General features: G+C 34.9%; 1 protein-coding gene, 1 non-coding gene and 1 pseudogene across 2 annotated transcripts; 1 reads left to right on the top strand and 2 right to left on the bottom strand.

Annotated features, from left to right (window-relative positions):
- Positions 1–4,570: 4,570 nt before the first annotated feature.
- On the bottom strand, positions 4,571–445,515 carry PCLO (piccolo presynaptic cytomatrix protein). Its single transcript, XM_077151839.1, has 25 exons — positions 445,153–445,515; positions 437,774–439,244; positions 418,735–420,105; positions 225,590–226,327; positions 209,151–214,233; positions 206,772–208,786; positions 157,231–159,415; positions 151,333–151,469; positions 145,167–145,257; positions 119,786–119,911; positions 101,284–101,392; positions 100,675–100,742; positions 99,406–99,617; positions 91,657–91,707; positions 87,197–87,321; positions 77,342–77,435; positions 76,058–76,129; positions 74,331–74,511; positions 72,533–72,727; positions 71,153–71,335; positions 55,627–55,768; positions 50,938–51,011; positions 6,925–7,059; positions 6,341–6,486; positions 4,571–5,017 (listed from the first exon to the last, which is right to left on the bottom strand). Exons 1-25 carry the CDS (start codon positions 445,407–445,409, stop codon positions 4,877–4,879), a joined length of 15,402 nt encoding a protein of 5,133 aa, XP_077007954.1. The 5' UTR covers positions 445,410–445,515; the 3' UTR covers positions 4,571–4,876.
- Positions 21,757–21,863, bottom strand: LOC143652566 (U6 spliceosomal RNA). Its single transcript, XR_013160760.1, has one exon. It is a non-coding gene; the product is annotated as a U6 spliceosomal RNA (small nuclear RNA).
- On the top strand, positions 271,470–272,758 carry LOC143679174 (serine/threonine-protein kinase MARK2 pseudogene; annotated as a pseudogene).
- Positions 445,516–487,587: the final 42,072 nt, after the last annotated feature.

Below are 487,587 nucleotides of genomic sequence, written 5' to 3'. Positions count from 1 at the left end.
AGTGGGCGGATGTGGGTGATAAAAGAGGAAATAGTTATACATACCAGATAGTCTATATTTAGGGCGGAGAGAGGGAGTTGTAATAGTGATCCGTTACTAAAGGGATTGTGGGATGGCTCACAAAACTCAATTACTTGACCTATTTAGTGGTAACAAGAATAACACTTGTTTGATTCTGAGCTATAGATTTGTTTAACTGTTTTCTCTAACCGTGCCATATTTTATAATATATTTTTTAAACTGGGTGAACAAACATTTTTCAGAGAAAATGTTCTGAAAATTTCCATCTTCTGTCTTTATATTGTGTCAGTTTATCATATTTATCACAAGAAATCAAAGTTGACATTTTCAGTATTTATTAGTAAGGCTGAGACAACAGCCTTTATACAGCACAATTTGCATAAGTTATCAGATACATCCTGAATACTATCACAAAACCAAGACAATATTTTCACGAAGAGTAAAACTCAAAACAGATTTACAGGCATTTTTTTTAAATACAATTCTCACGTATTTTCAGCTCAGTATACACAAACTTTAGCCCAAGAATTTGTATTTGTTCATTAGGTTTTCCAGAGAGAGTTGGGTAAAACAGAAAAAGGAACACATTAGCAAATCACCAACATGGCATGCAACATATAGTTTAAACAAGACATCTCTTCAAATACTTTACTGTTTATTTTGAAATCAGTTTTATTAGGCTTTTATTTTCTCAGACAAGAAATTTTTTTCTTTAACATCAGATGTGTTTTTATTAGGATATCAGCACACATACTCATCAGTGGCAGGAGCACCTGAGCACATCACGAACAAATATACAGGTACAATCAAACAATAATCACATTCACATGCTGAATGCCAAATAAAATTAATATCTGAATTTTGTCTATTTTACGAAATGTATAGTTAAGTACAGAGTAACAAATTAAGAAAATGCTCTCAAATCTATCTATGAGATAAGGAATTTGATTAATAATTTTCGTTTAGTGGGTATCTTTAATAATAACATGGAACATACAGAAGACATCAGGTATGTCATATTCAATGAGAATATCTGTTTCACTCATTCATTCTTGTGTTACATCAAAGGCAAGTAGTTATTAAAGAAACAGTTCGTAATTACTAATTGAGCTTTCTTTCACTTTCATTTTAAGCTCGAAAAAAAGGGAAAATCACTTCCGTCACACCTATAGTTATAAACATATATATATATATGTAGTTGGCTGATTTTAGAATATCAGGTATTGTAGCAATGAAAATAAGTTTTTAAAAATATTGTTAGTTATGATTTAAATTATAAAGTAAAAAAATACTATAAACATCTTTATGATATCTTAATGAAATGAAACATTGATCAAATAATTTCTAATAAATTGGGCGCAATATAGTATATACTTTTATTTTACTTCACATCACCACCACTGCTAGTGTCACTACTGCTATCACCACTGTCATCACAACCGCTCCCACATAAGAATCATATCAGCTGGTTACCAGCTATAATATCCCCACAATATGACAATTTCAATGTGTGTGATCCACAAAGTTAATTACACTTATATGCTGAAAATACACATTCAATTAGTGTGATTAATTAAAGTATGGGCACTATTAAGGAGCAAAGACAATCTCTGGTCCTTGTCTTGGATTCTGGTATTTTAAATTAAAATGAGAAATAATGAGTTTAGAGTCACCAAAAATCTCCTTAATCTTTAAGTATAACCAGGGAAAACATGAATTTCTTGCTTCTGGTAGTATTTATTTAGTTAATGATTATCTTATGAATCCCTGTCTTTTGTAAAAATTCACATTGTGCTTTTGCTTCTACAGCTGGAAAGTTCCCTAGGACCAAATCTTAAACCAAGAAGCAACCTCAGTCTCTGACGACTCAGTGAAACTGTGAGAAAAATTAAAATGGTTTTCAAGGTATAAGTCTGTAACTGGACTTATCGTATGTTATTTAGAGTTTACAAACTTTGTCGTTAATAGGATTAAAAAAAGCTAATGCCATTAAATAAAGTAAAATAAAGTGGAAAATCACATGCTGTGATATATACAAAAAAAGTAAAAAAATACCAAGAGCCCTATTTATAATTAAAAAAAGAAATAATTTCATAGTAAGAAGGGTAATTAACATCATTCAGAAGAAATGCATTCATATTAGGATCAGTGTTGCATAGAATAATTCCAGTACAACAAAGGAGTTTGGTCAGCTGCAAACTTGGCACACTTTGGCAGGATCTTACACTCTCAGAGGGGGTTGCTGGTGCACAAAAAGAAACCCTGTTGTTAACTCTTGTGATTGACCTGGCCTCTTCACTAATACCTTGTAACCAAGGGGCCCAATAATGGAAAGACTCTTACGCTTTTCCATCAAATCACTACCAAGGGATGTTCTTTGTTTTGGTGGCCGCTCCATTTGTATTATTGCAAAAGAAATTGCAACTGTAGTGAAGTAAGCTAAGTGGGCCTATAACCTCTCATGCACATCTCTGGATGTAAGTGGCTACAGAAGAGGAACCAAGGTGAACCAGGGATTTATTTTAAGGGCAAAGAGCAGAGAATTTTTATGTCAGAAGGAGATCTTCCTGGACCCTTTCCTCCCCATTTATGAGTGAAGATTAAAGGCTTCCTCAATTGCTAGCTTCTGCTGGAAATATCCATGACAACCATTCCCAGATCTAGTTGTCTCTAAAAACAATATCTTTGCAACAGCAAATTTTAGTGATCCCTCCCCTCATGGTCATTCTAGAGAAATATGAAGGGTAAATGACATTGCAATATCAGGGAACAGGGAAAAAGTGGCAGCCTAAGAAAGGCTGGGGGAAAAGTAAATTTGTGTTTTTAAAATGAATATGATAAACCAGTACGGCCTGAGATTTGTTACAAATTCGTTACTTTTGGTGTTTTACATTTAGTTAATTCCTTTAAAATTAAAAAAAAAAATTCCTTAAGAGATGAGAAAATTCAATATTCAACCAAAATATCGGGAGATGATTTCCCCTCATTCCACTAACCCCTTGCCCTTGAATAAAGCAGCAACTTTTAAGCTCAGAATACTCTGAGAAGCACTTTAATTAATTTTTGGATGTAATATGGGAATGGGATAAGAAAATCAGTATAACTCTTTTAATTTAGGCTAACAAAAAATTGGAAATAATTTTTCATTTAATTTTTCACATATTTTCAGATGAAAGTTTACATTTTAAAGAAAATTAGAAAAATGAATTTTTGACTGAATGTTCTACTTTTACCTGTGCCACTGCTTGCTATTGGTTTGGAGGATGCTTTTTCACATATAAAATTTGAGAATCAAAAAGCTGCATAATAGTTTTTCCTACGTCTGTATATAAAACTATATCTGGAAATGTGCTTTCATCTTCTTTCATAGACCCCTTGGTTTGATCAGCCCAACGTCCCGCTAGGAAGGCTGGGTCTATATAATTCTTTGTTTCCTACAAACAAGAAAACTGGGGAAAAGTAAGATGTGTCATGTGCAAGGTAATACAGTGAGTCAGTGGCAGAGTCAAGCCCAGATGTAGTCTTCTCACCCCAGTTGAGTATGTTTTCTACAACTCCATGCTGCATCCTTTATTATCACTGGCTGATGGAGAAGACGGCAGCTTCACTTTAATGAGCTTGACATTAACCATTTTATTCTATATTATTAACATAGCTCAGAGTATATTTTTAACCTCAATATAAAGTTTAATTTTCACATATTTTCCCAACACTGAACAACTTGATCATTAAAGGTGGAAAAAAGAGCACTAGAGAATGTGAGTTTGGTGTTGGGGTTTTCGTTATACAATGAGTTCATCTGTTAGGAGAAAACATTACAGAAGAGCAGGAAATGACACTAATTTAATTAATCAATGTCATGAAATTAATGTGATGTGTTAGCCAGAGGAAGGAATTTTCTCTCTCTGCCAAGACCTCACTCAAAAGGAATGAAATATGCAGGGTAGTATATTTATTTGCAATTCCACAAAGAACAAGTTATCATGCTTGTTAGATTGTATCTTTTTAATCTAGATCTTCCGGTACATAGATTGAAAATTCCTTGGGTTTAAGGGTAAATTACAGAGATTTTGATGTTTTCAACCAAGCTTCCAATATTTTGTGGGCAGCATTCTTCTCTGTTAACCATTTTTCAAAGTCTAGAAAAATGATGGCCTTATTTCTAGAATAAATGTAACTTCATTTCTACCTAGTATTTTCTTCACTCTACATTATTTCAAAGTATATTGAAACAAATGTGCTTCTTTACCATATGGATTCCAAAGTTGGTGTTTTATACCTTGTAACATTTAGACATAAGAGAAAATCTGTGCAACATGGTCTTAACAGTCATAATTTTCTTTCTTCTCTTCCCATTTTCCTATGAACACAGCCACCTCATTACCAATCCTGGACATAGTGTGAGTGTATTTATGTCAGAATCTCAAAACAATACATTATCTGAGAGTATAAATTGAAGAAAGATATTCCAGACTTTTGAAAACTGAGATTTGTTACATCAGTTCTTTCCTTTCAACTAGTGTTTTTTTTTTTTTGTATAAAAGCCCTATTGATCTTTAATTCTCTACGTTTAGCTACAGCCTAACTCTGACCAACGATTTTTGCCTTAAGAACATTGCTCTCACATTTTCACTTGACAGCCACAAGAAATACAAGATCTCAGAATTCCACTTTTTTTGTTATCATCACATGAACTTTTCCATCTGATTCTTTTTCTTCATTCCATCACAATAAATTTACATTGCTTTAAGTATGCTTTTGCCTATCATACCCCCTCTCCTGATTGTTTCTGAAAACACATCTTTGAGTTGAAGCTATTTAGAGCAGTTTCTATGCTCTGGACAGCCATATTTCTTCAATGGGTTTGAGTAGGACTGACCAAAAGTTTGTGCCAGTTGACTATTCTTTTCCTTAGATCCACTTTGTCAAGCCAGATACAGGCTTCACCTATTAAGGTCTTTTTCATAAACTTCCCTCCATTGGAGAAAAGTAAAATCTAGAAGAAATAGACAAAATTATATATATAAATTTCAATCTCTTTTAAGGACATTTGATTACCAAAGAAATAGCCGAGGTAAGAGAGGGTGGAAGTGAGAGGAAGTAACAGGCATACTTGTTAGACAGCTAGTAACCAAGACGTCTTCAAAAGATTTGCATAACAAATTAATTGAGATCAACATTTTTTTCTGTTCTCTAAAATAAAAGCTAAATCCTGAAGGATATGAGAATTCTAAATAAGAAATGTAATGTAAAACAAACTAATCCTGACAAAGTTTATGCTTAAACAGATGTAAAGTTCTACAAAAATACCTTTTCTAGGTACACCTTTTCCTAGTTTATGAAATATTAACTTATTTGAGTACTTCTGTAATTTTGAAATACAAAATTATTTGAGTATTGAGTAAATAAATTGGATTCCACTAGGCAAACTGAACATAACACTAGTTTTACTTAATTTACTGGTGGTTTTACTATAGTATCCATTTCCAAAGTGGTTTTCTTATGTCACATGTAGAATCTGTGTTACTTAAAATCCCATGGGATCTCAGAACCAAGAGATTTTAAGAGATGAGTTAAAAGAAAGGTAGAGGCCATTTGGTGGAGTGAGCCATTATATTAATGGCAGAATGTGGTTGAAGATTATGATAAAATCAAAACGTTATGTGATAAGGTATGATAAATTTCACAAGCAGTCATCAGTAAAGGTATTGAGTTTATATTGAAAGATACAGAGTATTCTAATAGATGGAGAGAGATGGAGAAGGAAGCTTTGAATAAGAGGGAAAATATGAGCAAAGGTTTGGAAACTTAACCTGATTTGAAAATATTCTGGTGTGACTGGGGCATAGAGTGAATGGAAAAGCATAGAAGGAGATGAGATTAAATGGATAAAATTTGAACTCACTTTGAAAGACTCTTTATGAGACAAGATAATGGTGAGTCATTTGAGGGGTTTTAAAGAGACCTAACCAGTGTTTTTAAAAGATAATTTTGGCAACAGTGTGATGAATGAATTATAGTGACACGACATTGGTGACAAGTAGTCCACGTGCACTGATGAAATTTGAGTAACAAAGTTGGGGATTTATAGAGGAGTTGTGGTAGTGAGCAAGGAAGAAAGAAAAATACATAAAATAAATCGAATAGACAGAATAGTGAAGACTTAACTAACTGGATGGGGAAGGTGGGATGTGGCATTCTCAGTCAAATTTCACATAGTACATGATCAGAATATAAATACTGAATAATTGAATGGAAAATAAATAAATACAATATGAATGAAAAGTTTTAAAATAGTAATTGTATAATGCAAAGTTACCTGAAGGGAATGTCCGGCAGGACTTACACTAAATCTAAAAGTTTCATTGAATGAAGGCTCTCGATCATGTCTACATACTCTTGTTTTTTTCTTGATCACTTTTTTTTGAGTGGAGATGTTCATCACATATATTTTCACATACAAATCTGAAAATAAGATTTTGGTCTATTAAGTGTCCACCAAACATCAATTTTCTACTGAAAGTATTATAATTGTGTACTGAGAGTGTTCTGTACATTTTAAACAAGCCAACAGATTATGTATAATTTGTTTTAGACAACTTAAAATTATAAATATGTACCAGTTTTCTTAGCAATTTAAATTTGCTTTCTTGTTGTTTAATAAGTGCATCATTCTAGGTATGTATGTTAAAAAATAACCGGCTAAAAACTAAGGAAAAATAAAAGATTTTTTCCACTTGTTGCAATGCAAAATATTACTAAAATATTACTAAAATCACACTTGGCATTTTTTCTATTTATAATAGACCTCTATGGACCTCTAAAATAGAGGCCTTTATTCTAAACAGACCTCTAATGAATTCCTAAATATATTATGTTGTTCATTATTATAAATTCAGATACCTGGTAAGTGATCAGGAGATTTAAATTTGTAGGTGATATTTCTGCATTGGAGAATTTCAACTATAAGCTGTTCACCATCTGTCTTCATTTCCTTCTTCAATGCAATTTTTATTTCACCCATTACTTGCGTTTTAACTGAAATAATTAAATGAAGACGTTAAAGGATATATAAAACCATTTATTAAATTTTTAGTTCTGTCAGTTATATATATATTAATTTATGGGTGTTTATCAAATATGAAACATTTTATTATATCTGTAGGTACACAGATGAATGAAAACATAGTCCAAGACTTTAAGAAGTACATAATCTCATGGAGAGACTGATAAATATACAGTTATTTGTAATATGTTAAATATAATGATAGACCAGTAACAAGGGAGTTGTAGAGGAACTAGAAGTAGGTAAGTGTTACTCAGCTGTAGATTTATAGGCCAAAGGAGGGGATAGATGAGACTATACTGGAAGGAAGAGAAACATACATAAAACTAATTGAATTCTAACATAAATTGTAGGAAATAGTAAGTAGCAAGTCCTGTAAAATGCAACAAGTTATTTGCCTACAATTGCCAATTACCAGTCTCATAAACGAACACTTGCTAGAACAACTAAAGTCACTATTAATTATTTTACTCTGTTTTGCCATCTTTTATATAAGAAATAGCCAAGAATATGTAAAGGAAAAATGTGATGGAATAGGCAAAATATGATAAGTGAGTTAAACTGAACTCAAAGTATTTGTTCCAGTGTTTATGTTGGCTTTTTTTTTTAACATTACTAAAGATTCTATTCTTGTTAGGTCAAATCATTCATTTATTCATCCATTTATCCTTCAGTTCACCACATTCAACTACTTATTCATTCAGTGACAAATATCTTATTTCCCACCCTACTCTGTGCTGAACACTCTGCTAGGAAGAATGGTGAGCCAAAACAGACATAGTTACTGGTTTCATGGTTTTTCCATCTATTTGGGAAGGAATATACTAGTTAAATCTTTCCAGCAGTAACTGCGTAATGAGAAAGAGAGAAAAGGTCCTAAAATACTACAGCATGGTTCTCAGAGAGAATATAACAAAGAAGCACTTCCTCCAGCAAGCATTGCTGGAGCTATGATCAGAAAAATGAAAGGACATTATCTGGAAGGGGAAGAAAATCTTAGAGAGAAGAAATAGCACATTTAGAAAAGGGAACATTATGTGATTGAAGAACTAAATAAATGACCATGTGATCAAAACACATTGTTAATTGGGGCCATGTTAATAATTTAGTTTTTACTGTTAGAACAACAGCAGTTCCTTGTAGGTTTTTTTTTTTTTACATGGGCAGGCACTGGGAATCAAACCCGGGTCCTCTGGCATGGCAAGCAAGCATTCTTGCCTGTTGAGCCACTGTGGCCTGCCCCTTTGTAGGTTTTTAAAATGGCTACAGATCATCTGTTCTCAAATATGTTGCTCTCAGAACCTCTTTACACCCTTTAAAAAAGAAGAAGACCTTAAAAACCTTGGCTTATGTGGGTTACATCTTTTTTTCTTGTATTAGAAGTTAAAACTTAGAAATTAAAAAATATTTACTTTAAGTTCAGATAAAATGACAATGATAAATCTATAAATAAGTAAAATTTTAACAAAAAATTTTTTAGCAAATTTGTTTGTTTTGCAAACAAAAAATAATAATGAGAAAAGTACTGCTGTTTCACATTTTTTTCAAATCTCTTTAACATTCGGCTTAATAGAAGAGACCTGGATTCTCATACCTATTTCAATGTTAAATTCATTACAGTATGTTAGTTTAGTTAAAGTATATGAAGAAAATTCAGTTCTTAATTGGAAGATGTAGGAATATTTAATAACCATTTCAAATAATTGTGGAAAATCTTTGATACTATACCAAAATTTAAGTGGGAGGGGGTTTAAGGTTAGTGGACTGAAACCATACCAATGAACATTTTTTACTGTTACTTTAAAATCCAACAGCCTAACTTGCACTTTGAATGAATATTTTAACCACGCCTGAATTTGTAGCATCATATATTGGTCATTTGAAAAAAATGGTTCACTGAGTTATATTGATTTTCCAAAGGTCATAGAATATTAAAAGATCAGATTAGCTAGTATCACCACAAATCTCATAAAAAAATCCTTGACTATTTGGAAGCTATCAAGCCAAAGAAAGATAGAAGATAGAAGCAATCCAAAATTCAAATTTTTAACTTAAAATCTGCATTTTATTTTTGGCCAACAGTCACTTGTTTCCTTAATGTGATAAGCACACGTCATTAATGTTTGAGAAAATATCAGGTAAATACCCAAGTCTGAATAACCATAGCTTTTCTATCAGTTGTTCTTTAAAGTAAAAACAGTTATTTCGTGAAAAGAAAGGCAGTTCAGCATGCAATTAAAAAATATTCACAGATGTGTTTCTTCCTTTAAATCTGTGTGTTCTGCCATGCGGTAAGAAGTTATGTGTATTTCCCTTTTCATCACAGAGCATATTAAAAGCTTAAGGGACGGGACTAGATTGAATGACAATTTTAAATGCATCAGTAAATATATTCTTAAATGAAACAGGCATTATTTTCTGCAGGTGCATTGTAGTGAAGAGTACAATTGTTTCCCAGTACAGTTTGATGCCAGTGTCTTAATTTATGCAAGTTACCATCAGTTTTATGCACCATTGCATTTGTACTCAGTGTAATTGTCAACACAGTGAAAAAGGTGAACGATGTCTTGTTCTGAAAATAATTTTGACCTCATGGATTCCCAGAGCAGTCATGGGGACTCCCAGGAGTCTGTGAACTGCACTTTGAGAATCACTACTATGGATTATAGTAGTCGAGAAATCTTTGAGAGGAAACTAATGGAATAAAAGCATATTGTAAAAATATTACATTATTGTTATTTAAACATTTTCATTTCATATGGTCACATTGTTGGGATATGGTAATTCTGATGCATTTCTTTCCTTAGATCAATCAACAGTTTGATTAAATTAATTTGAATTTGCATGTCTAGGTGTACCCTGACATGTGGAAAACTTTCAACTTTCTACCTGTAACATATTTATACCTTAGTCTGTTCCAACATAAACGAATGTTAAGGCCCCAACATAGGAAAAAAGGTCATATATGTTATAAGATAAAATACAAATTTTCTAGATATATTTAATTCATATATCAGCCAATTATTAGATACTACACAGTAGGTAGATACCAGATTTACTAAATTCTCTGTGTTCAAACATTAAAATATATTATTTTAAACTTTTAGAATCATATGTAAACCAAAACCACATAATCTTAGAGTGGAAATTAACATCCATTCTGATATTTGAAAGTGACTTGAAACAAAGCAATGAAGAATGAAAACCTTTGCTGTAACCTATGAGTGTATGTAAATCACAGGAACTCTAGGAAAGAAATTTTGTGAATGAGCTATGGCAAAGAATTGCTGCAATGTTAATGGATCTTTTTGGCTCATATTTATTTCTCATTGTTATTTTGGTTATCTTGGCTGATCAGATCAATAAGAAGAAAAATTATCTTGACAATACCTTATCAAAATAAAACGTTTTCAAGATTTCCAGACTTATAATTAATATTAAGTTAATATTCTCCAAGGAATTATAGAATTTTTTTAGTTTCTGAGTCACCAAGCCACATATGAAAACTAATCCTAGATTATAATTACGCCTCATTATTTAATTTTATTTTTAGAATTATTTCTATTGCTCTTGCACATATCTACTTTATTTTGGGCTTAACATTCAGTCAAAGAAAAATTAATATGAAATAAACATATAAAACAAATTTGAGTGCTAGCAACCATATATGTGGTATGAGAAAAGTACCATAAGAAACCATTAAAAGATAAAATAAACAAGCAGAGGTTTGTTGAGAAACTTCAGTCAACTAAAGAAGTCTTGGGCTAAATGGGTTTACCAACATTATCTCATTATTTCCACAATCCTATGAGATATTATTGCTATATCTACCACCACCTCTTTTTAAATTTGAGAAGATAAGCCCATATAGAATTGAAAGATTTTGCCCTTTCACCCAAAAGGCCATATTGCTAATAAATGAAACAATGTGCACACTTAATTTGTAATAATATCTTCTAAGAATTGTTTCCAGAAATAAGGGATTCAATGCAGATTGAAATGGCCTATGGTATGTATATGGGAAATGTGATGAAGATGTTTATCTTTGAGACATAACCTAGTAATATTACAGGATTTTATATGCAAATGATAAAAACAAAAAACAAAAAACAAAAAAACCTTTGGGTGTCCAGACAAAAAAAGTTAAAAATCCTTGTAGTCTGGTTATCAGGCTTACAGCAAAGCAGCAATAGAATAGCCTTTTAAGAAACTCAAGAAAATGAAATGCAAGTCACTGTATATGTATCCAGCTAAGCTGTCTTTCAAGTATTAAGACTAAAGTTTCATACATGAAAGAACTCAAGGAATACTACACAAAGGTTCATTTCCTGAGAAATATATGAGATGGTGCATTTCATCGAACCAAAGAGATAACTAAAGAAACTTCAGCAAAAGGACAAATGTTGAGAAGTAAATACACTTAATTGTCTGGAACTAAGACAAAATAAGAGTGGGTACATGGGGAGTTAGAAGAACAGTATGTAAATATTTATGTTCTGACAAATAAAGAACGCAGCTAAAAAATGAATGGAGAAGCGAGGGAGAAAGTAGAAAGGAGAATTAGATTATTGATTTTTGTATAGGTAACAAATAAGCAACAAAGGATACCATTCAAAACTGACAGACCAGGTAAAAGATTAAGTAAAGAACGCAGGGATTTAGGACATTTTAAAAGGTATAAATTCAAAGGCAGTCAGAAGAAATACACAAAGCTTTCATAATTTTAAGAAGAAATTAAAAAAAAAACAAAACTGCAAGTGAAAAAATACAATACAATAAAACATAATGTACACAATAATTATAATAAATAAAAAATTATTGAAAACTATGTTGAAAATTAGCAATAAAACAGAAAAACCGATAGTAAATGTAATCAAACAAAACATGGGGAAAGCAAAAGTATACAAAATAAAAAATGACAAGAGGGGAATTACTACTGATATAGAGAGTTTTTTTTGAAAAGTCCTAGAAGATTCCTTTGCACATCTTCATGTAAATAAATTTAAGTAAACACAGTTTACCATAATTTGCCTTATTAGAAATAGAAAGCTAAAACAGAATACTATAGTAAGAGTTTTCAAGATACTGCTTCAAAATGGCACTAAGTCCAGCTTATTTCATAAGGTAATTATTAATCCTACAAAATCTTTAAATGCCACATTACTCTAATGCTACATAGTTTCAGAGCACAGAAAATGAGACAAAGTTCTAAATTCTTTTTTTTAATGAACAATCTAAATGTTACCTAAAGTCAATAAAGGTAACATGAAAACTGAAAATTAGAGATCAACTTCAGTTACACTGATGTGAAAATTTTAAGTAAAGCATTAATGAACAGACTCCAACATGACATTTAAAAGAATATAGGCTTTGACTACAGGATAGAAGGCCGGTAAGATATTTATACTTATGCTGATGACCAGAGTAAAATAATAGTACAGGCTCTAATAATTCCCACACTCTATAATGGGGCATATGCATATGAACGGAAAGAGAGTTTCCCTGACTTTCTTCTCTTATCACTGTGGGGAGCCACTTTAAAATTGGGGAAGAAGGAAAGGTGTCTAGGGGCATAGATTTGTCTTTTGACTTCTATCTGAGGGATGCAGTAAGCAGTGAAGTGTGTCTAGGCCAATCAACTGGGTCATTAGAAGGATAAAACTGAACAATTGGAAAGGCACCTGGCTGCTCCAAGCTTTTGGTGTTATGAAGATAATGGAAGTGAGGGGAACCAACTATTTCTGCTTTCCTAAATTCATTCTAACCTTGTTTTACTACTCAGTTAATGAAATATCATTATTATATTTCATCACTCTTTGACCATATAAGATCTATCTTCTCAAGTCTCTATTCTCCATTAAATCCACAACTGAGAATTTCAACTCACAGTGTCCTTCTCTTTCTCTAATTTTGAGAATGAGTTGAAAGAATACTTAGGGATCAGCTCATCCAACTTTTAAGCAGAAAAATGTAATCTATATATTTGCTTTTACCTGTTCTTTTTTGTTACTCCTAACTAGACTGAAATTCCTTTATGGTCAAGCTTTCTATCTTCCTTATATGTCTTCCATGTCATCTTAAAATCATTCTGTCTACATAGGAGAGACTCAATAGGGTACTAGTTTATTGGTTGACAATGAGAATTCATAAATCATCTTAGTTCTTAACTGGCTTATGATACATTTATGTTTATATATGAATGTGACTGTTGAGAGAACACAACATTCACAATAAAATGAAGCTTATACAAATGACAATAAAATTAGAGGATTAAAATGTAAGGGACTAATATGCATATGCATAACTGGGCTGGGACTCTAACTGAATCCCTACCTGACTTTTGTTTTAGAATATTAAATTATTCAAACTTAATGCCATAATTACACCATTGCACCATAAAACTTCTATTAAAACACATTCCAATGCAAGTTTTTTTGTCCACTCACTTGAGAGTATATAGTTGAAGTACTATGCTTACAAATTAAACTGAAGTTGTCTAAATGGTTAATAAGAGAATTCTGGGGGGACAGGGGTACAAATTTACTTTTTCACTTGTATCTAATTTTGCTTAATTTTTCAGTTTATCCCAGTTGTTTCATCTACCTTTTGTGATATGAAACAGACATCTGTGCTTGCTGTTGCATAATATCAGTTGGAAATATGAAAGTCCGTTCCATTCCAGGTACCATCTTTATGTGAATTCACAGGTCACCTCAAACAGCTCCTAATCTATGAATGGCTCTTCACAAGTGACTCGTTGGTGACACTGTCAACCAATGAATTGATCCTTCTCACTACCATCCCTAGCTGATCTCTGAAGCTTTTAGACTAGTTCTCAGGATTGCCATGCTCATGCATGGAGAAGTAGGGAAAGGAAATTTGAGATGCTATGGTACGAAAGGTTCAGAGTTCAGTTTTACATGACTTGCCAATAAACACCGAGGAACAAGTAGAAATTTGTTAGTAGAAAAACATTTGTCCTCCTATAAGGAGACTCTCTGCTACTAATAAGGAAGAATGGGAAATACGATTGGGAAGTAAGGGGACCTATTTTACTTAGGATGTTAAATTCTAGATGGAAAAGTTTGGAGCATTTAAAAATGGATTATTTTTAAATACAGGAATACAATATTGAAAATGTTATATTCTAGGAAGGATAAATTGTTGGTAGTAACAAATAATCTGTTAGCAGAAGTAAATTAGTTTGGAAAGCAGTACAACTTGAATGCAAATAGATCATAATAACAGCAATAATAAGTATAATAATAACAAAAGCACTACAACAGTGGCTGTTCTTATACTTCCTATATGCTCCTATATGCCAGGCACTATACTAAGTGCTAGACATGAAACTGACCCCTCTATTCTTCTCGCTAAACAACCATAAGGATGAGGAAACTGAGGCACAGATAAACCAAGAACTTGTCCAAGCTAAATAGCTAGTGCACATATGACAAGTCTAGAATTTGAAGGTAGTCTGTCAATACTGACCTTAGATCTGGGCATGTGGGATCCTTCCCCAGGTCATGAGATTTGGAGGCCCCACCATGCAACTCCTCTGGCACCGTCCCTCCCCACTCCGTGAGGAGTCGTGGTTCCTCTGGGACATTCCACCCAAAGTCACCACCCTTCCTTTCTAGACTGGGGGCCCAGGTCCTGGCACCACCCTGTGTCTGCTTCCAGGCCCCATGAAGACCTATTTCCTAGGTCTGCCCACTGCTATTGAAGAGGGGTGTGGACAGAGTTGAGACCTGACTGGGGTGAGGCCTCTCAGGGACTGGGTGAAGACAAGGGTCGGAACTGGAAAAAGGCAGGGCGCAGTCTGGGCCCAGTTTTCCTAGTGCTGTCACACTCTGGTGTGAAAATCTGAAAAGTTAAAACATTTCACATTTAAACCTTGTCTTCCAGGATATTATGAATGCATATTTAGCAAAGTAGGAGGATAGGATACATTTTATTTAATGATTTGTTAGCTCAGGTAAAAACTCTTGCTAACTGAGATGTTTGGTATGTGGTCTGTATTTCTACTTTTCCACAAGGCCCCGTACAGGTTAGAGTTGCGGCGGCAGACAGCGTGGTCCCAGACCCACTTCCTGTACAAGAGTTAGATGAAGTAATGAGGACCTGCATACGGTGGAGGTCATTTCAAGATTGTGGACTTATTTTTCATGTCTCTACTGAGAGCTTTTCCTTTATAATACATCATATAATCTTTTGAGGCTTTAGTGGATTAAAAGTAAAGAGTATAATATACTTAATATTTATTGATTGCTACCTTTATGTCAGTCACTATTCTAAGAACTTTATATGTAATTCGTTCCTTTAATCCCCACAATAATCCTAAGAGCTAGATGTTATTATCAATACTCTCTTGTTACAAAGGGACAATAATGAAGCACAGAAAGTAATCTGCTGAAGTAACTTACTGAATGTCCTAAAGCTAATGCCAAGGCCAGATTGCAAAAGTGGGAAACCAGCCTCTTTACTAGGACACCCTTCATCTCAACAATTTAGTATAGAAATTTTAGTGTCATAAATGTATACTAACACTAATTGGCTCATAACCTGTTTACATGTTCCTGGCAGATAGGAAACTGTAAATATTATCTAATGTATTTCCTTAAACTTGGGAGTGGATAGCCAGTTCTGGTTCCTCAACCATTTTAAATAAGTGTAAACAAGCCCATTCAAATAAACCCACCTTATATTAAAGATCTTCACAGAAAAACAAGGGTTCTCCAAAGTAAAAATGATAACACAAAGATCTTAGAATTTCCCTTTTTCAATATCTAGAGAAAGTAGTTTTTAAAAGGGGAAAATCTAGGAAAGAGGTAGCCAGCAACAATCAAACAAGGATGGGCTACACCTTCATGGCAAAAGGTGTGTCTAGGAATAAAAACCAGATTTTGGTAAGACACAGCTCAGCAGCATTCTTGACCTCAATATAGATCATAGAATCTTGGTGGAGAAAGAGGGGTGAGTTGACAAAACTTGAAAATTCTCACTGAATTCTCATTTACGGAGAAGGAGATGGAAAATGAGAGCCAGCCCCAGGAAAAAATCAAACTAATCGCTTGAGAGTGATGGCCTTGGCTCACCACTCTGAAGATTTAAAGTTCTCAGAGAGAGTTAAGAGAAACAGCCAGGGCTTATCATTTCCCAGAACTCCAAAATAAAGCAGGGGAAATATCCACAGCTGAGAGTGTCTTTTCATAGGAGTACGACTTACCTCGGCTTGATGGAGACAATGTTGACACATAACATTTGAGTAAATCTCAAAAAAAGGAAACAGAGACTAGCGGATTATGGCCATAGCCATAGAAAAGTGGATGGAACTGCTGGTCCACCTCTCAAACAGTCCCTGGGATGAGGGAAAAAAAAAGATTCCAACTTGGCAGGGAGGGAGTTATGGAAAATTCACTTTCATTCTTAGTCAATAGAAGTTGTCAAATAGAATTGATCTCAATGATGAATACAATGAGAAGGAAAGGATTGACAATTACTTTTGGGAGAAATTCCATTTTATGGATCAGATTCCTATTTTATAGGCTCGGAAGCCCACCCAACGCTCCATACATTTGAAATTTGCTGTTATTTTTTCCCACCTTTTCACTTGGGAAGAAAGGTGGAATTTAAGACTTGCTAATTAAAGTTCTCAAGTCATCACATTGCTTCTTTCTTGGAAGATTAAATTCACATTTTTGATAATGTGATATTTGTGAAGTTCTTGAGACGTTTTTCTCCGTTCAAAGATTGCCCCGGCTTGCCCTTTAATATTTCTACTAAATGAACAAAGGGACATATCCATTGTAGTGGTCTCAAATGAGAAGGCTGAGTTAATTATGGTCATCACTATTAATTATTATTGTTCTTTAATAAATTCAGGATACCTGTCGTTTGGAGCAGATAAATGGATGCAGACAGAAACCTCCATGCCTACTGTTTCCAAATGGGATACAGCAGCTCCAAATCTGCTCAAACCTTTGAACTTTAAAAAAAAAATCATACACACAGAAGATGTGTGAATATATTTTGTTATTTGGTTTGGGTAGAGAGTAAATGGTCAAATAACCAAATGTTATTTGGTTGTATTAAAAGAACAAAATTGGGTGCACAGGTGGGTCAGTGGTAGAATGCCTGCCTGCCTTCCATGTGGGAGACCTGGATTTGACGCCTGGACTATGCATGTTGCATGCAATAATGGAGCATTTTATGATACACCATATATTATATTTGATAAAATATAATATATGCTAACAGTTTGTAAATTTGGTCTTGAGCCCAGAATTAAAAAAAAACAGAAAAGAATAAAAATGGATTCTGCTTAGAGAGGCATTTTTCTCGATTGTGGCATGCACATACAACTCAGGAAGAGAAAGGAAAAGATGAGGAAGGAGAGAGGGACAAAGGGAATGAGGGGACATGGTTCAAAAATGAGATGACAAAATAACAGAAGAGATATCAGCATACAGGGCTAAAGAAACATGTAATCCCACTTCAAAACTCTTAATGAATTAGAAATATCATGGAACAGAATGAGATATAAGATAGAAATGAATATTATTGACAGTGGAACGGAGAGCTTAAAATAGAGAGGAAAAAGACATAAAAGAAGTTAGAAAATGCAATAGACACATAAGACAGAAAGAAATAATCCAATGTAACTGGCAGTTCTAAAAAAATAAGTGCAAGAGAACAGAAAATCACATCTATTCAAAAATATTAAAAAATCCTGTATTCCCAGAAATATTAATAGATTTAGATGGTGGTGTCTCCTATTTAAGGATAGAGAAAACAAGCTGTAAGGCTCCAGGAGAAAAACAAACAATTCCTTTGGAAAAGTACAAGAATCAGTCTGATACCAGAGTTCTTAAAAGCAACACTCAATGCCAGAAATCAAAGGAATAATGTCTGAAAATACCTGAGGGGAAAAAAGTACGCTCCCATTTAAGTTGTCACTATTGTATAAAAGAACACATAGCCAATCTCAAATACTTAAGAGACTTTGGCAGATTATATAATGGGGAGGGAGGAAACAATAAAACAGTGGAGGAAGGAAGGGTGAAGAAAATGAAGGAACAATGGTTTCTGACAATTTTTTTTGCTTGGGCAGGCTCTGGAAATCCAACCCGGGTCTGGGGAATGGCAGGTGAGAACTCTGCCACTAAGCCATGGTTGCCTGCCCGATTCTTTACATTTTAAAGCAGACAGGCATTCAGTAAAGTTTAAAATTGAAATGCAATAATAAAAAGTCATAGTGACTTAGTCACTTAATATTTTAAATTTTGTTTAATCAATTTAGTGAGATCTTTTACAGACTACTATGGCTGAAATATTTACCTGAAGCGAAGTTATTCCTCTGTTTTCACTTTGATATAATGTCTTCATTAAATTCAATATAATACTTTTTTTTAACAAATAACAAGAATAACGTAATTCCATTTCAACAAAATTGTCTCTGTACATCTAATCACTTTAGCTAGCTAACACGTTTGGAGTAAGAATCATTGTAAAATTGGTTTATTTTTGTCTTTCACAGTTTCACCTTTTCATACTCTGGTGTTTTCTTCTCCTTTAAGATATACAATTCTCCCTGCTTTTTCATTTTTTTCAGAAAAATGTTTACATATATTTACAGAAATTTTACCTTTGAAAAACATGTGTATATCATATTTATATGCACACATTTATACGTAAACCTATAACTTGCTATACAATTTATAATTTTAGAGAAGTATATTTTAGGAAAACATAAGTAGTAGAACACTGATACTCAGTGTTAGGCTAACACCCCCCCCCCCATAACTTCCAGGGGCCCCTCGCAAAACCAAACCTTCTCCCCAATCTCCTTCCCCCACCCGCTCGGCAGCATTCCCGTGATTGTCCTTGCACCCGCCCTCCGGCAGCTGCAGTTCTGCAACACTCCCCGTACCCAACCCCCCGCCCCCCGGTAGTTGCAGTACAGGCGGTTACAAGCTAGCTCCCCGCTTAGCGTGCCAATTTCTCACTTCCAAACTTGACAGTGAAAATCCACCTCCCTTCCCCGGCAACAACCTTATATAAGCGGTGCCCCTTCTCTTGCTCACAGTTGTCGCCATATTAGGCGTCAGCCCACTTGCACATGGCTTTGCAATAAAACTCCTTTGATTGAGATTTGGCCTTTTCTCCTCGCTTCCGGTCGAGAAACGTGACACGCGTTGTCTAACAACAAGAATTAGGGTAGGTATAATCTGCATTTTACAAATGAGAAAACTTTGGCTCAGGAGTTTTAAGCGTCTTGCCAATATGTTATATGGCTGGTGAATACTGAATTATGTATTCCCATTTAGACATGTTCTTAATCTTAATCCACATCCTTGTGTGTGCGAATTTATTGTAAATCGCATCTTCAAGAGATGCTCATTCTTTGTGGCCAACTGAATGAGAGTGGCTCTTAATCCAGATTACTGGAGGCTTTATAAAGAGACGGCCGCAGGGAAGAACCAGAAACTGGCAATCTGGGAACCCGGGAGAGAAAGAAGACATTGCCATGTGACAGGAGAGCAGAGGCACCCCAAGGAGTATCTGCAGCCAGCACCAGAGTGCAGCCATCTTAGGGGAGAAATCAAGCCTTGCTTATGTCTTGAGCTTGGACTTCTTCTAGCCCCAAACTATGAGCCAATTAACTACTTTTTTAAAGACAAAGCCAGTTTGTGGTTTTGTGACAGCAGTCTGGCAAACTAAGAGAATGATCTTGAATGCAGATCTTCTGATTCTAAGTCTACGGCTCTATTGTCCCGTGAACACTTCATATTTTCTTATGAATAAGATTGCAAAAACTTTGTCATTCATGGGAATGTTAATTTTAAAGCAGTTTTTATAACACAGCATCATAATGAAAGGGTTTTAGGGCCAGATTTTACTATTTCATTTTAGCCACATAAAATAGTACTTTAGAAAGCAGATTGTTGTTTGAGCAATGGAAGATCTCTCCTAGAAGTTATTGTCTGTACATTTACATCAGGTCATTTATGCAGGTTATATAGATTAAATGACAAAACAGCAACACAATTTTCTGAATTAATCAGTTAAGATCCCATATGTAATTGACTTCAACATGCAAAGTAATTTAAAAGAAGTGGTTAGTGATCTGAATTATTCAGTTAAGAGTCCATATATAATTTACTTAAATGTGCAAAGTAATTTAAAAGAAGTGGTTATTGATTGAAAAAAATATTTATATTTTGTTGCCTTACTGGTGTCTAATATTTAACTGACAGTGCAAATTGAGGTTTAATTTCTTATAATCCAAAGAATTCTATTGCAACAGGGCAACTTTTTTCAAGTGTAAGGTTGTTTTAGGCTAAAGCTCTTTGGAAGGAACATATAATTCACAGAATGTGAATAAAATGTGCAAATTAATAAAAGAACAAAGAAATGGTAGTTTGTAAAAGCAAAGTCTGTGTAAGGAAAAATATCGTTCAGCGAAAAAAATTCTCTGCAACACTTAGATTTCTCTGTATTCACAAATTTCCATTTATATACTACCTACCAATGCCTCAGGTCACTGGTATTACCTAATGAAGTTTGACTGGTGTTATATAAGATGTGTATTTAGCCCTGATAGTCTATCATCACCTAATTTGTTACTTAGCACCCATCGTTCCAAATCTAAGAAAAGTCTAATGTGATATTAAGCTGGATTTTTAAGAACCCAGGAAATTATCTTCTAGTCCTGTGAGATGACAGGCCAGTCATTAAATCTCTCATATTTGTCTTTCCCATATGTAAAATGAAAATATTTAAGATCATGCATTATATCTCTTTTAGTATTATAGGGTTTTAAAATTTTTGGACATTTTCTGGCATTACCTGAACGTTGTTTAGCCCTCACTCTCCATTCGTTAAATGTATTTTGCTCAAAATAATTTTGTCAGTCTAGTCTGTTGGTATTTCCCAAAGCAGTCATTATGGAAAGTCTTCCGCCTTCACACCTGTCAACAGCCTAAGTATTCATATGCATTCTTAATGTACAAGTTAAAATTGTGATTCTTTTGTAAAGTCAGGATAACAAAGGTAAACAGTCTAATACCATGTCTGAAATGGTAATTATTTAATAAGCATAATTCCTTTTTATTTCTCAACATTCTTATACAATGAAAGGTCAGTTCTTGAACTAATTGACAGTAAATATGTCTATACCCATTAGGTCAATTGCTGAATTTATTCAAATTAAGTAAGCAAAACAAGAAAAACATATCTTGAAATATTCATATGTCAACATTTTTAACTTGCAATCTCACCCCAAAACCCCCAAAATAAAGGTCATTTTTCACTTTGCTGTGCAAACAAAACCTTAGAAAGAGGATGTAAACTCACTATAATTCGTTCTTTTCCCCAATCTTTCTCTATAATTTCCAACCAGGTGTAATCTCCTCTTCGGTCTATAACAATTTTACCTTCCACGCTGATGTTGTAAACTTAAAGGTCTTCTGACTGTGGTACTCAATAACTACCGACAATTAACTCTTCCTTTTCTCTGCACCATATCCTTGAATGGAAAGGAAAGCTACTAGATTTTTAAACAAGTCCGGTATCTTACTTGCATTGATTTTAATTTCCTGGTTTATTGCTGCTTTCCAGAGTATATATTAAAGTCACTGATTTTTTTTTTTGGTCTTTTTTTAATTAAAAATATGGAACGCTGCACGAATTTGCGTGCCATCCTTGAGCAGGGGCCATGCTAATCTTCTCTGTAATGTTCCAATTTTAGTATATGTGCTGCCGAAGTGAGCACCCTCACTGATATATTTTAAAGTAAATACTCAGAAACTTGTTTTCTGGGCAAAGATTCTTACTTTTATGGAACAGTTTTGGAGTAGGACTAAATAGAAGGAATTTGAAACCACACATTTTTGAAGGTTTACCCTACGTGTTAGATGTTTGTAAAGGGAAAGCACAGTGACACTATTTTATTTCATTCTATAGTGTATTAGATTCCATTCCAGACATCCTTATTTTGAGATCTTGTGGAGTTGGCTCTCTATAAATCTTGTGTTTATATAATGTTAGTGACTATGCCACTTGCTCCATTATCTGGCTTCCCTTCTAATGCTGTATCAGATGATTGCAAATGCTTGGTACCAGTATTTTTTACTGACACGTACCATGAATAAAGGGTTAGAGAAAGAATTACTAAGGCAGGATTAGGAAAATGCTTCAATACCAGCTATGATTTTTTTACAGTGCAATTCACTGGAATTAATTTTAAAGAAAAAAAAAAGAATTTTCTTCTCATTGCACTCCCAAATGATTAGTGATGAATACTAGTTAAATAATTTAAAAATAAAATCTGTAAATGGTCATATCTCATTTTTTTCCTTAAAATCATGTAAAATAGAGCAGGTGTTAATACTATCATTTAACATGAAGAATACTGCAAATTTTAAACTGACTAAATTGCCAATTTAGTCACAATAAGATCTGTGTGATCTAATAGTCACACAGATTAGATCAGTTTCCAGGAAGGCAGCCCAAGGTTATTGCCAAAATTGTGGTAATCTATCTATCACATGATAGTGATCATGTGCCCAATTCACGTGCATGCTCTTGCATCATCTGTGTTGGAGGGAGGTGGCCTGGAATTTGGGGAAATGGCGAATAGCACACAGATGTGTATGGGGGGGCGGGGAGAGGCTTGGGATTTTCAGGGAGGTTATCCTGAGAAGACCAGGTGGGTACAGTCAAGTCAGGGAGTAAATGCTTATCCACTTCTTTTTCAAAGCCATAATGTAAAGTGTATTTTATTTATAACATGCAGGAAGTTACAATGGACATGAAGGTAAAGACCAGCTATTCGATTTATTGAACAACTATTGTATTCCATGCATTTTATAAAATTCTATATGTAATTGACCTAAACATGCATAGTAACTTAAAGTGCAAGGCCTGTGCTGTATTTATTCATGTCTTTTTAGCCCACAGCAAAAGCACCTACTATGTATTAGACATTTAATGAATGAATTCGTATATTTTCCCTAATCTTTACCACAAACATATAGGGTAACTCTTTCCACCTAGACCCAAAGATAGTGACTGATTGAGTCTGACTTAAATGGCCATGCTCGTACGACTAAAATAAGTTGAAACCATGGATGACAGATATTTTGGAATGTTTTCCAACTCTATGGCACCACCCAAAAATAAGTGATTTTTTTGTGAGTCTATTTCTTTTATTCTGTTTTCATTTATAAATACCAAAGTCTCTATACTCAAAGCTATTGAGTGATATACTAGCACATTTTCATGTCCTTGGACTGAGTAGGGCTGAGGAAGCAGCATTTTGTCATGTTTTCATTAAAAAAAAAGTATTTCCAAGGAAGGAGATTTTTTTTAAGCTTTCATTAAAACTTTTATTTGAAATAACCCAGATTCAAGGTGATATTTTATACAATAAGGCAGGCATTCTGGTGTAGCACGATTTAAGAGTTCTGTGAAAGTAGGACAAGCCTGCACATTTTCTCTGTATTCTGTTACATAAAGAAATCCTTTCTTTCTGAGATAAAGCCAGAGAGAACATGATTTTAGGAAGAAAAAATAGATTTTTACGATTGGTCTCCTTCAACGTTTTTGGCATTTTCTGTCTTTTGGTACGTGTCTAGCACTTATTTTACCATGACTGAAAAATACTAGACCTCTTTACAAATTTATTTGCAATCGAAAGCCTCTTATTATCTTGTATACAACAGAAAAAAAAAGAAAGCTTTTCCTATTAGGAAAGAAAAACTTAACAACTTAATAAATAGATTTTCCACTGAAAAAGTTTGCAGTTTTGAAATAACTCCCAAAACCTTAGGAAAACAAACTTCAAGACTAGTGAAGTAGAACAGCTGATGTGATAGACCAATAAGTTAGTGAAATCATTTTTAGAAGAATCAAGCTTAAGAAGACAAGGCCAGTTTCCTGAATTCACATCAGAAGTTATATTGGTATAAAAGCAGGCTGATTACCTACCCAAGAAGAGAGAATATTAGCATCATCATTTAACTAATTTAGAAAATAAAACCAGGTCATAGTTTAACATTAGGAAATCTAGGAGCCCCTATGAGAAAATAAAGTCAGTCTTTGAAAAAGTGAAACTACTGTGGTGGGATGAATTATGTACTCTAATTTAGACAAATTCTTAATCTTAATCTGATTCCTGTGTGTCTTAACCCATTGGAAATAGGATCTCTTGAAGATGTTGGTTTAAGTTAAGGTGTGACCCAACTGAATGAGGGTAGGTCTTTTTCGGATTGCTGGAATCCTTCATAAGCAGAAGAAACTCCAATATAATCAGAGGAAGCCATGGGGAGGAACCAAAAACTGGAAGTCAGTGCCCCAGGAAGAGAAAGGAGAAGACATAGCATGTGATAGGAAAGTGAAGTGTTGGGGATTGAATCATGACTCTCACAAAAGGCATGCTCAATTCCCACCCCTAGAGCTATGGATGTGAACCCATTCGTAAATAGAAACTTTGAAGATGTTATTAGTTTCAGTGTGAGGGCAGGCCTTAAACCAATATGGCTGAAGTCCTTATTAGCAAAGGAGATTGGACCTGGACAGAAGCCATAGGGTGCAGCCAGAAACTGGAAGTCAACAGAATCTGGAAGAGAAGAAGAACAGGAGGCCATGCCCCTTGTCTTGGGACAGAAACGCCAAGGATAAGGATTGTGCAACCAACCCCAGAATGCCACAGTCTTCAGGGAGAGAGCATTACCTTCCAGACTCCTCAATTTTGGACTTCTTCTAGCTTCAAAACAATGAGCCAATAAACTCTCATTCTTTATGCCAACCCACTATATGGCATTTATTTTAGTAGTCAGGGAACTAAAACAGTTTTTGTATTTGAAAGTGGAGTGCTGCAATGACACATACCCAAATGGTGGAAATGGCTTTGGAATTGGGTAATAGGTAGTGGCTGAAGGATTGTGGTGTGCTTGATAGAAAAGGCCTAGCTTGCTTTGAAGAGGTTGTTGGTAGACATGGGGACATTAAAGGTACCTCTGATAAGACTTTAGAAGAAAATGTGATGAATGTATTACTCGAAATTGGAGGAAAGGCGATCCTTCTGAGAAAATGATGGAGAACTTGGCAAGACTGTGTTCTGACACAGGATTGAAAGTGGAATTTGTAAGAGTTGAACATGGATATTTAGCTGAGGAGATTTGTAGGCTAAGTCTGGAAGGTGCACACTGGTTTCTCCTTGCAGTTTATAGTAAAATGTGAGAGGGAAGAGATAAACTAGAGAGCTGAACTCTTAAGCACATGAAACCAGAACTTGATGTCTTAGAAAATTCTGAGCCTATCCAGATAAGGTGCTCTGAGACTAGGGCCAGAAGTGGCTCTATTAGGACCTGCTTGAGCATGAGGGAAGTGGGTCCCCAGAGAACAGAGCTAAGGAGGGCGTGACTGAACATCGTTCCAGTTAGCCATTTCAACAGAAGTCCAAGATTGAAAATTCAGTTATCCAGGGAAGATTTACAGAAAGTTCTATTGTCTGATGGTTTGGATCCCCTAGAATTGTAATCAAAGACAAAAAGCTTTTGCAAAATTTGTATGAATAAGAGCAATGGCTGAAAGGGACAGAGAAGGACAACTGGGAGGAAGAATGACTTTCAGGACAGAACCACACAAGCTGAGTCTGGACTGAAGAGATCTCTGGCCAAGAGAGTAGGCCTACCTACATGGATGGAAACGGCAGGTGTATCCCTGTGCTCGGAGGGGGCAAGTCACCTGCCCACATACTTGTTTTCTAGGTTTTACAGGTCCACAGATGGAAAGGAATTTTGCTCCAGGATGGACCACATAACTGATTTTAATGAGACTTTGTACTTAGCATTGTTCTAAAATGTTTTAAGGCTTCTGGGATGTTGTGATGGAAGGAATGCATTTTGCATGTAGGAAAAAATGTCTTTTGAGGGTAAATAGGGCGAATGCTGGGGATTGAGTCATGTTCCCCACAAATGGCATGTTCAGGTCCCAATCTCTGGTTCTGTGGGTGTGACTCCCTTTGTAAACAGGATCTTTGAAGATATTATTAGTTATGGTGTGCCCCAGCTGAATGAGAGCAAACTTTAATCTAATACGGCTTTAAGTCCTTAACAAAGGAAATAAGACATGGATAGAAACCATGGGGGGCAGCCAGAAGCCACAAGTCAATGCAACCCGAATATTAGGGAGAAGATGCGGCCATGTGCGTTGCCATGTGACAGGAAAACCAAGGTCACCTTGATTTTGGATTTCTCCTAGCCTCAAAACTGTGATCCAATGAATTCCCATTGTTCAAACCAACCTATTGTATGCTATTTGTTTTAGCAGCCAGGAAACAAAAACACCAAGGGATCCAAGGATTGCCAGTCAGAACACTATAGGCCACAGGAGGGTGACAGCTTTCCAGCCTCTGAAACCAGGAACCAATGAATTTCTGTTGTTTAATCCAACCTACTGTGCGGTATTTGTTATAGCAGCCAGGACAATGAAGCTACCAATAACTGTAGAACAGTCTCCAACTTCTCACAAGAGTAGAAGGGCACAGGCAGTCTGATAAACTAAAAAAGAATTGGCAAACAGTGGGTAAACAGTTTTGGGAGCCAAATGCTTAAACTGGTTCACTAGGTTTCTTACATTGATATCAATTCTCTCTCTTTGTTCTTATATTAATTTACATGCATTAATTTTGCTACTCTTAGTTTTAACTGATTTTCTAGTTTTTGATTCTCTACTAGATGCACTATATAGTACTATTTTAGTGTGCCATTTTATAAAACTCTTCCTTAATCTTATTTTTCACAATTATCTTTTCCTTAACTGTCATGCTAGATAAAAGAGCAAACTATAATTCCATCCCAACTGTGATGGTTAGGTTCTGGTGTCAACTTGGCCAGGTGATGGTGCCCAGTTGTCTGATCAGGCAAGCACTGGCCTAACCATTTCTGCAAGAATATTTGTGGCTGGTTGATAAACCAGAAGGCTGATATATTAAATCATCAGTCAGTTGATTGCATTTGTGGCTGATTACATCTACAATCAACTAAGGATGTGTCTTCTGCAATGAAAGAATCCAATCAGTAGGATTTAATCCAATCAGCTGAAAACTTAAGACAGAGTAAGGAATTTTCACTTCTTTAGCCAGCCAGCAACCCTGCAGAGTTCGTCAAGGACCTTCATCAGATGTGCCAACCTCACAGCCTGCCCTACAAATTTTGGACTCTTTTTTTATCCCCACGGTTGCAAGAGATGCTTTGATAATTGTCCTATTTACAGATATCTCCAGTTGGTTTTGTTTCTCTCGAGAACCCTGACTGATACTCAAACTAGTTTTGCTCAACCCACTTGTGCTGAATATTCTTTGTTTGCCTCTTCAGGTCTCCCCGACATCAATCAGTCAGATTGCTTTGCCTCCTAATGTGAATATGAACACTATGGACTTCCTCACCTGGCTTCCTTACCTCCTCACTTTCAGTGAGATTTGACAGTAAAGAGCCAGCAGGAGATCTGAGGGTAAGAGGAAGAGGTTGACATGTTTATTTCCTCATTCCATCCCACTATCTACACTGGGGTATTTATTTATTATTTTAGCAATGTCTGTGCCTTGCTAAAAAGGCTACAGTTCCTGTCTAGGGTCCTCTCTACCACAGCTATAGCTCTTTCTGGATTTTTGGTAACAGCCTCCCACTTCAGGATCCATCAGGCCTGGGGGATGTTGTGGACAGTCCTTGGGTGCATCACCACTGCATGCAGATTCCCTTAGCCTCTCTCACTTTGTAAGTGGTCCTTTCATTAAATTCTTTTTTTTTTTGTATGCTGTATGGTAGGGTAACATTTCATTCTTTTTCCATGTGAGTATCCCATTATCACAGCACCTTTTGCTGAATTTTTGTTGTTGTTTGTTTGTTTTTAGTAGTTTCTTTTGTTTTAGGAAGTGCATGGGCCAGGAATCGAACCCAGGTCTCCTGCATGGCAGGTGAGAATTCTACCACTGAACTACCCTCACCCCCCCCCCCCATTAAATTCTTTTTAACTATTCCTTTCATTGTGTCAACTACTTTCTGCTAGGACCTTGTGACATCAACTTTTGCATATGAAATTAGATAAAAATCCAGGGTTCTCGTGTTTGGTTTTTTTTTCCATATAGGGAATGATTCTCCCAAGTCCATTTATGAAGCAGTCCATTTTGATTTGACGTGCTACTTTTAGTTTCCATATATTCCTGGGTGTATCTTTGTATTCTGCTATTTTCCTTTCATCTTGCACAAGTACCATACTCTTTTTTTTTTTTAATCATTTGTCTTGATATCTTGCAGGGCAATTTCACTCATTTATGAGTCAAGGTAATGTAGGTTTTGCTTGCAGCCACCATCTCCCCCTTTGTTGTTTGCTGGACCTCAAGGAAGAGAGAGCTCTGCTATTCTTGTACAGCAATTAAATGCTCAGCCCAGAAATGACACCTATGACTTATTGGCTAGAACCAGGCAAATGGCCCACTTTCCCACAAAGGAGTCAAGTAGTTTGGGAGACAGAGCAATAGAAATAGCCAGTGAGACATAACTGATGAACACCAAAACTTTCTTTGTTCTTTTTCAAAGTTGACTTGGTGAATGGAGGCTCTCAACTATTTCATTTGTATGTTAGAATAAGTATGCTGGGTTCTTTGAAAAAAAATTCCACTGTGAATTTAGCTGAAATTTCATTAGGTTTATATTTTGTTGTTCCCACTAAGGAGCATGGAATGTTTCTCCACGTATTCAGATCCTCTTTTACGTTCTTTAATCGGGTCTCAAGGTTGCTCTTATTTTCCTGTAGATATCTTGAGTATTTCATATGTTACCCTCAAGTTGAGTATTTCATATGTTACTCTTTCATTTTGTTGTTGTGAATGGTATGGTTATCATGGCCACTGTGGTTGTTGAGGTTGTGTAATTATGGTTAGTCATTGCTGGTGTGGGAAGTTTTATTTAATCCAAACATTTATCTGTCAATTTTTTTACATGGGTTGGTTTTCCCTTTCCAATCTTTGTACCCCTTTTGTCATTTTCTTTCATTATGCATTAACCAAGACTAGTGCAATGTTACATATTAGTACTGGTAATGGACATCTTGTTGTGTCTGTTATTAATAGAAATGAGCCTAGATCTCTCCAATAGGTAAAATCACTGCTGTTTTTCTTTAAAAAAATATTATGATAATTACAAAATCTAGAAAAGGCCATAACTTTCTTAATTTTCTAAGAGTTATTTACACATAAGTATAAAACAATGATTTTCTTCATCTCTATATTATTTCATGTAACATTAATGAACATATAAAAGTTCCTTATCAATTTGTTATTCAGTGTAGTTTTCAAATTCTTCATTATTACAAAGTCAAAATGAAAATTTTATTAATAACTCTTCATGTACGGATATTAGAGTTTGCTATATTCCTATATATTGACAATTCTTATATATATTGACAATTCCTATTGTGTCAAATTGGTCTCCAAAATGGTTATACAAATATTCTCATGTACTGCTGTGCTATCAGTAGGATACAATTTCATTTGTTACCTTTTTGTAAATTTTGGTGTTCTTACTGATTTTTAGAAAAACATATTCACGTACAAACATATTGGATAATAATCCATTTCATTTAAATGCATAGCAAATATCTCCTCTCAATCTTCATATTGCCTTTTTATTTTATTTATGCTGTCTTCTGTGCAACTAAATCAAAAAAAATTTAATGTAGTCAAATTTAATACTTTTCCATTATTTTGTTTGTTGTTTTGTTTGTTTTAAAAGTCCTTCCTTATTTTGAAATTGGAAAGATATTTTCCTTTTTGGTTTTAAAATTTTTAAAGTGTTATTCCTCAAATTAAATGCTCGAAACACCTGCATTGATTGATTGATTGATGACTGTTTTGCAGCATAAGGCAATAACTTTTTATTCTATGTAGGCAATCAATTTTTCCTGAATATTTTATTTATCTACAATCTAAAATGAGATTTCTGTTGTAAATAAAATTCCCATATACACAAGGATATAACTGGTCTATTAAGCTATACATGTTCTAATACTATATTATTTTTATATACTATGAATTTATAACTAATTTTGATAATTAAGAGCTAATTTTGATAATTATAACTAATTTGATAATAAAAGCACACCTGACTTTACAATTCTTCTTTAAAATTTTCTTGGTCCTTTTGGGATTAGCATTCAAAATCTCATAACAAACCATTCTGTGACTTAATTGAACTTTCATGATATTCATTTATTAATTTTGGAACTGTAATCTTTATGATATTAATCTTTATTTCATGCTAAATATATGTCCATTCATTCATGTCTCCCTTTTGAATTTCAATGATATTCCTCAATTTTCTCATAAAGTTCTTGTATTTTGTTAGGCTTATTTCCTGGGATCTTAGACTTTCTGCTGAATTGTGAAATGATTCCTTTTATCCTATAATGATTCTGAAGTGGTCATTAGAGGTGATATGTGAAGCCTATTGTTTCTTTCTTTCTTTTTTTTGCATGGACAGGCACCGGGAATTGAACCCGGGTCTCTGGCATGGCAGGCGAGAACTCTGCCTGCTGAGCCGCCGTGGCCCGCTGAACAGCCTGCTGTTTCTTGCCTTGATTTTCCCGTCTTTGTCTGACTTTGGTATCAGTTCACCAGCTTTATTTTGCTTAGTATTGGCGTGATGTGTATCTTTCCATCCCTTAACTTTCAACCTTTCTGCAAAATTTAACTTTAAGTATACCTTTTGTCAGCTGCATGCAGTTAGATATGTTTAATCTACTTTGGTTAAATTTGTCTTTTATTATGTCATTTAAATATATCAATATGAATTAGTAATGATTAAGATTTGATTCTATTTTCTGTTTAATTTTTCTTTATTGCACTATTTTTCTTCTGCATCTTATGGATGGTTTCTACTATAAGTACCAGAAAATATGATTTAGGATGGGTTGAGCAAATAGGGAGCTAGTTTTCTAATGGAACAAAAAATCCAGAGTTAGGCAGGTTGGTGGTTTGAAGCTGTATGTATCCCAGAAATACATGTTTTTAAACTTAATCCATCCTTGTGGGTGTGAACCCATTGTAAGTAGGAACATTTGATGAGGCTACTTCAGTTAAGGTGTGGCCACCTCAATCAGGATGGGTCTTATTCCTACTACTGGAGTCCTTTATAAGGGGATTGAAATTCAGACATAGAGAGCAAAAGTCAAAGAGAGCAGCCAGAAGCTGAAAATCAGCTGAACCCAGAAGAGAACAGAGAGGCCAGGAGAGGATGCCATGTGCATTGCCATGTAACAAAGGAGTTAAGGACCAAGGATCTCCAATAGCCAGTCCCAGAATACTCCAGGCTTCAGAAGAAAACATTGCCTTGATGATGCTTTGATTTGGTTGTTCTCTTAATCTCAAAACCATGAGCAAATAAATTCCCATTGTTTAAGCCAAACTATTGCATGGTATTTCCTTGAGTGGCTTAGGAAACGAAAATAGGCAGGCACTGGCATGTGTTCACAAGTTCAGCAATGAATTTAGGAGCCAGATGCTTTCTTTCTTCATTACTCTATCATGTTTAGCATTTGTTTTCCTCCTTTTTAGCTTCACGCCTCTGCATATCTAGGCATCGATTATGTCTTCCAGATACAGTACCATGAGTCAGAAACAAAGGCTTTTCCCAGGTTTCTTGTAAAGATTTAATGAGCTAATACAATTCCAGGATATCTAATCTCTCAAAAAGTTTGGTCATTAACATTTCCTGCTCTCTATAATGGAAATTATTCCTTCACTGTCTAGTCCTGGTAGACCCAAGTCTTTCTAACACAAAATCCGGGTAACGTACTGTACTTCATCTCTCCAGCAGGGATGCCTTACTGACAATCCAGAGGGCCCATCACCAACCAGACTATGCGAGCACTGTCCTGTGGGGTTGTGCTCATCCCACTTGTCCACATCCAGCAGCTACTGCCCTCAGGCTTCCGAGCAAGTAAAGACTCTCAGGCATATCACTGATCGTGATAAATACAGACCAAGATGGCTGGTAAAGCTGAAATTATGAAGTGGAGAATTTAGAAACCTGTCTGAAAAGAACCAAAAATAGACTGTGTTCTGTGGCCTAATTGTTACTGCTCTCCACCTCCTTTAAAATCCTGCTGCCACATTCTAGATTCTTCACAACTGACTGAAGTTAAACACCACCCTCTCCCAATGCCCCTTTCTGATAAAAAATAGCTATCATCCCCCAAGTGCTGAGCAACAAATAAAATTGTCCTTTATATTCTCTCTGTGCTCACTTTATGTGGCGATACTGTGAATAAGAAATTACAAATGGTATTCTCACTCTTTTTATCTCACATATGCCAGGCATTTTTTTTCAAATGTTAAAGGCAAGTGATGGGAGTAATAAAATAAGTAATTTAGAAATTCCTGACTTCAATGATACAAAAATTCTTAGAATTACTATCCTTTAAATCATTATTAGATTTTCTTTAGCTTCATTGTTAGTGAAGTTTAAAATTATAGGAAATGTACGAATCATAATATTCAGAAGGCTATAATATCTTAAGTGTATAAAATCTGATATTGTAAAAATTTGAATATAACTTGGGCTCATAATGAACTAGTGGCTTGAGAGGACTATATTTTCTGAGAAAAAAAGAACAAAGAGTAAATTATTTTTAAATTATCAAAATGCTAGCAAGTTTTTAAAAAAATTAAATAAAAATAAGCAACAGTTTTGAAAAGTTATGAAGGCTGTGGCTTGAGAGATTTTTAAAATAGAAATCTATCCAAATTACTTTATGAAAAATTTCTTTTTTCAGGTAAGAAGAAGTTCATATCTCTGAACATTTTAAAAGAAAATCTAATCAAGCATCTTTGTTACATTATGATCTACAAACTTATTTTAATAAAAAGGACTAGCCATTTCAATAACTATATAATTTCTGGAAATAGATCTTATGCTACATTGGGAAATGATACATTAAACGAATTATTCATCAATTCTTGATGAACATTGAAACTTTCACATAATAAAATATAAAAACTCATTACAGAAATTTATTATAGGCCCTGCTTTTTTTTGTCATTTCAAGTAGAGTTCTTCTAAAATTTCCATATTCTATGAGTCTAACCTTCTTCTTCTTATTATTTTTATTATTATTTGCATTAATTATATATTTTTTAAAATGCTACTGTTCACATTTCCCCTTTCCTTTCATATTTAGTGTGGAATTTTCCAGGTCTGTGCAAAGATTTTGTTTTGTTTTATTTTTGTTTTTCGCAACAGTCCTGACTGCTCTATTTAGATCACAGATTTCAACGCATGTTTGAGAGTGATTTATGTGTTAGTATACAAAAGATATTCTAACAAAAATCTCTTATTTTATTTGCATAGTATAACTTTTTCTCTTCTACCATTTTTTTTGGGAATGCCTGCCCATAATCCATGTACTTCTGTCAGGGTTGAAATCTTCTTACTCACTTTTCTTTATCAGTGATTTTTCCAAAGATGGGTATTTAAACCCATAAGAAAAATCAGAGTGCTTCATTGAGGGCGCTATGAGAGAGATTTTCTCTTGCCTGTGGATCAAGAGATTAAAACTATGTCCCTGAGCAGCCTGCATCTCTGTCTACAGTCTCATAGAGCAAACTGAGACCAGGCTAATATGCAAAGTATTGGGAACTGAAAATTGTCCTCCCCAAAACGCATGTTTAGGTCCCAAATTCCAGTCCTGGGGGGTGTAAAACTCTTTGTAAATAAGACCTTGGACGATGGTATAGGTTGAGGTGGGTCTGCATAGACTGAGGAGGGCCCTAAATCCAATATGGCTGAAGTCCTTAAAAACAAATGCAATTGTCTCAGCAGGAGAAGCCATGGAGAGTAGCCAGAAAGTGGAAGTCAGTGGAACCCCGAAGAGAAAGAAGATGCCGCCCTTGCATCATCATGTGACAGATAAGTCAAGGAACCCAAGATTGCAGGCGAGTCAGAAAATACAACCCTAGGAGGGAACAAGCCTTCTAGCTTCTGAAACCAAGAGCCAATAAATTCCTATAGTTAAGTTAACCCATTGGGGAGTATTTATTTTAGCACCAGGTAAACTAAGACACAGAGAAAACCCCAGCAAATAGTGGAGAAATTAAAGCAGACCATTTTCTACCTATGAACTTCTCAATCATGGTAACCAACAAACATTCTTTTTAAAAGTTATTTTGTGTTATGTTTCAGTTACTTACCAATGAAAGATACTGCATTATATGCATTACAGTTAAAGAAATATCATGAAAAAATTATAGGCTGGATGCAATGGAGAAAAACAAGCCAATGTTAAAATCACTCAATATTGTTTTAAAATTTATTAAAATATAGTTTAGAAATAAGGGAGCAAAAAGGATATATAACAAACCTTCATATAATGACTGGCCAGCTTAAGAAGTAAAACACTTTATGCAGATGAAGCCATCTGTGTTACCTTTCCCCAATTACCTCTTTTTCTCTCAACCACAAAGTAATCATTACTAATTTGGTGATTATAGCCCTTTCCATTTTAACACCATTACTACAAATATGTGACTCCTCAAGCAATATTCAGAGTGAGCACTTCTCACTACATTAGACCACACACCCAGTCCAAAGCTTCATCTCTTTCCCTGGTAATTGTGACAAATACCTATCACCTCTCTCTCCTTCCATCCTTAGTTTCCCTTCAGAATATTTTCAAAAGAGCAGCCTGAGCAATTCTTTTAAAATACAAAGTACTTCTGCTAAAAACCCTTCCATAGTGTCCCATGCCACTTTCGGGCAGCAGGCAGAGTCCTCACCGTGGTTTGCAAGGTCTCTGTGGCCTTCTGACCTCACTGACCTGCATCCTCAACCTGGCCCACTCTACTCCAGCCACACGGGCCGCCCCTTGGAAGTGCCAGGCATGTTTCATGTTTCTCCTTTTGTTCTGCCAGGAACACTCTTGCCCCAGATATTCACACAGTTCTCTCCTTCATCTCCTTCTGTGTTGACTCAAATATTACCTTCTCAGCAGAGTCTTTCCAGGTCACAGTAATTTCTATTTCTGCCTATTCTTTTTAAACTTCAGGTACTTGGAATTGTGTTGCTCACATTCCTTGACTCAGTGTAGAAGCCTCCAAATAGCTCCCATCCCTGCAAGGACTCTGACTTGTTTGGTATTTGATTTTGTTTATATTTTTCCTTTAATTCCCATTTACTTTATCTCATCATCCTCCCAACCATAGCCACTCAATCCTGAATACTGTATATTCTTTCAATCCAACTTCCATATGTCTATTTACATTAATTTTTTTTTTCTTTTGCATGTGCAGGCACCAGGAATTGAACCTGGGTCTCCAGCATGGCAGGTGAGAACTCTGCCTGCCCAGCCACTGTGGTCCACCCTACATTAATTTTTAAATAAAGGTGTAGCCATGAAAATATCTGGTATAACTTTCTATTTATTTTTAATGGACATAAATAAATCTGTGTTATAGATTTCATTCTGCTTATTACTTTCTTTTCCATTCAAAGTTATGTTTTTGAACTCTGTTGATTGTATTATATATAGATGTATATGTATATGTTCTCTGAGAGCTGCATAGTATTACTTTGCTTGCATAAAATTCACTTTACTTATTCATTCCTCTAGTGATGGGCACACATATTCCCTTTAGATCTTCATAAACACAGACACACATACACACACACACACAAACATACACACACACACAAGTTGCAAAGCCTCTCTTCACTAATGGCTTTGTAAATCTTTACTTATAAAATAATTTAAGTTCCTTTGAGACAGTTTTATGTATTATTTTTGCTTTTAGCTTAAAAAATATTTTTTATTGTCCTAGAAGAAATAAAGTCTTCAATGATGTAAGTTCAGAAATCCTTCCTTATCACTCTCTAACCCTCTCTCAGAATCATTTCTGCCACAGTTTGCTGGAGCAGATACAACTTAAACACATACTTTTAGTAAAACGTGATTGGTGCAGTGATAGAGGCACTGAGAATAAAGGAAAAAAATTCCTTACACAGCCAGGTGGGGTGGGCTCCATGAGTAGCTCTTTGGAAGAAGTAAGCTGAGAAATGGGCTTCAAGGGATGAATGGGTGCTTTCCAGGAAAAAAATTTGGGAAGTAGGGATCGCTTTAAGCAAAGGGAACCAACAGCATGAGCAATTATTAAGAGAGGTGAAACTACAGGCTCTGTAAGGAAAATTACAAGCAAATTGGATATAATCAGAATGTGAAGTGAGAGAAAGGACAAGTCAGGAGACAAACCGAAGAAGTAGGAAGAGGGACCTGCTGTATTAAAACGCAGCTGTAGGAGTGTAGCTGGTGAAGGCCCACTGACATGTCTTATGTTAGAGACTCACATGGAGGGTGACTGTGTAGAAGCTGGATTTGAAGGCGATAACACCATAGGTTAAGAGAACAATTAGGAAGCTAGGTGGTTCTCTGGGGAAGAGAAGACGAAAACTTAAACTTGGGCAGTGGTATTTAGGATGGAGAAAAGGGAAGAGATTTACAGACTATTTAGGAGACAAAAATCTGCAAGGGTTTAGCCATTTCCCACCTGTGAAAATGAGAGAGTGATTAGAATGATGCAACCAGATCTGAGATATAAAATATAGGATGAGGAGGGAAAAAACAAAACAAAATTAAAATGTGATATATTTTCTCCCACAGGCAGATTCACATAAAGCTTTAAATTTTCTTGTATGTTTTACCTTCAAATCAGCAAATAACTATTCTTAATAATAATTTAATTAATTTTATTTCTTTAGCTAACCTAAATTATGCATTTCCATGATAACATGTCTACCTTGAAAGATTGAATTTTAAGTATTGTTTTGATGAGAAGAACAATTAGTCACTCATTAAATAACACAGATATGATTTTTAAAAGCAGGTTTTAAAATATTAAAATCGTTCCATTTGTTTTCACTCCATTTAAAATTTTTGTAACAGTTTTCAGGAAGATGCTAGTGGAATATTTTATGTAAAATATGACTAAACATTTTATTAAGGAAAAGATTTATGCACAAGAAAACATACATGTAAAATATTTATAGCAAAGACTTTATAATATTAGCTATGGGGAACCAGTAGCATTTTGTGCTTCTTATACAAGTAATATTAAATTTATACCAATGAAGGAGAGACCATTTTTGAAAGAAGTTTGGCAAAATGCACTTTAATTGAATGCTGCTAACTTTGTTCTCTCTTTTTTAGACTTATTTGCTGGAATTTAAGATGTGCTTGACATAGTGAGTTTTCTCTCTGATTATTTAAGGTGATATCTTTGCCTGAATTACTCCTGTATCATTGCTGATAATACTACAAACTGAAATAAAACACAGTTGGAAACCCTTACAAAGAAGAGTAAAATTAAATCAAATGCCAGGAAAACCACAGAGACTGCCAATACATGTTCCCAAAGTAATAAGAAAAGCACATTCTAAAAATAGTTCTTTTTGAGAGCTCTAAAACAACCATAAACAAATGAGCAACAGCTCATTATTAACTTCACTCAGACCACCTCACTGTGAAATGTGAAAAAATAAACTGTAAATTGGCTGAGAAATATCACAGCAATCTCAAAATCAAACTGAATTGTACAGCTTGTCCTAAATTTTGACCCAGCTGATTCATCATTAACTAAAAGGAAATAAACTCAAACTATTAAAGATAAACAGATTTTTAAAAAAAGCTATCCGTCTTGAAAAAAATTGCTGAGAAATAGTTCCTGTTCTTTTAGACTTTTGCGGAAACGGAAATCATCTCAAACTACTCTATCTATTGAAATAGAAAGCCGACAGGGCATGTCCCTTGTCTGACTCAGAACTACCGAATGTGAAATGGACTCAGACATTTTGGTACTAATTCCATTCCTTCTGTCTGTTTCAGTAAAGAATTATCTTAATGTTCCCAGAAAATGTTTTTAAATACATTTATCAACATTACAACCTTTCCAAGCAAGGAATTTTAACTTCTTTGATTAAACCAGGTATCAATACCTTATGGTAGAATTCTGAATTCCTGATCTCATTTTATAATACCAAAGATGTGTAAAATAGAAATTATTGAATTAATACCTCCAATGCCTTCCAGATACATCCTGAATGTTTTTATTTAAAAACTATGAAAAATTTTTTGAACTTGTTTGCTAGTGATTTTTCCTCCAATACTCACAGTGCTCTGTGCACAGACGCACAGACAATTCAGTATATGGAAAGATCTGATTCACCAAGGTTTCTGTATTTAGCACTACAGATCAATGTCACCATATATAGACTAAGGTAATGCAGCAAAATTTAGGTACTCTCGCTAATTCAAACTTCATTTAACTCTTAATTAATCTTTAAAATGTGTTCCGAAATGCAGATGGCCTTTTAAAGCACAGCCAATTTCTTTCTTTAGAATTCTGTGGAAGCACAGGCTCGCATTTCGTGATTTCCCCACAATTCCCCTTAATTTATTACTTTTTACTCGTCCCTCTATTGTTAGCACATTTTCTGAGTTTCTTCTTTTCTAATCATACTTGTGTTTCCTGATTATTTACATGATCAACACAATTACATCATAATTACATAATTACATACAATTTCATCTCTATGATGCTTGTGCTCAAAGGTGTTATAATTGAATTTTGATTCTGAATCTTTTTTCATGACAAAGACATCTCTGTGTCCCTAGGTACCTCAGAGCTGTGCCCCCTTTTCTCTTTCTGTTGGCTCTGCCTTCTGCCTTATGGTTTTTTTTTTTTTTTTTTTTTTTTAAAGATAGAGGAAGGAAAGGAAGGAAAGAAAGACAGAGAAGGAAGGAAGGATGGAAGGAAGGAAGGGAGGAAGAAAGGGAAACATCTTTATTTTTATTATATTTTGTTTGTTTGTTTGTTTTTTACATGGGCTGGGGCCGGGAATCGAACCGGGGTCCTCCGGCATGGCAGGCAAGCACTCTTGCCCGCTGAGCCACCGCGGCCCGCCCAGCCTTATGGTTTTTTATCAGGCATAATTGAATTGTATTCTAACTCATCTTCCTGACTGCAGATGCGACCCCCTATTATCTATCTTTCACAGAAGCAAATATGATCATGTAATTTTCCTGCTTACAACTCATCTATAGCTATAGCTTCCAACTGTCTATCTTACAATGTAGACTCCAAATTCCTTATGAAAATATCTGATATTTCATAAGTTATCTAAGTCACAAATAACTTTCAACCCACTACTCCTGCTAACACAGAACTATGCCACAGACACAAGGGTTGTCTGTAGGTTTACCAGTATGCCGTGCCCTCTTATGTTCCTAGGGTTTTGGCTGTGCTCCCTTTCCTGGAACACTCAGTAGCCCTTTTCTGGATGGACTACGTAGTGCTCATATTCCAAGAACTGTATAAAATAGTGTTCCTTGCCATAAAGTCTTCCTTAATCCAACCTAAAGCAGAGTGCCTCAATAGCCAATGTGCATTCGCCTCTGCCAGAACTCTTATCCCAGTGTTTGGCAATTCTTCAGTAATGTGTCTGTCTGCCCCATTGGACTCTGGTTCTTTCTAGAGGAGGCTCAGCTTTAATCATCTTCTGCAGATCAGCTGTGCTTTGTGAAAAATTAAGTACAGAAAATAAAATGCACTGTCACTATACTTTTATGTGAATGTTGCATGCAGTTTTTAATAGAAGAAATATCTTCCTGTTTTCAGTTTTTGGGTGGTAGATTTCTTATAAAGTTGCCCATCAACATATGGAATTAACATAATTTTCCAAAGTGCTTTGGGGTAGTAGCATTTTAAAAGAATCTATCATAATATTTTTTGTGTGAATATCTACTTCAATGTCATAACTATATTGCTAGGCTTGGTTTAGCCTTTAGCCACTTTGAGTCTTGATTCTTTTATTCAATATTGATTAAAAAATGTTTATCAAGTATTTTTTGCTAAACACTGGGAACATCCTGACATATAAAACCTATATAGACATTATATTATTATGTTACTATGTAGGATTGATGTGACAATTGGGCTCAACAATTTTAAAGTTCTTAGCAGAGTGGTGAATAAATGGCAGTTATTATTGTTAAGGGTCTAGATTGATTTTTTAATTAGAATTTTTTTAGAGAATTTGTGGGTTTGCAGAAGAATCATGTGGAAAATACAGAATTCCCCCAAACTGTTATTATTGCCTTGCATTAAAATGGTGCTTTTGCTATAATTCATGAAATATCATTTTAATAGTTGTACTCCTAACTATATTTTAGTCTACAGTTTACGTTAGGATTGGATGTTAGTGTTGTACAGTTCCATGGAATGCCAAATTTACTCTACTAGCATATACAATTCAATTTCCTCCATTTAATTCCATTAAAATATAGAATCTGTGCTGTTAATTACATTCACATTGTTGTGCTACCATGACCACTATCCATTGCCATTACAAAAATTTCCATCATCCTTAATAGAAATTCTGTATCAATTAAGCATTAACTCCTCATTTCCTACTCTTACGCAGCTGTAGTCTAGTTTCTCACTCTATGAATTTGCTTATTCTAATTATCTCCTATCAAGGTCTTTGTGGTGGCTTATTTCATTGAGCATAATGTTTTCAAGGCACATCAAAACACATAATGTCTTCCAGGGCACATGCTGTAGAATGTATCAAACTTCATTCTTTTTCATGGCTGAAAAACTATTCCATTGCATGCATATAATACCTTTACTTTATCCATTCATTGGTTGATAGATATTTGGGTTGCTTCCATCTTTTGGTAATTGTGAATGATGCTGCTATGAACAGTAGGGTACAAATATCTGAGTTTCTGCTTTTGATTCTTTAGGGTATATATCTAGCAGAGGAATTACCAGGTCATATGGTATATCACTACTTAGATTCCTGAGGAATTGTCAAACTGTCTTCCACAGTAGCTACACCATTTTATATTCCTACCAGCAACACATAAGTATTCCTATTTCTCCACATCCTCTCCAACACTTGTGATTTTCTGCTTTCTTTTTTTTTTTTTAATAGGAGCCATTGTAGTGTGTGTAAAATGCTCTCATTGTGGTTTTGATTTACATGGCCTGATGGCTAATGATGTTGATCTTCTCTTCATGGGCTTAGTGGAGTTATCTACCAAAAATATCATACAATAGTACTGGCTATTATAATTACCCATATGGCTATGTTTACTGGAAATCTTTATTTCTTTATGCTGCATTGATCCTCTGTCTAGTATCCTTTTCCTTCAGTCTGATGAAATCCCTTCAGCATTGCTTGTGGGTCAGTTCTAGTGATATGGTTTTGTTTATTTGGGAATGTCTTAATCTCTCTCTCATTTTTGAAAGAAAGTCTTGTTGGATATAAAATCTTGGTTGGTAAATGTTTCTTTCAGCACTTTAAATATTCCATACCTGCCTTCTTGCCTCCATGGTTTCTGATGAGAAATCAGCACCTAATCTTATAGGGATACCCTTATACATAACTTATTGCCTTTCTCTTGCAGTGTTCAGAACTCTTTCCTTGTTCTTGTGGTTGGAAAGTTTGCTTACCACGTGTTTGGGTGTGGTTCTCTTTGAGGTAGTCCTGTTTGGGGTTCGTTGGGCTACTTGAATGTGCATTTTCATGTCTTTTGTTAAATTTGGGAAGCTTTCTGCCATTATTTCTTTGATTATTCTTTCTGCCCCTTTTTCTCTTTCTTTTCCTTTTGGAGATTCCACAATGTGTATATTGGTATACTTGATGGTGTCTCACAAGGCTCTTAGGCTCTTCATTCTTTTTTAATTCTCTTTTGTTTTTCTCCTCAGCCTGAATAACTTTGGTTAATTTGCCTCTGAAATCACTGACTCTTTCTTCTGCTAGCTCAAATTTGCTATTGAAATCCCCTAGGGAATTTTGCATTTTAGTTATCATGTTCTTCAGTTCCATTGTTTCCATTTGGTTTCTATGAGAATTTGAAGTATATTCCCATATTGTTCATTCATTTTTTTTTTAAGTCTCAATCTTATCTATCCAAATTCTTGATGGTTTATGGATTATTATCTTTTGTTTCTTTGTATGGGCCATTATTTCTGTTTCTTTGTTTGTCTTGTAATCATTTGATGAACACTGTACATTTTGATGATTTTAAATATTTAAAATATTTAAAATATTTAAATACTAAGTATTTCTAATTTGGCATTTGGTCCCTGAGCTGCTTGCTCCTTAAGTTTGTATCCAGTTAGTGGTATAACAGAGATTTTCCTGCCAAGAGCTTATCAAAACAAACAAACCAAAGCAAAAATCACCTTTCAGTGATTTTGCAAATTGACTCTGCTTTGGCTGGTGGTCTCCTTCAGAGCTTCGCCCTCTTATTGAGAAGACCAGCCTGAGGCAAATGTGAAGTGCATGGTCCTCTATTTCATCTGAGTCTGTGTGGATTCCCCATGTTTGTGTTCCCTTGAGGCTTTAGGAATTCTCTTGTTTACAATTTACAGGAGTTCAAGTGTATGCCCCCTTCACACCTTTTCATCCCCTTATGGGTACTATCAGATAGTCCTTTGCACCAGGCTTCTGCAAGTTATTTTTTGCTCATACTGTTCCAGCTATCTTAAAGTTGCTTCTCTGTCCTCAGGGCAGACTTCAGGGTGGTAAGCCCCAGACAAGTTTCCAGGCTCAGTTCTCAGACTTCCAGTCCATAGATTGGTGTTGACATCCATGTACCCAAGTATGTGCACAGGGGACACTCTATTCCCTCTGGAACAGGACCAGGAACTCACAATGGGAGTGCAAATTGGCTTCATTCTGCATGGTGGAAGGAGTGGGAAAGTGAAGCAAGGGTGCTAGGAACTTCTCCTTTGGCTTACGAAGTGCCATAATCTTGATTCAATACTTGCTCAGTTAATTCAGCTCTTTAATTGTTTTTGGTAGTTTTGAGGAAGGTTACTATCTCTATATGTTTCTTCTGACACCTCTGCCTGAGGGGGACTGGAACAAGGGCCACTGTCAGAGCTGGCCACCAGTAATCTGAAGTAACTGATCAAAAGATATGATCAGCAATTAGAAAATATGCCCCTGGAATTTGTAAGATTAGGTCTTTGTGTACCAGAAAGCTGCGCCAGGAGCCTGAGTGGTAGTTCTCATTGATGCCTGCCATGAAGCTGGGAGATCGAGGATGGTAGTCACTATATGGAGGGCGAAAGAGTTTTGGAAGCGTTTGAGCAGGACCAATGTAAATTCTTGGACTCCTGGGTAAAATTCACTAGTGTATTTACCAGCCTCTTCCTCCAGCTCCTCCCAGGATGCTACACAGTGTTCCACTAGATACCCAATTTCAAATTAGTCAGTCTAAAAAGTTCCTGCCAGCTCAATATTCTGGAGCTTCCTACTCTGCCATCTGCTCACAATCATCTTCTTCTTCCCAGTACCATGTTTGGAAGAAATTATTCGTATTAAAAGCTGTAGCTTTTCAGTAAGTGTGAGTCCTCCAATTTCATTCTTTTTCATGACAGTTTCTGCTGTTAGGACTCTTGACCTTCCCATATAAATTTGATGATTCATTTTTTCCATTTCTGCAAAGAAGGCTGTTAAGTTTTTTTATTAGGATTGTGTTAAATTTGTAAATCACTTTAGGTAGAATTGACATCTTAGCAATATTTAGGCTCCCAATCAATGAATATGGAATGTCATTCCATTTATTTTAGTCTTTGATTTCTTTTAGCAATGTTTGTTTTCTTTTCCATGTCAAAATCCTTTACATCTTTGTTAAATTATATATATTACTATATATAATATTATTATATTATTATTATTATAATATATATTATATATAATATTATATATATATATATCTTGGTTGCTATTGTAAATGCAATTTTTTTCTTGATTTCCTCTTTGGATTGTTCATTACTAGTGTATAGACACACCACTGATTTTTGCATGTTGATCTTGTACCCTGCCCCTTTGCTGAAGTTGTTTACTAGCTCTAGTAGCTTTATTGTGGATTTTTCAGGATTTCCTATATATAGGATCATGTCATCCACAAACAAGGTGGTTTTCCTCTCCAATTTAGTTGGCTTTTATTTCTTTTTCTTGCTTAATTACTCTGGCTAGGACTTCCAGTACGATGTTGAATAACAGTGGTGATAGAGGGCATCCTTGATGCCCTCTTATTCTTGATCTTAGGGAAAAAACTTTCAGCCTTTTACTATTTTTTTCATTAATATTTCATTGAATATTATATTAGCTGTGGGTTTTTCATAATTTCCTTTTATCATGTTGAGGAAATTTACTTCCATTCCTAGTTTTCTAAGTTTTTTTATTAAGAAGGGGTGCTGAGTTTTGTCAACTGCTATTTCTTTATCAATTGAGATGAACATGTGATTTTTCTTCCTTCATTCAATTAATCTGATATATTGAATTAATAATATCCTACATTGAATCATTCTTGCATTTCTTGGATAAAACTCACTTGATCATGGTGCATATTTCTTTTAATGTGCTGTTGGATTTGGTTTGCTAGTATTTTGTTAAGGATTTTTGTCTGTATATTCATAAGGGATATTGGCTTGTAATTTTCTCTTTTTATATATCTTAATCTGGCTTTGATATGAAGATGATGTTGGCCTCATAGAATGACTTAGGGAGTGGCCCCGCTTCTTCAAATTTTTGGAAGAGTTTGAGCAGGACTGATGTAAATTTTTGGACTGTTCAGTAAAATTCACTAGTGAAGCCATCTGGTCCTGGGTTTTTCTTTGTTGGGAAGTTTTTGATTACTGATTCAATATCTCCACTTGTTATTTGTTTAGATCTTCTATTTCTTCTCATGTTAGTGTAGGTAGTTTATATGCTTCTAGCAATTTATCCATTTCATCTAGGTTATCTAATTTTTTGGCATACAATTGTTTATAGTATTCTCTTATGATCCTTTTAATTTCTGTGGTGTTGGATCTAATGCCTGCCCTTCAATTCTGATTTTAATATTTGTGCCCCCTCTCTCTTTCTCTCTTTTTTTCTTTATCAATTTAGTTTAAAGTTGATTGACTTTATTGAAATTTTTCAAAGAACCAACTTTTGGTTTCATTGATTCCTTCTCTTATTTTTCTATTCTCTCTTTCATTTAACTCTATTCTAGGCTTTGTTATTCCCTTCTTTCTGCTCAGTTTGAGTTTAATTTGTTCTTTTTTTCCTTGTTCCTCTAGTTTGGTGGTTAGGTCTCTGATTTTGTGGTCTCTCTTCTTTTTAATGTTAAGCATTTAGAGCTATGAATTTACCTCTTAGTACTGCCATTGCTGAATCTCAGATGCTTTAGTATTTCACCCTCCTCAAGATATTTCCGAATTTCCCTTGCGATTTATACTTTGAACTGTTGGTTTTTTATTTGAATGCATATTGTGATTTTTCCAGTTTTCCCTTTGCTATATTTATTTCTAGCTTCATTCCACTTTGGTCAAAGAAGATACATGGCATATTTTCAGTATTTTTATACTTATTGAAACATTTTTTTGACCTAGTATAGGATCTATGCTAGAGAATGATCTTGTGCACTAGAGAAGAATGTGCATTCTGTTTGCTGTTGTGTGAATTGTTCTATATATGTCTGTTAGGCTAGTTTGTTTAGAATGTCATTCAAGTCTTCCATTTCCTTACTGATCTGTCTAGATGTACTATTCATTATCGAAAGTGGAATATTGGAGTTTCCTACTATTAATGTAGAATTGTCTATTTCTGTGTTTTTACTTCATATATTTTGGATCTCTGCTTTTAGGTGCATACATATTTATAATTATTACATCTTGTTGTTGAGTTGACCCTTTACTGTATAGTGCCTTCTTTTCTCCTTGTAACAGCTGTTGACTTAAATTATTAAATTATTAATAATAATTAATATTAACCTGATATTAATATAGTTAGTCCACTCTATTTTGAGTCCATTTTGCATTGAATATTTTTTTTCCATCCTTTTATCCTTTTACTTTCAATGAACTTGAGTAACACTGAATTTTAAATTTCAGGCTATTTAGGGAAGCACGGTAAGGTCTAAAAACAATTTTTCAGAGAGCAGAGACATTTTTATAAAAGGGATCAAATCAGAATCATTTTGGAGAGAAGTGTTGATTGAAATAGTAAATACATGTCATTTTTACAAAACAAATTGGAAAATGTGGCACTCTAAAAACATTTTGTCTTGGAGGCATGCCAAAATGCAGAAAAAGAAAGCATTTTAGAGAATATGGATTTAAAGGACTTGCAAAAACTTAGGCTAGGAGAAATCACTTACATGATGTGGGGGTTATTGGAACAATGATACTTTTAGCTAACATTATTGACTATGTGTCAGCCACTGTGATGAGCACTTTACAGTCATTATTTTTTTTAATCCTTGAAACACTGATGAGGTACTAGAGTTCTTCTTGCTGTTGTGCATTAAGAACCTGAGACTTGAATGACTTGATGAGTTTTAAGCTTATAAAAAGTGGCCTCTAAAAGTGATGTTAAAATAATCATAATTTTCTCCCGTAGAATCCAGTGGAAATTACTAATCACTATGAGCAGTGGAAATTAATAGTCATTGCTCCTTTCCATTTGACCTTGTCCTTTTTCAAAGATAACAGTATTAAAAACTTCTAACCAATAAAATCAATTGTAGAAAAGAGCCAGGTAGCCTATCTTGAGGGTATCATTAGAGATTGTAATGTAAATTGGTAAAGCAGTTGTTTGCAAAATAAGAAAGTCTAATTGTTTCTACCTGAATCTTTAAGAAATGAGGTCCTTTATTGCTCTCCCATCAAGTGCATGATATTTTAGCAATTCTCTTTTGGAAAGGATTCCACTCTTTTAGAGGAATCCAAAGTGGATATCCATTTATAATTTAAAAATAGTTACAATTTAAAAATGTTAAGCATGTGACAAACATTGCTTATTGGCATTTTGTATTGTGCACTTATTTAAATTGAGGAAGGTCAGCTGTTCATTATTAGGGGTAGTTTAAAATCATATTACTATATTTTACTACAACTTAGGTCAGAACCCTAGAACCTTTGATCTCAGATTCTGATCCTCTCAATTAATCTCCTACTGGGGATTAAAATTTATAAGTCACTTCTATAAAGAAGACAAAATATTATTGGAGAAAATTCATAAGTGGAAAATAGTCTTCTATTCTTATTTTTTCAAATCAGAAGTCAGAATAAATAGACTTCCTCAATATGTAGAACAAGAAAATTATAATTTAGTATTAAACATTCTCATAACATGCTCAACACAAAATTTCATTGCCATAAAAATTACTTTTTTTATTCTGCATACTACAATGCCAAAACAAGCTTATGGGAGAAAACTTTCTAAAGGACATTACTTAAAATCTATGATTTACTTCTGGTTTATAATACATTGTCTTAGAACATAGCTTTGTAGGTCAGTTTCTCTTAGAGGGGACCAATGAATTCATTAAATAAAATGCTTAAATGAATATATTGAAAAACTCAAGATGAATTTGGACATTGCAAGGACCTACAATTTCAAGAAAACTATGCTTAACTACATAGAAACACTGTTTTCATGGTGCCCTAGAGAATAAATGAAAAGAGGAAATATTCCAGCAGGAAACTATAGTTTGTCTCAAACAAATTGAACTGACAATTTTATTTGTATGTTTGTTTTTTGCTTTACCATTGTAATGGCTGTTCTTGCTGACTGATAACAATAGGAAGTCAAGATACTTGTCTGGATTACTCAAATTAAAACAGACAAAATATGATCCATACATATATCTGAAGTAAAACACAAAGTTGATTCCATGCTTCCATGTTGACAAACAAAATTTGGTACTTTGTCTTCTTCTGATGTGCTTAGAAGAAATAAATTCTTGTATAATTTAATAATCTATCTCCTTATTTTCTGTCTATAGAGCCTTCTTAATTCAAATTTATCTCTCAAAGTTTGATATTTATTATGATTTTCTTCCCGTATTATTAGCTGTTCTGTATATATCTTTTTAAATACTATTTATGTCCAAATTCTTATTGGCATAGAAATAAATTTGTTCATTTTCAAAATGTCAGCAACATCTCAGCAAAAAAAAATGTCCAAAATTTTGCTCCCTAAAGGGCACACAACTATAAATTACTCACACTACATCACAGATCCCATCTTATTCCCATCTTCAATCCCTGAGCCTCTGCTCAATATCTAATTTGAGATAACTGTTGATCAGGGTCAATTCACTAAAGAATAAACATACTGACTTTTGCATTTAAATGAAATATAAAGTGACTTATGATTGGCTCCTTCTTGGAAAACAAACATGTTCTGTGTGGGACTCATATGAAAGAAGAAAGCAGAATTAGGATGAACAATTTTTATTCATTAACAGCTTTAACATTTATGCTAAAATAATCTTATATATAAACTTTAAAAGTAAAAGAAAGGTGAAATTAGGTGGCTAAATTTTAAAAAACTGCACATGTATTACTCTTCTGTATACCTGGAAAATAGTTATTAATTTAATATATAATCATATTAATTATTCATCCCCTCAACAAACATTCTTTAACCAATCATATCAGCAAGGCCTTTTGCTAAGGGCTGGGGTTCCATGATGAATAAAACATAATTCTCTCCTGAGTATTGCTTATTGCTTAACCTTATGGAGGAGACAGGCATAGAACTTGACAAATTCAATTTGACGAACATTAGGAACAATATATGTAGATTATGGTATAAATAGACAGTAGAAGAGCATAGGAAGTGGAGACAAAATGGGGAAGAGGTTGAGTTAAATTCAGGGCATGTATAGTTCAATGCATTTATGGGATCTCCAAGTAAAATATGGTGCTGGTCCTAGGTTTTTTGCTCTCGATCCATTCTTTGCCCTTTCCCCTGTTCTCTTATAATATGAGGTGTTTCTTGAACTATGTTTCCCAGGCTTCTAGATGTGTTTTGTCAAGCACTGGCAGGAGACTGAAAAATATGGGGAAGAGAGAAACAGGATATTTCTCCCCATTGCTGTACATCTCAGGAAATATTTCCGACATTTGTTGTATCTCTGTCTTGTCTTCTACTCCAAGCAAGACAGGCTTGCCCTGGTTTCAGTTCTCATTGGCTTCCAGCCCCCAGGACCAGTAGCTTTCTTCTGCTGCCTCTCTATTTCCTGCTCTGTTTCTTGGCCTCTTCCATGAGTACACAAAAAATTGTCAGCCTTACATTTCTCCTATTTTAAGTATTCAGAATAATTTCTATTTTTTTGGTTGACCATGGATGCCTGGTAAGCAATAACTGAGTCTGAATTCTAGGGAATTTGGGTGGTAGATTTGGAACTCCTCAATAAAATTGATGAGATTCTAGAGATACTAGAATTGATGAGATTATTCAGGGAGAAGGTGGGTAAAAGGATTGGTGGTTTGTGGATGGGACCCAGATGAACATGGCAAGAGGCAAAGAAGTACAGCTTTTGAATGAGTACAAAGAAAAATAGAGAATTTTGATCGTAGTCAGAAAAAATGTGGTAACCATTTAAGTTCATGAGAATTGGAATCTTAGGGATCTCTTAGGCCCAGCACTTGTCAGATGAGGTTACTGAACGTAAAGGGATCAGGTCACATAACTGGGACCAGCTTTGAAACCACAGTCTCTGTTTCCTCTTGTAGTGTCCTTGTGATACTATTATGGATTGGAGAATGTCTCCCACAAGGACATGTTCAGTCCTAACCCCAGGTCTCATGGGGTGAACTTATTTATAAATAGGATCTTTGAAGATCCTATCAGGATAAGGCCAAATTGAATCAGGGTGGGCCTTTCCAATGTGCCCGGAGCCCTCTTCAGTAGAGGAACATGTTGCAGGCTTTGGAAAAAGCATGTTCCATTGATACATTGACTTTTCATTTGTAGTCTCCCACACTGTGAGACAATAAATTCTTGTTGTTTAAACCAAATAGTCTATGGGATTTCAGGCAGCAACCCTGGAAAACTAAGACAGATGCCGTGCCCATAATCATTCTTTTTAACAGAATGAGAATTGGCACCATTTTCCTGGGTTGAATCACGTGTTCTGACCTCATGTGATGTATGTGCTTCAGTTTTTCATTACGTAAAAACTAGTAAAATAGTATTATTCACGTCATGGGTAATTGCAAAAAATTAAAGGCATTATACATGAAAAGTACTTAGAATATGTAATATGCTTAGAATAGCTGAAATTAGTGAGATGTTAGTGCAACTCATTAAGGATAACAGTGCTACTAGACTTTATCATGACATTATAAAAGAAATGTTAGTGATTGTACAGTTTATAGATTCTCTCATTACGTATTTGCTGGAAGTGGACAATTTTTTTTTGTATTTTGTAATACATTTATCATTTATTTAATCCAACCAAGTTTAATTTTAAATTTGGTTTTCATGTTAGATGCCAGTTCAGAAATTAATTTCTCCAAAATGTTTTTTACACAGTTAGTTTCTTCTCAGCTTCATATATTTAAGAAATTCCGTCAACTCACATGAGGGTCCATGACAGGTTTTCTATTTGCAGGGTATTTCAAACAGACTAGCAAGCAAACATACATTTTCCCGAGGAAAGTCTTCAGAATCTTTTTCCTGTCATCTTTCTCATTCTTTCTTTCTCTTTTAAAATTTTCGCTACCCCAAGTACATGAATATTAAATATGAATGAAGAAATAGGGAAATTGTTAAATGAAGTTACAAAGCAATTTTCAGTTAATAAATAACAATTACTGTCTGATGATTTTGCCATTAATACTCGGAATTTGACATTTATACTAAAAGATAAACATATCAAACACTTAGAGTGTAACATGTAGATGCAAACAGAATCTGGCATTGTAGATTTTAACTTACCATCAGGGTCTGCTAGTCCTACTCCCACTCCTGGCTGTTTCACAGGTTCCTGTACATTCTGACCCATCTTCCCTCTATTTAAAATGAAAATCAAAGATTAAAAATTAAATCATGATCTCCTGAATACAAATGAGGATGTCACATTCACAAAAAGTAAACTAATTTTTTATATTCCAACCTGCAAAGAATTATTTCAATGACAAATATACACTCAGGAAATTGCTCTACATCCTGCTAATTTTAAAAGAGGGAAATTGCTTATTATTCCTATTGAGTCCAAACATAATATCTCAAAACCCAATGTCTCATTTGTTGATTCATTTATCAAATTTCAGAACATTATGCAAGTTTAATATTAGCTTTGGAATTGGAACATCGTGTTTTCCATTTTTACCTGGAAAAGTGAGAAGAAATGATGAATTGTTATAGATTCTTTGGTGAGAAGAGGAATCTTGAATTAAATAGCTTATAAAATAACTTATAAAAATAATATTGCGATAATACAGATTCTTGATTTTACTTAGTAATTTTCTTCCAAATCCTCTCCATGTTTTCACTTGTGTTTAGAGAATTTGGTTTTTGCAGTTAGACCATTTGGACTTTGGCTTTCCTATTTCTTGTTATGTGTAATCTAAGGCACCTAAGGCAGAATTACTCAATCTTGTCAAGTCTGTCTCTTCCTTCATAATATAAGGGAAGTAATATTAGCCACCTTTTGGTTATTGAGAAAATCAAATAAAAAATGTGTATAAAGTGCTTACTGCAATGCCTGAAACATAATAAACACTCAAAAATATCCATTACTACTGGTGGGTGTTCATGTGATATGCATTTAGAATTCAGCCAAAATCTGCTGCTTGTTTTTAGTTTCAGCCTCAGACTTTTTCAGTCTAATGACTTAGGAACAAGAGTAAATATATTCCCATTCGAAGACATATTTTTAAATATAGGTAGATGTTTTAGATCTAATTTGAAGTTAAAAATCTTTAACGCATGTTCTATATTGGAATTTACTATCAGTTGAAATTATACACACCAACCCACAAGAGTGTGTGTTTATATAACTATCTCTCTATATAATATATAATAGTAGAGGAAAATGTTTTAAGAATCCATGAAACTTTGAACATTGAGAGTTCAGAAGGTTGATAATGTAACAGCCAAAAGACTGCAGATCACTTCTTACTTCTTCATGCAGAGAAAAAGCTACATAGCATATAAAAGATTTTTGGAATTGTCATTTTATGTGCTTTTATAAGATATTCTAAAAAGATGGAATAGAAGCTCTTAAATGTTGGAAAGGATGCTTGATCAAAGGAATCTTTTTATACTCAACTTTCTATACAGTAATTTTGATCTAGCAAGATTTACTAACACCTAATTCTTACTTTCACAAAAAGTAGTTGGTTTGCTGGAGCTGCTGAACATGTAACCATACTTACTTCAGAATCCAATTATATCTTACTTGAAAATTGCTCTAATGATCTTAGTCTATTACACAAAAGATCTGAAATAGGTTGGCACATAATGAAAGAGGACCAGATGTAAATTCAGAAATAATTTTGTCTTTAAAGCCATTACATTGTTGCATTATAACAATTCTAGATTTAAGCAAAAATTTTTTAAGTAAATTATATGACAGTTCAAATGCATGAAAAGTGTTAGAAATTGCGCACACATGAACACACACAGTGTCTCAAGATATACAAAGTCTTGTTTAAACAAAATTTCAATTTGTGTATTTGCTTCAATAAGATTACATCATCAATACTGACTAAATCTTCAAGACAAGTAGTTGATAAGATTAAAAAAAGTAACTCCACACTGTTTATTACTCAGGAAGAAAAGTTCAACAACTTAGCAGCACTCTTTCTTTTAGAAGTACATTGTATTAGTAGAGTTAGCCAAAAAATATCTTATTCCTGTGCTACATTCAATTGAAATTGAGGATCTATTTAGAACTGTACATGTGTCACATAGTGATGTTGGGAATAATCTATGAGTTGAGAATATTGAAAAAATACTGTTATTATGTTATATCAAACTTTAAAAAATGGCTATTATAATATTTAGTTACAGTAATAAAATTCAGTTTTTTATAATTTTAATATTTGCTCTTGAATCCTAGATTTTGTATTTCAGTAGTGATATTCAACTGCAGGTATTGCTTCTAATGAAAATTGATTTTAACATAGGTACGTAGCAGAATGTATTCAGTGCATTTCTGAGATTATACAGGAAGCTTTTGCAGAATTGTGAAGCTAAGTATAGGTACAAAGGAAATGTAACTGTGGGTGGTGAGAAAGAGTACCAATTTTTCTGAATTTTCAATGAATAAAGCATTCTGACTCCACATTTCATCATTTATGTTTGTAAATTAATCAACAAATATTTGTTGAACATTTATACTTGTCCAAACACTAATTGTGCTAGACATGATGGGGCATGGAAAAGATATGCCAAACAATATTTCTTACATATATATATTCTGGAATCCTTTTAGAAAAGTGAATTTTCTTTCTGCTCATATGCAAAACAATAGTCTCCTTGACAGTGTTGAGAGGCTTTCTTTACAAAAGAAATAGGAAAAACTGGGAAAAAACAAAATTGGAATGTGGTCTGTATGTAAAAAAAAAAACAAACACATATGGTCTACGCCCACCTCTGACATTCAGATATTGAGGAAATGACATAGCTTATTGTCTGAAAGTTATAACTTTGTCATCATTGTAAAATTGTATATCTTGAAAGGTATAGATAAGATGAAAGGGTATCAGGTACACGTGGGACAAAACCTTTATTAATTCATACGATTATAAATAAGAATCCAATGAATTTGCTGAAATTCTTTTCAGTCGAACTGGAATCATCAGGAGCCCAGGACTAACGAGATCAACTCCTTGTGTAAATCATTTCTGACAAAATATGACTGATTAAATACCAATAATCCCTTTAAATCATGAAAATATAAAAAAGGAAGGACAGGTGATTCAATAATTATACACATAATTTAGGTAAAAAAATACAACTAGAAAATTGCAAAATAACCATTTTTTTTCACTGCAAAAAACTACCTATCCAATGTTTAGGCTTCTTGAACTAAGCCATTTTCTAAATATTAGAACCATTCTGGGAATCAAAAGGAAAGAATTATAAAATTCTTGACATTTAAACAAGGAGAAATGGAAATTCCATTCTCTGAGAAGGCTTCACTCAGCACTGGAAAAAAAAATCAGAAAGACCTTTAACGAAGACCCAGATCAGGGCTCAGCAAACGTTTTCTGTGATGGGCCAGACAGTAAATATTTTTGACACACTGTCACAACCAATCCACTCTGCCCTTTTAGCTCAAAATCTGCATTAGGTAACGTGTAAACAAATTGACATGACTGTGTTCGAATAAAATTTTATTTATGGATACTGACATTTTGATTTCATAGAATTTTTATGTCATGAAATACTACTTTTCTTTTGATTTTTTCGGATGGTTAAAAATGTAAAAACCTCTTTTAGCTCACAGGTCTTACCAAAACAGATTTTGTAGGCTAGATTAGTCATCTTGGTCTAGATCCTGGTTGTCCAATGGCCTGGGGTGGTTTTGAAAACCCAGGAGACTAGTTAGTAGGGAGGAGAAGGTAGAGTAGGTTGTTTAGATTTGGGCATTGGAACAGATGTCACCTTCATATTTATCTTGGATACCACTACATGATTCCGTCAACATGGCTAAAACTATCTAACATATTCTAAGCACAATCTGTTTCAGTTTTACATTTGAGTTGAAATATGATTTTCTTGAGGGTTAACATACTATGAATGAGATTTATTTTTTATTTGGAGAGTTTTTACTAAGGGACTTATATACGTGTGTGTGTGTGTGTGTGTGTATGCTGTACGGCGGGGTCACATTTCATTCTTTTCCCATGTGAGTACCCCTTTATTGAAGTACCATTTGTTGAATTTTTGTTTTTTGTTTTTTTTTCTTTGCTTGTTTGTTTATTTTGGGGGGAGTGCATGGGCCGGAAATTGAATCTGGGTTTCCCGCATGGCAGGCGAGAATTCTACCACTGAAACACCCTCGCAGCCCCGTATATACTTCTTCATGTTAGTTTTAGAAAAAACTGAATCACTTCAAAATTTTCAATGATAATTGAAGATAAAATTACAGTTAAAAGTATATATGATTAGCCCAATGTGTTATCTATATCTAATAGTATGTATAGGTTATGTACATGCATATGTTTACATCTCTCCTGATTCAATGAACTCTGTCTTCATCTCAAATACTAATAATTTTTGTGCCTGGTCATTATTGATTAAAACATCAATGTACTGCTGCTAAACTTGCTTCAGGGGTGGATAAACTATTATTTTAGTGGTTTGATGTTAAATACAGAATTAAATAGCCTTGGTAGTGACCAGCTTTCCTCAATTAACTGAAATAATTTTTTCCTGAAGTCTATGTTTTTTTTTTCCGCATGGGCAGGCACCCAGAATCGAACCGGGTGTCTAGCACTGCGTCACCATTGCCCACCCCTGAACAGTCTATTTTTTATGCAGGCATAAACAGTTAAGTATTTCAGGTACAATGACTCAGAATTGGCTAATTATCCAGTTACTCCCTGTTAAATGTTAAGAAAATCTGACTCATGAGGTTGTTAACTTTGTAGGAGGAAAAAAAGAACAACTTACATCCTTGGAATAGGAAATAGATTAGTCTCCCCTGCGGTGCTGCTGCTTCCTTCGCTGTCCACGCTATACCCACTGCCAAAGCTGCTGCCCGACGAGCCGGTGGACACGGAGCTTTCTGCGGGTCGCTGATTGGTAGGCTTGGCTGCATGGTGTGGGAAGAGTCGACACCACGGTCAATAAATGATGCTCACGCCGATCTCCAAATGCATAATTATATGGTTTCTTCATTTACACGTACAAAGAAACATTGCGAGCGCAAGAACTCGACATTTCGTAACCTGTTTCGTTTTTATTTTCCTAACCAGTAACGCGCAGTAATAACACTAAATTATTGTTTTTATTAGACATAAAGGAAAACAAATCACTTCTATAGAAACACTATTAGATTTTGATTAAGTAGAGTTTAGCTTTCTTTTATTATTGTTGTTGTGGCTATTATTTGTATAGTATTGCAAAAATGAGATGGCAAAAAAACGTGTTTTTTGGCCATTTCATGGAGAAAAATGTTTACAAAGATTTGGGCACATGCAAACAGTATGACCAAGAAAATTTGCCTGTTTTTCCATATTAATAAAAAACTCATTTTTCTCCTGAGAACCGAAGATGCAGAGTTGAAGAATTAGTTTCCACAAGTGTTTGAAAATTCTGTGCTTATTTGTATGTAGTTCTGCCTACCTCTAGTAGGTTTTATTTATTTATTTATTTTAATTTTGGAGATACTTATTTCCCTTTTAGATATGTCCAAGTTTATGACTGGAGCTTCTTTCAAAAGTTTCATAAATTTGATTTTTTGATGTAAGAACACCTATTCCCATAGATACATTATATATTTGTACTATAAATTAGGCAATAGAATAGAACTGATATGACTAGCAAAGTTCTAGATGAGAAGATTGTGTTTTGGCTTAAATAATAGGGATTTATTTATTTTTTCTTTATTAGAGAAGTTGTGGATACATTACAGCATGCATAAAATACAGGATTCCCACCCCCACCCCACCAGCAACACTGGAAGTACTTGTGATGCAAAAAAGGAAGAGAAGACAAAAGTGAGTGCCCTCATTTTGTCAAGAGAAACCATCCTTGGGCAAAATTTTGAAACTGTTGCTGTATTTCTTCAGGCAGGTAGTTAGAATTTAAGAGCATGAACTTTGGTCATTTTGCTCTGGTTTGGAAGCCCATCGCACTCTGTAGTAACTCTAAGTCTCAGTTTTCTCATTTGAAAAAAAAAAAAGGGGTCAATTATGCCTACGTCATAGAGTTTTGATTATGAAGAGGAAGTGAGGTTATTCGCTCTTCTTCCTCTTGTGATTTTATTGCCAAACTCCCACCTCTTCTTCTTCAGGCCTTTCCCTAATGTCAGTGGCCTTTCCTTAAGTGCTTTTGTGCTGACTTAGGCCCTGACCTCAAATTCTCCTGGATTCCATTCTGCTTAGAAGCTATGTGCTCTAAGCTGTAAAACTACTGCGAGTCTCTTTCCTCTCTCTGTACAGGGGTGGATTGTCCCTGTGCCTTCCAACAGTTTCTTAATCACTGGGACAAATTCACACTCCTAGGTAAATAGTTGATAATCCTCTAATGATTCTAAAATTGTACATCTTCTTGTTAAGAAACTGTATAATATACTATGACTCTCAAAATCTGGTGGAATTTCAACCACTGTAAACAAAATGAAATGAGGATGGGTTTAGGACAACATGAAGGAAACAGTTTGTGGACACTGAAGCCACCATCAGGGCACCAGGCCTGACTTTTGGGGATCAAGTCCTACGAAGGATTTTACTCTCCCCAATGTCTTCCCTTCCTCCATTTCAGTACTAGCAGATTCTCTTAAAGCCACCAGAATTGTCAGTGACAGTAGGACCCTCTTCACAGAATAGGGAAATAAGGAAGAAAATTTTAATAGTAAATCAATTAGATATCAGATGTCTGTAAGTTGGGAACAGCTATATAGAAAAAAGGCCCAAATCCTGATAAATAGCCAGTTAACTAGATTTGTGGAAACAGAATGATAGTTTCATGTTTGTTTAATAGTCTCTTCAATTTATGTAGAACAAACCCAGATAAATATAATGCATTTAATGTTAAAGAAAAAGCTTTTTAAAATGGTAATTTAAAATAAAATTTAAAGACAACTGGTATATAAAACTATGTACATGAATAAAGTAGATTAAACTATATAATCAATCACACAATGAGTCAGATTAGTCAATTGACTGTAAATAATGAAAACCTGTCATACTTTCTGATTGACATGCACATAACCCAATCAAGTAGATTGTTAATATTTTTTAGAATGGCATTGAACAACTTTCATTTCATCAACTGGAAAATCTCAACAAACTATTTTCAAAGGCAAACCTCAATTAATCAACATTAATTTTTAAATCAATTTCTTCTTACTAAATTGAAAGTTTCATCCCAAAACAAGCTCACAGTGTATCAGAATAGCTGCATTAAAGAAATGGTATCTTACTATTTACAATTTTAAATGTTCAATCTTTTCTTCTGTCAACTTTGATTTTACCTGATGTAGTCTCTGGTTTATTCCTCTCTGAGCAATCTGAGAACCGTGTACAGAATGTAACAAAGCATAAGAAAAAAGAACAAAGCTAGAAATAAATATAGGGAAAGGCAGTTTTTCATCTTGCCTGTCTCCCTGGCCGAAGTGTTATCCCTCATTTAAACGCAAACAAATGATATTTTATAAGAATGTAAAAGGAAAGAAAATCAAATCAAGAAAACATATATACCATCACAAATCTACTAATATCTTTGCAAAATAAAATTACACCTAATGTTGAAGCTACAGAAATTTCTTGCATTTTGAAGTTAGGTAAATAATTCAAATGATTCTTAGACTTTTAGTTTTATCTTAACAAAACATCTGAATGCCTAAATTTGATTCTTTACTCTTAACCTGGTATATTAGTGTGGTGTAGAGATAAAGTATGATATTTGGTTAGCTTCTGCAATTAAACTTAATTAAAATGTGGAATGGGCATTACCTTTTTTCTAGGCTATATTTGTATAGCATAAAATGACATAAAACATGAGGAAATGCAGACATTGTAATAAGCTCATGCTTAGAATCCAGGTATTTTGATAGTCATTTTCCAGATATTTGAAACCATACATATTTTCTAATTTCTTAGTATTGAAAAGTCGTCAGATAAGTAAACATCAATTCTGTTATATTGAGCTAAATCTGCTTTAATGCAAACTTTTGGACAAACAAAACACTTTTAGTACTTTAGTCAATATCTTGAGACTTTATGCAAAATCTTATATGGTTTCAAGATAGTTAATGATCCTAGTAAAACTCCTTAGACTGTTTTGCAAAGTCATTTATCGTCTATTCCCTCCCAAATTCTCTCATAATTCTCCTTCATATACTTTACACTGAAGCCTATTCAGACCATCAACTCTGGCTCTTTTTGGTTCCCTGATGCTTTTCCTCTTCTGTGCCTTAGCTGAAGCTGTTCATTCCCACTTTGTTACGCCTTCCTCAACCCATCGCTTTCTCACATCTCAATTACGCTGATCCATAAAGGTCTAGTTTGAGTATCATCTGTGCAGACATGCATGGAAACAGGTTCAAACAATCTTTAATGAATAAATTATTATTATTAATAATGAGTATTTTCCTCTTAACTAAATAACTAAAAAATCTGAATGATTTTTGTAGATACTTCATTTCTTATCTAGCTGTACACAAATCATAAATCAACATGAAGTCCCCATGGTATGTGATACTTTCTATGTTCTTTGTCAAAAAACTTTGGGGACTCCACTTTTTTTGTAGCTTCTAAAATCAGAGATAACAATCTTAATCTGTCATACTATGTAGAAGAATGTAATCATTCAAGTAGATGTTCCGTTATCCCAATCCCTAAAAAAGCTATTTGATTGAAGGAAATATTTTTAAATAATGCATTGAACACTGAAAAGTAAAGATTTATGAATTAAAAATTCATAACAGACAATGAATATTATAAATTTTTAAAAATTGGAGTGACAATAGGAAGTAAATCTTACTCTTGGAACCAGAGACAATGTATAGAAACATTCTGTGGGAGCCACCAGAGGGTGCTGTTACAGACACTGGTATTTGAGCTGATTTCACCTCTTGGTGTTTAGATAGCAGATAAGCTCTCATTTGTACTTCAGTGTAATTTTTCTGTCTTTCTATGTTCCTGATGGCGGGAACATTTGAAAACATTAAAATTAAATAATTTTAAAATTAAATACTTTTTCACAAGTTTATTATTTAAAAATTAACAATCTAAGAATAATGTACCTCTGCTTTATTCTTTCAACTTTTTAGAGCTTCAGAAATCACAAGCCTATTATATGCATGCGTTAGACACCCATATATTATGTATGCAAATGTTTATTTTGCACATATAGTATTTTGCTGAAGAATTGATTTTTCTTTTTTTACTGTAACACTTTGTGGAAGAATTGTTTTATGAGTTACATCTTTTATGGTGTACTTTCTTTTGGAATACTTAACTTTACTGCCACATATCACTCCTATAGAGAGGGTCCCTGCATCTTACAGAAATAAATCCCAGGGTACCAGTTCATTTTTGTGATTCGTTATTGAGAGGTCATTCCAGATAAATAAATTTTATCTACTATAAAGCAATTCCATCTATATTAATTGTTCTTTGACCTCTTCATTTTCTTCAAGTGCTACATGGGTAGCCATCACATTGTTTTATTATTCCACTGTGGCTAATCTTTATTAAATTTGGTGATATCTATTTGATGGCACATCTGTGTTAAATTAGTTTGCTCTGTTGGTTTTTCCCACTACTATACTTAATGTGCAGAACTATAGTTGCATGTACCACCAGGTGGCAGCTCTGTGCTCAGAATCCACCGACCTGAATTGCAGGCTCAATTTTGTACTTGTGGAATCATGGAGATTAAAAAAATAAATCGGAAGGATTCTAGAGATAACCTGTTTCAGAACCATCATCTCACCTACTGAGAAACCAAAATTCTGGAAAGTTTGTGACCTTTGTTCAAAGTCACTCACTGATTAATGAGAGGAATTAGAACTAAAAAGTGCTAATTCACTTTTCTATCACATCTAGTTGTTTCAAATGTAAGAGGTGCGATCCCGGTCTAACCTAGAATTTGGTGTTTGAATTGTAAATAAACTTGCTGCCTGTGATGTTACATCATTGGTTTTATATCATTGGTCCAGCTCAGATCCATTTCCAAATATTTCAGGAAAAATAAATCATGTAGATAGCCTGCAATTTCATAGATTACATGGTTGATACAGTATTGAATATTATCTTCAATAGGCACACTCTTTAGGGTTTAAAGATTAACTTTGAAATTAAGATAAATCAATCAACAATTAGTTTATTTAAATAATTTAATGATGGAACTGAAATAACTACCTGACTATTTTAGAAATCATGAATATAATTTATTCTCTAGCTAGCTTTAACTTTAATTTAGCTGGTATTTATTTTGGTGACCTTGTCTACTTTCTCTCCTGTGCCTTGTCATTTATCTATTCTCCCTCTGTCTCTCTCATATATCATTTATCTATCTATCTATATTACTGTTTTTTTTTTTTTTTTACTAAAGTGAGCATGAAGTGTTGTCTCATTTATTGTTTTGATGTGAACCTGGACCTGAAAATGACAGGTTTTAAAATTCCATTGTGGTTAGCATTATTCAGTATGTTTTTCATTGAGTTATGTTCAATCACATATTTGTGTGTTTCCTGTTACAGCTCAAGGATAATAATTTTAGAAGACATATTGCATCTTATAAGTAGCTCAGAAGTTTGATATTTTTATTTTCTCTAAGTCTACTTTAGTATATTCATTATCCAATTTAGAAAAAAATGCTAAAGAAACCAGACACTAGATAAATGACATAGTTAGCGTCAATTCAGCTATTTGCAGAAGTGCTCACGTACCCTCAAATTACAAGTATTTAACCAATAAAAGTATTGAAAATAGACAAATCTCACTTTTGTGTCAGTCAATCATAAGCCCTTGGGTGGGGAAGTTGAAGGAAGAATGTCACTGAAAATTTTTTCAATGACAAATTATTGATGCGACTTATGTATATATTAACCTATAGCAAAATAATAACAAACCATGAGAAATGGAATGTGTGGTATCTTTTTTCCTCATGAAAATAAAAATGTTTCTCTGAAGATATTCCATATTCACATAGTAGCTTCTGTCAGAGAGAAAGATGGAGATGTGATGCTTCCATTTCTTATATCCCAGGAAAGGTGGTGAATGAAGCTCTTAATCCTACTCGCTCCTCCCTCTCTCCTTACACATTGGTCTTATGACAAAAGTTTTTAAGGCATTTAAGTAAATAATTCAATCTGCTTTAATCTAATACTACCAGTAATTTGCAGGGTTTCCCATACTTATAATCATTCACTCTCTAGCTTTAGAGATACTGGGATCAACTTTCCCTTCAGAAAACAGAAGTTACAGTATGTATGTTCAATATAACAGACTTTTAAAAATGAAAGTAAAATTAGCTTAAACTAATAACATGGTAGAGAGGATTTTTTCTTATATAAATAAAATATACGATGGCTTACAATGCTAGAGTCCTTGCGTTTATGCTATAATGTTGCGTTTTATGTATGTCTTCCATTTTTCAGGTGTTTTTGCTCAGATTATCCAAGGGCAGCTGGTACTGGAAAAAGCTATTCGAAATAAATACAGTTAAGGTATGGCCCCAATTTCATAAATAATGAAAAATAATGGGAAAAATTTTCATGAGAAAAAATGATTTTATTTTAACACTAGGTTATAATTCCAGCTATGCTGGAATTCATAGAACGAAGAAAAAAATGTATCACATACCAAGTTTTAATATTGTCCTAAAAAATTGCTAGCACAATTGTGCTAACATGTTAAGGATCTTTATCTTTAAGAGATGAGTAAAAACATTCAAGATCTACATCATTTTTCAAGGGCAACTTTTAACTTTCCAATATTCATTTCATTCTCTTTTGAAGCAGAAGCATTTTCTCTCTTGCAGTTTGTTTGCATTACACATGCATTTAGATATTCAGATGGATATTTCCAAGAGCTGACAATCAGGAAAGAAAAAAAGACAGGAATAAAGATTCCTTTACAGCATGCAGGATGTTTGAGTGGAAAGTAATTTTTAAATATTCAGTTTTGAAAAATTTTGCCTTCTTTTATAATCTTGAACTGTGATAACCTTGACTATGAATACCTAGTTAATCATGATGTAGTTCTTAAATGGAGTCCAAATAACCTGATTTATAGAAAAATTCTGCCTAAAGGAAATACTCAAGCAAATTTTGAATATAAGTTATTAAATCATTTATAAGAGCATACTAATTTACATGGCAAATTCTAAAGCAAACGCTAAGTATTAATTTTTCATTTCATTTAAGTGAAGTAAGTGCCCACAAAGTAATGAGGAAGTTTGGACAATTATTTGATAAATGCATGCCCAGTCCTATAGGATTGTCTTTTCTAGGTAATTTCATTAATCTTTTTCAAATACTTTCTCTTTATCTGTAGTTGGTTATCTCCCAGCAGACTGTAAAGATTATGAGGGAGGAACTAGAGCTAGAACAAATAAAGATGAAATTAATTCTATTATGTAGATTTTTCTAAAGAGGATGATGCTTGTTTGCATATAAACCTAAATAATGACTAATTACATTTTTCTTTTTCCATCTCAGTTGAAGGTGAGCAAAATTCACTTTCTTCATTCTTTAAAATTCTTCCCAGACACTTTAAAATTGGTTACCCAATAAATATTTCTTGGTTGGAAGATTTACAAGATTAATGATTTTTTTGATTATTTTGTTTGTTGCAATATCACCAAGACTTCAAGGAAGTGTTGGTACAGAATATAAATACCAAAACCAAAAATAAAACAGCAAACAAATGTATGAATGAATGTGTGAATGAATGATGAACACCAAAAATAGGTAAATCAGGGAATACTTTTTATAAATGATATAAATTTTGCAGTCTCACTTTTGCTTTACTTATTTAAAAACATACTAAGTTAAATATTTAAAAACTAAGTAAGAAGTAAAAATCTTTTTTTCCTAAAATTTGAATTAAAATGATCTTCAGTTTTCTATCGTCATTATGCCAACTTAATTAATTTGCAATATAGTACCAGTAATGTAGATAATACAATAGAAGATAAAAAGAATAAATAATTTATAAACAAGTTTTTTTCCCATAAATGTTATCTTCAACATAACAACACAAACAAAGTTTTTTCTATCTTTATGATACTCCATGTCACTCTACCTTAGACTGGGAGCAGCTTGATTAGAGCTGGTAGGCAGCTTACCAGTCAAACTTCAAAAGGAAGAAATTGTGAATATATACATATCATCCTAGCTTAATCTAAATCACTCCCAATAAAATATTTTGTTAGCTCTTTAAAATGAAAAATTGCTGTTTGTAAATTCTTGTTATAAACTTACACTAAAAGAGAAAGGAGTGGTTCTGAAATGCAATATGGAAGATCAAAAGTTTAGCAAATTTAGATAAAATAGTAAAATTATATCTTGGAATACCTCTAATTTTCCAATGTCTTTGACTTTGGAAAGCAATGACTGGATATAAGTCTAGATGAGTGACTATTTTGGTCTCAGGATGCTGTTTACACTCTAAAAATTTATTGGATAATCCAAGCAGCCTGGGTTTATGTGGGTCAAGTGTACTGATGTTCATTGTGTCCAAAATTAAGATGGAGAAAAAATTTAAGCCCGAGAACTCACAAGCATATATTCCATTAGCCATCAAAGAACTGATATTGTGGCATGTCACATAGCTGCTGGAAAAGTCCACTGTACACTTGAGAAAGGATAGGAGTGAGAAAGCAATTAACAGTATTCTGAAGTCCTTTTTTGACCTTGAGGATTCCTGACGGTGTCTTTGGGACACACAGGGGTCAGTGGACACTCTTTGAGAACTATTGCTCTGGACCTACAGTGATGGAAAGAAATACCATCTGTGGGAATTAGAAGAAACCAATCAGCACGAGTTTCTTTGAGAGTCATTTTAAATCATAACATAAATCAAGATCATTTTATGGCCCCTCTCATTTTTCACTTTATCTTTTGTTCTAAAAGATGATCTCAAGTCATTTGCCTTTCTTGAAAAGGCTTATTATCATTGTTTTTATCTTATCCTCTTTAAATCTTTTCATATGTTAAAAAGTTCGTTCAGAGCATCACGACTCTATAAGCTTAGGGTCTGATTTGAGAATTATAAATGCCATAAAAGTATTTGTCTATTTTACATTTACTTAAAAAAACCCAAAGCCAAAAACTACTTTATTGGACAATGAAACCCAGAGTAAATACTTGGGATTCATAATTTAATACAAATTTCTGCAAAAAGATTTTTTTCTCTACATAAAATCCTTTTTTATTTTTTTATACATTAGTGGTTGGAGGAAACCAAAATAATGATTCAATAGTTATTTACTTTAAGCAATGTCATTACCAATGAGACTGAGTTATGACAGACTAAAACTAAAAATATATAATGTATCCATATGGAAAGAATATTGAGTTAAATAGCAAAAACCTCCATTTTCTTTTATCTTTTTTCTTTTTTTTATATACAGTCAGATAAAAATATGTATATATATTCCATGGAACTTGAAATAATGTGGCTGTGAATTGTCTTAATGAGGAAAAGCAAATTTGCCTCTGCATTCTTTTAAGAACAAATATAGCAAAATAGGAAATGGATGTTTTTATCCCACTATCTTATGTTTCAAAATAGAGAACCATCCTCTTGACTATTTCCAAGACTTTTGTTCTTAAAAATTTATCTATCTCATTTGATTTTGAATATAAGTTTGATTAGTTTCTGTTCTATCAGAATTTATCAGTTGATTGATTGTGTCTTTCAGTATCTTAAAACACATTGAGATATAAAGCTATGATTAAGCCTACATTATTCTTATTCACACATTTAACTCAAGAGACCAATCAAAATTCTGTTTTCTGATGTATATATATATCAGAATATATACATATAGTAAATAATAGTAAAAGCGACTTTTACAGTCCATAAGTGTTTTTGGCTCTTCAATGATTAATTATCTATGTATACATATAGTACAGTAATAATACAAAGAGAATAAAAGAATATTTTCACAGCCTGGCTCTTTACACAGATTCCTTTCATCCTATCCTACATGTCATTTTTTCCAAAATTATCTTTCCCAACAAAGAATGGGTGAGGTATCATGGTTTTACATAAAGTAACACATATGGATGAAAAGTAGGGGAAAAAACCAAGTAATTTGTTTATAGTTGGCTATCTGGATTTAGGCAATTTTGTTACGTAGACTGAGTCTCGGTCATTCCTCCATGTCTCCTTAGGTAGCATTTTCCCTGGTTCCATGATCCCTCTTTCCCAGATGTTAACTTTCCCAGCTCCATGCTCATCTTGTACCCTGACTGTCCCAGATCCCCCACTCTGTCCCCCTCAGCCTTCCCATGCTCCATGCTTCCCATTTCTTTCCCCCATCAACGTTTTACTTGCCTGTCCCATTTCCTCAGGGTCCTAGTCCCTGGTAATAGAATAAGCTAAGGTTTTGAAAGTAATTTGCTCAAACCCAAAGTGAAATAAGTTGCATTGTGAAAGCTAAGTTTTGTGGTAAAGTAGACGTGTCATAAATAGTATTTAATGGACTTTGACATGCTAATATTAGGCCTTTTTCATCTTCTTATCATGTATTAATATTTTCATCCACATCATAGAAGTACATAGCTGGAATACTTGATTAAGATATAGCAATTTTGAAGACAAGTTTGATATGTAGATGGGCTAGTTGTCAAATGAAATGAACATATAAATCTCCAGTGTGGACCAGATCAAAATATAAGGATGTCACAGTGCAGATCATAGCTATTACTGGAAAAAAAATTGAAGTACCTGTTGATGGTAGATCAGTGGTTTCACCTTCATAAATGAAGGTCAATAAACAAGAGACCGTGTCATCTGGTCAGAGCTATATATTTTCTGGCTGTGACTATGTAGGTGTAGAAGAGATATTTCTGGAAATGAAGTTAAATGCCTATATAAATGTTTGAAAATGAATAAGTAATAATTTTGAGAAAATATATAAACTCTCAGAAAAACAAAACTTAGAAGAGCATTTTGGTTTTCATAGACAACAAAGAAAACCACACCTCAGAAAAATAGGCACAGAACTTTTGAAAGTTGAAATTATCCCATTTGATTCTCTCGTATTTAGCTGGAGGTTTGTTGTTTCTGCATCACTGCAGTTTTAATTTTCTTTTTATTTTAAGCTACCCAAGGTTTTATTTAAGTTTTTCTTTTTTTCCTCCAAATATAATGAAATGAGAAATATAAAGTCTGTTTTTATTAAACTCACGTATAACCTCACAGAAGACTTCATCTCCAAATGAACTCATTCTGATTCCTTTTTATTTCCCTAATGGACCCTCTCCTTTCCAGAAATAGAGAATGCTAAAATTTCTTCTGACTGGAACTGACCATAAACTTCTGCTGAGAAGTGAATGGAACATAAATTAGTCACTGCCTTTTGTAACCAGCTCCCTCCACTCCCAGCGCCCACCCAGCCCCCCAACCCTGCCACCCACTGTGAATTGCCCAAGACAGCAGCTCCCACGAAATGGGGGCTGAGTAAGAGTTCGCCAGGGCAGCCAATGGGTATGAAACTCTTCTGACAGGTGCTGCAAATGAGCCTGAAATGGAGTGTCCAGCAACAGTCTGTGGAAGAAAGTTCGGCCTTCTCTCCTACAATCCAGGCATACCAAGAGGTTCTTGATCATAATTCCCTCACACGAGTGTTTCATTGATTCATGTTCTCACTTAACCTATCCAACTTGTCCAAACTGCTCTTATTTTATTGTCCAGGGTAGATGGATATTTCTATCCATTCTGTATTACCTGTTTATAAATTTAAAAACTAACATATAAAATCTTAATGTCTAACAAAAATAGCTTGGACATTGTCAAAATGCACTTAAAATTTAGCTTAGTAGATGTTAACGTTTTTGTTTTTGTTTTTTTTTATAATTACAGCTCTCTTGAAAGACTTTAAGCAGAATGGCTATATTGATTCTTTAGTGATTATGGATCCCAAATGGTTTTTTATTCTACCTGCTGATGTAGTTATCTGTCTATCTAGTGTTTTGAGGAAAACTGAAAGGTCTGGAATTAAATAAATCTAACCAAAACCTAGCTATTAACTAACAATCTCCTAGGTGTTAAGAATGCTTCCATGGGCAGGCCACGGTGGCTCAGCAGGTAAGAATGCTTGCCTCCTAAGCCCAAGGACCTGGGTTCGATTCCCAGTGCCTGCCCATGTAAAAATAAATAAAAAGTATCAATAATTATAAAAAAAAAAAAAAAAAGAATGCTTCCATTTGTTTTAGTTTTGGTATGATATTCCCAAAACAGCTACTTTCTAAAAGCTCTTTCTTCCCTCATTGTTGCCACCTTCTAGAAAGGTGTGGTCTGTGTTCAATCAAACCAGCTGCTTGGAAAAGAAATTTCCAGCGAATTCTAAATATAAAGAGTTGTTTAGGTGTCAAGGTGATTTGGCACAATTTGTATAATCTTTCCCTTCAGGGTCTCTAGCATGCGACTAAACCCTGGTGGGAGAGGAAAAGTTCCTTTTGGCTCATTCCATAATTCTTGCTTGACCCATATTTTATGCTAGTTCAAGCAGAAATCTGCTGAGAAGCTTAAAAAATCTTTAGAGACAATTTTGTCACCGTTGATAGAAATGCCTACAAATGTACACGCAGCCCTCTCTACGGACTCTGGTTACTGCCACACCAGATTTGTGCAGTGGGAAGGTTTTCTTTTATTGGCTTGTGACAGTTTAATTACTACTTTTTTCAGAAAGGAGCATCTTGTAGGTAGAACATTGTATTCTGCCATCATTTCTGGCCACTTTTAATAATTTGTGTAGGTACATGAGTGATAAGTAACACATTAAGTGTCCACTGCTTTTATTTAAATTAGGAAGAATTTGATTTCAAAGGAGTCAATGTATTAAAAAGCACAAGCTTTGGTAGTACAAGAACAGTTATATTCAAGACTCTGAAAAGTTCTAGCTATGTTATCTGATATCAGTCTCTGATTCTCAGATTGCAAACCAATAAAACAGGGATAAGAAACATCTACAATGAATACCTCATTAACTTGGTATGATAAATGAGAAAATGGTGTCAAAACAGTTTGTATAATGTGAAGAACTTTTCAAATGCCGGTTATCTCATAATGCAGATGGGATTACATGAACTCTATTCTGAGGTTGAAATGGGAGACTTGCATCCAAACCCTGAAAATTATGAAGTACATTTCTGCAGTTAGTGAACAGGCATTTGCTGAGCCATATCTCTTACCAGTTTTTCTCTCTAAACAACTTTAAGTTGCATTTCATACAAAATTTAATCCTACATAATGTTTGCTCTTAGGTTTTGGACAAAATCTACAGCTGAATTACGATATCGGTAGATGTGTGGTAGCAGGGAAATAATATATTTATATTACAGAAAAAAGTTGTTTTTATTTCTCATCAAACCAAAATTGAATAAGAAATCATGCTGCGTCATCTATTTTCCTTTTGATTATGAATTTAATAAAGAATGATTTTAAGACTCAATCATCATAGAGTTTTAAATGTATGAGAATATCTATTAGAGGATGATTCAAAGAAAGGCATTTAAAAATAGTTTGATATGAATCTTAAGAAAGAACCATATTTAGAATAAAATCATATAGAAGATCCTGTAAGGTAATACATCATAAATAAAAATAGGGTGTGAATTAAGTGAAGCATTTGACTACTATGATATTTATAATCATGGAATGTTTCAAGTAGAAGAAATGAATAACATTAGGAAATCAACTGAGCTTATCTGATGGGAGAAAAGATGAGAGGCAGAATTTTAAGTACTTCTGGAAAGCATTATTAGTAAGGCTAACTAGAAAAGGCAAAAGTGTGCTTTAGTAATAATCCGTAAACTGGGCTACTTTTTAAGCTAATTGCTTCTTGAATTATCTGTATAATTCAAGAAACATCACAGTAGTATAACCTCCCTACTGCCACATATATCTTCCACTGTCCCAAAATTTCTGATAAGCTGGGGGAAGTGTATATTAACTTTTTACATTTTCTCGGAATGAGAAGAAAAGCAATAGGAAAGAACAGGGCTTGATTTAAATTTTATGCTAAATAAGAACATAAACTCAAGCATTTTAGAGCTGAAAGTGTCTTAAGTGGGCAAATACTGCCATCTTATTTATATTGGTGTTTCTTTTTACACATGTTTTTAAACTAAATTTGAAGATAATTTTATAATCACCACGATTTGATTCCTCTTGTCAGTAGCACTCTTTCTTGGGGAAAACTCCTACTGTATACAAATGCTCAGTTCAGGTTAAAGACAGATATATGCCTGCTTTCCCTCCTGAACAGAACTCTGGAATCAAGTTTAGCTGCATCTCCAAAACAAGGGTTCATGGGATTTAAGTTCCGGTATCATAGGAACCAAGAGGAGATTGTGAAATAGATCAGATGTGGGAGAATGAAAGAGTGGAAATGTTGCCCAAATCAGCCCAGCACCACTATTTATTTCCATTTGTATGTAAGCTCTGAAGCTTTTATTCGATAATAGTTTTCCATCTATTTTATAATGTTATAATGGAACTTTGTTCTGCTCCCAAATGTTCTATCATTATAGCTCTCACTAGCAATGAAGAAGTAACTATAAATACTCTGTCGCAAGGAATCAAATAAGAAAACAAAAACTGACACACTCATTTTAAACTGCATCACATAACAATGGCTCGGAACCCAGTGGTTTATGAATGAAATAAAGATACTTTATTTATTACACAGGCACTTGGATATTCACATGCCCAACATATCTGATACACTTAACAACTATGGAAACACCAGTTGAAAATGTCTGCTTGTAGGATCAGGAAAGAACTTTCACCACGTAAAGGTGAGTGAGTGCATTAACAATTTTTCCTTTACTTTCCTCCAAGAATGTCCAAAATTCACTGAATTAAAAAAAAGTTACACTTGAAATAATATGTAACACAAATGATCTACATTCCAACTGGTATGCTAACTTGAATTGTGAGCAATTTAAATTTTATCACAATGTGACATATTTATAGTCATGCTTGAACAGATCAGGTTAGTAGCATGCATTCCATTCTGCAATGTGCATACTGTTAATCTATTTCCCAACAAAAGTCAAAAGATGCCCAGTGCATAGAAAAATACAAATCACTGTAGTCAATATATTACGGGACTGATTTTGGGACTTACACCATGATGATGAAATCCGGAAATGCCATGCCCACAAAAGCACATTAAAAAGTGGATAAACATGTTTTATCAGAAAATCTCTAGAAATTAAAAGATGAAGGCTTTAAATTAGGGGGATGTTCTCGCTGTGTGCTTTGAACAGTGCCTTTCTGCTCACCTCCTTCTGGCTTGACTGGTCCATCAGACATCACCTTCCTGAGGGCTAGCTGGCTGTGGTCTTGGCTGCCATTGGCTGGTGGAGGCAGATTATCAGACTGAGTTCTTTGAATGGGCAGGACTCCTGCTATGCTGTGTCTGTGCTGCTTCCTGGCATGATTAGACTGACCGCTTTTATGTGCTGCTGAGGCAGTGTGGGTGAGATGGAAACCCAGAGTATGTATCCTCAGATGGAACCAGCTTCAATGTTAGTCATGCAAACAGAAGTGTTCTTTTGATCTATTCAAATAAGTTGTGTTTTCAAATGCCAAAACGACACCACATGCACAGCACTAAAGGGAGTTAAAACTGGCTGTTTCTTTGGAAATGATAACTAGGGAGATGGGAGAACAAAAATCTATCTCTATTGTCTGGCTAATGCCTTCGAAAAAGTAACAGTGCACCTACGTTTATGAGATCTCTGTGTTCATTAAGTTTTTATATGATTATATCAATTGGCCAAATTTTCACAAATCAAAAACACGGCACTTAGGGGTAAGTGATGATCACACTTTATAACTGATTTATAGTTATAAGACATAGCATATCTTGACTTTCAAAGGTTCTTCACTGGTTAAAAAACAATAACAACCTATAAATCTCTGTTATATACAAAGGGTGACCCACCAGCGTGGACCCAATTGTGCTCCTTAATAGGGTCACATTGCTTCATCAAATATGCTTATACATATATTAATATTGTATATATTTTTAGAATATAACAACAATTCTCTTTACTAGATATTTTTAAAAGACTAGAAAGTTTTGCACGTGGAAAGCTACAACATATTACATGCATAATTTGCTAGTGTTTTTAAGCAAGCCTAGAAATGGCTTTTCCCTCGTGGTTCTAGAACGTGATTGTTGGTTGCATAACTCTTCTGCTTACATTTTTGTGTGTTTTCAGATGTGAGAAATCTCACTGATAATCTGTTCTAAATGCTGTGTGTGCTTTTTTTTTTGGTGCAATGCCTGGAAAACTGTCAGCCATTTGTGCTTCTAATTCCTATTGTCTAAAGGATATTTAAGCACACACGAGGAGGACACACAACATTGCTTTGCCTGCAAACATCACAGACACTATGAGCCAAGTTGGATGGATGGTGGAAACAAAGGAGAAACAGCCAGTTTTATTGCGTTCTATGTAAATCAAAGAGAGAGAGAGATCTAAATAGGAAGGAGTATGTTTATGTATTGATACGGTTTTTACACAGACAGAGGGACAGAACAGAGTGAGCAGGGGATGCCGAAAACAGAAAGCAAAAAGGGAAGGACAGCAGGAAAGAAAGGCAACAGATGAACATTAAGCTGCCATGCTGAGGAATTTATTTGCGTCTTTTACTTGGTTGAAGGCGAAGTTGTTGCACGGCAGCTTCGGCAGCGGCTATGGCGGCTCCTGCATCTTCCAGGTGGGTCTGAGTGACGCTGGTTTTGCTTTGACTGCGAGATGGTCCGTGAGAGCGGAGATGGCCTTCAGATGATGATTTCGAGCTACCAGGACTACTATGGGATTTCTCAATGGTGGGAACCTGCATGTCTGGTTACAAAAGGGTAAAGCATGAGTTCAAGTACCCCTCCTGCCAAATTGGATGGAAAATAATTTGTCTTTGCTTTTCAATGGCACCTTTATGGAACTGCTCACCATAGAGTAATACCATTAAGCATTTAGGAGACAATTTTGAGCAGGAAAGGCAAAAGGACTCTAGTCTTAAAAAAAGGTAAGTTTGAAAAGAGAAACACATTCTAATAAGCCTCAAGTAAATGAATATATTATCTTCTAGTTTTACCAAGCAACTCTGCTAATTCTCCTAGGGACCAGGTAAGAGACAATAGCCATATACTACTATAGGAGGAGTTTAAATTAAATATGTAGTGAATTCCTAGACGAAGGAATGTGAATCACTTGGACATATTAAATGAGATTATAGAATCATCCTCTCAGGCTATTTTAGGGCATGTATAGATTACATATCCTGAGGTAGTTTGAACATGGTAGAGAGAGAGAGAGGTGAAATTCAGATCATGTATTTAAATAATCATCATCCAGAATGTTAATCAGGGTAGGGCTGATATTGCTGAGTGGAATCCATATACGATCTATAAAATCATTCATAAATAATCTACAGCACTCATTGTAGTGAACAGTTTACATATCAACTCAGTGGCCTGCTGGACATGGCCTCAGTTTCCCATCTCCTAGACCACTTGTACTTATGATCCATTCCTTTCTAATGCACAATGAACTACTTTTCATTTGATGTATATCTGAAAAGAGGAGACAAGGAAGCAATCATCGGGTCCAACATAAAAATGTATATTTAATATTTATGTATAGCCGATTACATCTAGGTAAGTTGCTACATAGTTATTTCATGCAGGCAGTAACTTTTTTTATGATGAGGATTCATGTTTGTTGCACTGTAGGGTAGTTGGCAGCAAATCGCTCAAAGGAAAAGCTCATTTGAATGGGGATTCTGTGCATAGTCAAACTAAATATATGACACTGCTATTTTAAAATAAGTAAACAGTAACTAAAACAATCAGAATTCGCTGTAGTCCAACTATTTGAAAAAGCTTAAGTAAATTTCAGCATATTTATCATTTTAATGACATGGGGAAAATCTTATTGATATGATAAGTAATTAAATGTAGGATGCAAAATTATATATATGGAATAATACTATAGCGATGACAAAGCATGAATTTAAACAATTAGAAGGTATATACCTAAATGGTAATGGTGATTTAATCTAACAAAGGACCTGGTAGAAATTTGTTATATTTTCTTTATCAAATACCACAATCAATATTATGAAACAATATTACCAAGGAGTTTGAGAGCTGGAAAAGGTCCAATAGTTCATAGAGCCCAATTTTCTCCATTTTATGGGTTGGAAAACAGAGGAAAAGAGAGGCGAAGATCACAGAGTCATATACCTAAAACGGGTAGATCCTAAAACTAAAGCCCGTTTCTCCTAATTCCATATTCATCGCTCTTTTTATGGCACTATGTCAAATATTTTCCAGTAGAACATGAATCGAGCATTTCAAAATATGGTAAATACATAAGCATTTATATTCAAGAAGATACTGAGGGAACAAGTAGACCCAAACTTTTTTTTACTGGAAATATCTCCTACCCTTGGATGGGTCAGGGAAGATACCATGGCTTCTGCTTTTGATGACAGATGGCTTTGGGGACTGCTGGCTGCTCTGACTGGAATGAGACTTGCCATGATCAATGCTTTCAGTCTGTTCTTTGAGAGGATACCACCTGGGAGTGTTGTCGAGGTGAGAGGTGCTAGATAAATCAATCAATACCTGAAAAACAGTATAATAAACCAATGAAATTTATGGATTAAGCCTTATTTATGCAATACTCATGTATGTGATCTAAGATGCACTTAAGGAATAACTCTGAGAATGTTGAAGCTGTCTTCATTTATTCATCATCTATGATATTGACAAAATCTTGTACACAGCAGATGCTCAATAAATACTTGGTTAATTAGAACTGCCTAAATTATTTTTATTTGCAACTTAATTTGTTGTTAAATGATATAAAAAGGCAGGGTCACAAGTCATTCTCTCTCTGAAACAGCAAAACTTACTTTTGCTACATGGACACAGTCTAGTCCTAAACTTGGCCAGCAACTTTGAATAATGTTTGGCATTAGTTACAAGAGGGACAAAATGAAAAAGAATGGATAATTTGCAGTTACCAGCTTATTTTTCTATTTTAAAACATACGTTAGTTTACATTTGAAATAGGGACATGATTAACAATTGATGATAAAAGGCACTGTGTCGTGGTTTAATTGGCAGCATTCTGTTTTAGAGGTTTGTAAATAGAGGTTTGGCATATTAGATTTGAAGAGATGTAAAGTAAATGAAAGTCAGCACAATTGATATATATGCTAAGTTCATATAAACAATAGACAGTAAATTAGAAGGACTTTGATAATTCAAATTTGAATTGAGTCATGAAATAAGATATATCTTAAAGTAGTCTGTATCTGGACCAGGATGAAGCCTGCAGATGAAAGTCAGATAGTCTAGTATTTTGGGGGGTGGAGCATGTGGGAGACTGGGGAATGGGAACAGGGTACAGGAACAAAATAAGGCTTCATGTCACCTCAGACTGCACAACTGCTTTGTATAGTCTCTTTCGAGAGTCTATCATGTTTTCTAGATTTTCAATATTTTGGAAAAAAGTATTCATTTCTTTATCTTTCATTCATAATTTCTGCTGTAACCAAAGAAAAGTAAACTAAACTTACATAATAAATAGATGAAAAAAAAAAATCACAAAATCAGACCACTCTACCAGATCTCAGGATTAGATTATTTTGATTCCTTGTGAATTTATATAAAAATTGTTTTTATTGTTTTCTCCTACTTTTAGTTTTGCTTCTTAAAATATTTTGAGAGATTTTTCTCTGAATACTTAATCATAAATAACAATGTAAAATGACACATCCAGTTATTCAGACATGCATTGAAGAATAGCAGTTAACCTGAAAAGTGCATTTAAAATAATTCATTTAATTTTATAACATGATAAATTTGTTATGTGAAATCTTCAACATAATTATTTGGACTCACGGCATCATTATACATCTTCTTACCAAATCAATTATTATTTTATCTTGCAAATTCATTATAAAATACATCAAGGAGTAGAGTGAAAACCATTTCTCGAGTTGCTGTACATCTATTTAGAGTAAATCAGGCTATAAATTCTATCTGTCAAAGAATTTTATCCAGAAATGGCTATCTTATAAGTTTAAGAAACATAGTTTGCAGCAAGCTTTAATTGGTGTTTTACAATGGCAGCAGTTAAGAAAAAAGAAAATCAAAGGCTCACCTCACCAAGAAAGTCATTGGAAGAAAATCTATCATAATCCCAGACTGTCACCTCCAGTGTTTTCTTCTTGAGCTATAGTTCAAATCAAAATGTCATTTACCACATTTTTCCATCATGGACTTTTCATTACATTCATACAATAAACCCACTTATTTTCACTTCCTTGAATCCCTTCTTTTTATGTAAAAATATCTGACATTTTTTCTAAAGCTACTTGAGCTTGTATTAAATTATATGTAAAAGCTTAATGGTTTTGCAATCCATCCCGGTGTTTGGTCATAAAGGACCTCTTTATTATGTGAACCAAATGGTAACTTTTACTTATTTCCCATTGATTCTCCCACTCCACCTTTAAAAATGGAAAGTAGACTTTATAATATACTTTTTAAATACATGGGATTCATAAATTTCAAAAATGTCTAGGATTATATAGATAATAAACTATGTGGATTACAGTTCGTTGTTTCAGTCAAATGCTGAAAAACCTAGTTTGCATTGCCTCACTTCTGTGGGTAAATTTAACTCGTTTAAATTCAAAAGCCCAGATTTTAATTTATATCTAGCTTCAACTCCATCATCAAATTACAAAGGACAAAATGCAACCCCCATTTTGAAAGACAACTTGTCTAAATTGTTTCACGTGGATATCTTCTTTCCTTTCTATTTCTACTCTTCTCACTGTGTATTCAACCTTAAAAAGTATCAGTTATTTTCCATTACTTATGAGAAGTTAGGAATGTGCAGATTTTCAGAAGCACATTGGTGCAACTTTGTCTGGCGTCGCTCATTTGTGGTAATACCTCTTTTTACTAGTCATCCTTATGCCCATTTTCTTCTGTACAATTATCTCCACATTGCCAGAATCTTGAGTTCTCAAGTTAGAGAAGACTTTTTAAAAACGTCACTTGGTAGAGGAATAAATTTCTATGCATTGAATCTTATTTTTTCTTTGAATTCTTTATGAAAGTTTATAATATAACCAGTTGGAGAATGTTTCCCACCAAAATATGACAAATATGGCCTAGTCTGTTGGAGTCTATTTGAAATTTAAAAATAATCAGTGGAATATTTACCATTGGCTCTCTTATCAAAATGGTCACATTTACTTTCACTCTCAATATCTTTGAAATTCACCTATCTCCTTTCAGTGGCTAAATTTCTTTCATGTATTATACTTAATCATTTTCTTTATTTGGCAAAAGATATGGATCCCAATCTTTCAATATTTTGTTCATCACTATTCTTCAATTACCCTAAATCACATAGAAAATAATCATTACATACCTGTTCCAAGGAGATACTTTTATAAATCACTGTTTGATTCCACTCAGGATTAAGGCTTTTCTGAACGTATTTAGTTCTTCTCTTGTACTCAGCACTGAATTGGAAGAAAATAAGTAAATATCTTGATTATTCACTTTAACTGATGACTTCAGAGTCACCCTGAAAGACATGCAGACTTTTCAAGATGAAATTTTGTTTTGAATCACTGTAAATTCATCTCCTCATCCTCACGCTTCAAATTTTATTTTAAATTAAATGCATAATAACAATTTAAAAATATGTTGGATGACTTTAGTTTTATTTCCTGTAAAGTATTTTTTTAAGGAATGCTTATAGGTGTTCCACTAACTATACTATACTATAATTTCAGAAATGTTATTCTTTCCTGAATGCAGGAGATAATAACATGAACCATATTGTAATATCAAAGTCTTTCTCACCCATAAATAACAATTTGATATTTATCTTTCCAACAGCTATGCATCTAATCTTGTCAACAAGAGTAAAGGCTCTTTTGATTCATTTTCTTTATTAAGCATTATAATGGTATTGACTGAGAAAAGGATGAAGAATGGCTGTTACTGTAGCTGAGACTTCATGAAGACTTGTTACCTTATATTTAAAGTATAACCTAACATATTCTTGGTAAAATATAATATTGGATCTACTTATAAAACAATTTTAATTAAATATAATTTATTGATTCAGACCAACAGCTATGATGCAAATGATGAATCAAATCTAATCTTTCCTCATTTGAGTTTATCCCTGACTTCTCCATTTATTCTGAGTAAGAAAATCTTTTATTCTACAGGTTTAAAAATAAACTTATTTCTAAAGCCTATACTAATCAAGTCTGGCAGACTATCTGTGGTTGACAATCACCACCTAATGAGGTTGAAAATAAGTACTGCTATCGGCTATTAGCCAACAGTATCCAGACAAACAAGACCTTTCTCTAACCTTCACTACCTTTTTCTGAATTTTCTGAATAAGTTTATGTCTCTGCTTCTAAATAACATTCCAGCTCTGGTGGGTACTAGAGTCCTAAACACAAGCCTACTTGTCTGGGGTCATGACACATGCATGGACCTCACAAGTTGCTTTTCCCTAAAGGACTTGGATCCTCACCATTTAAATCTGTAATTCTATTCCAAACTAGAGGCAGAACTAATTGCTGCATTCCTGGTCTCAAATGTTGCCACATTTTAGACTGTGCAGTATTTTTGTTCCTAGACACTGTCGCCCTTCTACCTAGAGCTGTTGTGCATGAACTGCAGTTCACCTCCCACTTCCTGTAAAGTATCTTTCTTCCCCTTCTGACTTTATTCTCTCTCCTACCAGTCAGGTGCAAGAGCAGCTCTTCTCAGCATTGACTGAAAGGATTACCTGTTCATGTGAGACTCCCTCATCTCTGTACCTCTGGGTCTGATTTAACTGTTTCGGCATGAAGCTTTAGCATTAGTATTTGAAAGCTCCTGAATATATCTAATGTGTAGCTGAGATGGAGAACCATTGAGCTTGAGCTTCAGAATACTTAACCTGTGAGCTGCTATGAACTAAATCCAATTTAAGAAGTAAATTAGCACTCTTTTCACTTCTAACCAACTCATTTGAATGTACAACAATAAGAGCAGGTTTTGACAGTTTTGCCACACATGGTAAATCAGACATTTTGGAGAGATGATGTAAGGAAATAGAGAATTTCATAGACTGTTGATGGGGAGTTAAAATTTGCACACATTCTTTTCAGACAAATTTGTCAATATTTAGTGACGTTCAAGTTCATAAGAACAACCACTTAGAAAATTCCACTTTCGCTTATTCCATTTCTGCCTTAGAGAAATTATCCCACATGTGCACAAGGAATTTGTTCAAGAACATTCATTGCAACATTGCATATAATATTATAGTCAAACAGGAAATGAATAAATACAGTATTATATATTCATTCAATGAAATAGTAAACAGCAGTTAAAATGAATGAAAGACATATATCCAGATAGATAGATCTTGAAAACAAAGTCTTGAGTAAAAATTTTGCAAAAAGATAAATATAGTAAGGTATATATAGAGTTAAATCATGTGAAATACTGCCATAAATTATGTGTGGCATAAATTATACACACACACACATAAATGTATACATATACATATATAGATATCTTAATATAAAACAGCTTGGGAATTATAAATATTAAATTCCATTTAGTGGTTATCTAAGGGTGAAGAAGGGAATAAGCCTTAGGGTCTGCAAGAGTACCTGTAAAATACTTTTCTTTAATTAAAAATGGAGTCTTAAGCTAAATAGCCAAACATTAAGATTTGATAAAACTGAATAGCAAACTTGCATGTATTTGTGAGAGCATTTCCTGTAATTTTTAATCAGCTTGAAATTTTATAATAAAAAATTCAAAATTTTGTAAACCATGCCCATTTATATTTAATGCTTTTCTTTACTTTTTAAATGACATAGGAAGAATGAATGTGATGCCTTTTAAGTTACTAGCAAACCCTTGAATTGTTTCTTTAGAATCATGACTATATATCTCTAGAGAGATATTCTTTGAAGAAAAATAAGTGATAGTATGAGTTTAAAGTTTTCCATTTGTTTTGGACTGAGTTATCACTGTGATGAGGCTGGGAAAATTCACAATAAGCACAAGATGCAGAGGAGACTGAACAGTAACAACATTATTTTTTTCAAATACTGAAACATTGAATGTGTACATTGTTTTTACAAGATGAGGATTAAAGTCAAATGCAATTACATGTGGTTTTGCAAAACTTTGAATATACTAATATATAATAAAATGGTCTGCAGTATTGAAATGGTTTTACAAGGATCCACTGATCATCATCTTTTCTTCCATAAATATGGATAATTGCTATTATAATTTTCATATACATATTTAGTCATTTTTAGCTACATAATCTACTAAAAATTGAGTATCTAGTCTGTACCAGGAACTGTGCATCCCTATCTAGATGTACAACTTCAAAACTTTAATTGTATTGACTTCCATTATATATTTGATTCATGCACAAAGAACACGATATAATGTAAGCTCATTAGAATAAAAACATTTATTAAATGCTTAATTTTTCATGGTACAGATTTAAGTGTTTTATATGTGTTAATTCATTCAATCCTCAAACGAATGAAACAGGTATTAATTATTATTCTACTTGATAAGTGAGAAAACTGAAGCACCGACAGATTAATCTGTTGGCAAGGCTGCATTGTAATTAACAAGTGGGATCGGGAGTCAAATTTAGGGAATCTGATTCCTTGCTTTTAAATATACACTATGTGAACTGATATAACGATACACTATATGGATTGATAAGGCCATCAAAAAATGTGGCATCCATCAATTTTCTTAATTGCCAGCTTCATTAGCAGAAATAGCCAGCTTGTTTATTCTATAATGTAATTTTCCTTACCTCAATTTAAATATAATTTGATATACATATGAAATGTATATCACACACATGCACGCATACATACACACCATAAAAAATTGGTCAGTTTTACAGTGGCCTAGGAAAACTGAATTGTATATGTTAAGAGTGTTTGGGAAAAAATGAAGGGGTAGTAATTTATTGTAAATAATTATTTTTGCACAGTTATACTGGGAAATAACAAGTTGATTGAATGAAAATTTAGATGTTCATTTTAATAGAGTATCTGAATCCTATTAGTGACTTTGATTCTCAAATTCTGTCCAGCTCTGATGCATCCATTGTCTTTAGGATTAATGGAAGTAAACACTCCTGGCTCCTGAGTCCTCCTCTATCACAACGAAGTAATGGAATTGTGTGCAATCCTTCAGCACTTGCATTTCTTCACGTGCAGAGGTAGCCAGGCAAAGCTATTCCTAAAATAGCACTTGCTTTATAATGACCACATTTTAATGATCTTTGGCATGGTGTCAGTGGCGTTTGTTGGCCCTTTACACAACTGAAAACTCTCCGCTCTTCTTTAGCCATGGCAAAATCTGTGGATTTATAAGTTGAAGGTGGCCAGGTGAGGCTAAAGTCAGGTTGAGGAAAAAAGTAGAGATAATTCTCCTTTTCCTTCCATGCCTATTAAACATATTGCTTTCCCTTGTGGGAAAATGACATTAATAATTTATTAGCACCATTAGGCCTTTTCTAATAATCAACTAAGTTTGTAAAAATGAGGAAATAAAGTGTCAATCCAGCAAGATGGGACACGCTGCTTATTAAAAAAAGAGTCTTAACCTTCACCCTTCAAAGTTTTGACTTATTTATTTTTTATTTAATTTGCTATTTATTAGCCAGGCAATTTGTCAAAGATAGATTCCCTTTTAAGCAGGCAGAAAAATATATTTGGAATTCAAATTATTCTACCCCGAACCAGCAGAAAAACCAACTCTTCATAGTTCTCCTTTTAATCCCCAAAGAAAAATTAAGAAACAAGAATGGAACACCTTAGCTTCTTTGCATTGAACTTTCATAGACGTATCATTTAAGGTCTTGATTTATTTCACTTGTTTTTTTCCAAGTGAATGCTATATTATTGAATGCTATATAGCCCGCAAAAATGTGTATTTATACAATTGCAAAAAACGTTTGATAATATGTATATATGTTTATATATAATTATATATATTTTAAATATATATTTTATATATACACATATATATTTCTCAAAATTACTGCTCTAAAGATGTTTTCTTTAATTTAGAGAGAAGTCTAGATTGCATCTAATTTTATAAGCTGTTTGTGCCAAGGTGAGTTTGCTGTCTGTCCCTGTATTGTCTTCAGTGCTCCCCAAGGCCACAGGCTGAGGCCCTGTAGTCAAAGCTTACCCAGCACCTCGCACGGTTTCTGGCACATAGCCTGTGCTAAATAAATGCTGAACATATCCTTAAAACATGTTTGTACTTCTTTGTTTTCCTTTAAAATCTGTTGAAATAAAGTAGGCTTTGGCCTTTTGATTTGAAATGCATACAGACCTGAATCTACCTCATATAGGACCAGGAATAAAAAGTTTGATATGCTAAAGAGCATGTTTAGAGACAATCCAATAGCTAATTGGCCTTCTAGGTCTGTTGAGAGCTAAAACAAGTTTCAGTGAAAGCAAGAACTTACACATATTAACAGGAACCTATTTGCAATTTGTCAAATAGGGTGGTGAGAGAAAACCAGAATGAGATCCCTCAGATATGTTTATTCTCATCCCTGTTACCCAGAGGCCAAGTACTGAGTTTAAGGACTGTTCAGGCTCTTTCCCTGCTTTTCTACACCTCATCTTGCCTGGCATTTGTATATTGATCAAAGGGTGGGAAGACAAAATAAAAGGAGAAAAGAAAACTGGACTGAAGAAAGTATGATTTTTTAAAATTAGTTGACAGGACATTTAAAAAACTTTTAAAAATGAAGGCTGTATTACATTTTATTATTAAAAAGTGGTGTTTAGTTTTCTCTATAGTATTGTTAAATAATTTGATATAATTCTCTAGCCCAAGCATTCTGTCTTCTTTTTTGCAGAGATAACTGATCATTGGCTATATGAAATTTAATAATAATAGTAGCTGCCATTTATTGAAAGTTTATGTGCCAGACACTATGCTTATCACTTGTCATGCTTTGCACAATTTATTTAACAAAAACTGCATGCAAATACCAGAAGAAGAAGAAGTTTTAGAGAATTCTCACAGGTTCTAAGTTGCTGAAATTCAAGCCCAAGTTCTCAAAGATTTCATTCTATGGCCTCCATAGCCTAATTTACAATGTTTTGATATTATCAGTTCCTTGCCATTAAATTTCCTCTCAGCTTGGCAATTCTTAGATACAATAAAGGAAAGTGACTTCTAAATATTCTAAATTATCATCCTCTACATTCAGCTGTTATTTACATTTACATGTTCTTTTTCTTCATGTTTTATGCTCTCTTTTAGGCAATCACTGTCATTCTGACAATCTCCTCTCAATTTTTCTGGATTAAAAATAGGAAGGTTCTGAATAATGAGATTGATAATGTTTGTTCTAAAATGACACTATCTCTTTGAAATAGAAGTAATTTCACCTATCAGTCAGAAGCCCGGATGGCGTCCTGTGGTGAGCGAACCAGCCATAACAAGGAACCCATCAAAGTATCAAATTTCACTGGTTTCCATAATTATGTAGTTGCAAGAAAATGTAAAGTTTCTGGGAACTAGAAAGGCTGCAGTGACTCATCTAATTCATTGACATATTTAAGCATTTATGCCTTTAAAATCAGAGACAGACTTTTTGAGCAACAGCTTGTCAGGATTGGTAAAGCTGTCAAATTTTCATATACAAAAACAAATGCTGCACCATTGATATTTTGGGTAGAATTAAGATTCTCATTATCTTATTGCTACAGATGGTACACGATTCACCTCCTCAACTAAATAACACATTTAATTTGTAATGCAAATAAGAGATGCACAAAAGAATACTTTTGGCTATGTCTTAAGAGAGAGCCTTAGTTGACAATATAATGATGCAACATGTTATGAGCTATATCAGAAAACATTTTTCTACTATTGCCAAACAACAGAGAGTGCTCGTATGGGGTTGCCAAAGCACTAGAGCAAGCAAAGAACAGTATTCTATATTTCATAGCAATAGTTTTATGGCACATAAGGTCTAAAGGCATGGAAATGCTTCAAAACAGGTCCAAGTAAGGGAAAAAGACCAGTCAGTTAATGTCTCTGGAATAAAATATATCTCTAGTACCAGATATCCAGAAAATCATTTAATTCTTTTTGAAAATTGATTATAGATGTTTATTTGTAATAGCAGATCCAGGAGGACTTAATCCAAGATTATCACATGAGAGGATAAATGAGTTTCAGGGGACAATTGTAAGTGAAAATTTTAGTCATATCTAATTTCAGGGTGGTATTATTTCCTTATTCATACTTTTAATGTGTTCTATTGCACATGTCTGTAAAACTTACTTAATAACATTATGATCAGAAAAAATTGTCCCAAGTCTAACTCAATAGATGCAAATATATAGAAAAATAAAATTTACAACCCAAGTTGAAGCACAGTTAAATGTACATTAAAATGCAAAAAGTACAACTCTAGACATAACAGCATAGCTTGATGCTGAAAGATAAGCAACTCTACCTTGCATTCTGGACAACCATGACTTGACTGCATTGATTCCAAGAGTGTGAAGGATAAAAACAGGAAAGTAGGAAAGACAGGAAAAAAAAGTTAGAAATAAGGAAGAAAATATGAGAATATTAATTAGAAGAGCTATCCCATAACTTGTAAATGACATGAGGCAGAATACAATCCTAGAACTAAAGTGAAAGTAATACTTTCCAAGTGTAATAAATCCCAAGGCTTTGGCCACTAAAATAATTAGAACTATTCAATAAAAGAGCTAGGACTTGAAAAGGCATGTTGGCTGTCTTTGGGCCAAATCCCAACCAGCAGGCATGTTTTGTTTGGCAGACTGCATGAGAGAAGGTGGCTTTAGGTGGGGCACTTCACCGTAATCCCCACCAGTCCCTGTTACTCACCCCAGAAAGAATTGACCTATTAATGTTATCTGTCCTTTCTGCTTATTCAAGTTTGCAACATTCTAACTGAAAGCTATCCTGCAGAACATGAAGACTAGGCAAGCCACAGAGTATAAAAGATGATACTCCAGGATATTGTTAGAGAAAATAGAAATAAGCGACAGTGCTGTATTTTCATTCATTCATTAACAAATACCAATTAGAGACAAAACCCTTGGCAGATACGTCCTCTTGTCTCATTATATTGCTATTAGATAACACGGACAGTGTAATGCCCAAATCAAAGAGTGAAATTATCTTGTTGCTCTTATAAGCACTTTAAAAAATGTAGGCATATTATAGCTATAAATGCTACATTAAGTTATAAATTAATTAACATAAAAGAAAAACTCCTCTTCCTTGGGCAATATGGCTAACTGGTAAACTCTCAAAACATTTAATTGATTAAAACTAGAGCAACAACATCATCAATGCAGAGTTTCTAAATAAAATTATTGGGGAAGATGAAATTAAAGGTTGCATGCTGAATTTGATACAGCACCTTACCATCTTCAAATTGTTTCCTAAATATTATCTAATTTGATTTCCCTGACAAACTAAAAATTATAGCTCTGCCTAACTTGGCTTCCCTCCATAGCGACAATGAAATAGAAATTCAAAGAAGTTGGTGATCTGCTCATGGTTGGATAATCAGTTAAGAGCCCACTCACATGCAACTTATTAATCTTATGTGGATCATATTCAAATACCAACTACAGTTAGAGAGCATACTTTGGACTATTTCAATGTTTTAAAATTCGTTGCTTATTTTCATGGCCCAGAACATAGTCTATCTTAGTGAATGTTCATGTACGCTTGAAAAGAATATGTATTCTGCTATTATTGGGTAGTAAGGTCTACAAATGTCTTTTAGGTCATCAAACCAATTTTAAAAAATTATGAGGCAATTGATGAAATTATCAAGCAATTATTTAAAAATTAAAAAAATATTATGGATGATGTGAGTCCTTATATTTTAGAAATGTGTACTAAAATTGTTGTGAAAAAATGTAACAATAGCTCAGATTTACTTCAAAAAATTTGAAGGCATTTAGTTGATGAGGGCAAAAATGAAGCATGGTTGACTAGGTAGTGATAATTGTTGAAGCAGAGTGATAGGCACATGGTGGGTCCTTATACTATTCTCTCTACTTCTGTACCATGTTTGAAAATCTCCAAATAAAAAGTAATATTCAAATGTCATTTTCCAAGTTAAATGAAAAACAAATAAAAAGTAAAACCAGCTTTTGCAATTTATCAGGAGAGTATTATTATTATTATTATTTTTGTCTGCTGTGTGGTGGGGTCACATTTCATGATTTTTTACATGTGAGTATCCCATTATTGCAGCACCATTTGTTAAATTTTTGTTAGCTTGTTTTGCTTATTTGTTTGTTTGGGAAGTGCACTGACCTGGAATCAAACTCAGGTCCCCTGCGTGGCAGGAAAGTGTTCTACCACTGAACTACCCTTGCATCCCCCAGATTATTAGTTTTTACTATGCTTCCATTAATTGATAACCTATGGTTCCATCTTGCTAATTCGGCTAACATAAAGTGTTCAGATAAGTGTAATTATCTATAGGGCCTCAAATCACTGTATTATAATGGCCCCAAAAGTATTGATTTATATACCAGAACTCAGTGATTTTCATTCATTATGTGAAAATTAAAAATCTTGCTTTATAGAGCTATTTATATATCACAAAAGAATTTAATATTTTTCATTTATTTACAAAAGTCAACATTTCAAATATTATACTTATTTTAACTTTATTTTTTAAATATTAATTGGAAAAATGCTTATAGATAAGGATGTATTAAGAAATCTTTCTATGAACATTAACATATTGGATAATGTACATATCTTATTAAAGTAAACTGTAACTTTTAAGTTTGTGAATAAAATAAATTTTGGAATGTAGGCTAATTCTTTAAATCTGCCACAAATAAGTCCTTTAACAAATTTATGTTCAGTGTAATCGGTCATCACATAGGAATGGTTTCCAGTTTTGAAACCTTAATTTGATCTCCTTGTGACAGGCAGACTCTTCTAGAACCCTTTAAGACATAATTAAATATATTTTATTCCACCTTAATCTTCTAGTAATTGGAAATAATTATGGCATATAGAGAAAACTAAGGAAAGATAATAAACTCAATTACATTAAACATAAGGAGAGTTTTTGAAATTAGAGACTGGAAAATACTATGAATATTTTTTAAACATGAGAAAAGCCTTTTTTCCTAAAATACTTAGAAATTATAGCTTCTATTCTTACCCTCGCCCTGGAAGAAGGTACACTTTAACAAAAGGGTCAGAATAACCATTGTTGTCTCGAGGGATAAGGTTTCTTGCTTGGAGAATATGTATTATGAGATTTCCAAGATCATAATTAATTTGAAGCTAAAAGGAACAAAAAAATATCCCATTAACTTTTTTTTTAACATATCATACATTTATCATTCAATATTTTACCAGTATCTGAAAAAAAAATGTCTCACAAGCAGCATCAAATGTCAAGTCCATTGTGTTTGAAACTGAACAGAACAATTATAGTCTAATTTAATTGGAGGCTCCCAGAACATTTTAATTCCCAGTAAACGTGCTGTTCACTCATTCCAGGGTGCACATCGGCCTCTCTGAAACGCATTCAGAAGGAAAAATCATACAGTGAATGGTAGTTACATTTTAAACTAAATTTCTTCTCTTAGGAAAATAGTAAAGGCTGTCAATGCTCATGAATACAACCAATGGGATTTTGAAACTAAATTAACTAATTGATAACATTTGTCAGAAAATGTCATTTGCATTTCTCCAAACTTTTAGCAGTGGGATGGATGTCCCTCACTGCTGAAATGTAAAATTATTAAAAAAGAATATGCAGATTGTACTCTTCCTACATTACACTATCTCATGTTAAACCTGTAGCTACTTCTGCTTTGCCTGCTTTTCTAACAGAGTCAGAGATTAGGATAGTAAAATCTTGTCTACTAATTTTAGAAAGGTGAAGAAGAAAGAAAAGGCTTTGTCTCATAGATGCTCATTGGCTATTGCACAATTGTCACTGAATAGTAAAACATTTACAACTCAAATAAATATTTGGAGAAGCCAGTGTAATTCAAAATAACTGAATTAACATTTTTTTCTCCTTTAGGGTGAAAGGTTCTTTTGGTTTAAATTAGAAGAAGCTTCAATTTTGTTTGATGATCTTTTTGTTTATCAAATGACAGAAAGGAAGGGATCTGTATTTCAATGGGATCTATATTTCAAAGGGAAAAATCCATAAATACAAATGGTAACATATGTTTGAAATCCACACAAAATGGGCCTGCTGTGTTTATGTTGAATGTGGGATAGTCATTTAGATGAGTCAAATTTTCAGTTAAAATTTCATAATTAAAATAACTCTTTTGTATTTGATGATACAAAATAAATTAAATTAAAAGCAACAACAACAAAAAAACCCAGTCTCAACCATCTATTGACCTTCCAGCCAGTTCAGGTTATAAACTTCCACATGAAAGTATAAAGTATTTTCTAATTAAATAACCAGGGAATACCTGTGAACTCATAGCACCTCTAAGTAGAAGATTTGATTGTCATTTTAATATTAATATTTTAAAGACACAGAGGATAGAATACCAAGCAGCTAAACTTCACAGTACTGATTTTGATGTCCTGTTTACTACGGGATCATTTTTGTGTTAAAAGATTAACATTTATCTATCTCTACTGATGAAGCATCTGCTAATTCCCTGAAAGATGAATTCACATATGCAAAAGGGGACCACATGGTCTTAGTCCTAGAAGTTAGTCAACCTCTGGGATACTATCCAACTCCCATCTTTATAGTGGGAATCTGTCTCATCTTGATAGTCATCATCGTGATCTCAGAATTTGCCTGGGGCAGCTAACTAGAAGACAATGACTCAGAAAAGATGAATTTAAGAAATGAGATGAGTATGGTTAATGTGCTCAGAAAATTTTCCTGTCCCTATGCTTACCACTGCAAATATATACATCCTAGGCTAACCAAGAAGATCTGTTGCATCTCTAAAACAAATGTGGTTCCTTCTCATCAGACTCTGACATAAATAGTAGATAAGAGGAGAGTGAAGTTCAGAACATACCGTCTTATCTATAACTTAAACTTGTATCAGTGCCCGGTCATTTAGGGACTTCTCAAAATCTCACTTGTATCAGAGTATGACAGAATCCTTGAACTTAAATGAGATGGGAGGATTAAATGGGATAGCCAATGTGGACAGCGCACCTTGCTTTTGGTAAGCTTGTGAAGTCCTTACTGTCCTTCTGGCCCTTTCATCCACTCCCTTCCTACCTGCTTTGATCCATCTGCTACTGTTCAAACAATGCTGAAAATATGTATACCACAAGCTTGCTAAAACTATGCTATTACCTTCATTTAAATAGCTTCTAAAATTATTTTCATGAACTTTGCATAGCTTGAAGTTATCACTAAAGAAAAGGTTTTTCAAGATGAGTCAAATAAATTTAAGAACATGGGAAAATCACTATGCACAATTTATTTAGAGTATTAAACATTTTTGACAATTTCACACTAAAGCCGTCAAATACAGTTATGATGGAAACTGAAAGAATGTTTTGTGACAAAAAAATAAGAAGAGTTTGAAGGCCCTTTTTGTATTGAACAGATGATGTGAAAGGGAATTAAAGCCTCAGTAATTGGATTACCTATATATATATATATAAATTACTCAAGTTAGTATATGTTCAACCTGTTTATGTTTTCTGGTAGAAAATGAATCCTGATTTGCTTTTCCTGAACCACAAAAGCCCAGAGTCCCTCTGATCATCAAAAAAGTAATATGAAACATTAAGAAAAGTGCTACAAAGGAAGAGGGGAAAGTTTAGAAGTGCAGTCACTATGTGCTATAGTAGGGTATGAAAATATATAATATGGAACAATCTAATTTCACTAGAATAGCTCCCAAATCTTTAATTAAGCTGACATCTACATTCTCTCCTTTCCCTGCTAGACTTGGAATCAATTTTTAATCGATGAGGCACTGAAACCAATGTTTTTATTGAAACCAAAAGCTTGCAGGTTACTCTAAGAGACTGCCTCTCAACATTGCTAGATAGGGCCTTCAAGAACTCCCGCAGTTTGGAGAGAGAAGGGGGCATCTTCAGCAGTTCCCAGCCAGAGCAGATCCAGAGCAGGTAGCTGAATCTGTCAGGTGTTTACATAAGATTTCATTTAGAATAAGGTTTTTGCTTAAGGAAAAGAAATACAAAATCACTGTTACAAGAAAATAATCTAGGAGATCAGAAGAAATGTTGCTAGGATTATATGCAACTATAGAATTAAACCCTACTGCTAAAGTGAGACGAAAAACAATGGTAAACAATAAAATAAAAACAAGCCAAAAGAAACACAGCACATATTAGTCCACTTGCAGGAAGTTAAAAAAAGCGCAGATATTAGGATTTAGAAATTCTAACATTTTCTTTGCTATTGAAGAAAGTTCAGATCTGGTGAAAATAGGCTTTCTGGAAGTGAGAAATACCAGTGAGAGAGCAAAATCTAGACTACACAGGCAAACAGGCTCAGTCCTGCTGACTTCCAGGTGGCTGTTATTTTGTACTTGTTCTCTATTTCCACTTTCCCGTGCCACTTTTTCCTTCACCTATCTGTGTGTAGTCTCTTGGTTGATTTACGTCCTCCTATAACATTAGTTGCAGGCTAAATGCATTTTTATTACATATTCTTTTCAATTATGTAATGTCAGTGATCACTTTATTGTGTAGTGGCTAGCATCCCTACACTTACCTTCAAGCTTCTTTTTGATTTAGTCTCAACCATTATCTACAGGAACATTTCACTGCAGCAAAACTGATCTCATTGCATTACTCTCTGGCAGCAGTATCTTTCCTTCTACCATTTTTATTCCGGGCGCACTCTCCTGCTTTCTGTATGCTTATTCTCAAATTAATTCCAATATCTGTTATATTTTAAGAAGTCTTCCATGAAAATTTCCCATAGAATGGGTTGGAGACCCAGCTAGGACTGGGTCTGTTTCCCTAAACTAGAACTTACTACTTCAAAGAGTTATTATTTTATGTTGTTAATGTTTTCTTCTTATGTGACACTTTTAACCTACCCTAAATTACTTTTTCATATCATCTAAAGCACAGTTTTTCTAATTTTTTAAATTATATCCCCATAGTAAGAAATACATTTTGTGTTACAGCAGTGCAGAAACACAGAGAAGTAAAGCAATCGTGCTCTAGCCTATATTTTTCTGGTTACAATCCCCTAAAATGATTTTTTTTAATTACACATCGGTTATGACCTACCATTTGAAAAACATTTTTCTACAGGAATTGCTCAGCAATTATTTAGTGATGGTTGCTCAGAGGAAGAAAAGAAAACATTAGCTCATGAAATTCTTCAAATTTTTAGGAGATCTTTCATGTTAGAAGACTTTTCAATACATTTAATGTAAATAAGATACAAACACATTGGCACGGTTAAAGTGAAAAACAGACTTTAAAGTATATAATTTCATAAGCATAATTCATAAAACATTATTTTGAGTTAAAATACTATTCTATAAAATGGGATTTTTACTTTACAGTTTTGTGGGTGTTAGAGAATAAGAAAGCTGCTAAAAGTGTGTTTACAATTTTAATAGGCCAGTGGAAAAACTAGTCTCAAAAAAGGCATAATGATGATTTTTCTAAAAACTTTCATACCTGAATTTCCCCCGTAATTGGATGAGAGACAACCTTTGTTGCATCAGTAGGCTGCAATATTAAAAAATATATATTACATTAAAGGATCAATCATTCATGAAATTTACTATTTCAACTTCCTTCTGAAATTAATTTATTTTTGGTCAGAGCACACTAGCTGGAAATATATTTTATCCATTTGGCTGCTTCAGAATATGATATCTATGCATATTCTCAAGACATGTTTACATTTCATAGATACATAAATCTATTTTTCATTTTGCTAAGCTTGCTTTAAAGCTATAATTTCATACTAGAAGTTATATATTTTCATTACTTAAGACACTGCATACTTTTGCTTTAAAATACTTAAGTCTTTACAGGTTTAAAGATTTATATTTGAGAGAGAAACGAAAAACATTGTTTTATATGAGGAATGCCTGCAAGGACAGATGATATAATTTCTTTCCTTGTACTCTGTTGGGTGCTCAGTATCTCCTTGCTCCCCTTCAGACTGCAGCACTCAGGCAACATAAAATTTGCATTTTAACAATTTTTAAGTGATAATTCAAAGTTATTAATTACATTTACAACATTGTGCTACCATCACTATCATGTTACCAAAACTTCTTCATTAACCCAAATGGAAACACTTTGCTCTAGAAATGAGAGCAGTAAAGAGTCAAAAGAAGACAACTATATTCATAGTTTGGTCAATGAAATAACTAAAGACAATTAATATAGTCACTGGCAAAATTATAGGTGTGAGTGTTAAATTTTCTAAGACAACTTTTTTTTTATTAGCTTAGCTCATTTTGCCCCTTATTACTAACCAAAAATCTGCTTCTGACTACAAAGGATAAAATGCTTGCAAGTTATTGAACAGTTATGTTTATTTGATAATTACATTTTAAGTTTCAAGAAAAGCAAACTGAATTTAGAAGAAGGACCATATAAACTGTTGGGACTATTTGTATTACACTTCAAGACCAGGAATTTTTCTAAAACCAGATATTCTTGAATCTCAGTCCAGAAGAGTTGGAAAATAATGAAGTAAAGAAGTAAAAAATAAGAAAAGAAACAAGAAGAAGCAAAGAGTAGTTATTCATAAGTTATTTCCTTTTCCCACTATAACACGGTCAGGAATCTGGATGCTGCTGGAGTTACTCACCTGACAAGGAAGCATTTGTTAGCGAAGCAGCTGATAATTTTAAAGCTGAATGTTAACGATAGGACCAGGAGAAAATTGAGCCAAATAACTTGTTTAATTTTGTTTTTTTCTCCACCAGATAACAACCTCAGTTTATAATTTGTAAAGCTTTTTCATAAACATTATTGGCTATGTGTATATTACTATTTATTCCAAGTAGAAGTATAGACAGAAAATATAAATTTCAATTATGGTTATAAATTCAAAATGATTCTTGGCATAGGCCACACAAAGCTTTGTTTCTAGACGGCAAGCTATCCATGTATATTGAAAATACATTTGAATACGTTTAATTATTTCATATCTAAATACTCAGTGTAAATATCTGACAACTTTGAACAACATAATTAGCTCTAGGATGGGATTTATAATAAATTCAATTATTAAGGAAGTTCAGTCACTGAAATAACAAGAGGTTTATTACCACGTTTCATCTTTAAGCTACTGAGGGTGTAACCCAGTCATTACAAACAGCATTTCAGAAAGGTCCCAGCATACCTTAAACTTTGAATGGTTTGAGATAACACTCAGATCATATTGACGGCCTCAATGACCACATGACAGAATCTTGCATTGCAGTTTAGTAAAGCTAGGAATTAAAGTAGCAATAACCAGAAAAAAAAAAAACTTTCCTTGTAAGCTTTAAGAAGGAAATATGATTCTTATATTTGCAAGATTAGAAAAGTAGAGTTATTTTCTCCTTCTCATCTCCTTCTCCATCCTGGCACTGTATATTACAAGAATTGTATTCCATTATATCGCATTGCAATTGTTATTCTGTTTTACTGTTTGCCACACTCAGTGGACTCTAAGCCTCTCTGTGATACCTTTTTTTCTGGGCAGCAAATAACAATGCTTGGAATTTAATTTCCCAAATATCCTGTACCTTTTCCACAATGCCATATATTAAAACCTTTCAGGTTTAGTCTCAATGGCATTACTGCCTCCTGCAGCTTTCCTTCAGTCTCATGACCATGTTAGAACTCATCTCTTTCACATCTATGCTTTTGCTGAGTTTTGTTTGATCTCTCTTGCAGTAATGGCCATTTTCTCCCTTATGATTTGAATGCATCTTATATCCTTTTAGAGAGCCAATTATTATGGAAAAAGGTCTGTACATTGATTCATTCTGTATGCCCCAGATATTTAGCAGAGAACTTTTCATATGTTAAATATTCAATACATGTATGTTATACTTGAATATATGTTCATGAATTGATACGATGATCAGAATTGTTTTAAGCTCAAATATGAAATTTACTGCATTGAATATAGTCTGTGGAAAGTACTATGAGTCATATCCCCTTATTTGTCTTGACTACCAATGTGCAAATTGATGAAAAAGACAGATTTAAAAAAGAAACTCAAGGAATTTCTTTCTTTCTTTCTTTTTTGGAATCAGATATATGTATATTTAACCACTTTGTATGTTTTTATGTGATGTATATTTTTACATTCAATAAGTAAAAATCTATTCTCAAAATTTCGATGATAGCTTGTCTCCCTGTATGATATTTTCTTATTTTCACTTCATTATACATTTATTTTGGGCTTACATGCATTTTTTCTTCTGCTGATTCTTTTTATAATAATAAATAGTAATATAACAATAGAAATATTTATTTAAGCTCTGGAATTATGATCTTATTTTAAAATGTTTAGATTGGTTTTTAACATAATTTCTATTTTTTTCTGAACAGCACCATATATTTAAAGATTAATTCTTTATGAATTTTAATTGACTTGAGGATAAGGGAGTAATTAAAACAATTATAGTAGCCACATTAAAAATGTAAATACAAACAAGTAAAATTAATTTTAATATTATGTTTTATTTTGTTCGTCATTCCAAATATTATCCTTTCAACATATAATTAATGAATAAAATTATTAATGAGATATTGTACATTATCTTTTCATACTAAATCTTTAAAATTTGACATGTAATTCACATATAGCACATCTCAATTAGGACTAGCCACATTTCAATTTGCTCAATTGTTACATTTAGCTAGCAGCTATCATATTAGACAGCACAGCTCTATACTTTTATATTTCAGGAAGGGAACTGCAACTACATGGGCCTACATTCTTGGTATAGACAAGAAGTACTTCATACCATAAAACTTGTCAATATCATTTCTGCAATGTTTGTCTCACTGTACTTCTTTTTGTCTTCTCATCATTGCCCAAAATGTTACCACACTACAATAAATCAAAATTTATATTCCTATAATATTACAGAGACTCACAGGTGACTGTTTATGGTTTAATTCACAAATATTAATTCATTTTGTTACTGTTCTGTGCAACTAAGAAATGGTTCTTGGCTCTTAAGGTGTTTGCAGCCCAGTAGGGAGTATAAAATGAGTAAACAAATAACTGTACTTAAGATATAAAGTGTCTTAAGAGATGTCATAAGGCATCTGGCACTTTCAAAGAAGGAAGATTAATTCTGACTCTGACTTTAGGGAAGGATTGGAATGTGGAAAAGACTTCATGTAGGCAGGCTTCCTGTTATTTCATTTTTGCATAAAGCAAAAATCGCTGGCTTTATTACCCGCAGATTGGATAGTGTGCTGGCTTGAAGCTGTTATGGACCCCATAAAAGGTCATGTTCTCTTAATCCATCCCTGTGCGGGCAGACCTATTGTTATGTGGGACCTTTCGGTTAGGTTGTTTCCATGGAGATGTGACCCAGCCCATTCAAGGTGGGTCTTAATCCTTTACTGGAGTCCTTTAGGAAAGATAACGGAGAGAGAAAGCTCAGAGAGAAATGCCCTGGGGGAAGCTGAAAGAGAAAGAAGCACCCAGACACATTTTGTAGTCAGCCATTGAAACCTGAACCAGGAGAGAAGGGCCAGCAGATGTCACCATGTGCCTTCCCATGTGACAGAGGAAGCTTAGATGCCAGCAGCCTTTCCTGAGAGAAGGTATCTTCCTCTTAATGCCTTAATTTGAATATTATCATGGCCTTAGAGCTGTAAATTTGTAATCTAATAAATCCCCTTTATATAGGCCAACCTATTTATAGCATATTGCATTCCAGCAGCTTTAGCAAACCAAAACAGAGGTAAATGCTATGGCATGATGTCCTCCATCTTACAACCTCAAGGCTTTTCCTTTATTTTTTACTACTATGACATATGTACACCTATGTTCTAGGCATGCAGTTTCCTGTTTCTGAGATTTGTCTTCATGCTACACATGCTGCTTGGAACGTATGTCCCCTTCCCCCCATACCAAAACCAGATCATTCGCTTACCATCTTCAACTTTGTTAACCTTACTCCCCAGGTGCCCTAACTCTACTTATTCCAACATTATACCTTCATCAAATTTGCTTTTCACATATCATTATTGATCTATAATTAGATTGGTGCTTCTGAAATTTCAAGGTTTGACAGTGGGATTGAGAATTTGCATTTCTAACAAATTTCCAGATGATGCTAATGCTGTAACCACTGAGCTGCAAGGTTGGGGAGGGATGTTATCCATCTCTGTATTTTAGCTACCAAGTTTGACCACTGGAACTGAAGGGGCATCCAAAAGTATTTGTTCAAAGCTGGTAGGGGTGGAAAGTAGATATCTCAGGAAGCAGGGAAGTCTTTTAAACATGGGAGTGACTCAATCAGATATTCATGTCACAGATCAGTTAGTTGAAGAGCAGATTAAGGTGAAGGAAGAGAGACTAATGAACCTAAATGCAAGAGTGCAGACAAGAAATAATACTTTGCTAAAGGAAAATGGTAATTTAAGAGAAGAAAGAAAATTACTAAAGATGTATGAGAAAATTATATTTTGCAGGATTAGGGTTTGGTGATTGATCACATAGTGTGAATAAGTAGAAAAGAAGAGGCAACGGTCCTCTTAAATTTATGCTTAATTTTCTGGGAGGATGAAGATGTCATTTGCTGAAAACAAGAGGATCAGGGTGGCAGATTTATGGGAGAATCATAATATGTTTGGTTTGGAAACTTTGCTATGCTGGTTTTGTCATGTATTTAGGTCTTCTCGATTGAGATATTCAGAAAGCAATTAGGACTATCAATCTGCAGCTCAGGAGACAGATCTCAGCTAAAAATTAGAATCAGACATAGTAAGCATAGAAATGATGCTTGAAGCAAGTGGTTCAAGATTGATTAAAAATGTTTTGGAATAAAATAAAAGGAAACCCAGAACCTGTTTTAAATCTAGATGACAAAAGTCTCTAGAATCCAGAATTTTTTAGTTTTGTATTTTGGGTTAAGGGCTTTGTTGGATTTATTTTGTGCCCTGCCCCTTATCATAGTACCCAGCACAGTAATTATTAAATAATTGAATATATGAAAAATCTAAGAGGATGAAAAATACAAGCAATATTCCATAAGATAATAAGAACTAAATTTAGCAAGACTTTCAAATTACGTTACATAGAAACACCGAAAAAAACAGAAACTAGTATTATGATGCTGATATTTAAATGGGATCATCTACAAGATTTTTAAAAACATTTTATTAAAATAGAAGCTCCAAAAGATAATTCTTCAGCATTAACACATATTTGCATGTGGTAAAATACTGTTGCTTAACATCTATTCTGAAATTTAACCTGTCTTTGAATTTACCATGCTAGTTAGGTTTTCCTATATTTGGTGGGAAGTAAGTTGTTTTATGATGTGTCCTTTTTAAGATCAATATACCTTTGTTGTTTGCTTCAGAATAACAGGGATTTATGGTGCTATCTATTATGTTTTTATACTTACTGAAACCAACTTTGTTTTCTACTGCCCTGACACTCTACTCTAGAATAACTGGTTCCTCATATGTATCCCACCATATCGATGCAAACATTGTGTGCATGGTTGAACAAATACAAATTTTTTTCCAATGTATTTATTAATCATGAGGTTAATTTCTCTACTAAGAATTACACCTATATGTGAAGGAAAAACCACAAATTGGCTACAATTTCATTTCCTCTTATAAGGTTGGAAATTGAGTTCTCTTTTCCTTCCCTAGCAACTTTGAATTAATGTTGGAAGTATTTGTTTCAAATAAAGAATTGCATCAACAGAACTTTACTAGTATGGAAACTGGGGATAAAATTCAAATGGTGATCTTATGTTACTGTTTTTCTTGGTTCCCTACTGTCCTAAATTCTTGTTATCTCTAGCCCTGTTTATCTTTTATTAAGTTATAAAGTGTAATGTAACAAAATCACTATGTATACAGAACTGATCTATACACCTTTTTAAGAAAAGTAAGTTCACAACTAAAGAAGATGGGAGTCATATATCAGTAATCCTAATAGATAAAAATTAAAAACAAAAAAAGCATTTTAAACAACTCTCTAGCTAGGCTATTAATGAAGATATGACAATATATATGCTTACTATGATAATCTCCCATGGAAATAAAAGAGAGATAGAGAAAGTAAGGATGGGAAGAATCTTAAGTAAAGGTTCCTTCAAGAAGTTCAGTTGGTACGTGGGAAACTTCTCTGGCATGTCTTCAGATCTGCAGCCTGTCTCCACATCAGCCTTTTCTCCCTCCTGAATTAAGGAAAGGGTAGAGGCAACCAAACGCTACTCTAATGCTTATCTCTGCCTGGGCTTGGGATGAATCCTCCCTGCTACCTCAGCCATCTTGATTCATTGGTGACACTTCCCTCTTCCATCTCTGCCTCAGGTGGTGTAGAATTCAAACCTTGGCTCCAGTCCCTGCCATGTGTGTGACCCTAAAATGGGAGTAATAGGAATATTTTTATCATGGGATTATTGTGAAGGTTAATCAAGTTGATACAAAAGCTCTCTGAATGGTTTCGGGCCTCTGGTAAACTACCATAAGTATGAGAAACTACCACACCCATAACTGTTTTTTTTTTCAACATATATAAATCTGCTCTTGAACTTAAAAATAATAAACAACAAAATATTGCCTCTACTCCATTACACTTTAACCACTACTCTCTCTACTCTAAAGAGTGGTAGGCATTTGCTTGGCTCCCCTTTTGAGCCACCATTTATTCCTTGATCTACTGCCCTCAGGCTTTCAGCCCATCAGCAGCTCTGTAAAAGTCATCTGTGATTGGCAGGCTGTCAACGTCAAAAGACACTTTCCTATCCTCATCTTATTATTATTACTTTTCAACATCTTTATTGAGGGATAGTTCTTCATTGTATTTTAACTTTTTGCAGCCTTTCAAAGTCCATCATCTTCTCATTTGTTCAGAAAATGGGATTTTATATTTTTTGTTTCCAGAAAGATGCGAGTTGAAGATTCCCAGTTGCATGCAACCACAGCAAAGAAAACAGAAGGAAATACCAAGCATCAGACAAAAATTTTCAAGTTCCTTACAATAACTGCTAAAATATTTTAAGGGTGTAGAAATACATCATACTGATACATCTGGATCAGTTTTATCCTTGGTAGGGGAAATTTTTGCTTGTTTTAATAGATGATTAGGAAATGAAAAATCACAAGGAAAACACCTCAGAGAATCAGATCTTGTTTTGTCTCCTGATCTGAATAAATAGCAAGAACAGGAGTAAGTCCGAGGTCACACTGAGCGCCTCTCACCTTGCTGCTGTGTTTCTTTTTGCTCACCGAAGGCGACCCTGGTTGTCCGGGGCTGGGCACAGAACTGGACCCTGCTGATGTAGGACCCGAGTGAACGTGAGAGCCTTTCTCCGTGACCGACGACAGAACCAGCGGTGACTGCTGCAGGGAAACCTTCTGGAGCTCTGCCGCCAGCTGCTTAGGGTCGACCCCTGGGGATTTTGCTTTGTCCACTAAAACAACATGAAATATCTTTACATATTTCTCAATTTCATAGATACTTACTATCATAGAACTGATTTGAGTTTTAGGTGACAAAGTCAAAATACTACTTATAAGATAAAGTAAACTTTAAGAACCAAATAAAAATTGCACCTTTATGTATCAGTTTTTAAGGATGTCTAATAGACTCAGAGAAGAGTGAAAATAATGCTGAATTATAGAGGGAAGTTGAATTTCCTATTATGTCTTCAGGAGACTATTTTTAATTGTTTATATTAAGCAGAAGGTTGTATGAATGATGAAATATTCTGTTTTATCCACTGGGACATAATTCATATGATTTGTTATTTTCCTTCTCCAAATCTCACATATTTCACTCTCTGAGAGGGAAATGTCAGAGTATATCAACCTTTACAAGATGTATTAAAATTCCTGTAATATTTGATCTGTTATGTTTAGTGCAGTATCTTACCAATAACAGTGGCTGTAGCATAGTAAATGCTCAATAAAAATTTGTTAAATGAAGAAATTAATGGTATTTTTAGTTTTACATTTGACTAGATTTATAGAGTATATAGGTTATAGAAGAAAGAATTAAGCTTATTTCATCATGTACTTATGAAATCACCTATTGATTTCTAAATATTAAAAAAAAGGCAATCAAAAGGCTCAGTGATAAGGATTCCAGAATCCATTTATGCTAAAAAAAATCAATGAAGTAAATGATCTAAAAATTATGTAAGACAAAAAAATGGCATCCTGGACTACTTTCACAGGATGAATTACTTTTAAATGAACTCACATAGCAATAATTTCATTTGGATTTTTTTAATGGGTCTAACCTGCAAATCTGCATTTCCTTAGAATGCCAAAATATACAGTCACAATGCTTTTGATAGTGTTTATAATTGTATATATATAACATATCCACATAACTTTACCTTTGCCTATGTCTTTCTTTTTGTCTGTATCTTTACCCACAGCTACATTTACTTCTGCAGTGACCTCTACATCTATAGCTACATCTCCATCTTTACCCACAGTTGAAAGCAGATTGCTTTCACCTACCAGCTTTTGGTGGTTCATGAAGTTCTAGGTGCTGGGGATTTTCTGAGTCTGACAGCATATTGAGGTCCCTAAAAATTAAAACAAAAAATTAAGAAAGAAATTTAGGAAGGCTAAACACAAAGCACTTTTTCCCCCCAACTACCTTGAATATTTTATTTCAGTAGGTAAATGAGAAGTGGTTAATGATATAAAGCAACTCCAAAGCATGCTCACCCTTCTAGCCCAATATATATCTGCAATGCTGTTAAAAGTCAGAGCTGATAAAAATGATTATTTAAGGTGAAATCTTTATGGATTAATGTTAAGTTCATTTTGAGATTCTAAACACACCAATGAACTCTAAATGGGTTTAGGCTTTCATTTAAATGAAGCATGTTTCAATACAAGCATGAAAGGAGAGAGCTATAGACATAATCCGAAAAATTAGCTGAATTCTTTCTATGCTTTAGACTTTGATTCTGAACACAAGAAATCTATAAACTTGTATTCATTTTATTTTCTAATTACAGAAAATCTTGCTGACTGGCAAAGGTTCCACCTTAACAATTTTAAATTAAAAGAGACATGAATAGCCAAAAAATGGAAACAGAAAGATGGGGAAAAACTCACAGTCTTACACATATTTCTGCTTCCCCATTTTGCTGACTAATGATACTCTGCACTTCTTCATATGTTTTAGAAGTTAAGGAAATTCCATTCCACTCCAGTACTTGCATTCCTAAAATGACAAATTTGAGTATACAATCAAGTATGATAATTCTAATCTGGGTCCATAAGGCAAAGAAGACATTACTCTTTATTAAAACAAAACAAAACAGAAAACCCAGCACACCATGTCAGAGACCACCAGGTCAAAGTTCTAGGGGACATTAATACTGAAACCATTAAGTGGTTTGATTTCTGTACTTACCTGAATGCATGAAACATATCGAATACAGCATGCAAAATTTTGCTTTTGAAAATCTATTAAACATTATCAAACACATGCATTCTGTTCACACTATTAAAAGGAAACCATTTTTGAATACATACTACTTAGATCAATATTGTGGAGGAAAAAACAATCATAACCACCAATACACCTTTTCTCTGGGGAACAAGTTACTGAGGAATGTAAATTTCGGTATTCTATTGTGGAATGGAAGAGGTAGAGAAAAATCAAGAAGCTGTTATAACTTCAACTTTACTCAGATATAACAGATCGCCACTTTGGGTCTTTCTCTTCATTGCCTGCAAGACCTTATCGAGTAGGATAGCAGGAATGTTAGAGTCAGGACCAGCTTCAGGTCTGCAAGACCCGAGCAATTGTATATGGCTGAGAAAGGCCCACACTTGGTTTAATGCTTGCTGCCACCATCCTGAAATGCTTAATAGTACTTGAACAAAACACTCCACATTTCCACCTTGCACTGGTCCATGAATTATGAGGCTGGTCTTTTTTGGTTACAGGACTTTTCATTTCCCTCTCTCTCTAGAAGGATAATTTCGTGCAAGAAAAAAAATAGTAATATTATTAGTATTTTGATATTTTAAATTTAGTTTCTTTGGTCCCTTTTATATGAACTACCATAATACTTTAGGGGTGTATATTTAGCAAAACTCACATGGTCCCAATATGTGGCTATGTGAGCTGGATATAAATTACATGAAACATCAAAAAAAGTGGTGCCTTAATACACACGAATGCTGCTAGCTTTACCTGAGAAAATTGTCTGTATGCCATAAACTGAACTATGATTTAAGTCAAAAGAGAGAATTGTTGAACAATTTTATTTTTAATGAGCTTCACAGATGTCTGTGTGAAGTTCCTGATGTACACCATTGGCTCCAAAAGGAAATTCCAAACATGAGTTTAAGTGACTATGCTGTGCACTAGAAAGCATACAACCAGTTGCAATCAAAGTAAGGGAAATGTTTTTACACTATCATGAAATGGGAAATGAAGCCTATAAAAACTCTCACAATAACACAAACAAGAATTACTTTTCTATAACTTACTCCAAGAAAACTTTATCTTCAGATGGGCCTTAGGTTTATTTCAACAATCCCAGGCTGTTGTACACATAAAATGAGAAAATTATGTAAAAGACAGTGACCACTTCACTAAAAATATATAGCACACTAAATGAGGCAAAAAACACCCTTGGTTTTTTTTCAGTCAGGAGAAAGAGTACATTACGAACAGACTTAGAGTTGAAACAAATTAGCAGTCTTACAATTCACAAATTGCATTGTCACATTTTTGCAGGAGTATATGCTATGAAAAGAAATGTACACCATTGGCTCCTAAAGGAAATTCCAAACATGAGTTTAAGTGATTATGCTGTGCACTAGAAAGCATACAACCAGTTGCAATCAAAGTAAGGGAAATGTTTTTATACTATCATAAAAATACCTCATATTTTCATGCTTTTTCTATTCGGTATACATGCTCATTTTCAAAATATCAAAATAAAGGGGCAAATTTATAAAATATAATTACGCATGAAATGAAACATGTTTCTAGTTATGAGAAAGGAAAGCTATTGAGTGTCTTCAATACAATTGCTGAAAAATTGTATGGATGAATAGATACTTGCTTAGGTATACCTGAGACCACGAACTTCTATCCCATGACAGGCCAGCTGAACTATCGTTCCCTCCCCCAGTTTCCCACCAGAGCTTGCTGCAATGCTGTAGTTCAAAAGATTTTGCCAGTTCTTTTATCCTGGATTGATGTTCATGCTATCAACCAAAATAGGGAATATGAATACTTGAACACAATCACCTTATAGTATCTCCTTTTCCCATTACACCCTGACTTCCTGCAAATTCTACAAGAAGCATATTAAATATCCAATAGAATACACAAATCACTCCATATTTGTTTCATAAGATGATCTGAATAAAATATGGAGTGATTTCAAATATGATATATTCACAAAATATGTATAAACTGTAAAATCTTTTGAACATTAAAAAATGTACACAAAAACTAGCTGAAAATTATTATACCCATGGATGTTAAATAAAGTGGCGTTTTACCATTTAATAGGTTTGAATGTAAGCTTTACACATTAAGACAGTTTTTTATTCTGTTTTAGAAAGCATTCCTGGAAGATAGCGTTTCACCTTAGTGATTATATTTATTATTTCATATTATGGGAACAATTTATATTTTCTATTTATTGAAATTATATTAACATACATGGAAAATAATTATTCAAGTTTGAGAATAAATAGATGACACTTGAATCGCATCCCTAGAAACCTCCTATCCTAAGAGCTTCTAATAACAGAAATAAGATACCTGAATATTTGCTGAATGTGCAACAGTGATGATAGGACTGTTCAAAATCTCATACTTAATAGTTATGGCAGACCAAAAAGGACAATAAAAGGTAATTTTACAACTTTGCAAGATAAAAATCAACATGAAACATTCTCAAATATGCATTTATATAACTTCTAAGATTACTCTGTATGCTCCTCAACCTAGCAAAAGTTAATTTTAACTTTAAAATACATAATTTCATGTTACTTTATGAAATTCAATGAAGTAGATGAAATTAACTGAATTTCAGAATTCTATTTTTTGGTCTTTTATTTCTTGGTCTATGTTTAATATTTATCATTATATCAAAATTATTCTATTGATTAAAATTATTCAATTAACAGTCAAAATCTTATAGGGTACAGTATGTCCAAACATACATCACCGAAAACCTCTTGAACACTATTTATTTTAAAAATATTTTTCTTAGTACTTATTATGTGACAGGCACTGCACAGTTCATCCTTTTTTTTTATGCCTAATATTTTATGCTGTTATAAAAATTAATATAAATGATACTCTGCTGGAGAAAAATTAGAAATCTCTTAGCAATTAGTAAAACAAAGGCAAAACACAAAGAAGGAAATCCAAAAAGTGTTACAAGAGTATGGAGAAGAGCACAGATTCTTTACTGATTAGGATGTGAAAATTAAAGCAATAGTGACATACCATTTAATTATCATCAGATTGGAAAACGTTTGAAAGCCAGGAACTGCAGTGTTAATAGGATATGGGATCAGGGAAATCTGCCTTTGTCAAGGGATATTATCCTTGCTAGATTATTGCTCTGGTTTATTCTCATTCTGTGATGAGAAAATATAACTACAACATGAAAAATAAAACCGCTTCCTGGTTAAATTTATAAATATAGTTATTTTAATTGGGATGCAAATGACTGTAACGATTTGGAAGCAGTCTGGAAGAACATAATTAAATTAAGTATATATGTGACCCTGGACCCAGCAATTCTCTTCTGGGGTATGAATTAGTGGGGAAGAGGCATCAGGAGAAATGGGCAATTAGAGTGTGGTTCATGCTTTGCTATGGCAACATTTGGCAGAGGTTGGAAGAAACAGATCATACGAGGTGTAACAACTGAAAGATGGATCCATTTCACAATTGTTTGCCAAGTAAAAACAAAGAGAAACAAGGTCTGAATTTAGGGCAATGCCATTTATGTAAATTAGACTGATACGCACACAAAATGACATTATATATTTTACAACTAATGACAGACATCACATGAATTAGAATAGGTGCCCAGAGATAGGATAGGGGAATGCTAAAGGAAAATGAGACACAAGGAAATGAATTAATAAATGAATGAATAAATGGACACACATACACAGGAGGGGAACTTGCATGAATTTATGAGATTAGTATGTTATGAACTGAGAACCTGATGTTTCTGAGGTTGAAAAATCTACTTAAAATATCTCAGAGGCTATTGTAATTTATAATTTTACATCTTTCCTTCACTAATATCATTATGAACATAGATTAGTTTTCTAATTCTGGATACCCACTTTCAGAAATCCTCTATAAACTAGCAGTAGCAATTAAAACATCAGCCGAATTTGACATCACCCCCTGGTTGACTAACAAGTAATCAACCCTGCAAATGGGCTTCAGGGGTCTAATGCATAGTCCACACCAGTTTTACTAATTATACATTCATTTTTAAGGCAGTGTTAATATACAAGAAATACTAGTAGATGGTACTTTTTAAATAATTGCATGTCTTTTGTATTTTACAATTTTGACCTATTTACACAGCTTGGAAGGAAGGGAGGAAGGAAGGAAGGAAGAAGGAAGGAAGGAAGAGGAGAAAAAGAAAGGTGGGAGGATTTTTGGTAAAGGGAAAAAAAAATTAGAATGCCACAGTAATGTCTGGCTAATTTACAGAATAAGTGATACCTCCTCACTGATGATAAGACATTCAAAACCCTGATATATTTTTCTGACAAAATTGACCTGCAGTTTTAAGACCTTTAGATTGGAAAATACCTGGTTGAAAAGTTAATCTCAATAGTATTGCTATTGTTGTCATTTTAATCATTTTGCCATTGTTTTGAGTAGTGGAACCCATAGTTCAAACAAACCTTGAAATAGAGACTTAATATACAAAACGTATAAAAATAAATAACGTTTTACAGTTCGGACATATTTTTTAATTAGCTCAGAATTGGCAAAGTTAAATTCTACTTTCGTTGAAGCTGGTTCTGTCTACTCCCCCCCCTCCCTTCATTCTCCGTTTCCCACTTTACATGTATCCTTAGGCACCTGTGGGGAACTGTAAACGATCCTTAATCTATCCAAATAGAATGTCCTTGTAACCTGAATAAGGGTGTAAGAAAAATTTCCATTAACTTGGACACTGCCTCTAGAGACATACTGTAAGGATGGTAATTTGAATTTAATTTTTTGAAAATGGAGTACGAATTGGTAAAAGGATTACAATAAGGCATTACAGTTTGTCTTCCCCCCCCCCATAATTAACAGCACTGTCAAATACAATAGTCTGTATGTGTGAGTGTGTGTGTGTCTGGTTATGTATATAATATTTAGGATTGAAGAAAAAAACTCTTCCCCATTTATCAATAAAGAACATATGTACTATTTTCAGAAAGAAGTAATTTATCCATGGGAAACATGTTTTATGAATCGCCATGTGGCTGGTAGCCAACTGTTGATATCTTCTCCTCACCATAATCAAATTATGTTCACATTTGGCTTGGTTATTTAATAGCTGTCAGGACCTTGAGCAAATTTGTTAATCCGCCACCTTTGGTTTCCTTAAGGGAGATCATACTCGCAAGATGATTGCTCTGGTTTGTGTTTATCTACGATGTGGAGAATACTTTACCAGAATGAAAAACAAAACAACCGCTTGTTCACAACTTACAAAAATGCCATTTTTTTTGAGCAGCAGATTTATATGAGGAAATAAAGTAATATTTTAGAATCCTGAAATTGCCACATTCTTCTTAATTTTCCTCATATACAGCTTTTCTTCTCATATATACTAAAATTTCTCCAAGCATAGCTATCATATCATTTAAGTTTTCTTTTTTTTTGTATCTCTCAGGTTTCTTGGAACAGTGTATAATAAGTGTTTCTCGACTTAAAACTCATTTTTGGGGGTGGGGGGCTCAAAATAAGCAACATGGTGCTAAGGTTTGAAATAAAAGGGATCCATAGATGCATCTAAAACATCTTTATCTAGTTTACTAGTTTTCAATGAATGAAGCACAAAGTTGTGTTTGTTGACTTGCTTTTATGCTTGATTCTAAGAAATTTCATTCATCTCAAATTGTGTCATTGTAGTCACTTATTCAAAGGTAAAGTGATTTTCTGAAATGGTTATAGAAAAACAAACATGGCTTAGGGCCTGACTGACTTAAGAAGTAGTCTTTTTGCTCCTGATTTACTACTGTCTTTCACCATCCTCTCGCTCACTGTCCTTTTAATGTTCAGGTACTTCTGGCTAGTTTTAACTTTCCTGGCATTACTACATAGGTCCCTGTATTGGTTAACTTGGGGGCTGGAACATCTGATATGCAGCATTATCTAAATTTGGTTTAAATTGTAAAGTAGACCAATTACATTGTACTAGAGCCATTTAAGTCTAAAATGCTAAAATGATACTCTGCTAAAGCATACATTTTTAAAGTATGCAATATGTTACAATTTCTTCTTGGCTCAGTATAAATATTACAGAATTTTTAACTCACTAGAATATTTAATGTAAATTTTATAAATGCAAGGTCTTCCAAGTTTAGAAATATTTATATTATTATTTTGTTGCTTTATACCATTGCATGTTTGACATTGGCAAACAAAAGTAAAATCCAAATGAAAAACAGATTATTAAGCAAGCACATGTGCTATAAAAATTCTCTACTTATTGAATTGGATAGGCAGACCTATTGATAAAAATTCTTTAGAGATGCGTTTTACAGTTTGGACATATTTTTTAATTAGCTCAGAATTGGCAAAGTTAAATTCTGTATTTGAAACTGCACTGAGTTGAGATGTGATCTTGAGCAATTCACTTCACCACATCTCTTCTTTCACTCATACTTTTTGGTGAAGAATGAGCAATTAAAACCAGCAAAACACAGCTTGCTTATGTAAATTCCTGAACAAAATTAGGTAGTAAGTATCAGAGCTGGATATAAGCCCTTACCTGCCTGACTTAAGCATGTTCTCTCGGGATCACTGGAGATACTAAAGGAAGACTGTCTGAAGACTTGGTATGGCTATTAAAGAGAGAATTCAGAAGACTTGCCTTTTGAATATCTATTTCAAATTTACAAAAAGATGCAGTTTGTTCTGTGGCATATTGATTAGATAGATTCAGAAATTTAAGTATAGAAACAAATCACATACATCAAGAAGCATCTATCACTTGTACACACACACACATATATATTTAGAAGAATGTCACCCTTGTTGATAAAAGCAATTGGATTAGGGTTTGGGATACTGTACAGGGCAATAATTTAATAGTTTTCTTGATGTTCCATTAGAATGATTAGGACATAAATAAACACTTCCTCTTATGAACATCAAAAGAAATGGATAAAGAAGAGAGATGCCATTCTTTGTCCTGGATTCCTGATAAGGTAAATATAACACTATACCCTAGTAGTAATATATTATAACCTATCAGTCCAAGTACTAACAACTTGTATTTTTCTTACTAGAAGCCAGCTTCCTAACTACTTATCAGAGAACCTTTGCATTAACTAGAAAGACCATCTTGGGTCATGTGTACCTAATGCACCAGCTTTTGGGAATTTTGAGAAATCTCATGCTAGTGACCAATCCGTACCTGGTAATCCCCCTGGAACAAGAACAAGGAAGCTCACTCATCTGTGTGGTGTGTTTCTTGATCTCCAACCTTGATCACTGCCATGCCATCTGTAACATAGTCAAAAAAGCATAAGCAGAAATAGAGACTTGCTTGCCTAGGAACATTCTCCCTTATGTTACACAGGAGTGTGTCTCCTACAGTACTGGCTCTCCTGCCATAGACTTCTTAATGACAGGGAATGCCAGAGGTTCACTTCTAGACTCAAAACCAACATTCCAAAAACAGCTAACTTCACCTTCATTCCAATCACTAATTTTCTGCAATAAATCCAAATGCATTTTCTTGCCAGAAACCTGTCAGTTCATCTTTGAGAATAAAAGCTAGCTAGCCAGACCAATATCACTTAACCTGAAAAAACAGGAAACTAAGGATTTATAAATATCCTTGAATTAGAATTCATCCCATAGGACATTTCCTCATTGAATAACCTAAAATATATTGAGGAAAAATGATCTTCCTGTCATATCGTTACAGGTCTAATGGTCTGAGAGATGCTAATATTCCATGCAACATTCCGCACACAAACATTGGATATGCCTGCTTTTAACTTTTTACTCTGCTGTCAGTTTCCACTGAGTCATTTAAAAGTTTCTTGAGTATCGGCGGGCCGTGGTGGCTCAGCGGGCAGGAGTGCTTGCCTGCCTTGCCGGAGGACCCCGGTTCGATTCCCGGCCCCAGCCCATGTAAAAAACAAACAAACAAACAAAATATAATAAAAACAAGAAAATGTTTAAAAATGTTTCCCTTTCTTCCTCACTTCCTTCCTTCCATCCTTCCTTCTTAAAAAAAAAAAAAAAAAAAAAAAAAAAAAAAAAAAAAAGTTTCTTGAAACCATGTTTAGATCTTAACAACGTATTCTTATCTGAGTTCCAAATATTCTTATTTAAACATTTTATTCATTATAATAATGTAAACACAAGTTATTTTCAAAGTATTTTATTAAATAAACTGCCAGTTGGGCAATCTAATCATTTAAATAGCAATTTTAATAAATGACTGTTTTTGATTCATCAAATTAAAGATGTTTAGTTCTTATGGAGTCATTGTTTTTTTTATCAGAACTATCAAAAAATTTAAAATACATTGCCAGGAATGCATTTCACATTTATCATGTGATGTACAATAACAGGGAAAAAATTTAATTGGAGAACAAGTTCAAGAAATCTAGTATGAAGTAAAGCTTAAAGCTAATGAAATGCACATAAAGAGTTAGACTTGGCCTATCATGTTTCCCAAATCAATATTTTGTTTTAAAAAATTTTCTGCTCTTCCTTTCCTGGCAATATGCTATTGTTAATATATTTAACAATTGTTATGCATTAGTTTTTTTTAAATGTCCTGACTTACTTTATTATATTGATTCATGTCATGGCTAGGGACAGGTGTCAACTTGGCCAAGTTGTGGTACCTGTTTATCTGATTGGGCAAGCGCTGGCCTGTCTGTTGCAATGAGGACATTTCATAGGATTAGGTCATGATCACGTCAGCTACATCCACAGCTGATTCCATTTGTAATCAGCCAAAGGGAGTGTCTTCTGCAATTAGTGATGCTAAATCCAATCATGGGAAGCCTTTTAAGGAGGACTCAGAGGAGACAGGTTGCATTCCTGCTTTGGCTGGTGAGCCTCTCCTGTGGAGTTCATCCAGGCCATCCATTGGAGTCATCGGTTTCGCAGCCTGTCCTGTGGATTTTGGACTCTGCGTTCCTACAGTCACGTGAGACACTTTCATAAATTTTATATTTGCAAGTGTTCCCTGTTGGTTCTGTTTCTCTAGAGAACCCTAACTAATACAATTCAGAATAATACAACTCAATGTCTAGTTAAGAGCAAATGTCCCTGCAATGTAAATCCATTGAAGACTCAAATAGACATGAGTCAGTATAAAAATATGTAATTTCTTCTCAAATTAAATAACTATGAAATCTCAAGAGAATTTTTTTTGTGTGAAAATTAGCAAACAGATTCTAGAAGTTTATGTAGAATCAAAGGGTCAAGACTAGTACCAAGAGGCTTTTGAAGAGCAGCAATATGGGTGGATTCCCATAAGTCAAGGCCTATATTAAGATATCATAATTAAAGCAGTGCATTATTGGTGTAAAAACAGACAGATCAGTAATATAGAAAACAGAGCTCTCTAATAGTGGACACATGTCTGAAAAAATCAGCATATGACAGATGGTATATTACAGGCCAGTCAGAATAATGATATGCTATTCAGTACATGCAAATGAGTAAAATATCGAGAATAAAAACTAGCAAGATTTCTACTTTAGATCACAGATACATTTAAAAATAAAATAACTTAATTCTATGGGCATAATTACTTGTATGAAAAGTATGAACCACTTTTAAGAAGAAAATATAGAATTGCATCTTTAAGACTTCAGATCAAGGGGGATTTCTAAAACAATATGCAACATTTACTAAACATAACAAACAAAATGGTACATTTGACTTTATTAAAATTTCAACTATTGTAAAAAAATAGTAAAATGAAAATACAACTATAATGGCATAAAAGAAACTACATCACTCTGCCTGGCTTAGTCATAAATTTCCCTTTTGATCACCCCAGTGAGCCCTTCCTTGGTTGTATCCACAATGAGCAAGGCCTGTATGTTTATATGGTTTGAGATGATAAGAGCTGTCTCTAGCTTTTCCAAAGGGACCCTACTGTTTCTCCAAATGGCCCCTTGAGGCTTCTGCCCTTTCACTCAGCATCATTTACTAGCAGGGCAGGTAGATCCATAAGGCTTGGATGATAAGAAGCTGTTCTCAGCTTCCCCAAATGGCCCTTGCAGCTCTCCTTTCTTAGTCAATAATTTGAAACTAGCAATACCTGTTATCCATGGAAAAATCTACTTCTCTGCTCCAGGTCACAGTAAAGGCAAGAGCCCGGGACCCACATGTCCTCCTCTTCTTCTCCCCTTCTCTGCCTAGGTTATGTAAGCCCAGGGCCCCCTGCAGCCCTCATTCTCCCTTCTCCCTCTCCATCACCTTTGATTTAATACAGCTGTCTTTTCATGCATTCTAGGCTGGCTCCTTATCTCTGTTAGTGCCTCATCACCCAAAGAACTTCCACTCAACATCCAAACAAGCCAATACTGAAAAAAAGAGGTATTTGAAGTAAATATACCTAGTAAAGAATTATATACAGAGTATATAAAGATTCCCTACAAATCAGTAAAGAGTACCTAAACAACCCAATTAAAGAATAGGCAAAAGCAGCAGACTAGTCATAGATTAAAAAAAAACCCACAAGTACTAAAAAGAATAAAATATGGTCATTTTTAACACAATTCAGAGAAAGAAAAATGAAATTCTATATAAGATCTAAAAAAGGATGTGGAGAAATAAGAACACTCACATACCACTGATAAATGTAGAATAGTATAATACTTTAGAGAGCAATTTGGGAAAATCTATTGTAGCTGAAGAATCCATGGATTTTATGACCTAGAAATTAAATTCCCATTGTAGAAGAAATTCTGGACATGTGCAGAAGGAGACTACTTAACAAATTAATTATAGCATTGCTTGAAGTTGTAAATCATTGTAAATAACCTTGTGGTAGTTTGGTCCAGGTATCAACTTGGCCAAGTGATGGAGCACAGTTCTGTACCTGTGGACTTAAATCATCAGCATGTGAAAGTCATCTATCGCTGATTATATTTGCATTTGGTGAAGGGGAGTGCCCTCTGCAATGAGGTTTAATTTAATTAGCCGGAGGCTTAAAAGAAAGAGGTCAGAAGAGCGCTCAGCAGCTTAGCATAACTCATTTTAGCACTTGGAACTCAGACCCAGACATTTGGAGATGCAGAAAGGAATCACCCCTGGGAAAGTTGTTTGAACTCAGAAGTTGGGAGGGAAGCCCAGCAGAAATTCACAGAGTGCCTTTCCATGTGACAGAGAAAGACAGAGGAAAGCCAGCTGTTTTCCTCTGAAAAACTGTAAGTTTATAACTAAATAAATCCCCTTATTAACTAAATAAATCCCCTTATTAAAAGCCAATCTCTGGTGTGTTGCATTCTGGCAGCTTTAGTAAACTCAAACAACCTAAATACACATTAACAGGAGTGTGTGTAAATTAAACTATAATAGACATATACAATCATAAAATTCTGCCCAACAGTTAAAATAAATGAACTAGAGCTACATTTACCACCTTTGATAAATCTCAGAAACTTCATGTGACTGAAAAACAGAGCAGCAAAAGGACATGTACAGTAAATTATTATTTATATAATATTTCAAAACAAGCAAAATGAAACATTCTGTGGTTTGGGGAAAAATATGCAGAACAATGAAAGAAAGAAAGGGAAAGTGTAATCTGAAATTAAGTCTAGATATGTTTTCTGGAGCAATAAGGAGCAAATTGGGAAAAGAGAGAAGATAAGAGGAGGCCGTTTCAACCCAGCTCTTGAAGGCTGTTCCAACCGAGCCCCAAGACCAAATAACACGCTAGGCATAGAATCAGATCTAAGTTCTATTAGGACTTATAAACAGGAGAGAGTTTCCAGTGGCGATTGTCTGGAAAATGGAGGTAGTACTGCACAAAGGCAGGGGTACAGGGGGAAGCTTATGAGGGTTTCAGACAAGGACATACCATGGGGTTTGAGGACAAAATTTCAGCAGGGTCTCACGACATGGGGATCTGGAGATTTTTATCAACAATGATCAGGGGAGAGGAGTTATAAGGCTTTATAAAATAAAGCGTAAAGTATGGTTTACGATACCATCTTCCCTCCCTGAGTAGGTCTGTGGACCTTTAACTTCTGTCCCAGCCACATAGGCAGCTACGTGCAGCAACTTACACTCAATATGGAAGGGAGGTCAGGCCCGGGAGATCAGGCCCTGGGTCTCCACAGAAGCCTTAACTGATTTATAGTTACTCATTTGTTTTGAAATTATGAAATAAATATGGCAAAAAAAAGTTAAGACAACAGAACAGTATGGTGGATATATGGCTTTCCACCATATTATTCTCTAAATTTTTTCATTTTGCACACTTGAACATTTGTAATGAAAATTGCAGGCAGTACCTAAGTGCTAAATTGCATAAATCAAAATACAGCTGCTATGAAGCTCAGCATCCCCAGAGACCCTCAGGAAGACATCACGGAAAAAATGAAATGTTGCGCTAACATCTAAAGTGGCTAGGGTATAACTAGGAGAGACAGAAAAAATAAGAATAAGCTGTGTAAATCTTGTTAGGTACTTTTCTTGATCAGGGAGCAACGGTCAGACTAAGGGAATTATGCCCCTTTCTAAATGAATTAATAAACATCAAACCCTTACTTGTATAGTTACTTGGATTGGAGAAATTAAACCACTGAGTTGTTCAATACAAATGTGAAGATTGAAGACAAAACACATTCATCATTTAAATGCAAATGATTCAGAAACAAAAGTGTCAGACAGAGAACACCTTCACATCACACTTGCTATTTTAAGTTGAGATCTGATTTCTAATTTAAAACTCCTCACTCTAGTGTCCTTCACGCTCTCTCAACTACAGAGCAAAGACATTATGGAGATTCTGGGGGAGAGTCCAACTGACAGAGAAAAAAATCCCATATTCAGCTTCTGCACAGGAAGTCTTGCTGCATTTTCCATATTTAAGAAGGGTTTATATGTCAGTAACAATCACCCCCATAGAGATCCAATTTTACATACAAACACTAACAAAACAAAACAAAGAAAAAGCCAAAAACTACTGTAATTTCATTAGCACTTCAACTCAAATTTGTGAGACTGTATGCCTAGAGGAAACTGTTTCCATTTTAAACATCTTTTCAGAAAAAATAAAAGTTATATTACCAAATATTTTTGTTATTTTATATGTTTATAGTTCTTTATAAATAATAGAGTATGACTACATGTATCCTTTTATTTGCTTCAAAAACCCTGTGAGAAGTGACATCTTAAGTACCCAAGTTTGGTAACTGAAATGAATAAGCACTCATTTCTTAAGTCCTTAAATAATTGCTTCAGTCCTTGTTTTAGAGATTAGGATCATTTATAAACATTCTCAACCATGCATGAAAGTTTCTCCGAATTGCAGAACATGGGGTTCTTCTTATCTTAAGATTACATTTTCTTTAAAATATCCACTTCGATGGTAGCCAGTTTTCAGAGAAAAAGAAACGATTACGCAGAGCTCTAATCATGAGGTAAAAATCAAGGTAATCCTAGATAAATAATGGGAAGGGTTCACCATGCCAGTTGTCAAAGGTATTCCATTCAGACAGACAAGCTCTGATTCTTGAATTAGATATTAACCTAGGGGAAACATGGGCACAGTAATGTTTTGAACAAAATGAAAAAAAAATTGCCATATTGCATTTTTGTATTCAACCAGACCATTCATAAAGTATTTTTACATATGCTGTCTCATTTTGTGTTCTCATGAATGCTGCAAGGCAGCCTGCAATAAAAGGGTGACTAGCACCCAAACACTAAAGTCAGAGCCTCAACAGATACCTGCTTTGCTGTGGTCAAGTCCAGTATCTTTCCATCATACATAAAGGGATTAACACAGAATTTGTGCCTCTCAGTATGCCTCATCTTGATGGCATTTACTAACTTTAAGGGAGGGGCATGATGGTTTGAAGACACTAATAGTGAAGCCTGACCACATCAACTCACTCACCAAACATATTGATCAATCATTCAGATGTTCTGATAATCATAAGCTAAGTGCTATTCTAAAAGTACTTGCCTGTGCAGCTCACATTAAATACAAAAAATCCCAGTATATTTGCTGGGTGACTGTTCAGTTTGTTTGAAAATAAATTTTTTTTAAACTTCTTTTTGAAATGCTTTTCTGTACGAGGTTGTCTATCTTGTTAAATAACACAGAATGATTCTTTGTTTCAGAACTCAGATTAGCAAAATTATTATTGCATAATCACTAGGCCATACTGAAGAAACTGGTAAAACACTCCTTGAATCAACTTGTGTGTCATCTCCTAAAATAAAAGTGCAATTAGAAAGGGCTGCACTAGTCAAAATTTCCTGAACCAAACTTTCAGTTTTATAACAATCTACAATGATTATCTGAAAGACCTCAGGCAATCATGTATTTACGAGACCCCAATCCTCAAAAACCTTAAATATTATTCCCCAGTAACATTTATAAATATTCTTGGACAAATACTGGACATAGAATGATCATTTGCTACCTATTATTCTTCATTTTAATTGCACAAGATTTATCTTTGTTCTACTGAAAAATGAAGACAAAAGATCTTGGGGATTTAAATACAAATCCAATTATGTGTCTGAAGTATAATTAGCTTTAAGATTAAAATGTGACAGTTTTTAGATCATCAGTGTCAAGGCTGTGAAATTTGCACCAATGTTGTGGCTTCTAATGGTATATAACATTTTCTTCCATTTTGGTCTTTGGCATGGGTATTTCTCTTGGAATTAATTTGAGCATCTAAAGGTATCCTAGAATATGATATGGACTTTGAACATGTTTATAATTCTTCATTTTAATTTTAAATATTTATTTTTAGATAAATGATCATTACATTAAAATATCAATACCAAATACGGCATAAACAACAACTTAACTAATAGTCTTAAAAATGAGATGTTTCCTCCATAATAAATTTTCAAGACTATTTTACCTGGTGAAATCTATTCAATATCATCATAATTTAAGGACATTTTGAATTTATGACATGCTTATTTTTTAAAAACAACACTCTTTATATATTCTTCTCAAATCAAAATCCCACCCATCTCCAAATTTGAAAAGTCTGTTATACAATTGCCAACACCTCATGACAGATGCAGTTTTTACATTTTTTGTCTGATAAAGAGCAACACAAGAGATCATTGTTTTCAAATAATAACTTTCTGTAGAGCACTTAAAAGGTGGAACTCTAGAAATAAATCTGGTAAGATAGACAATTCTATGTTACACTTAAAAAAATCTTTCTTCAATAGTAATCCTTATCTTTAATTTTTAAAATAAAAAAATCTTTTAAAACAATTTTATCATTCCACATGGGTTTTCTTCATGACACAAAAAAAGAAAAATCAAACTTGAGATACTGCTATAAAATTATACCAACTCCACTCCATTACGAAATATTTCACCTTAACTGTTGTATTGGTCTTTGCAAAGATGAAACATAAGCCACATAAAAATAAATAGCAAATATAAAATATAGCTGTACTTAAACTGTTCATGCATTTTAAATTTTCATAGTGTAAATTTTTAAATACATGCAAAAAAATGGCACAAAGACCTTTCCTACTATGTACCTTCACCATTACCAATATTCTAACATGAATGTTCCTAACTAAAAATTTAAAATCATATAAAATTAAGTTACAAGGCATGAGGAGTGCTAATTGAAATTTTTAATTAATTATGGTAGATGTAGGTCTGAAAATAATCTCCAGGGACAGAGGAAATAAGTCAGAAGAGTTAAAAATAGTGACCCAATTTTAAATGGATAAATCCAGAGATTAAAAAGCTAGAGGAAGTTTTAAAATACTCCTGCTCTCCCCAAAGTCAATACAATCAGAGTCTATTACCTTGAGTGCTGCAAAGGTGTTTAAATGTCATACTCTGGTAAGTCTGATAAGCCTTTTATAGGAGAATTGAACATACTAGGAAAAGACATGTACTAAACCCAGTTACACTGTTTCTGAGGAACAGCTTGTAGCTTGTAGTGAAAAAGTACATTCAAGAATTCTATAACCAACCAAATTATCATTCATGTTTTAAATCAACTAAAGATACATGTGAATCTATAAGGAAATATACTTATGTATACACTTATATACTCAGTCTATATACTTATGTATTCAGAAATGCAAGAAGGAAAGACATGCCTTGATGAGAGCAAATTAAGTCCTAAGACTACTCAGGAATTCATCATAAAGATGAAGAAATTCAATTACATAAGAAAAAATATATAATTTTCCCTAGGAAGGTATTAACTTCAAACTATGGGAAATAAATCAGCTTTATTACCTTCAACAAATAGATTTTTAAAATAATTAACGGTTCTAAAATAAAATACAAGAAAAATAAAAGAAAACAACAAGCCCACCAGTGGTAAACAATCGGAAACCTTGTGGTGTTATTGTAAGGAAGACTCATCTCAGACATAAAAATCAAGGTAATAACTAGACCAAACTATTCTTTTGGAATTTGATAACCTCTTAGGTTTGAGGCTGAGGGCCCTAAGGACACCATGTATAAATTATACTGCTCTAAACTAGGTGAAAGCTTGTGGATGCTTATTTGGACCAATGACCTTCTAATCAGTTCAACTTCGGACAGAAAATGGTGAACCTTTTTCATCTAATCTGGTGGCACAAAACATAGGTACTGCGATTACAGGTGGGGGAAAACGCATGGTTTACAATATATCAGAATGTATTCCCACAAATATTTAAGGTTTCAAACAATATTTAAATATGGGCAGTCAAGACAGGATCTTGAAATAATAGAAATAATACAGGCATTTTGGTAAAAGACCTATGTTGTAAATGAAAATAAAGCAAATGTGAAAATCACCAATAAAAAGGTACGGGTGTAAATGTACTTTCAGTTAGATTTTAGTGGACTACTGGCATTCTAAAAACAAGGAAGCAAACAAAAAAATGCATTGAGTATATTGTAGTGTTTGCCTGTTTCCATGGTGTATATACTCCCACCACGGCTGATTCAAGCCATTAATGGATGTGCACTTGGGAAGGTGTGCACAGTACACCATAGTGAGTTAGTGTGAGCTGGTTCCAGAATGCTGATGTGGTGAATAGATGTTGGTTTAAGTTCACATGATTTTTTTTTTTTTTGCATGGGCAGGCACCGGGTTTCTGGCATGGCTGGTGAGAACCCTGCCTGCTGAGCCACCGTGGTGTGCAGTAAATTTATATGTATTTTAGTAGTCTATCAAAATATCCAGGGACTTTTTGGTAGGTTCTAATATATTTGGGGAAATGATAGCAAATCATTTGAGCATAAATAAAATTTTAAGCAACAACAGGCAAACTTTATTAAAATATGAAATGACAGAAAAACACTTTTTCCAAATAAACATTTCACTTAAAACTGAAAAGAAAGACTGCAGCTACTTTATTATAGACATTGCTCATTATAAACAATATCACTGAAATCTTGTGAGAGAGTTTGGAAAATGCCAATGATCATATTATCTGATTTGCAATTGAAAATTGATATTATGCATTTTGAGAATATAGCTGGAATGCTTTACTGAAAGAAAATGATGAAATACATTTTTATGACCCATTAGCTACATCTGTGAAGTTCATTGTTACTTAAAAATTCTAACGCTATAATGAGGTAGGTAGTAACTTTTTTAGGCTTTGCAGACTGTGCTTTCTTTCATGAACACATTTCTGCTACTGTGGTGGGAATGCAGCCTTGCTCAATATGTAAATTAATGTGCATGGCTGTGTTCCCATAAAACATCATTTATAAAAATAGGTGATGGCTGGCTTTGGCCTGCAGATCATTCATAGGTTACTGACCCCCTGATCTTAGCATGTACTGATCAACTTTCGATGTTTTCGTGGTACTGATTTCACTAAGCTTTCTCTTAGGCTTTGGGAAGCATTAATGACCAGATACGGAAGTGATTTTTATAAAATTGCCCCATTGGTTAAAAAAAACAAACAAACTTGTATAAGTGTTCCTTAAACAATGTATTCTCATAGCTAACAACTGCTAAAAAGGACAATGCAATTGAAAGTAAAATGAATATAGTTATGGGCGTATTTTTTAATATTACAATTCCAAAATTTCACAATCCTAAGGAGAAAGGTTTACCCTAGTCAGTAAAGAAAGAGAAAAGTTGCATACCAATTCAAATATATTTAACATGAACACATTCTTGATTTGACTTTGAAATCCCTTATTCTTACCTTCCATGAGTTTCCCTGTTTGTTCTGCACTTCCTCCAGGAAGGATCTTGGCAATATACGCTCCAATCTCTCCACTATGTCCAGGAATTTCTTTACCACCCACAATTTTAATTCCTAATCCATTACCTGTATTAAAAATTAGCAAACTATTAGTAATAATTTAAAAATCGACACCAATTATTGCAAGTTATAAGGTGCACCACAGGAAGTTTCAGGTTGGACTCTGGTATTCAAAAGTTAATTACACATGGACATTGGAACTGGACACCAATAACAAAAGTAAATTATTTTAATTTCAAAAATAATTGATGTGAGATAGGAATTTCTGAGATCTTGATAGGAGCTACAACGAGTAATCTGATATTAACAAACACATTGAACAAACAGACTGAAACATATCCTAAAGCTTTGTCTACTTTTGTACCAATAATTGTGAAAAGTTGTCTGAGGATGCACTTTGTAAAATAAATTCCACAGTATACAACTCACTTATGAAATTGTGGAGCAGTTTTGGTAATGATTATCATAAATTGAGAAGACACAATCCCAATATACAAGGGACTGTAATCAATAAAGTAGGAACATGATCATATCTTATTATTATTCATTTTTTGTCTAACTCATTAACTAGTAATGACGACACATGTGCATGGCACACACTACAAAGCACAATAAAATTATTCTTCACTGATGAATAACTTTTTAAACTGTTCCTTATGTCAAGGAGCAGATTTTTCTGAACTTGGCTACATGGAATAAAAATGAGAAATGGGCGGGCCGCGGTGGCTCAGCGGGCAAGAGTGCTTGCCTGCTATGCCGGAGGACCCCGGTTCGATTCCCGGCCCCAGCCCATGTAAGAAACAAACAAACAAACAAAATATAATAAAACAAGAAAATGTTTAAAGATGTTTCCCTTCCTTCCATCCTTCCTTCCTTCTCTCTGTCTTTCCTTCCCTTCCTCCCTCTCTCTTTAAAAAAAAAAAAAAAAAAAAAAAAAAAATGAGAAATGATTATGGGAAACTAATTGAGAAAGATACAAGGTGTTGATATTTTAAGTTTGTATTTTTTTTAAATCAGCTAATAAACAGCGAATATCTAAAGCATTAGGTACATTTTTGCTGTGAATTTCAATGGTATTTTAAAATAAGAGCACTAAAAGAAAGAATTCTTCACCTTTAATGAAAATATAATTATTTTTAAATTAGAATTCATCCCATTCTAAGTGTAAAATTTCCAACTCTTTAAAATGTCCACATTTTAAAGACCAGCTCTCTTTCTAATCCTGCGCCTTTCTCATTTCACTTCTACCTAAATAGTCCCTGTAGCCAGCATGTACAATGTCCAAACATAAAACAACGCTAACAGATTATGCAACTCTTCTGCCGTTGGTAGCATGTTCCTTCTTCCCATTTGATGTAATACTTCCAGAGAAAGGTGTTCCTTCCTTTCCGTTTATTTCTTTCCCTTCTTCTCTTTCTTCCTACCTTTCCTTGTTTTTTCCACTCTTCCCTCCCTCCTTCTCTCTGACTGGTCACACCCTCTACCTTTTTTTTTTTTAGGTACATGGTCCAAAATCAACCCAGGTCTCCCGCATGGAAGGTGAGCATTCTACCACTGAACCACCCGTGCGCCCTCCCTCTGCTTTTTGTCCAGAATAAGTCTTCTTAAGACTTAGATCCCAAACAATTTTTTATATTGTTCTAATGCCATGCTGTTGTCAATAGTTCATACTTAACCAAAATATTAGTACATTTTAGCCCATCTTTTTAGATTTTCCTGGTCCAGTGTTTCTGTTCGTAGACGAGATTAATTTATGACACAAAATGACTATAACTGGATAAATGCAGAACATTATCTAAGGATATGACTTTGTAAGTCCTTGAATAAGACAGAGTAGAGGGCGGGCCGTGGTGGCTCAGCGGGCAAAGTGCTTGCCTGCTATGCCGGAGGACCTCGGTTCGATTCCCGGCCCCAGCCCATGTAACAAAAACAAAATACAATAAAACAAGAAAATGTTTAAAGATGTTTCCCTTTCTTCCTTCCTTCCTTCCTTCCTTCTCTCTGTCTTTCCTTTAAAAAAAAAAAAAAAAAAAAAAAAAAAAGACGGAGTGGAGATAGTTCATTTCTTAGGCATGATCCATAAAGGAATTTACAGGATCAAGTCTACACAAAGAAAATGGAAAGATGTGCATGAAGGGCAGTAGAGGAAGGCATTTTATTAGAGCTTTTTCAACCAGTTGTCCAGGTCTATCTAACGGTTGAGCCAGATTGTTTTGAGTGTACTAAGGACATGTTGGGATTTACAAAATGGTGATTTAAAAAGACTGCCATAATTAAGGGGTTATTCCTTGGAATTCTCCTGTAAAAAAAAAAATTGTGTTCTTAAAGATTTGCTTTCATTTACTTGACTTAATTATTTGCGAGCTGCAATTCCTCATATGTTAAAGATTTCTGGTAAACTCATACAGATATTGAATTTCTTAGATCATTTCTAATGTATTAGGTATATTTATATCAATTTAAATTCATTTCAATTTAAATCTGGACATTTTGATTTCACATTCCTACAGAAGTACTTTGATGTTTAGTATTAAATACAGAAAAATGAATAACACCATTTCTAAGAAAATATAACACCCCACCTTAAATTTAGAAAGCTGGATGCTGATAAAATTTTGGGAAAATCAAGATGCAATGTTAATTTTGAATTAAAATGCTGACATTTGACTGGCCCTTGATAAGTCTTCATAGCATCATTATCAACTTTATCACCAACAGCTTTTTGCAAACTTTTATCAATATTTTCACCTTTTGCCTCTCTGCTTTTATTCCTTTTAGAAACATTGATAAAATGCTTCCTCAGTTGGTTCCATGAAAATGAATTGACCTTGTTCTTGTGCTCACAATATACTACAGTGGAGTGACAGATAAACAAATAGTACAGAAAATATAAATGCTTTATTAAAAAACAAAATAAAAAAGTTATAGCAATTTTACAATATATAAATAGAGCTGTTAGGGAAGTCTTACAGGGAAAGGTAAATTTTAGAAAATCTTTAAAGTAAGTTGGAATATTTATAAGTAAGAGGTCAATGCTAAAAGTTAAGAAACTATTAAGAAAAAAGTATTACCTCTACTAACCTCAAATTCTAAGTTAAATGCATTGGTCTTTCTGAGTCTCAATTGTAACTTAGAAATTAGGATTTAAGGGATAATTTTAGTTACTGAATCATTATATAGCTATTCCTTTCTGCTTTCTGGTATATTGGAGTAGACAGAGGGAAATACCTGAACTGCCTTGATCTCTGATAATGACTTATAGCCTTTATTTTCTGCCCCTGTGATTGTAAAAAACCTGCTATTAACCTTCATTTGTATCCCTTTATCTAGTTTTTCAACTTTAGAGTCTGTAATCACTAAAAACAGCCCCTAATGTTTATTAATGAAGGGTCTTAGGTCAGCCTAGAACTAACCCACCACAAGTCCAAAGTTATCTAGATAACCAAAACTGAATCTAACCAAAATGGGCCTGTCTGACATGCAAGTAGCTTAGACTTTAACTTAGAAACAAGTCACCTATACCTCATTATAATACTAAAATCACACCCATCATCATATTAAGGCTGCTATTTTCTTTATACATTCGTGACTATGCACATAATCAATCTGCGCATGCTCAATAATTAAATCACCTCCAATTACATCATCTGGGGCCGCTGTGCTCATTATCCTAGAATATGCCCATCTTTTAATTCTATAAAACTATCAGAATTACTACGTTTCAGAGACAGATTTTGGGCCAATAGTCTATCTGATCTCCTGCTCTGTACCTACTAATAAACTTTTTCTCTCTTTGAAACCCTGGTGTCTCAGGAATTGGTCATTTGAATGCATCAGGTAAAAGAGTCCACCACATTTGTTTAGTAATACTACGATATTACAAGTACTTGATAAATATACTCTTATGTAACCACTTTAAAAATATACTGTGCATAAAATAAACACATGCATATGAAAGAAAATCTCTACATTTGAATTTAAATATGCAATTAAATCTACTTTAGCTAAGAAGAGAAAACATCCCAGCCAGTGCCTAGAATGCAGCCTTGTGAGACACTGACTAAAGGATCTAGTTAACTTGTGTCTGGCTTCTTAATCCAAAGAAATGATAAGATAATCAAAGCATGCTGTTTTAAGCCATGGGATTTGTGATAATTTGTTATTCAAGAAGAGAAAACTAACCTAAGAATGAAAGTTGTGTGCTTAGCTTTCTGTCCACACAATACATACGGACATTATTTGGTAGCAAAACTTGTGGAACATTCGTATTTATATTAGTTACAATGGGGAATGAGAGTGATAAAGGGTAGAAATGAAAGGAAAAGTTGGGCCTGAAAAAAATAAACATTTGCATTCATAAACAGAGAAGAGCTCTGTTGTATCAGTTCTGCAATGTTGAGGTTCTAGTATAAGGTGCATAGCAAGTATATGGCATCTAGGTGACATAAAATAATATATGATTGAATGAATAATGAATGAGTGAATATTGAAATGTCTGTTTTTCTCCAAGTGGGGCTAATGCACCAATGATGTTATTAAAAATTATGTATTGTAGTGATGTCATCATATGGTGATTCAAGATATCTCCTGGGAATATCTTCCCTCAGAATCAACTAATAAAAGGATAAATCCCACTTGCTTAGAACTCTGTAAGATAGATACTGGAGAAGGACTCCACAAATTCTAAATTGAAGAAAAAGAAAAATAAACAGGTAGGAGAATTTCTTCCTAGTCTAACTCTCCCTCTCACTTGGTCCCATGCAGCTTGGGAGTTTTGCAGAGGCAGACTGTAGAGCCACTCGCTGCAGTGAGTTATAAACCCATGCATATCCAGGCACAAGGACCCAAGTCCACAGAGACCAGGGTGGAACACAAGCGCTGAGGAATGCTACATACAAAAGAGCCCTCATGGGATTAGAAAAAACAGAGAAACCAGAGTAGAACTGTTGGCGAGAGGTGAACTCAATCCGGTCTGTTTGCTGGACCACCTAAATGCAAAATGGACCTCCTGGATTGACCCACCTTGTCAGATAGACCCCATATGGGGCCAGAGTGGGATACCCTAATGAGGAAGAAGCCAGAGGCAGAAAAACCTCATAGAGTAAAAACAAAATGTGGAGGAGTGGGGAGTGGACTGAGCTGCTATAAAATAGGATGACTTGCAAAACTAAAAAGTGTAAGGAAAAGGGGGTACTAAGTGAGGGAGGGAATTTAAACAAATTATAGGAGCTGGGGAGAAAATTTTGCACAGAAATAAGCAGAATAGATCACGACTTCAGGAGAAGGAACAAAGAAAAGGAACCTTTCTCCTAGAGGTGAAACAATTACATAAGAAGTACAATAAAAAAAATTGTAACACATATTTAGGGCAAGAAACAGATGAAGAAGAGCTGAGAGAATGTAAACAGGTTAAACATGGACTACTCTAAAGGTTCAGCATCAGTTGGACCAAGCATGAAAGAGCTTTAAGATGAAGCCAATTAACAATAAACCCTACACGAGAAAGAAATGGACTTATAGAGTTAAAACACCAAAATAATCAGATGCCCAGATTAACGGCAAGAATTAGAAGGCATACTAAGAAACAGAAATATATGGCTAATTCAAGGGAGCAAATTAAAACTTCAGAGGAGACACAAAACTTGGAACAATGAATCAAACAAGTTCAAACAAATTTCTTAAATCAATTCAAGATGAAGGAGAATATTGATATAGAGTTAAAGTATACTAAGAAGACATTGTGTAAGCATAAAGAATTTCAAAATTAAAAAGTTTATAACAGAAATTATGAGAGGAAAGGTACAATAATGGAAATTAAAAACATACTGGGGACATACATCAGCAGATTTGGAAAGGCAAAGGAAAGGACCAGTGAACTAAAAGACAGGACAATAAAAATTATATAGTCAAAAGGACAAACAGAGAAAAGAATAGAAAAAATTAAGCAGCGTCTCAAAGACTTGAATGACAGCATGAAGCATACAAACATTCACATAATGGGTGTATGAAAAGGAGAAGAGAAGGGAAAAGAGGCAGAAAGAATATCTGATGTAATAATTTGATGAAAACTTTTTATGATAGACATAAATATACATGTCCATGAAGTGCAATGTACTTCAAACAGAATAAATCCTAATAGACCCCCTCCAAGCCACATACTAATCAGAATGTCAAATGCCAAAGATAAAGAAAGAATTCTGAATGCAGCAAGAAAAAGGTGATATATTACATACAAAAGATTCTCATAAGACTGAGTACCAGTTTCTCATCAGAATCCATTTAGGCAAGAAGGCAGTGGTATATTTAAAAACACAAATATATTTAAGATACTGAAAGAAAAAAATCTATGAGCCAAAAATTCTTTATTCGGCAAAACTGTCCTGCAAAAATGAAGAATAGTTTAAAATATTCACTGGTAAACAGAAACAGAGACAGTTCATTAACAAAAAATAGGTCCTACAAAAATTACTAGGGAGGATTCTGCAGGTTGAAAGGAAAAGACAGGAGAAAGAATGGCTTGTAGTAGTGTGAACAAATGAACATCTTCAATAACAGTAACTAAAAAGGTAAATGCAAACCCCAACAGTACAGTATCCTTAATGCACAGCACTACTGTTTAATATCTGTAAGAGTCAGAATACAATTGAAGAAGAAAAAGGCATATTTCTTGACAATAAACATGCAAAATATAAAAAGGAAATGTGGGTCAAAGTACATTTTAAAAATGTTTTTTGGGATACAGGAGCAGAAAAAACATACTATTGAAGCTAAGTTAGCATCTGTTCAAATTAGTAGCTTATACATGTAGGTTGTGTATACAAACCCCAGAGTAACACAAAGAAAGTATTTTAAAAATATATAGGAACAGAAATGATAAAGAGATGAATCAAATACATCACACAAGATCAACTATACAACACAGGAAAAACTAAGAGAAAAAAAGATATAATGTACACAAATCAAATAACAAAATGGCTGATGTAAATATTGCCTTTACAGTAAAAACACTGAATGTTAATAGATTAAAGTCCCCAATCAAAAGTTACAAGTTAGCAGAACGGATAAAAAAGCATGATCCAACTATGTTTTATGCACAAGAGACTCCCTTAGACATATAGACGCAAAGACACAAATAGGTTGAAAGTGAAAGGACAGAAGAAGATATTCCATGTAAATAGTAACCAAAAAAGAGCTGAGGTAACTACACTAATATTGGACAAAACAGACTTATTTTATTTTCAAGTTAAAAGCTGCCACAAGAGACAAAAATAACACTATATATTAATAAAAAGGTTAATCCACTAGTAAAAAGTAACAATCATAAATGTTTATGCATCTAACCACGGTGCCCCAAAATACATGAGGCAAATACTGGCAAAACTGAAGGGAGAAATAGACACCTCTACAATGATGGTTGGAGACTTCAATACACCACTCTCATCAATAGATAGAACATCTAGACAGAAGATCAATAAGAAAACAGAACTTAAATAATATGATAAATGAACTATAATTTAACAGACATATACAGACCGCTGCACCTCGGCAGAGTAGGATGTACATTCTTCTCAAGTGCATACGGATCATTCTCCAGGACAGACCACATACTGGGTCACAACACAAGTCTCAATAAATTTAGAAAGACTGAAATCATGTAAAGCATCTTCTCTGACTCTGATGGAATGAAGCTGGCTATGAATAACAGGCAGAGAATTGGGAAATCCACAAATATATGGAAGTTAAATACTATTCTCTTAAACAATCTGTGGGTCAAAGAAGAAATTGCAAGAGAAACCAGTAAATATCTTGAGATTAACAAAAATGAGCAAACATGTCAAAACTTACGGTATGCAGTGAGGGCAGTGCTGAGAGGGAAATTAACAGTCCTAAATGCTCACATTAAAAAAAAAAGAAAGAGCTAAAATCAAAGATTTCACTGCAAACCTGGAGGAACTAGAAACACAACAGCAAACTAATTCCAAAGCAAGCAGAAGGAAAGAAATAATGAAGATTAGAGCAGACATAAATGAAACAAACAGAACAAACAATACAAAAGCAAAAAAAAAAAAAATTGAGCCCTCATAAATGAAGTTTTTAAACTGATGTACCCTTTTATTATGGTTAAGCTTCCTTCAGTATTAAACTTTGGAGCAAACAAGACAAAGTAAAAAAAAAATTTGAAGCCTTCATAAATGAAACATATTTTCAATGGTTTTAATTATGACTATTTGCCTATCAAGTTGAATTAAATTTCTTTCTTTGTCTACCTGACCCACCATGATCTGGCCATAACCTACTTATGATCCCTGTTATATATTTTATTTCGTAACAAATTAAACCAAAGCAGCAATAACTTTCCTTCATATCATCTTTACAGATATGTAAGTCATTGAAAAGGAAATATATAGATATGTCATTACAAAAGGAATAACTATAGGACAAAATATCAATATGACAGTTACTAAAAATATTAATTCTTACTGTAATAGAAAATTTGAATTCTGAACTAAGTTAGAGATTTATTTTCTTCCTAAAAAGTATATCATTTTACAATCCTATTGTGAACAACAGAGGTAAAAAACTATTTTCTTGGTTTGGGAGTGCAAATTGGTAGGGTTTTTCTGGTAAGAGGTGTAACAAGATGTCTAAAGAACATCCAAAATATCCTTTCCTTTTTACCTAGAAATTTTACCTCTGGAAATTATTCTAAGGAAATAATAGACACTGTGACAGCAATTTTTTCACTGGTATTTATAATAGTGAAAAGAGATAATGTAAATGTCAACAATTGAGGGATGCTAAACTGAATGATTAAATACCTATACAATCTAATAAAAAACAATCATTAGAATTGTGTTTGAGAAGAATTTTTGGTGTAACAGGAAAATGCCTTTATCAGGTAATTTATACTAAATTAAAAATGTGTATATAAACTACATTGCAATATACTGTCAACCTTTAGTGTGTGTACATAAAAAGGTTAGAAGAAAATATAAATTGTGAAATTATGATGGCATTTATTTACAAATGTATGTAAGTGGTTTTACATTTAAACTTTGTATATATAAAGAAGAATGGAAATTATATACACATTTAGCTACTTGCAGCAGAGAGCTAGAGGGCAGCTTTGCCTTTGAGATCTTTTAATAAGGATGCACAGTAACAAAAGCCCTCCTGAGAAAAGAGGAAAGAGGAATGTGTTCTTTACACATTACTGCTAAAATTCTACGAGCAAATGGAGAGCTGCTGCATATAAATTTTACATGAACATATATGTATTCATAGTTTGTGGCACCTAATTTAATATTATATATACAGTTTCATGTATTCATTTTTTCATTTATTTATTCATGTTAGTTTACTTCAAGTATGTTGCAAATTCTTGGAAGCAAGATTGATTTTTATTTACCACATATCTAGTATAAGATTGAAACCATATTCAATATTAGATCTCTACCTGTTCATAGTGGGAAAAAGTCCTTTACTTATTGTAACTCTCTGTAATCTCATATTACTTAAATAATTTTAAAGTAGATTTAAAAGTTCCAGAAGGTACTAAATTATGTCTTTAATATTACTTATTGAGGTAGAACCTGAAAGTATTTTTTATTAATCTTCTGATAATGTCATCGTATCTTTGAGAAATACTGGATATAATATATAGAATTATTCATTACCACATTCCATCTAGACTTTGAGTTCAGTTTTCTGACTAAATCATTTATATTTGACCATTCTTGTTTTTCATGTCAAACATTCATAAGCAAGAAAAATATATTCATATTCGGTAAAAATGGTTTTTCTTTCAAATTATTTCAGAAAAATAGAAAATTTGCAAGTTCAAGGCAAACAATATAGTGATTGTTTTTCTACTTCAGGTCCCTAAAATATTTAGGATTTTTCACTTATTTGCTTTTGATTTTTGCATATATAATTTTGATTGCACATTGGTACAATATAGCTATGGATCAGCTCATATAAATAAGATCACTATCACCAATGTAATAGTTAAAAAAAATGCAACCATTGATATGTCAGAGTGAGTGGAGAACTCATTTGCTGAACTGTGTATATATGCAGTGTGTACATGTAAGTAAATTTCCCCTCCCCTCAATAAAATGAAAACAGTCCTTTTAGGGCAGATGTTTGCCATCCCTGACATTTTAAGCTGTTCTTTAAGACTTCTGCTTAGATTTTTATATATTTCAGGTAAAAAACCATGAAAAACAACAATAATAAAATTTAAAAATCTTCCATTGAGTATGAAGAGAGGGGAGGAGAGGAAGGAATTTTATGGAAGGATTAGGGTAGAGTGCCAGAACTGAGGTCACCAATTCTCTTTAGAATCCTGCGGTTGTCATGATCTTTCTCAGAAACTTAAAGGACTCATTTATGAAATGTTAATAAAATATCTGGGCTTTATTCTTCGTAGGATTTTACTTTCTTATCAGTCTATTTCATCCAATTACTTAGATTAGTTATTATGTTGTTTAATTAGTAATTCAGTATAGTAGAGGGAGAGTGTGTTAGGCCTGCAGCTTTCTTTTTTCAAGCATATGAAATCAAGATTATAATGTAATATTTAAACAGCATCACTTGTATCTTAGGTTAAAACGATTTTTAATAATCTATATTTTGTTTTATTTCTTATGTATTGATTTAAGTATTTAAAAAATAAAACATTGTACTATCAAAACAATTTTGCAGATGACCTAAGAATCCTAGAGAGTATTTTTTCCTCAAGAAACACTTGTAAAAAATTGTCAAAAGTAAAATTAAATATAAAGAGTGTAAAATAAACTAAATAATTCTCCCTCAAAATGAACAGCATAGCTGAACAAAACAATAGAAAACAACCATTTCAGTGCTCTATCAATCAATGGCTAGAGCATACAAGAAACCTGGAAGCATTTGTTCATGAGAAGCTACTGAACTTTGAGTCAGAATGGTGGCATTCTCGGTTGCGCTTGTCCTCTAGCATCCCAGTTCAGTCACCATGGCAGTTTACTATGAAAGGGCAGACCATGAAGAATAGAAGCCTTGTTGCTAAAGGGGGCTGAGTTGATTTAGTGGATAAGGTAGATAACCCCCGCACACAGCACCAGCAGGAAAAGCCTACAGCTCTTTTAGCCTAAGAATGTGGTCCTGGATGGAACAAGTGGCAGGCCAGCAAATAAGCCTAGGATTTACCTGGAGCTCAGGAAGAGAGGCAAGCATAAATGGGTTTGATAAACACTCTACAAGTCCCTGGCTGAATGGAGGCTGAACACATAATCAGCTGAGGTTAGTGAGAACCCAAGCTATCCACACTTACTTAACCAACAGAAGTCTACAAAAATCTACATAGATTCACAGAGGAGAGAAGAGAAGTGGTAGCAGAAAGCAAAATCAAGGGCACATTAAAAAACTGGCAGTCTTGAAAACTGCCTGAACTTTGAATATTCTCCCCAATCTATATAATGATCCGTCAACGGAGGGTAGACGCTTTATAGGTTCAAGCTGTTTGAACAGAACTTCTGACCAATCATTGTTTGACCAGTGAGCTAAGAAGAAATAACTCATAGGAAGCCAGCCTTAAATATAAAACAAGACTGATGATAGAAAAGGAAATTGATCAGAAACATCAATTTCCATATAACACATCATATATTTTATAAATAACTTGCATCCACAATGTATATAAATTTTTAGAAATTCATAAGAAGTTAAAGAACCCAAATGAAAATGGACAAAAATTTCTGAAGAGACGTTGCACAAAAGAAGACATATGGATTCCTTTTTTAAAAAAGCATATGAAAAGATGCTCAAAGCTCTTTGTGATAAGGGAAAACAAATTTAAACAATGAGATATCCACCCAAAAAAGACAGAAATTGCTAAATGTTGGCACGGATGTGTAAAAATTGAAACCCTCATGCATTGCTGTTGGAAATGTAAAATGGCATAGCCATTTTGAAAATTGTTTCTTAAAAAGTAAAACAGAAACTTACCACAAGACCCAGCAATTCCACACCAAGGAACTTACCCAACATAAATAACTTATGTCCACATAAAAACTTGTATAAAAATGTTTCAAAAAATGGGGGAAAATCCAATGGATAAATGAAATGCAGAATATCTAATCAAAGGAATACTATTCAATAATAAAAAAGGAACAAAATACTGATAAATGTTGCAACACAGCTGAACCTCAAAAGTCTTTGCTAAGTGAAACTAGAGCTCAAGACTACATATTGTATAATTGCATTTATATCAAATGTTCAGAAAAGGCTATCATACATACAAAAAAAAAATTGGTAGTTGCCTGCAGCAAGGGCAGAGCAGATGGATGGGGATATTAGCTGCTAGTAAGCTCAAGGGAACTTTTTGGGATGATAGTAATATTCTAAAACAAGATTGTGCTGATGGATGAACAACCATTATATAATTTACTAAAGGTTATTGATTTGTACACTTATAATGGGCTAATTTTATGATATGTAAAATGTGCCACAATAAAGTTCTTAATATAATAATAAAAACTAGTTACTATCATTTGATATTGCTGCCAATTGAGATCTGGTGAGATTTGTTATAATTTGTATCCTGTTTCTAAAAGCCTGTACAGATGGTGGACTAATGAGGATAGAAAATGAGACATTAATTCTATTGAAGATACTGCTATCCTATGAACCAAAAGGAAAACTTTAATGTTCTTCACTGTTAAACTTGCTAAGCAGTCTTTCTAGCCTTGCAGATGTCCTTTATTGTACTGTACATAAGGAAATGCCTCTTTTAAAATCAGGAGAATTTCTTTGGCTTGTTTCAAACAGCTGTGTTTCTGGAGCCATATTAGATGGAGTCCTAAATAAAAGATGAATGAGCTTCATTTCTGGAACATTATATATTTTTTATCACTTCACCCCAAGAGAAGGTGAAATAACGTGAATTGAAAGCATCGCATTTCTTGCCAAGTTCACATGCAATTATATAAGGTACATAGTGATGGTCTTATTTTATAGATAAACAACTTAATCTTAAAATTTAAACAAGTAATTGAATTAAATTCCAATCCAGGCCTTTCTGATCCAAAACTCATTGCCTGTCTTCTGCACTTCGCTGCTTTTGCTAGGTTGAAATAAGACTTTCAAAACCATTGCATGATTTTGTGGAAAACACCTATATCTGTGAAGTTTAAAAGTTAAAAATCAAAAGGTCTGAGATTTCTGGAAAGATGGCAGAATAGTATGGATTGAATTCATCGTTGTTTTGTGGCCAAGATAGGGGATGGGGAGAAAATGACAGGGACTGTGGTCCCAGGGGATGAGTGATAGAATAGGTTCTCTATGGTTTCTTGGGGAGGACAGAGGCAGGGGGATAGGGACAGGGAGAGCAGATCAGCTGTGATCCCTATCAGGGATGGGTGGCAGCACACCAGGAAGTGTGGTTGTGAGGGAACTGACTGTCCTTTCACTCCAGCCTGCCCCAGCTGCTGGCTGGGGAGGCCCATCTGAGCAGCTCTGGAGCAAGCAGCACTTGTGAGGAATATGGAGGTGGGCCTAGTCATTCACCATGAAAAGCCACAGCCTGAGGCACTGGGAGCAGTCACACAGCCAGGTGCTGCACATAGCCAGCAGTGAGTGTTGGATCTGCAAGGTGCTAGGCACTGCAAATCAGCTGTTTCCCCAGGTGCTGCTAGTAGCAGGACTAGCTGTCCTACTGCCATGCATGTGCACTGCTACCTATCTTCAGAGTGACCCTCAAGTAGAGTTGTACCCCCTACATGAGTTCTAGGCCTAGGTTTGGCAGAGAATTACTGACAGACCAAGCACAAAAGAGAACCTTCAATGTAAAAACAAGTAAATGTAACCTTTAAATGAGTAAAGGGAAACAGCTTGCAAAATAACCATATTAAGGTAATCAAATGCCCCAAACACAATAGAAAATCACAAACCACACGAAGACCTCAGCAGAAATGGCCTAGTCAAATGACCAAATCAAAACACTGGAGGGGACAGAGAAAATGGAACAACTACTCAAGGATGTTTATAAAGAAATAAAGGTCAGCAGAAAGACATTAGACGAGCATAAAAAAGAATTTGAAAGGTTATATAGAAAAATGGTAGCTCTCACAGAAATGAAAGATACAGTAGACAAACTTAGAAATATACTAGAGACACACAATAGCAGATTTGAAGAAGCAGAAGGATGGATAAATGAGGTAGAAAAAAGAATAATTGAACTACAGTGCACAAAAGAACAAATGGAAAGAAAGATGGAAAAAGAGGAAGTAGATCTTAGGGAAATGATGGACAATAAAAGGCATGCAAATATAAGAATCATTGATGTCCCAGAAGGGCTGGGAAGGTTAGTTGAAGATATAATCAGGAAAAACTTCCTAACCTTTATAAAAGACATAAATATGCAAATCAAAGAGGCTTAATGAACCCCAAATAGAATAAATCCAGATAGGCCTACTCCAAGAGACATACTAATCAAACTGCCAAATGTTGAAAATAGCAGAAAGTTCTGGAAGCAACATGAGAAAAACAATCTACTACATAAAAGGGAAAACATATAAGACTGACTTTGACTACTCAACAAGCTCCACGGATACAAGAAAGCAGTGGAATGATATATTTAAGATCCTGAACAAGAAAGCTTCCAGCCAATAATTCTTTTTTGAAGAATTGTCCTTCAAAATTGAGGGAGTGATTAAATCTTCAAATACAAACACAGACAGAGAGAACTAGTCAACAAGAGACCCGCCATACAAGAAATACTAAAGAGAGTCCTGTAAACTGAAAAAAAAACAAAAAAACAAAAAACACAGGAAAGGGAGATCTGGAGGAGGGCACAGAATTGAAGAGTACCAATAAGGATAATTTAAGGGTTAAAAAGAGAGAGAGGGAAAAGAAAATATAGATCTGACAAATAAAAGTTAAAGGTAAAATGGTAGATTCAAGAACTGCTTTTATAGTAATAACTTTAAATGTTAGTGGACTAAATTCACCAATTAAAAGATACAGATGGCAGAATGGATTAAAAATGTAATCCATCTACATGTTCTTTACAAAAGACATATTTTAAACCTAAAGACACAAATAGTTTGAAAGTGAAAGAATGGAAAAATATGTGCTATGCAAGCTGTAACCAAAAGAAAGCAGGAGTAGTTACACTAATATCAGATAAAATAGACTTTAAATGTAAAGATGTCATAAGAGACAAAGAAACACATTGCATGTTAATAAAAGGGATAATTCACCACGAGGAAATAACCATCATAATGTTTATGCTCTCAAAGAGCTCCAAAGTACATGATGCAAACACTGGCAAAACTGAAGGGAGCTACAGACATTTCAACAATAATAGTGGTAGACTTTAATACACCACTCTCCACTACAGATAAACAATCTGATAAACAAATCAGACCTAATAGACATAACTCTCCACTACAGATAAACAATCTGATAAACATATATATATATATATATGTCTATTAGGTCTAATAGATATATATATATGGAATATATATCATTACATCCCAAAATACCAGGATATGCATTCTTTTCAAGGGCACATTTATCCAGGATAAATCATATGCTGGGACACAAAATGAATTTATAAATTTAATGAAACTGAAGTGATCCAAAGCACTTTCTCTGACCTCAACACAATGAAGCTGGAAATTAATAATCACCAAAGAACCAAAGCTTTCACAAATATATGTAGATTAAACAACACACCCTTAAATAATCAGTGGGTCAAATAAGAAATTGTCAGAGAAATCAATAAATATCTGGAGATAAATGATAATGAGAATACAACATGTCAGAATTTCTGGGATGTGGCAAAGGCAGTGCTATGAGGGAAATTTATTTGCCTAAATCCCTATATTAAAAAACTAGAACAAACAGAAATCGAAGACTTAATTACTCACTGTGAGAAATTAGAAAAAGAACAGCAAATTAACCCCAAAAGCAAATAAAAGAAATTTGAATGTCATTAAAATGTCAATTCTACCCAACTTGATGAACAAAATAGTGTAAAATCAAGTAAAATTCCAAAAATCTATGCTGAAGACTTGGAAAAGCCAGTTATATTCATTTGGAAGGGAAAGAGACCCCATATAACTAAAGAGATCCTAAAAAAAGAGTGCAGTGGGAGCACGAACCCTTCCTGACTTTAAAGCTTTTAGAGCACATTGGCCAAAACAGCATGGTTCTTGTACAAAGACAGAAGTATCAACCAATAGAATGAAGTAGAGAGTGTGGAGATAGACCATCAAATTTATGGACAATTGATCTTTTATAATGCCCCCAAATCCACTGAACAGGGACAGAATAGTCTTTTCAATAAATAGGCATAAGAGAATAGGATATCAATAGATACTGTATGATTTCACTATTATGATTCTGGTAAAAGTAATCACAGAGGTTACACTGGAGAATATAGCTGATCAAGAGCTACACAAAAGCTAGAGACAGGGTAAAGGTTACCCAATTAGGTTGAACTTAAATTCAAAGGACCAGATTGAAGTGATAGCAGCTAATTAGTGGAGTTATAAGTAACATTGCCATATTGAAGGTGAATGTGATTGAAAGGGATGTATAATGCCATGTATCCCACTGATTAAATTTATAATTAAAAATAAGTTCTTACATGAACTATTTCAAAAGTTTGATATAAGACAAAGAGTTCATAGTAGAGGATATGGGAGTATAATTAAAAATGCATACCTGGCCTATAGTTAACAGAAAGACATCAGTAGTACTACCACACGATGAGGGGCAAATAATTGAAGGAGGGGGACAAGTGATAAGGCATACTTTTGATTTGACATGTGGTGATGCTGTGTTTGTCGGTTCTTTGTCATTATGGGCCAATGAAAATTTTCTAAAATTAAGAGTGCTGCTGGTTGTATAATCAAGTGACGATACTGTAAAACATGGTTCGTTTACTTTGGACATTATTCATGTTGCCCAATAGATGGAGAAGGCTGAAGGGTACAACAACTGAGAAGCAGAATGGCAAACTGTGAAACATTTCTATGCTGGATCATGGTGTGGCTACAAAAAGGAAGGATGTTGAGAGGCATGCAGTGAACTGAATAAATCTAGGGGATAACGTGCTATGCAAAATAAGCCAGAAACATAAGAACAAATACTAAGGATTCTCCCAGAAAATACTTAAAAGAAAATTGGAGCCTAGATTGTATGCCCTATAGCAGCCACACTTAGTCTGAAGTTGTAAGTGTATTTCTAGATTCTGAGACACCGAGCTGCATGTGTATCAGCTGGTATTTCCCTGGAACTTTGAATAACTCTGACACCTATGACTCAAAAATGGAGTTCTGGAGACCTGAAAGATAGCATTGCTATATACAATAACAGTTAAAATAACCTAAAAAGAGATCGAGCCTCAATTAGAGATAAATATAAAGCCAATTTGGCTGGGACTAAGTAAATCAGAATACAGGGTGAAAGCTGATAGTGCATGTCCTCTAGAGTGTCACTTAATGTATAAGATCAAAGGCAGATCTATTATGTCTAGAACATCAATTTTCTGTAACACACAATCTAAATCAACCTGTCTGGATAGCTCATTTGAACAACTCAAACTCCTGGTGTCCAGAATGGGAAAAGGCTTTGTAAGTCTGTGTAGCTTAATGTAGTACCAGGATACATCTCAGACTAAGGTGGGCTGACAATTTAATGATTGGTAGAGTCTCTTGAGGGTCCAAAGGAAAAAAAAATGGAACTATTAAACTTTCCCAATTGGGAACCCCCAGTACACTTTCAACCACTGGGGACTCCCAAGATAATAGATCAGGTTCTGGATTTTGAGGCTTGTCCTTATAAAATTTATTTCTGTAGTAGAGAAGCTAAGACTGCCTATAATGAGGCCTTAGAGTTGCTTCCAGGAAACATCTTTTGTTGCTCAGTTGTGGCCTCAGTCTCTCCAAGCTCTACTCTGCAAGGGCAAAATCATTACCCTCCCTACTACATGGGCTATGACATTCAGGGGTGAAGGTCTCCCTGACAATGTAGGTCATGATTCCTAGGGATGCATCTGGCCCTGGCACTGTAGGCTCGACAGCCTTCCTGACAAAAAGGGGAAGTGTAATAAAATAAGGTATTAGTGGCTCAGAGAGATAAAATAAAGTCAAGAGGCTATTCTGGAGGCTACTCTTGTGCAAGCTTCATTCAAAAAGTGCTAATTGCCATGATTTGTTAAATCCCAACCAACATCGTCCTGCTAACTCTTAAGAACAGCTAAGGTTCAAACTGAAATTCTATAAAAGTTTCATGCACTAATTTTGCTTTCCTAGAGACTATCATTTCCAAAGGGTTCCTAGGCCAGGTAAATCCTGAAACCCAGAGGGATCAGCCTCTCCAAGATTATCAACTAATTAAATCCCCCTACCCTTTACTGTTGACACTCCTTTCTCAATATGAAAAATTCAGAATGGGCATGGCCATAAGACCCCTGTAGAATGGAAAAAGGAACAAAGGATAGGGAAGAGTTATAATAAAAAAAAAAAGGGAATTAACAAATGAGTATGATTGCTTAATCAGTATATTGATATTTCTTTAGCCTCCAGTGTTTTGGAGGAGCTAGAAGGAAAAATCTGAATGGTAACCCCTAACAAACTCTGAAATCTTTTCTGTAGCTACTTGTTGAAGTGTACTTTGAAAATCATTGCTTTTTCTTCCTTTTTCCTTGTATATATTTTATATTTTTCAATAAAAAACTTTAAAAAAATCAGAGGATCCATTGTCTAAAATTTAAGGACTATCTTATAGAATTTTATGCATGTTTTTCTCTGCATATATTAGAAAGTTATAAGTAATGCTGCATATACATATGTGTGTATAGTTATATATATGCCTATCAACATAAAATGTTATAAGTTTCTCGGCTTTTCCTCAGTTGTTGCAAACACTATTATAGTAATAATTATTTACATATTTGTTCTTCTTACTAGGTTATTACTAAGTTAAAGATCAGGGTCTTGGTTGTGTTTATTATGTTAACCTGGTATTCACCACAATGTAAGTGATGTTGTGGGTGCCAGTGAATGACTATTAGTGAATAAATAATTTAAAAATATACCCAATGTGAATTACATAAATATTTTCAAAGTATTTTCTTTGTATGCTGCGTGGTGGGGGTCACATTTCTTTTTTTTTTTTTTTTTCCATGTGAGAATTGGTTATTGCAGCACCATTTGTTGAATTTTTCTTTGTTTGGTTTTGGGAAGTGAAAGGGCTGGGGATCTAACCCATGTCTTCCAAAAGGCAGGTGAGAATTCTACTGCTGAACTACCCTTGCAGCCCCCAAAATATATTTTTAATTGTATAAACTTCTTTTATAGAAAGGCAAAAAGCATGTACTTTTATTTTGGTTTCCAGAGCCATTTAAATACTTTAGTATTATCTAAGACTCTAAAGAGCTTTTATGTTAGTTATAATATCTCTGTTTTTCTCTAAGTTAAAACTGAGAATTAAAACTATTTATTAATGAATTTTAAAGATAGCAACATTAAACCCATTTCAGGTGTCTTTTATTTATCAGACTACTATGATGAATATCTCCAATGGGATTGGAGGAACCCAACAGGAATTTATTGGCTTATGGTTTGGAGATCTAAAGAAGTCCAAAATTGAGGTGTTAGCAAGGTGATACTTTCTCTCCAAAGTCTATTACTTTCTGGTGCTGGCTGCCAGTGATCCCTGGGGTTTGTTGGCTTGTATTCCTGCTTTGTATCACATGGAGATGTTTTTACTTTCTCTTCCAGGTTCTGTTAACTTCTGGCTTCTGAATTCTCCCTACAGCTTTTTCTGACTCTGGCTTCCAGTTTCTTTCTCTTTATACTGTCTAACTCAGTTGGATCAGTTCTTAATTTAAAAATAACGTCTTCAAAAGATCTTATTTACAATACATTCACCCCCACAGGAATGTGGATTGATATTAAGAACAATTCTAAATTGGAGCATAACATTCAATCTACCACAGTCCAACCTCAGGACCTCCAGAAGACATATTCTTCCCATTTTCAAAATGCATTCATTAAGTTTCCAAATCCTAAAAGCCTTAAGTTATTTCCTTAACAACTCTAAGTCAAAAGTCTCATCAGTTATAGATGTGGTCAATCCTAGGGAAAAATTCTCCATCTGATGGATCTGTGAAACCTAGAGAAAAGTTATCTGTTTCCACAGTACAATGGTGGGACTGGCATAGGATAGAATTCCCTTTCCAGAAGGGAGAAATTGGAAGTGAAACAGGGGTAACAAATACCAAATAAGTCTAAAACCCAAGATAGTAAACTTCATTAGATTTCAATGTCTTAGAGTAATCTGTAGACCAGTGCTTTAACTTCTGGGCCTGTTGGAGTGGTAGCCCCTCTTTGTCCTAGTTCTTGCATAGTGGTCAGGATCTCCCATAACTCTGGGTTCCAGGCCCCAAACTCTATTATCACTGCCCTGCCAGTGCCTGAAAACTGGACTCTAAGCCTTACTCTACAAGCATTGGGGTGGTGGTCAAACTCTCCCTGAAGCCCTGGGAGTAGACTTCATTCTCTCTATGCTTTGGGATGGTGGCCAAATTCTCCCAATGGGCAGAAGTACTGTTCACTCAATTGCAGGAACAGTCATGTCCTTTCCACACATGTGGGTGGAAACTTTTTTAGCCAGAGGAGATCTTTTCAGTCAAGATCTCATTTTTTAGGGTTCTGCCCTTAAAGCCATTCTTCCTTCAATTTATCCCTTCTCTGTCTCCTTCAGTCCAAGTTGGTGGTGATTTTACTTATGAAAATTTTGCAAAAATCTTGTTGGCTTTGCATGCATTTCAAGGAAGTCCATCAGAAAAAAAAGGACTTTCCAAGGGTCCTTTCTGGATAACTGCATTTTTAATCCTGACTTCTCTGAAATGGCTGACTCTATCCATTTTCTGTGATACCCTCTTTAGCATAGCGTTGTACAGTTAAACCCTCAGCTGGAGTCCTGTGGGGACTCACTTTCCAGGCACTCAGGAACGGTCCAGATAGAGCTGCTTCTGGGCCTATGGATAGGTTGAGAATTTTTCAAATCATCAGTTGCTAGTTTCTTTGTCTTTAGCAGCTCAATCCTCAGTTTAATTATTTCCTCTCTCCTTTCACTATAAGCAGGAGGAGAAACAAGTCTACAACTTCCACACTTAATTTGGAAAGCTTCTTAGCCAAATATGCAAGTTCATTGCTTACAAGTTCTGACTTCCATCGGACACCAGAACACAATTTTGTCAAGTTCTCTGCTACTTAATAACAAGGATTACCTTTCCTCCAGTTTCCAACAACATGTTCATCATTTCTTTATAAGACTTCACCAGAAGTATCTTTAATGTCCATATATCAACCAACAGTTTATTTGAAGTAATCCAGGCTTTTTCTATTAGGTACCTCAACATTCTTCCAGCCCTATCCACCACACAATTCCAAACCCACTTCCACATTTTTAGCTACTTATAATAGCAGAACCAACTTGCTGGTACCAGACACTATTCTAATTTGGCAGGCCAGTGTGTTAAGTACCAGACAACATCCTGGCTTAAAAAATGGAAATTTATTGGCTCACTGTTTTGAAACTAGGAGAAGTCTAATATCAAGAAAAGTATGCTGTCTCCAAAGTCTGTGGTATTCTCGTGCTGACTGCCAATGATCCTTGGGGCTTCTTGTCTTGTAACTCTGCCTTCCATAACAAGACAGTGTTCTCTCCTTTCTCTTCTGGTTCTATTATCTTCCAGCTTCAAGACCTATCCTGTGGCCTCTTCTGACCTGGCTTCCAGTTTCTTTATCTTTATTAGGCCTCTAATAACCCAGGTTGAGGCCCAGTCTCTCAGTTGGGCCACACTTTAATTTAAAAGAACATCTTCAAGAGATTCTATTTACAGTGGGTTCACAACCACAAGAATGTGATCAAAATTAAGAACGTACTTAAATTGGGGTATATAATTCAATCTATCACAAAATGTTTACATAAATCACCTATTTTACAAATGACTGTACTTTATTAAAAAAAGGAACAAGGATTATGGCATTGTTTTACATTTTTGCAAATCTGTTTGACATTGGGCTTAACAGAAGACAACTGAATTCTCATATTTGTTTTTTAATGTCATCTGTTGTGATGTCACACATCACGTCATCTCAGCAAAGCTCTACTATATATTCACAAAAGAATGGGAGTGAAAAAGGCAAATGCTCTCTTCACATTATTGTGAGAATAGATTTTACCTTGTTGGTTCTCTGAAAGAGTCTTAGGCACCATGAGGGTTTTCCTGGTCATACTATGAGAATCACATAGGGGAAAAAGATAAAATCATCACTTTCTATTCCTACCTCCTATATTGAAATAATTTTTGTTTCCAAAAAGTAAAAATAAATTTTCTTCTTTTGTTTTGTGAAGTGTGCTTGTTTTATATAATTTTTATAGAATCACTTTTAATGCTGTACCCAGAGAGCAGCGCCATGAATGTTTTATAAAAGATACACAGTATTTTTACTTTCAGTGAGTTCATATAAGCAAGATAAAAATTGTTTGATGTACATTTTCCACTCTATTTGAGAGAGAAGTTACACTATTTTATTCCTAACATTTTCCTTTCTTGCATCTCTATTTAGTTTCGCAAAAGCAGCAAAATTATTACTTAGATAACTTTTCCATTATTGATGAAGTTATGGAATGCTTCTTTTTTCTCTAAACACATGAAACATAGGAAATAAAAAGCAATATGGAAAAAATCATAAATATAAAAAAGTAATGACAAAATTATTATAAAACCCAATGTAGTTAGTCACCCAGCTACAACATTTATCAAACCATGGTACATTTTGTTTCATTTATACCTCTCCCATTGTAACTGCTTAGATAATTTTGAAGCAAATTCCAGATAAGATACTTCACCTATAAATATATCAGGATATATCTCTAACATTCTTAAACATGAAATCCTTAAAAAAAAACTTAATCATAGCTAAAAATAACAGTAAATCCTTAATATTACCAAATATTTATAAAGTCAACTAAACTAGGCTTTTGGTTGGTCAGTAAATGATACAGGGATTACTGTTTCCCAGAGATAGTCACTGCTGTCTTTAGAGTTGGATATATCTATATCTATCTATATCTATATCTATATCTATATCTATATCTATATCTATATCTATCTATCTATATCTATCTATCTATCTATCTATCTATCTATAAAACAATATGAAGTTATAAAGTTTGTTTCAAGAAGAAATTTAGTATGGGAATGTCTTTCTTAAGAAGAATGTTATTCAGTAGTAATCAATGCAGGGTAAATATTTTTCATTATTATTTTGTTTAGTTATCAAAAGAAAAATGAGCATATAGAGATTAATGCACTCTATTGCTACCAAATTTATTTTGTCCAAAACAGTAATTTTATTTTCTCATTTTTGCAAAATGTATGTTTAGAGAATGTTGAATCATTTTGAGACAAGAATATTTGGAAAAAGAAGTCATACATACTATTTCTGTTATGCTTACACCTTAAAATATTTTCTGATTGATCATATTTATTTGAAAGGACAAGGAGCTTCAAACACATCTGAAAAAGCAGAATGAAGTGGGAAAATTCATACTTCCTGACTTTAAATCTTATTATAAAGCCATAATGGTCAAAAGAACATGTTGCTGGCATAAAGATATACATATTGATCAATGGAATCAAACTGAGAGTTCAGAAATAGACTTTCAGATGTATGGTCAATTTATTTTTGAAAAGACTTACAAATCTACTGAATTGGGGCAGAATATTCTCTTAATAAATGGTGCTGGGAGAACTGGATATCCATATTCAAAGGAATGAAAGAGGACCCCTACCTCATACCCTAATCAAAAATTAACTCTGACATATTTAAAGTATGTAAAGAAAAAAAAATGCCAACCCAGAATTCTATGCCCATAAAAGCTGTCTTTCAAAAATGAAACTCCCAGAGGGAGTTTGTCACCTCTCAACCCAACCAGCCCTACAAAAGATGCTAATGAGAATTCTGCATGTTGAAAGGAAACAACAATAGACAATAGATACAAGTTCTATGAAGAAATAAAGAAATAAAGAGGGTAATGACATGGGTAAATATAAATGCTTTGGAGTGATTAAGATGAGAAAGTTTAGGTTGCATATTTATATTCCCTCAATAAAATAATAAAAGAAAGAGCAACTAAAGAGACAATAATAGTTAAATGCTATGTGATCCTGGATAGGATCTAACCAGGGAGGAGAAAAGGCTCGAAAGGACATTATTGGGACATATGAAAAAATTGGAATGTAGACTGCAAGCTTTGTATCAATCTTAAATTTCTTGATTTTAATAACCGCACTTAAAGTGGTTATATAAGTAAATATCCTTGATCTTAGGAAATTTACATGCAAGTATCAAGGGTTCAAAGGACATCATGTATATAACCTATTCTCATATGTTCAGATAATGTATAAAATGATCGATAAGAAGATTGATGAAAGAAAGAAAGAGAAGGAAGGAAGGAAGGAAAGAGGACAGAAGAAAGAAAGGGAGAAAGAACAAATTAATTTAAGGCAAATGTGGCAAAATATTAAAATTGGTAGACCTGGGTATCTGGGGTGGGGTATAGCAGTATGTTGGAGTTCTCTGTATGGGGTTTGTTTTATTTTTGCAACTGTTCTGTAAGTTTGAAATCATTTCAAAATATAAAGTTCAAATAAAAAATTACATTACCTCTCAAAACTATCAGTTTATTGCTTTTACATGTTTTCTGGGGGCCTAACATTATTTAAAAATAAAAAATGAAAAAATTCCATCATCAGGTTTGGTTTACAAAAGACACAAACAAGCAAGCAAACAAACATACACAGAAAAACTCAGCAAAATTGACAGTGATCAAATTGAGTAGGTACAGAGATATTTGTTGCTTCAAAGAATACAGGAGATAAGAACATTATGTATAGTACTAAAATCAGTGGCTATAAATCTTTCATACAGGAATGATTATGGAACAATGCATCGCATGCAATATTGCCTCTAATAAAATTTAACAAAGAATTTAATTAAAATTAAAATTAAACAAAAATCATCTAAATAAACATCGTTTACTAAATTTTCATAGTAATGATCACATCGTTAATGTCATTTATGTTCATTCTAATGTATAGCCTTCTTATTTTTGACATCTTCTAAAACACAACTTTTGGTATTAAAAATAATGTTCACTATAATTCCAAGAGTCTCCTAAACTGAAGTCCAAATATATACTTCACTTGACATTAAAAAAAAAGACTGGGTTTTAAAATTTGCTTTACCTGAAACTGTGTGATCCTTAGAGTCCCGTGTTATTTTTATCCTTGCATGAGGAAAGATGTAGTGCATAGTCTTCCCGTTCATCTGCAGAATCTAAGACATACATACGAGAAGATGAACACTCAATGTCAAAGTCTTACAAGGCAATAAATATAATTGACCAGCTTATTTAACTGCATTTTGAAAATCAACGAAAATATATTAGAGATTCTCAAATGATCACAATTTGAGCATCCTATACCATATAGAGATATTATTGGTTTCTGAGTTCATTATGGTCTTTGTACTTATAACGAATTGCTAGTGCAAACCAGTTTGTTATGTTTGGAAAGATAATGTAATAGTATGTAATAGATTCTGAACGATGTCTATTACTCCATTAGTTTGTAGACAGTACTGATAACGGTGGATAATGATTGTGGATGGAAAATTGTCAACTGCTGATTTTGCTCTGCTACAAGTGAAAAGCCATTTAAAATTTTTCAGCAATAGGTGATGCTATGGGAGGTAATCTAGCAAAGATCCTCATGCCCTGAATCTCTGTCAGTCATTGGATTGCTCTGTGGTTATATTGCTTTGATTTTATTTTGGAATTGTACTTTTGCTGAGTACTTTCAATAGGAGTTTCAATGTACACTGGATGCTGGGACTACATCTGAGTAAATAAAGTCTTTGTGGATTCTATTATTTTCCAAAGCCTTCTCTGTACTCAAATGTTGTGTTAGTGATAGGATTTTTTTCTCATTTGTTGTAGTAGACATTCCTTAGGGTAGAAGAAATGACCCTTGAAGCTATTGTTGCAACTCTGGTTTCAGTTCTCATCGAGACTGAATATAAGAATATTATAGACTGCATTATCTCTACTTTCACCTGGTAAAATGAGTTTTCTGAAACAAAAGCAAAAACAAAAGCTTGTGATTTATATTTAATGGAGTTTTGCTTTCAAAAGGGAGCTGTGAAATAATGAAAGTTAGAAACAGTACAATATTTTTCAGATTTATATTAGTAGGATTTTATTAATATGGTATCATGAATCTATTTACCTAAAGAGATTTTTTCCCACATAAATTACAAATTAAATAAAGTTTAGTAAAGACAGGTATTTCATACTATCTATTTTAGAATATGTTCAAGAAGTGTTTTAAGTAAAATATTAAACAGAATTTAGAATTAAAGAGATGCATATCTAAAAAAAGATGAAAGATATTTTCTAGGAAAACTGGTGTGGTCCTAAATGCCTTAGTAAATCCTGCTATAAAACTGTAGAACTTGGAATATTAAAAGCCAAATAGATTAAAAAAAAAAAGCTAAAATCATAGCCTTTTTTTTCTTTAGGAAAGAATAAATATAAGTGAGATTCTGATCAACATAAAACACTCTCCAAACAACCGCAGATACCTACTAGTGTCATGAATCCTTCATAGTAAAACAAAAATATTTTTTTCAGTATTATAATAACATTAAGGGCAGTATAATCAATGAATCTAGACAGTTCTTACTGATGTTAACTGCGTAATTCACTGAAAACGTTTATATTTATACCAAGAAGAGCTTATATTTTCATTTTCTCCTAATGTCTCTTGTCTGTGTTCTCTGTCTCTCTCCTCTCCTGCCTCTCTCCTTCTGCCCTCTTTCTTTCCCTCCCTCTATCTTTTCTCCTTCTACTTTCCTTTATTTTAGCTTCTTTTCCTCCTTCCCTCCCCTAATTTGCAATTAGAGATCTTTATGTAGGTTAAAAATCAGTCTGGATACATTGAGATCCAATAACTCTAGATAACTAAATTTTGCTTTGGCACTGTTTATAATTTATTACAATTGGTGAAAATTCTTTCATTTCATTTCAAATATCTTCTAATTTCATGTATTATTGAATAATGAGTTTAAAAGCAATTGTTCCATTTGATCAAAAATAAATTAATAAAACACAGTTTTGCCTTTTGGCCTTATTTCTTCCCATTCTCCCAAATGAGAAGTTGATTTAGTCTTATAGTTAATCTATAGCACAGTCTAGAAGAGTAGTCAGGTTTCCTAAATTTTTCATCAAAATTTTATCAGCTAGCCAGTATAGCATTTTAATTTATATTGCAGTGATGTCAGTGGGAGGGATGTTAAATTTCTTCATTTTCATGAATCCAGCTTGCAGAGGATCTAATAAAAATCTCCTATAGTTTCAGATACTGTGTACAACCAGCTTTGTGTGTCCATTTAAAAAAGTTTAAAGCATTAAAGTGCTAAATTTATGACTGATATGATCAAAAGTCTATAGAAAGCAGATGTATGTGTCTCCCATGTATGAACAAGATGGATCGTGACTTTTTTCTAACTTTGCAGGTTAAAGTTGTGAGTCCTCCATCTGATGGAGGTAGGTATAGGGTAGATGTTGCTTCTGCCGTATATGAATAGGGTAAGGCCAGAGGGCAAAGCTGATATCAAGCAGGGCCTCATATCTCTCACAGGGGGACTAGTCTCTGATATCATTGTCTTTTGGTGATTCTGCATCAACAGAAATATCATCTGTATGCCTTCCAAGAAGGATTGTTCTTTGCTGCCTATAAATTTCAATAAGGGATTAATATCACAAATTATGAAGTAATAACTCTTATGTTGACATACTGTTTATTTATACAGACATTTATCTATTCCCTCACTTAAATATCATGGGCCAGCTACCATGCTAGATGCAGGAGACAAAGAGCCCTACTGGGTTCTAAGCACTGTAGTAGACATATATATATATATATCCATGGTGAATGGAATAGAGACCCCGTGCTCTCTAAGAGCTCACAGCTCAAGACATCATTCAAGGGGTTCTATTAGAGCATAGAACACTTAACCTGGATGGGGGGAAGTGGTGAGTTGGTGTCAGGGAAGGCCGTTGTAGGATCGTACATGTATATGGAGACCTGTGTGATTAGTAGGGTTAGTTAAAAAAAAAGGAGGACAGTGTCCAAGGAGAGAAAATAGAGCATTCAAAATCCCAGAATAAACAGAGACATGGGTCTTTCATAGGAGCTAAATGTACCTCAATACAGCAGTTGCATGAAATTGCAGAGAGTGTGGGCTTTAGTATAGAGAGTGAAGACATGTTGTACTTGTCAAGTGTCAACCTTTACAATCACCTGTGGTCGTAATCTGTTTATAGATGAAGTGACTGAGAAAAAATAAAAACAAAGCTTATGTGATCTCAATTTACAAAGCGGACTGGAATTTTCAATGAATAGTGCAGTGGTTAAGCAAAATGTGTGCATTTGAAAAGAAACAAATATAAATTTGGAGATTGGTATATTTTTATAGTTAATATGATTTACAATCTAATAAAAATTTCAGAATATTCTTTTTTTCTCTTTTATGTGCTGTGTTTTTACATAAAATATTTTTGAAAGTAGGTAAATTAAGGTTTGCATTAATCAATTTGCATTTATTACTTTTGCCTCGAGAGCTTTTTATGAGCATAAATTCTGGTTATGCATAAGTGTTCAGATAAAGGCATCAGAGTTTATTTGCACCAAGAGCTCAATACTACTTTTTTTTATCATTAAAGATGCAAAGAAGTGAGAAAAAAACAAAGATGTTATTTTGCTATTTTTTCTAGACTAAGATCAGTTATGATGAGTTAACAAAGAAGAAAACATTTGAGGATAAATAATGCAAAAGGTATGAGTTTTGAACTTTATGTGAATGTAATCAAAGCATATACTATCTTTCATGTAGCATCTATGTAGAAAACTATAAGAAAACAAAGAAAATTAAGGTCAGCATACTTGTTACCTGTATGGTCTGGGAGGTGCTTGTTAGGGTTCCTGGTTGCAGGTATGGTCCCTTCTCAGGGCCTGTGTAGTGGCTATATGGCTGTTCACTCTAAAACTAATTGACAACTCTATGTATTTGCAGTTTTGATAACTATTTATGTGCAGTTTTTTGTTCATATGCTAATGCAAAAATGTATAAAAATGTAAATGTTATGTACGATTGTTCTGTTAGCCCACTTCTCTAATAAAATATTAAACTAAAATGTAAAAAACATTTCTAGCAAGAAACTACCTATTACTCTATGATGTTTACCTATGTATAATTTTAATAAGGTTTCTTACACTTTTTACTTTACCCCAAACAAGAAGGGGCTCATTAAATTATTATCAAGTATATCCTCTGCTTAGTTTTGCACAACATTGATCCGTAATTACATATTGTTTAAAACATGATGTACTACAGTCTCAATGGGCCAAAACAATAGCTCTGTAGATGTTAATAACAGAAAATTAGGAACAAAAAATGTAATTATAGACATCTATGTTTCATCTGCATATAACAGAACTTTAGACAATGTGTTTGGAGTTGAATACAGATTACTTTAAAATTTATCCTCAAAGAAAAGTTGGATAAATTTGTTGTAGAAGACTATTCTGAATATCTTTAGAAATAGTAGTGCTGGAAAAAAACTCTTTAGAAATTATTTTTAGCTTTTTATTTTATATATTTCATCTTATGATTTCCTTAAAGTATTTGCATTTTATTGACTAGATCCAGGTATGTGTGTAATAATAAAGTTCTGAGAAATAAATGAGAGAGGTAAGGTATAACAAGTCATTACAATAAAATAAAATTTTTATTTTTATTAATAAAATACATTCAAAATTGCTTTCAACTTATAAATTTATTGTTTTAGTAATTACAGAAAAAAGGAGGTAAATTTAAATTTTCTTTAACATGCTCAGAAGGATTTTAGTAATTACCTTATTTTCCAAATAGATCTACTAAATTAGATAGAAACATAATCATAAATACAATAGTAAGAATAGCAAGATATGCTAAAGAAAGTATAATTTCATAATCTGATACACTAAAATGAAGTACTAAGAGATGGAAGTGCTTTGACATTTTTATAGAGGTAAACACAATCATCAATCAAAAACTTATTAAAGATACCAAGAACTAGTAAAACAATATTTGCAATATATACAGAAGAATCCCAAGATTCTGAGAAAATAAGATAGCATAGTGAAAAATGAAGCAGAAAACAATTCTGAGAAAAGGAGATTTTATTTAACAGTGGGAAATTTGTCCATGAATACTGAAATTGCATAGGGAGAAATCAAATCTATCTGTATGGATTGTTTGTCTTTTAGACAGTATTTTTACATGCAATGGTTTGTTTTCTTTCTTTTATACCTCAATTTCACAAACACTTAATTAAACTATATGCTACAATGGCTCTAGTTAATTGTTCAAAATATAGTTGTTTTCCATATCAATAAATCACTATACAGACAGTTTGATGGAGGAGCTAATATAAGTGAAACAAGTCAACTATCACTTTTCTGAGTATTTTAATGGCCAAAGTGAGTACACTGTCTGTAAATATCTGATCTTCTAAGGCAATTGATTTAGTGCCATTTGACTTATCAGAGGCATCTCTCCCTCAATTTATTTAACTGTTAATTTCCTAGGTATTTTTCAAAACTTAGCTCTAACATCACCACATTTACTCTAAAGTGAATAAAATCATGAATTTTTCTATCATATATTGATTATGAAATTTATTTCTAGAGGTTTCAGTTCCTTCATTTATAAAATGATATTAATAACACATACTTTATGAATTGTCCTGAAGATAAAATCCAACAACGAATGTAAAACAATTAATATTTCCACATCATAGACTGTATAAAATATCAGTTCCCTTCTAATCCCCAAGTAATTTAGTCTTCCATTTCCCAGATGACTTGATTTGGTCATGTCCTGCTTTGTTATTCCTTAGTACCTGAAGATGCTATTTTTGGAAAACATTATAACCTTCCCAAAATACATCTTGCTTAATAGTCTGTAAGCTGTTTGGGAACACCATGCATTCTCCCTGCATAGCAGTGCTTGCTATGTTATATGAACTTAATTATCTTTTGGAGGAATGAATCACTTAAAATTGTCTGGTTCTTAAAAGCATTTCAGCTATACTTCAAAGTCTACCATTCATAGCTGATTTAATTATAGCAGAAGGAGGGTACTTAGCACTTCAAATTACTGTGAAAAAATAATAATTTGTCAACTTGATTGGCAAAAGTCCCTGCATTTTAGAATAATTGAGACCATTCTATGGAAAATTGAGTCCCCTCCCACCCATCCCTGTCCCTGCTTTTAGAAATCTAAGAGATTACCAAATATAGCACTTACTTGTTCTTGATGTTGACTAAGTGGTCTAGAATGGACCAATCTTTCCGGCAGTTTTCGGTCCAGACCATGTCCATTTTCCAGACGAGACTCCCGGGGTTTGTCAAACCAATCTGTCTCTTCACGGCGCAGGTGATAGGCTTTGGAGACCAATGAAACATCAGACATTGCAACCTCAACTAATACACGTGAGAGAGGGCAGCAGATGGTCTGCAGCACCAGCATGCACCAAGTTTGTTAACCACGCATCCATTTCAATCACAATTCTCACTGGGACCAGAAATTTGTGATATTACGTTGAAATACAATTATGTTAAAACGTTTACTATGGAATAACCTAGAGAAAATGATGCGCACACCTGTTCAACCATTATAGCAACACAAAACATAATTGAAGTTTTAAAAGGAGATAAAATAAATCCAGTCGGTCTTAAATATAGTAACGTTAATATATTATTAATAATAGACATTAATGTTCACTATGAAATACATTTAAATATTGCCCTTTTGATGAGAAATTCATGTTATGCTGATTTATTTCAAGTTTCTATTCAAAGCAAATTGTAAAGGTGTATAGAAAATGAAACAGTAGAAAGATTGGCTAATACAGCAAGAAATATAAGTAGTTGTGGAAAAATGAAATCAGTTTCTCTACTTTTAGAGCCTCTATTAGTTAATGATCACTTGATTAGACTTTTTTGAAAATTTTTATTGTTTAAAGAATTTTACATAATTAGGGGCTAAAATATTTAATTTTTTCAAAGCATAACATTTACCAAAATGAAATTTGCATATATGCTAATAATATTCTATTACAGCAAAAATAAAAGCCATTTTCAGAACAATTCATTTTTGTTACATTGTTTTGACTTGAATTGCTTACACAATCCATTAGAACCAGCTCAGAATTTTATTTGTATTCAGTACACATTTTTTCCTCAAGATATTCAGAGAGAAAGTATTTCCATTTAAAAGATGCAACATTTTCTTTTGAAGATGAAAAATGGATATTGCCATTATATTAAAATGTTGTTCCATCTTAAAGTTTAACTTTATTTAGCTCTATATTTCTCTAAATTTGTGTATGAAGAAGTCTTTTAGCCAATATTTTAAATTTTCTTGTTCAACGTTCTTTGGGACACATTTATCTGAAATAATTGCTGGTTAAACACTTTCACATCAAGTCTCATCTAAAATCTGATGAGTTGTTGAAAATTAATTTCAAGTTAGAAAAGAAATACTATTCTGACTTAGTCACCTACTCTCACATTTTAGTTTTGTTTCATTACCTGACCAATAATGACTCAAGATGCAAAATAAATTTGGTTGCTTTTACTATTAATTTTATGTATTATGGACATTATATTATAAATTTCTATGCTCCCAACCTAATCTAACTATTACATATTATCCCCTGGGAAGTATGTGCCAAACTGCACTAACACCAGAATTCTAAAAGAAATCTAAGACCAGCATTTCTATAAACCCTTCCAATTAGAACAATTTTCTGGAAAATTAATATGTTTTTCTAGTTTGCCAATAATCTTTCAACGTTTTAAAATTTATGCAAATAACTGTGCTAGGCCCAATTTTTCTCCCCCCTACTATTGACTGTCAGATTTTCATTCCTGGTTAGTGTAAACTTCTTGTTTTCCAAGGTCATTCTTTGTCGACTTTTCTCTGGATGTTCCCTGGAAGCCTTTTAGAATAGCTACTCTTCTATTCCTCTCCATCCTACCGCCATGTAAGCAGCTACTGATGCGTTCTTTACCTATGTATCATACTCTAGCTATGCCTTTCCTAGTTTATCCCAACGACATCTTAAAAGTTTCTTTTGGACAAAGCATACATTTAATACTTCTTTCATAGATGATTTATCTCCTGTTTAATACTTGAGAATATATCTCAATTCATTAGGCTCCTCTTACCTTTTCCAGGGTCTCTAAAAGTTCCTCTAGAACACAGTAGTTTAAGTTACTTAATTTGACAAATGTATAAGAAAAGAAAGTGCTTTGGTCAGTTACAAAACTTTTCTGATTTTTTCATATTTTGAAGTGCTTCACACCTTCAGGATTTAGTATGTTCTTTAGCACATAGGAGGTGCTCAGAAGTGTCTGACAAACGAAGATATCTCTTTATGATTGAATAAATAATTGAACAACTCATATTCCTCCTAAGAGTCATTCTATTCAATCTCAGCCTGTAAATTCCCACCCCACATACCTCTGAAACCCCACTACATGAAATCAAAGAAAAATATACTCCTAGATTATAGAAGCTTCTGTCCCTTTCCCACTAGCATATCAACCCAGTGCCAATATATAGCTGCTGGCTTTGAGCACTGAATTTTATTTTTTTAACATGAAGAAAAAGCATTTACTTCTAAGAGGCTCCCAGGTAATATCGTTAGGTACAAGCGTGCCATAAACACCTGTAGCCTAATATTTAAAAATGTATCTATTAGAATTTTTACATCAAAATAGAAAAACAAATTTCTGAAGAGCTCATTGAGTTAGGTATTAGCTTGAAGCATTGATTGTACTTATTTTTAAAATTATATGTCACAGGCAATTTGAACTTAAATTTTTTTTTTGAAAATGCAACCATATTTAAAGTAGAGAATTACTGTTTGAAATTATTCTTTCTATTGAGTTCCTAATTTCCTCCAAGGTCTTTTAATGCTATTAGTGATTAAAATTTTATTTGATCTAATGCATAGAATTTGGTATATCTTAAACTGTTTTATTCTTTATAAAAGGTCCCCTAATTAATTGTTGTTGGAAATACACTTTTGACCCAGGTCCACCGTCGTGCTGTCCTTAAAACATGCCATTTGTCTTTTTTTTTTTTGCATGGGCAGCACCAGGAATTGAACCCTGAGCCCATAGCCCCTGTCCCCCACCCCCTCCACCTCTGCCAGCAACGTGGAAGAGATTGCTGCACTTTCATTATATATTTATGATTGCAGTATTTTGATATGCCATGGCTGAATCTGAACATTAAAAATTAAATGAATAATATTTTCCAAATTAGTTTAAATAATTTGCCAGAAATTAACACTTCCTCCTTTTTTTAAGCTGATAATATTTTTTGAATTCTTAAATGCAAAATACAACTAAGCTGTTTTTGAGTCTATTACTCTTCACTGTCAACAGTGATATGAATAGTTTAATTCCCCTAATAGTTTTATTTAAGTAACAAATATTGGTCAAAATATTTTTTTAAAATTTTGTAGGTATTATGCTGCTTTTTTTGTCTGGCATACATTTTGAAAGAATGTTTGCAATGAAAGACTTGTGATTGTAGAAATAGTTTAAATATAACTTGACTGCTTCAGGCTTAACTTTTTCCAGTCTGCCCAGAAAAAAGGCCTGTTGCTCTACTTACCTCAAACAACCGTGTATGGATATCAAGTTGTGGAATTCAATCTGATGGCCATAACCATCAAGCAATGTAAACTGTTTACCTAGATTTATTTCAAGTGGATTTCAAATTTTACTTGAATCACTCATATAGAACATGTGAAAAACAATTTATAGTCTATAACTTTAGAGTTTAATTGAATTCAGAGAAAACACACAATTTGAAATCAGTAAAAATTGTTTGTCTACAGGATACTAAATAACCTGCTGAAATGCTATACTTTTTCTTTAATTACCTGAGGAATATAAGATTTCCAAAGAAAAGTAAGCCATTGCTGATGTTTATGTGATATAAAAGCAAAAAAATATATATAACATTTTGTGACAAACACCTTTTAAAGATAATCACTACAGTTTGCATACATAATGCATATATAATTCAATCTGTTATAGTTGTTCTTTGTTTTGTTCTCTATTAACATTATCTTTATGAACATTTTGTATGTGCTTAATATTAAATACATTTTATTTTTAAATTTCATTTTAGTTGTTTAGTTTTTCACCATCTTTATGTGATCATAATTTGTGCGCATGATATCTCATCTTCTTTATCAAAGCATTTTTTATTCTTAGTCTTTAATGACCATGAGTACATAACATCCAAACTTGTAAGTATTTTTTGGTGGTATAAAAATGCCACCTATTGGAATATCTAGAAACATCTGCATGTCTGCACCATGCTGATAAAAAATCTTTTATGAAAAACTGTGTTTGTCAAATTCCCTCCAAACATATACTTACCAAGCACACACAGCCTTTAGGTATTTGGTTTTACCATTTACCCTGTAGAGTTTTATTTTCTTATTTTACAGATATAACTATTGAAATAACTTTTTATTCTTCTGCAACTGTTATTTTATATGTATAAAATGTGTGTAAAATGTGTATTGCCAAAAAATAAATTAAAAAGTAAAGTTGTTTACACATAATATGAATCTTGTTTAACTATGTAGATTCATTAAAACAATTGGTTAAGTAAAAAAATAGACAACTTAGCTCTTTCATTTAATTGAGCTATTGTCAATAAAAATGGTCAGTCCAATACCCTGTTGAGAAAAGAAATCAGAAAGTAACTAGAATTTGGAATTTCAAAAGAAAAAGCAGTTAGTCCTTCTTCAAATCCAGTGATCACTTAAGTTCTGTTTAACTGTAGATTTGAATTTAAAATCATATCTGTGTCTAAATACAAATTAGAATGTCTAGATACAAATTAGAAAGAAAATCCTTTCATTAAAATGTATATTTTCCTGTGTGTCCTTAGGAGAGATGCCCGGTTTGAAAGGAGAGATGTTCGTGTTCTCTTAGTGCTTTGACGCCTCCTAAGGTATGAAGTAATTATGCTTTTATTTGATTGGAAATGTTTTATTTCTAGAACTCCAACTACACCTAAATTCAAAAGTAAACCACAGGTGGAAAAGATAAATACCAAGAACCAAGAGTTTAAATCCTCATGTGAACAAAGCTCTCACACTTCTCTACCCTCTTTCTCACCTTCAAAATTAGACTTGAACTAGATAATTTCCTAAAATCCTGTGGTTCTATAGGATAAAACTACTTGAAATCAGTTTTCAGTTAAGTCTGTACTTGCCTTAAAATATCTCTTCAATATGAAAAACTAGCAAAATATTTTAGGTAAAAAAATATGGGATGATGAAAAAATAAATAAAAACAAGAGAAAAGGTAAAACAGACATATCAGGAAAGTTGCAGCTCCACATAGCTAAACTCATGAAATTAACAAATTTTTAGTTTTAAAAGATAAAGAATGTTACATACATAATAATAAGATTATGTATTTCCAAATGATATTTAGTGTTAAGATTTTTAGCATGTAATGCACAATATGCAACCTTGTCAATTACAGTATTCATAATGAGAGGGAGATAAGCTAGAAATCATTTATTTAAGGAGAATTATAAAATTCTACATATACTAAAATCAAGGATTATCCAACAGTTCTCAAAAAGAGAACAATTTTTTGAATTGATGAACAATGATATCATAAAAATGATATAAAAAAAGAAATAACTTCCTAATAGAAAATCTAACAGAAAATACATAATGGCTCTAAACATTAATAATTTTACAAACTGAAAAAGCCAAACAATAGCTATTAAAATGCATTTAAAAATTAAAGAAACATACAATGAAAAATTTTCCAACTGAGGATTTAAAAGATGACCATATTTTATTGGCAGAATTATCTGGCAATGGTTTTAGAGAAGTGAACATCAAATAAACTAAGCAAACAATCAAGAAACAGAACAATAAAATAATAAACTTAAAAGGGAGAAAGAAAAGCATGCCACAACATCTATACACGAGATAAAATTTCCATTTACAAGAAATCAAATTGAAGTAAACATGCAAAAGACGCACCAAGAAAAGTAGAATACATCCTTGGAGAAGGAAAATCAAACATGCAGTAAAATAAGAGTTTGAGTTTTGAGAGTAACAAGGTAGTTTGAGGCCTGAATTACCTTCACTATCTGACATGGCATGCTGGAAGTCATCCATGATGAATGCTATGTCACGATCATAGCCTCGAGTCCGTGATTCTTCTCTCATGTGTTGCTGAACTTCAGGTAATGAGTGACTTGATCCAAACTGATCCCTGGTGTCTGCAGATATTGGTGGCAGGGGTCCAGCTGCAGCCCTGGCCATTCCCATTGGCTGACCAACAGGACTCAGTGGACTTTCTTCTTCAGAGTTCTGGGCCACAATTGGGATTCTTCCTCTACTCTGGCTAATTGGCAAACTGGTAGGCTTAGTTCTGCCAGATGATGAAGCATGACTAAAGGAAACGTCTAGAGCTTCAGCCTCTTGAGCCTTTAGTCTCAGAGAAGAGCTGGAAGAATCTCTTTTAATTGACAGATCAAGACCATAGACAGAGGAAGGTCTGGAGGAAGGTCTTGACCTGCTGCCACTACTGTATGGTTTATCTGCTTCATCCTGCAGAGCTGACCGTATGGTGTTTCCTAATGTGCCCAGTCCTGAGCCAAGGGATGAACCCATAAATTTTTGTTGGTCTGTAATATTTTTCCTAAGGCCAAAAGTGATGTCATCTTGAAGAAGCCTTGCTCTGGAAGAAATGCCACTGATAGATGAAGTACTAGAAGTCAAGTAACCTGAATAATCAGGTTCAAGATCTCTACTTTCTTGAATAGGTGAAAATTTTGACATTTTAGGGTCAATTAGTGATTTCTTATGCTTTGACTGCTTTTGATAAAGTATGGATGCTGGTAGCTGTTTTGCTGCTTGTTTTTCAAGTGTGAGTCTACTGATGCTATACTTTTCAGATTTTGGAAAATGTCTATAGCTGGTATCAGCATGGTAATAATGGGAAAGTCCAGCAAGGTGATCTAAACTCTCTGCTCCTCTACGGAATTCTTGTTTAATCTGATGTTTCAGAAGCTTTAACTCATAAGGATCTTCCATTGGGTCTTCCTCTGCTTTTACATAACTATGCAATCTGGAGGAAGTCTGTAAAGGGGCTAGGAAGTCTGTTACTTCTTGAGATCTACGAGTCTCAGTTGTTCTAAGAAGCCGGTCTGTTTTTGACAGATCCTTTTCATGAAGGCTAAATGCAGTGCTTAATGCTGCTGTCCCTTTGGTAATCTCTCCAATGTCATCAATTAGGACATAATTTCGTGGAGTGTGATGGTCAATATCTGCATAGAAAGAATCTGCAGATATGCTTGATATTGGACTACTTGCCATGCTGCTTCTTTCCTCCAGACCTATTCTTAAGTCCAGGCTATTGTACTTACTACCAAGGTGGGAAACAGCATATGTATTCTCAGTAGAAACAGGTGCTATCATCAGGGGTTGGTTACGAATCACCTCATAGTTTGAAGTTACCTTGGGCTCCAAATATACCGTGGTTTGTCGTGGCTTTTGTTGTATCACCATCATCTGTGATGGTAACTGATAAGACGGTTGTGGGGTTGGTGTAGGTTGAGCTTGAGGCGTGAAGGACATAGTTGCCACAGCTTGGAAGGTAGGCTGAGTTTGATAAGGTGAAACTGGATGGTACAAAGTTTGTTGCTGAAAATGGGACTGTTGTGTGTACGGGGTTGGCGCCTGGGTGGGAAGAGCAGGGGAAGAATACTGGTATTGGGTATAAGGACTCGTAGGAGGAACCAGCTGAGATTCTGGTTGGGTTTGTGGTGGGATAAATGGACTGAATTCAGTTTGGGGAGCAGTTCTTGGTCGCTCAATGCCATGCTGACTTTCTATTCGGCTTGGTCTGGTGCTGCTCACTTCACTGTCTGACATGTAATCACGATCCTCAGCAACTCCTTGGAGGTAGGCTCGCTCTCTCTTTTCTCTCTCCTTTAATAATGCCTCTTTCCTCCGGTTAATACCCATTTCCAGGTACCGTAGCTTGGCATCAATTTCCTTTTCTTCCTCATCGAGTTCTGCTTGTTTTTTCCTAAGCTTTGCTGATTCCCTCTCCACAAGATCAAGCTCTCTGTCAATGTCTTGGAGAATCTTGGCTCGTGCCATTGTGTTGGTTCTGCAAATTCTTCTTCTGGAAACTGTGCCCATCGTGCTATACGTCGACTGAGTTCCTGTGGAAGTCTCCTCGGGAGGCGGATTTGGCAGAGTTCTCTTAACTTTTTTCTGGGTGCCTGAAGATGTCATGGTTTGAGACCCTTTAGTCTATAATTAAGAAAACAAAACAGTACTTTATTATCAAGGAAAAAAAATAAAAGGCTCAACAAAACTTCATAATTTATATTTAAATAAAAATGCTGTTACATTTTATAGTTGTCACAACATCCTAAAAATTAAAGTATTGGCCACAAATGCAATTAATTAAAAATACTCTTTCTTTCCTTGGAAAATTGTTTATTCTTGTAACTCGTGGAACATTAGAAGTGAGAGTTTTGAAATCAAGCACATAACTCATTGCTCATGCAGGCTTATAGTTTAGTTTGATTCATAGGAGAACTCTAAAATATCAATTTCCATATAAATTAATATAGTTATGATTTTAAAACCAAATCTATTTCTTGACTATTTGTGTTATCCATTTGTAAACTTAAGGTACATTTGTTGGCGAGGCCCATTTACCATTGGTAAGTTTGAAACAGTTTGCACATATCTTTCCATTTCTATCTTTACTCATTAGAGTAGCTGTCATTTTTATTCCAATCATGAAATGTTCTGAAATGAAATCCTTAATCTCTCTAATGTTCCCTCCCTCCATAAAAAATAATATGGACTTATTTCCTATTTAAATTTTCAATATATTCATGACTATTCAGATTTTATTTCTTCCTTCAACTTTATTGGTCTTGAATAACTTCAGCTTCTCTTTCAATGCTTTAGCAACTTCTACACGAAACAAAAGGAGCTGATTGCATAAAAATTATTGAATTTTATTTAAAAATCAGATAAAGCGCAGAGCTTGTGAGCTGTCAGATATTTTCAATTTCATGTGTTTATTCTGTCATAAACATTTTTTTCTAAGAATCACTGGTTTTAGAGAATTATGCTAATTTAGAATACCAAAAGACACAGGTATAAAACAGCTAAAATAAATTAAGCGTATGTACTCAAAGTTAACCAAGAGTTAATTAGTATATTCAAACTAGGTTCCAAGTCTTCTACCTAGCACTTTTATGTTCTTTCCAAAATGTTTATTTTTTTCTACTTTTGCTCTTTTACGCATAATCTAAAAAGCTTAATCACCCCCTTTACCAATTACCAAATACAGAGGAGAGAAAGACAATAGAACATGAGTCCATGAATACAGTACCTGAGAATTGTCTAATTCTAATTACAGCATATTTCCCTAAGACTGTTTTCACTGACTTTATATTATTCCAAATTCATCTCTTGGATGAATTTATCTGCTATTTATCTGCTTTCTGTCTTCATTTTTTCTGCTCCCTGTATCTACCTCAATTGTTATTTTCTTAATGAAAATCATAAACTGCAAAAATATCCTAAGGGTTTATTGAAATTTATGTGTGCTTTGAAAATTTCAAATATTTAGACGGAAATTCACAAGTGTTGTGAGTCTGTGAGATATGGTATAGGGATTATCAAACTGTAGTTTATTTCTTCTTGCAGAGATATATCAAGCAGCTTTGGAGACAGTTTAGCATATTACTCATTTATACTCTCTCACTCTCAAGTCTTTCATTTTATTTAATACTCACAATTAAATCATTGGGCTGTTATGAAGATTAAACGAGACAGCTATAAATTACTTGGTACATGTTGTAGGCACCCATTCAATATTTGTTCCATCCCAAATCTTCTTTTTCTTTACAGAAAACTAAGGATTTTTGACAAAAACATATTTTATATCTTTGAAAAGATGTTTGTAAATGAATATATCATCCTATACTTTTGAATGTCAACTGCAAATAATGAAGTAGTAAAATTAAAAACAAGATCTCATAATGATTTTTTTAATTAATACTTTTCCAAAATATTAACATTGCAATATGTCTTCTATATTAAAAAAAATTCCACAATAGCCTTTTCATTTCTCTGAATATTGTTGTGTTCAGTCAGAGGCTGAGAATAACTTAACACTTCCTTTTTCCTTATCATATATTTAGTAGATTAGGTAAATGCATAGGAATTTTTATTAAGATTTATGTACATAAAAATTTAAGATATTCACCTATAGTTCATAATTATGATTATAAAATGATTTCATAAAAGAGTGTTTAAATATAATACCCTGGAAATATAATTGCATTGCATAATGCAGAAACACTTCAGAGTAAGAACACTTCAGAGTAAGAAGGCTTAAAAACATCCTTCAAATAATGAAAAACAAAATGCTGATCCTGGCAGAGAGAAAGCACACAAAACAGAAAATGTAAATATCCAATTAAGCAAGTAGAGAGAAAGGAAAGAAATTTCCAGGTGGGCAAGAACATTTAAAAATGAAATTTCTTTTTAACGATATTGTACTTCAACTAAGCAGTACAAGGATTTGTTGATAAAAAGAATGAAGAAATGAAAGTGTAAAATAAAAAATGCTGTGACTATTTTTAAAGTTTTGGAATAAAACAGTGAATTTCCCAGAATTTACTGATTGGATTGAGAGTATATCCTAATCGTAGAAGAAAAACAACAGAGAATCTTAACCAAGACTATTTATTGCATTAAGAACAATTTTTAATGAAGACAACTAGTGGTGGGTATCTGATCTTATTATTTTTCATACCTATATGCAATTTTTGCCTAGTTTATCTTTAACTGTTTATAGTTCTTATTTGAGAGTGTAGGCTTAGATAATCTCAACAGTTATTCATAAATTCCTAATTTAAAGCAGTTTTCTGGGTCTTAGAGATTTTTTGAACTGTCCTCCACAGTTGCAAATATTTAGTGACCCATGACTTGTGTTAATTATTTGGGAATCATAAATATGGGTAATAGAAGCAAGAGACAAAGGTGGTTGGTAGAAGCAACGTATTACTGAGGTAGCCCAGATGATCACTTAGTCTCCACAAATTGAAACAGCTTTACTGTTCTCTGTTTCTGCTTGCATACTTGGTAACACAATAGCTTTAACCATGATTATAGAGGCAGCCACAAAGTCAAAGATTTTTCAAGGTCTTACCCATGTTTCAAACAAATGAGAAGTAGCATAACACATGATTAAAAGTTCAGTTTCTTTGGGCAGACTTTCTGGAGTCTGACCATATCTTTTATAAGCTATGAGACTTTCAGCAAGTTGCTTATATTCCCTGAGCCTCAGTTTTCTTACTGAGGAGTAAGAAAAGGAGTTAATATTCATTCTTATATTATTGGTTTGTTTAAGGAGTAAATAAGGTAATACAAATAAAGAATTTAGATTAGATCTAAACAATTTCCCCCCAGGTTTACTGAACAGATGCCCAATTGGGATGCACCATAATTTGGCTACGGGTGTGTGTGGGTGCATGGTATGGGAAGCGAACCTGGGTCTCCCTCATGGAAGGCGAGTATTCTACCACTGAACCACCTATGCATCTAATTTGGCTATTTTAAAGTCCTTGTGGCCAAGGTAATCAAGGCACAGAGTTTTTGCTTCCAATAAATTTACCTGGTAGGAAGTTTCATATAACAACAAAGTTGATTTACTTCTCAAAAATCTAACTTCTAACTTTTGCTCAAAAACAAAATTTCAAGAGAGAAAATAGCACTGTTTTCTAATGTATAGTTTCTAATGAGGATGGTCCCTTGATACAAGGTTTCGAAACTTAATGAAGCAGAGTATATCTTACACTACCAGGAAGTGATCTAAAAACGTGCTGTTGTCTGATGAAAAGATATCTAATCTCTCCTAAGTGACAATAGGAGCTTTCCTATAGAGGGAACCTTTATAACACAGCATCCTATGAGGAGGCTCTAAGCACGTGTACAGGTACTGTTGTTAGGAATGCCTTCTTGTCAACTGTTCAAAACAAATTATATTTTCAAATGTCCTTTGGTTATGCGTAGTAGGGGAAAAATTGACAAAAAAAGGCAAAAACAATGAAACTTATTTTATTTCCAGGCAGTAAAACTCCATAGAAGCAAATGTTACAAATCAACTTTATCCACTTAGTAAATCAAGACACTCTTCAGTCAAGAACATTCATTCATTCATTCATCCCTTCAACAAATAAATTGAGATATACCATGTGCTGGGCACTGGCATAAATGGTGACAATAAACATCAACTGTAATATTACTAGGCAGGTATCTATTGACATCTTGAAATTCAAAAGGCATCTTAAAAATTGCATAAATATTTCCAGATGTATAAAAGTACAGTCTGCTTTCATATAGATAACAATTACTTCTCAAAGTATTGTTATTGGAAGATGGGAGATTTTCATAGTTGCTCAAGTATCCAGAGCTTTGATTTAGTGGAAGAGATTAGACCACATTCTGAACATATTAGATTAGTAAGGGTAAGCACCAAGGGCTTGATGACATGGAACAAATAGAGGAGGATATTTAATAGAAATTTTGATTGAATAATGTTTTTTCCTGTGATTGGCTTTGCTTCATGGTGCAGGATTTAGACAGGTAGGTTGTATGTGATACACAAAAATACATAATACAAGAATATTGTTTAATCAGTATTTGTTCATTTGTTGCTTTTATCTCATAAACACAAGGGGAGAGGACTGGCCTTACATGTGGTATAATATATAACTATGTTTAGTGTGCAATTTAAGAAGAACTGAATTCTAAGACCATAAATAACCTCTAAACTGGGCTTCTTCAGGACTTGAATTTCCCACTATTAATAAGTTCTTCGGACTATGGCAATATTGTCAGTAGTTATACTTATATTGTGGATAGTGATAAGGCATTAGATTAAAACTTAGACTTTATCAGGTAAATTCTAGTGTGGATTAAAATTGTGGATTATCTAGATTATAGCAGAGGCCATACAATCAATTGCCAATGCAGGCAAAACAAGTGAGGCAGTTTAATGTTAGATTAGAGAAGATGGAAGTGGTGGGTTTATCTGAGTTTAATCTCATCTGAAATGCTGGCTCCTGAAGATGACTGCCATGAGAATGTCAAACACAGTTACCATCTGGTTAAGAAGAAGCTATAAACATTAAACAATGACAGAGCATATAGGAAGAAGAATGCAAGAGCCCTAAAGATGTCACTAATTCCTTGAGACTTCATTAGGTTTTATAGTTATCCTTCATCATACATGGTTACATTTTAAATATGACCATTCATGCATTTTCATTCACAGCACACTATTTTCTTTTACACTGTCCCTAAAATACATCTAACTATTCAAATCCCTTAAACAGATATCTATTAAGGGCTTACTCTGTTCAAAGCACTCTGCTAGGTACTTTCACACTTAGAGACCTAAACTGTAGAATGATTAACAATCTGTAGATTTAAAATTTAAGTGGCATGTGTGTGTGTTTTTGTGTATGTTGTTTTAGGACTTATTGGAATCATCTAAGAGGATATACAAATATAATAGAGAATTTGAAGTGGGGCTGCACAAATGTATAATAATGAATTTAATTCTGCTATAATCAATATAATGTAAAGTAATAAAGTTCAGAACTCCCGAACAGAGAATCAAAAACAAAACAATAGTTGGAGACATCCTGGTCAAGATGGTAGAGTGAGAAGTTTCCGGGATGCATCCTCCACAGAAGCTTTGAACAACCAGTAAGTCCCAGTGGAAACATTTTCCTCAAAGACCCAGAAACAGTTAAAGGCTTGCAGACACAGAGTGCCAAACTGAGAAAGAGGCTATTTAAAAGGGGTAGGAACTTTCGGAGCCCTGGCTGCCCCTTACCTCACTCTCTCACTGGTTCAGCACAGACCTGGCCCTGGCTACCAGTGCAGATCCCTGGTCCTAGATCTGGAGGGAGCAGAGCAGCCTTCATGTAAACACTAGGAGTGTGTATATCTGGTACAATCTTATTGGTGGTAGCCTGAGGGACTAAACCAGAAAACCCATTGCAGGCTTTCCATCCCAGGACTTGCCCTGTGTATAAAAGACAGCTCCAGAGCTCTCCTACAGAACTGTAGGAAGGCAGTCAAGTCATAGCTGCCTTGGGCAAAGGATTACTAACAGTACACCATACAGTGCACTGCCTGGTACCATGAGGAAATGGTGTCCTAAGGAAGAGAGACATTTGTATCCCAAAGGGGAATTTCTAGGATTGTACACTCATGACAAGAGGCATATACAGAAAGAATCAGGAAGGTTCCTATGCTTTGGCCTGGAGATGTTCTCTAAATTCATTGTATGAATAAGCTCTGAGGGTGAGCATCGACACAGTAAATCTGAAATACTGAGAAATGTGTTTTCTTTTTTTTCCTTCTCCCTTTCTCTCTTTTTGTTAGATTGTGGCATACAAGGAAAGCTTCATCATAACATTAGCTGGATACAAGCTTAAGAAACAGATGCCTCAGATTCTAAATTCTAATGATAACATAATAAGATATTAAAATGTCCAGGTTTCAACAAAATATTAAGAATATTATTAATATTAAATTATTAAGAAAAACATACAAGAAACAGGAAGTGATGGCCCAGGCAAAGGAGGAGATTAAAGCATTAGAAGCCATCAGTGAAGAAGACCAGACCTGGGACATACCAGGCATAGATGTTTTTTTTAAAAAAAGTCCTAAATATACTCGGATAGCTAAAGAAAAAATCTGGACAAAGAACTTAAGGACATTAAGAAAATGATAGATGAACACAAAAAGAAAACAAATATAGAGATGGAAATTATGAAAGAGCACCAAACAGAGAGGAAGAACCCAGTAAGGTAGGCTAAAAATTTCCTGGAGGGTTTCAAAAGCACATTGTAACTGGCAGAAGAATCAGTGAGCTTGGAGATGAGATCAATGAAATCATCTATTCTGGTGATCAGAAAGAAGAAAGAAGAAAAATGAACAGAGTCTGAGGAAATTCTGGGACACTATTAAGCATATTAATATATATACTATGGAAGTCCTAGAGGGGAAAGAGAGAAAGGACCAAAAAGAAGATTCAAAGAAATAATGGCTGAAAACTTCCCAAACTTAACAAAGATGCAAGTATAAAGATCCAAGATGTTCAATGAATTCCACACAGGACAAAAATAAATGGACACACACCACAGCATATTTTAATCAAATTGTTGAATGCCAATGACAAAGAGAGAATTCTGAAAGTCACAAGGATTGAAGCAACCTGTCATATATAAAGGAGCTTCAATATGATTGAATGCTGATTTCTTACTGGAAACCATGGAGACAAGAAGGCCATGACATGATATATTTAAAGTGCTGAAAGGAAAAAAATGCTAACCAGGAATTTATATCCAGCAGAACTATCTTTCAAAACTGAGGGAGAAATTAAGACATTACCAGATATACAAAAGCTGAGGGAAATTTTCACCATTAGATCAGTCCTACAAGCAATGCTAAAGAGAGTTCTTCAAGATGAAAGGAAAGAATAATAGACAATAATTCAAAGTCACTTGAAGAAATAAAGATTTCCAATAAAGGTAATAAGATCAGTAAATATGCCAGTACTATTGCACTTTTGATTTTCATCTCTATTTTTTACTTCCTACAGGATCTAAAAGGTAAATTAGATCATTATAAACTTTTTTATGAAAATCTAATGACAAATCTATGGTTTACACTTATAATGTATAAATATGTAATTATGACAATTACTTAAAGGTGAGGAAACAGAGGCTATTAGCATATAGTTTGAGGATGTTATTTCAGTTAAGTTGGTATCAAACCAAATGATATTGTTATGGATTTAGGATGTCATATTAAAGCCCCAAGATACCCAAAATGAAAATACTGGAGACTATGCAAGCTTACAGTGACAGAAATTAGAATTCAGTTTACAGTGGTAGGGGTTGGGGAGATAGGAAAATTTTAGCAGTGGAAGGTGGTAAGGGTACTGCAACCTTGTGAATGTGATTAATCCCACTGAATGGTATACTTGTGAGTGGTTAAGACAGATGAGTTTATGTTGTATGTATATATTCCCACACCAAAAAAAAGGAAGAGCAACTAAAGAGACAATGACAATTAAATACAATATTTGATCCTGGATAGGATCTAGCAAGGAAAGAGAAAAGGCTCAAAGAGACATCATTAGGACATCTGAACAAATGGAATGTAGATATAAAGATATAAGCTTTATATCTATGTTAAAATATCTGGAACTGGATAACTGCACTTAAGTAAATATCCTTGTTCTTAGGAAATGTATATCACACAGTATTAAGTAATTCAAAGAGCATGATATATTCATCACTCTCAAGTTCTCCAAAAATGGACAGAGAGATTGATGGACAGATATAATAATACAGAAAATGTGGCAAAAAATTTCCTGGATCTGGCATCTCAGGGGTCAGGGTAATGTTGGAGTTCTCAGGATAGGGTTTGTATTATTTTTGCAAATTCCCTGTCAGTTTGTAAGTGTTTCAAAATAGAAAGTTAAAAGCAACAATGATATGATCACTTTGAAAACACCAAAAGATAAATAAATGTCAGCTGATCTTGATTAAAGGTAACATTGTTGGAAGCCATGAGTACAGGTGACCAGACAAGAGTCTAACAAAAACTTAATACTTAATAAGATTTCCCTTGACAACAAATTTTATACAAGTGGCTTTTAGATAGATCTGATGCCCTTAATCTAAGAAAATTATTGTACTATATATAAAAACTTAAAATATTTAAAAATAGTGGTGCAAATAGCAGAGAAGGGGGAAAAGAATAGAAAGTCCTAACAACAGAATGGAGGTTTAAGTGGTATTGGAGGCATAGCCATTTACAGATTGCAACACTAAGGATGCATAAAGGTAACAGGTAATCTCAAAATAAATTTTGTTGTCTAAAGTTACTTTCAACAACATTGTTCTCAGAGGAGTTCAGTTTTATCATGTGACTTATATGGCAAAAGAAAGGAATTCTTCCTTGTCTGAGGTACCAAGGTTATTAATAAAAATAACAATAGTTAAGGTATAGGACACGCTATCCTAAGGACTTATATGTATATCTCATTGTGAAAACACTCTAATCTCAATCTAAGGACAAGATAAGAAGGATACCTATTTTTTCAAAAAGTTGAAGAAGATAAAATATAGCGAGGCTGTTGTTTAAAGCTTATAGACGCTAGGCCAAGATTATTCATCTATCATTATGTATAACAAGTATGTCAAAATTCACTTTACCAATTTATTCAACTACATGCAAAGTATAAATCTAAAAATGAATTGTTATAGATACCAAAGACTCTCAGCTAAAAGGCATTAAGTAAAAAGAATATAGACTTTGTCCTCAAAGAACTAAAAAATCAGGAATATATTTAGGATGCTGTTATAAGAAAAAAAATACTTCAGTCTTTTGATAACTAGCTCCCAGTTTCAAATCAGAGATATACTTCTAAAGTGCTGTGCTACTGGAGAGACAAGGGATGTATTTTTCATTATAAATAGAGAAAGCCATATCTGTGGTTGAAAATAAGTGTTCAACAAGATAATATTTTGGATTCTTAAGATTTTTCTTCTTTCCATTAAGCAGAAAATATTTTTAAGAAGGACCTTTACTTTTAAATGATGGAGATATAGATTCACTTTCAAACTGTATAATTCCACAAATATGTATTGATAAAAGATACTGTGGTACATACAAAGATTGTATAATCTTCTAGAGAAAACTTAGCCTTTTAAAAGATCATCTATAAAACAGTATAAGTGTTAGAGTAATAAAAACAGTGTACTGGGACTCAGAAGAAGTATTTACTTTCAATTTGGGCAAGATAGTAAGGATGGATTAGCATACCATAGAAGGCCTGGCTCTTGAAGAAATGGATGAGATTTCAACAGGACAATGTTCTCCAGGTAGAGAGAACATTCTGAGGTATACATTTTCAAAGAAATTCCAGGGGCAATCTGGTTTCATTTGAGGCTAGTGATGTATTAGTATATGCAAGATACAAATAACCAGAGAGTGTTCTGTGCAAAAGAGTAGACAGATAAGAGAGAATAGGAAGCAAAAAAGAGGAGGATGCGGAGGAGGGGGAGGGGAAGGAGGAAGAGGAGGGGGGAGGAGGAGGAAGCAACAGAAGCAGAAGCAGCAGAAGCAAAAAATAAAACCTTGAAAGCTGTATCTATATTAAAATCTCAATCCATCCATTTTCTTCTCTTATAGATGGAAAAGGCAACTCTGGTTATTAAATAATGGCTAAATTAACTCTAATACCATGTGAGATAGCAGGTAAAAACCATTAAACTGTAAATGTGCAATCATAGGCAATGACTTGCAATGTAGAGTACAGGGTGGCAATCAGTGTAGCTTTGTGAAAGAGAAAATCATGACAGTTCAATTTAATTTTGTCCAGTGATAACATGACAGTCCACAAAGAATACGTGGAAGCAATACATATAATCTGGCTAGGCTTCAACACAGCATTTTATTCTGTCCCATGGCATAGTCATCAAGACAGTTTTGGTCCTAAGAATTCTAAGTGGTCATATAAATTTTCAGAGATCTACATTTAGACCATTGATTATGGTTCCACATCAGCGCAGGACAGTGTTTCTCAATTTCTGTACTGTTGACATTTGGACCAAATTTTGTCATGTGAGGGGAGCTGTTTTGCATATTGAAAGATATTTAATGGCACCTCTGACCTCTATTTACACATGCCAGTGCTGGTTTAGAGATGTTATGTGCTCTACAAAAGGCCATATTCTTTTGACTCCATCTTGTGGGTGCAGAACTATTGTGAGTGGGACTTTTGGTTCAATTGAGATGTGACTTAGCCCATTCAAGGTGAGTCTTAATCCCTTTACTTGGGTCCTATATGAGGATAAGAGAGAGAAAATGCCCAGAGACATTTTGGAGACAGCCACTGAAACCAGAACTCAAGAGAGAAGGACCAGCAGACATGGCCATGTGCCTTTCCATGTGACAGAGGAACCCCAGATACCAGCAGCCTTTCCTCAGAGAAGGTATCTTCCTCTTGATGCCTTAATTTAGACATTTTCATGGCCTTAGAACTGTAAATTTGCAAACTAATAAATCCTTATAGAAAAAGCCAAACTGTTTCTTGTATATTGCATTCTGGCAGCTTTAGTAAACTGAAACAACATTTTCTTTCCCAGTCAGGGCAATAAAAAAATATCTGTACATATTGACAAACATCCCCTTGAGGCCAAAATAGCTCCTAGTTGAGAACCCTGTATTGACATAGGGGGAAATATGGGATAATAACCTTGGGAAGAGATAGAGAATGTTAGTGTTGTGATAGCATAGTGCCTTAGTTTGAATGGGCAAAGACAAACTTCTTAGAGGAAGTTTAGGTGGCATACAGGGTGACAGAAAAAGTGACAGTCTAGGCTGTGGTAACAATTTGAGCAAATTAACAAGGTTAGGAATATACAAGATTATTTTGCCTTCGCTCTAAATTTGTTTTATAGTCATAAAATTGATCCCTTTATAATATAGAATAACTCTTACCTATTAGGTTAATGAAACCTACTAGTCAAAGATATTAAGCCACTTTTAAAAAATACATAGTTTTAATAAAGAGAATGAGTTTATTCATTGCAGAAAATTAATCATTGCAGGTTAGCCTTATAACAATCTTGGAAAATGTTCCCTAGCTATAATATTTATGGAGAAGTAGAGGGTAAGGAATTACCAGTTTTATTGGAAAATTATGTAAATGTTAGCCCTTCATAAAAAGGAGCCTGTCACTCTATATTCAAAAGAAGGCTCAATGGTGTAATTAAATGATAATTGAATTAATGGTAATGTAATTAATGGTAATTTATTAAAGAAGAGGGGGCAATTATTAAGTTTGAAAAATTACATGCCAGAGTCACTAAGGGAAATCAGTGGGATAGTTATGTTCAATTTTTAAACGAAGAAACTCCTGAATATAATTTAAGAAATAGAGCCAAATAACAATAACAACAGGAACAACAGAATCATCTGATAACTCAGTGGAAAAAAAATAATTGGGAACATTTTTAACCAACAGAAGACACTTACTTGTTGCTCAATGTACTAAATACTGAGACTATGATAGAGTAAGACATTGTCCTTGATGTTTAATTGTGCGATAGAATATACAGAATTGGAGAATAGAATTTGCTCTCAGAGTCACTTATACTGCCCTGTTTGAACTCTCCTCTTCCAGGATTTGCATTTATTTTGATCACAGGAGTGTTTTAGTTTGCTAAAATTGCCGAAGTGCTATATACCAGAAATAAATTGGGTTTTACAATGGAGATTTCACAATTTACAACTGTAAAGTTGTGGAAATGCACAAATCAAGGCATCTACAGGCAATTCTTTCTCCCCAAAGACTGGCTCCTGGTGATCTGGGATCCTCTGACACATGGTAAGACACATGGTGACATCTGCCAGTCTTTCCCTTCTCTCTGGAGTTACTTTGCTTCCTGATTCTGGTTTCAGTGGCCTCCTCTCTGTTTCTTGGCTTCTCTCTGTTTTGTTGTATCCTTCTCTCTCAGCTTCTCTGGCTATTCTCTCTCAGCTTCTCTCTGTGCTTCTCTGAATTTCATCTCTTATATAGTACTCCAGTAAGAGGATTAAGACCTCCCTGGGGTACACGTCACCTGAAATAACGTAACCAAAAGGTCCTACCCACAATAAATCTACACCCAAAGGAATGAGTTAGCATTAAGAACATGATCTTTTCTGGGGTACATATAGCTTCAAACCATCACAGAAAGTAAGTCTTTCCTTTTGTGTGGTAAAAAGATAATACACATATATACTATACTGCCCTCTGACTTTATTTGCCTCTGTTATGTTCCTGGCCATCCATTCTTTCTAGGGTGTAAATCTAATCTGTATAGGGTTATAGATTAATCATTAGGAAAGTAGGTGAAATCTGTAGGTGTTTTTTCCTTCCTCCAAACAAGATAGCTCTTTAAAACACGTAAGCATAAGTCAACATTCTTTAACTTTGGTAAGTTAGGGTGGGGAAATGATGAAGTTGTAAGGTGTGCAAAGGCTGCAGGTTGTAAAACATGCACTTATACATATTTCCTTGTAAATTGATTGGAGACAGTTCTGCCCTCTGAAATTTCCATGAAAACATTGTTATGCCTTCAGAGGTCATTTTTTCCTCAACCACCACAGTTTACAGCTTTTATACAAAATGGCAGTTGAATAAAGAAATTTTCAGGGATCTGTCCTATGCATGATAAGATCCAAAATGTCTTCCTGAAATAGACCTATTATTTGTCACCATCCCTCCATCCCTTCATGTAGCTAAAACATTTAAAATGATTAGCTCAAGAACCTGAGAATTTCTATTGTACCGAACAAACAAATAAATAAAAATAAATAACTGACACCAGAGCAGTGACCTGTGAAACAGGAAATTCTAAATGATACCATTACAGAAAGAATTTTTTTTTTTCCACATGGGCAGGCACCAAGAATCGAACCCGGGTCTCCATCATGGAGGTGAGAACTCTGCCTGCTGAGCCACCATGGCCCACCATAAAGAAAGAATATTTTACTGATAAAACATCTAAACTCCAGCAGACATTGTAATAGGGCACACTGCCTTACACATACAAAATAGGGCCATCTAATTTTTTCAACTGAAGTTCTTTGGAATAGTTTAATAACTATTTCCAGGAATAAAAATAAAAATACTAGATAAGCAGTATGCTTATTGCTATGAGAAAGCCTTCAAATTTTTGAAAAATATTAGACACCTTTATCAGTTAACAGTTTTGAATTTCTTATCATAAGAGATAATTTACCATTTGTGAATATAATTGAAATTAAAAATGAAGCTTTTCTCTCAATGTCCTAAGAATCTAGTAGCTAGAAATAGAAATGAGAAATTGAACTACAGGGCTCTATTAATAAAAGAATAAAAACAAAATAATAGAACATATTTAAAAGTCACATATTTATTAAGTTCTTTCTGAAAGTCTAGAAGTGTAGCTAGAAATATTCTCTGATTAATATTGTGAAAATGGCGCACAATATTTCATCAGATATCTTTAAGCTTTTCCTTAAATGTATCTCTTGTCCCAGTTTTTGTTTGTTTATTTGTTTGTTTTTTCACTGAAAGTCATTGCTCTTGGGCTGAGCAGTCAGGCAGAAAATAGTTTCTACCTCACTGGACAGAAGCATTAGAGGTATTAGTCTGTGTGAAATTTATTGCCTTAGATTCCATGGAAAGCCCCAAAGAGATTACTTTCTTTTCTTCCCTAAATCTGTATAAAGCATTTTAGAAAACCCTCCTAGATGTTTTTTTAGGTGAATATTTCATGCATGCATGTATGTATGTATGTATGTATGTAACCATCTATCTATCTATCTATATCTACCTATTATCATCCTTTTAAACAACATTAAGTCAGATGGCTATCCTCCAATAATGGAACATAATACATCTTATTCATATGCTCCATTGATACAGTTTAGTAAAGTGTTCACAATATGTAGATTCCTTGTTTTTTTTTCTAGTTGGCAACTGCTTTATTCAAATATTACAAACACGTGTAGAATTCAAGAGGAATATTCATATTTTATAACAAATGTCAAAGTAATGTTTTACTTAGAGGGCATCAGTAAAAGATGAATTCTTAAAACTCCTATAGTGATATGGCAGATTGAGAACCCTAAGAAAGTAAGGACTGTTTGTATACTGTCTTTGAGGTTTTTACCAATCCTTGGCTAATTTTTTTTCTTTTCCATAATATAACCATGATTCTTTTTATCAATCTGCTTATTAATATTTTTATCAGTCACTGTGAGGTAATCACTCTTTTCTAAAGTAATCATAAGATCCATGTACGCTTTTTTATTTTCAGAGTCATTATCTGCCTAGAATCTTATTACATAATTGGACAGTGAAATAAAACAGCTTTCTAGAGAGTCTTCTTACTCTAAGACATCTCTTAAAGACCACACTTAGCAGATCAGTCCTTACCTTTTCCAAATTAATCAATATACTGATAATTATATCATCCAAATTGTTTTGCCTGGATTTTAAGGATCTGGCAAAAACATGCCTGCCCATCTCATTTATTCTTTATTTTCATCATCTCTCAGCTTTCACTTTAGCAAAAGTGTTTGCATCTCTACACTTGTTCTTTCCTCCATCATATCTTTATACATGTGTTGTGAGTTAAATTGTGCCCTACAAAAAGATATGTTAAAGTCCTAACTCAAAGTACTTATGAATGTGACATTATTTGGAAATACAGTCTTTGCAGATATAATTAAGAACTGGTGTCTTTATAAGTCTATAAGAAGATACAGAGACATACAGGGAGAATGCCATGTGATGATGGGAACAGAGATGGGATTAATGTCTGCAAGCCAAGGAACACCCAGGATTGCTGACAAAAACCAGATGCTAGGGGAGAGGCATGGAACAGGCACTTCCCTAGAAGCTCAAAGGGAGCACGGCTGCCAACACCTTACTTTTAGACTTCCAGGCTCCCAAACTGTGAGAGAATAAATTTCTGTTGTTTTAACCTACCCAGTTTGGTAGTTTGTTACAGCAGCACTAGGAAGCTAATACCACATGCCAATTAATATTTTTTCAACATGTATTTATAGTGTATTAACATAAAATATATTTTTCCATATACTCAAAGTGAACATCTTAAGTCTTTCTTCAAGTGCATACTATATTTTTAACTAGGATATACAGAAAAAGGCACAAAAAATGAAGGTTAGGTTTATGGCTAAACACAATTCCATAAATTTTTGTGCTTTTAATATGAAAAAGCAGGAGGGAGTGATCTAACCCCTAAAAAATTCCTAATTTAACTCAGAGTCTCAATCAATTGCAATTTATGTATTTATATATTTATGTATGCACTAAATTATTAATTAATTAATTTGCTCATTCATTCTTGAGTGTGGAAATCTATCTTACATGAATGGTAAACTTACTTCATTAGCACTATATTATTTCTTTGTGGGTAGGTAGAGGAGATCCATGCAAATCTATTTTGAAAAAAAATCTACAATTTCAAATAGCATTAATTAAAAATATATATAGATTTTCAATTTCTCTTTTAATCTACAGTTATATCACATAGTATGATTACCACAGAATAGACACAATAAATGTTTGCTATATTTACTTTATATAAATAAACAAAAGAATACTATCTTTGTTAACTAAATTCACAGTTAAATGGATACATACTTCTGAAAAGGTTAAGGCAACAAATAAAATGTATTATATTTTTATCAATTTATTTATAGATCAGTGTTTATTCATTCAAAATTATGAAGCAATAGAGAAAAGGATATAAGTCCTAACTGCTTAGTGAAAGAAAAAAGACAATGTAAATAAATGAAAATAGATAGTTAAAAGTGATATGATAAAATTAATTGGAATGTGAAATAAGAATATTTTAGACAAGGATATAGGAACAAAATCCAGATAATTTTGAAATGGAGCAATAAGACGATATAAGAAGCACAAAAGATGGTAGAATTCAGAAGTGATTGGTTGTCCAAGCCTATACCCTACAGGTGTCATAAAAATGCAGACTGAGGAATATCCTTTGGACTTTTCCATTAGATAGTCATCGGTGACCCTGGGAAAAGCACAGTGCTTATACTAGGTTAAGAGAGAAAGTAAAAACAGTGATATTGGACACTTCACGGCTTGATGACAAAAGAGATAGGAGGTAAGGATTTCAGGGTGGATGTTTTGAGGAAGAGTATTTTTAGGATTGAAAAAGCATAAGTAAGATATTGTCTGACAAAACCTTCATATGCTATCCTTTAAAAAGGATAATATAATTTTCAGCAATAATATTTAAAATATCAGGATTTAAAGCTACAAAAAATTACTATGTATTTAAGCATTATTAAGAACTTCATATATAATATCTTTTTAAATTTCCAACACAACTTGATTAGACTGTAACTATTATTACTTTCTGATTTCAGATATTTATAACTTTAGAGACATATAACTTGGCCAAACTTGCATCACTAATAAGTGGCAGAACTGGGATTTTAATTCATGTTTGCCTAACACAAATGCTCAAGTTTAAGTACAATATGACTTATTTAAACTTCAAAATAATCTACAATGCAAATGCCTACATTAGCATACATGATAAATAATGAGCATGTTTTAAGACAATATGTTCATCCATTAATATCTGATACATAAAACCTACATTTAAAGGTTCCAAGGAAGCAAGTCATTATAACTAAGAGAAGTAAACAGAATAAATAATATGAAATTTACATTCAATTGTCTTAATACCTAATCCACCCATTTGTTATTTTTTCAAACTATCATTCTTTGTTTTTTAAGCATAACATGTATTTCCTACATTCCTAGGAGATATGTTCAAATAAGTTATTATTATTTATAGAATTTTCAAGAAGTCTAACATTAAATGTATACCTTAAATATTTGGGATTGGTTACCTCTATTTGTTGGTCTCCTTCTGTCCATTCATCTTGCAAATATTTACTAAACCTGTATTAGTTATGGTTCTGTGCCATGGTGATAAAAGGATGAATGACCCTGGTATCATCTCTGTCTTCACACAACTTTCAGAACTTAGAAAAAAAATGTATAGAAAAATTTCACCAAAAACTTATGGAACATTTAGAATTATGAGGTGGAAGAAAAAGAGAAGGCATTGTAAAACAAAAAGTAATGATGTGGAAAAATTCAGTGTCTGAAAGGGAAGCAAGAAGTATGGTTTTGGATGTTGATCAGTTACTGAAAATAAGGACCAAGACCACAGCTATATATACAGAAATTGTAAGATTAATTTTTTCCCCTGAAATACTAGTTGTATTTTTAGAAATATTCTAATTTCTTTTCATTTTATATTTGTTACATTTGGGATAACACACATATTTGCATATATTTATATGTGAAAAAGTAATTAGCCACATTTTTGCTATGCAAAACATGTCTGTTATTGATAAATAGCTTCTATTTTATGTTTTAAAGTTTGTATTATAATGGATTATACATATTAAAATTATACCTATGTATTACTGTATGATGGAATTTGAAGGCATGTAAAGATCTTACCTATCTCAAATTATTTCTAGCATTCACCTACATTCTTTTTCTGTTTGTTTTTGGCTTACAAACAGAAATTTATTGGCTCATGGATTCAGAGGTTAGAAGTCTTGCTTCCTCCTGGGGTTGGTACCTTCTGGCTATCTGGCAATCTTTGGTGTTCCTTGCTTTACATTCTTTCTTAAATACCTGCTTCTTAAGACAAGATTTTCATTAGTTTTGGACATCATTCATTCTAATATTTATTGAGCACCTGCTATTCTATGAATTAAGCATTGTTTATTACCACAGGGAATCAGTAGGGATTAAGAGCCCCTTTTCTCATTGGAGGGAAATAAAGACTTTAATGATAAAGTATTAATTATAAATGTGCTAAATGTTATTGAATGGGAACTAACAAAGGCATTTAAACTAGCTAAGAAGTCAGGGAAAATTTCCCCAAGGAAGAGCATTTTGGCTGAGCTTAAAAATAATTAAGGATTTGCTAGGGTACAAGAAGAATTAATGAGAACTTCCCAGTCAGAGGCGACATTATACACACAAAGGTCCAAGGTCAAATGAACATATGCAGTATTCAATAAATTAAACCTGGTTGAAACATAGGGAACAAGGGGGAGGATGACATGCAATGGGCTGTAAAGGTGATCATAGCCTTATAAGCCATATTAATAACTTGCAATTTCAACATAACGTCAATGGCAGGCAACAGAAGGAGGATGACAGGACCAGTAAGATTTACATATTAAACATTATCTCTGACCTCAGGGTGCACTGGGGCCTTGCTCCAAGTAGGACCAACACAGGCAATGGACACAGGGACTGCATCATCTTCTAAAGGGAGTGTGTGGGACAGTCCCTTCAGCCCTGTTCGTGGCAAGTAAAGAGGATGAGAATACCCAAGACTGTTTATAGCTCCATTGACTTCACATCTGACCATCAGCCTAGAGGAGCCTCAGGTGACACTGGATGTGGCAGGTAAGATTATTGATTTCTTTACTGACATTGGAGCCACTTGTTCTTCCTTAACTGCCACTCTGGACACTTGGTTAAAATTGTCAGTAAAATTGACCCAGTTATGGGAATTGATGGTATAGCCAGAATTAGGACCTTCACTACCTCTCTCCTTTGTAGGCTTGAGGACATTTTTGTGTTCCATCAATTTCTCTTTGCCCCTGAATGCCCCAGCCCCCTTCTAGGGAGACCTTAACTCCCTGGGGGCCACTTTAAGACTAGTAAACCTAAGTAGTATTTACCTCCTTTCCACTCCCGCCCACCCCCCCAAGCCTCAACTACATTGAGGCCTCTTATGATCCTCGAGGAGATCCCTAAGCAAATAAACCAGACTGTATGGGATGAAGGCATCCCAGCGAGTCTACTGAATAGCTCCTATCTGCATTCAGGTTGTCAGTCTTAAATCTTAAAAATAATTTTTTTAACTTTTTTTATTAATTAAAAAAATTAACAAACAAAACATTAAGATATCATTCTACATATATAATCAGTAATTCTTAATATCATCACATAGTTGCATATTCATCATTTCTTAGAACATTTGCATCGATTTAGAAAAAGAAATAAAAAGACAACAGAAAAAGAAATAAAACGATAATAGAGAGAAAAAAAAAAAACTATACGTACCATACCCCTTACCCCTCGCTTTCATTTACCACTAGCATTTCAAACTAAATTTATTTTAACATTTGTTCCCCCCTATTATTTATTTTTATTCCATATGTTCTACTCTTCTGTTGATATAGTAGCTAAAAGGAGCATCAGACACAAGGTTTTCACATTCACAGAGTCTCATTGTGAAAGCTATATCATTGTTCAGTCATCATCAAGAAACATGGCTACTGGAACACAGCTCTACATTTTCAGGCAGTTCCCTCCAGCCTCTCCACTACATCTTGAACAACAAGGTGATATCTACTTGATGCATAAGAATAACCTCCAGGATAACCTCTCGACTCTGTTTGGATTCTCTCAGCCATTGACACTTAGTCTCATTTCACTCTTCCCCCTTTGGTCGAGAAGGTTCTCTCAATCCCTTGCTGTTAATTCTCAGCTCATTCTAGGGTTTTTCTCAGTCCCTTGATGCTGAGTCACGGCTCATTCCAGGATCTCTGTCCCACATTGCCAGGAAGGTCCACACCCCTGGGAGTCATGTCCCATGCAGAGAGGCGGAGGGTGGTGAGACTGCTCGTCATGTTGGCTGGAGAGAGAGGCCACTACTGAGCAACAAAGGAGGCTCTCTTGGGGGTGACTTTTAGGCCTAAATTTTAAGTAGACTTGACCTATCCTTTGTGGGGTTAAGTTTCATATGAACAACCCCCAAGACTGGGGGCTCAACCTATAGCTTTGGTTGTCCACACTGCTTGTGAGAATATCAAGAATTCAACTTGGGGAAGTTGAATTTCTCCCCACTCTCACCATTCCCCGAAGGGGGCTTGCAAATACTTTTCCAGTCACTGATCAAATCACTCCGGGATTCATTGGGGCATCACTCTGGACAAACCAACAAAATCTCATGTCCTACCTGGAATTCCAAGTACTTATGACATTCAATCAAACTATCTACATGAGTTATATTATGAAATGCTCTAGTCAAAATATAAATTTTGTAACAAATAAACATTTTTTGCTTTAGTCTCACACTTCAGGTGACACTTTAAAGTATTAATTATCATCTATTTTCAGCACCCTGCAATAATGACATTCCTTTGTTCTTCCTCATGCAAAAAACATTTTTAAAATTTGTACATTGTACATTTCACTATTATTATACACTCTAGGCATTCTTAGATTATACCATCTCGATCTTTACCATCTATCTTTCTTTCTGATTTCATTTATGTCCCCAGCCCTCCTCCCTCTATCATTCTCACATGCAGCTTCATTCAGTGTTTTAACATAATTGTATTACAGTTAGGTAATATTGTGTTGTCCATTTCTGAGTTTTTATATTCAGTCCTATTGCACAATCTGTATCCCTTCAGCTCCAGTTACCCAATATCTTATCCTATTTCTATCTCCTGATGGTCTCTGTTACCAAGGAAATATTCCAAGTTTATTCACTAATGTCAGTTCATATCAGTGAGACCATACAGTATTTGTCCTTTTGTTTCTGGCTAATCACACTCAGCATAATGTCCTTAAGGTCCATTCATGTTGTTACATACTTCATAACTTTATTCTGTCTTACAGCTGCATAATATTCCATCTTATGTAAATGTCACAGTTTGTTTAGTCAACTGTCTGTTGATGGACATTTTGGCTGTTTCCATCTCTTGGTAATTGTTAATAATGCTGCTATAAACATTGGTGTGTAAATATCCATTTGTGTCCTTGGCCACGTGTCCTTTGAGTAGAGACAGCATATAGATGGGTCCTGTTTTTTAATCCATTCTGCCAGACTATGTCTTTTGATTGGAGAGTTTAATCCATTAACATTCAGTGTTATTACTACATGGGTAGTACTTTCTTCTACTATTTTGCCTTCTGGATTTTATATGTCATATCTAATTTTCCTTCTTTTTACCTTTACTCATAGTCTTCCTTTCTACACTCTTCTCCACACCTCTCTCTTCTGTCTTCATATCTGTCTCTAGTGTTCCCTTTAGCATTTCTTGCAGAGCTGGTCTCTTGGTCACAAATTCTCTCAGTGATTTTTTGTCTTAAAATGTTTTAATTTCTCCCTCATTTTTGAAGGACAGTTTTTCTGGATATAGAATTCTTGGTTGGCAGTTTTTCTCTTTTAATAATTTAAATATATTATCCCACTGTCTTCTTGCCTCCATGGTTTCTGCTGAGAGATCTGCGCATAGTCTTATTGGGCTTCCCTTGTATGTGATGGATTGCTTTTCTCTTGCTGCTTTCAAGATCCTCTCTTTCTCTTTGATCTCTGAAATTCTGATTATTAAATGTCTTGGAGTATGTCTATTTGGATCTATTCTCTTAGGGGTATGCTGCACTTCTTGGATCTGTAATTTTAAGTCTTTCATAAGAGTTGGGAAATTTTCAGTGATAATTTCCTCCATTAGTTTTTCTCCTCCTTTTCCCTTCTCTTCTCCTTCTGGGACACCCACAACACATATATTCATGCACTTCATATTGTCTTTCAATTCCCTGAGTCCCTGCTCATATTTTTCCATTTTTTTCCCTATAGTTTCTGTTTCTTGTCAGATTTAAGTTGTTCCATCCTCCAGTTTTGAAATCCTATGTTCTGTCTCTCGAAATCTACCATGGTAGGTTTCCATTGTTTTTTTTTTTTTTTTAATCTCTTCTACTGTGTCTTTAATTCCCATAAGTTCTGTGATTTGTTTTTTCAGACTTTCAGTTTCTTCCTTTTGTTCTTTCCTTGCCTTCTTTATATCCTCCCTCAATTCATTGATTTGGTTTTTGATGAGGTTTTCCATGTCTGTTCATACATTCTGAATTAATTGTTTCAGCTCCTGTATGTCATTTGAATTGTTGGTTTGTTCCTTTGACTGGGCTATATCTTCAATTTTCCTAGTGTGAGTTGTTATTTTTTGCTGGTGTCTAGGCATTTAATTACCTTAATTAGTTTATTCTGGAGATTGCTTTCATTTCTTTTATCTAGGGTTGTCTTGCTGGATGAATTTGTTTTCTATCTGTTCTTTGACATTCCGTTCAGCTTTATCTGGACCTCTAGCTTAGGTTTTGTTTAACAGAGGAGAATTTTTCAGTTCTTGTTTTCTTGTTTCTTGCCCTGCTTGTGTGGTGCCTTCCCCCCACCCCCCATACTTAGGAGGGTCTACTTAGATATTATATACCCCAGCCAGATTTTACCAGACCAAACTGGCCTCCTATCCAGAGGAAAGAGTCACCTGCGTCAGTTTTCCCTGAGGGCGAGACCCAGCAGGTTGAAAGACTTTCCTGTGAAGTCACTGGACTCTATTTTTCTTATCCTACCCTGTATGTGGTGCTTGTCTGACTGCAGGTCCCACCAGCATAAGATGATGTGGTACCTTTAACTTTGGCAGACTCTCCCTGCTGGGGGCGTGGTGGAGACAGAGGAGAGGTTGTAGGCTGGTTTTAATGGCTTCAAATTACAAAACCCTGGTGTCTGAATTCCTTGATGGAGGGATTCCACCAGAGTGGGCTTCCTCCCTCCCCTGGGGAAGGCACAGGCTCCAGACAACCCCCAAAAAGCTCACTTCTGCCTATGCCGGGGGCAGTTGCAGCCTGAAAAGTCCTGCCGCTGTATCCAGAGGCAGTCAAGGCTTTGTAGATACACAGCCACAAAAACCTCTGTTTCCTTCTTTTTTTTTTTCCCCCTTTTTCTGTCAGTCCTACCCCCTTGGCACTGGGGCAAAAATGAGCAACCTCGACTTTGATCAGGTTCACCTAAGCTGGGGCCTATTTTTAGTAGTCAGAATTTGTTAATTAGTTTACAATTGGCATTTGATTGTGCCCAGTCCCTGGTGCTGGTAAAGTCCTTTCCTTTCCCCTCTGGGAAGTGGCCTGTGGGGGAGGGGCACTGGCTGCCACAGTCTTGGGAACTCATGGTTCGGGGGGGTGCTTGCAGCTGGTCCAGCTGGTCCAGACTGGGGTACGCTGTGTGTCTGGTCACTGACATGGCCTCAGGAGCTGTTCTGTACTGTTTCTGGTTATTTAGTAGTTGTTCTGGAGGACGAACTAAAACGCGCACATTTTAAGCCTCCATCTTGACCCGGTTAAAAGTAATTTTTTTTTTTTTTATCTCCCTCTTCACTTGATTCTCAATACCTATCTGCTTTTGAATAGCAAGGACTTAAGGATAGGATTCCTACCCAGCTCACAAAGGCAATGCTGCCCTAAGGGTTTCAAAATAATCCCGATATCCTTAAGAATGCCTTAGAGGTAAACCTCACTGACTTCCAGCTGCCTCAGAGCAGTTGTACAAGGTGTTAACTTTTGTGAACTAACATTTTCCTAGTATGTTAGTAAATTTTGTTTGTTGTAGTCACTACTCACTGAGTGGTATGGAAAGTTATAGAAAGTTTGTGAAAATGAATTGTTTGTAGTCATTACTAACTACAAGCCCTGAATGGATATGGAAAGTTGCAGAAAGTTTGAGAAAGTGAATTATTTCATCATTACTGACTATAAACCCTGGATGGAGGTGGAAAGTTATGGAGAATTTGAAAAAGTAAGTTTTGTTTGTAGTCACTGCTGACTACAAGAAGTTATATAGAGTTTATAAAAATGAATTCTGTCTGTCAAAGTCAGTGCTGCTCTCTGTTAATCTGCTTTTAATGAAAAGTTATATAAAAGTTTTTCTAAACCATCTGAGTATTCTGTCTAGAAGACAAAGATTTTATTTCATGTCAGATTAATATCTTAATTGATGTTTATGTTAACCTTATCATCCTTTATTTCAAAAAACAATTCTTCTCACAAAGGAAAACTGATACAAAGGATTTGTTCTTTCACCTTGTAAAAGTGAAGTGCTACAATAGTTTAACGTATTACATAAAAAAGTATATAAGAAGTATTACAAAAATTAAAGGAGATTTTTATCCTTTGGTTAACTTAATTCATATAAATAGAATGTTATTCATACATTTAAAAAGTATATAAAATTCTTGCAAACTGCCACAGTATGCCAAGCCCCAACTATGTTCCTAATAATTCTAGAGAATACCCTGTGCTCTATCTTGCTCCTGCTTCTGTTCAGATCTTATATATAATTCCTTATTCGGTTTTTCTTACAGATTAGAAGCCTTTCACTACAAATTTCTCCTTGAGATTGAGTTCCTTTTCCCCATACTCAAACCAGCCACCCTCAATAGCATAGCCAGAGATGTCTATGTTCCCAGAAGTAGGGTCTGTGAACTAACTGACAGCTTAAACAATTACAGAAGATGGACTATTGGCCTAAATCCACTTAAGACTAAGGGGAATTAAGAATCTCTGAGGGGGATATGAAGTAGTGAGGTGGGATTACAATTTGGGCAGTGGCTGAATAAGCAAAGCGAAAATTTCCAGAAGCAGCCAGGCCTTAAGAAGAAAGATATTTCTGAGAAGAATAGCAATAAAGAGCACCTGAGGGCCAAAGGATGTCCATATAAATGAGTCTTCTATGAAAAAGGTGGAACCAAATGACCCCTACCTGAGTGGGCCATCTACAGAGAAGGGTAGAGCCAACTAGCCCACCCAAATGCACTCTTTACCACTGGGCACTGCCCTGCTGAGAAGGAAGGGTAGAAGAAAGAGCCCCAAACAAGAACGTGGGAGAGGGAATAAGTAAAGCTAGTCTAGAAAAGCCAATGGCCCCACATTGTTGGGGCCTCTTGCCTTTCTCACCACTATCTTTGTGGGAGTGCCTTCATGCTCTCTCACATGAGTACCTAATAAATTTTCTGCCTACTTTACTCATAAAAAAGTTATATTTGGCTTTAGTGCAGAAAGAATAGGATGGAAATACAGATAAAAGTAGGGAAATGAATTAAAATCTGTTGTAAAGGTCTGGGGTAGAGGGTGGGGGTAATTGAAGAGCCTTCAAAAAGAGAGTATTGGCAGTTTTGTTTTTTTTAAGTTTTGTAGAATACTATAGAATACTTATAGAATGCTAAGGTTGTGCCAGGCTTTGTTCTTACTACTGTATGTATATTAACTCACTTCATCTTACAGTCACACAAAGGCTAAATACAAATAGGTGTTTATGGGAATCATTGGGAGCCATTTTAGAAGCTGTCTGCTACATAAAATAATTAGGGTTTTAGTCCAATTGCACAAGAAGACTAGGGAGAGGTCTGAGTCAAGGAAGACCCCTTGAGTGCACAGAAGAGGATTATATATCTGGTAGGAAGTATATTTATCTACTGTGAAAAACTCAGGTCTTACCAAAGATTTGAGCATTGTGGCAAATGAGAAATGAAGCTGAGCAATAAAACCTCGTAGTGGGGAGGTATGATAGAGGTGATACCTATAACTTTAAGTTGTACCAATATTCCTGTGTAAGTATTTTCCTCTGGTAATGCTCAGTAGGCCAAATGCAGGCTAGGAAGAAGCAGCTATATGTGGTCATCTAGGTGAACACATTGCCAGAGTTATGAGATAGCTAATCAAAGTAATGGTAAAAGGGTGGTTGAGGAGGTGAACCCGGGATTAAGAGCAGCAGAGCTAGGAGGGTTGATGAACAGGGACAAAGGAGAAGCTCCAGAAAGCTGAAATAGGAGTAAATTTGAAGAACTTATGGTGGTGGTACTTGAAAGAGAAAGTATTGGCATTGAAGGCTGACATGAGAGCAGGACCAAGGATTTCTGGGTTAGATAATTTTTGGACAATCTCAAGTCAAAGAGCAATGGTGAGAAAGGATAGGAGATGTGGAGGAGAGGTACAATCACTGCAGATCAAATCATTTTAGGAAGTTGAAGAAGTGGAGAAACAAGGTGTTAGAGCATCATCTCCATATATGTTGAAGTCACTTAGGACCCAGTAGAACTTTTGGTGAGCTATCAGACTTTTACACAAAGGAAGTCATGACAAACATGCTTGTAGGTGAATCATGCTGGATCACACTATCCAATGGAAATGTATTCTTGGAGGTAAAAAAAAAAAAAAAAAAAAAAAAAGAAAAGCAAACTCAGGTTCCTTTTTGTTTTTCTTTAGTTTGTAACTCAGATATTTGATTACTGTGGAAATCAGAAAAGTACATGATAAGGGGTAGATTAGGCAGGAAAACCCTTGGGGATTAGTCGAGACAAGTTACCTTAGTGTGGAGAGCTGGCCTTGACCAGTAGGGAGATGGTTTTAAGGAAATATTTTAAAAGACAAACCACAACATAAAGCTATTGGGTGAGGCATCTAAAGCAGATTATAACAACGGCAGGGAAACCCCAGAAAACCTACTTCTTAATGTTTATTAATAATGACTTATTTTCCACTCTATAATTTAAAGTTGCTCCTTTCTTTGCAGCTTTCTCTGCATACTATGATGTCCTATATGTCTGACATTGATGAATCTTTAACACGTACCACTGTCTGTAGCAGATATTCATGTACATGATATAATTTGCCTACTCTTTAAAGATAGAGGCTCTTTCTTTTCTGTCTTTGAATCCCTGCAGTGGCTTGAACAATGTTTGGCATTAAATAGAAATCTGTAGACTAAATAAGTCAAGAGAGACTAAGGAATGCATTTCTAAGCGCTTTTCATGTGATGGCTTGAATCCTGAACTAATTTTAATGAAACTATGGGAATTGATGTTACGGCAATTTATTTTGATGTAATTAACATTATGTAGATGATATTTAATTGCCCTGGAAAGGGACTGAAGAGAAAAACATAAACTTTATATGTTAGTTTTCCTCCTGCTGTGTATCTGTCTATTTTAAAGGATGACCTTAATGATTTGAATTTATTAGTTTTCATATTTTCGTATTCAGTTTGCAAATAGCTAATCCACGAGGTCTGCAAAAATAAACCAGATATTATCTATACTTCTCATAAACTATGTATAATATACTTAAAATAAGAAAAACCACTATCTATATGATGAACTTGAGGATGAAATGACATAATAGGTATAAATGCTTAATCTAGCACATAGCAAGCACTCAGTACTGTTTACCCATTATTTTTACGAGCATATCAGACAACCATTGGACCCACATTTTAGATGACAGCCTTTAAGTTGGCCCAGTGATCTGTGCCTCTTAGTATTCACAAACTTATTTAATCACTCTCTCCCACCCCTCCTTGAGTGTGAGAGGGATATAGTGAGTTGCTTCTAGCAACTAAATATGGCAGAAATGAAGGAATGTTACTTCTGACAGTCTACAAAAAGACTGAGGCTTCTATCTTAGGCTCTCTGTGTCTCTTTCATACTCTCTTTCTCTTTCATCATTTTTTCTTGAATTACATGCCATGTCCTGGGACAATCCTGTAGAGAGGCCCAGATGGGAGAAGGACCAATGCCTGCCAAAAATCATGTGAGTGAGCTTGGAACAACCTTTGCCCACAACCCTCCCTGCTGGTTGAGTCTTCAGAGACTGTAGCCCCAGTAAACAGCTAAATGGAAACCTCATGAGATTACTTGAGCTCCTAACCCAAAAAACTGTGTGGTAATAAATGTTTGTTATTTTTTGCTACTAAATTTTAGGGTAATCTGTTACAACAATAGATCTGTTACAGCAATAAATGACTACTGACATTTCCACATTATAGAGCTTCTGCATACTTGCCTATTTATCTTGCTGTTTTTTCAGTCTCACTTTCTTTTGCAGGCGAACCATCCATTCTGACATTTTCTCCCTGGGGAGGCTGTTTGACATGTGTAACCCTTCACTGTTTTGTTTCACCTTGCCATTTAGCATTATTTTTCTGTTGTAAAGCCCTGATTAAAGACTCAGGAATGACTCACTGTGGAGTCAGCAGGCCCCCCATTGGATTACTGCCTCAGCCTACTTTCCTGACTGACAGGTCCTACCAGGTAAGCTTATCCCAGCCCTTGAGCTGTTTCCAAGAAATGAAGGTCATATATTTGGTTGTTAATTAAATACCAAGGGAACCCTTACTCAACTTCATAGTATTTTAAGCTTTTAATAGAAACCCTGGCACTTCTGGTGTTTGAAACTTATCCTGAGGTTTTCAATTTTCTAGGAAGGTTGGATTTTTCAGTGAAGATTATGTTAAGTGTTCCTTGTACTGGCTACTTTCAGAAAAAACAGACATTTGAGCAAATAGTTTGTTGTGGGCAAAAATGTGTTATATTGGCTTTACCTTCTCCTGAATACCCTCCAGCTTTCACAGCCTCTCCTTACATGCATGGCTAAATCTACAAATTCAGGGCTTCCTGGCTAAAAGAAGCTCAGACTATTTCATTTTTTGAGATATTCTTGATATGTAAGAAATGAAGAAATGCTATCAGTGAGATGACAATTGTGACATATTTAAAATACTGACATTTAACAAATTAAATACAAAAACATGCATTCACAGAAGATGACTTGTATTTGAAAATGACATCAGAAGTCTATATTTTGAGGCCCTTTGTCAATATAAGGCCAAGGGCAAGTTATCTCCCTGTGTCCTTTCTTTCTGTAAAAGTACATTGTTTTCCTCATAATGATTGAACATTAGATCCCTTTCAGGAATATGTAATAATAGGTTGTGTGGGGTGGGGATGTTTGTTACTCAGAGAAACAATCTCTAATGATTGATGGCTAAGTGATAGGATTAATATTTGGGGTGTGTTCACCAGTACCTCTTTGAAATCTTTCCATGTGTTTACCTCATTTGCCTATTCAAGAGAATGGCTTCTTTGAAGTTAGCTATTAATTCAGGTTGTCTTTGCAGAAAAAATAATATAAAAAAGATATTTTTTTAAACCACTCACAATATTTTAGTGAAAAAAAGTATTCAGCATGTTCATAGGGTCAACCAAAATACCCAAAGCCACCACAGAGAAATCCTCTGACCCTAACAGCAGCTTAAGTTATGTTCATGAAGTTATCTAATGGATGGGATTTCTATATTTGGGGCTATATATCTCAAAAGCCCAGAAAAAGGACTAAGGCAAATAATGCACATCAAGTATGATAATTACTCTAAACAAAGCTAAATATAGTATATTAATTAAATTAAGCTATGCATGGATCCATCTACACAATTATTCATTTGTAACTCAAAGAATATAATTATTTATCTATATAAATTAGCAACAAGTTGTTATTATGACAATTGTAACATGGATATGATTTAGTGATATTATATACTTTTACTCTGAAAATGTTTATTTTCACTTATAAGGACTTATAGTATTGATTTCCTTAAACTTATGAACTTGACAAGCATGTGTTCTAATCTGAAATGCAGTCTTTTACAATTTCAGTTAGTTTCTCTATTCTACAATAAGACAGCTTCAAACAATTCCAAAATAGCACTGTAAAAAATTATGTATGCAATCCCCAAGCTCAGGATCTCTAGATTTCTATCTACCTCTACCTGTTCTTCTTCAGGGAAAATATTTCCAAATACATATAAATATATATTTCTAAATGTAGACAACAATTATTTTCAATGCGTAAAATATTTTTCTATATAATAGTATTCACATAGTGTACTAGTCCATGACAAGCACACAATAAATGGTAGATATAATTATAAATGGTTAACTATTATTATAATATGCATTCCTTGAAAACAACAGCAATAATTCTTTAATAGCAACACTTAAAATCCCTTTTGGTTCAAAAGTCTGCAAACATTTTGGAATGCATATAATTTTGCCAACTATGCATTTACAAACTCAGTGGAAATTGTATCGGGAATTCTGAAATTCAAAACTTAAAAGTGTCTTAAAAAAAGGTAACATCATCTTTGGGTACCATCTTCTGATAATTAATAATGATTCATTGTACAATGTAGGTAAGACCGTATGTAGAATGACGAACAAGCAGCCTAACATACTAAAATTCATTTAGGATTTGGATTTAGAAACACAATTTTATTCATGACTCTGCCCTTGTTCAGAGTGACCATAAACAATGTACCCTCATTTACACTTAGATTTGACTCTGTGAATTGAAGATCAAAAATCTCTACCTTGGGCAGGCCATGGTGGCTCAGCAGGCAGAGTTGTCGTCTGCCATGCTGGAGACCAATGCTCGATTCCCGGAGCTTGTCTGTGCAAAAAAAAAAAAAAAACCCCAAAAAACTATACCTCATTGGTTTGCAGTAAAGATAAAATGAGTTTAGTTATTTCAAGTACCTAGGATCTGCTTGGTAGTGCTCAATAAATAATAGGTACTAATATCACTAATATCATAATTCCTGTTATTTTAAGAATCAAATCAGGTTTTGTATACACACACATATATATATATATTTGTGGCCTTTCACAAAGCCGAAAACAGACTAGTACACTAGTACATCATTAATATGCATTGAAAGTATTAAGAAGTATTGAAAGATAGATCATGGTGTGGCCAGGTAATATACTGAAAAATTCTATTGTGTTTTGTTCTTCTTGCTGTAAGAGATTAGAAGAATCGAAGGCTGTTCTCCCTCTTAATCTCATGAAGGTAGCTCTATTTTAGATTACAAATATGAGAGCTTTGCTCAGGGGGCTTTTGATTCAGAAACAGCATGGGAAGTTAACCCCTACAATATGTTTATGCATATCAAAAGTGAGGAAGGAGACGGGGGGTCGGTGTTGGAGGGTTTTCCCAGGAGGCTCCAGTGTGCATGCCCTCACCTAAAGCCATACAAGATTACATAAAGTCTAGTTGGTCTGCAATGGCAGGAAACAGAACTTTAAGAGCCATGGGCTTAAATTGTAAAGTACAATTGACCAAGTTTGGCTTATAAACGGAAGAGCTGCTCTCTTCAAAGGACTATGAAGGGACCACAACTAACAGAGTGCATGATAGAGATGATTGATTTGCTTTAAAGAATTAAAGATAAATGCATTTTGTAAACTTCACTGTTGTAAACTGTGAGGGCATAAAATTTAAATCAAGGATAATGTTAATGGTCTTAGAAATATGATATATTTCTAAATTTTACACTTTCATTAGAAAGACACGTTTCTATATTAGAATATAGATATATTTTTAAATTAGTTTGTTGCTACATCCAACATTACATTTTTCTTGATTCCTTTTTCCTAGGAAAAAATAAAATGCTTAAATGTATTAGGGAATTGATGATTTCCAATTCTTTTCTTTCTTTTAATCTTCTACTGTCTAATTATTACTAAGTTTAAAATATTCTCTTTGAAGTCACTACTTCCAAATATGTGGGGGCAGCTTTTGCCAATATGCCTTCAGCTAGGCTGAAAGAACCAACAAGCATAAAGATAAACAAATAAGAAATTTAAAATCGTCACCATATCTTCAAGGCTACAAAATCACGATAACACAAGGATTGAAATAACATGATATCACTGGAAAATGACCACAGATACTTCTTATTTTCTCATTTTATACCATTTAATATTTACATGGTATGCAGCTAGGACACCAATTGTATGCGCAACTATCTTATACTGGTTTATTCTGTAAGGACAAAATGATTTACATTTTTGATATGCTATAATGAGATAATGGCTGTATTCCTTTATCAGAGCATGTGTTAAATGGCTTATATGGGCAATCTCAAGCAGAATAATAAAGTTAATCAAAATTTCCTGGAATTAACATTAAATATTCTATAACTTCAATGTGAATCAAAAAAGTTTATGCATCTTCCTCTTTCTCTTTGGCCAGGCCTTCCTGCTGGATGTTATGATGCTGCCTGCCTGCCTTGCCTGCCTTACCTGCCTGTGTATTATTCCATTCTGAGAACAAGTCATTGATCCAAAAAGACAGCACATAGTAATACAAATCCTTTTTAAAATTATTGGCAATCTCTCATCAGAACAAAATTACCTTTATTTCAAATGCCATAATATGTGAATCTATAATTATGCTACATTTCTGGGCATGGGGTATTAGAATTACGACTGTTATGTGGTACGTGGTCTAGAACATAAGATCATTGGCAATTTAAAGACTGATTGCACAACTACCCATCAAAAGCCATGGCAAATATGATGCTCACTAACAGTGACACAAAACCATCTAGTGGCATTAATTATCTTGAGATGACAAAGGTCTTCTATATCCAGATCCTTGAAATGCCAAACCACAATCATACAAATAGAGCTATTGCTTTTTATTTCTCTCTCATTGATTCCTTAACCTAGAGCACTACCCTGGAACATGATATTAAGATAATTTAGTGATGCTTTTATCTACAGGATATGAAATATTTTTTTCTCCATAAACCTATAATGGGAAATAGATCCTTAAATTAAATAAAATAACAAAACTTTATTTGGAAAGTACTTGACCATGACCCATAATCCATATAAACTGCAGAACCACTTAGTTCCTTAGAAGACAATACTGTTAAAAATTGGTTAAGGGATGGTAAATTAAATTAACTAAACGGCAAGAAATATTTACTTAGTCCTCTAGAAGATAAAACTCATGGGCTTATATAAACATGAAAAAATGTTTGCTAAATGCCATTTTAAAAGCCTAACTTTTCCTTTCAATACTCAGTTCTATACATTCAATACCATGAGAATAGAGGTATAATTGGGTAGGTAATTACATGAGTTTGCAAACAGAAAATTAATGAAACCTGAATTTATTGGTTATTGTGCATCTGAGCAAGTATTTATGGGCATCAGCCCCTGCCATAATAGAACTTGTTGGAACCACCAGAAAAGGAAAGAGCTTTTAAAGACAGTAACATTGTTGTTAGAAATTGTCTATCATTTTAATACTGTACATCACACTGGAGAAATTCATGTACATTTATTCATGATGAAAGGGAAATTAATGTTGTGCTGTGGATTGTTTTGTGAAGTGCTATAAAGCTCTCTAGAATTAGCATTCATTAGTACTTTCAGCAGTGATTTCAGCTCGAGATACAAAGAAGTGAATGACTAAGCCATACGAGTATCCTCTGTGTCAGGAGACAAAGTTCTGTGTTTAGGGCTGAGTTTTGTTAGGATAAATATGGGGGCCTGCCTTGTCCCTGTCATGCTATAATACACTACCTTAACGAATCAGAAGTTAAAACTTGTTCCAACTTACTTACAGTGATTTATTCATGTGGTTAAAATAGTTTATCAGAGAGCCCCAGTAATCTTTGTACGTTTGTTTTTATATTTAATTTCATTTTTCTCTATTCAATAAATAATACTTATACATATTATACATAAAATAGTAAATATTATAAAAATATTTATCTTATATATATTAAATATAAGTTTATTCTTTAATATTTAATTATTCACTTGGATGGTGAGGAAAAGAAAAGAGAAGTGACAAGGAAAATTGCCTTTAGCTTCAAACCTTCTATTCTTATTCAACTTTTATATTATGAACAGGGTAACTGGTTTTACATAAGGCTAGACTTTTATTTGCTATTTTTCTGTAAACAAAAACAATACTAAGATAATAGTTCTGGAATCCAGCTTAATGTCTTCTTATATTGTTCTCAACATCTAAGGTTAATTTTTTTGACTGTTTCAATCTGAATCCCTCCTAACTTGTTCTTAAGTGAAATTAGAACAGGTAATAATTCCCTTTCTTACGTATAGCTTCAGGCTAAACCTCCTCAGTTTATTGATCCAGTTCATTTAATAGTCACTTTGCCTTACCACAGTTGCTCTAATGCTCCCTTAACTCAAACTTTCCACATAATTCAAAATATAGAAGAGTATAAAAAGTAAAATCCTGCCAAAGAGGTCTGATTTGATGCCAATGAAATTCACATTTGGATGGGGAAGGTCTATAAAGAACACTGGCCTAGGCTTCAGTTCCCTCATCCTTAAAATATGGAATAAATTAAATTTAAGGCATACAGAAAATAAGTGACCTGGATTCCAACCAAGAAAACATGTGAAAGTATTTCATTAGTTTTATAAGCCTATAGAAGTATCAATCATTTTATGTATATATGTATATTATATGCAGCTGTATGCACAGATGTATATTATTAATATATATTATTGAACATGATAAAAAAATGTCAAGCAACCATTGGAATATATTGTGATGCCAACAATGTCATATATCTCAAATTATACCCCAAACTTTTCTAATTTTTTAATATTATAATCATGTTAGTTATTTGTTCCATTTAGATTTTGAAATGCAGGATATTAGAGCAAACTAAATAATTAGTAATTTTCCAAAATATAAACAGATATACAAAAGCACATGTGCATGTATGTTGGGAGGGGATGTATTTGGGAGACTATGAAGTTGGCTTTCTTAAGACAGTTACAAGCTGCACAACCATTTAAAACAGGAAGAGTATTGAATTGTTAAGAAACTAAGACCATGACAAAATACCAGTAAAGCTAATTAATGTCAACTAATGCTCTATAAAACTGTGTCAGTAATAATCAATGCTCTATTAATTCAGAGCTCCCTTGTGTTGTTAACATACTATGTCAGAATATTTAGTGTTAAGTTTTCAGCAGAGGAGTTTTCATTAAACATTTGGAATAAAAATAAATCTGTTTCTTATAAGCATGTTAATTTGCATATTTTGAAAGACCGATGTTTGAAAAGGCTAACAAAAAATTACCTAATTTTTTTCCCTCAATAAGGAAGATTTATTTTGAAAATCTTTCAATTTGATCATAATGAAATGACAGCATAAAATACTGGACAGTACATTCATGAAATCAACTTAAAAATTTTCTGGTTTCAAAACATGGGAATGTATAACAAGTGAATCTTGTGGTGGAAAGTGTCCATGAATAACTGCAAATATTTAAAAGTTCCTTCATTACTAAACAAATGTATGACAGTATTATAAGGAGTTAATAACAGAGGGGTATATGGGAAAAAATGTGCCTATTGCAAACTATAGACTATTAGTATATTTTAATACTCTTTCACCAACAGTAACAAATATTACTACACCAGTACCATGGGTCAATAACAGGAGGGAAAGGGGTATGGGAGGATTTGGGTTTCCTTTTTATTTTTGTTTATTTTCTGGAATAGTGAAAATATTCTATAATTGATCATGAGGTTGTATGCATAACTACGCTATAACACTGAGAGTCACTGATTGTACACTTTGGATAGTTTGTATGGTGTGGGAACATATCTCAATTAAACTGCTTTAAAAATTAAAAAAAAAATTCTGGTTTCCACTTGGTGACATTTATCTACAGGAATACACCTGTCTTAGATTTTCAACATATCCTCCTAATTGTTAATTATAATGAATTACTTTTTACTGCCATTTATTTTGAAAAAATGTTAAAATTGTATTTCTTTTTTAATTTAAAAACTTGAATTTTAAGATGCAGGATTTTAATAATGAAGAGATATGAAAATAAAAGCAGCAACAAAGAAGGTAAGAGCTACATTAAGAATGAAGCTTCTGTTATTTAGAAATCTTTAATATGTGAATAACTTTTCTGACATATGTAAATACCTCCATTATAAAACAACTTATTTCATCAAACTGACTTTAAAATATTGATTTCTTACAGTTTTTCAAAGAGAATAATGAAAACAACACCTATCAAACTCTATCTTTCAAATTGCACTTGGCCGACATAATCATTACTTCTTAAATTTTTATTTTCTGGTATAATTGACAAAAACAATTTTTTAATGTGTATTGTGGAAATTATTCTCAGAAATAGATATTAAATACTTCCAAAAATATTAAAAATAGTTATTAAAATAGCAAGCAGTGAAGCAAAACATCTTGTAAAAATTAGCACATGAATACCATCTGCTTTGTAAAAGATTCTGGCTCAAACTCTAGGACAAAAAAATTTTAATAAACAGCTTCTCTATTACTAAAAAAGCATTTAAATTGTTAAACAAGTCTAAGGATAAAACAAAACAACTACAATACCTAACTACCTATGCATTTTTATGACCACTTACAGGCTATACATTTTTTAATGCAATATGAGATACATTCAATGCCATATAATCATTCAAAGTGTACAATCAGTGGTTCACAGTATCATCATATATGTGTACATTTATCATCACAATCGATTTTTGAACATTTTCATCATCCAAATACAATAAAAACAAGAATAAAAATAAAAGTGAAAAGTAACAACCAAAACTTTCCATATCCCCTGTCCCTTCCCAAATATTATTTTTTGACTGAGATGTTGATACACTGGATAAAGAAAGTGTCAGTCACATGTTTTTCACAACCACATGGTCACTCCATAAAAGCTATATAGTTATACAATCATCTTTAAGAATCAAGGCTAATGCATTATAGTTCAATGATTTCAGCCATTTCTTACTAGCTACTCCAATACACCAAAAACTGAAAAAGTATATCTATATAAAGCATAAAAATAACCTCCAGAATGACCTCTTGAATCTGCTTGAAATCTCTCAGCCACTGAACCTTTATTTTGTTTCATTTATTTCCCCCTTTTGGTCAAGAAGCCTTTCTCATTCTCACAATGCCAAAGCCAAGTCCATACCCAGAAGTCATTTCCTACATTGTCAGGGAGATTTACACCCCTGGGAGTCATGTCCCATATAGTGGGGAGGGTAGTGAGTTTACCTGCAGAGTTGGCTTATATAGAGAGGCCAAATCTGAGCAACAAAAGAGGTTCTCTGGGGGTCACTCTTAGGCATAATTACAAGTGGTCTTAGCTTCTTCTTTGCAGGTTTAAGTTCTATAAAGGCAAGACCCAAGATAGAGGGCTTGGCCTATTGAATTGGCAGTCTCCAGTGCTTGCAGGAATATCAGGTCTTACCCAGGTGGGGAATATTCATATCCACATTTTTCCCAAGTCTCTCAAATCCCAAGAGAACTTCGCAAATGCTACTTTATCTTCTGGCCAGATTATACTGAGATGTATCAGGGCGACACACTATCCTGTACAAGCCAACAAGATCTCACTCCTATTCAAATTTCCATGTAATTATGGTGTTTGAATAAATTGACCATACAAGTTAAATTAGATAGTGTGCTACAGAAAATATAAATTTGTACCAAGTAAACATCCTTTCCTTTCTCCTGACACAAAAGTCGAAGTTTTAAAATACAGTCAATATCATCCTTTGCCCTGTATTCTGATTTACCTTAGTCCTAATCAGATATGATTCATTCATATTTCTAAATGAAGTATGGTCTCTTTTTCAGCTTTTCTAATAATTACCGTATGGAGTAATGCTGACTTTCATAGCTGCAGAACTCTAACTCTGAGTCTCAGATATTCCAGGGAATGAACAGGTTATACACAAAGAACTCAGTATTTCAGAATAGAAATAACAGTTATAACCCAGGAATAATTGTGGCTGCTGTAAGAGCTTACAGTCTAGGAACATTTACAGAAAGCCTTGCCTGATAATCTATTGTGCTGGCTTGAAACTGTTGTGTATCCCAGAAGAGCCATGTTTTTTAATTCTCATTTAGCATTGTTGGGTGGGATTTTTTTTTTTTTTTTTTGCATGGGCAGGCACTGGGAATCCAACCTGGGTCTCTGGCATGACAGGCGAGAATTCTGCCACTGGGCCTCCATAACACTGGGTGGGATCTTTTTGATTCAGTTTTTTTCCCTGGAGATGTGACCCACTCAACTGTAGGTGGGGCCTTTTGATTAGGTGCTTTCTACGGAGATGTGTCTTCACCCATTCTAGGTGGGTCACTTACTGGAGTCCTTTAAGAGGGAATCATTTTTGGAAAAAAGGTTTAGAGCCCACAAAGCCAGAGACCTTTGAAGATGCAAAAGGATATGCCCTTGGGGAAGCCTTATGAAATGAGAAGCTGGGAGAGAAAGGTAGCAGACGTCACCAGAAAAGTAGATGTCTTCCCAGCTGATAGAGGTGTCCAGAAGCCAAAGACCCTAGCAGACGCCAGTCACATTCCTTACAAGCTAACAGAGGTGTTTCAGGTGGAATCAGCCTTTCTTGAGCAAAGGTAACCTCTTGTTGGTGCCGTAATAAGGACATTTTTATGGCCTTAGAACTGCAAACTTGTAATGCAATAAATTCCCTTTTTTAAAACGATTTAGTTTCTGATACATTGCATTCTGGCAGCCTTGGCAAACCAATATACCCATGCTCTTAAATTCAATTCTCAGAGTTTGTGCATTATAATTAGTCATATTAGTGAGGTATTATAATATCTATCTTTTTGTTTCTGGCTTATTTCATGCACAATACTGTCCTCAAGTTTCATTCACTTAGTTGCATGCCTTACAACTTAATTCTTTCTTGCAGTTGCTCAATATTCCATCATTTGTATACACTACAGTTCACTCTTCCATTAGTCACTTGACGTACCCTTAGGCCACCTCCATCCATTGCAGATCGTGAATACTGCCACCAAACACCAGTGTGCAAATGTCCATTTGTGTCCCTGCTTTCAGTTCTTCCAAGAATATACCTTAAGATGGGGTTGCAGGATCATATGGCAACACTATTCTTAGCCTCCTGTGAAACCACCACACAGACCTCCTGAGGGGTTGCTCCATTCTACTTCCCTACAATAGTGAATAGTGACATCTCTCTTTCCACATTTTCTCCAGCACTTGTGTCCTTCTGTTAATCTTTAAAACAGTTTATTCACATAACATACAATTCATTCTAAGTAAACAATCAATGATTCCTGATATAGTTACATAGTTATGCATTCACCATCACAATCTGTATGAAGACATTTCCATTTCTTCCACAAAGAAAGAAGAGGAAATAAATGAAAAATAAAATACAAAATAAACTAAAATAAAGAGTAGAAACAGCAAAAACACCAAGAATCTCATACTCCTCCCATATATCTCCCCTTACTGACATTTAGCTTTGGCATATTGCCTTTGTTACATTTAATAGAAGCATATTACAATGTTACTCTTATCAATATACCCCAGTTGCACTGATTGTATTTTTTAAACATACATCCCATTTTCAACACCTTGGACAGTTAACATTAATTTTTTCTCCCTCATGTAAAAACATTCTTCTATTTGTACATTTAATCATATCATTGTCCACCCTAGGCTTTGTTAAGTTTATACAGTCCCAGTTTTTGTCCTCTATCCTTCCTTCTGGTATCATACATGCCCCTATCCTTACACTTTCTACCATGCTCACACTCAGCTTTGTTTATTATACTTACAATTTGTACTACTATCACATAGTATTGTGCTATCCATTTCTGAATCTTTATACTCAATCCTGTTGAACATTCTGTACTCCTTCATCATCTAATGTGCACTCTCTATCACCTTTCTATTTCCTGATAACCTGTGTTCCCAACTCTCAAAGTTCACTCATTAATTGTAGTTCATATTAGTGAGATATACAATATTTGTCTTTTTGTTTCTGGCTAATTTCCCCCCACTTACTATCCTCAAGGTTCATCCACATTGTTGCATGCCTCACGGCTTTATTCTAATATAGCATGTCTTATTTTTTTCTCTCTTTTTTAAGCAGTAATTGTTTTGTTTTGGTTTTGGTTTTTTTTGGCATGGGAGACACTGGGAATTGAACCCAGGTCTCCGGAATGGCAGGTGAGAATTGTGTAACTGAGCCACTGTCCCACCACCCTCTCTCTTCTTATATAGGCTATAATATTTTAAATGTTATAGATATTTATAACATTTAAATGTAGCTTCTTTTAGTACAAACTGATATGTATCATCATTTATAAAAACGTTATTTCTGAAATATATAAATCTTTTTTAAAAAAGAAAACATTTGACATAATGTTATAGTTTTTAAAAGATGATTTTGGAATGAATTAGGTCCCTTATAGCTCCAAAGAAATTCTCTGACTATACAATACTTTGCTTATAGATAATGTCACTTTCTCCCTTGACTATGAAGAGAACACACTACATTTACCTTCCTTCCTGAAATCATTGGTCATCTAAGGTAATGAACTAAATCATTCTCACTGTGTAGTGGAAAGAGAAACAGCATCAGGAACACATTAGGTGCTCTAGCTTATGTAATGTTCATAGATATGATGCTAGAGATAACACAGAGACACAATCACACATACCCATATACATACACATAAACTGGATTGAAATATATTCTTAGAAAGTAGTGTCATCTATTCAGGAAAGGAAGATAAGCACAGGCAAAAGTAGAAGGAAACTTTTGTAGAAGGATAACACAGCAACTACACAAAAAGTGTAGTGGGAAGATGAATATGCTTTGTTTTTTGCTTAGTATGTCTTTTGTTTTAAGTGGGAGTGAGGAATCTCTGAATACCCCAAAACTGAAAACAGTTTGATGGTTAAAGAGGTCCAGCCATTCACTAATTCATCACATTAATTTGTTATTATCAGGCATCCACTATGGGTCAGCCATCTTTTTGGTCTTTGGGGCTACAGCAGTGAACATAATAAACAAAACTCCTGACCCATACATTGTGGTTGGAGAAGAAAGACTATAGATAAAAATCACAGAAGAACAGATATTGTGTGTTAGATAATGATAAGTGTTAAGGAGAAAAATAAAGGCATCAGGATAGGGAGGATTAGACGGGTAGATGGTTTTCAATATAAAATATGTCAGAAGGTCTTGTGACCTGAAAGAGTGAATTTGAGAACAATTATAGAGAGCAGGAATCTGAAATTTCTAGAGCAGCAACATTACATAGTCCACAGAATGGGGAAGGTGCACTGTTACTAGGAGATTGAGCATTCTACCAACCTATAAAGGAAAGCTCTTTAATGACAGCTGGCAATTTTCTGCTGAGGAAATGCAAATATTGTCAAATAGCCTGACAAGGAAAGGAAATCAACATTACTAGATATTTAAAATTGCCAGACATGATGATGAGAAGGTTATAAATGTTACCTCATTTCATAATTACAAATAATCCCATGGTGCATGTAGATAAATGATTATACAACCCTAGCCTTCACCTGTGTTTTTAAACTATTTGGCTTCCATAAAGTATTTTAACTGAGAATGAGTTATAATGAAAAAGTTATAGAAATAATTAACTCCATACTATCTTTCATACTACATTTTATTATAAAGGATTTTCCTCCAGGGATATTTCTTAACCATGATGAAAATACAGTATTACCTAGTCATATCCAGGCAGCAATCTTAACCACAGGGAGGGAATAAATTCCAACTTTGTTTTGGTTGCATTTTTTGGAATTAGAAGTCCTGGATAGCAAACTGAACATCTCAAAGAAGGTGGTGATTTTTTCCCATCTTTATGCAAAGTGGAAATTTTATAATTTTATAAGATTAAGAAATATGATTACATAAATGTTTTCAAAACTAGAATTAGGTTTTGCGACTGTGGTTTGATACTGAGATAAGGGGTCTAGAAAAGGGATGGAGCCCCTCTCTTAAAGACAGGAGAATATTAAAAAATTAGATAAAATTATCTTAGGTACCCCCCACCCCCGCTCCAGTTATGCCCTTCAGTATGTATTATTGTCTGACTGGTGCTACTTTTAATCACTTGAATATATAAGACATCTTAGAGGTAAGCATGAACTCAGTGTGCTGGTGAGACAGTAACTAGACAAGATACACTCTTGTCTTGGAATATTTAGTTTCAAAGACATGTGGCCAAAGTTTCAGGATGGAAAAAACCAATAGAGAGTTAAAGGGTTTTATGCTACACAATTGCACCTGTGTAGAAAATAAATAAAATGAGATCATTCCTGTCCCAAATTACTGTATTAAGACAAAGATGCTGAAATTCAGAAAGGTAGATTTTACTTATTAAGGAAGAATTTTTAAGTCTTTAATAAGTTGCAGTTTTTCAAAAAGCTCGTGAGATAGTTATGAAGGAAAAAAGAATTATATTTGGACAGAGGACAAAACAAAACAAAACAAAAAACAGTCTACCTTTCCCTGTGAGCAAGCTTAAAGTACAGCGTAGTGCTTTGATAGATAAGCAAGAACAAAATGGACCTAGCAGTGGGTGTCAAACATGGGATCTGCTTTACTTGTTTACCCTGTACCTTTGGAGTTTTATCAGTGTCTAGAGCAAAGCAACGAATGAATGACATAATGAAAGATGCATGCAAAAATGAAAAAAAAAAAAAAAAAGAAAAGAGAGAATAAACCTAATAGAAAGGGATTTAAATTGGAATGTGAAGGACAACAGAGGAAATGACAAGCTATAAACACTAAGTGTGGCATTGAATTGGCAAGGAATAATCAGGAATATACAATAAATCTCAGAAGAAACCAATAAAAAGATAAGAATAACAAATTGAGGAGCTCAGCATTTAAATTCTGACTAGGTTATTCATTTATTAAGGACTATGATAGTTACTAGCCTATTTCAGGCTTGATTTTTCCATCTGTAAGATGGCTGGACTTGCTAATACCTAAATTTCTTTCAAATTGTGTTCAGTGTCTCAAATGTCTATATTAAAAGCAACAAGAAAACAAAGTAGACAACACTTTAAGCAAAAGAGATGTCAACTTAGCGTTATCAACGGAAATTATCAGGATGGACCTATAATGCCAATGAAAAGGTAAGCAGCCAGCGTCTTTTAGTACATGCCTTATAACATTACATCTATGTTTATAACCCTCCCTTCAATAAATTCATTCAACAAACATTAAGGGCCTCCTTTGTACCAGACACTGCTCTAGGTCTTTTGGAATATAGCAGCAAACAAAGAAAAATCCCTGCTATTTAGAGTTTACATTCTACTGGAGAAGAAAGACGATATAAATAATATATACAAACTTAGAGCATTATAGGATGGGGATTCATGGTGGTAGACTTGCTTAGAGAATGAGGTAAGGAGAGTCATTCTACAGAAGTGAAATTTGATTAGAAACCTGTACGCAAGAGATTCAGACATAGGTCCTGGGTGGGCCCAGGTGGCATGTCCAAGGAACAGCAAGGCCAGTGCTTGGAGCAGAGTGAGATGGGAACAGGTGTGGGAGTAAATAAGGAGGAGATGAGACAGAAGAGACTAGATTGCATAGATCCTTGGAAAGAAATTTCTAATATATGCTGAGCATGATGAGAATCTGCAGGAGAGTTTGATCTGTGGAGCAAGTAGTATAATCTGATTTACATTAAAAAAAAACAAAACAAAACCCTGTGGGTGCAGTTTGTAGCATTGAATGTAGAGAAGAGAAAGGTGGAGAGGGTCCAGAGACTAGGACACAGCATTAGAAGATGATGAGCTTGGACTAGGCTCTTACATAGTAAAGAGAAGGCCTCATGACCCTCTGTAATCTAGCCCCTGATACTATTCCAATTTCATTTATGGTAAACTTCCACTTCCTCTTCTTTGCTTCATTTCTGCTCATCAGTTTGCAACTTTGCAGACTTTATTATTTCCATTTCTCTCTTCATGGTCCAACAGGAATCTCAGTCTCCATGGCTCAAACTCTCCTCTTTGAAGTCCATCCTGATATTCCAGTAAGAGGGGATGCTACCACAGAATCTCATATAATAGAAAACTTATTTCTCACAGTATAGTATATACACTAGTGCATTGTCTCAATGCCTACCGAATGATGTGACTTTTTTTTCAAATTTTATTGATCTGTGAAAATTAAGAATCTAAACTACTGAGCCAGACAGACTTCTTGACTTGAACTCACTTCACTATGAATATTCCTTAGAAGAACACAATTTCTTCAGTATAGCAAACACTTAATAAACTATGCTTATAATTAAGAAATTAATTTAATTTAGTTTACAACAGATTCAAAGGATGTCTATACATTTGCATAGAAACAAATTATACAACCCACATCTTAGACTCCAAGTATCTAAATAAAGTGTTAAAACAAAGAAACACGTCCATGGTTTGTGTCCAACAAAACAATACCTTTGACTTTGTATGCAATTATTCCATATTGAGCTTGACCAATTGGAAGAAAAGACTACTGAATTGTGCCCCAAGTCTCAATACTCCTAGGATTGTTCAGGGTCAGCATATTATTTAGTAATTCTATTCAACTTCTTTTGTGATTGGATAGTCAACCAATATTGTTTACACAGTTAATTATACAATCCTCACAACCCATTGTATCTTTCATTGCACTTTTCTAAATTCAACCTCAATATTGGGAGGAAAATTACAACTTGCATCTTTTCTTTAACTGAGAAAAAGTGATTAGACTGTAATTAGAGATATGAATGAAGCTGATCTGGGTAGGACTAAGGTAAGTCAGACTAAAGAGTAAAGGATGGTATTAACTGTATTTTAAAGCTTTAACTTCTGTGTGAGACCAAAGGACCCTTGATCTCAGGTCTGGCCATTATGAAACTTATTCCTGCAAGGACAAGCTAAGACTACTTATAATTATGCGAAAGAATCACCCCCAGAGAACCTCTTTTGTTGCTCAAATGCGTCCTCTCTGTAAGCCAACTCCACAAGTGAACTCACTGCCCTCTCCTCTGCAGTGGGCATGACTCCTAGGGGTGTAAATCTCCATGGCAATGTGGGACATGACTCCCTGGGATGAATTTGGCCCTGGCATTGTGGGAATGAGAAAGCCTTCTTGACCAAAAGGGGGAAGATAAATGAAACAAAATAAAATTTTAGTGGCTGAGAGATTTCAAGTAGAGTTGAGAGGTCATTATGGAGGTTTTTCTTATGTAGTATATAGGTATTTCTTTTCAGTTTTTGGTGTGTTGGAGTAGCTAGAGGGAAATACCTGAAATCCTTGAATTGCAATCCAGTAGCATTGATCAATAAAGATGACTGAATAATTATAGTGCTTTTAAGATGTGAATGTGTGAGTGTGAAAATCTTGTGACTAACACTTCCTTTACTCAATGTATGGATAGATGAATAAGACAAAAAAAAAAATAAACAATGGGGGCATGGGGATAATGGGATGTTTTGGGTGTTCTTTTCTACATTTATTTTCATACTTCTTTTTATAGTTGTTTGAATAATGAAAATATCCTAAATTGATTGTAATGATGAATGCACAGCTTTGTGATAATATGTGAACCACTGATTGTACACTTCAGATGATTAAATCTCAATAAAAATCATTGAAAAAAGAAAGAAAAAGAATGCAGTGTCATATATTAAGTAAAGGATCAATACACTAACTGGAAGAGCCTATTCTTTCTAATGACAGAATCATTAAATATTACTTTAGAAATACTATTAAAAACCTTTAAAGTTATCCAAGTAAACCTTTAAGTTAATCTATAATCCAAAGCCTTAAAAATAAATACTTACATATTAACTAGCTTTAACAATTTTCACAATAGATTAATTCTAGAAACAAATCTCTACTTAAAATAACACTCTATAAACTGGATGGAATCTCAGTATACCACAGCAGTGATTCACGGAATGCTCAACTATCAGAGCTCACTTTTTTGGGGGGGTGCAGAGGCACCACAGAACTCTTCTTTTTTTTTTTTTTTTAAAGTGCCGGTTGAAAATTGAGCCCAGGTCTCCCACATGGTAGATGAGAATCCTACACTGAACTACCCTTGCAACCCCTTCCTTTTTAATATTAAAAATGAGTATGATCTCTGTCACCCACATGAAGACAGTTTTACTTTTCAGATCAACTTTTTGAGAAAGGACAAAACAAAACACTATGAAATCAGAAAATTTAGCAATGAGTTATTTACTTATTAATATGACTATTAATAGATACCGCTCAGTGGCTATTGATATGCCTGAATGTCTATAAACATAAGCGCAGCCATATATAATGTCTATTATTTCTGTGAATATAATTCATATTCATATTCAAGGAAGATGGGATGAACATTGAAGACAAACAAATACGATAAAGGATACCCATAATTTTAGGTCCAGGGATCCTAGAAAGCTAGAGGGATAGAGTCCTTTTTTTTTCAGTTCACAGATAATGCTTCACATATATGGGTCAGTGGAAATGTAGCAATATCTCAGCAAATTCTACTTAAAACTTTCAGCTTTCTAAGACCTAGAGTTCAGAAACTAGTATATTAGGAGAGCTTACAATTTGAATATATATCTTGTTTTAAAATGAGCCACGACATTTATCAATCACTTTTTAAAAATACACTATATTTTCTTAAATAGGATACACCTGCTTTTTTTGATACACCTGCTTTTGAAGCTGACCGTTTACATTTTTTGTTCCCAGTTACAGAGATCTTCATGAATGCCTTTAGCATATCTGTACATGTTGTTTTCTTTTTAAAGCCTATCTATACATTTTTAAGCAATCTTACTCAAGGAAATTAATTAATTCTTTTAGTTTATGAAATTCTAACTCCATTTAGACTTCCAGAAATGGCAGATTAATTACAACCATTGTTCAGCATTGATAAAAATCATGGCATCTTATAGTATTTCTATTTTCCCTTTCTTCAGTACTACATTTTCCTCATTCAGGCAATGCCTACTTGAAAAATTATAAAAAGAAAAAGAGGACTAAGGTTTACCAGAGGATAGATTAAAAATTTACCATAAACAAAATATGCATGGATGAACTATGATAATAGTTTTATAATTTTATCTGTTTGTCCTGGAAATGTTCCCTATTTATCAGGAAATGTCCTAAGGTTTTAATGAACATATTCTGGCTGGAGGAAAATGAGAATGACAACATGATCTCAAAGGACACTATCCCTATAGCTTTCTAGGATTCCTGGATCTAAAGTTATGTATCCTTTGCTTATTTGTTTTTGTTCAATGCTCATCCCATCATACTTGAATATGAAATTGAATTATATTCACTGAAATAATAGTTTTTAATTGATACTAGGAAGATTTTAATATTGAAACAAACCTTTCAATCTCAGAATTGATAAAATAATAAACGTCTTTCTTATTTTGCCTCACATAATGTTTTTTACCTTGGGTATTTTTAAGTGAAAAATGAAAGTATAATTTTCCATTTCCCCCCAATTTTAAATGCGACAGCTCCCATCGAAATTCAATACTAGTTTTCTAAGGAACTATCGATCTCTCAAGTCTACAGACACATGATTAACATCAATGTATCATTATCTTTAACTGAAAAGATAATCACACTTACTGTGTAGTCCTCGGAATACTGAAAAGCAGCCCTGGAGCTCTCGTCTGCTGTCGGACTCAGAGGTTTAGGGTCAGACATGGAACGCTGCATCGTCTTGGCTGTCTTAGGACTTGCTGGGGGAACTTTAGCCATATCTGGATGCAGTACTTTCTGTGGACTTATATCATCAGGGAGGGGCTTTTCATAAGGTACAAAGGCAGATTCTAAGACTTTTCCTGGTGAAAGTGGTGAAATGGGTGAATAAAGGACTTTTGGAGATTTGGGTGGGGAAGGAGCCAGCTGTAGAGTGGAATCTGCCCGAAGGTGAGACGAATAACCAATCTCCAAAGGTGTGGGGCGTTTCTTGTCTTTGGGTGGAGAGGTGGCATTCAGATATTGGGGACTTGGTGAGTCTGAATCTGCTTCTGTTTGACATCCTAAACTATTTCCTTTATAAGTCTTCTCAGGTGCTGAAATGTGTTTAATTATTTCGACCTTGGCATCTACTCGCGCTCGTATTGAAGGGGTTCTTATGGTTCCGACGGGTTCAGTTTGTACAGATATCTCTGCTACTGTCTGAACTGCGATGCTGGAGACTTTGGAAGGGGGTTTTGTCTTGTCAGCCTCCGTAGTGCTGTCACTGTATTTTCCTACCCGAGCTTTTCTTCTTGATCTACTAGGCATATCCCAGTCATCCTGATCTTCATCATCCGTTTGGACACTTGTATCAACACTTTTTTTAGTTCTCCTTCTCCTATTTGCATAACTCCGATCTGCGGCATCTTCATCGTCCGTTTGTACTCCACTATCCACTATCTTTTTAAAACATCGGGGATCATCTCCCATATTTTCCCCCATCTCATCATACTGTCCACATACTTTGGCTCCAGAGCTTCTCTTTTTAGGTGGTTTTTCATCCTTTACAACAACATCCGTTAGAGGTATTTCTGAAACAGTACTCAGAATGCCAGGTGGGGCAATGTACTGAGTAACACCGTCAGACTGAACTGTGTACCATCCTTGACTTTGTGGTATTTCGATTGCTACAACAGCTGAAGCTGTTGTAGTTGCATCTTCAGTCGTCCAAAACTGACCTCCTTCTGGGGCAGCGTACTGACCTTCCAAAATTGCCTGCTCTGTAGTGGTTTGTGGAGAGACAGTTCCAGAAGGGTCATAGTTATACTGATAGATCTGGCGAATCTTTTGTTCCTCCAGCTGCTGGTGAAGCTGCTGCTGCAGTTGTTGGATTTGCTCAAGCTGTAACTGTTGTTGAGCTAATGTCTCCTGCCTCATCATGAACTGGGCTTGCCGCTCTTCTTCCTGTTGATAGAGAAGGTGCTGCTTCATAGACTGCAGCTCCTCCAGCTTTTTTTGAACCATGATCTTTTCTTGCTCTCGGAACCTTTGAATTTCTTGGCGTTCCCACTCCAATTCCTCAGCAAAGCGCTGTTGCTTAATTTTCTCTAGTTCCAAGAGCTCACGCTCCAAGTCCAGCTGTTGCTGTTGTTTGTCTTCTTCAGGGACAATTAACACAGCACTTTCATCTTCCACCACTTCAGCAAATACTTCTGATGCTGTGGTTAAAGAGGGAGCAGACGCTATTGTTTCAGCGGTAAGAGTTTCCATAGTAATAGTTTGCAAACTGGCATTGATATCAATACCAGTTACAGTAATGTCTGTTTCAGAGGTACCTGTTGTTAAGAAATATGATCTAGGCACTGGCTGACTCTGGTGCAGGGAAGATAACGAAGTCGCAGCATCCGTTGTGTGCCTACCAGACAAATTCCTCACAGTGGTACTGAAAATGGAGCCAGGTTGTGTGGTAATGGCAAATGTAGAGGGTATCGGTGTTGCAACTGAAGAATAGACAACACCATTAGATGACCTCATAACACTCCCCACACCATACTGGGGTCCAGGAGGTGGAGTCATTCTCACTGTGGAATACTGTGGGGGGCTAATCCCAACACCTGAAATCATCTGTCGTGTTTCTGGATATGGACCTGCAGTCTTGCTTGAATAATCCATTACCTCACCTGAAATACAGGGCAGAGTTATAGTCCAGCTCCCAGAATGAATGATGCCTTTTGGGTTTGAAAGCCCTCTCATCTTGATGAACACAATGAATCGGACTGCATGCAAATCCACAGATTAACCTAATTAAAATGCAGAACAGAAGCAATGTTGAACATGCAGGCACATGCAGGCGACTTGGGGCAGACAAAAAAAAATGAAGAAACAAAAGCGCACATGTACTCCAAAATATGTTGCCAAAGCATCCAGAGAAATACCAAAAAAAAAAAAAAATTTGGAAAAGGGAGGCACATTTTCATCCTGAAATGAGATGAGGCACACCATAATGATATTTCAAGGAAAGGTCTGCTGCCACATCATACTGACCTGTAGTAATTCTTCCTGAAGTTAGATCTACTGCTGCATCAGTTCCTCCAGAATAATCAAATGCATTCTTACTTTTATAGAAAAAATGTCCAGCTTCTGCTAAATTAGTATCAGACATAGAGGATTTCATTCCCCCAATCCCTCTATAACCATATGGCCCTGATCGATCATATTGGTAGTGGTCATCTCTATAACCAAAACGATCCTCTGGAAGAGTAGTTGCAGGCTGCTGGGCTGTGCAGCTCCTTCCAAAAGGTAACTTATAAACCACATCACAGCACACAGCTCTTCTTCCTGCAGTCAGGTCAACAGGTTTTTCATCGTCTTCTATTATTTTGGTTACCACACTTGATGAAGGCTCATCCACTGTTACAACAGTTCTGTGAGACTTTGTGGTACTGAGATCCACTACTTCTCCATCACTGATCCCCTGCAATGTGGCACTATCAGTCCATCCATTTGTGACACCAACAGGAGGTACGGTGACAGGCTTTGTAATAGCCGAGGTCACTGCATGTGCTGAAGTACCTACAGATAAATTTATTGGTGCTTCCTCTTTAAGTGTAGGAACGGCCTGGCTACTTGGTATCCTGTATGGGGGCTCAGCATACTTTGATGTAGTAAGTTGGAGTGGTGTTGTCATTGCATGTTCTATACCCACTAAGCTTTCTGTCCCTGTGGTGTAACTTGCACTAGCTGTGCATGTGACAACAGTCACTGTTTCACTAACCAGAGATATTGGGGTTGCTACTGATGAGGTTGCACTGAGATTTATAATAGAGGGTTGGATAGTACTAATTTGTCTACCACCAATTTCGCTTGTTGTGGTCTGCTTTTTCATATCCATTGTAGAAACAGAAAGGTCCATACATTTTTCAGTTACTTTAACTTCTACTTTTGGTACTGTACGCAGATCAATGACATCACCGACAAGTTGCAACTTTCCATTTTCCTTATACTGATACTTCTCTATGTGTAGGGTATCCAGAGCAAGAGGCTCTGAAGGAATTGATATAGAGATACTACTGGGACCAACACCAGGTAATGTACTTTTGGTTGCTGAAACTTCAGTCTTGGGAACTTCAGTTGTGAGGAACTGTGGAACTGAAGTTGGGGCTGCTTGGAATGAAGACAATGTTGTGGCAGGGGCAGAAGAAAATCTCTCCAAAGCTCCTGCGAAGTACAGGCTCTGCTCTAAAGAACTTGGAATTTCTGTAGCTGTCATAGGAGAAATCATAGAAAATACTGATTCAATGGAAATCAGATCTTTGGGAGGTGATCCTAGGGGCCAACTGGTAATTGCTTGACTTACTGAAGAATCTGTTGGGGTCCCAGGTTCAGATGGCAAGGTGATAACCACATAAGTTTCCATGAGAGATTTGGAATACCTTGGTGAGGACTTATTAGAGTGTGGGGAAAGGGGGGAAGTAGGAGAAGGCAATTTATAATCTGCTGATGTCACTAAATTCAATGTCATACTTGAACTTAATGATAAACCTGTTGGTTTGGGATGCGTGTCTGTTGGTTTTTGTGTAGTTACTGGAAGCTGAGGAACTGCTGGTTTAGGGGCAATTGGAGGTTTGCTTGGCTCAGGCCTATGTGTAAATACAAGTCCAGAAGGAATTGAAGATGGCTTAGGAGGAACAGGAGGAGGTGCAGGGGTACATATTTTTGTTCCAGGTAATCCATTAATCCTTGGACCATCTGTGGTCTCTACAGCTGTAACAGTATCAACAAGAGGGGTAGATGCAGTAGCTAGAGTCACTGGAGCTGTAACTGCAAGCTTTTTAGGATAAATAGTTGGTTTGGGTGAAGTTGGTGGAGGAAGTGGTGGGGGAGGAGGTGGAGGTGGAAGTGGTGGTGGTGGTGGAGGAGGAGGAGGAGGGGGAGGAGGTTGGATTGATGTGTCCAAAGAAGAACTTTGCAAGAATGGACGAGTTTTAGTAGGAAGAAAGGAAACAGGAGGACTGCCGGATGGTAACTGGGATGAAGGTTTTGCTTGACCAAAGACCCCTTCAGAAATAAAGCCTGTGGTCAAAACCTGCTCCTTCATTGGAAGCGCTGTAACAGAAGAAGGTGGTTGATCAAACACAGTGTCAGATATACTAGTTTTTGTTAGTTCAACCTCACACTCCTTTCTTTTATCTCTGTAAGCTTCCAAAACTTCCAGAATAATTCCATTCCCTGTTTCCTTCTTGACTTTCTTCGTTGGTTCTTTTTCAGATAAAAATAAGTCAATGACAATAGTGTCAGCAATAGGCACCTCAGGTTTAGTTTCTACAGATTCTATGACAGGTTCCATATTAGATAAGGAAATCACAATATGATCAGCACTAGCTCTGCTATCTGGTGGGGTAACCCTATCTAAAGATGCACATATTTCATCTGGATAGTCTATCATTGTGCCTGGAAAATAAGTTGATGATGCTTCCTCAGAATCTTCAAATTTAGTTTTGTCGACTGGCTCTGTATAAAGTGTGGATATGCTATCTAGGGTAGTAATAGGTGAGGAGCTATCTGTAGTACAAACTGAAGAAACAGATGATGTGAGAGAAGGTGTGTCAGATGGTAGAACAGATGTAGCATTTTCTGAAGGCTCAGAGTAGGTCAAAATCAGTGATTCATGGGCAATTATCTCTTGAATTTCTCTTGTATAATCAGTTACATATTCATCCTCAATTTCTTCTGTTGAAAAATGTTGGGTTATTTTAACATCTGGGATAGAGAGTGTGGCACTACTGGTAGAATCTGTAAGAGATGCTCCTGAGAGAACACTTGATGTCAAAGATGCATCAGCCACCCTGTCAAAGTCCACTGTGGACTCTGGCACATCATCCCCAATAGGGGGCTGGGCCGGAGTGGCTCCAGGTGTTAATTGCATGTGTTGCCTCTTCATGAGTTCTTCATAGGCAGCATCAGCATCTAATAACTTTTTTTCTTCACTGCTAGAAGTTACCATACTACCAAGGTCCACTATCTCATGGCTCTCTGGGATGATGTAAGAGCTTGAAACAATGTCTTCTTGAGGCACAACAGAATGTAAGCTCTCTAACTGATAAAACTCTTTCTGGAGGTCTGTAATTTTCTGCATAGGATCTTCATAAATCTGTTCTGGGAGTCTTATTTTTTGCTCTCTCCCTCTCTGCTGCATAAATCCATTTTCTTCATCTTGTCTTGTTAGCAGACTGCCATCTACTGATCCATTGTATGTGTCCTCTACTAAAGATTCATAAATATAATCCTCTATTAACATCCCACCATACAAAGGCTCTTTTTCAAACACTTCATCTCGTTCATTTGTAGCCGAAAAGGCTTTATATTTGTGGGATTTATGCATCATTTCTTCATATATCTCCTCAGCACTTTTTAATGCCTTTTGACCACCTTCTTTCTGCATAATAGACTGCTCGTCTGTTGGTGAGTATAAAGACACAGCTGTGGGCAATTTATAAACTTTCTGCACTTCTATTATTTTTTCTGGACTTATTTCAAAACCTTCTGGATCCGATTCTATGCTAGGTGAATATTCCGAACAAGAAGACCGGTGGAGCTCCTCCATTTCTGCAGCCTGGCGTAATTCCTCTGTTGGAGACGCATCTTCAATGGGAGAGAGATTACTGGGTGGAGTCTTTGGTCTTTCCCTTCTTCTCTGAGCTCGAAGTTCATCTTTGTCTTTCTTTGATTTTTTACTAGAACTCTTTCTCTGTTGCTGTTCTAACTCCCGTTGCTTCTCTTGTTCCTTTAATAGTTCTTCCTCCTCTCTCATTTCTTCTTCCTCTGAAGAATCTTCGATAGTAGGTAAAAGAGGGCCATGTGATCGGTGCCGAGCTTTGCGTTGCTGTTTGCTCTCTCCTTTTTTGTGACTTGGGCTGCTGTCACTATCCTCATCAAGTGATGATACTGATGTAGGGGATGTACCAGGAGTGAAGCTGGAGGCATGAAGACTAGAAGAACCTTCCCCCCTTGACCTATCTTCTGGTGAGTCAGTCAGGCTTTCCATTTCTAATTCTGGCTCTTCATCAAAATACAAAGCTGTTTTCTTCTGTGATGACTCTGTAGAATACTTATCTGCTATTGTGCTGTTGAGTTCTATTGTTTTAAATCGACGTAGCCCTCCTCCTCCAGCAATTGAAAGTTCTTCACTCTCCTGACTTTTGGTTTCTCTGTATTTAAGTTCAGGACTTTCATCAAATGCCTCATCATCTTCATCATGCCATGAATGGCGCCTCCCTGCATCATCATCAAAGATTGTACTACTTTTTCGAGTCAGTCGCTTGTGCTTCCCTGCTGCTACTTTCCCTTTCCCTTTTGTTTCTTCCTTCTTCTGGCTTTCCATACTACTACTAATCTCTTTGAGCTGCTTCCTAATAAACTCATCGTCTTCAGAGCCTGAAGCATCTTCATCAGCACTCATTTCTATGATTTGTTTCCGAATGAAATCCTCCTCTTCACCTGATCCTTGACTATCTTCCTGTTTATACTCATCACTGCTTGATGAACCAACACTAGTTCTCCGCTTTCTTTGTGGAACAGGTGAGTTTTCACTTTCACTACTGTCTTCAACTGAGTCATAAGACTGTCGTCTGGTAGCTATGTCATCGACAAACTCAGACTTTTCTTTCTGGTCTTTTCTGGAAGGAATGCCTTGTTGGCCATCTTTTTTTAAAGTGTCTTTCTTTTCTTCTTGACTGTCTTTGTGTTCCTCTTCTGAGATAATAGTTTCCATCGTTTCAGAAAAAGTCTGAGCTTTCTGTTGGTCCTTAGGCTGCTCAAGAGTAACGTCATAGGGTTCTGCTTTCTTTTCTGGCTTTTCATCAACACATGTACTTGTCTGAGCTTCCAAAATGGATAAGACAGTACTTTCCAACTTAGCTAAGTCTGAGGGACTGGAAGGGCTGCTTTCTTGTGAAAAAGAGTCCTTTTTGAGTCCCTTAAGCAAATCTTTTTCATCACCTGGAATAAGAGTTGGAATTTCACCAAGTGAACTTGATATTCCATCAGAAGAATAACCTGTGTCACTCAGACCTTGTGGACTTTTCGGCTGCTGAGAACTTGAGATGTCTGATTTGTCATCTTCCTTTTCCTAGCAGAGGAAAAGATACAGGAAAACTTAACATGGTTAAACTAATAACTTGGCCTCTTCATTTAACTTCCAAATACTAGTAAGAACTAAGGAATAAGTATGGAATTTTTTGTCTATACACCATTACTTAAAAAAACCTTGAATGTGCACAAGAATTGAAAATAGTTGTTATATATTGATTAAAGCTGGTTTTGTTTACCTACATTTAGTTTAAATGTCAATTTCAACAACATCTGATTTTATTCCAGTCCTCAATCCCTTTTCACTTCAATATCATTTTCCTTCAAAAACATGACTATCTTTCCAGTACATTTACTTTGGGAAAGCTAGAGTTCAAATTGTGAAGTAAAGTTAAGTTATAAGTTTGTCATTACTATAATTAATACTTCTGGATTAAGAGGTTAGACAAAGCCCATGAAAATGGGTTTTGTATTTGGTTACAGTTGGTATGGGATTTTGGAAATTTTGTTTAACAAAAATGAATTAAGGTAACAAGGTCATAATGATATTTGCCCCATCTGCCTCAATAAATTTCTGAGAAATTCAAGCAATGTGCTGCTTTTTAAAGCTTTGAAAACTCTAAAACACTGTATATATATATATATATATATATATATATATATATATATAGCTATTGTTGATATTATTACCCTCTATCAATGGGAATGAATTTTTAGAAATTGAAACTTCAAAAAAGTTATGCAATAACTGGTCTAATTCATCACTTCAGCTAAAGAGAAAATTCCAATTATTTTTATAGAAGTGTTAATCAAATTTACCTGAAACATCCTACCTCAAAGGTATTCACAAATATCATTAATAAATATCTTCTGATATTCAATATATTTAGAGAATCACTTATTTTCACATTATTTTTGAAAACAGCTCCCTTCAAGGGGTACCATAACTAACTTTTCATGAGTGGAAGCACGAGTGTCCAGGCTGTGGGGAGGAGGCAGCAGAGGTACTGGGTAGATACACCACAGCCTTGACCTTCTTGTTTTCCTTGGGCTGCAAAGAGGCCATGATAACAATTGCGGTTCAAGAATCAGGGAGGCTTTAACTGAAATTGTTAATCACAGTACTTGTTTGCATGAGTCAATATTTAAAATGCCTGTGATGCAGAGAAAAATGAATTCCAACTGATCCAGATAGATTCCATGCTAAGAGGAGAGGATACAGTAGCCCCACAGTCCTATGGGATGGAGGAGCCTGAGGAAGAGTTGAACCAGAACGTGCTACATCTGACTCTGGCCTAAGAAGCCACCTTGATTCCCTAAGTGTGTATCTTGAACTCTCTCATTATTTTTAGTGGGTACAGGATCTGGAACCCTCTAATCTGTCAATTGCCAACTGAACTGATGCCAGGTTGCACAATAAACTGGCAAAAAATATACTTCCTTCCTTTCTTTTCTTCTTCTATCTTTTTTTTTTTTTAGCTACAGAACATTCTAACATAAAAGTTATTGATTTGATATTCATTATAACATAAATTATTCTTATGTATAGTTAAAGATATTCCTTGAGCACACAATAGGGTAATATGCTTTTGCTGAATTCACAACACAAATCAGTTAAAAAAGACAGTTCTGGCATACTCTTACTAACTTTAATGAACAACCCACTGCCTTCTTTTTTGTTTACCGAGAATCAGTTGTCCTGGGTCTCATGGATGGCTTTTAGGTTGGGATTACTTATCTATAGCTGTGAGACTATGGCAGCATTACTGATGGGACTCAACTCACTTTGGCTCCTTTCCATTAAGAGCAACACATTAAAGAGACAAGCACAGATGAAACAGCTTTCCAATAAAACCTTTCTGGATTGTAGCAGTGGAGGGACATTTCCATCTGCTCTTAAGCTAATGACAGAGCACATTTATTGACTCCTGAATGCTTTGTTTGTCCTTTCCTGTTTGCTTTCCTTTACCGTAGCCTCACCCACCCTTCACTAAACATAGTAAACACCATCATCACAGAGGGGGGGGATACCTAGCTCCTTGTGAAAAGAAGTCACAAAAATAATCTTTCATAATAAAATTCTGGTACTCATTTGTATTCTTTATTTTGTGTTTACATATAAAACATAACAATGTACTAAAACTTTACACAGAGGGAGGAAATGTAACTCTTGCTATATATTAACAATTCATTGACAATAATAAAAGAGAAATTGTTTTAAACAATGGAAACTGACAGTTCACAAAAGCAATACTAGGACCAGACAGACACAATGAAACAAAGGAAATAAAGGGACATTAGACAGCAGGTTAATACATATAAATATCAAAATTTGCCTACTCTACAACTCTTTTATGTCTTCTTTATCCATGTGTTTATGCTTTTGTTCTCCTCTCAGTGCTACGTTCTACCCACTTCTCCCTCCTGCCACTCAATCCTCCTCTCTTCTCCAGACTCCTCACAGGATTAAACTATTATTTACAGCAAGTGACGTGGTGATGGCTTCTTTCCTTAAATGGCTTCTCCTCTTCCACATTTTGAGTAGCAAAAGTCTGCAGAGATTTTGCTCTACAGGCTGGTGTGTCTTAGACAACATGCTTGCATTGCTAATAAGGAAATCAAGTGAGCTGACCAAAGGATATTTGACTGAAATATTCAGAAGGAATAGTGGCCATGTACTTATCTTGCCATGATGTCCTTTTTTTCCTCACACTAAATGGCTTAGTTATAAAATCCACAGCCAGAAGTAAGTGCCCTGTTGAGTCTTCATTTTACTGTTAACTTGTTAACCATCAGATGACATACCAACATCTCCCTTTGACTCTTAGATTTGAGTCACCTACGAATCATTTCTTTATTACTTTTTGTTGCTAAAGTTAAAAAAATAAATAATATTATTCATGTATAAAGATTGCTGTACAGAGGCACTGATTGGAGGACTTCCTTCTTTCTTTCCTTCCTTCCTTCCTTCCCTTTCCTTTTTTTCTTCCTTCTTTCCTTACTCTCTTTCTCTCTCTCTTACTTCCTTTCTTTCCTTTCTCTTTCTTTCTCCCTCCTCTTCTCTCCTTTCCTTTTCTTTCCTTCTCTCTTTTTTGCTCACTCCTTCCCTTCCTTTCCCTTTCTTTGCCTTTCTTGCTCTTGCTCTCTCTTTATGCCTTCCTGCCTCCCTCTAACTAGGAAGTATCTGGGTACTAGTTTGTGAGATATCTGGGTACTAGTGCACAAATGCAGTTTATGTCCATGCAAGTTAACTTATGTATACAAATTAAACACCCCAAACCATTGCATCATTAATGTTTCCTAACAAGTGAATAACTGGACAGAATGAGAGAGAGAGGATGGAACAGAGAAGAATGTAACAGAGAAGAATGTAAAACATTGTCTAACATGGGTTTTGTCCTTATTAAATTTTCAAATGGATGTTTGAAGTGTATGAATCTAGAGGAATATAATCAGTATATTCATGTGAGGGTGGCATAATGGGGCTCCCTTTTCTAAATTTCTAAAAATATCTAAAATACTATTCTTAGAGTAGTTTCAAAAGATGTGTAGCTTTGTACTTATTTAAAAGAAGAGTATTAAGTTTCTTAGTAACATATTAAGATATAATGAAATGAAATGAATAGATTCAAATGATTCTTTCTAAGTTAAATACTGAGCTATAGATATTTTATATAAACATATATATATTACATGAGAGTATAAATATCATTGATTTCAAAAAATCATAAACCATTCTCAGTGGAATAGATAATAGGAGCTGGTGATATCTATCCCTTCACTTTTACATATAATACAATTTAGAATGACCTCTGGAATTCTTGCATAGGAATGAAGTTCTAAGTGTCTACCCTTTGCATGAAAATTTTGTTCGTCACAGTTGATAGAGGCAGTGAGTGCAAACAATCATAATTTAAGCACAATTAAAAAAATAGCAATGTTATTTTTTCACTGCCCTTGAGAAGCACATTTTCTCTGTATTTTCCAAGTACATTTGCCATTAGACTCTATGACACTGACTTTTATTTTAATTATGTATTGTACTTTTCCTAGGTAGAGAATTATGGCTAAGTGAGCCTTTCTGGTCTAAGTAGAGGAAATGATTACTCAAAATTTTCAGAGGCTCAAGATCATTCTTTGCTTATTAACAGAGGGTAGAGAATTCCACTAACTTTTCCTCCTAATATCCCACTGCTCTTTATTGAACTGTAAACTGATCAGAGTTGGAAGCTCTTCCCTTGGTGATGAAAATTGACACCCTCCTACCAGTGGTCTGCACCAGCAAGTTTTGTTCTCTTTTTTCAAAGGTCGAAACGTTTAGCTTTCCTCATTAAAGGTACTTGGGTTAAGAACTGAACTCTAGGTTAAAATAAGTTATGCAAAGAAAGCATACAATACTCTTTAATTTTCCAAGTGATTTATAAAACAACAAATGAACAAGGTTTGGATCAATATGGATTGCTAGCCTCAGTATTCCAAAACTGGATACAACTAAAAGAATAAGTCAGTAAAATTAATTAGGTCTCGAGAAAATGATCAGGTGCTCTCATCTAACCACCTAATAGAGGAATTCTTTTCAACACAGAAAACCTAATTCTTTTTCATTCCATATGATTATGCAGATGTCATTTAAAAATAGCTCCATATAACCTAAATAATAACTCCTGGGTTTCTTTAACCAGCAATAAAAATACGTGCTAAAGAATGCTAAAAGGAGTACTGCAATGTTTCAGTTCAGTGTATCAGACGAAGACAATTAGATGGATAGCAATATATGAGAGGCAGACTTAATATTCTATTTAAGTATGTAAGTAAAAAATAATTAATTTTCAGCATTAATGTTAAAATATTAAACTAAAAAAGGGTTTATTTTTCAAATTGTTAATTATATTTCAGGACACATTTTTAATTCCATTCAACAAATGCACTTTGAAAGATAAGAATGAATGAACAACCAAAATGATGTGGCAACAAAGAAATGTACACAACAAACTATAATAAAATGACTGGCACAGGTGACAAATAAGTAAATATAAAAATAATATAGCATACATAAATAAAGTAAAAATTACATGAAATGTTTGGGACTGTAGTGGGAATGTCTAAGAGAAAACTAATTATAATATTGAAAAGGCAATGGCCTACAGTAGCATAGGGAAGGAGTCCCATGACCAGTGGCTAAGAGCACCTATTTAGAGTCAGAACTGGGCTATAACCATAGTTCTGCTGCTTCTAAGCTGTGTGACCTTGGCAATAAAATTCAGTTTCCACATCTGTAAAAGAAATGTTGGGGCTAAGCTGAGCAAGATAATCTAGTGGAATGTGAAGAAAACATCAGGATTTTAATTTATGTATTTTTAAATCCAAAAGAGAATATACATTAAATTTACTAAGATTTAATAAATAAATTGATATCAGTATTCTCTTTCACTTCTTATGTCACTTGATCACATGATCTTTTCATAATTCTGGGAGAAAACCAGGATTTATACTACAAGAAATTACAGTGAGGTCATGACTTCATTTGCTCACTTTTAGTGACTTGCTGCTTATTGTTCAGTTAAGCAGATTTATGGCTTATATCATTACTTTCAACTAAACCAATTTTTGAATAATGGCTAAGTACCATAAAAAATATTGCTGCAAATAAATCATGTCTTCAAGATAATCATAATAACATAAGAAACACATGTACATATTAATAAAAAAGCTGACACTCCTCACGTTATTGAAATCTTTTCATTAGCAACATTACAAGGTAAAATCAATGGTGACCAAACAAAAACAGAACTGTCAAGAAATTCTCAAAAATGTTTTGCTTTATCAAGAAAAGTATTTATCATCTATATTTATGTGTGCCCTAAACACATAACATGGAGATATAGCCAGTGATAACATGACACCACCACAAAGCTCTATTATTTTCAGCAAATGAGTATTCCAGTACTTCTTAAAATTTCACTAAATTGGGTAATAAACACTAAGAGTCTTCTTCTGCCATTTTCTTTTTTAATATTAAAAGAAAAAAGTCACAGATCATTTGGGAAAACACTTGCTCTTTCTGCCATGTTAACATAGCTAAAAGTAGTATGAGGAAAACAATATGGTGACAAACCAAACCACATTCCTTCATTAGCAAATCAGTGGACTGCTGGAAGGGAAAAATATAACAGTGGGACATGTGAGGAAAAGAAGATTAGAACAAATTAAGTACTGGAAGGTTTGGTAGTAGTAGAATCAAAGTGCAGACATTTCTAAAATGCTGAATGTATAGTAGTCACTATTTCTGCTTCAAGAATAAACAATTTAAGGAGTTATTATTTTGGAATCCCTAAAGGAAGTATGTACCAATGAAGAAAGAGCCTCACTAGAGAGTGACTTATTTAATTAAGATAATACATGCTTTAGTGAAAAAACCTGCATATTAAATACTGAACAGTGGCTTCTTTGATTGAAATTACTTTCAAAAAAGATTCTTGGGTAAGATTACAGAAATAGCAGTCCATGTGAAATGTATTTATTGCATTTCTTAAAGGCAAGCAATAATAGGAAAGAGTGCCTCCAGACATTAGTAATGTGGGACAATGTGTACCAATGAGGTCTTTACATGTTAAAGAATATTTTTAATATTTTATATTGATTTGGAGAGTAATTAAAATTATTTTAGTCATGGAGTTTGCTATCTCATTAAAAATAAGACAAAAGATAAAGAATGTGCAGATTTAATCATTTTTAAACAAAACCTGAAGCATCTCAAGTGGTTTAACTTTTTTTTTTGATGATATTGATGGGTAGCAATAATTCACTACCTATTAAGTATTAGGTAGAAAATAAAACTATCTGTCTTTTCAAGAAAATCATTATGTGGAAACAGCTCCTTAAAGATAGATATTCGCATGGCTTTGATAGTTAAAATGACATATGTCACTTTTAAAAGCTGTTATATCTACCCAGTTAAGAAACTTTGAAACAGAATATTCTAATACGTTAAATAACTTCCAGATAAAGAACTTCAGTAGTTTTTTAGACCATTTGTTAAATTTTTTTAAAAAAATTTTTCTGATGATTTAGCAAGAACAAATGATTGGTATCTGGGAAGATCAACATTTATTTACAGAATTTTCACCTTTTCCCCATAATTGGTTTTTAACTCCACAATTGTAAAAACAAATATCAAGATTTGGCAAGTACAATCTTTGATTCACCTCTTTGATTTCTGGTATATCTTTGGGAATTATGTTTTTCTGCTAAGAAAGTCATTAACACTAAATGTCAAAATATCAAATCAGTTAACTCAGAAACAGGATTTCAAATAGCTCCATCAAAAAATTTTATACAAAGATTTAAAAAAAAGAGGCATAATCTCATAACATCTTTCTAAAATACTATTATTTACCATGTTGCAATGTGATCAAAGTATCTATATTTAAATAAGTATAATACAATTTTAATTTTTTGCTTATTTAACCAATTTTCTCTTCTTTGTGAATGTTTTATAACGCAAATGAAATATTTGTTAAATATTAAACACATTTTATTTATAAATAAATAAATAAGTAAACAAACACATTGAGACTTAATAGTGATGGCATGCATGACCAAAATATTTGGAGACTTCTTGTTTAGATTATGTTTATCAAGGAATAGTACAACATTATAAATAGTACAACATATAAATACTTGAATCCTAGAAAATAATTATCTGACAACTATATACTGGAGAGGGAGGAATGAGAAGGCACAGTGACTAGCAATTAGATTACTCAAATCCTTGGTGAAAGGTCATGAAGAATAATGTTCTTAGAAGTAGAAGTTAACGGACAGGAGTGTAATAAATTAGATGTGGAAAGCAAAGGGCAGGTATGAAGAAACCACAGATTACTTAGATAATTAGGGATCAGGAGACTAGAAACTGGATGAATGGTGGTGCCATTATTAGAAATTCAAAGTGAGAGGCAGAAACTGTTTCTATAGAGTAGTGGGTAAGACTCTGGCATACTGAATGTGCTGGTTTGAAAATGTTATGTACCCCAGAAAAGCCACCTTCTCTTCATCCTCATTCAACATTGTTTAGGGTGGAATCATTTGATTAGATTGTTTCCATGGAGATATAATCCACTCAATTGTGGGTGTGAACTTTGATTAGATGGAGCTGTGACTCCACCCATTTAAGGTGTGTCTTGATTAATTTAATGGTGTTCTTTAAGAGGGGAAATAGGGGAAATATTTTGGAGAGAGTGCATAGCCGACAGAGCCAACACAAGACCCCGACATTTGAAAATGCGGGCCCAGTGAATGTCACCATGTGCCTTCCCATGAGATCCTAAGCAAGCCAGAACCTAGAGAGAGCTAAGGGAAGCCAAGAGATGAAAACCAGCCCTGGGGAAGCCAAGTAAGGAACCCCCATAGGAAATAGAGGCTGAAAGCAGTGGAGCATATGAGCAAGGAACCAGCAGATTCCCACCAGGTGACTCCCCAGTTGACAGGGTTGTTCTGGACAGCATCATCCTTTCTTGAGCAAAAGTTACCTCTTGTTGGTGCCTTAATTTGGACATTTTCATGGCCTTAGAACCGTAAACTTGCAACTTAATAAACTCCCCTTTAAAACTTACTCCATTTCTGGTATATTGCATTCTGGCAACTTTAGCAAACCTATACATTGAATCTGTGTTTACAGTGAGACCCTGAAGTGGGTACCCTATAAGGTTCTTGAAATAGCAGGTCTGGCACTCATAAAAAAGGCTGAAGTTGTACCAGTGGGCTCAGGAGTCATTCATGGAGACTGTGCCAAGTGTGAAGAAGACAACTCAAAGAAAAACAAGATAAACAGGTAGATTGAGAAAAGAGAAATCATGGAGATAAAGCAGGCATCAGAAAGAGTGATCAGAAAGACAAGAGAACCAGGAGAGACAGGGTCATGGAAGCCAAAGACAGGTTTATAAAGGGGGAACATGGCAAAAAGAATCAGACTCTGTAGAATGATTAACTAAGAAAAGCAATGGGTGTGGGATGTGTGATAGAGGTGGTGGCTAGATCTGCCCATTAGAAGTGGACAATAGACAGGCATCTGCCTATTTTTTCAAGAATAAAATTCATATAACAAAGGAGATAAGCATTTATTCAGAAAATGGGTGGTGCATCATATACCATGTGTTAAAATTGTAAACAAAAACAACTGAACTTTATGTAGGTGGTGGAGAAGCTTAGTCTATCTATAGGTATGCCTAAAAGTACTTAGGCATTTTGTGCAACAACCTCTTTTGTTGCTCAGATGTGGACTCTTTCTTTCTCTCTCTAAGCCCAATTCTGCAAGTGAATCTATTGCCCTCCCCCTATGTGGGACATGACATCCAGGGTTGAAAGTCTCCCTGGCAGTGTGGCAGATGACTCCCAGAGATGAGCCTAGTCCTGGCACTGTGGTATCAACAATGCCATTCTGACCAAAATGGGGAAAGGAGTGTAACAAATAAATTATCAGTGGCTGAGATTTCAAATGGAGTCGAGAGGCTACTCTGGAGGTCACTTTACACACACTTCATTTAGACATTGCTACCTATCATAATTTGCCAAACTCCAACCAAAACCCATCCTGCCTATTCTAGAAACACCTAGGGCATTATATAAGGTTCTACAAAGATTTCATGCACTAGGGTAACATTCCAGAAACCTACAATCTCCAGATGGGTCCCCAGACCAGATAAATCTTGAAACCCAGGGGGCAGCCTCTCCAGAACATCAACTATCCCATCCCCCTATCCCGTATAACTGACACCCCCTTCCAACGTGAAGAAGGTAGAATGGCCATAGCCCAAATACCCCTAAAGAGTGAGCGAAAGATCAAAGGTGATGGTGGAGTTATACAGAGAAGATAGGGTCTAAAAAAATGAGTATAATTGCTGAATCACTATATCAATATTTCTTTTAGTCTCCACTATCTTAGATCAGTTAGAAGTAAAAAACTAAAATGGGGGCATTGTAACTAAGACCAAACTTTGTTCTACAACTAATTGTTGCAATGTGCTTTGAAATTTATTGCTTTTTTGTATACATGTTATCTTTCACAAAAAAGAAAAAAAAATTGATTGTGACAATAAATGCATAGATATATGATGATATTGTGAACCATGGATGATTATATGGTATATGAATATATAATTTATATCAATAAAAAACAATTTTTAAAAAAAGATCGAAGGAGAGGGTGAATTATAAAAGAGAAGATTGGATTTAATGAAAACAAACAAACAGCTGAACTTGCGACAGAAGATTATAGGTTATCTACAAACTCTATAAATAGGGGGTGCAAAGATAAAATTCTCGCCTGCCATGTGGGAGACCCAGGTTTGATTTCTGGCCACTTCCCAAACAAACGAAAAAGAAACCAACAAAAACAAACAAACAAAAAATTCAACAAATGGTGCTGCAATAACGGGATACTCACATGGAAAAAGAACGAAATGTGGCCCTGCAATACAGCACACACACACACACACACACACAAAGAAAAAAACTCTATAAATAAAAAGTATAGGTTTATACTCTTAATACTAATAATTCATTTAACTACCCTGCATGTCACTGCTGTCATCTGTGAATTATAATAAGATATAAAATCCTTCCAGTTCTAAAAATTTAGTTACTCTAAAATTGAAACAATTGCCTACATAAGTATTGGTTAAGATGGAATACTTTTAAAGTGTCTATTAAAGAAAAGACAATTTTATATATTTTATTATATATGTTATATTTTATAATCAGGGTACTGATTATGGGTGTATTTTAACTAACCCTTCAATAGTAAACTCCTTACGGAACCCACTGTGTTACTATAAGGATGCATACGAAATAAATTACTTTGTAAATTTTTAAAATGATTTCTGGTCTGAATTTAAGCCAAACTTGTTTTCAGTTAAGATTACTTAATCCTTCTATGGTTGACCACACTTTAAAACACTTTCAAGTAGAAAGAAACTTAATGACTCTTGCATAGCTGAGTTGCTAAGTGAATAGAAGCTTATATAAACAGACAGATTAATTAATGTTAAAAGAGGATACTCATTTTATGTCCATAGTGGCAGTAAAGAAATACCTTAAAACTAGAAAACACTGTTTTATCACTCTATATGATTTAGATAAATTATTTGATAAGAATAACAGATGGAAAAATCTATTTTATGTCTATAATTTATATATATTTTATTAATTAAGCTGTCAAAAGACCAAAATTCTTCATTTCAGCAATTATCGTACCTTTCTGAGAATGCCATTAATTGATTGAAGGTCTTCACTTACATAATACTATTAAGTAACCTGTGTACTTGGATGAAACTCTTTATTGATTTACATATGTAAGACGATGCAAAATTAGGATGCAACGTTAGGATACCGTAACTTACCATTTTTTCTTTTCCAGTTTCCATCTGATCAGATTTTGCTATGTGGGATGCCTGTGGTTGTTCTTTTATTTGGGGGGTCATTTCATCATCTTCCTTATGCAAGCTCTTTGTCTTGTCAGATGGTAAAGCATCCATCTTGGTCTGTGGTGGTTTTTCTTCCTGCACCACCTTTGGAGTCACTCCGCCTTCTGGCTTTTCTTTAGGAATTTGTACTTGAGTTTTAAGCGAGTCACGTTTCTGTTCCTCCTCTACGGTTGATGGTACTGCTTCTGGAAGCAGCTTTTTTTCTTCAGGGGCTGGCTTTTTATCTTTAGGAGTTAGTTTATGTTCTTCCAGGGGTGGTTTTTTAAATTCAGGGGCTGCCTTTTTTCCTTCAAAGGGTGGCTTCTTTTCATCTGAGGGTGGCTTTTTTTCTTTGGGGGCTGAGGGTTTGTCTTTCTCTACTACACTCTCTTTCTCTTTGTGATCTGTGGTTACCTTTGCGGGGACTTTTTCAGTTGAAGGTGCTTCTTTCACTTTTTCCAGTATGACTTTATCAGCTTCTGGTTTTACTTCTTGCTCCTTCTTTTTCTCTTTTGTTTGGACTGGCATGGCTGTTTTCTGAGATAGTTGCTCAGTAGGGACAGACACAGGAGATGTTTTTGGTCCTGACTGTGAAAGTGGCGTTTTGCCCACATCTCCAAGCTGTCCCGATATTGCTCTCTGGGTTTGGCAATTTAAACAAAGCCATTCTTGAATCTGTAAATAAAATCAAATAAACAAATTAGATACATCATAATGTATTTGTCTGGTATCTTCACTGAGGTTAAACTTTAGCAATTCCTACTTATTTTTTGTATATGGAAAAGGTGGGCGACTGCTTTCAAAATCAAGGAAACTGGCTTTTAAAAAGCTTGCAAAAAAGACTTGAAATCTAAAAAAATGTGCAGAATGTCTAGAGTTGCAACTCACTTTCTTCACCACTAAAAAAGCAGAGCTGTAGTAATGATGATCCTAGAATAATGTATTAAAGATGAATTCAGTGGAACATCCATTTTTTAGAGGAAAAATCCACATTTGTTCCAAATAAAATTAATTTTAAGCCTGGTACCTTCAAAATTAGTATTTCCATTATAAATTTATACTAACACTAATATATTTCTTAATATTTTTCTTTTTAATAACCAAGTAATCAAAAATTTTTTTAAGATTTAGCCTATATTTTCCTACCTCTTTACTTGGGTCAAATGTAGCTCTATCTACCAGAGTAGAGCTTTTCCAAGTATAAGTAGAATTTTCAAGAATCACTTGTATATAATTCTGTATCAGCTTTAAGATTAAGAAAATAATTTTATTCTTAATAATAAATCACATTTCGACAAGAAATTGAGCAGGATGCACTCACAGGATCAAGTTGTTGTTTTCTAGCTTTTCTCACAGTTTTCTGACTTGATGACTAAAATGTTTCCTTATATTTATATCTGCTCCTCAACTTGTGAGTTGAGAGCCACCTGCATCAACTGAGGTGCTCCTTAAAAATGCAAATTCTCACCAAAACTATTTTAGGACAATTCCAGGGATGGGTAAAGGGGGATCTCCTTTTTTGATAAACTGTCATAAAAAAAGCAAACTGAAGATTGAAAATTATTCTTTCATAAGGACATATGACAAATGATCACATGGAAGACAGGTTATGTTTAGTGATATTGCCGAATTTCCCCCTTTTTGAGGTATGTTGAGTTTTTTCCTTACTTTAACACCTATAATAATGTAAGAAATAAATGTTGTACATGAAACTTTTAATTATTACCATTTAATGACTACCCATTCTTTCAGGTTCAGGGTTGGACGGTCATACAAATAATATTTGCATTCATATGTTGCATTATCTTCTGAAAAGTTCAATTTCAAATTGCTTCTCATACTAGCTACTCTTTCCAGATGCTTAGCTTAAACTATGTAAAGGCAAACTTTACTTATTGTTCTAGAATACTACCAGAAACCTAAGTTTCATTTCTTATTTTAGCTTCCAATTTCTTCAGAGATATTGAAAATGATGCTTAATATCTATGACAGTTTTGCAATCTGTAAGCCATTAGAATTCCTATTTGCCAATTTAAAAAAGTAAATATAAAAGCCAATTAGTTAACTGCTGTGAAATGCTGTAAAAAATTAGTGTGTATTTTATGTTCATTTCCTTTTGGCATATATCCACTGCCAATTCCCTTAATTTCATGTCTAAGCTACTCTGAAACCACAGTTTCATTACACATAAAGGTCATGGGAAAGAAACTAATCTAATTCCTTACATCAAATACTAAAAGCTCCAGTCCTTGCATTGAACAGTCCCTGGAGGAGACACTTCCAAAAACAATGCCTATAAAAAAATCAATCATAATCTGTGCTGTGTTTTTAAAAACCATTACTTGGCTGAACCACATCTTAGGATATTTTAATTCCCTACCTGACTTCTTTTAAAAACAAAAACATATACAAATAGCTTCATCACTGTGCTGTTTTGTCACATGGATTCTAAAAACCAAATGCAGGTGTGCATTAAGCATTAGGCATTCCTGCAAGGCCATGTCCTAATATAAATAAACTAGAGAACTTTTTAATATATCAGAAATACAAGTTTCAGTCCACTGGAAATTCTTCTCAAATAGAAAAGTGTGATTATTTTAACTGGGTGCTTGGGATAAATTATTCTTTCAAAATTATTATGTCTTGCTTATGCCTCAGTCATACAAAGCCTTTGTTAAAAAGATTGTGTTGAGAAAATAAAACATAGTACTTATTTTGAGGTAGTATATTCCTTATTTTTATACCATTCAAAATTTAGGGAAAAGGAAAAGCTATAACCAATTTAATCTACGCTGTCACATAAAATGATATATTTTCCCAATTTGGTATAATGTTTGGTAAGCATTGATGACCTAACACACTACTAAAGTCAGCAATGCAAGAAAAGGCAATAGTGTAAACATAAGAGACAAGGAAACGTATCTTGAGATCCTCATTATGTAGTTCAAATTGCTGTTTTCCTTAAATTCCTATCCATATTCAGTTAAACATAACATTTTAAAATCGTTGCTATTTAATAATTTTTAAAAGTGATTTTGCCATGTTCAGCCCCTTGTTACATGACTGATTTTCAGTGTGGTAAAAGTAAAAAGGCCAAGCCTAATCCTTTCAGCTTTACACTGTGACTAACAGTCCCCAAAATTAATTTCTTTTTTTTTTAGTTTTTCCCAAAATTAATTTTGAAAATGATATTTCTATTATGTCAATTAAAGACAATGACACATATATATCTATGTATCTATTCCATATATATCTATTGAGTACATATACCATTTGGAAAGCATATATGCTTATTCCATCAAGGAACTGGAGAAATTAAAACTAGGGGCAGTAAGAAATTAAAACAAGCAGGAAAAATGGAAAGGATAATGATGGGTAAAAGAGATAGTCAATGAATTAAGGAATTTGGTAATTTATAAGTCACTAAGAATGCTTTTTAAGCAGGCAGTTAAAAATGATAACTTGTGGTCTCATACAAGAGTCTCTTTTCCTTTCTTTAGACCTAGAACCAAAATTAGGTGTCAAAAATGCAGATAGTAGAGGAAAGTATAATGACAATAAGGAATTAAAGGAAACAAAAACTATAGTAATAGCAAAAATTTTATATTTCCTTAAACATATAGATTTAAATTTTGTTAATTAAGAGAGAATAGGAGTATCATTAGGGAAAAAGGCAGCAGCTAGGGCAAAAGAAAAAGTGGAAATAAGAAAGACATTGAGAAAAAATTTCTCAATGAATAAAATAGTGAAAAGTATTTTCAAAAAAGTTCATTTTTGAAAATATGTATCCAATTATAATAACATCATTAAATGTACTATAATTTTTAGAAAAATTTACTACAAGAAAAAACAATTTTGGAAATCCTCCACGATCACATAAGAATACGTAAAAATCTGTGAGTAATTATTCTTTGGCTTTACTACCAAAAAATAATCTCCAGGATTTTTTATGACTGTATTCTGGAATTTAATTAAGAAGTATTATACTTCTGGGTCCAAAAGTGTGATCTGTACTCATAGTTTATACACCATTAATTACTTAAAATGTTTCAAGTCCAATGGTAGTCTGGAAATAAATTAAGCAAGGATTGCTGAAGTTATATGAAAATGCAATGCACAATATATTACTGACATATATGACTTTTAGTGGATGACAAGGATTTAGCCAGTCACAGCATTTCCCCTTTCTATAATAGTTACACTTCTGAAACACATGACTGTTTATATTTTGCCTCCAAGGTTAAATAATAATGAGTAATGGTTTACCTTGGAAAATAGTTCCTTATAGTTAGTGAGACAATCAGGATATGAATATATCTACATAGGTCTTTAAAAACTGAAGGCATTATATTCTTCATATGGTACTTATATTCTTGAGTATCAACATTGAAAAATACAAAATACAGATGTTTATAGGATCTGAAATTTTAAAAACATTTCAGTCATTATTATGGATGCTTTCAAATCTTTTCCATTTGTTTTTCTGTGATTTTGAAATCCATTTTAAGTATACTGTTATACGTATCTACTAATGGCATGAAGCATTGTTTTTCATCTATATTGTGAAATGTATTACTCAGAAAAATCTCCATTCTGTGGCACCCATCACACATTTGCTCAATGCATTGGTATCAGTAACCTGGATATCAGAATTCATTTCCAAGCACGGAAAATTCTGATAACAAATGGTGTATTGATCACAATATACTCTAATAAATTCAATTTCCAGCTAGTACATGTTAATAAAATTAACATCCGTAATTTATTTTAACATCCTATCATCAGAACTTGTTCAAAACAAAATAACCCTCCAAAAATCCATTAGTTCTAAGAGGAGAGTAGGAAATGAGGGCAATAAAAACCTAGAAAAAGGATGCTGCTGTGCTACTCAGCATTTTTCCATCAATAAGCAATTTGCTTTATATAACATTTCAGCTGTAACTATAGCAACAATACCATTAAGGCAAAACTCAGAACTTCTCCTGTGGGTTGCTTGTTTATTTTTCTAAGAATCTTTTCTGAAGCATGATGATAAGACCTGCAGCAGGTTGAAAGTCTGCCTTTGGATTTAAAATGGTAGTGAAATGACAGTCACAAAACACATATGAGCATTCATATTTGTGTCTGAAAAATCTTGCAAAGAGCATTTTAGCATGAATTTTCATTTCAGAGCAGGCTAGACTGATTTGGAAGCTCATATAGTTTCCATAGGTACAAGTTATTCAAGCAGAGACTGGGTGATTCCTACTCAAAATTCTGTAAAGAAATGCCAAGCAATTAATGGATTGGTATTATATATACCATATATATGACCTGCCTACTTTGAAGCTTTTGAAACAAAAATGGACAGTTATCCAGGTTTTTTGTTTGCTTGCTTATCGTTAAGAAAGTTATATATTTTAAGCAGAGAAATAATTACATTAATAATCTCCTTAGAAATCTACACTTTTCTTATTGACAGGTCTGAAAATTGAGGAGCGATGTTACCTACAACTTGTCACTTGTATCAATGCCACCTACAAGCTCAGCATTATGTTTCAACACCCTGATAATCAGATTTCTTACTTACAAAATTTCTAAATATTATTTCCTCCTGTCTTCTGTAAAGAGAAAAGGATTGGATTCATCGCTGATGTGCTCTTTTTTTCAGGTTGTCCAGACTACACAGTCAAGATATTAGAACTTTGTGATTATCAGTGAGACTGCACTTTACAAGGGTACTCAGTGATGTATTTGTGACATTTGTATGCTTATTCCAACTCTCCTAACAATGAATGAAATGCATGTGTCAGATCCTTTCCTTTTTATACTCTTTTTGACCAGAATGTTTCATATCCTTGCTATTTTTTACTCATTTTACCATCTTTGAAATAAAAATAAATTACGTCTGAAACACATAATTGAATGATTGGGGTTTGTCTTCATTTGCTTCATATGTAGATATAAGAGTTATATAAAATGGATTCAAACATAGAATTCATATAAAAAACAATGAAAAAATCAAATAGACAATTTAAATATTAATTTCTGGTGGAATCCAAAATGTGAAGGGGTAGGAATCTATTCTGAATCTTGACAAAATATTGGGCACTATTTGAAGCTTGTGCTAGAGTCATTCCCTTGTGCCCAAACAAAGGTTCTTTGCTCTACTCATTTGAAACATGTCATATAAGTTTCTGTATAATATAAGGTATGTTAACCGACATCAACCAAAATCATGTAAATTATAATCAGGCATAAAAGCTATATTTGGAAGAAAATTTTAAACCCTTGGTTGATGATGTGTTTGTTTTTTTTCTTCATTTATCTTTGACTTTTTCTGGTCACTTTGCTTTCTCTATTTTATACATTTTCTTAAGCTAAGAAAGTAATCGCTGGGTGTTTGAAGCTTAAATACCATTATATAAAGAAAATATGAATAAACACATATATTAGTTAAAACATCTGTGAAGTTTTATATTTTATATTAACACATTTTTGAAGAATTTGTTGAAGAAAATCATGGGCTTATCTCTTCTTACAAATTATAAACAAATAAATAAATATGATTTACACATATTTGTATATGTATTCCTACATATTCCTACAAATCTATATTTTGTATGGATAAGAATTGGATTAATTTCCTCTGTAATGTCTGTCTCTCTTCCTGTCTATCAATCTGTCTACCTACATACATACTTGGATAGAAAGGAGTGGGACAAGAGAGAATGAACTCATCAAAACCCTATTCAGCTAAGAAATCCACCTGTTTTGGGTCTACCATGGGGACAGAATAACTGATTACCTGCCAGCATAGAAAGACGAACTCCAAGGAAACAGCTGATTTTTCACTGGTAACCAAGGATGAACTACCCTCATAGGTAATCATGCATACCTACTGGTTTTACTTCACTTAGTGCGGTTCTAGCAAAAATGTAAGGTTCAGAGGAGAGGCTTATTTGTAGGATATGGCGGTTTTATTTGAGTGATTATTTTAGTATACTAAGTTTTAAGCTGATAATTATTAATGTATTATAAGTCCATTATGAAAAATAACAATTATACACACACACACACACACACACACACACACACACACACATATCATTTATGTTATGGATGTCAAGACATTTTGTTTTTATATAACCAGTTCTTATTCCTTTACTTTTAGAGCTTCTCTTTGTTATATTCCTATTACAAGAGTCATGCATTAATTTTGGATGTGTGAATATTTATGTCAAAAAAAAGAATTACTTTTTAAGTCTTAGTTACTAATCACTAATGAGTGATTGGATTTTAAAACAAGATTTATTTTCAAGATATTAACACTTCATCACTGGGGAATATTACGTTCATGAAGATGACAAAGCTATATACATTTGAAGATTGAATATTTAAAGTACACTTTAGCTAAATGAAATTTGCAGAACATTTTATAGGATAAATAAAAGTCAATGTCAACTTTTAAATGAAACCATCATTGTGGACAGAATATTCAAAGACAGAATAATCTTACAAATTAGGGAAGCTAAACTGTATACAAGGGTGTGTTGTGTCAGATTAATTGGATGATGGAGAATGGGTGCAAGGTGGGGGGGGAGAATGGTTAGGTGATAAGCCCTCTGGCAATGTTGTGTAATATGATACAATGCTAGAAGTCCTTATGGCAGGGCGGAAGCAGTGTGGTGACTTTGTAAGATTCTTGGCTAAGCTGACCGCATTTCTCAGAATTCTCTTTCCTAAATGTTTCCCTTCCAGTGTGTCACTAGAGGCATTTTTGCTCAAGACTTGGAGGGCAACAAAACAGTAGCCATGTTATTTTTTTTATGCTCAAAAGCTTGGGGCAGGGTCACCAGGTGCTCGCACAGATTGTCATTTATTGTTTGTTGGCTGCTCCATTTCCCTCTGAGTTCTCCTTCAGCCTTTTCAGCAGCTTCAAAGTAGGAGGCAGTGAGTCCTGACAGGTTCTGGTCCAACTTTATGGGTTCTAGAGTGTGATCATGGGTTCCAGCTTGTCCTCGCTCTCCACAGTTAACAGTCTTATTCCCTTCCTGAAGATTTTAAGCCCCAGCTTCAGACATGAAGACAACAGCTTTGTAGAGACTGCTTAACCAGCTCTGACAATTGTGTAAGGTCAAATCCCTTATAATATCTTCTAGTAGCTCTGCTCCAACTAAAGGTTAAGTGATACAGTCAGTCTGAGTCAACTGTTATTCAAGGAGGGATGGTTTTTTTTTTAACACTTTTACCCAATCAATATTGCATATTTGGAGTAATTCTAGTAGACTTTTTCAAATATGAAGTTGCAAGGCAAAAAAAGTGGAATTTACTTGAATTCAAGCGAAATAGGGACATGTATGATGGGCCATTTGAAAAGTTTAGGTTTGTTTTTATTAATGATGATGAAATATTTCAGCCATCAGAATCTTGTGACATATATAATAAAAAATAACACCTGGATGAACATCCATGCACCCATGTATCCATGTAAGTGGTAGCACATTATCAACGCCATTAGAGACAACAGGGTGCCTTTCCCAATAACATCTGCATCATTATTATCATAAAATGACCAACATTTTAATTTTTGCATTGTTGGACTTGTGTTTTTGTTATACCTTTAATATTATACATGTATCTTTTATATATCAATTACTTTTCTGTATTTTTAACTATATAAAAATAGTTTATTGGGTGGGCCACAGTGATTAAGCAGGCAGAGTTCTCACCTGCCATGCCGGAGACCTGGGTTCATTTCCCAGTGCCTGCCCATGCAAAAAAAAATGGTTGATCCTATATTTTATTTTTTCCTTTTTATACCTTTTGCATTGCCTAGATACAGCAAATATCTATAAAATATTTATAAGGCATACTGATTAACTTTATAGCGAACATCCATGAACCTTAACACAATTTAAAAATTGGAATATTATCTTCATATAATATAGCTTTTTAAAAATTAATCCTTTATATCTACCCTAGAGTTAACTGCTATTCTAAGTGTGTACCTGTCATTATCATATTTTGGAGGCTTGTGTTTGGTTCATAAGCAGTATATCATTTACTATATATGTATATTATTTTTCTATTTTGATTCTTGAGATTTTAGAGTCAGAGTTGTAGAATGTCAATATTTTTCACATATGTCTTTTGAAATTAAGGCATTTTTAACAATCTCAGCCAGAGTTGGTGGTAATAATAGATAAATATTAATCTATAAGATCATCAGTAGTTGTAGGAACTTTGAAAAATGAGAGAGTATGACTCACCTAAAATTACTTAACTTTTTAAAACCATTATGGTGATTCACAAAATACATTTGTGCAAATTCAGGATATAGACCACCAGTTCATACACTATTCACTGGACAAATTTCTAATGAAAAACCTAGTGAAACTGTTAGAGTCTGGGTTATCATAGATTATCAAATTAATATGTGATTATTCAAATATTCAAAATGGCAACTATACTTTGTAACAATGGCAATATTCTATTTTTAGAAATAGAATATTTGTATGCATGCTCGCCAAGAATACTGAAAACTCTCAGTGAGAATTTGAAGTAGTGTAATTCAATTCATTCATAAGGCATTTAGCATATGTTTGCTATGACAGAAATGCTATTCTAAGTGCTATATATGACATGATCTTTGTTCTCTGAAGAACCAAAATAATTGTACAATATTACAAAATAAAATAACTGTATGAGAGGATATATATACACATACATATGTTTGTGTATATATATATATGCATATATATATATGTATATACATTGTAGTAGTTAGGTTCAGGTGTCAAGTTGGCCTGGTGATGGTGCCCTGTTGTTCTGTTGTGTGGACTTAAATCATCACCATGTGAAATTCATCTATGGCTGATCACATTTGCGTCTGGCTAAGGGGCAGATCTTCCACAATGAGCGATGTTTAATTTACTTAGCTGGAAGCTTAAAAACTGAACTCAGCACAGCTCCAAAAAGCTCAGCACAGTCCAAAACAATGCAGCTCAGAGCTCAGAGCTCAGACTCAGAAGTTTGGAGATGCAGAAAAGAACTGTCTTGGGAAAGGCTGTTTGAACCCAAAAGCTGGGACAGAAGCCTAACAGACATTCCAAGTACCTTCCCATGTAACAGAGGCATTCAGATGAAAGCTACCTGCCTTTCCTCTGACAAGCTATAAATCTGTAACTAAATAAATCCCCTTTATAAAGTCCAGTCCATTTCGGGTGTATTGCATTCCGGCAGCATTAGCAAACTAAAACACACACACACACACACACACTCCTCAAGGAGTTGGTCAAAATCATTCATTCATGAAATACAACTTAAGAGCCTGGACAGACCAGATGGATGTGGAAAAGGGTAAAATGAACCAAGATTGCAAGGCAGGAAAAATACACACACAGAGCACAAAAATCTGGTAAGTCTCTTACTTGGGCTGGGATATTAGAAACAAGTAGAAAACTAGATGGAGAATGAAAATGATATATGATTCATTTGGTGACAGATAATGATCTGTTATAGTTTTTAGCCTGAACTTGGTAGGGAAAAAAAAATCAAATTCAAATTAACATTTTAAAAAGTCTTAGTTCCTAGGTTACTGTATGACTGTTACACATTTCTTTAGTTAATATGTTTCCTGTAGCCATTCAAAGAGCTTAGAATGGAAATCTCATTTATTAACCTGAACTCTATTTGTGTTTGTGTAGGTATGTACACACATAACTCATACAAACACATATATTTCATTTTATAGAATTACTACTTGTTTGTTATAAATTCATGAAAATTTTGAAACTATGATTGAACTTTACATTTTTGTGAACATGATTTTTAATGATTATGGCATAACCTACTGTGTGGATGTATTTAATTTATTTAATGATTCCTTACTAGAAGAATATTTTAAAGATATCAATGCAGACATAAGACACAATGTAAATGCAGGAGAGCAATGAGTGGTTTAAAGTAGTTTGAATAACTCCATAATGAAAATATCACTATTTGCTTCACTATCTGGTACTCAACATTATGTCAATAATGTGTATTATATATTCACAAGATTCAGAGTTAAATCTTTTGCTCAGCCAACTTACCGAAATTAAAATACTACCCAGCAAACAGGTAGATTGAACCCATATATGACTGAAGACTCATTAGACACTTAGGAAATTTGTTTGCTTCTGATCCTAGAGTCAGTAAGGGTGGGATGGCAATGAGGGATTGGGGTAGGGAGACTGGAAAATATAGGAAGTCAAATTGGCAAAGATTTTATTACATAAATGGTAGTAAATACATTACTACTACCTTGTTCATTTCTGCAGGGAAGAAACTTATTTCTTCAGTAATTCTATAACCACATTCTAGTTTAATGGATAAACAATAATAGCAAGTGAATACCAGCTCACATAAACCAGATTTTGAATAGGAGGGCATAAATTCATTGACCTCTTGATTTCTTTCACTGCCCAAGATCAAGAAATATTTACTCAGGATGGATATTCCACCATCCTGATGCTTGGAGAGGGTGAGTGCTTCACCCTAGTGACCAGGGATAGCATGAACTCCTTTATAAACGGAATGAAATCCAGACATGGAGAGAAAACCATAGGCAGCAGGAAGCTGAAGGTTAATGGAGTCCAGAAGAGAAGGGAGAGGCCAGTAAATTTTGCCCTGTGACAGAGGACCCTGGGACCAAGAATCACCAGCAACCAGCCCCAGAGCACCAACCTTTAGGAAGAAAGCATCACCTTGATGATGCCCTGATTGGACTTTTCCTAGCCTGAAAACCATGAGTTAATAAATTCCCATTGTTTAAACCAACCCACTGCATGGTATTTGCTTGAACAGCATGAAAACAGATTGTGGTTCCCGGAGAGAAGGGTGCCATTATTGCAAATACCAAAAATGGAGACGTGGTATTGGAATTGAGTAACACATAGAAGAAGCTGGAAGAATTGCAAGGTGTTTGATAGAAAAAGACTAGATTGCTTGGAAAAGACTACTGGTGGAAATATGGATGCTAACGGTCTTTCTGAAGAGGCCCTAGAAGGAAATGACAAATGTGCTAACTGGAAACTAGAGGAAAGGCAATCTTGTTTGAAAGTGGCAGAGAAATGGGTAAAAGTGAGTTCTGATGTTCCATGGAAGGCAGAACTTGAAAATGATAAACCTGTATATTTAGTTGAGGTTATTTCCAAGCTAAGTTTAGAAAGTACAGCCTGGTTTCTCCTTGCAGCTTACAGTGAAATGTGAGAGAAAAGGGATAAGTTGAGAAATTAACTACTAATAACAAATAAACCAGAAATCGATTGTTTAGAAAATTCTGAGCTTACCCACATAATGTGCTCTGCTCTGAGATAGAGCCAGAAGTGTTTTTATCAGGGACCTCCCTGAACTTTCTGAAAGTGAATACCCTAATAATAGAGCTTCATATAAGGGTTTACTGAAGTTGGGTCAGTCAGTTCAGTGGAAGTGTGATTGGAAAGGCAGTTTATTCAGGAAGGATCTGTGGAAAGTACTTTTGAACGATATGCAAAGCTGACAGGTTTTTTGCAAAATTCATATCAGTAAAACCACTGCTGACCTGGACTGAAAGGAACAGAGAACGGTTGAAGTGAAGAAAGGATGACATCAAGGGCAGAAACATGGAAGCTGAGGTCTGGTCCAAAGAGATGTCAATGAGTCAAGAGAGCAGGTCCACCGATGTATGCAGAAAGGTTGCCTTTGCCATTGTACTTGGAGGAGGAAGGCCTTCTCACCCAAGGGACAGTGCTAGCAACTCAGTGCTTGGAGATAGCGGGGGCTTTTGTGGAAGACTGGCCACAATCCCAATGCTTGGAGAGGGTGGGCCTTCACCTCAGTGTCCAGCAAGAATACGGATGCTGTGCAAGCTCTTGGAAGGAGTGGGATTGCCACTCCATCAGCCCTGGAGGACAAAACTACCGAGTCCAGCTCAAGCAACTGTCTGAACAGGGTCAGAAGGGGATGTGAGAGATTTAGAAAAAACATGACACAGAGATAAGAAGAAGTGGGGGCTAGGTGATTCATTGCCTGACTGAACACAATGACCATGAGAAGCCAGCACAAATTTATTTTATACTGTTTAACAACAGAAATCTAGAAAAGACAGTGCAGTACATGAGAATGTGCTTGACGTAACGAATAGGGATACAGAATTTTCTTGAGAATAGAGTGAAGATTTATTAGCCTGCTCAAAGTTGCAGAGACAGAATTTTCCCACAGTAAGGCCAGATTAGATAAGGCACAGCCCAGGCCAGACCTCATTCCACAGGAGACCAAGGGGCCATGCCTCCAAGGTTATTCCAACGTGGCTTTGCCAGCAGTCAGAGGCCTGCTTTATGAAAATCCTGACCTGGGCCCTAACACAAAACATTGGTCCATAGATGACTTTCATACTTTAAATTCAATGGAATTTTCCCTGCATGGTTTTATATTTGTTTGGGACACATGAACCTTGTTTTCCTTCTACTTTCTCCCTCTGGAATGGGAATGTTTATCCTATGCCTGTCCCTCCACTGTATATTGCAAGCAGATAACTTGTTCTCTGGGTTTCACAAGTCCACAGACAGAGGGGAATTGTGACTCAGTACAGACCACACCCATAACCAATTTTTTTTTTTTTTTGCATGGGCAGGCACCAGGAATCGAACCCAGGTCTCTGGCACGGCAGGCGAGAAGTCTGCCTGCAGAGCTACCGTGGCCCACCCCCCATAACCAATTTTGATGAGGCTTTATATTTAGCATTGTTTCTGAAATGGCTTAAGGCTTGTTGTGATGGAATGAAAATATTATCCATGTAGAAAGACATACCTTTTTGCAGACCAGAGGGTGGGACGTGGTGGTTTGGAACTATGCACCCCAGAAAAACATGATCTTAGACTTAATCAATTCCTGTGAACCTATTGTAAATAGGATCTTTAGATGAGGTTACTTCAGTTAAGGAGTATTCCAACTCAATCTGGATGGGTCTTAATCCAATTACTGAGGTCCTTTATAAGCAGAATGAAATTCAGACAGATGGAGAGAAAACCAGGCGAAGCAAGCAGCTGAAGGGCAGTGGAACCCAGAAGGAAGTGAGAGGCCTGGAGAGGCCACTGTGTGCCTTGCGATGTGACAGAGAAGGCCAGGACCAAGGATCATTAGCAGCCAGCTCCAGAATACCAGTCTTCAGAAAGAACACATGGCCTTGATGACACCTTGATTTAGACTTTCCCTAACTTTAAAACTGTGAGCTAATAAATTCCCATTGTTTAAGCCAACCCATTGTATGGTATCAGCTTGAGCACTTAAAGAAACTGAAACACTCTTGAAACCTGTCTTCTAGATGATGAGGCTGTGAATCCTAGGATGAATGAGGGTCAAGGAGCAGAGATGCTGAGAGAGACAAAGATGACAGTTTTTCCAGAAGCACTGATAAGAATCCTAGTGTTCATGCCTGCTGATATTGTTGTGAGGGCCAATGCAAGACTGATGTTGCTAAGAACACGTGGCCTCTGATGACCTTCAATGTGTGAGAGGCAGAAATGTTACATAAAAGAGAAGTCAGTTGGAACCCCATTGTTTGGAATGCTCAACTAAGTCAGTGACGATTTTTGAGTCTAAAGTGGCATGACCAGATCTGTCATCTTGGAAAGAATGTGATAAAGAAATGTACCTTATAGAATCAACCCTGCTGGCTGAATCTTTCAATGTGTGTTATGCTATGTCTGCAAAATAGAAGTAAAAAAACAGAATTCCCATTTTAAGAAGATAGATGATACGATTTAGCATGTAATGTCTTCCCTAGATGGTAGGGAAGACCTTAGCTGTGCTTTAAAAGAGGTTTTGAAGAAGACAATTTTGCACTGAAGGGATGACAGTGCACTTCATAATTTACATGCTTGCATAGGTGACTATAGAAGCAGCAGAATAGAGACAGAAGATTCAACCACAGAAGGTCCAGATTCAGGGAAATAGGCAAGCTGAAAATAAGGAGCCTAAGGGAAAATACGTTTACTATGCAGCGAGATTCTCTCCCTGGACCAACCTCCTTTACCAGAACATGCCAATAATCATTGGCAGTAAAGTAGAAAATTCCTCTCTGCATATCCTAGTAGTCTGAAGAAAAAACTTGCAAGAAATAATATTCAAGGTTCCCCCAAGAAAATTGCCAAGTCTGCAAGACAATTGCCTGCCAAACCCGTGTATCTCCTAATCAGCTTTAATTTATCCAAAAATATTACAAATATAAATATAAAAATTAATTCATCTTTCCCCAGACATTTGAAGCAAATGGCTAACATGTAGTAGCTAGTATCCAAGATTTGCCCAGTGATTTGTATCTTGCATACTCCTCACCCATGCTGAATCAAACCAACAGGCATTACCGAGATGATATTGCAGAAATAACAGAGTGCCTTCTGATGCTAGGTCATTAAAACAATTGTGGCTTCGACCTTGCTGTCTTTGATTCAGTCACTCTTGTGTAGACAGCCACCATGCAGTGAGAGCACTTAAGCAGCACTACAGAGTGTTCCAACATGCCAAAGAGCTGAGGCCCTTTGCCAACCCAGCACCACTTTGTGAACCATCTTAGAAGTGGGTCCTTCAGCTTTGTTAAAGCCAGCATTGAACTGCAGCCCTAGTTGACATCTTGAGTCTTTGACAGCAACTCTTTCCAGAGAGTGAAATACATTGATTCAGTACCAAGTCTGAAGTGGTGGAGGCAGCTTTCTTCTATAAGTCCTGCCAGGGAAGTCACTGTAATTGCCTATGGTCTGGCCTGAAAGATCACAAGCGGGATTTTGGCTTGGTGCTGAACTTCTCAGAGACTACAATGAACTTGATCATACTGAGAGTAGTTGGAGGGTTTTGCCTAAGAGTTTGAGAAAATATTAGCAATAAATAGAGTATACTGAAAACTATGCAAATAAAAAATATTATAAACTCTTTGGAAAAAAGAAAAGGTGTACACCAAAGGAATATAAACAAATGATCCATGTGTTTCAGCTGCAAGCAATGTTTATACAATTATAATACAGAGTAATATAGACACAGAGTTCTTACATATCTGAAAGCTGTGACAGGACTCTGTTGGAAGGATGAGAACTGGCAGAGAGTGGATGTAGGGACATAGCATTGTAAAATATCTTAAACTGTTATTTTCCAAACCCTAAGTCAATATAAATGCTTACATTTTAAAGAAAACCGCATTGTTACTAAGAAAGATGGTGGATGGGGGTAAATATCAGAAGAAACAATTATAAGAAGTGAAAATGTTTGCCTCCTTGAGGAAAATTTTGGTGTGGGAGGAGGGGAGACATTTTTTTTCCTTGTAAAAGTTGTAAAACCATTTATGTATTACCAATGTATTAATACATAAATACATTGCTTTGTTAAATAATAATTAAATAAACTTTGAAGTACAAAATCTTGGGTTCTAGTTCCACACATATCACTCAAATACCTATACTTATACTTTATCTCTCTGAGCTTAGTTTTTTCATCTTTAAAATGGGGAATTAGTGCATGTGGTGGTTTAAAGTAGTATGTACCCCAGAAAGACAAGTTCTTAAATTTAATCCATTCCTGTGGGTGTGGACCCATTTTAAATAGGACCTTTTGAGAGGCTACTTCAGTTAAGGTGTTACCTACTGCAATCCGAATGGGTCTTAATCCTCTGATTGAAATCCTTTATAAGAGAATAAAATTCAGGGCGGGCTATGGTGGCTCAGCGGCAAGAACGCTTGCCTGCCATGCCAGAGGACCCGGGTTCAATTTCCAGTGCCTGCCCATGTAAAAAAAAAAAAAAAAAAGAAGAGAATAAAATTCAGACAAAGACAGAGAAACCATGGAAGAAACAAGCTGAAATCATCAAAACATGGAAGTGAGAGACCAGCAGACCTGGCCACGTGCTTTGCCATGTGCAGTCTTGGAGAAGAAAGCATCACTTTGCCAGTGCCTTGATTTGGAAATTTTTCTGAACTCTAAGTGCAAGCAAATTAATTCCATTGCTTAAGTGGAACCATTTCACGGTATTTCTTTAAGCAGCCTAGGAAATTAAAACAGTGAATTTATGTAAAAAGGATTTTTTGCGATTTAAATGTGATTTAAATTTAAATGCTATTTTTTGAGATTTAAATATATTAAGTGCTCAATAATGTTAACTAAACACCTATTGCAAATACGTCCATTAATTTTTCCTTAGTATATTACGCATGCAAATTCAAGACAAGTAGGGCCCTCATACTGATTATTAATATCTTTATGAGTATGCTTACCACTCTGTAACTTGCATGAGTATTATTTATAAAAGATTCTTATATATACTAACAGAACATGAGGGCTGGATTCACATTGAATTAATCTCTGTGCCTTTACTCTGCCATTTATGCTGATATATATGAGCAGGATAGACAAAAAAAAATAATGAAATGACGACATTTAAAATATAATTTAATTATATATGAGGTTTTAATGCTTAGTATTTCTATATTTTAATTTTATTATCTGTAAAATTGGGACAATCATATTAATGCCTAATTTATTTACTACATTGATTTATCATGGAAACTAATGAGATAAAAGGTACTTGGTAACCTGTAAAATTTTCTATCAATTTAAGGATTTAAAAAATATATTTTTAAATGCACTATTAAGTAGAGTTATCCATAATATTATTAACCTCGAATACAGGAGATCTCATGATTTTTATGAAAAAATATTATTTATTAATCATCATATCATGCTATATTCTCATGTTTTAAACCGATCCTAAAACTTATTGTTTGATGTTTTGAGTTTACCATATATTTGTAATTAACACTTGATCCAGTTTTAAAAATTATTTTTCTGAAATAATTGACAAATTTAACTTTTTAAAAATATCTACATTTGTCAGTCTATCTTTCTATCCATTTATCCATGTATAATATCTTTCCTCTGGCTTTACTGAATTAAATATGTTTTATTTCAACAATATTCTAACACATTTCACTTATAAATAAATTTAGATTGAAATGCTAGTGATCAATGAAAGGGAGGGGTAAGGGGTATGGTATGTTTGAATTTTTTTCTGTTGTCTTTTTATTTCTTTTTCTGAATTAATGCAAATGTTCTAAGAAATGATCATGATGATGAATATGCAACTATGTGGTGATATTGTGAATTATTGATTATATATGTAGAACGAATGATCATAAGTTAAGAATGTTTGCATTTGTTTGTTGTTATATTAAAAAAATAAAATACGTCACATTCTATTTGATTTCTTCAGAATTAGGAATTTGGGAAAAGGAAGGTTACATATGCGTCCATTTTGTTAAATCATACACAATATGGCTTTAGTATAAATAGTACTGATCTAAGAGAAAAATATATTTCAATTTACTTTGCCAAAATTATAAGTGTATATATTTATTTTATACATACAAGTGTATATTATGTCATTATTAAAAACAAGTAGAATTAATGATGTATCATTAGTTTGGCAGATGCTGAATTGAAACTCAATGAGGTCTTCGGCAAAACAGCAAAATGAAAGAAGCAGTAGTGCTGAGTATTTTATCAATCCTATTTCAGCTGAATCATTTTCCAAATGCATTTGGTTTGCATGTTCTAGCTTCTTCAAAAAAGCCAAGACAATTTCACTCCATCAGTGCTAAGAACTGAGGATGTTATTATCGTAGACTGATAGATCTATTTTAAAACATGAATATATTTTAATGCCAGTAGGAAAATAAATTAGTAACATAAAAACTGATACCTTGATATTAAGTTGTATTCTGTTTCATTTGGCACTCTGTCAGGAATTAAACATATGGAAAAAAAAACAGCCTATATCAAGTTGTGTTCTCTTAACAAACTTTAAACTTCATCCATCATGTTATGTAATAATGGATATAAAAATTTATAAAATTTAGCTGTGTAAAGAAACTAAACTCAGTACTAACACTACATCAGGCCATTTCAAAGGTTAATTTTCTAATGTGAAAATGTTCTTTCTCTTTCTGTAGATTACTTAATTTTACAGTGCACTTTCTCAAATAATAGCATTCAAAGGAACATATTTCTTTTAATTATGACCTCTTATTAACAACTATTGTCTTGAACTATTACAAATTAGAACTTAATTCTCTTGTGGTAACGTTGAAATCGTCTATTTCCATTACATTTATTTCAAATGTGGAGTGTGTGTGTGTAAGAGTGTGCTTGTGTGTGTATCTTGTAGAGTGCAGGAGCTGTGTGTATATAAAAATAGGAAAAAAATAAGGTCAGCATGTTGTTAAGGACCTACATACAGGACCTTGAGCATAACTCCAGAGACACTGTCTTTATAACGATAATTGAGAGAAGAAAATGCCCTAGCCTAAGTATTACCTTATGCTTACTTATTTTGTATTTTGTTTATTTGTTCTTCACAACTCGCTCCCAAAGCTCTTGCTCTGTTTAGCTACATTTACCCCTATTTTTCTCTTTATTTGGGCACAACACAATACTTACTCTGCGTCTCTCAATCCCCAGAAAACCTGCCTTTCATTAAGGCTTGGGGATGTTTCTTGCTACTTCTGAGACTGTTCTGGAATCTTAATTACTGTACTTGGTATTATTTTAAATGATACAATTAATAGTTTTTAATTTGAAAACTCTGTTTACGTAAACAATGAATGTCAACTTGCAAACATTTTTGCAATGCTGTGTAAAAACAAGTATGAAGCTTAAAATACTTTATGTTGTAAAGTTGAAGGAACACTTCAGTTATTGTTTTCACCTTATTCCTGGTCAATCATTCCTAAATTCAGAATTTCTCTCTATAATACCTTACTGAAACACATTTAATGAAATTAACACTGGTATGAGACTAGCCATGAATCCTCATAGAGAGCGTCTACTGACTCCTTACATAAACACGTTTCCTAAAATGTCTTCAATAAAGGCTGATGGTACAGTGCCCTTGAGTTCAATAAAAGCCTTTATAAAGGTGTCGATGTGTGGACAGGCAAGATAACGGTGTCCGGGCTGACAGCTCTCTGATGTTCTATTTCAGTCCTAGAGGAGATGGCTCCTGATCAAGAAGAATGAACATCATTCAAGCTAACCTCCACGGTATTTGTTTTGGCCATGCTTTAGAAGCATATTGACCTGAGGCTAGTTCAGGATTATATTCTGACAAGCACCTGGAGTGCAGCTATTCCGTGGGGCCAATTAATTGAGGAGCCATATGTTTTAATATTTAGCTGACCTGGAGTTAGGACAGGTATCATTTTGTGAATGTTGAATAGCTGAACAAGGGCATCTGCTGAGCAGGCAGGGCTGTGACTTTGCCACTTGCTTTTTGTGGTGTCTTTCACAGATTCATTACATTTATAAGCAAAGATTTGATTAAAATTGCCATTGCATGTGACAATAAAGCAACATGAACCCAAATGCTGCACTTTGGGATTAACTAGAAATTAAAAATCCTTAATTTTCATATATATATATTTCTGAATGAAGGTTATTCAGAGATGAAAGATCATTACTTTGATGCTGTATTTGGAAGAGAAATTGTAACAAATAAATGCTTTTTTTAAATTTCTCATACTTTTTCATATTACGGTTAACAATAAACTATAATGTAGGGTGAGTAATTTTTATGAGGTTTTATTTCTTTTACAATGAGGCAATAACTACAATGAAGAAGGATGAGGGAGGAAAAATATAAGAATTCTATGACAATTTTGAAAGGGTCACTGGAATCAGAAAACAGATGAAAGGCTGCCATAGGTTTAAAACCTGTAATTAAATTTCATCATATCTTACCAAAGTCATGATATACATCTTTTTTGAGGATAGCTTTGTTCACGTATGATTTTTAAATGCATTCTTCTTAAATAGATTTTAATAGAAACCAAAATAATTCAGAAACATGATCTACTGCGATTAATAAAGTAGGACATTTTTTTTTGCTGTAAAGAATGCCACTTTTTTCCCCTTAAAGAATGTACTCTGAGTAAGAAAGTCTTCAATATCGCAACAGAGAGTAATTCTCTTAACTCTCTCAGATTTAATTTACTCATTTAATTATAATATTATTTTATTTTAATTTACTTGTCTTTCGGATTTTACTATTAACATTAAAAAGCAGATCTAATACAGGCATTATCTGCCATTCAGACATGCAAGGTTCTGTATAAATCCAGTCAAATGAATTAGATGTAAATATTTGAAAACAAAATTTAAAGCATACTTAATTCAAAGTTTAGTTTCCTTGTGTGTAAAATGGGGGTGGCTTTATGAAAGAAAATGGGGATGGCTTTATGAAGAACTATTTGTTACCTTTCAGATTTAAAAATGGAATAATACTTCTCGATAAAACACATAATTTACAGGGAAGAGTATGGAACGTATTACATAAAATTACTGCAATATCATTTTTGATTGCCCAGGAATTCCACTAGATCTAGAAATGAGTTATTCTGGAAAATGAAAGCTGTGATATTTCATAGGAGCAAATGAAAATTTGCAGGGGGAGAGCAAGATAGCAACAGTCAAATAATTACCCTTATAAGCACTATTAGACACACCACACACACACACACACACACATAGTATAACAACAGGTACACATGAAAAAGAAGAAAGGGTTTACATCTTACATTAGATTAAATGTATTTTGAACTTGAAGACTCACTGTAGAGAGTAGGCAGACTATATATGATTTGTGGCCCAGTTTAAACTACCAATAATTCTTCTATTAAGAAGAATATATGAGGATACCAACATTTTACCCGTGTTTTACAAAAAGCATTATAGCAAAGTGGTTATGAGGTTATGCTGCAGGATAGATAAGATATAAATTGAAATGCTCATTTTCCGTCTTTGAAATGGAGATAACAGTGTATATTCCTTGAGTCTTTTGGGGATTAAAGAAGTTGATGTGGATAAAGCAACTATCAAAACAACTGATACATAATATGTCAGACATCAACTTTTTGTGCATTTGTAGAAAAAACAGTAAAAAAATTAAGATTGAAATATTTGCTTTCTATCTATTATAAGGCAAGCATAAGAATTTAAATGTGATTTTTATATTTATCACACAGAATTCTGGTTTACCTAGTGGTATTTTATCATTACACAGTAGTCTAATAATGTGCAGTTGTACAACCAGTTTCAAACTTGATCTGAAGGCTTAATAATATTCTAGCATTTCAAAGAAAAAATACCAATTTATAGAAATATGGTTTTCATGTAGTAGACTTGAATCTATCAGTTCCAACCAACAAACAGGACAGAAGCTTTCTGATGTTTAAAAATTAAATTAAAAATGGAAAATACTATTGACCTGAAGACAGAAGGAGTTAAATTGACATGTTGCAGAAAAAAAAAAAGGAAAATACTAACCAACCACTTTCCTCCTTACATCCTTAGTACTGCCCCAATCACAGACACAGATGCTCTTATGAACTAAAGATTGGGAGTTAAAAGGGAGGTAAAAAAGTAAGAAGGGGGTACAATCATTAACATATTATGAGCTAATGAGTAGTTATGAAGACAATAAATATCATGAACTGTATAGAAATTAATTAAATGTATAAGCTAATACAACTCTATAAAATGAATGAGTGTAGATGTACTTGTCTTCTTTGTTATTCAAGACTTTATACAACATTTAGATTACCCTGGACTCTTATTTTACTCTTCCTTCTTGTTTCTCAGAAATTACTTTTATTTATTAACAATTTTAACAGAAGACTAAATAAAAGGCATAAATGCAGGTTTGTATTTTAAAGGTATAAATAAGAAATATTGAAAACTCAGAAAATGGAAGAAAGATAAAAACACATAAATTCATCATTTATTATATATTATTCCAATCTAATTTTGATACCTATTCGAGTAGACTGAAGATCATACAATTAATTATTTTCCTTGCTTTTATCAGTGAAGATAGAAATATGGTATTTTACTACATGTACATAAAGTTGTTTAACTATTCTTCAATACTTAAGATGTTTCCAGGTTATACTAATGAAATTCTTTAAATTGTATCTCCAGGGTAGTCACAAATCCATTTGCAACACGAGCTGTTTGAGTCAGGGTTTCCCTATTTAGGTTTAGAGCATCATTTCTCAAGGGGCCATATTTCTAAAATTGTATATAAATCCTTCTTAATGAAAAGTTAAAAACTGGAATTACTACCAGCTGCTATCCAGTGAAATAAAGTAGTCATTTTCTCTCTTTTGAAGTAAAGGCAAAATTTTTAGGGCAAAATAAATCCATGAAGAAAGCAGTTGTTTTTTCTTCTGTGTATAAAATGCAGAACTTTACGGCAAATAAACGATCTAATGAAGATCAGGAACTGAAAAGAAAACGCTTGAATTTTCTGATCGATTTCCTCCAGCTAAGAAATCAACCGGTTTTCTTAATTCTGTCAAGATCAAAAAAATTACATACAAAAGTCAAATCTATTTCAAAACACCCCGAGAACTTAAAATAATTATAACCTTGAAATTTACTTCTGTGTATATGGTTTTTTAAAAGGATATAATTTATTCTTAAGAGAACATACATCCCCAATGAAAGAAGAAAAACCACTCATTTTTAACTAAGAGAGCTTATGCAATTTTTTCCTTTATATACAATTTTAATAAATGGAATTTAAGTATATTTAGTGTCTTAATGTGATCTTAAATACTCTAATAACACAAGTTATTTAAGGTAAAACATTTATAATGGCATCAGATATTTATTATTCTTCTGTAGACAGAGAGATGCTATTTTTGAAATAGCAACCTGTACTTTTTTTCTGCGGCATTTCCCCTTTTCTTTTGCCTTTATTTCTGGCACGTAATTTATTCCATATTGAGGGCCAAGGGAGAGAGTTACAACAGTATTCAAAGAACTGGTATTTCCCCAAACCTCAATCCAGTAGGGAGATTATTTTTGGAGTTTCTGTTTCTGTGATGGTCAGGTTCAGGTGTCAATTTGGCCAGATGATCATGCCTAGTTGTCCAGTCAGACAAGCAGTAGCCTAACCATTGCTACAAGTATTATTTCATGGCTGGTTGATAAACTGAAAGGTTGGTTTATTAAATCATCAGTTAGTTGATTGCAGTTGTGGCTGATTACATATATGAACAACTAAGGGTGTGTCTCCTGCAAAATATAGCCCAGTTGGATTTGATCCAATCAGTTGAAGACTTTTAAGGGAGAAGAGTGAATTTTCACTGCTTTTTTAGCCAGCGAGTCTCTCCTGTGGTTTGTCAAGACAACTTTTCGGGGTTGCCAGCCTTACTGCCTGCCCTCTGGATTTTGGCCTCTTGCATTCCCATGGTAGTGTGAGACACCTTTATAAATCTCATATTTACAGATGTCTTCTGTTGATTCTGTTTCTCTAGAGAGCCTTGACTAATACAGTATCATACAGAGGGACTACTTCAGGTAAGAAAACTTGAGAATAGAGAATTTTCTCTGTCACTAGAAAAAGATTTCCCAGGCTGGGGTGATAGAGACTGAAGGAAGGTTATGAGAGAACAGAAAAAGTGGATCAGAGGGAAAAGGCCTCTAAGCTACGAAATTATACTCTCTGTGAAAACCCCTGAATAGGTAGAAGTGAGGAAACCCTTCCCCAGAGAGGTTGTGGGAACTGAGAGCATAAATGCAGAGGCAATAGCTTCATTGTCTAAGTATATGGGGCCATGGGGAGCCTGGCAGAGCTTTACATATCCCAGAATGACACAGAAAGAGTAAAAAGATTCCTGTCACCTTTCATAGCTCCGTAAACTAATAGAACCATGAAAACAGGAAAAGATGTCTCATTAAAATGTGTGAACCAAGACCATGGACAAAATGGATTTCCCAACATTTACCTTACAGGCACATGACTTGATTATCATTTGGGTAATTAATTAACACTACCACCCTGCTCTAATTCAATTACCCTAAATTTTTATGAACCCACTAGACCTTATATGTAGAAAGATTGCAGAGGTTTCCCAAGTTGACACTGATACAGTTTTCATGACATTTGTAGAATGGCTCAGATAGAACTTGACAGACATATAAATAATTGAGTCAAATATGCTCTCTGCACAGCTAAGATTGTGGACTGAAACACATAACTATTACAAATAGAAAACACTTTCTCCTCAATCATGTCTTGAGGAAAGACTTTATTTTGAACAACTTTTCGAATGTGGAGTCATTATTGATTAAATACACTATATCCCCAGAGACCTAAATATGACTACACTTTCTGAGAAACATAATGAAACATTGGCATAATTAATTCTATCATATTAACTGGGGAAAATTGTTAGGGAAATATCACGGTATAACAAGCAAATAAAATCACCACCAAAGACATATATATCCATTACAATCAAGCAAATTATCAAACTGAGTATGATGAGTTTTTTCCTAAATGTTTCAAAATGTATATTCATTTCTTTCTTGCTTACTAATTTGGGAACAGTTAGCACTGGATAACAAATTAGCAGTATTATTTACCCAAATTCTGGAAAAAAGCAGTAATCTATTTATGTTTCAGTTTTATTATTCAATAAATTTATGACAAATAATGTTTTTCATAAAATAGTTATGAATGATAATGCCATAGGAACTCTTACTCTCTAATGGGGATATACATATATGTGGACCCATTTTCAGGTAACTGCGTATCTCTAAATCTTCCTTTGTCTATCCATCTATCTCTTTCCATATATGTCTGGGTATTTTTAATGCACCATTTGTATGATATGCCTTTAAATGTGAATATCATATAAACTTAGAACCTATTCAAATATATTTTATATCATCAGAGTTACCTTATTATGTAATTTTAAAATACGTCATATAATACTGAAGTTACAAGGTCAATGTTAAATTTAATGATGTTATCCATCATTATGTATGCATATTTTATTAATTTATTCTTATAATGTACATCATTATAGTCTTAATGTCTCTTTCTATTCTTATCCTCACAATATCCTTGATAAACACAAAGAATAAAAGGTAGATGTTTGCCATTTGTGAAACTGATATCTGTTGTAATTAAATGAATTTCTTATTTTAATAACCTGACTGATGGTATAATGGTAAAACTCCTCTTCATTTTGATAACTTATTGACTAATATTCATTCACATGTTTTGGAGACACTAATTCTTCTTATTCGCCCTCGGCAGCCCTATAAATTAAAGTTTTGCCCATAAGTCATAAGTGCTGAAATAATTTAATTTTTTTAATAAAAATTTTATGGAGTATAAAAAAGACTCTTCAAAGCTATACAGTATGATAAGAAATATATGTAAATTATTTTTATATTATTCTAAATTTTAGAATTATAAAATAATTTTAACATATTTCTTAGCAGCATTTTTTGCCCTTATTCTAGGGAGACACTACTCATTATGAAAAGAAAATATCAATAAACTGCACTGCACTATTACTGTGTTGCCTTGTAACAATGCATAGTCTCTCTTTCTAGGGGGAATACTTTATAAAGCAGATGTAAAAATGCTTTTGAAACCAAAACCAGCACGTCTTTAAATTCATTTCATGAAGCAATCATTTCAGTCCTCTTTCATATATATATATATATATGGTACTTTAAACTATTTTTTGACATTATCCTGTATACTTGTGAGAACTGCATTTTACATGTAAACCTATTACTGGCTCAAGATGATCAAGAAAGACAGCACACTGTCAGTTTCATGAACTCAGGCATCTGCTGCTCCCTATCAGAAAACACATTTTAAGGAAAAATGCACACTATTAAAACTATGTGACTTAATACCTGTGGCCTTCTTTCCACAAACAGCTACAAAGGAAAATGGAGGATCATCCTCCTTGCTTTCTTTCATGATCATGAAGGCTGAACCCAAGAGGGAGAAAGAAATGAATAGCTCCTTCTTTCTGCCTCCCACTCTCCGCAATTAATGTCAGATAAAACAGTAATTATTTCAGATAATAGTCAGAAGTCAAAGAATCTACTATACTGTATTATAATAATGGAATTTTCTATCTACCTAGAATGTTAAAGTTATCATAGAGCTTAATAAGTCTGAATGCCATAAAACATTTAAATTTCTTCCTGATCTTTGTGAATTCTGAAATAATACTGACATTTGGTAAGTTAAACAATAATATCAGACTCAATATAAGACATAACATGAATATAATAGTTTTCAATATATAGCAAGCTGTTTTTTTTTTTTTTAGAAAAGTATCATCAATCATTCAACAACTATGTATTGATTGATTACTACGTACTGGTTATATAACAGTGAATAAACCACCACAGTGTCTACCCTCAGAGGGTTTGCAATAAGGCAAGGGAGATAGAGAGCAAATAGGTAGTGGCAAATCATTAATTAGAATTATGAATAGTACTAGGCAGAAGTTATCTGTGTTTTGAAAACAGAAATGTATCTCAGATTTTTGAAAAAGGAAAATTTTCCCAAAGAAAGCAGCATATAAGCTAAGAACTAAGCGATGTGTAGGGGAAGGTGGCTGACGTTCCCCTAGATGTTTGTGGATGGAAGTGATAGCATGTGGGAGGTTGAGGCTAGACGATACAAGACTTTGCCAGCTATATGAAAGACTTTAAGCACGATATCAAAAGTAGTAAGAGGCCACGAAAGAGTGTTAAGCCAGGGAATGATCTGATCAGATATCTATTTTCAAAAAATCATTCTATGTGGAAAATGGATTGGAGAAAGACAAAAGTGGATGAGAGACAAGAGTGCAATTGCCAGGTGAGAAATGATGAAAGTTTAGGTTTCGGTAGCGGAAGAAGAGATAAGTAAAGTGAAGTAATTTGAGAAAGTTAGAAAGTGCAATTGATGGAATTTAAAGGTTTGGCTTAAGGTAAGTGGTAAGGAAGATAGAAGCATAAAGATTACTCCCTAATTATTAGTTTGAATTTGTGAGAGAATTGCAATGTTATTTACTAAGATGGCAAAAGTAGGGAGAAAAACATATTTGGGTACCCAATGTTTTGAAGGCAATCCTTAACCTATCAAGTGAACAGGCTGAGATAATTGGATATATAGATCGGGTTCAGAATAGAGATAGAATCTAGAGGTGCACATTTGGGAGATTCAGTGAATATACAGTGTTTTAAGCTATGGAAATAGGTGGACTCTCCAGGAAAGCATTTAGAAGCTAGGTTGAGCCTGAGAAAGAGTGTGCCAAACATCTGGGTGGAATATCCGAAGTGAATTGTACCACGGAAACCAAGAGACGAGAGTGAAGAAGTAGTAGTTCCTTGCCCTGGGCGAACTGAGAGTACTCAGAGCATCCACTGGATTGAAATCCACTGGAAACTTTGGCAAGAATATAAAGTTTTGGTAAATTGGTATAAACAAGCACCAGATTGGAGCGTGTTATGGAGTAGTTGGAATATGAGAAATGCAATAATAAGATATACTTAAATCTTCAGAGTAGTTTGACTTTGAAGATATGGGGGAATAGAGCAATTATTTGAAGTAAATAGAATATCAAGGGAGAAGCAATATAACACACTATTCAAAGTCATAAAATCTGGAGCCGGAAGGCCTGGGTTTGGCCTGGTCTTGCTACTCCCTAGCGGCGAGGTCTTAGATAAGTTACTTCCTGTACCTCAATTCTTTCATTTTAAAATTAGTGACAATCATAACATTTACCAGGTTATGTGAAGGAAAAACTAATTGGTATATTTAAAGTACATAAAATAATAATGGTACATAGTAAACACTATATACACATATACATACTATATATACTTTGCTTTGTTCAATGTGTAAAAATCTGTAGTATGTTTAAATGTTGACTGGAAGAACCCAATATAGGAAAATATTTATTATTACATTTACAGAAAGAAATTATGAGTGTTTTTTTCAACTTATTTTAGATTAACTATAAATTCTATTTTTCACAGTGACTATGTGTATGCTTTCATAATAAAAATATGAGTATCATTTTAGGAAAGATGTAAAATGTCACGAAAAGTTTGTGTAACTGTATTGGGTAAAGAGTGACAAAGATGATAAAACAAGTCTTATTATGCTACCATTTTGTGGAAAATCATTTATACAGAAAAACACCAAAAGTATATAGGTCTAAATTTTAGTAGTAGCTAACGATAAATGGCAGGGTTATACATTATTTCAATTCATTTTCATGGTATTCTGTATTTTCTAAACTTTCTGTAATTAACATTAACACTGATTTGTAAGAGACAAGGTTATTCAAAAAACCAAAGATTTTCCTCTAGAGTCAAAGTTCACAAACTAGGTGTTGATCACAGCATTGGGCTGCTTAGTTAATAAAGATATGCTGAATCTAACAGTGTTGCGTCAGTGAACAAGGATCAGCTTTTTTATCCATATCCCTGAATTTCAGGCAAAAATCTTGTTAGCTACAAACCACTACCCAAACAATTTTGATAAAATGCAAATCTGGGTTTAGCAAACTTCTACAGTGACTCTCCTTCATTAGGAATAAAATAGCCAATTTGTAAGCCCTACAGAACACTTTCGAAGCGGAAATTTCACTGAATATACTTTCTCTGCCATGGTTTTAAGTTTTTCACTTGCCTTCTTTGTCTAGAAGCCCTTCTTTTCCTTTCTGACATAGTCTAGTTTGGTGACTTCTTCAAAGCACAGCTTTGTAAGTGCTCGTAAAGAATACTATAGTGACCATACTATAGTGATTTTCTCTTCTTGTAGGCCTCATGTAGATACTCAGGCACTTCAATGCAATGACACACACACACAAACACAACACACACACACATAACATTTTGCTAAGTGAGTTGAGTCAATCCAAAGCAAACTGGTGTTTAATGGACCCAAGGTTCCAAAGCCTCTGTGAAAACTTTATAAACAAGTTTTAAACTTTAAAAAATATGATTAAAAAGAACTGTGTGATACTCTTCCCATTTCTGTCTAAGGAAGATCCTAGAATTAACTTTGAATCAAAGGATGTGAGCAATGGTAAAAAACAGATTTGGGAAAATAAATTAAAGCCATAGACCAAATGAATTCATGTCATTACTGCACTTCAAAAGATAATTAAACCTAAGCCTTCAATGAAAAATGTCTTATCACTAGTAACACTGAAGGCTAAACTGGGGAACAAGAGTGTACCAGCTGATACCTACTGTGATGGATGTAAACAGTACAGTAATTGTCTCTTAGGAAAGGAATTACTGACTATCTCTTAGGAAAGGAGTTTGCAGACTACCTCAGAAGAGCGCATGGTCAATTATTGTTGGATCCTCTTCAGACCTGATCTACAGCCATTAGCTGGTGGCTCATCTGCTTATATCAGATTGTTTTCTTCCCAACACAGATATAACTATCACCAACATTCTCTTTCTGTATTGTTTTGGGAAAAAAAAAACCTTAAAATTATTTCATTTTCATCTTTCTTTTTTATGGTTGTTATCATTCGAATCTTGAATAAATCTTTTAACAAGCTTGGACTGCAACCTATATTAACCAATCAGTAGCAACTACAACTCTAGGGTATGACAAGAGGATCTGAGACGTTTTCCCTCCCAAAGTCTATAAATTACTTATAAGTAAATAGAACTGTGTACACAAAAATTTTCATGGTATAAACACAAACCTCAGAGGCAAGTTTACAACAACCTCTCATTCATGTCAGTAGATGCCTTGTCTTCCTATCAGTCATATGCAACGTCTGACGACTGAGATTTCTCCTTAATTCTGGTGAAACTATCCAAGAGACCTCAAGAAAACTTATCACTAGCAATCAAAGAACCTATTTAAAGTCATTCTAATCTATTCCCTAGAAGGCAAATACATATGGAGTTTTAGCTTTATGTGTATTTCTGCATCTCTGCTACATCCATAACAAACTTTCTATACCCATAGTTAAAGAACTGAATGATTACCACTGGACAAAAGACAAAAATGAAATAGAATAAGGGGAATAGAAAGGAAAGGAAAACAATTCCAGGTTGAGTGGAATCAGGGTAGTTCAGTCTAAAACATTCCCTTAAGTTTTCCGGAAGTCAAGACAGAGAGAACATAAATTACCTTAGAAGAAAATAAAAACAAAACGAAACAAAAACAAACAGTTGGCATATATTGCACACTTGTTATGAATCAGGTTTTGTTCGAATAATTTATATGCATTAAGTTATTCAGTAATCACAAATAATTCCATTTCACATATAAGGGAATTTAGGCTCAAAGAATTTGAATAGCTGGCCAAAATGTATGGTTGATATAATTTCAGAGCTCATGAAACTTCTATAGTCTCACGCCATAATAAATCATACTATAATTTTCTACAAGTATCTGTTTGAAGTCATTCACTAATATAATGAAGTAGAGATGAGTGGGCTGATTTCCTAAGAGAGGGTGATACATTTGGTACAAAAGATAATATAGCAAAGTTGCTAAAGCATAGGTACTGGATTCAGACATCTTGATTTCAAATTTTAGGCTCTACTGTGTTCTGTGTGAATCTGAACAACTTATTTAACTTCTCTAATCCTCAATTTCTTTATTGATATAATGTGTATATAACCTAAATTTGCAGGATTGCTGAGATACATATGGTAATCAGTATAAAACTCTTAGCATGGATCTGGAACAGTAAATGGTAGTTGTATTATTATTATTATTATTATTATTATTATTATTATTATTACCTGAATTCCTAAGAGTTTTGGTTCTACCAAATACAAAAGATAACATCTGGAGCAGAAACACAAACACACACTTTCTTTGATTTTACATTACAGTTATGAAAAGAAAGTATTCAATCAAACAATAAGATATTTGCCCATCTTTTGATAAACAAAATAAGGAAAAAGAAAATGAAAGAAAACAATCAAACAAAAAAGAGGATGGAAGTGATGCTGGTTCACTGGTCCATTGGTTACTGTCAACCCATTATCATTTTGTTTCATCAATCTCTAGTAAAATGAGAAAAATCCATATATGTAAGAGTGGTAAGATAATCTCTAGAATATATAAAACCTTAGTGACTAATTCATACTCTGTGTGACTTAACTTAATGCATTAGCAGGTGTGGCTGATTAAAAACAAACAAACAAAAACTCAAGCTTGAGCTGAGGATTTTCTATTACTCTCAAATTGAAAGAGGATATTGGGGACTGAATTAGATGTCTGTTGTTGAGTTTCAAAACTTCTGAAAATTTTATGGCTCAAAAAAGAACCGTTTTTATCTTTCATGATTCTCCATGTTGGCTGGGGTCCTTCATGTGACCATAGTCAGGTGGAGGCTGGACTGGGTTGGGCAGTCCACAAATGCCTGCCTTGCATTTCTAACACTTGGTGCCAGCTTTCAGTTGGGCATCTTTCTCCACATCATCTTTATCCTAGCCCATTATAGAAGTTTCAGAGAAGCATTCCAAAAGGGAAAGGTCCAATGCACAAGTGCTTATCAAGCCACTGCTTGCATCATATTTGCTGATGTGCCAACATGCGTCTCAAGGCTGAGCAAATAGCAAAGGCTTGATCTGGGAGTCATGTTCACTAAGGGACATTACTGCAACAATCAACCACAGAGACCCTGTGGCAGGGTTCCCTGTTTTGCATCAATCACTCTGTACAGGCATCTATGGAATCACTGTGATGTATCTCTCTTGGGAGACCTAATTCCTCCAAGTTCAACAGTTCTCAGTTATTCCATCTTAAAATATTACAGCTCTTCTTTCTATTATATCCTTTTGGATCTCTGATTAGACATATGTTAGTTTTTGTTTTCTTATTCTATTTTCCATATTGTTGGGTTGTCCTTGATACTTTCCATCTCACGCTCTCTACTGACCTTTTAAAAAAATATATATCCCTTCTTCATCAATTATCTTAGGCTACAACCACCTAACTCTTTTCCCTAACCATTCAGGTTTTCATTGTAATAATTTTTAACTTCCATTACTAGAAGTACTCTGTAGTTCTTTTGAAATCTTACTGATCAATCCTGATAGTGTCTTACTGTTTGTCTTTCATTTTGATTCCATTCTTCTATTATCTATACAATATTATATCTAACAATGCAATCTCTTAAGTCCTCTGGAATCACTTTTCAATTTATTTTAAGTTGAAAATAAATTTTTGACACAAAACTCCATTTAAAAGTACTAATTAATTCTAAAGAGTATGCAATAATGCTTTTAACAATATTAACTATCCCAGCAAATTTTCCAATACTCAAATTGTTAAAGCATTGAAGATGTAATGATAGAAAATAGATTAAACCAATTATAGTTCAACAAGGCAATGGAATATTACAGAGTTCTTAAAAATGGCAATATGGATTTGCATTTACTAACATGAAAAGATTCTTTAACAAAAGCGGAAATAAAAGATTAAGAGAGATATTCATTCATTCAACAATAATTTACTAAGAATCTACTTTGTATAAGGCAATGTTTCATGTGCTAAGATAAAATAGCAAACAAAAGAGATAAAAAATAACAATAGCATAAATGTGCGCACACAGACACAGAAAATATTTTCCCATGCTGGCATTTAAAATTAGTCATTTTGAATTTGTTTATGTTTTTTCTTTTGCCATACACCTTCATGCAGATAGATCTGTTATGCCTTCAAATTCTGTCAAATTAAAGTTACTTGGATTTTTACAGTTGGTTTTCAATATTTTTTCCAATCTGTATTATTTCTACTTTTCTTCCATTTATTGATGTTTTTTGTATAAGAATGAAATAATTTAAAATACAATGGTTTCACCCTATCACATCAAGATGGCAGAGTAAGAAGATTTAGGTCTTTGACCCTAACAGAAGCTTTGAACAATCAGCAAAACCACACATAAATATCCTTATCAAAGATCCAGAAAAGAGATAAAGGATTGAAAGAATGTGGTGAGCACTGAATGAAAAAAAAAAAAGCAAATTAAAAGTGGTAGGATTTTGTGCCATCCTGGGTGACTCTTTCCCTATATCCTCACTTTCTTTGTGTGGAGTCATCCATCAACCCAGTGTGGATCCCTGAATCAGGTTCTAAATGGAGCAGAGTAACCTTCATGCACATACTGGGTACATACATATCTGGCTCAATCTGTTCTGGTGGTTGTTTCAAGAACTGAACCAAGACACTTGTCTTAGGCTTGCCATTACAGAACTTGTGCCAATTTATAGAAGGCAGCACAAAGAGCCCTTCTACCGAATAGTGTGGGAGAGAAATCAAGCTGGGTTGCCTGGGGCAATGGATTAATGGTCTCGGGGCATTCAGTGCAGTGTGTGGGACCAGAAGGAAATTATTACCTAGGGAAGAGGGGATATTTGTATCCATGTAAAAAAGAGAAATCCTATGGCCACTCACATATGCCCAGTGACAAGATACCAGGTTAGCTCATATCCTTTGACCTCAAGCTATTCTCTAAACTCATTTTATGGATAAGCTCTGAAGGACAGCACTAATCAAGCTAATCTATAAAGACTGGAAATTGTGTTTTCTTTTTCTTCTATTTTTAGATCCTGGCATTCAAGGAAATCTCTGTCATAATTCTAGTTGGATACAAGCTTAGGAAATAGATGTCTCAGTCTGAATTCCAGTAATAAAACATTAAGATATCAAAATGTCCACACTTCAACAAAAGATAACAAAACATATAACACAACACAACAAAATAAAAATTCAGACAAAGGAGTTTAAAACATTAACAATGAGGAGGACCAGACCTAGGACATATCAAAAACTTTTTAAACAATGATCCTAAATGTACCCAAATACCTAAATGAAAACATCAACAAAAAACTAAAGGAAATTAACAAAATGATAAATAAGCACCAAGACGATATCAACAGAGAGACGGAAATTATGAAAAGGACCTAAACAGGCCACAATAAGGGAAATTAAAAATTCCCCAAGGGGGTCAATATAAGATTGAAGCTGGCAGAATGAATAATCAAAGCATTGAAAGATAAGGGAATTTAATCATCCAGTCTGAGAAGTGTAAAGGATGAAGAAAGTGAACAGCTGAGGAACCTGAAAGATACCATCAAGCATTCCAATATACACATTGTAGGTGTCTATTTTGGTTTGCTAAAGCTGCTAGAATGCACTGTACTAGAAATGGAATGTCTTTTAAAAAGGGAATTTATTAAGTTACAAATTTACAGTTCTAAGTCTATGTAAATGTCCAAACTAAGGCATCCAGGTATAGATACCTTAATTCAAGAAAGTCTGATGGGTCTGGAGCACCTCTGTCAGCTGGGAAGGCACATGGCTGGCATCTGTTGGTCCCTTGCTCCTGGCTCTGTTGCTTTCAGCCTCTATTCCTGTGGGGGTTCCTCATTTTGCTTCTCTGGGGCTGGTTTTCATTCCTTGGTTTCCCTTGGCTCTCTCCAGGTTCTGGCTTGCTTAACATCTCATGGGTAGGCATAAGGCAATGTCTGTTGGGCTCCAACCATCTCCAAACTTCCAAATCTCTGTTCTTTGAAGCAGCTGTTCTCCAAGTGTCTATATCTGCTCTCTCTTGGCTCTGGCTCTCTCCAAAATTTTCCTCTTTTAAAGGATTCCAATAAACTAATCAAGACCCAGCTAGAATGGATGGAGTCACATCCCCATCTAATCAAAGGTCACATCCACAATTGAGTGTGGACATATACATGAGACAATCTAATCAAAATTTTCTGCCCCACAATACTGAATTAGGTTTAAAAAATGGATGTGCCTCACAATATAGGGAGGATTAAAACATGGCTTTTCTGGGATACATAACAGATTCAAAACAGCACAGTGCCCTAGAAGGAAAAAAAAAAAGGGAGAAAAGGGCAGACAAAATATTCAAAGAAATAATGGCTGAAAATTTTCCAAGTGTAATGAAAGACATGACTATACACAACAAACTCCAAACAATATAAACCCAAGTAGATCCACACCATGATGTAATCAAACTTTTAAATGCCAAAGACAAAGAAAAAAATCCTGAAAGCTACAAGAGAGAAGCAACATGCCACATACTAGGAGCCTCGATAAGATTAAGTCTGATTTCTCATTGGAAACCATGGAGGCAAGAAGGCAGTGGAATGACATATTTAAAATGCAGAAAGGAAAACCAAACAAACTGCCAACCATGAATTCTGTTATTCAACAAAGCTGTCTTTCAAAAAATGAGTGATAATCATTCCTAGCTAGCAAAAGCTTGAACATAATATGTAATCCTAGGCAAGATCTAAGAAGGGAAGAGAAATGGCACCAAAGGACATTACTGGGATGAATGAAGAAATTGGAATATGAACTTCAAGCTTCATACCAATGTTATATTTCTTAAACTTTATAAGTGCACAAAATAAATATCTTTGTTCTTAGGATGTCAACAGTATTAAATGTTCAAGGATGTATATGACCTAAACTAAAATTCAGAAAATGGTGTGAGAAACAGATAGACAGATAGATAGATAGATGGATAGATAGATGGATTGTTAGACCAACAGACAGACAGAATGATAGGGAAATGTGACAAAATATTAAAATTGGTGGATCTGGGTATCTGGGGGATAGGGGTATTTGGAGTTCTCTGTATGGGGTTTGTAGCATTTTTTCAATTTTTCGGTAAATTTTAAAGTTTTTAAAAGTAAAAATTTAAGAAAATTAATAAACATGGTATAATCCTTATAACACATTCTCTAAATGACAAAATCAGATATGGAAAACAAATTAATATTGCTAAAAGGTGTTGAGGAATAAGCGTGCAAAAACAAAGAGGTAGCATGAGTGAGTTCTTTTGTGACAGAACAGTTCTGTATCTTGATGCAATGGTTACATGAATTTATACACAGAATAAAATTACATAGAGCACTAAACACACACACACACACACACACAAACTTCGGAATGAAAGCTTAAAGAATAGTAAGACCTCAACAAGTTCTACAGTCCAGTTAACAGAAACGTACCAATGTCAGTTTTCTGATTTTGACTTACTTTAGTCGTATAAGATGTCATCATAGAGAAAGCTAAGTGGAAGGTATATGCAACTCTTTGTATTTTTATTTTGAACTTCCTGTGAGTCTGCAATTACTTCACAATAAAAAAAACTAAGGCAAAAAACGAAATAAAACAAAACTGGTTTTAAGAAAGATGACCTGTCAAAAGAAACATAGAATATCTAGACCATCTTTGGCTGTGTTATGATGATAAGGAACCTCAAACATATTTATATAAATATAATTTTTAATAAGACTAAAATTTCTGTAAGAGTAAGAGTAGAATGTTCCATATATATATCTAATATACATATATAATATATATATCTGATATATAATATATGCATATATATATTAGATCAACTCTAAATGCATACTATACAGATGTTTAGCATGAGATTAGATCATTTTCATGTTAGGATGTGTGTATGTGAAGGAAAGTCATTGCAATGTGGCTTGGAGTGGGTGGAGATGAATACCTACAAACTATGGAATCTTGGAAGACTATGTCACGGATAAAGCAGAGTTAAATAGTTCATGTGTTTTATGAAGGGAATATAATGTCCACGTTATTTAAGTGTTATTTAAAAGAAGGATAAGATGGACATTAAACAACCCTGAGATTTAAGAAATAGTCTACAGGTATCTGCATTTGTCATTTGGAAGCAAAGTTCTAATCACAGGCACCACAGCGAAACATGGGAGGAAAGGTAAAGGTGAGTTTTTTATTTGTTTGTTTGTTTCCTTATGAACAGGGAACCTTATGAAAAAGCAAACTTTCCAAACTCTTTTGTCTTGGCAGACATGAATGTTTTTATATTACATTACAACATGACACTCGGGTTTACTATCCAGAATGCAGATGATAATGGTCTTTATTTAATGCAATTAACCAAAATCCCCAAAATAATTAAGGTAACAAGAATTCTGGATAAGAAAGAACCACAGCTTTATAAATAATTTCTTCCACAGAATTTTAGGAGGATCAGACTTTGATCACACTTGCAAAATGCATGTAATATTATTAGAGGAACAATTTAATTCTCAATTATTTTATCTTACTAAATGATTGGACTGAAAAAAAATTTAAAGGCATTGATTAATCAATGACATGGATACAAAATTACAAACCTTAGGCCAAATAATGTAGTAATTAACAGCATTAGATTATATATTTAGAAAACAATTATAAAAATATAAGTAGAAGTATAAATTGAAGCAGTTTAAATATTTCATATGACTTGGTGAAGTGAATAGATATTTTTAAGGCTTTCTTTCCAGATTCTTCCTAAAATATTTTATTTTCATGAACTTGAAAAGTATGGAGATGGGAAAGTATTGCAGGGACAACAAATTAAAATATCTACAGTTCCTTTTCTAACAGTGCTGTTCATCAAATATGCTACATAGCAAAACAAGTGATTTTCTCCTTGAACACTGGAAGTACAATAAAATAGAATTTAAACAAAGAAAGTGTGCTGGTTTGAAAGGATGTATGGACCCTAGGAAAGCCATGTTTTAATTAAAATCCCATTTCGTAAAGGCAGAATAATTCTCATTCAATATTGTATGTTTGAAACCGCAATCAGATCATCTTTCTGGAATTGTGATTTAATCAAGAGTGGCTGTAAACTGGATTAGGTGATGACATGTCTCCACCCATTTGGGTGGGTCTCGATAAGTTTCTGGAGTCCTATAAAAGAGGAAACATTTTGGGAGATTCTGAGAGATTCAGAGAGAGCAAAGCAGAATGACATAGCCACAAGAAGCAGAGCCCACAGCCAGCAGCCTATGGAGATGAAGAAGGAAAACAACTCCTGGGGAACTTCATGAAACAGGAAGCCAGGAGAAGTTAGCAGATGACACCATGTTCACCATGTGCCTTTCCAGATGAGAGAGAAACTCTGACTGTGTTTGCCATGTGCCCTTTCACTTGAGAGAGAAACCCTGAACTTCATCAGCCTTCTTGAACCAAAGTATCTTTCCCTGGATGCCTTTGATTAGACATTTCTATAGACTTGTTTTAATGGACATTTTCTCAGCCTTAGAATTGTAAACCAGCAACTTATTAAATTCCCTTTTTTAAAAGCCATTCCATTTCTGCTATATTGTGTTCCAGCAGCTAGCAAACTAGAACAGAAAGCATTATTTATATTCAGCTTCCTGAGAAAACTCTTTTTTTTTCATCTTAACTAGGCACTCCTAAGGATAGTATCATAGAATAGAATTTTATAGTATGGAGAAGGGGAAATTGGATGAATCACATTTTACAAATGGATATTTTTACAAGAGTTATCAACAGTTTCTATTATACTTGTAAAACATATTGCCTGCTTTTGCCCACTCGTTTTTATTCAAATATCAGTTTCTCGATGACCATCTACTTAAAATTGCAATTCTCCTCCATTCCTTGGTTCTCACGACCCTTCTCATACTCTTTACTTTTTTTGCTTAGTTTTTGTCACATTCTAATCTAGATATTTTGCATACTTACTATATTAATTTATTTACTGTCTACCTACTGACATGAAAATGTAAATTTCACAGTGACAAGGAACTTTTTATCTACTTAATTCCTAGATGTATCCCAAATTCCTTGACCAATGTCTGTCAAATAGAAAGGCCTCAATTAATATTTGTGGAAATAATTATACTGAATTGAATCAGATATTTGGTCACTTTAACTCTTTGATTGAAAACATAGTAAAAACATAGGAAAATGAAAGCCCTAATGGAAAGAAGTAGTTATGTACAATCTTAGTAGTAATCAAAGAAATGTACTTAAACAGCAGTTAATAACACTGCAAAAATTATAAAATTGGATAATACACAGTATTGATGAGTTAGGGAGACAACAGTTTTATACAACGCTTAAAAATGTAAAAATTGATGAAATATGCATAGGATATTTTATTAATGTAAATTGCAAGATTAAATTTAGCACAATCTTTGATACAAAAATGCTATTAAGAACATATACAATTGAATAAATATAGAAAGTGGATGTTACTATATATTTTATACATGTGAAAAATAGAAACAAATTTCTAACAGAGGATGGCTTTGAAAAATTATTTTTATAGACAGGAATATTATTTAGCAATTTTTAAAAAAACGCAAGATATCCACTAAATGTTACCAAGTAAAGAGTTAAGAAAATAATTACTGAGGGAGGTACTTTAGAGTAGAATTTAAGGTCTGGGACTGTGCTCAGATTGCCTGGGTTTAAATCTCTGTTCCTTCACTATACAGTAGATGAAATAATGACAAATTACTTAGCTTCTCTAAACCTTAACGTATACATGTTTAAAATAAGAGTAAAATTAATGCTTATTTCAAAGGGTTGTCATCAAGGTAATATGATAAATTCCAGGTGAAACACTGAGCAAACTTTCTGAAATACTTTAATACTCAGTAAATGTTAGATGCTATTATTACTATTACATTTATTTGAACATATGTGACATGTGTGAGCAGTAAAATATAGAATGATGTATAATAAAACAATAATTGGGCTTAGAATTGTGTGACTGGCTTGCAGGTAATTTTTATGATGTATTTCTTTTTTCCATTTTTAAAGCCTTTTCAAATAATACCTGTTATTTGTGCAATAAATAAACAGACACACAGATATAAGAAATATGCAAAACACATGACCAACACATGTTATTGCAAGTTTCTGTTATTCTCTCCCACTAAAAATTAAGATTATATAATAATAATCCTATTCTCAAAGAATTAAACTGTTTTTAACCTCTTAAATTTAAGGGCCAGAGTATTTTCTTCTAAGGTCAAATTGGTCACTTAATATAGAATGGCCCTGTTCATTAAAAAGCAGTTCAAATGAAACACAAATTTCTCGATGTTTTGATTGACTAATAACTGTGGACCAAGAATCTAATCTTTGTTGAGTGCTTCCTGTATATGAGATACTTTATGTATTTTGTAATTTAATTCACTCTACAATCTAAAAAGGAGATACTATTTTCCCTATTTTACTAATAAGTTTACTATGTCAAAGTTTACCAAATTAGTAAATGGAGGGACTGAAGCCAATTCAAGCTGATCTGTCTGTAAAAGCTCATGGTCTTTCCAACATTCAGTATTGACATACAAGGCTCACTAATATAAACACTTGAAAAGGCTAAGAGTGAGTAGTCAAGAGAAGCAAAAATTATTCTTTGCAGGGTAGGGGTAGGAAAAGAATAATTGCATAAATATGTATAATGGATTGTTTCAGACGGCACAAGTATTGATAAAGAGTTTGAAATATCTCAATAGATACATCTAAATATATCAATTATCACATATATATTATATATATAATTAAATGACAATCATTAGTAAGATTAGGATTATCAGATATATTAAACATATCCATCTAGATAAGATACATAATCAAAATAAAATACTAAAGATAAAGGGAAGGAAAATAATACACCAAGAAAATAAACAGAGGATGAGGCAAGATGGTGGCTTACTGAGGTGTGGAGTTTAATTTGTCCTCCAGAATAGCTAGTAAAAATCCAGGAATGGTACAGAACAACTGCTGGGGGAACATCCAGTGGCCAAACACACAAAGTACACCAGTCTGGACCAAGTGGAAAAGCTGAGACCCCACACAGAACTGCAAATTACCCAAGCCATGGAGACTGGCATCCCTTCCCCACGGGCATGGCAGGCTGGTTCCCTGAGGGAAAAAAAACAGACTTTACTAGCAGCAAGGGCTTAGCTCAGGCTCCAATAATGGAATCAACTAAAAAATTCTGACAACTGAAATAGGTCCCCAGAACAGATAAACCTGGAATAAGCATCAAAGTTACTAGGAGTTTTTGCCCCAGAAGACAGGGGACAGGGCTAACAACAACAACAACAAAAAAAGGCTTTTGAGTCAGACAGTACAAAATACTAAAAAAGGGCTAGAACTCAAGAAAAGGGGGACACATAGAATGTGGAGATACATAGAGCCATGAACCAATTTAAGCTCTTGATTGACAAACTCAAGGAGCAGTGATCTGATCTGAAAAGACTTTTTTTTTTTTTTGCTTTTTTTCCCACTCCTTCCAGCTCATTAGATAGAACTGGAGGCACTCTCAGGCTCCAACACGGCCCCAGGCAAGCCTGTCTGAGAGACAAAGTAACTAGTCAGGTGAAAGGAGTTAATTACCTAGAGGATGTATCTTCCCCTAAGAGATAGGTGGCACCAAGCTCAAGTGGAATCCCTCCTTCAAGGAATCCAGGCCCCAGAGACTGGAAAACTGAAGCAATTAAAGCCATCCTACAACCTCACCTCTGTCTCAGCCATGTCCCCTGTATGGAGAGTCTGCTGAAGTTAAAGAACCATATCACTTCCCAACAGTGAGAAGTGAGCAGACAAGTGCAACATGCTGGACAGGATAGGAAAAGCCCAGAGTCTGGAGGCTTCATAGGAAAATCTAACAACCTGCTGGGTCTCGCCTTCAGGCTACTCTTTCCTTCTGTGATGTAGGCCTGTCTGGTCAGGGAAAATCTGGCAGGGGTCTATAATATCTGAGGAGACTCTCCTAAAAAAAGAAAGGCTCCATGTAGACAGGGTAAGAAACAGAAAAACAAGTACTGAAAAATTCTGATCAATTAAATAGAAACTATGCTAGAGGTCCAAAATAAGTTGAATGTCAAAGAACAGGTAGAGAACAAAGCCATCCAAGAAGAAAATCCAAGATAAAAGAGTGAAAACAACCTCCAGAATAAGCTATTTAAGGAAATCAAATGCCCCTAAATGCCAGCAAAAATAATGAGTCATATAAGGAAAACTGAAGAAATGGCCCAGTCAAAGGAACAAACCAACACTTCAAATGATATACAGGAGTTGAAACAACTAATTCAGGATGTTTCAACAGATGTGGAATATCTCATCAAGAATCAAATCAGTGTGCTATGGGAGGATATAAAGAAGACATTGGGTGATCCAAAAGAAGAACTCAAAAGTTTGAAAAAAACACAAATCACAGAACTTATGGAAATGCAAGGCACTTATGAGAATAGAAGAGATGGAAAACAATAGAGACCTGCAACAATAGATTTGAAGAGGCAGAAGAAAGGATTAGTGAACTAGAGGACTAGACATCTGAAATCTGACACTCAAAAGAAAATATAGGGAGGGTGCAATGTTGGTTCAGTGGTAGATGCTCACCTTCCATGCAGGATACTTGGGTTTAATTCCTAGACATGCACCTCCACCATTAAAACAAGAAAATAGAGAGAAAAGAGTGGAAAAAGATGAGTAGGGTCTCAGGGAACTGAGTGACAACATGAAGCACATGAATATAGTGTTGTGTGTGTCCCAAGAGGAGAAGAGAAGGAGGAAAGGAGGAGAAATTTTAATGGAGGAAATAATCACTGAAAATTTCCCATCTCTTATGAAAGACATAAAATTAGAGATCCAAGAAGTGTAGCACATCACAAACCGAATAGATCCAAATAGACATACTCCAAGATACTTACTAATCAGATTGTCAAATGTTAAAGAGAAAGGGAGAATTTTAAGCAAGCCATCACATACAAGGGAAGCCCAATAAAACTGTGTGGATTTCTTAGCAAAAACCATAGACGTGAGAAGGCAGTGGTATGATATATTTAAGATTCTAAATAGAAAAAATGCCAGCCAAAAATTCTATATCCAGCAAAATGTCCTTTAAACATGAGGGGGAGATTAAAATATTTTCAGACAAACAATCACTGAGAGAATTTGTGTCTAAGAGACCAGCTCTGCGAGAAATACTGAATGGAGCACTACAAGCTGAAAGGAAAAGGCAGGATAAGAGAGGTCAGAAGAAGAGTATAAAAATGAACACTATCAGCAAAGGTAAAAAGAGAAAAAATTAAATATGACATAAAAAGTCCAAAAGACGAAATGGTAGAAGAAAGTAATGCCTTTATAGAAACAACATTAAATGTTAATGGATTAAATTCCCAACAGAATATATGGACTGATAGAATGGATTAAAAAGCAGGACCTATCTATATGCTGTCTACAGGAGACTCATTTTAGATGCAAGGACAAAAAAAGGTTGAAAGTGAAAGGCTTTGAAAAGATATTTTATGAAAACAACAATCAGAAATTAGCTATACTAACATCTGACAAATCAGACTTCAAATGTAAAACAAAAGAGACAAATAATGACACTATGTATTAATAAAAGGAACAGTTCAAGAAGAAGACATAACAATCATAAATATTTATGCACTGAGCTTGAGTGCGCCAAAGTATATGAGGTAAACAGTGACAACATGGAGGGAGAAATACACACCTCTACCATAATAGTTGGAGACTTCAATTCCTTACTCTCATCAATGGACAGAATATCTAGATAAAGGATCAATAAAGAAACACATAATTTGAATAATATGATAAATGAACTAGACTTAACAGACATTTACAGAACATTGCACCCCACAATAGCAGGATACACATTTTTCTCAACTGCTTATGGATTATTCTCAAGGATAGACCATATGCTGGGTAACAAAGCAAGTCTCAATAATTTTTAAAAGATTGAAATAATACAAATACTTTCTCAGATGATAATGTTATGAAGTTGGAAATTAATAACAGTCAGAGGGTCAGAAAATTCACAAAAAATATGGAGGCTAAACAACATGCTCTTAACCTGTGGGTCAAGGAAGAAACTGCAAGAGAAATCAGTAAATATCTCAAGGCAAATGTAAATAAAAACACAATATATCAAAATTTATTGCATGCAACAAAGTCAGTATTAAGAGGAAATTTTATTGCCTTAAATGACTATATTAAAAAAGAAGAGAGAGCAAAAATTGAGGAGTTAATTGTTCACTTGGAAGAACAGTTCATGTGGAAGAACTTGTTAAAGAAACAAAATGAAAGAAATAATGAAGATTAGAACAGAAATAAATAAAACTGAGAACATGAAAATAATTGAGAAATTCAACAAAACCAGAAGTTGTTTCTTTGAGAAAATCAATAAAATCGATGGACCCTTAGCTAGGTTGACAAAGAAAAGGGGGAGGGAGAGAGAAAGAGAGAGAAGATGCAAATAAATAAAATCAGAAATGGAAGAAGAGACATAACCACTGACTCTGCAGAAATAAAGGAGGCAATGAGAGGATACTATGAGCACTATATGCTAATAAATTACACAACATGGATGCAATGGACAACTTCCTAGAAAGGCATGAACAACCAATATTGACTTGAGAAGGAATAGACAACCTCAACACACCAATCACAAGTAAAGAGATGGAATCAGTCATCAAAAAGTTCCCAAAAAAGAAAAGTCCAGTACAGATGGCTTCACATGTGAATTATACCAAGCATTCAAGAAAGAATTGTATCAATCCTGCTCAAATATTCAAAAAAAATGAAGAGGAGGGAAATCTAACTCATTCTATGAAGTCAACACCACCATAATACTAAAGTCAGACAAAGATACTACAGCTGTCTGTGTGCTGGGACTGAGCAAAGCCATTGAGGGTGGGGAAGGAGGGGGCAGGCAGCAGGCTGCTATGGCAGAGAACAGCAGTGCCCTGGCCAGGCAAAAAGGTGGCACAGGCCAGCCGGGAGTCAGAAGTTGCCATCCGGAGTTGCTGGGAGTCAGCATGACCACCGCCTGGAGGGTGCCCTGGCTGTAAGATGCCTCTGGCTGGTCTCTACACCTTCCCTTTCCACCCTTTTGCCCAGCTTTTCAGTTCCCTCCCCTGAGATATTGGCACCATGTCCAGTGCCCGTCTGGACCACCCTACCCACCTGAATGAGAGGGCCATGAAGCAGCAAACTGTAGCTGCCAGTCAGGGCTGGGACTCAGCCCACCTCCCTGTTCTGCATGACAGTGACAATTTGAAGGAAGATTAATGGGCACCCACCTTGAGATACCTTGACACCAAGCCCTGCAGTATGTCCAATGTACAGCAGAACTGCAACTCAGCCACCTCTGCTAATGAGTAGCCCCACACTGGCAGCAACCAGCTCCTCAAGACCATTGGCAAGGGTGACTTCACCAAGGTGAAGTTGGACAGCACATCCTGACCTGGAAAGATGTAGCTGTGAAGATCATTAAGGAGAATCAACAGAACTCCAGCCTCCAGAAACTGTTCCACAAAGTAAGAATAATGAGGGTTTTGAATCATCCCAACACAGTTAAATTATTTGAAGTAATCAAGACTGAGAAAACACTCTACCTTGTAATGGAATATACTACTGGAGGAGAGGTATTTGATTACCTAATGACTCATGGCAGGATGAAAGAAAAAGAAGTTCAAGCTAAATTCTGCCAGATAGTGTCTGTTGTGCAGTACTATCACCAGAAGTTCATTGTTCATGGAGACTTAAAGGCTGAAAACCTGCTCTTTGATGCTGATATGAACATTGAGATTGTAGACTTTGGTTTCAGAAATGAATTCACCATTGGGATCAAGCTGGATCCTTCTGTGGCAGTCCCCCGTAAGCTGCCCCAGAACTCTTCGAAGGCCAAAAATATGATGGACCTGAGGTGGATATGTGGAGCCTGGGAGTCATTTTCTATACACTGGTCAGCGGGTCCCTGCATTTTGATAGACAGAATCTCAAGAAGCCGTGACAACATGTGCTAAGGGAGAACTACTGTATTCTGTTCTACATGACCACCGACTGTGAAAACATGTTCAAGAAATTTCTCATTCTCAATCCCTGCAAGAGAGACACTTTAGAGCAAACCATGAAAGATCAATGGATGAACATGGGTCATAAAGATTATGAACTACAGCTTTCCATTGAGCCACTCCTAGACTACAAGGACCTCTGAAAGACAGAGTTGATAGTATTCATGGGTTACATCGGGGGAGAAATCCAGGATTCTCTGGTGGGCCAATAGTACAATTGATAGACACTTGTCTGCTCCTGGACTTCAAGACCCCAAGCTGGAGGGTGACACCATCTACTTGAAGCCCTAGCCATCAGCTAAACTGACCAATAGCAGTGTCCTTTTTCCATCCCACAAGGTGCAGTATAGTGTCTCAGCCAACCCCAAGCAGTGGCGCTTCAGCAATCAGGATGGTCCTGCCATTCCCACCTCTAATTCCTCCTTTAAGAAGACCCATAGTAACAATGGCCTGAGGAGGACTGGGAGACATGGCAGGGGCCAGCAGCACAGCCAAAGTGCCTGCCAGCCCACTGCCCAGCTTGGAAAGAAAGAAGTCCAGCCCTAACCCCTCTGTGAAGAGCATCCTCTCCACAAGCACAAATCAATGCAGAAATTCCCCACTTTTGGAGAGATCCAACCTTGACCAGGCCTCCATCCAGAATGGCAAAGATGCCCTAACTATGCCAGGGTCCTAGGCCTGCATGGCTTTTGCTTCCATCTCAGTCTCTGCAGCCTGGCCCCACCAGCACCAGAAATCTATGTCACATCCAGGAAAAGGTACCTTGGTTTAAGAAGGCAGATGACATTCTAGGTTTCACTCTCAGCTGGAAGGGCACATGGTGAAGTCTGCTAGCTTTATTTTCTGGCTTCTTGTTTCATGAAGCTTCTCCCAAGGGTGTTTTCCTTCTTTATCTCCAAAGGTCTCTGGCTGGTGGAGTCTGTGGTTCTCTCAGCATTCTGTCATGGTTTTGCAGCTCTTTCTTCATTCTCAAAAGGAACCCTCTCCAAAATGCCTACTCTTTTGCAGGATTCGAGTAAAGTAATTAAGACCAACATAGAATGGTTGGAGACACACCTCCATCTAATCAAGTTTAATACCCACAAGTAATTGAGTCACATCTGTCTGGAGATAACCTAATCAAGTTTCCAACCTATAGTGCTGAATAAGGATTAGAAGAAACCGTTGCTCCCACAAGACTGATTAGGATTAAAACATGGCTTTTCTAGGGTGCATAAATCCTTTCAAACTGGCACAGAAAGCATGCCCTAAATCACTAAAATTATCTTGAGAAAGCAAAATGAAATGGGAGGTTTCACATTACCCAATTTTAGAGCATATTACAAAGCTACAGTGATCAAAACAGCATGGCAATGGCATAAAGATATGATATCATAAACATATGATATCATTGGTCAGTATCTTTATGATACTGACCAATGGAATCAAATTGAGTGTTCAGAAATAGACCCATTCATCTATAGACTACTGATCTTTGATAAGGCAGTCAAGCCAACCCACCTGGGACAAACAGCCTCTTTAACAAATGGTGTTTGAAGAACTGGATATGCATACGCAAAAGAATGAAAGAGATCCATATCTCATACCCTATACAAAAATTAAATTAAAATGGATCGGTGTTAAGAGCATAAAACCTTTAGAGGAAAATGTAGGGAAATATCTTATAAATCTTTTAATAGGAGGTGGCTTCCTAACCTTACACCCAAAGCATAAGCAATGAAAAATGTAATAGATTAATGGGATCTCCTCAAAATTAAACACTGTTTTGCACTCAAGATCTTTGTGAGGAAAGCAAAAAAGGCAGTCTATGCAATGGGAGAAAATATTTGGAAACTACATATCAGATAAGGGTTTACTTCCAGAACATATAAAGAGAGTCTTCAACAATAAAAAGGACAAATAACCCAATTTTAAAATGGGCAAAAGACATTAACAGACACTTCTCAGAAGAGAAAATACAAATGGCTAAAAAGCACATGAAAAGATGCTCAACTTCTCTGGGTATTAGGGAAATGCAAATCAAAACCACAATGAGCTATCATCTGACACACACTAGAATGGCCATTATCAGAAAAAAAAAAAACAAAACAGAAAATGACAAGCGCTGGAGAGGATGTGGAGAAAGAGGCATACTTATTCACTGTTAGTGGGATGTAAAATACTACAAGCACTTTGCAAGGCAGTTTGGTGATTCCTTAGGAAGCTAAGTATAGAATTGCCATATGATCCAGCAATCCCATTTCTAGGTATATATTCAGATGACTTGAAGGCAAAGACACAAATGGACATTTGCACACCAATATTTACAGCAGCATTATTTATGATTGCCAAGAGATGCCCATCAAATGGATGTGTGGCTAAAGAAGCTGTGGTGTATACATATGATAGAATATTACACAGCTGTAAGATAGGATAAAGTCATGAAGCATGTAACAACTTGAGGGCATTATGCTCAGTGAAATTAGCCAGAAACAAAAGGGCAAATACTGTATGGTCTCACTAATATGAACTAACATTAATGAATGAACTTGGAAAATTGAAGTTAAGAACATAGGTTATCAGGAGATAGAAATAGGGTAGAGATTGGGCAACTGGTGCTGAAGGAATACAGATTGTGCAACAGGACTGATTATAAAAACCCAGAAATGGATAGCACAATAATACCATACTGTAAAACAATAATACAAGTACACTGAATGAAGCTGAATGTGAGTATCATAAAGGGAGAAGGGCTGGGGGCACATATGAAACCAGAACGAAAGACAATGGATAAAGTCTGAGATGGTATAACTTTGGAATGCCTAGAGTAAACAATGATGGTGATTAAATGTACAAATAAAAAACATTTTTGCATGAGGGAGAACAAATGAATGCCAAGATTGCAGGGTGCTGAAAATAGATGGTATACGTGAAAAAGTACAATCCATGCAAATTAGGGTCTATAGTAGACAGTAACACTGTACTATGTTTCCACTGAATGTAACACAAACATTATGCCAAAACTAAATTTCAAAAGGCAGGGGGCATGGAGGAGAGGTATGCGTTATTTGTGGAAGAAGAAGAAATATCTTCATATAGATTATGGTGGCGAAGGAATGTCTACACACTTAGGTTGAATTGTATGATATGTGAATAAAACTGTTTAAAAATGCACAGAGAGAATTAAGTGCTAGAGAAAATGCAGAGAAAGAGATGTATCTATCCACTGTCGGTAGGGAAACTAAAAGGTGTGGCCTCTTGGAGGGCAGGGTGGTGGTTCCACAGGAGAATTGGGGTGGGGTTGCCATATGATCCTGAAATCCCATTGCTCAGTATATACCTGGAGGAACTGAGTATGGGGACAGGAATGGACATTTGTATACTGGTGTTTATGGCAGTAGTGTTCACAATCCACAATGGATGGAGGTGGCTTAAGGGTACAACAACTGAGGAATGGAAGGGGGAATTATGGTGTATAAATACAAGGGGCTATTGAGCAGCTACAAGAAGAAATGAATAAGTTGTGAGGCATGCAACTAGATGAATGAACCTTAAGGACTGCATGTTGAACCAAACGTTAGGAACAAATAGACAAATATTATCATGCCTCAATAAATCTCCATGGCAATGTGGGACAAAAATCCTGGGATGAGCTGGGACCTGGCATCAGGGGACTGAGAAAGCCTTCTTGACCAAAGGGGGAAGAGAGAAATGAGACAGAATAAAGTTTCAGTGGCTGAGAGATTTTAAACAGATCAAGAGGTTATCCTGGAGGTCATTCTTACCTATTATATAGATATCCCTTTTTATTTATGGTGTATTAGAGTGGCTGGAGGGAAGTACCTAAAACTGTTGAGCTGTGTTCCAGTAGCCTTGATTCTTGAAGATGACTGAATAAAGATAAAAATTTTACAATGAGACTGTAAAACCTTGTGTCTGTTGCTCCTTTTCCCAGGGTAGAGACAGATGAGTAAAAAAATGGATAAAAATAAATAAATAATAGGGGGACAAAGGGTAAAATAAATCGGGTAGATGGAAATATTAGTGGTCAATGAGAGGGAGGGGTAAGGGTATGGTACATATGAGGTGTTTTTTTTTTTTTTTATTTCTTTATGGAATGATGCAAATGTTCTAAAAAAAATGGTGATGAAAGCACAACTACGTGATGATATTGTGAACCTTGATGGTACATCATGTATGGAATGTATGTGTGTGAAGATTCAAAAATGAATACTAGTGAAGCTGTAGTAAGTAGCTCAGATCTCACAAATTGGACACTTGATACTGATACAGGAAAAAGCTGACTATGAGGAAATAATTCTGAATTTGCAAGCACCTGATAACATTGACTCAAAATACATATGGTCAAACTTAAAATAAGGATAGATAAATAATCCAGAACCACAGGCTAGATTTTTAACTAACTTCTCATTTACTGATTGATCAAGCAGAGAAAAGAATTAGTAATGTTGAACACCACAATCAGCAAGCATGATATGTTGGTCATTTATATGGTTCTGTACTCAATAATCAGAAAATTAACATTGTTTTTTAAAGCAGAATGAGACGTTTTTATTAAAACATGTTTAGGTGCCAGGCTGTAAAGCAAGTATCCACAAATAGTAATAAACTAACATCATGCAAATGATGTTACCTGACTACAACGTTTTCACAGATAGCATGCATATCCAAATGTATGTAACATATTTTTACATGACATATCTAAAGTACAGCAAATGTGAACATCAGTTTAAATTTAGTGGTGTTTCTTACATTATAAAAGTTTACAAATTTTACTGCATGTCGTTATTTTTCCTATTAAGAAAGAGCTGTGAAAGACAATTGTTTTAAAGGAGGTGTGAAAAATCATTGTATATCCAATGATTTGTTTAACTACAGAATGCTGCCTTAAAAAGTAGCCTGTCATTCGCAGCATTCAGTAAGAACCTAGGTAGCTACTGATCAGTTATATATAATATTTTCCTACAGTTAGTAAAGGATTGGATTAGCTAATACTTAAAATCTTTTAAGAATTTTATATTAAAAATATGATTTTGTCCAGTTGTAGTTTATATATTTTTATCTTTACAACATTTTCTATATCCAGAAATATACCTACACCCTACTTCATTGGGGAACTTATTTAACAATAGCCTTTTTAGCAAATGCTGTAAATTATATTTTAAAAAATTTGGTTCCTTTTTGCTTCAATGCTTGTCTCATTCATTACTTATATTAGCAAGTAATGGCCAAACACAGACCAAGAATATTATGTAATGCCTGAAAATTTTCAGAGATAAAAAATTCCACTAGTACTGAATGAATGCATTGAAACTATGTTTAATATAAACAGAAAATAATTTGAACAATTATTTTACTGCTATGATACTTTAGTTAATACTTGAGAAAGTTGAGAGCCTATAGTTAGTGGTTTTTCTTTGTGATTTGTGAGCAGATTATTTAGCCCAATGTGCCAAAGAAATCCAATTTCTATTTAATTATTGATTCTATCAGCTTTAAATAAATGGTGAAAGAATAATGGGAAATGGAGCACTTTTCATTTTATGAAGGGAAACAGATCATTTAATTTTCCAATCTCCACACTAACAGATTAATTAATACCATATTTGATAAAATAAGGAGAATCCAAGGCTTACTTCAAATTGAATAGGTTCTCAGCATAAGCAACCACCTAGAGCTGAAACAATATAACTTTAAAATAATTACTTATTTCCCAGTAGAATTTTGGATTACATTAGAAAAATATATGTAAGAATTTTGTTATTCTAGGAAAAGAAAATTAGTATTGGGTTACATACTGGTTATATATGGACTACCTAAGCATGATATTTAAAAGCATTTTCTAAACATTAGAATAACAAAGTTTTAAGGTTAAAACATAATTTAAGTATCATTTACTAAGGATTCTATAAGTACTCACTTAAAATATTTTTAAGTACATTAATTCATAACATGGTAAGTTGTCAATATTATTCTCTCTATTCTTTTTCTAAAAAAAGCTGTTTTATTGATAAATAGTCACATATCTTACAATCCATTCAAGTGTACAGTCATTGGTTTTTAGCATATTCAGAGTTGTGCATTCGTCACCACAATCAATTTTAAAACATTTTCATTACTTCAAAAAGAAAAATCCAATACCCCCTTTGCAGTCACTCTTCAATTCCTTTATCCTTACCCATCCCTACATAGCAACTAATTTATTTCTGCCTCTCTCGATTTATTTATATTTACATTTTATATAAAGAGATTTGTACAATATGTAGTACTTTAAGTCTGTTTTTTCACTTAGCATAATGATTTTTAAAAATTATTTTTTTTAATGAGAGAAATTGTAAGCTTACAGAAAAATCATGTAAAAATACAATGTTCATTAAGTAAAAAAGATCCCTTTATGGTAGACACTCTGCATTAGTGTAATATTTGTTACAATTGATGAAAGAATATTAAAATAGTACTATTAACTATACTCCATAATTTATATTAGATGTATTTCCCTCAAAAAAACTATTATTAACACTTTATATTATTTTTATACATTTGCTACAGTTCATGAAAGAACGTCCTTATATGTGTGCTATTAACTCTAGACCGCTCTCCATAACAGTATTCACTGTGTCATACAGTCTCATGTTTTATCTTTTAACTCTCATTTTAGTAACATACCTAACCCAAACTTCCCCCATTCAACCACGTTCACATACATAATTCGGTGCTGTTAATTACACTCATAATAATGTGCTATCACCACCATCCATTTCCAAACCCTTACAATCAACCTAAATAGAAGTTTATACAAGTTAAGCATCAGCTCCCCATTCTTCACACCAATCTATCCCCTGGTAACCTATATTCTAGAGTCTAACTCTATGAGTTTACTTATTATAGTTGCTTCATATCAGTGAGACCATACACTATTTGTCCCTTTGTTCCTGGCTTATATCACTGAACATAATGTTTTCAAGGTTTAACTGTGTTGTCACATGCATTGGTATGTCATTTCTTTCTACAGCTAAATAATATTTCATCATATGTATCTATACCACATTTTATTTTTCTATTTGTTGATTGATGGACCCTTGGGTTGCTTCCATCTTTTGGCAATTGTGAATTTTCTGCTCCGTACATCAGTGTGGAAATATATATTTGAATCCCTGCTTTCAATTCTTCTGGGTATATACTTGGTTATGGGATTGCTGGGTCAAAGGGTAATTCTGTACTTAGCTTTCTGAGGAGCTGTCAAACTGTCTTGCACAGCAGCTGCACCATTTTACATTCTAACCAGCAATGAATTAGTGTTCCTATGAAGGACATTTTAAATTCTTTTCATAACCTGCCCCAACCACCTGCTTTTTATTCAAGACCTATAATTAGACTAAAGTCCTAACAGGCCCTGAAGGATGAGGTACAAAGTGTGACCCATGAGGAAGTACACTCTACTCCAAAAGTCTGCATGTAAATTTGTTTAAAATTTATATAGACAGAAATCAGGGAAATATGTGTGGTAATAAATATTAAGAGTGTGGGATAATGGTGGAAAGAATATAAAGCTAGACCTGGCTGAATTTATTGTTATGGGCCCACTAAGCAGAGATTCTGCATATAACGTTGAAGCTAAAGAGGTTAGAAAAGGCAATAACAGTTGCCTGGGTGGTTGGCTGAAACAGGGATCAAAAGGTGGCTGACATCACCTGAGTTTGAAATGCAAGAACTGCCCTAGTATAATGCAGATGAAGGGATACAAAAGTGTAGAGAACTTGGAATGTTAGAATAGATTTATCATGGAAGACCTGCTGCCATACCCAAGAATGTCCAGAGAACACACATTTTACCAGGACTGTGAGGAATAAATTTGTGAGACTAGATCCATCAGCCCTGAAGAGTTCTGTAGTCACTCTTCTCTGTAGGTCAGATATTAATGTGGGAACTGCTATCACTGAGCTGGAATCCTTAACACAGTGGGATTTGGATCTCAACTTGACAGAAGCCACGTGGCAGTGCTTAATTGCCAAAGACAAGGTGGGCGTGTCTACCATAATGGACAGCAGACTGAAAGCAGCAGTTGAAATAATCTGACTTGCTGGGATTTATGGAATTGGCTAGTAGCTCATGAACTGTTTATGAAATTCTTGTTTGATTTATATAAGCAGAAGTGTTCTAGGTCAATCAATTCCCAGACTTGAGACAGTTCACAGGCCTGGAGTTCCTTGAATAAGAGGAAGACCAGTTAACCTTGGGGAAGGACCCTGTTACTCTGTCAAAAATTTATACTGTTAATCTTTCTTCCAGCCTTCCCTAAGGTGATCGATGGCATTTTACCAGGGTAACTGTTTACTGGGGAAAAGGAAATGATCAGATATTTTGGGGGTTATGAGACACTGGCTCAAAAGTGACATGAATTCCAGGAGATTCAAAACGTCATTCTGGTCCACCAGTCAGAGTGGGGGCTTATGGTGGTCAAGTGATCAATGGAATTTTAGCTCAGGTCCATCTCACAGTGGATCCAATGGGTTCCCGGACCCACTCTGTGGTTATTTCCCCAGTTTGAGAATATGTAATTGGACATACTAACAAACTGGCAGAATCCCCACACTGGTTCCCTGACTTGTGGAGTGATGGCTATTATGGTAGGAAATGCCAAGTGGAAGCCACTACAACTGCCCCTACGTAGCACATTAGTAAATCAGAAACAATACAAGATTCCTGAAGGGAATGCAGAGATTAGTGCCACTCCTCAGGATGTGAAAGATGCAGGGGTGATTCCTGCCATGTCCTCATTCAACTCTCCTATTTGGCCTGTGCAAAAACCAGATGGGTCTTGGAGGATGACAGTGGATAATCATCAACTTAACCAGTTGGTGACTCAATTGCAGCTGCTGTTCCAGATGTGGTATCATTGCTTGAACTAATCAACACATTGCCTGGTACCTGGTATGTAGCTATTGATCTGGCAAATGTTTTTTTTCTCAATAGCTGTTAGTAATGACCACCAGAAACAGTTTGTGTTCAGCGGCAAAGCTGAACTGTCCTACCTCAGGGGTATCAGTTCTCCAGCCCTATGACATAATTTTTTCCTCAGAGACCTTGATTGTTTCTTTCTTACACTGGTCCATTATTTTGGGCTTAATGAGCAAGAAGTAGCAACTATTCTAGACTTATTAGCAAGGCATTTGTGTGTCAGAAGATGGGAAATAAATCTAAGAAAATACAGGTACTTCCATCTCTGAAATTTCTAGGTGTCCAGTGGTGTGGGTGTGTCAAGATATCCCTTCAAAGGTGAAGGATTAGCTGTTGCACCTGGCACCTCCTATTACCAAAAAAGAGGCATAATGTCTAGGTGGCCTCTTTGGATTTTGGAGACAACATATTCCTCATTTGGGTGTGCTACTTCCCATTTATCAAGTGACAAGAAAAGCTGCTAGTTTTGAGTGGGGACGGAACAAGAGGAAGATCTGCAACAAATCCAGGCTGTTGTGCAAGCTGCTTTGCCACTTGGACCATATGATTCAGCAAATCCAATGGTGCTGGAAGTGTCAGTGCCAAATAGACATGCTACAGGAGAATAGTAGAATCAAAATGCAGGCCCTTAGGATTTTGGAGTAAAACCTTACCATCCTCTGCAGATTACTACTCTCCTTTTGAAAAACAGCTTTAAGCTGTTAATGAGCCTTGATAGAGACTGAATACTTAACAATGGGCCACCAAGTTACGATGAGACCTGAGTTGCCTGACATGAAGTGGGTGTTGTCTGACCCAGAAGGCCATAAAGTTGGGCATGCACAGCAGCACTCCATCATAAAATGGAAATGGTATATACAAGGTAGGACTTGAGAGGGTCCTGAAAGCCCAAGTAAGTTACATGAGGAAGTGGCCCAAATGTCCATGGCCCCACTCCTGCCACATTACCTAGCTATGGTTTCTTGGGGAGTTCCTTACTATCAATTCACTGAGAAAAGAAAACTCGGGCTTTACAGATGGTTCTGTACTATAAGCAGGTACCACCTGAAAGTGGATAGCTGCAATGTTGGAGCCCCTTTCTGGGATATCCATGAAGGACAGTAGTTAGGGGAAATCCTCCCAATAGGTGGAACATCGAGCAGTGCACTTGGTTGTTCATTTTGCTTGGAAGGAGAACTGGTCAGAGTTGCATTTGTATATTGATGCATGAGCTGTTGCTAATGTTTTGATTGGATGGTCAGGGACATGGAAAGAGCGTGATTGGAAAACTGGTGACAGAGGTTTTGTGAAAAGGAATGTAGATAAACCTTTTTGAGTGGGCAAAAAAGTATGAGGATATTTGTGTCCCACGTGAATGCTCACCAGTGGTGACTTCAGCAGAGGAAGATTCTGTTTTGTAGATACCAGTCATCCTCTTTCCCCAGCCATTCCTGTCATTGTCCAATGGGCTCATGAACAAAGTGGTCATGGTGGTAGGGATGGGGGTTATAAATGGGCTCAGCAATAAGGGTTTCCATGCACCAAGGCTAACTTGGCTACAGCCACTGCTAAGTGTCCAATCTACCAGCAGCAGAGACCCACACTCAATCCCTGATATGGCACCATTCCCCGAAGTAATCAGTCTGCTACCTGGTAATCTGCCAATTATATTGGACCACTTCCATCATGGAAGAGGCAGTGATTTGTTCTAGCTGGAACAGACACATACCCCAGATACGGGTTTGCCTTCCTTGCACGCAATGCTTCTGCCAAAATTACCATCTGTATACTTACAGAATGCCTTATCCACTGCCATGGTATTCCACACAGCGTTGCTTCTGATCAAGGAACCCACTTCACAGCAAATAAAGTGCAAGAATGGGCACAAGCTCATGGAATTCTCTGGTCCTACCATGGTCATTATCATTCAGAGGCAGCTGGGTTGATAGAATGGTAGAATGGCCTTTTGAAGACCCAATTACAGCACCGAGTAGGTGGCAACACCTTGCAGGGCTCCACCAATGTCCTCCAGGAGGCTGTGTCTGTTCTGAATCAGCATCCACTCTACAGTGCCATTTCTCCCATAGCCAGGATTCACAGGTCCAAAAATCAAGGGGTGGAAATGGGAGAGGCACCACTCACTATCATCCCTAGTGATCCAATTGGAAAATTTTTGCTTCCTGTTCCTGAAACATTAGGCTCTGCTGGTCTACAGGTCTTAGTTCCGAAAGGATGAGTGCTCCTACCAGGAGATACAACAATGACTCCATTCAATTGGAAGTTAAGACCACCACCTGGCCACTTTGGGTTTCTCATGTCTTTGTATCAACCAGCAAAGTAGGGGACTAATGTACTCACTGGGGTGACTGATTCTGACTATCAAGGGGAAATAGGACTGCAACTTCACAATGAAGGTAAAGAAGAGTTTTCCTAGAATACAGGAGATCATCTAGGGTGATACCATGCCCTGTGATTAAAGTCAATGGAAAAGTGTAACAACCCAATCCAAGCAGGACCATCTACATCTCAGAAATTTCACAAATGGAGGTTTGGGTCACTGCCCCAGGCAAAGTGCCATGGACAACTGAAGTGCTTGTTGAGGGTAAAGGGAACGTGAAATGAGTAGTGGAAGAAGGTAGGGATAAAATGAACTATGACCACATTACCATTTACAGAAATGAGGACTGTAATGGTATGAATATTTCTTCCTTGTTTTGTCATAAATATGTTTGTATTTGCATATAAAGCAAGTATCTTTGTTTTCTTATTTATCTTCTCTTCTTATCACATGACATAAATTATACTGTTCATGTCATAGTATTTAAGTTATAGAATACCAAGTTTACGAGTGAATGTTACCCAAGGACTTGCACTCTATTCTAGAGAAATTTAGTGTGTTTCCAGTTGTACACATAACAGTTGAGTACTGTTAGGAAAAAAATATGTCTATTATTGTGTTTTACTTAGAGATTAAGTATGGTTTAAACTGATATGCATAGCTGCCAAGTTGACAAGGTGGGGGAGGGGGCGGGACTGTTTTGTTCAGGTACTGGTGCCCAGTTGTCTGGTCAAGCAAGCACTGGACTAAATTATTACTGCAAGGACATATTGTGGCTGGTTAATAAATCAAAAGGACAGTTTATTAAATCATCAGCACACTGATTGCATCTATGGCTTTTTAAAAATTCTTTTTTCTTTTTTGTTGTTTTACATCTATGTCTTTTTACATTTGCTGTTGGCTAAGGGGGATGTCTTCTACAATGAGTAATGCTTAATCTATCCAATAGAAGGCTTTAAAAGATAAGTCAGAAGAGAGAATCCCCCTCTCCACTTCAGTCAGCCAGCTTCTCTTGGAGAATTCATCAAACAAAATTCATCAGAGTTGCCAGTTCACAGCCTACCCTATGGAATTTGAAGTCAGTTGCATGAGACACTTTTATAAAATCTCACATTTACAGCTATCTGCTGTTGGTTCTGTTTTCCTAGAGAACTCTGATAATACAATAGTGTAGAGAAACACTACTAATTTTTGTGTGTTGATATTGTACTACACCACTTTGCTGAACTGGTGTACTTGCTCTAGTAGCTTTTTTTTTTTTTGGCAGATTTTTGGAAGATTTTTTACACATAGAAATGTGTCATCTGCAAAAAGGGAAAAGTTTCACTTCTTCCTTTCTGATTTGGATGCCTTTTATTTCTTTTTCTTGCCTAATTGCTTTGGCTAAAACTTTCAGTACAATGTTGAATAACAGTGGTGACAGTGGATATCCTTGTCTTGTTCCAGATTTCAGAGGTAAAGCTTTCAGTCTTTCACTATTAAATATGATGTGAGCTGTGGGCTTTCATATATGCACATTATCATGTAGAGGATGTTTCCTTCTATGCCTATTTTTCCAAGAAAGGAATCTGAATTTTGTCAAATGCCTTTTCTGTGTCAAATGAGACAACTGTGTTCTTTCTTTTGTTTTGCTAATGTGTTGTATTATATTAATTGACTTTCTTATGTTGAACAACCCTTGGATACCTGGGATAAAACCAACTTGAGCTTGGGTATAATTCTTTTTATGCCCTGTTGAATTCAATTTTTAAGTATTTTGTTGATGATTTTCACATTTATATTGATGGGAAATTATACTATAATATTATTTTATTGTAGTATCTTACTTTGGTTTTGGTATTAGGATGATGTTGGCTTTCTAGAATGAGTTACTAGTGTTCCCTACTATTGCATTTTTTTAAAGAGTTTGTACAAAATTGATATTAATTCTTTGGGGGGATGATTGGTAGAATTAACCTGTGAAGCTATCCGGTCCTGGGCCAGATGGGAGGTTTATGATTTTTGATTCAAGTATCTCTGACCACGGTGGAATGAAGCTGAAATAATTAACAGGCAGAGAACTGGGAAATCCACAAATATATGGAAGTTAAATAACAATCCTTAAACAATCAGTAGGTCAGAGAAAAATAATGCAAGTGAAATCAGTAAACATCTTGAAATGAGTGAAAATGAGAACAGAACATATTATGACTTGTGGGATGAAACAAAGGCAGTGCTGAGAGGGAAAGTTATATCCCTAATCATTTACATTTCAAAAGACGAAAGGGCTAAACATCAAATATCCAACTGAACACCTAAAGGAACTAGAAAAAGAACAGCACCCTAAAACTAAAGCAAGTAGAAGGAAAGAAATAATGAAGATTCAAGCAGAAATAAATGGAATTGAAATTTAAAAATAGAGTTAAAACTAAAAGTTGGTTCATTGAAAAGATCAATAAAATTGACAAAACCTTAGCTGGATTGATAGACAAAAAAAAGAGAGGAGATGACAATAAATAAAATCAGAAATGAGAAGGGAAACATTACTACATCAGTAGAAATTTAAAAAACAAAAAGGATCATAAGAACATTCTATGAACAACTGTATACCAACAAATTAGACTACCTAGATGAATTTCCTAGAAACACATGACTCTATAAGATGTAGAAGACCTCAACAGACAAATCACAAGTAAAGAGATAGAATCAAAAATCATAAACCTCCCATCTGGCCCAGGACCAGATAGCTTCACAGGTTAATTCTACCAATCATCCCCCCAAAGAATTAATATCAATTTTGTACAAACTCTTTAAAAAAATGCAATAGTAGGGAACACTAGTAACTCATTCTAGAAAGCCAACATCATCCTAATACCAAAACCAAAGTAAGATACTACAATAAAATAATATTATAGTATAATTTCCCATCAATATAAATGTGAAAATCATCAACAAAATACTTAAAAATTGAATTCAACAGGGCATAAAAAGAATTATACCCAAGCTCAAGTTGGTTTTATCCCAGGTATCCAAGGGTTGTTCAACATAAGAAAGTCAATTAATATAATACAACACATTAGCAAAACAAAAGAAAGAACACAGGGTGTGTCACCCACAACAACATAATCCAATCAATTTGGAGGCTTTTAAGGGAGAAGAGAGATTTTTCACTGCTTCTTCAGCCAGTGAGCCTCTCGGGTGGAGTTCGGTGAGACCCCTCATTAGAGCTGCCAGCATCAATGGCTCATCCTGTGGATTTTGGATTCCCATTCCCACGGTTGCATGAGACACCTTCAAAAGTATCTCTTGTTGGTTCCATTCTCTAGAGAACCCTGACTAATACAGCCATCAAAAGTTATAATGTTGCCTCATAAATGTATGTCAACTTATATATCCATCACTATTCTTCCTTGGCTTTCACTTCTAAGCTACTAAAATTACCTCCTAACTTGTCTCCCTGCCTTCAGCTTATCACTTCTCTGCAGCTCACATCACCTACCCTTCATATATCACCTTAGTGATTCCAAAGAATTCATCTTATTGTGTCATTTCCTACCTATAGGAAATGCCCTTCCATCATGTGAAAATTAAGCTGAATCTTTGGTCAAAGTAATCTTTCAATAATTTTTCCTACATAAGGTCTACTCTCATGTTTCACCACTCTTTCACTTCATACTTTGCTTTAGATCCACATGAAACTTCCCATACCCCAAACATATTTCCAACTTCAGTCACATATGCTCTTCCCTCTGGCTTTAATTCTTACTGGTATTGCCATCAGAATGCCTATGCATTATGGTGCCTCAGTAACACACAATCTTCTGTGTGTTATTTATCACTGCTGGTTCCATTATTGACTTCCACAGAGTGAACAAATGATTCCCTTTTGATCTTTGTTACATATCGTGACCTTAACTCTAACACTGCTTTTATAAAGCTCTGCTGTGATGATCTGCTTCCCTTGTTCCTCAGGAGATAATGAATAACTCATCCTGAGCTTCTAAGTTTCTAGTATGAAGAACGGTTTCTGGCATAAGGAAGCCAGTGAAAAAATGTTGAGCTAATGAATACATTAAGAAAGGAATGAAAAAATATAAGGATTGGTATGTGCATACTTTTGAAAATTTTACATAGGAAAAGCAAATCATATTTTCTCTTTAAGTCTACAATGTCTTTTTCTAGATATGTCCAAGTTTGTAATTTTTAACCACAGTGTTATGTTTTAATCTCTACTCTCTGGTCATTAGTAAATTCCTCCTGATACTCTAATTTGCTCTACCTCATTACTTTATATTTATAATTACTTTTTACTTGATTTATCTTGTCATCTCAAATCTACCATCTAAAATTTAGCCAATATAAAATAAATATCTTTGACTTATAAAGATTAAATAGATCTGTTACATGCCCAGCTGTATACTAGCTACAACTTTATATTTTTGCATGAATCTATAGCTATTATACGTTTGGTTTAATCACTCTGCATGATTACTTTTTATTTTAAAGCATTGTTTTTGTTTATAGTTTTAATTTGGTACTTGGTGAATTTGATGGATACTTGTGGTGTAAACACTGTAAGAGGGAATATACATATTCTACTAAAAGTAAAAACACGAGAATTGGAAAATATTTTTATTCTCTACAAATCTTGTATGATATTATTTTGAGGAACTACTATGTAATGTAAATTCTGACACTCTCATTTTAAAACTGAAGAAACGAGTCTCAAGAGAATTTTTAAAATATCTTCCAAATTTAGTTTTAAATAACTGACCCACATCTTCCAAACTCAATTCCTAAGACCCAACCATAGCAGATTTTCATCCTGTATTAAGCCTGATAAATAAAGAAACAAAAAATCTAGACAACATTAAAATCTACAATAAGAATTCATTAATGCATTCATTCAACAAACCCTGGGGGTATCCTGACTGATAGATTTTGCTAGGCACTGAGAATCAGATGTGAGTATAGCCTGGGCACTGTCTTCAAAAACTCACAGTTAACAAGCCGTGGTTCATAAACTCAAAGAACCACAGGAGCCAGCAGAAAACACAGAGGAGTGAAGGAAATTCAGGAAAAATCACTACATTAGCTTAATGATGTATTTTAGAAACATTGTTAAGATATCATAGGAAGTGGCGTGGGATGTAGTAAACTAGAGAATATGTGCTTTTCATATGGAGAGAAAAATTGCTCTGAGGAAAGGCAAGAGTTGTCAAAACAGAAAAATTTTTGAAGAGAAACCAAAAATCCAGATTTTTGAACTTGGGGTTCAAATATTCATAATCAATTATGACCACTTTACAGACAAAACAAAACACTGTGGGTATCAAAATATCACAACTCAAGAAAACCCCTTTTGACTGGTTCTGGCTAATAGGAAACCAGATCAAAACTTCCAGCTTAGACTCTAGTCTTAGATAACGAAACAGATCAGGTGTTTTGGTTATAGATATTTTCTTTAAAAGCTGAGTTATATAGACTTCCAGGTCCTAAAGGAGGTGAGCCAAGGCACAGAAGGGAAGACAACTGGCCATGGCTGCCACAGCAAAGAAAACCTGCCAGATTTCAAATTCTAAGTTTATTCATCATTTATCCCATACTTCCATCCATTTACCTTGCCTTCTAATTCCTGATCTTTATTTTCCAGACAGATGATATGAATAAAAATGTACATAATGTTTATAATAAGATTACGAAATTAATTGCATGTGAGATACACTGTGATAATAGAGTATATTTTCTCAAGGACTCTGATATATTCTGAAAACTCAATACACATATAGTATCCAAGCTTTATCCCCGAGTTTGCAAAATGTATGCAAATAAAGTATTTCAGAATTTAAAAGCAAATGCTCCTTGCTTTAATGTAGTATATATAATCTCATATCCCATGAAAACATGCTTCAGATGCTCTTCTGATCCCGTGACAAATTTTAGGGACTGTTTCTTCTTTCTTCTTGATAATATTTAATCAATTGCCCCGTATCTTTGTAATATATCAATTTTGGAAAAAAAACTCATATTGTCTAAAATTTCCTCACATAAATATATATTCTTACAGTTATATGTGTGTGTGTGTCTGTGTATACATGTATAAATCACTTAAAATTTATCTACAATGTAATTAAGGAACTTTGATAATATTTAAGGCTTTACTGTTTGAGTAATTATTCACATCCCCACTCTTTTTGGCTGCCTAATATCCTCTCATTAGTAAAAATTGCTAAAAGGTGTGAAATTCAATATAATTTTGGGAGTGGCAATTGATGACACATACACCGCATCTTAGATACCTAAGATTACAATATATTACATCATTCGTCATCTAAACATGATCTAGAGGCAGAAAAAAATACAGTGAAAAGGATAATTTTAAAAGACAATTTTTTAAAAAAGGTCTAAGTTGTATTCTGATACAAATATAAAATGAACATCGGCTGAAGATCTTAATTATCTCATTAATAAATGAGGAAATTAGTAGATTTTACAACTGATACAAAAGAGAACTCAAAGTACCATATATTTATAATGAATTAAGGAATACTGACGTGAATTTACAAATGAATGCAAAAGAGACAATCAATATCTACAGTGTGACAATCAATTGCAGTTCACAGGAAATAATTTTTGTTTCCATAGCTGGGAATTACCTGCATTACTTCAGTTTACTACAAGTTAACTTCTACACCTACAATGTTATAAAATAGCTGAATCAAAGGCAAACAACAGAAGAGATAATCAGATGAATGAAACTAGTCAGTGCACGCATTTTTCAGTCTTTCACAATTTTTACTTATGTGAGCAAAGACGTTTATTTATTTCAGAATTAGGACAAAAACTAGTACGGAATATTCAGTACCTAATATTACCTTAAACAAATTCTGACTTCAGTAAAGAGACTAGCCCTAGACATTTTAGTTACATAATTTCAAATTCTTGAATTAACTGCGTGGAAATCAAGAATCTAAGAAAATTTAAAATACATGTAATTTCCAACTAGAAAAGACAGAATCATTCTTCATTAATTATTTTGTACTAATTAATATGGATTTTTATGGTTTAAGATAGGACCACAATTAATTACAGTAGACAACAAAACTGGCAAAGAGAAATGACCCTGTGGCGTTTAAAACATAAACAACAACAGCCACAACAACAAAACATATTAGAATCTTTGCTCTGGCATGTTTTCTCTATGTGATCACAGGCAGATTAATTTCTTCACCTCAATGGGCCTGAGGTTCTTGCTTTAAAGAAGTGATAATATAACTCTCAAGGTTGTTGTCTGGATAAAATCAAAAGCATGTGCACAAATGCCTTGCTCAATGTCTCTAAAGAGGTGCACCTATTCACTGTTGGCATATATTTTTTTGCTGTGAAAGATAACATAGATACAAGAAACATTTCAAAGCACACCACAACAATTAGTTATAGTACAAATTTTAGAGTTTGATATGGGCTACAGTTCCGTAATTTTAGGTTTTTCCTTTTAGCTGCTTCAAGACATTGGAGACTAAAAGAAATATCAATATAAAGATTCAGCAGTCATACTCATTTGTTAAATCCTATCTTCTCTGTTATAACGCCTCCCTTTTCTTTGACCTTTCTCCCAATCTTTAGGGGTATTGAGCCATGCCCATTCTGAATTTTTCATGTTGGAATGGGCTATTGGTAAGATAGGATAGGGGGATGGAACTAGTAGATGTTCTGGAGAGGTTGAGCCTTCTGGGTTTCAGGGTTTATCTGGCTTAGCAACTCATTCGGAGGTAGTAGGTTTATGAAAAGTAATCATAGTCATGGAACGTTTGTAGAATCTCAGATAAAGTCCTTTATAGTTGGCAGGAATGGCTTTGGTTAGGGGTTGGCAAACCATGATAAATAGCAATAGCTAGCTGAAGCTTGTGTTAAGAATAGCCTCCAGAGTAGCCTCTCAACTGTATTTGAACTCTCTCAGCCACTGATATCATATTTGTTACAATTCTTTCCCCCCTTTCGGTCAGGAAAGTGTTGTCATCCCCATGGTGCCAGGGCCAGATTCATCCTGAGAGTCACATCCCACATTGCCAGGGAAACTTTCACCCCTGGATGTCACGTAGTGAGAAGGTAGTGATTTTTCTCGCAGAGTTGGGCTTAGAGAGAGAGAGAGGCCACATCTGGAACTAATGCTTAGGCATAACTGCTGTTAGGCTTAGCTTTTGTGCTATGTAAATAAGTTTCACAAGAGCAAGCCTGAAGATCAAGTGCTTGGACTATTGATTTGGGAGCTTCTAAAGTGTGAGACGGTATCAGAGGTTTCCCTGGTGGTAAAGTTTAATAGTTCTATATTTTCCCCCCACCCCTTAATGGAATTTGCCAACACTTTTGAATTTTCTGCTCAACATACTCTGGGATATATCCAGGCTGTCCATTAAGCCATACAGAATTTCCCATTCAGGTCTCCATGTGTTTGGGTTGCTTAAATTATCTATTGAGTTGAGTTGAGTTAGATTATGTGTTATAGAAAATTTAGGTTTTTGACAAAATAAATCTCTCGTCCTTTGGTCTCATAGAGTAGGTGAAGTTCTAAAATACAGACAATGTCCTCCTACCCCTGTATCCTGATTTACTTTATTTCTGACCAAATCAACTTCGCTGTTAGCTCTGATGTCTGATCTCTTTTTCACTTTCCTAACAGTCCTGTGTGTGACAATGCCAACTTTTAGAACTGCAGAACTCTTACTCTGAGTTTCAGGTGTCACACAGGTACCCAAAGTTCTAGGGAAATTCCAGATTATACATATATAGCACAGCCTCTCAAAACCAGCTCTGGACTGTTAAAAGAGTTTACAATCTAGGTCCCAATTTTCCTATAAATATTTTCTAAATGAGACCATATGCTATTTGCTGTTTTGTTTCTGACTTATTTTGCATCACATAATGTTCCACAGGTTCATTCACAACACTGCATGTCTCACAACTTCATTCCTTTTGGTAGCAGCCCAGTATCTGATCATATGTATACACCACAGTTTGCTATTATACTTCTCAGTCAGTGTATCCTTCAGCAACCTCCCTCCATTGGGCATCACGTATAATGTCCAAAGTCAACAGACCATGTCTCACATAATTCTCACTTAGTGGTATAATCATCCACACTCTTAATTTTAAACAGTTTTCATTGCTCCCAAGAGAAAAATAACTGATAAACTCACCCTTACCAAATAGAAAATGCAAACCTCCCCTTAACTCTTGTCATTCCCTCCCAATTATTTACCCCTGGAATTGCTACTGAAGTCTTCCTGTTAAACATAGCCCATAGCATGCAATAGTAGCTTTCCCCTTAGACCCAGATATTAGAAACTCTTTGTACAGGATTTACACCTTTGAAGTAGTTCATGCAAGAACGTATACTCTCAACATATTTCAAATATGAATTTATTTGATTCTTCCCAGAGCAGGAGTTAGATGCTTGACCCCAGAGATGCCAATCTGAAAGTCACCTCCTTGTCCCAAAAGATTTCACAGTGTGGGGTCTCAGATAATTTGGCTGGATTTAAATTTGTCCAAATAATAGTAATAAAAGCTATTCAAACTTTGAACAAAATGAGATGAATGTTGGAAATTTCAACTTCTGAAATTGCTTTCCTAGAGTCCTATAACAGATGTAAACCAGAATATTTGTGTGAATAAACAAATTCACAAGGCATGTAATGTTTTGGGGAATATCAGGATGATTACAGTAGAAGAGCTATAAAAACTTTATCAGATAGTCATATTATATGTGACAGTCACACACAAAACTTTTGTTTTTGTTGTATCCATTGCATCCTGTATTCATTTTAGTACAGCAATTTTTGCAAAAGTCTTGGTATATATCATATTGGAACACTAGTACTTGCAAAGTAAGAGGTAACAAAACAACCCATGGTTTCATGAACAGCAACAAAGTATTTATTAAACATCAATTCTGGACCTAGCCTTATGCTTAGCACTACAAAGGAAGAAATTCAAATTCTAGAAGTCCCTTTTCCTAAGAAATTTACAATTTTCCTATGAAGGCAAGGGATACACATGAGATACATAGCAAAATAAGTTGATAAATGAATAAATATCAGACTGAGTGATATAAATAAGAGGTCAAGACATGCCCGGAAAGGACTGCAATTAAAATATCTAATCTATCCTACTGTCAAAAACAGCAGAAATATCTATGGGTTGCCAGGAATTTACAAGAATGATCAATTAGGTCTTTATATATGTGTTGAATGGAGTACAAGGGAGGATAAAAATAAGTTTCCCATAAGAACTTGGAAATAAGTAAGATTGCCTTGTGAGATTTAACTGTAAAATCAATACATAATGGTGCAAAGAATATAGTAGATTTTTGTGAAGATCCCAAGTCAGAATGAAATTTCCTCAAAGAAACATACCTACAAAGAGAATGTGTAAGTCATACGGGGTGGGAGGGATGGTTATTCAACAGTGGAAAACAGAAAACGAAATTTATCCACAAAATTAGCAGTGCTCATCTGAGTGCCAACCAGGGGAAAGTCTTGATCCAAACACTTGGACGATTCTCTCTCTGAGGCAAAGCTGCACCATTTTCAAAGGTATACGGACTAGGACACTTCTTCCTGAAGGCATTAAACATCCAAAGTGTACCAGCGACAGCTTTGTTTCTATTTACTTCTTTAAAGAACAAACTTCAGATTGTCAAACGATCTGTTAAGTCTCCAAGAGTGAGAGAAAATGCTGGACAAAAGAATTGAATGCCTTGCCCTTCTGTAGTTGCATTTATCACAATAAGAGTCATCATAATAGGTAACGCTTTCTGCAATTACTATGTGCCAGGCCCTGTTCTAAGTGTTTTACCTGACTTCATTCAGTAAATCATTACAACAACCCTAAGAGCAGGCACAGTTATTATCCCCATTTTGCATATGAGGAAACTGAGGTACAAAGAAGTAGTGTAACTTGCTCAAGATCACACAGCTACTGAGATAAGATTTCGGAATAGTCTGCCTCCAGAGTCTTTGATTTTTCCAAAATACTACCCTATACTGCCTCTCATGGTAATTTATTGACATTATAATTTATACAAAATACTCTTGTGGGCCTAGTGGGCATATATCAGCATCTTTAAGTGTATAGTCCCTTCTAGACATTGTCAAATTCAGATTTCTGGGCTTTCAAATCTAGGTCTTGGAATCACCTAGATAAAAATGACATTATGGGGTAGCCAGTGATCTTTCTCCAGGTGCCACCTGGTCTCAACACTTTCTTTTTCCTTCCTGCACATGCATGCTGCCTCAAGTTCCATATATTCACTCTATCTCTATAGGGTGCAGTTGAAACACAATATTTTGTATTTCAGAAATAAGACAATATGTTTGAAATAAACACAAACTTAATAATAAAAATGGCAATGAGGTTTATAAATAAGATCATTCTTCCTGATATAGATGGTATAGATAATGATTTAAAACAAATTATCACCAGAAGTTTTTTATTCTAAAAATCAAAGGAAAAAATAACATATGTAACCTATAAAGGCAACATTTTGAAATCGCTAAATGATCCATAGCTATTAATTTTCAGTTTTCTTTGCAGTGAAAAGTATGCAAAGTCCTCTATTGCATTAAGAATGGTTCCTTTTTTTTATGTGAGTTTTATTTTTCCCATGATACAGGTTCTTAGAAAAAGTCCCAGAACGTGATCATTTTATTTTAACCTGAAGAACATATGCTTTTTTTGTGTGGCCAAAAGCCAAGGTTAAAAAGCCTTTCCTTAACATAATAGCTCTTCATTGACTTTTTATTTTTGAAATGTCACACATTTTCATGTCTATTTCATGAAAAACTGCAAAATTTTGGCAGTATCTAAGCCCCAGCTCCCCAATTTGTTTTTATGAACGTGCACAGCCTGGGTAGATCATCCAGCATCAGGGGGCAGGTGATGTCCTTCCCGCTAGCCCACTAAATTCCTCATGGAAAAGGACATGGCACAAGGTTGGACACCCACTATCGGGGCCCAACAACAGATGGACTGACTAAGAATTAAAAATTGTGCCAAAATCTGGAAATGTCAAAATAAAATAAAATACATAGGTTGAGAAAAATGGGAAAAAGATATGTGTGAAAATGGGAACCTGAAATTAAAATGAATTTTGAAGAAAGCAAATTTTTTAAAAATGTGCTTTCAATTGCCATAAGAAAACCCAATTCATGTCTGATTGATGTAACAGAAGTGGGTTCTTATTTTTGATAGTAAGTTATAAATGACTATCATAGCTTTTGATTTGATTTTAGGAGACTTTTGGTAAAGAGCCAGCCACAGAGGTCTGTGCCATTAAAGAATGTTTCTTTTGGCCTTCGACCCAAAGGAAGGTTATTGCTTGGACAATTGTCAGTTTGGAGAAGGGATTTGCTGTAGAGAGTACAGATTTTGATTGGGAAATAGATTTATTATAAAAGGGCTTGAATGCGAGCCTCGTAAATGTAGAAGCCATCTTTAAACAAGAGAGCTATCACTGAAATATTCTAGGTAGAAGAGTGTAATGTGTGACATGAAAAAAAGCAGATAGTAGGAAAATTATACTGACTGTAATACCAAGCAGACTGAACCTAGAAGAAAGAAGGTTAGGAATTGGTTTAGCTGACAAAGTATGCTAGATACAGGGAGTTGGCAAAAACTCTGCACGTCAACTTTCCCTTCAGGCTGTATAAAGATTTCAACCAAGACTCCTGGGACAGAGAACAGAACTGACAGCGATTCAAATGCCTTAATTGTTGGTGTCAACTGGGCCAGCCCTTATCTGAGAATGATTTAAACACAGTAAAGGAGGAAAACAAGTTCTGTTTTCTCTACAAATGAACTATGGCTCTTTGAAAGACTAATGGAGAATAAGAAAGGTGGAACTCTTTCTGAAGACTCAGAGGAAATACAAATTCTAAAACTAATTTATTAGAGAATCAGAGAAAATAATTTGAAAATGATGTGGCAATTTTAATACATGGTAAAAAGCAATATGTATGTTTTAATGAATTAGGAGCACAAAGACCTAAGGAAAATACATATTCTATGAGGAAATGGAGATGGGTGAGAAAAGGAAGAACTGAAGAGAAATCCATATTGATGCTAGATAAAAAATACATAACATTAAAAACTTTAAATGAGGGAAGACAATGAAAGGACATGTGATTAAAGAATTACAAACATTCTTAAGAAACAAACCATAATAACTAGAACAGGAACAATAATCAAAGACACAACCAAAACTGTCTTTCTTGAATAGGAAAGGACCAGGTTATGCAGACCTCCTGGGTTCACGCAATTCCAAGAAAAATCAATTCAGAAAGGTAGAGCTAGATTTATTATTTTAAAATTATTAGTATAGCATCCTTTTATCAAGGAGATACTCAAATACATATTACATATATGACCACAAAATTGTATTGCTCTTTTGCTTAACTAAATACCAGGAAATTTGTTTTACGTATTTTCAGAGAAAAGAGACATTTAAAAACACATTATAAAAAACCCAATTATAATTCCTGGGTGACAGGTAAATACAGTATGCAATATATAAAGAATGATGATGCCACATTAAGTATAAGATTTGCATTGGGGAAAAATCTTGACAACATACTTCATACAACTAAGAAATAAATCCAAATGAAGAACTCTAGAATGGGGAACTTGTATTATAAATAAATTAAATTTATCCCCTTCTAATAAGAACTGTTCCTAACAAAATATACCAAAATACAGATACAGTTTCATGCATAAAATTGTTTATAATGACATTGATTAGTAGGAGCGAAATTGAAAGTTAAAATAAGTCTCCACACCTCTCTCTCCAGCCAATATGATGAGCATTCTCACCACCCTCCCCCTCTCTGCGTGGGACATGACTCCCAGGAATGTTGACCTTCCTGGCAACATGGGACAAATATCCTGGAATGAGCTGAGACTCAGCATCAAAGGACTGAGAAAAACCCTAGAATGAGCTGAGAATTAACATCAAGAGACTGAGAGAACCTTCTCGACCAAAAGGGGGAAGAATAAAATGAGGCAAAGTGTCAATGGCTGAGAGATTCCAAACAGAGTCGAGAGGTTATCCTGGAGGTTATTCTTACGCATTAAGTAGATATCACCTTGTTGTTCAAGATGTAGTGGAGAGGCTGGAGGGAATTGCCTGAAAATGTAGAGCTGTGTTCCAGTAGCCATGTTTCCTGATGATGATTGAACAATGATATAGCTTTCACAATGAGACTCTGTGAATGTGAAAACCTTGTGTCTGATGCTCCTTTTAGCTACTATATCAACAGAAGAGTAGAACATGTGGAATAAAAATAAATAATAGGGGGAACAGATGTTTAAATAAATTCAGTTTGAAATAGTGGTAGGTGAAGGCGAGAGGTAAGGGGTATGGTACGTATAGTTTTTTTATCTCTCTATTATCGTTTTATTTCTTTTTCTGTTGTCTTTTTATTTCTTTTTCTAAATCGATACAAATGTACTAAGAAATGATGAATATGCAACTATGTGATGATATTAAGAATTACTGATTGTATATGTAGAATGGAATGATTTCTAAATGTTTTGTCAGTTAATTTTTTTTAATTAATTAAAAAAAAAAAAGTCCATTCTGGAGACTGTCCTGCTAGACACTGTGGGGTCAGCCACACCGAGGTCATTTCTTTCCTGTTCTTTTAATTCCGCAGAAACTTTAGCAGCCATGTCAAGGTTGCGACAATCCTGAAGTACGGTTGTTTAATTAAATAAACGAGTGTTTTTAAAGTAAAAAAAAAAAAATAATAAGTCTCCACAATAAATTGTCATGCACTGAATTAAAATTCATGTATCAAAATGTTTACTAAGTGCTTTTTAAAGTTTTTTTTTATTAGAGAACTTGTAGGTTTGCAGAATAATCATGCATCAAATATAGAGTTTGCAGATAATACTCTACAAATTATTTTTAATGGCACAGTAAATATGAACCACCAATATATTTAAGTGCAAAAAACCATAAATGTGTAAAGAATAAGAAATATGTGCAGAATGTTAGGAAAAAATATGAGGAATACTCATAAAAAATATGAGTAAATAAGTCATGCTGAGTTGTTTCACTACAAGGGGAATCAATTATTATACAGTGTTTTTAAAAGTAATTTTCTGTATTTTCTAAATTTTCTGCAATGACAACTATTATAACCAGAAAAAGATCAAGACTTAAAAAATGTCAGATTTTGGCATTCTGTTGAGTTTATGTATTTTGGTATTTAAGTTAGAATTCATCTGATAGAATTATATAGTTTTAGACTGCTCCTTATGAGTATATGAAAATCATTATGCACCCCATTTTAAAGTAGAGACCTAATGACCATCCCGTTTATGTACCTGTATAGGTATAAATATATATGCACATATGTCAATACATATGCATATTCATGTATTTATAAAGTATTAGTTAATCATTAATGATTTTAGGAATTGTGCTAATTTTCCTTTAAATTCATGGAGCAGTTTTACAGTAGTTTGAGGTACAAACTGTTTATTGGCTATAGACTTATGCAAACAGCAAATGGTAGGGCTGTTTATTGGTTTTGACTTTTATGCAAGCTTTTTTTTTTTACATGGGCAGGCACCAGGAATCGAACCCAGGTCTCTGGTATGGCAGGCAAGAACTCTGCCACTGAGCCACCATTGCCCACCCTATGCAAATTTTTTAAAGTTCAATTTGAAAGCTTATAAACAAGGAGATAATAATGGTGCATTTATAATGAAGGACTCCACAACATCAAAAAACTGATGGCAAGTTTAAAATTATTCTCCTTTTTTATCACTGTTTTCTTTAGGATTTTGTTAGAATACATAAAAGAGAAACTACCTTTTGAAAAATTTGAGTTTTACAAAGCTAAGAAAGATGAAATAAATGAAGTGAGAAAGAAAGGAAAAGTGAGTTAATACACAGAAGACATACAGTTTCCCATTGACTCAAATTTTATAACCTCTATTATGGAATATGGTTGGCTTTCCATAAATATTCCATGGATCAGTGCATTAAAAAGAATGAATGGGACGAGTCATGGTGGCTCAGCAGAGTTCTTGCCTGCCATGCCAGAGACTCGTGTTCTATCCGCGGTGCCTGCCCATGCAAAAAAAAAAAAGAAGGAATGAATGAATAAATGAGTAAAAGTGTCCATATAAATTTTGTGAATTGCTAAAAATCTTAAATAATTTTCAGCTTCTTCAACATATCTATGTTTTGATTTGCTTGTAAGCAGTGTAAGTGTTCTAATAGAGTGGAGAAAGTGACTTGTATATCTTTTGGAAGTAAAATAAGTGAAGAAGAGGAGTAGAAAGTACCAAGTTCTTTTGTTTTAATTTTAAACTTGTTTAACCAAAAACTACATAAACGTAACAATCTTTTTAATGTATTGTAATCGATGGTCTTACAATCATTAGTGTTTAACGAGAAGATGAGATTGTATGAGAAAAACAGAAATAATGCAAAGTTATACATGGAATATTCTATTTTAGTATATTTTTAATTATATGATTTATTGGGCTAAAAATTTCCTACAATGAACAACAAATCCAGGTCAATCTTTCAGGTTAGCAGAAGGCATTCTCAACTCATAACAGTCACACAAGATCTTGATGAATTATGAGAAGACACAAAGCTGTCACACAGGAGAACCAGTGTCTCATTTCTACTACATAAATATAATTTCTGTGCACTGGGCATTAAGTGACCTTTATTGCTCTTTGTTTCTACGAAGCAGTGGATTGATTTTGTTGCATAGATCCAATTCTGCATTTAAAAAAAGAAAAAGAATACCATGGCTATAAAATAAGTTAGATTTTGAGGTAAAGACTGAAGTAGTAGTCAAAAACTTAAATATCAAAAAGATGTCATATCTTAATTAAAAAGAGGTACAGGAAGGAAGCACCTGAAAATGACTCAAAGCATTTCAAAGTCACTATCTATTAGTTAAATATACTCGGGAGATGAGTGACTTTCAGAAGTAAAATGGGAGGAGCCTTAATGAGGAAAGAGAAAATGATAGTTTTGGTTCCAGCTCTTTTTTTTAGTTACATGAATTAAAACTTTTAAATTAGTTGTTTCCTATTTAATTATTCACAAACTGGGAAGTACTAGCATAGACCTTCATACAAAAGATTATTAAAAACGGCAAAAAGAAGACCTTTAATTACTCAGAACCCTAAGTATGTGTATGATTGCTATTTTGGAAACAAATTAGCTTAGAAGAAAAATTACTTTTTTTTTTGTATATCGAAACATTCTTTTACATCCCATCTTTCATAGACTGCAAGATTTGCTGACGGTGGATAACATTTAAGTGATTTGCCCTAACTGTCTTGTGAACATGACATTGCACAATAAAAGCCTGATTATCAGTGGTTAGAGAGACCTGCACTAAATTCTGATTTTTCTGTGTACTGGCTATATGATCTTGGACAGAATATATCAAATTTATGGCCCTCGGTTTCCTCACCTATGTAACGGAAATAAAAATAGTTACTCTATAAATCAGTGCTGACAGTGAAATGAGACTACATACTGGAAGAATCAAGCACACTATTTTATCATGTCATACAAATTAAATAAATGTTGTTTCTTCTTTCCTTCCTTCTCTTCCTACTTTCTTTCTTCTCCTTCTCCCACATGCATTTCTTTATATAATTGCTAAGTCACAGAATAAAAATTCAAATTTTTTATATTTGGAGCAAGATCAGCATGCAAATTAAAACACAATGAAATAGTACTATGATTAAGAATAAGAATAAGATGTCTAACTTTTACAGTACTTTATTTTTAAGTGTTTTGTCATATTTTATTTAATCACTCTATAAAAAGCCAAAATTACAATCTTTATGACAATATTTTTAAAATAACAATAGAATAAAATGTTTCATAAGACTTCCTTAAAGGGCCCTGAAGAATTTCAGTGTATATGGTATAAAATTGTGTATATTGACCTGTATGCATTCCAGCAAGATAAAATTTAATAGAGACTAAAATTTTAAGTTTTTATATAACAAGTAGTTATATGTCAATAATATATGCAAACATTTAGTTCCAAAAGCAAAATGACTTCTGCAAAAGAACCTGGAAAATGATGGCAATACAGAATATAAAAAAAGAAAAAAAATCAGTATCCTATTCTTTTGGACAAGCTAAGAGACTAAGCCCACAGGAGTCTATTTAGAGCTATCATTTAATATTGTTGGCAACTTCTATCTTCCAAAGATATAAAAATGGCATAAAGTAGGTAGACAAATATTTGTTGAGTGAATGAAACAAATCATTCATCCTTTATACGTTTTTATCATAAATGTTCTCTGTTTTCTTTCAAAACAGAGAAATGCATCTTTAGATTTATAGAGTAGGAACTGCTTTAGCTGCAGCTTTTTTTAAGCTTGTGCTAAATTAGCTCATTGAACTGGAAAACGCTATAGTACACTCTGCCTTATGTAAGAAAAACACAATAACTTCTAGGCCTCTGGCATGAATGAACTATCTAGAAACCTACATATAAGATAAAGTTATATTATTTGTTGCAGAGCTTTTAAGGATAAAAGTTGGAAAACAGAAAGCTAACTTTAGATCCTACGGAACTTAGTCACACGATCAGACTTTTAACTGCTTGGTGTGAGATAAATATCATCTGGGAAATGCACATACCAATTATCAAAATTACAGTTATTAAAACTGGTACTATTCGCTATTTTGAGTTGTGAAGTACACTATCACAAAGCATGTCAATTTTTAAATAGAGATTATTGTGGGCATATAAAAAAGCTGATATTGGCTACATAGAAGAATAAATTTCTGGTTCCTAAATCTATTCATTTATTGAATTTGTGGATTATAAAGTAAAAATCATAATTGCATGAGTACAGTTCAAAAAGTCATTATTCTACAAACTGAAATATTAAAGACTACATTATTATGACTCTGTCTATACGAGAAGTCAAAAAGCAGCTTAAAATGAAAACCCAGTGGAAGATCATAACACACGTTTAGAATTCAATCATATATTCTATCGGATTGTCCTGGTCATCCTCATATGCTCCCACTTGAAATCCCACCTACCTTGTCAAGTGTATGTGACTTCCTGATTGTACTAGAGGACATATCTTTGAATTTGAAATTTAGGACTATGTAAAAAGTAATAAGTAATAGTTCCTATGTGCTTCAGCACCAAAGACTGTGTCCCTGATCATCAAGACAAATGATATAGTTTTCAGCAACAGTGTCTTCGCTTACCAAAAAAAATGAACATGTTATACCTGTGTGTGCTGATTAAGGAGACCTTAACACAGAAACTAGGTGAACGCTTCTTGTGCTAGAATGGTACTGGTGAGGAACTAAATCAGTAACTCTCTAACTAGGTAAGATCATTGTCCTCAGACAATGTTGTTTGGGAAATCTTATGGGGTTCTCAGTAAATCCTGAAATTTCTACAACCATTACTGGAAGCTAGTTAATTTTTGGAAAGCGTATCAAACTAAAGAGAGAAAAGCTGCCTGTTGGGTGATTTCTGAGAGCTGACTCATATTAACCAGTCTGTCACTCAATGATCATTTCTCGCCCGATGGCTTCAGGCCAGCCAGCATGTTAGATGCTGATGATACATTCTCAGATAAGAAAAAGCACAGCACAGCTTTAAGAGGCTTAGAAATTGATTGAATGAGATGGACACAAAATTCTAATGCAATTTTATAAGCCAAACAGTTGGGATATAGCAGCTACAACAAAGGAGAATAGAGCAGAGAACTGCAATTAACTAATCTTGTCCAAATATGATAGGTATCTTTTGAGCTGAAAAAAAATATGGGATTTCATCAATATGAGTGAAATGAAGAAATGTCAGCACATACAATGGCAAGAGCAATGTTATGGTCAAATAAGAACACCTGGGATGGTCCAACAACTGTGAACTGTGTTCTAGAAACAATTCAGTCCTTTCCCTTAATTTCCTCAGACTCGGTCTTTTGGTCTTTTTTTGCACTTTCACATATTGTGCAATGTAGTGTAATAGAAAGAGCCCTCAACCAGGCTGGGATTAGGGTGATGTAAATGAAGCATTCACCCCAGATGGAATTTTTAAGTGGGTGTGAAAAAGTTCAGCATTGGCAATAGTTTTAAAATCAAAACTAATGCAAAACATTGAATAAGGACAGGTAGTGGTTGCCTGTTCTATGACCTTGTGCTGTCTAGTATGCAGTGGGTAGAATTATCTTCAATCAGCCATAGGATTCCCAGCTGGCACATACCCCTAGGTCTCCTTTCACATCCCCCCAATGGGTTTTTGAAGACTGACAATGGTGTACGAACAAATTGGGCAATATCACTCACTTTTTATTAATTGTAGAGCTTTTATTAATTTTTTTCCACCTAGTTCTAAGAATGGAACGGTACTTTGATAACTGCATAAAAGGATGCCCATTTTTCTTTCTGCTTCAGGTTCCAATATGGTTCTGCAAGGTACTGCCCTGCTGGGTTCCATTCTCAGCCCTGCTTCAAATCTGCTATAGGATCTTAAAAGGGTCACTTAGTTACTCTGAGCAGCAGTGTTCATACTTTTTTATATTAGGGATAAGAGCAACCACTCTCCCTATCAATAAATTTACTGTGAGAAGATAATTTGAAAGGGCTTTGTAAATGTTCAAGTGCTATAATTTATAACATATCAAGTTCATAATTTCTAATCAGTTAATATTCAGAGACATATATGCATCATGACATCTCTTTCACACCAAACTATTAGAAATAGACCACTGTTTCCTTAGTAGGTGGGGTTCCAAACATGGAAATGCATGTTTAACTGTGAAACCAAAAGGATCTGAGGGTCTTCACTTAAGAGTCTTGAAGCAGTTAGATAAAAGACCTTGGCAATTTTAAAATCTTGAACAAAATGTATCAGTTTAAATTCTGTTCCAGTTGGTTTTAGCTTCTAACATCCTGGATGCCATGTGGGTATGTTTTCATATCTGCACTGATAAAATTCCATATTACACAGGGAAAGGAAATGGTAAGTTGATGATGGAAGTCTGAACAAAAGCAAAGGAATACTGAACAGTTTTCTGGATCAGATGCTAAAACACATCTGTAATAGTCTTTGCCTTTTTAAGAATCCCTATGCAATCAGATAAAGAATCAAAAGCTACCAAAGAAATACACTGCAAGGTAATCTCAATTTCTTTCTTTTTCTATCTCCTTCTCTCTCTCACACACATCCCACACAAAAGCTGGCTCTGATTTCAAATCCACTAGAAAAAATAAATCACCTCCAAGAAAGTTAATCACTAACATTAGGTAGACATAAGATCACATTTTAAAAAATCATTTCAATAATCCCCCTACTTTATTCATACTCTTTGACGCCTACCCTTGATATATCATTCTTTGCTAAGATTCCATGCTTTTTTTAAATACCTTTAAGTACTTTCTTTGATGCAATTTCCAGGTTTGTTTTTTAAATTATATATATGGGCATTTGACTAGTTTGGAGTTTTCAAGTTAATTTTTCTTACCACAAAAATTGTGAACATCATCATAAGATATGCAGTAGAACTAAGCTTAACTACTTCACCCATGCCCCTTGCATCCATCTGCCTACAAACTACCACTTTTCCCTCTTTAATCTGGCCTCAGTGTATATTATACTACTCTAAGTAAGGTCTTCAGGGTGACCCTGAGAATCTTGACTGACAAATTCATTATCTTGAGAATTGTTCACTTGACAACCGCATCTTGTCTTCTCCACTTTCTAATGCAAAGGCACAAGGCTCCCTTGGTTCGCTTGTCATCTTGGCTAATATTTCCATCATTACTTGACTCCTTTTCTTTTTCCTCTAATTTTAAACATTAGTGTTCTCCAAGATTTTTATTCTATTTATTATATACTTTCTCTCTCTATCTTGGGCTCAGGTTTCTCCTGCAATCCAGACAACAATTTTTGGTGTGATGTTTGAAATAATTCCCTCAAGGCCTACTGGTAACTTTTAGTGTCCATGCTCACACAAAAACTCTTTTCATTTATGGTACCAGCATTTTCCAAATCACCCAGGCATGAATTATTGGCCTAATGTTTTATTATTCTTTTTCTTTATGTCCACATCCAAAAAGCTAGAGACAAATCATGAAGTTTTACCATCTGCAATACTCCAGAGATGAGGTTGCGTAACAATGACACACATGGTTAAAGACATCAGAGAGATTTGATTAAGAATATCAGTTTGGCTTCCTGCTGCCTGTTTTTCTTTAGCTACTTTACTTTCTTATCCATAAAGGATAGTTATGATACTACCTAATAAATTTTTGTGACGATTAAGCAAAATAAGACAGCAAAAAGAAAGTTGAATGCAATGAGACACCACTAAGCAAATGGCACCTATTATTATATTACTTACCCATATATAGCCTAAATTTTCCCATCTATGCACATAAGCACTTGTTTTTCTTCTGCTTAGAATGTCTACCTATCACATACCATTAAGATCCTATCTCTTATTCAATGCCCATCTCAAATATTCCTTCCTCTGTGAAGCCTTTGCTAAACAACCTTCCCATACTAGTTTACTCTTTCTTCCTTCAAAGACATACAATACTTTGTACTTCTCTTTAGTCACTTTCTGCCCTCTCTTTTTCAATTTGTCTCTCCTATTTACTAGACATGTTTATCCCCACCATACTTTCCAAGTCCCGCAAATATTCTTGACACATGCCGATTCTCATCTACAACTTTACTGATTTTACCTCATTCTTTGTCATGTTTAGTTCATTCCCTGATTACATGTTAAATTAATAGGAGATATAGTATGTTATTTATCTTTTTCTTGTCTGCAGTGCCTCGTACATAGGCCTATCCAAGTATGTTCTCACAAACTTCTGTTAAATAAGTTTAATTTGAAGAATTTAAAAAATAGGGAATGAATTTCAACACAATTAAGAAAAAATTTTAAAGCTTTCCTTACTATCACTTATTCCATTCCATGACAGAAAATCAGAAAAGAAAACTAATAAAAAATAAAATTAACTAAATTTCCCCTATATTTTCTCCCTAAGAGCAATGCTGTTTTCTACAAAATAATTTTGAGAAAAAAGATCAGACTATTTCCTCCACATTGCTGCAGGTTGCTTTTTTTCTATAAGTAAATTATTACTCATTTCCTTAATCAAGTGCTGCTCCTTCCTAGCAAATTCTTTTACATATGAGACTTGTCACTACTTCCTGTGTATATGTTGTATTGAAACCACTGTCCATCATAATTCATATTAGTGATTTAAAACACAAATTCTGCTACTGCGGCAAATCAGGCAGTATCCATACTTGTGATGTATTTTCTGGTTATCTGTAATGAGAATTCAAAGTTCTTGTTAAGGCTTTTGTGTCAAATTTGTTGATTTCATTTGTATCACAGAAAAGTGCTTTGAATGTTATATTATTGGTGACTCTACAATTACATTCTTGATCACAGCTTCACTTTGAATGTCTAAGTGTTCCATATTGCTGAGGATATGTGTCCCAACTGGTTTCTGTTAACCAATTATAATGAAAATATTTTTCAAATTAAGGGTATATGCTTCTTCCTTCACAATATAGACATTCATTCAGGTTCTCTGGCAATGAGTCTCTTTAATTCTCACAGCTGGAGTCTCTTTATGGTGGTGTGCAGGTCCACAATGCTCCAAGATCCACAAGCACTAGTCACGTCACCTTTGCTCCTGGCCCTGCTTTGTTCCTGTAAACTAGCACTGACAACCTGGCTTTTGCACTATTTCTTGTGAAACATGCATCAAGAAAAATTACCACAAATCTGGAATTTATCAGTTACTGCAAGTTCTTTCAAGGTAATTCCAGGATGCAATTCTGACTGATTTTCTACTGACTAGGCTATTTTACAAATCTGTAGGAGTAGAGGCTGTCACATAGAAACCTGAGATCAATTCAAAGTTTTTACTTGAAAGCAACGCAAAGGATTACTATTGTAATGTAAATAAATGTTGTCCAAGGGAGATGCAATTGATTTTAGTCTGACAAAGAAGACAACCACGAACATTACAGTATATTGTCCTGAAGGATATTAACCCGTTTTACATCTGGTTAATGATTAGAAAATCACTTCAGCATTCTTGAATTATAACATAAATTTCTGCTCTCCAATCTTCTTTGAACCTAGCCTATCTTAATGAGATAACTAATAACATTAGTTATCTCATTAAAGAATTAATTTTTAAAATCTTTGACACGTTCATTTTATTTTTGCACAACAGCTACCTCTTTAACTTTTTGAACATTGTAATTTAAGAATTTAAAACCTTGTAACTATAGTTTTGATAATTTAAAAGATATATAATAAGAGTTAACATATATTCTGTGTTTATTATGTGATAGGCTTATTCTGAGAGTTTTCTCCAAATCACATAATTTTCATAATAACTCTACAAGGCAATCACTATTATTACTAACTTAGTTTAGAGATAAGAAAATTGGGTTAAAAGGAGTCTAGGTTGTTGAAGATCATATAAATCTATTTGAAGCCAGAATATTTTTGAGTTTATATTTGAAGTCAAACTGTAGTTCCAGAGTTTATATACCTGCCTTCTCCACTACCTTGCTTCTCATAACTATAGCTTTGATTATTGTTTCCTAAGCTTATGTCTTTTCCCACCCAACGTCCTATTTTCTGTGGGACTGAAGCTGTCCTGTCTCTTCTTTTTTAGAATCATTGCTAACTGCTCTTTTGTTCCATTGCGGGCTGAAGAGTTCCTACTGTCCAATTTCTGGGGTGACTTTTCTGAATCTTTTAAAATATCTTGTTAGTATGGTGACTATCAAATTTTGGTGTACATCCAAGTCACCTGGAAGGCTTGAAAACATATAATTATTGGGTCCTATCCCCCAAATTTCAGATAGAGTAGGTCTGGGTAGGAAAAGAGAATTTGCAGTTCTCAACTGTCTCAAGTGATGCTGATGCTACTGGTCTGGAGCCCAAACTTAGAAAGTCACTGGCTTAGTATACATTGCTAAATCTCTTGGAGGATGATTACTAATTAATCTACAGTAGACTACTTTAAATCTCCTGATTACGATAACTTGTATTGCTCATCTGGATGAGGCTAACCTCTACGCTGCTCCTATGTTATTGTAATTATAGATTCTAGTTGCCATATAGAACATTGTTGTTATATATGTTGTCCTTAAATATACGGGTAAATGCCCTCAGCATGGCGACTGGTTCTTCTAAGTGCTCCAGTACTCAGACCTATTTGTCACACCTGCTGTAAACCAAATATAGGACAGTTAACATTTGGGGGAAATGGGAGGTTTTCTGAGATGTCAAGTCTCCATTATCATGATGTCTGCAAATCACTACCCTTGACATAGCCACAAATTACATTGATTACATACTGACATTACTATTGTAATAGATTCCACTCTATCCCCATGCACCCTCCAACTTGCACCCCAACACTTCCTAACCCCCAGGCTGTTTCTTCATAACCAAATAGATGTATGGGCACTGTGTCCTGTTTTTTCAGAATTACCTCCTGCTCTGGCACTGATGATTTATGGGGTCAATACAATATTTACTTAAACAGTAATAAGATATGTAGAAATAAACAGACCTGACATTCAACTCTCTGATGCTATCACACTGATGTTCAAAAAAAGTAGACTGAAAACCTTTATTTTATAAACAAAATGATTTTTTAAACTAGGAGTAAAAGAAGAAATATTGCTTATTATTTATTGACTAAACAATTCTGTTTGGCAGTTTCACAAACCCGTTTGTGATCAAACTATAGCAGGTTGCTGGGTAACATTAAGCCTAATGCACCAATATTGACAGAGGCCTGGCTTGCAAATGTGCCTTTAAAATACTTAACTCCAATATCATTTTCTTATTGGGAAAATTTCCAATAGTCATCCAGCCTTTTACCCTATGATAAGACCCAAGTATATGACACTGTAAGTGGTCATATATTTAGACGGCAGTTGGTTTGAGAGGTTTGATAGATTTTCACAGAAATATGATTTTCTACTTGGCATCAGGAACTAGAAAACCTGATCTAACGTACATCAGAAAATGCATTCTACTTGTTTCTGACAGCTAGCTACAAGTAGACCAAAGGAACAGACCAAAGACGGAGGAGAAACAGCTACTTATAAAATCATACCCCTAACTCATATTTTTATAAATGGGATGTCAATTTTTCTTATCTTTTTTTTTCTTGTCTTTACAGAAAAGAGGAAAGGCATATCCTGGAACCCTAGTTTCCTCTGTGTTCTGTCAAGGTACCCAAAAGAATCATTCAGAAAAATTCAGAAGTGGGTAAAAATCATTAAAACATTGCCTCACTTTTTACATCCACATTAAAATGGTCCAATTTATAATTCATCAACTCTAAATAGTATTTACTAATCTACGAAATTATCTTATGTTAAGGACTTTTTTACTGGGACCCTTGAGAGATAAAATACATATTATTTGCTGCCAAATAATATTGTTCTCTCTATGATTTACTGAATTGTGAATTAATTTTTGAGTTTTTCTGTGTGTATCTGAAGTGTGGGGAGGACTCTATTTTTATTTATAATGGTTTTATTGAGACATAATTCAGATTCCATACAGTTCACCCATATAGTGTCTAATTAAATGTTTTTGTATCTTCACAGATACATTCAGTCATCACCATAGTCAATTTCAGGACATTCTTCTCACTGCAAAAAGAAACCACTTACTGTTTACTTATCATTCTCCTATCCCCTCAACCCACCCCGCCCTAAGCACTGACTAAGCTGTATCTGTCTTTACATATTCTGAACATTTCAAATAAATGGAATCATGTTTGGAATCTATATGTGTTTTTTTCTGACTGGCTTTTTTCACTTAGAATGATGTTTTCAAGGTTCATCCATGTTGTAGCATGTAGCAGTACGGCTGAATGATACTCTATTGTAAGGAAATGCCACATTTTCTTTTTCCATTTATCAATTGATGGATATTAGCATGGATCCTGCCTTTTGGCTTTATGTCTAATGCTGCTTTAAACTTTCATAATTATAAACATTCATGCTCTAAGCATTCAGCTTTTGTGTGGACACATGTTTTCATTTCTCTTATTTATATGCCTAGGAGTTGAACTGCTGGTATGTTAACTCTGATTAACTGTTTAAGGAACTGCCAGACTATTTCACATGCCATCCAGCAGTGTGTGAGGGTTTTGATTCATCCACATTCTCACCAACACCTAATATCACCCAACATTGTTATTCTAGCCATCTTAGCGGACATGAATGCGAAATATCTCAACATGGCTTTGATTTGCATTTATTTGACAACTAAAGACGTAGAACATCTTTTCATATACTTATTGGCCATTTCTGTATCTTCTTTGGAGAAACATCGATTGAAATCCTTAGCCTATTTGTAATTAGGTTATCTTTTTATTATCGAACTGTAAGAATTCTTTATGTATTCGAAGATTCAGTCCCTTATCAGGCATATGATTTGCTAATATTTTCTCCCACACTGTGGGATGTCTTTTCACTTTCTTGGTAGTGCTCTTTGAAGAACAGGAGTTTTTAATTTTGATGAAGCCCAATTTATGTATTTTTTCTTTTGTCACTCACGCTTTTGGTGCTGTATCTAAGAATCTACTGTCCAAAATGGAAGTTATGAAGATTTACCCATAGTTTTCTTCCTAAGATTTTTATAGTTTTACCTCTTACATTTTGATCCATTTTGAGTTAATTTTTGTATATGCTATGAGGTAAGGGTCCCATTTCATTTTTATGCATGTGGCTATCCACTTGTCCCAGGATCATTCTTGAAAAGAATATTTTTCCCCACTGAATGATTTTGGCACTGTTGTTGAAAATCAATAGACTATAGATACATAGGTACATATTTTTTGGACTCTCAAGTATAAAAATCTGATATCTCTCTCTCTTTCTCTAAATGTATATATGTATGTATACATATGTGTGTGTGTTTATGTTAGTACCACACTGTTCTGATCGCTATAGCATTGTAGCAAGTTTGGAAATTGGGAAATGTGAATCTTCCAACTTTTTTCCACTTGGTTTACCTTCTCTGGGTCCCTTGCAATTCCCCATGAATTATAGAATCACTTGTGAATTTCCCCAATTAAGCCAGCTGGGAATCTGATAGGGATTGTGTTGAATTTGTAGATCCATTTTTGCCATATTGCCATCTTATATAATATTTAGTCTTCCGATTCAAGAATATAAGGTGTCTTTTCATTTATTTAGGACTTCTTTAATTTCTTTTTTACAACATTTTCTACTTTTCACAGTATACGTTTGGTACTTCTTTTGTTAAATTTATCCCAATTATATTCTTTTTGATGCTGTTGTAAATAGAGTTTTCTTAATAGCATATTCAAATTGTTCTTTGCAGATGTATAGAAACAACTGATTTTGTATATTGATCTTATATCCTGCAGTCTGGCTGAACATAATCATTCTAAGAGCTTTTTTTTCATAAATTCTTTAAGATTTTCTATACACAAGATCATGCCATATATAAGTAGAGATAGTTTTACTTCTTCAACACAAGTATACTACTAGCCAGTTCAGTACTTTATTGACTCAGTAAATCATTAACAGCAAAATTTTATACTCTTTCAAAGGCAGTCATTAACCTTTCCCCCGAAATATAAACTATATGATAATGTAATTTCCATTAAAGGAAGCCAATAATTTATTATGAGTTATATTTTGCTCCCTTTTATGTTTCTCTGTATGTATTCAGACACAATACTGTGCAATGCTGCACTAATACCACAGTAAATTCAATAACATTTTAATTTATACTGAGCTCTCCTTTCTACTGCAGATTAAACCTCTTAAATTTTGTTTTAAAGGACAATTGTGAGTGATTTTCATACTAACTGAAAATATGATTTAATTAGGAAATTTAATCCTGTGAAATGTCATAGCTTTTACTGACATAATATAATCATTGTTTTGTCCTTTAAAAATTATAACTGCTGGGTGGGCCATGGTGGCTCAGCAGGCAGAGTTCTCACCTGCCATGCCAGGGACCTGGGTTCAGTTCCTGGTGCCTGCCCATGCAAAAAAAAAAAATTATAACTGCTGATCATATGGATCTTTCTTCTAGAAATATATCAAAACCACAAATATCATGTTGATATTCATCATACCTTAAAACATAAAAGGAAAAAAAACAAAGCTTGCCCTTCAAAACATAAAATGTTCTGGGTGGTTAAGAGGCTAATATAAATTTTATGTCAAAAGAAATGAAAATTCAGAAATATCAAATAATAAGTGTATATGTGAAGTGACTCAGCAGTTTCTGTCTTCAAAGTAACTGTGAAAGACTTGCTGTTCTACCCCCCTGCCAATACTCCATCGGTTGTTAATTTGTACTTTAAAAGGGACTTATATTCATTATATTTTCATAGCAGCAAAGCCCATTTTATGTCATACAGTCTCACCCATGTTAACATATCAAGTTAACTTTCAACTATCCGCTCTAATAGGAAAAGAAAACATGGCTAATAAAATCCAAAAATCATAACCCAATAATTTTTCATAGTCATCAATACCCAACTTTTACATTTCAAAGTTTAAAACAATCTTTCAACAGCATTGATTTCATTTTTAATATGTTTTGCCTAGCACATTTTAACCTATAATACAAACTCATTCTAAAAGTGAAAGCATAAAAATTTGGGCAACCAAGGGTGTGGGATTCCAAAACAATGTCCCTCATAATATTCAAGTCAATTATGACTATTAAATTCTACTTTTTGATAATAGTTTTAACTTCATTCACTAAAATTATAATCACTAATGAATATTAGTGTATTACGGGGCTTGGTATGCACTTACCATTACCTATTACTAAACTGAATCATAATGTTTTTTTAATATTAAGCTATTTGCACAAGCTAAGTCTTCCAAAGAGTTGTGCTTGTTTAATAGGTATATAAAAGGCAAAATAAGGTAATAAGATCTTCTCCTGGAAGTCAGATTTTAATGATTAAAGTCAAATGCAAAGAGGCAGAGCAAGATGGCAACATAGCAAGGTATGGAATTCAGTTTGTCTTCTAGGGCAGCTAATAAATAATCAGGAACTGTCTGAAACAGCAGTTTGGGGGCCTTTCATTCGCAGACACACATTGTATACCAGCCTGGAATGGGTGGAAGGGCTGAGATAACAGTGCAGAACTGTAGGTAAAGTCTCCTGAACTGTGGAAGCTGGCATCCCTTCCCCACTGGCATGGCAAGTTAATTTGAAGATACTTCTCTATGGGAAAAAGAAGCTGTCTCTACTGTAAGTAAGGCAAGGAGGGCTCAAGCAGGCTCCAACTGCAGATTTAATTAACAAATTCAGACTGCTGAATACAAACTCCGAGCACAAGTTCAGAGCAAGCCGGAAAGGAACTCTGAGTTCTCTCCCAGCAGAGAGAGGACAGAACTGAAAAAATAAATAAAATAAAACAGAAAGTTTTGGAGTTGGATGAACTCAGAATACTGGATAAGGGTTGCATCCCTAGAAAAGAGGTACACAAAGCAGGGTTCCAATTCCAACTCTTGATTGGTGTTCTAGCAAACATCTCTTGATGTCCAATCAAAGGCATCCATCCAGGGAAAGAAATCTTGGTTCAAGAAGGCCTATGAAGTTCAGGGTTTCTTTCTCAAGTGGAAGGGCACACAGCGAACACAGTCAGAGTTTCTCTCTCATCTAGAAAGGCACATGGTGGACACGGTCAGGGTTCCTCTCTCATCTGGAAGGGTACATGGTGAGCATGGAGTCATCTGCTAGCTTCTCCTGGCTTCCTGTTTCATGAAGCTCCCCAGGAGGCATGTTCCTTCTTCATCTACAAAGGTCACTGGCTGGTGGATTCTGCTTCTCATGGCTATGTCATTCTGCTTTGCTCTCTCTGAATCTTCTATTCTCCAAAATGTTTCCTCTTTTATAGGACTCCAGAAACTTATCAAGATCCACCCAAAAATGGGTGGAGACATGTCATCACCTAATCCGGCTTAACAACCACTCTTGATTAAATCACATCTCCAGGGAGATGATTTGATTACAGATTCAAATATACAGTATTGAATAGGGATTATTCTGCTTTTACAAAATGGGATTTTGATTAAAACATGGCTTTTCTAGGGGACATACATCCTTTCGAACCAGCACAATTGGCAAACCTGGAGGGCTGGGTACTGGCTCTGAAAAGGATTCTTTTTTTTTTAAACTCTTTTAGTGGGCCATTAAACAAAGCCCATTAAACATTTTCAATTGTTAGCACTGACCCAGGCAAGGGTGGTGTTGGGGTGGCCAAGTGAAGGAGATACTTCCCTGATGGGAATATCTTTCCTAAGAAAAGAGGGGCAGGGCCCAACACAAGTGGTTTTCATTCAGAGAAGATGGAGCCAGGGGCTGGAAACAAAAACAGCTTAAGCTTGCCTTCTACCTCAGCCTCTGCCTCAACCACACCCCTGGCATGGACAGAGTCTACTAAAAATTAAAGGCACGACACTACTTTATGCTGGTGGGGAGCTGTAAGATGACAAGTGCCATTTGCTGGGTAGGACAGAAAAAGCATAGAATTAAGAGGTTTCACCAGAAAGACTGGCAAACCAGCTGGGTCTCATCCTCAGGAAAACTTGATACTGAATACACTCTCTTCCTGTGTCCTGCAGCTTGTCTGGGAAAATCTGAATGGGGTCAAACCTATCTGGCAGGACCAGAAGCAGAAAATCCAGAGCTAAAAAATGCTGATCAGGTAAACAGAAACTATGCTAGAGGTGTAGAATAAGTTGAACTGAATGTCAGAGAACAAATACAAAACAAAAGGCAACCAACAAGAAAAACCTAGATAAAAGAGAGAATAAACTAATCAAGGAAACCAGATGCCTAGACATCAGCAAAACCTCACAAAGCCTAGTAGGAAGAACAAAGATTTGGCCCACTCAAAGGAATAAACACTTCACATGAGATACAGGAGTTGAAACAACTAATTAAAGATCTTCAAATATATCTTCTAAATCAATTCAATGAGGTGAGGGAAAACATGGCAAAAGAGATGAAGGGTATAAAGAGGACACTATGGGCACTGGGTTTGAATCTATTATGTCCCTTGAAAAGCCAATGTTCTTTTAATCCAATATTGTGGGGGGCAGACCTATTGTTGGACGGGAACTTTTGACAAGATGGTTTCCTTGGAGATGTGACTACCCGATTCAAGGTGGGTCTTAATCCTTTTATTTGAGTCCTCTGTGAAGAGAATAAAAGACAGAAAACAGGAGAGAGCTTAGAGCCGATCCAGAGAGCAGAGAGATGGAACAAAGTGAAGGGCATATGGGGGAGAGAGATGTGTGGACACAGAGAAAGAAAATGCCCCAGAAGGAACCAGAAGGACTTCACAGGAGTTGAGAAAGACATTTGAAACCAACTCAGGAGAGAAGCATGAGCAGACATCACCATGTGCCTTCCCATGTGACAGAGAAACCCCAGAAACCATTGGCCTTTCTTCAGTGATGCACCCTGTTGGTGCCTTAGTTTGGGCATTTTTATGGCCTTAGAACTGTAAAGGTGTATCCTAATAAATCCCCTTTGAAAAAGCCAGCCCATTTCTGGTATATTGCCTTCCAGCAGCTTTAGCAATTGAAACAAATTTTGGTACCAGAGAAGTGGATTGCTGCAATTTGCAAATACAAGAAATGTTGGAACAGCTTTATAAATGGATAAGGGGTAATTCTGGAATAATTCAATATTACTGATACAAAAAACTTAGACTGCTTTGGAGAGACTGTGGGTAGAAATATGGCTGTTAAAGGCATTTCCAAAGAGACCTTAGATAGAAATGATGAATGTGACATTGCAAACTATAAAGAAGGCAACCCTTGTTTTAAAGTGACAGAGAATTTGGCAAAATTGAGTTCTGGTGTTGAATGGAAGGTAGAATTTGAAAGTGACAAGCTAAGATATCTAGCTGACGAAATCTCAAAACTAAATGTGGAAAACACAGTTTGGTTTTTCCTTGCAGCTTATAGTAAAATGTGAGAGAACAGGGATAAGATGAGAACTAAATTCTTGGGTACAAGGAAACCAGAAACTGATATTTTGAAAAATTCTTAGTTTCTGGAAAGTGAGTCCCCTATGAATGGCACCCTGTATGAGGATTTAACTAGTCAACCATTTCAGAAAAAAAAAAAAAAAAAAAAAAAAAAAAAACAGAATTTGAAATGGAGTTATTCAGGAAGGATTTTTAGAAAGTTCTATTGCCTGATGGCTGGAATTAGTGTTTTCTACATGGAAAGTTGACAAGTTTGTTGTGGCATCTATATAAACAGAACCCTGCCAGTCCAGATTAAAATGGGCAGAAAAGTGGCATACTGAAGGAAAAACTACTTCAACAATAGAACCATAGAAGCTAAGGTTTGGAGCCAAGAAACCTCACACCAGGAGAGCAAACCTAACCATAAACATGAAGAGTGAGTCTGTCCTGGAGTGTGCAAAGGGTGGGCCTTCTGCCCAATTGTTCAGGAAGAGTTTTACAACCTCATGGCTCATGGAAAATTGAGGGCAGCTGAGAGGCCCTGTTGTTCTGAATGAATGCCACTGCTCTAGGCCTCAGACAGGATGGAACACATTCTCTAGGAATTGGGGAGACACTGGTCACCACCCCACTTTTCTGAGGGGGTGGAGTGTGTGCCTTGGAAATTGCAGAGTCTAGATGCCACCTTGATGCTTGAAGAGGGTGGAAACGAGAACCAAGTGGTCTTCTCAATGCTTGGATATGTTAAAACCCTCACCCCAGTGTTTGGAAAGATCAGGGATGCTACATAAACTCTTGGAGAGGGTGGGGCTGCTATTCTCTCCATCCCTGAACATAAAATGTTATTCTATAAATGACTTTAAGACTTTGAAAGGTAATTGAGTTTGCCATGCTGATTTATGGAACTGTTTGGGACTTCTGACCCCTATTTTCCTTCCAGTTTCTCCCTGTGGCAATGGGAACATTATCCTATTACCATCCCATTTTTGTATATTGGAAGCAGATAACTTGTTCTGAGTTTCATAGGCCCACAGCCAGAGGGGAATTTTGTCTTAGGATAGACCACACCTTTAAATGATTTTTTTAAAACTTTTTTTATTAATTAAAAAAAATTAACAAATAAAACATTTAGATATCATTCCATTCTACATATACAATCAGTAATTCTTAATATCATCACATAGTTGCATATTCATCATTTCTTAGTACATTTGCATCGATTTAGAAAAAGAAATAAAAAGACAACAGAAAAAGAAATAAAATGATAATAGAGAAAAAAAAGACTATACATACCATACCCCTTACCCCTCACTTTCATTTACCACTATTTCAAACTGAATTTATTTTAACATTTGTTCCCCCCATTATTTATTTTTATTCCATATGTTCTACTCTTCTGTTGATACAGTAGCTAAAAGGAGCATCAGACACAAGGTTTTCACATTCACAGAGTCTCATTGTGGAAGTTATATCATTGTTCAATCATCACCAAGAAACGTGGCTACTGGAACACAGCACTACATTTTCAGGCAATTCCCTCCAGCCTCTCCACTACATCTTGAACAACAAGGTGATTTCTACTTAATGCGTAAGAATAACCTCCAGGATAACCTCTCGACTCTGTTTGGAATCTCTCAGCCATTGACACTTTGTCTCATTTTACTCTTCCCCCTTTTGGTCGAGAAGTTTCTCTCAATCCCTTGATGTTAATTCTCAGCTCATTCTAGGGTTTTTCTCAGTCCCTTGATGCTGAGTCTCAGCTCATTCCAGGATCTCTGTCCCACGTTGCCAAAACCTTTAAATGATTTTGATAAGACTTTGTACCTATTTATTGTTACTGAAATGATGTAAGCTTTTATGATATTTTGATAGAATTAATGTATTTTGTATATGGAAAGAAAATGACTTTTTGGAGTCCGGGGGGGGGGGGGAAATGTGTTGGTTTAAATCTGTGCTGTACCCCAGAAAAGCCTAAATTCTTTTAAAACAATCTTGTGGAGGCAGACCTACTGTTGGGTGGGAATTTTTTTATTAGATTGTTTCCTTGGAGATGTGACCCACAATTCAAGGTGGGTCTTAATCCTTTTACTGGAGTCCTTTGTGAAGAGAATAAAAGACAGAAAACAGAGAGAGAGCCCAGAGATAATACAGAGAACAGAGAGATGAAACCAAGTGAAGGACACAGAGGGAGAGAGATGTTTGGAGATGGAGAAAGAAAACACATCAGGAGGAGCCAGAAGGGCCCTTAAGAGCTGAGAGAGCTATTTTGAAACCAACTCAGGAGAGTACGGTCAGTAGGAGGTGCCATGTACCTTCTTCCTGTGTGACAAAGAAATCCCAACACCACAGGTCTTTCTTCAGCAAGGGTATACTCTTTTTCATGCTTTAGTTTGGACACTTTTATGGCCTTAGAGCTATAAAATTTGTAACCTAATTAATTCCCTTTGAAAAATCCAATGCATTTCTGGTATATTGCATTTCAGCAGCTTTAGCAAATGGACACACTGGGTGACCATACTCAAAAACTTGAAAAAAATGGCATAACTTGTGGGAATGAAAGCCACAGAAAAGAGATAAAAAAAACTCAGTGGAGACATACAACAGCAGATGTGAAGAGGCAGATGAAAAGATTAGTGAACTTGAGGACAAGACATCTGAAATCCTACATACAAAAGAACAGATAGGGAAAAGAATGGACAATATGAGCAAGGTCTCAGGGAACTGAATAACAACATGAAGAACACAAATATACATACTATAGGTGCCCCAGAAGGAGAAGAGAGAGGACAAGGGACAGAAAGAATAATGGAGGAAATAATCACTGAAAATTTCCCAACTCTTATGAAAGGCATAAAACTATAGATCCAAGAAGCACAGCATACCCCAAACAAAATAGATCTGAAAAACCTACTCCAAGACATACTAATCAGCTTGCCAAATATCAAAGAGAAAGAGAGAATTGTGGAGGCAGAGAAAAGCAATTCATCACCTACAAGGCAAGCTCAGTAAGAAAATCTGTGGATTTCTTAGCAGAAACATGGAGGTGAGAAGACAATGGTATGACATATTAAGATAAGGAAAGAGAAAAACTGCCAAGGAAGAATTCCATATCTGGCAAAGCCATCCTTCAAAAATGAGGGAGAGTTTAAAATATTTTTAGGTAAACAGATTCTGTAGAGTCTGTGAACAGGAGACCTACTCTACAAGAAATACTAAATGGAACACTACAGGCAGGTAGGAATAGATAGTAGCAAGAAGTCTAGAGAAGAGTGCAGAAAGAAAGATTATCACTAAGGGTAAAAAGAGAGAAAAATATATATATGACAGATAAAATCTAAAAGAAACATTGTAGAAGAAAGTACTGCCTTTACAGTAACAATATTAAATATTAATGAATATAAGTCCCCAATCAAAACAGACTGGCAGAATGGGTTAAAAAAACAGACCTTTCTATATGCTGTCAACAAGGGACTCACCTTTAGGCCCAAGGACAAAAGTAGGTTGAAAGTGAAAGAGAAAGCCTAGGGACATAGATGATACAAGAAGGAAAGATAAAGGATAAAAACTGGGTCTGTATAAATAAGCAAAACTTAAGAGTAGAAAATGATGGCTATTAAGTTTACAAATATAAGAAAGGTTTTACAGGAGAGAGAACAAATGAATGTCAACATTGCAAGGTGTTGAAAATGGGTGGCATATGGGGAAAAATACATGAATGCAAACTAGGGTCTATAGTTAACAGTAACATTGTAATATGCTTCCATTCATTGTAATAAATGCAATATACCAAAGCTAAATGTCAATAACAGGGGGATATAAGTGAGGGATTATGGATTCTTGTGGTTATTGGTTTTTCTTCTTTTCTTTTCTTCTCCACCTTTCTTTTCAGAAGAATGAAAATGTTCTCATACAGATGCTGATAGTAAATGCATAGCTATGTGATTATACTAGGAATTACTAATTGTTTTCTTAGGATGGATTATATGAAGTATCAATAAAATTTTTTAAAAAGCAAACATAAAGATACAAGTGCTAAAGAAAATATGGAAAGAGAGATATGTACCTATTTACTATTCATAGGGAAGTAGAACGGAGTAGCCCCTCTGGAGGGCCGTGTAGTGGTTCCACATGAGGACAGTATATGGTTCCACAGCAGACTAGGTGTTGGGCTGAAGCCCAGATATTAGGTATATACTTGTGTGCTGGTTTGAATAAAAATAATGTACTCTAGAAAAGCCATATTTGAATGCTGATCCAATCCTGTGGGGGCAGCTATTTCTTTTCATCTTGATTCAATTTGTAGGTTGGAAACTTTTGATTAGATTATCTCCACAGAGATGTGGTGTGCCCAATTGTGGTGTGACCTTTTGACTAGAGGGAGATGTGACTCCACCCATTCAAGGTGGGTCTTGGTGACTTTACTGGACTTCTTTAAAAGAGGAAACATTTTGGAGTGAGCAGACAGAAATGACATAGCTGAGTAGATGTTAGGAGATCAAGACAGGAATAGACGAAGTGCTAAGCAAGTACTCTCAGAAATAGCCAGAACCTGAAGAGAAGAAATCTCTGGCCCTGGTAGACACTAAGCTGAGAGATGAAACCCAGAGTTGTGTCCTAGAGCAGTTAAGTGAAGGCCTAAAGATGCTTAGAGAGGAAACCACTGATATTAGAGTTGGAAGCAACAAAACTAGAAACAAGGACCAGCAGCTGTCAGCCATGTGCCTTCTCAGATCACCCTCCTTTGAGCCAAGGTATCTTTCTCTGGATGCCTCTGTTAATACATATTTACGGCCTTAGAACTTATAGCTTATTGAATTCCCTTTTTCAAAGCCATCCATTTCTGGTATATTTCATTCTGACAGCTTAACAAAGTAATACAACTTTGAAGGACTGAAAACAGCAACATGAATAGACATTTGCACACAGGTGTTTATGGCAGCATTATTCATGATTTGCAATGGATGGAGGGGCAAACTGTGGTGTATACAACACACTGTGATTTGCAACTGATGAATGGAAGGGCAAACTGTGGTGTATACATATAATGGAATATTGAGTGGCTACAAAAAGGAGTGAAGTTGTGAGGCATTAAACTAGGTGAATGAACTTTAAGGGCATTATGTTGAATGAAATGAGCCAGAAATGAAAACTCAAATACTATAAGGCCTCACTAATATTGACTAACTATAATGTGAAAACTCTGAGAATTGAATTCTATAGCCTAGGTTATCAGAGGATAGAACACAGGCAGAGATTGGGTAATGATGATTAAGGAGTATGGAATGTTCAATAAGATTTAGTGTAAGCTCTTACAGAAGTCATATCTAGTCCTGAGTTTTAACTGTTTTTTCTAAATTCTGAGAAGTTGAGCTGATTGTGTATAACCTGGTCGTTACTTAGAACTTTGGGTATCTGTATCACACCTGGGACTCTCAGTCCTGTAGCTCTAAAAGTCAGCATTACCCCATACAGAAACTATTAAAGAAGCTGAAAAAGAGATCAGACTTCAGTTACAGATAGTGTAGCAGGCAGGCCCCTGGCAGCAAGCAGACCCCCTGTTTACCCAAGTAACTTCCTCTTTGGAAAGTTTCCAGCCCCAAGGAGGTTGAAAGTGCACTTAGGCAAGATAAGAGGTCTCGGTAGGAGTTGCCCTTCACCATGAATGCTCATCCACTTCTGTAAACTCAGCTTTGCAATCCTTCTGGGTCTGATCGCTGGTATGCAGCCAGTCTCTACCTCAAGCATCGCTAGTTACCATATTAGGAAAACCCTGTCCCAAACGAGCCATTCTGTCTATAAAATCCTGTGCCAGCCCTTGTTCAGGGTGCAGACTTTCAGTGGTGACTTGTGCACAGACTAGTAAATCTTGCTTCCTGAAACCTCGGAGCCTCTGTCCTAGTTCTTGTGGTGTTTCATGTAACGTTCCTGGAGGCTTCAGCCTCAACCTTGGTTTCAAGCTACCGTTACCAGTGAATCTGAGGTGGTTAGGATTAAGTTAAATCAGAATACATGGTAAAGGATGACACTGACTGCATTTTAAAATTTCAACTGCTGTGTGAGACCAAAGGAAGATATGTATATTTGGCACAAAATTTATATTTTCTGTAGCATACTACCTAATTTAACTCGTATGGTCAGTTTATTCAAACAACATAATCACATGGAAACTTGAGCAATGAATGAGATCTTTGTTCCTTCATAGTCCTAGTACATTGAGGAGATGCTCAGTAAAAAAATTTATTTGAAATTAATGATTTGAAAATTGTCAGAGGAGGACAACGCATAGGATATTGGATTATATGTATCCTTTGCATTCCAAAAAGATTAAAAATTATCAAAAGGTCCCATCTAAAAGGAATATGGCAACTTCTTACCTAAGTGTGGAAGTAGCAAATTAACATAACTACAGTGCTGTTCATTTCCTCTTTCATGCACCATTTCTATTATCCTCAATTTACATGTGCACCCCACACACCAGACTTCTGGCAACCATGGAGCCCCCAAAGCTTCTGGAAGCAACTTTGATTCAAGCTGTGAGTGGGGCAGGCCAGAAGTCTGACATAAGCAATACATGGCTGAAAATACAGTACACAAATAAGTTTTAGTTAACAGACTTATTTTCACCTCTAGAAGAAAAAAACTAGAAACTTGTTTTCTTCCTATGAAAAATAAAAGATGCCATCATATAAAATATAAATGGTTTACTTTTACCTTGTATCTTTGGACCTGAATATCCCTAAACTGTGTAAGTATAAGGAAATGTGAGAAAAAATAACACAATTATTTCAATTGGAAACTACAGGATAGAAATCTGAGCAATAGAATAGCTAGCACCTTCCATATACTAAAAGATCAGTAAAATACTGGCGTATTCACATTATTGAAATGGAAAGCTTACCTGCTGCAGTGCAGCATTTTCAACAAAAGCCCCTTAAATGCAGAAATGCATGATGCCCTGAGGCTAGTTTCCTATGTGGTAAAACAATGCTTGACTGCCCTTCACCCCCCAATCCCCAGGTGGCTATCTCTTTGCCCATCATTAATGCATGTGGCAGTATACCTAATTCTGCCTGGTATACTGATGGATCATCACACAGGCAGCCTGCCATCTGGATGGCAGCAGCCATGCAACCTAGAATGGATACTATATGTGGGAAACTGGGATCACGCAAAGCAGCCAATGAGCTGAATTAAGGGCTGTATGGATGGTCACTGTTGGTGAACCAGGAGATGAATTAACTATTTCTGCTGATAGTTGGGCAGTGAACTGGGGCCTGACAGTGTGGCTGGCCACTGGAAGCAAGAGCAATAGACTGCTGTGAGATGTGTGAAGACATCTGGACTACCTGTCACAAACAAAAGGTAACCATGTTTCATGTCACCACCCATAACACTGATTATTTACCTGGCAATATTGAAGCAGATGCTTCAGCAAAAATTCAGTCTAAAGTCAACATCATATCAGGCTGCTGAATGTTTACATAGAAAGACAGGACATCAAGCATATCAGACTCTGTGGAGACTGGCACAGCAATTCAAGCTGCCCATCACCTGACAACAATTGAAAGAAGTCATGGATGCCATGCTCAGGGATGCTTCCTCATTAACTCAGTCACATTGGTGATGAGCAGATTCCAGTCACCAAGTAGCAGGTAGGTTATATTGGACCTCTTCCCTTATCCAAGGTGCAAAATATGTCTTTACAGCCATAGATATGTGCACTGGACTGTTGCTGGCCTTCCCAGTAGGCAAAGCTAAGCAAAGAGCTATAATTCATGGTTTGGAAAAGCTAAGTGCATTCTTTGAGGTCCCTACACATGTGGACAGTGATAAAGGATCCATGTTACTGGACAATTAACTCAGGTCTGGGCTCCTGATCATGACATCTTATGGAAATTTTATTTGACTTACAACCCCACAGTGGTGGGTGTAATTAAAAGAATGAATGGGAGTTCCAGGAAGATGGCAGAAGAGGGTAGATCCAGCTCAGCCCTACTCCAAGGAAAAGTTAGGAAAGGTATGGGGGGGAGGTTGACTGAGAAGGCAATTCAAGAGTGCCTCTGACCTGGGAGAGTCTTCTGCACCACATAGGCAGCCCTGGTTGCAAAAGCTGAGGAACTGAGAAGCAGAGAACTGGAGCCTAAAGTAGAAGCTGGGAGCCCACAGGAGTAGACAGATGGGGAGATGGGGACTAGGAAGTAAACCAGATCATATTCCTTGAACACAGTACCTTCACCAGCACAGCCCCGTGACCCACGAATCACCCCATACCTCAAGCACCTGAACTCCGTCACTCACTCCTACTCTCCGTGCTCCAGCAACCCCACTCCACCAACCCCTAATGTGCATACCCACTCCACTTCCCCACCCTAAGTGCAGCCCAACTCACGTCTCCTATGCTCCTCTCAAAGCACCACCTTTCCCTCCCTGCTCCCTGCAGGCTGTCACCAGCTCATAAAGGCTGTATGTGCTTATCTCCATACCCAGGCTACCTTGCCCCCAGCCCATAGTGTCGCACAGACTCACCCCCACTCCTATTCCCTCCACTGAGCTCTGTGCATCAGTTTATGGCACTCCTAGACCTGCATATGCGCTTGGCCCCTAGTCATGCCCCTTATCTCTGGAAACAAGGGATGTGCATGGCCCCCAGTCACATCCTTCAGCTCTAGGAACATTAGGATACTCCTAGACCCACACATTCACATGGCTCTCAGTCATGTTCCACCCCAGGTATTGGAAAGCTTCACAGCCAGGTCTCAACTGCCCCCATCCCATGCTGCCACAGCTCTGTGCATGCACAAAAAGAGCCCCATGTCCTATGCCAGCATACACCAGGGTTATGCCCCCCAGACCTGTGCATTCACACAACTACATCCTCCCTGGTCACTGGGGGCCATGTTCACAAGTACCAGTGTAACGTCCCAACCTCTGCCTATACCTGTGCTGCAAGGCATGAGCTGCATTGCTGTGCCCTGCCCCATACTCTACATTCTGCTACACATCCATCCCCAAAACACAAACGTTAGGGACACCCAAGTTTGAGTATGGGGCTTTTTGTGTCAAACTTTAGGGGCACCCAAATCAAGAGGACAAGCCTTTGATCATGAGGCTTACTCTTATGAAGCTTAGGTAGATAGCGGAGAAGCTTAACCTATCCATATGCATGCCTAATAGTTACTTCTGGAGGACCTGTTTTGTTGCTCAGATGTGGCCTTACTCTCTCTAAGCCTAACTCTGAAAGTGAAATCATTGTCCTTCCCCTATGTGGGACTTGGAATCCAGGGGTGAAAGTCTCCCTGGCAGCATGGGAGATGACTCCCAGGGATGAGTCCAGTCCTGGCACCATGGGATCAACAATTCCATCCTGACCAAAACGGGGAAAAGAAGTGTAACTGATAAAGTATCAGTGGCAGAAAGAGTTCAGATAGAACCAAGATGCTACTCTGTAGGTCAATCTTACGCAAGCTTTAGTTAGACATTGCTACCTATCATAACTTTCCAAACGCCAACCAGGACCATTCCAGCCAATCCTAAAGAACATATAGGGCAATATATAAGATTCCACAAGTATTCCATGCACTAGAGTAACTTTCCAGGAACCTACAACCTCCAGATGGGTCCCTAGACCAGATAAGTCCTGAAACCTAGAGGGCCCAGCCTCTCCAGAACATCAGATAGTTACATCTTCCTATTCCATATTATTGACAGACCTTCCCGATATGAAAAGTTAAAATGGCCATAGCCCAAACATCCCTAAAGAGAAGGATAGAAAGATCAAAGGTGATGGTGAAGTCATACAGAGAAGATAGGATTTAATAAAGGAATATGATTGCTGAATCATTAATTGATATCTCTTTTAGTCTCCAGTATCTTAGAGCAGCTAGAAGTAAAAACTTAAAGTTGTGGAATTTGTAATACATGTCAAACTCTGAAATATGTTCTACAACTAATTGTGGTGCTGGGCTTTAAAATTTGCTGCTTTTTTGTTTATATGTTATTTTTCACAAAAAAGGAAAAAAAGTGATTGTGATAATAAATAAATATTTATGACCTCTAGCCTCCTATATTATGGAGCAGCTATATTTGAGAGGATCATATGTAGCCCATGACAAACTCTGGGATCTGCCCTGTAACTACTTGTTGAAGAATGCTTTGAAAACTATTGCTTTTTTCTTTCTTTGCTTTGTATATATGTTATACTATACAATAAAAAAGTTAAAAAAAAAAAAAAAGAATGAATGGGCCTTTAAAGGAGCAATTAAAAGATAAGAAGCAATCTCTGCAGCAGTGGACATGCTGGGTGCATGCAGCCCTCACCAGCCTTGATTCATTGCCCCAAGGAGCTGCTCCCACTCCTCTTGAACTGGTAACGTCAGGGCCCACGAAGAAGCTGCAAATTCAGGCAAAAGGACCAGCAAAACTAGAACCACAACAAGGTAATGAAAATAACTTGCTCTTGCTTGTGCCACAAGCATTAGAAATTGGAGAAAATAAGGTCAATTGGCCAGAGTCCTGGTTGTTGCAGCCATGCTGGTTCAGAATCCTAAGCCCATGGGGGTATCAGGGTCAAAATTTAAGTATTAAACCACTTTACACACAAACTACCAGAAGTTGTATATGTAACCAACCTGGGACCATCCCTCCCATACCTCAAGGCACAGTATGTATAACTCTATGGACACTTCCTATTATGCCCAGGCTAACTATGGATTTGACCCCAGAAAGTGCCCTACAATTACAGAAGGAAAAAGTGTGGCATTTGCCTATTAATGGAAATTAAGCTTATTTCTTTTTTGCCCTTAGCGTCATAGCAAATACCTTTCTGCACAGGCTCCTTCAGTAATGTACATGCACATTAAATCACAATGCTGAGTGTCCACTGAACTACCACTGTCAGGTGTCACTGGCCTGCCTTTGATTGGGACCCCTATGAATTGGACTGTAAAGAATACCCTACTGGGTTGGCAGAATCCAGTATATCAGAAAATCTGGAAAAGAATCTTCTCATTTAAGACTGAAATCACAGGTTTTATCAAGTATCAGTAGAATGGTTTAATCTCCTTTCTTGGCCATAACAGCACCATTTTACTCTGTAGGATTGCTATCTTTGTGTGAAGGGCTCCTAGTGTTCTGTTGTTTCTTGTACTGTCGTTGTGGAATATGGATGATGCAGTGTCTGTCCGATGGGAAGGCAAACTGCTGCATGGGGGGTGGGGGGGGCAAGCCTGTGACAGCCTAGGAATCAAGACCCCTCCCTTAGGGAAAGGGTGGGGCCTTAACTATGTAGCAGCCCATGTGATCAGAGCACAGACATTGATTAAAACTCCCAGTCCCAATCACTGTTCACTGTTGATAACCAACTCTGATTCTGCTGAGACTCTGGTGCAACCAAATCTCATGAGATTCTGTTGCCTGATAAACTGCCCCACCCCCATGCACTCTCACTCATGTTTGGGCAGAGCTTTCATTTCCCAACTGGACACCATTGGGCAAAATTGTCATCTGTTCACAAGTTTGTAATTAAAATTCATTGTTAACTAAAAAAAAAAAAAATACTAGCTTATTGTTACAGTGGTTGAAAATTTAACAATAATTATTAAGCAAAATTAAATTTTATATGTATTTTTTACAAGTAAAATCAGTCTCTACAAAATGGGAGAAGAAATTAACTATTTTATGGATTGATCATTTGGATCACTAAATCAAATACATTAAATATTAAAAAAAGAACAAGAAGTGGTCAAATACATCCTCATGCAATATCTAAAATAAGAATCTTTGCAATATTATGTGGACCATAATTTCTTGCCTAAAAATGGCAGAGGTGGGGAAGGTAAGGAGGATAATATTTATTTGCCTAACTGGAAGTCAGAGTTTTAGAAGATGTTTCTTTTGTCATTTAACATGGCTTCAGCTGAAAGCAATAATGATAGAACAAAGTTATCATCCTAACCCAGGGTATATAAAAATATTTGTGAAACTATTATACGTTCTATTATGTAATATTTCCTATAAAGTGATAGTAGCTTCAAAATCTACCAGAACGGTGGTTATTTCATCTAATTAGGACATGATTATCCTGGATGATGCAATTCAATTTTAAAGGCATCATTTTACTCCCTGTAGAACTAATATTCAAGTACAACAACCCTTGAAACCTAAACTGTTGCACTGTCTACTTCTCAAGTACAATCCATATTCATTTGTAGAGAGAAGAGTAGCACTTAAGACAAAATAATCAACAGACAAAAGGTTATGCTTTTATTTTAGGAGTAGAACAAATAGTGAGATTACATCTTTTCTTATGCATTGCTGATACCTAAAATGACATTTAGCCTTCAAAATCCATTTGTCAAAATTTTACTTGTTTATCATAAAGCTAAAATGCCTACAGCTCAAAGAAGACTTCCTTAACCTGCTCTCTGGAACAGATATTAGAAATAATTTTGCTTCTTTCTCCTCAGGAGTTTGCATGTATACATGGAACTTTCTTACGGCACTAAGTATATTCTGGCTTTTATTATATCTATTTACACTAACAGTTTATCTCTCCTATTAGTTTGTCAGTTCCTTAGGTACATCCACGACCCTGTCTTAATATCCTCCAGATTGTCTAAAAGAGAACTAATCAATCGATTATTGTTCATTTAATAAAAATTTTTCTGTGGCTTAGCCCATACAGGATGAACTTCCTGGAAGTCTGGAAAGATGATGATCATCTGAGGAAGTACATTCTTTGCCTCAGTTGGATAAATGAAGGTTTATTATGATTGTATAATACTTCTTTAGAAGCAGATCTCTATCACGACGAATATCACCAGGTGGAGATTCTAAGAGCCAAAATAGTAAGATTAAGAATCTTAGACACCTGCCTATTAGAATTGCTAATTTTCTAACTATATCAGTTACTATCTTAATATCATCCTATGTTAAACTCCAGGAATGAATGCAGATACAAATCTTGTGTTTGTCCTCTACTGTACATAATTATCACATTGCAAAAGGTTTTATAAATAGGGTAAAGAAATGCTTATTTTTAATGTTTTATTATGAGAAAATTTCAAAAAGAATACAAACCCCATACAGAGAGCTCCAACATACCTCCACCAACCCTCAGATACCTAGAGCCACAAATTTTAACATTTTGCCACCTTTACCACTTTTTCTTCCTTCCTTCTTTCCTTCCTTTTTCTTTCATCTATATGTATCCATCTCCTGAACATTTGAGAGCAGGTTGCACTCATCATAATTTCTGAACATATAATACTTCCATGCACATTTCCTATGAGCAAGGATATCCACTTATGTAATCACTGTATGTGCTATTATCAAGTTCAAGAAATCTGACTTTGATATTAAGCTTACATTACATATTCCAACTTTTCTATTCCAATAGTGTCCTTTTGAGCCTTTTTCCTCCATTCTTAGTTCTCATACAGTATTATGTATTGCATTTGTCATTTTCTCGTTATCATTTTTTTATTGTAAAATTGTGGACACATGTATACAACAGAAATTTTCCCATCCCTACCACTCCCAAGCATACCACTCAGTGGGATTAACCATGATGCTGCAGTACCCCCACCACCATGCATTACAGAGATTTCCCTTCACCTCAAATGGAAATTCTGTGCTCATTTTGCAGTACTTTCACATTGTCCCTGATCCCCACCCCAGCAACCTGTACTCTATATTTATGTCTATGAGTTTGTATATTCCTTGCTATTTTCTTTATGGTCACTATGGGGCTTACATTTAACATCCTAAATTTATAGCAATCTTATTTGCATTTATAGCCAACTTAACTTCAATAGCATACATAATCTATGTTCCTATACCCTTCATCCCTCTATCTTTATGGAGTTCTTGTCCCAAATTACATATTTATAGATTATGAGTCCAAAAGCACAATATATCTTTACATTTTATGCATTTTCCTTTTAGATCCTATAAGCAGTAAAAAGTATTATGAGAGAGTTTTCTTTGAATGCCAGAAGCTAACAAAAAAAAAAAAAAAAAGAAAAGAGGAAGGAAAATGCCTTTCCTAGTCTCTGTAGTTTGACCTGTATGAGTGCTCTCCTTCAGAGTGAATCCATACAATGAGTTTGGAGAACAGCTCCAGGCCAAATCATAGGGGTCTTCTTGATCCTTTCTGTCTATGCATCTTGACTTGAGCAGGCACAATGTTCACATAGCTATGAATATCCCTGTTTTCATAGTAAATCATTTCCTCAGAGTCTGGATACTAAACTTTATGTCCTATAGTTAGCAATCCTTTGCCCTAGGCAGCTACAACTCGACTTCTTTGGCACATCATTTGGTATGAGAACTCTAAGAGCTGACTTCCACATACAGGTCAAATTCTGAGACAGTGAGTTCCTCAGTCCACCCACTGGACACACTGACATATCAATACTCCTAGTATGTGCATGAGGGATACTCTGCTCCCTCCAGAATTGGGATCAGAGTTGTGCACTGGAGTATGGGCCAGTTCCACACCAAGCTGGTGAGCAATTGGGAAGTAGCCAGTCAGGGTTGGGATTTCCTACCAGTTTTAAGTATCTTTATGGTCTTGATTCAGTGCTTGCCCTATTACTATAGTCCTTTAACTGTTTTCCACAATCCTTTAAATGCTTCTGACAGTTCTTTCTTGTTGTTGAGAGCTTCTGTGGATAGACAGAGCCCTAAAGCTTCTCATTCCATCCAGAAATGCTAATTTTTAAAATAAGAAACAATATCTTCCTAGAATAATAATAACTCTCATCCCTCAAACCTCTTTCAAGAAGGAAGAAATGGAAGCATTTCATAAACACAATTCATCAGACTCTCTAAAATAGCAGTATTAGTTTCTTCTGTGCTTTTGGATCTTAATATCCAATTTTTCCAGATTTGAAATATGAAACAGAGTGTGTTTGTGTATCACATACATAAAACTTTAAATATTTTATTCCACTTATTAAGTCTGATCAAACCATACTCCTTTCATGGAAAGAATGAGATTGTTGGTGTCAAATGCCCAAACATAATCAGTGCTTACAATTTAGATTTTATTCCATGACTGAGAAATCCACTTTTAAACATGAGAGCTTTGGCTACCTTAGGCATTTCTTACATTCTATACTTTAACTTGTTCACAAATATGGAGCAATAACAAGATGATGTGTTTTGCCTAGCAGCAATAATTTCAAGCATACAAAGAAAAATAAAGGCCAGACAACAAATTTGTCCGAAAAGCATTAAAGAAATAAAAATAGCTAGTTATTTTTAAATGCTTCATCTAAGCAAATCCCCAACTTTGCTTTCTTTTCTTCAGAACTACTAAAGTCTTCACTACGAATATAAAGCAAAGGCAAAGAAAAGGAAAGCTTAAACTATAAATGCTAAATATATAGAAAACCATGACAAAAAGGGTATCCTATTGCATAAATCGCATTTGTTTAGTTTTTAGTTTAGATTTTTTTTTTTTTTTTTTTTGCCAGCTAATACTGCAACCTCATTGGAAAGGATATGCCTTTTCTTGATCATATTTCTAGTGCCAAAGACAGGTTAAAAAAGTTGTTTTTTTTCTACCTACAGAATAATGTAATGTACAGCATTGACATTTATTAACATCCCTCAAGCCAAATATAATATATTAGAAAATAAGATATTTACAGCAATAGCCTTCATTTCTTATATTGTCCAAAAAAAATTACTGATTTTGAAGCTACTAGAGATGTTTAAGATTATCATGGGTAATTTGATTTGCATATTGAGCTCAAAATCCATTTCCTTGGTTCTCATATTAATGACAATGAATAGAAGTCCACTATAAAGAATTCATAATACAAAACCATCAGAATCTTGTGCATTTTAGTGCAAGTAATGACAGCTCCCATTTATTGAGGATTTTCTGCTTTCCAGTTACTATATTTAAGCACTTTACAAACACCATCACATTTAATTCACAAAAATCCTTTGAAGAATTATTTCATTCTTGGTAGAAATTAGAAAAATGAGAATTAGAGAATGTAAGCAATTTTCTCAATGTCACATCCGAATAAATGTCAGATCTGGAATTTGAACCCAGGTTTGTCTGACTTCAAAGTCTGTTGTCTTAACCAGTAGTTCATCCATCTCACATGCATCCACCACCCTTCAAAGAAAACACCCACAAATGAGATGCTGTCAGAGCTAAATCGAATTGCTTATATAATCACACACATGAAACCAACAGCAATTTTGAGTTCCTTGCCTGAGGTCCAAATTGCATACCAGATTCAAGGTCTACCTCCATGGAGAGTTCCCCCACTACTCTAGCATACACAGATGCTTCTTTTCCTGAATTTTGATAAAATTTATAAGCTATTTCAAATATTTTGTTACTTAATCACATAATGCTTTATTATTTTGCTGTTTTATATGCATCTGTTGTATTCTTCCACGTTTATTTAAAATTGAAATTTTAGATGATTATAACTTTCTCATATGTAGCACTGTTATAACACTGTATTTATAGTTTACGAACATATTGCTTATTAAAGGGTATCACACCTAGTTTGTTACTTTATAAACATATGTGCTGACTTACTTGGTGTGTCAGTTTGAATCTGTTGTGGACTCCAGAAAAGCCATGTCCTTTAATCCTCATTCAATATTGCTGGGTGGGAGCTTTCTTATTGCTCTCATAGAAATGTGACCCATCCAGTAGTGGGTGGTAACTTTTGATTAGATGTGTTCCCTGGAGATATGTCTCCACCCATTCAATGTGGGATTGCTTACTGGAGCCCTTTAAGAAGGAACCATTTTGGAAAAAGCTTTAGAGCCCACACAGCCAGAGACCTTTGGAGATGAAGAAGGAAAATGCCCCCAGAGGAGTTTCGTGAAACAAGAAGCCTGAAGAGAAGGTTCACAGATGCCACGTTCACCATGTGCCTTTCCAGTTGAGAGAGAAAACCTGAACCTCACCAGCCTTCTTGAACCAAGGTATCTTTCCCTTGATGCCTTAGATTGAACATTTTTATAGACTTGCTTTAATTTGGACATTTTCACAGCTTTAAAACTGTAAACTTGCAACTTAATAAATTTCTCTTTTTAGCTGTTCTGTTTCTGATAAATCAAATTCCAGCAGCTTGCAAATTAGAACACTTGGGTTACTGATTTATAATGCAGACATAACCTCATAGGCCAGATAAGTCTAGAAGCCCTGGACTAAATTTTCTTGTTACCAGAAGATGAAACCACCGTTGAAACAGATCACAAGGAGATGGTTTTCATTCCTAGAGATATCAGGTCATTAGATTTTCCTTTTTTTCCCCCATCTCCTACTAGCACTTCTGGGAACTTTGCAAATTTCTTAACGTTCTTTAAAAGCAAAGCAGTATTCCCTGAAGAATACAGCAAAGTAAGTGATTGTCAGAATGTCTTTAGAGGAATAATTGTGAACTTGTGAAACTTTCTGAGAGTCTTATCAACTCCTTCATTTCAGTGACTATATAGGCCCCAGACCCTTTACTTTCACTCTCCTAATGGTTTAAAGAGTGCCATATTGTGAACCTCAAATTTCCTTTTCTGCTTCATCAAATGGCAGCTGAGAAAGCTGTTTTGAGTTTACTATAATCCACTTATTAGAATATTTAAAATTTGCTTTGTCAATATTTTTAATGATAATGCATTTCACTCCTTATTTTTTACACAATAAAGTTAAGTACCTGCATATTAAGACAGGTGGGTTGGGCATGGTTGAATATCCTCCCAAATGATAATAATATACCCTTTTATGCTTTGATCAAGCTGCTGCTGATTTCTCACTATCCTACTTGCTCCTGGAATCATCAAGTTTATCTCTTAAGAAAAAGGATGAAAAAGAGGAAATGCTAACATTCTTTGTCACTCTCCACAATTTTAAGGATGCTGACAGTAATTGCATGATGATGAAAGCTTTCATATGTAAAAGATGAATCCACTCATCTAATAAAGCATGACATAACAGTACCTAATGGTCTAATAATATGAAGCAAGAAAGCACTATATCCTATTTATATAATAAAATAAAATTATTTAAGTTCTCCTCAGCTTATTGCTAATTGATGGCACAAAAATCCTAGTCCCTATTCTCTCCTACCTTTCCTCCTAGTAACAGGTCACCCCTTCACATAATCTTCCCCTTGCTGACCCATATATATGCTCTTCTCCAAAGCCCTTGACCTGGTTTTTTACTCTCCTTACTCTATTACACAGGATTATAACAGTGAGCATTATGTCATGGTTGAGGGCTTGAGTTCCGAAATCAGACAATCTGAATCTGAAACGAGGTTCTGGTTTAACTTTTTGGTACTTTATCCTTTCCTCATTTGTAATATGGTGATACCTACAATAGTAAATTAGAAGCACATTTCTGAAAAGTGAATACTTGTTAAACCACTTACAACATTACCAGGTATGCAACAAACATTCAACGTTATTGAGTTACAAAGCTATTATTATTATTATTAATGATACTATTAATCTGTTTACTATCAGCTGTTGGCCTCGACTATCATAATTTACTTTCATTTCTAAGACTGAAGTACCATAATTCCATATGTAATTACATAATTATGTTTCTATTCTTGACAACTATAAGCAAGTGATTAAAAACACAAGCCCTCAAGTCAGAAACAATTGGTTTTCAATATAATTGTTGTATTTTCTAGCTGTTAAGTAAGAGCCAAGTAAGCTGAGCTGTCATGTAACTTCTCTAAGATCACAGATGAATCTGTAAAATGGGGATATTGATACCTAAAGAGGGGAATTTTGATATTTAAATGAGATAAAGTACGTTTAATTTGGCACCTAGGATGGTCTTATTCTAAATTCATATTTGTAAATTTTTTGCTGGATGTCTCACAGGGCTCACAAAATCAACTTGCCCCAAAACAAATTTATCCTTACTATGCTTCCACACCTGCTCTGCTTTCTATGCCCCTATCTTTTTGGATGTTATATAGCCATATATAGCATCAGCAATAAATAGCAATGCTCTTGACTCCTCTTTCTCAATCTTATTCCACGAGATAATAGTGACATATTTTGAATTATTCATTGTGGAATAATTTAATGAATCAAATCATTTCCATTACACTACCTAATTAGATTTATGAAACAACCCCCCCCATTTATTTCTCAGTCTACCACATTATCCTTCAAATTGAAGTCTTTGACTTCAATTTACTTAGCACTTTACACTTCCAATTCATTGTCCACACTGCTGCCTGTTCTAAAATTTCTAGCAGGTACTTCAAAGAGGAAGACATAAGTTTCATAATTCAGAGGGTCCACAACATATTTGCAAGCTGAGGTAAAATGAGTTATGTTGCCTATTAAGATAAGAGAAAATTTTCTGCCATAGATAGTAATCAGTTCTTAGAAGCCCTTTCATACAAAAAAGGAATGTTCAAGACTGAATCAGTTGCAGAAATGTTCTATGCTTCACACAGTTCAACTTAATACTAAAAGCCAACCAAACTCCTACAGATAATATTTTTATTTCCTCCAAGATTTTCTTTTCAAAAGCTGGTGAATATGGTCAATATATTTAATCTTTCACAAGTAGATTTTCTTTAATATTTTAGCTCTTTTGAATTATTTAATTAATAAATTAGAGGTAGGGAAGCAATTGCTGTCAGCAACTGTGATGGTTAGGTTCATGTGTCAATTTGGACAGGTGATGGTGCCCAGCTCTCTGGTCAAGCAAGCACTGGCCTATCTGTTGCTGTGAGGACATTTCATGGACTTAAATCATGAGCATGTTGGTTGCATCCACAGCTGATTACAACTGCAGTCCGCTAAGGGTAGTGTCTTCTGCAATGCATGATGTTTAGTCTAATCACCTGAAGGCTTTTAAGGAGAATTCAGAAGAGAGAATCTCTCTTTCAACTTCAGCTAGCCAGCTTTTCCTGGAGAGTTGGTTGAGGACCTTCATTGGAGCTGCCAGCTCATGGCCTGTCCCTCAGATTTTTGACTCTTACATCCCCACAGTTGCGTGAGACACTTTTATAAATCTCATATTTATAGATATCTCCTGTTGGTTCTCTTTCTCTAAGTACCCTGACTAATACAGCAGCTAAATTTTAAATATTATTCTAAAAAAAACAAATTAAAATAAAAATATATTACCTCTAATAGAGGAACCAAGGAATCAATTAAGGCATTAAGCCAGGTACACAGGAATCAAATGGCTGAACAAAAAGCCTCCTTTATGGAGAATGCAGTATCAGAGTCAGAATTTGAATAATAGCTCATCAGCATAACATTAAAGGTCAACTGGCTCAAAATGGGCTCAACACAATTAACTGGCAAAAAGTATGCAATAAGGCAGAAACATTGACAATAGGATAATTTCCTTGCTTGGTAATTTAGTACTGTTGAATCAGTTGACCAACTTCTCCAATTTAAATTCCAATTAACTCAAATGGAATTTAAATATTCAAACTGTAGCATAGTAAAACAAATAAAAATTTGTAAATCAAAAACTCATTTCCCTCTCTACTTCCACAGTTATTTAAATGTAATATTTTGCATGTTTCTATTTGTTGAAAGAATTAAGTTAAAACCATGCTACATATAAATTCAATCCCTATTGTCAACTACACTTGAAATCATCTCAAAGATCAGTATATTATTGTACTGCCATTATCACTTGATAGCTATAGAACAGCATGCTTTAATAAGCATCTTGACTTTTTCTACACTGTTCTCCTCTCTTATATCAAACAATCCCAAAATAAATTCATAACTTACAAAGCCACATATTGCAGAATAAATGGGACATCTTCCTTTCCATTAGGCAGAAAGGGAGTGGGGAGAAGATAGAGCATATAGAAGATTTTTGGAATGAGATCTGTAATGGCATGTGACATTCTGTCACTATTACTTATTGATTTAAGTTGAAGAACCTTACCATAGGCTTTGCAAAAACAAAAACAGAGAAAGAATGTGATGACCTTTGATTATCTGGGGAATTAAAAGAGCCTTAAAAAGAATCTGTATCAACTTTAGAAGATCAGCATAAAATTATTTAGTTAATCTATTATCCCCAGTATAGCATTTCCAGTGTATATGCAGACTTTTCATGATTGTTTCAATTATTTAGACACGGTTTGGATATGTTTTTGAAATGAAGGTATTTGCCAAGCTGTCCAAATTGATTATTTGTAGGGATAAAGGATAAAAGGAGGTCAGTAGGTATAATTACTTTTAAAATTTTGTGAATTTTCTACAAACAAGAACAGAATTGTTGACTATTCAAAAGAAACATATGAGGGGTGGTTATGTTCTTTCTAGAACTTGTTTCACTCCTAGTTTTGAATTTTCATATAAGAAAAAATAATTGGGTAAAGACAGAAAGATAATTCAAAGTAAACAAAACACTTTTATCAAATTTAAATTCAGGTCAAAGACATAAATGTTAACTGCTTTTAGAAATCTGGTCGCCAGAATATAAGTAATCTAGCTTCTCTCTTGGGTAGGTGCTATGATTACCATAAATACAGTTAATTATTTGGATGAATATTCTCACATTCAGTGTTGTTTGAAATCAAATTAGTCTGCCTCATATGTTCTGTTGAGCATTTAGGCATCTAATAGGGAGTTGTTTTTGTTTATCACTTGCTGAAAGTAACCTCCAAGGAAACAGTATCCTCTGACAATTTTTCTGCTATAAAAACTCAAAGTGTAGCATATTTCAACATTACCAGCAAGAGATGAAGCCAAGATTTGAACCTGGGCAATCTGACTCCAGAGCCTGCCTTCTTAACAACTATGTAATGTTATCCATCTCCATGTAGCCAGCCAGGGCTTTACCTGGATGTCACAGAATAGGCATAATGAAAAGAAAGCATTTATAAAGGAAGTATTGTCTGACATGAACAATGACAACACTCATGATCAAACTTACCATTCTTTTCTTAAGAAATAGCAGCTATTTCCTTGCCCCTATCCCTTAATGGAATGCAAACTATAAATGGCCTAAGATTAGAAGGAAATAAAAAATTAAATAGATTCTTGTTACAAGCACAATTATCAACAGCATTGTAAGCTAAAGTATCTTTAAAATTGAGAAAATGGGGACACATAGAATAGAACACAAATATGAATTAAAAATAAGAAGGGATCAACCAATAAAAGGATAGTTTGGCTAACATATATTGATCACCGTGGAATTCCTGATTTAAAAGGTGGAAGCAAATAGATTACAAAAATAGAAACCATGAGAAATTCACTCTAGTATAGACAAGAGCGACTATCAGTTGATTTTTTTTAAGTTAAAAAAAATGAGGAGGCCTAAAAAAAGTCAAGGCAGAAATATATCTAACTGAACTCCTAGACTTTATTCACAAACCACTTGCCAGAATAGATGGATTTAAGATAAATACCAAATCATGAGATAGATCCATTCAGCATGGTGGTTAAGAAGTGAAGAGCTATGCCATCTGAAAAGAATATCAAAAGTGAATTTTCAAAGAGATGTCAAGTTGAAGTCAATGAAGGACACAGCTATTAAGTTTCCCCAATCAAACAGAAGCTAGAAAAGGCAGCAAAAAGAAATCTATGTAATAATATAAAATGAATAAAGGAATCTTTATGTTCTTTAGAAATATGTTGAGTCTGAAATATAATGTGAGGGAATACTAAGAAAAGGGTAGTAACATTATTCTCTTGATTTTGGGATATTCTGAAAAGAAACAAAAATGACTTAAGGATTTTCATTGGCTTCTAGAAAAACATTCTTTTTCTATAGCTTGAACATCTTTGCCATGGCAAGATGAATCAACCACATTTCTGAATTAACTTCCCTAGCAACATTATGTCTGAATTATTAGAGTCCAGTAGGCCTGCACTGAAAATACAGTAGGTAACATACATCGCCTTAACAATTCAAACCTGAATTTGATGGCTTGATAGTTTTCACTGGTGACACTGAAGGACTCACCTCCTCCCATGCTCCAGGCCATACACTACTCATGTGCCCCTCCACTAAGTGTCTTACATGCTCCCATGGATCAAATCATGATGCTGTTTCTGTTTGGCTCTGGTCTGGTGCAGAGGCTGCTGTTAGTAACTATCAGTTAGCTCCAAGTTAACTGTTAGTTAAGTTTTCTATTGCTGTGTAAAAAATTACCGAAAATTTAGCAGCTTGAAACAACACAATTTTTATTATCTACCTTATGGTTTCTGTAGGTGAGAAGACCAGCTACGATGTGACTAAGGGTTTTCTGCTTAGGGTTTCACAAGGGTGATACGATGTATTGGTTAGGTTGTGTTATCATCTGGAGCTCAGGATCTCCTTCTGAACCAATCCAAGTTGTTGCCAGAATTCAGTTCCTTGTGGTTGTAGGACTGAAGTGCTCAATTTCTAGAGGCTGCCAGCTGTTTCCTCCCACGTGGCCCACACCATAATATCACAGTTTACTTCTTTAAGCCTAACAGAATCTGCTGCTATTTCATGCCTCTTTTAAGGGTTGCCTGATTAGGTCAGACTCACCCAGCATAATGATTAATTTAAAGTCAACTGATTAGAGACCTTAATTATGTTTTTAAATACATTTTAACATATAATCATGGGAATGGTAACCCATTATAGTCACAGGTCCAGACAACACTCAAGGAGAAGAGATCATATGAGACATGAATACCAGGCAGTGAGTACCTTGAGCCCATCTTAAAAATCTGCCACCCACAGATGGATTAGTTATCTAACTACATGTGCTAATCATATATGCAATTTTCAGCTTCCTTTCTAAAGCAGGTTCTTTTATTTCCTCAGTGAAATTAAGACTTTTTTCTGCCTTAGCAGTCAAGTTATAAACTACATTATCATATATTCCTTATCAATTAGATACCGTCATAAGGTCTAGTTTTAAAGTATATTCCTAAATCAACTCAGGATTCATTCTCTAACTATGTGGATTGCCCTGGCCTTTGGAGGTATTTTGAATACATATGAAATGACCTAACCCAATCCTCTTACTGAGAATGTGAGGTGATTTTGGCATCAAGGCCATGTATTTAAATTATTTTGCAAACTTAATTTGAGAATGAAGGGAAAGCAGAAGACTTTTCCACCACCTTTACCAGCAAAGGTAGGTTATCCAAATGACATTTGACAACTACATGACATTTGGTAACTAGGAGCCAGTTAGCATCAGGTTTATGGTTAGTGAAGAAGTGTGCAACAGACCTTAAGAGGTATAGCCCCTGGGTATGTCAAATACAGATTTGATTTGACATAGTAAATCACAAGCCCTCTTGGAAAACTGCCTTAACAAAACATTAATAAAATATAAACAGAACACACCTGCCAACTGGATGTGATTTCAAAGTTCTAACATAATTAGGGTCATTACAGAATTATGGAGAATCAATGTCCCTGCTAAAAAGTAATGCTTATCTTCACCAATATGCTAAGTTGTATGGTGAAGTAAAACATTCTGAAATACAATAGTCAATATCTCTCTCTAGATAAAAGGTAAAACTTGCCCATGCCCATGATAAGTGGGCAAGTGACAGTCATTTGAACCTAACCAACAATTCTGTGTTGAAGATGCTAAATATCCATTCCTTCATTTTCTCTATTTCTCTTCATGATATGATCTCTAAGTTGGTATTAATAACATCTGATCTAAGTATAATAATTGTTTAAATAAAAGCAAAAATAGCCATGCTAATACCTAATAGAGGACTTCACTTTTCCTGCTCATCAACAGCAGATATTTATTGAGCAACTGACTCCTCTGCATGAGGAATATATCAGATTTAATAACACACCACTTGTCATCGACTGCCTTAAATCCAGCTGCTATTTCCCTCTGCTTCAACCAATGATGATATCATTTCTTCTGTTGTTCAAGCTCTAACATATTATCCTTGACACCTCATCTCATCTCTGTTCACCATAATCAACCCTGTTGACAGTTTTATTATAATGCCCATCATCTATTTCCCTTCATTTTCATTCTCTTGACACTCTTGTTAAAAACCATTTACCATAATCCTACATTAATCATATTCACTTTCTATTACTGAACTAGATTTTCTGCCTAGAATCACTATTCTTTCCAAAATTTCAAATATACAACTCTAAATTAATATTAACAGAATAAACAGGATGAAATAGCAGGGACAGAATGAAAGAAATAGCAAGGAGTTTTCTGAAGGTAAAGTCAAGTACTTGACTCCAAAGCTGTGTTGTCTTCCCATGTAAATTAACCAGGTACAATTCCCATTACTCATGAAGCTAAGCCCAAATGCCTCACCCTGGAACCAGCTCTTCTCTTTTTTATCCCTCAAAATAAATGGATGACTCCTCTCACTGTATTTTTTTATCATTTAGAATGCCAAATTCCCTCCCACACACATGCCTATTAAAATATGATTTACTGGGGGTGCAAGGGTAGTTCAGTGGTAGAATTCTTGCCCACCATGCAGGAGACCCAAGTTCAATTCCCAGTCTGTGCACTTCCCCCAAAAAACAAACAAACAAGTAAACAAATGAAATAAACAAATTCAACAAATGGTGCTGTAATAATGGGATACTCACATGGAAAAATAATTAAATGTGACCCCACCATACAGCATACCAAAAAAAAAAAATCATGATTTATCTTTCAGGCTAACCTCAGTTTGAGACCCTTCTATAAAGTTGCCCAAGACCCACCTAAGATATTGAGGTGTTTCCCTCCTTTAAACTTGAACACGTGTCTCATTTTTAACTTACAAAATGCCCTCTGTTCTAGTTTGCTAGCTGCCAAAATGCGATATATCAGAAATGGAATGGCTTTTACAAAGGGGAATTTAATAAGTTGCTAGTGTACAGTTCTAAGGCTGAGAAAATATCTCAATTAAACAAGTCTATAGAAATGTCCAATCATGGGCATCCAGGGAAAGATTCCTTGATTCAAGAAGGCGGATGAAGTTCAGGGTTTCTCTCTCAAGTGAGAAGGGCACATGGGGAACACAGCGTCATCTACTAGCTTTCTCTCCTGGCTTCTGGTTTCAAGAAGCTCCCCAGGGAGGCATCTTCCTTCTTCATTTCCAAAGGTTGCTGACCTGTGGACTTTGCCTTGTGGTGACATGGCATTCTCTGCTCAATCCGAGTCTCCTATTCTCCAAAATGTTTCCTCTTTTATAGGGCTTTAGAAACTTATCAAGACCCACCCAAATGAGTGGAGACATGTTGTCACCTAATCCAGTTTAACAACCACTTGATTAAATCACATCTCCAGGGAGATGATCTGATTACAGTTTCAAACATACAGTATTGAATAGGGATTATTTTGCCTTTACGAAGTGGGATTTTGATTATAACATGGCTTTTCTAGGGTCCATACATCCTTTCAAACCAGCAACCCTCTTATACCACGAACACTTGCCTTTTTTTTTTTTTTTTGTTACTTGCTTTATTGAGAGAATATGAATTCAAGAGCACATATATATTTTTATAATCTCTGTAGCCGTCATAGCACATAGGATAGTGCCTTGCTTTAGTAAAGTACTTTTCAGACAATGGGCTTTTATTCAACAAAACTTATTAATGGCCTTCCATGAACAAGTTCCTATACTGGGAATGGCACAGTATTAGAGGTGAATAAATATGCTCCTCAAAAGTGTTTCTCTGCCTTCAAGAGTTTCTAGTCAAATTATGAAGTAAAGATACAATAACACAGCAAAGAAACAGAGCATGGCACATACCGTAAGAAAGGGTCAGTGAAGACTTAGTAAAGAAATATTATGGGGAAATAAATGCCATATAACAGGAATACAGAGAGGAAACACAAGTGAGTAGGGAGGCACAGGCTATGGACTTTGGGAAGAATGAATAGATCAGTTTGACAGGAAAATATAACACATGAAATGAAATAGTAGAAATTAAGAATAAAACAGTAGATGGAGCAAAGCAGAGAATACCTTGAATGACAAACTACGGATTTTTGGGTTCTCTTTGGGGAAGCAGCATTGGGCTCTCTTTGAGTACCAGCTCGAAATGAACACGGAATCGTATTATACAGAGTTGCTCTTATGATTAAAGAAAAGAGTTTCTATAAAACAGCTAGCATTATGCCTGGAACATAACAGGTGTTCGCCAAAGGACATCTTGTCATTGTTCATTGTTTAGTTTGCTTTCAACAGATGAATGTACCAAGAATCCACAGACTGGGGACGAAGACAAGAAATGGAGGCAAAAATTCAAAAACTGTGCACTAAAAGGAGAGGGGTGTTATTTTCATTTTCTAGGCTGTTTAAAGCAGATACCATGATAAAATGTGTTTGTTTAAACACATTTAAATTAAGACCATGAAAACGTCTAAACCAAAGCAACATTAAGTGATACTTTCTTGATGAAGACCAGCTGTCAGAGATCCTTAGCTCTGCTGTCACATGGCAAATCACATGACGGTGTCTGCAGGCCTCTCCCTTCTCTTCTGGGTTTTAATGATTTTAGCTTTTTGCTCCCATGGCTTTTTTTCTCTCTTTGTATTCATTCTGTTTATAAAGGACCCCAATAACAGAATTAAGATCTATCCTGAATGAGGTGTCACTCCTAAACTGAAGTATTCTCGTCAAAAGAGCCTACTTAAAATAGATCTGGACCTATAGGAATGAATTGACTTCTCTTTCCCGGGTGTATATGGCTCCAACCACCAAACGTGTCGCGGGTACTCGAACTCAATAAGTACTTGTGCATGCAATAAAAAAAAAAACATGATTTCTTTGAATGCCATGGACATTCATTTCCCCTCAGAGGGATGTTAAAATGATGGGAACAGAATAGAAACTAATTTCTTGGTATTTCCCCTTTTAAAGTCCTTATTTCTTTCCTAAAGTGCCCAAGAAACTTCAGAAGTAGATTCTTTTGGCAACTCAGAATAACACTGCTTTGCCCTTTCCAGCATCTCAGACATTTCATTCACTTTACTGGAAATCATTGTACATAAATTACCTTGAACTAGTCATCTTTACAAATGTTATTTACCAAGAAAGAAAGTAAGTGGAAATGAACCATTTTGAGGCTTTGGTCTTCCATGTGAAGTAACTAATTTCCAATTTCTATTGGCACATCCTTTGCCATGTACTTCAAAGTTTATTGACTCCTCTCCCCTTCCATGCTTCCTGAAACCACAGGTCATCTCATTATAGTCTTTGATATCTGCTTTCTTTTTACTATATAAACATTTTCCTAAATAATTGCCTTGCTATAATTATTCTCTTGCTATATTTCTATGCTTTTTCTTTAAATATTTGGATGAAAAATTTTTAAAAAGTCATAACATTCTAAGAAAATTAAACATAATCTTGTGTTTTGGTGGTCCTTGCTTTTATTTAATTTACTTGCAGAGAAGAAAGAACTATGGTTTTTAATCCTAAAACTCTTTGGCGTGAAGAAATTTGTTTCAGTTTGGTTTGAAAGTTTCCCAAGAGAACACTTTTCTGAAATGCAGCTAAAATGAGCATAAATGAGGTGACTGTAAACAGAATTTAAACTGTATGTTGAAGATTCCAAAATGACAGCTAAATTTTCTCTTTCCCAAAAATATATCATTTTATTTTCAAGTACCTTTTGTTAATAAAGCATAAGATATTACTTTTTTAAAGATAAAATATAATAGGAGATAAAGATAAATTTAGTCAGAAGTTAATAACAATTGTAATTCTCTGCATTATTCAATGAACAAATAAAAATAGGAAGGCTTTCATTTTCTTTCCTGCTACCCAGATAAATGAACAAATAAATTTAAATCAGAACATCAGTAATTATTTTTGAATTTTGTAGCTTGTATTTTTCTCAGAGGCAATTTAATAGGAAGTTAGTCTATCATATTACATTAAAATTTAACACAATGAATCCCTCTTGTGCAAAAAAAAAAAAAAAGGCAGTCATAGGAATCAATATGCAAGATTTATAAGGAACCTTTCTGGGGTAAATTCTACATATTTCATACGTGTTACCGAAACCAAGAGGTGTTTTCCTTATATGTGTTATGAAACTACTTTTTGCTTACCTTCTGGCAAAGTTTTTTTTTTTTTTTAAACAAGTAATGTAACAAAAGACAATATTTTTAGGACATTATTTTATTATGAACAACTGAAGAATTCTCATTTTAATAATGCTGGATAACATATAAAGCCAAAACTTAAGATTAAATACTGAAACTCAGCCAAGTTTCCAGATACTATATACACTTAAAGTAAGAATGTTTCCTAATAGGCCCTTGCAGATAAAGAAAATCCAAGAGATATAGATAACAAGTTAAAAGGAAAAAGAAGACATGAATAAATTTGCAGTATATCAAAACTATCATAGTTGCCTACTAGTTAAAGGGTAAGTGGAAAAAAACACTGACTTTTAATCAAGTATGTATATCTTTTAGAATTTCAAGTTTAAAATTTAATAATTTTTTTCTTTAAAACAAGTTACATATGTATATTTAACTATGCATATATATTTTCTTAAGTTGGAAAAAAATCATGGTTGTTATTTGTCTCTCTAAAAAACATTGCTGATAATGTTCTAAAATACTTATCATACCTAGAAGCAAAATAAAGAAAAGGGATTTGTCACTAAAATAAGAAAAGCAGATCTTCAAAAACTTAAAGAAGGTCATTAACCTATAATATTAAATCTAGATTTGGTACATATTAAATGATTTTGCATATCAGTGATATTACCAGATCAAATAATTGTATAGGTTATTCAAAACACAATGTATCTGTTACCTGAAAAAAATAACATAATATGTCACTGTTGCAAAGATGTATGTCATTTAAGTGTTTAGTGACTGTGATGGTTTGGAGGCTTTAAGGACCTCAGAAAACATGTTCTTAAAGTTAATGTAGGGGGGACCTTATGATTAGGTTATTTCAGTTGAGTCACGCCCCAAGGTGGGTCTTAATCTTCCTACTGGAATTCTTCATTAGAGGATAAAAGACAGAGAGAAGACACAGAAAAAAGCCCCAGAGAAGCTGAGATGGGAAGCCATGGAAGCCAGAAGCTAGAAGCAATGAAACCTGGAAAAGAAGGGATAGACCTGCAGATGTCACCATATATCATGTGACCACATGATAAAGGAGTTGAGGATCACTGGTACCCATTCTTCTGGAAGAAAGCATCACCCATTGATGTCTTGATTTGGATATTTTCACAGCCTAAACTATAAGCTTGTAAAATAATAAATCTCCATTGTGAAGTCCAACCCCTTTCTGGTATATTGCATTTCATCAGCTTTTACAAACTAAAACATTGACCTTCTTGAGTTGCTATAGTAACATCCTATGTTTTTTGGAAATCAGAAAGTCAAATGTGACTCTCATTTTACAGTTTATTCTATTGGATTAAGCTATTCATATTACAGAGATCATGTGTTTCTTTCTGCTAAGCTTAGCACATAGCAGACTGAATAAATATTGACAGGTAAAGTAATGAGCAGTGAAAAATCAGTATCCCCATATTGTTCTAATACCAGATTTTTTCTTGAGAGCCAACGTTCTATCTATTCAATTATACATGTTCCTATTCTACCTACACTATCACAAAATAGTACCTAAATAAATGTAAAGAAAGACAAATGTATGTGTATACATATACACACACTCCCTAATGGAAAGGTAAATTCAATCCAATAACAGTTGAATGAACTGCAACTGAAATGCCTAATAAATTATATGTCACCAAGTTAGTACTTTGAGCCCATTAAAGATCTTTATGAAAATCATAGACCTTTAACAACATTTACTTACTTGGAAAATAGATTATTTAAAAAATTGATATATCATTCACTTTTTAACATTAAAACTGAAAATACTTAAAAAAAAAAAAGACAAGTAAAATTTAAAGTCATAAAAATGTCTAAGTGCAAATAGCATCAAGGCCTTATCTGGAGTGAGCATCAGAGGTTTTAACAGCTAAACCTCTTGTCCTGTGTCAGTTATTAACCTGAAAGATTCAGGCATGGAGCCTGAATAAACGAAATTCATGGTTAAAAAGAAAAATTATCTGACAGAGACAGTAACAAAAATAAAGTCATGAGATCTGTCAAAGGGAAATGTTAAAGGGAGAACAGGTAATTCTAAATATTCAGGAGTTTAGAAGACAAAGGGAAAGATTCAAATCATCTCAGCAACTAATGGAGAAGAAAGGCAGGCAGAAATGGTAGTCAGAGGTCAGGATTGGTGACTGCATTTGTAAGTGGTCCACACAAAGCCATTTCCAAAACTCAAGTTATAGGAAAAGGCTCTGCTTTGTCCTCTGAACTCTGAGTGTCTTCAGTTGTCTCCTAATATTGACTATGAGGAGAAATAAATCATTAATTTCTAAAACATAGCCAGATACATGTAAATTGAAAATATCATTGCCATCCTATAATCAGCAAACATACATTATTAAAACATCAAAATGATGACATTTAGCTCATAGATTTGCTAGATACTAAAAGCACTTAAGGCATACATTCAAGAAGTTATTTTGAAATAGAATTTCAGCCTTGTAGCTCTGAGCCAACTCTTACTTATCTAAAAATAGCATGCCAACCTGTACTGCCCTGTTTTTTTTGAACAAAAATTATGAAGATGCACCCAAAAAAAGGAAAACCATATCTTATGACACATGACAGTAGACTTTGCAGTTTGTGTAAAATTACCCTGTACAGCCAAAGCATTTATGATACCAAAGATACTCTATATGTTGCTATTATTAGCCATGAATGTAAACCTATTTTGCAGAACTTAGCATTCAAAAATTAGTACCATCTAAATAAAAGAAATAAACTTCTTGATAGAGCTAACTTAAAACAAATGTTACTGGCAGGAGAAGATGGTGGCTTAGTAAGACGCGCGGGTCTTAGTTCCTCCTCCAGAACAGCTACTAGGGGAGTAGAAACGAGACAGAACAGCTCCCAGAGCCACGACAGAGATCAAGAAGACAGCGTACCCCATTCTGGAACGGCTGACTGGCTGGGAGAACCCGCTCCGGTGAGATCGCTGAGGGGCGCGGGCTTCCCCGGCCCAGGGCGGCAAGCGGCCAGAGTCCCTCCCTTCCTCCTTCCTGGACCAGCTGGGAGAATTGGACAGGCGATCCCCTCAAGCCATGGCAGCTGGTGCTCCCCCCACGCGTGGCCCCCCAGACCAACTGGGAGAATTGGATCGGAGATCCCCAGGCCGTGGAGAACGGGGACTGGGGTCCCTTCCAAACATGTGGCTTCCCGATCCGGCTGGGAACGGTGCACTCTCCTGGGCCGTGGCAGCTGGAGCCCTCCCGCCATGCTTGGCGCCCCGGGCCAGCAAGGAGATTCGGACGGGTGCTCTCCCGGGCTGCGGCGGCTGGGAACCCTCCCCGCATACGGATCCCCGGGCCGGTTGGCACTCTTCCAAGCTGCTTTGGCTGGCGAACCTCCCCCACGGTGAGAGTTTTCCAAAGTTAAAGGACCCACAGTACCTTTTACTAGTGGGACCCGCAGACAAACGTATGCCACGAATGCCACCTACTGGGCAGGATAAGAAAAACAGAACCCAGAGATTTCACAGAAAAATCTTTCAATCTGTTGGGTCCAACACCCAGGGAAATCTGACTAAATGCCCAGACACCAGCAGAAGATAACGGATCACACTCAGAAAATTGAAAATATGGCCCAGTCAAAGGAACAAACCAATAGTTCAAATGAGATACAGGAGCTGAGACAACTAATGCTGAATATACGAACAGAAATGGAAAACCTCTTCAAAAATGAAATCGATAAATTGAGGGAGGACATGAAGAAGACATGGGCTAAACAAAAAGAAGAAATAGAAAAAGTGAAAAAACAAATCACAGAACTTATGGAAGTGAAGGATAAAGTAGAAAAGATGGAAAAAACAATGGATACCTACAATGATAGACTTAAAGAGACAGAAGATAGAATTAGTGATTTGGAGGATGGAACATCTGAATTCCAAAAAGAAACAGAAACTATAAGGAAAAGAATGGAAAAATTTGAACAGGGGATCAGGGAACTGAAGGACAATATGAAGCGCATAAATATATGTGTTGTGGGTGTCCCAGAAGGAGAAGAGAAGGGAAAAGGAGGAGAAAAACTAATGGAAGAAATTATCACTGAAAATTTCCCAACTCTTATGAAAGACCTAAACTTACAGATCCAAGAAGTGCAGCGCACCCCAATGAGATTAAACCCAAATAGGCGTTCTCCAAGACACTTACTAGTTAGAATGTCAGAGGTCAAAGAGAAAGAGAGGATCTTGAAAGCAGCAAGAGAAAAACAATCCATCACATACAAGGGAAACCCAATAAGACTATGTGTAGATTTCTCAGCAAAAACCATGGAAGCTAGAAGACAGTGGGATGATATATTTAAATTACTAAAAGAGAAAAACTGCCAACCAAGACTCCTATATCCAGCAAAATTGTCCTTCAAAAATGAGGGAGAAATTAAAACACTCTCAGACAAAAAGTCACTGAGAGAATTTGTGACCAAGAGACCAGCTCTGCAAGAAATACTAAAGGGAGCACTAGAGTCAGAACCGAAAAGACAGAAGAGAGAGGTATGGAGAAGAGTGTAGAAAGAAGGAAAGTCAGATATGATATATATAATACAAAAGGCAAAATGGTAGAGGAAAATATTATCCAAACAGTAATAACACTAAATGTTAATGGACTGAATTCCCAAATCAAAAGACATAGAATGGCAGAATGGATTAAAAAACAGGATCCTTCTATATGCTGTCTACAGGAAACACATCCTTGACACAAAGATAAACATAGGTTGAAAGTGAAAGGTTGGGAAAAGATATTTCATGCAAATAACAACCAGAAAAGAGCAGGAGTGGCTATACTAATATCCAACAAGTTAGACTTCAAATGTAAAACAGTTAAAAGAGACAAAGAAGGACACTATATACTAATAAAAGGAACAATTAAACAAGAAGACATAACAATCATAAATATTTACGCATCGAACCAGAATGCCCCAAAATACGTGAGGAATACACTGCAAACACTGAAAAGGGAAATAGACACATATACCATAATAGTTGGAGACTTCAATTCCCCACTCTCATCAATGGACAGAACATCTAGACAGAGGATCAATAAAGAAATAGAGAATCTGAATATTACTATAAAGGAGCTAGACTTAACAGACATTTATAGGACATTAAATCCCACAACAACAGGATACACCTTTTTCTCAAGTGCTCATGGATCATTCTCAAAGATAGACCATATGCTGGGTCACAAAGCAAGTCTTAACAAATTTAAAAAGATTGAAATCATACACAACACTTTCTCGGATCATAAAGGAATGAAGTTGGAAATCAATAATAGGTGGAATGTCAGAAAATTCACAAATACGTGGAGGCTCAACAACACAGTCTTAAACAACCAGTGGGTCAAGGAAGAAATTACAAGAGAAATTAGTAAATATCTTGAGGCGAATGAAAATGAAAACACAACATATCAAAACAAATGGGACGCAGCCAAAGCAGTGCTAAGAGGGAAATTTATTGCCCTAAATGCCTATATCAGAAAAGAAGAAAAGGCAAAAATGCAGGAATTAAGTGTTCACTTGGAAGAACTGGAGAAAGAACAGCAAACTAATCCCAAAGCAAGCAAAAGGAAAGAAATAACAAAGGTTAGAGCAGAAATAACTGAAATGGAGAACATGAAAACAATAGAGAAACTCAATAAGACCAGAAGTTGGTTCTATGAGAAAATCAATAAGATTCATGGGCCCTTAGCAAGACTGACAAAAAGAAGAGAGAGGATGCAAATAAATAAGATCAGAAATGGAAGAGGAGACATAACTACTGACCTCACAGAAATAAAGGAGGTAATAACAGGATACTATGAACAACTTTACACTAATAAATACAACAATTTAGATGAAATGGACGGGTTCCTGGAAAGACATGAACAACCAACTTTGACTCAAGAAGAAATAGATGACCTCAACAAACCAATCACAAGTAAAGAAATTGAATTAGTCATTCAAAAGCTTCCTAAAAAGAAAAGTCCAGGACCAGACGGCTTCACATGTGAATTCTATCAAACATTCCAGAAAGAATTAGTACCAACTCTCCTCAAACTCTTCAAAAAAATCAAAGCGGAGGGAAAACTACCTAATTCATTCTATGAAGCCAACATCACCCTCATACCAAAACCAGGCAAAGATATTACAAAAATAGAAAACTACAGACCAATCTCTCTAATGAATATAGTTGCAAAAATCCTCAATAAAATTCTAGCAAATCATATCCAACAACACATTAAACGAATTATACATCAGGACCAAGTAGGATTCATCCCAGGTATGCAAGGATGGTTCAACATAAGAAAATCAATTAATGTAATACACCATATCAACAAATCAAAACATAAATATCACATGATCATCTCAATTGATGTAGAGAAGGCATTTGACAAGATTCAACATCCTTTCCTGTTGAAAACACTTCAAAAGATAGGAATACGAGGGAAGTTCCTTAAAATGATAGAGGGAATATATGAAAAACCCACAGCTAATATCATCCTCAATGGGGAAAAATTGAAAACTTTCCCCCTAAGATCAGGAACAAGACAAGGATGTCCACTATCACCACTGTTATTCAACATCGTGTTGGAGGTTCTAGCCAGAGCAATTAGACAAGAAAAAGAAATACAAGGCATCAAAATTGGAAAGGAAGAAGTAAAACTATCACTGTTTGCAGATGATATCATACTATACGTCAAAAACCCAGAAAAATCCACAAAAAAACTACTACAGCTAATAAATGAGTACAGCAAAGTAGCAGGTTACAAGATCAACATTCAAAAATCTGTAGCATTTCTATACACTAGCAATGAACAAGTTGAGGGGGAAATCAAGAAATGAATTCCATTTACAATTGCAACTAAAAGAATAAAATACCTAGGAATAAATTTAACTAAAGAGACAAAAAACCTGTACAAAGAAAACTACAAAAAACTGTAAAAACAAATCACAGAATACCTAAATAGATGGAAGGGCATACCGTGTTCATGGATTGGAAGACTAAATATAGTTAAGATGACAATCCTACCTAAATTGATTTACAGATTCAATGCAATACCAATCAATATCCCAACAACTTATTTTTCAGAAATAGAAAAACCAATAAGAAAATTTATCTGGAAGGGCAGGGTGCCCCGAATTGCTAAAAACATCTTGAGGAAAAAAAACGAAGCTGGAGGTCTCACGCTGCCTGACTTTAAGGCATATTATGAAGCCACAATGGTCAAAACAGCATGGTATTGGCATAAAGATAGATATATCAACCAATGGAATTGAATAGAGTGCTCAGATATAGACCCTCTCATCTATGGACATTTGATCTTTGATAAGGCAGTCAAGCCAACTCACCTGGGACAGTACAGTCTCTTCAATAAATGGTGTCTAGAGAAGTGGATATCCATATGCAAAAGAATGAAAGAAGACCCGTATCTCACACCCTATACAAAAGTTAACTCAAAATGGATCAAAGATCTAAACATTAGGTCTAAGACCATAAAACAGTTAGAGGAAAATGTAGGGAGATATCTTATGAAACTTACAATTGGAGGCGGTTTTATGGACCTTAAACCTAAAGCAAGAGCACTGAAGAAGGAAATAAATAAATGGGAGCTCCTCAAAATTAAACACTTTTGTGCATCAAAGAACTTCATCAAGAAAGTAGAAAGACAGCCTACACAATGGGAGACAATATTTGGAAATGATATATCAGATAAAGGTCTAGTATCCAGAATTTATAAAGAGATTGTTCCACTCAACAACAAAAAGACAGCCAACCCAATTACAAAATGGGAAAAAGACTTGAACAGACACCTCTCAGAAGAGGAAATACAAATGGCCAAAAGACACATGAAGAGATGCTCAATGTCCCTGGCCATTAGAGAAATGCAAATCAAAACCACAATGAGATATCATCTCACACCCACCAGAATGGCCATTATCAACAAAACAGAAAATGACAAGTGCTGGAGAGCATGCAGAGAAAGAGGCACACTTATCCACTGTTGGTGGGAATGTCAAATGGTGCAACCACTGTGGAAGGCAGTTTGGCGGTTCCTCAAAAAGCTGAATATAGAATTGCCATACGACCCAGCAATACCATTGATAGATATCTACTCACAGGACTTAAGGGCAAAGACACAAACGGACACTTGCACACCAGTGTTTATAGCAGTGTTATTTACAATTACAAAGAGATGGAAACAGCCAAAATCTCCATCAACAGAAGAGTGGCTAAACAAACTGTGGTATATACATACGATGGAATATTATGCAGCTTTAAGACAGAATAAACTTATGAAGCATGTAATAACATGGATGGACCTAGAGAACATTATGCTGAGTGAAACTAGCCAAAAACTAAAGGACAAATACTGTATAGTCCCACTGATGTGAACCGACATTCGAGAATAAACTTGGAATATGTCATTGGTAACAGAGTCCAGCAGGAGTTAGAAACAGGGTAAGATAATGGGTAATTGGAGCTGAAGGGATACAGACTGTGCAACAGGACTAGATACAAAAACTCAAAAATGGACAGCACAATAATACCTAATTGTAAAGTAATCATGTTAAAACACTGAATGAAGCTGCATCTGAGCTATAGGTTTTTTTTGTTTGTTTGTTTTGTCTGTCTGTTTGTTTGTTTGTCTTTTTTTTTACTATTATTATTATTTTTATTTTTTTCTCTATATTAACATTCTATATCTTTTTCTGTTGTTTTGCTAGTTCTTTTCCTAAATCGATGCAAATGTACTAAGAAATGATGATCATGCATCTATATGATGATGTTAAGAATTACTGATTGCATATGTAGAATGGAATGATTTCTAAATGTTGGGTTAATTTCTTTTTTTTCTTTAATTAATAAAAAAAACAAAAAAACAAATGTTACTGTTAAAAATCATACTTAATCAATCCTTAGGGAAAACAAGTGATTGAAAGACTTTCATCAGAATTCTTTAACTCCAAGCCAAAGACCAAAGTTAAGGTTAATATAAAAATGCTAACTGCATTACATGCCAAATACCATTATTTTGCATTATTGTCTGTTAGATTTAAATTGTTGCTAGTGGAATTTTGTATATAGGAAGGACATTAAAATTAAGGGATACGTTAAAAAGGTATTTCCATATTTCAATCTAATAACATCATAACACCAACAAAAGCTACTGCAATAGATTCAAGAAAGTGTTAATCACTCAACCAGTGCTAATTTAAAAACAAGATGAAACTGCAGTATAGCCAATAAAAATAAGCCATAAATGATTTTCATTCTTATTTATAAACCGGGTCAACTGAAATAAAAATAGGAGTGTGATGAATAATCAGATCTTACTTTCCCTTCCTGCTATTCACAGGGCAGAAATAACTCTGAGAGAACCATTGAAGAAGGAAAAAGAAATCTTCCTCTTTCAGCACTTCTCTCTGATTCCCAGTTTTTTACTTTTCCTAAATGTGGTTTGGTCTCTGGAAGACTCACACTCGGAAATTAGCTCTAAAGTATATTTTATGTTTATGCACATTTTTTTGCTGGCGGCTGTGGCAGTTTCTCAATAGGCATAAAAACCCTGCCTACTAGATGTTGGATCAGACTTAGGCTAAACAACGTTTCATTAAGAGATGTTTAAATAGTATACATTTTTACATTTAATGAATAAAACAATAGCTATTTTGTTCTCAAAATACAATAATATGCACATGAACTCAAAGCTCTCAAACCAAAGGGTTATTTTACAATATATTTTCTTATGTAATTTGAATGACCTCCCTAATGTCATGAACTCTGGTACTTACTCAATTCATCATTCTTCTTACATTATATATATCAATTATACCTTATGAAGGTAAAAGAAATATTCAATATATTTTCAAATGCTTTCCTGGATATCGTTAGAAATATATCCTAAATTAAAATACTGGATTAATATCCTTATCTTGAGTTCTTCTTTCTGGATTTCAAAGACTAATTTAAAGAAATGAGAAGAAATTTGAAAAATGTCAACCATTTGAAAATTGTGCATTCTTTTACTTGACTCACACACACACACTTGAAATAATCTTTGAGCTCTGTTCCCAGGACTCACAAGGAATGCATGTTTTCCAACAATACTGATAAACAAACACAGATCTTATGATTAGTGTGGGGGTTGGGGGGATTTACTGTATGTATATTCCATACATGAATTTGACAACGTATTTGACAACGTGAATATAAACTTAATGACTGGGTAAGCTTAAACAGTCTACTAACTCTGAATTGCCTCAGAATGTATCACCATGGTGCTGGATCATCTGAATGAAAATGGAATACATCAGACCTATATTTAAATATTTAAAAATGAAAATCTGAAATTTCAAATAGAAATTTGAAAATTTAAAAACACGATGCTTTAAATCTCACTTCCTATTTTGAGGAAATTAAATAAATCCAACCTTATATACTGCACTACATTTTTAAAAAGTACTTTAGATTTTAAAAAAAAACTGAGATTTACCATTTTTCCTACGGTATTGTGTCTCTCAGGTAATCCTGGTCAGTCCAGAGTTAAAAAGACTGAGTGTCTAGCTATTTTAAGCAATTCCAACTGGTTCAAATATTTCTATTAAATACTTACTTACAGTAAATAAATAAAAATACAAATAAATCCTTCAATAAAAATGCTGTCAAAATTATAAATTGCCAATTTTTTACCACTAAACAGGATCAAGAACCTTCGGTCTCTATTCATATATGGAAAGAACTAAAAAGAATTGGACAAAACTAATATTGTTTTAGGGATGTATGATCACAAGGTGTTTTTTCCCCATCTATCTTATAAAATTTGCAATACATTTTCTATATGTTATCTTTAGAATTGAAAAAAACATTAACAACGAGAAAATTTATACATAAGGGGAATGCTCAGTTAAAATAGTCAATGAAAAATAAAACCATTCTCAAAAACAATTATAAATCATAAATACATATTAAATTATAATCATATTGACATTTTCTTAAAAAGATGTATAAAATACTTGAAAAATCAATTTGCTTTATATTAAAAGAAAAGTTAAATGGATAACCCTAAATGACAAATAACATTAAAGAGTTAATTTTTCAAAATTAATCTGCAGGTTTAAATAACTGTAAAAAGTAAAAAGTAGGAGTAAAAAAGTTCCACACATTTGGAACTTGAAAAATAATGGACAACTGGAAAAAAAAGAGTAAGTAAAAAGAGTTATGAATTTTTTTGAAAAGTCACAATAATGTGGAAAGACTGCTTCTTTGTGTTATAGGGTATATATAAAGAAAAAAATAGAATATCTAGAAACATCCAAATGATTGATGCATTTTATAAACGATAAAGCAGTCCCATAAATCAGTGGAAAATATTTGTTACATAATAACTAGCATTGATAGAATCAACTTGCTATATGAAAAAAATCAGTTTAAATCCTCATTTTACATCCTACATACAAAATAAATCCTAAATGATTAATGCATTCAATGTCAAACATTAAAAATAAAAACAAACATTTATTGAGAATATGCTTATCTTATTAATTTAGAATAACTTAAATAGATAACAACATAATGTTTAAGAAAATTATGATACAGCCAAATAATAAAATATTATGTAATCACCAGAAGGCTTAAATGTTCTGTTAACCAGGAAAATATTAGTGATATGTTTTAAAAACAACATATAAAACCAGGACATGATCTGAACTTCATTAAACAACATGCAGAGAAAGTGAAGGATACAACAAAAATGTTAATTATGTTGATTGCAAAATATCAACTTTTTTTGTATTTTTCAAGGTTTCTTTTTACATTGAGTAAAAGGAAGTAACTATTAAAAGATGAGATTTTCTATAGCACAGAGTATGTCCAAAATTAATCTAGACAATCTGTTTTCCCTAGCCCTTTGTTAATCTTTACCTCTGTGTATGTCCTGATTTCTCCTGAGGTGATAAGGAAACACTCCATATTTTCATGGATAAATTATAATCACCTTTGTAACAGCTGAATCCCATCATTTTAAGCAGCTGGAAAATTAGCCCATCTGCTCCCTATTTGTGACTAAGCTAAAAAAAACAAAACAAAACAAAAAACACATGTGCACCCTACATCTACATATAGAGAAAGTAGAAATCCATCTCTATTTCATGATTCAAAACAGTCCTAGTAAGAAGCCTAGCTTCTCAAAAATACTTGCAGCAATTGGTGTGGATTCTTTTTTTTTTTTTTTTTTTTTTTTTTTGGCATGGGCAGGCACCAGGAATTGAACCCGGGTCTCTGGCATGGCAGGAGAGAACTCTCCCTGCTGAGCCTCTGTGGCCCACCCTGGTGTGGATTCTTGAATTCATGGTGAGTGGTGTATTTCTTTGACACAAATCTTTCTCTTCATTTAAACAAAAAGATCCTTTAAAGGAGTTAATATATTTAAGTGTTATCTATTGTTTATAGAATAGGTTGCACATAGTTTTCAAATTCCTTCCTGAAAATAAGTTGCTAAGAGGAATAGGGAAGAGTTAAAATGATAGCATTCACTGTGAAGGAAATAAAAGTCAGAGTACAGTCCTACTGAGGGGAAAGATGAGGATTGGATGAAGAGGTAGCAATAATGAAGAATTTTTTCAAATGTTGACCTTTGTGAATAAGATACTAAAAATACACAATAATGAACTGTCTGCTACTGACAGGAGTTCATGATTGAAGATGTTCTTATTTTTGTGATTTGGTACCAGTATCAATTTTTTAAGTTATGCTTCTGGCATACTTATGGGTTTTGGAATACGTCTTTGAGGTAGTGTGAAAGCATTCTTGAAAGACTTTAGAATAACTGTAAATTAATGTTTATAAATGGCTATTATAAGTGTTCAGGGTACCAAAAAAAAAAAATTTGACATTTTGTAGTCAAGGATTGGGAAAATATTTCTAAATACAAATGAGAGAATTAATTAAAAATCGCTGCTGCCTTTACATTACATTTACCTTTAGTTAGAAACTCAATTTATAACCATAATGACTCATTCTGCCTACATGATAGTTAAGGCATGTTGGTACTCAATTAGTATTAAATAATAATTAAAGACTAGATTCTATAGGTAGGCAGAGCTAAACAATATTTTTCAGAAGCCTAAAGGCCCCACAAATTCTAAGTACCGCAATATTGTTAACTATAGTAAAAAATACTTCTTTTAAATTCAATATACCCAGCTAAGTTGTATTTACATTTGTTTTCATTCTTGTTTTTCAGAATTTTGAAAGAAACATATAATTTTTCCCCCTGTCCCCACACCCCTCACCTCTCATACACGCACACATACACACAGTCTTTAAAAATACAGTTCAGGAGATTTTAACATATTTTCATAGATTTTACCCTTGATCAATATTTCCCATGCACATCTTCAATAGCACCAGGAACAAGGTCTTGATTGATTTTAGACCCCCCAGCTATAACCCCATGTCAACCCCATATTGGGTTAACAATATAGATTTACCTATTTACCTACAAGATCCACACTTGTAATTGTTAGGCATGCTAACATGGAATTTGAGACTGAAGCAGATACCCCTCTTTGTATTTGATTTACTATCATTTCTCTATAATAGACATGTAAAACAAAATCATATAGAATACTTCGGCCTGAGAGGAGGAAAAAATCAGTTTGTCATCCTTGCATGCATAGCACAGTTAATTCAAAAGATGTACAATTAATGCATTCCCCAGCTCAAAATTACAAAGCCCAGTTGCTATTGCCGCGTTACTCCCCTTGTAGTACTGCAGCAGGTCCAGAATACATGCCAATTCAGGAAGAAACATGTTTTGCAATCTTAGTAGACTTCTGAGCTAAGTAATAGGTAAAATTTCTCAAGTGTTTACTATGTGCCAAACATTGCAATAAGGCCATTCATTGCTGTATCTCATGTTTAGGAGTGATTGCCAAGTAAATTTTACATATGAGGAAATGGAGGCACATAGAGGTTAAGTAAGTGGCCTAAGGTCACATAACTAGTAAAAGCTCATCAAACTTCCAATCAGGCAGTCTTTCGCCAAGGCCCTCATTCTTAACAACGTGCTTCAAAGTTGGCTAAGTGGTATAGCATGCTCAATCTCCCATATTCCACTGATTCTAGTGTTCAGATTTCATAGTGCCAACAAGAAGCAATTAGGAAAATACTTGTTGGATGAATTTCCGCAAACAAGAATGTTGTCATGCTTTGGGGATCTAGTGTTTGAAGAACTTAGTTTCTTTCAAGAAATGACTAAAGGAGAACCTGTCTTTTCATCAACTTGAGAACATTTTTTAAAATTCCACTTGAATCCAAATTTATTTTCCTTTATATGAAAGCAGAAATAATAAATTAATACACAAATTATTTGTGTATTTTTACAACACTGTGGCCCAAGACAAAAGTTCAGTAAAGCAGTAATTAACACTATAATGAATTTGTCATGTAAAATATTTTCTAAATGGCTTGAAGGCAAATGGTAGATGGTAAAGCAACATGTTTTCAAATAATAATGGTATAACCAGTGTCAAGGCACATTAAATCCTATGATTCCTACTTGGACTCTGATAATTTCTCTACATTTTATACACTATAGATAAAAGAAAAAAACAATGATAGGTACAATACCAAATGACTTTCGAAGAAAAACAAGACACCTATGAAACTAGAGGCCAATATTAGTATTTAACTGCTGTTGACTCAAATAGGAAAGCACTAATTTTCTTATGATTATTCAGGTGAACAATTACTGTAAACACAGCATTATTTGGCCTATAGAATATATATGAGAATTTCTTTTTTTGATCCTGGCACCCATTTCCCAAATAGAACTTAAGAAAATGCATAAGCAGACTTAGACTTACAAACACTTTGATAAAATAATTCTACTTCAATAATTTGTGCTTAGGAAGTTATCATTAATATTCAACAGCTATATGTTCAAGGATTCTCATCAAAATATTATTTTAATAATAATTCCTCAAGATATAAATACCCAACATAGGAGAGCTTAAATATCATATGTATTTCCACAAAATCAAAGTGTGATCAAAATTATGTTCCTAAATAACATTTAATAGTGTAGGTAAATTATACATATGTGGGATGTATGTATAAAAATCAGAACCTTATCTAAATATTTTTATAAGGATGACTTTTATCATTTTTCTTTATACCTTCATTATATTTTTTAAAATATTCTACTTTGAATAAAAGCTTCCAAGGCAATAAGAAAAGTTTTAAATGCTATCAAACTTTTACGAGATTCAGTAAGAATGTAAAGAAATTGATCTGGGATACATTAATGATTGATATCTAATAAGATATTTATTATTCTTTAATAATGCATTAGCTTAATACAGTTTAAAGGTAATTTATGGCCACCACAGATTTTTTTTTTTAATCATCTAAGGTCACTACAACATAATAAACAGAATTTCATAGATTCTAGGATGTTTTACATTTAATTACATTATAAATTGATGAATTGATTCAGTATTTTATTTCAGAGGTCAACTCCAAATACACAAAATATAATCCATAAAATATTATGGGATTATTTTAGATTAAATAAAATATAATTCTATGGAATAGCTCTTTTTAAATATATGTAATGAGCAGTCTCTAAATTGTCTTACAAAAGGCCAACTGTTCCCCAAGGAATGACTTCTTTCATTCTGAAATTGTTAACTTTGAAAATGTATAGCTGGTGAAATCCATCTTAATACTTACATATGACTCAAACTTAGAATGGCCCTTGCTGGTACATATCAATAAAGGAAAAATGGAGTTCAGGGGATTAAAAAATTGAGGAAAAGGGGAAAGGTGAAGAAATGCCTTTCCTCTACCATACACCCTGTGTTTGTCTAGAACTCAAGGACTGAACATGCAAAGAAAGAAAAACAAACTGCTCCAACACATGCCACTTAGAGTCCCTGAGGTCTCAATAAAGAGCTGGGAAAAAGGATCCTCTTCCATTTTAACCCTATATATTGTATACTCCATTATTTCAATGTGTGATATTTCCAGATATATGCCAGCAAACTAGTATATCTAGTTGCTGACAAGCTATCTGCAGCAGGACACCCCACAAGCCCTCGCTCTACATGCCTCTCACTGATCATCATCATGCCTCATTGAATACAGAGCTCACAGTGGCTCCTCCTACTTTCTTACCCACAATCTCTCACAGGTCAACATATTGTGCGGCTCCTGTCTGATGAATACCTCTCAGGTTCCTTTTCTCATTTCCATCACCTTGGGCACTGCTTTGAGTCAAGATGTTCTCACCACAGAGACAGCATAATGTTACCTCCCTCACAAGGCCTTTCCCTACCTCATCTTACTCTCCTCCAGGCCGCTCTTCACAATGCTGACAAGATAGTCCTTCTAAAAATCAAAAAGGAAAATAAAAACCTCTAGTAAAAAATCCTTCAGTAACACTCCAATGTATTCAGAATAAAATCCAAAATTTGTATTATGAAGTGTAAGCCCCTTCAATAGGATTGGATTATACACCAGGAAACCATGCATGTATGAGAAAATGAGTCAAGCTCAGCTTTGAGTAACTTGTCTAAAATCCCACAAGCAAAAATTTCCTCCTTTCAGTACATATGTAAGTTTTGTGTTTTAAATAAAGTTTACCATTATCTTTAATTTTGGGTTATATGTGCAAGGATGGGGAGATTTAAAAGTGCTTAAGTCTTCTGAATTCCATTCTGCCCTTCTTGAGGAAACTCCTACCATCTCACTGGATTTTCTCTCTCCACTCCCACACCCTTCCAAACCTACACTAGTCTTATCAAAATACTTTTGGGTTCTAGGATGTATTATGCTCTTTCGTGTGTCTATAGATTTGTACTTTTTCTCTCACCTGCCTGAAATAGTGGCCTTTCCCTTCTTCTGGAGAAACAATCATTGACTCTTTAAACCTGATTCAGCCGTCACCTCCCTAGAAAGCTTCCTTGGGTCAGGCTTCAAACACACACTATTTTAAGTAAGTTGCCCACTTATATTTTCTGCCCTCTAATCTCTGCTAACCACAACACCCAGTAGTCATCAAACTGCATTTAACGTATTCTTCAACTAAGGATTTTCTTTTGTTTGCTACAAGGTACAGTGCAATAACCGTTTGTGTGAGTAGGTCAAAAGGTTGCTAAGGTTGGGGGTGCAAGGGTAGCTCAGTAGTAGAATTCTTGCCTGTTATGTGAGAGACCTGGGTTCAATTCCTGGCCCATGTACTTCCCCAAACAAACAAAACCAAACAAGCAAGAATTCAACAAATGGTGCTGCAATAACGGGATTCTCACATGGAAAAAGAATGAAATGTGACCTCCACCATAAAGCATACAAAAAAAAAAAAAAAAAAAGATGACCAAAGGAGTCCACTGTCACCCTGGTAATCTGAGGTTACTGTCACAAAACATGGGGATTCATGGTACCCCTTATGACTTTCCTCTACTCTGGCTTGTCCCCAAATTCCATGACATTTTGAAGCACCTACCCTATGTTTGTCAAGACTTATACAATAAGCAAACTTCACTCTAAACTCAGCAATTAGTTCATGATTACACAGTAATATGTGTTCATGTAAAATTTGCAGCCAACTTTCCCAAATTAAAGTAGAATGTAAGTGGAAGTCAGAAATCTTAGCTTTTACTCATAAAGCTGTTGGTACTTATGATCTACATAAAACAATGTGATTTATTGGACAATGTAGGCTAAAGACATCATAATTTCAAGATACACATATCTAAAAATCTAAGAAACAGAAAAGTAAATGAAAAGTGATATTTATCTGTCCCTCCAAAAAGAACCCATAAATTTAAATACCTTCAAATAAGACATCAATTCAAAGACTCCTAGAATGACCCCATTCCATAAAATTTTTTCCAGCAACAAACTTTCTGTATTCATGCAAAATAGAATGAGTTTCATATGAGAGGTTCTGAATTATTTGTGTGAATTGGGAATGACATTTAAACTCTGTGAATCTTGGCTTCCTCACTATTACATTAAGCTTCCTTTCAGTAAGGGCCTTTCCAGATCTAAAATACCATGATTCAACAATATACAAAGCACTGTGATCACTGCAAAGAGAAGACATGGGTTTCCAGATGAACCAAGAGAACCTGCAAATTGATTATTACTTCTATTTTTATTTCAAGCCTAAAATAGTCTGAAAGCCCTTAAATAAATTAATGCATTTTCTCATTTTAAGTTTGATACCAGAAACATGGCTATTTTTTTTTCAGTTAAATTCCATTTCTTCCAATAAATAAATATAGTTCCTTTAACCAGGTGCTAAGTATAAAATATCATATTCTCCTTTCATTGACCCTTTTCCCTTATAGGAGTGCTTCCTCTTGGCTGTTAATGGGGCCACAGAAAATTACAGATTTTAGTTTTGGAGGAATAAAATTATGTGTTGTATACTTTTTTGTACCAGGTGGAGAAACTATATATGATACAAATTTGTTCCCCAAATGACATTTTGATGAGCATTGAAGTAGGATTATCCAAACAACCAGTTTTTATTTTCCTAGAAAATAATCAGATTTTTAAAAAGTATAGAACCTTGTCTCTCTTCCTATCATTGGAAAGAGTACAAGCATAGGTATATATATGTAGTCCTCATTACTAACTAATGATTTTTGGAATGGAAGACAAAAAAAAAAGGTTTTTCACTGTCACCCTGAATGTTTTCATATCTTTAATGTCAGTCTATGCCTGAAAGCTAAAAAATAACTTGTAAACTGAATATTAAAATGGTAAACAATACACATTTCAAAGTATATCAAAAGATTGATGAAAAAAGTAGCTATGGAAAACAGAATCATAATCTCTTTAGCCAGTTGAAGAAAATGGATTTTTTTCTCTACTACTTTGCTGCTCTGTGAGGGCTTAGAAGGAATAAAACCCTGATTTTTAGAATTACTGAAGAATGTTGTAATCTCAGAAGTAATGATTGAAGTGATTGCAAGAGCTAAAGCCACTAATCAGCTATCAATTTGTATGAGTTTTCCTAAAGACTCTGGTGGGAAAGAATGCTCCAAATTTTCTCTTTTCATTTTTTTCCCACTTACTGATATAGATTTTCTACATTTGGGTTTGCTTGTAATAAATGTTCAATTGATTTTGCATTTTGAAGAACAAGGTCAGAGCTTGAAAGAAAAATGTATTGGTATTTCAATAATCTATGTTGTAATTTTTTTTTACATACTAGGGAGTTATTCAGTTGGGTTTTTGAAGAAATATTTTTACTGATGCATCTTCACACTCACACATTTCATACATGGTGTATAACCAATGGCTCACAATCTCATCAGGTACTTGTGTATTCATCACCATAATCATTTTTAAAACATTTGTATCACTCCAGAAAAAGAAATAAAAAGAAAAAAACTAAATAAATTGGGTAGATGGAAGTACTAGTGGTCCATGAGAGGGAGGGGTAAGATATGGTAAGTAGGAGTCATTTAATTGTATTGCCAAGTTCTTTAGCAACATTTTACCCTGAAGGTTTTAACTATGTGTCATACTAAAACAAAGATATGTGGCTCAATAAAAAGAAAAACGAAGCTTAAAAAATGTACGCACTTTCCTACATTCCTAAATGTAGGAGTATCTACATGTTATGTAACCAGAAATCAGACCAGTTATTGCTTGAAGGCAATAATTATAGAAGTATTGCTTCCAAAAGTCTTTTATTTCTTACTGGCTCATTAAAAATGTGTCTACTCCACACCTGAATTGAATACAGCTATTGAATATTACTTTTGGGGTAAAAAAAAAAAAAAAAAGCAATACATTCATTTTAAAAAGTCAATTTAATAAACAAATCCTGATGAAATATGTGGAAAGAATTAACCAGAAATAATTTAGGATGCCTCAGAATTGTCAGTTACCTGTATAACATTTGTGAATCACACCACAGGGCCTCCTGAAAAAAACCCTCTTCATTATCTGAAATTCTGCCTTTAAGAGTCCTGAAACTTATACTAATTTGAAGTCCTTGGAAGATAAAGCACATTAACTCACATATGTTGCACAGCTGGCAACCACCTGAAAGCAAAACCACATAGGGCTAGAGAAAAATAGACAGTGGGAATGAGGAAAAGGAGATGCTTGGAAAGGGAGGTGGGATGGAATTATCTATTTTACCACTTAGCCTGAGACCATACACCCAAAATAAGCCAAACCTACTGGCAGAATCAAAACTAAACTCAGGTCACCTTCTTAGACTAATACTCAGGATGATTTCTTATATACCTAGTGAAAAAAAACATGGTCAAGTCCTAACCCCTAATATTTGACAGAATTTCCTAAACCTCATCAAAAGAATGAATCAAATTTCAACAGATACCAAATAATATTTTTAAATAACCCCAAAGCATTAAAGCTTTATTATTTGAATAACCAAAAAGCTTAAAATAGTATTCATGACTATTTCTAGACTGACAAATCAGAATACTTACTTACTCCCTAGGAAATACTAAATCCCATGGATCCAGAATTCTCTGTATTCTTTAAATCTTTTTTAAAAAATATTTTATTGAGAAATCTTCACACACATACAGTCCATACATGACATACAATCAATGTTGTACAATATCATCATGTAGTTGTGTATTTAACACCAGGATAATTTTTAGAACATTGCATTAAAGAAATAAAAAAAAAAAACTCATACATCCTAAACCCCTTACCCCTTCTTCTTATTGACCACCAGTATTTCAATCTACCCAATTTATTTTATCCCTTATCCCCCTATTATTTATTTATTTTTTATCCATATTTTTTAAATCATTTGTCCATACCCTGGATAAAAGGAGCATCAGACACAAGGTTTTCACTATCACACAGTCACACTGTAAAAGTTATATCATTATACAATGGTCTTCAAGGATCATGTATTCTTTAAATTATAAGTTGTAACTGGAATATAGGAAAGGATTTTTAACAAAAATTCATATCACCATATGAAGCAAAGGAGAACAAAATGTTTTTATGTTCAAAACAAATACTAAAAACAAGTCTTAATAATGGGTACAACTGCTCACTTGGAATGTACACTATACAGTCTAACAAAAAAACACCATTACTCCTTGAAAAAAATATGGAGTTTGCTGTTGTTAGATGAAATATTTTATAAATATTGATTAGTTCTCTCTTAAAGAACCCACAAATCTGGCCCTCTACAAACAATGCATGCCTTTGCATGAAATGAGGGGCTCTAAATCTCTTTTTTATACACATTTTTGTTTTTGCAAAATTTTTAGTGCTATTGAACACCTCATCAATTAAACTTCCTAATTCCATCCTCTGAGACTTTATACCATATTAATATTTAAAAGACTGTGACCACAGTTTATTCAAACAACATAATTACATGGAACCTTGAATGGGAATGAGATCTTGTTACTTTGCACAAGTTAATATAATCCCTCAATACATCCCAGAGTAATTTGGGCAGAAAATAAAAAAAGTATTTACAAAGTCTCTTTGAGGAGCTTGGGAAAAACACGAAAATACTAAACTTCCCCACCTGGGGAATTGCTAATATTCTCACAAGCATTAATTTAATAAGCCAAGCCCCCAGTCTTGGGGCTTGCCTTTATGAAACTTATACCTACAGAGAAGAAGGTAAACCTACTTATAATTATGCCTTAGAGTCACCCCAGAGAAACTCTTTTGTTGCTCAGTTGCGGCCTCTCTCTCTAAACCAGAGCTGCAAATGAACTCACTACCCTCCCCCTACGTGGGACATGAGTGTAAATCTCCCTGCCAACGTGGGACATGACAGGGATGAGCCTGGCCCTGGCACTGTGGCATTGAGAAAGCCTTCTTGACCAAAAGGGGGAAAAGAAATGAAACAAAATAAAGTTTCGTAGCTAAAAGATTTCAAATAGAATCAAGGTCCTTCTGGAGGTTATTTTTATGTATTATACAGATATTTCTTTTTAGTTTCTATTGTATTAGAATAGCTAGAAGGAAATACCCGAAACAGTTGAACTATAATCCAGTAGCCTTGATTCTTGGAGATGATTATATAACTATACAGCTTTTACAGTGTGACCACATGATTGTGAAAACCTGGTAACTGATACTTCTTTTATCCAGTGTAGATGGGTAGATGAGTGAGAAAATAAAGACAAAAAAATAAACAAATAATAGGGGGACTTAAGGATTATGGGATGTTTTGGGTGTTTTTTAAAATTTTTTTGGAGTAATGAAAATGGTATGAAATTAATTGTGGTGTTGAATGTACAACTATATGATGATATTCTGAGCCACTGATTATATGCTTTGGATAATTATATGGTATATGAATATATCTCAATAAAATTGCATAAAATAAAAAATAATAATAAAAGACGATGACCCATACTTAATAGGTTTAGAATGCTTTCCTACATATTAACTAATGTGAGCTTCCACTACTGCTTCTGGAAACTCTGCTGGATATGACCAAGCGCTCCAGTTTTACTGATGATTAATCTAATAAAGACACAGAGAGAAAAGTCACAAAAACTTACAAAGAGACTTGAACCTACATTTCAAACCCAAGTGCATACCATTTCCATGTTCTGCGCTGCAGAAATTTAGTTGTTATCTGCATTAATATAACAGAATGATTGGATTTGAACCCTGGTTTTGCCTATTACTAGTTGAATCACCTTATGCAAGTTAGCCTCTTAACTCAGTTTCCTCTTCTTTATAATATGAATAATGACAAAAAGATTTGTGTGAGAATTAAGAATTAACACTTGTGAGGAAATTAGATTAGTGTTCTAACACAGAGCACCGAATATATGTGCTGCATGTGCCAGTATCACTGTACCTATGATGAATACAGGCAAGATTATCAACAAAAGCAAGCACAACCATATCCTCTAATTTGTCTTACATTGTTACTATTTTTAATGTAGTAGAGTAAACTAGCCAGATATATAAGTCTAGGAATGCAAAGGAATACATTCTTTTGTATGTGAAAACATTTGTTTTTAATATGTTAAAACACTCATTCCTCTGTTTTTCATAATTAAACTTTACAAACTGTGAACCAGAATACATGTTAATACATCCATTCAGGTCTAAATAATACGTTCTATTTGTTTACATTGATCCTCATTACATTGCTTTAGATGATTGTAAAACAAAGCAGTTTGCTCTTGTAAAGAAAAACAAAATATGTTTAGATGTCAAGGAACAACAAAAATCCAAGGGTGCGATCTTTTGTATTAATAGCATAATAGGAAGGGTTGAACAACTTCACTATGTATGTTATACTATGAAAGAAACAGGGAAAGCATTATTCTTAGTATAACAAACAAAAATAATTTCCAAGGCATTGGCTCCTCAATGCTTCATGAATACATTTTCCACCATCTCTGCATTTATAACAGATGATACTTGGATTAATACTATTGCTGATGAAAACACAATATGAGAAATGTAAACTAAACATTAAAAAATAAGTCATCTAAATTGCCTCATATTTTCACATTCCTATGAGGAAACTTAAAGTATTTGTATAAGGAAACAGAAGTCAGATGGCTTAGTCTTACATAGTGGGGGAAGCTAAGAGAAATATCTTTCAATATTCCAATGCCAAAAAATCATTCCAATTTCAGGGGAGTTATTGTCAGGCCTTGGCTTTGGAGTGCTTAGAGGTTCACAGCTTCAGCTATTTCATAATCCTAAAACAAAGCTAATCAGAATAAAGATCACAAATATCCATCCCAGAAAATAACGAATTTATAAATTGATTTTTAATTTTGAGAGGATTACCTTTCTTACTGGTAAATATGGCAGAGTGATGATAGAGGGTACTCTGGGTCTTTACAGAGGCACCATATGCAATCATACCTATTAGTACATTGCCCATAATCAGGTAACTAAAATAGAAATTCATTAAGCATCTGCCACACAGATAAGGCATATTTTGGACACCAAGTCAAAGCAAAATTCTTGCCTTTGTGGAACTTTCAGTCTAGCTAAAGGGATAATTTTATGCCATAACAGTGAATCTCAATCTTTACGTGTTTATGGAACACTTATGAATATTAAAATTTTGGAAGGCATAAAGAAAGAGAATAAATGATTCACAGTAACACCAGTCATATAAGTCCTAAACAATCTCTCCTATCGTGGGTCATAGCGAATGTCCATAAAGGCATCTGTCTATCTAATAATACCATGCTCCCTGTCAGCACTGTCCTACCAAGAACAGTGACTTTCTCTGACCAACCTCTCTTTCTGATACTCCAGAGGAAGCATTCTCTCATGTTCCAGTAAAACAGGTGATCTTTCTTTATTGTTGACTTAATATTACAGTATATGTTCTGAGCAATGCAGACAATAGGAAACCAGCACAGAAAAGAGCAATGATGAGCTTCACTAATTTGCAACTATTCCATGAAAGAGGAGCGATTCTGGCTGGCTCTTGGAAGGATAAACAAAATTTGGATAAGAGAGAGGGTTTTATGACAGCAAAGGCACAGGGGTACAAAAGAATTAGACATATTTGAAAGACAGTGAAATACATGTGTAGGGTTGGGATGGCATATTTCATAAATTGACTAGTTTATAATAACTCCAAACCTATGAGTTAAATACAGATGTAATTGGATTCAAGTATCAGGTTAATGAATATTGAATCTCTTTTATGAGCATAGGAAAGCCACTGAATGTTTACAAGATATTCTTTGGTCTTTTGAGGGAGAGGCTAGAAAGACAGTGGTGGCATCCAGAGCAAATAGGAATTTGAAAGCAAAGAGAGCACACAGGAAGGCAACCTGGAGGTAAAAAAGGCTCCAAACAAGGATTTTGAAAGGAAAACAAGAACTGGGTAGATAAATAATATACAGGAAGGAGCAAACAATATTTTCCAGCTTATAATATAAAACTTTTTTACTATTTTTCTTGATGTATGACATGCAAATCTGCTAGGATTAAATATTTTAATATATAAATATTTAATTTATATATTAAATAAATTATATATAAAATATATAATTTATTTAGCTCTATCAATGGGCCTTGACAGAGCTAAATTTAGGTCTACAAAACACTCTCAACCATCGTTTCTCGAGCTTTACTGTTACCACTAGCCCTGTAAACTGGTAGAGAAAACCCTGGAACTATCAACATGATATGTCATTTTGATGAGGGTTGTTGGAAAGCATACTATATTTTTCAAGCTACTCATACAACACACACTAAACTATCATCTACTGTACCTGTTATATTAAATAATATTGTTTGGTTAATTACTAAAAGGATCTGTATTTAAATAACAGAACTTGTCCCAAAAATGTTGCTCAACTAAAGAATAATGCAATTGGTATGAAGGCTGTTATTTTATACATGAGCAAGTCACATATTCTGAATATTAGAATTAGTGTTAACAACAACAAAAACAATACACATACCCACAGAGCCACACACATACACACATACCAAACTCTGCAGTGTTTTTGAATGCTCATTATTACTAAAAGTACAAAATTTTTGGATAATTTTCATCAGTAGGGCTGACGCAGCATATTTGGTAAGTTGAATATCTTATATTAATATTTATGTAAATATTATAATGTTTTAATATAATTAATATTTAATAATACGTTAATATAAAAAAGTTTGCCTTTTGAAGAATCATTAACAAACATGACATTTTAACATTTATCTATAATCATTTCTCATGGCCTTTATTTTAATAAGTAACACTAGATACTTCTAGTTATATTAATTAGTGTAATATGTCATTTTTGGTTAAATATAAGCATTAATTTGTATATTGCAAAAGGAGAGCACAATTAATATGAAATCACTTTTCCCCTTTTTACATATAATATGAAATTATATTAGGGTCGATTAACTTCATAAAACTCTTTCCACATAATAAAATAGGAGGAGAACTAACCTTTACTAGAGTTTTATTATGTATTTTACTTAGGGAAAGATATAAAGTACATTTCAGATCGATCTATTTCTGTTAAGGGTCAGTAAAAGAAAAGCATACCAACATAAGCTAAATAAATCTGTATTGTCAATGATTTCCAAATTAGTACCTCTATTTCCCTGGACATACTGGTATTGTAAAAAAATTTACACTACTCTTGTAAAAAAATTTCAAACAACAAAAGGAAGAAAACTGGGTAAAATAATACAATTAATAAAAAATTAAGTGATTTTCACCCCACAAATTAACTTAATTTTCTAAAATTATTTTTTCAAGGCTTCATGCTTTGGGTGTAGGCTTAAAGTTGTTATTGCCTTATGACATCTTGTGCCTATGGGCAGAGTTGAGTTAAAGGCTCTCAACCTATTGAGCCCAGGATTAGTGAATTCTGTTGCTTTTTTCCTCAATATAATTGGAAGCCGAGGAGGTCATATAAAATCAATAGAAGAACAGCTGTGGAACAATCCCACAATGAGACTCTGAAAATAGAGAGTGTATGGTTACTAGAATACTTCCCAAGGCCACAGGGATGTGTGCTGTGGGTTTTCCCTTTTGTACTATAGCCCTGTCTGCCTTGGGATGGTTTTCACATGCCTGACTCCTTTCTAATTCCAGCTTTGAGTGTTGATTCATCCCTCGCCAAAGCAAATCCTGCCACAAAAATGGAAGGCAGGGGTAATTATATACAGAATCTGTTTCAAAGATGAAAAATTAAAACAAGTTTTAGTGATGGAGACCTCCGTAGATTCAAAGAGATTCAGAGAATCATGCCCTTTCTTATCGGGTGTCTAGAGAACAGGGCCACATGGGACCAGTATAGTTAATTAAAGGAACATGGGCAGGCCATTAAATAGATATCACAGCTTGAGGTCAATTAAGGTAATCTTGAGATAGAGTAAAGCCTCCTTAATTTTCAACACACTTCAGATTTTTCACCCTGAAGTAGTAAGGAGTACAATAACAGAGGTAAAAGAAAATATTGAGCAGGCTAATCTAATTTCCTTCTGTTTATCAGTACTGTGATTTATGACTAAGATTACTCAGTAGCAATTGTGCTCAGGTTTCAATGTCAGACAGCGAACATTTATCTTAACCATGCAGTGTTGATAAGAAATAATAATTAGCTCTACATTTTTTAAAAAGGTGTTTAGATCATTTTAAAGCATTCCTTCTTTGGTTGTGCAACTAAAATTGTCAGGATTGTGTTAAAATATTCTTTCCAGAAGAGAGAAAACCTCAATGCTTTGTCTTGAAAAACAAATAACTCCTACAAATCTTCCTTTTTTTTTCTCCCTACTTGAATATCCTATACATCACACACGTTTCCTGTGGCAGAGAGGGTGAAGGATACTTGACCAGAGTTACAACACTGGACCTTCTAAGTGGATCCCTTAAATTCAAAGCAAGTGAGCCCACAGGTGAAGGAAGAGACAGTGGGGCTGAGTTCAGTGGGGCTGAGTTCATGAATATTCACACCACAGGGTTAATGATCTGTTAATAGTGAATGACTTACTATAGCTGTGGTCTAAAAAAGCTGTGAGCTCCACTCCCCCCCCCCCCCCCCCCCCCGCCTTGAAGAAATGGATAGTTTTGAGTTCAGTTCATTTTGCCAAGATGATTTAAGTGTCCATTCTTTAAAAATCAAAACAAAACAAAAACCAAAACTATTCTTCTGCATAGGATTAAAAAAGGAAAGAATACCATGGCTCTTACCTCTTAAGGAGCTTACATTCTGGTAGAAGGGGCTATTGAAATGTAGGGTGTAGGAAGGTCACCAAAGCAGAATTCAGAAAAAGAAAAATGTCATCCAGGCGTGGTCACAGACACACTGTGAGACTGAGGGGAAGCCATGTTTAAATTGAGAAGGTAAATAAGAATCCCTTCTTCTCTATTCCATAACAAAGGCATGCTGCTTATATGTATAAAATATAGCTCCAATATTTAACATTCTATAACCGTTTATTTTAGGTACTGAGCATCTTTCTGCAGAATATCATGTTTTTTGTTTGGTATGTGGTCAAGAAAGTTAGATAAGTATGAGAAAGAGATGTTTTTGCTTTTTACACGTAACTGGTAATGTCTGAGAGAATTGTCAACCGCAAACACGTTGAAGAAATTATAAACTTTCATTGAAAAGTTCATATTATTTTCTAAAATTAACGGTAAGCAAAGTCCCACTTGGACCAAAAACCCATGTTTTTATTCAGAACAATTGTACTTATGCTTCTGAGCCAAATGCCATCTCTATGCTAAACTTCAGCAAAGTTATGAGATGGGGTAAGTATATGAGGTATGTGGGTACAACAGATTAAACTTCTGGACACAGTTAATGTAGGCATTGAGTTTCTCAAAGGTGCTTATTATAGAATTAGATCTCAGTCTCTGCAAATAAATATGGAAGAGCCAATCATGAAGATTTAAACAAGTCATCGGTGCACAGAGCTACCATTATGAGGACCCAGAAGTTGCTGCCAGAAACAAACCAGGATACATCTCAGCGTATATTTTCTTGCTACACAAGACTCTCAACATTGTATTATCTTATTACAGGATTATAAAATGCATCCTCCCATTTACAACAATGTATACACCAGTCTCACAGTTTAGGAGTCATAATTCAATGTTTAAAAATGTGCTCTAGACTTAACAATGAATTTTCTCTCAAAAAAATTTTTCAGATAAAATATACCAAAACTATCTTCTACTTTGCTTAGCACCTAAGAAATAAAGGCTAGTTTTAAATAGCATCACATAAAAATCTATTAGTGGTATTTTGGCTTTCATATATGATATTCTGTCTAAAACCTATATATGAAATGCACACAGGGCTGAATAGAAATTAAAACACTAGAATATGGAATTAGGTAGTCCAATTTATTTCTAAATCTCAGAAAAAAAATTACAACTAGGTTGCCAGTATTGTAAAGCAATTTAGTCTGCAAACTACAAATAATAATATTCTTCATATTTAATTCTTTGAACTATGAAATGTGACCAAGACAGTAAAAGTAAAATGTCTATGGATGCAAATGTCAATATGAGCTAAAGTAGAAACAGAAATCAATCTATGCATCTGATATCATCTCATGTGTCTTTGGGTGATAAAGTTATAGATAAGATGATAGTCTGGCATCAGACTTAACCACTGGAATACTTATATATATCTCAAGAATTCTCAGACTTTGAATAAATGAATAATGATTGACAAAATAGTCTATTAAATGGAAAATTTTAATTCGTACAAAAATTTAATCATTTTTCAAATCCCACCCCACTGAATGCTGATGGCATGAGAAATGGCTCACAGTGTTGCCTTTTATTTGAATGATCTGCTATTGTTTATATAAAAAACTTCCACCTACCACTCCTATACATCCCCTACACACAGACAGAGCACTTGGGTTGGAAAATTAAAAGAGATATGGGAATAAGAATGTTCTAGGTTTAAATTCCACCTCTGCCACTGTGATTTCAAGCTAGTTACTAAAAAAATCTCTGACACTCAGCTATTTCAATCGTAAAATCGAAATGGGAATACCAACCTCATATCAAAATGAGAATTTAAATTTTGCCTCCTAAAGTTATTGTCAAAGAATAAGTACACAAGAAATACTTAATGGATAAATTTCTTATTCAAAAAATGTATTGATTTGTTGCTTATAATACTCTGGTGTCTTTCATCTACAGCTAAAATATTAGTTTTGCTTTCCTAAGTTTTAAAAAAAAATCTTAATCTTAAATTTAAGCTGTCCTTGGTTTAATAGATATGGTTTGGTATAAATTAACTCAGTGACAAATCTTTCTTCAACCTAACAGTGTGTGTTAGTTTACTGAAGATTACTCTCCTCATTAAGAAATTCCAGTGACATTAATCCATATAAACTCATAAACTACCCTTGAGTTTTACGTAACATTAAATTGAATATCCTACTGAAATTTCCTTTAGTACTCTCAGCATTACAAAACAACCTTTCTCTGTACACAAATATGACTTTAAATTGAAAATATAAATATCAAGGCAGACAAAACCTACTAATTAGCAAACCATTGCTGGATATTAGTTAACTAATATATGTAGAAGGGAAGGATAATTTGAATGGTATGTGTTTTACTTTTGGCACAGAAACCGTGACATTTCCATGCAGCAATGGCTAAAATCTGTTGCTTCTAAGAATAAATCTCCCCAAATTAACTTTGCCAATCACGAGGCAAACCTACCTCATACTCTGAAAAATTCCAAATTTGTTTATTTTGGGATCATCCTTCCCAGAGATATTCTGAAGTCTAACACTCAGTAGACACCTAAATCCTCTGCTGATAAAAGCTTTAACTCAAATAAACCCACATTTTTATTCTGAGTAGATATCATTACTTCTTTTTGTATCTCAGAGCCAAAAGCACAAAGTGATTTTGATCGAGCAAATAAACTATTTAAACTCAAACAATGTAAAGTAAGAAATTCGTTTGCTACTTTAAGATCTGTGGGGAAAAGTTTGATGCAGTTGAAAAAAATGTTATGTGCCTTGTAAATTCAATAGCAATATAATTCATTATGATTTTTCTAATGAAGCAAAATGAATACTTACTTCTGATTGTGCATTATATTCACTGTCTCTTATTCATTCATGTGATTCTTGCAGAATAACAATCCTTAGACATTCATTAATTTGTATATCAAAAAAGGCATGTTTTATTACCTTAGTTAAGAATGTAAATGCCTCATAAATATTCATAAAATGAATATGCACATTAAAATATACCTTAATGGACAATCTGGCTCCTTAGATATGTAATATTTTGAAATAAAAAAGGTGATATTAGGAACATTGATTGGCTATTGTAAAAAAAATATTTAACCACTAGTAAATATATTGTTTCTGAATTCAGAATTGAATCTTTCAGGTTTTATAATATAATTGAACTTTTCGTGACTTCTAGATTGTTAGCACCTTTTTTATATTAACTCTGTCTATTCTTTTAAGATAAAAAAAAGATGTGACACAATTAATAGCACAGGTCAAAACACAGGCCTAAGAAAAAGGCTTTTCCATCTTGACATGGCACTCAATCTTCTCAATGATATGAAAAACTTTGAGAAGACCTCAATAAATATCTGTCAGTTGAACGAATGAATAAAGAATGAGAAAATGAGTAATACAGAAGCAAAATTCAAGATCAGTCTTCAGTAGTAAGCTATGACTCGTTCTTACTGTAGCAAAAATATTATCAGTACCAAACATCACTTTTACACAGAAATTTCCCAACACAAATAGAAATTTTTAGTGAACAAACATACAAAGAATATGAAGACTAGGTTAGATTCTGCTCTCAAGCTATGATACAGAGATGACAATATATAGTCCTTATGTTTTAAGAATCCATGGTCTAGAACTATTTGAAATCAAAAGATCAGTTACTGGGCAGGCCACGATAGTTCAACAGGCGGAGTTCTCACCTGCCATGCTGGAGACCTGGGTTCGTTTCCCGGTGCCTGCCCATGCAAAATAAAAGATCAGTTACTCAAATTTTATTATTGATGCCTATGGAAAGCGCAAACTCAGCCCGACAGTCTTATCTGAACAATTTCTATTAGAACATCCTACATTTTCACAGCTCTAGCCATAAACACATACAACACAAATTGCTGTAGTCAGTACAGCATAGTAAAATAAATATTGAGGTTCAAATCCCTTCAAATAAGCTATTTATATATTCTTAGTCAAATTACTTTTGTGAACCTCAGTTTCCTTATTCAAAAATCCCATCCGAGTTAGTTAAGGGATAAATGTGAAATATATGTTAAAGAACCCAGCAAAATATCAAGAATCTATGAGGTTTCTGGTTCCCACACAGTATGGTGAGGCATCATGGGCAGCTGAGTGAACTCAAAGGGGCACTGCAGGGGATTTTAAATTTTCGAGAGAAATAGTGACATCTGTCAGACATCACATGAACTACTACTATTTCCCTATTTGGACCTAACTACATATTAAGGGAGCTGTTAAATATTTTGTTTTGCCTTGGAGCATTGTGAAAAAAATTACTAAGAACTAATGATGCAAGAAAGTCTATCTGTTTGGTGTTAATAATGATTTCCTGCCACCTTCCTTCCTCTTTGGCTTAACAAAGAAACCCTATGTACATTCTTTCTATTTTCACCTTTGGGCATAAATTGTAACTAAGAAGCTGGAAATACCCATTCTCGCAAATTCAACTTTTTAAAGCTGAATTAGTAGGGTCCTTGCTTGAAAGTAATTAAAAAATGAATTCTGATGAATAGGGAAAAAATGATTTTTTTTTTTTTGAGGAATATGGTATAGCTCCCCAAATGAGCAGAAACCTACCATTTAAGTCAAGGTCAAGAGGCAGAAATAGCCAGGTGAGAATGCTGAGCTGGCATTGTGAGCACTCTGCTCACTGCTGTGACTGGACTCCACCACCAATGGCAAACATGAACTCTAAACTGCCACATCTGAACATCACTCAAGATGCTAAGTCCCTCAGGAGAATCCCATTGGGCAGGCCTTAGCTTGCCTAGAATGGGGAGAAGGAACATCTGCCCCTTCTCCATATGTACATGAGGCAAGGCTGTGCCTGTGAGCTAAATTACCCAGTGGAGGATTATCCTAAACTGAAGGATATTCAGATTCCGGATGTCCAAAACAAACCAATGAATGTCCATCCACAATGACTTGCCCACCTTAATAGACAGCTCAAATTCCACTCTGGAAAAGAGAATGCTTAGATTTGCACATTAAGACACCATCTCCCTAAACCTTTAAGGTTACTTTGTTCTTGTAATTCTATTATAGTAGTTACTACTATCTAACTTTTATTAGACATTTTTATATGCTTCCCTGTTTCACTGGATTATGAGTTTTGTAAGAGCAGAAGGTATGACTTACTATTTTTTCTAAAAAATCTCCTGCAACATTAAAATTTTAAATTGAATTCTATATGAAACAATAAAATATCTAAGTAGAAAAAGCAAACATAGGTGTGTTTTATTCCTCATGTTTATTCAATTTTAACAGAGTACAATAACTTTAACTAGGTAAACATTTACAGAAAAATGCCTCAAATAAAACACAAATCCCAAGACACATTCATGAAATAAATATGAGAAAGGTATGAATACCTTTTTTTTGTAAGTCCCCCATGTACCTTAAAATTCTGAGTATTCTCTATGCAATATTTATAGAAATATTCTAGGAAGAAAAAATATTTAATTTTGTTTAACAAAGATGCTCTAAGTTATAAAACATGTGTGCTTATTAATACTGTGACTTAGCACCTCTACCAGCCTTTTGGAATCATTTAAAGATCACATGTCAGCCTGAGGATTTTTAACAGCCTCTTCATACTTGAATCATTAAACAAACAAGTCAGCAAATACATCCAAAAATTTGGAAGGCATGCCTCAAATATGGACCAAATTGTATTTTAAAAACAAATCAAGAGTAATTGATACATATATTGATTTAAGCTTGCTTTGTTTTTGCCAACATGATCACTCTTCCTTTCTGTTCATGCTCATATATCTATGGAGCCATGTGCTGCTTTACTGTGGAATTTTGTGCATAGAAAAAGAAAGAACAAATATCAATCACAGAATGCCTCTCTTTTACAACCTCAGATTTCCAGAAATTTTCTCTCAGCATCTAGATTCCATCCTTTGTGAGTATTAACAGCAATAGTTGTGCTAGGCAACAACCATAAAAAATAAGAAATATCAAGTATTATTTTACCAGTCAGATTCTTCATCTTTGCTACCTTTGGAAGTAGTTTCCTTTTTTCAACAATTCACTAGCATAAAGTTATACATATATAACTATAAACATATTAAGTATATATTTCATAACAATGAAAGCAAATACATTTCATTCCAAGAACCATCCCATTTGTTTTTTAAAAAGACAAATACAAGTAATATTTAATATAGAGAACTGTATTATTAATAAGAAATTAATGTGGACATCTTCCAAATCACTAAAGAAGCTAACAGAACAGCTGCAGTATCATCAGTCAGGCACCTGTAGTTTATCTTTTTGGTGACTAGGAAGAGAACATTTCTGGACTTCAGCATTTTCACATCACCAATAGCATGGCTGCAAGGCCTCTGGTCAGCCACCACGAGTTATAATGTTGTAAAGAACATTACCCAACATTCAATCAAAATGAACTTAGGCCATGTCATGATTGAAACATCTGTTAAAAAGTCAATCCTTGGTCATTTTTAAAGTTAATTAGTTAATTAATTAATAACTCACAACTCCATCCTTAGTTCTCAATCAATAAGGACAGAAAGGGATGAATATTCAATATTTTTTATGTTATTTTTTTTGTATTATTTTATAAAATATATTCTTCCTCCTCAATTTATTATTTGGGTGGATTAATTAATGTATATCACCACTGTATTAGCCAAACTCCTTCATTAACTTTCACCTGAATCAGGGTTATCTTTAAATAAGAAAATATGCTGGAGCTAGACAGTTCCGTGGCTACCAGAAGCGGCTTTAATATACTCATTTGAAAGATTGGGTTTTCTTATTTAGTATTCTGCTACCTCTCCTCATCCTCTGCCCTCTGCCTCATACAGTATCCTGACTTCATTGTTCCTGTAAGACAGAATCCCAGATCTGAGTATATGTCCCACCCTCAAGCTCACACACACCCACAGCTATATCAGGATAAGATCCCTATGCCTTGCCAGGCTGACTAAGCAGGTATCTGCAGTTCTAGTCCCTTCAATGTGCTCCATGTAAACACACCCTGTTTTAATTCTTAAGCCTTTCCCTCTATTCTTAACTGCCCACTCTTCCCTAATTATACTTTTTCATTAACAATGATGCCCAAAACTATCTGCCTGGAAGCATCATGGTGGTGAAAGGGAGTGGCATATTTTCTCTTCTCCACTGTCACTTTCCAACCACTCTTCACCCCCTAACAAACGGCTCTCCTCTTTTGACACCTCTATTATTTGGTTATCCTGCCACTGTACAAATCACATTTCTGAAGGCCTTTAGCCTCTTCCAGTGGCTTTAATCCTCATTTAGAGCCCCTCTCTCTACTCTGTCCTCTGTGAACTTGATATTAATATAGGTGGTCTTTGGAGCTGCTTAGCATCATAATAAATAAAATGCATCAGCTCCAATAACTGTTATTTTAAAAATATTTTATCCACCTACACATATTCTAATCCTCAGATGTTAACATTATTCTGTTCACATTCTAGCTGATGACTCTTCAGAATGATGCTATAGACAGCCTTTCATTGTCATCTATTTAAAAAAGATTAAAGAATAAAAAACAAACATAAACCATCAGTCTACTCCATCTATTTTTATTTGTGTATGGTCTTCACAGACCTTACAATTTTTTACAATAATAGTAACATCATATTTTATTTAATATTGTAAGTACTCAGCCATTATTTCAAGCAGTTTCAAAATATTCCACCAAATTTTTGAAAGGCAATTTTGCAGATTAATTGAGATTTCTAAGCTGGACACAGATTGTCTGAACTAAAATTCCTATCCTGCAAATTACATTGCAGTGGGAGTTTAGCCACTTCTCTGTGTTCGGTTTCCCATTCTGTAGAAGGATAACAATAATGCATCCTTACATGGTTTAGCATATTGAGTGCTAGGTCATGGCATACAGTAGGTGCTTAATAAGTATTAGACGGTATAAATTACAATTTATCATGTCTGTTTTATGTAACCATACCCATTGCTAGAAATGTAGTTTTTACAGGGTGTTTTGGTAAACTACTAAAGATAGTGATGCAAAGAACATGGAACCTTTCTTCTGTTGAATCATTTGTCTGGTTAAATCCTCAAGAATGATATTTTTCAGATCCAAGAATATAAGTGTGTTTTTACTCTTGATAAGTTTGGTTTTAAAAAAAAAAAAATTGTAACAACTTAGGAGAAAAACTAATACAGGATAGGTTTACCAATGTATTGTTGACATTTAATCACTTTTTTTCTTAAATAGCTGTCTCCCATGTCTTTCAAAACTGCCCTATCCTCATTTTCCTTTATTTCTAATCACTCAGTATGCCACGTTTTGACACTTTCCTCCTTCCCCACAAAATTTGGCATTTCCCAGATCTCCGGCCAATATATTTGCTTTTTTATGTTCCTTTCTTTAATACTGTAATCTAAATTTATGAATTTGACATATTTCTTTGATGAAATACAAAAACAAGATGTTTGCTCTGAAATGTCATCTGAGATCTAGACTTGAGTTAATCTAACTTCCTTCTGAATATCACTATCCCTCTGACCTGAACATTCCTCTACTATAATTTCACATGATTTTACCACTGCTGTCCAGGGTGAAAATCATCAAGTCATGTTTATTTTTCAAGTTCCAAACATGCATTCAGTTTCCAAACACTAACAAGTCTATCCCCTCCTAGACGGAATCCTGCACTTTCCAATATAATCTGGTTCATTTAATAAATTAATGACAAAATTACAAAATAAGGGTACACTTTAAACTGTAAATTCATATGTACCTCTCAGACTGCACAAATAAAGAGAACAATGCATTATTACTTTTATGTGGAAGGCCTTAAAATGGTGATGGTGCTGTAGGTAAAACTTCTGGTACTGCACTAACTCACTCTCCTCCCTGCCACAGGATTTTATATACACAAATTGTGCTTTACATCCATACATCAATGAATTACGAGTATATATTTATTTATGTATGTTCCATGATAAAATCACTGAAATACATGTACCCTCCTTCACAAAATTTTCTAGCTTTAGTAAATTTAATAATTTAGTTGCTGTGGTAGGCAGAATTCTAAGGTGGCCCTTAGGATTCATTCCCCTTGTGTGCACACCTTAGCTTTTCCCCCTGGAGTATGGGCAGAAATTGTGAATAAGATGGGATATTACTCCCAATTAGATTATTTTTCAGTTGATATATAAATAAATTGAAAGATTGTACAGCCTATTAGGCTGAGTCTATTCAGGTCAGTGCTTAGAAGGCCTAGGCCCTTCCTTATGTCAGAGAGTTGAAGCCCAAGAGGAATTTCACATGAGAGAAGAGAAGAGGAAGGCGCTCGCAAGGCAAGGAAGCTAGAAGGCTCCAAAACTGAGTGTGCCCCCAACTAATTCCAGCCAATGAGAAAACAGAGATCTTGACCCTACAACCACAAGCTGCTGAAGTCGGCCAGCAATGGAAATGCTTTTAGGTTCAGATTCTTCTCCAGAATCTCCACATGGACATATAAAGCCGACCACACTCTGATTTCAGTTCAAAATCCAGTTATACCATTGCTGGACTTGTTATCTCCAACACTGCCAGCTGATAAATAGGTGTTGCTTTAAGTGGTTAAGTTTATGGTATCTTGTTACACAGCATGTAGAAAACTAAAACAACTGCTGAATAAAGCTCAGTTTTTAATTTCAAAACTTATATTGACAGTAACGTAAGTTCTTAAATAAACTCTCTATATGTTTTCACTTTAAATGTTACTTAACCTTTAAAATACAAGGAAAAATCACATCATTTTAAAAAGCTCAAGTTATATAACTTCATTTTTAGGTAACTTAAATGACTTCTATCTGTCCAAAAAAGTATATTTAAAATTTCACTGAGAATGATAGAATGTTTTAATTAGCAACTTAATGTTTTAATTAGCAACAGAATGTTTTAATTAGCAACTTAAATGACTTCTATCTGTCCAAAAAAGTATATTTAAAATTTCAGAGAATGACAGAATGTTTTAATTAGCAAATATCTGATTGATATTTACCAATATAAACATAACTATGTATATATTTGATATATTTATCAAATAAAATATCAATTTCTTTATTATAATTAAATTGGCATAGATCATTATAATAATGCCAGCTGCTGGTTAACAGCAAAAAGTAATAAGATAAATTCTTTTAATTCAAATTTTTAATAAATACAGTGTGAACAACGCATTTAAATGTCAGGAAAGAATATAAATCTCAGACCATAGCTGATGTGAAATTAAGTGATTTAGCCATTAAAAAGTTTTTGTGAATATTCTTATGTCAACATATGCTTCTTAGTAATCACTTTTCAGCAATTTTCCAAGGCTTTACAGAATATACTCATTTTATGCAAATCCATGATAAAACCTCTGTCAATAAAACTCTTCAAACTCTTAGAGATATTTTGCTTCTTTCACACATAAAGAAAGCTCTCATATTAATTTGTCACAATCATAAGAGGGAAAATCATTAAATAAGTAAAAATGGAAGCAATGGTCATATCACAAATAAAAGAACACAGCAAAGTATATGTTTTCATTTTAGTTAAAGTTCATTACTTTTTACCATATCATATAAAATAATCTGAAATAATCTTTCAAGCTTCTAGGATGGGTCTATACTTGCCACATAAAATCAAAACTCATTCCATTATGCAGATAGATGCTTGTAGACATACACTTCACAGAGAAAAATAATCATTATTTTGCTTGTTCAGTGTAAGGTATATCTTATGCCTTTAGATCTGGAAGCTGTAGCTATCAAAACGATCATTTAGTGAGTTTTGCCAAGTGTCTTTACCAAGAGTTTTACCAAATACCAAGTGTTACATGTATTTACTCTTCTAATCTTAACAACAGCTCAATGAGGTAGTCCTCTTATCAACCGCACATTAGAGATGAAGAAACCCAGTTACAAAGAGCTTAAGAAATTTGTCCTGAAAAGACAGCTAGGAAGCATGTGAGCTAGTTTTCAAATGCAGGTGATCTGGTATGATAGGTGCCATTTTGACAAACTCCCCTACACCACCTTTCATGAATTACCAAACTGATTTTACCTTTTTCCTTGAATCTTAGTTTCAGTTATTTATCCCACAGGCTTAGAAGATGCATCATCCCCTGTGGGCCCAATTTTTGTATAAGAATTTATTTGAAGAAAAGTTTCAATATATGTGGCATATATCTCCTCATTTTTCTTTTGAATGAAACATGCTTGGGAAAGGCCAGGTAGAGAATTGGTCAAAAATATTTACAGCAAAGCAGATATAACTTTGACCTTTTAGTATTCTGAACCATTAGTCTAGTATAATTGGTCAGAAACTACAGCTATAATATACACTGGATTAATTCATTAATTATAAAAAGATTTTGTGAGAGTCTACTGTATTCCAAGTACCTGATTCTGGTGTTCAGTTAACTTATTTTTGAATGGAAAGAAAAAACTAAAAATATGATCAGGGAATGAAAACTCTGATTTATATTATGGGGGTAAAGGGCAAGGTACAGTATTAAGTAGGTCAGAGTAGGCCTCATTTAAGTAATATTTGATCAAGGAACTTAAAAATATAAATATTCTCTTTTCTCATATGAAAAAAGTCCATTTTCTTTCTAATTTTTTCATATCTTAAGAACACATGCAAGGAGACACATGTTATTACCTGAGTTATTTTTTTTAACATTTTTTATTGTGAAATATAACATATACAAAAATGCAACAAATTTCAAACTATATCTTAACAAGTAGTTTTAGAATAAATTTCAAAATATGGTATGGGTTACAGAGCTACAATTTCAGGTATTTCCTTCTAGTTGCTCTAAGATACTAGAGACTAAAAAGAAATGTCAATACAGTGGTTCACTAGTCATACTTATTTATTAAAAACTATCTTCCTCACACGGCTTCCCGGGCCAGCTGGGAGCCTCGGATCAGCAGTTCCCCAGGTCGCGGCAGCTGGGGCCCTCCCCCACAGGCGACTTCCCAGAGGGAAAGGAAAGAGTCTCCAACAGTAGCAGAGACTGAGTCCAACCTAACACCAATAGTGGCATTAATGAACAACTTCTGACTACTAAAAATAGGCCCTCAGCTCAGGTGAAACGGATCAAGGCGGAAGTCACCTATTGGGCTAACTGAAAAAGAGGAAAGGGGGCAAAACAGAGCCTTCTGCGGCTGTTTCTATGGAGGCTTGGTTGCCTCTGGGCTCAGCGCTGGGATTACACAGGTTGCAACTGCCCCGAACTCAGAAACAGGCTGCTTTCAGGGCTCTCTACCATCTGAACCTTCCCAGTGGGAGGGGTGAAACGCAACTCAGGTGGAATCCCTCTCTCAAGGAATTCAGATCCCAGGACTTCACAATTTGAAGCCATTAAAACCAGCCTACAACCTTTCCTCTGTCTCCACCACACACCCAGCAGCGAGAGTCTTCCAAAGTTAAAGGAGCCACAACATCTTTTGCTGGTGGGACCCATAGACAGACAAGCACCACCTACTGGGCAGGATAAGAAAAACAGAGCCCAGAGACTTCCCAGGGAAGTCTTTCAACCTGCTGGGTCCCACACTCAGGGAAATCTGATTAAATGCCCAGATGCCAGCAAAAAATAACAAATCACACCAGGAAAATTGAAGATATGGCCCAGTCAAAGGAACAAACCAATAGTTCAAATGAGATACAGGAGCTGAGACAACTAATTCTGAATATACGAACAGAAATGGAAAACCTCTTCAAAAGCCAAATCAATAAATTGAGGAAGGACATGAAGAAGGCAAAGGATGAACAAAAAGAAGAAATGGAAAGTCTGAAAAAACAAATCACAGAACTTATGGGAATGAAAGATACAGTAGAAGAGATGAAAAAAACAACGGAAACCTACAATGGTAGATTTCAAGAGACAGAGGTTAAAATTAGTGAACTGGAGGATGGAACATCTGAAATTCAAAAAGAAACAGAAACTATAGGGAAAAGAATGGAAAAATTTGAGCAGGGGCTTAGGGAATTGAATGATGATATGAAGCGCACAAATATATGTGTTGTGGGTGTCCCAGAAGGAGAAGAGAAAGGAAAAGGAGGAGAAAAAATAATGGAAAAAATTATCACTGAAAATTTCCCAACTCTTATGAAAGACCTAAAATTACAGATCCAAGAAGTGCAGCGCACCCCAATGAGATTAAACCCAAATAGGCGTTCTCCAAGACACTTACTAGTTAGAATGTCAGAGGTCAAAGAAAAAGAGAGGATCTTGAAAGCAGCAAGAGAAAAACAATCCATCACATACAAGGGAAACCCAATAAGACTATGTGTAGATTTCTCAGCAGAAACCATGGAAGCAAGAAGAGAGTGGGATGATATATTTAAATTACTAAAAGAGAAAAACTGCCAACCAAGACTCCTATATCCAGCAAAATTGTCCTTCAAAAATGAGGGAGAAATTAAAACATTTTCAGACAAAAAGTCACTGAGAGAATTTGTGACCAAGAGACCAGCTCTGCAAGAAATACTAAAGGAAGCACTAGAGTCAGATACGAAAAGACAGAAGAGAGAGGTATGGAGAAGAGTGTAGAAAAAAGGAAATCAGATATGATATATATATACAGAAGGCAAAATGGTAGAGGAAAGTATTACCCAAACAGTAATAACAGTAAATGTTAATGGACTGAACTCCCCAATCAAAAGACATAGACTGGCAGAATGGATTAAAAAACAGGATCCTTCTATATGCTGTCTACAAGAAACACATCTTAGACCCAAAGATAAACATAGGTTGAAAGTGAAAGATTGGGAAAAGATATTTCATGCAAATAACAACCAGAAAAGAGCAGGAGTAGCTATACTAATATCCAAAAAATTAGACTTCAAATGTAAAACAGTTAAAAGAGACAAAGAAGGATACTATCTACTAATAAAAGGAACAATTAAACAAGAAGACATAACAATCATAAATATTTACACACCAAATCAGAATGCCCCAAAATACATGAGGAATACACTGCAATTACTGAAAAGGGAAATAGACACATCTACCATAATAGTTGGAGACTTCAATTCCTCACTCTCATCAATGGACAGAAAATCTAGACAGAGGATCAATAAAGGAACAGAGAATTTGAATATTAAAATAAATGAGCTAGACTTAACTGACATTTATAGGACATTACACCCCACAACAACAGGATACACCTTTTTCTCAAGTGCTTATGGATCATTCTCAAAGATAGACCATATGCTGGGTCACAAAGCAAGTCTCAACAAATTTAAAAAGATTGAAATCATACACAACACTTTCTCAGATCATAAAGGAATGAAGTTGGAAATCAATAATAGGCAGAGTGCCAGAAAATTCACAAATACGTGGAGGCTCAACAACACAGTCTTAAACAACCAGTGGGTCAAGGAAGAAATTACAAGAGAAATTAGTAAATATCTTGAGGCAAATGAAAATGAAAACACAACATATCAAAACCTATGGGACGCAGCAAAGGCAGTGCTAAGAGGGAAATTTATTGCCCTAAATGCCTATATCAGAAAAGAAGAAGGGGCAAAAATTCAGGAATTAACTGTCCACTTGGAAGAACTGGAGAAAGAACAGAAAACTAACCCCAAAGCAAGCAAAAGGAAAGAAATAACAAAGATTAGAGCAGAAATAGATGAAATTGAGAACATGAAAACAATAGAGAAAATCAATAAGACCAGAAGTTGGTTCTATGAGAAAATCAACAAGATTGATGGGCCCTTAGCAAGACTGAAAAAAAGAAGAAGAGAGAGGATGCAAATAAATAAGATCAGAAATGGAAGAGGAGACATAACCATTGACCTCACAGAAATAAACGAGATAATAACAGGATACTATGAACAACTTTACGCTAATAAATACAACAATGTAGATGAAATGGATAAATTCCTAGAAAGGCATGAACAACCAACTTTGACTCAAGAAGAAATAGATGACCTCAACAAACCAATCACAAGTAAAGAAACTGAATCAGTCATTCAAAAGCTTCCCAAAAAGAAAAGTCCAGCACCAGACGGCTTCACATGTGAATTCTACCAAACATTCCAGAAAGAATTAGTACCAACTCTCCTCAAACTCTTCAAAAAAATTGAAGTGGAGGGAAAGCTACCTAATTCATTCTATGAAGCCAACATCACCCTCATACCAAAACCAGGCAAAGATATTACAAAAAAAGAAAACTACAGACCAATCTTTCTAATGAATATAGATGCAAAAATCCTCAACAAAATGCTAGCAAATCGAATCCAGCAACACATTAAAAGAATTATACATCATGACCAAGTAGGATTCATCCCAGGTATGCAAGGAGGTTTCAACATAAGAAAATCAATTAATGTAATACACCATATCAACAAATCAAAGCAGAAAAATCACATGATCATCTCAATTCATGCAGAGAAGGCATTTGACAAGATTCAACATCCTTTCCTGTTGAAAACACTTCAAAGGATAGGAATACAAGGGAACTTCCTTAAAATGATAGAGGGAATATATGAAAAACCCACAGCTAATATCATCCTCAATGGGGAAAAATTGAAAACTTTCCCCCTAAGATCAGGAACAAGACAAGGATGTCCATTATCACCATTGTTATTCAACATCGTGTTGGAGGTTCTAGCCAGAGCAATTAGACAAGAAAAAGAAATACAAGGCATCAAAATTGGAAAGGAAGAAGTAAAACTATCACTGTTTGCAGACAATATCATACTATACGTCGAAAACCTGGAAAAATCCACAACAAAACTACTAGAGCTAATAAATGAGTACAGCAAAGTAGCAGGTTACAAGATCAACATTCAAAAATCTGTAGCATTTCTATACACTAGCAATGAACAAGCTGAGGGGTAATCAAGAAACGAATTCCATTTACAATTGCAACTAAAAGAATAAAATACCTAGGAATAAATTTAACTAAAGAGACAAAAAACCTATACAAAGAACACTACAAAAAACTGTTAAAAGAAATCACAAAAGACCTAAATAGATGGAAGGGCATACCGTGTTCATGGATTGGAAGACTAAATATAGTTAAGATGTCAATCCTACCTAAATTGAATTACAAATTCAATGCAACACCAATCATAATCCCAACAACTTATTTTTCAGAAATAGAAAAACCAATAAGCAAATTTATCTGGAAGGGTAGGGTGCCCCGGATTGCTAAAAGTATCTTGAGGGAAAAAAATGAAGCTGGAGGTCTCATGCTGCCTGAGTTTAAGGCATATTATGAAGTCACAGTGGTCAAAACAGCATGGTACTGGCATAAAGATAGATATATCGACCAATGGAATCAAATAGAGTGCTCAGATAGAGACCCTCTCATCTATGGACATTTGATCTTCAATAAGGCAGTCAAGCCAAGTCACCTGGGACAGAACAGTCTCTTCAATAAATGGTGCCTAGAGAACTGGATATCCATATGCAAAAGAATGAAAGAGGACCCGTATCTCACACCCTATACAAAAGTTAACTCAAAATGGATCAAAGATCTAAACATTAGGTCTAAGACCATAAAACAGTTAGAGGAAAATGTAGGGAGATATCTTATGAAACTTACAATTGGAGGTGGTTTTATGGACTTTAAACCTAAAGCAAGAGCACTGAAGAAAGAAAGAAATAAATGGGAGCTCCTCAAAATTAAACACTTTTGTGCATCAAAGAACTTCATCAAGAAAGTAGAAAGACAGCCTACACAATGGGAGACAATATTTGGAAACGACATATCAGATAAAGGTCTAGTATCCAGAATTTATACAGATTGTTCCACTCAACAACAAAAAGACAGCCAACCCAATTACAAAATGGGAAAAAGACTTGAACAGACACCTCTCAGAAGAGGAAATACAAATGGCCACAAGGCACATGAAGAGATGCTCAATGTCCCTGGCCATTAGAGAAATGCAAATCAAAACCACAATGAGATATCATCTCACACCCACCAGAATGGCCATTATCAACAAAACAGAAAATGACAAGTGCTGGAGAGGATGCGGAGAAAGAGGCACACTTATCCACTGTTGGTGGGAATGTCAAATGGTGCAACCACTGTGGAAGGCAGTTTGGCGGTTCCTCAAAAAGCTGAATATAGAATTGCCATACGACCCAGCAATACCACTGATAGGTATCTACTCAAAGGACTTAAGGGCAAAGACGGTCATTTGCACACCAATGTTTATAGCAGCATTGTTTACAATTGCAAGGAGATGGAAACAGCCAAAATGTCCATCAACAGACGAGTGGCTAAACAAACTGTGGTATATACATATGATGGAATATTATGCAGCTTTAAGACAGAATAAACTTATGAAGCATGTAATAACATGGATGGACCTAGAGAACATTATGCTGAGTGAGACTAGCCAAAAAACTAAAGAACAAATACTGTATGGTCCCACTGATGTGAACCAACATTAGAGAATAAACTTGGAATATGTCATTGGTAACAGAGACCATCAGGAAATAGAAATAGGGTAAGATAATGGGTAATTGGAGCTGAAGGCATACAGACTGTGCAACAGGACTGGATACAAAAACTCAAAAATGGACAGCACAATACTACCTAATTGTAATGTAATTATGTTAAAACACTGAGTGAAGCTGCATCTGAGCTATAGTTTTTTTTTGTTTTTTTTGTTTTTTTTGTTTTGTTTTGTTTTTATATTTTTTCATTTTTATTTTTTTCTCTCTATTATCATTTTATTTCTTTTTCTTTGTCTTGCTATTTCTTTTTCTAAATCGATGCAAATGTACTAAGAAATGATGATCATACATCTATGTGATGATATTAAGAATTACTGATTGTATATGTAGAATGGAATGATTTCTAAATGTTGTGTTAATTTTTTTTTAATTAAAACAAAAACTATCTTCCTTGTTACATCTGCTCCTTCTCCTTTGATCCTTCTTCCAATCTCTGGGGATATTTAAACAATAACCATTCACATTTCTTCATGTTGAAAAGGGGTGCCAACATGGGGTAAGGGGATGCACCTGATTGATGCTATTGGAGAGAATGGTAACTCTGGGTTTCAGGGCTTCTCTGGCCTAGGAACCATCTGGAAGTATAGGTTTCTGAAAAATAAACTAAGTGAGTGAAACTATGATACACTCTCAGGTAGAGCCCTGGGTATTCTTTATGGTTTACAGGAATACTGTTGTTGGGGCTTGGTATACCACTGCAATTAGCAATACCTCGCTGAAGCTTGCATAAGAGTAATCTCCAGAATAGTCTCTCAACTCTATTTGAAAAGTTTTGAAAAAATCAGCCACTGATATCTTATTTTTTATGTTTCTTTTTCATCTGTTGGTCAGGTAGAAATTGTCAACCCCATGGTGCCAGGGCCAGGTTTATCACTGGGAGTCATGTCTCACTTTGCCAGGGAGACTTACACCTGTGGATGTCATGTGCCATGTAGGGGGACAGGAACAATTTTACTTGATGAGTTGGGCTTAGGGAGAGGGAGAGAGAGAGAGAGACCACATTTGAGCAACTGAAGAGATTCTCTGGAAGTAACTCTTAAGCGTTGTTCTAGTTTGCTAGCTGCCAGAATGCAATATACCAGAAACAGAATGGCTTTTAAAAGGGGGAATTTAATAAGTTGCTGGTTTACAATTCTAAGACTGAGAAAATGTCCCAATTAAAACAAGTCTATAGAAATGTCCAATCTAAGGGATCCAGGGAGAAATACCTTTGTTTAAGAAGGTCAATGAAGTTCAGGGTTTCTCTATCAAGTGGAAGGGCACATGGAGAACACAGTCAGAGTTTCTCTCTCACCTGTTAAGGCACATGGTGAACATGGTCAGGATTTCTCTCTCAGCTGGAAGGGCACATGGTGAACACAGCGTCATCTGCTAGCTTTCTCTCCTGGCTTTCTGTTTCATGAAGCTCCCCGGGAGGCATTTTCCTTCTTCATCTCCAAAAGTCACTGGCTGGTTCTCTCTGCTTCTCATAGCTATGTCATTCTTCTCTGCTCTTTCTGAATCTCATTCTCCAAAATGTTTTCTCTTTTATAGGACTTCAGAAACTAATCAAGACCCTCCCAAATGGGTGGAGACATGTCATCACCTGATCCAGCTTAACAACCATTCTTGATTAAATCACATCTCTGGGGAGATGATCTAATTACAGATTCAAACGTACAGTATTGAATAGGGATTATTCTGCCTTTATGAAATGGAATTTTGATTAAAACATGGCTTTTCTAGGGGACTTACATCCTTTCAAACCAGCACAGGAATAATCATAGGTAGGCTTAGCTTTTTCCCTATGGAAAAAAGTTTCATAAGAGCAAGCCTCAAGATCAAGAGCTTGGCCTATTAACTTGCAAGTCCCTAATGTTTGAGAAAGTATCAGGGATTTCCCAGGTGGGAAAGTTTGATAGTTCCATATTTTTTCCATTCCCTCAATGGTCTTTGCCAAATACTTCTTAATTATCTGCCCAACATATTCTAGAATGTGTCCAGGTATTACATTAAGCTGTACAGAATTTCAACACCTTGTTCCCAATTCTAGGCTCCATGTGTTTAGGTTGCTTAACTGAACTGACCAGACCAGATAAATTAGATTGTGTACTACAGAAACTATTGCTCTGGACAAAATAAACCTCTCTTCCTTTGGTCTCACACAGTAAGTGAAGGTCCAAGTACAGATCAGTATAATTTTTTTTACCCTGTATTGTGGTTTACTTTAGTTTCAAACAGAACAGCTTCATTCTTATCTCAAATTGAAGATTGATCTCTTTTCAGCTTCTTTGACAGCTTCTGTATCTGATTTTTAGGTGTCACACAGTTAGCCAAAGTTCCAGGAAAATGCCAAGTTAAACAGTTATAGCACAGCATCTCAGAATTTAGAAATAACACTTAAAGCTCAGAATAAATACGACTGCTGTAAGAGCTTACAATCTCATTCCCAATTTTCGTGTAAGTATTTTCTTCAAGAGATGATACAGTATTTGTTCTTTTGTTTCTGGCTTATTTTACTCAACATAATGTCCTCATGGTTTATTCACCTTGTTGTATGCCTCATGACTTCATTCCTTTCTATAGTCGCACAATATTCCATCATATGTATACGCCACAATTCACCCATCTGTTTCCCAGTCAATTTACCCTTCAGCCACCTCCAATCCATGGGTATCATGGATAATATCTCCATAAACATCATTGTGCAAATATCTATTCAAGTCCATACTTTCGGTTCTTTCAAGTCTATTTCCAGTAATGGAACCACCTAATCATATGGTGATCCCATCTTCAGCCTCCTGTGTATCCTCTGCATTATGCTCTGGAGGAGGTGCCCCATTCTGCTACTTCACCAACTTTTAATAAGTAGACCTCTCTCTCCACATTTTCTCTAGCACTTGATCTTTCTGTTTATTTATTTTGGATCTGCAGATTTTGTTGAGATATATCTATATAGCATATATTCTATCCAAAATAAACAATTAATGTTTTACAGTATCCTCATGTAGTTGTACAATCATCATCATTCTCAATTTTAGAAAATTTTCATTGCTCCAAAGAGAAAAATAACAGACACACCCACATTAAAGAGAAAAACCAAAACTCCCCTTAACTCTTGCCCTTTCCCCCAATTATTTACCCTAGTATTGTGGTATACTAGTGATGTATTCCTGTTAAATATATACCACAGAATGCAAAAAGTAGCTTTCCCATATACCCTTCTATTATTAACTCTTTTACAAATGTCACATTTTTGAAGAAATATTATGGATTTTTGCAGTTATAATCAGTGAGGTATGTGGCTCTAAACAACCTCATCAATCATATTCACTTTCAATATGGCACTAATATTTATAAACCTGATAATGAAGCTACAATCACTCTATCCATTCCCATACTTTTAAGTTTAATCTTATTAATTAGTCTGTATATATTAGGTAATCTGCTCCCACTTCTCCAGTTCTTGTCTCTCTCTAGGTCCCCTATATCCTACAGTTTAAGACCCTGAGTTTACATTTTTCAGAAGATTAATATTAACAAAATCATACAGTATCTTTCCTTTTTTGTTTGGCTTATTTCACTCAGCATTATGTCTTTAAGGTTCATCCATATTGTCATATGCTTCAGGACTTTATTTCTTCTTACTACTGCATAATATTCCATCATATGTATATACCACATTTTGTTTATCCATTCTTCTGTTGGTGGACATTTGAGTTGTATTCTAGTTTGTTAGCTGCTGGAATGCAGCACACCAGAGACAGATTGGCTTTTGATAAAAGGGGATTTATTTTGTTAGTTCTTCAGAGGAAAGGCAGCTAACTTTCATCTGAGGTTCTTTCTTACGTGGGAAGGCTCAGGGTAATCTCTGCCGGCCTTCACTCCAGGCCTCTGGGTTCCAACAACTTTCCCTGGGGTGATTTCTTTCTGCATCTCCAAAGGCCTGGGCTGAGCTACGAGTGCTGAGATGAGGAACGCTGAGCTGCTTGGGCTGTGCTACATTGTGCGCTCTCACTTGAGCACCAGCCATTAAAGTAAAATGTCCTTCATTGCAGCAGGCCCACTTCCTAGCTGACTGCAGATGTAAATCAGCAACAGATGAAGTTCATGTACTGTTGGCTCATGTCCACAGCCACAGAACTAGGTGCCTTCACCTGGCCAAGTTGACAACTGAATCTAACTACCACAAGTTGTTTCCATATTTTGGCAATTGTGAATAATGCCACAATTGTCTATTCGTGACACAGCTTTCAGCTCTTCTGGATATATAACAAGTACGGTATTGCCCGGTCATTGGGCAACTCAACATTTAGTTTTCTGAAGAACTGCCACACTGTCTTCCACAGTGGCTGTACTACTATACATTTCCACCAGCAGTGAATAAGTGTTTCAACTTCTTCACATCCTCCCCAACATTTATAGTTTCCTGCTTGTTTAATGACAGCCATTCTTGAAGCTGTGAGATGATATCTCTCTGAGGTTTTAATTTGCATTTCTCTTATAGCTAATGAAATGAACATTTTTTCATGTGTTTTTTATCCATTTATATTTCTTCTTCAGAAAAATGTCTATTCATATTTTTAGCCCACTATATACTTGTATTGTTTGTTCTTCTGTTGTTGAGCTGTATGACTTCTTTAAATATGTGGATATTAAATCTTTATCAGACTTATGGTTTCCAAATATTTTCCCCATTGAGTTGACTGCCTCTTCACCTTTTTTGACAAAGTCCTTTGATGCACACAAGAATTTGATTTTAAGGAGTTCCTATTTATCTTTTCTTTCTTTCATTGCTTGTGCTTTGGGTGTACAGTCTAAGAAGGTGCTTCCCATTACTAGGTCTTGCAGATGTTTCCTATATTTTCTTCTAGAAGTTTTATGGTACTGACTCTTATGTTTAGATCTTTGATCCAACTTGATTTAATTTTTATATAGGGTATGAATGAAAGAAGGGATCCTCTTTCATTCTTATGGCTATGGATATCCAGTTCTCCCAGCTCCATTTATTGAAAAGATTATTAAGTCCCATTTCAGTGGAGTCGGGGGTATTGTTGAAAATCAGTTGACCATAGATGTGGGGGTCTACATCCAGACTCAAATTGATTGCAATGATCAGTGTCTATCTTTGAGCCAATGCCATCCTTCTCTTTTTTTTTTTTCATGGGCAGGCACCGGGAATTGAATCAAGGTCTCTGGCATGGCAGGGGAAAATTCTGCCACTGAGCCACTGTCACACCACCCAATACCATGCTTTTTAAAAAATATTTTTATTAACAAATCTTAATATACAAGCATTCCATACATGGTGTATAATCAATGGCTCACAATATCATCACATAGTTGTGTATGCAACATCACGATCATTTTTTAGAACATTTGTATCACTCTAGAAAAAGAAATAATAAGAAAAAAAGAAAAAACTCAAACATACCACGCTCCTTACCCCTCCCTCTCATTGACCACTAGTATATCCATCTATCTGATTTATTTTAACCTTTGTTCCCCCTATTATTTGTTTATTTTTATCCCTAATTTTTACTCATCTGTCCATACCTTAGATAAAAGGAGCATCAGACACAAGGTTTTCACAATCACAGTTACATTGTAAAAGCTATATTGTTATACAACTGTCTTCAAGAGTCAAGGCTATTGGAACACAGCTCTACAGTTTCAGCCACTTCTCTCTAGCCACTCTGATACACCATAAACTAAAAAGGAATATGTATATAATGCATAAGAATAACCTCCAGGATAACCTCTTGACTGTTTGAAATCTCCCAGCCACAGAAATTTATTCCTTCTCATTTCTCTCCTCTCTGCCCTGGACAAGAAGACTATCCCAATTCCCTGATGCCAGTTCCCGGCTCATCCCAGCATCTCTGTCCCAAACTGCCAGGGAGACCCACACCCCTGCGAGTCATGTTGCATGCTGAGTGAGGAGGGCAGCTAGCTCACCTGTCATGCCGGCCCAGAGAGAAAGGCCACATCGAAGCCATAAAAGAGCTTCTCTGGGGTGAGCCCCAGGCCCAGTCTCAAGTAGGCTTAGCCTATTCTTTGCAGGAAAAAGTTTCACAAGGGTAAACTCCAAGATTGAGGGCTGGCCTATGGATTTAGCTGTCTCCACCACTTGAGAGAACACCAGAAATTCTGTAATAGGGAAAGTTAAATATTTCCTCCGTTCTCCTCAGTACCCCAGTGGGATCTTGCAAATAGTTCTTTTTTCACTGCTCAGATTACTGTGGGATATATCTGGGCATCATACTAACCAGGACAAATCAACAAAGTCTCATGCCCTATTCAAGACCTGTACTTATGGTGATCAACAAAACTGAGCATATAAGTTAAGTTAGGAAATGCATACCTAAAATATAAATTTGCACCAAAAAAACTTCTCTCCCTTTGGTCCCACACAGAAGTTGAAGTTTTAAAATATGGATTGTATCATCCTTACCCTGTATTCTGATTTACCTTAGTACTATCCAGATCAGCTTCATTCATATCTCTACTTGAAGTCAGATCTCTTTTTCAATTTTTTAAACAGTTTCTGTATGGGGTACTGTGGACTTTCATAGCTTCAGAGCTCTAATTCTGAGTCTCAGGTGTCACATAAATACCTGATCACTGTGGTTTTAAGAAAAAAAGCTTTAAAATCAGGAAGTGTAAGTCCTGCCTATTCATTCTTATTTTATAATATGTTTCTGGCTATTTGGGTCCCTTTCCCTTCCAAATAAATTTGATAACTGGCTTTTTCAAGTCTTCAAAGTAGGTTGTTAGAATTTTTGTTGGTATTGCATTGACTCTATACACCAATTAGGATAGAAGTGACATCTTAATGATATTTAGCCTTCCTATCCATGGACATGACATGTATTCCCATCTATTTAGATAATTGATTTCTTTTAGCAATACTTTGTAAATTTCTGTGTAAAGGCTCTTTACACCACTGGTTAAGTTTATTCCTAAATACTTGATTCTTTTAGTTTCTATTGTGAATGGAATTTTTGTTTTTTAATTGTCTCCACTGTTAGGTTATTACTTGTGTACTGATTTTTGTGCATTCATTTGTATCTCATCAAATTGCTGAATTAGTTTATCAGCTCAAGTAGCTTTGACATAGATTTCTCAGAGTTTTCTGATATAGGATCATGTCATCTGCAAATAATGAAAGTATTGCTACTTCTTTTCCAATTTGGATGCCTTTTCTTTCTTTTCTTACCTTATTGCTCTAGCTAGAACTTCTAGCACAACATTGAATAATAGTAGTGGTGACAGGGAGCATTCTTGCCTCAGTCCTGATCTCAGTGGAAAGGCTTTTAGCCTCTCATTGTTGAGTATGATGCTGGCTGTGGTTTTTCATATATGCCCTTTATCATACTGAGGAACTTTCCTTCAATCCGTACATTTTGAAGTGCTTTTATCATAAAAGGACACAGAATTTCGTCAAATGCTTTTTCTGCATCAATTGAGATAGTCACGTGATTTTCCCCTTTTGACTTACGTTGTATTACACTGATTGATTTTCTTGTGTTGAAGCATCCTTGCACGCCTGGAATAAACCCCACTTGGTCATGGTGCATAATTCTTTTAATGTGTTGTTGGATTCAATTTGCAAGCATTTTGTTGAGAATTTTTGCATCTATATTCATTAGAGAGATTGGGCTACAGTTTTCCTTTTCTGTCGCATGTGTATCCAGTTTTGGTAAGAATGTTAGCTTCATAAAATAAGTTAGATACTGTTCCTGTTTCCTCAAGTTTTTGGACCAGTTTGAGCAGGATTGGTGTTAGTTCTTTTTTGAATGTGTGATAAAATTCCCCTAAGATGCCATCTGGCCCTGGGCTTTTCTTTGTAAGAATCTTCTTGCTTGTAATCGGTTTGTTGTAATTGGTCTTCTGTTTCATCTCAAGTCAGTGTAAATTGTTCGTGTGTTTCCAGGCGTTTGTCCATTTCATCTAAGTTGTGTAGTTTTTTGGCATATAGTTGTTCATAGTATACTCTTAAGAATTTTTTTTTTATTTCTTCAGGATGCGTGGTAATGACTCACCTCTCATTTCTGATTTTATTTATTTGTATTCTCTATTTTCTTCTTTGTCAGCCTAGCTAAGGATCCATCAATTTTATTGATTTTCTCAAAGAACCAACTTTTGGTTTTAATTATTCTTTCTACAGTTTTTGTTGTTGCTGCTGTTGTTCTCCAGTTCATTTATTTCTGCTTTAATCTTTGTTATTTCTCTTCTTCTATTTGTTTTGGGGTTAGTTTGATATTCTTTCTCTAGTTCCTCAAGGTGAACAGTCAAGTCCTTGATTTTTGCCCTTTCTACCTGTTTAACATACGCATTTATGGTAATCAATTTCCCTCTCAACACTATTTTGCCACATCCCATGAATCCTAATATGTTGTATCCTCATTTTCTTTTGTGTCCACATATTTACTGATTTATCTTGCAATTTCTTCTTTGACCCACTGATTGTTTAAGAGTGTGTTATTTCATCTCCATATGTTTGTGAAAGTTCTGGTTCTTTGGTGGTTATTGATTTCCAGCCTCATTCTATTATGATCAGGAAAAGTGCTTTGAACAATTTCAATATTTTTAAATTTATTAAGACTTGGTTTTTGCCCCAGCATATTATCTATTCTGGAGAACATTCCATGCGCACTAGAGAAGAATGCATATCCTGGGGTTTGGGGGGTTTAATGATCTATATACATCTGCTAGGTCTAATTCATTTATAACATTGTTTAGGTTCTCTATTTCTTTGTTAATCCTCTGTCTGTTTTTTTATCCATAGAAAAGAGTGGTATATTGGAGTCTCCCACTATTATTGTTGAAACTTCTATTGCTCCCTTCAGTTTTGCCAATGCTTGCTTCATGTACTTTGGAGCATCTTGATTGGGTGCATAAACATTTATGATTATTATTTCTTCTTGGTGAACTGTCCCTGTTAATAATATGCAGTGCTCTTTCTTGTCTCTTATGACATCTTTGCATTTAAAGCCTATTTTGTCTGATATTAATATAGCTATTTCTGCTTTCTTTTCATTACAGCTTGTATAGAATAACTTTTGCCATCCTTTCACTTTCAATCTATTTATATACTTGGGTCTAAAATGAGTCTCTTATAAGCAGCATAAAGATATGTCATATTACTGAATCCATTCTGCCAATATTTATGTTTTAATTGGTGCGTTTAGTTCATTATCATTCAAAGTAAAGGCAGTGCTTGAATCTACCATATCATCCCATGGTTTTTATTTTTCAAATATATTGATATATTTCCCCTCTTTCTCTTTTTATCCCTTAGTTACCCTTACTAATATCTTAAGTGCTGTGCCCTCCTCCAGATCTCTCTCTTCTGTCTTTTTTTTCAGCCACCAGAATTCCCTTCAGTATTTCTTGCAGGGTTGGTCTCTTGTTAACAAGTTATCTCAGCAATTGTTTATCTGTGAAAATTTTAATCTCTCCCTCACTTTTTTTTGTATAAAATCATACATAATATATTTATTGTCTTGCAATAGTTTTTCTACTTAATATTACATTGGTATCTTGTTATATTACCAAATATATTCTTTAATTTTAACTTTTTTATTGTATAGTATAACATATATACAAAATAAAGAATTAAAAAAGCAATAGTTTTCAAAGCACTCTTCAACAAGTTATTACAGGACAGATGCCAGAGTTTGTCATGGGTTACCATATGATCCTCTCATATTTTTCCTTTTAGCTGCTCCAGAATATAGGAGGCTAGAAGGCTTAAATATTTTTTTTATCATCACAATCGACTTTTTTTCCTTCTATTTTTGTAAAAAATAACATATATACAAAGAGTCTATAAATTTCAAAGCACAGAACCACAATTAGTTGCAGAACATATTTCAGAGTTTGGCATGGTTACAAGTCCACAATTTTAGGTTTTTACTTGTAGCTGCTCTAAAATACTGGAGACTAAAAGAGATATCAATTTAATGATTCAGCATTCATATTCATTTGTTAAATCCTATCTTCTCTGTATAACTCCACCATCACCTTTGATCTTTCTATTCCTCTCGTTAGGGGTGTTTGGGCTATTGCCACTCTAAATTTTTCATTTTGGAAGGGTCTATCACTAATGTGGCAGGAAGATGGAACCATCTGATGTTCTGGAGATGCTGGTCTAGGCTTCAGGACTTATCTGGATCAGGGACTTATCTTGAGATTGTAGGTTTCTGGAAAGTTACTCTAGTGCATGGAACCCCTGCAGAATTGTATATATTACCCTAGGTCTTCTTTAGAATTGGCTGGAATGGTCCTGGTTGGGGGTTGGCAGGTTATGATAAGTAGCAAGCATAAGAGCAACCTCCAGAGTAGCCTCTCTACTCTATTTGAACTCTCTCTGCCACTGACACTTTATTAGTTACACTTTTTCCACTTTTGGTCAGGACGGATTTGCTGATCCCATGGATTCATCCCTGGGAGTCACCTCTCATGTCGCCAGGGAGACTTTCACCCCTGGATGGACTATCCCAGACATTCTTTTAAGTCAACATTAATTGATTTACCTCATTCTCTTAAAAGCTGCCCAGTATATCACTGTACTGATGTAGATCCTTTTCTTGAAAATTATGGAATTGAGTGTTGCTGGTTTCTGTTACTGTACAAATAAAGCTGAGTAAAACGTCTATACATACATATTTACATAGTATTTTTATATGTTATGCAAATTTCTTGATATGGATAAGCAAGAGTAAGGCAAACAGGTCTTTAAAATTGTATAAAAAACAATTTGCCATACTGCTTTTTCAAGATTTAGTAATAATTTATACTTCTGCCAATAATTTTTGAGGGTCTCTTTTCCCCCATATTCTGACTAGTATTTCATATTTATAAATTTCATGAGTCAGAAATTATGTTGTATTGTTGAATTAATTTGATTTTCTTAACTCTTTTGAAATTAAACATCATATGTTTATCAATATCATGAGTTCATCAACCATTTATATTTCTATTTTTCTGTTTATTTATATTCATTGTTCTTTTTATTTTGAAGGAAGGGGATATATATATATATATATATATATATATATATATATTTCTTATGATGTTTAGGTATTTTCTTTGTCAAACAAGGTCAAAAATATTTTCCCTGTCTGTCATTTGGTTTTGGTATTTTCTTCCATCCATGACGTTGTTTTAAAAAAATTTATGCAGTTTTTAATAAAATTTTATTTTATTAAAATAAAAATATTTTGGGGCGGGCCGCGGTGGCTCAGCGGGCAAAGTGCTTGCCTGCTATGCCGGAGGACCTCGGTTCGATTCCCGGCCCCAGCCCATGTAACGAAAACGGAGAAACAAAATACAATAAAACAAGAAAATGTTTAAAAGATGTTTCCCTTTCTTCCTCTCTTCCTTCCTTCCTTCTCTCTGTCTAAAAAAAAAAAAAAAAAAAAAAAAAAAAAAATATTTTGATTTTTTTACTCTAAGATACTGATTTTGCTGAAGAAGGCCTTTTTTACCTTTATTAAAAAATAAGCTTCTACAATTTATCCTAAAACATTTATAATTTTATTTGTCATATTATATCTTATATATCTGGAATTAATTTTTATTTTGTAAGATGAAAGAATAAGGGTCCCATATGTAATTAAATTAGATAGCTGATTAATCCAAATAATTTATTGACTATTTCATCTTGTTCACTCTTATTCATAGGGCCACTTTTATCATGCAATAAATTCTCAGTCTAGATTCCCTAATTTTTCTATTAGCTATCTGTCTGGTTTACAGTATTATACCTTATTATTTTATTAGCTGAGTTTTAATATTTGAATATATTAAATATCCATGAAAACCTCAGCAAAATAATCTAATAATAGAGTTCTGTCCAGTCTGAAATTTGAGTGTCTCATATTTACAGACTAATAAATTAACTTGTTACTCTTCCATGGATGCCGGCAGTAGGCATGAGTCTCCAGGGTCAGAGAAAGAGGACTTGATTGGTTATGGCACAACCAGTTGTGTCAGTTCTCCTTGCTCCCTATCCCCAGCAGGGTGGATAATGTGGGCCTAGATGGATGCATTGCAAGCAACGTGGCTTTGAGTCACAACTGAGGCTATCAAATCCACCTCCTTTATGGGAAGCAATAAGCTGGTCTGCTCTCTGTCCAAGAGGGAGACATGACCTCATTCATCAAGGGTGCCCACTGCAAACACAGCCCTGAGAAAAGGCCAGGATAAAGAGTGGTCAAAACCTTGCATTGTTGGCAGAACCAGCAAGACATGTAGGAGCAAGAAAGTCCAATGGAGGACTGTCTTTGTCAAGAGGTGCTAATCATCCAGTGTGTTTTTAAGCTTAAAAATATTATTAACACCTTCCTCAGATGATATTATACATAGAGAACTAGTGTAGGGAACAAAAGTGGGTGTGCACTGATTGAGGCAGACTTCACTGCTTGGCTGAGGGTTGCAGGGTCTCTCACTCATGGATGTCACTCTCGCTCTTGGGCCTGCCTCTGTTACAGCTCCATCAAACTCCCGTGAAGACAGAGTACTGAGTAAAACTTACTACTTTACAAATAAAGAAAATGAGACTCAGGGAAGTGAAGTGATAGGCCTAAGGTCCCAGAGCCCCATAGTGAGTTGCTACAATACTAAAAATATCCTTTCATTGAGTTTGTTTTCTGTATCTCCTAAAAATGCCTTCCTTTACCAAAGTTTGTGAACAAAATAACAGAAGGGAAATTTGTGAGAAAGCAATTCAATCTTTCATTCAAACAAGCATTGCTTCTGCGAAAAGACATGCTGTTTAATTTATGACATACTAACCTTTTCTTGTCCCATTATTTGTGGGTTACATAAACCTACATATTAATATAATGTAAATATGATTTGAGCAGAAATTCAATTGCGTTTCCACAATATAGCCAGACGTACAAGTATGACACCAGGATTATTCCTTCAATAAATAAATTATAGAAACCCATTACATGGCAAAATAATGTTTCTGGTCTAAAATATTACAGCATATACAACTCAAAATGCAATTTATATGACAGTTTTGTACTACTTCTCTATGTGTGGCTTGCCAAAAGTTGGATTTAAATGCTTTCTCCTTTTCTTCTGTATTTATTTATTTATTTAATGAGAAAATGTATCTGAGCAGTTAGTGTGAGAAGAAATTTTCATTTTAACTTAATTTAACAGCTTGGGAAGCCACAAAAAGAAAAGCTGTTGAAGAACCAGCACTGTTTCTGTAGCTCTTTCTCTCTCTTTCTTTTTTTTAGTGCTATAATGTTGTTTTAAACAGCACCAATCAATGATGGTGGTGAGAGGTTTATCTTCATTGTTATTAAATCGTGGAATTTGGTTTGTAGTGTTCACTAAGATTCCTTTTAAACATTTCAGAGTAACAATAATATATTTTCCATCCAGTTTTAGTTTTCGCACTCTTCTATAACTTTATAAGTAGAATAATTTTTCAGCACACCACATATTGCTGCTAATCTCATAATCTTCAAGAACCATCAAAAGCAATTCTTTTGCTCCTGATAAAAATAGAACTACTTCACCTAAGCCACACTTCCAACAGAAAGCTAATTAGAGCACTCAGTAAACAATATACCTTTTCACTGAGTAAACTGTCTGTAAGCATGCCTGTTAATTCCTTTTGTTATTTACTGAAGCTTTGTAAAACTCTGTAGGCTTCTGACATCTATTATGTGTCATGTATTTATTTTTCCATTCTTGTTTAATTGATCAACATACTACCGTACATGAGTAACCATGAGAAAGATAGCCATGCTCCACTTTTAAAAATCTCAAGTACACACAGAAGTAATTATGTATTATCTAAGTATACAGAACTCCTAATAATAGACCTAAATGACTCAAATAGATTGAAGTGAGTAGTGTCAGCTGAGACATGCAGAACAAAAGATTGAACATGATTCGTGACTTTCATAAAAAAGGATCATCCTCTTTTGAAAAACCTTGCTCACTTATCAGGTTTCCACACTACTTAGTCAATTGTCTTGTGGCATTGTAATGCAGTATAACCATATAGACTGACTGATCGTTCCAATATAATCTGATTATACACCATCTATGAATAGTCTAGGATAGTTTTTGCTGTTGTTGTTCTCAAAGGGGAATTTGTTTGAATTATAATCCCACAAGGTGTTTCACTGAAAACATGTTACCTGGTCAAAAAAGTTTGAGAAGTGTTTATATTTAATCCATTTTAGAAATATGAATTGCATATGTTAGCAATTAAGTGTTATAATAGATCTCATAATACATTGTTTTGCTTACCAAGTATATCCCAAACTTATTGTATCACAAAATTCTCTTATTTATTTGGCAAAACCAGTGTTTTAGAAAACAATTGTTGGCAAATGCTGATGTAGAGGTGTCTCAAAAGCATTTTGTCATGAAAAGGAACAAGAGAGATTTGATTAAGTTAGTGAAGAAAACCTATGTAATCAAGCCATATATGTTTAAGAACAAAACAAAATAGATAAGAACCTTCTTAATTAAAGGTATGGTTCATGATAAGTTATATGGACACATAGACAAAGGTGAGAAAAACATCCTCAGGCTATCTTCTGTTCAACTCTTCGTAACTAACTTAGAGCAAGGGATCCTTAGGCAGTCGGGGGAAATCCCAGAAGCTTCCCTTCTATAGCTTCAATTGCTTTCTTTTCTTTTTAAACTTTTTAATGATAAATATACCATATATACAAAGCAAAGAAAGAAAAAATTTTCAAAGCAGAGTTTTCGTGGGATACCATTCCATCATCTTAGATTTTTCCTTCTAGCTGCTCTAAAACACTGGTGGCTAGAAGGAATAATAATGTAATGATTCAACAGTCATACTCGTTTATCAAATTGTTAAATCCTATTTTTTGTGCATGGACAGTGTTATCAGCTCAGTGTTATCAGCTGAGTATTATTAGCTCAAGTGTTACCAATTCAAGTTAGTTCTTCAAACGCTCACAAAATATGGCAGACGGCCTTTTATTTCTTTCACATGAAAAAGGGTATTTACAGGAACAAGCAGCAAGTGAGTGCAAAGTATGGGAGCGTGAGGGCTCCTTTTATCTTTGTCCCTAATGCAAAGGTGTCCCTCCCTCGGTTCACTGTTGGCTGGCTACTTAGGAATTACAATCTAGTCTCGGAAACTAGTCAACTAAAAAGTGAGTTTTCTACACCTTATTTATAATAATTATTTATTTGCTTTTGGCCAATCACAGATAGAGGTATGCTGAATCCTTCACTTGTGTATTTAGATGCCCTTAGAGGGGACCAATCAAATAAGCCTCATACTTGACCAATCACAGATGAGGGTATGCTGAATCCTCCTATGTTGTTTGCGAGGGTGGGGGGTGGAGGGTGGGGGATGTGGGCCAGGTTAGAAGGTCAAGATTTAAGTTACTTCCTTCTTTGAGTGGAAGGTGTCCACCATCCCTTACATCTGCTATACCTCCTGCTTCTTTTTGATCCTTCTTCCAATCTATAGGGATCTTTGGGCACTGCCCTTTCTGACTTTTTCATGGTGAGAAGGGGCGTCAACACTAAAGGATAGGGGGATGTAATTAACTGATAATCTTGGAGACCCCAGCCCCTCTGGGTTTCAGAATTTATCTGACCCAGGAAACCTCTGAGAATTATAGGTTCCAAGAAAGCAAACAGTGCATGAAACCTTACAGAGTCTCAGTTCAAGCCGTAGGTGTTCTTAAGAGTTAACAGGAGTGATGTCTGTTAGGGGGTAGCAAAACATGACAATCAGCACTGTCGAACTGAAGCTTGCAAAAGAGTAACTAACCTCCTTAGTGACTCCACTGTACCTCTCTTGGCCACTGATGTCTTATTTTATTGCACTTGTTTTCCCCCTTTTTGTCTGGAATATGCTCTTGATCCCACACTGGTAGGACCAGACTCATTTCCAGTGGTCATGCCCCATGTTGTCAGACAGACTTTCACCCCTGGATGTCACGTCTCATGTAGGGGGCAGTGTCATGATTTTCCTTGCAGAATTGGGCTTAGAGAGAGTGAGGCCACATCTGAGCATCAAAGAGGCTCCCTGGAAGCAGCAATTAGGCCTTGTTATGGGTAGTCTTAGCTTCTCCCCTACAGAAATAAGTTTTGTAAGGGCAAGCCTCAAAATTCAGGATGGACCTATTTTCTTGGGAGTCCCCAGTGGTTGAGGGGGTACCCAGGGTTTCCCAGAATGGAAAGTTTAATAGTTCCATATATATATATGTATTTTTTTTTCTCCCACTTCAAACCCTCAAGGGACTCAACCAATACTATTTAATTATCAGCCCACCATAGTCTGAGATGTATACTGGTATCACATTAAGCTATACAGAATTACAAGCCCTTGTTCCTGTTCCAGACTCCAGGAATTTGGGTTATTTAAATGAACTATCCAGACAGACTGATTTAGATTATGTGTTACAGAAAATTTAGGTTCTAGACATAATAAACCTCTCCACCTTTGTTCTCATATAAAAGGTGAAGGTCTAGAGGTCTAGATACATACACTACCATCTTTTACTCTGTATTCAAATTTGCCACAGACCTAGGTAGATTGGCTTTTAAACCCTGAGGCCTGATCTCTTTTTCGGTTACTCTAACTGTTACTATATATGGCTGTGCTAACTGTCAGGGCTGCAGCACCCCATTTCTGTGTCTTAGGTGTCATAGAGTTACTCAGAGTTTTAGGGAAATACAGTTGACACACATATAACTCAGTATCTCAGAATCTAGAAATACATTTACAACTTCAGGCTAAGTATGGCTGCTATAAGGGCTTCAAATGGAGGCTCCCATTTTCTTACAAGTATGTTCTGAGAGACCTTAGCATATTTGTTCTTTTGTTTCTAAGCCTCAATTGCTTTCTTGTGGCTATTTTCTTATTAGTAATAATCCCATTCCCATTGGACCCCTGACAATTTTACTATTAAAGCACTTCAGGCCGTAAAAATGGAAAAAAATATTTGTTTGGGGAGGGCTCATCCTTTACCTCCAATAGAGTTACTCTGGTAAAGACTTTGTTTTCTGAACATATTCAATATTTTTTAAGTATTTAATATTTACCACACATGGCGTAATGGTTAAAGTGTCAGATTCTTGAATTAAAACTGGGTTCAAATTCTAGTCCTACCACCTGTTAGCCACATGTATGATTTGAGGTGAGTCACGTCTCTTCAGATTTTTATTTATGAAAGTTAATCTTATAGGGGCAAGAGCTTTGTCCTCTGTTGCTGCATGCTTTTGGTCTTGAATAGTGTCTGGCACATATAGCAAACATTTCTGAATGAGTGGAAGTAGAAGGAATGTAGAATGGAGCAATGACCTCTGAATCTAGTTGCAAGGATTAGATAAGATAATCTATTTCAGCACAGGTTCTGACATATATTGCTCAGGAAACAGTGTGTTAAATATTAAATGCATTTTAATTAGTACCTGTACTTTCTTACTCCTAGAATTCTTTCCTTTGCTCTTAGAGTCGTAAGTTAAATTATCTAGGGGACATTTCCATTAAACCACAAATTTCATATTCAACATGTCCCATTTAGGATTTATCATCTTTTCCCCTTGTGTTTCTCTTTATGTGTTCCCTGCCATAGTGAAAGGCACCATAAGTCCTCAAAGTAATTCTGGGCTACTCTTTCTCTTTCACTTCCCACAAGTGATAGGCTTTCTACTCTTACCATTTCTACCTGCTAAATATCTTTCTTGTTCTCACAATGAAAGTCTTATGTGAGTCCTTACTTTTCATCCTTGCCATTGCAATAGATTCTGTGTGGCTTATTTGGGGAAACTCAGTTTCTCAAAATTCATCCTCTAAAAATATTTCTGATTATTTCTGCAGTCTCCTTCTTTATCACTTTCTACTGAATCCCTTAACCTTCTGTCATGTACAACTATGTTCAACTCCAAGAACAAAGTAGGTACTTTCAATTATCCATACTTCTGCATATCTTGAACACTCTCTGCTTGCCCAAATCTTCAGCTGGATAACTCCTATCTATTCCTTGAGATGCATTTCAAATGTCACTTCACCTTGGCCTCTACTTCTTCCTCCCATGTACTCCAGTCAGGATTCTTATTCAGGTGCAATTGTCTATTTACTTGTACACGCTCACTAGAATTATGAGCCCCTTGAGGACAAGGAATTAGTCTCCTTGGTACTAGCAAAATGGCTGCATGTGGTAGGTAATCAATACACGTTTGTTCAGTAAAGGAAACATAGCATTTAGGCAAATTATATATAGAGTGAAATGCAAGTTTCATGCTAGTAGAGTTGTACTTGTAGTTATAGATAGTTTGAGGTTTAATTGTTTTATCCAATATTGGCTGCAAGGATTTTGAAAGTCCTCATAAAAAGCCTTAGGTAGACTTCCAGGTAGAAGCAGAATAGGATAGATTGAGTTCTTACCCCTGCTCCAGGTAACAACTAGAGAAGTCACAGAAAAATGATCAAGACAGCAGTTTCAGGGTACGAATGACCAGAGGGGACTGCTACATTATAAAAGGAGAATCTGGATGAAAAAGTAGAGAAGTTATGATTGAGAGGATGGGGTGATTTTACCTGCACTTGGGGTGGGCTGCAATGTGCAGGCCAGAGCAGAAGCTGACGGAGCCGCACACTCCCATACTCCCACCACCATATCAGCTTGAGAGATCTTCTCTCTCAGCTATGCAGATGGAAGCTCCTGTGGGAAACCCAGAAGCCAGCAGACTTGGTGCACCTTTGCACGAGACCTTGTAGAGCACAGTGCCTACCCACCACTCCTGAGGCAGGCTGCTTTGGGCACCTGGTTTTGGCAGAGACCAGGTGGCCCTCCCCTCCAGAGGAGGGAGGTAACATATAGCTAGGCTGATCCGACAGTTGGCCAGCAAAAAGACTCTCCAGGTACCACTGCTTCTATCCTTTCTCAACAGAGGCCTGGGGCAGTCATGGCATGCATGGGTAGAGAGGTGGGAATGTGGAAGCAAGCTACGCCGCACCACCAGGCATTTCCAAGCTGTCTGTGGGCAGGATAGTTGAAATACTTAGTCCCACAGCCCACGGTCATTCCACATAGGAGCCTGGCATCACCAGATCCATTGTGCCCAGAAGCAGATTCTCCACCAAGGGGCACGTTGCCCAACTACCCCCAGCGTTCACTGCGCATGGAGACCTGTGGCTTTAAGTGACTTTGTATCTGGTTGGGTCACAGCCCAGCTGACTGATTTAGTCAGGGAAAGTTGGGCCCAGTAGGAAGAGGTGACCCAAGGACACCATCTGCTGGAAAGACATGGATAGTGCAGTCTGGCAAACTGCCTTTCTGCCTAGCTGTTAACACATCTTCAAAGTTGCACCTCCTACATGAGGTCTCAGCCTTGGTTTGGCAGGGAATTACTGACAAGCCAAATGCAAAAGGAGACCTTAAGTGCAAACTCTAGCAACTACACAGTCTTAGACAAGCAAAGGAAATCAAATTTCAAAATAACTTTATCAAGATAATCAAATAAATGCCTTGAAGGCAGCAGAAAATCACAAAGCTCATGAAGACGCAAGAAAATATGGCCCAGACAAATGACCAAATTAAAACACTGGAGGAGACACAGAATTTGGAACAACTATTTAAAGATGTTCAAACAAATCCCCTAAGTTCAGAAGGTTGACTAAAGACATAAAGTACATCAAGAAGACACTGAGAGAGCATAAAGAAGAATTTGAAAGAATAAATGAAAAATAGCAGTTCTTACAGAAATGAAAGATGCTGTAGATAAAATAAAAAAATATGCTAGAGACACACAGCAGCTGATTTGAAGCAGCAGAAGAAAGAATAAGCAAAATAGAGGAAAGGACAACTGAATCAAACACGGAAAAGAATAAATGGTGAAAAAGATGGAAAAATTGAAATTGGATCAGGGAAATGATGGACAATGTGAAACACACAAATATAAGAATCTTTGCTGTCCCAGAAGCAGAAGAGAAGAGTAAAAGGCTAGGAAGATTATTTGAGGAGATAATAATTGGGAAACTTCCCAATTCTTATAAATCTAAATAGACCCGCTCCAAGACTCATATTAATCAGGCTGTCAAATGCTGAAGAGAAGCAGAAAGTCCTGAAAGCAGCAAGAGAAAGGCAGTTCACTGCATACAAGGGAAACCACATCAGAATAAATTCAGACTACTCAACAGGCACTATCGAGGTGAAAAGGCAGTGATACGGTATATTTAAAATTCTGTGAGATAAAAAGTTCCAGCCAAGAATTTTTTATCCAGCAAAACTTTACTTTAAAAGCGAGGGAGACTATGAATGTAGGTGGCTGAAGGATGCCCTGACGGAGAAGTAGATTGGCGAATGATGGTGTGTACTTATGAATGAAGGTTGTGCTGCTACGAGAAGGAACAAAGTCATGAGTCATGCAACGGTGTGAATGATTATGTGGGACATCTGGTGAGACAAAATAAGCCAGAAACAAAAGAAAAAGAACGGTCTGGTCACCTTTAGAAAATGCTTATAAGAAAACAGCGGTGAAGATTATAAGCTTTTAGAGCAGACACATCAAGTCCGGAGTGGTGATTATTATTTCTGGATTTTGAGAGGCTGTTTTATATATATAAACTGATATTTAGAGATAAGAATGAAGCTGAGCAGGTTGGGGTCAATGTAGTTCAGAACATAGGAGTAAGGAAGACAATGTTTATATTTTAGAACCACATATACTCTTTGAGACCAATGGAAGAAAGTTTTACTTGGTCTGGAACTGAAATTATCTGTAGTGCATTATCTAACTCAACTTATCTGTATAGCTCATTTGAACAACTGAAACACAGGGAGCCCAGAATAAGAAAGAGGTCCTTTACTCCTGAATAGTTTAATGTAATGTAACATCCTAGAGTATATCAAGCAGATAATCAAAAAGTATTGGCAAAGTCCCCTGAGGGATGGGAGAAAGAATGTGGAACTACTAAACCTTACCATCAGGGAATCCCCTGATATTGTGTCAAACTTTAGGGAAACCCAAATCAATAGGCCATATCCTCAATCATGAGGCTTACTCTTGTGAAGCTTATGTAGGTCATGGAAAAGCTTAGACTACCTATAGGCATGCCTAAGAGTTACTTCTGGAGGACCTCTGTTGTTGCTCAGATGTGGCCTCAGTCTCTCTAAGCCCAACTCTGCAAGTGAAATCATTGCCCTCCCCGCTACGCGACATGGAAGGCTTAGTGAGGAAAGAATTCAATGAAAATATGTATAGTAAAACCACATATTCATTTCAAAATAAATAGATTATTTAAAAACCTAGCTAGTCACAAAACTTAAAAACCCCAAACCCTTCTACACATCACTATGTATATGCATTATGAAAGCAAACAAACAAAAAGCAAAAAATAAAAAAGCATAGCTGAATAAAGACTAAATTACTGACATGAAATACATGGAGAATAGGAAGCTATTCATTTTTCTTCATACATTTCAGCACTTTATGGATTGCTATAATGAAGAAGTATTACTTTGTATTTCAAATTATTGGGATAGAGCCTAAAAACTAAATGTAATGGCCTTCAAGAAAACAAAGGAAGAAAATATTGGACCAGATGATGTATTCAAGCTCTAACAGTCTGTGTAGCTCAGACTTCTGGTCATGTTTGATCCAAAATCTAATGTTTCTTGCCCAAAGAACACAGTATAGATAGACCTAAGAGTTCTGAAAGAAAAGAATAGAGGAATCATTTGGAATCAGAGGAATCGATGGAAAATAGAGGATGACCTGACCTAAAGATTGGTTTGGTCACAGTACACTGGTCAGCAGTGTAGGTATTGCTTACTGCTGATCAGCAGGACTTGACAGCATTGATCCTTTGACCATACCATGCATCTCTTGCTAAGGAGAGTCCTCTATCTTCTCAGTACAGCAAGCAAAAAAAGAACCAGTTATCTCTTGTAATATAAAGAAATGATCCTTGGAAGAATGCAACAAGTATAAAAATATTTGTTTTTCCTGTGTAAAGAGAAAGAGGCATATCTTACACAGCAGCATAATGCAGTGCATGCATATGCAATTGCAAAGTTAAATGACAAAAAGGAAGCCATAGCTGCAATATTTAAGGAAGAAAATCATACAAAAAAGTGATGGGACTTAACTGAATTCAGAAGTAGCCACAAAAAGCCTTAGGGACCCAACACAGTTTTAGAAATATTAATTACCACTATAAAAGACAAGAATCAGATCAGTGAGGACAAGGTTGAAACTGAAGAAAGGAGCGATAGAAAAAGATAGCCTAATCAAGACCAGAACTGAGCCTTAATCATTGAGGAAGAATAGGCGATCTAAAAAGGATAATACTTATAGAGTTCATTTAAGACAGTACATTCAAAATGTTATCATTTCAAAACTTAATCAACATAAATTACTAGTGAGATATTTTACATTCCTTTTGTTCATACTAAGTCTTTGAAATCTGGTGTGTATTATACACCACAGTTCAGCTTGGACTAGTCACATTTCAAGTGCTCATTACCTACATGTGGCGAGTGACTATCTTATCAAATAACGCATCCATAAAAAAATGGTAGCACTGACAGAAAGCTGTTGACACATAAACTGATACAACCATTATGGACAGCCATATTTATAACTGTTGACCCAGAAATTCTATTCCTGGGAATGTAACAAAGGACACTATACAAAAAATTTAGCAGAAGCAATGATTTAGCAACAGCAATCACCACCAAGTGAACAACTTAGAATCATCATTTTCAGAAGGTAAAGTGTTTGCATGCATTGGCAGGAATACAATAGCATTTATTACAGCTGAAAGAAGTATGTTTCATACCCTGACATTTGCTATATAAGAAGGCAAGAACATACAATTTAATCCCCCAGCCATATGCTTTCACCCGTAAGTACTGACCAACTAGCAGACTTAATTGAAAAAAACCAGGCAGAATGATGCTGTCTTCTATGCTTCTGAACATCTAAATCTACCCTGATCTTCTAAACTGAACCAAATAATACAACCACTATTCGTCCATGGGCCCCAAATGAATTTGATTTATATATTTATAAATCTGTTGGTATTAAAATCCTAGTAATCACCCCCTGACTCTCTTAGGAAAGAGAGCACAGAGCAGGTGACATTTGTTATCCAGTTTTCTAGGTTATTTATACATGTATAGTAGAAAGAGCAAGGTCTCAGGCTACAAATTATACCTCTGCAGTTTGAGAACTACATCATACAACTGCTCATTTGCCCAATCCCTAAAGAAAGGATAATTCCTACCCCACAAGATGGTGGTGAAAAAAGTGTCAGAAATAATGACTTTCATACAGGCCTGGCCAAACAAATAGCACCAAAACTAAACAAATAGCACAATTGCTATCAAAGCACCTCTTCCAACAATATCTGTACAATGCTTTGTCTGGATCATAATTAGAATCATCTATTTAAATTTAAGGTTTAAATAGCATTTCTGGTAATCAAAGAAATAGAAACCAAAGCAACAATAGTATATATTTTTTGTTGTTCAAAATGAACAGAACTCATTGTACATGATACTCAGATTTGGAGAGGCTGTAGTGAGAAAGCAATCACATATACCAGTGGTTGCAATGTCAGCTACTATCACATCTTAAAGAGAATTAGACACCCTAGGGTCCTTCTCCCCTGATTCCATGAACCTAAAATTAGTATGCTTTCCTTAGGAAATAGTTAAAAATACATACAAATATTATGTTCACCTTATGTATATTAAAAAGTTCATCTTATTTCAAATGAACAGAATTTAAACAACTTAAATTCCTGCCAGAGGAGAATGAATATGAAACAATAGTTATCCATAGAACTGAACAATATTTAAAATCATTTTGAAGTATATTTAATAAGTGTTTTATCAATGGGAAAATGTTATTTAAGTATATATTAAGATTGGGACACAGAACAACCATGTGGAATAGAAAATTGATGATATACAAAAGCATAAAAAAAAAGACTAATGGGAAAATTACTTATGTGTTCAAGTTTTCTTAAACAAGGATAGATCTTTACTTTAAATCCACATTTGGATTTCTTTCACCAAAATATCACGTAATAAAAAGGTAACATCAAATTTTTCTAAAAATGAATGCCTGAAAAGTTTGTTTCTACAGGCAAGTTTATAAACATTCTTTGTTAGACCAAAACAGTCATCAGGTGACCACTTTTGCCATGGATGCGAGAAATTGTCTCACAGAATCTAGATATTTATTATGTAATTCTTTTGACACTAATTATTGAAAAGGAGATAATTTGTTTCTCCTTAGATTTTTGATCACTCATTTAGCCCTTACTTTAATTTATTTTTAAATACAAACTTAAATGCTTTTTAGAATTGCATATATAATTTTTAATGTATTAAATACTGATCTTTAAAGCAAAGCAAGATTTTTACCAAAGACATGTAATAACACATCCCCCATTGGCCATTCTTGAGTAATTGATGGAGAAAGCAGAAGGGATCTTGTTTACACACTGGGCCTCAAATCTGCTCAAAAGGCTCATTTGTTGCCTAGTGACAAACATATGCTAGTTATCCCTGCATCCTTTAAACCTCGAATATAACCTTACTAAGGAAGCTCAATTGTGATTTTAGGAGTTCCTGAAGCATGAGGAAACATTTTTAGTTTTAAGTCTTATTTTCATAGCCTACAAGTTTCTTTTTAAATGATTAGTAAAAATAATAAAATAATTACTAACTTTGAGTAAATATGACTCCTTTTGCATTGCAACTGAACATGAATGATAGACATTCACTAGGTTAATTGCCAACCTAGGCTGTTTTTCTCAGCATGCTTCCAAATTCTATATGACCACTCTCTCTGAAAGACTTACTACCATTTTTAAAACCTCTTGGACAATATCTTTCTTGAGCTGACATAATGAAAACCTAAAAGTTTTGTTTTATTTATTTATTTATTTTTGCTAACCCAGTTTAACAGACTATGGTACCATTTATACAAACGATTCATCAAACAATTAAATGGGAAAGCTTAGGCTAAGCCTAGCCGAGCCCCATCTTCAGGTGCAGTGGGGATGTAGCCTCTGAGAAATGGAAACAGCCTTAGAGACAGGTGTGTTTGATTAATGGGTGGGGAGGATGGGACTACTACAGCTTCCCAACCCAGCACACACTGCAACCGGCCCTCCTCACGCCTAGAGGAACAAGGTAGCAAAAGGGGAGGGCAGGTAGCTCCAACAGGGAAAGGTGTCCTGCCTCCCACCGATTAGTGTCATAGGAACAAAGACTTTTCAGAGAACTAAATATGCCTTATTACAAAAAAAAAATGAAATGCTGAATACTTTCTTGAGAACGTCCATTTCTTCATATATCAGGCATAAAATCTAAGTATTTTCAGAATGTGCTCTCTGAAATAGTGTGAAATTACAGTAACCAGCCCATCAGGAAATACTTGATCATAAAGCAAATATCACAAGCAGCATGAAGAAAGAGTAAAATAAATTAAAGATCAGAAAAAAGATGCTTTCCAGAGGGAAATGGGGAGAGATTAGTGGTGTGAACACTGGTATCACACCATAAATCCATTAATCCTATTTAAAATTTGATGAGTATATATCATATATCCACATACATATACATCTCAAATATATGTTTACATATGCAAACACATATACATATATACATATATGTAGGCAACACATCATGCTCTTGTTTTCAACCCTTTCTGCCAGTCCTCTAAAGTCCTTTAAAGTATTACCAAGTACTGTTTCAATGTGGATTAACTCGGCTAAGCTTCAGCCATTCCCTTGATGCCAGGTCAGCCACTGGACTTTACCTAGAAACTAAAGGACACAAAGGCCTGACAGTAAGGGAAAACTTCACAGAGATTAGGACACGTCAAGGTGATCTGGGAACACTATTCATTTTTGTGAAACATGAACTTCCATATTCGAAGAAATTACTGCAGAGCAAAACAGTGTGAACCATGGCAGATCATCTAAGTCCCACTGCTTGGATTTAAATAAAACCTCACCTAAACAAGCTAAACAAATGAGACCATTTATATTTTCAACCTATTCAAATGATGAAACTTCACAGGTGTCCTTTGTAATTCTCTGCTTCAATACAACCAATCGTTCCAAATTTCTACCTCCAAAATATAATTTACAGCACATAGAAAACAAAGATGTCCAGGAAAGGTTTATTATCTCTCTACCTAAGGGCTCTCATTTCACACTAACATTGACAGAATTCAAATAATCACCTACAGTCCAAAAAAATATATATATTTCTTAGTTGTAGTCCTCTACCAACTGCAAACACTTTTTTTAATGTGCTGAAAACACAATTTAAATGCAGAAATTATAGCTTGCATTTAGTGCTGCAGTTTCTTTCATAACTGTTTAACTGTATTTTGGTGATATCATAAGGCTTCTCATTAAAGGGTATAATTTTTTTAAATCTATAAAATAATGCAATTGTACTGGAAAAAATAAAATTGCCCTCTGCATGAATTCACATGAAATACAGCTCTACTAAAAATGCAAAATAAATTTAAGGTTTGTTTTTTGCTTTGCCTTTAACTTGAATCCAAAACTCCAAAACACTGCAAATAATAATTATAGTTCTTACCATTCATGGAATGCTGAGAGAAACCAGCTTTCAACCACCTTTAAAATGGATCTTGGTTAACATTATTCATTAAGCTAAAAGAGGATAAAGATCTGCCCAAGTCCGTAAAGATAATGTTTTCATATGGCATTAAATATTATGTCAAAGCAACCTGTCTTCCTAAAGTAAAAAGTAAAAATCTTTTATGGTTTTTTCCTAAGAACATATAATTAACTCAAAAAGCATACAAAAAAAACCAAAACAACAACAAACAAACCCTAAAACTTCTTCTATATAGAGGCCAACATCGATTTGATTTTCCCATTTCAAAGAATTGTAAAATCAAGAACCATGAACTAAAACAAAGCTTAAGTATTTTTGATTTGTGTAAAAAAAAATTAAACATTGTTTTGCCATTCCCTAAGTGCTTCTTAAAACAGCTAAGTGTTTAAACTCCTGTCTTGCAAGATTCAAATATTCTAATAGTATTAACATGCTACACATGCTTATAGATTCATTCTTTCATAACTATATTAGCTAGAAACTTGCCATCTGCTTTTTATCATTTACACTGTGGAGTAAGTGGTCCTGTCATCTCATAGGAAACAATTAAGTCCCTGACATTAACTACTGAAATCTATGTATTTTAGTTCTTTCCACAGTTCCTACTAAAGTGCCCTATTATATTATATTGGTGCTAGATAATATCTCAAACTGAATTATAAAAAACCTAGACATAATAAGTTCAAGTCACTATTTTCCACCAAGCAGAAATATTAACTTACACAAAGTTCTTATTTTTTTTAGTAAAGTAGCAGTTTTCATGTTGTTTATAGATCTGCAACCAATGAAACTTTTTCCTTTTTAATGCATTCAAGAGACTGACACAAGTAAAGAAATCGAGAAAAGAAAATGACAACTCTTATTTGGCATTTATATGTCAAAAACAAGTATCTCAGGTGGTGTGTGACAGTGGCTCAGTGGCAGAATTCTCGCCTGCCATGCCGGAGACCTAGGTTCGTTTCCCGGTGACTACCCATAAGAAACAAACAAACAAACAAAAACTAAGTATCTCTTCAAAGCTGTATGCCTTTAATTTAAATGATTGGGAAAATTGTTATTTTAGGTTGTCAACTTATTTCATCTTCTTACTTCTGGTGTATTAACCCAAATAAATATAAATTACATGAATTCTTAAGAATCGAGTGAACATTTAATAATTGGAAGTTCTAAGATATCACTATTGATTAGTTCCATTCATCAGAAATACATTTTTGTTGAGAAATTTGGTATCAAAATATTTCAGAATAAACACTGATACCTGAACATCCAAATTAAACACACGTGCAGCTTACCTCAGTCAAATGTGGTGTAGGGTTAAATCCACAGAGATTACACACCCGATTCTTGCATCCAGTGCAAATACTGAAATTAGGAGGATCCTTGGAATTTATGTTGAGTTCAGTTTTGCAGAGAGGACAGGCTGATTCTGGTTTAGGGGTTTTCTCTGGTTTAGGGGGAAGAACAGCCTTTGGAGGCTCAGCCCCTAGAGGTTTGCTATCCTTGGTAAGTTGAGGCTTCTTTTCCGTTTCTGTTCTTTTTACTGTTGGAACTTGTTCAACTTTAGACTCTAAATTCTCAGCTGCTGGAGCTTTAGCTTCCTTTTTCGCAGGTGTAGCTTTCACAGGTGCTGGTGGTGTCTGACCTGTGGATTTGGGTGGCCCCTGAGAAGTAGGTGGCTGTGAGGGAGGGACTTGCTTTGTTGGGGCCCCTTGTCCACTTTGTGAATGAGGTCCAGGCTGACCTGCTGTAGAAATTAAATTTGACGCCTGACTGAAGATCGATGCTCCAAACCCAAAGAGTTTCCCAGTCACAGTTTCTTGAGGAGTTGTAGGTTGTGATTTAGGGGCATCAGTGATACTTCCAAGATTCAGACTGAAGCGTCTCGACTGCTCTTGAGGCTTTGGGGGCTGCTGAGACTTGGGAACAGTTTGGCCAGTAATAGGTCGTGCACCAGAGGGGGTCGGGGACCCTTTTGGCATTGGCTTGGCATCTGGTTTAGGACTCATTTTGGTTTGTGCTTTCTTGGGATCAACTTGTTTTTGACCTTTAATGTCTGAACTAGACCCAGGATGGGAAATAAGTTTCGAATCTGATGCAGGTCGAGGTATGGCTTTAGAATCTAACAGTGTGACTTTTTCGCCTGTTGGTGGAAAACTTTGTGAAGGTTTGGCAGAGTCTGTTTTCAGAGAAGGAGTTGTTTTCTCCGGAGCATGTGACAGCACTCTGGAGTCCGGAATGTCAGGTTGGGATGCTGACGATGACGAAGACACAGTGTCTGGAGCAGGCTTACCCACTTTGGGCCGCTTTAATTTATCATCAGCCGCAGTGACCTTGGTCTGCTCAGGAGGGAGAGAAGGCCCTTCGGGCGGGGCTGGTGGGACTGAGGACTCTGCCACAGAAGGCTGCTTGGCCACAGCTGGGGGAGGACCATGAAGGGTTGGTTGTTTCACTAGTGGTGAGGGCTTTTTAGACTCAGGTGGCTTTGAGATATCCTGTTTGGGTGCAGTATCCTTCTTTGGAGAAGTCTGCTGTGACTGGAGGGATGATTTGCTCACCATAACAGGGGAAGTCTTCGGTTTGGGCTGGGGTGATGACGGAATTGAAGCCAGATCACCTCCTAGAGCTCTTTGCATCTGACAGTTTAAACAGAGCCATTCTTTTATCTAGAAATAATATAAAAACAATGGTCACTGAGATAACACTAAAACAAAAGCTGCACAGTACCATTTGAAACTGTCTTTCATCATTCAAGGCATAAAATACCAACTTATTTTAACCAATTTATAGTCAAATAAAAACATTTAATTACATTAAAATACAATTAATGAACCTCAGATACCAAAACACTATTTTGAGGAAAATAAAAAGTAAAAATCAACATAGAGATATATTTTTCTACCAACATTAATTTTGTTATTCTTTGCCTTTGAGTTACTCAAAGTTTGATTATCAACAGAAATAGAAAAGCATATATAAGAAAAACACTAGTTATAATATATTCTATAAATAAATGATGTTAGATATTTTTGCTATCCATGGCTCACAAGCAGTTTTAGTCAAAAAGCCCAGGTTAGGCTTGGTATTGGAACATCTCTAATTTCTTAAGTTAGCAGAGCATTACTTTGCTCTCTGAGGTGATATATTCAAATATGTGAAAACAAAAGGTGGTTAACCACGCTGATTAGAAAGAGAAAATTTCTCTGAGAGTAAAGAAAAAATATTGCTATCCCCTCAAATTATCATAAGGAACATGATCTAACAGGGAAAACATTGTTTCTTTATAAATTTTATACACGAACTTGAAAGAAGGATAAAAGTAAGCAATACACTTATTTGACTTGTGATCTATCTATATATAAATGTATTTGACTTGTGATATATATACAAATATATAATATGCATAGGTAAGTGCATGCCCTTTTTTCATATCTCATCCATTGTGAAAAGATGTTGAATTTGTTACCATATATCAGAAAATCATTTAAAAGCACCTATATTTAACATTTACCATTTTTATTATTCTAAAATAATAGATGCTTATTATTAAAAAATTAAATATTGCCAAAATAAAGTATTTACAACATTAAATTCTACTATCATTCTATACCCCCCCAGCCACCCACCTCCCCAAGTCACCAAAGTCCTTTGCACAGTAAGTAATAAAGACAAGAAGTATAGGTACCAGGAAAATTTTCCACAGCACAAAACTGTGAAGTGGTAGGCTGGCAAACCAAAATATTTTTGATCTTCAAATAATTTCTTTTTGAAATGAAATTGAATTCATCATTCCTAAATGTTTTAACTTCTTCATTGTCTGATAGTTTGTCATTAACATCTGAATTTAAAAAAAATTAAAACTACACTGAACCTTTTCAATTCATTCAAATAACTTTAAAATAAAAAACGGCATTGAAAATATTTAAACTTACGCAACAGTTTAACAAGGCTTATTCCACAAACTTACAGAATGCAAACTTTTTTTGGAGAAAGTTAAAGGAAACGTATGTATTTCTGAAATGCATTTCTGTATAACAATCTGAATCAAAAAAGGAAAATGGTAATTTAAAATATTGTTGGTAGGTACTTGGATGTTCTTTATGTTTGGTTTTTATATAGATGTTGCACACCTTTCTATCATTATATTTTTATTTTTACCTTTCTGCATGCTTGAAATATTTTAAAACATGATTTTTATACATATACATATTTGAAATCCTAACATAATCACTCAATTGCTACTTTTTAATAAAGGGTAATTCCTCTATAAATATGCCTTTGTCCACCCACCTAGCACCCCTATTATCATTGCCAATTTTGTGCTTCTGCTATTTAATTTTTTTCATTTGTTTTCTTCCACAGCATTACAAAATACTACCTAACCTCATAATCATGCAGCTGGGCAAGTAAAAAGAAGAAGGATACAGTTAAATAACTAATTTGTTGTGTGTAGTATCATTTTTTTTCTATTAAAAAAATCAATTCTACATAATCTGAAACCATATTAACCACTTTAAATTACAAACTAAAGTTAGTGACTAACTTTCATTATCACCAATGGGCTCTCATTCTTTTTAACAAGTGTCACAGTCGAGCGGATGTAAAATTTATTCACTCATTCATTCCTTTACTGAAATATTTACTGAGCACCTTCTATGTAGCATGAACCACTGAAAAAGAGGGTCAAAAATCCTTTCCTATGGGATCTGTTCTGTAACTACTTGCGGAAGAGCGTTTTGAAAATTACTATTTTCTTTCTTTGCTTTATATATGTTATATTATTCAATAAAAAAGTTAAAAAATGATCCCTTTCCTAATGGAGCCTGCAATGAAACAGTCAGATAAGGAACAAATAAACAAATTAATACATAATATAAAAACAGATTCTATAGATATATAATATATAAATAAGTGTCTATACTAAATATCTGATGACATTGTGATGATTCTTTCTTTCCTTTTTTCCTGCTGCTTCCCTTTTTTGCCCCTGAAATATTTCTCTGGATGCATTCAGTGTCATCAATAAAATTTTAAGTCTCTTTGCAATGGAACATTAGAGTTTCATGCATAGCCAGTCAGTAAACTCTAATTTCAACTTCGGACAACAGCAGAATTAGAGCATAACCACATGTCTAATGTATGCTGTACATTAAGCCTGGAAACCATATTCTAGTCTGTCCTTTTTCCAAAATCAAAGGGCTATTTATGGTTTGGAAATGCACGTGACTATGGTTCCACCTAAGCAAAAGAAAGAGGTAGGAAAAGGCAGAAGGGAAAAAAGGCCACTGCCCTTCCACAGGAAGAGAATTCTGCTGTTCTCTTAATGAGTCCTTTTCTTGAATAGACTCTACTACCCCATTTTTTTTGTCCTTTTAATGATCACATTTTCTTCAATGTGATAAACAATACATAAAAGATATTTGATTATCTACTGTTCCTCTTTGTTGCCAGAATATAGATTGATATCACTGTTTATACCTATAACAATATGAAAAGCTTTTTATTCTCTTAGGATTTTTAGAAAGAGCCTCCTTTTTATTTAATTCTATTGGACAAATCTGTTGAGGATAGAAATGTTTATTATCTTAGCACTTAATAGACTAGTACTGCAAACAGCAGCATTTCCAATTCCCTGATCCAACAGCAAAGAAAGACCAAAAAAAAAAAGAAAAGGAGGTTCCCATACAATGAAAATGTCCATGATCTGCCCTAGCAGTAATTCGTGATCCACCTTCCACTTTCTTATTAGTCATGTCTCACGATGCACTTAGGGAGAGTAACAATTAATAATAGCACCACAGCCCCCTTGGGCATTCCAATTAGAAATTTTGTTGCAATATTCTTACCATATTCTCAATTATTCTCCAAGCAGTGTCTGTATTGCTGTGAAAATTAGCTCCCCATTAGCTCTTTCACTGTCCCTCATTTGGCCCCCTCATCATCTCAAGCACTTTTTATGTCCACCAGAAGTAGTCTGCTTACAGCAAATATAAGTGATTGACTCTAACCACTTCTTAAACCTCAATGCTTCACTACCTGTGAAATAAAGTTAGTTTTTTTTTTGCAAGAAATTCAAAACATATAAATTTGCTGGATTCCTATCTTAGCACTTACATTTTCTACTATTTTCAGTTCTATATCTCTCTAAAGACTGTAAGCAACAAAAGATAAGGAACTTTCTCCTCATAGTCTTCTCATCCCCTTGCCTCTCCCCTCAGCGTCTAACTGACCCTCTTAAGCACCACAGATGTTAACAAATGTATTTATAGCTCATTGGAATTAAATAAACTAATTGAAAATATTTAACTGTGCTCTTCAATCCACAGTCTCTCTGGGTTTATTCTGCCAATCTCCATTGTTTACCAAGCCCGTGTGCAGGTTTGTGCCTTAGTTTTCTGGTTGCATGTCATACTCCCTTGCAACCTTCTATATACCTCTGACTACTGACTGTCTATCCCCTTTCATTCAAACTGGAAAGACTTCCCCATAATTATCACACTGTAAACCATAAATATTTTTCCTGTCTGTGCCTGGAGACAATTACTATGTCGCTTCTCACTTCCAAAATTAAGCCCCTATCTCTACCTCTGAGCAAAGATGAACCTGAATTCACTACCATCGTTGTCTCATACACTAAGTCCAATTACTGCCAGCTCCACCTGTTACCCAGATCTATAATGGAGGTGTTCTAGCTTTTCTTCATTTCACTGTAGCCAATGGGTGAGAGTCTTGGAAGATTTTAGTCCTTGTTGCTTCATCCCACACCACAAAAATCAGATTAATATCCAAGTCCAAGCCTGATTCTCAAAAGACTTACACAAAGATTACAGAAACAACTTCCCAGGTCACCTGTCCCTCTCTAACACCCATAGCCATTTGATAGATGGTGGGAGGCAGGAAATGCAAGTGGCAATACCAGGACAGACCTAATCAATGTATCCTGAATGTACTCCCTCCCTCAATATCCAGGCATTAAAATGGAAGAATGCAGTTTTATTAGACAAATATTTCAAGCCTCACCTATTCCAAAATCTAGGTTTTAGATGACAAATAAGGAAAACAAACATTTTCGCTTTCCCACTTATATTCTTGTGGAGGTGCATGAATGGAATTCAAGGTCTAGAGACACAATTATTTAATGACCACTTCAATTCAACTAACTCTATGGACAGAAATGCACATTAGTCTTTTGATTTAAAACACTACATAAATTAGGGTAAGAAAGGATTTCTACCCATTAAAATGCATTATTATGTATTCTAATGTAGACCTCCATATAATTACTACAACACACCTTTACTGTTTAATCTACTTCCTTGGACTCCCTATCTTTTTTTTTTTTTTTTTCTCACACAGGCAGGCACTGGGAAGCGAATTTGGGTCTGCTTCATGGCAGGTGACAACTCTGCCTGCTGAACCACCGTGGTCCACCTTGGGCTCCCTATTTTGAGCTTTTGTTATAAATCAGAGCTGTGAAATATAGTGATTTCACTTCATGGGATAAGATCTTTTATGGACAATCATAAATGTCTTTTTTTTTTTTTTTTTCATGGGCAGTCACCAGGAATTGAACCCAGGTCTCCAGCATGGCAGGTAAGAACTCTGAGTCACACCATCGCACTGTCCATAAATGTATTAATTAAATGTTTCAGGAGGTATTCACTAAAGATTTAATTGTGAGTTTTGCATACAGAGTTACAATTAATGGAGTCACTTTCCAATACAGGTATCAAAACTATTGATCACCCAGAAAATTATATTCTAATTTCTAAATGTATATCTTCAAAAAATTCAAGGTAATTAATGTAAACAATGAAGTGAGTTATTAAAATTTTGGGGGTCCAGATTTAAAGCATATTTCTTCTCAGAACTATTATCTAGCTATTAGCTTCAAAACAGAATGAAAACCTCTATGCTTTCATGTATAAAAGGCATAATGACTAACAACCACCTTATTAGTGCTCCAAACCAGAAGTTTTCAACACAGAAACTACATGAGACTCATAATGAAAACTGTGCCCAAGTACACCGCAGTGGCACTTGGAATAATAGGACATCAGAAAGAACAACCATGCTTGGAATTTATATTTGCTGGTGTTCATAATGCCATTCACATTAGCTGTTGAATAAGTTCTCCTCTATCATGCTTTCATCTTGTCTTGTACAATAAAACTTGTTGGATTCTTATTTCTTAACTCATTATTACTAAAACTTTTCTGGAAACCCTGACATCTAAATGCACATTTACTCCCTTAAGGCAGTATCCTCTCCCTCACCTGCATAAGAGTCCCCATTCAATATGTGCTGCACTTCCTTTTAACTGAATCCTATCCATCCTTTATGGTCCACATTGAATTCCCTCCTTTATCATAATATCATTAATTAAACTCTGTCCTTTTCAGCTACCACAACTATCGTTTTAACCACAGCACTTTAGACTCAAATATGCATTGCTTTAAAGTATTTACCAATTATTTCCTCTCTTCTATACTTTTATAGACAATGACAATTTTTTCATGCATACTCTTACCTCTGTATTGGAAACTGTTGGAGATTGAATCATGCCTCCCACAAAAGGCACGTTCTAGACCCAACCCCTGGTCCTATGGGTATGAACTCATTTGTAAACAAGGACTTTGAAGATGTTTTTAGTTAATATGTGCCCCAAATGAATGAGGATGGGCTGAACCCAATATGGCTGAAGTCCTTATTTCACATTGGAGAAGCAAGAAGCTACAAGTCAGAGAAACTCAGAAGAGAAAGAAGATGCTTCCATGCAGTCCCATGTGATAAAAAAGCCAGGAAAACCCCAAAACTACCTTGAAGTTATTGGGCCCAGGGAAGAAAGAAGTTTTTTAGCCTCTGAAACTATGAGCCAATAAATTCCTGTTGTTAAACCAACCCGTTGTATGGCATTTGTTTTATTTAGCAGCTGGAAAACTAATACAGAAAACAGGTAAATTTTAGACATTATTTAATAATGAATTCTTCTAAAATTTTTACCTCTTCCTCACCAAATACTCTTCAAATGCTTATTAGAATTTTGAATTTTATTTCAAATGTCATAAAAAGATATAATATAACCAGACAAAAGACTACTTAGGGATAAAATGTCTAAAGAAACAATATTAAAATAGAAAATCAAGCTAAGGTTTTATAGCAGATTATGTTTTCTTCTATTCAAGGATCACCCAAACAACAAGACCTCCTTCACAGAGGCAGTTACTTCCTGACAGTGGTTTGGGTGCAGATGGCTCACTGCAGTTGTTATCTTTAGCTATGCAGATTAATGCATAATTTATTTAGGCTAAAAACTAGATACTACCATTCCTCAGAACTGTGATGAAATGCTCAGCCACTTAGTAAAACAATTTTATTTGAAGCAATTCATCCAAAAGTTGGATGAATATTTCCTTTCAGAAACAGAGTGGATTACAATTTTTTGCTGCACGAAACAGCAACTATAATCAAACTTTGTGAAATGTAAACAAGCACTTTTTTCTTTATATAGCATAATAATAATAACCAAATGCTAGCAATACCTTGTAAATCCTCATAAAATAGGATCAAATGATAAAAACATGTTTTAATGTTTGCCAATGTGATCCCAAACATGCAAACTTCCCTCTCACCAAAGCACAATTTGCAAAATAAATAAAGTACATAGATATTAATGTCTAGCTGTATGATATTACAACTACACAAAGAGAGGAGGCTCTCAAGTCAAGAAACTGAATTTCCATAACTTATATATGAGGACTTCTAAACTGTCTCACATGGTGAATTCAAAGTTATACCTCAATTGATAAAGATATACTTTGAGCCATCACATAATTTTGCATTGCTATGATCCAATAGCTCCAATTAGACAGAGTTTAAGCAATTATTTGAATAGCTTATTGCACTGTCCTTTTATTACATTTAAAAATGAAGAATGAAAAGTAAATTATAGGGCAGGCCACGGTGGCTCAGCAGGCAGAGTTCTAACCTGCCATGCTGGAGACCTCGGTACGATTCCTGTGCCTGTCTATGCAATAAAAAAAAAAAAAGAAAGAAAAGAAATTATATTAGTTAAAAGATTCAAAAGTCTCATAAAGAGAAAAACAGGAAATCATTATGTACACTGAAAACAGCATAACTTTAAATTCTATCAGATGTTTATGGGAATTAAGTCAATCACTTGTGTGTTGACATGGAAAGGAAATATATTTTTTCATATATTTAAAACATTTTTAAAAATACATGAAATACTTAAAATATATTAAATCTTGTGTAGAAAGATAATGTTTTATAAAAGATCTTTAGCTTTTTTAACTCTCTGCTATTGGAAACACTTTCTAACTTGCAAACTAGTCAAATTTTATAGAGTTGTATTTATGTATTTATCAGAATGTATTTAAGGAAAGTCTGATTTTGAACTTATAATAATTAGCTTTACATTTTTTAAAAATTTTTTTCACAGATCCTATCCATTTTCCAGTGCCATTTATTTCCTTCTGATCATTTTTCAGATCTGCCCTCTATCAGTAAGTTAAAAAACACATTCTACTTTTCCCAGTAAGCACAATCACAGAATTTCTAATCACATGTTCACATATAAAGCCTACTACTTGGTTTATTTTAAGTGTTTTAAATAAAGAGAAATCTATTTCTAATAGTAGTTCTAAGCTTTCAACTGAACAATCTCATTTTTCAATTGATAAAAAATAAATACTTTTTTTGATAAGAGAATAAAGTGTCAGAAAGTGATTTAATGTTTTCTATTCAGGTAAGATCAAGTCTAATCCATACATATTTTATTATATTATCTCTTAAAACAAAATTTCATCTTGCTTGCTAAGTTACTGTCTTTCCTTCTAGACTCAGTTCCATTGACCATAAGCAGTCAAAATTGGCACCTTCATCATCTCAGCTCTCAAAATCTAGTAGAGTGACTGTCATAGAGGAGCTCACAGCTTTCTTAGAGAACTAAAAAGAATTCATAATATGAAACACTGGTTTAGGTAGTAGTGAGTAGGAAGATATGAAAAACAGTGCTCTTAGACCTCGATTTTTTTTATACTAAAGTCCAAAAATAAATTCCATCCTAGAAAGTTAATTTTTTTAACTTTAAGGATATGGAAAATTCACATGCATATTCACATAAAAATTTAGGAAATGGTATGGTGAATCAAATAAGTGATTAAAAATAACATGGTCTCCTTTAAAAGATACTAAATTTTAAGTCAGTACATCAGGCTTATTCTACGGTATCTACTGTTAACTGATCCTGTGACCTTTCAAACATCACTTAAATTCTTAGCCTAAGTTTTCTAATCTACAAATAGGCTAGTAATAATGGCACTATCCCTACCTGCCCATAAGAACTTTTATAAGGATCAATCATAATGAGTGATTAGCTATTAGTTTCAATTTCAAAGCACTTGCATTTCAATTGTTTGATGTGATTTTTACTTTATAAATGCTCTCATGCTACAGATAAGAAAACTAAATACTCATAAAAATAAAGTAACTTGACCACATCACGCAGCCAGTAACTAGCTGAGTTGGGATTCTCCAATTATCAATCTCATATTCTTTCCACTTTCTAAGTAGCCATCTAATGACCAGCTTGAAACATCGAGGGGATCAAAATGTTTAGAATATGAATTGTGACTCTCTCCCTCTATTTAGCCACCTTTAAAATGTGGACACCACTTGATTAAAAGAACATTAAATGAGAAGGTGCTTATGCTTATAAAATGTCTATTGTATGGTCTGAAATGCCCAGTATTCAAATTATGATCTCTCCTTGTGACAAAGATGGATTTTTCTTCTTAGAGAAGGAAGAGAAAGGCAAGAAACCTTGTTTGTAGTGAAGCTGTTGCTGCTTTATCAAAGGTAACTAGAACGACTCTAAAGTGAATTCATAGCAATATCAGCAAGAATGTATACATAAGAGAAGCATAGCTAAGATTATAACCTAGCCTTTTGATGGCTTATTGGCACATTTTGATATCAGTATTATTTTAAAGAAAGTGATTATAAACTTCTAATAGATTATTTACAACATTGTCTTCAATGTAGTGTCCTTTATATATTTGTAAATAAGAGCTCATTAATCTAAGCTAGTACTATCTTGAATAGAAGAGAGTGTTAGATAACTGTTTTCTCAAGGGTGATGAACAATGAACGAGTTAACCCATTACTATATTGACTTTACTGATACAATAAGTTAATTTGTTACGTGTGGATATCCGCTTTCACAGCAGAACAGCTGTTATTCCAAGTAATATAGATGATCCTACCCACCATAATACTGCATAACAGAAGTCCTACTGGACATTGTAAAGCTGGTTATATGGAAAGACACCTGAAGCGTCTAGCCATTTGAAAGCTGAAAGTAATAAAGACTCTGGTTTTAAAGATTAAACTCCTAAGAAGAGCACCAGGATTTTGTTTTTCATCCAGAGAACAAATTTTTAAGAAAAATGTTATTGTAATGGACTTTGTTGAAGATGAGATCTTAATAAATATGGTGCTTTAAAACATATCTAAGTAACAAAGATTTTTAAATGATCAGTTAAATCCTATTCCTTTAACTGCTTTGTGAAGCTATTTGAAAACAAGGGTAAAATTATGTTTGCTATATTCAGAGTACACCTGTTTTAAATACTATGAATCATACCATATGGATTATCAGAATTGCAAAAACCCAATTCCTTTGTTTCCAAAAACCTTAAGCTTAGAATCCATGAACTTGATTTCCATTAACTGGCTTTATACAAAAAGTGCCAGGGCAGGCAATGGTGGCTCAGTGGCAGAGTTCTTGCCTGCCACGCCAGGAGACCTGGGTTCAATTTCCAGTGCCTGCCCATGTTAAAAAAAAAAAAGTGCCAATTAAAGGACACATGACTATGAAAAGCAAAGAATGTGTAAAGAAACTGACAAAACCATGGCTCATAAGCATAAGCTATTTCAAACCATCATTACTTAGAACTGAAAATTCTTGACATTTTACCAGGTCCAGTGCCAAAGCTGAAGATTAAAATTTAAGATTCTAAATCCTCTATTCATCCTTCAGGTCATATAATTTTTTAAACTAATAATTTGATGACTTATTCTTTAAAAAATCATCCTAGTTAATTATACTAAGGTTCAAAACATATTAGAGAAGTCATGACATTACAAGTTAAAGGCTCCTTCCATGCGGGAGACCTGGGTTTGATTCCTGGACCATTCACCAAAAAACGAAACAAAACAAAACAAAAAAATGGTAAAATCTCCCTCTATCAGTCAGGTTTACTCTCCAGAATCAATCAGTATTAACTTCTTTTAGTTTTTCTTGTGGTTGCTGTTATAACATAAATTTTTATTTTATTTCTTGATTTATCAATTCAAAGCAGTTTGCATTTTTACCTTACTATAAAAGATAAACATTTTTCAAAAGACAACTTTACGTTTTCTCCTGTTTTAGATTGACTTTAGCTACATCAATGAACTTGTACTTGATACAATAATTATATTTTATTTTAATGCACATTAAGTGTGCCATCTATAATCATCTCACATTTCAACACTGTTATGCACCACAGTTTCAAAACAATGATTTCTCTCATCTTATTTTTTCTGTCTTCACTTTTGGAATATAGTCAGTCACCCCATCTCATTCTTTTAATTTTTCATTTTAATAGAACTCCTACAGAGATCACAGAAATGTACAGAATACAGAAATGTATTCATATACATACATACTTACATACAAATATGGTGAATGGATTAGAAATGGCTAGATAGAAAGATAGATAAATAGATGATTGATAGATAGACAGACAGACATAGCATGGCAATGACTTTTATAAGTTCTATCATATGTGAAAAAATCTTTAAACTGTCCTTACACTCTGTTGATATCCTGCCTACATAGCAGAATTCATCTTATCACCACCTTTGGAACTTTGAAAAAATTGTTCTATATATGTTATCCTTTGAGATGACAATGAGTATGATGTTTGCCTAATCTCTCATCTTCTGATAAATGGTACTGTATTTTTCTCTGTGTCTTTCAGGCATTCTCTCTATATTTGGAAATGTGATAGTTCACCAGAATATATCTATGCTATGTATAGGTCATTTTTGTAAATCTGTTTTTAGTGACTGGTGGGCCTGTACAATCTGAAGATTTCTATCTTTCTTTAGTTCAGGAGAAATTATCTAGAATTTTCCCCTATAGTCGATTCTCTCTTTCTCAAACTCCCATTAGAGCTCTTAGATATAATCTCAATGATTTTTTTTTTGTATGCTATATGGCGGGGCCACATTTCATTTTTTTTTTCCATGTAAGTATCCCATTATTGCAGCACCATTTGTTGAACATTTGTTTGTTTGTTGAAGAAGTACATGTGCAATCTCAATGATTTTAATATTTATCTTAGAAGCCTATAACATCAAGAGTCTCAAGGGAGCCCCAGAGTTACAGATAAGCATATCTTCCACCTCCCCAAACGGTCTGCAAATCCAGGGGCAGGAGTCCAAAAGGATCTCCCCATGTTAAGCTTAAAAATATCCATTCTCCTGTCTCTACATCACCACAGACAGGAATGACACTGGGAGCTGGAATTCCACACATTCACTCCTAGGAACATTCCACCATTTTCTTCTTCACCACTCCCACCCTCACCTTTCCGTCTCTATTTGGACTACAATAGATAAATAGGCCTTTAGTTACTATGAAAAATTCAAGATTCCCAATTTATCCATCAACTCCCAGGCTCTAATTCCCAAATGGGAGGGAATGAGGGAAGCTTACCACCTCATCATCACTCATCTGTCTATACGTACATACTATATCCTCTACTTCATTTTTCTCCATAAGACTTACTACCATCTGTAACAACAAGTTTTGGCTACCCTCTGAAGATTTAAGGGTGTAGAAATAGTGCCTGAAACAAAGGAGGTGCTCTCAGTAAGTATCCACTGAATAATATTTTTCTTTTGTCTTTTCATTCTATAATTTGGAAAAATTCTGGTCTTTATTTTCCAGACCATCAACTGCATCCATTTTTACCCTCACATGTCTATTTTTACCTACTGAAATTTCTGTGCAGTAATTACTGATGAAGAGTCCTCTTAATACTTTCTCAGGAAAATAATTATGAATTTTTATAAGCTCTTAATGTTTCCTGAACTAACCATTTTCTATGAGGTTCTTTTTAATCAGTTTGTCTAGATCCTTCATGTTAGTGTTATAATAGTTATAAATATGTAGTTCTGTTCTTTATTCAACTCATTATTTAAATAGGCAGTTGGTATAGGTTTTCTGTATTTATGGAGAACTCTGCCTCCACTTTCGTCATCTCACTGAATGAAAGGAAACAGGATGGCAGAGGACCAGTGTCCAAGTAAGGACAGCTAAACTCTGAGGGTAAGAGATTTAATGCATTTGATGCCTGGTTTGAATAGTGTTTTCTTTTCTTTGTCCATTGTTTTCTCCTTGGCATAACTTTATGGGAGAGGAACATTAATTTCTATTATGCTCCTATCCCCTAGGCCTTTGTCTTCTCACTAACCCTTTTATCTGGAGAACAATCTCAGGCCAGGGGCAAAAAAAGCCTGCCTCCACCGCTGTTTTCTCAATGAAGATTAGGAAAAAATTCTGTTATCCTACTTGTTCTCACTGCTGTTCTTTAATTTATTCCTTGGTCATTACACAGAACCCACTACTGCTTTCTATATTTTTTAGAAATTTGTGCACAGTAATTACGAATATTTTTTAGAATATCAGCCTCTCTGAGGCTCCCTCAGAAAGCTGCTTTTGTACTGGTTTCCTCAGCTCTTTTATGTTAGCTCCTTCCTATTTTCTTTCTATCTCATAAGAAGTCTTCAAAATGCCAACTTATGCTCATGGTGCTCTTTCACATTTTCTGAAAAAAATCTTATCTTTTGAAACATGAGAGATGAGAGTTTTAGAGAGAGGGGAGGGACGTGTGTACTCGGTGCTCCTTTTTAAAAGGAACCATGTGGCAGCCTTTATTTAGATTTTAGAAGTACAAAAGCTTTTGTTTGTTTTTACATGGGCAGGCACTGGGAACCAAACCCGGATCTCCAGCATGGCAGGTGCTGAGCCACCATGGCCTGCTTCAGAGTACAAAAAATTTTGCACTAAAAACAGCAAGCCAATAAAAAATTAATAATCCTTTTTTTGATAAAGTCTTTCAGCTATCCCACCATCAGGAATACCTTTACTTATTTTCTTTCTGCACAGATTCTAGCCTCCTGAAATTTGACATAGCTCTTGTCTTTGCCCACCAGCTCTTTTAAAACTCTTTCTTTCTCTTGGCTTCTCATTAAGAATAAGCATGTCCATCTACCTAATAGAGGTAGCCAGTTAAGCCATTTTCACCAACTGAAGTTGTTATTATTATTTTTTTTAATCATTTTGGCCACTTAAAATTGCTTTTTTTTTTTGGCATGCAGGCACCGGGAATCAAACCTGGGTCTCTGGCATGGCAGGCAAGAACTCTGCCACTGAACCTCCATGGTCTGCCCTTTGTTTTTAATAAGAGGCAAGTCTAATCCTTTTAATTCTTGAAAAGTGGCCATATTTTGTCAAATAAAATAACCAGTTTGAGCCAAAAGACTAATTAATATATGGGCCAAAATGATCCAAAAATAATAAGACAAAAAAACCCACACCTAATCCATTTTTACTCCTGTCATTTTGTTCATTATCAAAATTCTGAAAAGTGAGAAGTCATTTTCATGTTTTACAAATTTGCATAAGATTTGGGAGAATTATCACACATTAGGGACAAGCTTTTCAATCTCTTTCCCTAAATCTACCTTGCCCAAGGCTCCACACCATAAGAGAGGAAGTAAATTAACAACAGCAACAGTACTTTAGCCACTAATAAGGAAGCAAATATTTCCATGTCAGGAAGCAAGCCCAGAGAAGACCTGTATTGTAGAGATTTGTTGCATAAATAAACAGATAAGAAAAGATGAAGCTATAAACTCTCAGCATTAAAAATCTAGGCTTGGAGCCAGAGGCTTCTTAAGAGTTTTATAAAACAGTACATACCCTGATGACATGAGAAAGGCAATTAATTTAAAGACCACCCTCTCCACTGGGTCATCTAAGGTGTGTGTGTACTAGAAGTGGGAGGTTATTGGCAAATTGACAATTAGGTAGAACATTCCCTTCCTTGAAGCTTGTAGCTGAGTGTTGATATTTTCCCATCTTTCCCTGCAGATTGAGGAAAGGCTGGTCACAAGTAAATACAACACTAGTTCTAATGTGTTGATAATGAGAAAAATATCAGAGAAATTCTCCCAGTGTTTTCAAGGAATGATACCAGGGGTCAGTATCCTATTTTACCCACAGACTACAAAAGTAACAATATAGAAAATGTCTTGCATATAAACATCAAGTTGGATGTTTAAATTCATGTAAATTGAAATACCAATAAATACATGTAAGTTGAAATACCAAAAAATTTGACTAGTCCCTGTCCTCATCCTATATAGGAAAAACTCTTCATTTCCTCAATCCAGTACCTGAGGACAATTTGACCTAGAATGTGCCATCCTCTTTGGAGGATACAGAGAAGTGCATTTCCTCATGCATACATGTATTATTTTAGAGGTTGTGGTCATCCCCAAAGTTCTACCTTGCCTCTTTCATCAGAAGACCTCAAATCCACCCAGAGCTGTAAATTTTCAACCATGGGCCCCAAATAACACAGAAGTTTCCGAAACTGCCATTTGATTGACAAGATTAGGTAAAATACATTTGTAGAGTTCAAATTAGAACTTGGATTTTATTCTCCTCATGGATGAAATATTATAAATAATATAATAATACTACATTTCAAATAGCTTTTGATTGTTACTTCAGAACTCAGTCATTATAACTCACAAGTAAACATTAAAAGCCAGATCTGTTTAAAAGGGTAAGATTGTGCTGCAACGTACTGCAAATTCCAAAGCACTTCATATATTCAAAAAACATTTGTCATATAATTATTTCAGCTAATATTCCTATTAAGCAACTATGTCTAGGAGGGCATATTTTATTATTTTCATTTTTCAAATGTTGTCATCACTAGAGAAAATGCAAATGACTTGCCCAAGCTTTAGGGCCACTAAAGGTGATGCCTTCCTTTACCAATCAGCTAAGGAGGACCTCTGCCTGTTCCCATATTCCCAACCTCTTTCATGTCCAACCATGTGTGTTTAATTTTAAATACATTTCACGTTACCAACTCAAATACTTCCACTGCCGTGGAGATCTGTGATACTCCTACCCCTGCTCAATCATGGTTCACAACCATGCATTTGATACAAATTTGTAAAATGAAAGATCAAAGGTTTGATCACTCGAAGTTTCATAAAGCAGGATGCTCGCTGCACCTGCTGAATATGGAAAACTTTAATCTGACCCCTGTCTCTCCAACCTCACTGCCTCTTCTTTTCCTACCACTCCAACTAAGCTAGATTTATCCCCCTCGCCCTAATATGCTCCGTACTTTTCTGGACCAAATCACTCTGTTTTACATCCTTTACCCATTTTTTGAAATCATAATCATCCCTAAATTTTTAATTCTAGTGTTATTTTCTCCATGAAGCTTCTTCAATCTTACCCACCGGAAATTAGCACTTTCTATTCTGAAGTCCTAATATTTGCTCTTATTGCTCAGAGCTCTCATCACTTGGCCACACATTATATTTTCCTTGTGAATATCTTAATCTGGTCTAACACATTTTAATCACTTTAAGGACAGTGTTCATGTTTTAGTCATATTTATATCCCATAAAACATGCAGTAAATGTCTTCCATATAGTGGGTAGTCAAATAGTGTCTGTGGCTTAAATGTCTAATCACATGGTTTCCTTCGAAATTGCCACCAAAACAAACAAATATAAACATTTCATAAAATTAAAAGGTACTGTTTGAAGCCATTATTATTGTACATTCTTATCTAGACAGTATACTATGAGCAAAAACTTATCTTTTCAAAAAGTAAAAAGCTACACATATACTAGCAAAATACTTGTAATCTGATTTTACTCATTTTAAATACACATATTTCTTATGTTTCATCATAATATGTATCCAAATTAGCATAAAGGTTACCAATAATCAATACTTTTGTTATTATCATAACGCAGATTTAATTTACAACTACAGTATATAAGCCTGCTCTCTCAGGGATATTTAAGTCATACAATACTTAAAGGCCTGCTTTGAATTCCTTATTGGGTTGATTGCAGGCATAATGCAAGGACATCCCAACCAGCTGTCCTCCAGCGTCTCTGCCTTCTCATTCGTTAGGGGTATGGGATCTCTTAAAAAAATAAACACTTATTTTATTCCCCTAGGTCCTAAACCTCTTTCTTCGCACTTTATTTACATTATCTCATCAGCACTATGTTAATTCCTAACTCCAAAGTTCTTAGTTCTTCTAAACTTGGTGCTTTCTGTACACTCCCCCAACTCTCTATCTATTGAAATGCTACTTTCTTCAGGATGTTTAGGTTTTGAGTTAATATTAAATGTCTTACTAAGAATTAGCTTGCTATCCTCAACCTTGTCCTCATCTGCATCACTATTGGCCCATTTCCGATACCATGTATCAGGAAGATTTACTCAGTCTTGGTAATGTAAACTGTGATCCTTTTGAGAAAAGTGCCATCAATTCCAAAATTGCTCTAATCAATTCTTTATTTTGTGAACTGATTTACAATGTTATTAATGACTCTCAACTAATGAAAGAAGCATGCCCTCATTAAATATATGATTCATTAGCAGAGAAAGGGGATGTATAGTTTGAAAAAGTATATTCAATATTATATTTAAAAATATACCTAGAATTTGAAAATGACCACGATTTTTCGAACACAAATATAATACAGTAAAGAGTATCATTCTTAGTAGATATGAGCGATGTTTAAATGGCAAAGCAATATCAATGTGTACTAAAAAAATAGTGTCGATTTCACACATAAGGTGAATTTAGTAGATGCTTGGCTACTTAGCCTAGCTACTATGCATCTACTAATAATCTTCCAATTATTCCACATTTGTTTTATAAGCCAAGTTTATCAGAAATTGTGGCAACATTTTGGACTTACTCTTCAAGAAAAACATAGAAGAAAAAATTCTTATTTACTTCACTAAGCTCTTCTTTTCTGCCAACAGTTGGCAGGGAAGGCAAGATGGAAGGTAGGAAAGAGGAGAGGGAATAAGAGAAGAAAGAAAGAAACCATCCTATGTAACAAGAAATAAACTAAACATCATTTGTGGTATATGACAACATGGTTTAGGAACACGGACTCATAAATAAAGGCACTCACCTCGGTTAAATGAGGATTGGGATTAAAACCACAGAGGCTACAGACAGTGGTTTGACACTCAGTGCATGTATTAAAATTGGCTTTTTCTGGAACATGTAATAGAAGTTCAGTGGTATTGCAAAGAGGACAGATAGTTTTAGGAAGGCCTTGTACTGCAGTCTGTGCTGCAGATAAAGAAGATATTGGTGGCTGCTGAGATTTTCCAGCTCCTGTTTGTATTACTGATTTTGTAGGTTGTTGAGCTGAGGTTTTTCCTGGGCCAGGTTGTTGAGCAGAGGACTTTGCTAAACCAGGCTGTTGAGGTGAGGGCTTCATTGAGCCAGGCTGTTGAGGTGGAGGCTTTGTTGGGCCTGGCTGTTGAACTGTAGGCTTTACTGGACCTGGCTGGTGAGCTAGAGTTTTTCCTGTCCCAGGCTGCTGAGCCAGAGACTTTGATGGCCCAGCCTGGTGAGTTGGAGCCTTTGTAGGTCCAGGCAGTTGAGCTGGAGACTGTGGCACAGATTGTTGGGCTAAGGGTTTTGGTGTCCCCAGCTGCTGAACTATGGGTTTTGCTGACCCGGGCTGCTGAGCTGGGGGCTTTGCTGGCCCAGAAGGTTGAGCTGGAGGTTTTGCTGTCCCCGGTGGCTGAGCTGGGGGTTTTGTTGTCAGCATCTGAGGGGAGGGCTTGGCTGGCCCTGATTGTTGAGCTGGGAACTTTGCCGGCCCTGATTGCTGAGATGGGGACTTTGCAGGTCCATGATGTGGGATGGAAATTTTTTCAGGTCCAGGTTGCTGGGCAGGAGGTCTTCCAGGACTTGCTTGCTGAGCAGGTAGTTTAGATGGGCTCTGTGATGAGCTTTTAACTGATTCTCCCCTTACTATGTCTGACTGTTTAATCTGAGACCTGTATGGGTCTCGCTGGAGTGGCAATTTTGCCTGATCTGTCTGTAGAATCTGTGTAGGCCCCTGACTTGGCTTCCTTGTCCCCGGAGGTTGTGATTTAATTTTTTCTGGTTGCTGAGAAGATACTGATTTTGGAGAACCATCCTGCTGAAGTGGGGTCTTAACAGGCTCTTGCTGCTTAGGAACCGGCTTGGGCGATTGTTGTGATGGGGGTTTTATGACTCCTTCATGTTTTCCTTGTTCCTTCTGAGGTGTTTTTTGTTTCTTGGTAGTTTCTTCCTGTGATGCATCAGAGTCTGATATCAAATCAAAAGGGTTGAATTTATTTACCACAGAGGAAACAGCACTTAAAGGATTAACCTCTGAGAGGAAGCCAGGCATCATGCTGGACTTATGCTCTTCTTTAAAATCAGTTCTGGACTTAGATTCTTTCAAGCTAATAGTAGAAGGACTCCTTCCAGGCAATTTCTGCTCTGACCTCAAAGTATCTGCAGTTCTGCTTTTACTGAGACCAGGCTGAGCTGGATGCCCAGAGTCCGGTGGTTTCCCTGGTTGCTTTGGAGGATGACTACTATCAAACTCTTGTTTCCTAGAAGAATGAAAGGAAAAGAAGTGAAAATAATGTAAGTTATCTTAAATCAAAGTAATATTTTAAAAGCCATTGCTTTCTTATAGCCTCAAAACTATGAATATATAAATATAATTAGAATCAATTTTTGGTAAAATCCTGTAAATTATCAGAAAACTTTTATTACCTTTGTTACTTTCTTTTACATGGGTAGAGATTTTGAACAAGGAGTTAAAGAAAAAAAAATACTTGCTACCAAGAGTGATGAAAAATTAAAACATCCAGTTAGAAAATACTTAATAAAAAGAATAATTTACATTTAAACTTAATAGAATCTGATCATCATTAAAATCTAATTAAATATACAAACTCAATAAATCCATGTAGTATCATGTCTCAGCACCCACATGTTCACAGGGTGCATCTGTTTTTATATGAAGTTTGTAATCAAAGAAATTAGTTCCCCCAATCCTGGCAGCATTGAGAAATAGCAATATTTAGAAATATGGAGTTTGCAGCAACTTTTTCTTAACGACAATTTACATTACTTACATATAGTATACAATCTAGCATTAGGGGAGTTTAATGAGATTATGATGCCTTTGCAGGGACTCAGAGGAGATGGGTAATTTATTACTTCTACTCATATTTACAACCACAGATATGTGATCTGGGTACCACTTTACTAAAAAACACTTCTGATTATTAAAACATTTTATAAGAATTCTGGCTGAATCAATTATTTCTTTTAGCACTCTTTTGGGTCTCCCATACTTGGTAAGCATAACACCTCCACAACTGGTTTTCTTGCTAAAGCAGTTTCTAAAATAGAATCACCTTCAGATTCTAAAATGGATATAGAATGAGTCCATTTATATCTCAGAAGGTCTGTACATGAAGTGAAAATAATTTTAGAAACATTAATCTAGCATAAAACAAAATATGATATGTTCATCTATTCATTCATTCACTGTTATCCATTCATTTATGCATTCAATCATCAAATGTTCATCTACTAGTTGCCAGATTTAGTTTTATGATGCAAAGATGAGTTAACACATTGTGTTCACAGTACAGCTCAAAAGACACAGATCACATTTCAGTCACTTGCCTTTTTATCAGAACAATTCTTATGCCAAACAAGAATCACCAGAAGACCACAGTTAGCTAAGGCATCTTTACACTTTTTTTGTTCACTATTAAGCCAATATCTTCTCTTGGTAATTTTCATTTTCCACTCCCAGATGTTTGTGTTTTAATTTTACTTCCATAATTTTAGCAACTAAAATTAAGTACTAATTGTAGGGCAGTCTTTACACTTATATAGGTATTTTCAGACAGGGCAGATTCTATAATATAATAAAACTTAAATTTATTGAAAGTTCGTGCAAATGTAATTTCTTGTGCAAGCAACTTTCTTCCAATTTTGGCATTTACTGTTATCACAAATATTCAGAATTCACAGTTTACTTTTGCACTATCTTGTAGATAATTTGAATTAAGTGAAATAATATTTTCATGAAATCAGTGATTAATATGTTTCATGGTATTTTCAAGAGAGGATAATTTAGCGAAATTAAAGATCGGTTGTTTGTCTTCTGTTTATGGATAGATTTATTTGTCTCTATACAAAGAAGCCAACTCAATAAAATGCCCGAAATTAGTTATTAAGATAGTCACAGGGCATACTATGTCATAGGACTATGTAGTAGTCCTTAAGCCTGTGCCTTCATAGGGAGGCATACATTATATGAATTGAAAGTAGAACATTTCTAGAATAGTTCAAACATCTGAACAGTACATCTCTTTGAAAATAATCTATTTTGGATCATCTACTATGGCTCTCTTCTGACTTCATAGGGGAGGGAGCACAAAGGAAGGCATGTATAAAACAATGAAAATAGCTTCCCATAACTGGAAATATGCAGCAATTCATTTAAAAATTTATCTTAGACTTTTAGAAATACTTAGGGTAATATTTTAGTTCTCTGTTTAAGTAAAGACTTCAGAAATATAGCAAAACCTAAGTTAGCTTTTTTCTTCAGGAAATTGAAAGGACTATGAATTCTATTTGTCTTTTTATTAAAAATCACATTGTACAAGCATAGCCATTTTGTAGATTATTTTTTTCTTTCTGAGTCATTGTTATTTAGAAGGAGTAACGCTTTTCAGTTTCTTTCTAGTATATTTTGCATCTTCAACCTTGATTTATGCTCAAATATTGATGTCATTAGGGTAGTTTTCAAGACTTCATTCACATTAAGTACCAACTGATGTGAAATGGACAGTTCACAGTCTTGTCCATTAAAAGTAAATGTTTTCAAACCAAATTAGAGTCTTTAGAACTTTACTGTGATGATTTCTTATTGTAGCTGCTACAAAATCATTGTTTCTTTACCCTCGTTTCTTTTCCTATAGAGAAATGTCTTTGCCAAAATTAAAGAATGTATAATACAAAAAAAATACTTATAACCTGATTTCCCCCATAATTCTTACACAGCATGTCTTATCAGTTGAACATTTATCAGTAATGAATGGCTTATTTAAAAGTTAATGGGCATGAGTTTGGGCAAAAATATATATAAGTGACAAAAAACAACTATTTTAATTATTTAACTATAGTCATTTAAAATTAATCATATTTCCATTTTTTAACAATCCATCTAGTATATTTGCTTATGAATTAAAATAAATAATCAAAATTAATAGGTTAATTTTTACATTATTAAATCAATACCAATAATAGATAATATTGCAATTATATCAATAACTTTAACCAACAAAGTAGCAAACATTGAATAGAGTGATCATTACATTTCATTTTCTTATCTGAGGAAATAAGGGTACTTTCAAAATTAGAGATTACAACTAGCTTGCTGCCATTTAGGTGCACAGATAGATCTCAAGATACTTTAAGCATCTATTTGTTCTTTGCAAAGAGATGTCATTTTGAGAATTAGCTATTGGCAAAATAATTACACAATATAACACTCCATTCTTCCAAAACAGAATAGATTACCCATGTTCTCAGAGTTCCTGAAATGGTATCAGGACCTCATTAAATTAAATCAGGACCTCATAAATCAGGACAGGTTTTGTACTACATATAACTGTTGTAAATTGTCTACAATGATTAAAAAATCTAGGGTCATTTTCTCTGTAACCTCTCTCCTTCTACTTCTAACCTGTAACTGCCCATGCTTAATGCTACCTCCTTTTTCATTTACTGTCTTCATCCAAAGATTGGAATTTTCCTCTCATAGGTTAGCAGAAAAAAATATCTCAGTACAAATAAAGTAAATATGTATGTGACTGTAAGAATATGAAAGCAACTGTATTGTCAAAATTCTTAAAAATGTAGCACAACAGGCATGAGACTTTATAGTGCTGAGTCACATAAACTTTTTATAATATTTTAAATATAAACAACCTTAGGAATATCTATTCACTTTTGAACAACAGAGGATTTGGGGACTTAGAGAAACTAAGAGGCTAATTCAAGGTCATAAAACCAGTTAGATACAGAAATTTGATGCTCAGACTACTGGCCAAGGAGGGATTTCCACTGCATCACACTGATTTCTTTACAAGAAAAAGAATATAGATATATCAAAATAAATAATAAAAATGAATAATTCAACATACAAACTCTCTGTGGTCATCACTGGCAATGCCATCCTTTGTTGATATTGATATTACAGATTAATAGCCCAACAAAACCATCCCTGTCAATTTTTAATTGATCCTCACAATAACTCTATACAACAGGTAAGAAAGATACTACTTGTCTTATTTAGAGGCAAGGAAACTGAAGCACAGACTGTTTGAGAAGCATTTGCAATTTCCTTTTAGTTGGTTAAAATCAATTAGCAATAAGCAATAAGCCAAGAACTCAAGTCTCTGGGCTCACAACCCTTATTTATTAAAAAAAAAAAAAAATCAAACTCAACTATTTCTAATCACACCACTTAACCTCTTAAAACTTCAAATTCAGGATGACTCCTAAAATCTAAATGATAAAACAAATGCTTCCTGGGTAATCACATATGGGGATTATAACTTTCCAAAAGCTAGGCATATTTTATACAAGTCTTTCTGTAAAATCTAAAACGGTTGTAAAAATCAGAAACTTGTTTATTTTTGAGTATTTGAATGGCGCTATCAAAGATAACTCTTTAGACCACAGACTATCTATTAATAAGAATTCTACCATCACAGAATTGTCAGTGGAGAGCTGTAAAAGTATACTATCTAGTACAAATTCTGCACAAAACACCATAGATTTATAGACCCAGTAATATTTTTCAGCCACCCTCTGAAGAGGAGAAAAGTTAGGCATTTAGAAAAGCTCACACTTGTTATTTGTAACTAGTATGCTACACCTGTTGCTCGAGCCTCTTAGGAAAAATTATAGAAGAGCTGGCATACATTTTTTAAATTATTGTACCTTTGTATTATCCTATGAAAAGCTATTCAATCAAGATTCAGAATGCTTTCCAAGTTTTCATCAAACAGAGGAAAACAAGGCATAGCATAAACTGTACTTTTAGTATAATAGACAAGGAAGGCTTTATACCAAAGAAAAACCCACTTATATTTCTAGTTTAAAAACACAGAAAAACATATTCAGTGTAAAGAGTTAGTTTTTTAGTGGATGTAGTTTCCTTTAAAAATCAAAAAGTGTTTTCCCTTATAAATTTTAAGCATTTAAAATTATCTGTGAAAAATACTTTCACTATCTATAAAGTAGTTTAAAACACTTCTCCTAAAAATAATGAAAATAATATTACAGTTATTTCACAATTTTATATGTATATATGGATATGATAGTGACTATACTGATTGTTTAGTAGAAGAGAAGAATCCACTTCTACATATCCTGGTCTCTTGTATATCCAATATCTCAAGGGAAAATTGTAGGTTTCCCTTAAATTCTCATAAAGCAGGAACGCTTTCAGTACCACGGACAGAGAGAACTGCACTCTGGGGAGGGTGCGAAGTTAAGGGTTTGTTTACAATAATAAAAGCAAGCAAGCACAATGATTATACCCTCTTAGCAGTCTAATCAGAAAACAACTAATTATTGAAATGAAGAAAACTGGAGTGAGACAGGAAGATGAATATGTTAATATTGCAGATTAACTTACAGTTGTCTTTGCAAGTTGTCATTTGTTTGTCTTTAAAAGTATGTATTGAGAATTAATTTTAAGATATACAATTTACATGTTCGTCCATAAACTGATATATATATATATATATTTAAAAGAGTAGTGGTTTAAAGAAATAGCATATGCTAATTCAGAACTACATGCATAGCACCTGCTCTGCTGTGGCCATACCATCTGTTTAATGCCACAACATATTTTAGGGTCCCTCAATGAATATAAAAGGTATATATTCCTCCTAAATTTTCTACCTAAATAGCTTCTTTTCTCCTCTGGGGGTGGGGAAGTAAGCCAAATCACCTCCAGGGGAATTAAAGTCATTGTCACAGAAATAATTAGACATAATTCAAAGAAAAAAAGACCACGAAATGCCTAGGAGAAGGTTTAAACAGAGACCGGTAAACACCCAGGTCTATCCATTTCCCAACACGTCTGTGTAGTATTAATGGAAGACTTCCAGATTAGTAAAACACTGGAGGGCGTCTCTCACGCCACCCTAAAGGGAAAAGGTTCCCAAAGGCCAAAAATCACAACCTAAAATCGCAATTTCAAGAATGCAACCCTTGACTATCCCACCAGGAACTCTACAATACATCATTTTCATTCCGCACATCAGAAGGCTTATGATCTCCTTATCGCCACCTCATTAAGGAGAATAAATGAAAGGTGGCGACATATATGTAGACTGGCACAAACTGACTGGCACATATGTGCACGGGACGCTGCACATATATGCCCGGACATATACATCATGCTGTGCGTGCCTGTGCAAGGAAGGCTGCTCCGCAGTGGCCTGGGGAACGCTTCCCTTGGGCAGTCCCTGCGCCCTTGACATGACAGCGGCGATCTGTCTCCTCTCCTCCTCGCTCAGCTGGCTTAGATCCGCCTCCATGCCGGTCGGGATCGCAGTGTGCAAGGGGCTCCCCGCCCCATCAGTCCCTCCTCGGGCCGCTGCCGCCGCCGCCGCCGCCGCCAGCCCTTCCGGGAGCCCTTCCCCTTCCAAGCTCGCCTCGTTGCCCATGGCTCAGACAGGCTCCGGGCCGCGGCGCTCCCTCTCTGAGCTGCGTCCCAGTCTGGAAGCCCGCGGCCCGAGGAGCTACCGGCGTCCAGGTCCGCCGCGGGGCGTGCGAGCGGCCGCGTCCCTGGGTTCGGGACCGGGTACTGAGGTCCAGAACGACAGGCGGGGATTAGTCCCTCTTGCAGGAGATGCCTGCGGTCGGTGTCTCCTCCATGTTGGACAGCGCCAGGCAACCTTTGCAGAAGACGCCTCCCGGACGCCGCCTCAGCGCCTGGAGCTGGGTAGAAGCAGATCTGAGCGGTGCCAGCCGGGCGCCGTCCGCCCCGCCCACCGCGCCCCGCCCCTCCGCCCGCGCCCTCGGAGTGCGCATGCCCGCCTGGGAACAGGTGATGCCCGCGCCCCGCCCATCCTGTTGGGCGTAGATCTATCTTCTTCCTCAAGCTCAGCACCGATTTAAAGGAGCCCAGCGAGAGGGCAGCTGAAAGCCGGACGACCGAGCCGGTGTTTCTTTCAGGCATGTTTCAGGATGCCTCCAACGGGAGTTTCAATGGACTAGATTCAAGGGGGACGGGTGGGCAGGAGGGGGACTGTCTGTTTCCAGCTTTGATTCACGGGATTTGTAGTTTACGTTTTCTTTCTTTACCTTTTTTTTTTTTTTTTTTTTGAAAGCTGTAAAAGATCCTAGGAAAGGTTTCAGATAGCCTGAGATTGACAGGAGAGAACTCTGATAACTGACATTTCTCAAAAGAAGCTACAAAACAGCTCTTTTCACTTAGAAATTCCCTAAAACAGTAAGATTAAGCTATTTAAAGTGATTCATAAGTGAACATGTACGGTTTCTGACTCCTACTTCGTGTTGTTCTCTAAACGGACTACACCAATGTAAGGGATTAAGAATTGTGGACCCGAGCTACTTGTGGTAAAATCTAGATTGCAAGATATTAAAATGTTATTGTAGTGTGAAACGTTGAGAACATTGAGTTCAGTTTCTTCTTTGTACAAATTTTATGACAGAAAAGAGAAGTAAATTAACTTGTATAAATTCGCATAGCTAGTTAGCAGCAAAGACATAACTAGTGACTACTCTTTCAAACCCACCCCTTACCTGCATACCACCTACTCTCACACACTCTTTCTTGCTTTTACATTTTTTAGAAGGGTTTATTTTACTTCAGCACTAGATCTGTTACCTCACTTTTGAAAGCTTCCCTTCTTCACAAAATGGACTTAATGAAAGTCCCAAGTGTTAAGGATGAAGAAAATCAAAAGCTGGCAATTGGGGAATACCTGAATCAAATAAAAATGAGTAATTTGCTCAGTAAATAAGTTTCCAAGTTTTTGCACTAGTGAATCATTATAATAGTTTGATATTGTGCATTCACTTGTATCAATTTTAACAATTTGTGACTACATACACTGCTTTTATGAATGAGTGATGATCAGGTCACATTACAGATTGAGTTCCTACAAAACTTTCCCTAACTTTGCTTCTCTCATAAGGCATTGAGTTGTGACTTCTGCAGTTAAAACTATGAAGTCATCCATTCAAATAAAGAAGAGGATGTTCTCAGTTAGAACAAACAAATCAAGTTGAGGCAGCCTAACTTTTTTCTGATGGACACCTTTTAGAGGCAAATACAATAGGGTAACACAATGTCTTAGTTTGCTAAGCTTTTAGACAAATTATACATAAATTGTTGGTTTAAACAATGGGAATATATTGGTTTACGGTTTCAGAGACTAGAAATCCAAATTAAGGCACAATGGCATGAATTCTGGGGTTGGTAGCATTCTGGTGCTGGCTGGCTGGCAATCCTTGAGTTCCTTGGCTTTCCCTTCATATGGCAACAGAATCTCTTGCAGACTCTGTTGACTTCCAACTCCAGTTCTTCTGGGTCTGAATTTCTTCTGTTTATGGAGGACTCTAATAGTCCAGATAAAGGTCAACCCTCATTCAGCTGAACCACACCTATGAAAATAACATACAACTAAAATAACATCTTTAAGAGATCCTGTTTTTAATGGGTTCAAGCCCACAATAATTTGGACTAAGATTAAGAACATGCATAATTAGGGCACATAATTCAGGGCCTGCCATCTGGCCACCAAAAAGACATGTTTTTCCCACATCCAAAACCCATCCATCCAAAGCCAGTATCTCAAAAGTCTGAAGTCCCTTCAATATCAACTCTAAATGCAAAGACTCAGCAAAATTGTTTCTGGGTGTAGTCCATCCTGGGGCAAAATTCCTTTCTATCTCTGAACCTGTGAAACCTAGGAAACAAATTATCTACTTCCAAAATACAATGGTGAGGCAGGCACAGGATAGAAATTCCCATTATAGAAGAGAGAGATTGGAAGAGAGCAAGCAAGTTCAAGACCCAAAAGAGCATAGTCCATTAGATCTTAAGATCTCACATTATCCCTGGCTGGATGCTTTGTCCTCCAGCCATGCTGGAATGGAAGTTCCACCTTTTCCAAGCAATTACATAGTGGTCATGTTCTCCCCAAAAGTAGGGATCTAGTTCCCACCATCTCTGGAGTGATGACCTCTCTCTGACTGAAAATTGGGGTGTAGGCCACACTCTGTGCATTGAATTTGACAGTCAGACTCTCATTAACAAGGTGGCAAGTTCACCCCCCTCCAAGCACAAGGGCTGACTGGTCCTTTCCACAATATGGGTGGGCCCTACTTCTCTTGACCAGAGGAAAGTTTTTCAGCCCAAACCTCTGCTTCCATGTTTCTGCCCTTGAAGTCATACTTCCCTCAGTTCATTCCTTCTCTATCCATTTCTGTCCAGGCTGGCTGTGCTTCTGTTTGTAGAAATTTTGCAAAAACCCTGTGGGTTGCATGAAGTTCAAAGGGATCCAAATCACCAGACAAAGGATTTTCCACAGATCCTTCCTGGAAAGTTATAATTCCAATTCCTAGGTCACAGTGATCTCTGGCAAAACGATAACTGCTCCAAGGTCCAGGCTGGTCTGGGAATCAACAGCACTTACAGATGTAGGTGAGGTAGAAGAAGATTTACATTCTGGCTCATAGTATGTACAAGCTTTAGGTGAATATATATTTGATCTATTCATATCCACAAACCATGAATTTGAAAATATGACAAGATGAATACTCTTCCAAATTTGAGACTCAAAATATTGATTAGCTCAGAAAATATATTAACTCCACATTGTCTTCTATTGTAGATATAAAGGACCCTATGAAGTAGTAAGAAGAGAAACAAGAAATAATATGGAAAATAAAGTTGGGAGACTACACCAAATACAATCATTGGTAAGATGGTAATATTATAAGTGGTTGTGCAAACATCTACATTCACCTTCTCCTTTACTCCTCTCCCCCAGGAACCAACATCATCAGGAAACAGGACAATTGGGCATACAATAGGAAGAGTAAATAGATGGTGACACCAGGATATCTCATGGTAGCACTTGGGAGACATTTTGGTTGTTGACTTTTAAAAATGAACATGCCTTTGGGATCTTTATAACTGTGAGTTTTGAATAACATTTCTATTTTCAGCCCCTCATTTAGACTTTAGAAGGTTCTTGGGAGGTGCTTTTGAAAAAAAAGAACACTACGGCAGAATCCATGGAAGAAATTTAAAACTGGTTGCTTAGAATTTTTCTCCAGTACCAAAGGAAAAAAAGAAAAAAAAAAAAAAAACAGCAATTTTCTGGGGTAGATGAGAAATAAAAATCTCAGGACAGAAGCTATGCTTTAAAATAATGATTGCAATTTTTAAACCTATATTTCTTGTGTATCAATTCTCAGAATTCTAAGGTCATAAGGATTAAGTGGATAACTTTATGGAGTTTCTCCTTATTTACCCAGAAAAAAATATCATAATTGGATTGATTCTGCAAATGATCTAATAGTACTATATTCAAAATATTTGGTGCTTCCCGTTCATTATATAATTACCCTACCTATCATGTAAAAAAGCTAATAATTCAGCTTCAGTTACTTAGCCCGAACGTGGGTCATGAAAGGGGCCCTCTTACATACTATCGTGTCCTTCTAAAATGACCTCTCAACTTCACAGAATCTGAACTTGAACCAAATATTTTCTTACAGCTTAATTATTGCCTTAGTTTTCCAGGTGATTTCTATTAGTAGCTAATCTGATGTGTAACGACTAAATATAACTAGAACATGATTCCCTGCAATGGGAGATGGGCTGCTGATATCCTGTAGACTCAATTCAAGACCAGGCTGAAATCAAAAGAGCCTCTTATTTTGGGCCACATGTTCAATTTTGAATAATGAAAGTTAGTACAGCCTTCAAATACAAGAAATAATGTAGGCTTATTAGTTATTAAATTTCTAATTAATTTATATTTATATAAATTAATTTAGCTTATTTAATGTAAAAACAATACAGTTTATTTATTAAACTCTATTTGGAAACTAGTAATATAAATATTGGATTTTTATTACATGCCCAAAATGGTCCTGTTAAAGCCATTATAATAATAAAAATGGTAGTGAGTATTTTACAAAATAGTTCATTTCATAAGCTCACACATTCAGAATATAAATAGATTCAAGCATTCTGAAAATTTATTTAGCAATACTTATCAAAAGCCTTTAAAAATTCATAATCTACCAGACAGTTCTGGACATCAGCCCCAGAGAAATCAATTGATATGCAAAATGTTTATATGAAAAAAGATGTTCACTGTAGTACTATTTATAATAGCAATTAATTAAAATAGTCCTTAATGTCTCAATATAGAATGGAGAAGTTATATCTGGTACAATTATATGATAGTGTATGAAAGTATTTATTTTAAATAATGCTTTTGAAGAATTCACTATAATAGGAAAATTTTCACAAAGCTTATAATTAAAAATATATGCAATAAAATTTTCATAAACTTATATAATCCTAAATGTGCAAAAATAATCAAACCTCTCATATTTTATGTCAAGGCCATAACTAATCTTTGTTTTTCTTTCTAATTTTCTGTAATTTTCAAATTTTCCAAAGTGAATTGTAGTATAAGAAAACCAAAAATTGTTACTGATAATTTTTAATTAACAAGAAATAAATGAAAGATATTATGCTAGGGAACCAAATTCTATCATCTTTTTAATCACAATTTAAGAGCTAGATGCCCAAATGATATAATATATACTGTAACAGTGTTTTTAGGGGATGTGATGAAAGAAAAACAAATTATTCTTATTATATGTGTAAATGTTCATGCATTTTTGTATATGAGGATGTATATATTCATATTCATTTAATATAGGCAATATGGATTATAATTTTTTCGTAGACACATGTGCATATCTATTTCTAATGTTCCTTCTTTAATAGAAGGTGAGACAGGATTGTGTTCATTTAGTAGAGCAAGAACCTGCAGTGGCTTAAGGCCCAACATTTCATTTTATGTTACGGTTGAGCTGTTTCTGAACTGCTGCTCTCAGCCATTTTTGTTAGCTCTACTTTAAAATGGGATTTAAAGATAGAGTAGAGGAAATTCAAGTGAGATTACAGTTCATTATAAATTGTCTTCTCAATTTTGAGGGAAGCAACATGAGAAATGTGTTAGAGAAAAATTTGATAAATTTGAAATTGGTAACAATTATTTTTAAATTCTGACATCTGAAATATCAAATAGTTTATTTCTTTTTATACTCATTCCAAAGTAAATCTGTAATGTAAGATAAAATAAAAAGTCACTTGGATTTAAAAATGAGTTCCTATAGGTATACGATGTGAAACTTAAAATGAATTAGTTCCTATATCATTTCACAATGTTTACTTTGATAATCAAAATTATTAATTTCATGTGGCTATAATTTAACACTATTTATTCCCCCATTTTATAAATGGACTTAAGATTCAGAATCTATGTTTTGGAATACTGAGATATATGTGCATGTCTTATTCTTCATGATTTTTTGTTTGATAACATCTGACTTTAAATCCCAGCTCTGTCATCTTCTAGATGTTTGAATAGGGCAAATCATTGACTTTTCTGAACTAGAGTTTCCGCAACAATAAAAATGGAGATAATAATAATTACACTATCTCTCAAGGTTGTTGTGACAAATAAAAAAATTTAAATAAACTATGGTACATTATCACAGCTGTGGTGATACAACTGTTGCAATACAGGTCCCCAAAGAATCACACCTCCCTATGTCCACAGCCATTTACAGTGGGACTGTCACTTTTCTCATCAAGAGGTAGAGTCTGCTTCCTCACCTCTTGACTCAAAGATAGATGCCCACCCTGCTTTGATAGAATGCGGTGGGAATGATGTGTAATTTCTCAGGCTGGACTTAGTGCCCTGAAAGCACCATTCTCTGAAGAAACCCAGGTGAGACCACTTGAAGAGAGAGGCTTGGACTTATCCAACTTGCTCTGCAAAATAAAGAGCCACTTGAATTGACTGAATAACATGAGCTAGAGGACAAAATTAGAGAAATCTAGAAGGCCAGAAGGGGACCTGATGTCATTTCTTTTATGGAAAGGGGAAATGGAAACATGTTCCCTGCTACCTCCAGGGACACTGTGTCCTAGGGGTCTTTGGAGGACTGACATTTCAACAGAGACTCATATTTTCTATGGAATATGCAATGTAAAGCCCAACTTTGTTTCTCTCATGGAAATTTCAGGAAAGTCCATATTACTAAGACTTATAAGCTTAAGAAAAAATAATAGGATATGGTACATTTATTTATTTATTTCCCTTATTGGACTGGTGAATGCTAACTTTTCACCAAAATCAGAGTTCTCCCTTCTAAGCAAGTAGCTTGACCACAGTTACCAGAATCTTTTGCAGTTATGTGTGGACAGTGACCAAGCTCCACCCAAAGTAAGTGTGCCACTTTCCGGTCTGGCCCGAAGAATTCTGGTGTGTGCCCCTCCCTGGTTGATGAGGGTGGAGACCATAAATCCCACTTCACAGACCTCATAATTTGAAGCTGTGTGAGCCATTGGGTGGGTTTTATTGGGGGAGGAGGGATTCCTGGATGACCATGTATGGAATTCTGCCTTCTCCAACATGTACCACTTTCATGGACAGATTTGTAAATGAAGAGGAAAAAAATCTATTATGTTTGAGCCATAGTATGCCTTTGAATTCTTGTTTTTCATCCTTTTGTTAAAGTACTCTGTGTTGTCTTAAAGAATATGAGATGTCAGAAGCTACTTCCTTACAGGAGAAAATAAAACAGTATAGAATACATCACTTCAGAGTCACTCTTCATTCTTCTCCTTATCCTCTTTGTTCATTCAATCACCATATTCTGTTACTTCCTTTGAAATTTCTTTTATTTTTTCTTCCTCTTAATTTTACTATTTACAAGGCCCCATCAGTTTATCATAACAGAAGTGGCTTTTAACATTCTATTTCCTCCCATCTATCCCTTTTAATATACTAAGATGTTGAATTCAGTATTCATAAGGGAATATGTAATAAGTGTCTGAACAGACAAGGCATTATGGTAAGCCATTTGGTCCCTATACGTTTGAATAAAACCAAGTCCCTGCACTCAGGTCCATGGCCCTCTTCCAGAATCTCTACTGGCTTCCACTGCCTATGAGGCAAATTCTAATATTTCTCCTTAGCCATTATACCTCAATGATCCTGGTTTTGTTCCTCTTTTGATCCCAAATGTGCAATGCTCACCTCTTCTCTGGTTTCTGCTCTTCCCCAACCTGGAGAAATTGTCCCCTTGCTTCTATCTATCCATTTATTTCTCAAGTATTTATTCACATACGATCTTATTTTATTTGCCTGTTTTCAGTACCAACTTCTTTGAATGATGCATCAATGCTTTTATTTCTATTATAATCCCATTAGTACCCAATGCATACAGTAAATGCTTAAAACAACATATTTTGATTTCATTACTTAGTGAGAATTCAGGTCAAAATGTAAATGATACAAAAAATTCATTAGATCAACTTATGGAGGATATTTATAAGGGGGAATAAAGGAATGCTTTCATTGAGTTTTAAGAATCCTCTTCTATAATAATACAAGTTTTAATCCATGAATATTGTATTATATTTAATCTATTACTAAGGATCTCTGCTAAGTATTTTATTGATTTGTCATCTCAGTTAATCTTAACATTCCTGTCATGTAACTGCTGTTTTGTCCATTTTAAACATGAAAAAATAGAGATTCAATAGCTATTTAACATTTTTAAGGTCACTTAACCACAGAGAATTCAAACCCAGCTCAGCCAGAATCTATACCCACTGTTTTTTCCCTTGTATTAAAATGCTTCCAATGTTCAATTGGAAAAGATAGCTCCTGTTAAAGACTTATAGACTTATAGAATGGCACCTTTGTGGTCACTTGGAAAGACTGGATAATACATTTATTACATTGAAAATGTATACAGTTTTTTTTTTAATTTTTTTATTAATCAAAAAAAGAAAAGAAATTAACACAACATTTAGAAATCATTCCATTCTACAAATGCACTCAGTAATTCTTAGTATCATCACATAGATGTATGATCATCATTTCTTAGTACATTTGCATCGATTTAGGAAAAGAACTAGCAAAACAGCAGAAAAAGATATAGAATGTTAATATAGAGAAGAGAATTAAAATAATAATACTAATATATATATATATATATATATAAAAAGGAAAAAGAAAAAAACAAAAACAAAAGATACAAACACACAAACAAACAAACAAAAAACCATATTTCAGGTGCAGCTTCATTCAGTGTTCCAACCTAGTTACATTACACTTAGGTATTATTGTGCTGTCCATTTTTGAGTTTTTGTATCTAGTCCTGTTGCACAGTCTGTATCCCTTCAGCTCCAATTACCCATTATCTTACCCTGTTTCTAACTCCTGCTGGTCTCTGTTACCAATGATATATTCCAAGCTGATTCTCGAATGTTGGTTCACATCAGTGGGACCTTACAGTATTTGTCCTTTAGTTTTGGGCTAGACTCACTCAGCATAATGTTCTCTAGGTCCATCCATGTTATTACATGGTTCATAAGTTTAGTCTGTCTTAAAGCTGCATAATATTCCATCGTAGGTATACGCCACAGTTTGTTTAGCCACTCGTCTGTTGATGAACATTTTGGCTGTTTCCATCTCTTTGCAATTGTAGATAATGCTGCTATAAACACTGGTGTGCAAATGTCCGTCTGTGTCTTTGCCCTTAAGTCCCTTGAGTAGATACCTAGCAGTGGTATTGCTGGGTCGTAATCCATTCTGCCATTCTATGTCTTTTGATTGGGAAATTCAGTCCATTAACTTTTAGTATTATTACTGTTTGGATAATATTTTCCCCTACCATTTTGGCTTTTGTATTATATATATCATACCTGATTTTCCTTCTTTCTACACTTTACTCCATACCTCTCTCTTCTGTCTTTTCATATCTGACTCTAGTGCTCCCTTTAGTATTTCTTGCAGAGCTGGTCTCTTGGTCACAAATTCTCTCAGTGACTTTTTGTCTATAAATGTTTTAATTTCTCCTTCATTTTTGAAGGACAATTTTGCTGGATATAGGAGTCTTGGTTGGCAGTTTTTCTCTTTTAGTAATTTAAATATATCATCTCACTGTCTTCTAGCTTCCATGGTTTCTGCTGAGAAATCTACACATAGTCTTATTGGGTTTCCCTTGTATGTGACAGATTGTTTTTCTCTTGCTGCTTTCAAGATCCTCTCTTTCTCTTTGACCTCTTTCATTCTAACTAGTAAGTGTCTTGGAGAACGCCTATTTGGGTCTATTCTCTTTGGGGTGCGCTGCACTTCTTGGATCTGTAATTTTAGGTCTTTCATAAGAGTTGGGAAATTTTCAGTGATAATTTCTTCCATTAGTTTTTCTCCTCCTTTTCCCTTCTCTTCTCCTTCTGGGACACCCACAACACGTATATTTGTGCGCTTCATATTGTCATTCAGTTCCCTGATCCCCTGCTCAAGTTTTTCCATTCTTTTCCCTATAGTTTCTGTTTCTTTTTGGAATTCAGATGTTCCATCCTCCAGTTCACTAATTGTAGCTTCTGTCTCTTTAGATCTACCATTGTAGGTATCCATTGTTTTTTCCATTTTTTCTTCTTTGTCCTTCACTCCCATAAGTTCTGTGATTTGTTTTTTCAGATTTTCTATTTCTTCTTTTTGTTCAGCCCATGTCTTCTTCATGTCCTCCCTCAATTTATTGATTTGGTTTTTGAAGAGTTTTTCCATTTCTGTTCGTATATTCAGCATTAGTTGTCTCAGCTCCTGTATCTCATTTGAACTATTGGTTTGTTCCTTTGACTGGGCCATATCTTCAATTTTCCGAGCGTCATCCATTATTTTCTGCTGGTGTCTGGGCATTTGATCAGATTTCCCTGGGTGTGGGACCCAGCTGGTTGAAAGCTTTTTCTGTGAAATCTCTGGGCTCTGTTTTTCTTTTCCTGCCCAGTAGGTGGCGCTCGTGGCGCTCGTCTGTCTGCACGGCAGTCGGCCCGGGAAACCGCGCGTGGAGGCGGGGGTCACTGGCCACCGCGGCTTGGGAGAGTGCCGGTCCTAATCGCCCAGCTGGCCCGAAACGCCAAGCATGACGGGAGGGCCCCGCTATCCAACGTTCCCAGTCAGACCAGGGAGCCACGTGCGTGGAGGGGACCCCAGTCGCCAGCTGCCCCGGCCGGGAAAACGCGCACCCCTTGGGTATCTCACCGCAGCAGATTCTCCCTGCCCGTTCAGCTGTTCCAGAATGGGGTACGCTGTCTTTTTGGTCTCTGTCGTGACTCCGGGAGCTGTTTCGTATTGTTTCTGTTTCTTTAGTTGCTTTTCTGGAGGAGGAACTAAGACCCGCGCGTCTTACTAAGCCGCCATCTTCTCCGGAAGTCCTATACAGTTTTTTTTTAACAAGCTGACCAAAAAGTATTATAATAATAATGGAAAGTGACATATGGAGCTTTAATTCCCTAAGAAATAGTCCACACAGCCAAACAGAAGGGAAAAATAAGGAATTTTTTAAAAAGTAATGAAAAATTCCCACCATTCTGATTTTATATGCTAATTCAATAAGTAATTGTCTATCATTATCAATTTAGCATGTTACCTTTCATTTGGGGCTAGATATCTATGCCTCAAATTAAAGGGCAAGAATTTTTTTTATTTCACCATTTCAGGAGTCATTTGGGGAATGTTTAATTTTATTCCAAACATGCTCTAGATTTGCTAGGTTAATTATTTATGAGTAAGCTGAGGATGGAAAGGATTTTATATAAATATGCCTGAGGCTTCCCATGTCTTCACCTATATGACTTCCTATTCACATAAATAGATCAATGTCTGCTGATGGTAGATTGTCCATATCTTGCCTGTAATAATAATGCTTCACATTTTCTAATGGCCTTTACTGCAGTAGTCTTAAGCTTTTGAAAATCAACAGCTAGAAACTACTGCAGTAACCATCACGAGTATGTTTTGCAAATGGTTACACTGTAGATGTGAATCATTGAACCAGTCTCAGCATAATTCTTGAGTTATATATATTTGCTACTAAAGAAGTTTAATTTTTCACACTTTTTATTCTCATCATCCATCTCATAAAGCCAAAGACATACTGATCAGAAATTAAAAATCTGAGCTCTTCAAAGAAAAAAAGTAATTGTATCAATCTGATAAATGACACTCCAAGATAACAATGGTCTTTTATTGATTTTCTTCCAATTCTTGTCAGGAAGAAGTGGTTATTTTTAATCATTGATAGAAAAAAACTCAAAGAGAAGCTGTTAGATTTCCTGCAGAGGAAAAGCTCTTTCTGAAAAGAAAAAGAGTTTCTTTGTAGTCACCTTATAATTTTCATTCCATTCTCAAAGGCATCCTGAGAAAAAATAAACCATTTGGGGCCAAAAATATGGTCATGATTTGCAGCTCACCAATTAGCTTTAGGTGGCCAAGAAACATACTTAGAGCCATCTCTTTTGCCACCCTGCCTGCCTTACCCACTAGCCAGAATCTCCCAGCTTTGCTAAGTCAGACAGTCTTCCTTCATTCAGCAAGCAATTCAAGTACTCTACCTGGTGGTAGGGATGTGGCAGTGTATAAGAGACTCAGTTCCTATTCTTACCAAGTTTATAGTGTAGTGGGGAAGACAGGCATTTTAAAAAGTAATTATAGATTTCTTGTTTTCAAAAATTGCAAGCTGTATTATTTGGACCTGTCCTCTTGTTGAAAATATCTAAAAAGTTGGACAAAATGCATTTTAAAAAAATCTTAAGTACATTCTGAAAAAAAGTGAGATTTTACGAGGCCAAAATGTAAGGAAAAAGGGAAGCTGAAATTGTTTTTAGGTTGAAAGCATTTGCTGATTCAGAAAAAATAGAATTTTCTCTTTGGCAGCTTTATTGGAAAAGAAAGAGTGAAATAAAAGCCCAGTGTATGCAAATGGTGAAGGAAAAAAACATGAGATCCACCCAATAAACCAGCTCACACAAAACAGGCTACAGCTATGAGGTGAGGTTGATCTAGAAGAGGGCCACTCTTTCTTTAAATTGCTTACGATTTGCAAGTATACCAAGTCTTGATCCTTAATGTTTACAATATTAAAAGTGGCCTGCAGGGCGGACAACAGTGGCTCAGTGGCAGAGTTCTCGCCTGCCATGCCAGAGACCCGGGTTTGTTTCCTGGTGCCTGCCCATGAAATAAAAAAAAAAAAATTTTTTTAAAAAAAAGGACTGCAGATGCATGAATGGTTCAGTGGTAGAATGTTCACCTTTCATGCGGGAAACCTGGGTTCGAATCCTGGACCGAGCACCCCCCCCCCCCAAAAAAAATGGCCTGGACTGCTGATTCCTCCAGGTGCAAGGCAAAAGCAAATACAAATCATATCTGGAGAACTATACTGTAACCTTAGACTTCTGTAATTTCTGCTATTTCTGGGAAAGAAGAGATGTCCTATGGTGAGATTTAAGGTTGTTTGAAGGGAGCTGGTAAAAAATAGTTCAAGTCTGGAAAAGCTCCTGAGAAGAGGCTCAGGAGAAGAAACCGAAGAGAATGAAATACAGAAAACACTGAGTAGTAAGAGGAACCCAACTAATCTTCAAGACAGATGTAACAATTGTTTATGAATGTGCTCAGTAAAATGTGGTCCTTGGACCTTCTATATCAGCATCACCCAAGAGTTCATGTAAAAAGAAACTCTTAAAACAGATCTCAGATCTACAGGACCAGAATCTGTATTTTAACAACAGCCCTAGATGATTAATTTGAATTATAATTATAGAAGTTTGAATGAATGAATGAGAATAATGAAGCCTGAACTAGATCAGTGATAGTAGGGAAGGAAGAAGGAAAAGTAGATGCTGGGCATTCTGATTTTAAAGGTCATGTCATGGACTGGATACTAGACCCTGTAGTTTCTAATTTAAGCACTTGAAAGGATAATGTTTCAACCTGCTTTCAAATCCTAGTGGCATATGCAAAGCCAATCAGGAAAGAGAAATGAATATTACTCAACCTTTTCAGTTGATGTGTTTGGCTTAGAGAAGGAGACTTCAGACAGGGCATGCAATTGGTTATAGCGAAGGTACTGGAATTTGGGATCCTGAGTGATTTAGTTTGCTAAAGTTGCTGATAGGCAAGATGCCAGAAATGAGTTGGCTTTCACAGTGGGGGTTTATTAACTTCCAAACTTAGAGTTCTGAGCCCATGAAAATATCCAGATCAAGGCGTCAGTAGACGATGCTTTCTCCTCAAAGACCAGTTATCAGCACTCCTCAGCTGCTCTGCCCCATGGCGTCTGCTGGTCCTTCTCTTCTAGGTTTCATTGCTTTTAGCTTCTGACTTTTCTCTTCCAGCTTCTCTGAGGTTTTTTTCTGTTCTTCTCTTTGTCATTTATCCTCTTATAAAGGACTCCAGTAGGAGGATAAAGACCTACTGGGGCGGGCCTCAACTGAAATAACCTAATCAAGAGGTCCCGCCCACAATAGGTCTACACCCACAGGCATGGATTCGCTTTATAATCATGATCTTCTGGGGTCAATAAAACCTTCAGAAATCACACTGATAGTAGATAGAGCCTTTTCCAGGTGTAAAGAGCAATGTGAAATACCAAAATGGATTGAAGTATGTGGTAAAAACTAGAATCCTTTACACCACCCTGATGAACATCAGTGTAACTTTAATCATGAAGTTGTGCTATTAAAACATGTCACAATTTCTTTTTGCCATGTGTTATTTTTCTGACAATACTGTACTGTAATTTGTTTCTATAACATTATCACATGTGGAGCCCAAATAAATTAAATATAAATTCACATTAAACTAAGAATGAACAAAAAACAGGGATTGAACAAATACTCGAGTATACGAAGGAAGACTGATCATCTTGTGAATTTAATTTAGGCATGAGCCTTTAAGAAGCTTTATATAAGACAGTATAAAATGGTAATCACATTCTCATGTCCTCTTCTCGAAGCGATCAAAGATCACAAACCAACTCCTGGAAGATTGAACATGGCCCACAAATGTGTTTTGCTCTGCCCACAACAATTTTTCGTATGTTTTTTATTTAAAAATTCAGATACTTCTCACTTAAATTTTATATTTTCTGCTTTTCTTGAAAACAACAACTGACAGCTCTGGGCCCATTTCTACTTGGCAACAGATGACGACAAGGGAATAGAGGCCCTCTCCTTAAGACCTTCTCCCATCTGGCTTTATTCATTACGTTCCCTGCTTGTCTGTTGTAGACATTTTGTATTTGGACTCTGCAGTCTCCACTGCTCACCAAGAGAAGATACAATCTTTCTACCAATTAGTGATCTCTAACTAGGGTCTATGAAATTTCATAATGAATTTTAGACCTGCCAATTGGACTAATTTTTTAAAAGATGCAGGGCAAGATGTTCAATATATTGTAGACTTCAGCTACATTTTCTTCTTTGCATCTCCACTGATTTCCACTATTGATTTTCTTTGAGCACAGTGGTTTGTGTGTCTGAATTATAAGTAGTGTCAGGTTGAACTTCCTCTGCACCTGTGTGTGTCAGAGTTGTAATTAACAGTCATGTGGATAGAATTATAGTGCTGGTAATAAAAAGGGAAAAAATATTCCTCATAACTTTGTTTAAGGAGAATTTTTGGTAATGAATTTCTTCTTTTAGTTGCAAAGAACATTTGCCTCACCAAATAATTTCTAATGTCGTTTGTGAAATCATTATCCAGAAATCTATTTGAGGTCAGCAACTAACATTGGCCTTTTTTTGTTAATGAACCATTGTTTCTAGAGTTCATAGAGTCTCTTGGATTTGAGGAGGAAATTAGCAATTTTTTATATGCTTATAGATAATTTGAAAGATTAAATATGGCATGCAATTGACCATAAATTTGATATTAAAATAAAACTCTATTTAATATTACAGGCCCACAATTTATTTTTAACTGGCTTTTAAAAAAATCTGGCACAAGCCAGAAACATGTGAATCACTTGAGACACCTTCCTTTCCTGAAGGTTGCTAAGTTATATATTCCAAAATCTCAGGCACAAGTATGTCCTTCCTGATTTATTTCTCCATTGTTCCTTTATCTTAACCTTATTCTCCTTTCTAAAATATTTGTCAATTTCTCTCTTTTCCCCTAATGCTTAGACCCCAAGGACTCATGTTCTTGCCCCATTCCAGTCTCTCCAAATTCTATCCAAGCTCCATGGACCTTCTCAAATGTGTACCTTCTATGAAAACACCCCTGTATGCACTAGTGTAGCTTTCTGAATTAATTACTTATCATATATCATGTTCCAGATTGAAATATTATTCATCTTTTTAAGCAAATATATCTTAACCTACATAACAATAAGCTTACAAAAGAATTGGACTGAATCCTATTCTTTTCAGCCCTTAAATTGTTTTCTATAAGAAAAAAACTGTTAAATACTTATTGACTTTGATAGCCTATTCTGAGAACTAATAGCTTAAATGAAAGGTCCTACACCATCAAATATAGAATCTTTCCAATTAGCATACACTTTTTTATTTCCAATAGTTTTAAACCGTCATCTTTTGACTTCATTTCTTACTTCAGCTATAGCCTATTTCTCTGCTCCCCTTTATCAGATGGACTATGATCTCACATTCATGGATTCAAATGTCCAGCCTGTATGATATCTAATATCACATCAAATTTAATATGTCCTAAACTGATGCTGATCTCTGCCTCTAACCCAAAACCTACTATTCTTGATATTTCCCACTATTCAGTAATGACAACTCTATTCCTCTAGTTGTTAAAACCAGAAATCTTAGGATCATTTTTGACTCTTCCCTTTCTCTCATATCTAATATCCAATCTGTCCTCAACTTCAAAATATACCTGAAATCCAAACACTTCTGACCTTGCACTCTTCTGCTATGATCTCCAGCTTGGATTTTGAAATCGCCTTCTATATGGTCTGCTGGCTTCCTTCCTTGCCTGACTATAGTCAATTTGTAACACAGTAGGTAGCCAGAGTGATCTTATTCTGATGGAATTAAATTATGTCACCCCTTTGCTAACCCCCCTCCAGTAGGTCCTCTAATAGTGTATGGGAAATAAAACACAATATTGACTTCCTAAAATATTCTCTCAACTTCTCATTGCTTCCTTGAGTTTTACACTCAAGTATCTGCTGGACAACACACAAGAATATTTCTCAAGCACTGTAGAGTCAATATTCCCCAAACCTTATAGCTTCTCAAACCTACTCATTCTGCTATACTAAGTAAGCCAATGATATGACACTGCCTTATATCTAATTGCTAACACAGAGCTGGTGTTCTGGAATCCTCCACCATCAGGTTCAAGTACACCTCAGAATTCCAGAGATAAAAGTTGCAGGCATATCCTCACTTTCTCCCCATCTTTTCAAGCTAAGTTTTCAAGAATAAATTTTGGTTTTATTTCCATTTCCTCTGCTCTCATACTCAGGGCATAAAAATAGGCCTCTAAGTAATTTCTTCTGACAGGAATGTTTTACAGGGTTGAAAGTAAAAGCTGAGTACTGCCCAGGGGCAAAAGGTGGAAATTACTGAGAGAGAGAGAGAGAGAGAGAGAGAGAGAGAGAGAGAGAGGGAGGGAGGGAGGGAGGGAGGGAGGGAGGGAGGGAGGGAGGGAGGGAGAGGAGACCAAGACATAACAACTGATAATTATATTGGGTTACATGATGCTCCCAGAAAGATATTATCCTTTTCCAAAGAGTCACACACTTCAGTCAAGACCTAGGAGTTGCAGAGTCTCAGACCCAAAGGAATGCTGCATGCAGGCTAGGTTAGTGGTACTCTTAGCAACACCAAGAGAATCAATGACCATTTGCCTCCCTTATTGCTGCATAAGATCTTGGATGGGAACATACACACAGAACTCTGAAACCCAACAATGACTGAGATTGATTGTCCTAACAGCACAGCAAAATGGAAACTTGATCAACTTGAATTTCATTTAAAGGACATAAATGCCTGTGGTATTTCATAGTTTGTAGACAGAGATTCATACAACTTAATCAACAGTCTATTCTTCTCCTCCATCTCTACTCTTTCTCTCTCTCTTTAAAGAGACAAAGACACCAAGATGACTAAAATTTCAGATAAGGGCTTTATTTCAAAACAATGAAAGTATTAGGGGAAAAAATACGTAGACTCCCCAAAGTCTAAAACTTTTAATTTTACCTTTTAACCTTGGGAGAGTACATTCTCTTAAATTTCTCTTCTTTCCTTTAGCAAGTAACATTCAGTAAGTATACTTGTTCACAGACAAAACAGAGATCTGCCCAAAACAGCATCAACTAATTTAGGGTTTCAATCTTCCTAAGAAAGGCAAAGAAGTAGAGAGATTCGGAACTGGCAGCAATTATAGAAGTGACAGCGAGGGGAGGAAATGATGAGCTGGAGTCTTCGAGTGCAGCCATTTTTGACTTGGGCATTTTTGATCATTCTAAAACTTAAAAGTTTTGTAAGTGCTGTTTTGGTTTCCTAGCTGCTAAAATAAATATCATTCAAGGGGCTCGCTTAATAACAGGAATTTATTGGCTCATAGTTTTGGAGACTAGAAGGCTTTCTTCCTCCATGGTCCATATCTTCTGATTGGTGGCAAACTTTGGGGTTCTTTGGCTTTTCCTTCACGTGGCAATACATATAGCAATGTCTTCTCCTTTCTCCTCCATGTTCTGTTGACTTTCTGTTTCTTGTTCTTCCTATAGATTCTCTCTCTGACTCTTATTACCCAGAATTGTGAGAAGCAAATGTCTTCCAACTATTCCAAAACCTTTACCCCTGTCTAACCTCACCCCTGTAGATTTCCCCTGACGTTAGAATTGATTAATAATAATAGCTACCCAAACTATATTTAATTGATGCCTATGGTTATTAGGCATTTCTAAAGGACTATCAGTCATTAAAGTAAGCTGCTCATTTTCTAAGAAGTTATTTTTGTATTGAATAGTCTACCTTTCTATTTCTCTAATTTCACTCCTAAAACTGAATGAGTTTTTATTAATTTCAGTTAATAAACAAGTTTATAAATAGAAAATAAAGTATGTTTATTGATAGTATTTAGATTTCTTTTTGAAACTCTGAAAGGCAGCCGTATCACCTTTTATGTGTGCTTCCTGATTATGCTAACTTTTCATGATTATGAAAATAGAGGGCACTGGGATAGAGCTAGGGTTGTTAAAAAAAAAAAAGGCTATTTGTGTCTTTTGAAGAGTAATGGTCAGTTATCTTGCAGAGTATCCCTTGATGTGGGCTTGTCTGATGTTTTCTCATGATTAGATTTTGATTTTACAATTTTGGCAAGACATCACAGAATTGATGTGCCTTTCCCAATTCCCTTTGTCCTGATTTTTAGACTGTATAGCATCTTTTCCATGAAAGGTCTCTCATTGTAGTGGTTAAAAGACTTTCCTTAATTTTATTGCTAATCTAGTATGTGCCTCATTTTCTTTCTCTGTAAATTTCAGATAAATATGGTGTCTTCCTCACAAAGTTGTTGTGATGATTAAATAAGGTCATATTTATAAAAATTTTAGGATTATAACTGACACGAAGTAAGCTCTGAATAAGTATTAGCCCTTATTAGCATTCATTAATATAATACAAGTAGTTAAGAGGTAATAAGGAGTTACTATGTTCATATTAGTTAATGTACTTAAACCTCTACACAGCCCTATCAAATAGAAAATCACCATTAGAAAACCACATTAATTGATGCCAGCAAGATTTCCTCATGCAAGCTGCACCAAAAGATGCTTAAACCAGGTAGTCCAAGTTGGAGAAGAAACAAGTTATTTGCAGCCTTAATGTATCTCCCCTAAGGTATTTATAAATTACAAAGGGAAAAATAATTACTTTACAGTGGAGAAATCCATCAATACCACTTGAACTAAGTTATCAAAGTTAACATCATATAGCATATCAACATATGCTGCCTGCAATGATGCATTGAGATGGGGACATCATTTGTAGAATTCTACCAAAAAAGGAATAACCTCAATCTAATCATAAGAAAATATCACACACATTCAAATTGATTGATATTCTGCAAAATATCTGACAAATGTTCTTCCAAAGTATCAAATAAATGAAAGACAAGGAAAGCCTGTGAAATAGTTATGGATTGAAGGATATTAAGGAAACGAGAATTAAATGTAATGTGGGCTCCTAGATTGGATGTTGGACCAGAAATAAAAGAAGAGTGAACAAACTGGTAAAATTTGAATTGAAGACGTAGTTAGTTAATAGTATTGTACCTTTGTTATTTATTAGTTTTGATAAACACAATGGCTATCTTAAGGAAAACTGGACAAAGAGTGTACAAGAACTCTTTGTACTAATTTTACAATTTATCTATAAACCTAAAATTCTTAAAAAAAAAAAAAAAAAGAAGAGGTTTAAAAATGCCTTAAGTGATACCGTTCACCACTGAAGAAGTGATGTAGCGTATATTAAGGCCACACAGCTAGAAAGTATAAAAGATGAAATTATTTTCATCAGTCGAACTCCTGAGCCTACGTCTTTAAAACTACCTCACCCTACTTCTCAGTAAAACAGATATATTAGCTCAAAGTGAAAATTGGGGAAGATTGTAAAACCCACCTAGGAGCTAAACTAATTGTAATGTATGTTTATTTTTAAACTACATTTTTTTCTGATTTAAATAGCAATGCAAACTAATATGACAGGTCTTGGCTCAAAAGACAACTTCCTAAATAAACTGCAGCCTTCAAGTTCACTTCTAGCATCCTCTACGTCCCTCCCCACTCTTTTTTCCTTCTTAACCCTTACCCTCAACTGACACACACACACATTTGCACTAATTTCATTTTGCTTTGTCTCTATGCAGAAGAAAATAAGTTCCATGAAGGTATAGATTTTTGTCTATTCTTTCCCCAGTCCTTTAGGTTACTAAGTGATCAATGTCCTGAATGAATCAATGAATGAAGACTTCCCAACTACATGGGGGTGTAAAAGAATTCCAATTTTAAATATTTTGCCCAGGGATGACCACTGAGAAGATGACATTTAGGGGAAGATCTGAAGGAGATGAGAGAATAAACTATCCATAGAATTAGAGAATAAACATCCAGGTTGAGGGAAAAGCAAATACAATAGCCTGAAGCAGCAGTGCTTGGGTCATCACAGAGCAGTAAGGAGGTCAGTGTGGTGGGAGCAGGCTGAGAAAAGTATAGAGGCAGTGGGAGATGAAGTGAGAAATACAATGGGGCGTCAGACACATAGAAGCTAATGGGGTTCAGGACTTTCCTCTGGGTGAGATGGGAATCCACCATCGGTCTTTAGAGCAGAGTGACATGCTCTGACTTAAAATGTGAACAGGATCACTCCGGCTGCTGTGCATAGCTTGTAGTGGGCAAAAATGGAAGCAAAAGCACCAGTTAGAAACTACTACAAATATCCAGGCAAGACATTATGGTTGTAAGGGTCAGTCCAGTAGTGGCAGAAGTCCTGAGAAGTGTTGCCTAAGACAGTGTCCAGATTATAGTCTGTATTCAGTAAATGTGAGGTCTCTTCTCTCAACCACAAGTCTTTTCCCATGTCCCAGAGAAAGGCTGACTATCCTGACACTGTGTCTATCCTAGAATATGCCTACAGCTGTTTCCTTCCTTGAGCAAACATTTATCTTTTCCTAGGACTCCAATTCAAAGAAACTATCTGAATTGTTTTAATCTCCTTTCTACACTTTTCATCCGAATCTCTTGCATATGCTACAGCCCTAACCAGAACCCCTTCTTTTCACAGAAGGACATGCCATTTTTCCATCTTTAAAACATTCTCAAAAACCAAAAAAAGAAAAGAAAAACCAATCTCATTCCCATCTCCAGATACTCTACACAAAGAAATGTCTTTTCCTAGGTTACCCTGTTCAACCCTTTAACAAACTTTGTGTGCCTAGTATTGTAGAAGCCATGACATGAAAGGTATAAAAGGAGAAGAATGGCTTGTATTTTTCTTTTTGTATAAAACATTTTTTTTCAACAAAATTCCCCATTCACCCTTCCTATCCATAACAGTATGCTATTTTTATTACCCCTGGTTGTGGCTCTATTGTAGTCACCCCATAGTCTATAAGCAATGAATTATTGATCTGAACATTCCTTATTTTACAGGTGAGAAAACAGGAGCATGAGTCTTGTTGGGGATGGGAAACTTGAGTGCAGAGCCAAAACACCTAGGAGAGAACTCTAAAAGTGTTCGCCAAGTTATTCATAGAGATGGAAAATGTCAGTAAACCAGACAGTGAAAATGAATTTTTAGCCACAAATAAGTACATAATTAGCAAGAAACTTAGAGACCTTGTCAGATGACAGGAAATAAACAAATGGGAAATGAGATAGAGTTAGTGAGGGAAAATATTGATTCACGCAGTATGGGACAGTGTCTCTGGAGAGGTGAGACAGAAAGTTTAAGAACATAAAGACTTGAGGGAAAAGTATATATTTGAGACAGAAGAACCAGATAAGTTCAAAGATCAGAAAATAAGCAAGAATTTGGTGGGTTTAAGGAACTGAAAAACAGACAAGCCTGTAGGCCTGGAGGGGAGGCTAAGAAGATGAAATGGGGAGACACAGACAGAAATCAGATTATGCAGAGCCCTTTAAACCAAGGCAAGGAATTTGAATTTTATTCCAGGAACAGTGGGAAGCCATTGCAGGGTATTAACTAACATTAACTGATTTACATTAAAAAAAAATTCTGGATGCTTTGGACAATGAATTCAAGAGTATCAGGAGGGGAAAATTTATTTTATTCATTGTTCCATCCATGATTCCTTGTAATATATTGGCCAGAGAATGCATTACAATGAATTTGGGGGAGAAATTTAAAAATTATACTTGGATGATTACAGACAAGTAAAGGGAAAAAGCTAAAGTCAACCATGCTGTAATGGATTAGATTTGGATACATTAGTATGAACTCATATTTAGCTTAATATGGATGTAGATGTAAACATATAAAACTATTTCTAGACGTGTATATATATATATATATATTCGTATACACATATTTTTTCGTGTTTTGTCAGATGATCCTAGAAGCAACAACAGTCCAGTAGCAAGAAGCACACCTAATACCCAATTTTTTATTTCTAGTATCATTCTCCAATCAAAAGAACCAAGTCTCTTGAGAAAGCCTTCTTGACCAAAAGGGAAAAAAGAGAAATGAGACAAAATAAAGTTTCAGTGGCTGAAAGATTTCAAACAGAGTTGAGAAATTATCCTGGAGGTTATTGCTATGCATTAGTTAGATATCCCTTTTTACTTTATGGTGTATTGGAGTGGAAGAAGGGAGGTACCTGAAGCTGTTGAGCTGAGTTCCAGCAGCCTTGATTTTTTTTTTTTTTTGCCCGTCCAAGAAACTTTATTTTTAGAGCAGATTTAGGTTTACAGAAAAATTCCGCAGAAAGTACAGAGTTCCCACATATACAACCTCATATAGTTTCCCTTATTATTAACATCCTGCTTTAGAGAATTACATTTGCTACAACTGATGAGCCAATATTGATTCATTATTAGTATACCTTAGGGTTCACTCTCTATGATGTACAGTTCTTTGGGTTTTGACAAATGCATAATGCCATGGATCCACCACTAGAGTATCATACAGAGTAGTGTCACAGACCTAAAAATACCATGTTATTCATCCCTCCATCCCTCGCTCCAAGCCCCTAGTACCCACTGATCTTTTCACGGTCCCTATAGTTTTGCCTTTTCCAGAATGTTCTGCAGTTGGGATTAAACAGTGTGTAGACTTTTCAGACTGCCCTATTTCACTTAGCAATATGCATTTAAGCTTCCTCCATGTCTTTTCACGGCTTGATAGCGCCTTTCTTTTTGTTACTGAATGACAGTCAGTGGTACAGATACAGGATAGTCTGTTTATCCTTTTACCTATTGAAGGCCATCTTGGTTGCTTCCAGTTTTTAGCAATTAAGAATAAAGCTAAAACATCCATGTGCAGGCTTTTGTGTGGATATAAGTTTTCACCTCCTATTGGTTAATCCAGCAGCCTTGATTTTTGAAGACAATTGTATAAAGATAAAATGTCTACAGTGTGACTGTGTGATTGTGAAAACCTTATATCTGATGCTCCTTTTATCCAGGATATGGACAGATGAGTAAAAAAAATATGTATAAAAATAAATGAACAATAAGGGGCACAAAGGGTAAAATAAATTGGATAAATGGAAATACTGGTGGCTAATGAGAGGGCGGGGTAAAGTGTATGGTATGTATGAGTTTTTTCTTTTTTCTTTTTATTTCTTTTTCTGGAGTGATACAAATGTTCTAAAAAATGATCAAGGTGATGAATATATAACTACATGATGATATTGTGAGCCATTGATTGTACACCATGTAGGGAATATATGTTTGTCAAGATTTCTCAATAAAAATATTTTAAGAATAAAAAGAGGCAGTATGACAGTGGCTCAGTGGCAGAATTCTTGCCTACTACGCTGGAGACCTGGGTTCAATTCCTGTGCCTGCCCATGCACTAATAATAATAATAATAATAATAACAATAATAATATTTGGGCAGGCCATGTTGGCTCAGTGGCGGAGTTTTCACCTGCCATGCCGGAGACCCGGGTTCGATTCCCTGTGCCTGATCATGTAAAAAACAAAAAACAAAACAAAACATAAAGAACCAGCGGTCCTTGGAGAAATGACTGATTCTAGTGCTGGTATAGAAACATGCAAACGTTGTCTAGAGTGTCTTATAATGTCAGAAAATAAGGAGATACTAAAAAAATAATGATGGTGTAAGCCAAACCTATGTAAAGTACATCTAAAGCAATTAGTACATTGTCTGTAACATATGAAGTGATGTAAAAATATTAATAAATAAAAATTCAGACAACACAGAAATGAATATTTCTCAGATCTGTATCCTCTCTGCAATTTCTGTTCCCTTGTATTACATCAGACAATTGCAGTGTTAGAAAACAGTGTGATAATTCCATTTTATTTTCCCCACTACCATTCCCTGCACACAGTGAAACCTCACCACCTCCCCCAGGATGTAATCCTAGGAGTCCAGTGAGTAGAATGATGGGCAGCCATCTAGACACTGGGCCCCTAGCATGGCAAGCAAAAGAAAATAGAAGGACTAAAGGATGTGGGAAGATCCCAACACCATTAGGAGATTGTAACATTGAATTCTCAAGCCAGTAAATTGGAGAGGTGGGGGAGATAGTGCTTTAGATCAGAGACGCACTTGGGAATTCTTGCCTCTCCTAGTGAAATGCTTGTCTAGGTTCTGTGTATGATTCAAGCTTATTATTATTATTATTATTATTATTATTATTATTATTATTTTCACATGGGCAGGCACCGGGGACTCAAACACTGGTCTCTGGCATGGCAAGTGAGAACTCTACCACTGAGCCACCGTGGTCCACCCCTCAAGCTTCTTTAAAGACAATTTTAAGTACAAACCATCAAACCATAAGGATAACATCATCCTCACCCTCATGACTTATGCCTTCTCGACAAAGCTACAGGACTGAGATTCCAGAATCCAATTGAATGTCCAAGTCCACCCTATGAGAATGAAGTTAGGAAAGAAATAAGCATGAGGGGAATTGCTACTTATTGGTCCTATTATTCAATATAATTCAATCAATAGTTCAGTATTTTAATTTTGACAGGGCAATGTAGTCTTCTGTGCTGGTTTGAATTAATTACATACCCCAGAAAAGCCATGTTTTAAACCTGACCCAACTTTGAGAGGAAGCTGTTTCTTTTTATCCTGATTTAATACTGTAGGTTGGAAACTTGATTACATTATTTCCACCGAGATGTGCCACACCCAACTGTGGGTGTAACCTTTGATTAGATGGTGATGTAACTTTGCCCCTTCAGGGTGGGTCTTGATTAGTTTACTGGAATCCTTTAAAAGAGAAAACATTTTGGGGAAACCTCAGGAACAACAGAGGAGAAAGAAACTTCAGAGCAGAACTGATAGGAAGAGAACAGAGACATGGATGTTTGGAGGTGCTTGGAGCCCAGCAGACATTTCCATGAGATGTTAAGCAAGTCAGAACCTGGAGAGAGCCAAGGGAAGCCAAGAGGTGAAAACTGGAGAAGCAAAGTGAGGAACCACCATAAGAACAGAGGCTGAAAAAACAGAGCCCCAAAGCAACAGAGCCCAGAATCAAGGGACCAGAGAGGGATCGGCATGCCTTCCCAGCTGACAGAGATGTTCCAGACATATTGGCCTTTCTTGAATTAAGGCATCTTTCCCTGGATGTCTCAGTTTGGACATTTTCATAGGCCTGGAACTATAAACTTGTGATTTATCAAATTCCCTTTATAAAAGCTGTTCAAATTCTGGCATATCACATTCTGGCAGCTTCCAAACTAACACACCTGTCCTTTCATAAAAGTCAGAGTGACTGCATCAAGATATTGTACTGAACTTATCTGGGATAAAATTTTTACTCTAGGTTATCTGTCTGGAAAATTGCTAAATTTCTAACTCATTTTATGAAGCATTGTTTCAAACTAATGGTTGTGAGGTTTGAACTCTTTACCCTGAGAAAGGACAAAGTCATCATCTTTGGGAAATTATTATTAAGAGCCAAAGAATAAGTTTCTAGGAGAGTTTAGAAGCTCTCTTGTCTGGGGAAAATGTACTTTTGAAAGATAAAGAATTTTTATGACTTTTGTAGCCTAAGAATTCCTTCAGAATTTAAACATTAAAGAAACACTATTGTGTTACAACCAAATCACACTGTCATCTGTTTTGGTTTTCTTTCTCACATTAAAACAAAGTATTTTCATTTTTTTTTCATGTGAACTTAGGCATTCCTATAAATCAAAAGGAAAAGAGGATGTACTTCATGCAGGTAGAGTTTGAGGGACAGTGCCCAGAGCATATAGGTAGCTGTATTCTATGACCTGAGTTCTTTTTGGTGTCATTTTAATGGAACTGTCTTTTTATTGTGAACTGCTACTGATATAACATCTAAATCCAACTGAGCTAAAGAAGCATATTTACCCCTTAACAATTATTAATATAGCCATTTGCTAACTCAGTTACCAGAGTAAAACCAAGACCCAGATAAGAAGAGAAGGAAGAAACCAGGGTAAGAAAGAAGAGAATGTGAGAGAATAAGAAGAGAACGCCCAAGATTTATGGGATTTATGAAGTTCATGGAAACCAGAGAACAGCAGGAATATACTGGAATCCTGGAGAGGAAAATCAGTAAAATCATCATGGTGATACGGAATATACTCCATCCTTTATTCCACCCCCACCTCCTTTCAGCATCTGAGTTGTCTTGGCCTTAGAAATAAGTATAAGGAAATTAAAACTAAATTGACATATATGTTAATTCCTTTGATGTGGCCATTCAAAGTATTTTTTACTTTCTTTTTGCCCAGCTAACAGGCAACCTTCCTAAAGGATGCTAGAAAAAGACCTTTAGCAAAGAAGGTGACTTAGATACCCCAGAATCTGAGTTCATGCTCTGTGTTCAAAAAAATGATGCCAAGGACCCACAAAACCATGGGTCAGAATGTGTTCTTAGAAGTGAGACACATCAAGGGTTATGCTAGAAGTAAAAGGTAAAGTATAATATTCACTTCTGAGTTTTATGAAAGTACATTTTCCCCAGACAAGAGAACTTCTAAACTCTCCTAGAAAGTTATTCTTTGGCTCTTAATAATAATTTTCCGAAGATGATGACTTTGTCATTTCTCAGGGTAAAGAGTTCAAACCTCACAACCATTACTTTGAAACAATGCTTCATAAGATGAGTTAGAAATTTAACAATTTTCCAGACAGATAACCCAGAGTAAAAATTTTATCCCAGATAAGTTCAGTACAAAATATTATTATAATTTCTATATATTAAAAATATAAAAATTCATATTTATAAATCAAATATAAAATATGATTCATTGCATATAATATAATGATAATTAATAACTTTTAACCTAAACAATGAGAATCTTTCATGGGCTGCTTTGATTAGATTTCTGTCACTAAATTTTATAATTTTAGTGATTTGCAATTAGCCTTGAACTATACAAGTTCAAGCTGTACAAACTGTTATAAAATTGTTTAACCGACCATGCAAACAATTAGGCAAGCTTTCTAATAATTCCATTTTATGTCTTTGGAAATTTGACATTAGAAATACAGTGTGCTTGACTTGTAAGAAACATGTTAAAATATACAAGAGGCTTTACTAAGATTTTTTGAAAGCATCTGTATGAGTAAGACTTAGCATATTAATTCTTCCTACATTTAGAGCATGAAAAATCATTAGTAGAGCCCAAAATAAAAATTCTTTTGTAATAGTAACATTATTTTTTGAGATCTGAGATTTAGTTATTAAGTCACTTAGCACTAGATATGAGGGATTACTAATCTTGCTTTTTACAGCCTTTCCATTTAGACCAGGATATTTTAAGCAAAGATAATATCATACTTTCAGTTCTTGCAATTCTAAACATTCAAACTGCTTTATTTTCTTCAATGAGGTTGTTATTAAAGGAGACTAGAATAAGAATTCTTTTTATGGTATACTCAGTACAGGCAGGTTAGACTGTGATGTGTTGGTATCACTGATCTCTTTATAAACTCTTCAGAACAGATAAATGCATTACATCGAGCTTTAATACAATATATAGATTTTGAAATAAGCAGTTATTCAATGTAAAATACATGTTTTATCCAAAGAAAATTTCTTTAGAAGACAATAATTTATAAAATGCAATTAAAACATGATTACTCTTCCAATTAACATTAGTAAGGGCACCTCAATAAATGCATAAACCTGTGTAATTAATAACAGAGATCACATATATCAGAAGCAATGACTACCTAAATATAGCATAATTAACTTTTTAAATATACTATTTTCTAATAGCATATAACTACTTACAACATGGTTATGCAGAAACATACATTTTTAATTTAATTACTTAGGTAAAGAATAGGAATATAGTTAAATTAAATGTAAAAAGTGAATAAGGATTCTATTAAACAGTACACATATTTATTTGTGAGCTATAAGCAGATAAGAGACATATTTTTTTAAATATATTTTATAATTAATATCATTTTTCTAAGTCAGATTTTCTGATTGTTCAAAGTCACATTTCAGACCAGGTTGAATACAGCTAAAGATTGTGTCCATACTTTTTATGTTATGAATTTTTGTAACTACTATATAATTTGTATCTTTTTTTCCTTACCCAGAAGAAACATCATTGTGTAATAAGAAAACCAAGAAACCCTATGATTGCCAGCCAGCCAGAACACTACAGAGCCTGGGAGGAAGTCTGGTCTTGCTAATGAGCCTTGATTTGGACCTCTGGCTCTGAAAACCTGAGCTAATAAATTCTCACAAGTCCACCCATTGAATGGTATTTGTCACAGAAGGCCAGCAACCTAAGACAATATCTCATCCCAGCTTTTCCGTGTGAAATACAGATACGGGCCATATTTCAGGGGTTGTTTACACATCTTCCTTACTGAAAGTATTTGCTCAAGTTTTTTGTTCATTATTTACAAATTGAATTATATGACTTTTCAATACTAAATTGAGGAATCCTGTATATCTTCTGGATAAACATCATTTGTCATTTATGTTATGAGAAATACTTTTGCAAGTCTGTGACTTGTATTTTCATTATCTTAATTATCTTTTGATGAGAAGATTTTTAAAATTTTAATGAAATTATATATTTTTTTCTTTTTTGGTTTTTGCATGCTATCATCTATTTAAGAAACATTTTTCATATCCCTCAATAACTAACATTTTCTATTCTGTTTTCTTCTGGCATATTTATAGCTTTAACTCAGAGGAGTTTTCAAGTTTTTATGTCACACATTTACAGGTAGAAAAAGCAATAATGAAAAGATGAAATTAAAAAGCAACAATAAACTTGATTCTCCACTCAGGGGTCATAGAACGAACCTACAAAGAAAGAAAAATGGTCTTATGTGGCCATAAGACCCTCTGCTCTTCTAATGAAAATAATATCCATTCTGCATTCAGATATCACTCCTTATATGTCTCAGAATACATTACCCTTCTGGCAATATTGGCACAGGATGGGGCTATGGGAAAAAAATTAACCAACAACAGAGAGGCAACACGACCTAGTGCGTCAATGTAAGGGTTCAAAGCCCAGCTCTGTGCAGTTTGCTTAGTGGTAGTAATAGTTTACTGGTTTAGAGCCCTTAGGGTGGGCCAAGTGCTGTTCTAAACACTGTGTCATTTAAACTGTAGAGCACTTATTTTACAGATGAGGAAACGGAAGTTATTTGGCTTCTCCGTAGCCACTTTAGTAGTGAAGCCGAGATTTTTTCTCAGGCTGTCCAGACCCCATGCTCTTAACCGAAAAAGTATACTCTTTTGACTTTAGTTTACAGCCCTATAAAAGGATGGTAGGTTTAAGATATACACTGCCTACTGTCAGAATTTCAACTGCAGTTTAGGTAGGTGTTGAAAATTTCTAAGCTGATAACAGAATAACTATAGTACCTAAAGTCACAAAATGGAGTTTTAGAAATTATCTTATTCTCATCAAATTTAGATTTTCAATTCAGGTAAATCATATTAATCTTAAAAAGGAAGACACTTCACAAAATCACTTCACAATTTAATCAAACAAACTCATTTTGAAATATCGGCTCATTTGGTTTTTTGACTTGAGAAAAACAGAGGATATTTTGTGAGCAATAAAGCATTCCAAAAATAGTTTTCAAAATTAGCAAATTCAGGAATCAGCTTTTTAGGTTTTGGTTGTCACTACATGATAGAATGTTCTAGCACAGAATTCACTTGGTTGATAATCTGGTGGTGCCCCAGCAGTGTGGAACCCCTGATTTCTCAACTCATATATAGTATCGGTTGTCGCATAAATGTCAGCTATCACAGGCTGACACACTAGTGGACAGCTTGAGGAAAGGCAGAGAGCAGTAGCCTGGGAGGGCATCAACTTACCCTCTAGTCACAGTCTGCCTAACTTTGGGCAAGTCATGAAACATTATAAAGTTTTTCCTTAACAAAATGTGTACATACCCTGATATGCCAGGTATTATGCTGGGACTGGCAACACAAGGATGGATATGATCTGTGTCTTTAATATGTGTAGAGAAGTTTACAATTAATAGAGTGAGGAGTTTACAGAATGAAGAGCGAATGTGTGTTGGGGTGGAAGGAAGGGACAACAATGAGCCAAATGTCAGTGACCTGGTTATATGTCTAAAAACAGTGCTTATATCAGATGATTTATTTAAATGTATAGATGATGTTTGGTTGTCCAAGGTCCAGATGTTATAATAACTGAACTAAATGATCTCCTAGATCTCAGAGTAAAATATGTGCATAGTGTTTCAGTGTTGTGCAGCTTGCAGTATACTTCCCTATGTGCTTACTCATCATTTTCATACATAGTATTTGGTCTGTGTGCAAAACTGCTGCTACATATTTTAAGTTTTCTTTACATATATGTAGTCACCATAGGAAGCAGCCGTATCTAAGAATTCAGGTTCACAATTTAACCTGATCATTTTCTAAGGATCAACAGACACAGGCAGTGACATGATTATTCTTTGGGGAAGGTATATGATTTTTAGGTTATTGACACTGATTTTTTAAAGGAATTGTATAAGTCAAAGAAAAAATGTAGCTATTCACAGGTTTTATTAATATGCCTGTCTTTCAGGAACTCCTTTGAGAAAAGATATGAGATTATCATGATTTGAATAGCTTATAATATTCAGTATGGCATATAATTTCCTTAAAATTGATTAGCATCATCACTTTATTAAATAAATCATATTTTATCCATTGCTTTCCAATATTTTATACATTTTAGTTAGAATTTTGGAGCTAATTCATGGGAAGGGCAATAAAGAGGCAAAGACTTTCTAGAGAAAATCCAAAACAGAACAGTTTTGCAGTTAAAAACAAAACCATTAACTAAAAAAGATTCCTATGCTTTAAAAAAATTGCATATATGTCTCTAAATTTGGATAACTAAGAAAATTGTTCACTTGTTAAAAATGATTACCTTTCAGATACTTTCCAGATTGTTGCCCAATCGTTTCCCATATCCATCCTCACTACGTTATTGCTGTGTGGAATGGGGAGACCCAGATGTTAGGTGAATTATAGCATCCTGACTGTCTTTAATATACAGAAGTATATCCTAGAATAAGTAAACATTTTCTTTTTATAGATGGGTATATAAGACTTTCAGGTAAAATAAACAGTTTTGATTGTCAACAAACAGCAGAAGTAAACACACCTAATTTTAAAGACTACAATATCTAAGGTAACTAGATTTCTGAATCAATGTCTCAGGTGTGTTTATCCACTAATAACAGAACATTCATATGCCTTGAATTTACTATTAAATCTTTCATTGGTTAAACCAAGCATAAAATTACTCCTTCCTTTACTATTAAATGGCAACATTGATTTATAGTGACACGTGAATTAAACTGAGGAAATAAATATTCCTATGACTAAACATACTTGGCCTGCCTTGACAAAATAAAACTCTGATTTTAAAAAAATTTGAAAAAATATTTTTATTTTACCACATGCACATTCAGTTTTGTAACATTGTTTAGCTAGTGTGCTGATTTTAAACTGTTATATACACCAGAAAAGCCATGTCCTTTCAATCCTAATCCACACTGTGGGGGCAGACCTATTGTTGAGGGTGGAAACTTTGTCTAAATTGCTCTCATGGTGATGGGACAATTGTGGGTGTGAACTTTTGATTAGATGGGGATGTGACTCCGCCCATTCAAGGTGGTTCTTAATTAGTTTACTGGAGTCTTTAAGTGAGCTCACAGAGAGAGAAAAGAGTGAAGAGCTGATAACAGATGCAGACATTTGGAGATGCAAGGAGAAAGACAGACGCTCAGAGAGGAGGCCACTGGAACAAGGAGCTGAAAGCAATGAAAGCCCCAGGGCAAAGGGCTAGCAAACATGGCCACGTGCCTTCCCATGTGACAGAGAAACCCCAGACTGGAATATTGAGTGAAGGTATCCTCCTACTGATGTCTTAATTTGGACATTTTCATGACCTTAGAATTGTACATTTGTAACTTAATAAATTCCCTTATAAAAGCCACTCCATTTCTGGAATACTGCATTCTGGAAACATTAATAAACTAAAATAGCTATTAAAAGTATCCTAGACGGGTGGTGCAACAGTAGCTCAGTGGCAGAATTCTCACCTACCATGTGGAGATGTGGGTTAGATTCCTGGAGCCTGTCCATGCCAAAAAAAGAAAAAAGGAAAGTATCCTAGACATAATTGTGTTTTAAACATTTTATTTTATTTTATTTTATTAATTAACGGAAAAAAGAAATTAACCCAACATTTAGAAATCATACCATTCTACATATACAATCAGTAATTTTTAACATCATCACATAGATGCATGATCATCGTTTCTTAGTACATTTGCATCAGTTTAGAAGAACTAGCAACAAAACAGAAAAAGATATAGAATGTTAATATAGAGAAAAGAAATAAAAGTAATATTTAGAAAAAGAATTTTGTTTGGGAAAGGACAGATGAAGATGCACCCAAACCTATGCAAATTCCATTGACTTATTGTTCTTTTCCTTTCAACTTTTAGTGTCATTTTTTAAAATTCAACAATTTATGTAATTTTGGCAGATAGCTCAGATGCCCGGATGGTTTCGTGAACATGAAACCTGTACAATCACAGAGGCCTCTGTGCTTAAAAGACTGTGCTTGATTTTAAAGCTCTGTTATTGTCGACTTGAAATTTGTATTCACTTTCAAACAAGGTACCTTTATTTACATTTTGCACTAGGCCCTGAAAATTTTGTAGCCAACCCTGCTCAGATGTTCACTATATCTGTGATTTCAATATTGCTTGTGGTAGCAAAATAAGGTAGGTGGTTTATGAGTCCTTTTACTGGGAAAACTTCCCACTCAGGATTGGGCTCTAAAGTCATATTGCTGTTTTGAGAACTTGATCAAAAATGAATAGCCCCCACCTTCCCCAGAGTTGACTGCTTTACCTTTTCCCGGGATTACAGGTACTATCCTGAGAAACCTTCTCATCAATTCTCTTTTTGCTTAACCAAGCCCGTGCAGATTTTGGTTAAATTCAATGAAATTAATACAAACATCATCAGTAGAAATTTGGTTGAAATAAACAATGGGAACTCCATCAAATACAATATAATGTGATATTAAGAAGAATGAGGAGGAGGTATAAATATGGTCAGAAAAACATACAATGTATCAGTACATTTTTTTAAACCAAACAGCAAGACAACATGCAGAGCAACGCTTCTTTTTGTTATTGTCGATTTTTAAAACATATTTAAATAGAGATAGGAAAGATATATATAGATATATTCAAACTGTCAGCAGAGGCTGTAATTGGGTGAAAGGGAGAGACTATGGGAAATTGATAATTTGACAGTACAAATTTCTTTTAAAATAGAGTTTACTGAAAACATTTCTTTTTAAATAAGAGAACACTTAAGAATGTTATTCCTAACACACCAAATGTCTAACGTATGACTTCTTTTGTTGAAGAAATCCAGCTATATTTTAGAAAAGATTTGGTCAATCCCTTGATAAATATTTTAAATTGTGATCTAGTACAATTAGAAAGTCAACTATTACAATCATTTATACAATTGTTTCCTCTTATACCACGTCAATGATCCAACTATTTCAAACTTATGAAAATTAATTCATATATTTGACATAACACGAATACAGACTCTAAGATTCAAATATAATTCAAAGTCGAGAAAGAACAGTTCAGTGACCCCATTTTAAATATAAAGTACTGTGACTGTCCTCAAAGAGCCCACAGTTTAGTGAACTGGACAGATGGTGATAAGGGCAACATATTTTAATTCCCATCTTAAAATAGATGAATGGCTTATTGGAAATGGCAAAACCCAACTCCCTCTTTTGCCCTTTTCCTAGTCCTAAGGGAGACTTTTTCCTAAGTAGGTCATAAAAGTGATTCACTGCCTAAAAATAAGATAAATAAAGAATTTTATGTTGGGGAACATAAATATTATAAGCTGGTCAAATTATTTTGTTAATCACCAAAAAGATATGTCAAATAAAATGATCATCTAACAAAGACACACAATGAGAACTACCGTACTAGATGATCTTTTAGTATAAAATTATTATAAGATTTAAATTCACTTAGGAAATCACCATTAGTGGTAAAGGTTATAAACCATATCAACATGCACATTTTATAATGTGCTGTTAACACTTTGAAGTTTGTCCATGAAAGACAGGTAAGTGTCAAAATTATTAGCATGTTCTCACCATCATTTGTAGGTCATCTTTGCAATGTTTCCATAAAACTGTATATTATAATTGAAAACTACCATTTGTTATCATTCTACAAACTCATGCACATATCATGAGCTATTATTGGTCCACATTCCAGTGTAAACAAGCTCAGAAATAATCTGATAATGTGTTATTCTAGAAAGATATCGTTTACCAGTTGTCCTTCATAGTCTCCTCTGTCTAGTTAGTATGCAACTCAATAATTTTATGGTGTTGAAACATTGATAGAAACTTTTACAAAAAATGGGGAGATCGTGCAAATCTTTTCTAAACAGTTTGCATGGAAAATGATGTTGCAGTTACAATGCTCATGTGGGGAAACATGGAAATTCTCACATAACAAAAAAGCAAAGCTACCAATATGATTAATTCTAATTGTTTAGCCTTGCAAACATTTTTCAGATTTTTATGAAAATAGAAATTAAAATGAATTTCTTAAGCAATTACTTGCCTTATGCCAAACCTTAGATATTTGAGTAAATTGGTAATGTCAAGAGGATTTTACACACACACACAAATAAACACCACATTAAATATAAAATGAATTATAAAAATATTTATACAGTAAAACTTGATTCTTATTTCCAAATTCTGACGTATTCTCAGATCTGACTCTCTTGTTAAGTCTCAACAGGTGCTATTGAAAATGCAATGCTTTGAACTTATATTTTGATGTCAGTTGCATTCAGAAGCACAAGTGGATTCTCAAAACAAACTAGGATAAAAGCTAAGTAATTATAATTAATTCAAGTGACCATTATCCTGCTGCCATGACAAGCCTGCAGCACAGCCACACAAGCAGCATGTCATTTCAATTATGTGGTTACTGTGACAAATGTTCTCTTTGGGTTTGTGGATGCCAGCTACCAAGGTCTCAATATTAAAAATTAAATGTGAAGCCTTAAGTATTTTAAAGTTTTCAAACAAATACGATGGCAAATATCCAATGCATATTGGATAGTGAATTTAATATGTGCATATTTGCTGAGATTCAAGGATACAGGTAAGTGAATTGACTATTCAGAACTTTGACCAGGAGACAAGAGGGCACAAATGTGAACGTACCTCAACTTCAAGCTGGCTGGCTCTCTTCCAGAAATGAAAGAGACCATGATCATACTGGCTCAGTCAAATATTCTGCAAAGTTAAGATAACATGACACACATCATAACTGGTATTGTGGAGATTAAATGATATCATATGTGAGAAATGCATGGCATAGTGCCTAGAACAGAGTTTAATGAACAAATTGTTGATGCTCATTAAAAGTTTGAAAAAAGTAAACAAAGAAGATGGTGTAGAACTGAGGGGAAAACTGTTGACTTTAAATAGGTGTAATAACAGAGAACACTCAATAGGTTGTCCACATTTCACAGTTGGAATGCCATGTGAGTGCAATGGGACGTTGTTCAATAGGAACTCAATAGGAACTCCTTTAGGCCTTAAACTTATCCTAAATTAAGTAAACAATTTGATTCTCTATTTAAGAATTAACAGTGATGAATGTAGTTTATATTCCAATATGACTTCACCCATCAACAATATTTAGCTGTGCTAATCTTCACAGAGTGAGAATGGATGTGGTACATGGGAAGTAAAGATGAGAAGCCAGGTTCAGTTCCTGATGGGAAAAAATTCTGCACTCTAAAGACTTTGGTGATGGCGTCCAAGCTGCATCACACCTGGAAGAGAGGACTAGAGTTCAAGGTTGTGCTGGTTCTAACCTTGTATATATTTCCATACAGAGAAAAAGAATTTTTTCAGGGTTTTCCCCCTTTCATAGTAATGAAAGCACATAATTTCTCTCAAAGTTAATTCTATAAACATAAGCAATGTAATGACAAGTCCTCACATACTGATCTTTCAAAATGATAAGAGTTTATACTGTATTAAAAACAATGATTTGTACATGTAAATGATGATAATTGATTTGTGAAATTCAGTTTTTGGCCTATTTAAGGAAATTAGAGTCATAGATGTTTGAAACTGCATTTGTTGTATAAGTGAATTTATAGCATTACTGAAAATTAGAAGCCGTAATCCTCATATTTGTTCCAAATTTTGGATACTCCCGGGTTTCATACAGTACCACTGAAAAGTGTATCTGAAATGCCGGAAGCATACACCATTGTTATTTCAATGAAGAAAAGATGGTTGAGGGTTGGGCCATCTCAGTTCTGACCACTTTCCAGAGAAGTGGGGGCCACCACTGCGTGGTGAACATTGGTTGGTGGCAGCACTTAAAATAGGCATTCCAGTCTTGATTTTTTAATCACAAAAAATCCAAATAGTCACAAAAAATCTTTTATTGGTGAGTATTCCAACAACTTCCTTTGGTTAACTAGAAAAAGGATAAGTAAATTCATGTAATTTAAGGCTTATATGGAGGTACTTAAGTGACACGTATATGGAGATCTTAAGTTTCTAGTGAGAAAACTGATTCCCAGAAAGTCCTGGTGGTTTAATATAAGATCTTTTTGGATTGGATAAGATCAGGGACAAAACGAATCAGATATCTCCTAATAACAGACTGATGGATTTTCTATTATAATGTGGTAGACACTTACTGTTATGTTTTTCCCTACTTTTGGTACTCACGCCGTCCACATTTCACAGTTGGAACGCCATGTGAGTGCAATGGGACGTTGTTCCTCTTGGTCAGAGTTGGTTGTCCAGGGGTATATACCTGACCTACGACCTGGGCACATTTCCCCAACCAAGAATTTGAAATTAGTATTTAAAGATCTTGTTAATGTGATTGGTCTCTTGAATGGAGGAAATGAAAACCTGAGAACTCTGGGCAGCCTTATTCTGCCACGTGCCTAGGAATCGATAAAAGGCATATTTGTAGTAAGATATGGAAAAAGCCAAATCACAGGGAGGAACACAAGCCGGGGAATCATGCTGACGTTAAATTCTCTCAATCCAATTCACTCTGAAGCCTGACTTTACCCATGCTCTTGGGTCCATGAGTCACCCCTGCTTCTTACAAAATATTTCTCTTTTATGCTTAAGCAGGTGTACTTGCAATCAAAAAGTCCTTATGAGTACATACATTGTGTGGCCTAGCAAATTTCTTTTAAGGATTGATCAAAACTACAAATTTAGTCTGTCTTAAATGAGAAAACACTAAAAAAAAAGAAGAAGATAAAAATTCATATAAGGATATATGAAACTAAATACATCTATGTCACAGAAATCTTACAACTAAACAATCAGTTCAAGTTTGACCAATTTCTCATGGTTTAATTCTTTCACCTATTATTGCTCCTGAAGATAGTGTAAACTATTCTATGAAAATTTTATGGCAGAAGCCATGATAGCATGCAAGCCATCGCCTCTGAATTATGCCTTTGTTGGATATTATACTTATGAAGACTTAAGACATAAGTACTTGGTGTGTGAATGTGCCTTTCTTGAAAAATTCACAGCTTTTGCCAAGAAGACTTTACAGATAACCTATCTATCCCTTATAAATATGTGTAACACAAATTTTTGAATCATCTATCCAGCAAAGATCAACTCTCTACACTCACCTATTATCATGTGTAACAATTGCAATTCCGAAGAGAAGTGCATTTTTTTGTTTGTTTTGAAATCTTCATGAAGTTGTTCTCAAATCTCAGAGTTAACCTCTTAGTAAAGAAAATAAAATAGTCCTTGATTCTTTCCATATGGTTAAAAATCAAATCACCCTGGATTATGTAAACGAGTATTTTAACCTTCATAGGCTTCACTGCTATAATCTATCAGGATTTTTCATTGTCCTTGGTCAAGAACTCTCATGTAATAAATCCTTTTATAATGCATTCTTTCTTTTACATAAAATTGAAGCCTCCGTAACTACCTGAAGCTATTCCACCAAATAAATCTTCTTTTATGGGCTTTCATTAAGTTCACTTTGTCAGTTGTATAGCCCATTACAATCTTGACCAAACTGTATCATGTTGCAAATAAGTTAGAGAATTCGGACTTAATGGATGCAAAATAATTATTTAAAATTTTCTGGATAAGGTTTGTGTTAAACAGCTTCTCCCTAATTGCATGGGCTAAGGTTAGAATTTAAATATAGGCAGTTTCCATTTTCTTCCCACAGGCATGTGGTAATAATATCCACATGAGGAAAAAGTGTTGCTGCTTTTTTTGAAAAGTGTTAATCACATTTTTCTAATAGTCTGAAAGTAGCCACCAAGTTACCACAGTTAAACGAATCAGGAGTACATCATTTCTATTAAAGGCCCCCATCCAGGTAAGTGATAGTTGATATAAAATAAGCCAGCACTGAACAAAAGGAGAGAGGTTATGACATATACTCGACAAATAAGCAAAAATAAGGACTATTTCTTATTTTTTGGCACTTTGGTTTGACCAAGACTGTCTCAGATCTGAACTGCCTCTCAGTCTGAAACTCTTCCTACCCTATCCTCCTTGCTTCTCACCTTTTAAGGGTGTGTCAGAGGAATATGTATCCAAAGGCTCTCACCACCTGTTCCTTCTCCCCCACCTCTATATCCTTTGCAGATATTTCCCCAAGCAAACATTTTCATGTCTAATCCCCTCTTGGGGCCTACTTCTCGCAGGACCCAAGCTGACCCAGAAAGAAACCTCAAAATATCAATCCATATTCTTGAACTCGAGCGTTTTTGTTTTTGTTTTTAAATCCTTTTTTCCTCTGAAGAAAAAATGATTTTTCCACCTTAGCCATATTGGCTTCTTGCTGCTTAAAGGTGAAGAAAAGTTATATTTTGAAGAAATTGTTGTTGGACTTTAATGACAAAATAAGTTTAAAAAATTTTCTTGGTGCTTTTTTTTATTCTTAACATCTCACTCGTTTTCTTTTTTCTTACGTTATTCTTTTCTTTAATTTTTTTTAACATAAAATCTGAAATTTGGCAAGGCATTCCATTCCAAAATGTTGTTCTCTTTATTGTAGATGTAAAAACTGTCCTTTGGAGTCTCAGCAGGCAGTGATAATTTTGGTAGACTATGCATAAGTGAATATGAATCCCAACCAAAAAAGAAAGATTGCAACTTCTGAACTACCATTGTAATGTAAAGAAACCCAATGGTAGTGGATAATGACTAAGAGTGCAGGAAGTTTTTAAAACATCTTTAGAAAAATTCCACTGATGGTTTTCTTTTGCAATAATAGTATAAAAGAAATACAAAGTTATTCAAAGTAATATATTATTATCCACAAAGATAAAATGAAGAACTGCATGTAAGTACAAAAATACGGAGTATAGAAAAAGAATTGTAATCAGTGCAGTTCTAATTGTATTCTCTGCTGTCAAAAGGAAAAAAAAAAGATGAGTTCAGTTACAGAAATAATAAATAGAAGTGAGCGCATCACCCCAAAAGCATCCTCCTCAAGAGGAAGGGTGATAAAACTCAGGTTTGTTTTTCCGGATTTTGCTCTTTTCCTGCAACACAGATATTCCAAAAGTTTCCCTGGGCATTTCCTAAGATGGAGCTAACTAGTTCCTGTATGGCTCCACCTCTAAATAATTCATTTGCACATTTTTTTTTCTCAATATAATGCTGTAGTCTCTTAGGTAGGCAATGCCTGAACACTATGTTCTTCCCTTTACTCATTTTGCAGCCGCAAGAATATAAATGCTGTATAGTTTTTCCCTCTTATTTTATCTATTTCTCCCCAAGGCCTTGACAATATGTTCCTTTCCCCTGAGCTTCTTGATTTCTCATGTTCTATTTCTACCAATTAAGGTAATTGTCTCTCCCTTCAAACCATTGTACTTCATCCTTCCACTACTTTTAATCAATTCTGATCACTCAACAATCTCTAACTTTGCATCTTTATCAACCTATTGTTCACCCACCCTGTGGAGAGCTCAGATATCTGCCAGTGATAGAGGATGGGAGGGAGTTCAATTATGCCCCTGGTGTAGATAATTCATCTCACTGAACTCAGGACTTTGCTGCACATTGTGCCTTCATGCGTATTTCTTTGACTAGAGGAGAATGTACTCTCATTGACCTCCTCTCCCGCAAATAACGTTTTCTTTCCATCCTCATCCACCACTCCCCCTCCCCAAGGTCATGGTTTTTACCTTCAGTTCCTCTTGTGTCTTTGAAATCTTTGGGCCTCTAATATAGGATGAAAGGCAACCACCATTTTCTTTTTAAAGTGAGGCAGCAGAAATATGGAGGAGAGGAGAAAGGAAATGAAGGTGGATGGGGGGCCGTCTTGAATCTGGGCCATGGAGGGGTAATTGCAAATATCAAGCCATTGATTTTGGTTTGTCCTTAAAATATGTTCCTTAAATCATTTTCTCTCAAATACAAAGTCTGACTGGGTAGTTCATTATCCAGGAATGAATAGGCAATTATAGACTAGAAAAAAGAGACCATTGATCAACTTTGAGTCCTGCAGCTGACTTTCTTCCTATCTTTAGTATGACAATGATTATCAGCCGGGGGTGGTTATAGAAAACACATTTATCAGAATTCCATTTTTTCACGAATACCAACAAAATGAGTTTAAATTGAATATTATGATTCAAAGAACCTGAAACAAATAGCCTAGAAAATCTTGAAGAGCAAAGAAAGAGGAATTATACTATCTCAGATCAAGACTTACTATGCAAAGAGAACCAGACAAATGCAACAGAATGAAGAATTTAGAAAGAGATGTAAACATATGTTGCCTGATGTTGCTATTGTGAATAAGTGGGTAAAAGTTGATCTTTTCAATAAAAAGGACTGGATCAATTGTATATTAGAATGGAAAAAAAAAAGGGTGATGACTCCTTTCTCAGATCATACTAAAAGCAAGCAATAATAATGACAATTGTAATGATTCATACAGCTTACATATGAAGGGAAAAGTATTAAAGATTTAAAAGAAAAAAAATAGGAGAATATCTGCATGACCTTGGGGTAAAGACAGATGCCTTAAACAAGACACAAAAAGCACTAACCATGAAAGAGAAGATTGATACACTGACTGTTATAAAAACTAGTTTCACAAGAAACATCACTGAGAGAATGAAAATATTTAAAATACTTTTATCTTACAATGGGCTCATACCCAGAACATGTAAAGAGCTTCAGCAAATGAATAAGAAAAAAAGAAACAATCAAAAATATAGAAAGTGCAAAAGACATTGACAATCACTTCATAAAACAGAATGTCTAAGTTGGAAACAAAGCACATCAAGCACTCTTCTGGGAAATGTAATTTAAAGCATCAATTTACATCATGGCTTACACTAAATATTAAGCAGAATGGCTAAATTAGAAATAGAATAGAAATATTTATGTGAATGTCCATAGAGATATTGTTTATAATTGTAAAAAAATAGTTTT

This window comes from Tamandua tetradactyla, chromosome 1, assembly GCF_023851605.1.
Source record: "Tamandua tetradactyla isolate mTamTet1 chromosome 1, mTamTet1.pri, whole genome shotgun sequence".
NCBI classification, from domain to species: Eukaryota; Metazoa; Chordata; class Mammalia; order Pilosa; family Myrmecophagidae; genus Tamandua; species Tamandua tetradactyla.
This window is presented reverse-complemented; position numbering and strand designations above follow the sequence as displayed.

What these genes read in the sequence shown, in the direction of transcription:
- PCLO (XM_077151839.1), bottom strand. Translation starts at nt 445,409, where the DNA reads ATGGGCAACGAGGCGAGCTTGGAAGGGGAAGGGCTCCCGGAAGGGCTG. An exon ending in CAATTACGGGGGAAATTCAG is followed by an intron (nt 87,322 to 91,656) that starts GTATGAAAGTTT and finishes TGTTCCTTTTAG; the next exon opens with CTTCAAATTAATTATGATCT. An exon ending in TACCTTCTTCCAGGGCGAGG is followed by an intron (nt 77,436 to 87,196) that starts GTAAGAATAGAA and finishes CTTCCAATTCAG; the next exon opens with TGCTGAGTACAAGAGAAGAA.